Raw genomic sequence first — 576,716 nt, 5'->3', positions numbered from 1 at the left:
GGGGTCCATTTTGCGCGGGGGTGTGTGTGGCATATTACATGTCGCGCACCCTACACACAAACTGCGTAACTTGCGCCACTCCCCATTCAGACACTCCTAAATTCCTCAAACTTTGACCGGAAGGTCGATAAACGTTCCTGACGGAGGGCAGCAGCGACCGCCAGTACCAAGTTAAGGCGTATAGGAAATTATCCTGAACCGGCTTATCATTGGATTTTCACAAGCGGAGCTGTACTAGCAGAAAGGTTGTGATACTGCGATGCAATAGGGCAGGGGAAACCATTGCATAATCATTCCCAAGAAAGTTATGCGTGATGTCGTCGAATGAAATGCCTCGGATGTTGTCACGCAGCCCGGTTGACGACCGGCGCTACCTTGAGTCCGGGTCAAGTAGTGCAAAATTGGCCACCGGCCACGCAAATATTAATGACCAGGCATCGTGTGGAAATTCAGATACTGGTCTGCAAAAAGAAAAACTGAAACTCAGATATATATTGAAGGTCGGTACGTGGAACGTACAAGGGCTAAAGACGATCACAGGTAAGCTAGCAGTTATTGAAAACGAGCTAGCAAGATACAATATAGAAATCTCTGGACTAGCTGAAACTCATTGGTTAGGAGAGGGCCATTTCAGAACACATAATAGCAATTATATTTACTTCTCTGGTGCTGAGACCCAGATCTATACAGGTGTTACCATTCTGATCTCACCAAGATGACAAAAGTCTGTCGTCGAATTTAAAGCTGTGAGCGATAGGATAGTTCTCCTTAAACTTAATATCATACAAGTTTATGCGCCAACCAGCACATCAGATTACATAAAGATCGAGGAGTTCTACGAAAAACTGGAAACGACAATCGCCAACATACCAAATAAAGAGCTTACTTTAATATGTGGCGATTTCAATGCAAAAGTTGGCAAAACTACACAGAATGACGACATAAAGAATGTACTGGGGAAGTTCGGTATAGGTCAGAGAAACGAAAGAGGTGACCGTTTAATCGAGTTTGCTATCACAAACAATTATTCTATCATGAATACTCGATTTAAACACCATGTACGTCGACTTTATACTTGGAAAAGTCCTGGAGATAGGTCTAGAAATCAAATAGATTACATCCTTAGTCAATAATAGATTACAGTCAGATCATATCCAGGGGCGATATGCGGATCCGATCATACTCTACTCGTAGCTAAAGTAAAGCTTAAACTTAAAACAAACGAAAAGAGACAAATAGGATCGAACTAAGAAAGAAGGACGACCTTCTCCAGGAAGTACATAAAATAATGCCCTCTATTCGTAACGGAACATCACATGAAATATGGGAGACTTTTAAACATTGTGTAACAACACCAATTGATCATTAAAAGATAAATAATCCTGTGAAACGGAAACACTGGATAACAGATGAAACCTTTCAAATTATTGAGAATAGAAGAAATCTTTGTCAAAGTGGCGTGCATAGTGAAAGGGAAAAAGCTAGTTTAAGAAACCTCAATAGAGAAATAAAACGAAGATGCAAGACAGACAAAAACCAGTACTACCAGGGTATATGCAAAGAAATTGAGAGACATGATCAGAATAATCAGCCGAGAGATCTATTTAAAAAAATACGCTACTTAACAAGAGACTTTAAAGCCAGAACTTGGGCCATTGAAGACAACACTGGAACTCTGAGAACAAACAGAGAAGATATAGCAGAGACATGGAGATCGTATTGCAGGGACCTATATTAAGATGATCAACGCCAAGAACCTGTTAACCAAATTTCTAACGAGGTGGAACAAGAACCTGATATACTTGAAAATGAAGTAAGACTCGCGATCAGTAAGCTCAAATATAATAAAGCACCAGGTCCAGATATGATAACAGCAGAAATGCTCAAAGCCACAGAAGAAACTGGAGTAAAATTACTTCATCTACTCTGTAACCAAATATGGCATTCAAAACAATGGCGTGAAGACTGGACAAAATCTACAATAACCACAATTCATAAAAAAAGGCAGCTTCCATAAATGCGACAATTATAGAACTACAGTAAAACCTGCCATATCCGGATCAATGTGGCGACAGACCGATCCGGATATGAAAAAATCCGGATATCAAGACCACTTCTTTTATAGTCTCTGAAACGTTTTCTTCTTCATACAATCCAGTAATCAACGCCGTCAATAACTTTCGTCGATAGACACTTGTTATAGATACTATAATGCTTTGATCCATAGGTTGACAGAGGGATGTCACATTTGGGGGCAAAAAAAGACACTTTATTTCGCCATCTTTTAGTTCCTTTGGGTCGGGATGAGAGGGTGCGTTGTCCAACAGCAGGACTGCCTTTCTCGGTAGATTTCGGTAGATGCGGACGGCAGAACCGTCCGGATATAGGGAGGTCCGGATGTGGCAGGTTGTACTGTACCTTCAAATAAAAATATATAATTTGTTTCCTCAAGCATACAAAACCTACTTAATTACGATAAATTCCTGTAAATTAATAAAGTGCATATTTCAGAGGTATTTAAAAATAAATAATAGAAAAATGTTTAACCATCTTTTTGAATAAATAAATAACATAAACCTGTAAACCTATAATTAAACACAAAAAAAATAATAAAAAATAAACGTTCAAAAATTGATGAATTTCATATCATGTTCTTTTTATTTATATTAATTTGTATTGTACCTACATGTAAAATTTTACTTCTTAATAATAATTAAGAATAATAATTAAAAAGAATATTCTTGTTCTCATGATCATTTTTCAGTGCGTCACAGTTTTTCGATTTCTCTCTAATGCATTAAGTTAGATGAGACGGAAAAAGCGGTAGCTCCGTCATTAAAACAAAAATAAGCAGCATTACAATGGTTATATACATAAGATGTCTATTCTTAACCTACGTTTGATTCGTTGATATTTAGAATGCGCGTTTTTTCTAGCCAATCAAATACTCGTATTACGAACATTTGACGAAAACTTCGTCCATTTTGGCCATTTTTTAGAAGTGTCAAAGAGTCAAGTGACGGTTATTATTCAGGTCAGTATTTTGTGTACCTGTCATTTTGAAATTCGAATTCGACTTCCCTTGTGTTTCACAACGTTTTTGTGCATTATTTTGTGTTTTGGTTTAGAATTTAGTTCGTTAAAAGTTAGTCATTGGCGTGAGGAGACTAGAGACATTCGAGATGTACCGAAGAGTGCTAAAAATCTCATGAGTAGATAGAATAGCCAACGTGGAGGTAATGAGACTTACGCATAGGGAACGAGAAGAACTAACAAATAAGACGAAAACTGAGATATATGGGACATGTGATGAGAGATGTATATCTAATACTCCAGGTCATTATGCAAAAAAAGATCCATAGTAAGGAGACGTAACTCATGGCTGAAGAACCTTAGGAACTGGTTTGGATGTAGTAACAATGAATTATTTAGAGCCGCGGTTTCAGAAATAAAGATCTCTCTGATGATTGCCAACTTTTGAAGCGGAGACAGCACCTAGAGAAGAAGATAATAACACAGTTTATGGATAGTTTTGTGTCATTTTTTAATGTTTACATATTTATAAATTTAATTAACAATATTGTTTACTTTTTAATTTTATTCCCCTTTATAAAAAATACCTACATGTTAACATATTGTGTAAAAATCAAATCTACTAAATTACTAATTAGTTTAATTCCACAAGCTTTTCACCTATGGCGAAGTACGATTCTGGCATCTGTCAGATTCGTCAATAATTACATGAAATAAGTCTCGACACACCCAATACAGTATGTGACGTCATAATTAATGACGCACTGAAAAATGATCATGAGAACAAGAATACATACCTACAACACATCTATAGATATTATATTGCATCACAATAATTATATATATATTTTTATATTAGTCCAGGGCGGATCTGTTTTGAGATGGACGTTGAGAGGTGACTCAAATTTTTTTGCAGAAATTGCTTGAAAATAAATCAAATAATAATATTTGAGTTATCCTCCCTCTCAAAAAGGTCCGGAACATTGTTTAAATAATCAAAATGTCAAAAATTGAAGGAAAAATTCGATTTTTTTCTTTGTTTTTTGATTATAACTTTAAAAGTATTCATTTCCGAGAAAAGTTGTACTGACATAAAAGTTGCGTAATTCAATTTACTACAATATAGAATTGGTTAAAAATTTAAAAAATAGTAACCCTAGTTGCAAAATAGCAATAATTGCGAAAAAACCATACAAAAACAAGTATTCGCATTTTACGTTTTTCAACCATTTATGCTACACTTAGGAGCTTCATATTTCTCCCTGAAAAACTTTATGATACAGTAAAACAATACTGTAAATTTCATTAAGATCGGTACAATAGATTTTGCAAAATAAATTTTGCAATACAGCTTTCGCAAAAAAAATTCATTTTTTCAAAATGTTACAGGACTGAAAGTAAAGCAGATAGCAAGTTGAATTTTTTTTTGCTTATAGAAATGTACTCTACCTTTAATTTGCAATTTTCAAAATTAAAATCGATTACTTACCACGGCGTCAGAAAATTTTTGAAAAAAACAATAATTTTTGGTGCTACGCGCAGGACAGCTGTGTTCGATTCACACAGGTTGATTTCCACCAAAATTTCTTCTAATCTTTATCTAATATATTACTTTCTTACTCTATATTTTGTTGTAGTTTAATATTTTAATTCCACAAAAATCAAACTAATTTTATTATTGTTTGTGAAATATTGTTTAAACAATTGAATATGTTTAAAAATAATAAACTTTTATTATTTAAGTTAAAATATATGAACAAAGAAAGTTTTTGCTAATAAAAGTGTTATTTCAAAGGATAGAGTATGTGTTTTTATTTTGCAATAAACAAATTTATTTATTTATATCAAAATGTCATAAAAATTAAAATGTATCAATCATTATAAAAGGTCATTGAAATGCCCAATCAGAGCAACCTATCCGCTGTCCTGCGCGTAGCACCAATAATTAATGCTTATTTAAAAAAATTCCTGACGCCGTGGTGTTAAGCGATTTTAATTTTGCAAAATTGCAAATGAATGGTACAGTACACTTCTATGTGCAAAAAAATTTTCAACTTGCTATCTGCTTTATTTTCAGTCCTGTAACATTTTGAAAAAATGATTTTTTTTTACGAAAGCTGGATTGCAAAATTTATTTTGCAAAATCTATTGAACCGATCTTAATGAAATTTACAGTATTGTTTTACTGTATCATAAAATTTTTCAAGGTGAAATATGAAGGTCCTAAGTGTAGCATAAATGGTTGAAAAACGTAAACTGCGAATACTTGTTTTTGTATGTTTTTTTCAAAATTATTGCTATTTTGCAACAATTGTGAGTATTTCTTAAATTTTTAACTAATTCTATATTATAGGAAATTTAATTACGCAACTTTTATGTCAGTACAACTTTTCTCGGAAATGAATACTTTTAAAGTTATAATCAAAAAACCAAGAAAAAAATCGAATTTTTCCTTAATTTTTTGACATTTTGTTTATTTAAACAATGTTCCGGACCTTTTTGAGAGGGAGGATAACTCAAATATTATTATTTGATTTATTTTCAAGCAATTTCTGCAAAAAAATTTGAGTCACCTCTCAACGTCCAAATGTACTAATATTTTTACAGATCCGCCCTGGTCTATATGTGTATATTTTTCAAGTAAATAAACGTTATTATTATTATAATCTACTTCTATCGCTAATTTTCTACAGTAGATAATTCTCAGTATAATTTTAATCTGATCGGACAGAATTAAACACGTGATCAAATATCTTACTATACGATTGGAAGTTAAAATCATTAAAACATAATCATATTAATTAACTGAATTAATAATTTAAGAGGAAACAGTAGCGATCAACAGGTAGCAAAAACGCGTTCCAAGATTCCGGCTGTAATTTTGAATATTTTTTCGAGATATTTGGCACACGTATTCGTAATATAATAAAGAATGGCGGTACATAGCCCAATGTGAAAAATATATTAATATGTGGAAATTACTCTGTAATTAAATACAATATTAAAAAAACGAGCCTCTACCGCCATTAAGAACAAAAAAATACACTTTCTTCATATAAACTTTTTTTATCCGATGCCTATATTTTGTGTCATTTTGGAACTACTAAAATTTTTTACTTCATTAGTAGTTCCAAAATGACACAAAATCTAGGCATCGGATAAAAAAGTTTATTTGAAGAAAGTGTATTTTTTTGTTCTTCTTAATGGCGGTACAGGCTCGTTTTTTAATATTGTATTTAATTACAGAGTAATTTTCACATATTAATATATTTTTCAAATTGGGCTCTGTACCGCCATTCTTTATTATATTACGAATACTGGTGCCAAATATCTCGAAAAAATATTCAAAATTACAGCCGCAATCTTGGAACGCGTTTTCGCTACCTGTTGATCGCTACTGTTTCACCTTAAGCAAGTAACTGTTATCCAAGAACATTCAAAAGCCATCTTTTTAAAGTTAATGATGACATTGTCAAAAGTAATGTTTACATATCCATACCAGTAAGAATTTTACTACACGTAATTTGCCGTGTAAAGGCAGAACAAGTAGGGATAGCCGTAAAACATTTGTGCCTACACTCTTAAATAATATCTACCTACCTTGGCAACATTGAAATTTTCAGTTTTCACAGTTTTTCATGGTTTTCGAGGGTTACAAATGGCCGATTTCGCGATTTTTAATCGCTTATATGTCATAAACTATCAACTTTAGAGAAAAGTCACTAAATACATTTTCTGTTTGGAATGATCCAAAAAACCCAAAAAAAACTTTGTTCGATGCAAAAAAATAATTTTAGGAAAATAACAAAAAAAAAACGTTTACAAAATTTTTTTGACCCACTTTAGGACCTGGCAACATGCAGATTGTGCAAAATAACCGAATCAGAATATTTTTCCTAGCGCAGTGGCTTTCTGGACCATCAGGTACGTTCTGGATACAATTTTTATCGTAGAATGTACCTAATTACACTACTTTGTTATACAGGGTGTAACAAAAATACAGGTCATAAATTAAAGTACATATTCTAGGACCAAAAAAAGTTCGAATGAACCTAACTTACCTTAGTACAAATATGCACATAAAAAAAGTTACAGCCCTTTGAAGTTACAAAATGAAAATCGATTTTCTCGAATATATCGACAACTATTAGAGAATTTTTATTGAAAATTGACATGTGGCATTCTTTTGTCAGGAACATCTTAAAGAAAAATTATAGTAAAATTTGTGCACCCCCCAAAAATTGTATGGGATTTTGTTCCCTTAAACCCCCCACACTTTTCTGTACGTGCCAATTAAGTTATTATTGTGGTACCATTAATTAAATTAAATATTTTCAAAACTTTTTTACTCTTTATATTTTTTCGATAAGGCACCTTTTATCGAGATGTGGCTCCTTTTTTAATATGGTTCTAAATATACCTAAAAATGTAAATAATAAATAAATTTTCATATTATTACCAAGTCTCCATAATCGTACTTAACCACATACAAATATGTGGTGGATTTGACAAATATTCAAAATATCTCGATAAAAACTGACTTTTAGAAAACGCACTAAGAGGCAAAAAAGTTTTTAAAACATAGTGTGCTAATGGTACTACAATAATAATTAAATTGGAACGTACACAAAAGTTTGGGGGGTTTAAAGGAACAAAACCCCCAAAAAATTTTTAAGGGGTGTCCAAATTTCAATATAATTTTTTTTTAAGATACTACTGCCATAAGATTGCCACATGTCCATTTTCAATAAAAAATCTCTAATAGTTTTCGATATATTGGAAAAAATCGATTTTCATTTTATAACTTCAAAGGGCTGAAACTTATTTATGTGCACATTTGTACTAAGATAAGTTAGGTTCAATCGAACTATTTTTGGTCCCAAACTATGTGATTAAATTTATGACCTGTATTTTTGTTACACCCTGTATACTGTAAATTGTTTTACAATTTTAACATACAGTGTAATTTTCCGAGTAAATATTTATTTGTTGACCAAATGCCTGAAAAAATGTTCGGTTACCTTCCAAATGGCTAATAAGAATTAACTGAACTAGATTGTAATAACTACATATACATGATACGCCCACTATTGTTTAAAACAACATACTAATTTCTTATTTGGTTTATAATGCTGGAGGGTTTTGTTTTAGAATTTATTACATCTAGTAATGTAAATAAGGTAAAACTAAACGAAAATATACAAATAAAACTTTAGTTTTAATATTCCCCTAAATATTTTTAATGTAACATTGTTGTCAAATTATGTAAATAATAATCAAAATATATGTTATACATTTGGTACTGCTTTTAGTATTAAATTATCTTCTACTTTTAAGTCCCCATGACGTCCTGTGTTGGTAAAGATTTTAACCAATCCTAGAATCACTGTAATATTGAATAGATAAAGAACGGACAATATAACCAGCATCACAATATCTAAGAGAAGTTAAGGAAGAAAGACCTATAAAATTATAATAATCTCACGCTGTGATCTCCCATTACCTCAAATTAGTCTGGGCAGATTATCGGAGAATAGGCCATTTTTGGGAAAAGTTATTTACCAGCAATTTTATTGCTGGTATAGAATCTTATGATTGTATATATTAATAATATAGGTATGCAAAGTCCGCAGATAGTGTGCTACTTTTTTTTATAAGCAAAATGCCGCCCGAAAATCGTGTTTTTTTTTTAATTTTTGCTCTCTAACTTCAAAGATTTTAACTTTACACCAAAAACACTCAAATAAAAATTCACGTAATTAAATTCTGCATAAAGACGTGTTTTTCCCGATTTACTTCGACGAAAATTTTCCCCGGAAAATGCGGGTTTTATCAACAAAATCTTTAATTTTCAACTAAAATTTTAAGATAAGTATGGTATGTTAAACAGTAAATGGTTAAGTTCAATTAGTTACCACTATAAACAGCCCGGATTAACCGATAATAATATAAAAGGCCCGGTTTCAGGTAAAATTTATTTTAGGCTCTATTATGGGAGTACCGTCTAGTCAGTGTTAATTGCAAAAGACCAACTCTGTCTACCTCGGTGGCTTATCGCTCCGGGTGGGTCTTAACAATGGGCCAGGTCAGATAAATTTAATAATATTTACGACCGCACTAATTGAACTCAAACCATTTACTGTTGAACAAACCATAATTGTTTATCAATAATTAAATAACTTGGTAATATAAAAGCTCTTTTCGTATAAATTAAATTCCAGAAGCCGATGGAAATTGACTGAACAATTTAGCAACAATTGAATTATTAATTAAAAATTTACGGTCGCTATAATAACCACAATAATTATGATACACTAGCTGACCCGGCAGACTTCGTACTGCCTCAATAGATAAAAACAAACTTTTGTATACAATAAACTTAAAATAAACAAAAGGAATTCGTAATTAATAAACAAAAAATGCTCGATGTGAATGAAGTTTTATTATTTTTATTTATTACACATCATGTTTGAAGTAATAAAGTTTAGTTAGAAGTAACAAAATAAAGTTTGCAGTGCAACAGTTACAATCTTAAAAGACCCCGCAGAAACCTTATGGGAAATGGCTCCCTGTCAAATGCTCTGAAACTTTGGGTTCTGGTAGTCCTTGATGTGTAGAACAAAACGAAAGACTTAATGGGCGCATAGCTCCAAAAAATCATGTTTTTAAGATATAGGCCTCTGAAGTTACAGGTATAGTGAGGACGTTTGAAACGGTTTGAAACCATCAGCGAATAGTCGACCAGTGCAAGTAGAGGGGATAGCACTGGTGACTGTATTATGTTCTCTCACTGACCAACTATTTGCTGACGGTTTCTGACTACTTTGACTGTTTGCTAGAACAAACCCGATATTAAATTTTGAGAAACGAAGTCTTACGAGGGAGGTAATCATAATTTTTTTTTAAGTGTGGGTTGTGGGCCTAAGGTCTAAAATATTTATGTAATTTTGAGAAGTAGCTACTATAAAAATAAATTACAATAATGTAAAAAAGATCATTTTTTCCTCTGATTCTGGCCTTGGTTTAGAACTAGAACCTTTAGCCACGTAATTGTATAACTTATCACCAACTCAGGTGTAATGTGTAGTGTGTGTGTTGAGTAAGTGTCTTGTTACTTTGCAAAGTCGACGTCATTGTCTTTGCAAAGAGACGCTAATTGTATCCGAACATCTGCGGATTATCAGATACTAAATAAAGGTAAAAATTGCCAATTGCCAATACTTTAAACATAACCAGAATTAAAATTACTTATCTTAAAATTAATACTGCTCCAATGCTATTTAAATGGATTCGATTTTTTCGAATCCTGAGAAAACTAATAAATATTTTTGAAAAATTTAAAATGAAAGATTACATTATTACCGAGGGCCGAAAGTCCCTTGTTCTATACCTAATGTTCATTTTAATAAGTTACAGGGATGAAAAAAAAAGATAAAATTTAGTGTGATTGTGATTTCAAACCCTCATTTTCAGTGCCGGATTAAGCAATAGGCAAAATAGGCAGTTGCCTAGGGGCCTCGGCCCCAAAGGGGGCCTCGCAGGGCCCAAAATGAAAAAATAATAATTAGATTTAAATAAAAATTGTAAATAATATTATACTGAAAAATTCAAATATCGCGCAATACCAGAAAAGTGATGGTGGACGTATAAAACTACATTACAAGGAACAGTACTGCCTATCAGTCTGCACGGTTTCTTAGAAAAGTAGTAAGATCAAGAGCAACAAATAAGTTAGCGCCCCTTCGCTAACCTCTCCTTCATTAATCATGCCTTTCACTACATGTCAGGCAAATACAATGGTCTCCAGGCTCATTTTCTAAGAATAACAAACTTGAAACTTACATTTTTGCGCCGCACACTCGCTTTAGTTGGAGTAAATGCTGCTAAAATTTGCGTTGGACCCGTTGGAGCAATATCGTATTTTGGATTTGTTCAGTCCGTGTACAAATTTTTTTCAGCCTCTATCCACCGTTGGGAAGCTACGATCAAGTTCGTAAATGAAACTTAACTAGGCGATCCCATTCGCCACAGTCCTTGTCCTTAAAAGAACAAGCAGCACTAGATGGACTGCAAGGGCTGATGCAATAAGAGCTTTGTGTAAAGGTTACAATGCCTGCAAATCTGCTCTGCATACTCTTGCTAAAGACCCTAATCAGAAAGCTGAAACAGTTAATGAGGCTAAGTGTTTGTTGAAAGAAATGTCAAAACAGTTAACACTCATAATGAATGAGTTTTGGTCAACAATTTTAGAACTCATCATCGCTGTCAGTAAATCATTACAGAGAGAAGAGATTGAACTTGAAACTCTAGTTCAGCTTCTAAAATGACTTTTGGAGTTCTTAAAATCCCAAAAAGATAATTTTGCGTACTACGAGCAGAAGGTCTGCGAACTACAATACTCTCAATTAACCGACGAGAGCAAACAAACGCAAGCAAGAAAACTACATTTTGATGATGCTTATTTCAATGAAGTTTTTTTACAGGTTGGAGAAAAGTTGAAGGTTGAAACGAATCTAACAATGTTGGATAAGCTAATTATTGAGCCGAGTCCTCAGTTGACAGCGTACGAGTCAGTAACTCAGTATTTGGTGTCTTGTGTGTTTTTCCAAAACTGTGATACTCAAATAACGGAGTGTGCTTCAAAACTACATGAAAAGTATACTGATGATATTGGACCTGAAATTTAAGATGAACTACTGCAGTTCAAATATTTTATAGTCCATCTCCAGAACCTGTAGCGAAATAGCTATTTGTATAACAAGGGAGGAAAGTGTAACTTTTCCTCCCGAGAATGAAGTTTACTGCCCGACGCGTAGCGGAGGGCAGTAATCATTCAAGGGAGGAAAAGGCACTTTACTCCCATGTTATACATATGGTTTTTCCACCTTCCTCAAATAACAAGTCATTTTGTCATTTTTACTTAATTTATTTAGGTAACTAACCAACAAAATTTATTAGAACTAAAACAACAAGTAGGTACAATATAACTGTCAAGTGTCAAATATAAGTCAAATTATTAATGTAAACATTAATAAATCAAAATAAAAATTTACTGTTTTTTACCATTCTGCAAAATACAGGGTGTTTTATAAATAAACGTTAAAATGTATAGATACTTCGTAATAGAAAATAGATATTATACAGGGCGTCAGTAAGTTATATTTCATGAATGAAATACCATGACGTCATTTTTACTTTTCCTCCCTAGGGAGGAAAAATATTTTCCTCCCTAGGGAGGAAAAGTACAACTTTGCTCCCTACAATCAGGTCCGGAAAAGTATACTTTCGGTAGAGGTTGGTGGAAAACAATTTATTCCTGCTTCATAGTCTTTTTGGGTTATTTATTAGACGAAGCACCGAAGCATTAAACCTAGGAATTTTGTGCAGTAAGATGAATCGTCATGCAACTTTTTGCATTCGATTAGAGAGGGTGTCAGGCAACTTTGTGAACTAAATTCATCTAGGGCAAAAATTTTTGTGCATAAGAAAATGCATTTTAAAAGTGCATCTCGAAGAGGTGAAAATGAAAAATTTAGAACTTGGGCAATATTGATGGAAATGAGTTGAATTTTTATAATCGGGGGTTTTGGGGATCGCTGAGCACGAATTTCATATCGGCGATGGTCTCCAAGGTACCTGGTGCCCACGGTGGAACTCGTCGCCTAGAGTTTTACGTTATAATCATTAAAAATCAGTCAATATCCATTACTCGGCGGGTTTTTGGGGTCGCCGGCCACGAATTTAGTGTTGGCGATGGTTTCTAAGGTACCTGGTGCCCAGGGTGGAACTCGTCGCCTGGAGTTTTATGTTATAATCATTCAAAATCAGTCAATAACCATTACTCTGAGAGTTTTGGGGGTCGCTGAATAAGAGTTTCATGTGGTCGATGGTCTCCAAGATACCTGGTGCCCAGGGTGGAGCTCGTCGTCTGGAGTATTGTTATAATTATTCCAAATCATTTAAAACCATTACGCGGGGGGGTTTTGGGGGTAGCTGAGCACGAATTTCATGACGGCGATGGTCTCCTGTGTACCTGGCGCCCAGGGTGGAACTCGTCGCCTAGAGTTTTATGTTATAATCATTCAAAATCAGTCAATAACCATTACTCTGATGATTTTGGGGGTCGCTGAACAATAATTTCATGTGTTCGATGGTCTCCAAGGTACCTGGTGCCCAAAGTGGAACTCGTCGTCTGGTGTTTTATGTTATAATTATTACAAATCATTTAAAACCATTATTCGGGGAGTTTTTGGGGGGTCGCTGAACATGAATTTTATGACGATTATGGTCTCCAAGGTACCTGGTGCCCAGGGTGGAACTCGTCGCCTGGAGTTTTATGGTATAATAATACAAAATCAGTCAATAACCATTACTATGAAGGTTTTAGGGGTCGCTGGGCACCAATTTCATGTTGGCGATGGTCTTCAAGGTAGGTATACAATAATCTAAAAAATACGTGTTAAGTTAAATGTTAGTGCACGTATTCATAATCAATTTATTTGTATAATATAATGATAAAATAAATAAAAAAGTAAAATAAAATAAAAAATATATTTACTTACTTGAAGTTACACTTTCTCTCTTCCGCAATTTCGAAAACCAAAATTATAAAACAGCGCAGCTATAGACTGTAGATAATGAAAATTCCTTCAATACCAATCTTAAACGGCTTGATATTATAATATTATTATTTATTCTGTAATTAACAAAACTAATAAGTATAACATATATGACTTTTTCAAAACACCAACATTAAAAACTTACTTTGCTTTAAATACGGTATCACTTTTTAGATGTTTTTTTATAATTAATTAAAATTTTTTAAAAGAACAGAACTACATAAAAGTGTAGCTTGGAGGTATTCACATATATACTATGCTTTGTTTTTAAACCAGGAGCAGTAAAATAAAAAGACAGATTCACACCCAAGAAAGTCAATAGAAAAATTACCATATACATCTTCTTTTTTGGTTGATCATATCGGCCTTCGGTGGTAATCCATCAACATTATATTATACTAATACGTCGCTAAAGAGTTCTAAAAACCACTGTTTTTTGTATATAAAAGCAGACTAGAAATCTAAAAATTAAAATAATACCGCAGAAAACACAAAAAATCGCTGATATAACTTAATTACCCTTGAAATGCCAATTATGTCAAAATTTCATAAATGTCATTAGTGTCAAAATTTAACGACAACTGCTTTAAAAGCGACAAAATTTTAAAATAATTTTTAAATAGGTAATTTTTTAGGATATAGTATAAAAGTGTTTTAAGAAAAATTATTAATGAAAAATATATTTAGCGACCACCCAAACACCGAAGTAATGGATATTGACTGATTTTGAATGAATATAACATAAAACTGCAGGCGACGAGTTCCACCCTAGGCACCAGGTACTTTGGAGACCATCGCCGACATGAAATTCGTACTCAGAGACCCCAAAACACCCGAGTAACGGTTATTGACTGGTTTTGAATGGTTACAACATAAAACTCAAGGCGACGAGTTACACCCTGGGAACCAGGTACCTTGGAGACCACCGCCAACATTAAATTGTGTTTAGCGACTCCAAAAACCCCCCGAGTAATGGTTATTGACTGATTTTGAATGGTTATAACATTAAACGCTAGGCAACGAGTTCCAACCCTTGGCACCAGGTACCTTGGGCACCATCGCCGACATGAAATTCGTACTCAGGGACCCTCAAAACCGCCAGGGTAATAGTTTTTGACTAATTTTGAATAATTATAACTAAAAACTCTTGGCGACGAGTTCCACTTTAGGCACCAGGTATCTTGGAGACCATCGCCGACATTAAAATCGTGGTCGGCGACCCCAAAAACCGCCGTGTAATGGATATTGACTGATTTTTAATTATTATAACATAAAACTCCAGGCGACGAGTTCCACACTGGGCACCAGGTACCTTGGAGATATCGCCGACATGAAATTCGTACTCAGCGACCCCCAAAACCCCAAGGGTAATAGTGTTTGGCTGATTTTGGATAATTATAACTAAAAACTCTAGGCAAAGAGTTCCACCCTGGGCACCAGGTATCTTGGATGCCATAGCCAACATTAAATTCGTGGCCGGCGACACCAAAAACCCCCCGAGTAATGGATATTGACTGATTTTTAATGATTATAACGTAAAACTCTAGGCGACGAGTTCCACCGTGGACACCAGGTACTTTGGAGACCATCGCCGATATGAAATTCGTGCTCAGCGATCCCCCAAACCCCCGAGTATAAAAATTCAACTCATTTCCGTCAATATTTCACAAGTTCTACATTTTTCATTTTCACCTCTTCGAGATGCACTTTTAAAATGCATTTTCTTATGCACAAAAATTTTTGCCCTAGATGAATTTAGTTCACAAAGTTGCCTGACACTCTCTCTAATCGAATGCAAAAAGTTCCATGACGATTCATCTTACTGCACAAAATTCCTAGGTTTTGGGCTTTTTAGTGCTTCGTTGCTTCGTCTATATGAGAACAAATTCGAATCGAAGTTTCGAAATTTGTCAGTAGCTTGTAAGATTTATCTTACGCTAATGATTACAAATGCAACAGAGGAACGGTCATTTTCAACAATGAAAATTATTAAAAACTGTCATCATTCGACAGTGGCACAAAATAATCTCGCATTGGTGCATTTCATTCAATTATGGCTATTGAGGATGATGTGCTCGAAAACTTGGAAGTTGAAGATATTTTAAGTACTTTAAGTTTGTTTCTATGAAACTCAGAAAAGTTACTTTATAATAATTTAAATAATTTATAAGGCTTTGAAAACTCAAACTAAATTTAATCCATAATTATTTACTATTACATAATTATGTAATAACAACGAGCATGTAATGATGAGTAATAATGAGTATTACTCACGATGATCAAGTTTGCGACACGAGCCGAAGGCGAGTGTCGTTATTCCTCAGAGTGAGTAATAGCCATTACATGTGAGTAGAATACTATACTCTTTCTACGACCTTATTTTTTTATTCATTATTATAAAAATTTTTATAGTATATTATATATTATACTTTAAAATGAATCGTTCGTTTATTGATAACTATAACAAAAAAAAAAAATAAAACGTTTTTTATTGCAAAATTATATAAATAGTTTCTTGACTTTTTCTTTGTTTTATTTCTTCAAGCAACATGTTTTACAAAATGGAACAAAAATTTAAGTTTAAATCTACAAAATGTCAAACAATATATCAAAGGAATACCGCTCGGCGATGGAGGGGTTATCCGAGGTTTTGGAAGGAAAAGACAAAAGTTTATTAAGGGGCCTCCTAGCTTAGGTTGCCTAGGGGCCTCAAGATTCTTAATCCGGCACTGCTCATTTTCGAGGCTTCAACAAAACTCATATATGTAAATTAATATGTTTGAGGTTGGCAAGTGCTTGTTGAAGTTTAAATATTCAATTTCAAGATTCTAAAGAGTAATCAGGGCTTATTTCAATTTAGACCTATGTTTTTAATTGTTAATTATGCGCGTCCATTCGATTTTTAAGCCGCGGCGGCACGACTCCGCTTTTCGCACTATACTGCCGTGCTAGGCCCAAAGGCGGTAACTAACATTTGACAAAATGGTGGCAAAGTCGATTTCAAAATTGAGTGTTAAAATTTTGGCCCGTTAGGGATTTATGGACTAGCTAATAGTTTTTATGCATGGATATATGCCCCAGTTTATTAAGGGAACCATTAATTATATTTTAAAACAAAGTTTTATATAAAAAGAGGTAGATACCGCTAAAACGTTTTATCAAAACTTACTATAAAACTAAGCCTATTAGCGGTATGTGGTTTACAGTTGTGATTGATATGAAATAAAAAGCTTTTCTGTGTATTACAGTTTATTAAATTGAAAGAATTAAAGTAGTATTAAATGTTATTATTTTGTTGAGCCACAATATGACAACAACAAATTGACAATATTTAGTTGTAGTTATATCTGTTTTCTTTCAAGAGTCAATAAATACATATTGGTTCATTAATATTAATGTATTAATTGTAGTTATATCTGTTTTCTTTCAAGAGTCAATAAATACATATTGGTTCATTAATATTAATGTTCAATTTGTGGTTCAATATAGACAATTTAATAGATAACCAAACAACATACCTTGTGTCTGGTACATATACAAAACCTATTTAGTATTACAATGGTTTCACCTCATAATTAACATTTTTTATAAATTCTTTTATAGTGCGTCTAATAATTTGGGCAGAACTGCACTTCGAAAAATACTACGAAAAAACAGAATCCGTTCAGATTGTTATAGATGTTTAAACATCTGGTGATGTTAAGCGTTTTAAAGAATTCTTCAACTCAACTGTGAATGTGATTGTAAACCATACTTTTGACTTTCTCAGCTATTTTTATTTTGTTTCTTAGCGACAAAGGTTTGCTATTTTACGACAGGCCAGAGTTATTATAGAGGTTTAATATTTTTATGATGGCCGACACCTACCCTAATATTATTATGCATTGTTATATTATTGGGTATTTCACAATATTATATTCGGGAAAATACCATTACTTACAGTAATTAGGGCAAATTTTAACATTTTATTAGTTGTATTGTACAAACTAGTTATATTATATGTTATGATTAAAATATGATGACATTGTCTTTTAGACCGAAAAATACCTAATTATGGGATATATAAGATTTTTAAAATATGCAAGCAAATGTTTGGATCATTATCCAGGTACCTGACGCATTCTTAGAAAATTTATAAAGCAATAAAACCAGTATTTTTGTATAAAACTTAGGTAAAGGATTCTCATAAGATTAGTAGAGATCTAGATTAAGATTTTCTAAAAAAACAAAATACCTATTTTAAGTCTCTTTTTCTAAAAATGTTTGTGGACAGCGTGTGGATATATTATTAACTTTTTAAAACCCAAATAAAAAAAGACATATTTTTTAAATATGAAAATCTCTTACCGCCTAATTCAAGATATAAATCATCCACTTGGCGCAGATTCATATTGTTTAGGACAACATAATTTGGTTAATTCTTGAAATACTATAAACAAAAATGAAAATACATTTAAATAGATATAATATATCTATTGAAATGTATTTTCATTTTTGTTTATAGTATTTCAAGAATTAACCAAATTATGGTACGTATATTACGTAACCAGATTCATATTATTAATCTCGAAAATTGCTACCATCCTCGCTAATTATTTCTTTTACTAACACAACTCTTTTAACTAACACAATAATTTAACCTTGTAAAGTTAGGCCGAATTTACTTTGTAATACTAAGGCGATTTGGCGGTTTCTAAATGTAGGCGTAGCATTCTTGAAAGTAGATTAGCGGTAAGTGCAATATGCTAAGGTATATGGACGGCAACTGTAGCAGATACTGTCAAAACGCCATAGTATTTAACATTTGCCGCCAAATGGCTTAGTATTTTAACTGAAAAGTGTAGATACCGCTAACAAAATTGCAATTTTATTTAAAATGTAATGCTTCTACAACTCCAAAGACTTTATAAATATACACTAAATACCCTATTCTACCTAAAAATACAAAAATCTCATTTTCGATAAAAAATCAGTTCCCGCCTTTGGGCTTAGCACGGCAGTATATGGTGAGTGTCCGTGGCGCTATATGATTGATGTATTTAATATTAGCACATTGGCAATAATTAATTGAATAAATAAATAAACTATTAAAAAAACTACTTATGCTCATAGTAAATTATAAAATTTTAAAATAAAAATGTATACCATTTATTATATGGAGAACAGTGCCTACGTTCCTTCCGATGAAACCTTCCTTCCGATGAAGGCTCCAATAAGAACCGAAAATCGCGATTCAAGGGACTGGACTGCACTCCGTATTCTAATTGAAAAGTAAGATTGTTTTGCCTTCGCATTGCAACTGAATAAAAATGGTATACATTTTTATTTTATAGTCGTATTACTCCGTAGAGTAACTAGGTGCATTTTTCCGTTGGAACTTTACCAGCTGCAGACGGGGGATGTGAATTGCATAGTGTAGAATTCCTTCCCTCTCGTCTTCACTGCAGCATCCATTTGACTTGCAAATTGTAGAAGTCTTGGAGGTGTCACCAGGAAAGTGTACCAATAAGTTTTCAATTTAAAAATCTTTTAGTAATATTTTTAATATTTTCAATATTAATAATTTACTATTAGGATTGAAAACTACTTCGTCTATAAAATTTTACTAAATGTACAGTATTTGTTGGGAATTTTTCGCATAAATACTAGGTTTTTTAATGTTGTTCTGAAACTATTTCCTTGTGGCATTTTTATAATTACCTATTTATACGGCAAATAAGCCACAATTAAATTGAAAAAATAATTTTATTAACGTTTCGACGCTCAAATCGCCAAATCGACAACATTTTTGTTTATTTTAGTAGTATTTTGTATTTTGACAACGACACCCGATTTGGTTGAAACGTTAATAAAATTATTTTTTTCAATTTAATTGTGGCTTATTTCCCATATAAATAGTTAATTATAAATACTAGGCTAGGATCCCGCGTACCAAAAAAAAGTTGATTAATAGCAAGCTGAAAATTTATTAATTGCTTAACGGTGTTTAGTCAGACAAACTTTGATGTACGGGAACACTGGAAGTTTTAATTGTGGAACAGGTTAAAAATTTGGAACGTCAGACTACGAAAACGTCCCATGTATTTTGAAGGACAGAACTTCCAATTGATTTGTTACCCTTTCATTAAACTCTCATGCAAAAATCGGACTGCTATTTATTTCAAAAGGATAAATTATAAGAACTTCCTAAAAAGTCAGGTGTCGGCCCTTTTTACTAATATCAAGTGTCTTTTAATTTTTAATTTCAAGTGACATTTAATTTAGTCTCTTATTTCGCAAGAAATGATAAAGAAAGTGGAGGTGTATGCACATTTGTAAATAATAAGTTCAGTTGTGAACAGCTAAATTTGAGTCAATGGTGTATTGAAGGCAAAGTTGAAATATGTGGAGTAAAATTTAAAGTTCATGGAAGTAAAAAATATTTATTTATTGTAACTACACACACCGGCAAAATTAGCCGAACACCTTAAAAATGGGACATGTTTGATGTCTTGAATTTCCTAAACCACTGGTCCGATTTGAGTGATTCTTTTAGTATGTTATAGCCTTATTATTTAAGAATATCGTTGTAATAATATTGTTGCTAGACAGGTATGGTTTGTTCAACAGTAAATGGTTTGAGTTCAATTAGTGCGGTCGTAAATATTATTAAATTTATCTGACCTGGCCCATTGTTAAGACCCACCCGGAGCGATAAGCCATCGAGGTAGACAGAGTTGGTCTTTTGCAATTAACACTGACTAGACGGTACTCCCATAATAAATCCTAAAATAAATTTTACCTGAAACCGGGCCTTTTATACTATTATCGGTTAATCCGGGCTGTTTATAGTGGTAACTAATTGAATTTAACCATTTACTGTTTAACATACCATAAGTATCATTTTATACCGGGTGTACCAATCATACTGTGTTTTTTCTTAAAGTTTGGAACACCCTGTGGAATATTCTAGCATATGTAAAATATTAAAATTAATATTCGATTGTAGACTTGGCTTTCTTAACATTTTTCTTTTTGATTCATTTACTTATGTGAGATAATAAAAAAGTTATGTGCGTTAACAACTATCCATGTTTTTCATCAATAAATCCTCATAGTAGGGGAGAAAAGTATACTAAATTTGCAGTTACTCGAGCGTTATGGGGACCTATTGGATTGTGAAGAGTATGTGCTAAAATCATAAAAGGGTTAAGTTAAGTTTTCCATAAAGTGGGGGACTTTTCATTTTTTAATGTAATTTTCCATTTGAAACAATCATTTTTCTCCGATTATAGCGCTGTCTATCCATAATTCGAAAAAATGTGTCGAATAAAAGTTGCTTATTTTTACGTAAAGAATCCAAATCTGAATTAAAAATTGGGCACTCCTGTTTAAGATTTTAAATTAAATCCCCCACCACACCTCCGTGGGGGCTCGTGACATCCCACGGAGAGGAGTAGGGGGTAAATTAAAAATTTTAAATACGAACCCTACGATATTTTGCGACATGAACATCAGATCGTAAACCTGCAAAATACACCTATTCAATATTTTTCAAAAATCTACCGAATGGTGCCAAACACGACCCCCACGGAGGTGGGGTGAGGGGTTACTTTAAAATCTTAAATAGGAGCCCTCAATTTTTATTGCAGATTTTGATCCTTGACGTAAAAATAAGCAACTTTTATTCGCAACATTTTTTCCAATTATGGATAGATGGCGCTATAATCGGAAAAAACGATTGGTGGAAATGGAAAATTAAATTAAAAAATGGGGAGTCCCACACTTTATGGAAAACTTAACATTTTTTGGTTTTAGGACCCACTCTTCACAATCCAATAGGTCCCCATAACGCTCGAGTAACTGCAAATTAAGCATACTTTCCTTCCCTACTATGAGGATTTATTGATAAAAAGCATGGCTAGTTGTTAAAGCACATAACTTTTTTATTTTCCAACATAAGCAAATGAATCAAAAAAGAAAATGTTAAGAAAGCCTAAGTCTACAATCGAGTTTTAATTTTAATATTTTATATATGCTAGAATATTCCACAGGGTGTTCCGAACTTTAAGAAAAAAATACAGTATGATTGGAACACCCGGTATAAAATAACAGTTACCTGTCTAGCAAGAATATTATTACACCGATATTCCTAACTAATAAGGCTATAACATACTAAAATAATCACTCAAATCCGACAACAGGTTTAAAAAATTCGCGACATCAAACATGTCCCATTTTTAAGGTGTTCGGCTAATTTTGCCGGTGTGTGTATATACAGACCTCCTTATAGTGTGAATTTTAACACTTTTATTACGAAGTTCGAACTATTGTTGCAGAGTATTTATAACAATACTGATTTTAATATAATTTTTTTAGAAAATAGCAATCAGAAAAATATTTTAATAAACTTATTTTTAGAATACAACATTAAATTTCACATAAATGTACCTACTAGAATTACTAAAAATTCTTCAACATGTATTGACAACTTTTTTTCCAATTTAGATGTTCAAAAGGTAAGTGTATGTGACACATTTCTGTCAGATCATACCTATCAATTATGTACTTTTGATATGAAAGTTACTGGACAAAATCCTCAAACTATTTTTACCAGAAACTTATGCGATGCCAACTTAATAACTTTTCAAAATATTTAAGCTAATATTGATTGGAGTGATCTATATGTGGCTGGTAGTTTTGAAGAAAAATTTTCAATATTTTATGATAATTATTATAATACTACTTTCTTAAAACGTAGAGTAACTACCAGACCAAAACAAAAAACGTGGTTTGCACCTCATATTAAGGGTTGGCATGATCAATTGTGTCAGATGAATAGATTAAGAAAACAACTCAATAACCCACAGTATTCGGAACGATACAAGAAATTTAAACAAGAATATCAAAAAGTTGTTAAAAAACATGAAAAGGAACAATATGATAATCAAATTAGAAATAGCAATAATGTAATGAAGGACAGTTGGAAAATAATTAATAAAAATAGAGGTAAAAACTGTCAATCAAATCAAAATTTAATATCAGGTTTGTTCTAGCAAACAGTCAAAGTAGTCAGAAACCGTCAGCAAACAGTTGGTCAGTGAGAGAACATAATACAGTCACCAGTGCTATCCCCTCTACTCGCACTGGTCGACTATTCGCTGATGGTTTCAAACCGTTTGAAACTGATGCTAGAACCAACCTATTTTTTAGTAACAATGGTGACTTACAAAATATCATAAAATATGAAGTGAAATATTATATTATGTGAAATATGTGGAGTAAAATTTAAAGTTCATGGAAGTAAAAAATATTTATTTATTGTAACTATATACAGACCTCCTTGTAGTGTGAATTTTAACGCTTTTATTGCGAAGTTAGAACTATTGTTGCAGAGTATTTATAACAATAATGATTTTTATGTCATATGTGGAGATTTTAATATCAATTTTTTAGAAAATAGCAATCAGAAAAATATTTTAATAATCTTATTTTTAGAATATAACATTAAATTTCACATAAATGTACCTACTAGAATTACTAAAAATTCTTCAACATGTATTGACAACTTTTTTTCCAATTTAGATGTTCAAAAGGTAAGTGTATGTGACACATTTCTGTCAGATCATACTTATCAATTATGTGCTTTTGATATAAAAGTTACTGGAGAAAATCCTCAAACTATTTTTACCAGAAACTTATGCGATGCCAACTTAATAACTTTTCAAAATATTTTAGCTAATATTGATTGGACTGATCTATATATGTGGCTGGTAGTTTTGAAGAAAAATTTTCAATATGTTATTATACTTTCTTATATTATTATAATACTACTTTCTTAAAACGTAGAGTAACTACCAGACCAAAACAAAAAACGTGGTCTGCACCTCATATTAAGGGTTTGCATGATCAATTGTGTCAGATCAATAGATTAAGAAAACAACTCAATAACCCACAGTATTCGGAACGATACAAGAAATTTAAACAAGAATGTCAAAAAGTTGTTAAAAAACATGAAAAGGAACAATATGATAATCAATTTACAAATAGCAATAATGTAATGAAGGAAAGTTGGAAAATAATTAATAAAAATAGAGGTAAATACTGTCAATCAAATCAAAATTTAATATCTTTTAGTAACAATGGTGACTTTATAATGACAATTATCATAAAGTTGATCAAATCAACAATTATTTTATTAATGCTGTAAAAAATAATAACTATCAGTTGTTAACCGTACTACATATACAAATTGACCAATTCAATTTAAGTTTCTTTTTATCACCAACCACTGAAAAAGAAGTTATATCTATTGTATTAAAAACTGCTTCTGAAACAGCTGCAGGGGTAGACGAAATTGATGGAAAAGCTTTGAAACATGTTGCCACTTATGAAACCGGCTTACTGCTGAACGGGCTCGTAAGGTAACTTTTATTGCTCACAATTTAAAATTGTTTAAGTAGACCAATCCATGAATGAGCTGGCCACTCGTGAAAAACAAAATCCCACAACTTCTCATCAATACATTGAAATGCAAAATGTAGATGACCAGGATGAACTAATGATATCTATGAACTAATGATATCTATGAACTAATGATATCTATGAACTAATGATATCTATGAACTAATAATTTTTTATCAAAGAAATTTTGTGTTTTCTGTTGTTTTTGTATTTTTTATATACAAAGAACACTGTTGTTTCGTCTCATAATTTTGTATATAATTTCATGATTTTTAATACACTATTTTTCATCTTTAACAATATTCCTAAGTTCGTCTTAGGATTCATTCTAAGAAAATTCTCCATATCGAGAATATTCTCGAGAATATTCTCCGATTTTTCATTCTCGAGAATTTTCCAACACTACAGTGGATAATGTAACATCGAGGCCACTTCAATGTACGATGGGTGTACCTCAAGGCTCAATATTGGGGCCTTTATTTTTCATTATATTTGTAAGTGACCTAAACACGTTTTGTTCAATGCCAGATAAAATTGTTCAGTATGCTGATGATACCAATATTCTCATGTCTCACAGTGAACCCATACAACTGGTGGAAAATACCAATGTTGTGTCTGCTGAATTTAGCACATATTGTAAAAATAATGGACTCAAGCTCAACGTAACAAAAACACATTTTATGCATTTCTTACCAAAAAACTTAACTCCAAATTCTGACTTTTATTTACATGCTGATGGCAAATCAGTAGAAAGTTATACTACAACAAAATTTTTGGGGGTAACCCTAGATCATAAACTTACATGGGAAACTCACGTAAATCATGTACATTATCAGCAAAATAAAGTACATGTAGCTATATAATGCGTAATTTAAGAGAAACTGTCTCATTTGATATATTGCGAATTATTTACTTTAGTTTAGTCCAGTCTGTACTTCAGTATGGCTTAATATTTTGGGGTTGCTCATCTCATTTTGAACGGGCATTTATAGCTCAAAAAAAAGTTTTAAGAAGTATGTATGGCGTTTCATTTTCGGATAGTTGCAAGCCACTATTTAAGAAGTCTAAAATTTTAACACTACCTAGCCTTTTAATTTTCCAATTAATATTGCATATTGAGCAAAACAAGCTCAAGTTTGACAGAAATGAGGACATTCACTCACATGATACTAGAGGTAAATCAAATTTTCGACAACCTTTTTCTAGATTAGGTGTATCCCAACATACATCTGAATATATTGGAATAAAATGTTACAATAAAATAGTCAATATATTTACTCTCACTAATTCTTCGCATAAAGTTTTAACCAAACTGTGTATTCATTTTTAATGGACAACACATTCTACAGTATTGATGGATTTTTAAATTTTTAACATTTTTGCAACAATAGTTCTAAAATTTTTATTTGTAACTTTTATTTAGGATTGGGGTACAACAATGGCAAATCGAAGCGCAAGATCGCAGACGATGGAGGGCCATAGTGGATGCGGCGAAGACTCACCCCGAGTTATAAAGCCAGTCAAGAAGAAGAAGAACTTTTATTTATTTCTTATTTATTTTGTTATAATCACTGTTTTATTTTAATCATGTGTACTTTTACTATATATTGTGTTCTACTGTACTAAAATTTTGACTAGTCCGATAAGATTTATACATTTTTTTTGTAAGAATTGTGTAAACTCTGTGGATGAATAAATTCTATTTATCTATCTATATATCAAGTATTTTGAGTTGCGAACACAAGTAGCATAACAGCGTATCAAGGAAATCAGCTAGGGAAAAAGGAAGATAGGGTGGAATTAGAATGGCTCGGAATTTGGCCGTACCAAAAGAACTATTTTAAAAAGAAAAATCTTTCTTTTTGCCCAATCCGACTAAACTCTCGGCCGATAAAAAGTCTGTAGTATGCGGAGGCCCTTAGTGTTGAAATTTAGAAAATTAAAATAAACTTACCATTATGAAATTCGAATTTGACACAAAAAACTGTATATTTTACTGAATTGAAAAGTGTGTATTACAAGGAACACCAAAAGAATACTCTGGCTAAATTAAGGCACGTTTCTACTTTTATAATGTCATACACTTAATTGAAAAGTATTCGAAAAAATTATTTAAAGTGGGTACTTAGTACAAATAATGATTGCCTATGATTTTTTTAATTACTTAGGGTAAATTACAAGTGGTAGGTGTTACCTATTATTATAGACGCCTGTGTTATGCTTTCAGAATAAGTGGTTAAATGTTAATCATCCTAGACTAAACAATGAAATTCTTAATATGTGCCATCAACTCTCTATTGGCGTGTATAAAGATATAAGTTGTCGAAATATAGCTTACTCAGCGGTGTGATGCACTGGTTAAATTATTTATCTACAGACGCATTTTCAAATTAGTATTTGATTTGAAATTTATGATAATGAAAACATATAGGTATTTATATTTTGTACTACTTAAATAATTCAATATTAATTAATATTTTTGCACGGGGTGCAGGCCCCATCACAACGCGGGCCCTAGGCGGCCACCTAGTCCGCCTAATGGTTAAAGGGCTGGTTGTAGCCAGTAGCTACTGTGGTAAACACATATATGTTTTTTATTTGGCAACAGCCAGTGGCGGTTTTAGACCAAAAAAACTGGGGGGGGGGCAAGGGAACACAACCGGCGAATAAACAAGATAATGTGCCTTTTTAATGAAGATTATAGTACAAAAATTATAGTGAAAAAGCGATTAAAGAGATAAATCAGCTGCAAAACCAATTAAGTAATACGAATATAAGATTACAAAAATTAGAAGGAGAAAAACGAAAAAGAAACATTGTGATTCAAGGACTTCCAATTGACACGGACAATCCCAATATACTAAAGAATAAAGTAGAAAGTTTCATAGACAAAGAAATGGGAGTTAAAGTAAGGGTAAACGATGCAAGAAAGCTGGGAGACACAACATGTCTAGTAGAGTTGGATAATAAATACGAAAAGTCAAAAGTAATGCAAAATAAAATGAAGCTTAACCAGCTAAGGGACAAAATATATGTAAATGATGATCTAACAAAAGACGAAAGGGAAATACAAGCCAAAATTAGAATAATGGCTAGAGAGCAGCGAAACAAAGGAAAAATCACAAAAATAGGGTACCAGAGATTAATAGTAAACAATGAATTATGGAAATGGAACAAAGAAAGCGGGCAATTGGAAAAAATAAAAGAAGACATCTCAAAAAACTAGAATTAGATGCAGACGAAGATGAATCAACAAAGACGACACCGCAGGGAACACGGACACAAAAAAAGGAAATCAAAAAACAAATTAATAAAATAACAGAAGAAATGGTAAAAGCAGCAACTTGGAATATAAGAGGATCCTATCAGGAAGGAAAGCTGAAGCATTTAGTAAACGAAGTTAAGAAATGTAAGTTTGATCTAGTAGCTCTACAAGAGACAAAACAATTGGGGCAGGGTAGCCAGGAAATAGACGACTATATATTTTTCAATAGCGGAGGCACTAACAGACTGCTGGGTACAGGTTTTATAATAAGTAAAAAATTGAAAGAATTTGTTTCAGACTTTAAAGCAATTTCGGACAGGATGTGCACTCTCAGATTAAAAGGTAAATACCAAAAAATATCATTTGTTAATATACATGCACCCTCGGAGGAAAAAGGAATGGATCTGAAAGAGCAATTTTATAGCAAATTAGATGAAGTATATGAGGCCATACCCAGGTATGATATGAAAATCATTCTAGGAGACGCTAATGCCAAAATAGGCAGAGAAGAAATATTAATGCCCACTATAGGCAAGCACAGTTTACATCCAGAGATTAATGAAAATGGATATTTCCTGGTAGATTTTGCCAAAGAAAAGGGACTTATAATAAAAAGTACGTACCACCAATGAAAGGACATTTATAAGGGAACATGGAAATCTCCAGACGGCCGTACAGTCAACCAGATCGACCATGTTTTAATTGAGAAAAACGAAGAACACTGCATAACAAAGGTGAGAACATATAGAGGACCTGATATGGACTCAGACCACTATTTGGTCGGAATATGGATGAAACAATTAGTACCAACTCTTCGAAACAAAAAGAGATTAAAATATGAAAGAAACAAACCAATCAGATTACAGACAGAATGTGAGCAAACGTTGTATGGACAAATTATTAACAACAAATTAGAGAGCATAGTGGATGAAAGGAATGTAGAATGCATGTGGGGAACATTAAAAGATGTAATTAAAGAAGCAGCAAATATTTCCAGCACCAATGATAACACAAAGAAAAAACAAAAAGAATGGTTTGATGAAGAATGTGAACAATCATTGGAAGAACGGGCCAAGCTACGATTAAAAATGATAACTCAAGGAACAAGAGAAGCGCAGGAAAATTACACTAAACAAAGAAATACAACCAAACAAATACTACGAGAAAAAAAAAGGAAACATTATGAAGCTAAACTGAAAAATATAGAGGAAAGCTACAAAAATAATCAAATAAGGAACCTGTACCAAGGGATAAAAAATGAGAAACGAGGGCACCAACCGAAAACTACATTATAAAGACAAAAATGGAGAAATGATTATGGGTGAACCAGAGATATTAGAATGCTGGAAGCAGTACTTTGATGAGCTTCTAAATGGACCTGAAAAGACAGACGATAATAACGAGGAAACAGAGGATCTAGTAAATGAAATACAAAATCAAAGGGTGAAGAGCAGGCTCCGACTATAAGCGAAATTCAGAATATCATCGATAAATTAAAAATGAACAAAAGCCCAGGAAGCGATGGCATAACGGCTGAAATGATTAAATTTGGAGGAAATCAGTTAGTAGAGAAAATCCATAAACTAATTAATAATATATGGGAACAAGAAATACTACCTGAGGAATGGACATAAGCAATACTGTGTCCTATTCACAAAAAAGGAAATATGGCTGATTGTCAGAATTATCGAGGCATAGCACTGCTAAACATAAAGTATAAAATATTGGCTATGCATATTAAAAACAGATTAACAACGAAGGTTGATAAAAGCATAGGAGAATATCAAAGTGGGTTCAGAAAAGGCAGAAGTACTGTGGATCAGGTCTTCACACTACGAGAAATACAGGCTGAAAGTTACGAATATAATAAAGACACCATGGTTCTTTTCATTGACTTTAAGCAGGCTTTCAATCGAGTGAAAAGAAGCGAGTTATTCACAGCATTGCAAGACATGGACGTTTCTCCAAAGCTTATAAGAATTATAAAATTAACTCTCCAAAGAACAATGAATAAAGTCAAGATAAACAATACTATAACAGAAAGCTTTGAGGTCAAACAAGGAGTGCGGCAGGGTGATCCATTATCGTCTATAATGTTTAGCATATTACTAGAAAAGGTTATACAGGAAGCAAACATTAATAGAACAGGTCTGATCTACCACAAAAAACATCAGTGCTTGGCATTCACAGACGATTTGGTAATCTTGGCTGAGCAAAATAGAACTTATAGAAACAGTCATGAAACTCGAGGAGAGGGCAGCAACCAAAGGATTGTATATAAATGAAGCAAAAACAAAGTATATGGAATGGACAAATAAGCAATTCGCTCGGGGGCAATACATAACAATGACAACAGCGAAGAGAACACAGTATAAATTCGAAGAAGTTGAGAGATTTGAGTACTTAGGAACTGTCTTCACAAGAGATCCTAACTGTGAAGAAGAAATACAAAAGAGAATTATGTCAGGCAACTGCGCTATATTTGCTCTTAATGGGTTGTTAAGAAGTAAAAATATATCACGAAGAGCAAAATTAAGAACTTACAAGACCGTAATAAGGCCGATAGTAACGTATGCTTCTGAAACATGGGTCACAACAAAAAAACATCAAGAGTTGTTATTAGTTTGGCAGAGGAAAATACTGCGCAAAATCTTCGGTGGGAAAAACTTAAATGGACAATGGGTAAGAAGAAAGGAACTAACTGAGCTCTATCAAGATCCTAACATACTAGCAGTAATTAAGGCGCAAAGACTTAGATGGTTGGGCCATGTGCAGAGGATGATTCCATCTAGAGTTCCCAGAATGGTACTATCTAATTATAGTGCAATGGCAGGGAGAAGACGAAGAGGAAGACCGAGGTCATGATGGAGTAATGGAATTAGAGAAGATATGAGAAGAATTAACGTAAGGAACTGGGAAAGAAAAGCGACTGACAAAAGGGAGTGAAAAAGAATGGTACATCAAGCCATAGGCCTACTAGGCTCGTAGTGCTTACATATTATAGTACAAAAGTCCTGTAAAAACTTTCTTGTTAAACTTGACTGTAGCGAAAAACTAAAATATGAGAAAAAATATGTTGAATTTGTTTGCCGACAAGTTTGTATAGTCGGTTCGCTAAACTCAGACACAACTGGCTAGTGATTTTAGTAAGTAATTTTGCCAATTTGGTAAAATTGGCAAAAAAAAAAATTACTAAATAGTTAATAATTACTAAATAGTTAGTAATTTTGCCAACTGTGGCAAGATTGGCCAAAAACAAAAAAATTACCTACTAAAATCACTAGCCAGTTGTGTCAGAGTTTGGCGAACCAACTATACCAGTGGTTTATGCTTTCATTAAATCTATGACATACATGCCTAATTGTTTGACTTTTAGTTTACTAGCAAAAGCAGCCCACACAGAAGAGGAACTACATCTTGAACTACCTCCTTCTGACCTATTCATAGATTGAATAAACCAAATTAGAGGAACATGGCAAAACTTATGTAATATGTAATCTACAAAGGGACTAAATTTTGTAAAATGACAAAATAGAATCCCCAGACAACCATGGCTCTATAAAATACCAAATAGAAGCTTTGTCCCCTACAAATAATCTTAGCACTATATTAAACAAAAATAAAATTAAGGATTTAGATTTAACCTTCAACTAGATAGCAGTTTACCTATTAACCCTTTCACTGCACATGGCATGGATCCGTGCCAGGCTGTGTTCAGACAATGCGTGTGGCACGGATCCATGACACATGCACATTCAAATTTCCATTGCCAGTAGGAAGTGAGCACCTGGGCATGTTTTCAAAAAAAAAAAATGCTGCAGAAAAGGGTTAATTTTGTATTTACCTTTTAAAAGTTAGTCTCTTGATTCTCAATAAATTAAAGCAGAACACTTAACACTTTTACTGTGTAATTAAGAACACATGAAATAAAAAGTCAAAAATCATATGCAAGTTATTAGTTGAGGCCTATAGAATCAAAACTTGCTAGATCCATGTTGAAATTTTGTCAGGAGGCTAAAAGAACATTAAAAATGTAAATTTTCCAAAAAGTATCCCATATTTTTCAATCAAAGGGGCATCAATAAATAACATAAAATGGCACACTAATTTGTTATTTTTCTGAATGCCCTTACATCTTCAGACATAAAAATTTAGGATTTAGCAGGTTTTGATTCTGATGGGCTCAGTTGTAATTGTTTCTATATTGTACCTATATTAAGTTTTTTAGTACTGATACGATACCAACTTACTTTAAGAATATAAATTACTTTAAAAGGATACGAAACATGGCCCTTTCCCATTTTTCAACCATATAAAGTTCAGTTACTAGAAGGTATCTAAAGTACCAATAGTTAATAAAATTTTTAACTGCTTGGATCATTATTTAATAATTATTCTGCCTTCTGCCGTGTAACAGTTAAACACCCCACTCCCTTATCTTTGCAGTTTTAAAATAAAAAATAAAACCCAACTGCGAACTGCAACTGTGATAGATAACATATGATTGATATGACATATATGAACATGAAGATTGAAGTTTGACTTTGACAGTGAAGTTTAACACACACGTAGTCAGCTGAGCAGAGATATGTAAAGAAAATATATCAGGCTAGGCATATGCCACTCAATGCATCGGGGTGTAACGCCGATATCAAGTACGGTGGTCTAGCTATCTTTGTCTGTCGTGCGAGTGTGAGCGTATCTACCAAGAGGTGGGAATAACGGAACGACAGTGACACACAGGCGGCAGCCATCATATGCTAGAGAGAGAAAGCTAAGCGCCGGTAGAGAGAGATAGATAGACCACCGACCCGAACTGTTCCGCGTTACGCTATTTTTCGAACTGGCCTAATCTATTCTGTTATATCTATGCAGCTGAGCGTGTTTAGCGAAATATCGAAACCGTCGTTTGGTAATAAAAGATCCTTTATTTTGACACTTTTGACATATAAGCATGGTTATTTATGTCAAAATAAAGGATCTTTTATTAAAGGACGATGTTAAATAGGGTTTCGATATCTCTCTATTGCCAACGTCTTTTAAGTCGACCTGTAATAAAAGATCCTTTATTTTGACATATAAGCATGCGCAGTATTGCGTCTTTTATTTTTGTCTTTTAATAAAATACAGGCCGCCTGTATTTAAGGAAAATTAGAGGACACCTTTATTTTAATAAAAGTTCCTTTATTTTGACATAACGTGTCAAAAATGTGAAGAAAGGTGTAACTTCACTTGTATTTTGAATTTATCTTGTCGCTTCTTTGGATTGATAATTTATGTATTGTGGGATTGATATTTGATTAAACTTTCATCATTAAAGTTGTATGTTGGGTTTTATTTATTAAAAACAACTCTAAGTAATATTCTGAGATATAGATTATTGATGTTTTGACCCAAACGAATATAGAAAAGAACATTTTATTGAAGCTTGAGTTATTACAAGAAGTTGTAAAAAGGAATATTATGTAAATAATTTTAAATTGTTACTATAATTTATTTTTTAACCAGGAGGAGTAAACTAAAAAGACAGATCCACACCCAAGAAAGTCACTAGAATAATAACCAAATACATCTTCTTTTTTGGTTGATCTAGTCGGCCCTCAACGGTAATCCATAAATATTATATTAAACTAATACGTCGCTAAAAAGTTCCAAAAACAACTGCTTTTTATATAAAAACAGACTAACAATCTAAAAATTAAAGGAATAACACAGAAAACACAAAAATCGCCGATATAACTTAATTAACCTATGAAATGTCACTAGTGTCAAAATTTGACAAATGTCATTAGTGTCAAAATTTTATAACAGTGGAGTAAACTTGCCTGCGGTTGGACCAATTACAAACAAGCAATACAGCGTGGCAAATTTAAATCACTCCCCTCTTGGTTAAAAAACAAACCATAATTACAATGATCAGACTTAAAATATCAGTAACTCATTTATTAAACTCAATATATTTTACATTTTTCTATAGAAATAAATATTTATTGAAGATATAAGATCAATAAATTTTAATGAAAGTTAGGATTTGTTAAAATTCTAGATTCAAAATAGAGTTCTATTCAACAGATATATAACAACAGGTTAACAAAATAAAACAAAGGTTCAAGTATTTATTTTTGAAAATTTAATCTTTTATAGATTAGAATCTATAAAGTTTTTAATCAAAAGTATTAATACACTTTCATTTTCATGCCATCTTCTTCTTTTGGTTCTTATCCGTTTCGAATGTTGGAAATCATATAGCAATCGTAACCTTGCTAGCTGCGATTCGAAACAGTTCCATTGATATTCTCCCTCTACCAGGTCTTCGCTTACCTTTGACTGTACGTTGCAATATGTACTGCAGCAGGGAGTAACGGTGCTGATTTATCATATGTGTCCCAGATACTGCAGTTTTATGCGTTTAATTGTAAACACAATCTCCAATTCCTTCTTCATTCCTCCTTGTTCGTGATCCATTTCATGCCATCAGTATTTGTTTATTTAAACATTGCCAAAAAAATTAATAAAAACCAGCATAAAGCTTAATTCTTCTATTATTTTTTTATATATCGGGTAGTTTATCTGACAGATTAGAGGTCTTTTCATTTTCAGATAACTAATTATTGGGAAGTTTATATAACAGTATCCTTAGTATCTGTCTTTTCAGCTCCGCATAACTAGTTAACGGGAAGTTTTTCTCTGTCAGATATCTATTAGTATCTAATCTGTCAGATAAACTTCCTGATAACTAGTTATCCAGAGGTGAAAAGAAAGAAAGAGAGGGCCATAATGGCTAAAAGATCAAACGCCAATAGCATGTATGTATATATTTATACATTTATTATTTAAAACCTGCTAATGATCATAAAATACTTAAAATCAGTCACCAATATAATATTTATATTTATTTATAAATTTATTAACAAACTGCAGTCCAATAAAAATAAAATTAGTTTAAGCGCTAGCTTTAAATGTCGAACAATAATTTTAAACAAACACACACACAATTTAGTCGCATTAGATTAGCTCCTGGTTGAAAATGTACTGCCACCGCTTCTATATCAATATCAACAGCACACTCATTTGCCAGTATTTCAACGTTTTCTCTATTATGTACTACTGCAATATGTAAAACTGAACAAGCTGATATTATTCTTTGAATAAAAGGTAACTTGCATCTCATTACATATGGTAAAATGGGAAATCTCTTCACAATACCAAATGTTCTTTCAATAACAATTCTTGAAGGGATTTGTGATGGATTATAAAAACACAACTTCTGTCTGAAAATTCTGGAATGGTGTCATTCGGTAGTTGTAGTTGAGGAATGGATATCCACTATTCCCTAATAATATATTCTCCAGAAATTCCCCATTACATACCTATACCCATAATGCAAAAGTATTTAAAAACTCCTAAAATAGTATTTCCAATTTATTGCACTTCCATATTATTGAACGATGAGTATTATGGGATATATTATGTTGTTCTCTAAACATCTTTAAATGACAAAATAATTAAATTATCAATTATCTTATTTTAATTTATATCGACAAATGGAATTTTATAGGTTATTTTTATATTTACAAAAATATTTCATGTCATTTGTCAAAATAAAAGATTCTTTAACTGCGTTTGCAATACCACTCTTTTAGACCCGTCCTGTATTTGTCCTTTATTAAAGTATCCTGTAATAAAGGATCCTTTATTTGCCGGTGGCAATAACTCTCTAGTATATCTATTAAATAAATTTTCTTTTTTCCTTTAATAAAAAAAATAAATTCAAAAACGTATTTATTGAGAAAATTTATTTTAGGTTACGTTCAAACCAAGCAAGCAAAATGTCAAATTTTAACCTAAACAACCATCTGTTCAGTTCGCTGTCAACAAGTTTAGAATCAAAGCGCAAACATTTGTGAATGTGTTTGCATCTGGTGAACGCAGTCATTAATGTCCACTTTACATCAACAATCAATTGAACAAGAAATTGACAAAGTTATTCAAGGCCAAATTTGACGTGTACAAAATGTATGGTTTTTAAAGGAAAATGAAGGAATTTGATGAAATAGAACAATTGGATATGTTTTATTTTGTCAAATTTCTTTATTTTCTTTTTATTCACGGCAAAATTGGATGTAGAATTGTGTTTTGTATAATTCAAATTTGACCTTGAATAACTTGTTGTCAATTTCTTGTCCAATTATTGTTGATGTAAAGTGGACTTAAGTCAGTAACGTCACTATTTAGCGTGCACTTTTACTGGTTTTTTGCATACACGCTAAATTGAGAATACCGCGAGTGTAAAGGCCCCGTCTCACCATCAAATAATTGACAGTTATTTGATCAAACTTGACAGTTAGTGACACAAAGTGACAGTTAGTATGTATAGTTTGTGTCACTAGTCAAGTTTGACTGTCAAGTTTGATCAAATAACTGTCAATTATTTGATGGTGAGACGGGGCCTTGAAGTTTCGTCCCACCATCAAATAATTTGATCAAACTGGTTTGAGCAAACTGAAAGTGACAGTTAGTGACGTCACATCCTGAGTGTTCATTGTGGATAATAATGAAAAATTTTAATTTTAAATAAAGTACAAACAAGTTAGACAACTCAATACAAAAAATTTGATCAAACTAGACTGATAGTGAGAGCACAGATTATTAGAATTTCAAAAAAACTGCAATTGTGACGTCACTTTGACGTACTTCCGGAGTTTGCTCAAACTGTTTGATCAAATTATTTGATGGTGAGACGCGGCCTTCCAGAGTGAGGGTGGCGATGGTTAGAATTTGTGTAATCGCGTTGTTTACATTTTAATATTGATTAGTAAAGAGATTTCTTATTTTTATTTGTTTAGTGTTTGTTTTTAAATTAATTATAGAGTGAGGACAATTATTTAGTTCTTTTAATGAGTTTAACAAAATTTTAAAACATTATGAAAAAATAAGAGACAAAAATTCGTGATTCAGGGTAGCAGAAGTATTAAGATAAAATATACAGGGCGATTGTTTAGTGTGATAAAGCTCAGTAGATAGTTATAGCAATAGATAGCAATAAGAGTTAGTAATAAAAATTGTAGCAAACTTTGAGCTTCATTTTACAAAATTAGTTAGAATGTTACAGGGCGTTCGATAACACAGTGGCAGACCAAACTTATGTTTTTTTAATGGAACACCCTATATTTTATTTTATGTTCGAAATCTTCTTAACGTCCCCATCACAAAAATATAAAGGTTTATTATGTTATATAGGGTATTTACAAAGTCATAACCAATTTTCCATGAAAATCGTAACAAGTTCAACTCCCTATATAAAAAGAAATAAACACGACAGCATTGATTTATAAACTGGTATCGTTAACTTACGTAAAAAATAACTTTAACAGTATTTTGTACATGTCATGTCAACTAAATATTTATTTTGCTAACCTAAATATATACGCTGTGAGCTCGTACACTTCGCGTCAAAAAAACTGGTACAAGTCTTATAACCGAAAATCGTGTTTTTCTAGTTGTGTAAATTGGTCTTGTCACATATGTCATTCTTATTTCTAGGCAATGTTGCCAGTCCAACTAAAATATTATATCAAACCAGCTAAAAGCAGGGCTGTGCGGCAGATCGCAAGTTTTTAATAGGTTTACTAAAAATTAAAACAACATCGAGCAATCTCGATTAGTCAGTCACATTTATTTAAACATGCATCCTAAAAAATTCTCTTATTAATTTTGTAATGTTCCATCATCTCATTAAGTACCCATAAATAAATTCGTGTTCTATTATAATTTATGACAGATATGACATGAATGACAGATAATAACTCTAGACATGATTTAATCGAGACATAGTTTAATTTAAAATCGAGAAGTGTGAAGGGTTTCTTGTAAAGTGTAGCACAAAACTCTTTTAGAGTTGTGGGATACTAATAAATAAAACACACTGGAAAAATTAAAATTTGAAATAATACAAAATGAATAACTTTAACAGTGAACAAGTGTGGAACTTAAATATCATGTATTACAATAAAATTCGAAACTGCTGAAATATTAAAAACATAGGTGGAAAATGTCGCCTGCCAAAATGTTCAATGTGTTTTATTAAATGTATTCATTTTTTTCGAATCATGAGAAATATAATAAATATTTTTGAAAAATTTAAACGCAGAATGAAAGATTACATTATTACTGACCCAAGTAGCAATTTTTCGACGCATTGGTTGTCAGTACAAACAAATGCATTGTATATAACGTTGCCACAGTGGACTTTCAGTTGTTTCGGCCAACGACCCCTAACCCGACTGACATTACGGTGTTACAACGTTAAGTAATATCTTTAGTTATATGGGCAACTAAGTTATTACTATTGTGACAACTACATATCACAGTTAAGTTTTTTCAACAATCGCAACTACTTAAAAACGTTATAATGCTAAACTAATTTACGCCCATGGGTTTTCTGGCCGACTAGGTAGTTGTCTCTCACGACCCCAGGGCCTTTACGTATACAGTTCTATAGATGTGTTTCACGTTTACGGCAACTTCAGGAGCAAAAAAAGAATTTACTTTATAACCTTACTTTTTTCTTATTATTTTATATTTTATTTTGCTGGAAATTTTCGATTTATTTAGCAACCTGTTTATTTGTTTGTTATTAGCTGGTTTCTCCATTGTCCATTGTTTTATCAGTAGATTTGATAAGCTTAAATCTTTGTATCAGCTTTGCTAGACAGGGTTGCCAGGCCAGTTCTTACTCTTTCAGTACTATATCCGTTGCAAGATAATTTGGCTGAAACTCCGACAAAATATGTACTTTTTGTACATATTTTGTCTGAATTCCATCCGAATTATCTTGCAGCGGATAGTAGTTTTGCTTTCAAAAAATCAATAGAAATCAGTAGATTCTTTTTAGGCCCTGTAAATACAGTAAAATCTGTGTTAACGGTTACCTGTCAAAATCGCCCGGTTTCATAATCAACTTAAAGTAAACATTTCACTTTAAAGTTGACATTTACCCATATATGAATTGTGATAAAGGTAGGTACCAACTTACTTAAAATTTAAAAAACTGATTATGAAACCGAGCGTTACAATCATTTTGAAAATTCTCCAAACCAATTATATGAAGATTTCCTTATTTAGATCTGGTATTTACCAGTTTCATTTCTCTGTCCATCTATTATCATCATCTACGTCCTGAATCTTATTTTCGGTAATGACATTGAGAAATTGTAACAAAATGTCTGAAAATTAATTTAGAAATAGGGTGAATACTATTAAAAAGCAAATTTTATTTTAGTGATAACAAAATATTGAAATATACCAAACATCTAATAAAAAACATTGCCTACTAGAATTTTTTAAATAATATCAAAAATATACCAAAACAGTAGATATCTACTAAATGTGGCAACGCTGTTGAGGAGAATGATGCACTCGATGCACTTCATTGCACTGGTCACATGACCTCTGTCACCCAATAAGAGGGTGCGTTCTAAAGTGGTTGGGATAGTCGGTCCAGGCCGTGTTTGGTCGGCGATTGGACTTCTCGGTTGTCTCATCCGTCTATGGTTGGTAATAAGGTATATTTTAAGTAATATTGGTAATGTTGTTTAATGCACCATTTTGGTTTTTTTTGGGATGTAAAGAAAATAAAAACACAAAATATAAAAAATGCAGGCATTTTCTAATACCTTTAAAAGCACCATCAATACATTAAATTTATACAAAACATCTTTAACATAAATTCTGGCTTTTATATTAAAATTAGATTTTTTAAATTTACATATTTTTTGTTAAAAAGGTGATAAAAAATGAGCACGTGTGTTTTTTAAAGGTGGAATATCCACATTTGACGGTAATCTGAGATGCGTTTATAAATTTCACATCAGGTAATTTGGTTTAAGTCCTTATTTATGTATTTATATAAATTTAAATACCTGATATGATGTCAAAATAGTTTACTTTTTATATAGGTAAAAAAACATAACCAGTCCGACTCTTTGAGCAACCATTGCACGCAGGCACTTTTTATGGTCGTTTCAGTTGTCTTATGCAACGCTTAAGGTTGCCTAGGCAACGTCAAGACAACTCAAAAATCGTCCACCAAATTAGTGCAGAATTGGGTCGTCTTCTAGGCAATAACAACGTTGTAACAAAACGTTGCCACGCGGTAGACAACGTTGTCGCGTCGACAAATTGCTACTTGGGGAGGGCCGAAAGTCCCTGAAAACTTCTATTTTCATTTTAAGAAGTTACAGGGGGAAAATAAAGAGAACATTTAATGATGTTTAATTGCAAATATTACATTCAAAACTCAACTCGTTTAACTCAACCATCTCTCTGGATATTAAATTTATTAGATACGGTTTTTTGTTATTGTTAATGGTAAAAATAATACCTGTCTAAAATTTTTATACCGAATGGTGAATTGGAAAACGGGCCATATTCAATGTAAAATTTTAAACTGTAGAATTCCTGCTTCCCTAATTATTTTATATCAAAACACATAAACAACTATTTCTAGAGGATTGAAATCTGTATTGAAAACAACTGTTATAATTGTTCTACGAATTAAACTTATTCCAAAATTTTGTAAAAATATAATAATTTTTCACAGAAATACGCCAAAGTTAGGCCACACACATTACCATAATGTTTATCGGTTGCATTCAGTCACAGTGAAGTTATTATAAATATTGACAATTTGAACTGTCAAAATTTTTATTTTATCATTTCTTGTTTAAAAAATAATAAAATTGATAAGATAGCCTCAATTGAGGAGAAAGTAATAATAATAAAGATGTTTTATTCAGTTAATAGTGTGCGAACAATCAGGTAAATAATAACGTGGGCCTAACTTTTACACACATACCTACTGTGGCAAATGTAGGTATTTTTCAAAATGCTGGAATGTGTTTAAATCCTAGAACAATTTTAGCTTTTGTTTTTAATATAGACTTTAATCCTCTACAAATAGCTTCTCATGACTTTTGTTATAAAATGATTAGGGAAGCAGGAATTTAACAGTTTATAATTTTACATTGAGTTACCTATGGCCCGTTTTACGATTCACCACCATGATTTTTGAACGTTATTTTTTGTATTTAGATTTAGTGCAATTCCATTATCTGTGCTGGCAACAACGCCGTGATTCACAAGCCATTGTGTCCAGTCTGAACACAGGTTTGCATTGGGAAAAAAAAGTGTACCAGTTTTTTTTGACGCGAAGTGTACGTAGAAGGGATATTTACAAATTCGCGAGCGCCAGTAGTGACAAGTCTGTAAACGTTTACTGGAAATTTGACATAAATGTCAAAGTGATTATTTTAAAATTAAAATTAAAAACATTAATTATAAAAAATATTAGTTTGTCAAAGCTGTGGTATATATTTTTACCTTAAATATACAGTCGAACCCGCTTATTGGAATAGCCTTTGTGCAAGGCAAAATATTCTTATAACCGGGATATTCTAATAACCGATCATTGGTGGCTAGTCGAAATAAGTGTTACCGAATATACGTAATAATATTATTTACATACTATGCCAATGTGTAGTTTTACATACTATGCCAATATGTAGTTTTATTACATACTATGCCAATATGTATATCATATAATACCTACATAATCAGTGTATGTAAATGGTTTTAGGTCTTTTTACGTCAATAATACAGTAGTGTAACTAGTACTTATTTATGTACCTATGTGTTAAATACCAAATTATATTACATGTATGTGAATGAATACATTAGGTAATTAATATGAAATGTATGCAATATGTAGATATGTAAATATTTTCTTATTAAAATGCATAGATAACAAAATTACTTTTTTTTTTCTTGAGAAATTATTGGTAATTATAGCTTTTTCGTTGTTAATCCGTGTGGTCATCCTTAATCCATTGGTTGAATAGAAGTTTTATTGGCGTCAAGAAATGGATTGTTACATTCTTGTTCTTTTCTCTTCTTTTCGAATTTAACAAAGCCATAATTCCATCTTGCAAACAAGTAGGTACTCTCTGAGTGAATTATAAATAAACTGCTTCTAACAATTTTATAACAGGCAACAGTGCCTTTGTGTAGACAAATAAAAATTATTTTATGACCCATTCATTTGTCGGCCTTGCTAAAGATCGAATTGGTATTCGTAACAAAGTAATAAATATTTATTACCCTAATAATATCTAATCCAGCATTACAAACAAGCCGTTGAAGACAAACCATAATACCAAACATACATAATTTAAATTTTTAGTAAATTGTAAAAAAAATATTCTTTGACCTGCAAAGTATGCTAATAAGCGGTATTATCTAGTTAGATCCTATTCCAATAAACAGATAAATTTATTAAGGAGTAAATGGAAATGTTTCGGGAACTTGAATTTATATTCCATAAACCGGGATATTCCTATAACAGGGATTCTAATAAGCGGGTTCGACTGTACTTACGTTTTAAATACTGAATTTAAGTTTTTTCAATGTTCCGTAATATCTAATTATAAATTAATATATTAATCTTAGCGCCATCTACACGATAATTGTGAAAGTATCCGAAGTAAGAAATTCATATTTTATCAATAGAACGTCAAAATGATTAGCAAAATCTTAAAAAAATCGATTACAATTTAATTACTTTTTTGCGTTGTAAATATTAAGGGATAACAATTAAATAATAAATTTAAAAATTACCAGTGAAAGTTGATTAGTAATCCGCTAGGAGCGACACCAGCGAAGCTCAGAGCGTATACTTTTATAATATACACATTGATTTATTACAATTAAGTTTGAAACATCTGAATAGTTCTGTTTCCCTCCCCTTTCCCTTAATAACAAATATTTTTCTATCAAACAAATAAACTAAACATATCAAAATAGCGTGTACCAAAATATACAGTCACTGCGCATGATAATGACGTCACTGTCTTGATGAAGTTTAATTCGCGTGTACCTAACTTTTTTATTTGCGCACACGTTAGCGTGTACCTAGACACAGCGTTCTAGGTACACGCTAACGTGTACGCCAATAAAAAAGTTAGGTACACGCTTAAACGTCGTCAAGTCAGTGACGTCATTATTTAGCGTGTACTATGACTGGGTTTTTTGGTACACGCTAATTTGAGCTGCGTGTATGCTGTGGTATTAAGTATCTGTAAGTAAATATCGCGAGTGTCAGAGTGTGGTTAGAATTTGTCTAATCGCGTTATGTTTACACTTTAATATTGATTTGTAAAGGGTTTCCTTATTTTTACTTGTTTAGTGTTTTTTTTTTAAATTAACTATGGAGTGTGCGGACAATTATTTAGTTCTTTTATTGAGTTTAACAACATTCTAAAACAGTGTGAAAAAGATAAGAGACAAAAATTCGTGATTGTAGCAGAAGTAATAAGATAAAATATACGGGGCGATTTATTAGTGTGATAAAGCTCAGTAGATCCGCTATAGTAATAGATAGCAATAAAAGTTAGTAACAAAAATTTTAGCAAACTTTGAGCTTCATATTACCAAATTACTAAAATTAGTTATAATGTTACAGAGGGCGTTCGATAATATACTGGCAGACCAAACTTATGTTTTTTAAATGGAACACCCTATATTTTAGTTTATGTTCGAAATCTTCTTAACTTCCATATCACAAAAATATAAAGGTTTATTATGTTATACAGGGTATTTACAAAGTTATAACCAATTTTCTATGAAAATCGTAACAAGTTCAACTCCTTGTATAAATAAAAATAAACACCACAGCAAAAATAAACACCAATATAAACTGGTATAATTAACTTACGTATAAAAAGTATTTTAGCTGTATTTTGTATATATCATGTTAACTAATATTTATTTTGCTACCCTGAATATATACTTTTATATACATATTGTTTTATTAGAATTAAGTTTGAAACATCTGAATAGTTTTGCTTTCCTTCCCCTTCCCTTAATAAAAGTATTTTCTATCAAACAAACAACAAACACTAAACATATCAAAATAGCGTGTACCAAAATATAAAGTCACTGCGCACGCTAAATAATGACGTCACTGGCTTGATGAAGTTTAATTCGCGTGTACCTAACTTTTTTATTTGCGTACACGTTAGCGTGTACGTAGACACAGCGAAAAATAAATTTCGATTTTCGGCTCCGTGCGTCTCCCCTCTACTTACAGTCACGTGACACGCTGTCAGATTTTGTCAGGACGTTTTAACCATAGTTTTAACATTGGGATTGAGCTTAGAATATAAATAAACAGGAAGGAGTGTGTCATATATCAACAACACCTAAAATTTCTAGCGGAACCGGCCATCTTGAACGTCTGTGGATGACTCATAAGTTTTTGTCAACGAGGTAGAAGGTGTTTGTGTATTGGATCAGCTGTGTGCATAGGCGTACCATCTGGTAAAGCTCCTGTATATGCAATCAATTAACTGAAGTTATTAGTATAATAAAATTTTATTTAACTGAATTTTCAACAAAATATTATATTAATACGTATTTTCTCTTGATCTATAGCTGTTTGTTTAACATCAAAGATGTAATAAAATCGTTAAGAATTTCTTTTCTTTCCTCTTTCAAAGGTACGTCACTGGAGATAGAAAGCAAATCTGACAGCTGATCGCTATTTGCAACCTCCTTCCTGGCTCGGAGTCATTTCGCATTGTACTCCTTCCTGGTTTCTTTATATTCTAAGGGATTGAGTCATGGGATTATTTTGTTAAACTTGAATACATAGAGGTATATATTAACATAGAGGGAGCCTACCTTCCGCGCTTCCTGACGACAAGATCTCATTGACTGGTTTGCTGCATCTCTTTCTAACACATTGTATCGAAAATCTATGATGACATTCAGTGTGAATATAGGCACGGAAGAGGAGGACAACTATAGCAGCTTTACTGTGCGTAAGAGTGAAACAGCACTAATCCAAATAAAAAAGATGGTGTCGTCACTTCGCTCTGAAAGACACTCTCTCTATGCTAATATATAACTCTATGCTTGAATTTTTTATTTTGTAGTGATAATAACCGAATACAATTGTTAGAATTCATTTATACGCTCTGAGCTTCGCTGGTGTCGCTCCTAGCGGTTATTAATTCAACTTTTACCGGTAATTTTTAAATTTATTATTTAATTGTTATCGCTTAATTAATACAACGCAAAAAAGTAATTAAATTGTAATCGATTTTTTAAAGATTTTGCTAATCATTTTGACGTTCTATTGATAAAATATGAATTTTTTACTTCGGATACTTTCACAATTATCGTGTAGATGGCGCTAAGATTAATTTATAATTACTTATTACGGAACATTAAAAAAACTTAAATTCAGTATTTAAGACGTAAGTATATTTAAGGTAGGTAAAAATATACACCAAAGGTTTGACCAACTAATATTTTTTATAATTAATGTTTTTAATTTTAATTTTAAATTAATCACTTTGACATGTATGTCAAATTTCCGGTAAACGTTTACAGACTTGCCACTACTGGCGTTCGCGAATTTGTAAATATCCCCTCTACGTACGAGCTCACAGGCTGGTGGCGCTCCTAGCGGATTACTAATTCAACTTTCACCGGTATTTTTTAAATTTATTATTTAATTGTTATCGCTTAATATTTACAACGCAAAAAATAATTAAATTGTACTTACTTACTTTCCGTGTCCGGAACACCAACAACTTTAAATTCTGTATTTCCAATGGTTGGCCACATAGATGGCCCTGTCATTTGCTATAATTAAGTCTTGTTCTGTGCAGGTCTCTCTCATCTCTGTGCATGATAGTAGATGCCGGCTGGTCTGAACCGCGCCACAGTCGCAGGTATCGTCCTCCTGGTATCCCCATTTTTTCAGGTTACTAGCACAACGTGAAACGCCGGTCCTTAGTCTGTTTAGCGCTTTCCAAGTCGGATACGGTAAATTGTGTCCAGCAGCCATTTCCTCCGAGGGAGGAAAATGTGTCGCAGTAGTTGACGCTTGCCATAGGTGTATTCGGCGCGTCTCTGGCGCTTCGGGGATGGATCTTGATGTTTTCAGGAAGCTTTTCCGAGATCTTAGTCTGCTTGGCTGAGTTTGGTGGTCATATAAGGGGTGTCTTCGGTCCGTCTCCTGCTTTTTCCGTTCTACCTCTGACGTGACCTTTCTCCTGATTGGTGGTGGAGCAATTCCAGCAATGGGGTATACCTCTTCGATAGGTGTCGGTTTCAGGCAACCCGATATTATACGGACCGTTTCATTTAGAGCCACGTCGACGTTCTTTGCGTGAGCAGAGTTTGCCTATACTGGTGCTCCAAACTCCGCGGCCGAAAAACATAATGCCAAGGCAGAAGTGCGGAGAGTGTGTGGTTGTGCTCCCCATTTTGTATTAGTTAGCTTGCGGATGATATTATTTCTGGCACTTACTTTCTTCTTAACATCTTGACAGTGGTATCGGTAAGACAGAGTTCTATCCAGACGGACGCCAAGGTATTTTGGCGTCTTGTTGTGTTCCAGCATCTGACCACGCCATTCCACCTCCAGCGACCTTCGGGCATGCTTGTTTCTCAGGTGGAAAGCACATACCTGGGTTTTTGTGGGATTGGGTTTCAGATGGTTTTTATCATAGTATAGAGCTAAGTCTCCCAGGGCATCTGTCAGCTTCACTTCGACTTCATTGAAGGTTCTTCCCTGAGCTGCCACCGCTGTATCATCAGCGTAAATAAATTGCCTTGTTTGTTGGTGTATGGGTTGGTCGTTGGTGTATATGTTGTATAGAAACGGCGCGAGGACACTTCCCTGTGGTAGCCCATTTTTTTGGTCCCTCCACCGACTGTTCTTGGACTGGAGCGTTACGTAGAAGCGTCTATTCTGGAGGAGACATTTCACTAACCTTGTTAGTCGGAAGTCCTTTGTAGTTTCGTAGAGTTTTGCGAGTAGCCGTTGATGGTTAACTGTATCATAGGCGGCAGTTAGGTCTATGAACGCTACTCCTGTTATTTCCTTCCGTTCAAAACCATCTTCAATATGTTGGGTGAGATTAAGAATTTGACTGCAGCAGCACTTTCCGGGTCTGAATCCTGCTTGTTCTGGAATAATTTTAGTCTCCACATATTCTGCGATCCGGTTCAGTATCATTCTTTCAAAGGCCTTGAAAAGGTGGCACAAGAGAGATACAGGTCTAAAACTCTTTGTATCCGCCGGATCCTTCCCTGGTTTTAAGAGGGCTACCACTCTAGCTTTTCTCCAGATTTTGGGGATTTGTAATGTACGGATGCAGCAATTCATCATTTTTACGAGCCACTCTACGGTTTTTAGTCCAAAGTTCTTTATTTGCTCTGTTCGTATGTCGTCCAGGCCAGCCGCTTTATTATCTTTCATTTGATGGATCGCGCCTCTCATCTCCTCTAGACAAAAAGAGGTACCTAGAACATCTCTTTCTTCGTCGATATTCCGTTGAGCTCTCACCTTGTTCTTTCTTGATGTCGTCTTACCGTTCATTAGAAGATGATGGGCTATCTGATCGGGTGTGACTTCTGTCATGTTGACTGCCGGAGCAGCGGGATCGTTGCCAAGATTCCGAATCAGCTTCCAGGCACGTCTGCTGTTTTGTTTCATGTCCAGACTCGTGACCAGCTTGCACCACCTTTCCGTTCTGTTGGCGGATATCGCATGTAACATTTCCTCCCCAGCCTGTATTGTCGCTTCCGAGAAAGGGTCTTCTTCATATAGCTGTTCGTATCTTTTAAGTAGGGGTTTAGATTCTTCATTGAGCCCCGCTATGTACTCAGTTCGACAACCTCTAGGGATAAATTTCCGTGATACTTGCTTTACGATTTCTACAAATTTATCGTATGAATCAGGGCAAGGTTCTAGCTGGGAAACTTCTTGATCCAATGTTTCAGAGAATTTTTCCCATTTTGCTTTAGTAAAGTTGAACCTTCTCTTGAAAGGAACAATTTCGTATCTGATTGCCGCGTTGGAAAGACAAATTATTGGTCTGTGCTGTGTCTTTGGGAGAGCGCTTCCAACGATTTTTGTCACCTGGTCTCCAATTCTGTCGCTGACAAATATATTGTCTGGGTTGTAACCTCTGCGCCATCTTCCGCTGTTGAACGACGCAGGCTGCTTTGGATCGTGAATAAGTTTTAGGTTCATGCTTTCAGCCCATTTTTCTAGTTCTTCGCCATTGGAATCTGTTTCGTTGTAACCCCACGCGACACTGTGACAGTTGAAGTCACCCAGTACGAATTTGATTTGCTGTGATTGAAAGTTATTCGGTTCCTCAAAAGCAAAGTCAGCGTTTGGTGGTTTGTACATTGACGTTACTGTACAGGAGTTTATCTCCACTGTGAGGATCTCGATGTCATTTTGATCTGTTAGAGATGTGGATGCTACGTCGATATCTGGTCTGACGAAGACTGCGCTACCATATTGGTCGTGTGGTCTCTCCAGTATGAGCTTCATACCCCGAATCCTTGGTCTGCGGCTTGCAGTACCTCTATGGGTTTCTTGAACCAGTAGAACATCGACACCATGTTCTCTGCACATATTAGACAATAGGTCTTCTTTATCTGCTGATAGTCCTTCAATATTAATTGAGGTCGTCATCAAAAATGGCCTTGATAAAGACCGTTTTGATTTTGATTGCATCTGTGTTGTTGGTGCACCGGTGTTGAAAGGATTAGCCGACATTACTCGTTTCCAGGGGACGCCCGATTGTATTCACAAGTGATCACAATCTACGTGGAGGCTCCTTTCATGCCCCCCAATTAAATTGTAATCGATTTTTTTAAGATATTGTTAATCATTTTGACGTTCTATTGATAAAATATGGTTTTCTTACTTCGGATACTTTCACAATTATCGTGTAGATGGCGCTAAGAATATTAGATTAATTTATAATTACATATTACGGAACAGTAAAAAAACTTAAATTCAGTATTTAAAACGTAAGTATATTTAAGGTAAAAATATATACCACAGCTTTGACCAACTAATATTTTTTATAATTAATGTTTTTAATTTTAAAAAGTGGTTGAATACTGAACTGACTGTACAGTATAGTTCTTTTAATGAGTTTAACAACGTATACAGGGCGATTGATTAGTGTGATAAAGCTCAGTAGATGCGCTAGTAATAGATAGCAATAAAAGTTAGTAACAAAAATTGTAGCAAACTTTGAGCCTCTAATTACAAAATTAGTTAGAACGTTACAGGGCATTTAATAACATAGTGGCAGACCAAACTTATGTTTTTTAAATGGAACACCCTATATGTTATTTTATGTTGGAAATCTTCTTAACTTCCCCATCACAAAATCTAACAAGTCTAACAAAATCTAACAAGTTCAACTCACTGTATAAATAAAAAAATACACCACAGCATTGGTTTATAAACTGGTATAATTAACTTAAAATTAAAAATTATTTTAACAGTGTTTTGTACATGTCATGTCAACTAAATATTTATTTTGCCTACCTTAATACCCACATAACAATGATGTTCGCATCTTCTAAGCATATCCTGTTACATTTGTTACTTGTATCATTACGTACATAGGTGGCAGTAGACACTCTCAATGTAATAGTGGTGACTCACCCTGTATATAGAAGTATACTATACTTCGTAATGCATATAAAAATATGCAAAATTAAAAACAATTATGCTAAATATCAGGTTTGTAGCTTAATTTTTTATTTATTTATTTAGTTATTTACGGGCGAACCCATTTTAAGTAAGTTAATTTTATTTGGAATTACAATTAACTTTAAAAAAACTTGAAATGCTCATAACTCAATATTATGATTTTTGCAGTTACTGCCCTATGGTCGTCAAGGTGCGATATATGTGTATAATAGGTCTGGATCCCGCGTATGAAAAAAAAGTTGATTAATAGCAAGCTGAAAATTTGTTAATAGCTTAAAGGTGTCTAGTCGGACAAACTTTGATATATGGGAACACTGGAACAGGGGAAGTTTTAATTGTGGAACAGGTTAAAAATTTGGAACGGTCAGACCACGAAAACGGCACATGTATTTTGTCCGACAGAACAGACTTAAACTCTCCGAACAGAGATTAAACTCTCATGCAAAAACCAGACTGCTATTTATCACTAAATGGGCGTTTTAATGAGTGGAAAATGTAGAATATGTCAAATGACAGGAATTATGACAGGTGATAAATAGCAGTCTGATTTTTGCATGAGAGTTTAATCTCTGTTCGGAGAGTTTAAGTCTGTTCTGTCGGACAAAATAAATGTGCCGTTTTCGTGGTCTGACCGTTCCAAATTTTTAACCTGTTCCACAATTAAAACTGCCCCTGTTCCAGTGTTCCCATATATAAAGTTTATCCGACTAGACACTCTTAAGCTATTAACAAATTTTCAGCTTGCTATTAATCAACTTTTTTTCATATGCGGGATCCAGACCTATAAGTAATTTTGAAGTTTGAACTCTTTACAGTATACAACACGTGAAAATGACATATTTCTCTCTCGTTGGATTTGAGGACAACAAACTTGTCTGTGCTCGTGAGAAATATGTCTTTTTTCTCACTTGTACAATATGCTATTGCGAGCGCGGCCAGCAAGCCGAAAACGAAATAATTTTTTTAGTTGTCTTCTTTTTTCAGACCCCCTAAGTTGTCTCCCTTTTTCCCTAACGATTCTGCCTTCCGAAGTCTTTCCGTTTGCCGTGGCGCGCACCATTTTCTGTGTATTCATGAATGGCCTCTCGGTCAACCGATTTGAATCCTAAAGTATAATAATTTATAAAACTAAACCGGCAAGTGTTGCAGAGCTAAGACAAGGAATGATGTAGGTAAGATTCCTTATTAATTTCTAGAGAAACATACCGAAATGTAACAGGAGCATTCTACCATCGCTTATGATACTGCCAAATAAGTACAATTAACAAAGGAGGACATTTTGAACACTTGATTAGGTAGACATGAATAATTTAGCAATATACCTAGTAAACTAAAAACTGAAGTCATACTTCTTTAGGCGCAATTGGGAAAAATGTTAAGAGTGATTTTTTATAAAATCGACAGTATGAAGTACGCGCATACTGGCACTATGAAGTTAGTAGCTAAATGTTTCAAGTTACATATACATGTATCAATGCAAATAAAGTGTGAAAAAAATTGGTGTTTTTAGTACATAATATATTTTTATGTCTTTGGATTTGTTTTCGTTGGGAATAGGATAAGTAATTAGTATTAAAATATGATGAAAAGAAAATTAAAAATTTGTATAGAAAATCTGACGTTTTTTAGATTTTCTACGATTCATTAAGGGAAAAGTAACTGCGTGGAGGTAAGTTCATAAAAAATGACTTAATAACGCTATTTTTAATTTTTGGTATTATTTTAAGTATTAAAATTAGTTTAATATGTAAATAAAAATATCTACAATTAAACTGCTGAAAATATTTTTTTTTTCGTTGAAATCATATCTAATAATAGGAGTACCTATACCATCTTACTTGCGTACAAAGTACGCACACTCTTTCTTATTTTCATATTATTTACTTTTATATAGTTTGAATCAAGAAATTTATTGAAACGATTAGACGTATCTGGGCTTTTGTTTTATCTTTTTAACATGCTCCTGACACAAAAATGCAAAATATTATAAACGGTTGAACTGGTAGATATTGGACAGCAAGCCGAAAACAAAATAATGTGTTAGTTGTTTCCTTTTTTCAGACATTTTCCTAACGATTCTGCTATCCGAAGTCTGTTCATTTAGTGAGAACAGGCGCCATATTCTCGGTAGTACTGAATGGCCTCCTCGGTCCATCGATTTGAATCCTATTGGGGATATGTTAAAAGTAGAATTTATAAAACTAAACAAGCAGAGCTAATACAAATAATGATTGACAAATCAATAGACTCATTCTAGTATCGCTTAGGATACTATCAAATTACCAATGGAGGACATTTTGAACACATGATTGGGTATTAAGGGGAAAGGAACAAAATGCAACATTTTGACGCCTGTCAAAATTTTCAATGTATTTTAAATGTAGTCATTTTTTTCGAATCGTGAGAAAACTAATACGTACTTTTGAAAAATTTAAACGCAGAATGAAAGATTACGTTATTAGCGAGGGCCGAAAGTCCCTGAAAACTTCTATATTGTTTATTTTAATAAGTTACAGGGGTGAACAACTAAGAGGAAATGTACTGTGCTTTTTAATTTCAAATATCTCATTCAAAAGAAACTTTTTATTCATTCTAAGGGACTTTCGGCCCTCGGTAATAAAATAATCTTTCATTCTGCGTTGAAATTTTTCAAATATACTTATCAGTCCAAGTAATGAAGCTTGAAATAGGACAAAACCTCGCAATGTTTACAGAATGGATAGATTTGCTTGAAAATTTGAGAATAAGTAGTGGATAGACCAAAGATCAAAATCTATATAATTCCGAAAGGCGCTTTTTCAAGGGTGGTTGCCACCCCATATCGGGGGTGGAAATTTTTATTATATTTTTACCGCAAGAGTTGGTAAAAACATTCATTATAAGCAAAAAACGTTGTATATATTTTTTTGATAAAATTAATAGTTTTCGATTTATTCGCTATCGAAAGTGTTAGTTTTATATCGAAAAAATCAATGTTTTTAATCAGTTTTCTGCTAATAACTCAAAAAGTTTTCGTTTTATCAAAACAACTTTACTTAACAAAAATGTACCTTTTAAAAAATTAACAAAACCGTTTTTTTTAAATTTTTTTAAGACCAATAGTAATCGAGCTATACTTTATTATATGTTGGCTCTTCTTCGTCAAATACTAAATATTGTAGTTTAAAAGTCAAAGGACGGGAAAACTATGCATTTTTCGAGGATAACTTGTTAAAACTAATTTAAAGTATTTTATATAAGAAATAAAAAAATCTCTAGCTAAAAATTAAGTGACTTAGAATAAAAAGAATGTAAGTCCCTATTTTTTTTCAGCAAAAAAGTGATCGTAAACAATCCACTAATCACCACCCTAATTAAAATTTGTCATTGACCTGATTTGGTTTTCTTAATTTATGTATTTGTTAATAGGGTCTAGAAGTTTGATCGGCTTACAATGATTAGTTTTTAAAAAATGGAGTTAAAAGCGAATAACGAGTTTTTGAAGTTTGGTAAAAAATGCCTCCTTCTTCAGAATAGATAGATTAGCATCAGAGATACGAAAAAATATTTTAATATGAAATTGTAGCTTATTTCATTCCCAAGAAACTGGTTTGCAAAAAATTTTTTTACGGCAAAAATTGAGTGAGATGTTGACAATTAAAAGTTGTAATATCATGCAAAAAATACCTTTACCAACCCTTTCAATTCCACATTTTTTTGTTACTAAGAATTTTAAAAGGATTTAATATTAATAACCTTATAGATCTTGTAAAAACCTACAAAATTCTTTTTTAACGAACTTTGTAAGATAAAAAATAAAAAAGTTACGGTTAAAAAATCAATATATTTTTTTGAAAAAAAAAAAAGGAGAAATCCAATTGGAAGCATAATATTGTAAGTTAGCGGCGCTTTTTTAGTCATTGGCCGTCTTTATTCTTCTTTATTTATGTATTATTAATATAGATTCTAGAAGTTCGACTGGCTTAGAATAATTAGTTTTTAAAAACCTGAAGTTTAAAGCGAATAACGAATATTTGCAATTTGGTAAAAAATGCCATTTTCTTCAGAATAGAAAGATTAGCATCAGAGATACGAAAAAATGTTTAAATATGAAATTGTAGGTAATTTAATTCTCAAGAACATGGTTTGATCAAATTTGTTCTAAGGCAAAAATTTGAAATACGTAAATACGGCAAAAATCATAAATGAGTATACCATCGGAAAATATTGATTTTTTAGATATAAAACTAACACTTTCGATAGCGAATAAATCAAAAACTATTAATTTTATCAAAAAAATGTATAGAAAATTTGTTGCTTAGAATGAATGTTTTTATTAACTTTTGCGGTCAAAATGTAAGGTCAAAATGTAATAAAAAATTTCATCATATAGATTTTGATCCATGGAATATCCCCTACTTATTCTCAAATTTTCAAGCAAATTGATCCATTCTGTAAAAATTGCGAGGTGAAAAGCTTTGGTTCTTGGACTATATTAGTTTTCTCACGATTCGAAAAAAATGACTACATTTAAAATACATTGAAAATTTTGGCAGGCGTCAAAATGTTGCATTTTGTTCCTTTCCCCTTAATACCCAATCATGTGTTCAAAATGTCCTCCATTGTTAATTTGACAGTATCCTAAGCGATAGTAGAATGCGTCTGTTACATTTCGGTATGTTTCTCTAGAATTAATAAGGATTCTTACATCATTCCTTGTCTTAGCTCTGCAACACTTGCCGGTTTAGTTTTAAAATTATACTTTAGGATTCAAATCGGTTGACCGAGAGGCCATTCATGAATACACAGAAAATGGTGCGTGCGCACGGCAAACGGAAAGACTTCGGAAAGCAGAATCGTTAGGGAAATGTCTGAAGGAGACAACTAAAAAAATTATTTTGTTTTCGGCTTGCTGCCCGCGCTCGCAATAGTATATTGTACAACAGGTGAGAAAAAAGACATATTTCTCACGAGCGCAGAAGTTTGTTGTCCTCAAATCCAACGAGAGAGAAATAGGTGAATAGGTATGTCATTTTCACGTGTTGTATATGTACTGTACTTTTTCTATGGATGCGTTTTTGTCAAGAGTTCAAACTTCAAAATTACATAATATACACATACCTAATATGTAGGTATGTATTTAATATTCTTAATATTTATATACTTTATTTATTTAAAATTATAATTAACAGTTACATTTGAACAGTTTTGAAAGGTAATTCCTGGTACCTAAGTTTTGCTTCAACACATTTTGTTTGACTGCAAAAGTAATTGTGTTTGTATTGTGCATGCTAGCATGGAAATGGCTATCATATGTATGGAAACCGGCGGAGAACCCGTGAGAAAATATATTTCTCACAACGCGTGAGAAAACATATTTCCTTACGACAATGGCCGACTTTTTTCACTGCGAGAGAAATTTTTCGTTTTGAATTCATGTAAGTAGTGAAAGGAGTTGCACATTGCATAGCATCCATAGAAAAAGTTTGATTTTCTTGTAGGTTAGTGGGCAATGTTTGTATATTCTCGACAAAGACCTGTCAATGAGAAAAAATTTCTCATTCGGTTTCTTTGTGGATTCTAATTAAAAAATGTCCCCTTTAAACAAATCTGAAGGGTGCTGGGCGGAATTTTTGGGCAGAAATAGTTTAAACAATTTTTTTAAACAAATACAAAATATCACCTTTTTTCTCCGATATACAGGGTGTTTCACTGGACAAGTAACATACGTTAACTGTAATGGCCGTCCCAAAAATACCATACTTAATGTCTTACTTCATTAATAACAAAGATAGGTACTGGGTGTTTTATCTAAGTATGCGGGTATGCACCCTCGGGAAACATCTTAGGGTAGTTGGGGGTAGTTACCCCCTACCAATAGGGGTTGCTGAATTCAACAATATGTATAACTGCTAATTTATTACCAACTATAAAGACCACAGTAAATAGTTGATGTGCTCGCGTAAAACCATCTGCTAGAGCATCTGGATTAAGAATGTTCTTTTTAATAATACGAATGAATTAGAATGAATCACCATACCTTCGTGTTTATATAAACAAACATAACATCTAGTTTGTTTATATTGTCGACTCAGCGTGGCTATGACATACGAAAATATGAATTAGTTGACTATGCAATATCGTCGACTGGTGCTTCTAACAAAACTAGGTGACCCAGTAAAAATGTAAACAAATGTGTATGTTTTGGTTTTCGTTTCTAGTACATTTAAGAATTAAATGAATAGGTATGTGTTGATCTCAATTTTGGATGTTGATAAACCCTTACATCCATCCCCTTCGGGAAATTTTCTGACTACATGCAAGGAAGAAAATTGTTGTTTAACAGCGCCACCAACTGGTTACTGTGTTTTAATCGATACAAAATTAAATATTTATTTCCTATAACTAATTAGTAAATAAAGTAAGGTACAAAAAAAAATGTTCTACATCAACACTGTTCCCGTTTCACTGTCACTCACTGTGTCCTCGGACAGTAAGCATATACTATATTCTTATGTATTTCCTTGATTTTATTGTTTTCTGTTTTGATCTTACAATTAACGTTGTTTACCTCTGTTATTGCGAAGGGACCTACATAAACCCTAATAACACAAAACATTCCAGGAATGTTCCTAGAAGGTACACACAGGACATTGAAAACATTCCTGGAATGTCCCCAAAAGCACACGAACGTCCCTGGAAAGTCCCAGGAAAGTGCTGTGTCAGCATTTTAAACATTCCTTGAATGTCTTGTTGAAACATTCCATGAATGTCTACGAATGTTCTTTGAACATTCACAGTATATTGTTTAGACTGAATGTCTTGTTGAAACATTCCATGAATGTTCTTAGGACATTCAAAGTATATTTTTAGACATTCTCTGAAATATATCGTCAGTGATGTGACAATACCTCCTATATGTATTTTCATGAGTTTTGCAGGAGACGAAAAACATTTTTTACGGTCACCTCCTGTTTTCATACGTAAGTTTTGACTTGTTTTGTAGTAAATAGATAGTTGAATTTCCTACAAAACAAATCAAAAAATATGTGAAAACACGAGGTGGCCCAAACAAGTTTTTCATCTCCTACAAAATTCATGAAAAAGCAGATAGGAGGTATTGTCACATCACCGACGATATACCAGAAGTACAGTAGGAAAAATGAAAGAATACCCATGAACGAACATATAAAACACGCTGTATTTTCCTGTCACCGTGTCACACAAAAAACTGGTCAGCACAAGTACATGTAATAATTATTGTTACTTGCACTGGACAATTTTCTTTGTGACACGGTGACAGGAAAATACAGCGTGTTTTATATGTTCATTCACGGGTATTCTTTCATTTTTCCGACTGTATATTATGTAGCCATACCAAATAATACATCTTTGATAAATATAAACATTTTTATTGCACAAAATCTTGTCATATATTTTTTTCCATAATCATCACTACGATGACGATTCATTGTATTGAATTGTTCATTAGAATTACAATCTGGTCATAACTCTTACCAATGAGCAATTTTAATTTAACCTAAATTACTACTGTTCCTTAAAATGAAGAGCTTACCCATAGCGTCTCTTATCTAATCTAACAGGCACACAAGCACTATGCTCTGCTTTTCTAACCGCACTATTCTAACATACACATGCACACAAGCATTATGCTCTGCTTTTCACTATCACTCAAACTAGTTCAAAAGGCTTTGTCCTCTTCAATCTTCTAGTTTGCCCAGTAGTATCCAGGAGCTGGATTTCCTCAATATTCTTGTAGGTACTTACGAAGTTGTTGCTTGTGACTTCCAACTTTACTCCAACTTTAAAAACAAATCCAGCTGTAAAATATTTATGTGCCTGAAGGCTTTTGTATGCTTTCATCTATAATATCTATAATAGTAATTTGGTGGAATGCACTTTATGGTAAAATCCAATTCTGACTGAATTGTATATGGATCTAAATCCCCAATTATTTTCAGCTTCAATAAATATCTAAAACAATAAAAGAAATAATGTTATTGCTTGCAAAATTCATCAATATTGATAAATATCAGAGAAAAATGAACATTGATAAAAATTGTTTGCCCTACCTTTCTCCAAACAGCTGGTGTCTCCAATAATAATTTCCTTAAATAATCACTTTGCAGTGTGGTAAAGTTTATAAAGTTCACAAAATACAGCAAACGAAATCCAAATGAATCCAAAATATGACGATAAACAGTGAAATGATGAAATGAAATGATATTACAAACATAACCTCTGTAACCTGTATGCCATGCCAAGCCAACCAGAACCAGAAGTGACGTGGTTTGGATTGCCTAAATACATATACACGCGCAGCAAATTTGAAAATGAATGCAAATTGAATAGTAAATGGCGTAAATGGCCTCTCTTAAAATATAGGACATTGGTAGTATGTTCATAGAATGTCTTGTGGTAACATTCCACGAATAACTTAATCAGATATTCACCGAATGTTCTTTGAATGTCCAGTACATTCAAACATTAATAGAACTTTGATAGTACATTCCTGGAATGTTTTGTGTTGTTAGGGAAGACTATCAAACTTACCATTCTCTTCCCTTTTTACCAGGACTAGGTCTCCTATTTTAAAATGTTGTGGTGTTGCTTTGAGCTTATTCTTTTCTTGTCGCTCTTTTTTGTGCTTTAGTAAGAAGGTTCTAGCTCTCTCGTGTGCGCTTTGTAGTTTGTAACGTAACTCATTGTAGTAAGCATCTATATTGTAACATGGTTGAATCTCCTGTGTAAGGTCTTCTGGTAGGTTAACCTTCCTGCCATATAACAGTTCAAACGGTGTGTAACCATGATACGCGTTAGAGGTTGTATTGTAGCAACACATCCTGCAACACACATCCCAATTTTCTCTGTCTTCGTCTATGAATGCTCTTACGTACTCGTTTAATGTTCTGTGCAGTTTTTCGCAACTTCCAATGGACTGTGGATGGTATGCCGTTGAGAAGTTGTGCTCTATTTTAAGTAGCTTTGTTAGTTCCTGCATTACTTCATTCTTATACTCTGTGCTTTGGTCTGTTCTTATTTGCTTTATGAGTCCGTATGTTGGTATAAAATGATCAAAAATTCCTCGGGCTATTGTCTCTGCTTCTTTATTGCACACGGGTATGCTGACCGCGTATTTAGTAAGTTCACATAACATTGTTATACAGTATCTATTACCTTCGTTACTTTTAGTGAATGGACCTATCGTATCTATGTATACTATGTCCCATGGTTTGGAAAAAGTGTCCGATATCACGAATTCTTCGACATGTGTTCTTTTCGGTTTGTTAATTTGACATTTATGACATTGTTTAACGTATTTTCTTACATCTTTTTTCACATTTTTCCATCTAAATCTTGCTTTTAGCTTCTTTATTAGTCTATTATTTCCTACGTGTCCTCCAAACATCGGGTGGTTATGGTATTCTTCTATTAATCTGTGTTTTTCTTTGTCATCTTCTATTGTTTCTGGTACTTCACATATGTATATTTCTACATTCTTCAATATTTTGTTTCCTTGTTTAATAAATTCCTCAATTGTGCACACTTTAAAAATAATATCGTTTACGTATATTTTTACTTTACGTACTGCATTCTCTACCGCCAGCTTATCAAGCTGTGCCAACATTTGGTTTAAATCGAAATGATTGAATCCTGCGGCTATGCTCTTGCTGCATTTTATTTTGTTTTTGACCCTAATGCTCAGCCTTGGTGAGATTAGTTCTGCTCCAAAAGACAAAATTGGTAGTCTATGCGTCTCTAAATTATTTAGTACCTTTCTTACTGTCTGTCTGGGGGCTTCTGGCTGTAGTGCGAGTTCACTTTCTGCCTTCGTTTGCCTTGCTTCCTTCTTCTTTTCTCTTGCTTGAGCTCGTGTTATAGCTAATATATGGGTATTGTCTATGAATAGGTTCTTTAGTTGATGTAATGTTATTCTTGAAAGACTGTCTGCATAGTTATTTTTCCCTGTTATATACTCTATTTCGAAATCGTATTCCTCTAAATCTAATCTGATCCTTGTAAGTTTCGAAGTTGGTTCTTTCATTGCAAATAAATGTGTTAGTGGTTTATGATCTGTTTTTACTAAAAATGTTGGTGCTCCATATAAATAACATTTGAAATGATTAATTCCCCAACGAATCGCTAGTAATTCCTTAACAATTATAGGTTTATTACATTCTCCTTTATTTAAACTTCTTGATGCGTATGCTATTAGTAGGTCTATTCCGTTATAATCTTGACTTAAAATTGCTGAACAACTCTCGTTGGATGCGTCTGGTGTTAGGATGAATTGTTTATTGAAATCTGGATATTTTAGGATCGGTGGCTTCATTAGAGATGATTTAAGCTTATTGAATGCTTTTTCACATTCTTCTGACCAAAAAAATTCTACTCCTTTTCTCGATAATCTGTTGAGTGGTCTGTATATTTCAGCAAAATTTTGAATAAAACGTCTATAATAGTTACAAAATGCTACGAATCTTTTTGTTTCTTCCGCTGTCTTAGGTGTCGGGTATTGTTCAATCGTTGCATATTTCGCTTTGTCCGGTTTGTCCGGTAATACTCCTTCCTGAGAAAGATCATGTCCTAAATATGTTACTTCTCTTCTAAAAAATTGACATTTTCCTGGGTTAAGTTTCAAATTGAATTTTCGACATGTCTCGAATGTCTTTTTCAGGTTGTCTAGGTGATGTTTTTCGGATATTCCTATTACTACTATATCGTCCATGTAAAGAAATGCTTTGTCTAGTGTTAATCCTGAAAATGCTATTGACATCATCCTTGAAAAACTATTTGGGCTTACATTTAATCCAAAAGGTAATCTGGTAAATTGAAATGCTCCATTTTCTGTGCTAAACGATGTGTATTTCCTAGATGATTTTTCTAATGGTATTTGGTGAAAACCTGACATTAAGTCTATAACTGAAAACCATTTTGCTCTTCCTAGTTGATCTAATATCGAGTCTATTCTTGGTAAAGGAAATTTGTCTGTGACTATTTTCTTGTTAAGTTGTCTAAAATCTATGCATAATCTCCATGCTTTATTTCCATCTATCGCTTTTTTCGGTACCAGCACTACTGGGCTGTTGTATTCTGATGTGGACGGTTCTATTATTCCTTGGTCTCTCAGTTTTTGTACTTGACGGTTTAATTCCTCTGTTTGTGCATGAGGTGTCCTATAATTTTTAATACATACCGGAGTTTGGTCTTTAACTCTCAGTTTTTGTTCGTACATGTTAGCATGTCATGCCTTAGGGCGAATATATCTGAATAATCTTCGCATAAAGATACTAATTTATCGTGTATGTAGGTACTCTGGAATGTCTAACTTCAATGATTCCCGTATTTCCTTTTTCCTATCCTTGCTGTCGTTGATTAGTCTATATATGTTGAATAATTTAATGTCTAATGTTTTGATTGCGTTTGTCTCTACTTTTACTGTTTCGTAGGTTGTGTTCAAAATTTTGATGTACGGATTATTACTTGAAATAATTGCTCTCGCTATGAATATTCCTGGTTGTATTTCCTATTGTTCCACTATCCTGTCGTTCTTCGGCGTTTGAAAAATGTTTACGACTCTGTAAATTTCACATCTAGGCGGTATTATTATCGTGTCATTATCTATATTATCCAAAATGTTCGTACTAATGTAACAATCGTTGTCCTCTTTAATGTTCATTTTAAGGTTAGCGTAGTCTAGTATGCATTGAAAGTTTGAAATAAAGTCTCTCCCAATGATTCCGTCGGTTGGAATAGGAAAGCTAGGTTCAACTAATTGAAAGATATGCTCAAATCGAGATCCTTTTACTTCTAGTGTTGTTTCAACTTCTCCCATTGTTTGTAATTCTCCTTTAGTTACTCCTTTTATTTTCGCCTTTGTGTTTGGTTTCACATGTTTCTTCATAAAATCTTGTGAACATTTCAGTATTGAAATATCAGCTCCTGTGTCTATGATAAATGTATTTGTATTTTCTAGGATTCCTGTTTTCATTCGTACAAAATTCGTTAGGTTTAAGTCGAAGTTGTAAATATTATATTCCACTTCTGACTGTGTACTTTCCTTGTTTCGTTCATTCAAAACCCCAACTGCTGGTTTTCTGGTTCCTCTTGGCTGTCCTCTAACTCCAGTAGCCTTACGTTTCTGTTACGTCCTCCTCTCTGGTTCCCTCTGTACGTTTGGTTGTTAAATTGTCTATATCCTCTGTTCGAATAATTCCGTTGGTTTTCTGTTGCTTTTCCTTCGTTTCGTTGTCCGAAGTTATTTCTTCTTCCTCTATCGTATTTGTTATGTTATCATCTTCGGTATTGCTGCTGTCCTCCCCTATTTTCATAATTCGTCCTATAATTGAATACTCTTCCCTGTGTGTTCTCCTCTGTCGTATCAATCGATAAAAATTTAGATACTACTTCCTTCGGTGTTGTGAAATTACCTGCCTCCAGTATTAACTTAGCTCTATCCGTATTAACATTTCGTTTCATTGTTGCTACAACTGTTTCCGTTGTGTATTTTTTCGCTAATTCCAATGGCATTCCTTCCGCTATGTATGCTACTTTTAACTGTTCCGCTAGTTCCTCTACTTCAGATGCGTACACTGCTGCATCTTTGTTTCCTTGCCTTTTCTTTGCTAACTTTTCTATTATCGTTTTCGGATTGTCGCCTCTTAATTCTTTCTTCAGTGCCGCGGCTATAAGTGGGATCGTATCATAGGCGCCCATACACACGGGCAGGGGGGGGCCGTGCCCCCCCCCTAGCTTTTCGGGAAAGAAAAAAATTAAATTTATATTACATAAACGCATTTTTGTCAAAACATTATTGGATAATTTTGAGAGATAAATTGGAAACAGAAACAACATATTTATTAATAAAAAAAATTCACATATTGGGTAGTTATTAATAGTTTAACAGAAAATTTTTGTGTCTGCGACAGTGGTCTGTATGGAATGTGCATAATACACATTTCCCACAATCACGGTATGCTACTAACGAAAACATTGACAGAGATTAGAGGCGTGGGAAACATATACACTGTAATCGACACCCAAAATTACAAATTAAATGAATCATTTATACTGCAAAAAAACCATATCAGCAAGAATTCCGATCTCTGATCGATAATCACTAATGAGCCATTTGTCTTTAACAACTGGTATAAAGTAATTATATTTTATATTTTGAAAAAATTCATACTGAAAAATAATTTTTAAAATTTATTGAACATAGTCAAATTTTAGTTTGCAAAAGTATTTTTTTAGTAAGTAGATTATTTTTAAAGTGTGCATTATGATGAACAGAACAATTTTATTTAAATGAAAAACAGGTGATCTTTCATAATGAATGAGTGTTATATACAGGGTGTCCCAAAAGTAGCGGAAAGGCCGAATAATTCGCGAAATGAACATCGGATCGAAAAACTGAAAAATACGTGTTCAATAATTTTCAAAAATCTATGCGATGACACTAAACAAGTCCACCACTTCAACCCCTGGGTGTGGAGCGGGGGGTAAGTTTAAAATCTTAAATAGAACCCATAATTTTTGTTGCAGATTTGGATTTTCCTTGTAAAAATAAGCAAATTTTATTCGAGCCATTTTGCGAATTGTGGATACCTTCTTCTTTAAGTGCCATCTCCGCGGCGGAGGTCGGCAATCATCATAGCTATTCGTATTTTAGAGATGGCTGCTCTGAAAAGTTCATTTGATGTACATCCGTACGACTCTCTCAGGTTGCGCAGCCACGATATTCTGCGTCGCCCTATGCTTCTCTTTCCTTGAATCTTTCCCTGCATAATCAATTGGAGCAAGCTGTATCTCTCTCCACGTGAAATATGTCCGAGATATTCCAATTTTCTTGTTTTGATGGTATTTAGGATTTCCATTTCTTTATTCATCCTTCTCAGAACCTCTTTGTTTGTAACGTGTTCTGTCCACGATATTTTCAGAATTGTACACCCACAGCTCGAATGATTCTAGTTTTTTCATTGATGCAGCATTCAAGGTCCAAGCTTCCATTCCATAAAACAGAGTCGAGAAAACGTAGCACCTAGCCAACCTAACTCTTAGCTCCAACTTCAAATCTCTTGTGCAGAGCACTTTCCTCATTTTGTTAAAATTTGCTCTAGCCTTTTCTATCCTGATTTTGATTTCCTGTAAGTAATCTCCTGTGGAGTTGATCATTGTTCCAAGGTATGCATATTGATCGACTCGTTCGATATTGGATCCGTTGATGACGAGATTTTCGTTATTTCTTTGAGTTTTCGATATTCTCATAAACTTTGTCTTCTTGACATTCATTGTTAGCCCATATTTTTCTCCAAACTCTGCTATTCTGGTCACCAGCCTCTGAAGATCCCCAATATTTTCAGCTAAGATGACAGTGTCATCCGCATATCTAATGTTGTTAATGGGAACTCCATTTACCTTTATTCCAGCTGTTCCACCATCCAGAGCTTTTTTCAAGATCTCTTCCGAGTAGGCATTAAAAAGAACCGGCGACAACACGCATCCCTGTCTCACTCCACGTCTGATTTCAATTTCCTCCGACAGCTGATCGTTAACACGTACTTTTGCTCGTTGCTTATAGTATAAATTCGATATAATCCTGAGGTCATTGTAGTCCAGCTTCCTTGATTCCAGAACATGCATTAATTGTTCATGTCGTACTTTGTCAAATGCTTTATTATAGTCAATAAAACACGCATATATATCTTGATTGACGTCCAGGCACCTTTGTATAAGTATGTTAAGTGAAAAAAGAGCTTCACGAGTTCCCAGGCCTTTGCGAAACCCAAATTGCGTATCATTAATGTCTATGTCTAGTTTATGATATATTCGGTTATGGTTGACTTTCAGTAGCAACTTTAGCACATGGGACATCAAACTAATGGTGCGGTAGTCGCCGCATTCTCGTGCGTTTTTCTTTTTAGGGAGGCAAATAAAGATCGACGTCAACCATTCTTTGGGTAATGTGCCTGAGCTATAAATTTTGTTCAAGAGTACCACTAAAATATCAATATGCTGCTCATCTATAATTTTTAAAAGGTCGATAGGAAGCATGTCAGGTCCTGGGCTTTTTCTGTTCTTCATTGTTTTTAACGCATGTATTATTTCTTCCGTTGTAATATATGGACCTATTTCTCCTGAAGTAAGTTCTATGTGTTCCAGGTACCCTCTTTCATCATCGAACAGTTCAGCGATGTATTCTGCCCAACGTTGTACTTTCTCATCGGTCTCTGTTATAGCGACCCCGTGTCTATCCAGAAGTGCACCAGTTAGATTTTGCTTTCTTAGTCCAGCCATTTCTTTGACTTTCTTATGTAGGTTAAATAGATTGTATCTTTTTTGGAGATCCTCGATCTCTTTGCATTTCTCTTCAAAGTGTTTTTCTTTTGCCTGATTTATCATCTTCCTTATCTCGTGGTTAATCTCCCTGTATTTATTGTCATTTTTGTTCTTATATTGTCTCCGTTGTTCCATCATATTCAGTATCTCGTCATTCATCCATTCCTCTTCTCTCCTTGTGGAAGTCTTTAGTATATCTTTACAAGGTTCTAGTATGCAATGTTTTAGTTGCTCCCGGTGCTCGTCAATGTCATTGGTGTCTATGTTCAGATCTCTACAGTTCTTATGCAGTTCGTGTTGAAGACATTCTTTTACGTTGGGTTCTTTAAGCTTGCTTATGTCTATTGTAGCTGTTCTCTGATTTGTTTTAATATTTTTAAGTGCGAGTGTAATTTTGGCGATAAGTGGGTTGTGGTCTGAGGCCACGTCTGCTCCGGGATATGCTTTTACGGCTTTAACAGCATTACGGTATCTTTCGTTTATCATAATGTAGTCTATCTGGTTCCTAATTACTTTCTCCGATGAATCTGCGGGCGATCGCCATGTATACAGTCGTCTGTTGGGTAGTTTGAAAACTGTGTTTGTGATAATGAAGTTCTGCTCTTGGCAAAATTGTAGTAGACGATCACCTCTCTCATTGCGATTTCCCAGACCATATTTTCCTACACATTTTCCGCTTTGCCCCTTTCCAATTTTTGCATTGAAATCACCTAGGACTATCGTGATTTCTCTGCTTTTTGTTTTTTTTCAGTGCTTCTTCGATATGCTGGTAAAATAATTCTAGTTCTTCTTCATTGGCATTCGTCGTAGGAGCATATACTTGTGTCAGGTTCAACGTGGCGTGAGATGTCTCTAATTGTAGTAAAATTACTCTTTCTGAGATGGGGACAAACCCTTTCACTGTTCTATTAGATATTTTATTAACAATTATTGCCACTCCGTGTCTATGTAGGTTGTCATCGCTACCTGAATAATATATTGTAGCTTCTGCTGTTGAGAAGCAGCCTGAGTTAGGCCACCTGGCTTCACTGATACCCAGTATATCAATATTCAACCTGTTCATCTCTTGAATTGTATTGTGCATCTTACCAGGCTGAAACATTCTCTGAACATTCCAGGTTCCAATTTTAGTATTGGACAGTCTTATTCTCTCATCTCCGCTTTTGTGACAAGGAATTCGCTGATTAACGACCTGAGAGGCCTTGTCTTTTCCTCCCCTGCCGGATCTTGGCTTCCGAGGGCCATAATCAGTATCACTGTTGTTGGTTTCTACCACCATGATGATTGTACTAGGGATATCCATAGGGATCTTTAATGTAGTGGTTTCCCCTTACCTTCTACATCCTTATGCCGTTGACCATTACTTGGTTCTTCCGCCTTCGGGGCCGATTTCTCAACCTCAGGACAAAAGGGTGCCCTACCACTTTCTAACTCATCCGCCCAAAGCCGTTGGCCAGTAAGTGGGGGATTTCTTATTCCGGCAATCATTCGGTGAGTAATTTGATTCCATATTACCCCTAAAATCGAGGGTTGCCACTTCCGCCATCTACACCGTACCGAAGCTCCGCTTCTCCGCCGTAGCTGCCGTTGTGGACCTCATCCGTAACCCTGGACAAGGGACCCTAAACAGGTACTAGTTTCCCGGGTCAGGAAACCCCCGGAATCTGCGGACGGCAGGGATTGATTCATTTTCCCTGATAGGACTATCTTCAAGAATTTAAAGAGTTCCTACCCGCTACCTTCTACCCGCTACCCATTCCCCTAGATAGCGCTATAATCGGAAAAAACGGTATATCGTGATACCACAGCAAAATTATAGAAACGGTCTAATATCTCGAGAAATATATGTACTTCCAAATAAAACTAAAAAACACGTGTTTAATATTTTTCAAAAATCTATAGAATGACACCAAACAGGATTTTTCATTCCACACTCTGGAGGTGGGGTGAGAGTTAACTTTAAAATCTTAAATAGGAACCCCCGTTTTTTCTTGCAGATTGAGTTTCCTCCTCAAAAAATAAGTAACATTTATTCGAACTATTTTTAGAATTGTTGACGGATGGCGCTATATTCGGAAAATGCGATTTATTTGCGCCATCTATCAACAATTCTAAAAATGTTTGGAATATGTGTGCCTTATTTTTCATAAGGATTCTATATCTGCAAAAATAAAGGGGGCTCCTTTTTAAGATTTTAAAGTAAAAACTTGGTTCGACACATAGGTACTCTTGGTTAGTCTGCTCGCCAAAGTTGAAGGGAAGGCTTTGCAAGCATTGTATTCTTTTCAAACGGGTTTTAAAGAGAGGCTCAACTTTTGTGGTACCCATGACATTTCCATTTAAAAACTTGGTCTAGTGTTTAAATGTATGAATAATTCCTCACAACAGGGTTCAAACTAGGTTTTTTAGGTGGTTTAAACTACAGTAGACTCCCTCTATAACGAGAACTGAAATGGTGAATTAATTATCTCGTTATAAGTAAGCGGATCTCGTTATATCAAACAATAATAATATTGAAATCTTTTGATGCCTCTTACGTAGTTTATTATGTGTCTATGGTCAACCTGAACAGTGAACAATGAGACTTCGCCGCCATAAATTGTAAATTTCCTATAGTATTCAATATCGGTCGATAAACAGGCAGATGTTTATTACAGGTGGCCGAGTTTATTATAGCACTGGCCTCGATAATAAGACAGATGTTGGGCATTTCTATGTACAGGTAGTTGGGGCATTTATTTATTTATGACCATTACAACGCTAAAAAGAGGTAAAGACAAGTATTCTTCGATTTAAATTTTCCTCGTTATAACCAAATATGCCTCGTTATAGTTCAATAGGAATTTCATGGGACACCTAATGTACCTCGTTATAAGCGAAACCTCGTTATATCCGTGTTCGTTATAGAGAGAGTCTACTGTATATATTGTCATCCGAAATATACAAAATGTAATGTGCAACATCTTCACGTTTGCCCCCCCCCTAAAAATTTTTATATGGGCGCCCTTGGATCGTATCCTCTGTAGTTATCAGGTTTCTAGCCTTATTGGTCAATCTTGTCTTTATTAATGTTATCGCTGTTTCTTCATGTCCTTCTGCTATTTTTCCCAGTAGTTCTAGTGCATCTAAAAATGGTTGTAGTTTCCCTGCGCTTCCATCAAACTCGTTGGGCAATACCTTGCTTGCAATATTCAAAAAATCGTTGATTGTCAGAGCCATGTTTAATATTTTTATATCTTGTTTTATGTCGCTTTTTCCCTCTTCTATTTCCTCGTCAATTTTTTCCTCTTCTATCTCCTCGTCACTTTTTTCCTCTTCTACTTCCTCGCCGCTTTGTTCTTCTTCTTGTATATACTTTTACTATCTATCTTGTATTTAGGTACTTTCTTCTTCAAGACCCTTCTACTTTGTCTTATTACTTCTTGCGTAATCTCCTCAACTATTTTGACGAAGTCTTCCCAAGTAACTTTGTTGCTACTCATTTATTCATAATTTTCCTATCCTTATTCCTGTACTCGTAACGAACGCATAAATTTGACAGTCTTACGAGGTATAGTAAATATTTATATATATATAATATTATGTCAAAAATAGTAAAAATATAGTAAATTGCAATAAAAATCATTATATCAATCAATATAAATCACCATAAAAATCAGTAGTCAAATCAAAATGTCATAAAAATCAGTAGGTAAAATAATAATTGGATAAAAAGTCGGTAAATATAAAAATATATGCTAATAAATATATAAAAATCATATAAAAATGTATCATTGCGTCCTATAAATAACCATGATATTTGTAAAAAAAAATTTCCTATAATACCAATAAGGTAATTAAAATAGGATTGGTAGATAAAAATAGGTAAAACTTAGATTATGTGTATCTTAAATTACGATTATATTATTATTATATTGTGAATTACGACTATATCATGAAAACACCATACGAACAGATAATATGGACTCACCACTTTAACCGTCAATGTTCGCTGTTGATCTCGCCAGTCCACGATGAATGTTCCTTTTGAGGTTCCTTCTGTGGGCCTTCCATAGTGACCACGCCAATCTAAGAATCAGAACAGCCGTAATTATGTAAAGCAGCACCTTCAGCTTCGTATCGGGTTTCACGTCCTTACTCTTGACGATAAAGTTGCTGTTCACTACTCCATTCTCCTGGAGTCCATCCTTGGACGACTTTCCTCCCATACTCGTTCCAAACTGCTAGTTCCCGTGTTCGTCCCTGGTCTTAGATCGCCATATGCGGGTATGCACCCTCGGGAAACATCTTAGGGTAGTTGGGTGTAGGTACCCCCTACCAATAGGGGTTGCTGAATTAAACAATATGTATAACTGCTTATTTATTACCAACTATAAAGACCACAGTAAATAGTTGATGTGCTCGCGTAAAACCATCTGCTAGAGCATCTGGATTAAGAATGTTCTTTTTAATAATACGAATGAATTAGAATGAATCACCATACCTTCGTGTTTATATAAACAAACTTATAACATCTAAAAGACTAAGTTTTTCAACCTAATAAAAATATTTGTAAATTAAATATTTCTAAAAGATTTTTAATTGAAAAACTTTATTGGCCCATTTCCTGGTGACAACCTCCAAGGCTTCTACAATATGCAAGCACATGGATGCTGCAGTGAAGACTAAGGGGAAGGAATTCTACACTATGCAATTCACAACCCCCGTCTGCAGCGTGGTAAAGTTCCAGCGGAAAATGGACCTAGTTACTCTATAGGAGTAATACTAATAAAAATAAAAATGTATACCATTTTTATTCATTCAGTTGCGGTGCGAAACCAAAACTGTCTTAATTTTTACTCAGATCAGAGAGTGCAGCCAGCACTCCAGAGAGGGCCAGACTTTCTCTCTGGGCCAGAGAAAAGCAGCCTATGCAGTCTCTGATGAACCTCTAAAAAGAGGTGAAATCGTCGATAAGAGTGCTGGCTGCACTCTCTGATCTGAGTAAAAATTAAGACAGTTTTGGTTTCGCACCGCAACTGAATGAATAAAAATGGTATACATTTTTATTTTTATTTTATTATAACATCTAGTTTGTTTATATTGTGGACTCAGCGTGGCCCTGACATACGAAAATATGAATTAGTTGACTATGCAATATCGTCGACTGGTGCTTCTAACAAAACTAGGTGACCCAGTAAAAATGTAAACAAATGTGTATGTTTTGGTTTTCGTTTCTAGTACATTTAAGAATTAAATGAATATGTGTTGATCTCAATTTTGGATGTTGATAAACCCTTACATAAGTATTATGCCATTTTCTTATTTAGTTCATAACTTTTTAACCACTTTGTATATATATTTTATATTTGGCACACACATATTGTTTAAGGTGTACCTACAATAAATTGTACAATATTTACAATTGTAAAAATCCAGGTCCGGATTAAAAAATATTAGAAAAATGTTCCGATTCCAAAACAACACCCCGTACATTAAATTTATATAAAATTGATTTTGTATTCGAAAAAAATGAATCCCATTTAAATAGCATTGAAGCCGAAAGTTCGTACCCACCCCCTTAATAATTTAGCAATGTATTAAACTTTTAATTATTACTTTTACATTTAATTGTACAAAGTTTTAATAACAAAGATTATTGAGATTAGGCGTTTCTGCGCTTCTGTTTGATCTTTTTAAGATGTTCCTGACTACATAAAATCGAAAATATTGTATACGGTTGAACTGGTTTCGAAGTGTAAATTTCAATAAAGTTAATATATAGAGGATGTCGTATTTAAAAAAATCAAAATTACTAAAGATATCAGAAAATGGTTAATCTGGCAACATTGCAACCATCAGGTTTGAAATCTCATTATGGCAGAATAGGAGTATCCTGGTGTTTGTACAATTCGGTACATCAATTCAATAGATATTTAGGCGTTTCCAGACTTTTTGTCCACTCTGTATAAAGAGTCTCGTTAAGCAAATCAATAATAGACAGGGTGTCCCCGAAAATAGTGCGTTCCTTAAAGGTATAGGTAGAAGGCACAATGTAGAGCAAAAAAGTCTTATAACATTTTTTCTAAATTGATCCGTTTGACCAAAAAACGAAAATACATTTTGATATGCAAATTGAAGTCTGGCACCAACGCGCAACTCAAAAATCTAAAGATTAAAAAAGCAGGATTGTAGGTCAGTTGCATCTGGTAGGTAAAATAATGTAAATATCAACCAAACCCATATCCATTATTTTGCAGGTAGGTAGGTAACTACGATGTCAACAACTCCAAAAATCACACCTAAAAGTAAATGGGGTTATTAGCTTAAATTTCCACAGTCACAGCAAGTTCTTCTAGGCTACGTTGCCACGTCATTCAAATTTATGAAAATAAAAATTCACTTATATGGAGAACAATGCAATTTTTTTCTTGGAAACGGTTAACTTTAGAAAAAAATGTTATAGGACTTTTTTGTTCTAAATTGTGTATTATATCTATTTCTTAAAGTGACGCACTATTTTCGGGGACACCCTGTATATTTCATGTAATATTATGGTAAGGGAGCCCAAGCTAGGATTTTTGCAGTTACTCGAGCGCGTCAGAAAATCACATGGGAGAAACATTGTATTCGGTAAATGTACGCCTACCATAAATTGGCTCTTAATACAGGGGAGTTCGTTAAGGAGACACCGAAAAGAAAATCTATCCTTAGAAAAATTCGAAAGCGTCAGATTAAGATAAAGTAAGGTAAGTAGGGGAGAGTTGGACAAAACGGGATACCATTCTTGTTTACTTTTACTACGGAAAATATGTTAAAGACATTATCATAATATTATTTTTTATAGGTATAACATTTATTGGAGCACACAAAACACATATCTTATATACAGTAGGAAAAATGAAAGAATACCCATGAACGAACATATAAAACACGCTGTATTTTCCTGTCACCGTGTCACACAAAAAATTGGCCAGCGAAAGTACATGTAATAATTATTATTACATGTACTTGCGCTGGGCAATTTTTTTTTGTGACACGGTGACAGGAAAATACAGCGTGTTTTATATGTTTGTTCATGGGTATTCTTTCATTTTTCCGACTGTATATTTTTAATAACTGGAAAATAGTAAAAAAATATATTTATTAAAGTCCTACACATCCCGTTTTATCCAACCACGGTTGGATACAACAGGATAGGTTTATAATATTTAATTTTTTGTATACAATTATCTAAAACTTAATCTATGCCTAAATTAAGTAGACATTAAACTGTATAGTAAAATTTGCTCTTGAAAGAATAATATCTTCAGTAGTAAGAAACTTAAAAATAGGCATTTTTTATGTTTTATGACAAATTGGGAAATAAGACCTTTTATTTAGGACAAGGTACGTATATCAGAACAAAAGTCACATAAAAATATGTTGTTCTTCTCTGCGGTATGAGAAAACGCTTCATATCTCTATTTAAAAAAGTAATAGGCCAACAAATAAATAGGTAGATAAAACGGGACATAATAAACTGTATCCCATTTTATCCAACTTATAAGTGTCCCGTTTTGTCCAACTCAGACATTTTTCAAAACAAAAATGGCTGCTACCTAAATGTGAAAGTAAAATTAGGTAGACTACACACGAGAGTATTCGTTAATGACTGCTTAATTAAATGTAATAGTCAGTGGAATTATATTTGTAAAAATAAAACTATGCTTATTTTTAATAAAACAACATTTCGATAATTTAGGGTATTTGTAGTTTTAGGCGGCATGACTCTATAATTGTAGTTTGTAGTTTGACTGACGTTTTGTAAATTATTTGATAGTTGTCAACAACTCATAAGAAATAGCATTGTTCTTGATTCTCTTTTTTAGGTTTGTATTTTTAAGTTATTTTAGTTATATTAATGTTTTTAATCTATCTTGTACATATTGTAAATTAACTCTTTTTTAGATGAATTCATACAGCTATCTCTTACAAGAATAAGAGTATGACACTACTCTTATAAATCAAGAACTTAAGCTTACCAAGCGAAAATCAAGCGAAAGACTTTCAAGCCGTTATATGGACAAATTAAGGATGAATATTACATCGATGAAAATTTGTATTGCTGTAGAAGCAAGCTGTAGTGATAGTGAGAAGAATGTGTATAAATTTAAGTGGCTGCAGCCAACAGGGTCCCCTTTTTATTATAAACTGCCTGCTGAAAATCAACTTCAAGATGATCATTCTGAACTATTCCGTTTGAAAAAAGTTAAAACATTTTAGCGTCTATGAAATCAAGTGAATGCTTTCGAATCTGTACCATTGCATTAGATGATAATTTGAAACTGATTTATTTTGATTCAGATGGTGATGTGTTTTATCAAAATGAGTTACCTAAAGCAGACCTTATTACCAGGGCCCCCGCTACCATATGTGCAAAGTGTGAAATGCACACGGGCGCCATCCTTTAGGGGCGCAAAAATCCAAGATCAAAAATTACAAAAAATTTGTAAAAAAAAACAAAAACCAAAAATTAATTTTAAAATAAAAGCTGAGAAATTAAATAATTCAGTTTTGTATGGATGACATTATTAATCTTTAAATTCTTGTTAGATATAAAATAAAAAAATCCCATAAAAATAACAGACACCCACTCCCTACACCGTAGACAAAACTGTAGATAAGAAAAATACCTAATGCAAAATAAATTGTAGCTATGTGCTGATCTGCTGATTTCATGTGAAAAATATAAACATACATTGGATGAGCAATAAAATAGTGTGTAGGCGCCAGGCGGTAATTTTATTGTCTCAGATTGTGTTGCGCTAAAATGACAAATCGACAAAATTTTAAAACCGCCTATCAAATAACGAATCAACAAGATTTGAGAAATCTCTGGTTTCACTTAAGTCAGGGTAGCTAACAAGTTATTACTGTAATGCTATTAATTTTTACATCTAAAGTTATTTGTATTTTGTCAAGTGTTGTATCGTTTAATATTTTGTTTACTACTTTTTTTCTAACAAAATAAGTGCTGAATACGTGCTGACTGCAATTTCAACGGTTTGATTTTTTATAAAATGTTAAGTGTTCCTTATTTTATACTATCAACATTTACCCTTTATTTATAGGATGGTGCTATTATAACTATTTTTTTACCCAAATATCTCTTCATTAATTATGGGGGAATCAATAGAGGACGAAAGCTTGCATTGTTTCAGAAAAATTCAAACAAGCTTATATTTTTTAAAACTCTTTAACTTTAAAACATTTACCCTTTATTTATAGGATAGTGCTTATAATTATGGTTTTTACCCAAATATCTCTTCAATTATAGAGGAGTCAATATAGGATGAAAATTTGCATTGTTTCGGAAAAATTCAAACAAGCTTATATATTTTTGTAAAACTCTTTTTGTTAGTTCATAATATCCAGTGTGCAAGGCACTCATGGAATACAATTATGTATGCCCCTGTTTCAAAAAATTATAAAAAACTCTGAGACACGTCGATTTCTAAATAAAAATGTACACTTTTTAAACATAAATTTAAGTGTACAGGGTGATTCACGCAAGTCCGGCAGAGTCCATAAGCTTTATTTTTAATTGAGCACGCTATATATTTTTATATTTTTAAAAGCTGCGTAACAACCTGATTTCAACGAACTATCATGTAGGGTGAAATATCATGTAGGGTGAACATAATACAGGGTGAAATTTTGAAAATATGAAGTAACGAAATTGCTTATGGAATAAAATTGTTTGAGTCCTTATTTTAGAAAATTATAAAAAATACTGGGACACGTCAACTTTTAAATCCAAATGGGCACTTTACAAACATAAATCTAAATATACATACAGGGTGATTCACGCAAGTACGGCATAGTCCATGATCTTTCGATCCCTTCAATCGCTTAATCCCTTTCATTTACAGCCCTTTCTGAAATAAGCACTTTCACGACAAATCGTACAGGTCATATAGAAACAATACATAAGTACAGTAACTTGTGAAGCGGTAACTGTTAATTTCATTTGGGATGCTAATTAGGAGATTTTCACGATACTTTTTTACCAAAAAAAAGGGACCAACTTTATTTTGAGCGTAATAACTTACTGATTTTGGATGCTAGAAACCTTTTTAAAAAACAAGAATAAAGCTTTTTTGAACACTTTAAAAAGGTTGTGATGAGTTTTCCCCGAAAAGTGCTCAATTTTTTGGTTATTTCACGTTGAAATATTCGATTTGGAATTTGACGAATATAACCTATTTTTCATTTGCTACAATAATTGTGCATCTATTGGGTCCACAGAGCTCCTATTTTATGTAGGTACACCATTTTTTTTTCACTTTTTTATAAGCTATATTATTATCTAAGAATAGTTTCTTCGATAAAATACTTATAGTTTAAGTTATTTGGGAAAAATCGTATAAAAACGTGTTTTTTTTGTTAAAAAATGAACATATTCACTCGCAAATAACTCTAAAAGTTTTTATTGACTATGTGAAAAATCTCTATACAACAAAAGTTGCTTAGAATTAGTCGGTTTATTCACTTCCGGACTTATTTTGAACGAATATTTCTTCATATCCGCTGAAACTCATCCCCAGGCAGGACAAATGCACGCATCCGTAATTATCACTTTTTTTCTTTGACATGTTAGCTATGTGTACGTATGTGTATGCCAAATTTAAATTTAACAATCAATTTTCGTGCTCAATAAAAAAAATAAAAATAAACTTAAATCACATTTTTGTATAAGTTCTGGATTTGGATTTATAATAGTCTTTATTTGTTAAGAAGTAACCTCGACACCGACCTTAAGGTACAAGAGGACGGCTTAACTAAGTAAGTTGTTAAGAACTTCATTGTTAATCTTACTTACACATGTTTTATTCAAACATTTTTTCTTGTCACCTTACGGCTACCTAAAATGAAAGATTACCCAAATTAGTTTAGTAGTTTTTCTGCCTTCGTTTTTGAAAGGGTTTAAAGCTGAAAGGGCTCGAATAAATTGCTTTCTACTCAAATGTGCAAACTTGGTGCTTATTATTGTGCTACTTTAGAAATTAATTCCTAATTCCCATAAGTACCTCAGAGTTTTTTGTCTCAAAATGACAGAAAAAGACCTTCAGGCGCGACGTTTCGCAAGCCAAAGAAACTGAGACTACAAGAAAGGGAAAAAATGGCTGGATCTTTAAAGCACTTCTTGCAAAACAATTAAGATTCCACGGAGGGCACGGAGACTCTCGATGCGGCCGAATCTCAAGATTTTGAATCCCTAATATCAGCAACTGTGAGTGGACCATCTGAAATTTCAATAGAGACGACCACAGTATCATCAGGTCCTGCAATAAGTGACGGCGGTTGTAGCAGCAAAACGGCTTCTAGTGATGCAGAGCCCGATGAAGCGATGACACCATCCTCGTCTACACAACTTAAATAATCCACTTCAGGTACCGAAATAGAAATACCTGCTACAAGTGACACTTTCGATGAAGGCTTTAATGAGACTGGTGTCGTATAATTCCGTCCGACCCTGGTTTGTGGCCCGAAAGAATCACCAATGAGATAGCAAGAATATTGGTTAAACGTGGTCCGCCCTTGATTACTTTGTAAGAAATCTAGCAAATAGAGAAAAAGTCGATAGAACTTGGCTTATTTACTCTATTTCTAAAGATTCTGTATTTTGTTTCTGTTGTTTTCTAAAACTCGTAACACTTTTTGTGATGCAAATGGATTATCGGATTGGCAACACTTGTCTTTGATAATGAAGAGACACGAAACGTCAATTTTACACAACAGTTACATGAACACTTGGGTAAATTTAAAAAAAATGGAGACATCTATTACTGTTAATGCTCATCACCTGCGGATTTTAGAAATGGAAAAAAATATTGGCCCGACCGACGTGTTGGAAAGAATTATTGCGATTGTTAAGTATTTATCTACACAATGCCTAGTATTTTAAGGTTCTTCTAAATTACTTTTTGAACATGTCAATGGAAATTTTCTAAAAGCTGTTGAGATGATTGCCTCTTTTGATTTTTGATTCAGTTATGAGACAGCACGGTAGCCGTGTGTGTAACTCCCAAAAACAATCTGTTAAAATGACTCATTATTTAGGCATGCAAATACAGAATGAAATAATTGAATTATTGTCGTCTAAAGTAAGAAATAATATTTTAGAAATGGTTCGCAGTTCAAAATATTTTTCAATAATATTAGATTGTACACCAGACACTAGTCATACTGAGCAAATTAATCTAGTTCTGAGGTATGTGGTCCTTAACACCACTTCAAAAAAGGTTGAAGTTAAGGAAAGCTTTATTGCGTTTAATCCAATACTAGACTCTACCGGGGAAGGGATATATACATTTGTGACTGAAATTTTGAAAAAATTAAATTTAGATATAAAATATATTACGGGACAAGGTTATGATAATGGGGCAAACATGAAAGGAAAGCATGTTGGGCTTCAAAAACGCATTCTTGATGAGAATCCGAGAGCACTTTTTGTACCTTGTGCTGCTCATACTTTGAACCTAACAGTAAACGACGCTTCTAAGGTGTCAGATGCTACAATACATTTTTTTAATCTTGTGCAAGAGCTATATAATTTTTTTTCGTCATCCACAAAAAGGTGGGATGTTCTGAGAAAAAATGTTCCTGGGTTAAGTTTAATGATGATCCTTCAGGTTGTGACCTGAAGTTGTATACCTATATAAAAATTGAAATTTAAATGTACAATTACAATTTGTTTTCTTAAATTCAACCTTTCTGTTACTAATTAGTACAAGTATAATCATATATTTATGTTTTTATAATTTTTATAATTAGTTGTTCTCAATATATAGGGCGGATCGCGTCGCCCCCATGATTTGCCGCCGAGTGCTTCGCACACCTTGCACCCCCGGGTCGGAACGGAACGGGCCTGACCCTATACATCGCACTAACTATGGATTTAACAACTTCATATCAGTATGATAACATAAATTTCTTTGCAACCTTCGACTTATTCCTACCTCAGGTTTTGTCTACTCTTGTCTTGAGTAATATTATATTATGTCGATAACTTCTTGTATTGTAACCAGAGATGTAGATACTGGTATGAATTTATAGTTTAACATTAATTGTAAGTGGGCTTGCCCAATGATAAATAAATAAATAAATAAATAAATAAATATATATATAAATAAATATATATAAATAAATGTATATAAAATATGTAAACTTTTTAGTTTTGGGATATTATTTAATATTTTATAAACAACGTGTCTCTAACCCATTAGATAAAAGTAAATGCTTTAAAATGGGTGTGAAACAGAATTTATTTGAATTTACTTTGTTATGATTTTATTCTATTTGTTTCATTTTCTTGATATTTTAGTTTAGTCTATAAATAAATATTATCACTTCTAAAGTTCAGTTTTTTGCTTTATTTCAAGCACCTACCTACCTACCTACCTTCAATAAAATAAATAAAAAAACATGATCCAAAATGCCGTAAGGGGCGCCAAAATCCTTTTTTGCACACAGGCGTCAATAGCCCTTACGGGGGCCCTGCTTATTACCAGAGTATGAGAAGACAGAAGCGATTGAACAATCTCCAGCATTAGTCCAGTTGCTCCAAAATAGTAAAACAGGAGACATTAAATGAAACGATAACCGACCAAAAAAACTGAATTTGCTGCCATTGATCAAATTAAAAGTATTCCTAAATAATAGAGAATTATGTGGAATCTATGACCCAGGTTCAAATGTTACTCTTCTGAATTCGAAGGTAGCAGGTAAGTTGGGATTAGTTATTCATGAAGATAGGAATATGTTTAAAACGGTAAATGGCAGAACAAATTTTACAGGAAAACTAATTGCAAAAATGAAAATTAATAAGATCGAGAAAAATGTTAATCTTTTTGTAATTAATGATGAGTATTTCGAGTATAATATTCTACTTGGATTAGATTCTATTTTGAATTTTCAAATGAAACAAGATTTTGATTTAGAAATTTATCAAAGATTAGATGAAAATATTGAAGAGAAGATTGAAAAATTTAATCACAATATTAATATGACTGAATATACAATAAACTTTAATGAAGGAATTCCCACAGAGCTTTTTGAAGCAAAATTAGAACATTTACAGCCAGATCAGAAAAGTAAAATAGAAATATTACTAAATAACTATGACAATATTTTTGCAAGACATAAATTTGATATTGGGCAAGTTCAAAATAATGAAGTTCAAATTAAACTTTTAGAACATAAATTTGTCGCAAAGAAACCATATAGATGCTCAATAGAGGATCAAAAAGAGATAGAATTTCAAATAGGACAATTGTTAAAAGCAAATTTAATAGAAGAATCATCTTCGCCCTTTGCAGCACCTGTTACATTGGCTCTTAAAAAAGATGAAGGATCTAAAACAAGATTATGCATTGATTTTCGTGAATTAAACAAATTAATTGTTCCCGAACCACAACCTTTTCCATTAATTGACGAGATTTTGACCAAAACACGGAATGCTAAATTCTTTACTACTTTAGATATAAATTCTGCTTTTTGGTGTATTCCAGTTCGGAATAAAGATAAATATAAGACAGCCTTCGTTACACAAGATGGTCATTGGCAATGGAAATGCTTACCTTTTGGGCTTAAAACATCACCAGCAATATTTCAAAGAATTTTAAGTAATATTATCAGAAAACATAATTTAAACTCATTTTGTATAAATTACATAGACGATATTTTAATATTTTCATTATCATTTGAAGAACACTTAGAGCACATTGAAAGACTCATGGAAGCCATTTTAGAAGAGGGATTTAGGCTCAAACTTCTAAAGTGTAATTTTGTGCGAAAAGAGGTAAAATATTTAGGACACATTGTGGGAAACAATTTAGTTCGTCCTTTACATGATAATTTAATATCGATCAGAAATTTTCCAGCACCAGATACCAGGAAAAAAATACGACAATTTTTGGGAAAAGTCAATTTTTATCATAAATGTATAAAAGATTCAGCCATATTATTAGAACCATTACATAATTTACTTAGAAAAGATACTAAATTCCACTGGTCTTTAAACTGCCAAGCAGCCTTTAATAAGGTAAAGAGTATTCTCTGCTCTGAACCTATTCTTGCTATTTTTGACCCAAATGCTCCTACAATTATATATGTATACCGATGCTAGTATTTTAGGAGTTGGTGCAGTTCTCAAACAAAAACAAGAAGATGGAGAAATGAAACCTGTGGCTTACTTTTCAAAAAAATTGAACAAATATCAGAAAAACAAAAAAGCAATTTTTTTAGAGTGCCTGGCAATTAAAGAAGCATTAAAATTTTGGCAATACTGGCTAATGGGAAGAAAATTTGTAGTTATTACTGATCATAAGCCCCTTGAGGGAAGAGAACTTCGTACAAGACCAGATGAAGAATTAGGAGATATGACTCATTTTCTTTCACAATTTGACTTCGACATTAAATATGAACCCGGAAAAGGAAATGTAGAAGCAGACTGCCTTTCTAGAAACCCAGTTTTGGAAAATATAGAAAATGCAGAAACGTTTATAAAAACAGTGAACCTAGTGACATTAACTGAGATAAAACAAGACCAGAATAATAATCGACAAGCTATAGATAAAATGATAGGAACAATTTTCAACCAAGATGTATTCTATAAATTGAAGAAGAACCAGAAAAAAATAATATTATCCAAGGATTTTGGAGTGGAGTTAGTAACAAAAATTCACAAATTTTATGGATATATTTGTGCTGGTAAAGTAATTAACAAAATTAGGAATTTTTACTACATTAAGAATTTGGATTTACTGGCAAAGGATATCTGCCAGAAATGCGAGATCTGCTGGAAAAATAAAACAAGAGTAGGTCCAAAATGTGGTCTCTTGTCACAATTAGGTCCGGCAAAAGAACCTTTCGAGATTATGTCCCTAGATACAATAGGAGGATTTGCTGGCAATCGTTCAACATAAAAATACCTTCACTTACTTAATGTTGTTCTGAAGCTATTTTCTTGTGGCATTTTTACAATTTTAACTATTTAGAATGGGAAATAAGCCACAATATTATTAAAAAATGATTTTTATTAACGTTTCGACGCCCAAATCGGGTGCCGTTGTCAAAATACAAAATATTATTAATATAAACAAAAATGTTGTTGCTTAGTAAAAAAATTCTTCTAATAATTTATTTAATTTGACTCATTTATATCGGCAATTCAGATACATATGATACATTTTAAAGTAGAAGACTTTAAAATGATATTGCCAATATTTATGAGCTGCGTTCCTGGGACGACTTTACTGAAAGATAGTTCATTCGATTACATGAAATCAACCCCAACTCAAGAATATCCGTCACAAAAAAATTATAGCATGTGATCTGTCTTTAAAAAGACAACCACATGCAACGGTGACATTAAAATTCTCGCGTTAGAGATCTCATAGTAAATCACGAGGGAAAACCAGGAAAAACCTCGTGATACTATCCCGACATCGTAAGTATTTGGTCTTACATTTAATTTACTCTCAAAATTAATACCAAATTCTGACTTTACTATAATTTTGTTTAAATTATAAATAATATCAATAATACATGGGTATATAAGTAATACTAAAATATAAAATATGTACTAACTCGACTATTGACTTACTAATTGTGGTATTTTCTTTCTATTGACTTCCTCTTTCAGTATGGGTATCCACATCCTACTGCATTCCACCGAGGAATTTGATAGAGCCAAAATTACTTGTTCTAACGAAAATTCCTTTTTAGAAGAAAAACAATTCTTAACATCTGTTTTATTAAAAAATGATTATCCTTTATCGTTTATAAATAAGGAATTGTCAAGATTGGATCGAATGGAACAGAACAACATAGAACGGGATCCTACAACATTCACAAGAAATAATACGAGGAAAATATCAATACCATACATAAAAGGACTATCCGAGAAACTTAAAACAATAGGAAATAAATTCAACATTTCAACAACATTCAAAACAACCAACACATTGAGATCTATTCTATCTAAAACTAAACCTAACAATGAACAAGAAAGGACAAAGAATTGTATTTATAAAATACCTTGTGAATGCGAACAGTTTTATATAGGTGAAACATCAAGACCATTAAACGTTAGAATAAGCGAACATCAATCTTATATTAAAAATAGAGAATTTGATAGATCTCAAATATGTCAACACGCATGGGATAATGAACATAGAGTTCAGTGGAGAGATTCAAGTATAGTCCTGAAAGAAACAGATAGTAAAAAGAGAAAAATCAAAGAAGCGGCTCTAATTATGCTAAACGAAACCAATTGTGTCGCAAATTCCTCGGTGGAATGCAGTAGGATGTGGATACCCATACTGAAAGAGGAAGTCAATAGAAAGAAAATACCACAATTAGTAAGTCAATAGTCGAGTTAGTACATATTTTATATTTTAGTATTACTTATATACCCATGTATTATTGATATTATTTATAATTTAAACAAAATTATAGTAAAGTCAGAATTTGGTATTAATTTTGAGAGTAAATTAAATGTAAGACCAAATACTTACGATGTCGGGATAGTATCACGAGGTTTTTCCTGGTTTTCCCTCGTGATTTACTATGAGATCTCTAACGCGAGAATTTTAATGTCACCGTTGCATGTGGTTGTCTTTTTAAAGACAGATCACATGCTATAATTTTTTTGTGACGGATATTCTTGAGTTGGGGTTGATTTCATGTAATCGAATGAACTATCTTTCAGTAAAGTCGTCCCAGGAACGCAACTCATAAATATTGGCAATATCATTTTAAAGTCTTCTACTTTAAAATGTATCATATGTATCTGAATTGCCGATATAAATGAGTCAAATTAAATAAATTATTAGAAGAATTTTTTTACTAAGCAACAACATTTTTGTTTATATTAATAATATTTTGTATTTTGACAACGGCACCCGATTTGGGCGTCGAAACGTTAATAAAAATCATTTTTTAATAATATTGTGGCTTATTTCCCATTCTAAATAGTTAAAACTTCACTTACTTGTAGATCATTTTACCAGATATATATGCATTTGCAGTTACTTCCAAAAATCAGACGACAGATGATTTCATTAAACTAATCTCTAAAATTCAAGATAAACACCCCATAAAAACATTATTAACAGATCAGTATCCGGGAATTAATTCCAAAATATTTAGAAATAATATGAAACAGTTAAATATTCAACTGGTTTTTACAGCAGTGGACTGCCCATTTTCAAATGGTTTAAATGAAAGACTTAATCAAACATTAGTTAATAGGATAAGATGCAAATTAAATGAAACTAGAAGTAGAGCATGGACAAAAATAGCTGAAGAATGTATAGATGAATATAATAGAACAGATCATTCCGTAACCGGATACAGCCCAGAATATTTGCTTTTTGGAAAAGCGGATCCGATTGTTCCCGAGGAACTTTGTGAAACAAGAAATTTGTCAAAAGATAAGCAAATAGCTTATAAAAATTCAGTACGACATCATGAATATAACAAAAAACTGTATGACAAAAATAGAAAATTCTATGAATTTAAAGAAGGAGATTGGGCATATGTGGAAAATAAATCCAAGCTAAATAGAAAAAAGCTTGATGAAATAAGACTAGGCCCGTTTCAAATAAAGAAACGAATTTCAAATACGTTATATGAAATAGATATTGGATACAAAAGGAACGATATGAATTATTTTCACATCTCAAAATTGATGCCTTGTGACCAACCATAGACTTTAGTGGTTTGTCACACCTGTTGGTGGGGGGATGTAACAATAAAACTATGCTTATTTTTAATAAAACAACATTTCGATAATTTAGGGTATTTGTAGTTTTAGGCGGCATGACTCTATAATTGTAGTTTGTAGTTTGACTGACGTTTTGTAAATTATTTGATAGTTGTCAAAAACTCATAAGAAATAACATTGTTCTTGATTCTCTTTTTTAGGTTTGTATTTTTAAGTTATTTTAGTTATATTAATATTTTTAATCTATCTTGTACCTACATATTGTAAATAAACTCTTTTTTAGATGAATTCATACAGCTATCTCTTACAAGAATAAGAGTATGAAACTACTCTTATATATTTTTATATATGTAGGCAGTATAATGTAGAAAACAACGCACTTAAATACAAAATATAAAAAAAATAGAGTCAAACAACTCTAAATACAACAACTTTTCATCAAATAGTGGCATCGAGGTAAAACGAACTGAGAATGTTAAAATGACGACTGATAACAAGTTTCCGTCGTTGTCTGATTGATAGCACCACTAGTTGTGTCTCTAGGCTAGGTATCCCGTTTTATCCGACTATCCCGTTTTATCCAACTCTCCCCTACATGTAGAAGAGGGCGTAAGGAAATGAGTGAGTTACAAAGAGTGGGGGGTAACTTTAAGATCGTGTCCACAATGCACGTTGGTTTCCGAGTCTGAAAGCCGAGTCCGTGTGCGAATAATCCTAACATGAGCGTGCAGGTGTACTTTGGACAGGCCCGTTTAAATACGATGGATTATTTGTACACGGACTCGGCGCTGACTTCGGAAACCAGCGTGCATTTGACTATGGACGCACCCTTAAAGAGGAGCCCCCATTTTTATTGCAGATTTGGATTCCTTACGTAAAAATAGGTAACTTTTATTCGAGACATTTCTTCAAATTATGGATAGATGGCTCTATAATCGAAAAATCGATTGGTGGAAATAGGGAAATAAATTTAAAAAGTGGAGTCCCTACTAAAATGGAAAACTTAACTTATCTTTTTTTGGTTTTAGGAACTAATCTTCACAATCCAATAGGTCCCCATAACGCTCGAGTAACTGCAAATTTAGCATAGTTCCCTCCCCTACTATTATTTCCATATTTCATAAATTATGCTGTATATTTAAATCACTATAATTCATCTTTTACCTATATTAGAAAATAGTACCTATTATTAAAATGTTGTTAATAATAGTTTTTATTAAATAGTATTACATTTTAAAGTGTTAACAGATGTAGGTATATGTACTGCAATTTCTCTATGTTTTGGACCGAATAAATTCACAACAGGTCAATGAGTACCTATGATTCCTAAACCCGTCGTAGAAATAAACCAAATCATCGTAAACATTGTCACACACTCATGAATACAAACAATACCCACTAACCTATAAGAAAATCAAACTTTGCAAGCCGAAAACGAAATAATTTTTTTAGTTGTATCACTTTTCAGACATTTCCCTAACGATTCTGCTTTCCGAAATCTTTTCGCTTGCCGTCCGCACGCGCCATTTCCTCGACGTGAAAATATAGATTTTCCAACCGCGAAGATGTAACAGCCAGTTAGTGTCATGTACGAGAGGTGCTGCAACTCTTCAATGAGGTTATCCCACGCAACACCTTATCCCACGCGCTATTTCCTCGGTAGTATCTACTGAATGGCCTCGTCGGTTACCCGATTTGAATCCCAAAGATTATTTTTATTGGAGATAGTTAAGCCTTTAACAGGCAGAACTATTGTTTTTGGAAAACTATACTTTTGAATAGTAAAAGTAGTTCATTATGCATCATTAGTAAGACAAAAAATGTTTAAAAATTTTTTTCTCTTCCAGAACGGCTGGAAAGGGTAGTGTATATAGCTACCAGTGTGCATTTTGACAAACAACTAATACTTAGTGGGCAATGGTATATATAGCGACCGGTAAAAACAATTACAAATATTTATAAAAAAAAAATACTTTATTTTGAAAATATAAAAAAAAACTAAATACAGGAATATTTTAAATTTATTATCTAAGAACTTTCTATCTACTATAGTAGGGTACAAAGCAGTCTTTGCATAGAGCAACGTTAAAAACTTGACAAATTAAATTGCTGCGCGTTTGTTCCTTTTTAGATGAAGCACAAAGGGCACAGCGCCTATAAGTTCTTTTGGTGGGTAAGTGTGAACCAGCATTCAAAGTTGAGTTTGATGGAGGTCCAGACTTTTTTCTGAAAGTAAAAGTGCTAATCAAATTATCAGCTAGTTCAATGTAATGCTAGGAACTGTAATGCAGTCATAGGCTTAGCACTTGAGTTTTTTTTTCATAGTCTTATATAAAATATAGCTGTTTACTATTGCTGCGTCTAAAAGGTAGTAAAATATTTTTACCCACCAACGCCAACGTCTTGATTTCCATGCGATGGAGTAGTTAGCATGATATTGATCGTATAGATCTACTCCACCCATGTATTTGTTATAATCCGCTATTGCCTGAGAACATGGTACATAATCTCTATTTCCGGTTTTGTTTATTCTCAAAACCTGAGATTTTTGTTGACAACACCAACACATTTTACGCCTCAATCTTTCCACTTTTAAACAGATATTTCCCCAGAACTAACCGAATCTGACTGATTTTGGGAAAGCTCTTTATCAACACTTAATATTTGTTTTGGAAAATATGTAAAAATAAAACTATGTTTATTTTCAATAAAATCTTACTTAAAATTAGTTATTAAGTTATTTATAGTTTTAGGTGGCATGACTGTGTAATTTTAGTTTGAATGACATTTGTAAATAATTATTTGATACTTAGTTGTCAAAAACTCATAGAGTAAGAAATAGCATGTTCTTGATTCTCTTTTTAGGTTTGTATTTTTAAGTTATTTTAGTATTGTTGTATTAATATTTATAATCTTTATTGTACATATTGTAAATAAACTCTTTTTAGATGAATTCATACGGCTATCTCTTACAAGAATAAGAAGTATGAAACTTCTCTTATAAATCAAGAATTTAAGCTGACCAAGCAAAAATAGTGATAAAAATAGATTTTCGAACCGTTATTTGTACAAATTAAGGATGAATATTACATCAATGAAAATTTGTATTGCTATAGAAGCAAGCAGTAGTGGTAGTAAGTATGTAAATTTAAGTGGTTGCAGCCAACAGAGTCCCGTTTCTATTATGAAATGCCTGCTGAAAAGCAACTGCAAGATTATCATTCTGAACTATTTCGTCTGAAAAAAGTAAAAAATGTTTTAGCATCCATGAAATCAAGAGGATGCTTTAGAACATGTACCATTTCATTAGATGATAATTTGAAAGTGATTTATTTTGATTCAGATGGTGATGTGGTTTATCAAAATGAGTACCTACAACATACCTTATTACCAGTGTATGAGAAGAAAGAAGCGATTGAACAATCTCCACCATTAGTCGAGTTGCTCCAGAAACTTGGTGATACTAGTATACCTAAAGTCGAAAAGAAAAATTACAAAAAAATAAAAGATGATTTCGTACTTCGAAATTTTGATGGTAAAAATGTTCCAATGAATTCATGGCTCAAGACCTTCGAATCAGAATGTTCGCGATGTGAGGTGGATGCTGATAAAGACAAGATTTTGATTCTACGTCTGGTTCTTGATGGAATAGCAAAGGAATGGTTTGAATAAAAAATAATAACATTAGGCTTAGATAACAGTTTTGAGGTATGGAAAGTTAATTTTTTAGATAGTTTTTGTCAAACAGGTTGGGATAATCATAGAAAAGCTTATTCTTTTAAGTATGTAGGTGGTAGTCTTGTTGATTATGCATTTCGCAAAGAAAATTTATTGCTAAATATCAAAAATGATTTTCCTATTGATATATTAATCGATTTAATTGTGACAAATTTGCCAATTCATATACAAAATAATATTAATAGAGCTGAGGTTACAACAATGGAAAAATTGTTAGGTGAGTTACGAAAGTTGGAGAGTTCAGTTATAAGCAAGAAGAAAAAATCAGAAAAAAACCCAAATTTTGTACAAATACCTACAACATTAAATACAATAATACCAAAAGAAAAAAATAGTTGTCAATATTGCGATAAAAAAGGATTCCCTGGGGGTTTCATCCAGAGGAAATGTGTCGTTTAAAGCAAAAAGATAGAAGGACAATACAAGAAAACAAATAAAATGCTATTCAATATGTTAATAATATTGCTATACAGGAGACATTAAATGAAATGGTAACCGACCAAAAAATCTGAATTTGCTGCCATTGATCAAATTAAAAATATTCCTGAATAATAGAGAATTATGTGGAATCTATGACCCATGTTCGAATGTTACTCTTCTGAATTCGAAGGTAGCAGGTAAGTTGGGATTAGTTATTCATGAAGATAGGAATATGTTTAAAACGATAAATGGCAGAACAAATTTTACAGGAAAACTAATTGCAAAAATGAAAATTAATAAAATTGAGAAAAATGTTAATCTTTTTGTAATTAATGATGAATATTTCGAGTATGATATTCTACTTGGATTGGATTCTATTTTGAATTTTCAAATGAAACAAGATTTTGATTTAGAAATTTATCAAAGATTAGATCTAGATATTGAAGAGAAGATTGAAAAGTTTAATCACAATGTTAATTTGACAGAATATTCAATAAACTTTAATGAAGGAATTCCCACAGAGCTTTTTGAAGCAAAATTAGAACATTTACAGCCAGAGCAGAAAAATAAAATATTTAGAAATATTACTAAATAAATATGACAATATTTTTGCAAAACATAAATTTGGTATTGGGTAAGTTCAAAATAATGAAGCTCAAATTAAACTTTTAGAACATAAATTTGTCGCAAAGAAGCCATATAGATGCTCAATAGTGGACCAAAAAGAGATAGAATTTCAAATTGGACAATTGTTAAAAGCAAATTTAATAGAAGAATAATCTTCGCCCTTTCCAGCACCTGTAACATTGGCTCTTAAAAAAGATGAAGGATCTAAAACAAGATTATGCATTGATTTTCGTGAATTAAACAAATTAATTGTTCCCGAACCACAACCTTTTCCATTAATTGACGAGATTTTGACCAAAACAAGGAATGCTAAATTCTTTACTACTTTAGATATAAATTCTGCTTTTTGGTGTATTCCATTTTGGAATAAAGATAAATATAAGACAGCTTTTGTTACACAAGATGGTCATTGGCAATGGAAATGCTTACCTTTTGGGCTTAAAACATCACCAGCAATATTTCAAAGGATTTTAAGTAATATTATCAGAAAACATAATTTAAATCCATTTTGTATAAATTACCTACATAGATGATATTTTAATATTTTCAGTATCATTTGAAGAACACTTAGAGCTCATTGAAAGACTCATGGAAGCCATTCTTGAAGGGGGATTTAGGCTCAAACTTCTAAAATGTAATTTTGCAAGAGAAGAGGTAAAATATTTGGGGCACATTGTGGGAAACAATTCAGTTCGTCCTTTACATGATAATTTAATATCGATCAGAAATTTTCCAGCACCAGATACCAGAAAAAAAAATACGACAGTTTTTGGGAAAAGTAAATTTTTACCACAAATATATAAAAGACTCAGCTAGGTTATTAGAGCCATTACATAATTTACTTAGAAAAGATATTAAATTTCACTGGTCTTTAAGCTGTCAAACAGCCTTTGATATGGTAAAGAGTGTGAGCGGCCGTGGAGTAACGGCAATACCGCTGGCCTCATACGCCAGTATACGTGGGTTCGAGTCCTGCCAAAGACAAACCATTTTCATTTCCAATAATGACACGAGTCGTCTCACCGTACCTCGGAGAGTACGTTAAACCGTCGGTCCCCCTGGGCTAGTGTACATCGACACTAGTTACTTGAAACAGAGTTAAAGATGTAATTGGCGCTGGAACTATCCGAAAGGATCTCCCCGGCAAAAATGCCATACGATATTATTATTATTATTACGGTAAAGAGTATCCTCTGCTCTGAACCTATTCTAGCTATTTTTGACCCAAATGCTCCTACAATTATATATACCGATGCTGGTATTTTAGGAGTTGGTGCAGTTCTCAAACAAAAACAAGAATATGGAGAAATGAAACCTGTGGCTTACTTTTCAAAAAAATTGAACAAATATCAGAAAAACAAAAAAGCAATTTTTTAGAATGCCTGGCAATTAAACAAGCATTAAAATTTTGGCAATACTGGCTAATGGGAAGAAAATTTGTCGTTATTACTGATCATAAGCCCCTTGAGGGAAGAGAACTTCGTACAAGACCAGATAAAGAATTAGGAGATATGACTCATTTTCTTTCACAATTTGATTTCGACATTAAATATGAACCTGGAAAAAAATATAGAAGCAGACTGCCTTTCTAGAAACCCAGTTTTGGAAAATATAGAAAATGCAGAAACATTTATAAAAACAGTAAACCTAGTGACATTAACTGAGATAAAACAAGACCAGAATAATAATCGACAAGCTATAGATAAAATGATAGGAACAATTTTCAACCAAGATGTATTCTATAAATTAGGAAGAACCAGAAAAAATAATATTATCCAAAGATTTTGGAGTGAAGTTAATAACAAAAATTCACAAATTTTATGGTCATATTTGTGCTAGTAAAGTAATTAACAAAATTAGGAATTTTTACTACATTAAGAATTTGGATTTACTGGCAAAAGATATCTGCCAGAAATGCGAGATCTGCTGTAAAAATAAAACAAGAGAAGTCCAAAATATGGTCTCTTGTCACAGTTAGGTCCGGCAAAAGAACCCTTCGAGATAATGTCCCTAGATACAATAGGAGGATTTGCTGGCAATCGTTCAACAAAAAAATACCTCCACTTACTTGTAGATCATTTTACCAGATATGCATTTGCAGTTACTTCCATAAATCAGACGACAGGTGATTTTATTAAACTAATCTCTAAAATTCAAGATAAACACCCAATACAAACATTATTAACAGATCAGTATCCGGGAATTAATTCCAAAATATTTAGAAATAATATGAAACAGTTAAATATTCAACTGGTTTCTACAGCAGTGGACTGCCCATTTTCGAATGGTTTAAATGAAAGACTTAATCAAACATTAGTTAATAGGATAAGATGTAAACTAAATGAAACTAGAAGTAGAGCATGGACAAAAATAGCTGAAGAATGTATAGATGAATATAATAGAACAGATCATTCCATAACCGGATACAGCCCAGAATATTTGCTTTTTGGAAAAGCGGATCCGATTGTTCCCGAGGAACTTTGTGAAACAAGAAATGTATCAAAAGATAAGCAAATAGCTTATAAAAATTCAGTACGACATCATGAATATAATAAAAAGCTGTATGACAAAAATAGAAAATTCCATGAATTTAAAGAAGGAGATTGGGCATATGTAGAAAATAAATCCAAACTAAATAGAAAAAAACTTGATGAAGTTAGACTAGGCCCATTTCAAATAAAAAAACAAATTTCAAATACTTTATATGAAATAGATATCGGATACAAAAGGAAAGATATGAACTATTTTCACATCTCAAAATTGTTGCCTTGTGACCAACCATAGACTTTCATGGTTTTCATTCCTGTTGGTGGGGATGTAAAAATAAAACTATGTTTATTTTCAATAAAACCACATTTAGTTTTTTTAAGTTATTTATAGTTTTAGGTGGCATGACTGTGTAATTTTAGTTTGAATGACATTTGTAAATAATTATTTGATAGTTGTCAAAAACTCATAGAGTAAGAAATAGCATGTTCTTGATTCTCTTTTTAGGTTTGTATTTTTAAGTTATTTTAGTATTGTTGTATTAATATTTATAATCTTTATTGTACATATTGTAAATAAACTCTTTTAGATGAATTCATACGGCTATCTCTTACAAGAATAAGAAGTATGAAACTTCTCTTATAAATATTTTCTTGTTTGCCTTACAGTGCCACAAGCAAAGTTTTCTTTTCCAGTAGTTTCTGCATCAGTGGTATTGAATTCTTCTGGGTAGCGTAGAGGTTCGATTCTTTGTCGATTGGCTTACTCGAATTAATGTCAACATTGACGCTTGAAGACTCAGTAAAATCAAATGAATCTAAAAGAAGATTGGGGTCGTTTTCTTGGACCACACAAAAGATTGATTTGAAGGAACAGGAGCTTGTTACGCATTCTCATCTTTATCGGCAGGAGTTAGGGAATTTGTTGCTTGAGGTAATGTTAGCAGTTGTTCATTCTCGTCGTCTTCATCAGAAAAAATGTTTTTAGGAAATAACCTAGCCAACTTGTTGTGTTTGAAACCAAATCCGTCACCTGGATCAAAGTCATGATCTTGATCCGAATCACCAAAATCTTCGTTTCCGCTAGAATTATTTTTGTCTTTCTTGTAAGAGTACATTGGCGCACACTTTTCAAGAGCTGTACTGAAGTACTGGAACATGTCGAGTCGGCTGGCTGTCGATACTAGTAGTCGAGGATTGTGACGGAGCTCTGGAAATTGAGCTTGTCTCAGGGAAATTGTCATCGCCATCCTCATCGTCATCAAATTCGGAAAGACAATACTCTTCATCACTTAGATGGTCTACTATATACTGGAGTTCAGCTTCTGTAAGCGGTCGATTTCTAGACATCTAAAAAAACACAGGAATAATGTACTGGAAAAATGTAACCAAACCTAAATAATGTACTAGAAAAATTGTAATGACAAATAGGCCTAATGAATAATTTAAAGTCTTATAGAACCTTGTCTAGCAAATAAATACTAAACTTTGCTTTAATGTATCCGTAAAAAATTTAGTATTGTGCGTAAACTACGATCTCGAGATTTTGTTGGTTTAGTATGTGAAAAAATAACCTCTTATTTGGTACAATCCTCAAAATGATTAAAAATATTTTCCTATTGCTAATGTCGAACAACAAGATTTTTATAGAAATTTGTTGCGACAATATTAGGTTTGTTCTAGCATCAGTTTCAAACGATTTGAAACCATCAGCGAATAGTGGACCAGCGCGAGTAGAGGGGATAGCACTGGCGACAGTATTATGTTTTCTCACTGACCAACTGTTTTCTGACGGTTTCCGACTAGTTTGACTGTTTGCTAGAACAAACCTATTGTTTAATAACTGGCATAAGTTTCAAAACTAAGAAATAAAAATTGTTTGTACGCCGAGATAAATAAAAACAATGAATTTTGGGGTTAGAATTCTCATAATACTTAGTTATTTATGATATAAGTGTTAAAAGTACACGTTTAAGGCACGCATGTGAAAGTTTGCAGAATGAGCGATAGCGAGTTCTGCAATTCACATTGAGTGCCTTAAAAATGTACTTTTTAACACGCATATCATACAATATTTTTTCTACAAACGTAATTACAGGACAATATCTACAAAAACTTTTACTTGAACTTGACTGACATTTCATTTTTATATTTTTTTGACATTACATCAAAATTGCCTATACGGTCAATACGAACTGCAGTGCCTTAAAAATATTTTAAAGCACTAGTGCCTTAAAGTAGCATTTTTAACACGGTTGTAGAGAATAGTATATTGTGCAACAAGTGCAGAAAGGTACTAATTTCTCACGAGTTTGAAAAGTTGCGGTACGAGCGCAAGCGAGTGCCGCAATTCAAACGAGTGAGAAATTACCTTTCTGCACGTGTTTCACACTATACTTTTTCTACAAGCACAGTTTTTTCTAAAAATAAAAATCACAATTTCCAAACGACGATTAATTATAATAGGTACCTATGTGATAAATTTTAAACTGTATTTAATTAATACCTACTAATCAATTTAAATTCCTTATACCTAAATAAATTGCACAGAAATCAGTTGAAAAATTAATGCACTGCCTTAATTTGTTTAAATTTAAACAATTATTACACATTATTGACATTATATTTATGCAGTCACGGATTTACACAAAACCTACTTCATTCGACGTCTCTTGCACAGGTTGCTAAATCCTTATTGGTTATTTGATAATTATAAAATGTTTAATAAGAATAAAATTGTAAAATAAAACAGTTGTAACATCCATAATTTAGTTTCTATGCTATAGTTGAATATAATAATTGTCTTATAGGTTATATATTTGTCTAAAGTTTAACCACGGATGTAAACAGAATATAACGTTACTCAGAATGCGGTAGTCCACGGATGTAAACAGAATATAACGTTACTCAGAATGAGGTAGTCAACTGTGCAGAAAAGAACTTTGCGGCACAGAAACGTCACTTTGCGGCACAGAAACGTCACTTTTCTGCACACTAATGTCAAATATCTTATACTGTGAGAAAATATCAAGTTTGCTAACATAAAACCGTGCAGAAAAGTACACTTTGAATAGTGGTTGTAGAAAAAACATATTTATTCTTACATTAACTATTTCAGTGCTTTTAAAAAATTATCTGCTCGTTAAAAATAATAAAAAAGTACACTTGACACTTACCTTCAATTTTTATCCAAGTAGTTTATTCCAAATGACACTTGTGCAAAAAACAAAAATAAAATTGAACGATTTTTCACATGACTGTTGCAGAAAGGCGCGCTGGTAGCTTATCATACCAGTTTAGTGAAAAGCATATCGTTACCACGCCGCATACAGGTTTTCGGTATTCACACCTACCAGCAAGCATTCAGTGTATCGACTGCGCCTATAAGGATTGTTTTCACCGCAACTCTGATAATAAAATAAGCCGTAATAGCTATGGTATATATAGCTACCAGAGAGCATTAAAGGGTTAAAAAGTAGAATTTATAAAACTAAACCAGGGAGTGTAGCAGAGCTAAAACAAAGAATTATCGATGAATCCATATTAATTTCTAGACAAATATAGAGAAACGTAATAGATGCATTTTACCATCGCATAAAATATTGTCAAATTAACAATAGGGGACACTTCATTAGGTAGATATTGATTTAGCAATGTCATTATCATCATTTGGCTCTACAACTCTATGTGAGTCTTGGCCGCGTTTACTATTTCCCTCCATTGTTGTCGGTCCTGAGCAGCTATTTCCCATTGCTATGCTCCCATTTTGCGTAGATCACTGGCTACTGCGTCCTTTCATCTCTTTCTTGGGCGACCAACTGACCTTTGCTATCGGGCCTTTTCCAGATTGTGGCGTTCAGAAGTCTTTCGTCGCGCGATCTTATCACGTGGCCCGTCCATCTTATTCGGTTTCCTTTAATGTAGCCTATGTTTTCATCTCCATATACTGTCTAGAGTTCATCATTGTGTCTTCTTCTCCATTCTCCTGTGGGCTCTTCTTTGCAAGACCTGTAGATAGTCCGCAGTATTTTTATTTCAAGTACCAGTAATTTTGTCGTTTCCCGCTGATTCAGAGTCCATGTCTCGCTTCCATATGTTATTGTGGGACGAATTATTTTCTTACATACTCTTATTTTTGCTGGTCTTAAAAATATTTTTGATTTAAGTACGGTCATTGTCCCGACACTGAAAAGTAAAAGGGACTCAAAAGACTATATAAGTACGGTCATTAATGAGTAATATGCCCTGTTTCTTGCAATGATTATGGCTGCCACGTCCTTTTCATATTTATTTTCAGATATTATCGCTTTCAGGTACTTGAATTCTTTGACGACATCAAAGTTGTATTCATTAATAATTGTTACGTTTTGTCTAACCCTTTAATTTAGCAATGTAGTAAACTTTAAATTTTCACATTTATTTTTACATACCTAGTTTTAATAAAAAACATTATTGAGAACATTAAGCGTTTCTGGGCGTTTTATCTTTTGCAGATATTGCTGACTACATAAAATCGAAACTATTGTATACGGTTGAACTGGTATTGAAGTGCAAATTTCAATAAAATTAAAATATTGAGGATGTTGTATTTAAAAAACTAAAGTGACTAATGATATCAGAAAAATAGTAAATAAGGCAACACTGCAACCATCACATCTGAAACGGCAATATGGCTGATTGAGTATCCAGGTGTTTGTACAATTCAGACCATCAATTTAATAGATACTTGGGGGTTTTCAGACTTTCTGTCCACTCTGTATAAAGAGTCTCGTTAAGCAAATCAATAATAATTTCATGTAATATTATGGTAGAGGAGCCCGAACGGGGATTTATGTAGTTACTCGAACGCGTCAGAAAGTCACATGGGAGAAACCTTCTATCCTGTAAATCTACCCCTACCATATATTAGCTCTTAATACAGGGGAGTTCGTTAAGGGGGTCCGAAAAAAAATCTATCCGTAGAAAAACTCGAAATCGTCAGATTAAGATAATGTAAGTTAAGTACATGTAGAACAGTGTACTTATATTTAAAAAATCTGAAAGTTTGAGCAGAGTTTAAGGAAATGAGTGAGTCACAAAGTTCCACAAAAAAGAATGCTTCGTGAAATGAACGTCACATCGAAAAAATAAAAATACAATTTCAATATTTTTCAAAAATCTATCGAATGATACCAAACACGACCCCACGGATAGGGGTGGAGTGCAAATTTAAAATTTTAAATAGGAACCCCGCGATATTTTGCGAAATGATCAAAAAACTGAAAAATAGGTAGACGTATTCAGTATTTTTGAAAAATCTATCGAATGACCTCATAATTTGAGCAAATGACCAAACACGACCCCTACTGAGTGTGGGGTGGGGGTAACTTTATCTTAAATAGGAGCCCCATTTGTATTGCAGATATGTGTTCCTTACGTAAAAATAAGTAACTTTTATTCGAGATATTTTTTCGAATTATGGATAGATGGCGCTATAATCGGGAAAAACAATTGTTGGAAATGGAAAATTAAATTAAAAATGGAAAGTCCCCTACTTTATGGAAAACTTATCATTTTTGGTTTTAGGACCTAATCTTCACAATCCAATAGGTCCCCATGACGTTCGAGTAATTGCCAATTTAGCATAGTTCCCTCCCTACTATAATTTCCATATTTTATCAATTATGCAGTATATATTTAAGTCAGTAATTCATTTTTACCTACATGAGAAAATACTATTATTAAAATGTTGTTAATAATAGTTTTTATTGAATAGTATTACATTTTAAAGTGTTAAGAGATGTATACTGCAATTTTTCTACGTTTTAGACCGAATAAATTCACAACGGGTCAATTAGTACCTTTGGCCCCTAAACCCGCAGTTGAAATAAACCAAATCATCGTAAACATTGTCACACACTCATGAATACTACAATACTCATGAATAGTACAAACAATACCCACTAACCTATAAGAAAATCAAACTTTTGCTAGCGCGGGCAACAAGCCGAAAACGAAATAATTTTTTTAGTTTTCTCCCTTTTTCAGACATTTCCCTAACGATTCTGCTTTCCGAAGTCTTTCCGCTTGCCGTGCGCACGCGCTATTTCATCGAAGTGAAAATATAAATTTTCCAACCTAGAAGATGTGACAGCTAGTCAGTGTCATGTACGAGAGATGCTGCAACCCTTCAATTAGGTGATCCACTTTATCCCATGCGCCATTTCCTCAGTAGTATCTACTGCATTACCTCCTCGGTTACCCGATCTGAATCTCAAAGATTATTTTTATTGGAGATACTTGAAAAGTAGAATTGAATAAAAAAATATAAAAAAAAAATTTTAAGAAACGCTTTTCTTTAGTTACGAGTGACTAAAATTAAAAATATTATAAAAAATCAACTAAAAGGCAAAAAATTGAAAAAATCTAACACATTCGTCAAAGAAAAGCGTCTTCATCGAATAAACGGTTTTCGCCTCACGCTATTCTTTAACGAATGTGTTAGATTTTTTCAATTTTTTTTATTTTTTGCCTTTTAGTTGATTTTTTATAATATTTTTAATTTTAGTCACTCGTAACTAAAGAAAATCGTTTCTTAAAAATTTTTTTTTCATATTTTTTTATTTTTTACTTTTTAGTCTTACACTTTTCAAACATTAAAATATATGGTCATGTTTATTAAAATATGTATAAAGCATATGATGTACTAACGTGAAAAGTAGTCGGAGTCGGCAAAAAATTTGAAACTTTATTGTTTATTTATGAAGCATAACGTAAACAATTAACGTAAAAAGTGAAATTATGTATAGTTTATATCATTAGCTACAATCCGCAAAACTTTTAAGTTTTTACATTGTAAAAAAAAGGAGAATTTAAGCATTTTCCATTAAAATCGTTTTTTTTTTATTTAAACAATTAAAAAGCATAAAAACATTTTTTTTATTGATCATTCGTGTATTGTTCCCGCGAATGCATATGTCTGCAAATTTTCATTCATTTGTGTTGGAAAAAAGGCAGTCAAATTAACGTCTAAAGATTTGGCGCAAACTATTGAACTAAATAAAAGCGTTTAAAAAACTAAACCAGCAAGTGTTGCAGAGCTAAAATAAAGAATTATCGATGAATCTATATTAATTTTTAGAGAAATGTAATAGACGAATTTTACCATCGCATAGGATATTGTCAAATTAACAATAGATGACACTTGATTAGGTAGATATTAATTTAGCAATGTAGTAAACATTTTAATTTTCACATTTATTTTTACATATCTAGTTTGAATCAAAAAATTTATTGAGACGATTAAGCGTTTCTGGGAGTTTTATTTTTTGCAGATATTCCTGACTATATAAAATCCAAACTATTGTATACGGTTGAACTGGTATCGAAGTGTAGAGTTTAATAAAGTTACAATATAGAGGTTGTTGTATTTAAAAAACAAAGTTACTAAGGATATCAGAGAAATGGTAAATATGGCAACACTGCAAGCATCACATTTGAAATTTCAATATATTAGATTAGGAGTATCCCGGTGTTTGTATAATTCGGACCATCTATTTAATAGATACTGGGGACTTTTGGTCCACTCTGTATAAAGAGTCTCGATAAGCAAATCTTATTTTCGTATTTCATTAATAATTGGAAATCTTTTAACTGTAATTCCCGAGCTCATATTATTATGTTTTAAACCAAATCACCTAGTCCGAAAATGGGCTAGGACTAGGTGATTTTCTCTAGAGAATCTAGGACTGTAAGGTAGAGTGAGCTGAAGCTCTTTGAAGATGGCGCCTTTTGCTTAGTTTTTCTAAATACCTCCAGAACACTTCCTTTTAGAAAAACGAAAACCGATACGCCTATTTATCTTCCAGAGGTAAATCGACTCCATAAATTACAAATTTCTAGTACCGGTCATAGGCGTACCTTTTTACTAGGGCAACGGTTATTTTATCGCATAACTTTTTTGTCATTAACTTTTAAGCATTTTTGACAGTGGATGATTAAATTGTGAGGTATTTTAGTACTAAAAGGTACTCTTGCTGTTCGTCGGTAGGATACACCGTTTTATAGAAAAAACGATTGGAAAATTATGCGTTTTTTGAATTTGCAAGAAATTTGAAAATTTTTTTCAAAAGAAATCGGTGTATTTTACCTGTTTAATACAAGAGTAACTATTAGTACTAAAATACCTCATAATTTAATAATCAAGTGTCAAAAATGCTTACAGATTAAAGAAAAAAAATATTGCGATAAAATTACCGTTGACCTACCCAAAACGGACGCATCTGATCGGTATTAAAAATTCGCACTTGATGAAATCTATTCATATCTAGAAGGTAAATAAACGTACCAGTTTTTGTTTTTCTAAATAGTTTTTTTTTAATTTGTATTTTCAAATTTAAAAAACGAAAAATTTTTAAATTTATTTATTTTCTACCCACTTACAGCAAGAGTACCTTTTGTACTATGCATCACAATAAAATAATCCAGTGTAAAAAATGCTTTAAAGTTTAAGTCAAAAAAGATATGCGATAAAATAACCGTTGCTCTACCTATAGTACATTCTTTCACGGTTTTTGCTGTAAATTTTAAAGAACCACTTGGATTGACATGACATGTGGCATACGCATAGCTAAGAAGTCCAAGAAAAAAGTGATATTGTGCCGATGTGTGCTTTTGTCCTGTGGGTGAGTTTCGCCCCTTCTCGGGGGTGAAAAAACATACGCCCAAAATAAGTCCGGAAATGAATAAACTGACTAATTTTAAGCAACTTTAAGTCAATATTTTCGAGTTATTTGTGAGTGAATATGATCATTTTTTAACAAAATAACCACGTTTTTAGACGGCTTTTCGCAAATAACACAAAAAGTAATTATCTTCTCGAAAAAAAGATTTTCAGCATAAATGTAGCCTGTAAAAAAGTTAAAAAAATGATGTATGCATGAGGTCTCTAGACCTGGTAGAAGTAGAGTTATAGCTAATGAAAGATAGGTTCATATTTACCAAATTTCAAATAGAATATTTCAACGTAAAATATCTAAAGAATGAAGCCATTTTTGCAGAAAACTCATTACAACTTTTTTAAAGTGTTCAAAAAAATCTTTATTTCTCTTTAAAAAAAAAGTTTCAAGCATCCAATATAAGCACATTAGGCTCAAACTAAAGTTGGTCCCTTTTGATTTGGCAAAAAAAATCACCCCTTAAGTAGCAACTAAAATGAAATTAATCGTTATCGCTTCACAAGTTGCTTTAGTTATGTTGTGTTGATATGATCTGTAAGTTTCATCCATTCAAAGTAATTATTTTTTTAAAATTTGGTTTTAAAATAAAATTTTTAAAATTTTTAATTTTGAAAAAAATGCTTTTTTTTCAAAAAAACGTAAAAATTGTTCGAAATACCTAAAATCTTAAATAGTAAGAAAGTCGCAGTTTCTTTTCTAAATATTTTGTTTTTTTTTCTGTAAAACAAAAATTGGTTCAGACATGTCTGTTCAAAATGTTGAGTACACTCGTGTTTAGTGACTCCCGAGACTATTTTAAGCCCTTTCATCTACAGCCCTTTCAAAAATAAGGACTTTAAACCGAAGAAACTTACAGATCATATAAACAATACATACGCGAGTAAATCAACTTGTAAAGTGGTAACGATTAAGTTCATTTGAGATGATATTAGGGGGTGATTTTTTACCAAAACAAATGGACCAACTTTATTTTGAGCGTAATTTGTTTACTTTTGACGGTAGAATTTTTTTTATAAAACAAAAATAAAGATTTTTTAGACACTTGTACACTAAAAAAGTTTTAATGAGTTTTCCCAAAAAGTGCTTCGTGTTTAGATTATTTCACATTAAAATATTCGATTTAGAACTTGACAAATATGAACGTATTTTTCATTAGCTATATCTCTGCTTTTACTAGGTCTGGAGACCTAATATATACAACATTTTTATCACTTTCTTACAGGATATATTTTTGTTAAGAATGTTTTTTCGGCAAAATACTTACTTTTTGAGTTATTTGCGAAAAACCGTCTAAAAACGTGGTTATTTTGTTGAAAAATTAATATATTCACTCGCAAATAACTTGAAAAGTATTGACTTAATGAAAAAACTGCATTTTATCCATTTCCGGACTTATTTTGGAAGTATATTTTTTCACCCACGATAAGGGGTGAAACCCACCGCCAGGGCAAAAGCACACATCGGCACAATATCACTTTTTTCCTTTGCCTTTTTAGCTATATGTATGCCAAATTTCATGTCAATCCAAGTGATTCTTTAAAATTTAGAGGTTTTGCAATATTTTACCGTTAAAGAATGTACTATTAAACCGACGCCTATGACCGGTACTACAAATTCGCAATTTATGAAATAGATTTATCTCTAAAAGATAAATAGGAGTACCAGTTTTTGTTTTTCTATGAAACACCCTGTATATTTAAGTTAGTATTTCATTTTATACATTTAATTAGAAAATAGTGCTATTAAATAGTTAATTATGATATAAGTGTTAAAAGTGCACGTTTAAGGCACGCATGTGAAAGTTTGCAGAATAAGCGAAGCGAGTTCTGCAAGTCACGAGTGCCTTAAAAATGTGCTTTTTAACACGCATATCATACAATATTTTTTCTACGAACGTAATTACAGGACTATATCTACAAAAACTTTTACTTGAACTTGACTGACATTCCATTTTTATATTTTTTTGACATTACATCCAAGTTGCCTATACGGTCAATACGAACTGCAGTGCAATAAAATTTTTAAAGCACTAGTGCCTTAAAGTAGCATTTTTAACGCTCGTATGGAGTGCTAAAAATTGCATTTTTAACACGGTTGTAGAAAAATGTTATTAATAATAGTTTTTATTAGGTAAATAGTATTAAATTTTAAAGTGTTAACAGATGTAGGTATACTGTAATTTCTCTACGTTTTAGACCGAATAAATTCACAACAGGTCAATGAGTACCTATGACCCCTAAACCCGCCGTTGGAATAAACCAAATCATCGTAAACATTGTCACACACTCATGAATACAAACAATACCCACTAACCTATAAGAAAATCAAACTTTGCTAGCGCGGGCAGCAAGCCAAAAAACGAAATAATTTTTTTAGTTTTCTCCCCTTTTCAGACATTTCCCTAACGATTCTGCTTTTCGAAGTGTTTTCGCTTGCCGTGCGCACGCGCTATTTCATCGAAGTGAAAATATAAATTTTCCAACCTAAAAGATATGACAGCTAGTCAGTGTCATGCACAAACCATACATACTCATAGACGTTTCACGTAAATTGTCAAGGTCAAGACAGCAAATTAGTTACCATTCCAATCAAGAGATGTCGCTGTCAGTCAATTCTCTTGTCATATTTAACAACTGACAGTTGAAAATTAAATTAATTTGTTATTTACTTTTAATTGCACAGTTTGTGGCTTAATTATTTTATTATAGTGGTGTTACGTTTTTAATTAGATTTAATCACAATTTTAATCAATAATCAATTGTATTAACTTCCTGTCCGTTTTAATGAGTAGAATTTTTAGTTTACATTGATCATCCCGTGTTGTGTTTCTCCACATTTAAAAAAACAATATAATCAAAACAGTTTATTTTAATAGACAAGTGTGTCATCAACATTTCGGGCCTATATATTTTTGGAAGTTTGTAAAAGATTATAAGGTAATATTTATCTAAACAATCATCCTACAAGATTCTTTCAAAAATTTTCATTCAACTCAATATTACACATCAGTGCTTTCACGTGACACTTGGGAGTAGTGTTTAGCATTTTGAAAACAAATTGGAATATTTGAGGTTTTCAGGAAAATATTGAATAAAACATTGAATTGTCCTTCTGTTGTTTTAATTTCCTGCGAAATTTCATCAAAAATCCCCCAAAACTTATAATTTGAAATTCCCACGTAACTAAAATTAGTCAATTTAGTTCCCATTCCAATCAAGAGATGGCGTTAATTCGATCCGAAAGATTAACATGGCCGTGAAACGTCTATAAGTATGTATGGTCTGTGGTGTCATGTACGAGAGGTGCTATAACCCTTCAATTAGGTGAGCCACTTTATACCATGCGCCATTTCTTCGGTAGTATCTACTGAATGACCTCCTCCGTTACCCGATCTGAATCTCAAATATTATTTTTATTGGAGATACTTGAAAAGTAGAATTAAAAATAAACTAAACCAGCAAGTGTTGCAGAGATAAAATAAAGAATTATCGATGAATCCATATTAATTTTTAGAGGAATATAGAGAAATGTAATAGACAAATTTTACCATCGCATAGGATATTGTCAAATTAACAATAGATGACACTTGATTAGGTAGATATTAATTTAGCAATGTAGTAAACTTTTTAATTTTCACATTTATTGTTACATACCTAGTTAGAATCAAAAAATTTATTGAGACGATTAAGGGTTTCTGGGAGTTTTATTTTTTGCAGATATTCCTGACTATATAATCGAAACTATTGTATACGGTTGAACTGGTATCGAAGTGTAGAGTTTAATAAAGTTACAATATACAGGGTGTCCCAGACTAATTTAGCCACGCTATATCTCTTAAACGAATAGAGATTTTCGAATGGGGCAAACAGTGATATATTATATTTGTAATACACTTTAATATGGCGTACAAAAAAATCACCCCTAAATATTCATCCCTTAGTTACAACCCCTAACTTTAATTTTTTTAATAGCACCCTGTATATTTTTTTATAGTTTTGGATGTGGTATTTTATCATCTATTCAACACATTTTTTGAAAATAAAATCGGTTCGTAAATAATCAAGATACTATCAGTTTATTTTTGTTAATTGTGTGTCCCAGACTAATTTATCCAGGCTATATTTCTTAAACGAATAGAGATTTTCGAATGGGACAAAAATTGATCTATTTCATTTGTAATACACTTTCATGTGGAGTAGAAAAAATTCATCCCCTAAATATTCATCCCTAACTTACAGGGTGCTATTTAAAAAAGTTAAGTTAGGGGTTGTAACTAAGGGATGAATATTTAGGGGATAATTCTTTTTCTACGCCATATTAAAGTGTATTACAAATGTAATAGATCAGTTTTTGTCCCATTCGAAAATCTCTATTCGTTTAAGAAATATAGCCTGGATAAATTAGTCTGGGACACATAATTAACAAAACTAAACTGATATTTTCTTGGTTATTTACGAACCGATTTTATTTTCAAAAAATGTTGTAAATAGACGATAGAAGACTACATCCAAAACTATAAAAAAATATACAGGGTGCTATTAAAAAAATTAAAGTTAGGGGTTGTCTGTAACTAAGGGATGAACATTTAGGGGATGATTTTTTCTACGTCATATTAAAGTGTATTACAAATAGAATAGACCACTTTTTGTCCCATTCGAAAACCTCTATTCGTTTAAGAGATATAGCGTGGCTAAATTAGTCTGGGACACCCTGTAGAGGATGTTGTATTTAAAAACAAAGTTATTAAGGATATCAGAAAAATGGTAAATATGGCAACACTGCAAGCATCATATTTGAAATTTCAATATTTTAGATTATGTTGTAGTCTCATATTTTTTGAATATTTTATTTTTTTAATTTCTCTGATATCTTTAATAACAAAGAAACTAGACGGTATTACTCTTTAATATGTTTTTCTATGTTTCACATGTGTGATGTGACGCATGTCGTCAGTTAAAACACATATTAAAGAGTAATATCGTCTAGTTTCTTTGTTATTAAAGATATCAGAGAAATTAAAAAATAAAATATTTACAAAATATGAGACTACAACAAAATATCGAGGTATACTCAACTTTGTGCCTTTTTCTCCCTACAAGGTGTCTCAAACTTTTGTTTCGGTTAAAACACGTGTTAAATTACAAAACCGTCTATTTTTTTTATTTCTAAAGATATCAGGGACATTCAAAAAACAAAATGTTCACAAAACATAAGACTACAATACGATTTCGATATATACTCCCATTTGTACCTCGTCCTCCTTACAGGGCGTCTCAAACTTAACATAAGAAAAACATTTCTTTTCTTCCACCCGGTATAAGTACAAAAAAAAGTGTGAGTAAACCTTTGCATAACTGTGTAAATACTAAAGAAAAGTCTAAAATAATAAAAAAAAAATTAGCGGAATCCGTTAATCTGTTCACGAAAAAAACTACTATAAAAATTCAGCAGAATATTCTATATCCCTAACTTTTGACGAGCAGTTTACTTGGGCGTTTGCAGAATTTTGGTCCACTCTGTATAAAGAGTCTCGATAAGCAAATCTTATTTTCGTATTTCATTAATAATTGGAAATCTTTTAACTGCAATTCCCGGGCTCATATTATTATGTTTTAACCCAAATCACCAAGTGCGAAAATGGACTAGGACTAGGTGATTCTCTAGAGAATCTAGAACTGTAATGGAGAGGGAGCTAGAGCTCTTTGAAGATGGCGCCTTTTGCTTAGTTTTTCTAAATATATACCTCCAGAAAACTTCTTTTTAGAAAAACGAAAACTGATACGCCTATTTATCTTCCAGAGATAAATTGACTCCATAAATTGCAAATTTCCAGTACCGGTCATAGGCGTACCTTTTGGGTAGGGCAACGGTTATTTTATCGCATAACATTTTTGTCTGTAACTTTTGCATTTTTGAAAGTGGATTAATAAATTGTGATGTATTTTAGTACTAAAAGGTACTCTTGCTGTGCGTCGGTAGGATACATCGTTTTCTAGAAAAAACGATTGTAAAATTTTTCGTTTTTTGAATTTGAAAAAAAAATTGAAAAATTATTTGAAAAATAGCTCATAACTTAATAATCTAGTGTCAAAAATGCTTAAAAATTAAAGATAAAAAATAATGCGATAAAATTACCGTTGACCTACCCAAAACGGACGCATCTGACCCGTACTAGAAATTCGCACTTGATGAAATCGATTCATCTCTAGAAGGTAAATAAACGCACCAGTTTTTGTTTTTCTAAATAGTTTTTTTAATTTGTTTTTTCAAATTTAAAAAAACGAAAAATTTTCAAATTTTTTTTTTCTACCAACTTACAGCAAGAGTACCTTTTGTACTATAATACATCACAATATTATAATCCAGTGTAAAAAATGCTTTAAAGTTCAAGTCAAAAAAGTTATGCGATAAAATAACCGTTGCTCTACCTAAAACCGACGCCTATGACCGGTACTACAAATTCGCAATTTCTGAAATAGATTTATCTCTAAAAGATAAATAGGAGTATCAGTTTTCGTTTTTCTATGAAATACCCTGTATATTTAAGTTAGTAATTCATTTTTTACATTTCATTAGAAAATGTTACATATTAATAATAGTTTTTATTAGGTAAATAGTATTAAATTTTAAAGTGTTAACAGATGTAGGTATACTGTAATTTCTCTACGTTTTAGACCGAATAAATTCACAACAGGTCAATGAGTACCTATGACCCCTAAACCCGCCGTTGAAATAAACCAAATCATCGTAAACATTGTCACACACTCATGAATACAAACAATACCCACTAACCTATAAGAAAATCAAACTTTGCAAGCGCGGGCAGCAAGTCGAAAACAAAAAAAAATTTTTAGTTGTCTCCCTTTTTCAGACATTTCCCTAACGATTCTGCTTTCCGAAGACTTTCCGGTTGCCGTGCGCACGCGCCATTTCCTCGACGTGAAAATATAGATTTTCCGGACTCGAAGATGTGACAGCCAGTCAGTGTCATGTACGAGAGGTGCTGCAACCCTTCAATGAGGTGAGTCACCTTATTTTATCTGTTAATTTTAAGAAAAATCCGTTATGCTTTTGGTTTGTGGTTTTCGTTATCACTTCTCTACAATTTCCAGCCTAGTGTTAGTGTAACAGTTAAAACAAATTGTCAACTCGGTTGGATGTATTGATGATATTTCTCATTAAAGTCTTCGGTTTGTTTTTCGGAGCAGTGTTACATATTTGTAAATAAAAAAATTAGATCAGGTATGAAATATACATTTTAATCCGACCTTACAACATTCTTGTACATAATTATAAAATTTCCTTATGTTAACAATATTTATCTAGGTATTTTCTAATATTAATAAACAACTTATACTTGGAATTAATAATACTGAATTTGAATAAATGTTGCATTGCAAGAAAAAGTGCAGATTTAAGTTTAGTTGCAAATTTTAAGGGAATAGGCGCAAAATTTCGACCCTAATGCTTTTTTAAATTCATTCATTTTTTTTCGAATCCTGAGAAAACTAATACCTAAGTATTTTTGAAAAATTTAAATGCAGAATAAAAGATTGGACGCGTAATTTCCGAGGGCCGAAAGTCCCTAAAAACTTACATAATATTTATTTTAATAAGTTACAGGTGCGAAAAAAAATTAGTGTGATTTTTAATGTCAAATATTTCATTGAAAAGAAACTTTTTATTTATTCTAAGGGACTTTCGGCCCTCTGTAATAATGTAATCTTTTTTTTAATGTAATGTAAAAATTATTGCATTTAAAAAGCATTGTAATCGAAATTTTGCGCCTACGCCCTTAAACCGTATGTTTACAATAAAATATTTAAAAAGTATATTCAAATAATATACACACATGGGCATAAAAACCACCACCGTTAACACATTTTGATCCTTAATATCCCCTTTATTTGATAATACATTTTTGAAAAAGTATCTAAACAGTATATACAGGGTGGTCCTTGTTAGTTTTGTAAGTTATTGTACAAAAATTGGTAGCTACTAAACGCTCCTTGATTGTTAAATCGCTGTCATTAATATCTTCTTCAAAATAAAAATATATGTACTAAAATATTTCGCTGTACGGGTACTTTGAATGTAAAAATATTTTATTTTTATATTGGCGTCCCCCAAAATTTGGCTCCCGGGAAGTCGCTCAGTTTGCCCACTTCTTCATCTGAATTAGACACAGCACAAAAAACTCTGCAATAAACTATGTATAAGTTGTCTCTGTTGTTTATATAAAATAATAACAAGTAGGCCTGGATCCCGCATACCAAAAAAAGTTTACGTTGTCTAGTCTGACAAACTTTGATGTACGGGAACACTGGAAAAGAGGAAGTTTTAATTATAGAACAGGTTAAAAATTTGGGAAGTCCTACGAAAACGTCAATGTATTTTGTCGGACAGAACTTTCAATTGATTTGTTTCCCTTTCATTAAACTCTCATGCAAAAATCAGACTGCTATTGATTTTAATTGTGGAACTTGTCATCCTGGCAAGTTTCTGATTGTGAAAACTACTAGGTCGTTTTTCAGTTTATTCAATAGCAAACTGTATACATCTAATATATGAAATAGCTATTTGTATAACAAGGGAGGAAAGTGCTACTTTTTCTCCCGAGAATGAAGTTTACTGCCCGACGCGTAGCGGAGGGCAGTAATCATTCAAGGGAGGAAAAGGCACTTTACTCCCATGTTATACATATGGTTTTTCCACCTTCCTCAAATAACAAGTCATTTTTTCATTTTTACTTAATTTATTTATGTAACTAACCAACAAAATTTATTAGAACTAAAACTAACAAGTAGGTACAATATAACTGTCAACTGTCAAATAAGTCAAATTATTATTAATGTAAACATTGTTAAATCAAAATAACAATTTACTGTTTTTTACCATCCTGCAAAATACAGGATGTTTTATAAATAAACGTGAAAATGTATAGATGCTTACGTAATAGAAAATAAATATTGTACAGGGCGTCAATAAGTTATATTTCATGAATTAAATACCATGACGTCACTTCTACTTTTCCTCCCTAGGGAGGAAAAGTACAACTTTTCTCCCTACAATCAGGTTGTTTGGGCCTTTTAATAAGTTATGTAATATATAATATAAGTAATTTGTTGGGCATTTTAATAAGTTCGACACGTATAACATGTCAAATGACAGGAATTAAGTTGGTGATAGATTATCTATCACCATGACATATTCTACGTGTCGAACATATTTGTCGGACAAACCCTTTTTTGATATATTATATAAGTTTGCTATTAGACCAGTAAGGATTTGTTTTTAGGTGGATGTGAGAGATGGCATTCAGATTTTTGCGGATAAAGCTAGATGATAACTTCGTTAATAATAATTGATTTATGCTCCTTCTCAAATATGCTCGGAACATTAATAAAAAAAAATAAAATATTTAAAAATTTCAAAAAATTTCGTTTTTTTTTCTACTTTTTTTGCTTATAACTTTAAAAAGATTCATTTTGGAACAAAGTCGTATAGGAATAAAACAAAGATAATTAAATTTTCTATCAGATGCGATTGGTTAAAAATGTCTTAATTTATCACCCTTGCTGCAAAATAGCAAAATAGCAATAAATATAAAATAAGGGTGCAAAACAAGCCTGTCCTTATTCAATGATTTTCCATCACTTAGGTTACACTTGGAACCTTCCTAATTCGCTTATAAAATTTTTGAAATGTGCTAAAACCGTACACCAAATTTCATTAAAATTAACTTACTAGATTTTGATTAATAATTTTGCAATCTAAACTTTTTTTAAAAAAATTAAAATTTTTTAAAATCTTGCACAACAAAAACTAGAACATACAAAGATTTGTCAATTTTTTTACACTAAAAAAGCACTCCACCTATCTAATGCACTTTACAGAATTGAAATCGGATTGTTTAAGCAGCCTCAGCAATGTTTTAAATTTATAAACAATTTTTTGGCTTATAAACAAATTAGTCCTGTGGCCAGGAGGGGGTGCTACGGGCTCCTTTATTTAGATGGACTTACCCAAGATTTTTATGTATTTTTTGACCACCCGTAGAACACGATTTTTTTGGGTAACAGTTGATCCGGATGTCAATAAGATTGTTATAAACAAAGAATGAGGAATTACATTACATCGATTTTTCGCAAAATAAAACATGTTTTTCTATTTCTTGGGTAATTCTAAGCAAAAAATGTTCTTACAAGTTTTTTCGTAGGATGCATAGTTTTCGAGATAAACGCAGTGGAACTTTCAAAAATTCAAAAAATTGCAATTTTTGAACGCGAATAACTTTTGATTAAAAAATAAAATAGCAATTCTACTGACAGCATTTGAAAGTTTAAGTCAAATTATACTGGTTTTAATTATTTGCATTGCTAAAAATTAATTTTTTATTATTAAACAAACCTATTTGTTTATAAGCCAAAAAATTGTTTATAAGTTTAAAACATTGCTGAGGCCCCTTAAATAATCCGATTTTAATTCTGTAAAGTGTATTAGATAGGTAGAGCACCTCTTTATATGTAAAAAAATTAGACAACTTCTAAATGGTATACTTTTTGTTCAGACAGATTTTTAAAAAATTGAACTTTTTTAAAAACATTTAGATTGCAAATTTATTATGCAAAATCTATTAGGTCGATTTTAATGAAATTTGGTACACAGTTTAAGTATGTTAAAAAGAATTTCCTAAGTGAATTACTAAGGTTCTAAGTGCTACCAAAATGGTTAAAAACATTGAATAACAACAGGCGTATTTTGCCCCCTTATTTTGTATTTATTGCTATATTGCAGGAAAGGTAATACGTTAACACATTTTTGACTAGTCGTATATCATACAAAATTCAATTATCTTTATTTTATTTTTCTACGACTTTGTTCCAAAACGAATCGTTTTAAAGTTATAAGCAAAGAAAGCAGAAAAAAATGGACGTTTTTCGAAATATTTAAATATTTTAATTTTTTTATTAATGTTCCGGGCATATTTGAGAAGGAGCATAAGTCAATTATTATTACTGAAGGTGTCACCTAACTTTATCTGTAAAAATCCGAATGCCAGCTCTCACATCCAAAAATAGACGTTTTTTCACAGATCCTTACTGGTCTATAGTGAATAAATTGAAAAACAACCTGCTAGTTTTCACAATCATAAACTTGTCAGGATGACATGTTCCACAATTAATATCACATTCCACAATTGAAACTTCCCCTGTTCCAGTGTTCCAATATATCAAAGTTTTTCCGACCAGGCTGTTAAGTTATTAACAAATTTTCAGCTTGCTATTAATAATAAACTTTTTTTGGTACGTGGGATCCAGGCCTGAGTGGATATTATAAAACTAACCTTCAAAATGATAAGACACAGTGATACACAAATTGTCTTATAACATGACAGTAATGATCAATAAATTTAAAATATCAACTGATGCTTTTAAAAAGAAAACTCAATATTAGGACTAACAAGTTTAGACTGATAATAAACTGTAAGTACCTACATGTTTCGATTTGAAAAATTTTTGCAAAATCTATTAATAAGTACTTATTCCTAATAATTCACAAAACAGACCAAAAATGTAATCCAAAACATTATGGCAAGTAAACTGTGATACATACATCTTCGTGTCATTATAGCCGTCTACATTAGTTTGTTAATACACTTATTATATTTCCCTGGATAGTTGCAGCGATAAAATTTTTCTTTTTGAGAGAACAGTTACTGGAATCTTCAAGTGTAATAGATCTGTACGGTTTGAAACTGAGTCTGACCTGTGCGACTCATGCTAGAACAGACTGGACAGGGGAGTTTTCATCCCCCACACTGAGCGTCTCGATGGCTATTAGTGAACTTCCAAGAGGTCTATAGTATAATAAGGTATATTTCAATAATATATAACCAAGTAAAGTACCGTGGATCAACTTAGAACATGGCTAAGCAGCTATTAGTCCATTCTTTCACGGTTTTTGCTCTAAATTTTAAAGAACCGCTTGGATTGACATCAAATTTGGCATACGTATAGCTTACATGTCAAAGAAAAAAAGTGATATTGTGCCGATGTGTGCTTTTGCCCTGGGGGTGACTTTCACCCCCTCTTGGGGGCGAAAAAATATATGTCCAAAATAAGTCCGGAAATGGGTAAACTGACTAATTTTAAGTAACTTTTGTTCTATAGAGCTTTTTCGCCAAGTCAACACTTTTCGAGTTATTTGCGAGTGAATATGTTCATTTTTCAACAAAATAACCACATTTTTAGACGCTTTTTCGCAAATAACTCAAAAAGTAAGTATTTTGTCAAAAAAAAACGTTTTAACAAAAATATAGCTTATAAAAAAGTAAAAAAAAAAAATGGTGTACGCGTTAGGTCTCTGGATCTCGTAGAACCGGAGTTATAGCCAATGAAGAATAGATTCATATTCACCAAATTTCAAATAGAACATTTCGACGTGCAATATCCAAAAAATTAAGCCCTTTTTGAGGAAAAGCCATTATAACTTTTTTTATAGTGTTTAAAAAAAGCTTTATTTTTGTTTTTACAAAAAGTTTCTAGCATTAAAGTTAAGCAAGTTACGCTCAAAATAAAGTTGGTCCCTTGTGTTTTTTCAAAAAAAAATCGGGAAGACCACCCTCTAATTAGCAACTGAAATGAAATCTTAATGAAATTAATCGTTACCGCTCCACAAATTATTTTACTTATGTTGTGTGTGTGTGTGTGTGTGAAAAAATGGCTTGGATGCGGGTCCGTTAGCCACAGATTTTTATTTTATTTTTACCTCAATTTATTAGTTTTGTTATATTCCCACCTATCTGATTCAAATGACTATATTTGTTTCTTTCAAGTAGTTTATGAGTAATTTAAATATTTCCATTTTATGACAACTTAGTAGATATTCTATACTAATTGGAAAATGAACTTGTGTTTGTCGTAAATTGTAATACAATTGATTTATATATCTCTCGTTAATTTTGCATTCAAAGAAAATATGGTTCAAATCTCTAATCGAAACATTATCACAAAAACAGACTGATGAATTAACTATTCCTAATTTGTGCAGATGTGCCTCATATTTTCCGTGTCGAGTTTTTAATCTGACGATAGTAGAAATATCTTGCTTTGACAGGTTATACTTAAATATGTATTCAGGTGGCGGAGGAAGTTCTTGATGTAAAGAAAAATATAAATTTTTTGATATGCTTGAAATATTTTTCCATTTCATCTTGAAATATTTAAATACTTATGTTGTGTTTATATGATCTGTAAGTTTCATCGATTCAAAGTGCTTTGACTTTTTGACTAACTAAAAGACTAACTTTTTTTTGAGCGTAACTTGTTTAATTTTTATGCTAGAAATTTTTTTTATAAAACAAAAATAAAGCTTTTTTTAAACACTTTAAATAAGTTGTAATGAGTTTTCCCCGAAATGTGCTTTATTTTTGGTTATTTCACCTTAAAGTATTCAATTTTCAATTTGACGAATATGAACCTATTTTTTATTAGCTATAACTCTGCTTCTACTAGGTGTAAAGACATGATATATACAACATTTTTTAAAAAATTTTACAGGCTATATTTTTGCTAAGAACGTTTTTTCGACAAAATACTTACTATTTGAGTTATTTGAAAAAATGAAGATATTCACTGCCAAATAACTCGAAAAGTATTGACTTAGTGAAAAAACTCTATAGAACAAAAGTTACTTAAAATTAGCCAGTTTATCCATTTCCTGACTTTCTTTGGACGAATATTTTTTCACCCCCAAGAGGGGGTGAAAACCACCCCCAGGGCAAAAGCACATATCGGCACAATATCACTTTTTTTCTTTGACTTGTTAGCTATGTGTAAGCCAAATTTCATGTCAATTCAAGCGGTTCTTTAAAATTTAGAGATTTTGCAATATTTTACCGTTAAAGAACGGACTATACAGGGTGTCCCGAAAAGAATTGTCATAAATCATACCACACATTCTGGGGTCAAAAATAGTTCGGTTGAACTTAACTTACCTTAGTACAAATGTGCTCATAAAAAAAGTTACAGCCCTTTGAAGTTACAAAATGAAAATCGATTTTTTTCAATATGTCGAAAACTCTCAAAGATTTTTTATTGAAAACGGGCATGTATCATTCTTATGACAGGCCCACCTTAAAACCAAATTATAGTGAAATTTTTCCACCCCATAAAAAATTTATGGGGATTTTGTTCCCTTGAACCCCCCCAAACTTTTGTGTACGTACCAATTAATTCATTATTGTGGTACAGTTAGTTGAACACAACGTTTTTAAAACTTTTTTGCCTCTTAGTATTTTTTCGATAAGCCAGTTTTTATCGAGATGCGGCTACTTTTTTACTATATTTACATAAAAAATTTATGGGGGTTTTGTTCCTTTAAACCCCCCAAATGTTTGTGTACGGTCCAATTAAACTATTATTGTGGTACCATTAGTAAACACAGTGTTTTTAAAACTTTTTTGTCTCTTAGTCTTTTTTTGATAAGTCAACTTTTATCGAGATGTGGCTTCTTTTTCAAAATATACCAAAAAATTTAAGTTATAAATAAATTTTCAGATTATTAACAAGTGTCTATAATCATACTTAACCATATACAAATAGGTGGTGGATTCGACAAATATTCAAAATATCTCGATTAACACTGCCTTATGAAAAAAGTACTAAGAGGCAAAAAAGTTTTAAAAATATTGTGTTTAACTAATGGTGCCACAACAATAATTTAAATGGAACGTACATAAAAGTTTGGGGGGGTTTAAGGGAACAAAACCCCCATAAAATTTTTATGGGGTACACAAATTTCACTATAATTTTTTTTTAAGATCCTGCTACCATAAAGATTCCTCATGTCCATTTTCAATAAAAAACCTCTAGAAGTTTTCGATATTTAAAAAAAATCGATTTTCATTTTGTAACTTTACAAGGGCTGTAACTTTTTTTGTGTGCACTATTGTATATAGGTAAGTGAGGTTTAATCAACCTATTTTTGACCCCAGAATCTGTGGTATAATTTATGACCAATCTTTTCGGGACACCCTGTATATCGTTAACCGTAGATTTCTTGATTGAACATAACACTCCTCTTCCTCTTACCTTGAGCCCTTGTCGGGGAGTGGTGGCACTCTAAAAATTATTTGCTTGCTGTTTTCATTGGCTTGCGATTTTGTGCCAGATGGACAGATTCATGAAGGGATTTTCCCAGAGTCTTCATTTGATCTGCCCATTGTGTTAAAGATCTTCCACCTTCGGCCTTCTACCTTTCCTTATACTGTAATAGTTTATTGATCCCCGTTCTTCTATGTGGCCATAGTAATTTAGGTAGGTTCGGTTTACTTTTTGAAGTTATTTTTCTTTAGGCGCGATGCGATTGAGAGTAAAATTTCATAAATCTGCGCGCATGCACACACAGACAGTAATAGTTCGTTGCTAATCTTTCAAGATAGGTATGCATGTATCTGTATCAGCGCAAATAAGTCATTAAAAGAATATATTAGTGTTTTTAGTAAATGTATTATTTATTATAATTTTTGGATTTGTCTTTCTCTGTAGTAAGATAATAAAATATTATGTAGGTATAACATTTTTATATGTCTATTTGTCACCGTGTTGTGTAATTATATCCGAAACTTACGTGTCATTTAAAGAAGCTCGGTGGCGTAGTTGGTAGGGCGTTGGGTCAGTGATTGGAAGGTCGCACCGGTCACGGGTTCCAATCCTGGACGATTCATATTTTTTTTAATTTTTGGTTGTTTTAATAAAAAAATTTTGAAAGTGGTAGATAAGAAAGTTAGTTTAATATTTAAATAAAATAGAAATAACCTGTTAAGTATATTTACTTCGTTGAAATTATATAATAGAAGAATAACTTCTTACGTGAGTACAAAGTACACACACATTCTTTTTTTTAATAGCTTGTCTTTTATATGAATCTCTTCCAGAATTGACAGGTTGATTTTCTATTCTGTTCAAGACACGCGTAGAATTCTTCTGTATACCTACATTTCGAAGGTTTATATCTTATTTAATAAGGTAATTAACCAACCTGAGCTTAGTACTCCTTGTTATTGTTTTTCATATTTTAATTAATTTACCAGTTGCGGGATTGCCAGCAATCGCCATTGTTGGTTATCAGGGAGTCCACTAGTAGGTATATAAATCTGTATACTAGCTCAAAATTCACCACTTGGTGTATTTGCGGTAGATTATTATTTGCCCTGTCTACGATCATTATTTTTCCACCTACCTCTACCGAAAGTATACTTTTCCGGACCTGATTATAGGGAGCAAAGTTGTACTTTTCCTCCCTAGGGAGGAAAATATTTTTCCTCTCTAGGGAGGAAAAGTAAAAGTGACGTCATGGTATTTCATTCATGAAATTTAACTTATTGACGCCCTGTACAATATATATTTTCTATTACGTAAGTATCTATATATTTTAACGTTTATTTAAAAACACTCTGTGTTTTGCAGAATGGTAAAAAACAGTAAATTGTTATTCTGATTTAACAATGTTTACATTAATAATTTGACTTATATTTGACAGTTGATAGTTATATTGTACCTACTTGTTACTTTTAGTTCTAATAAATTTTGTTGGTTAGTTACATAAATAAATTAGGTAAAAATGAAAAAATTACTTGTTATTTGAGGAAGGTGGAAAAACCATATGTATAACATGGGAGTAAAGTGCCTTTTCCTCCCTTGAATGATTACTAGTAAACTTCATGTAATGAAGTAAACTTCATTCTCGGGAGGAAAAGTAGCACTTTCCTCCCTTGTTATACAAATAGCTATTTTATTTTCCAATGTTGATCGGAAGTCCGAATTCTTGGCTTATCCGGCTTAGCCGTTCGGTGATGGTAATCATTTCAGGTTAATTCTCCATCCCATTAGTCTAGTACTACTAATTTCTTCATTATATATTCAAAATATCTGTTGTACCGGGTGTCCACTTATATTTTCCCCCATTTTAACTGCCTATAACTTCTAAACGGCTCAAGATAGAAATATGCGGTTTTCGCTGAAATATTTTATTTTAGTAAAAGTTTTGTCTGAATGGATTGAATTTTTTATATCGCTTTCAAATACGAAAAGAAAAATGGCGGATTTAAGAAAAAAACGTAGTTGACTTATTTTTAATGGAACACCCAGTATATTTTTTTGTAAATTGAAAGAAAGATCATTCACCTATCCAGAGATATAAAGTTTTTCAAAATCGGTTGTCAAATCACTGAGTAATTAATTTTTAAAATGAGAGGTGCAACTCTCTAACTAAGCAAATTGATATTATGTTATGTGATTTCCACATTGGATCTCTCATTTTAAAAATTAATTTCTCAGTCATTTGAAAACCGATTTTGAAAATTTTTATATAGTTAGATAGGTAAATGACCGTTTTTTCAAGTTTTTAGGTAAATGGCCATTTTTCATATCGCTTTTAAATAAAAAATGGCGGATTTTTGAAAAAAAAAAAACGTTGTTGACTTTTTTTATTAAAACACCCAGTATATTTTTTTTAACTTGAGAAAAAAAATGGTCATTTACCTATCCAGTGATGTAATTATCTTTAAAATCGGTTGTCAAGTGACTAAGCAATTAATTTTTAAAATGAGAGATGCAATAATAAATGAGAGAAGCACATAACATAATATCAATAATTTGCTTAGCTATGTTATTTAGGTATGTGATATTCACGTTACACCTCTCATTTTAAAAATTAATTACTCAGTGATTTGACAACCGATTTTAAAAAACTTTATATCGCTGGATAGGTGAATGATCGTTCTTTCAATTTACAAAAAAATATACTGGGTGTTCCATTAAAAAAAAGTCAACAAAGTTTTTTTCAAAAATCCGCCATTTTTTATTTTCGTAATTGAAAGCGATATAGAAAACTCAATCGATTCATACAAAACTTTTACGAAAATAAAACATTTCAGCGAAAACCTCATGTTTCTATCTTGAGCCGTTTAGAAGTTATAGGTAGTTAAAATGGGGGAAAATATAAGTGGACACCCGGTATAATAATGGTGATAGTTTGCAGCCCTGTCTAGTTTGTTTATTTGTTTTGAACGCATTTGAATATATTTCGTGTACTTTGGTTAAGTTTTTATCACACAGATTTCTTATTAGGTTAACTAGGTGATTAGGTACCTACTCCGATATTTTCCACTACACTCCAGAAGGGATCCTATTATACTGATTCGAAAACCTTTGTACAATCTACGAAACAAAGTAGCATTGGTATATCTGTCTGGTGTTCAGTATCTGCTCACGCGTTCGTTTTTCTGGTACAATCCCACTTTGTTCTTCGGCTCTCTCTCGTGTATTAATTATATTTATGTAGCAGGATTTTTCTTGTATGAGGAATAAGGGCAATGGTTATGTAATTGATGCATACGGTTAGTGATCCTTTTTCAGGAATAAAGATAAATGTTGATTCGCTCCTTTCATAACACCATCCACTTTTGAATCAGATCATGTTGCACATTATTTTAAGTATTAGTACAGGAACTGAAGCTTTTCACCTCGCAATTTTTACAGAATGGATCGATCTGCTTGAAAATTTGAGGATAAGTAGTGGATCAAGATAGTCCAAGGATCAAAATATATATGATGCCGAAAGGCGCTTTTACCATGGGGGTTGTTTCCCCCCCCCCCATGTTGGGGGAAGAAATTTTTTATTATATTTTGACCACAAACGTTGATAAAAACATTAATTCTAAGTAAAAAATGTTCTATACATTTTTTTGATAAAACTAACAGTTTTCGATCTATTCGCTATTGAAAGTGTTAGTTTTATATCGAAAAAATCAATGTTTTTCGATAATATACTCATTTGCGATTCACTCAATTTTTGCCGTAGAAAAAATTTTTTTAAACCAAGTTCTTGGGAATTAAATAAGCTACAATGTCACATTTAAACATTTTTTCGTATCTCTGATGCTAATCTTTCTATTCTGAAGAAAATAGGATTTTTACCAAACTACAAAAATTCGTTATTCGCTTTTAACTCCAGTTTTTTAAAAACTAATGATTCTAAGCCAGTCAAACTTTTAGAATCTATTAATAATACATAAATAACGAAGAATAAATAAGACTAATGACTAAAAATACCGCTAACTTACATTTTTATGCTTCCAATTGGATTTCTCGTTTCTTTTGTTTCAAAAAATATATTGATTTTTTAACCGTAACTTTTTATTTTTTATCTTAAAAAGTTTGGTAAAACAGAATTTTGTAGGTTCTTACAAGATCTATAAGGTTATTAATATTAAATCTTTTTAAAATCCGCAGTCGCAAAAAGAGGTGACTTTGACAGGGTTGGTAAAGGTGGTTTTTGCATGTTATTAAGATTTAACTGTCAATAGCTCATTCAATTTTGCCGTAGAAAAAATTTTTGCAAACCGTCTTCTTGGGAATTAAATAAACTACAATTTCATATTAAAACATTTTTTCGTAACTCTGATGCTAATCTTTTTATTCTGAAGAGCAGGGCATTTTTTACCAAACTACAAAAATTCGTTATTCGCTCTTAACTCCATTTTTTAAAAAACTAATCATTCTAATCCGGTCAAACTTCTAGAACCTATTCATAATACATAAACAAAGAAGACGAAATAAGGTCAATGACTAATTTAAATTAGGGTGGTGATTAGGGAGTTGTTTCGGATCACTTTTTCGCTGAAAAAAAAATAGGGGCTGACATTATTTTCATTATAAATCACTTAATTTTTGAGCTAGAGACTTTTTTTTATTTCTGAAGATAGATATTTTTAAATACTTTAAATTAGCTTGAACAAGTTATCCTCGAAAAATGCATAACTTTCCCGTCTTTTGACTTTGAAACTACAATATTTAGCATTTGATGAAGAAGAGCTAAGATATAATAAAGTATAGCTCGATTACTATAGGCCTTAAAGAAAATTTGAAAAAACTGTTTTATTAATTTTTTCAAAAGGTACATTTTTGTTAAGCAAAGTTGTTTTGACAAAACGAAAATTTTTGAGTTATTAGCAGGAAACTGATTAAAAACATTAATTTTTTCGATATAAAACTAACATTTTCTATAGCGAATAAATCGGAAACTATTAATTTTATCAAAAAAATGCATTGACCGTTTCTTGCTTAGAATTAATGTTTTCACCAACTTTTGCGGTCAAGACATAATAAAAAATTTCCATCCCGAGATGGGCTGGCAACCACCCCCACGGTAAAAGCGGCTTGTGGCATCATATAGATTTTGATCCTTGGACTATCCACTACTTATCCTCAAACTTTTAAGCAAATATATCCATTCTGTAAAAATTGCGAGGTTTTGTCCTATTTTAAGCTTCATTCTTGGACTATATTACATCTACGCCAATTTCGACAATTTTTTTGGAGTCTTCACAGGTATGCCATCGATTCCTGTGGTTTTTTGCTTCTCAGTAGGTTAAGAGCCTTCTCTATTTCCGCTCGTAAAATGTTTGGTCTGCCTATCTGCTTACAGGTTTCTTGTGTTTGTCTTGTCTTTGTATACTTCTGAGCAGTAATTTTTCCAGATCTCTGCAATACTTTCTATGTCAGTTTTTACTTCTCCATTATGGTCTTGAATGGCTTGAAGTTTTAGCTTGAACTCGGGCCAAATATCCTTTTTTTTTAATAGATCATGAGTTTAGTGGGAGTTGGCATGTTGTTCCACTACTTGACATACGTTATTATTTATATGGTTGTTTTTATCTCTGATCACATACATTTTATTGTACTGTTTTGCTCTGATATTTTTTCTCGAGTGTTGTTTCTTGGTTTTGTGGTATGTTGTAGCATAACTCTTCGTTTTTCCACTAATTCTAAGGTTTCCCTTGACACACTAGGTTTGTTTTTTTACCGGGTTTTAAATTGGAGAGTATAATTGCCTTTTTGCACTTGCATCTGCTTGTGCAATAGTTTTGTTCCTGCAGCATTTGACAAAACCACCTTGTCCGATCCAACTGAATCTCGCGTAGCTTAGCAATATTGTAGAGATAATATATCTAACGTTTTGGGGTATTAATGTCTCTAAAAGGTTTTGACTTAATTATTTTCAGATCAGAATTGGACATTTTTTAGAGGTGGTAGATATGTATAAACTAAGGCACTGAAACATCGTTAAGGTTTGCAGCTACGAGAGGTTCAGTTGGTTCAGGCAAAGGTTTTGTCAAATGTAGCTGCAACAAGGAATAACTTGGTTAGCAGGTCTATTTAATAGAATTATGGAAGTTGGACAAATGCCAGGCGAATGAAGAAGCAGTATATTAGTACCCGTCTACAAAAACAAGGACGACATACAACAATGTACAAACTACAGGGCTATAAAACTACTTAGCCATACCATGAAAATATGGGAGAGAGTAATTGATAGACGGATACGTGAAGAAACCGAAATATCCGATAATCAATTTGGCTTTATGCAGGGCAGATCAACTACAGATGCAATTTTCATTGTAAGGCATTCCATGGAAAAATACAGGAATAAAGAGACCAACGCTTATATGGTATTCATTGATCTTGAGAAAGCATATTATAGAGTTCCTCGAGAGATTCTGTGCTGGGCACTCAATAAGAAAGGAGTCCCTGGCGAATATGTAAAGATTGTGAGAGATATGTATGAGGGAGTAACGACTAGTGTTAGGACAGGTGTGGGAGAGACTGACAAATTTCAGGTGAAAGTAGGACTCCACCAAGGCTCGGTGCTTAGTCCTTATTTATTATCATTAGTTTTGGATCAGATAACAGCGAAACTACAGGGTAAAATTCCATGGTGCCTAATGTATGCTGATGATGTAGTGTTAATAGGAAATAGTGAAAGAGACTTAGAACAAAAACTGGAACAGTGGAGACAAGCTCTGGAGGAAAAAGGTTTAAAACTTAGTAGGACAAAAACAGAGTATTTGGAATGTTCATTTAAAGATGGAGTTACGACAAATAAAATGGTATCTTTGGATGGTGAAATGATTGTGAAAAGCAATAGTTTTAAGTACCTAGGATCGGTATTACAGAGTAATGGAGAAATAGATGGAGATGCATGCAGTAGAATTAGGGCTGGATGGATGAAGTGGAAAGAAGCGAGTGGTGTGTTGTGTGACAGAAAAATTCAATGAAACTGAAGGGAAAATTCTATAAAACAGCCATAAGACAGGCTATGATGTACGGAACTGAATGTTGGGCAGTGAAAAAGAAAGAGGAACAACGAATGCATGGATGAGTGGAGTGACAAAGAAGGATAAAATTAGAAATGAGTATATTAGGGGAAGTCTAGGTGTGGCACCAATTGATGCCAAAATGAGAGAGCATAGGTTAAGATGGTTTGGTCATGTTCAACGTCGAGACGTTAGTCACCCAATACGAAGAATAGCTGAATTTCAGGTTCCTGGAAGGAGTAGGAGAGGAAGACCAAAGAAGACCTGGGGGAGACGATAAGGCAGGACATGTTGGTAAAGGGGATTGATAAAGATAGAATTGTGTGAAGAAATGCAATTAGGTAAGCCGACCCCGCATAGGGATAAGGCAAAGAGAATGATGAAAGTAGGTTTAGTCTACAATTAATATTAACAAATTAATTTAAATTAATAATAAGCCAAAAATGACTCTAATTTAGTAAAATATTTTCGGAATGGTAAAAATGACTTCTGACTGATTTTTTTAAAATATGTATATTGAAAACATAAATATTCTTCCTTTAGGTGGTTTCTGTAGAATTGCTGTACCATTATTATTATCTGAGCAATAATATTGCAGAAAAAGCTTTGTGGGATAAACAAATTGAATAAAATTTAAACAAATTGACGAATCGTCTTACAATTTTTTGTGCTGTTGCATATACTGTTTGACTCAACTTTTTGTGCAATATCAAAGTCTTATAATTAAGTATTTTCGATGGGAAATAAGCCACAATTTTACCAAAAAATGAATTTATTAATGCATAATAAAATGTATAATACATGCCTGAATTTCCGATATAAATTAGTGAGATTAAATAAATTATTAGAAGAATTTTTCACTAACCAACAACATTTTTGTTTATTTAGTATTATTTTGTATTTTGACAACGACACCCGACTTGGGCGTCGAAACGTTAATAAATTAATTTTTTTGGTAAAATTGTGGCTTAGTTCCCATCGAAAATACTTAATTATAAACATGTCACAAGGAAATAGCTTCAGGTGAAACAGTAGCGATCAACAGGTAGCAAAAACGCGTTCCAAGATTGCGGCTGTAATTTTGAATATCTTTTCAAGATATTTGGCACACGTATTCGTAATATAATAGAGAATGGCGGTACAGAGCCCAATTTGAAAAATATATTAATATGTGGAAATTACTCTGTAATTAAATACAATATTAAAAAAGGAGCCTGTACCGCCATTAAGAAGAACAAAAAAATACACTTTCTTCAAATAAACTTTTTTATCCGATGCCTAGATTTTGTGTCATTTTGGAACTACTAATGAAATGAAAAATTTTAGTAGTTCCAAAATGACACAAAATCTAGGCATCGGATAAAAAAGTTTAGTTGAAGAAAGTATATTTTTTTGCTCTTCTTAATGGAGGTACAGGCTCCTTTTTTTAATATTGTATTTAATTACAGAGTAATTTCCACATATTAATATATTTTTCAAATTGGGCTCTGTACCGCCATTCTTTATTATATTACGAATACGTGTGCCAAATATCTCAAAAAAATATTCAAAATTACAGCCGCAATCTTGGAACGCGTTTTTGCTACCTGTTGATCGCTACTGTTTCCTCTTCAGAACAACATCAAAGTCTTAGGTTTATTTTCGCAAATATATACTTGGCAAATTTTTCATTTTCGAACTTTTAGTCTTATTTTGCAATTTTCGAAGCAACAAATGATCGGACTAAAATTAAAATCTGCCATTTTTAATATTTGATCATCTACTAAAAGATTAATACTCCAAATAAAATGTTTAATTACCCTATTTTTATCTGTAGCGATTTAAACAAAAAAATTACCATTTTTGACCCTTATTTGTTAATAACTAAAATTCTCGTCCGAATTGTGACGGGCATTTTTGTATTCACATCAATCACTTATTTTGCATTAGCTGTCGTTTTCTATAACAAACGTTTGTTATTTATAGAAAAAGACAACAAATACAAAATAAGTGATTGATGTGATCGTTCATGGGTATTCTTTCATTTTTCCGACATATAAAATCCATTTGTAGCTTGGCTGGTAGAGTGTCCCGACGAAAACCTTATTTCTCTGGACTACAAGCTTTTGCAGGTATTAAGACGGCAGTTCTTTGGTACAAACATTTACGTACATTCCAATGGAAAATTAAATCGACATTCTGCAATATACATACATAGCAGTGGGAACAACCGAGCGAACGAAAAAAATTCCAGTTTTTCATGAATATTTGAAATTTTTCATGCATGAAATCCTTTTTATTTTCTCCATGGACAGCATTCACGCCTATACAAGCAAATATGTAAAGTGCCGCTGCATAATCCGCGCATTATGGGAAAAATCTGGATACACATACGAATATTCATATTCTTGTATGAAGCATCACTGAAATCAAGTTTCTGACACGAAATTTTCTAAAAGTGATACAGTGATGAGCTCGCTAATAACCGACGAAATAACGCAAAAGATAGAAAACATATTACATTGTGAAGTAAAAAGAGATGAGAGTATTAGAGGTGGAAATTATCGACAAAAACATATAAATTAACATTACATTACAGAGTTTTCCACCTTTTGGGACCGTGCAAGTTCGGAAAAGCGACACCTGGTTTCATAGCTCAGCAACATTTTTCGCACTTTTAATTATATTGGCCAATTATATTAGTTCTGGTTGCCGAATAATTGTCAAGGCCATAGCCCAAAAAAATTATAAGAAGACAAAGTAAGATTGAGGTTATGTTATTAAAAGGAAAATAATTGTATGTATTAAATAAAATTATTTATTAAAATGCAGTACTGCAAGCAACATACAATGAATTAAATTTACTTTTATACAATAATTGCATATCATATCAATATTGTGAGCAACATATAATTTTTCTTCTTCAATGACAGTAGGTATGAAATATACGTCAATTTGACAATTTCAATTGACAATATGAATTATTTACGAAAGTTTCAAGATTTCTCCGCTTTTCGCGCACGATCGTTTCTCGTATCCCCTCCAAGTACTTGCACACCGCGATTAGACGTATCGGAGGAGTATTACAACTGTCACTGTGACAGAAGAATTTTATAAAATACTTTTGTCACAGACAACTACGTTTATATCGATAATTTCCACATCTACTAGTTTCATCTCTTTTTATTCCATAATGTATTACGTTTTCCATCCTTTGTGTTATTTTGCCGGTTATTAGCTTGCTCATCACTGTATAGCCCAGCAAATGACCGTTTTGGAGTGTCATTTTCCCCGTCAAGACAAATTTGCTTGAAAATTTGAATTAAGGTTCATCTTAGCCCTTCTACTTCATTTTTGGGCTTGAGCTCAGGATGCTTTTACTTAGGGCGTGAAAGCCACCCCTTCGTGGGGGTGAAGAAACATACGCTCAAAATAGGTCCAGAAATGGATAAACTGACTAATTTTAAGCAACCTTTGTTCTATAGAGTTTTTTTATTAAGTCAATAGTTTTCGAGTTATTAGCCAGTGAAAATGTTCATTTTTCAAATAAAAAACCTTTTGAGATGGTTTTTTTAAAAGTAACTCAAAAAGTAAGTCTTTTATCGAAAAAATATTCGTAGCAAAATTGTAGCTTAGAAAAAAAAACCAAAAAAATGGTGTATGCATGAAGTCTGTAGACCTAGTAGAAGCCAAGTTGTAGCTCATGAAATGTAGCTTCATATTTGTTAAACAAGTCGAATATTTCAACGTGAAGTAAGTAACAAAAAAATGAAGAACTTTTCGGGGAAAACTTATAAAAAATGTCTTTAAATTGTTTAAAAAGCTTTATTTTTGTTTATTATAAAAGTTTCTAGCATCAATACTAAACAAGTTGCGCTTAAAATAAAGTTGGTCCCATTTTTTAGGAAAAAAAATCGAGAAAATTACTCCCTAATTAGCATTTCAAATGATTTTTTTTTATTTGCACAAATAGACCCGCATCAACCGCTAAGGGTTATTAGCAGGGGGACATACAAAAACAGTAAGATACATATTATTACATAAAAATATTTTACAATCTAAAAATCCACGAGGAAATAGCTATTTGTATAACAAGGGAGGAAAGTGCTACTTTTCCTCCCGAGAATGAAGTTTACTGCCCGACGCGTAGCGGAGGGCAGTAATCATTCAAGGAGGAAAAGGCGCTTTACTCCCATGTTATACATATGGTTTTTCCACCTTCCTCAAATACCAAGTCATTTTTTCATTTTTACTTAATTTATTTATGTAACTAACCAACAAAATTTATTAAAACTAAAACTAACAAGTAGGTACAATATAACTGTCAACTGTCAAATATAAGTCAAATTATTAATGTAAACATTGTTAAATTAAAATAACAATTTACTGTTTTCTACCATTCTGCAAAATACAGGGTGTTTTATAAATAAACGTTAAAATGTATAGATACTTACGTAATTGAAAATAGATATTGTACAGGGCGTCAATAAGTTATATTTCATAAATGAAATACCATGACATCACTTTTACTTTTCCTCCCTAGGGAGGAAAAATATTTTCCTCCCTAGGGAGGAAAAGTACAACTTTGCTCCCTACTATCAGGACCGGAAAAGTATACTTTCGGTAGAGGTAGGTGGAAAATAAAATTCCTGTAGCTGGCTGTATACCATAAATCACAAAAAATACAGGATCCTTTGTAAAATGTATATTTAAAAGACCTCAATAAGGGTTACATCACAAAACAAAACGTTTTCTGATTAATAGGTAATCCATCATCAGTGTTAAGTCCTAAAATAGTAAGTATAACCTAATTAATAAAAGGCAATGTTGTAAAAGTTGACTAAGGTTAAGAATTGACAGAGGCCATACTTACAATAGCATGCATGCGTGAGCCACCTAAAAAAGGTATGTGTAAAAACCCTTTAAAAGTTTCAAAATCTTAAATGATACTACATATTATTATTAAAACAGATGGATGTTGCAAATATTCCTGAATATAACCCCGGGCAACACAGGACTCTAACCCACGTGGATGTGATATGCAAGGAATGAACCTCACATATTGAAAATTGAGTGTCAACTGAACTGAAAAGTGAAAGAACTTTAGAAGTATGCCAGTGACAGATTGACAATGCGACGTTATGAACCATTTTGTTACTTCAGCCAACGAATTTAAAGTGTATGTTGATGTTGAAAATTAAACATTATCAAATATCCATATATTGGTGTTAATAGACTTATTGTGGTAATACACTTAGAATTATTAAAAAGGCCTTTTACGAGATACATCTAGGATATCAGAATTTGTTTAATATGTACATAAATGTACAATTACAGATAAACTTGACAAAATTGGAAGGTGATGGTATGTTTCGTTTGGCTGAAGAAATTTTGTTGTTATGTGCGAATGAGAATGAGACTAAAAACACTTGATAAGACATCTTATACATAAGCATCCGATAATTTTTTTTTATTTTACAATCTGGTATAAAGTTTAGTCATTTTGAGGTAACTTTAAGGATTTTAAGTTTGCAGTCAGTACACTTTTTAGATTGTCACTAAGAGCACACGCGATCCTTTCGTTCTGGTACACGGGACACTCGATAATAATATGTTTCACTGTCAGTTGCGTGTTGCACTTGGTACACATCGAAGCAGCCTCCTTGTTGAATATATGCTTGCTTGTGTGTAAGTAACGTATGTCCTATTCGGAGTCGGTTGATCATGACTGTCTTTTCTGTTACTTGGCACGATGAATTTGGTTCCTACTTGACTTAAGCATTCTTTAAGTTTGTTGTTAGTCTGATCCCAAGTATTTTGCCACGTCCTGTGGATGTGGCCTTTGATGTTTACTTTGTGATAAGTCTAAGGTATTTGATTTATGATAGCAATACTTTGGTCAGTTATTGCATTGCTTGCTAGAGAGTTCACTTCCTCATTGCCACTTATTCCCATATGGGAAGGTACCCAGATGAAGGAAATATCTTTTTGTTGAGCTTGTAGATAAGATAATTGTTCTTTGATTTTGAGAAGTATAGCGTGAGTTGTATATAGCTGTTTTATCCCAAATAACGAGCTCATTGAATCGGTGATAATCATAAATTTGCTTTCTTCGATAAAACCGAATTTTTTCATTGTCTGGTGAATTGCCGTAAGTTCTCCAGTATATATACAACAATTTGTTGGGATTCGTACTGTAGACTTGATGTTTGCGCAGATATAGGCTGCAGCATGTCCTTCATCACATTTGGAAACATCCGTGAAGATTTGATCTTTTAGAGACGTATCTATTTTTGGAGGTTTGATCATTCAGGGAGGAAAATTTACATAAATAGGCATAGTAAGACTGAACTGTTCTAATTTAAGACTAATACGTTTTATTCGCTCAGGAAATGGTAGCATGTTTCTTGCAATGTTTCTGTAAGGATCGGAAGATACATTTGTTCTGCAAAATATTGTTTAGTAGATTACGTTGCTTTTGTTTGCTGAAATTCTGGCAACGTAATCTAGTGATAGGAGTTGCTTTCGTTGGCTTAAAGGGAGTTTATTAGCTAGACTTGTAAGCTACTTACTGGACTAGTTCTTGTGGTACCTAAAACTAATCTCAATCACGTATTTTGAATGTAGTCAAGTTTTATTAAAGATGTTTTGTTAGCAGCATCGTAGCATAAACAGCCGTAGTCTAATTTACTTCGTATTATATAGATTAAGTAAGGTTGTTGCATCAGCCCCCCAGGAGGTATTTGACAGCATTTTTAGTAGGTTAATTCTGGATTGACAAGAACGTTGCAAATTGGTTACGTGGTTTTCCCATTTTAAGTTACGTTCAAAAGAAAGTCCTAAGAAGTTTATTTCTTCTGTCTGTTTCAGCATAACTCCGTTAAGTGTTAATTGAATATTAGGATAGTTTTTTCTTTTGCTAAAAATTAAATAACGTGTCTTTTCACCAGAAAATATAAAACCTGTGTTTTGCGACCAGCTTCCAAGTGTTTGTAAGGCAGTTTGCAATATATGTGATCCCAAAGTTACATTGTTTGTTTTTAGATAAATGACTAATGCCTGATTGCACCAACAAATCTTAAGCTCCAGCAGAATCCATTGGCTAGAACTCAAAAAGTTCGTGTTTCTAGAAAATATTTAATAAATGACAACATATGCCCTTGAACATTCCATTCTTGAAGTGTTTTTAGTATAAGATGTGTCCATGTTGTGTCAAAAGCTTTTCTTATGTCAAAAAATACGGCAATAGGTTTTTGATTGTGCAGAAAAGTTTCATGTAGGTACAGCTGATTCAAGTGTTATTAGATTGTCTGTTGTGGATCTACCCATACGAAATCCACTTTGTCTGATATTTATTAGGTTATTGTTTTCTAGATGCCATTTAAGGCGATAATTAAGGATTTTTTCTAAAAGTTTGCAGGTACAGCAAGTAAGTGATAGGAAGGACGATAGGATCGTCTTTTGGTTTATTATACAGTGCGTCCATAAAGTAACGCATAAATTCGTTATTTCGTAAACCGGTTACTTTAAGGAAAATTCCCGAAACAGGTCGATTTTTATTTTTAAATTACGGTTTTTTTTGGCATATATATCATACTAGTGACGTCATCCATCTGGGCGTGATGACGTAATCGATGATTTTTTTAAATGAGAATAGGGGTCATATGATAGCTCATTTGAAAGGGTATTCAATTCTCTATCCAATAATATAAACATTAACATAATTATTTATACAGTGTGTTCAAAAAACATTTTTTAAATTAAAATAAGTGAGACAAAAAGAAGAATATAATGTAATTATTTAATTCAAAATACATTTTACTACTGTCAGTAAACAGAAAAAAAAAATATTTGACAAATAAACATTGATTTTCGCTTAACGACGTTCTACACCTTCGCATTTAGTATGTTATAGTTTACTTCAAAAAACTAAGACTTGATTTTTAAAAAATTGTTTTACCGTGCCGTTTAATTACTATTAAGGGTCAAAGTTAAGTTTTAACGTGGGCTCTTATAGTCCAGAAAGCCACTGCGCATCCGCTAGGAAGAATATTCTAATTCGGATTTTTTGCACAATCTTACTCAAAAAGGACTTCTTTTAACAAATTTGCATGTTGCCAGGACCAAAAGGTGGTCAAAAATTTTTTAAACGTTTTTTTTTTTGTTTTTTTCCTAAAATTATTTTTTTTGCATGGAAAAAAGTTTTTTTAGGTTTTTTGGATCATTCCAAACAGAAAAGGTCTTTAGTGACTTTTCTCTAAAAATGATAGTTTTTGACATATAAGCGATTAAAAATTGAAAAATTGCGAAATCGGCCATTTTTAACCCTCAAAAACTATGTGAAAACCTGAAAATTTGAATGTTGCCAAGGTAGGTAGATATTCTTTAAACATCGATTGATGAAATCCCGAAGAGTTTTTTGCAATACAATATTCAAAACTCCTTTGTTTTTTAATTGCTAATCAATCGTGCGCGACACTATTTTCCACCGAAAGTATGGTGCAAATGAAAGGAATAAATTCGTTATTTCGTAAACCGGCGACTTTAAGGAAAAATCCCGAAACAGTTCGATTTTTATTTTTAAGTTATGATATTGTGGCATATATGGTATACTAGTGACGTCATCCGTCTGGACGTAATGACGTAATCGATGATTTTTTTAAATGAGAATAGGGGTCATGTGCTAGCTTATTTGAAAGATTCTTCAATTCTATATTCAGTAATATAAACATTTACATAATTAATGATACAGGGTGTCCAAAAAATTTTTATTAAATTAAATTATTTGACAAAAAAAGAAGTAGAAGGACACCCTGTATAAATAATTATGTAAATGTTTACACTACTAAATAGGGAATTGAAGAACCTTTCAAATGAGCTACCACACGACGCCTATTCTTATTTAAAAAAATCATCGATTACGTCATCACGCCCAGACGGATGACGTCACTAGTATACCATATATGCCACAATATCATAACTTAAAAATAAAAATCGACCTGTTTCGGGATTTTTCCTTAAAGTCGCCGGTTTACGAAAGAACGAATTTATTCCTTTCATTTGCACCATACTGTCGGTGGAAAGTAGTGTCGCGCATGCTTGATTAGCAATCAAAAAACAAAGAAGTTTTGAATATTGTATTGCAAAAAACTCTTCGGGATTTCATCAATCGATGTTTAAGGAATATCTGCCTACCTTGGCAACATTCAAATTTTTAGATTTTCACATAGTTTTTGAGGGTTAAAAATGGCCGATTTCGCAATTTTTCAATTTTTAATCGCTTATATGTCAAAAACTATCATTTTTAGAGAAAAGTCACTAAAGACCTTTTCTGTTTGGAATGATCCAAAAAATCTAAAAAAACTTTTTTCCATGGAAAAAAGATAATTTTAGGAAAAAAACAAAAAAAAAACGTTTAAAAAATTTTTGACCACTTTTTGGTCCTGGCAACATGCAAATTTGTTAAAAGGAGTCCTTTTTGAGTATGATTGTGCAAAAAATCCGAATTAGAATATTTTTCCTAGCGGATGCGCAGTGGCTTTCTGGACTATTATGGGAATTCTTAAAAAGTTAATAACTTTTGACCCAAATTTACGATTTTTAATTATTTGTGCTTAAATTAAAGGTTTTTTTTGTAAGGAATAACATATTAAAAAATGAGGATTGTTTACCGTACCATTTATTTTTAATTTATTTATTATAATTAATTCCGTAATTTATTCCGTAATTTCCGTAATTTATTATAATTTATTTTTATACAGTATTCAATACTGAAACATATGATTTGAGTATTCTGCTATAAATGCATTGTTACCAACTTTCGCTTGCATATAAGTTTCCCCCCTTTCCTCTGAGAGGCATACCCCGCAACGAAGGTGTAGAACGTCGTTAATTAAACGAAATGTTCAAACTGCCAAGCGACAGGTGGGTGGCAGCTTAACATTGAATTTAAGCAAAAAACAATATTTCTTTCTCAAATAAACATTTTTTTCCTGTTTTCTGACAACAGTAAAACGTATTTTGAATTAAATAAATTACGTACATTCTTCTTTTTGTCTCAATTATTTTAATTAAAAAAATGTTTTTTTGAACCCCTTGTATAAATAATTAGGTTAATGTTTATATTAGTGAATAGAGAATTGAATGCCCTTTCAAATGAGCTATCACATGACCCCTATTCTCATTTAAAAAATCATCGATTACGTCATCGCGCCCAGATGGATGACGTCACTAGTATGATATATATGCCAAAAAATCTGAATCTAAAAATAAAAATCGACCCGTTTCAGGATTTTTCATTAATGTCGCTGGTTTACGAAATAATGAATTTATGCGTTACTTTATGGACGCACTGTATTTAACGATTGGAAATATAGTTGCTTGCGACCATAGATCAGGAAAGTCGTGGTGCGTGAAAATATTGTTAAAAACATCAACTAATATTAGTTTTGCATTTAGAGGAAGATTTCGTAGGAAAAGAGGGTGGATATCATCAGGTCCTGGCGTCAAATTTTTGGCACTTAAACAAAATTCTAATTCCTGAAGACTTATGGGTTTGTTTATTGGATTGTCGCTCTCGGTGATTTGTATATTTGACGACTCCATTAGATTTTTATGTTCTAGAAAAGATATGCTATAATTGGAATCACTAGAATTAAGTTCATATATATCTGCTAGTATTTCTGGAATATCTTGCTTGTTTGAATGCATTCGGTTACTGTATGATAGAGTATCTATGCCTCGGAAGTATTTTGTTCCTTTTATTCTGCGAACTTTGTTCCATATGTTGCCTAAGGAAGTGGAAGGATTTATTCAAGCCACATACTTTTTCCAACTTTCTCGTTTTCCTTTCTTGATCAATTGTCTGCTTTGTGCTCTGAGATTTTGAAACATTAAAAGATTATCGATAGTTTTATGTTTCTTGTAAACGTTGAAAGCATGTTTAGACAAAGTGAGTGTTTGTGCAATTTCGTTATTCCACCAAGGAACTGGCTGCCTCTTACTCGATTTTGTTTTTCCCACTGCAATTGTTGCTGCAGAAATAATAATATTATTGAATAATTCAAGATCTTGGTTTGCGTTATTGGTTAAATTAAATTTGTTTGTTTGTTCTTCTATAAGTGTTCGATACAAATCCCAGTCAGCTGACTTTATTTTCCATGTCTGGTGAATTGGAAAAGGCGATTTATCATTAGTGTTAATGTTTATTGTGTTATGGGAGGGAGAGAGGGATAGGAGGGAGGGAGAGGGAGGGAAATGATCACTATCATATAAATACCCCAATGAGTCCCAATATAATAAAGTAGCTAGGGACGGACGACGGACTGCATAAAGAGAGATATATAGCTGAAAATGTATCATTGTATGAATTGAATCTAGTAGATTTACCAGTGTTCAGTAAAACTAAATTTAAATTGTCGATGAGATTATTTAAGAGATTACCACATTTGTCGGTTTTGTTACTTCCCCAGGTACTGTTGTGACAGTTAAAATCGCCTAATATTATTTTTGGTTGTGGAATTTGGTTTAAAGCATTGCCTTAGCTCAGTTATGTCTAAATCGGTAGGATGAGGTAATTATTATATTGCAGATATTGATTTTCATTTTGTGGGTGACTGACACTGCAACTATTTCGAGGTTTGTTTGCAGTTGTATTTCAGTTGACTCTATGTCATCCGTTACGAAAATTGCTGTTCCGCCGCTTGAGTGATCTGCAATTCGGTTTTTTAGAAAAGGAACAGAATTTTTTAATGTCACATTTTGATGCTTGAAATGGGTCTCTTCTAGACATATGACTAACGGAAGATATTCGATTATAAGAAGCTTTATGGATTCTATATGAGCAAAAAAACCATTGGGGTTCCACTGTAATATGAACGTATTATTGGCCATTTTAACTATTTATTTGAGAACTTGATTCGTAGTCAGTTTCGTCAGCAGAAAAAAGACGCCTTAGAAGTAGCTTCTTCTTCAATCTGGTGATATTGTTTTTTAATTTTTTTTTAGTGTTTAAGAATATATAAAGTTTAGAATTCCTTTTATTTCATCGCTTTCATTTGAATAATTTTTAGCAATAAGTTCAGGATGTTTTTAGTGAAGGGAATTTGACAGAAAATCACATATTTCATGAAAAGAAAGTGTAAAGGAAGGGGTTCTATTTTCAATTTTTTCTTTAATTTGATTGAGAATATCTGGAATATTATCTTGAGTTTTAGGCTTTTTGTTTTTGGTTTTTCAGTAGTGGGAGGAGGTAGGTCATTTTCAAGGATTTCAAAAGAGTGGAAATTGGTCTTTTAGTAACATGAGTACCTTCAGGAATATTTCTATCGCTTTCAATTACTGAATTATCTTGGGATATATTTGTGGTTGTGACAAAATCTGTAATTCTTTGTTTGTGAGGAAGTGGTTTGGTCGTTTGTAGCTGATGTTAATTCGTGATTTTTTGTGGTGTTAGGTTTCGGTTCCTTTAATGTCTGGGTACCTTCTTCGTGTTCTTTTCGTAGGTGTTCTTCTAGTTGGCTATATTATTCATTGGCAGAGTTAAGTATGTTCACTTGATGGTCAGTTTCCATTTGATTATTTGGACTACTTGATGATGATAAGGAAGGGCAGTCAGAATCTTGATGTCCGACTATCTTGCATCTATCTATGCATGGAAATGTATAGTCGATATGATGTATTGTCGAATGAGATTAGGAATGAGTCAGGAATTGATGAATTTTCTAAAGGACTTATGAACATTTGCCTCCCAAAGCTGAGCACGTGGCTGTATTCCGGGTCTTGCATGCCTACTCGTAGAAACGTCGTGTTGGAGGCGGATTTTATACCCATAGCTTTTAGGTGTTCTTCAATTATGCTATTAGGTATAGTAGGACATACGTTAGATATGATTAATCTCTGTGCAGGGGTTATTAGTCTTCTTACTTCAATCTGGTTACCCTCAATAATTACATATTTGTGGGAGCTCAGAAATTGGTCAACTATATATTTAGACGAGAATTATATGCAGATGCGGTTGTTTGCGATTCTGGATGCCTAAATAACATTTTTGGGCTGCACTATTGATCCAACAGCTTTTACATATTTGAAAACTTGTATTCCTTGTATGGTTGAAAGTATGATACCTTGGTCTTTTGAAGGATGTTTAAAACTGTTTAATGCATGGGAGTAAGATATATATGACGTAGTGAGTGCATTTCGTGAGGCAGTAGCTAATTCCGGTTCACCCATCTTCCCGTTGAAAATTTACAAACATTGGAACAGAGGATCTGAAGCCGGACCTGGCCACTTAACAAAATTGGACGGCAGCCTAATAACTTGAATCAGCAAAAAGTTGTTGTTGATAATCGATAAGTTGGATTGAAATCGATAAAATATTTGCCTTTTAAACTTCTGATTTTATGGTTAGGTAGATATAAATAACGCAGTTTTGTACTCACAGAATCGTTGAATTTTCAGTGCACTGTCACATTTAACTTTATGTTGTAAACAGTATAAAAGTTGAATTATATTTTAACTTTTCACTACTTAAATTTATAAATTTTTCAGAACCGATATAAAAGCTGTATGATTTGCTCGCTATCGGGGCCGGACTCTCAAATGAAATTAATCGTTAATGCTTTACTATTTTCTTTACTTTTATGTACTGTTTATATGATACAGTTGAACTCGCTTATTAGAATAACTGTTATAGGAATATCCAGGTTTAAAGAATAGAAATTTGAGGTCCCTAAACGTCTCTACTAGCAATCAATGATCGGTTATTAGAATATCCCGGTTATAGGAATACTTTTGCTTGGCACGAAGGCTATTCCAATAAGCGGGTTCGACTTTATGTAAGTTTCACCGGTAAGTGCTTATTTTTGAAAAAATATAGTTTGAATGTAAAAAATGTGTTCTTTGAAATTTGGAAGCATTCCATGAGTGGTTTATGACTGAATAGCATGAGCAGTTCCGTTTTCAAGCGCTTAAAAATGAAACTGCGCATGCGAATCAGTCAGAAATTAGTCAGAAACCAGTCATGGACTGTCTGCGAACAAAGCTATCTAGTACACCACTAGACGAAATACGTTTTAATTGGTAGAACTTCAGGAATAGTAGTTAGTACTTGCCCAGATTATTCGACCTCTAACTCTACTTGAAAACAAGGCTTTAAGGCGGACTTCGGGTACTTTGAAACTATATTTTATATTTTTATAGTAAATGTTTTACAGAAACACTGAAATGTCTTAACATTAACTCATACAGGATGTGGTAGCCACTTAATGATTATATTTAAATTAAAGTGCCTATAAATAGACTAAGATTCAAACCTTGAAATTCTAAATAAAAATCTAACGAATTCTATAAAATATCAGTAGTTGCAAAAGAATCAGCCATAATAGAATAGATAAAATAAAAGTTCAAAAACTCAGAAAAGAAACACGATTTAATAAAAGAGATACAATAACTGTTGCAGGACCGAACACTTTAAAATTTATATAACAGAGATCTACAAAATGATTAAAAAAAAGTAAAGACATACGGCATGGCATAAATTCAAAAAATAAGCTCCATGATAGAACAGTACTACCAAACATTATAGTCCAGAGAAATAAGGTTTTTGTCGGGACGCTTGACCAGCCAGGTTGCTAATGGATTTTTTTATATACCTACTAGTATCAGTGGCGGCTCGTGATTTTTACAATAGGGGAGGCTATACCTAACTGTAAAATATCTAGACAAATTTGCACTAGCAAAAAAATGCGCCAAAAAATGTAATTTAAGGCCCCATTTTTTAACCATTTTTATTTACATTTCATAATATCATCCTAATTCATAATTTCATGATATCATATCATTTTAAAAATAGTTAGTCTAATTGTAAAAGTTTAATACCAAAGTTTGTGTCGTTTATTTGTTAACAATTCCATCTATTTGTAAATAGATACCTCGCATATCAAAATAAATACAGATTTGAAGTTTTGCAGTCCATACATAATGAAGCTTCAAATTTTTTAAGATACTCAACTGAATTTTTTTAATTCTAAACGTGGCCTACTGCGAATTCAAAAACACCATAAATTACCGATATTTTGCTTTGAGTTAGAGATATCGGAAAAAGTTATTTGAGCAAGTTGTTCCAAATATTATTATAACCCCACATACCAAATTTCATAACAAAATTCGCACTTTTAGATTTTTCATTATGTATTTTTAGTCAGGACCCTAAAATTCGTTGTCCCGAGACGCACGCAACCACGCAACGGAGCTGATAAGCTATTCTGCCTCCCTTGGTATATCTCCGGGCAGCGTGTGATGGCACCGTAGATGCCACTGTTAGGAGACCGGGTCTCCTTAAACGCCTGCTGCGCTGCACGGAGCATTAGGAACGGAGACTGTTGGGCTTCTCGGCTCCGTGCTCCGTTCATGCATCTCGGGATAACCCAGGTTCCTGCCTACAATAATATGTAATAAAACTGAGACGCGATCATGCGTTCTAATGCTAATGCTCCGTACGTATGGATAATTAGTGATAATATGGAATTTACACGTTGTATAATAGTGAGAGTTGTACTTGTTGTTTTCGCGATTCATGATAAACAAAACAGTGTAGAGTGTGTAACAAATTTATGGGGAGGCTGAGCCTCCCTTGCCTCCTCTGACGAGCCGCCACTGACTAGTATGGTATAGTTAGACCCAAACCCAGACATCCAAAGTGAAAGTTATCCTCCAACACCAAATTATTCTATATGGTCCACATAATCTTCAGAAGAAAGTCACACCAGTTTGAGCGTCGGGTTTGGGGGGGGGGGGGGGAGAGGGGGAGAAATCTGCAAATTCGTAGTTTTTTAGGTTTTCGTCAATATTTCTTAAACTAAGCGGTTTAGCATGAACAACCTTCTACACAAAATTGTTCTACATTAAATTTGAAATAAAAAAGGCCCTATGCATAACCCCTCTAAAATGAACGGTTCCAAAGTTACGGAGGTAGTATAGTATAATTGGTCCAAGAAAAGGCATAACCCAGACATCCAAAGTAAAAGTTTTCCTTCAACACCAAATTGTTCTATATGGTCCACATATTGTTCAGTAAAAAGTTACACCATTTTGAGCGTCCGGTTTGGGGGGGAGATGGGGGAGAAATCGGTAAATTAGTAGTTTTTTTACGTTTTTTCGTCAATATTTTTAAAACTATGTTTTAACGTAAGGAATGTTCTAGAGAAAAATGTTCTACATAAAATTTAAAACAAAAAAGGTTGTATACATAATTGTTATAAAATCAAAAAATGCAGAGTTACGGAGGGTGAAAAGTGGAGGTTTTCGTTACTTTTTATATTAACCGATTTCTCCTCCCTCTCCCCCCCAAACCCGACGCTCAAAATGGTGTGACTTTTTTCTGAACATTATGTGGATTATATAGAACAATTTGGTGCTGGAGGATAACTTTCACTTTGAATGTCTGGGTTTTTGGTATAGTTATATCATAAATATTGCCCAAAAAATATAAAAAGTATCGAAAACCTTGACTTTTCACCCTCCGTAACTCTGGAACCGTTGATTTTATAACAATTATGTATAGGACATTTTTTGTTTTAAATTTCATGTAGAATATTTTTATATATAACATTGTTTACACTAAAGCATAGTTTAGAAATATTGACGAAAAACCTAAAAAAACTACTAATTTACCGGCTTCTCTCCCATCTCCCTCCCAAACCAGAAGCTCAAAATGGTGTAACTTTTTATTGAACAATATGTGGACCATATAGAACATTTTGGTGTTGAAGGAAAACTTTTATTTTGTATGTTTGGGTTAGGCCTTTTTTTGGACAAGTTATACTATACTACCTCCGTAACTTAGGAACCAGTCATTTTAGAAAGATTATGCATAGGGCCTTTTTTATTTAAAATTTAATGTAGTACAATTTTGTATAGAAGGTTGTTCATGCTAAACCGCATAGTTTTTGAAATATTTTTCGACAAACTTAAAAAATTACGAATTTACCGATTTCTCCCCCTCTCCCCCCCAAACCCGACGCTCAAAATGGTGTGACTTTTTTCTGGACATTGTGTGGACCATATAGAACAATTTGGTGTTGAAGGATAACTTTCACTTTGGATGTCTGGGTTATGCCATCTTTTGGATCAACTATACTATACTATACCTAATACTTTATAAATACAGAAATGCCCGTCACAGTTCGGACGAGTATTTTAGTTATTAACAAATTAAGGGTGAAAAATAGAAATTTTCTCGTTTAAATCGCTACAGGTAAAAATAGGGTAAGTAAATATCTTATTTAGAGTATTCATATTTTACTTGTTGCTTCGCTAATTGCAAAATAAGACTAAAATTTCGAAAATAAAAAATTTGTTATAACTTTTGCGAAAATGAACTTAAGACTTTGAAAAATTTCAAGACGATTCGTCAGTTAGTTTAAATTTTATTCAATTTGTTTATCCCAAAAAGCTTTTTTTGGAATGTTATTGTTCAGAAAATAATAATGATACAGCAATTCTGTGGAAACCACATGAAAGAAGAATACTTATGTTTTCAAAGTATTTAAAAAAATCAATAAAAAGTCATTTTTATCATTAGAGAATAGAATAGAATAGAATAGAATAGAATAGAATAGAGTAGAGTAGAATAGAATAGAATAGAATAGAATAGAATAGAATAGAATAGAATAGAATAGAATAGAATAGAATAGAATAGAATAGAATAGAATAGAATAGAATAGAATAGAATAGAATAGAATAGAATAGAATAGAATAGAATAGAATAGAATAGAATAGAATAGAATAGAATAGAATAGAATAGAATGGAATAGAATAGAATAGAATAGAATAGAATAGAATAGAATAGAATAGAATAGAATAGAATAGAATAGAATAGAATAGAATAGAATAGAATAGAATAGAATAGAATAGAATAGAATAGAATAGAATAGAATAGAATAGAATAGAATAAAATAAAATAAAATAAAATAGAATAGAATAGAATAGAATAGAATAGAATAGAATAGAATAGAATAGAATAGAATAGAATAGAATAGAATAGAATAGAATAGAATAGAATAGAATAGAATAGAATAGAATATAATATAATATAGGGTAGGTGGGAGCAAAGATACGCACTTACATTTTTCAGTAACTTCTTATATGTTGGCGACAGCATCTTGTGGCATATGTTTGTACTACTCAGTAGCATTGGATGAAAAGCTTTGGCGCAATCAGGGCGAATACAACAACAAAAATGAGGTAAAAATTATTTTGGTACCTTTTGATCTAAATTTTCTTAAAAATTGATTGATTCTAATTCTTAATCTTTCAAACTCAGATTATTATTGGTTAGGCATGTTGAAAGTTTATTGTTAGAAGACTTCTTCCACATGACAGTTTGAAGTTCACATGTGCATAGTTTCATATTGAGGTTCGATATATTATTGGTTGCCGGATGGGGCAAAAGTACTCCCACAAAATGCACACAAATGGGGCAAACGTCCGCAGTGCGTACCTTTGCCCTCAGTGGGGTAGACTTGGCAAATGCATGTTTCAAGTCAATCTTCAAAATGAATATCAAGTTGGGCTTTATATTCTATCAGCTACTTTTCTCTTAATTGCAAAATGTCTCAAATCCGCAAAAGTACGCACATGCGTACTTTTGCCCCATTGAGTGGGACAAAGGTACGCAGTTACATTTTTTTTTTCAAAAAGTTATCACCACCACAAAAATTATATTGAAGAATTTCCATTTGCCTAATATGATTACAAAATGTATCAATTTCCCTTTCATCTATACTCTGTGCCAGCCAATTTAAGCATTAGGAGATTCACTAGAGATGAAAATTTAGAAAATGCGTACCTTTGCCCCCACCTACCCTAATATAATATAATAGAATAGAATATAATAGAATAGAATAGAATAGAATAGAATAGAATAGAATAGAATAGAATAGAATAGAATAGAATAGAATAGAATAGAATAGAATAGAATAGAATAGAATAGAACAGAATAGAATAGAATAGAATAGAATAGAATAGAATAGAATAGAATAGAATAGAATAGAATAGAATAGAATAGAATAGAATAGAATAGAATAGAATAGAATAGAATAGAATAGAATAGAATAGAATAGAATAGAATAGAATAGAATAGAATAGAATAGAATAGAATAGAATAGAATAGAATAGAATAGAAAAGAATAGAATAGAATAGAATAGAATAGAATAGAATAGAATAGAATAGAATAGAATAGAATAGAATAGAATAGAATAGAATAGAATAGAATACAATAGAATAGACTAGAATAGAATAGAATAGAATAGAATAGAATAGAATAGAATAGAATAGAATAGAATAGAATAGAATAGAATAGAATAGAATAGAATAGAATAGAATAGAATAGAATAGAATAGAATAGAATAGAAATATGATTTTATTGTCACTGAATTTTTTTTACAATTTTATGGACAAAGCTTACATACCGTCAAAAGAAAAACAATATCAATAACAAATAACAACTACAATTTACTAAAATTAGATAAATCGTCAATATCATCATCATAGTCATTAACATCTTAGTAGATGTGTTGTGGTTCATAATTGGGCTTCAGCAGCTCGGACAGTTTGATTGATAATATTTCTCCACTGGTCGCGGTCATCAGTTACATGTATTGCCTCAGTATACTGTTTGTTGAGAAGCTTTTTAGTAATGTCCGCCCATCGCTGTGGAGATCTTCCGCGTTGGCGTTGAGTCTGAGGCCTTCCTTGGACCACCAACCGCTCCATTTTGTGATCACTCCGATGGGTATGACCAAAGAACTTTAAAATTCTAGAGTAAACGGTACTGGAGAGACGCTGATCCGGTTTAATTTCATCCAGAACCGAGACATTTGTACGGCGAGCCGTCCATGGAATTCGAAGCAGGCGTCTCCATGTCCACATTTCAAAGGCGTCTATACGTCGTCTATCTGATTCTTTGACTGTCCATGTCTCGCATGCATAGTAAAATATGGAAAAGACCAGAGTTGAAACGAGTCTCTTTTGTTTGTCATAGTAATGTGACGATCACGCCAGACCCCGTTTAGTTCACTCATTGCTGCTCTTGCTAGTTGAATGCGTCTTCTAATTTCGGGTTCACAACTGCCTGTGTTGTTAACTAGAGCTCCAAAATATATCATAGATGAGAATACCTCGCATCCCGCAGTAGTTTGGGTTTCAGGAAACTGTTGTTGGCGATCAATAACCATGATTTTGGTTTTGTTGTAGTTAACCATGAGTCCAAATTTAGCACTTTCTTCCTCGAGTTTTTTTAATAATTCAATAATTTCTTCTGGAGTAGAGGCTAGAAGTGTAGTGTCGTCTGCGAAACGCAAGTTAGATATCTTAACACCACCTAGGTTTACTCCTCCCTCCCAACCATCCAAGACTCTGCGCATTATGAACTCCGAATAGATGTTAAATAATAAGGGAGATAAAACGCATCCTTGGCGTACTCCCTTCTCCAAAGTGCATTTGTCAGACAGGTATCCGTCCATTCGAATATATGCCAGGTTATCTTGGTACAGTTTGCTAATAAGGTGAGTCAAGTGTTTAGGTACACCCATTGTCGTCAATATGTTCCATAGTTTGTCCCATCTAACATTATCAAAGGCCTTTGTATAATCGACGAAACATATAAATATCGGGATCTGGTATTCTCTGGCTTTTTCTATGATGTTTCTTACATTAAGGATTTGTTCTCTAGTACCTCTGCCCTTTACAAATCCAGCCTGCTCAGGTGCTATTTGCCAACTTATGAAGTTTTCTAGACGCCGTTGCAGTATGTAGAGGATCACCTTACTGGCGTGTGATATTAGAGCTAATAGCCTGTAGTTGTTACAATTATTTGTTGAACCTTTCTTATGAAGAGGTATGATTATGGTCTTTCTCCAATCCTCAGGCCTAACGCCTGTGTGCCATATTTCATTACACAATCGATGTAATATTTTCACTCCACATTCCGGAAGATGCTTCAAGACGTCTGCAGTAATGAGATCATATCCTGCTGCTTTGTTTAACTTAAGTCTTTTTAAAGCGAATTCCACCTCGGAAAAAAGTATGTCAGGTTCAGATTCAAAACTAGTGTGGTGTGTCTCTGTTGAAGGAGAATGGAAAGTGGAGGTCTGGCAGTCAGGTACAAACGGGGTGTCCGCCGGCATCTGGTCCGTATTGGCGTATAAAGACTTACAATACGCCCTCCAAACATCAATAACCTTGTCCAAATCTGTCTGTACATTACCTTCATCATCTTTGATAGACCAAGATTTCTGTTTGAATTTACGTGTGAGTAGTCTGACTTTATCAAAGAGTTCTTTGGTGTTATTTGTGTCGGCATGTAGTTGAATTTCTCTGCAGATTTTCTCTATATGCTTGTTTTTGTCTCGTCTACAAGCAGCCTGAATAGCTCTAGATAGCTGTCGGTACTGGGAATTCCTGAGAGGGTTCTCGATTCCAGCAATTTTAAGTTTTCTACGTTCTTCAACGAGGTCAAAAGTATCTGCAGACATCCACACTTTTTTTGGTCCGGTTGAGACGGCATTAGACTGTGCCTCGCAGTCAGCCAAGGTCTGTATCAAGGTATTTTTAAAAGATAACCAAATCTTTTCGGAATCATGAGTGGCGATAGTTGGTAAAATATTTTCGAATCGTCAATATACAGTATATGAGATATAAAAGCAAAGACAAAAACAATTTATTGCAAAATTTATATAAATTGCACATTGAACATACTTACAACAAATAAAATACAACATTAGGAACTGACAAGTTTAAGCTACTGCGTATGAAACCCAATTTTCTTAGTTATTCATTAAGAAATTATTCTATTGAATAATAATATGGTCATTTAGATAGATAGGCTTTTGTCATTTTACGGAACTTTGGGAAAGATGTTGCAGATTTAAGTTATAAACGGAGATGGTTGTAAAGTTTTTTTGCGGAATACATTCCGAAAACATTTTACTAAAGTAGAGTCATTTTTGACTTATAAACAATTTACATATCTTTGCTAATATTGACTGTAGAGTAAATCTACTTTGGAATTTCAAAAACTGGTATTTTTACACGAATTTTCAAAAAAAAATCTCCTGTAAAAGTGTTATTACCATACTCCTCCGAAACGGCTTGACCGATTTTTATGAAATTTTACACGTATATCCTGTAGGACTGAGAATAGATTGTGATCGATTTTTCATACCCATAAGTTATAAGAAGGGTTGTCCCCTAACATTCTTTTTTATATTTTTTTGGACCAAATTGTCTACCTTAATTTTATATGATGTAGAATTAAAAAATACATCCAACCCTTAATGTTCACTCTTCTATCACCAACCCCTATTTTTTAATCTATATATTTACATCTATAAAATTCTCCTGTTACAGTTTTAGTTGGTTTACTCCTCCGAGACCGCTTGACTGATTTTTATGAAATTATATATATATATATATATATATATATATATATATATATATATATATATATATATATATATATATATATATATATATATATATATATATATATATATATATCTATGTATATTCCGTATGTGTCACTGTCGTACGGCCCACGTACTGTTGATGCATTGTTGAAAGTTCGCAGAACTTTCGAAAAACAAAAATATTGATGACGTGCTACTGGATACTCTTAACTCTACGATACAGCTACTATATAATTGCTAAAGGGTTTTCATCCATATATCTTGGTGGTTCAGACATGTACTTTAACCTGTAACAAGCACTGATGATGGAATTGTTATCACGAAAACGTTCTGTGATGTAGCCCTTTTTGGGATTTTAATTAAATATATCTATCTTTTATAAAGAATTTTAGAATTTTTTTGTGATTTTTGGTATACAGCCAGTTGCAAGAATTTAATTTCCTCGTTAATTCTTTTTTAATTAGAATTAGGTTTATTGATTGAAATGATGAAGATTTAATTCAAGTACAGTTGAAAGAATTTAAATAAGAACTTCTGTACACAATACACTTTTACGCATGAAAGCAGACTCATATCAATTTGGCACAGTTTCAACAAACTTCTAATTTATTAGAATGGTTGGCTTAGATTTTTACTGCAACAAGGTACAAGGTGGGAATTGTTGCAGGTTTTTATTCTTAGAACTGTAATTGCATATTGGGTTTTGTTTCAGGGCAAAATATGTTATGTCAATTTAGTAAGGGAATGAATAATAATTGTATTATACTCTGTAAAGTTTATTGATTAATTTTATTTTGTAATATTTTAAAAAAGAAAAAAATACAAATAAACCAGCAACAGTTGACCTCGGCGGCTACGTGAAAATAGTTTCGTGAAAACTACGGGAAATATGCAATATTTGATTACGAAATTTTCATCTCTCTTTCTCTCTCTCTCTCTCTCTCTGTCTAGTTCCATTTCTCCTTGTGGAGTATTGGGAGCTTAAGAGATTCTTGACTGTACTAAATAAATATGCTAGTTTGCTTTGTTTTTTCCCATAGTTCTGCATTAGTTATTCTGTTGGGCTAGTATATTTTCAGGATTTTTCTTCAAGATATAAAATATATCAGAGAAAAAGCGAAAGAAAACGACCTACGAACACAATATACAATCATACGAAATCCAACAGGAAAAGCACAAAGAAATATACAAGAATAAAGGATAAACAACCGAACAGAATAAAAAATGACAAAAAAAATTATACAAAGTTGGAAGGAATACTTCGAAGAAATATAAAAATGTTAAACATGAAATAACACTAATTATATACGATGAACTAGAATCACCAGAGCAAGAAGTGAATATTGGAGAAATTACAAGGGAAGAAATTGGAATCACACTGAAACTAAAAAAAAATGGCAAAAGCAGATACCGAGCAATCAATAGAAATGTTACATAATCCTTTCAACAAAATATGGACTGATGCAGAATAATCAAAGGAGTGGAAGGAGGGATTGATAATAAAAATTCTCAAAAAAAGGAGACCTGAGAAGATGCAACAATAATATAATTGGCGTGCAATAACACTACGTAGCGCCACATCCAAAGTGTTGACCAAAATCATCTTGGAAAGATTGAAGCCAAAACTAGATAAAAACTGAGAAGCAACTCAGCAGGCTTCCGTGCCAAACGTTCCACAATTGACCACATTTGCACACTTAGAATTATCTTGGAACAAATAAATGAATGGAATAAAGATATAGAAGTGAGTTTTATCGACTTAGAAAAGGCTTTTGACCTGTAAATAGGGCGCATATGTGGAAAATCTTAAAATTATATGGGATACACTAAAAATCATAATCTTTATTAAACACTACGAAGGATACAAAGAAAAACTGGAACGATAAGGTGAAATAACAGAAGAAATAGCCATAGAGAGTGGAGTCAAACAGAGTTGTGTACTATCCCCTACCCTATTTCTTGTACCCTTCAGGTGCTCAGCGGGTGCAAACCTTGACGTAGGAATGGGACAATTGAGATGTCGTTTCTGGCGGGGTGAGCTGGAGGCACTGCCCCAGCTACATGCGGGCCATGGATCCAACTCAATTAAACCTACGTCTGTCTTCGACAAACCCTACAAAATCGAAACAAGACAACATAGGGAGTCAAACGTGGCAAATGCATATTGCATCTACACCGATGGCTCCAAAACGGAAGAATGCTCAGGATGCGGAATATACTCCAGATCACTAAACCTTAGTATAAAATGGGGTATGGGCAAAAATGCCAGCGTAGTTTAGACTGAACTGGCTGGTCTCTCCATAGCCGCAAAAGAGATAATTCGGAAAGGTATAGGCAAAACTATAATACAGTCGGCAAAACTATAATAATCTGAACAGACAGCAGACAAGCGCTACTAACCCTGAACAGACCACGTGTCATATCAGGGCTAGTAATGGAGTATCATGAATCACTAGCCCAAGCTTCGGATGGTAACAACATTATCCTGAGGTGGGTTAAAGGACACAACGGGAATAAAGGCAACCACATTGCTGACCAGCTAGCTAGGAAGGCGGCAGGCCTAAGACTCGTAGGACCTGGTGATCTTTTTAGCTGGTTAACTGCAACAATCGCGAAAATTGTCAAATGTCACTCCCACACGCAAACAGTGAAAAGATGGGAAGAAGGGCCAGGATGTAGACTTGCCAAGGTAACACTAAGGAACCTTGGGAAGTCAGCATCAGAAAAGTACTTGAGAATGACCAGGGAAAACCTACGCTTGACAGTTGGTTTTTTAACTGGCCATTGTCAACTAAGAAAACACCTCCACACACTGGGGCTAGTAGACACACCTCTATGCAGGAGGTGTGAACGAAATGACGAAACTGTCGAGCATGTCCTATGTGATTGTCCGGAGTTATCGTCAATACGAGAGTATGCGTTCGGCGAGCCTTGGCCTCCACCTGCCGATATAGGGGAGATGTCACCAGGTGATTTGTCCGCCTTCCTGAAAATGGCAGGATGGATAATGAACTAAGGACGACAACCCACCGGGAGGATGTACAATGAGTCAATTGTGGCCTAAGTGCTGTGGGACTTGACTCACACTCCCTACTCTACAGATAAAGATACCCCTCAGGTGGAACCTATTAAAACAATTAGAAGATCTCGAATTTGCAGATGATATCTGCTTGCTAACTGAACACCGAAATCATGCAAACAAAAATTGACAAATTGGCACAGTACTTTGACACGATCGGACTTATCGAATAAATACACAAAACCAAATAAAAAATAATAATCTTCTAAATAATAAAATATTGATAAACGGTAAGGAAGTAGAAGAGGTAGAAAGACAAGTTCACATATCTGTGATAGCCATGGAAAGGAGCGGGGGTCTAAAATGGATATACAGACGAGAATAATAAAGGCCCAACTTGCATTCAACGCTTTAAAAATAGAATTTGGCAAACAAACGAAATATTGGAAACAACAAAAATATACAATCTTTAATAGTTGCATTAAAAGTATACTACTCTACGCAGCAGAAACATGGAAACAGGATGAAAATATAATTAAAACCCTGCAAAGTTTGTAAACAAATCTCAGGAGGTAGTAGTAGTTAAATCGGATGGAATACCATTAATAATAGGACGCTGTTTGGAAAAGACAAATTCGGGTTCATAGTAATAGTTTATTGTAGTTGTGCTAGGAAAATATCTGGTAAAGGCCTCCTAAGGACAAAGCAACTTGGTGATGGAACTATGATGTGCAACACAATTTTAAGGAGAAAACAGAGGCTAGAAAGAGGTTAGACAGATCTTAACGAGAGGAACATAACATAAGGATATATACAAGGTATCAAAGAGAGAAAGAAGCGGGCTGTACCTGTTGCTAAGGATCAATCGTCTACACATCTGTATCAAGAGTTGGAAACACCCGAGGAGATGAAAAGGTTATACAGCATTGCTAAAGAGGATGGAAGAGTGCTTAAGAGTGCGGATGAAAGGGTGTTAAGAACCGATGTTGAATTAAAACAAAGATGGTATGAGTAGTTTAGAAAATTGCTAAATAAAGAACACCAAAAGAGAGACAGAGGATGCAGGACTCCAAATGAGAATATCATACCGGGGCGGGGATAACTAGAGATGAGGTTATCGAGGCGTTAACTAGGATGAAGAATAGTATAGTAAGAGAGTAAGACCTGATAGAGTAACTGTGGAAGTTTGAAAGGCTCTACGAAAGGAAAGGGTTGATGTTTTGTGGCAAATGATAGTAGGATGTATGATGAAGAAAGGATACCCGATGCATGGAGAGAGAGTGTGATGGTATCATTGTATAAACATAAATGGGACATTCAGGAATGTAAGAATTATAGATGGATAAGTTAATGTCGATCACAATGAACATTTGGAAGATAACTGTATAGCGAAGGTTAAGGTTAAGAAAGAGTCACAAACGAAAGGGCTTTGCAACGTTTGAATAAAAGTTGCGAAGTAGTGAACACGGTTAAAAGGCGCAAATTGGAATACTCAGGTCATATAATGCGTCACCCAGAAAAATATGACATACTTCACCTTGCCATGCAAGGTAAAATAATGGCAAGAAGAAGTGTGGGCCGCCGTTCTTGGCTTAAAAACCTACGCCAATGGTTTGGGAAAACTAACACTGAACTATTTCGTACGGCCGAAAATAAGACAGTGATTGTTAATATGCTGGGCAACGTGAGAGCCAACGATCGACAAGCGGTCTCGGCACCTTAAGAGGAAGAAGGTTAAGGAGAGAGACATCGATAGTAGAAGAACAGTTTGGTTTTATGTCAGGAAGGAGGACTACGGATGCCTTGTTTTCTTTTAGGTAGTTAATGAAGGAAAAGAGAGCTACAGTTGGTATTTATAGAGCTTGAGAAGGCGTACGACCCAGTTCCTAGACAAGAGCTGAGGAGATGTATGCAAGAGAATTGATTTCCTGAGAAGTATGTAAGGCTTGTGAATGAGTAAGGATTTTGTCGAATTGACCGAAAATTTTCCAGTGAGGTTTGGTTTGCATGAAGGGTCTTCACTTAGTTCCTATCTGTTTATTCTTTTTATGTATCTACTGAAAGAGAAGTTAAAGGAGGGGATCCTTGGTCAATGCTTTTGGAGAAGAGCTACTGAAGAGGGAGAACTTAATATTAGCAGGTCGAAAACGGAGTATATATTTTTGCAAGGAGCAGGAATCGTTGGGTACATCAAATTACTTGGAGAAAAACTAAGATTAGTAAGAGAATTTAAATAATTTGGCTTCTACATAACGAAAAATCGGGTATTAGATCGAGAAATTGCCCACAGGATACAGGTTGGTTGATTTAACTGGAAGCGAATAAGCAGGGTGCTCTGTGATCGAAAAATTAGGGAAGGGCTGAAAGGAAAGATATGCAGGAGTATGGTGAGACCTGCGTTGGTGTACAACGTTAAAGTGTAGCTTGTAAAGATGATTTAGGAGAACAATATGGGGGAAGCTGAAGTGAAAATGTTACGGTGGATGTTGGGTAACATGCACTAGAAGGGACAGGATGAGAAACGACTTGATTAGGGACGATCTCGAAAAAGATTTATGAACAGGCACTGCAATGGTTTGGTCACATCAGACGTAGAAATAAAAGCTGTGTGGGACGAGGGATAGAGCTGTTAGAAGTTGATGAAATCAGAGGAAGAAGAAAACCGAAGAGAAGATGGAAGATGACTTAAGAAAGAATACTCTTAGTTGGCGAAGAAAAGTAAGGAACAGTAACCTCTCAAACGGAAAAAGGTAAGGAAGAAGGGAGAAAGGAAGGAAGGAAGGAAGGAAGGAATGAAGGATAGTTCAGCTAATGTACATACAATAATACAATTGGCTCTAATTAATACATCAAATAGGCTAGTTCTACTAAAATCTAAGACAAAAGATTTTAATTTAAATATTTTCCAAGTACTCGTATTTACTCCAAAATAAGCGAGTGAAGAATACCAAATATGATACTAAAATTAGAAGAAGAAAAAAGATTAAAGTGTGTCAAATGGGGGAGTGTAATGTCAAAGGCCGAATAGAGAAAAAGGAAGATTTGGTAACAAATTTTGCCCTCGGAATTTTTTGCCTTCGCAATTTTGTAAAGTTGTGCAATCGTAAAATTGCTATTCTTGAATGTTTACTTCAAACTACACTCTCAAAGATTTAGACCAGAGCATTTAGCATAAATAAATTTATTCTACAGCACCTAGAAACTTGCAACATTTTGCATTATGTTCAGGATGATGTAAAGAGAAAAGTCTACTTATATGGGAAAAATGGGTGGAAATTCATAGGCATCCAAAAGTGCATAAATATGTCAAAAGAGGTGTATTACATGCCAGATTTTGTTACTCGGGGGTTTTGGGGTCGCTGAAGGCGAATACGCCATCAGAACTGACCACCGGTGCACCTGGTGCCCAGGTTCACTGCTAAGAAACGTCATCTGGAGTTTCGAGGGGTTTTGGCACTAAATTTATGCAAACAGGTTACTCGGGGGTTTTTGGGGTCGCTGAATAAGAATATGCCATTTTGACCTCCGGTGCACTTGATACCCAAAAACCTTCCAAACTTAAGAAGATAACATGCCTTAGCAGCGACTTTGGACCTTGGGTACCAGGTGGTTCGGGGGTCAGCGACTCCAAAATCTGCCAAGAAATCTGTTTGCATCAATTTAGTGCCGAGAACTGTCGAACCTCCAGACGAAGTTCCTTAGCAATGAACCTGGGCACCAAGTGCTCCGGAGGTCGGTTCTGATGACGTAGTCGTGTTTAGCGACCCCAAAAACCGCCGAGTAACAAAATCTGGTCCTTAATGCACCTCTTATGATATTTTTATGTATTTCTGGATGCATTTCATACACTTTAAAATGCAACTATGCATTTGCATCCATTTTTCTAGAGTAGACTTTTTTCCTGACATTATCCTGAACGAAATGCAACAAGTTGCAAGTATCTAGGTGCTGAATTTAAAAGTCGATTTCTTCCGGTGTTTTTAGTGCTAAATGCCCTAGTCTAATATTTATAATAGAATTCTAGTTTTTATTAAGTCCATTTTTAAACGAATATTCCAAATAAAATGTATTATTAAATTTTAAACCCTTTTCCTCAAGACCTTGTCTCCATTCTCCATTATTTCAGTTTTTGTTCTAAATCTCTTTTAATATTTCCTAATAACACTACATCATCAGCATACATTATACGAATTATGGTCTATGGTGCAATAACCCCAGAGGCCAGCGATCGCAATCAGCAGTTTTACCTTTTATATTCAGCATTTTGATTTTATATAAATAGTCCAGAAAGCCACTGCGCATCCGCTAGGAAAAATATTCTGATTCGGATTTTTTGCACAATCTTACTCAAAAAGGACTCCTTTTAACAAATTTGCATGTTGCCAGGACCAAAAGGTAGTCAAAAATTTTTTAAACGTTTTGTTTTGTTTTTTCCCCAAAATTATTTTTTTTTGCATGGAAAAAAGATTTTTTTAGGTTTTTTTGGATCATTCCCAACAGAAAAGGTCTTTAGTGACTTTTCTCTAAAAATGATAGTTTTTGAAATATAAGCGATTAAAAATTGAAAAATTGCGAAATCGGCCATTTTTAACCCTCAAAAACTATGTGAAAAACTGAAAATTTGAATGTTACCAAGGTAGGTAGATATTCTTTAAACATCGATTGATGAAATCCCGAAGAGTTTTTTGCAATACAATATTCAAAACTCCTTTGTTTTTTCATTTCTAATCAAGCGTGCGCGACACTATTTTCCACCGACATTATGGTGCAAATGAAAGGAATAAATTCGTTATTTCGTAAACCGGCGACTTTAAGGAAAAATCCCGAAACAGGTTGATTTTTATTTAGGTTATGATATTGTGGCATACATGGTATACTAGTGACGTCATCCATCTGGACGTGATGACGTAATCGATGATTTTTTTAAATAAAAATAGGGGCCGTGTGCTAGCTCATTTGAAAGGTTCTTCAATTCTCTATTCAGTACTATAAACATTTACATAATTATTTATACAGGGTGTCCAAAAAATGTTTATTAAATTAAATTATTTGACAAAAAAGAAGTAGAAGGACCCCTGTATAAATAATTATGTAAATGTTTACATTACTGAATAGAGAATTGAAGAACCTTTCAAATGAGCTACCACACGACCCCTATTATCATTTAAAAAAATCATCGATTACGTCATCACGCCCAGACGGATGACATCACTAGTATACCATATATGCCACAATATCATAACCTAAATACAAATTAACCTGTTTCGGGATTTTTCCTTAAAGTCGCCGGTTTACGAAATAACGAATTTATATTCCTTTCATTTGCACCATAATGTCGGTGGAAAATAGTGTCGAGCACGCTTGATTAGCAATTAAAAAACAAAGGAGTTTTGAATATTGTATTGCAAAAAACTCTTCGGTATTTCATCAATCGATGATTAAAGAATATCTATCTACCTTGATAACATTCAAATTTTCAGTTTTTCACATAGTTTTTGAGGGTTAAAAATGGCCGATTTCGCAATTTTTCAATTTATAATCGCTTATATGTCAAAAACTATCATTTTTAGAGAAAAGTCACTAAAGACCTTTTCTGTTGGGAATGATCCAAAAAATCTAAAAAAATCTTTTTTCCATGCAAAAAAAAATAATTTTAGGAAAAAAACAAAAAAAAACGTTTAAAAAATTGTTGACCAACTTTTGGTCCTGGCAACATGCAATTTTGTTAAAAGGAGTCTTTTTTGAGTAAGATTATGCAAAAAATCCGAATCAGAATATTTTTCCTAGCGGAAGCGCAGTGGCTTTCTGGACTAAAAAGTAGTATCGTTGTAATTAATTTCAGTTATTTTCGATCAATTAAAAGTAAAGTATATTTGTAAAAGTTAATAAAGGGTCTTTTTAAAAAGTACCTTAGTGAGTTTAAACCTTTAAGTGGCACAGTGCAGTTGGAATAGTGGGAGAGTCCTTTAGAAGGTCCTCGTCATTTTTAAACGTTTACCTGCTACGAACCAACTTCCAGGGAAAACCACAGCAGTTCAACCCCAGAAGTCTACGCCAGTGTCGAGTTGTAAAAATCCATTTATTTGCCGAAAGACGATAAGAAGAAAGCAGAAAAGAAGCCAATTCATTCGAAAAGAAATGCACCAAAGCATAATCTTCTACCTGTAAGCAAATTTAATATTTTTTCTAATCCTAATTTAGTTGCTTCACAAATTTCATCGCTTAGAATTAGTAATTCTCTGACAACTATCAGTGAATCGATTGTCGAACCTGATGCTGCTTCTATTTCACAAAATAACTCAGTTGCTCAATTTAGTTTAAAGGCTAACGATAGTTCTTCAAATAATACTCCAATAAGCTTAGATATACCATCTATAACTATTACTCCTGCTCCCGCTAGTCAATTAGATACTATGGCCGTGGCACCCGTTCCCGCTCTTGTCTTTGATGTCAATAAACATCTATCTGTCGTACCTGATTACGATGGAAACCCTAACGAACTGCATAACTTCATTGAAGTTACTACAATGGTACTTGATCATTTCTGGGATCGCACTAATCCCAAAAGCTTTCAAAATCACATGATGACTCGAGGCGTAATGAATGAAATTAAAGGACGAGCTCGAGAAGTAATTTCTGTATATGGGTGTAAAATTCGCTCTCCCGAGATATGGTAAACTTAAAGCAAGGGCCCAATGAATCTCCCCAATAATTTCATGAGAAAGTGGTGACACTTTTAAACACATCGATCTGGGTTGTGGCGAAAAAACCAGACGCCTCAGGAAAAATCAAGTGGAGAATCGTAGTCGATTACAGGAAGTTGAACGAGAAGACTATAGATAATAGATACCCAATCCCGAATATCACGGACCTCCTCTATAAACTAGGACGCTGTCAATATTTTTCCACCCTCTATCTAGCCAGTGGATTTCACCAGATAGAAATGGCAGAGGGAGATATACAGAAAACAGCATTTAACGTAGAAAATGGCCACTACGAATATATCAGAATGTTTTTTGGATTGAAGAATGCACCACCTACATTCCAGAGAATAATGGACAACGTGCTTAAAGGATTCGTAGGAGACATCTGCTTAGTATACATGGATAACATTATCGTATACTCAATCTCACTCTAGGAACACATGGTCAACCTTAAGAAAATCTTCGAGAGACTGCGAGAAACAAAGTTCAAGATACAGATAGATAAATGAGAATTTCTGAAAAAGGAAGTCGAATTTTTGGATTATGTCCATATCCAAGCAAAATTAAAGCCATCATAGACTTTCCATACCAAGGACAGCAAAAGAGATTAAAGGATTTCTCGGACTACTTGGCTATTACAGGAAGTTCATCAAGGATTTCGCAAAAATAACAAAGCCTCTCACCTCATGTTTGAAGAAAGATGCCAAGATAGAATACACTGAACAATTCCTCAACTGTATCAAAATCTGCAAAAACCTGCTAACCAACGAACTACTTCTACAATACCCGGATTTTACGCAGCCTTTCAATCTCACCACAGATGCAAGCAACTTTGCTATAGGTGCCATCCTGTCACAGGGTCCTGTAGGACAAGATATCGCATATGCATCACGAACACTGAACGAAATGCTTGCAATCGTATGGGCTACTAATTATTTTCCACCTTATGTATTTGGAAGAAAGTTCAAAATCCTCTTCGATCATCGACCACTTCAATAAATATTCTCTCTAAAAGATCCGAACTCAAAACTTGTTAGATGGAGGTTAAAACTTGAAGAATTCGACTACGAAGTCATCTACAAAAAGGGAAAATTCAATACCAACGCTAATGCATTATCCCGTATTGAAATCTACACTAAAGAAATAAACACCGTTGATGAGCACATGGAAGAAATAATCAGCCTATTATCCAGAAAAGAAGATGATGAGATATCCATGGTCAACCACCCAAGTTCAGTATGCGGTCCAGACGAAGTAATTCCTATGGATGACTTAGACGAAATTATTAAAGAAAATCAAACATCCGGCCTAACTGCAGAAGAAATAAAAGTAATAGACGAAATCATACAGGATCAAAATAAAAAAATTGAAAGTCAGCCAACAACTTCTCTACATCAACAAGACAACAACACAGCCGGTACCCAGCATTCTACAGAAGAAAACCCAATACTCGGAATTCCAATCAGCGAAAGACCATTGAACTGTTACAACAATTAAATCTTATTCAAATTGGTAAACTACAATCCTGCAAAACCCATAACAGAACAGTGCTTCCTAACAAAGAAAAGAATGCACGTCCAACTCGATAAAAGCGACCTAAAAAATGATATTTTCAACTTCTTCAAGAATTACGTTGATACAAAAAAGAAATACGCCATCCTATTCGAAACTGATGAACTCTACCAGACTGTCTGCAACATACTTCGTGAAACATTCAAGAATTCTGCATTTGATCTTGTCAAATGCAACAACCTCTTAGAAGATATAAACAGTACAGAGAGACAGAAAACCATCGTACAAGACTATCACCAAGGAAAAACAAACCATAGAGGAATTAACGAAACAGAAATTCAAATCAGAAAACATTATTATTGGCCAACGTTGAAAAAGGATATAGAAAAATATATTAATCTCTGCGATACTTGTCAAACAAACAAATACGACAGAATTCCTGAAAAAACCGAAGTTTATGTTAACCCCAACACCAACGAAACCACTGGAAATTGTTCACGTAGACACATTCCAAGCAGCAGGACAAAAATTCCTTACCATCATCGACGCATTTTTAAAATACGGAAAAGCATACCCAATAGAAGGATCAAATGCGATCAACATTTTAAACGCATTCCTGTTATTCATCACACATCATGGACTACCACATATGATAATTTCGGACAGTGGAACTTAATTTAAAAATGGACTTGTTCAAGAATTCGTGGACACTCACAAGATTTTAATCCACTACACAACACCTGATAACCCGCAATCCAAAGGAATGGTCGAGCGCTTTCACTCCACAATCATAGAGCATCTTCAAATATTAAAAGAAAAAAGAAAACACTTACCATAAAAGACCAGATGCTTTACGCCATTATGGCATACAACAACTCTATCCACTCAGCTACCAAACATAAGCCCATCAACGTTCTCAATGGTCGCATAGATGCCCAAGATCCGTTCGACATTGACATTAATAGAACACTTATAAATAATTACACACAGGAGCACAGATTGAAAAATAAAGAGATGTATAAAAAAATAAATAATAAATTGAAAGAGAGCAAACAGAAAAACATTGAAAAATTGAACGAAAAACGATACGCACCTATAACATATAAACCAATCACCAAAATCTACACTCGAAAAACAGTAAAACGAAACAAATTGCTCCCCAGATTTTCATCCAAAATAGTCAAAAATAACAATAATGTTACTATTGATACCCAAGATACTACGGTGCACAAGAAGAACATTAAACATCAACCACCAATGCAAACTAACCCCACAAAATAATTTACTACAGATGTATGTCAGTAACAGCCCAAGAAGTGAAAATCCAGGGATCCTTTCTGTTAAGATCGGAAAAGCCAGAATTAAAAACTAGCATCCATGATTTCATCCACTATTTCCAATTAGAACCAATAGCACAAGAAATCGAAACGTTAGAATCTCAATATCAAACTACAACAACAGCTATAGAAAATGGACTCAGCCAACCGTACTTCGACAGTCTACAGAACTTCGACCAAACATTGCAATATCTTCTCAAAACAGCCCAAGAGAAAGTCGACTCAATCTATCCAGCAACCAGAAATAAAAGAGGTTTTATCACCAACAGAATCCGAACAGATTTAAACCAATTCGTCTTTGATTTCAACCACTACATGCAAGTTCGAAACGTTCTAGACCAGATGAATTTATGTTGTTCTGAAGCTATTTCCTTGTGGCATTTTTATGATTAATTATTTATATGGGAAATAAGCCACAATTAAAATGAAAAAAATAATTTTAATGGAATGGAACAGAACAACTTAGAACGGGATCCTACAACATTCACCAGAAATAATACGAGGAAAATATCAATACCATATATAAAAGGACTATCCGAGAAACTTAAAACAATAGGAAATAAATTCAACATTTCAACAACATTCAAAACAACAAACACATTGAGATCTATTCTATCTAAAACTAAACCTAACAATGATCAAGAAAGAACAAAAAATTGCATTTATAAAATACCTTGTGAATGCGAACAATTTTATTTAGGTGAGACATCAAGACCATTAGACGTTAGAATAAGTGAACATCAATCTTATATTAAAAATAGAGAATTTGAGAGATCTCAAATATGTCAACACGCATGGGATAATGAACATAGAGTTCAGTGGAGAGATTCAAGTATAGTCCTGAAAGAATCAGATAGTAAAAAGAGAAAAATCAAAGAAGCGGCTCTAATTATGCTAAATGAAACCAATTGTGTCGCAAATTCCTCGGTAGAATGCAGTAGGATGTGGTTACCCATACTAAAAGAGGAAGTCAATAGAAAGAAAATACCAAGATTAGTAAGTCAATAATATCGAGCTAGTACATATTTTATATTTTAGTATTACTTATATATCTAGTATTATTAATAATATTTATAATTTAAACATGTTACAAGTCAGAATTTGGTATTATTTTTTGAGAGTAAATTAATGTAAGACCAAATACTTACGATGTCGGGATAGTATCACAGGGTTTTTCCTGGTTTTCCCTTGTGATTTACTATGAAGTCTCTAACGCGAGAATTTTACTGTCGTTGCATTTGGTTGTCTTTTTAAAGACATATCACATGCTATAATTTTTTATGACTGATATTCTTGAGTTGGGGTTAATTTCATGTAATCGAATGAACTATCTTTCAGTAAGTCGTCCCAGGAACGCAACTCATAAATATTGGCAATATCATTTTAAAGTCTTCTACTTTAAAATGTATAATATATGTCTGAATTACCAATATAAATGAGTGAGATTAAATAAATTATTAGAAGAATTTTTTTTGCTTAGCAACAACACTTTAGTTTATTTTAGTAATATTTTGTATTTTGACAACGGCACCCGATTTGGGCGTCGAAACGTTAATAAAATTATTTTTTTCATTTTAATTGTGGCTTATTTCCCATATAAATAATTAATCAGATGAATTTAGCCTTATAAACTATCATACAAATATTAGATGACCTACAGGCAGCAATTACGTTTGCAAAAATCAAAACTCTTCACAATGGACTTATAAAACCAGACGAAATCAGATGGACTATCCAAAAGATGCTAGAACATCATCTAGCTTCTCAGCTACCATACCTCCAAGAAGAAGATCTGACGACATACTACGAGATAGTAGAAGTAGATGGTTACAATTCTAACCACTCTCTAGTCTTTATCTTACATTTCCCCATTCTTCATTCCAAAGTATTTACATATTTTCATTTATATTCACTTCCAACCACCAACAATACAATAATTATTTCACCTGGGCCATATTTAGTTTCTAATTCGGAACTTTTCCAATACATGGACCTACCATGCAGAACAGGCGAACCAAAGAAATTCATCTGCCCAGAGAAGTTCCCACAAGAAAATACAGAAATTGATGACTGCATAAATCAAATCCTAAAATTATCCAACGACGCCGCTCAATGTCAAAACGTGACGATCATAATTAGCACAACAATTATTCAAAAAGTATTTGAAGCCCACTTTATTGCTGTTTTTCCAAAAGCTACTAAAATTTCCACCCACTGTTCTGCTTCCAACATTGAAGTACTAGAAGGAACATTCCTGATAGAACTACCCCCAGGATGCGAGTTCAGAACCAACAACGAAGTTTACGTTAACTCCAAAGCATCAATAAAAGAAGAACCTTTAACCCTGCCAAAGATCAAAATTTAATTCCAAGGAGAAGATCCAACAGTGAAGCCTCTAAAATTGGACAGACTCCAATTAGATGAACTACATAAACTCTCAACCGAAGAAGAAAGACTCCAACCCGTGTCCCTAACAACAATGGAACATTATCATCTGTGGACACCACCAATATATTTCTTGACAATTGCTCTTATCATTCTCCTGGTTTACAAATTATGAGAGTTATGGAAAAAGAAGAAAATGCAAGAAGAAGAGGATACAGCCGATCCAGAACCAATGCCTTCAGTTTTGTTCATCCCTCACAAAACTTCTCAAGGGAATGGAGAAATTATGGTGCAATAACCCCAGAGGTCAGCGATCCCAATCAGCAGTTTTACCTTTCATATTCAACATTTTGATTTTATATAAAAGTAATATCATTGAAATTAATTTCAGTTATTTTCGATCAATTAAAAGTGAAGTATATTTGTAAAAGTTAATAAAGGGTCTTTTTAAAAAGTACCTTAGTGAGTTTAAACCTTTAAGTCGCGTCAGAGAATATTATCCCGTAGTTTATTTGTTATATTATTATCCAACACTGCTAAGAATTAATAAAAATTAAACACACCCCTCACCTATTGCTACTACACCTCTCCGAATACCGGTTGTTACTCCCTCGTTCATGTCTCCCAGAATTATCACGTACTCATCTCATATCATCTCATCACGTACTTCATCAATATGCTTTTTCATGATCAATAAATACTATTTCCAGATTTGGTTTGGGTGAATTCCCTTGTCGACTTAAGTGAGTTGATTTTCGTGGATTATTCTTTCAAAATCAAGCTATGTTCTGCTTCATTCTAATCTGTAAAAACAAGCTCTGTACGCAGATTATAAAAACTGATTCGTTCCTAAGTTCATCTGAATCATTTCTAACGAATAGCAGCACATCTCTTTTCGCATTGTATTTTTGGATATCTCAGTATTACTTATCAAACACTACTGTAAGGACTATCTAATTTTTGTATACCATGGTGCCAGGTGATCGGTAAGCAAATCTACAATCAAAAGAAATGTGCAATCAAATTTATGACATCTCATGCTTTACACGACATGCAAAATATTCAATTACGGTGACTTATTGATTTATTGTTGTATTTACTTTACTTATTTCTAATTGTTTCCCATACATAATGTTTCCCGCATAGAAACTACCTACCTATCACATATCGATTTTTGTTATGCGGGATATATCAAAGAATGGAAAAAACAAAGTGAAGTTGAATAATGTATTGGTATTAGTAGTTCATACAATAAAAACGTGTACCTACCGAGCCATCGAAACAAACTAAAATTAAAGTAGATTATACTAAAATCACAATAAAGATGCACTAGAAATAAACAAATCAAAACACGTTGAATGTTACGAGCAGCACTCCCGAATCATGATTTACGATGTACTTATAAATTTTGTAAATCATGATTTGGGATTTACAATGTATATAGGTACATTGTAAATTATGATATGGGAGTGCTCCTCGTCACATTCAACGTGTCTTAGTTTGTTTATTTCTAGTGCATCTTTATTATCATTATAGTATAGGAAATGTAAATATTTTGAGTAGTTACTGACATGGTTACATTATATTCTTTTCATTTTAGTCATAGTTTATACCTACGTTAAAAATATATCTCAATGCCAAAAATTTGCTTAAAACTCGCGAATAACGGAGAAAATAACTAACATAAAATTCGATGTTTTTTTATAGAGATCAGTCTCCTTTTACGGAAATATTCTGATTCCAATTCTCCTCTAAAAACTCGATTTTGTTCTAAAACGACTTAATTTTTTTAGACCACACATCAGTGGTAAAAAACTGTAAAACCGTGGAATTTTGAAAATCAACACCGATTTTAATGAAACTTTGGATTTAAGCTCGGTTGATCCTCTTCTTCAAAATCTACCCTATGCCGAACCAGGCTTTTGCCCTGGGGGTGGAGACAACCCCATCTAGGGGATAACTATGGAAGTCGATAGATTGACTAATTCGAAATACATTTTGTTCTATAAAATTTTTTTGCAAAGTTGATACTTTCTAAGTTTTAGCGATTGATACTATGCATTTTTCATTAAAAAACTCACGTTTTATAACCGTTTTTCATGAATAACTTCATGAATAACGTAAAAAATAATTTTGTAGAAAAAATCACTAAAAACAAAATTGTAGCTAATAAAAAAACAAAAAAATTCGAGTCAGACCTATGTCCCAATAACGACTGAGTTATTTCTTAATGTTGTTCTGAAGCTATTTTCTTGTGGCATTTTTACAATTTTAACTATTTATAATGGGAAATAAGCCACAATATTATTAAAAAATGATTTTTATTAACGTTTCGACGCCCAAATCGGGTGCCGTTGTCAAAATACAAAATACTATTAACATAAACAAAAATGTTGTTGCTTAGTAAAAAAATTTTTCTAATAATTTATTTAATTTGACTCATTTATATCGGCAATTCAGATACTACATATGATACATTTTAAAGTAGAAGACTTTAAAATGATATTGCCAATTTTTATGAGTTGCGTTCCTGGGACGACTTTACTGAAAGATAGTTCATTTGATTACATGAAATCAACCCCAACTCAAGAATATCCGTCACAAAAAAAATCATAGCATGTGATCTGTCTTTAAAAAGACAACCACATGCAACGGTGACATTAAAATTCTCGCGTTAGAGATCTCATAGCAAATCACAAGGGAAAACCAGGAAAAACCTCGTGATACTATCCCGACATCGTAAGTATTTGGTCTTAAATTTAATTTACTCTCAAAATTAATACCAAATTCTGACTTTACTAAAATAATATATAATTTTATGATACCCATACTGAAAGAGGAAGTCAACAGAAAGAAAATACCACAATTAGTAAGTCAATAGTCGAGTTAGTACATATTTTATATTTTAGTATTACTTATATATCCATGTATTATTGATATTATTTATAATTTAAACAAAATTTTAGTAAAGTCAGAATTTGGTATTAATTTTGAGAGTAAATTAAATGTAAGACCAAATACTTACGATGTCGGGATAGTATCACGAGGTTTTCCTGGTTTTCCCTTGTGATTTACTATGAGATCTCTAAGGCGAGAATTTTAACGTCACCGTTGCATGTGGTTGTCTTTTTATAGTCCAGAAAGCCACTGCGCCTCCGCTAGGAAAAATATTCTAATTCGGATTTTTTGCACAATCTTACTCAAAAAGGACTCCTTTTAACAAATTTGCATGTTGCCAGGACCAAAAGGTGGTCCAAAATTTTTTAAACGTTTTTTTTTTGTTTTTTTCCTAAAATTATTTTTTTTGCATGGAAAAAAGTTTTTTTAGATTTTTTGGGTCATTCCAAATAAAAAAGGTCTTTAGTGACATTTCTCTAAAAATGATAGTTTTTGACATATAAGCGATTAAAAATTGAAAAATTGCGAAATCGGCCATTTTAACCCTCAAAAACTATGTGAAAAACTGAAAATTTGAATGTTACCAAGGCAGGTAGATATTCCTTAAACATCGATTGATGAAATTCAGAAGATTTTTTTGCAATACAATATTCAAAACTCCTTTGTTTTTTAATTGTTAATCAAGCGTGGGCAACACTATTTTCCACCGACAGTATGGTGCAAATGTAAGAAATAAATGCGTTATTTCGTAAACCGGCGACTTTAAGGAAAAATCCCGAAACAAATCGATTTTTATTTTTAAGTTATGATATTGTGGCATATATGGTATACTAGTGACGTCATCCATCTGGACGTGATGACGTAATCGATGATTTTTTAAATGAGAATAGGGGCCCTGTGCTAGCTCATTTGAAAGGTTCTTCAATTCTCTATTCAGTAATATAAACAGTTACATAATTATTTATACAGGGTGTCCAAAATTGTTTTATTAAATTAAATTATTTGACAAAAAAAAGAAGTAGAAGGACACCCTGTATAAATAATTATGTAAATGTTTACATTACTGAATAGAGAATTGAAGAACATTTCAAATGAGCTACCACACGACCCCTATTCTTATTTAAAAAAATCATCGATTACGTCATCACGCCCAGACGGACGACGTCACTAGTATACCATATATGCCACAATATCATAACTTAAAAATAAAAATCGACCTGTTTCGGGATTTTTCCTTAAAGTCGCCGGTTTACGAAATAACGAATTTATTCCTTTCATTTGCACCATACTGTCGGTGGAAAATAGTGTCGCGCACGCTTGATTAGCAATTAAAAAACAAAGGAGTTTTGAAAATTGTATTGCAAAAAACTCTTCGGGATTTCATCAATCGATGTTTAAAGAATATCTACCTACCTTGGCAACATTCAAATTTTCAGTTTTTCACATAGTTTTTGAGGGTTAAAAATGGCAGATTTCGCAATTTTTCAATTTTTAATAGCTTATATGTCAAAACCTATCATTTTTAGAGAAAAGTCACTAAAGACCTTTTCTGTTTGGAATGATCCAAAAAACCTAAAAAAAATTTTTTCCATGCAAAAATAATTATTTTAGGAAAAAAAAACAAAAAAAAACGTTTAAAAAATTTTTGACCACCTTTTGGTCCTGGCAACATGCAAATTTGTTAAAAGGAGTCCTTTTTGAGTAAGATTGTGCAAAAAATCCGAATTAGAATATTTTTCCTAGCGGATGCGCAGTGGCTTTCTGGACTATTAAAGACAGATCACATGCTATGATTTTTTTGTGACGGATATTCTTGAGTTGGGGTTGATTTCATGTAATCGAATCTTTCAGTAAAGTCGTCCCAGGAACGCAACTCATAAATATTGGCAATATCATTTTAAAGTCTTTTACTTTAAAATGTATCATATGTAGTATCTGAATTGCCGATATAAATGAGTCAAATTAAATAAATTATTAGAAAAATGTTTTTTCTAAGCAACAACATTTTTGTTTATGTTAATAGTATTTTGTATTTTGACAACGGCACCCGATTTGGGCGTCGAAACGTTAATAAAAATCATTTTTTAATAATATTGTGGCTTATTTCCCATTATAAATAGTTAAAATTGAGTTATTTCTCTTTGAAGAATGGTTATTTTCGAAGAACCTCGAAATGGAGAACCTTCAATTTCAAATAACTCTAATGTAGTGCAATTTTTTGTAAAAACTTCATTAAAGTAAAGTTAAAGTTAATAAAAAACCTTTCAAATAAGCTCTGATAAAAGTTTTTGCATAGGAAATGACTGACTTATGACCCCTGTTTTTTTTGTTTGAAATGTAACAATTAAACCTTCGTCATTACAATCCTAATCGAAATGAATAGCTTCCCACTTGAAATTGACTTTACTTAGGTTTAATTGATACGATCCGTGTGATTTGACTGGTTTGCAATGCTTAGCTTAGAAGAAATAGTTGATTAAATAGAAAATGACATTTTAATAATTAAAAAAAAATGCATTTTTCTTAAATAAATCTATAAGTATTCATAATATGAAAAAATGTTTCAAATATCAATTGTAGAATTTTTTTACTGAAAATTTTGATTTTTGTTTGTATCGTGAATACTTTTAGGCGCAGAATACACGAAACAGCGACGCACAAGCCCTTTTAGGAGTCCGTGTATGGAGAAGAGCAGCCACAGACAAGCAAGGGTGGAGGCAAAAAATAAAGGAGGCCAAGGCTCAATTTGGGCTGTAGTGCCGTAGAAGAAGAAGAATCATGAATACTTTTAGGTTTATTTAAGAAAAATGCACTTTTTTGTAAATTATAAAAATGTCATTTTCGATTTCATCAACTATTTTTTCTAAACTAAGCATTCCAAACCGGCCAACCTAAATAAAGTTAATTTTAACTGGGAAGCTGATTATTTCTATTAGGATTGTAATGACGATGGTTTAATTTTACATTTCTCAAAAAAAAAGCAGGGAGTGATTTTAATTTCGTCATAAGTTAGTCAGTTCTTATGCAAAATAGTTATTTTCCTAACTAGTGCGGAAAGTGATACTTTCACGCACGAGACTGCCGTTGACCCGAACGATACGATAGCGGAGTTCGGGCAAGCAGTCGAGTGCGGGGAAGACACTTTCCTCATGAGTTAGGAACAATATTTTTTCTAGGGCCATACGTTTGGAAAAAAGCCAGAAAAAATAGACTTATATCAATTTTTATTTAGAAGTGAAAATACACAAATTAATTCTTTGACAGGGTTGTCAAAACCAACCTTTCAATACAATGGGGTACCACGACGACGATATTGGTTTCCATGAAGACGCTTCAAAACCATTGTAATTTTCTACTGACCTGACTTTTAAATACCTATTATGTCAAAATAATTTTATTTCGTTGAATTATCAGTAGTAATTGCACAAGAGCTCTGAATTTATTGAATTTTTCCCGAGTGACACTTTGACAGTTTTAATTTCACGAGCCGAAGGCAAGTGAAATTATGTCAAAGTGTCATGAGAGCAAAAATTCTATATTAATTTCAGAGGTCGAGTGCAATTTGTTGCGATTATTTCATGAATAAAACTGTTCAAAGCCAAAATTTTATTGTAATTTATTTATGTAAGTACCATTAAACACACAGTTTTTATAAATATTTGACGATTGAAAGTCATCACTTTTATAATTTTTAAAACATTAATTGTCATTAATGTCACTAAATGTATTTTTTCGTAGCAACGAAGGGCATCTGACGTAATATACTTAACGACGGGAGATTATCAAAAATTATCGATTTAATTCAGATTTCTGTAGCTTTCTATTGGTCAGAATCTCCTATGAATGAAATAATCGCGCTAATTTCATTAAAACATGAACACAATAAGATAAATTTGAAATAAATTAGTAAATAATATCTAAATATTAGTTTATTGCATGTATTATAATATATTATAATGCCATATTACGAGGTATTTTGCCGCACGCCGTGCGGGAAAGTGCAACTTTCGGAAACGAAATGCGTGCGTGAAAGTGGCTCTTTTAGCACGGCCGTAGAAAAAACTTTTATTACAGCTAATAGACAAGGCGAAAACGGCGGGTTCGAAGGGAAAAATATTCCCATGAGATTTTTTTGTATAATCACATTCGTGAGACATCCCAGAATAAGGTTCAAGAAGTCGCCCACGTGAAAAGTGGGCCAATTTTTTTTAAAAATTTTTTTTAATTAAATTACAAGAATCAATATTTTTAGCCCAATCAATTTTTTCTTTAATTTTTTGGACCATTCTGGACAAAAAAGGTCTCTTATAATTTTTCTGTAAAGTTGATCGTTTTCGACTTATAAGCAATTTAAAATTGAAAAAAATGAAAAATGGCGATTTTCAAGGCTTAATAACTCGGTTAAAAGTTATTATTATGAAAGTCAATATATGACTAAATCAAAGATTAAAGCCCCCCTACAAGATACTGAAGAAATTTTTGTCATTATTTTATTACTAAGCTGTTATTTTTAAGTAATAATAATTAGCGCCATGCACGTGTGCGGGGCTGTAAATGCTGAGTACGAGAGAGAAACCATTCCAGCAGTCCAATTGTGCATCTTACTCGAACTCACATTTACAGCAGCGTCAATAGGATCTAACCACTCATTGTTATTAATTAAAAATAACAGCTTAGTAGTCAATTAATGACACAGATTTCTTCAGGATCATGTAACGGCGACTTTAAACTTTGATTTAGTCACTTTCTGACTTTCAAAATAATAATTTTGACTTAGTTATTAAGTCTTAAAAATGGCCATTTTCGCGTTTATCAAATTTTAACTTGCTTATAACTCGAAAAAGATCAACTTTAAAGAAAAATTATAAGATACCTTTTTTGTTCAAAATGGTCCAAAAAATCTAAAAAAATTAGTCCGGGCCAAAAATATTGATTTTTTGCAATTTGATTAAAAAAAAATTGTTAAAAAAAATTGGCCCACTTTTCTCGTGGGCGACTTCTTGAACCTTATTCTGGGATGTCTCATGAATGTGATTATGCAAAAATATCTCATGGGAATATTTTTCCCAACGAACCCGCCGTTTCCGCCTTGTCTATAATTTGAAAGTTTTTTAATGGTCTTTAAAATATGTTTTTTTTAGTTTTCCCAAAAAATTGCACCATATTCGACTTTGAGATTGATTGTTCCCCATTTCTAGGTTCTTCGAAAATACCCATCCTTTAAAGAGCAATAACTCACTCGTTATAGGGCTTTTCATTCATAGTCATTTGTTTCGAGCTTTTGTCATATGTTGTATAATCCGGGTATATTAATATTATACACAGATTATATAACATATGACGGAAGCTCGAAACAAATGACAATCGATGAAAAGCCCTATTGGGTTTACCTAGGCTTTTCCGACACGAATCTCTTTGTTTTTTTATTCGCTACAATTTTGTTCTTAAGAGCACACAGTAGCGATCAACAGGTAGCAACAAACTCGGTCCAAGATTGCGAAAATTCTGCGAACTTTCAAAAGTTAGGCAACAGTGCGTCGGTAATTCGACACTGACACTGACGTTTATACTATCAAAAACAATAATTTTTATAAACATAGGCGCGAAATGTTGCCAAGTCAGTGACGTTCGATTTCTTGTTATAAAAAAAATGTGACACAAAATCTAGGCACGGGATAAAAAAGTTTATTTGAAGAAAGTGTATTTTTTGTCTTTCTTAATGGCGGTACAGGCTCCTTTTTTCAATATTTTATTTAGTTATAGAGTAATTTCCACATAGGTACTAACAAATTTCTGAAATTGGGATCTGTACCGCCATTCTTTATTATATTACGAATATGTGTGCCAAATATCTCGACAAAATATTCAAAATTAGAGCCGCAATCTTGGAACGCGTTTGTTGCTACCTGTTGATCGCTACTGTTTGCTCTTAATGATTTTTTCTATAAAATTAAATTTTTTTTAAGTTGTTCATGAAAAACGGTTACAAAACGTAAGTTTTTTCAATGAAAATAGGCATAGTTTCAATCTTTAATAACTTGGAAAGTATCGACTTGCGAAAAAAATTTATAGAACAAAATTTACTGAGAATTGGTCAATCTATCGAGTTGTATAGTTAGTTTGATTGAAAAAATATATTCATCACCTAGATGTGGTTGTTTTCACCCCCTGGGCAAAAGCCCGCTTCGACATAGGGTAGATTTTAACAAAAGTTATAAATACTGCCTAAATCCAACTTTTCAAGGAATTCGACCTTGATTCTCAAAAGTCCATGAGAAACTGGCTGTTGATTGTACTATTCGTTCAACATTAAGCACCGTCTTCTAATCATAGGTTGGATATCATCATCACTATCTTGACTCTATCTAACGCTGCTCTGACGAGTTCTATTGAAATGCATTTAAATCAGTCCCTTACATTTTTCAACTCTCCTTCCTTTACTCTTTCCTCGTCTTATCTTTCGCTTTATTATTAGTCCTAGCATTTCAAATGACCGTAGCTCTTATACAATGTTGATGTTTGTATTTAGGTCAGCATACTACTTTATTCATAAAGAATATTTTTATGTTAAAGTGAAAATGTAATTCAAGATTAAGATTTTTTCCTTAATGATCGTAATCCGAAATGTAACCAAAACCGCAATCAATATTGCGTGAGCTTTGACGTGACTATCCAAAATATAATCTTTTGAATAAATGAGAAGATAAAGTTAACTACTCGCCTACCCGAAAATATACCATTATCATAAATATGTTAGTTTACTTTGCTCTGGGCAAATTGGAAAAAAAAATAAGAAAAAGTTTTTTAGCAGCTATTTTATTGTTGGAATCGAATCTTAAGATTGTATATAGTCACACCATATAAAACAGGAGAGAATATTTGCGGAAAAAAGTAAATAAATAAATATCACAAGAAAACCCTATGCTTGAGCCAAGAAATAAAGAAAATAATAAACCAGAAGAAGCAAACATGGAAAAATATCAACAGTGTGGAGATGAAAATAACAAAGCAGAATATATTGAGAAACGTATTACCATTGTTTAACTAGACATTGTCTAGTTAAACAATGGTATTACAGCAAAGACAGCAGTAAGAGAAGCGAAAATGCTAAGCTGGGAAAAATTCGGAAGAGAATTGGAAGCTCATTACAAAACAGATAACAGAAAATTCTTGAATTGCATAAGAAGTTTAAAGGGAAAAAAGGTATGCTTCTTTTCATGAGCATTTTTTAGTGCATCACAAATGATAGAAAAAAAGGTAAGTCCGTGAGAATATACATTTTAATGACATGCCATTTTAGTTAAATCTGACAGTTGTCACATTTTATTTAGAATTTGGCCTAAAAACAAATCAATTGTGTTTATTGCATTTAAAAAATGGTATTTTTTTTATTTGTATAGTCTTATAAATTGTACAGATTATATTCGTAGATATATTATATAATTCGTAAATAATTTTTTTCGATTATAGCGCCATCTATTGACAACTAGAATAAATGTTATAAATGTCACAGACGAAATGTAATCACCGACGTGCGTTTTTTTTCTGTCACATGCAATTTAATGCGTTAGAAAGAAATCGAAAAACTGTGACGCACTGAAAGGTCCTCATGAGAAAAAGCATAGGAAACAGTATGGAATCCTAGATAAAAATAACCATTTGAAAACAGAGACTTCAGAAATAATAGAAGGATGGAAACAATACTACAAAGATAAATTCAAACAATAGGAAGTAGAAAGAAATTACGCAGGAGGAAATAGACCAGAAGTGAAACAGGAATAATAACCAGAGAATATAAGAAAGGAAGAAGTGGAAGAGGCTATAAAGAATATTAAAATTGGAAAAGCGGCAGGAGAGGACGAAATAGATCTAGAAATGATAAAATGGATGGGAGAGAAAGAAGAGTACTGGCTATTACATATTAGCCCGATTAGGGAACACAAAATTTTACGAAAACCTCCAAAAAAATGAAGGAAGGATGAAAATTTGGGAATAGGTAGTTGAAATTGTCTATTATTATATAAGAAACAGTTTACCATTCTACATTCCCTCCATTTTACAAAAATTGGAATATACGGGGTGAAAAATATTTTCTTGTAGATGAAAAAATATACGTTCAAAATAAGTCCGGAATTGGATAAAATGACTAATTCTAAGCAACTTTTGTTCTAAAGAGATTTTTTACTAAGTCAATACTTTTCGAGTTAATTGCGAGTGAATATGTTCATTTTTGACAAAAAAAACATGTTTTTGTACGGTTTTTCGGAGACTATTTCACTAGACTGTTTTTAACTGATAAAACTTCATGGCAACGCATCTTTTCCTACTGACAAAACTCCTTAGTGACGTGATTTCTCAGCGACAAAATTATGACAGATCCGTCACGAAAGTATCTGGTAATAACAAATAAATAAAGATTGTATTTCGTTGATATGGTGCATTAATTGTCTCGTGAAATAGTCTTGTCGAATATCATTCGAGAGAAAATTATTTACCGGCAAAATTTTCTCCTTTTTCATTCAAGTTCGTTGCCTTTTGGTAATTTTCGCTTATGAAATTTTGATAAAATCACTCGACTGACGTCTCGTGATTTAAGTCAAAATTTAATTCGCGAAAATTGCCAGGCAACAAACTTTCATACCAGTCGAAAATATTGCCGGCAAAATTTTCTCTCTTGTGATATTATATACGATAATTGAAAAAGTAAGTATTTTAGCGAAAAGAAAAATATTGTTATCAAAAATATAGTCTATAAAAAATTAAAAAAAAAATGGTATATTCAAGAGATCTACAGACCCAGTAGAAGCAGAGTTGTAGCTAATGAAAAGTAGGTTCTTCATCGTCAGATTCCAAATCGAATATTTCAATGTGAAATAACCAAAAAACGGAGCACTTTTCGGGGAAAATTCATTACAACTTTTTTAGGGGTGTATTCTGTAACACATCCGCTAAATTTTAGAGGCCTCTAAAATTTTAGCGCCCGTTAAAAATATTTTGGTATTCTGTAAATCATACATCCGTTAAAATCATAACCTAAACCGTTAAAACTCCCTCTAAATAAAAATATTTTAGAGGATGTCAAAACGTACCCGCTAAATTTTTAGCAGTCCGTTAAATGTGGTTTAATTATTTTTGTTGGGTTATGTTTGTATGAATAGTAGTTTATTCTTGTATTATACTGGAGATAAATATTTAAAAATGGCAAATGGCTTTCGATAATGTATTTGGTGAAGAAGTACTTAATAAATAATAATGAAAAGTAAGTCTCATTTTACTTTACAATCGACACAGTACACCTATAAGCAACAAAATTCAAATTTTTGTTTCTTTTTGTAGAGCTGATTTTAGATTACAACAAAAACAAAAAGTAATTGACCTAAAAGTAACTACAATTACCATTTCAAAGGAAGTAGTACCTATCTACCTAGAAATGTGATTGAAAAAGTGGTGGAAGTCAAAGATGTTTGTCAAAGCAATTAAATCCTATTAATGCAGGTAAAATTATTTAAAGTTATTGTGGAACATTACAAAACGTACCAAATGTTTATAAAGGTGACGTTTCAGAAGGTTTATAACCAGATACAGATTAATAAGATGACCTTACTGTTATTGAAAATAGACCATTTGACCAAAATTAGTGTCGAAGGGGAGAAGAAATAAGATATGCAATTTTTCAGCAATATTTTAATGTAGGTATAACTTTATAAATAAAAATGTTTAATTGGAAAATATGAGTTTTACTAAAAAATAATTAAATCCAAAATCCAATAAATATTATTTTCTAGGAAACTGTCAATTTCTTCTTCTTCTTAAGGTTTTTGGCCTCTGACAGTCAGTTTTCGGTCAATTTCTAGGTTAAAAGTAGTTCAAAAACGATCAACGTGCAACGTTGCCGTATTTGTTCCAAAACCTTTTAGAGGATTCCTCTAAAAAAATATTATTTTAGCGGTCCTCTATAATATGTGTTTACAGAATGTCAATCTAACCCAAAAGTTTTAGAGGACCGTTAAAAGTTAAATTTTAGAGGCCTCTTAAATTTAACGGAAATGTTACAGAATACACCCCTTAAAGTGTTTAAAAAAAGGCTTATTTTTGATTTTTAAAACAACTTCTAACATTAAAAGTAAGTGAGTTACGCTCAAAGTATTGTTGGTCTATTTTATTTTTTGGTAAAAAAATGGCGAAAATTACCCCCTAATTAGCTTCTCAAATAAAATTAATCATTACCGCTTCACAAGTTACTTTAATTATGCATTGTTTATATTATCTATACGTTTCATTGGTTCAAAGTGCTCAGTTTTGAAAAAATTGGGTTTAAAATAAAACATTTTTTTTATTTTGAAAAAAAATGGAATTGTTTATGGAATTAACTTAAAAATTATTAGTAATACCAAAAATCTCAAAGAGTAATAAAATGTAGGTTTTGCTTTTCTGAATATTCTTGATTGTTTGTTTTCTTGTTAGACAAACATTGGTTATTCTATGGCTGTTCAAAATTTGCCTAAACTTGTGATTAGTTACTCGTTCAAGCCATTTTAACTACAGCTTTTTCAAAAATAAGAACTTTGAACCGATGAAACTTACAGATCATATAAAAAAATACATAGATAGAGTAACTTGGGAAGTGGTAATGATAAAATTTATTTGTGATGCTAATTAGGGAGTGATTTTCGCGATTATTTTACCAAAAAATAAAAGTGACCAACAATATTTTGAGCGTAACTCACTTACTTTTAACGTTACAAGTTTTTTAAAAAAACATAAATAAACCTTTTTTTAAACACTTTAAAAAGTTAAAATGAATTTTCCCCGAAAAGTGCCCCGTTTTTGGGTTATTTCACATTGAAATATTCGATTTGGAATTTGACGAAGAATAACCTTCTTTTCATTATAGGTCTGGATCCCGCGTATAAAAAAAAGTTGATTAATAGCAAGCTGAAAATTTGTTAATAGTTTAAGGGTGTCTAGTCGGACAAACTTTGATATATGGGAAAACTGAAACAGGGGCAGTTTTAATTGTGGAACAGATTAAAAATTTGGAACGCTCAGACCACGATAACGGCACATTTATTTTGTCCGACAGAACAGACGTAAACTCTCCGAACAGAGATTAAACTATCATGCAAAAATCAGACTGCTATCACCAAATGGGCGTTTTAATGAGTGGAACATGTAGAATATGTCAAATGACAGGAATTATGACAGGTGATAAATAGCAGTCTGATTTTTGCATGAGAGTTTAATCTCTGTTCGGAGAGTTTAAGTCTGTTCTGTCGGACAAAATAAATGTGCCGTTTTCGTGATCTGACCGTTCCAAATTTTTAACCTGTTCCACAATTAAAACTGCCCCTGTTCCAGTGTTCCCATATATTAAAGTTTATCCGACTAGACACCTTTAAGCTATTAACAAATTTTCAGCTTGCTATTAATCAACTTTTTTTTCATACGCGGGATCCAGACCTATTAGCTGCAACTCTGCTTCTACTGGGTCTACAGAACTCATGCATACACCATTTTTTAAAATTTTTTATAGGCTATATTTTTACTAAAAATATTTTTTTCGCTAAAATACTTACCTTTTGAGTTATCTCGAAAAACCGTCCAAAAACATGTTTTGTTTCGTTAAACATGAACATATTCACTCGCAAATAACTCGAAAAGTATTGACTTAGTGAAAAAACTCTATAGTACAAAAGTTGTTTAGAATTAGTCATTTTATCCAATTCCGGTCTTATTTTGAATGTATATTTTTCACCTTCGAGAGGGGGTATTCCCCTCCATTTTTGTAAAATGGAGGGGATGTAGAATTGTAAACTTTTTCTTATATAATAATAGACAAATACAACTACCTATTCCCAAATTTTCATCCTTCCTTTATTTTTTTTTGGGGTCAGATTGTTCTTTGATCGGGCTATATATTATGCAAGGAAGCACGGAATATAGAGAAAATCCAGAAGACTGGAAGAAAAATATAGGTAGTTCTACTCATATACAAAAAATGACAACATAAGGAATGTGAGAATCATAGAGCAATATGCTTGCCATCGGTCGGCTTCAAGCTATATACGAGAATTATAGAAAAGCACCTAAGATAGAGAAAGAAATGGAAGACGAACAGTCTGCATTCAGATCAAACAAATGATATGTTACAAGGAATATACTCGTAATACAGAGAGTAAAGGGATGAACTATTTATAATGTCCGTTGATCTGAAGGTGGCATTTCATACCATAAACAGAGAAATAATGTGGAAAATTAGTTAAACATACTTTATTTAATTAAGTGGATTAAGTCATCAAGGAAATATAAACACATGCCATATTGTTCTGGAGCGAAATTAAAGCCACTGCAACGGCTGAGAAGTGTTCTTGCTTTCCGCTGAAGACTTTCGATATACGTTTTTGACCACCTGATAATACCAAATGAGTAACTAAAAAGGCCTTTATAATGCCTTAAACAAATTTTTACTATTGAGATATGACCGATTAAGCTGTCTTACCCTTCGCACAAATTCAGAAGTTAGTTCGGTTTTCATTTGCTTATGGTCAAATTTCCGCGCTTGCTTTACACCGAGATATTTTTACATGTCATTTCCACCCATTACTTCGATGTTTTGGTCATTTTGCATATCAAAACCACCGGGCTGAACCTGACCTCTGACTGTATTATTTAAGATACGAAAAATAGCTCTATTATTATTATTATATTAGTATTATTATTATATTATGTATCTGTATTATATTAGTATAGTGTAATAAAGTATTAGTATTAACCAAACATTTTGAGTTTGTTTAAACAAAGATTGTTTAAATAATTCAGCGTTTTAATGAGAATATTTTTATTTTGAATGTTAAAAGGTACCTACACGTGTGATAAGTTTTTCAACATAGGAAAAAGACGTAGTTTTATTTTGTTATAAATGAATTAATTTATTATAACAAAACTAAAGCATCTTTGGCATTTAGTAACGCAGTTAGTTGGCTCTACTCGAATTGTTTTAGATTAAAATAAACGAAGAAAATTACTATCGAACTTTGAAATTCTATTTTCTTCAATTTAGTTTTTTTGGTATTTTTGGTATTTTTCACGTATAATAATCGTTTTTATTATTAAAATATTATGTTATGAGTGTCTTAAAGGTATCAAAATTTGTATGGAGAGAGAGGACCAAAATAAAAAGACATAAAATCCTTTATAAAAGGTATATTTGTTAAAATCCCTATACAGGGCTACATCAAAGACAGAACTAGTTTTCGATCGGTTGACGGATCATCATCAGTGTAATCCTAAAATGTGTACAACCAGATAAAATGATGCAAAATATTTAAAATGTTGACTAAGGTTATAAAAAGTTATAGGTTATACTCACTTAGAATCTACATGCTAACCACCAAAGTAAAAATATTTGGGTAAAAACCCTTTACAATTGATCCGTCGTAGGAACATATGAAGAAGATGTGATTTATAACATGGATGCCTAAAATATCCAATGCTTTACGCCCGAGGTACCAATGAGCTCAATCTGATAAGTTCACATCATGGCTGTATGGAAGCAAGTGATTTTGATAACGGAAATTCTGAATGGTGACATGACAGGAATGACATTTCCACAGGAAGTTATAATTTCCCTGTTGTTTTGTGGTATTTATAAAATATATAAATTTATTTAATATATTAAATACCACAAAACAACAGGGAAATTATAACTTCCTGTGGAAATGTCATTCCTGTCATGTCACCATTCAGAATTTCCGTTATCAAAATCACTTGCTTCCATACAGCCATTATGTGAACTTGTCAGATTGAGCTCATTGGTACCTCGGGCGTAAAGCATTGGATATTTTAGGCATCCATGTTATAAATCACATCTTCTTCATATGTTCCTATGACGGATCAATTGTAAAGGGTTTTTACCCAAATATTTTTACTTTGGTGGTTAGCATGTAGATTCTAAGTGAGTATAACCTATAACTTTTTATAACCTTAGTCAACATTTTAAATATTTTGCATCATTTTATCTGGTTGTACACATTTTAGGATTACACTGATGATGATCGGTCAACCGATCGAAAACTAGTTCTGTCTTTGATGTAGCCCTGTATAGGGATTTTAACAAATATACCTTTTATAAAGGATTTTATGTTTTTGTAATGGTATACACATACAGCCAACTACAGGAAATTTTTCCTCGTGGATTTCGAAATAAAAAGGTAATGGTTCGAAGATTACAATACTATTAATTTCGTCGCAAATGCCGGTCGACTTTGACCGGTCGTATCTCAGGAACCACTCCTCGCAATTTTTTTTCCTCAACTTTTTTTCTTTTGAAAGAAGTATATTTCCGAGTCCTTTCCAACACCGTTTTTTTAATTTAATTTAATCTAACAGTTACCGAGATATTCTATTTGTTTGTAAGCCCAAAAATTGTTTATAACTTTCAAACATTCATTTGGCCGCCCACATAATCAAATTTCTATTAGCGTTAGATTTCAATTCAACGTTAGATAGATAATACGGTATCCGCCAAAATAAACAGTAGGTACCGAAATTAAGAGGGCTGGGAAATTGCGCACGCAAGTTTCATTTATCATATTTGGTATACTTGTCATTAACTGTCAATTTGACATTACGTTATGGTTAAAATCTTTGTCATTATGGTTCTTTCTACCGAATAAAAAAATTTTTTAGTAGAACATAAATTTACGCTCATGCGGAGTTGGACGGAATAATGGCCCATGTTTAAAATAAGTGTCAGAAAGATATCAACTTTGGAGTAATTTCTCGTCGCACAGATTTCGAGTATCCACCTCATTCACCGGATTTAACACCAACTGGTGCCTACATTTGGGGTATGATGAAGAATTCCATATCTCTCTCGGAAAATCCGCCAGAAACTGGTTAGGGAATAATCCTTATTCTGGTTATTATTGCGACCGTAAATTTTTAATTAACAATTTAATTGTTGCTAAATTATTTGCTTGATTTTTGCCGTCTTTTGGAAATCCCAGCGAACGCTAGTTCTTGCCAGTGACGAACCCCCCACCCCTAAATGGGACACTGTTATATACGCGAAGTTTTCGATTCTGTCAATCTGACTGAATTGAAAAATGGGCCAAATCCCATCTTAAAGTTTAGTAAAATATTAACCAATCGATATATCAACCATCCATTTTGGTCCAAGGGTATGTGTTTTACCGCTCTCCCTATTTGGGATCTGTTTTTCGTTCTCGTCCCCAAAACTCCCAAAAATTTCGAAAATTTTAGTTCTACCTCTGTATGTTAGTATGTTTGTATATGTGTGCAAACGTTAGACCGATCTGAATTTTTTTCTGTGTTTCAAGAGGGTGTCGACGCCGATTCAAAACCAGTTATAGGACTGGGTAGGTATAACGCGGCATATTTTTTGGGGGTATGTATCTTAGATTCAAAGACAGACAAGAAACTCGCAAATACACCAAATCAATAGCGCTTGAGTTAAGCTTTCAAATGGCGCCTAAGTGTCAGGATCGAGCATACACACGGCTCAGTATAGCCAAAAAACTGAAAAATTGCCATTTAAATATTATTGTCTTTCAATTTCAATTTCAATATACGAATTACGCCAGTAACTAACTGTTTGTAGAAGGACTTAAGATGCGTCTAACAGTGTATACCTCATATCTGAGAAAGTTTCAATTTTTAAGTTATAGGCCTCATAAATATGATCAAATCCATTTCCTATGGAATAAATGGTTTTTCAAGCTCACTAAATTTTATAATACCTTCAGTTATCATAGTTGACCTTAGATGAATCAGATACTAGGTGTCAATTCCTTTCAAATTTATTATGTAATGATCAAACTCGGTTAAGCCGTTTAGAAGTTATCGAGCTCCAAAAGTATAATCCAGTTAACAATTATTGCCGAAATGCTCCAGTTGTAGTGGCTACGACGCTAAATTTGATCAGGCAATCCGAGTTCATATGCCAGCTATCCAAATATTTTTTTTCAATCGGTTCCGAATGGAAAAAAATCTAGTGTACGTTCGATGTACACAAGGAATTTTGAATATTGAAAATCAAATTAGGATGGCTGGGATATGAACTCGGATTGCCCTACCACAAATTTATTGTCGCAACCACTAGATCATTTGGGTGATAATGCGACAAAGGCGACCATTTTTAACGCTTAACGTGTAATCGAGAAACATTACATTCAAGTTCATACATTTAATTTATAAAAAAACTTTGAAAAACTCCTGATACCAGAATAAAAAACTAAACTCCGTAAAAATAAGTGGCGCACACAATACTCCAGCTACAAAAGAGATGATATAAATACTACGTGGCGCAAAAATGTATTTTCATTTTGATGGAATATAAAATCCTACTCTTATTTTGAAAGATGTTTTCATATTATTTGCTAAATTTGAAGTAAAACGCGCCACAAAAGAGCTTCAAAATGCAAACTGTATAAAAGGTACACACTTTTGTGGCGCAATTTACTTCAAATTTAGCAAATGAAGTTTACAGGGGAAAACGGCAACGGCAATAGTCCATTTGAATTTTTTTGAGCAAGCTGAAAGTTAAGATTTATTACCTTATTATAAAGTCAATAGAATATAAGATAACGTCTAAGTAATTATTATTTTATTATTATTCTTTAAATTTGACTGATTATTTTTTTAAGTTTGACTTTATAATCAGTCAATATTTGTTAATAAATCAGTCATTTATGTTAATAAACCTTAACTTTCAGTTTGCTCGAAAAAAAATTCAAATGGACTATGGCCGTTCTTCCCCAATACCCTTCAAATATAACGGAAAAATCTTTCAAAATAAAACTAGAATTTTATTTTCCATCTAAATAAAAATGCATTTTTGCGCCACGTAATATTCAATATTAGCTCTTTTGTAGCTGGAATATTGTGTGCGCCATTCATTTTTAAGGCGTTCAGCGGTTTTTATGCTTTTATAACATACTACAAAAAGCTTTGATGTAACCAAGTTATTTAATTATTCATAAATAATTCCTTGCCCAAAATTTTAGTTAAAAATTTTGTTGAGAAAACCCGGATTTTCCGAGGAAAATTTTCGTCGAAGGAAATTGAAAAAAATACCTCTGTGCAGAATTAACTTAAGTTGAATTTTAATTCGGGTGTGTTTGGTTTAAAGTTAAAATCCTTGGAGTTACAGGGCAATAGTTGAAAAAACACGATGTTGTAGCGCTAATTTGTTAATAAACAATATAGCACAGTTTCTGTGGACTTTGTAAACGAAATATATACAATCTTAAGATTCTTCTTCTTCTTCTTCTTCCTCTTCTTCTTCTTCTTCTTCTTCTTCTTCCTACTTTATAAATAGGCTCATGCCTGTTTTATTTCGGTTTTTAGCCTCAATTGACGTTGTCTGACCATCTTTTCCTCTGTCGTCCCAATGATCTTCTTCCCTTTGGCGATCTCTTGCTATTCGTACTATTCTATTTTCTGTTATTCTTTCTATGTGTTGATTCCATTCTATTTTTCTTCTTTTGTTCCACATGTTTATTTCCTCCATACCACATCTCGCTCGTATTTCCTCACTTCTTACTCTGTCTTTTAGAGTTCGGTTTGTTATTTTTCGTAACACTTTTATTTTTGCTGTTTCCAGCAGTCTTTGTGTTTTCGCCGTATCTGCTCTTGTTTCCGCTGTGTACGTCATTATCGGTCTTATTGTTGATTTATATATCCTGGTTTTCGCTTCCGTTGCGAGGTATTTGTTTCTCCAGATTGTGTTGTTGAGGCATCATGTTGCTCTGTGCGCCATGTTGACTTGTTTTTGTACTTCTTCTTCCACTTTTCCGTAGCTTGGCAGTTTTATTCCCAAGTATTCCGTTTCCGTCATTTGTTCTATTATTTTGTAATTTACTACCAGTGTACATCATCTTGGTTCCGCTGATATCACTCTCGATTTAGATTTCTCTGTTGAGATCACCATGTTGTATATGAGCGTGGTGTCTTCGAATTCTTTAGTTAATCTTTGTAGGTCATCTTCATTTTCTGCTGTTATTATGGAATCGTCGGCGTAGCATATTATCTTTATTTTCTTTTCTCCCATTCTCTATCCTCTTCTTTTTTAACTTTATTGTGATTTCATCTATTATCAGATTAAGTATTAATGGGCTCAGCGAATCTCCTTGTCTAATACCAGTTTCATACTTGATAGGTTGCGATAGTTTTTCTTTACATCTTACCATAGCTATTGTCTTAACATATGTTACGGTCAATGATGTAAAATGGACATTGACGTTAATGGCCGGGCAGCATATTTACAGATGCTAGCGTGTGTAGACACCAGGGTGTTGAAATCAGTTAGGGTTTGGAAAAAAAGTATTTACAGATGCTAGCGCGTGTGGACACTACGGTGTTGAAACCGGTTAGGGTTTGGAAAAACAGTACATTTACAAATAATACAAAAGAACAACATAAAAAATAATGTTGTTCTGAAGCTATTTCCTTGTGGCATTTTTATAATTATCTATTTAGATGGGAAATAAGCCACAATTAAAATGAAAAAAAATAATTTTATTAACGTTTCGACGCCCAAATCGGATGTCATTGTTAAAATACAAAATATTACTAAATTAAACAAAAATGTTGTGGCTTAGTAAAAAATACTTTAAAATGTATAATATATGTCTGAATTGCCAATATAAATGAATCAGATTAAATAAATTGAAGACCCAAGTGGAAGAAGGAGGTATGTAGCATTTTGTAAAATTTTGTGTTTCTTAGTGAATGAAGGTGGTATGTAACTTAACTATCATATTATGCCACTTTTACTGTACGTCTAAAAAGCTTAATAAGAGATATTCTAGTGGATGAAGGAGGTATGTAACATGTAGAATACAATTCTTGAATGGAAGAAGGAGGTATGAAACATTTTCCGTCTTTTCAGGTTTAAATTGTTTATAACTCGAAAACTATCAACTTTAGAGAAAAATTACAAAAGGTTGTTTCCAATGATCAAAAGAACCTAAAATAATATACACAGGCTAAAAAAATTTATTTTTTAAATTTGTTTAAATTTTTTTATAAATGTAGCTAAGGCTAGGGTAGCTATTAACAAAAAAAGGCAAGGTAGACGGAAGAAGAAACGCCAGGTCGAGGAAGAAAGGCCAGGTCGCAGAAGACCGTCATGGCTTAGACACCTGTAAGAATGGTTTAACAGATTCTCTGCATCCCTTTACCGAGCTGCCATTAACAAAATTACTATAGCCAGTTTGATAGCCAACATGAACATAGCAATTACATAAATTTCTGTAAAACTAATTATAGAGCATTATTTCATGCCGAAGAAGGCGGTTTGTACAGTTTTTATTTATTTTTAGAAAAAATACTAAAAATCAAAACAAATTATCAACATTATATATGTAAAGGAATGCTTATAGCAATATAAATAAAACCAAATAACACAAACAATATTTTCATGATAAAAGTAGATGAATAAAAACTTTAACTGCCCATATCTAAAAAGGTAGGCTTTGTAACATACCCCCTTCTTTCACTTAGGTCTTCAATTATTAGAAGAATGTTTTACTAAGCAACAACATTTTTGTTTAATTTAGTAATATTTTGTATTTTAACAACGATATACGATTTGGGCGTCGAAACGTTAATAAAATTATTTTTTTCAATTTAATTGTGGCGTATTTCCCATCTAAAGACCATCTAAAATAAAGTTTTTATTTTTTATAAAATAAATTTTTTATTTTTAATTCAGTTGCAATGCGAAGGCAAAACAATCTTACTTTTCAATTAGAATACGGAGCACAGTCCAGTCCCTTGAATCGCGATTTTCGGCTCTTATTGGAGCCTCATCGGAAAGAACGTAGGCTTGTTCTCCATATCCCAATTGATCCGTACTGACAGGTTTTCCCACCCATTGCAACTGAAGTGAAAATATTAGGTGACTAGCGTCATCTGGCAATTAAAAGATGAAGTTTTCGATCCTAATAGCATTATTAATAATAGTTAGAAAATATTAAAATATTACTAAAAGATTTTTAAATCGAAAACTTATTGGCCCATTTCCTTGGTAACACCTCCGAGGCTTCTAAAATTTGCAAGCCAAATGGATGCTGAAGCGAAGAAGACAAGAGGGAATTCAAAAAACTTACAATTCACGACCCTGTCTGTTCAGCTGGTAAATTCCAACAGAAAATGGACGAGCAAATGCGAAGGCAAAACAATTTGTTTTGCCTTCGCATTGCAACTGAATTAAAAATAAAATTTTTATTTTATTTTTATATTGGTCTTTACTCCTTCGAGTAACTAGGTCCATTTTCTGTTGGAATTTACCAGCTGAACAGACGGGGTCGTGAATTGTAAATTTTTTGAATTCCCTCTTGTCTTCTTCGCTTCAGCATCCATTTGGCTTGCAAATTTTAGAAGCCTCGGAGGTGTTACCAAAGAAATGGACCAATAAGTTTTCGATTTAAAAATCTTTTAGTAATATTTTAATATTTTCTAAATATTATTAATAATGCTATTAGGATCGAAAACTTCATCTTTTTATTTTTTGTTTTTTATTGTATTTTTTATTTTGTATAAGCTTTGTCCACAAATTGTAAAAATTTTTTGACAATAAAGCATACCTTACTTACCTTAAATAGTTAATTATAAAAATGCCACAAGGAAATAGCTTCAGAACAACATTATTTTTTATGTTGTTCTTTTGTGTTAATATATTATTGTTTATATCCCAACAACGTTTAAATATTTATTAATACCTAAATCGCTTAAATATTTTTCCACAGCAGTAGGTATATAAAATCAATGTCAATAGCCATTAGGATATGCATGTATAACCACTAAAATAGCTTTCAACACTCTGGTGTCCAAATCTGTTAGTATTTGTAAATGTACTGTTTTTTCAAACCCTAACTGATTTCAACACCCTAGTGTCAACACACGCTCTTCTTCTTCAAATGCAAATCCACTAATGGATGTTGGCGATCACATTTTCCATTAACTCTCTGTTTCTTGCAATGTGGATCAGTGATTGTATGTCGGTAATCCCTGTCCATTGCCTTATGTTTAGGAGCCAGGACATTTTCTTTCGTCCTATTCCTCTCTTGCCTTCAATTTTACCCTGTATTATAAGTTGAAGGAACTGGTATTTTTCGTTTCGCATGATGTGACCCAAATACGCCGTTTTTCTTTTCTTGATGTTTTCGAAAAGCTGACGTTCTTGGTTGATTCTTTTAAGGACATCCACATTTGTGACTTTCGCCGTCCATGGTATCTTTAGGATACGGCGATAAAGCCACATTTCGAAGGCTTCTAATCTGTTTATATCCCTCGTTTTGAGTGTCCAGCCCTCTATGCCATATAGCAGCACCGACCACACGTAGCATTTAGTAAACCTTAATCTCAGTGTAAGGTCGAACTCTGAGCAGCTCAGTACCTTCCTGAATTTTACGAAAGCTTGTCGAGCTTGCTCAATGCGACATTTTACTTCCCTGTCCGATGCCCAGTCTTCAAAAAGCCACGTTCCTAGGTATTTGAATTTGCTCACTCTCTCAATGGACTTAGTATTCAGTGTTATGGTGGAGTTTTCAAATGCATCCAAGTTTCTGGAGATGATCATGAATTTGGTCTTTTTGGTATTAATCTCTAATCCCATTCGCTTACTGTATTCTCCGATTATAGTGACAAGTTGTTGAAGATCTGCTATGTTGTCGCAAATTAAGACAGCATCATCAGCATATCGTATGTTGTTGATTAATACTCCATTCACTTTGATTCCCATCTCTGCATCTTCCAAAGACTCTTGAAATATGGCTTCCGAATAAATGTTAAATAAAAGAGGGGAAAGCACACATCCCTGCCGAACACCCCTTCTTATATGTATGGATTTGGATATCTGTATCACGCTATTTGGATCACGCTAGCATCTGTAAACGTACTCTTTTTCCAAACCCTAACCGATTTCAACACCGTGGTGTCAACACGCGCTAGCATCTGTAAACGTACTGTTTTTCCAAACCCTAACTGATTTCAACACCCTGGTGTCTACACACGCTAGCATCTGTAAATATGCGGCCGGGCATTGTCGTGAATGTCCATTTTCCTTGGTTATTAAAGACAATGCCCGGCCATTAACGACAATAACCTTAAATATTGGCCAATGTTGTAAAAACTTACAACATATTGATTTTTCATCAATAACCGGTCAATAACGACAGTGACCAGAAGCAAATGGCCAATGTTGATAAATCGATGCCTCAGAAGCCAATCGGTGTAAGTCAAGTGTTTAAAATGAGATGATGTTTCAGAAAGTAGTTGCAGAAATATAAGTAGTTATTAAAAACAAATAAATCATCTTTATTTATCATAATATGGGTAACATATTCATAAATACAAACAAGGAAATACTATTTTTATATACAGTATGGTGCAAATGAAAGGAATAAACTCGTTATTTCGTAAACCGGCGACTTTAAGGAAAAATCCCGAAACAGGTAGATTTTTATATTTTTAAATTATGATATTTTGGCATATATGGCATACTAGTGACGTCATCCATCTGGATGTGATGACGTAATCGATGATTTTTTAAATGACAATAGGGGTCGTGTGCTACCTCATTTGAAAGGTTATTCAATTCCCTATTCAGTAACATAAACACTTACATAATTAATTTATAAAGGGTGTCCAAAAAATTTTTTTTAATTAAATTTTTTAACAAAAAAAAAGAAGAATGTAGGTATGTATTTTATTTAATTAAAAATATATTTTACTGCTGTCATGAATCAGAAAAAATGTTTATTTCACAAATAAACAATGTTTTTTTGCTTAAATTAATGTTTAAACTTCCAAGAGGCACGTGGCTAGCGGGAGCTGGCTTGATAATTGAATTTCTTTCTATAGTGCTTTGTTGTTTTTTAGCACCCGGTGTTCTCAAAATATTTTTTCTATGGCCGTGCTAAAAGAGAAACTTTCACGCACGCATTTCGTTTCCGAAAGTTGCACTTTCCCGCACGGCGTGCGTGAAAGTAAATTTTCCCGCACGGCGTGCGTGAAAGTAAATTTTCCCGCACTGCGTGCGGGAAAGTAAAATACCTTGTAATATGGCATTATAATATATTATAATACATGCAATAAACTAATAGGTATTTAGATATTATTTGCTAATTTATTTGAAATTTATCTTATTGCGTTCATGTTTTAATGAAATTAGTGCGATTATTTCATTCATAGGAGATTCTAGCCAATAGAAAGCTACAGAAATCTAAATTAAACTGATAATTTTTGATAATTTCCCGGCGTCAAGTATATTACGCCAGATAGCCTTCGTTGCTACGAAAAAATACATTCAGTGACATTAATGACAATTAATGTTTTAAAAATTATAAAAGTGATTGCTTTCAACCGTCAAATATTTATAACCACTGTGTGTTTAATTGTATTAATTTGTACTTACATAAATAAATTACAATAAAATTTTGGTTTTGAACAGTTCTATTCATGAAAAAACAAATTGCACTCGATCTCTAAAATTAATATAGAATTTTTGCCCTCGTGACATTTTGACATAATTTTACTTGCCTTCGGCTGTGACGAGCCGAAGGCGACAGAAACTGTCAAAGTGTCACTCGGGAAAAATTCAATAATTTTAGAGCTCTTGTGCAATTACTACTGAAACTGTCAAAGTGTCACTCGGGAAAAATTCAATAATTTTAGAGCTCTTGTGCAATTACTACTGATAATTCGATGAAATAAAATTATTTTGACATAATATTTAAAAGTCAGATCAGTAGACAATTACAATGGTTTTGAATCGTCGTCATGGAAACCAATATCGTCGTCGTGGTAACCCATTATATTAAAAGTTTGGTTTTGACAACCTTGTCAAAGAATTAATTTGTGTATTTTCACTTCTAAATAAAAATTGATATAACTATTTTTTGTGGCTTTTTCCAAATGTACGGCCCTAGAAAAAATATTGTTCCTAACTCATGCGGAAAGTGTCTTCCCCGCACTCGACTGCTTGCCCGAACTCCGCTATATCGTCGTTCGGGTCAACGGCAGTCTCGTGCGTGAAAGTATCACTTTCCGCACTAGTTAGGAAAATAACTATTTCGCTTCTTTAATTTCACTTATTCGGCTATTGTATTCGTCACAGTTTAAAATAGTTATTTTCCTAACTAGTGCGGAAAGTGATACTTTCACGCACAAGACTGCCGTTGACCCGAACGACGCGATAGCGGAGTTCGGTCAAGCAGTCGAGTGCGGGGAAGACATTTTCCGCATGAGTTAGGAACAATATTTTTTCTAGGGCCGTACGTTTGGAAAAAAGCCACAAAAAATACAGTTATATAAATTTTTATTTAGAAATGAAAATACACAGATTAATTCTTTGAAAAGGTTGTCAAAACCAAACTTTCAATATAATGGGTTATCACGACGACGATATTGGTTTCCATGACGACGATTCAAAATCATTGTAATTGTCTACTGATCTGACTTTTAAATATTATGTCAAAATAATTTTATTTCATCGAATTTTCGCGCTAATTTCATTAAAACATGAACACAATAAGATAAATTTGAAATAAATAAGTAAATAATATCTATATATTAGTTTATTGCATGTATTATAATATATTATAATGCCATATTACAAGGTATTTTACTTTCCCGCACGGCGTGCGGGAAAATTTACTTTCACGCACGCCGTGCGTGAAAGTTCAACTTTCGGAAACGAAATGCGTGCGTGAAAGTGGCTCTTTTATCACGGCCGTAGAAAAATGATTTATTGTCATCACGTTTTGACTTGACTATTAAGTTTAATTATTAAAACGAGTGCGCACATCGTTGATATCCATGATAACACATATTAAATAAATTTACGAGTAATTTCTGCACGAAAACAATACACAATATACACACATGAAGTAAACAATAGTAAACCTACACATAACCTATCTTTTAGTCAAAATTTCAAGACTGACCGATTAACAACGGGCATTGTCGACATTGGCCGGGCAATGATGGATATGTTATCAAGAATTTAAAATGATCATCAATGTCCAGTTTGTATGGACAATAACGTTAATATCCGGCCATTGTCGACAATGACCAATTCAACCGGCCATTGTCGATATTGGCCGGCCAATAACGTTATTGGCCGGATTTACGTCATTGTCCGTAACATCTATATTCTCAATGATTTTTACTTAATCCAGTGATATTCTCTTTTCATATAATAAATGTATCGCGTCCCGAATTCTCATTATATCCAAAGTTTTCTTCAAATCTATCAGGCACATATTATGCTGGTCTGTTGTATTCCAGAGACTTTTCTTTTATTTGTCTTCATGTCCGAAATCCTTGCTGTGGGCTGTGGGTCTTTCTGATCCTCCATTTATCTGCTATTCTGTTCGTGGTCAGTGGTGTTCGTGGTTCGTGATCACCACGAACAGAATCTTAAGATTTGATTCCAGCAATAAAATAGCTGCTAAAAATAACTTTTCCTCATTTTTTCCTAATTTGCCCAGAGTAAAATATGTAAGTTTACTTACTCCTACCAGTAAGTTAATTTACCTTGACACTGCTTGAAAATACATGCAAAATAAGTCTGTTCCTACGCCGTGTCTAAGGAACGATAGTGGTTAAGCAAAAATAAATTTAATTGGTATTGATAAGATTAACTATTCACGTTTAAAAAAAAATAACATAGTAATAGCAAATATACTCACTCATAGAAGTGTTAAGCAAATAGAATAGAGTTAAGGGATAGTAGATTAAGAAAAAGGGATGAGTATAGGTATGATATTTATTGGTTATTTTAAGCTATCTATCTCATTTTTTGGAATTTGGTAAGTTCTTTTTTATGCTATTCTGTCCCAACTCTATTTTCACAACTGTCGTAAGTCAATTTCGTCCATTACTGAATGTTTTACGAGTACCTATCCGTGAACTTTAACATCTTTCTAGATTGCCCTTGGTGCCTTTTTTCAGTTGCTCTGGCATTTTTTCTGACTTTAACTTGTCTATGATATTTAGCTTTCCGTCTTTGTGCTGTTGCTTATCTTTTTTAAATAAAGTCGGAATCTAGCGATAAGGAGCTATGTTCAGAAAATACATCAGTATACTGCCGTGCTAAGCCCAAAGGCGGGAACTGATTTTTGATCGAAAATGAGATTTTTGTATTTTTAGGTAGAATAGGGTATTTAGTGTATATTTATAAAGTCTTTGGAGTTGTAGAAGCATTATATTTTAAATAAAATTGCAATTTTGTTAGCGGTATCTACACTTTTCAGTTAAAATACTAAGCCATTTGGCGGCAAATGTTAAATACTATAGCGTTTTGACAGTATCTGCTACAGTTGCCGTTCATATACCTTAGCATATTGCACTTACCGCTAATCTACTTTCAAGAATGCTACGCCTACATTTAGAAACCGCCAAATCGCCTTAGCATTACAAAGTAAATTCGGCCTAACTTTACAAGGTTAAATTATTGTGTTAGTTAAAAGAGTTGTGTTAGTAAAAGAAATAATTAGCGAGGATGGTAAACAATTTTCGAGATTATTATATCTATTGAAATGTATTTTCATTTTTGTTTATAGTATTTCAAGAATTAACCAAATTATGTTGTCCTAAACAATATGAATCTGCGCCAAGTGGATGATTTATATCTTGAATTAGGCGGTAAGAGATTTTCATATTTAAAAAATATGTCTTTTTTTATTTGGGATTTAAAAACTTAATAATATATCCACACGCTGCCCACAAACATTTTTAGAAAAAGAGACTTAAAATAGGTATTTTGTTTTTTTAGAAAATCTTAATCTAGATCTTTACTTAATCTTATGAGAATCCTTTACCTAAGTTTTATACAAAAATACTGGTTTTATTCCTTTATAAATTTTCTAAGAATGCGTCAGGTACCTGGATAATGATCCAAACATTTGTTTGCATATTTTAAAAATCTTATATATCTCATAATTATGTATTTTTCGGTCTAAAAGACAATGTCATCATATTTTAATCATAACATATAATATAACTAGTTTGTACAATACAACTAATAAAATGTTAAAATTTGCCCTAATTACTGTAAGTAATGGTATTTTCCCGAATATAATATTGTGAAATACCCAATAATATAACAATGCATAATAATATTAGGGTAGGTGTCGGCCATCATAAAAATATTAAACCTCTATAATAACTCAGGCCTGTCGTAAAATAGCAAACCTTTGTCGCCAAGAAACAAAATAAAAATAGCTGAGAAAGTCAAAAGTATGGTTTACAATCACATTCACATATGAGTTGAAGAATTCTTTAAAACGCTTAACATCACCAGATGTTTAAACATCTATAACAATCTGAACAGATTCTGTTTTTTTCGTAGTATTTTTCGAAGTACAGTTCTGCCCAAATTATTAGACGCACTATAAAAGAATTTATAAAATTTATAAAAAATAGGTTTTGTATATGTACCAGACACAAGGTATGTTGTTTGGTTATCTATTAAATTGTCTATATTGAACCACAAATTGAACATTAATATTAATGAACCAATATGTATTTATTGACTCTTGAAAGAAAACAGATATAACTACAACTAAATATTGTCAATTTGTTGTTGTCATATTGTGGCTCAACAAAATAATAACATTTAATACTACTTTAATTCTTTCAATTTAATAAACTGTAATACACAGAAAAGCTTTTTATTTCATATCAATCACAACTGTAAACCACATACCGCTAATAGGCTTAGTTTTATAGTAAGTTTTGATAAAACGTTTTAGCGGTATCTACCTCTTTTTATATAAAACTTTGTTTTAAAATATAATTAATGGTTCCCTTAATAAACTGGGGCATATATCCATGCATAAAAACTATTAGCTAGTCCATAAATCCCTAACGGGCCAAAATTTTAACACTCAATTTTGAAATCGACTTTGCCACCATTTTGTCAAATGTTAGTTACCGCCTTTGGGCCTAGCACGGCAGTATAGTAATACATCATAAAATACATCATTATATGCTTTTATTGTCTGTATTGCGTAATCTGATTTGACTACGTTGCTATTCTTGTTTGCTGGTGACATATGTATGAAAGGACATCAGAACATCAGAAAGAGAGACTTCATATGTATTACATTTATTATAGAGCACGCTGATTGCTTCCCTTAGAATTGAGTAGGTATGTACATTAAGACATATAAAGGAAATAAACAAAAGAAATTTAGTAAAATCTATTTATATTAAGTAAAATAAAACCAGGGAACATCATGTATACATTTAATTCTAATTCATTAAGATCTAGAAAATTGAAATATGCAACGCGACCAAAGATACAAAAACATATATCTAAAGATTAGAATACATACAAAAATATGATTACAAAAAGAGCAACAGTGGAATAACGGAATTTTTATGATCAATAATATTGTATAAGATACAACGACAAATAATAGCACAAAAGATTATCACCTTCTCTGACTGTGAATAAATTAACTATCAGGTAAACATCCCACAATCCAAAATAAACTACACTAAGCATCAAAATTAACGCACCACGTTAAAAATGGGACATTTTTGATGTCTCGTATTTCCTAAACGTGCTGTCCGATTTGAGTGATTTTTTTTAGAATATTATAAATTTATTCTTCAAGAATATCGATGTAATAATATTATTGCTAAACAGGTAAGCGTCATTGTATACCGGCTATAACAATTATAGTGTGTTTTTTTCTCAAAGTTTGGAACACCCTGTGAAATATTCTAGCGTATATAAAATATTGAAATTAAAACTTAACCGTAGCCCTAGGCTTTCTTAACATTTTGCTTTTTGATTTATTCTCTTATGTTGGATAATAAGAGAGTTAGGTATTTTAACAACTAGCAATGTTATTCATCAATACAGGGTGTTTCTAAGTAACTGCCACAAACTTTTTTTTCTCTGATTCTGGCCTTGGTTTAGAACTAGAACCTTTAGCCACGTAATTGTATAACTTATCACTAATTCAGGTGTAATGTGTAGTGTGTGTGTTGAGTAAGTGTCTTGTTACTTTGCAAAGTCTCCACAAACTATAAGGGGTAATTCTGCATGAAAAAATAATGACCGTTTGCTTTATAAACATATGTCCACAAATTCTTTGTTTCCGAGATACGGGATGTTGAATTTTTTCTTACAAACTGACGATTTATTTATTGCTCTAAAACCGGTTAAGATATGCAAATGAAATTTGCTAGGTTTTAAGAGGTAGTTATTGCGCATTTTTTGACATACCTTTAAGAATTTTATATTCACCATTGGCGTGCATACGAGTATAAACATTTTAGATACATCCCGTATGCACGCCAATGGTGAATATAAAATTCTTAATTGTATGTCAAAAAATGCCCAATATCCACCTCTTAAAACTTACCAAATTTCATTTGCATATCTCAACCACCCAGCTAACATTGTTCGTAAATATGATGTCAAACAAACGTCAACATTTTGGGAGAAGTTACGTCAAAAGTAACATTTCGTTTTTCAACTAAACTGCCATTCAATAGAATTCTATCTTGTTTATGCTTTTTAGGGAAAGAATGAAACGACAAATTACTGTTACGCTTCATCCAAGAATCACATTGAGGCACACACCATTCATAATTCGATTTTTTTGCCATAACTCAATAAAACTAACACGATTTTAAGCACGGAAATGTAACGTTATGTATTAATGTCTATTTGAAAGGTTCGAAATAAATACGCAATGGCGCTGCAATCTTAAAAGAGAATGCCACCAAAAAGCCACGTTTTAGGGACGAATAAATTCATACGTGTTAAATACCTACCAAAGAGCCACGTTTCAGAAACGAATAAATACATACGTATAATATACGTGTTAAAATTTCGTATAAGTAACGTCATTTTTGATAGATGTTACGTAGCAATACAAAAAAACCTAAATGTAACGTTATCTTGCTAGCTGGGCAGTTTAAGAGCAATAAATAAATCGTCAATTTGTAAGAAAAAATTCAACATCCCGTATCTCGGAAACGAAGCATTTGTGGACATATTTTTATAAAGAAAACGGTCATTATTTTTTCATGCAGAATTACCCCTTAAAGTATGTCGCAGTAATTTAGAAACACCCTGTATTGATCAATAACATGGCTAGTTGTTAAAGTACCTAACTTTTTTATTGTCCCACATAAGCGAATAAATCAAAAAGCAAAATGTTAAGAAAGCCTAAGGCTACAGTTGGGTTTTAATTTCAATATTTTATATACGCTAGAATATTTCAAAGATGCTTAGATATGAACCTGGATATTTATTCCTGTTTCATCGACTTCGAAAAAGCGTTCGACAGAGTCCGACATGAAAAACTAATAGAATTATTGAAAAACAGAGATATAGACAGACGAGACTTACGAATTATCATCAATCTGTATTGGAATCAAAAGGCCAATATAAAGATAGACGAACAAGAGTTCGAGAATATTGATATAAAGAGAGGGGTAAGACAGGGTTGTGTACTGTCGCCGCTACTGTTTAACGTGTACAGTGAAGTCATATTTCAGGAAGCGATAGCGGAACTAAGTGATGGAATCTCTATAAACGGAAGAACAGTAAATAACATAAGATTCGCTGATGACACCGTTATAATGGCAGACACCCTTAAGTCGCTACAAGAATTGTTAAATAGAATTAACGATTATTGCATTCGATATGGACTCAAAATAAACAAGAAAAAAACTAAATTTATGATTGTCTCAAAAACACAACATGGAAATGAAAGGTTAATACTAGAGCAAACCCAAATAGAAAAAGTAAAGACATACAAATATCTGGGAACCTGGGTTGATGACAAAAATGACCAAAGCAAAGAAATTAAAGTCCGAATTGAAACTGCAAGGCAAGCATTTATAAAAATGAAGACACTGCTTACAAACAAAGACCTTCAGTTGCCTCTCAGATTGAGGGCCCTAAGATGCTACATATTTTCTATATTACTATACGGAATGGAAGCTTGGACATTGAAAAGGCAACATATAAGAAAAATAGTAGCGTTCGAAATGTGGTGTTACAGAAGAATGTTGAAAATTCAGTGGGTTCAAAGGATTGCCAATGTTGAAGTGCTACGACGTTTAAATAAGGAGTTAGAAATTATGAACAGTATAAAAACAAGAAAACTAGAATATTTGGGTCACATTACCAGAGGAGAGAAATATGAGCTGCTGAGAGTTATTATGCAAAGAAGGATCCAAGGAAAAAGAAGCATAGGAAGAAGACGCATCTCCTGGCTGAGGAACCTTAGAGAATGGTTTAACTGTAGTTCATTACAACTGTTCAGAGCAGCAGCCAACAAAGTGACCATAGCCATTATGATATCCAACCTCCGCTAGGAGATGGAACTTTAAGAAGAAGAAGAATATTTCACAGGGTGTTCCAAACTTTGAGGAAAAAACACACTATCGTTGTTACACCCGCTATACAACGACACTTACCTGTTTAGCAATAATGTTATTACACTGATATTCTTGGAAAATAAAGTTATAATGTACTAAAAAATCACTTAAAACGGACAACAGGTTTAGGAAATACGAGACATCAAAAATGTCCAAATTTTTGGGCGGTGCGTTAATTTTGATGCTTAGTGTATATGTATATGCCTATGATCAAAGGCGTTCACCAACACGTTACGACGAAGAAATGTAAGAAATACGTTAATAGCTTTCACAGTTGATTGTTACATGAATTAACGATATAAAGCTATAAACGAGATAAAAAAATATCTATACATCTAAAGCAAAATAAAGTGAAATTATCAGTAGTAATTAGACGACAGCTCTAAAATTATCGATTTGTATCCCAAGTGACACTTTGACAGTTTTAATTTATGTCAAAGTGTTATGAGGGAAAACAAATCGATAATTTTTAAAAGCTCGAGAGTAATTTGGTAAGATTATTTCATGAATAAAACAGTCTTTTTAAATCATTTTAACTACCTAATCTTTTATTGATATCTTAGCCTGAATATTTGCTAAACCTGTTTCTTGGTGTTCTATGTGACAAGTTATAAAACATTAATTGTCATTAACGTCACTGAATATATTTTTGCGTAGTAACGAAGGGCATCTGACGTAAAACTTGACGACGGGAAATTATCAAAAAAAAAATATCAACATTATTATCACAAGAGAGTGTGAATAAATTGACAATAAGGCGAGAATTTTTCGAAAACTTGTTTCCTGACAATATAGTCCTGTCGCCAGGGGGGGTACAACGGCCTCGTTAATTCAGATGGACTTACTCAAGTTTTTTTTATGTATTTTGACCCGTAGAACACGAATTTTTTGGGTAACAGTTGATCCGGATGTCGATAAGATTGTTATAGACCAAGAACTTGAGGAATCAAATAACAGCGATTTTTGGCAAAACAAAACAATATTTTGTATTTTTTGGGCCATTTTAAGTAAAAAATATTTCTGCAAGTTTTTTCGTAGGATGCACAGTTTTCGAGATAAACGCGGTTGAACTTTAAAAAAATCGAAAAATTGCAATTTTTGAACCCGAATAACTTTTGATTAAAAAATAAAATAGCAAGTCTGCTTACCGCATTTGAAAGTTCAAGTCAAATTATATCGGTTTTGATTATTTGCATTGGTAAAAATTTATTTTTTTATTGTTTAACAAAGCTATAAACACGTAGGGTTTCCCGTGCTTTTACATGCGTTTTAACGCATGTAACGTAGAAATAGTCTTGATTGCACTAGTACCTATTCTACCTACTCGTTCGATTTTAAATGAGAAATCATAGAAACATCACTCACGCACTAGTGGTTTGTAGCTTTGTTTAACAATAACACAATAAATTTTTAGCAATGCAAATAATCAAAACCGACATAATTTGACTTGAACTTTCAAAGGCGCTAAGCAGAATTGCTATTTTATTTTTTAATCAAAAGTTATTCGGGTTTAAAAATTGCAGTTTTTCGATTTTTTGAAAGTTCAACCGCGTTTATCTCGAAAACTGTGCATCCTACTAAAAAACTTGTAGAAATATTTTTTGCTTAAAATGACCCAAAAAATACAAAATATTGTTTTGTTTTGCCAAAAATCGCTGTTATTTGATTCCTCAAGTTCTTGGTCTATAACAATCTTATCGACATCCGGATCAACTGTTACCCAAAAAATTCGTGTTCTACGGGTCAAAATACATAAAAAAAACTTGGGTAAGTCCATCTGAATTAACGAGGCCGTTGTACCCCCCCTGGCGACAGGACTAATATACACGAGAGCCTGGAGGGCTCAAGTAACTATTGCCGATTGGAAACAAGTTTAAGAAAGAACATTGGAGCATTATTTTCTTATTTATTCTTACTATCGTGTGATATTCGACAGATTATTTTTTAATACTAACATATAAACTTCAAGTCTTTGTATAAAAACATTCAGTGACATTGATCCCACTTAATATGTCACACATTTTTCACCTTGTCAAAGTGAACAACGCAGTTTAGTAAAAATATTTAGACGAAGATATTAATAAAAAAATAGTTAATCTTATTTATGAATACAGTTTTATTCATGCAATAATCTTACAGAAGTACAATCGAGTAATCTTAAAATTGTCGATTTTTGTTGTCCTCGTGATAATTTGACATTAAATGCATACCTTAAAGTTTATTATGGTTCATTTTCTTAAAAGCCACAGTTGTCAAAACTAGGAATTTTAGTAAATAAACAGAAACAATCTACCTAAAAATATTCTCACTATAATAATCTAGGTAGAAAATTCCCACTATAATAGTAATCTAAACTTTAATGTACGGGAACACTGGAACAGGGAAAGTTTTAATTGTGGAACAGGTTAAAAATTTGGAACGTCAGACTACGAAAACGTCTCATGTATTTTGTCGGACAGAACTTCCAATTGATTTGTTACCCTTCCATTAAACTCTATGTAAAAATCAGACTGCTGTTTACCACCAATATAAATCCTGTCATTTGACATGTTCTACGTGTCGGACTTATTAAAGTGTCCAACGTATTTGTCGGACAAATATTTTTTCATATTACATAAAGTTTGCTATTTAATAAATTTAAAAACAACCTACTAGTTTTTACAATCATAAACTTGTCAGAATGACACGTTCCACAATTAAAACTTCCCCTGTTTCAGTGTATTTAAACATAAAAGTTTGTCCGACTAGACACCATTAATAGTGCGGCCGATATGTGAAACAATTGCACATTTAATGATACAAGCATATAATTTGGACCTCATATACTACACATCTAAAGGTTTAAATTTAGATGAGGCCATTTCAGATTTTGCCTTTTACAAAAATGGTGGGCATTCAAAATGGCGGCTATACATATGTGCTTAATAGTACCATAACTTTTGAACGGAAAGTCCGATTTCAACCAAATTTGGTATATAGGTTCTCTTTTTGATTTATAAGATGGATGTGGTGAACCAGAAGAATCGGTTTACCAGAAGTTGTGTTTTTACTGGTTGTTTTTGTAAAAATATGTTTTTTTTTTCAATTTTTTCCCTCTGTATATATTAATTTTTCAAAAAGGTAATACCGCAATTGAAAAGAGCGTAACAATATTTTGTAGAAAATATTTTGAACTTTATAATTATGTTAATTACCATTTAATAAATGCATAACGTATCTTCACATGTACCTATGTGTGGCAGATTCGTGCAAATATTATAAGAATTATTGTGCATTTAATGGTAGAAGCATATAATTTGGACCACTTATACTACACACATCAAGGATCAAATTTAGATATAGGGCTATCTCAGATTTTACCTTTTACAAAAATGGCGGGCATTCAAAATGGCGACTATACATATGTGAATAATTACACGATAACTTTTGAACGAAATGTCCGATTTCAACCAAATTTGGTATATAGGTTCTTTTTTTTGATGTGTAAGACCAAGGTCTTGAACCGGAAGAATCAATTTACCAGAAGTTGTTTTTTACTGATTTTTATGTAAAAACATGTTGTTTTTTACCAATTCTTTCACCCTGTATATATTAATTTTTTAAAAAGTTAATACCGGCGTTGAAAAGAGCGTAAAAACATTTTTTAGGAAATATTTTGAACTCTTTAATAATGTTAATTACCAATTAATAAATGCATAACGTATTTCCACATGTACCTATTCACCCATGTGTGGCAGATTCGTGCAAATAATATAAGAATTATTGTGCATTTAATGGTAAAATCATATAATTTGGACCACACACACTACACACACAAAGATTCAAATTTAGATATGAGGCCATCTCAGATTTTGTTTTTTTACAAAAATGGCGGGCATTCAAAATGAAACTGCCGCACATAGGTAATAGGCACATGTGAAGATAGGTTATGCATTTATTAAATGGTAATTAACATAATTAAAAAGTTCAAAATCTTTCCTAAAAAATATTTTTACACTCTTTTCAATGGCGGTATTACCTTTTTGAAAAATTAATATATATAGGGTGAAAAAATTGAAAAAACCAACATATTTTTACATAAAAACAGTAAAAACACAACTTCTGGTAAACCGATTCTTCCGGTTCAAGACCTCGATGATATCCATAAAAAAAAGAACCTGGATGCCAAATTTGGCTAAAATCGGACTTTTCGTTCAAAAGTTATCGTGCTATTAGTCACATATGTATAGCCACCAATTTGAATGCTCGCCATTTTTGTAAAAGGCAAAATCTGAGATGGCCTCATATCTAGGTTTGAACTTTTGAATGTGTAGTATATGTGGTCGAAATTATATGCTTCTACTATTAAATTCACAATAATTCTTATAATATTTGCACGAATCTGCTACACATGGGTACATGTGAAGATACGTTATGCATTTATTAAATGGTAATTAACATAACTAAAAAGTTCAAAATATTTCCCAAAACATATTCTTTCGCTCTTTTCAATGGTGGTATTACCATTTTGAAAAAATAATATATACAAGTTGAAAAAATTGAAAATAAATTACTTACATAATATAAAATAGTTTTACATAAAAAACCAGGAAAAACACAACTTCTGGTAAACCGATTCTTCCAGTTCACGACAACGATCTTGTAAATCACAAAAAGAATCTATGTAACAAATTTGGTTGAAATCGGACTTTTCGTTCAAAAGTTACCGTGCTATTAGTCACATATGTATAGTCGCCCATTTTGAATGACCGCCATTTTTGTAAAAGACAAAATCTGAGATGGCCTCATATCTAAATTTGAAGCTTTACATGTGCAGTATATGTGGACCAAATTATATGCTTGTATCATTAAATGTGCAATTCTTATAATATTTGCACGAATCTGCCGCACTATAAGCTATTAACAAATTTTCAGCTTGCTATTAATCAACTTTTTTTTGGTACGCGGGGTCCAGGCCTACATGTTCTTGGAATGTACGTTCTTTAATGGTAAAATATTGCAAAACCTCTAAATTTTAAAGAACCGCTTGGATTGACATCAAATTTGGCATACACATAGCTAACAAGTCAAAGAAAAAAAGTGATATTGTGCCGATGTGTGCTTTTGCCCTAGGGGTGAGTTTCGCCCCTTTTGGTGATGAAAAATATATGTTCGAAATAAGTGCGGAAATGGATAAAATGACTAATTTTAAGTAATTTTTGTTCTATAGAGCTTTTTCGCCAAGTCAACACTTTTCGAGTTATTTGCGAGTGAATATGTTCATTTTTCAACAAAATAACTACATTTTTAGACGGTTTTTCGAAAATAACTCAAAAAGTAAGTTTTTTGTCGAAAAAAACGTTCCCAGCAAAAATATAGCCTGTAAAAAAGTAAAAAAAATGGTGTACGCGTTAGGTCTCTGGACCTCGTAAAACCAGAGTTATAGCCAATGAAAAATAGATTCATATTCACCAAAATTCAAATAGAATATTTCGAAGTGAAATATCCAAAAAATTAAGCACTTTTTGGGGAAAACCCATTAAAACTTTTTTAAAGTGTTTTAAAAAATCTTTATGTTCGTTTTTATAAAAAGTTTCTAGCATTAAATTTAAGCAAGTTACGCTCAAAATAAAGTTGGTCCCTTTTGTTTTGGAATGTACGTTCTTTAACGGTAAAATATTCCAAAATCTCTAAATTTTAAAGAACCGCTTGGATTGACATTAAATTTGGCATACGCATAGCTAACAAGTCAAAGAAAAAAAGTGATATTGTGCCGATGTGTGCTTTTACCCTAGGGGTGAGTTTCGCCCCTTTTGGGGATAAAAATATATGTTCGAAATAAGTGCGGAAATGGATAAAATGACTAATTTTAAGCAACTTTTGTTCTATAAAGTTTATGCACCAAAATAATACTTTTTGAGTTATTCGCGAGTGAATATGTTAATTTTTCTACAAAATAACCGCGTTTTCAGACGGTTTTTCGCAAATTACTCAAAAAGTAAGTATTTGGTCGAGAAAAAAAATTGATATAAAAAATATAGCACGTAAAAAAGTGAAAAACATGGTGTATATATTAGGTCACTATACCTAGTAGAAACAGAGTTATAGCTAATGAAAAATAGGTTCATATTCGTCAAATTCCAAATCGAATATTTTAACGTGCCATAACCAAAAAACGAAGTACTTTTTTGGGGAAAACTCATTTTAACTTTTTTAAAGTGTTTAAAAAAATGCTTATTTTTGTTTTTTAAAAAAATTTTTTAGCGTCCAAAGTAAACAAATTACGCTCAAAATAAAGTTGGTCCCTTTTCTTGGTAAGAAATCGGTAAAATCACCCCCTAATTAGAATTTAGAATGAACTTAATTGTTACCACTTCACAAGTTTTTTACTCGCGTACGTATTGGTCACATGATCTGTTTCATCGGTTTAAAGTCCTTATTTTTGAAAGAGCTGTAGTTACAATGGCTTGAACGAATCACTTATCACGAGTGTATGCAAATTTAGAAACACCGAATCTTAACCAATTTTTGTCTTAGAGAAAAACAAAAAAATAAAAAAAATTCAGAAAAGTCAAGCTGACTTTTTTGTTGTTTAATATTTTTGATATCTCTAACAATTTTTAAGTTATTTTGAAAAAAAAGCATTTGAAATAAATTTTTTTAAAATTTTATTTTAAAACCAAATTTTTTCAAAAATAAGCACTTTGAATCGATGAAACTTACAGATCATATAAACACAACAAATATAATGTAACTTGTGAAGCGGTAACGATTAATTTCATTTAAGTTGCTAATTGGGGGGTGATCTTCCTGATTTTTTTTGCCAAAACAAAAAGGACCAACTTTATTTTGAGCGTAACTTGCTTACATTTTTGATGCTATATTTTTTTTATAAAAACAGAAATAAAACTTTTTTTAAACACTTTAAAAAAGTTTTAATGTGTTTTCCCCAAGAATGCTTCATTATTTGGATATTTCACATTGAATTATTCTATTTGGAATTTTTCGAATATGAACCTATTTTTCATTAGCTATAACTCTGCTTTTAATAGGTATAGAGACCTAATGTATACACCGTTTTTTTCACTTTTTGATAGGCTATAGTTTTGCTAAGAATATTTTTTTTCGACAAAATACTTACGTTTAGAGTTATGTGCGAAAAACCGTCTAAAAACGTGGTTATTTTGTTGAAAAATGAACATATTCACTTGCAAATAACTCGAAAAGTATTGATTTGGTGAAAATCTCTATAGAACAAAAGTTGCTTAAAATTATCAGTTTATCCATTTCGGGGCTTATCTTGGAGATATATTTTTTCACCCCCGAGATGGGGTGAAAGTCATCCCCAGGGCAAAAGCACACATCGGCACCATATCACTTTTTTATTTGACATGTTAGCTATGCGTATGCCAAATTTCATGTCAATCCAAGCGGTTCTTTAAAATTTACAGAAAAAACCGTGAAAGAATGTACTATTAGAAATCGCCATATCATTCATAGCTAATATTTTTGTGAAACCATAATGTGTATTAATCTTGGCACCAAATAAAAATGTATACAACACTAATTAAACACTATTCTTATTAATAACTTTATTTTAATAATAATAATTGTATGAGTAGGTATTTTTTTAAAGAGGTGAAATTACAGAAAGTGTTAATTTGAAAGATATAAATAGAAAAATTGATATTAATGCTATTTATGTCGCCGATTGTCACATATCGGTCTATGACTTGATGTGTCACATTTAATTTAATTTCCTTTATTCTGTGGTATTTTCGCACATTTCATTGGTGTGCTGGAATAGTTTTTGTTTTTAGTTTTATTGGAATAATAGACACGATTTTTAAGAGGTTGGGTACGTATTTTCGGCTGCAATGCTATTCAAATGGGGATTCATTTTTTTTAATCCGGAGAAAACTAATAAGTATTTTTGAAAAATTTAAAGGCAGAATGAAAGATTGCGTTATTAGCAAGGGCCGAAAGTCCCTGAAAACTTCTATAATGTTTATTTTAATAAGCTACAGGGGTAAAGAACTAAGAGAAAATTTAGTGTGATTTTTAATTTCAAATATCTCATTCAAAATAAACTTTGTATTTATTCTAAAGGACTTTCGGCCCTCGGTAATAATTTAGTCTTTCGTTCTGCGTTTAAATTTTTCAAAAATATTTATTATTTTTCTCAGGATTCGAAAAAAATTAACACAATGTCCGTGGTAATATTTTCCAAATCTATCTTTGTCTTACAACGCACTCCGTCGAATAGAATATTGTCAGCATATTGTCAGTCAGACGTGACAATCAGTGACAATTTTAAATATTTGACATGGCATCGGGAATATTTTGAGTTGTTGATTAAATAATATTGATATAATATAGTGTATTTGATAAATAATTGATTTAAGACGTGAACTTAATAAAAAGTTATTTATTGTGTATTATTTGTGGAAGATCCAAACAGAGAATACATCAGGATAATATTATATTCTGTGATCCAAGTATTTTGTTGTTAAAGATGTTCAAAATTGTAAGCGTTCCATAGTAACAATATATATTATTAAAAAATCACTTTAACACTTTTCCTCTTTTCTCGATTGAGTATTAGTTTTTGTTGTACATATAAATTATTACAATCACTAAATACATAGTTAGTGAAAAAATTATCACATTTATTAACTGAATTAATAATTTGCAATTATATAAATAACAGTTATCCAAGATCATTCAAAAGCCATCTCTTTAGTTAATGATGACATTTTCAAGTAGAATGACATTCTAGTAATGTTTACATAATCCATACCAGCATGAATTTTACTACACGTAATTTGCCATGTAAAGACAGAAAAAGTAGAGATAGCCGTAAAATATTTGCGAATTATGTACCGATGGCCTTAAACGCTTCTTTAGAACTTCTTTACAACACAGTTGGATAAATGTATACTTTATCAGAGCGTCATGAAGTTAGTCTTCTTCTTCTTGTTATTCAGCCTGTTTGTATCCACTCCTGGACAAAGGCCTCACCCATGAGGTCTCCACTCTTCTCTGTTTTGTGCTATTTGGTGCCCGTTTCTCCCCATTTGTGTGTTCTCCCCATACGGACTGTGTTCCGTGGGCTCCAATGTACACTGTTTCTCGTCCACCTGTCGTTGTTTTGCCGTGCCACGTGCCCTACCCAGTTCCATTTCATTTGCGCAATTCTTCAGATTATATCTTCCACCTTCGTCCTGCTTCGCACGTCATTGTTTCGTATAATATGTTCTCTCAGAGATACTCCCAACATAGCTCGTTCGATGGCTCTGTGTTGTTCTTCTTAATATATTCGCTGATAACTGTAAGTTTTACGGACTCCATTACATAAGTCATAACTGGCAGAATACAACTGTTGAATAGCCTTTTCTTTAGATTTATTGGCATCTTTTTGTTTTTCAACACATCACTGAGTCTTCCTACTGCTGCCCAAGTCATTCGGATTCTTCTAGTTATCTCTGCCGTTTGATTCTGTTTGCCTAGTTTGATCGTGTGACCTAGGTATATGTATATACTCTTCGACACTTTCGATTTCACTGTATCATCTAAGTCGATTGTGATATTTTGATTTGTCATCACTTTTGTTTTATTTCAATTCATTTTTAAACCGATTTTCTCAGATTCTCGTTTAAGCTCCTTCAGCATGCAGATCAGTTCCTCCGTATTGTTGCTTTTGAGTACTATGTCATCGGCAAATCTTGGGTGACTTAAAAATCTGCCATCGATTTTAATTCCGCGTTGTTCCCAGTTTAACTTCTTGAACACATCTTCTAATGCAAGAGTAAATAATTTTGGAGATATGGCCTAACACCTGTCCAACACCTCTTTCTATTGTTAGGCCTCCTGCTATGTACATTAATTTGCATAGTTGCATTGTCGTTGCATGTATTTTAGGAGTATTTTATATTTGGAATCAATCCTTGCGTTATTTATTCCGTCGAATGCGGCCCAGAGTTCTATGGAATCGAAGGCTTTAGTGTAATCCACAAATGCCAAATGAAGAGGTTCATTGTATTCGTTACACTTATCGATAAGTGTCCTTATTGTTTGTAGGTGTTCTATGGTACTATAACCTATGTGGAATCCCGCTTGTTCAACAGGTTGGTAACTATCGAATATATTAATTTGATAGTGTGTTGGTAATTATCTTGGTAAGCAGTTTGTATGGATGTGGTAACAGGCTTGAAGTAACAGGCAATGAATTAGTCAATCATTAAGAACTAAATGGACAAGAAATTGCTAATTTGTTCAAGCACTTTATTCAAACTGTCTATTCCCCTGGTGTTAATAACTTTCAAATTCCCAATATTTCCACCAATCCCTATCCGTATCAATAACAATGTTGGCACAAATACAATGCTGAAAGACAGGGAGAAGCGTACTTTTGAAGTGTGTAAAATATATAAATCCTAGCTGAGCGCTTTCGGCTTATAAAGCCATCTTCAGAGCTATGGTCAATAATTTCAAAATACCACTATGAAGAGAGAGGGATCCCATGTAAGATTTAAAAAACTTCTACTTCTAATGCAGTTTTTTATTGGTAGAAAAAACTTTGTCTGACTTATTGGAATAAAAAAATTAAATGGTGTTGTCGGTTGTGGTTGAAACATTGAATACATCTAATACGGACACAAAGGACTCTCACACAAAAACTTTTTTTATGGTTTCAACCACAACCGACAACACCACTTATTTTTTTTTAAAGTCAAACAAAGTTTTTTTTACCAAAATAAACTGCATAAGAAGTAGAAGTTTTTTAAATCCTACATGGGATCCTTCTCTCTTCACAGTGGTATTTTGAAATTATTGACCTTAGCTCTGAAGATGGCTTTACAAGCCGAAAGCGCTCAGCTAGGATTTATATATTTTACACACTTCAGAACTACGCTTCTCCCTGTCTTTCAGTAGCCATAAGTATGTACAAAAACTATTTTAGTCTTTATATTTACAAATATAATGTCTCCGAAATCGTGACCCGTCAAAATAGTCCGGTCAAAACAGCCCCGTCAAAAAAGCCCCGTCAAAATAGCCCGGACACAAAATAGCCTCGACAAAATAGCCCGCAAACAAAATAGCCCCGACACAATAGATCGCACACAAAATAGCCCCGGTCAAATCAACCCCGGCTAAAACAGCCCCGGCTAAAAGAGCCTCTTAGAAAACACTTCCAATAAAAAGTTTTATCTTTTAACGGAGTACCATTTATTTTAAATTACTATTCTAATTGGGAAATAAGCCACAATTTACTCTAAAAAATTATTTTATTAACGTTTCGACTTCCACTTCGGACGTCGTTGTCAAAATACAAAATATTAATAAATTAAACAGAAATGTTGTTGCTTAGCAAAAAAATTCTTCTAATGATTTAATTTAATCTGACTCATTTATATCGGCAATTCAGACGTACGGTATGGTGCAAATGGAAGGAATAAATTTGTTATTTCGTAAACCCGCGACATTAAGGGAAAATACTGAAATAGATCGATTTTTTTTAAATTACGATATTCTGTTATATATGTCATACTAGTGACGCCATCCATCTGGGCGTGATGACGTAATCGATAATTTTTTTTAAATGAGAATAGGGGTCGTGTTCTAGCTCATTTGAAAGGTTATTTAATTCTCTATTTAGTAATATAAACAATTACATAATTATTTATACAAGGTGTCCAAAACTTTTTTAATTTAAATTATTTGATAAAAAAAAGAAGAATGTATGTAATTTATTTAATTTAAAATGCATTTTACTGTTGCCCGAAAACAGAAAAAATATTTATATCACAAATAAACATCGATTTTTGCTTAAATTGTTAAAACTTCCAAGAGGCAGAGAAGACAGGACTAGAGTTCTCTGAAAAGACCATTTTTATTTAATGTGGTTAAGATAAACATCTGAATGGAGGATAATTACCATTCCCGAAAAAATGTATTTTTAAGGAATTATTTCATGATGAATTCTGAAGGGAGCTTTTGTGTCGGGGCTATTTTGTCGGCGGGCTATTATTCCGCCACTATTTTGTCTGCAGGCTATTTTGTCGGAGCTATTTTGTGTGCGGAATATTATGTCGGGGCTATTTTGTCGGAGCTTTTTCGACGGGGCTATTTTGACGGGGTACCCTCTGAAATGACTATCATTGATATTTTTGAATGCGTGAGTTCTGTTCCAAATAAAGCCGACCACCCACGATACTGCGGCATCGTTCAATTTTGTCGAATGGATTTGGAAATTGACTTGTGAAGTTAATGAAACAATAACTCATATTACTTCTGGAAATCCCATAACTTCCTTTAGTCCAATCAACAGCCATTTTCTCGTGAAACTTTGAGAACCAAGGTCCATTTTCATGAAAGTTTGGATTTAGGTAGTATTTATAACCTTTGTCAAAATCTACCCTATGCCGAACTGCGCTTTTGCCCTGGAGTGAAAATAACCTCATCTAGCGGATGAAAATATTTTAATCAAAATAAATATGGAAATCGATAGAGTGACGAATTCTGAGTAAATTTTGTTCCATGAAATTTTTTTGCAAAATTGACACTTTCCAAGTTATTTCCGATTGAAGCTATGCATTTTTCATTGAAAAAAAACTCACGTTTTATAACCGTTTTTCATGAATAACTTTACCAAGTCGGGTGTCGTTGTCAAAATACAAAATAATACTAAATAAACCAAAATGTTGTTGCTTAGTAAAAAATTCTTCTAATAATTTGTTTAATCAGACTCATTTATATCGGCAATTCAGGCATGTATTATACATTTTAAAGCAGAAGACTTTAAAATGATATTGCCAATATTGATGAGTTGCGTTCCTGGGACGACTTTACTAAAAAATAGTTCATTCGATTAAAATCAACCCCAACCCAAGAATATCCACCACAATAAATCATACCATGTGGTCTGTCTTTAAAAAGACAACCAAATGCAATGGTTGTCTATGGAATAGATATGGAATCTCTAGCGCGAGAATTTTACTGCCATCGTTGCATTTGGTTGTCTTTTTAAAGACAGACCACATGCTATGATTTTTTGTGGTGGATATTCTTGGGTTGGGGTTGATTTCATGTAATCGAATGAACTATCTTTTAGTAAAGTCGTCCCAGGAACGCAACTCATCAATATTGGCAATATCATTTTAAAGTCTTCTACTTTACTTTACTTTACTTTCTACTTTAAAATGTATAATACATGCCTGAATTGCCGATATAAATGAGTCTGATTAAATAAATTATTAGAAGAATTTTTTACTAAGCAACAACATTTTTGTTTATTTAGTATTATTTTGTATTTTGACAACGACACCCGACTTGGGCGTCGAAACGTTAATAAATTATTTTTTTGGTAAAATTGTGGCTTATTTCCCATTTAAAATAGTTCATTATAAAAATGCCACAAGGAAATAGCTTCAGAACAACATTCAAAAATGCATAGTTTCAATCGCAAATAACTTGGAAAGTGTCAATTTTGCAAAAAAATTTTATGAAACAAAATTGACTCAGAATTCATCACCCTATCCATTTCCATAGTTATTTTGATTAAAAAATTTTCATCTCCTAGATGGGGTGGTTTTTACCCCAGGGCAAAAGCGCAGTTAAGCATAGGGTAGATTTTGAAGAAGAGTGTCAACACAGCTTAAACACAAATTTTCATTAAAATCGGTGTTGGTTCTCAAAATTCCACTGTTTTACAATTTTTTACCGCTGATGAGTGGTTGACTTAGTTTCCTTGAAATATAACGGTTGGATTGAGTTTAGTGTTGATAATGCAATATGATCTTTACTGGGCTTTCCAAAGATAAAACTTGAACCTAACAAAAAACATACATCTTCAGTTCCTGTTAATATCTTGAAAGTATCGTGAGCACAATTCTGTTGGATTGCAATATAATTCTTTTGTTAACTAGAAAACCAGAATACAAATTTGGCAAATATGTCTCTGTCCAATGCGGCTCTACACAAAGATGTTGAATAAAGGCCGGTCCAGTCACTGATATTTCTAAGCCATGAAAATCTGGCGCCTACTGGGACCCCGTTTTCCTTTAATCTTACCCTGGATGATTAGTTGCGCGAAACGGTACTTTTCGTTTCTCATTATGTTTCCCAGGTACCTAACTTTTCTGACTTTGATGATTTTTAGCAGCTCCCTATCTGTACCTCTTCTTCTCAGAACATTTTAGTTGGTGGTGTGGGTTGTCCAAGGTATTTTCAATAATCTTCTATATAGCCAGAGTTCAAAGGCTTCTAACTTGTTAATCAGGGAGCGGCTATAAAATATTCGAACAACCTATTACTAGACTGTATTTTCCCGTTAGTGTTAAAACTATTAACAACATAACTGTGCGGGTTTTGGATCAAACAGGTAAATTGATCAATTTTCGATGTGAAACAATTAGGGCCAAATCAGGCGGGCCACTCTGCAGCGCTACTCTGTGGATCCACAAAGTAGCTTCCGATGATTGACCATGGGTTCTTATGTGAAGTGGACGTCGCTCCCCAGACTAGCGACTGTGGCCAGCCACATATTCGCCGAGCCTCACTGCTAGTGGCGTCCACTAGTGGCAAAACCCATTCAGACGGACCCCTTTTGTAGCTGCCACGAATATTGACGAGAGTTTACACGCTGAGCACGTAAAATGAATTTTGATTCCGAAAGATTTTTAATTGAATTCCAAAACAGACCGGCTAGATGGGATACAAGAACCCGAAGGTATAGTTATAGGGCATTGAAAGGAAAAGCGTGGGACGAGATCTTCGAATTATTTGTTCCTGATTTTAAAGAAAATAGTCCTATCGAAAAGAATAAATCCGGTAAGCAATATTTTCTCTATTTATATTTACATTTTATTATACATTCTGAGGAGAAAGAAGACTTTCCTCGTCTGAATACATCATTGAACTGAACAAAACAAGTATTCACAATCTTGTTTGTTTATTTATGTTAAATAGTGGGGTCCCATCGTCTGCCAAAAAAAGGTTTTCTTGTTTGTTGTAGAAAACAAAACGATAAGATATCAGTTAAAAGAGGGTTGCAAGTTACCATGTTTACATATATTTAATGTCATCATCTCCTTAAAAACAGGACCTCGTTCACTCAGTTGTAATGGGAATCTTACTGTTTGTGTGTGTTTTTTGTGTTGAAAATTGTATCAAACTATTTTACGGCTGTAGGATACCAAATGTACTGGTTAAATTTTTATGTGTTTCTTTCTGTGATATAGCTGCTTTTGTCTGGTTCTTCTTAATTCCATTTATAAAGTTTATTGGTATTTTTTCAAAAGGGTAGAAATTTTATAACATATTTAAAACTATGGACATTACAAACACTGACTTTGACGAACACACTTTTTTAAAAGATTATTAGCCGGCAAGATTTTAATCATTTGAACAAGCTTACTTTTTTTTCTCGCTCATTACATTAAATGCCGCACAACCAAACGATCCACTTCGCAGTGTAGTCGCCGGCGCTAGAAAATCGCCTGTTTCAGCCACTCTGTGGATCCACAGAGTAGCGCTGCAGAGTGTCCCGTCTGGTTTGGCCCTTACTGTACGTCTACACAAGGGCGGATCCAGGGAGGGGGCAAGAGAGAATTCTAGAATTTAAAAAAATAGAAGTTTAAATATTTGCAGTTCAAATATTTTTAGTTTTAAGCACATACTTATATATGCACAAAACAGGGGATACATATGTCTTCTGAACTATAATTGAACAAAAGCATAGAGCATAACATTGAACGGAAGCTTTAAGAATGACATAGGATTTATTGTAAATCAAAATGTTGATAATTTTACAAAGTGCCATTTGTTAGAATGACTTTGGCAGCCATCAATCGTATCAATTTCCATATTCTGTACGGATACACAAAATTTCCATATTTCCATACACAAAGGATAAAAAGAAATTAGGCGTTACTTGGGTCACCAGCATTTTCAACAAAGCAGTTGGTTGGTAATTTTGCACATTAAAAATGGATTGTTTTGCAAGTATTGCGTTTTATTTTTCTAACAAAAAATATGGTTACAATAAAGGGATGACAGCCCAAAGCCTTGTCACGAAACCTTTAACATCTTTTGCCAAACTCATAGGCAAAGACAGAGTCATACAAAACCATGAAGTTATCGCAACCCGCAAAAGTCAGACATTAACCAGATAGAATCTCAGAGGTCTAGACAGATACAAGAAAATAGAGAAAGACTACGACCAATAGTAGAGTCTATAATGTTTTTAGGTCGACAAATTATTCCTCTAAGTGGCCATCGTGATGATGGCCTTCTGCTTCTGGAAGAAGATGCTGGACCTAGCAGTGAGGGAATTGTTAAGGTTTAAAATAGCATTAGGGGATAAGACTCTTAAACAACACCTATCCACAGCATCTTCCCGAGCAACATACGTTAGTATCACCAATCAAAGTCAATTGATAACATGTTGTGGTGAACAAGTGATTGAACAAATAATGAATCAAGTTTAAAGTGAAAATTTTTACCCTATCATATTTGACGAAACGGCCGATGTATTCCACGTGAAACAGTTTTTTTAAATTTGAGATACATAATAATATGTAGGAAAAATGAAAGACTACCAATGACTCATGAGCGATCATATTAAACACATCTTTTCTATGTTCCAGAAAATAATGAACTAGTACCAGTACTATAAGAACAGCTTATACATATTATACATGTGCTTGCGTGGCCAAATTTTTTGTGACACGGTGACAGAAAAATACAGCGTGTTTTATATGTTCGCTCATGGGTAATCTTTCATTTTTCCTACTGTACACAATAACAACATTCGTGAAGACTTTGTCAAGTTCATTGACGATTATGAGAAGACAAAAATAATTAGTTAAAATCAAGAATAAGGGGAAGAAGAAGGCCTGACAGGAGAAGCATTGGGAAAAATAGTATTAAACTTGTTGAAAGAACTGCACTTGGATCCGAAAAAATGTGTAGGAATCGGTACTGACTTTAATAATACTTTAAAAACGATAAGTTTTGAATATCTATATGGCACACAATAGTGTATGAAAAGTGCCTTAAAACTCACCATTGTAACCCAAATTCATAAAAATTACCCCCAGACACCCGGTCTCTCCCCAAAAAAAAAAGTTCATGGCCCCTCCCGAAAATCGGTCCTGGTTCCGCCCTTGCGTCTACATTTGCGAAAAATTCAATAATAATATGGTATTGCATTTTCACAGAACTGCTCCTCCGAAACCTTTAAAAAAGTATAAAAGTCGACACTGCAACAAAAAATTTTAGAGTTCTTTAGGAACTAGGCCCAAACTACTAAGGGTACGCAACCGTAGATTTTTGAAAGCCGGCCACTCACGATTCTGCAGCGTCGCGTCTTTCAATTTTTATTCGACTAATTGACAAAAATTTTGATCCTATGTGACCCTGGATCGAACAAAATCGTTAAAATTTTACCACGGAGAGACTGGCCTGTCTGCTGCAGTACTACAGAATTGATATCATCGACGATTTTGCCGGACGACACCGCAGTACCGTGAGTGGCCGGCTTTCGATTACCTCTGGACTGGCTGGTGTTCCAATTTTCTTAAAAAAAAGGGTGTTTCCACTCTTACCTTGCTATTATATACTTTATTTATTAGATTATTACAGTTATCTTTATTACCTGATGTTTGGAAGGGGAGTTTTGTTGGGAAGATATTCAAATTTGGTCAGTATCAATATTTGAGGTAGTGCGTATGTGGTAAAGGCGTGAGCGTAAGATCTTGAGGGGATTGGTTATATAGGAATTAGTTTACTCAGTATCTCGGCCATTTTAAACTTTTTAAAACATGGTACGGAATTAAATTGTTGCAATTACGAGTTATGTACCACAATTTTTTCTTTGCAATTTTTTTCGGCGGCCGATATTTTCCGAATTAATAGGAAAATAGTGACCAATGTATAATTATTAATTATCTCGTTTATTATTAATAGAGAAAATTCTATTTTATATATTTTTGATCTCTTCACTTTTTTGCTAATATCAATTAATAATAAACGACATAATTCAATAATTTATCCTTTTCTCCAGTTTCCGCTATATCTCTCCTTAATTCAGAAAATATTGGATGAACGAAAAATTTTGCAAAGAAGAATTTCTAGGAAATCGTATTTGCAATGCATTTGAGTTCTTACCATTTTTGTTTGAAACTTACGGAAATATTGCGCTAAAACGGTTCTCCTTTAAATTCGAGATGGAGGCTAACGCGGCGGTGAGATTCACTATTAAGTTTGTTAGTTCAGAGAGCGCCAAAAGCACTCTAACTAGTTTTAACCCTTCTTAGAGTCTCATCAGAGAGTGCATATTTGATTCTCTCTGAACCACTAAAATTCGGGCTGCCAGTATCGGTCCACAACGAAATAACATGATGGCATGGATGCCGTGGTGGCATCTGCTAGAGACAAATGTCGTCCTAGACGAAGAGAAGGTAAATGCGTGGCCTAAGTGTCCTCTATTTGCTTTCTCCTATTTTCGTCGTCTCTTGTGCTTGTAATATATTGTAAAAGCCGGAGATACAGGATGTAGCCAGAAAGCAGTTTATTGACGAAAAGTCTTAGATTTAAAATATTATTTATTATATTTTTATTTCAATTATTCTAATTGTTTAAAAAGTAGTAAACTTTGTATCTAGGGCTTTTCGTTGTTTTCCTCGTAATACGAGAGATGTCGCTGGATTGCGTCTCAAAAGGTGGAATCATTGTGTCGCGATGGTTTCCCTTAAATAGGCAGATTGTTGATATTGCTTTCAGAGTTATGACTGCATAGCTTCACTGAAGATGCATAGGATGCTGAAATAGCTATATGGAGATGGTGGTCCAACTCTGAATCAAATATAAACAAAAACTGCCTTTATCTTTTTCATCTTTACTCAGATTTGAGTATTTAGAAACTGTCTTTCGGTCCTATTCCTAGACGAAGAGAAGGTAAATGCGTGGCCTAAGTGTCCTCTATTTGCTTTCTCCTATTTTCGTCGTCTCTTGTGCTTATATATTGTAAAAGTCGGAGATACAGGATGCAGCCAGAAAGCAGTTTATCAACGAAAAGTCTTAGATTTAAAATATTGTTTATTATATTTTTATTTCAATTATTCTAATTGTTTAAAAAGTAGTAAACTTTGTATCTAGGGCTTTTCGTTGTTTTCCTCGTAATACGAGATTTGTCGCTGGATTGCGTTTCAAAAGGTAGAATCATTGTATCGCGATGGTTTCCCTTAAATAGGCAGATTGTTGATATTTCTTTCAGAGTTGTGACTGCATAGCTTCACTGAAGATGTATGGGATGCTGAAATAGCTATATGGAGATGGTGGTGAATCAAACTCTGAATCAAATATAAACAAAAACTGCCTTTATATTTTACAAATGTTTTACTTTTAATATTAAAAATATTAAAAATAAAACTATATTAGAACTAATCTTCTGGATACACCATTGGTGGCTTCTAAAATTTGCAAGCCAACGAATTGCTGGAGCTAATAAGACCAAGGGAGATCTATCAGGTTGCATCTCACTTTCCGCTCGTCCAGCACAGTAACGAAAATAAGATGTTGCTGGCATAAAAGTGCTGCTGGCAGCAAAGATTAGTTCACAATACTCAGATTAGGAGTAGAACTAATAAAAATAATGAATAATCGTTTCGTTGTGAAGCGAAACAAGGGCCATCTTATTTTAGTTACTGTGCTGGACAGGCGGGAAGTGAGATTCAACCTGATAGATACCCTCGGCCTTCTTAGCTCCGGCAATTCGTTGGCTTGCAAATTTTAGAAGCCATGAATGGGGTAACCAGAAGATTAGTTCTAATAAAGTTTTATTTTTGATATAGTCGAGGAAATGAAGCTGGAAAAATGGCAAAACGTCGCAATTTTTTCGTCCAGCATCGATTTGTACAAAAATTTGGGATTAGGCTCATTTCACCCTCTAGTTTATTTTCTATATTGAGTACGCTTTTGGTCTTTTAAGGGTGAAAACCACTCCTAATTGTAAAAAATTATAAAATAACATTTTAAACTTTAATATTGTCAACATTTGCTTCTTATTAGTTACATAATGATTGTTTTGTGCTTTACGATATAATATCACAATATTTCAACCCTTAAAACCACCCTTGTTGGAGATATATATGAAAAGTTTACTTATCCTAAAAGAATAATTTCGGCTTGCATCAATTTACATAAAAATTTGGGGTTAGGATCATCTTACCCTATACTTCATATTAAATATATCATGCTCAAGAGCGTTGATTATTTTTAGGGATGTAAACTACCCTTATTGCTAAAAATTATATAAAAACATGGTAAACTTTAATATAGGTAAAATTTGGTTTTGAGTGGTTAAATAATGATTGTTTTATGCTTTAGGATATAATATCATAATATTTCAACCCTTAAAAACCACTCTTAATAATAATGCAATTTTTATAAGTAGACAATTTAATAGATCTATACAGAAAAAAAAGTAGAATTAAGGAATTACAAAAACAATTATTTACACAAAAATACGAAATAACAAATATATAAAAATACACATACAAATAGTTTTTTAGTCATCCAGTATACGAACCGTCTCTGTGGTATTATATACAGTCGGAGAAATGAAAGAATACCCATGAACACATAAAACACGCTGTATTTTCCTGTCACCGTGTCACAAAGAAAATTGCCCAGCGCAAGTACATGTACCCAATAACACTGGGGAACACATTTTTTGTTGAGTAAGATCTGACACTTGTTTTTCGCTAATTTTTGTCATCTGAATCTAAGAATAACCTCAGATTTTGTCTATCACGTCAACTTTTTAAACTGAGGTGCCCATTGAGTGGCCATATCTTACTTTATGAGGTGCCCATGCTTTATCTTTATCACCAAGATTCACTTTAAAATAGGCAAAATATGCTTGTCTGACAAACGTACTAATGTTTGTCCTTTGACTGGGAATGGTAAAACTGCCACATATGTATCAAAACGAATGTGGTCTGTTTTCGCACTTACGACGTGTAGGAGCAGAGGTAGCCATAAGGAAACGATTCAGTTCAAACACACTAAGTAGTTCTATACACTTCAGTAACGAAATACCAAATACTGGCAACCGATACACAACGTTTTACCACAATATTAACTGAGTATAACAGACGTAACTGAACAGGAACAGGCATGTATAGACCAGTTGCAGTTATCAGCGCGTCATTCCTCCCACCCACATAGAAAACGAACCTGACGTGATAGAAGAAAACTAAAAACAGTTTTGAAATCAGCATACCTAATTCTATAGAAAACAGCTAAAAAATCTAACTCAACAGAAATTAAGTTTCAAATTGTTCCCCAGTGTAATTATTACATATGTACTTGCGCTGGCCAATTTTTTGTGTTACACGGTGACAGGAAAATACAGCGTGTTTCATATGTTCGTTCAGTGGTATTCTTTCATTTTTCCTACTGTAGGTACATTGAAAATGTTCTATAAAGGGTAGGGATGGCGGTTTTTGACAAAACACCGGTTTTTGGTACAAACACCGGTTTTCGGTTATACCGGTTTTTTTTGCTTACGGTTTAACCTGTCGGTTAAAACCGGCCAAAAAACCGGTTTTTCCAAAAACCGGTTTTCGGTTTTTTTAATCCAATAGGTTACAATGTTACATTTACAATGCACTTTAGTTTGCGATACTCCACTGGACTCGATATCAATATGATCAAAATTAGTACTATCGAAAGAACATCAATATCAATATAAATAAAACACAATTTTTAATAAAACCATTTTACTCTATTAATTATTATATTTATTTATTTTCTATTATTATTATATATTTTTATTGATTATTACTAAATATAATATAGCGTAAGATTAATATATACATATTGCAATAATATACAATTTAACCCAACCATTTAAACTTGTAAAAAATTTCCCAGACTCTTTCAAATGGGATTTAAAAAAATAATATCAACATAAATATTTTACTTAAAAATAAATTGGATATATTGGTTTAATATTTATAAATAAATTGGTTTGTATATTTGTATAATAGGTACATTTTAACTCATTTAATACTTCCTGTATGGGTGTATCGTTTTAAAAACGTAGGGAAATCCTTGGAGATTCGTATTCGTAATCGGTAATTCGATATTCATAGTCAGAACATTATTTTTGGTAGTCAGAAAAAGTCATTCACCCACCTTCAATGTCAAAAGTCAAGTGTGAAAAATAGATGATGTTTGCTTCTACTTCAACCAGATCACTTCTTATGTAAATACAATGATGATTACAAATACCTTTTCAACGAAATATTATAATAAAACTTAATTGTTTCTGGCTGATGTGAGTTTGCTTCTGTATTTATAAAATAAAATTTGAATTATGGTTTTGTTTGGAATAATTACTTGAGAATAATAATTATGATTGGGATCCAAAATAATACCTAACCTAGTCCTAATCACCGTAAAAACCTTGTAACCGGTTTTTACTTTAAAAAGAAAAAACCGGTTATAACCGGGACAAAAACAACCGGTAAAACCGATTATTGCGAAGTAAAAAAACCGGTTTTAGGTTAAAACCGGTAGGTTTTTCCCATCCCTAATAAGGGGACTATTCAAATTTTTCGAAAAAAAAATTAGTTTTATAAACATAGCTCCTTCATTTTTGGCGATTTGTTTGAAAAAGTTTTTTCAATAAAAGTTTTGTAGGATTTTTGAAGAGTAATAAGACTGTGTAAATTAAATTCCGTAAGATCCCTTAATTTTTAATTGAGGTGGGTTTGAAGGGCTCGAATAAGGGGATGTTTGCTTGTAAATAGATGTTTTAAACAGCTATATCTCGCTAACTGTTCACTGTAATGAAAATTTATGCATAAGTAAATTTTAGCTATTAAAAAAGCTATAATTTAGTAGTCAATCATTTTTTTCGTATCTCCAGTATTTTCGGAGATATTTTGAAGAAAATTATAAAAAATGCAAAATTGCAAAAAATCAATTTTTCTTTAAACTCCAATTTTTCTAAAATTAGGCCTTTTAAATAGATTAAACTTCTTGGGTGTATTGATAATATAAATATAAAAGGAACTACAGAAAGGCGAAGACCAATTTTTAGTTATAATGGTAGTTAGGGGTTGTTTTCACTGTTTTTTTCGTAGAGAAAAATAGGTACCAACTTTTTTGATCATAAGTTGCTCAATTTTTATGCTAGAAACTTTTTGTTATTTTTTTTAAGATTTTATTGTATGCTTGAAAAAATATCATGTAAGTTTTCCTGGAAAAATGCAAAGTTTTCACGTTATTTGGCTTTGATTATTTCAAATTATGCATTTGACGAAAAAACTAACTTTTAACATGCCGTATCTCGGTTTGAATTGATCGTAAAAATATTATAGAAAAACAATTTCGTTTGTGTTACTAAAGGATACAATTTTGATATCTACAGTTTTTCTGATTAAATGCATATTTTTCGAGTTATTCTCAAAAAAACCCTCTAAAAAAGTCGATTTTTCCGTCGAAAAACTGTTACTTTCAACCACGAATAACTCGAAAAATATTAGTTTTACGAAGAAAATGTAAAAACATTTTTTTCCTAAAATTACTTTTAACATCGATTTACATGCTTAAAATGTAATAAAAAATTCCCACCCCCGAGATGGGGTTGCAACTACCCCCAAGGTTTTAGCGAAGAGCAGCATGATATAGAAAATGATCCTTCCTACTATTCCCTACCTTCTGTGAAAATTTCAAGTAAATCCATGCTGGACGAAAAAATTGCGAGCCGAAATGCTTCATTTCCTCGAATAATACTGTTAATATTAAAAGTAAAACTTTCATTCGTCTTTAGCAGATGCCGCCACGGCATCCATGCCATCATGTTATTTCGTTGTGAACCGATACTGGCAGCCCGAATTTTAGTGGTTCAGGGAGAATTAAATATACACTCTCTAATGAGAGCCTAAGAAGAGTTCAAACTAGTTAGAATGCTTTTGGCGCTCTCTGAACTAACTAAAATAAGACGTCTCTTGTTCAGCTTCAGAACGAAATGATTATTTATTATTTTTATTAGTTCTACTCCTAATATGAGTATTGGAAACTAATCTTTTGTGTAATTTTATCGTGCTGGACGGGCGGCGAATTTACAAAAGCTATACTAATTCAGTCATGGGGCGATTGAATTCGAGTAGGTTTTGTATGCAGAATATTAGTTACATATTCTATACTATTACGGTCCACAAATTTACTGTATTGGTGTAGGATTTGAAAGCGAAATTTTTGATTATTATTGAGTAAATGTCTATACTGTTTCAGTCATGTAAGTAAAACTAATCAAGTATTTACTTAAGTGGATTTATTATTATATCATAAAATTTAGATTTATTTAGATAAAAAAAGCTATCCTTCATGTCTAAAACCTAAAATGCAATCATCTGATATCAAGTTTAGTCAATAAGATACGAGGGATGTCAAAAAATATGAATTTATCTCAAGAGTAAAGTATCTTTATATAGGGTGAGGCAGATAACTGGCCTATTAGAAATATCTCGAGAACTAAAGGCAACAGAATCATGAAAATTGGAATAAAGGGGTTTTGAAGGATGATCTATTAAATGAAAATATTTTCATCTCTTTGCAAATTCCGGTTATACCGGAAGTTGCCTATAACTTCGTTTTTTTTAATGGGACACCCTGTATACTTTTATATTTTTGGATTCTCTTCGATGTCTTCTTTCTTAAAATATGAAGTTTTGTAATATTATACAGGGTATTTTAAAAGATAATTACGTTTTTTTGTTAATTTCGTAGCAATATTCACACCCTGTAGAATTGTAGTAGTTTGACATCTAAAACTCTACTTACGTTCAAATGATTTTTAATATACTCTACTGTTGTTAAGAATCATTAGTATAGCTAAATTTTTAATTTTAGTATACAGGGTTGGTCGAAACTCGGAATGAGTATTTTCTGAGTTTTCTTAAATGGAACACCCTGTATTTTTGTATTGTAGTGAAATGATATTTTATAGTACTTTTTTATTTCTTAAGCATTCCCTATACCTAACCGCTTTAATTTGTGAGTTATTGGTGATTCAAGTTAACATTAATTGCAACAAAAAATACGTAAAATTTTATTAGGTTGGCCGTGAAAATACTCAATCCCAAATAATTTTTCAGAAATAAATACATATTAATCCAGACTGGTCCTTAAAATTACCAATAATGGTTTAGCTATGAAAATACCTACGTAGCTAAGATTGTTGGTGCGATTAACAATTAAGCACAAATTAAAGCAGTTAGGTATAGGGAATGCTTAAGAAATAAAAAAGTACCATAAAATATCATTTCATTACAATACTAAAATACAGGGTGTTCCATTTAAGAAAACTCAGAAAATACTCATTCCGAGTTTCGACCAACCCTGTATACTAAAATTAAAAATTTAGCTATACTGATAATTCTTAACAATAGTAGAGTATATTAAAAATCATTTGAACGTAAGTAGAGCTTTAGATGTCAAACTACTACAATTCTACAGGGTGTTAATTTTGCTACGAAATTAATAAAAAAAACGTAATTATCTTTTAAAATACCCTGTATAATATTACAAAACCTCATATTTTAAGAAAGAAGACATCGAAGAGAATCCAAAAATGTAAAAATATACAGGGTGTCCCATTTAAAAAAACGAAGTTATAAGCAAGTTCCGGTATAACCGGAAGTTGCAAAGAGATGAAAATATTTTAATTTAATAGATCATCCTTCAAAATCCCTTTATTGCAATTTTCATGATGCTGTTGCCTTTAGTTCTCGAGATATTTCTAATAGGCCCTTTATTTGCCTCACCATGTATATTTCACAAGATTGAAAATTGTTATTACGAAAATTTGTCTGGACATAAAAATAATGTTCTAATATGCAATTACATTCTTCTAACTGAAAGAAAAATTGAATTTTTTTCTCAAATTACAGATACCCAACATAATTTTAATTTATAATAACTCCAATATTATTAGTTTTACGAAAAAAAGTTATTCTTTATAAAAAATTTTGTATGATCTGGAAACTAAGATACAACCATAATTTATCAAATTGTATCAATTTTATATGAGGTTTGTCAAAAAATATGAATATTGTTCAAGAGTAAAGTACCTTTATAGTTCACAATAGGTTTGTTCTAACGTCAGTTTCAAACGGTTTGAAACCATCAGCGAATAGCGGACCAGCGTGAGTAGAGGGGATAGCACTGGTGACTGTATTATGTTTTCTCACTGACCAACTGTTTGCTGACGGTTTCTGACTAGTTTGACTGTTTGCTAGAACAAACCTAATATTTAAATTTAAAAGATGTAATTGTATACCCATACATGTTTTTTTTTAATTCTGAACAACTTTTTATAATAAAATTTTTCAATATTGTGCAAAATAAAGGTACTTTACTCTTGAGCGAAATTCATTTTTTGACATACCCCGTATAAAATTGATAAAATGTGAAATATTATGATTGAAGCTTATTTTGTAGAACGTGCAAAACTTTTTATAAAGAATAACTTTTTTTGGTAAAATTAATAATTTCGGAGTTATCATACTTAAATAAAAATGATGTTTAGTATCTTCAAATTTTTGTTTTCAATTAGAAGAATGTACAGTCCGTCTAATTTACTTACCGTTGCACGTCATTATCTACGTTAGAGATCTAATTTGACATTGTTGCCCAATTACAAAAAATTCTTGATTTCATTTTAAACCAAATACGTCACACAATTTTTACGGAAGTAGATTATACAGCAAAACAAATTGATATTCAATGTAAATAAATAAAAACTTTAGAGATGGAAAAGAAGAATTAATTTATAATCTTACATTAAAGTACGTAATAAAAACAGTAAATATACTGAAACAAATACTTATAGTAAAGAATATAAACAAATATGAAGTGTCATCACCGCAACTGTCCAATAAATGTTACCAATTTATGCCAAAATATCACCTTCGTTCGATTATAGTTACAGTGTATTCCGAAAAAATGTGCTTCATACAAACACTTTATAATCCATTTATATAAATTAAATGAAACATATTATTGTGTATTTTTTTAAGTTAACATTAATAGAAATCTTTAAATATTATTTTTACGCGTATATATTAAAATATGTCTAGTGGCTGTAATGCCAGTGTACTCGGCAAAGTGATTCTAAAAAAGAACACACCTACCGCCTAAATATTTCGTGTTGGTATCACGGGCTATGACGCGGATGACGTGCAACGGTAAGTAAATTAGATGGAGTATAATTGCGTATTAGAACATAATTTTTAATTTCAAACAACTTTCGATAATAACAATTTTCAATGTTGTGGAATATAAAGGTGCTTTACTCTTGAGAGAAAATCATATTTTTTGACATACCTCGTATACTATTAACAAAATTTTATATCTGATGGTTGTATTTTAGTCTTTATATAAACGTATAAATCTTTATTTATACGTCCATGACTGAAACAGTATAGACATTTAGGTACTCAATAATAATCAAAAATTTCGCTTACAAATCCTACACCAATACAGTTAATTTGTGGACCGTAACAGTATTATAGAATACCTATGTAACTAGTACTCTGCATACAAAACCTACTCGAATTCAGTCGCCCCCATGACTGAAGTGGTATAGCTTTTGTAAATTCGCGGACGGGCGGAAAATGAGATGCAACCTGATAGATCTCCCTCGGCCTTCTTAGCTCCGGCAATTCGTTGGCTTGTAAATTTTAGAAGCCACGAATGGTGTAACTAGAAGATTAGTTCTAATAGAGTTTTATTTTTGATATTGTTAATATTAAAAGTAAAACTTTCATTCGTGTTTTGCAATATTTTCAGTCGAATACAATACCCTGTAGAAATCGATTTTTATTTGTATATTATTAATGATTAAATAACTTTAATCTTAGTTCGTAAAACATATTTGACTATAAAAATTATCATGAAATCCAAAACAATGAACTTTTATAAAATATGGCTCTCGCCGTAAAAATGTTATTAGCTTACATAGGACGCCAGTGGTTCGGATATTTTATTGTGCACACCGCAAAATGTGGATAAATCATCATAAGCGAGCGATAAACTTACAAAACGACATATTATTATTAAAAGGCTGCACCGTACTTTTGTGAAAAAAAAATCGTTATCAAATGTAGCAGAGTTAAAGATATCTACCACTGTACCTGTTTTTTTCATTTATCGTCATATTGTATGTGTGACCTGCTTAATATACCGCTTAATTTGTAGTTGTTATTGTTGAACTGTTATACCGCGAATTTGTATTTGAGTTAGTTAATTAACAAACAGAATGGTAAGTCAATTACTCAATGTATATAATGAAGCCCATATATTTTACTAAACATTTATGTCAATAATTATTTATGTTTATGTCAATACGATGTTCTAACTATATGTATATTATACTGTAAATGTTCTCTCCAGCCCTTGTTCCTATTTCTTTTATGCCATTCGGGATGGCATCAAATCACTTCCTTCGTGGTTTTCGTCTTCTTTTCTTCTCGTGTTCTCTTGCTTGCGAAAGTATTACGACTTTTCTGTCTTGTGGCATTCGTAAAACCAGTCCCAACAATCTAACTCTATGTGCCCTGATTTTCTGTGTTAAATATTTTGGATCTCTTATACATCTCCATAAACTAAGGTCCGATATAAGAACGGAATCCGATATATTCAGTATGTTAATAGTCATTTATGTATTAAGAGCGAAAGGTAATAAATTATTGCTTGATATTGCGCGACGTGTAGCGGAGCGCGGTAATTACTCGAAAGCAATAATGTCACTTTTTGCTTGTTATACATACATTTTTTCTACAATCACTTAATAAAATGAAACAACGCGCGTTTTTCAAACTTTAACGCGCTAGAGCGATAATGTTACGGTACTCAGTAAACGTCAACTTTTCGTTGCCATTGACAAGCGAAAAAGTCTTCTTTATCAAGTGATTGTAGAAAATAGTATATGTATTATGCAACGAGCATTTAATGATGGTCATTATGAAGCGACTATGAGGGATACGAAACGAGCCGCCTAGCGGCAAGTTTCGTATAGAGTACGAGCTTCATAATGATAATTAAATGCAAGTTGTATACTCGATTTTTTCTATTATCATTCACAACAAAAAATATATTCAAATTTATTAATTTTTTAACGCAAACCAATTATGGGCCATTCCACGAATATACATACGTATGTTCCAGACCATCGCGACAACGAATATGTATTTTAGTGTGCAACATAAGAACTACGAAAGAAAATGGCTCTAAGAATTATTCCAATAAACAAGAATGTAATTTGCAATTTAGTTTCGTACTTCTTATGTTGCACACTAAAATATTCGTTGTCGCAATGGTCTGGAACAGACGTATATTCGTGGAATGGCCCATAAGTAGTTTGTCAGTTTGATAGTTTGTTTACATATTGAGAACTGTCAAAGCGTATGTATTTAACTCACCATTGGTCATTGCGCGTGTACCACCTTTATCGCGAATGCCATATCGCGATTCTATTGGTTAAAAATCTGTATCGTAATGAAAATTTGTATCATGATACAAATGAAGTTAATTATGATACAGGTAGTGAAATCATAATTGATATATTATATCATAAGAATAGAAAAAAATTATAAAAAACAAGGGGTATCCGATATCATTTTCTCCCGACTATAATTAATTAATAATTAAAAAATGACTTTTTTTCATTATTTTCGATTTTTTCATGCAGCCTGTATACGGTTTTTGAAAACCCTAATTAGAATTTTATAAATTAGAATAGAATCGAATATGGGCTATTCCACGAATATACGACTGTCTTGGATTATTGCGACAACGAATATTTTAGTGTGCAACATAAGAAGTGAGAAAGTAAATGGCTCTAATAACTTTTCCAATAAACAACAATGTATTTTGCAATTTATTTTCGTTCTTCATAATTTGCACAGTAAAATATTCGTTGTCGAGATAATCCACAACAGTCGAATGTTCGTGGAATAGGGTATAGAATAGAATAGAAATATGCTTTATTGTCACTGAAAATTATACAATTTTATGGACAAAGCTTAACATAGAGTCAGAAAAAAAATAATAACAATAACAAATACAATTTTCTGAAATTTGATAAATCGTCAATACAAAAAAACAAGTTAATAAAGTAAAGAAAAAACAAAACCGATATATTGCAAAATAAATTGCAAATTAAACATACAACAAAATAAAATACAGACAATAGGAACTAATTAAGCTGCTGCATGTGACACCCAAATATAGATAAATATACTTTGGTTACTTGTACATTACTGTAATTTCTTAGTTAGTCATTAAGAAACTCTTGTACTAAATAATATGGTATTTTAGATAGATGAGCTTTTGTCATTTTATGGAACGGGGAAAGATGTTGCAGATTTGAGTTGTAAAGGGAGATGGTTGTATAGTTTTTTTTTGCGGAATATAATATAGATTTCTTTACTAACTCAGAGGACGGGATCGCTAAATATACATCAAAAGTTGAATTTCTGGTGGAGTAGTCATGATGAGGCCTTGCTGGAAAGACATGCATTAAGCAAACAGTTTCTAAAATATATAAAGACGGAAGGGTTAAAATTCCGTGATCTTTGAAGTAACTTCTGCAATGTGTTGTTCTTCTGAGGCTGAACAGATACCTTATTGCTTTTTTTTTTGTAATTTAAAAATAACAACTAATTGGGCAGCTGTACTAGAACCCCAAAAAGAAGACCATATCGAAGATGAGACTCGAACAAGGAAAAATATGTTATTTTAGAAGATGCTAAATTGAGTTCTTTCGAAACAGATCTTATAGCATAGCAGGCTGAGGCGAGTTTCTTACTTAACAAATCGATATGAAGGGACCATTTGAAGTTGATGTATTGATGTCTAAAAAAATACCAAGAAATTTTACAGAATAAATGGTACTGATCTAGCTGTTATTAAGAGGTAAATGTTGAAGAGCTCCTTTATAGGATAATGCTACTGTCTTATCCACTTTAAAAGTGAGTAAATTAGAGTCAGACCATGTTTTTATCGTAATCAAATCAGAAGGTATAGTTGCATGAAGAGATGCAATAATTGAGTTGCTCCAAGTGATACTGGTATCATCAGCAAAAACAAAAATTTTTCCATCGATTTTTAAATTAGTGATGTCATTTAGAAAGATAAGGAACAGTAGAGGACCCAATACTGAACCTTGTGGTACTCCACATACAATGTTTTTGAGACTAGAGTCAGTATCATTTGCTCTAACTAGTTGTTTTCTATTATTAAAGTAAGATTGGAACCAATTCAAAGAAATACCTCGCATTCCATGCCCATAGAAATTTAGTTTTTTACTTTATCGTACTACATACGCAGTATGAGTATAATAGATAAAGTTATAGGATCGTGCAAAAAATTTTTTTTCAGATTTCACTTTTTTTCGACGTTTTGAGTCCCCCTGAGTCTAAAAAGCAAATAAAAAAAACATGTCGGAAGTATGTACGTACGTATGTACGTACGTATGTACGTACGTATGTCGCCACCGCCCAGCAAAAACTACTGGACCGATTTCGATGAAATTCGGTATGAGTAAGTTTAAGAGAATTTTGTCGAGAAACTAAGCTTTTGAAAAAAACCTCTCAAAGGGGGGCCGAAATAGGGGGGTTATTTGGGGCCCATTTTTGCAAATTTTGACCGAAACGAATGAAATTTAACTTAAAGTTAGCTCATCGATAGATAAATAGAAATACGGAATTTGACATTTCCAAATCCAAAATGGCGGCCAGCATGGCCGACCGCCCACCCGACACATTTCCCTACCAATCTAAAAATTTGTTTAAGATAAATTTAATTTGAAAAAACATTTATATAGCCTAAAGATGGGGCTATAACAAGAATATTATCGTTTTTCAGAAAAAGTTATGGGTTGCCTATATTTAAGCGGTCAAAATTTGACATAAATTTGAACTAAATTTTCTCAAAAACGACTCCAAGGAATTTGTTTATTTTTTGATATATTTTTGATATCCTATCGGTAAATTGAATAGCATTAGTCAGGTTTCTTAACTCCTCATAGGAGGGAAGTTATGAATTTTTTATAAAAAAATATTCGAGTGCCCGTAACTACCTCTGTAATAGAAACTAAAATTTGAAATTTGGCAGACATATATAGTACTTTATTATCTATTAGCACAATAAATTTTACCCACAATATGGCTTCCGGTTTAACCGGAAATGAAAAATAAATCTTAATTTTTTAGATACGCCCTGTATATTTTTACATATTTTGAAAGAATGTAAAATTATCTTTCCAATGACATAAAACTCGTTGCTGTAACTCAAAAACTCGAAAAGTTACAGAAAATTGAAATTTTGCTAGAATCTTGTGTGTGTCCTCTCACGCGATCATAGCAGAGCATTATTATAGGGCAGTCAATGAGGGTATTTGGCTCCGAATTCCATCCTACTACATCGATGTACTTGATATTTTCACAGTAAGTAGGGAATAGCTCAAGAAACAAAATCTACCCTATATACTATGGCGCTTTTATCTTGGGGCAATTCCCACCCCTTCAAGGGGGTGGAAAATTTATTGGTCAAAATAAGCATGGAAGTGGCTAGAGAACCTATTTTTAAGCAAAAACTGATCTATACTTTTTTTTGAGAACTCAATACTTTTTGAGTTATGCGCAGTTGAAAATTGGCCATTTTCATTTAAAAATGACACGTTTTAGGACGGTTTTTTGTGAATACCTTAAAAACTATGCATCAAACTAAAAACACTATATAAATTTTTTTTTTAATTATAAATAACAAAGAGATTCATTCCTTCGTAAATTTTCTATATATAATACAAAAAGAGATATGGTAGGTAAAAAGAGTTTGGTTTTTGGTGCATGCTCAAAATGCTCATGCTTTTGTAGTGTTTGAAAAGGCCTTTAAAACGAGCACTGTTAAATGTCGGTTACATTCAAACTAAGCGAGATATGGTGCAAAAAAATATATGACTAATGTACTTTAAGGAAAAATGAGAAGTACATACATTTAACCCCTCATTCACCAGAATTTAAATGCATTGTTTTTCTTTTGCAATACCTCTTAATATAGTGTTATTTCTACTTTCAAAAAGTTGGACGGGTGAAAAAAATAAGATCAAATTATAGGGCGCATTTTTAAATTTTCTTAAAATTCTTCCTTTTGCTCCATGCAATTCGCAAATAAAAATGTTCTATCCCCGAGAAGTGGTGAGAACCGCCCCCACGATAAAAGCGCCATAGTGTATAGGATAGACTTTGAATTAGGTGATTGGGCTTTGTGCTACTCCCAAAATTTCATTACAATCCATGCAGTAAAATGCAAATATTGTAAACTATTAATTTCTCAGAAAAATGGACTAATTTGAAATGAAAGTATGACTAATATTCTATTGATTTATGCAATAATCTATAGTGTGTCCCCGAACATTTTCTCAAATGCGGGAATTAATGATGCGTAGAACCATAAAATATTTTCAAGTATACAAGGTGTTTCTAAAATATCAAAATAACGAGTAACTTTGTTATTTTTATAGAATGGCAGTATCTAGTACGATAACGATAATAGATCGGTACGATAAAGTTCTCGGGCGGCCCTTCCGTCCAGCGTTTTAATCAAAATTTCGTGATTTACACAATCAAATGCTTTGGCATAGTTACAGAAAACAGTGGCAGTATAAAGATTATTGTTTAGTGCTTGGTAAACCTCATGAAGCACAGAAAACATGGCATCAGTGGTACATTTATTAGTTAAAAAGCCGAACTGATTTTGGGATAAGATGTTGTTATCAATGAGAAAGGACATAAGTCCGGTTTTTGTGAGTCTCTCAATAATTTTGGAGAGTACCGGTAGTAAGGCAATAAGTCTATAGTTGCAAGCATTAGATTTTTCACCACCCTTGTGAAGACGAATAATAATGGCTACCTTTAGGCATTCTGGGACAATTGGCAATTATTGACATATTTATTTTTCCCCACACGTTTACTTAATTTTTAATAAAGAAAATCAAATATGACTATGAATTAATAGTTTAGCATAAAAAACCATAGATGTAAAATATGTAACTTTTCTTGCAGAAATTAAATTTTTTTAAACAAACATTTAATTTATAAAAATATTAATACTACCACAGTTCACGCTATGGTACATTTTAAATAATACAAACCTTTTAGCCATTTTCCAGAATTTCAAAAGATACAAGTTGTTTTGAGTGTCGTTTTATTGAACTTGTTAAAAAAAATACAGTCAATAGTCATATCTTATCTTAGGTAATCTTATTTAAGTTACAGAAAGGACAATACATACAACATTATAAAAATAAACGAATTTAGTTTACATTTTTAAGAAAAGTTAATACTTAATATACAATAATGTATAGGTACAATTACATAAAATTATATTTTGGATCGAGCATTTAATGATAGTAATTATGATGACAGTATGAGGGATAGGGCACGAATCGTGAAGCGGCTAGTGTCGTCTGTAATACGAGCATCCTAATGACAATTAAATGCAAGTTGTATACAAGTTATGTGCAAGTTGTGTGATTTTTTTGTGATCATTCACAACAACAAAATATATTCAAATGACAAACCAAAGATAAAATACAGAGGTATCTACCAGTAGATTGAGAACGACAGAAAGGGCGATCAAGCGAACTATGTTAGAAGTATGTCTGAAGGAACATATACGAAATGTCAAAATGAGGACGTGCGAAGAAGGACGAAGGTGGAAGATGTAATTGGAAGACATGGGCAAATGAAATGGAACTGGGCAGGATATTGTAACATTAATTGCAAATACCCAAGCCTCAACGGAGGGCGGCATTTGTAACATTAACACGTCAAATGCCAGTGAAACATTGACGAAAATAAAATTTTGACAATATTGATATGTCATATAAAGATGTGACATGCTAACACAATTCGGAGAACAAGTCCTCGGTTGCTCAGAATCGGAAGAGATATGGGGTGGTTCTTTAAGGGATGTTATTAACATACTCTTATTAGCTTAGAAATAAAAATAATAGGAAAATCAAAATAAGGATGTCAAATAAAAAGAAATAAAATATTGGGCGCAACTGGTTACCTTAAGGGAACCAAAAATTTAACAAAATAGGAACTTGAAAGGAAATATATCCAAATAAAAAAAAATAAACAAAAAACATAGTCACACAGAATATACACAATATACAAAATACAGTAGAGCGTCGATAATCCGAACTAATTGGTACAGGGGTAGTTCGGATTATCAAATTGTTCGGATTATCGAACATATGTTCAAAATACATACAAATCTCATAAACATAGTACATATGTACATACGCTTTAGTTACAAGGAATAAAACACCTGCATAATAAACAAATATATTATTGTATTTCTGCATAAACAAAACAAAAATCCGCGGTCATATTTTGCCCATATTGTCATATTAAATCCAAAAATTCGGTCCGCGATCATATTTTTTATTTTTATAAATTTTTTTTGTGTTCGGATTAGCGAACGTTCGGATTACCCGGGTTCGGATTATCGACGCTGTACTGTACTTATAACGTAACTTACCTTATCTACTCTATACTCAGCCAATTCTTTATTGTTCTTACGATACAAGAGAGAAAGAAAAGACAAATAATAAATTTGTATTTTGCAAATCAAACATTATTAATTAAAACAAAAAATGAATTTATGAATCTGTGATCTCACGGTGTTACAAATAGAGATCGAGATTACCAAACAAAAAAAAATGAAAGAAAAATTTTACATAACAAAAAATAATACCTTGTACAATCGTTGTCCTGGTTCTTCTTGGTGGTTGTTAAGTCCAAGGTGAGATTTCACTTCACTAAAGTCACTTCACAATATTAATAGATACAGCAACAGTACATAATTGATGAAACCATAGTTCATAAAAAAAATTTTATAGAAAAATTCAGCATTGTATGCATTCAGCATTCTCAAAAACAAATTAACAATACTCGAACAAAAGTATTAAAAATGATTTGTTTTCTAGTTCATTAAACGGGATGAAAATTATACAAAAATAAAAGCATGTTCATGTTTTAAAAGAAAACTTTTACTTCTGCTTGCATGTCAAGAAAGATGGTACCAATAGGGGTACGAACAGGCCCGGACTGGGCCGCCGGCCCACCGGCCCGCGGGCCGGTGCGCCTTTTTTTCCTCCGTTAGTACCTATCCATTAAAAAAATTAAACGCTGAAAATTTTTTTTAATCTTTACACAAAGATTAGACGGCAAAATTCCCCTAAAAACTGTTTTTACTTCATGAAGAAACAGAAACTGCTACAGAAGCCTACATAATAAAGCCAGTGGGTACAACAAAATATAACTTGTATCAGGTATTAGATAATCAAATAGCACAGATACGACGCGCGGCGCCCTCGAAGACCATTTTTACGATTCGGGCGCCTTTCGTATGTATCAATATTCGCTGTTTTTATTATAATACATAGGCGCCCTCGAATACCATTCCTACGATTTGGGCGCCTTTCGTAGGTATCAATTTCCGCTGTTTCTGTTATAATAAATAACTTAGATACGACGCGCAGCGCCCTTGAAGATAATTTTTAGATTCTGCCGTCTTTTATAAGTATTAATATCCGCTGTTTCTATTGTAATAAATGGCTTAGATAGGACGCGCAGCGCCCTAGAAGATAATTTTTACGTGATGGGCGCCTTTCGTAGGTATCAATTTCCGCTGTTTATATTAAATACTTATAAAAAAGATCTTCGAGGGAGCTGCGCGTCGAATCTAAGCCATTTGATTATCTGATACTTGATACAAACAGTGTTACATCCCACAATTGGCCTATAATAGATATGTGTAGTTTTCTGCGCTCCATAACTACATTATACATATAGGATTGTTGTGCCCCAGAATCCTAAATAATGAAGCCAGTGGGTACAACAAAATACAACTTGTAACCTTGTATCAGGTATTAGATAATACATAATCAAATAGCTGAGATGCGACGCGCGGCGCCTTCGAAGACCAATTTTACGATTCAGGTGCCTTTCGTAGGTATCAATATCCGCCCTTTTTATTACAATATAAGAGTGTTACATCTCACAATTATTGGCCTAAAATCTGAGTGCAGTCTTCTACGCTCCATAAACTACATTATACATATAGGATTGGTGCGCCCTACAATCCTACACAATGAAGCCAGTGGGCATAGTAGAAACGCAACTTTGTCAGAATGTGCAAAAAGTGGCCATTTCAATGTTTGGTATAAATGTTTAAGAAATTCGATACGCCGCCTTTAAAAATAAGAGCTTGCCGATATTGTAACATCCCATTAATCATTAGTAATCAACTTGCATATTAGTACAGTTAAAATTATTAAAAAGTAAATTATTAAGCAAGAGAAATTTAACTTTTTTTCTACTTTTAAGGACAAAAATTTCATTTCCCAATTTCATTAGCGAAACCGAATTCAAAATTATTATACACATCATTTTTGAAACGCTATTTGGTTAAAATATCTCATATTTGTTGGTAAAAAATATATTAATTTGTCTGGACTAAATTACGGTTTTGTTGATATCAGAGGACTTGGTATTCACACAGTGTTGCCAAACTGAATTTTGTTATATTCGGTTTAAATTTTCTAGCGAATTTCAGAGCCGACTATACAACAAAATTTAACACACCTAGCTCGAAAATAGCACGGTTTATGTTACCCACATCCTCGCATCTCTGACCAATCAAGCCGAAAGCATCCTTCTAAAAAACCTCCTCATTTAAAAACCTCTTTAGATCGATATCCCCATCTTCCCGTTTCTTTCTTTTGCTTGTTAGTTCAAAACTCACGCACTTATGTAAACTGAGCGATTCTTCTTCAAAAACAGTCCAAATTATGACCGTATTTAGAAGTGACGTTGAAACCAGCGAGATGTCCAGAAAGGATTCACTATTACTTCTCTCCGAACGTAGGTTTGATGTGTGAGATTTTCTGCTGCCGGTATACTTTCGAACCTGTCTCAGGATTTCTTCCTTTGTGATATCCCTGTCTATATTAAATATGTCCCCCTGGTCCTGACAGTCCCGGACGTTCTCTATTACGTTTCCCTCCGTGCGGGCCACGATTGTCTTCTTTAGACGCTCGGCCTGTTCTTTCCATGCCACTTCGAGGTTTAGGTCCCGTCCTCGTGTCTGCACTACTTTAGTTTAGCTTGAGGATTATTCTGCGCAGGATTTTCCACTTCCCTTCACGATCACCTTCTGCGTCACTACGTTCATACTCCTCCAGCGCGAGGTGAAGTTCCATACCCAGACGACTTCCAGGAGCATCCTGAGGTTCCTACCTCTGTAGCCTCCTCTATACTGTTAGGGACGCCTCTCTAGTCTCCAGTGTCTCCATGTCTTCCCTCAATTTAGAAATAATTGCCAGTAGTGTCTTGTCCCTTTCCATTTTCATCACCCCTTTCTCTACAGGGACCATAAAAATATTCTGACGATTTCCCCGGTTCTCTTTTTTCTGACTCTACCTTGTAATTGTGATCATATAATTAAGTTGGAGGTATCTCTCCTGATCTGTATGTATCTCCTGTACATACAACCAATTTCGGTTTTTCCTGATCAGGTCGTGGGACCTTTCCCCCTCACCTAAAAGTCCAGGTTCCAAGACCACTACTAAGTCGCCTGCAGGTTTATTTCCTCTTCCCGGTTTGGCGGCCGTAGAGTAAAGTGATCATCTTCCAACTCGACTTTATAGTGTGTTAATTTTTTCAAAGCCTATTTTCCCTGAGTTCAGGACCGTTGCGATCATTTGTCTCTTTCTTTCACAAGTTATTGGGGGAAGAACTCTTCTGTGTGGACACACAGGCGACTTCTCTTCTGTGTGGGGCGACTTCTCTGAAAGTGCCCTCCATGTCTTCGGTAACTCTTTTAAGGTTTTTACGTCATTCTTGATTTTGACTTTCGCATTTGTATGGTCGAACAATGGTTTCACTAATGATTCTTTCAGCTCCTTTGCAAGGTTGCCTCCGCTGAGTGATCCGTCTTTTTTAGGTCCCTGACCGGAATTCTTTCAATATATCCCCTTTTTCCGAAGTCTGCTCCTTCCTCTTTTCTTCTTCGCTGAGTACTTACCCTTTGGCCCCTTCACTACTTATGAACACCATATTATCATCTCCTTCATAGCTTGTTCCAGCTGCATCACCACTGGTGACTCGCTCAATTGTCCCTTCGTTTTGTTTTATTTTCTCCAACGTGATTAAATACTTATCCATATAGTTCCCACAAGTAGGGGCGAATTATACTGCCCGGCGAGGCAGTACGCCCTTGCCCACGGTAAGGCTTGAATTTCAAAGGGTTTCGTCAGTTCTCCGAGGGCTCCGTTTGCCGCCGTCTGACCTAGGTCATTCACCACTCAGGCACGGATCGTCTGACACCGTGTGGTTGCGGATTTTTTATCGAGGCTTACTCTTCTATTATACCGGGTGTCCACTTATATTTTCCCCCATTTTAACTGCCTATTACTTCTAAACGGTTCAAGATAGAAATATGCGGCTTTAACTGAAATGTTTTATTTTAGTAAAAGTTTTGTCTGAATGGATTGAATTTTTTTATATCGCTTTCAAATGCGAAATAAAAAATTGCGGATTTTTAAAAAAAACTTTGTTGACTTTTTTTTAATGGAACACCCAGTATATTTTTTTTGTAAATTGAAATAAAGGTCATTCACCTATCCACCTATAAAGTTTTCAAAATCGGTTGTCAAATCACTGAGTAATTAATTTTTAAAATGAGGGGTGCAACGTAGATATCACATACCTAAATAACATAACTGAGCAAAATGATATTATATTATGTGATTTCCACATTGCATCTCTCATTTTAAAAATTAATTGCTCAGTCATTTGGCAACCGATTTTAAAAAAATTTATATTGCTGGATAGGTAAATGACCGTTTTTTCAAGACAAAAAGAAATATACTGGGTGTTTTAATAAAAAAAGTCAATAACGTTTTTTTTTCAAAAATCCGCCATTTTTTATTTAAAAGCGATATAAAAATGGTCATTTACCAAAAAACTTGAAAAAACTCATTTATCTATCCAGCGATATAAAAATTTTTAAAATGGGTTGTCAAATGACTGAGCAATTAATTTTTAAAATGAGAGATGCAATGTGGAAATCACATAACTTCCTTAGTTATGTTATTTAGGTATGTGATATCCACGTTGCACCTCTCATTTTAAAAATTAATTACTCAGTGATTTGACAACGGATTTTGAAAAACTGTATATCGCTAGATAGGTGAATGACCTTTCTTTAAATTTGCAAAAGAATATACTGGGTGTTCCATTAAAAAAAAGTCAACAAAGTTCTTTTCAAAAATCCGCCATTTTTTATTTCGTATTTGAAAGCGATATAAAAAATTCCATCCATTCAGAGAAAACTTTTACTAAAATAAAACATTTCAGTGAAAACCGCATATTTATATCTTGAGCCGTTTAGAAGTTATAGCCAGTTAAAATGGGGGAAAATATAAGTGGACACCCGGTATATAGAGTTTCATAGCGCTTTAAAAATTTGAAAAATTTTAAAAAGTGACGTCTATTGAACACCAATCATGATTTTTGTTAAATGTTTTTGAACCAGTAAATTCCTCTGTAGAAGCGGTTGAAAAATTACTCAAACTTTTCAAAAATTTGTTTGGAGTCTCCAGATAGCACCAATAAATGCAACGGAGTTAAAGGGATACTGGGAAACTGAAGCTATATTTTTAGGGTATCTTAATATAATTTACTATTCCCAACAAAAATAGGAAATTACTTTATGGATTTAAATTAAAATTAAATTAAAAAAAAATCACAAGTAATATTTACTTATTTACTTTACATGCGCTAGGATTTGAAAACGTTTTATGTAAAGAAGGGGGTCTAGCGCCTTTGTTTAGAGATTAGGTTGGCGCCTTTTTTAGGATTTGGGTTGGCGCCTTTTTTAGGAGCCAGTCCGGCCCTGGGTACGAAAATATCACGTTCGCTTAAAAATAGCTGAACGCAGTGGCTTGCAGATTGCTTAAGCCATACTGGAAAAAACACTAACCAAACACAAGAACTTATGCAATAAAATTGCACAAACTTAAACTGGAACTTCACTACTAATTTTGCCGGTAACCGCATTTGGCGGCCCGAGGCACCGGCAACTTCTGGACTTGTCGATAGCTCTAACTCAACTCCTCTCTGACTCTAACCTCGACAAGATTCCTCAACCAAAACGCCCTTTCAAAAAAATCAGAAATTTACACTCCCATATTGGCAACCATCAGATACTTAATCGAATAAGAATAAACCAAATATTTTTTTGCCAATAAGATAGCGAGAGGATGATAATAAAAACACCACACTGAAGCTATAAATCTTCCCAACCAATAAGAAACCACTCATTTTCCGTAAACAGTTTCCTCTAGATTCCCATGAAAACAGCTGAATCGGCTCAAAACTATATCTGGCCTCGCTGGACACTCTCACAGCTCTTATTGTTATAAGATAAACATTTCTCAGTCTCAAAGTCGGTAGCGACAGTAATCTGAGCTTAATGAGTACCGCTTATCAACAAAGTTTCAGACCTTCGTCTCGAAAAACCATTAAACTCTTTTGATCCTTAGCCGAAGACAAACAAAAAAACCAGATGATCCAATTCCACGCTAAAACTCTTAGAACGTACGGTCGACAAAATACACAATATTTAACATTGTGGGAAAACGAATTACGTAATACTCTGAAACACAACAAATGATTAACGGACTGAGTATACAGGGTGGAGCCAAAATAATACTGTAAATATAAAAACATCGATAGGTGGACGAGAGACATTGAACATTGGAGACCACGAGACCAGAGGAAGATCACAAAAACGATTGGATAGACGACATCAAAGATGTCACAAAACAGAGAAGAATGGAGAACTCATGGGGAGACCTTTGTCCAGGAGTGGATGTAAACAGGCTGAAGAATAACAAATATAAAATTTCTGTGATTTATAGCAAATTGAAATGAAATCAACCTATTTCATACAAGACGTATACAGTGATGATCGCGCTAATAACCAGCAAAATAACGGAAAAGATGAGATGAAAAACATAATACCTTGTGAAATAAAAAGAGATGAAACTATTAGAGGTGGAAATTATCGATATAAACGTATAAATCAACATTACATTACATAGTTTCCCACTTTTAGAGACCTGTGACAGAAGTATTTTATAAAATTTTCCTGTCACAGTGACAGTTTTCATACTCATACGATACGTCTAAAGGTGGAAAACTATGTAATGTAATAAAATCCACAAGGAAAACAAAGAATTTTTCTGTAGTTGGCTGTATACCATCAATCACAAAAATTTTATTGGAAAAAATCCTTTGTAAAAGGTATAAAAACTTTTATTAAAATCCCTTTAAGGGCTGCATCACAACAGAACGTTTTAGATTTTCTTACAAAATCATCATCAGTGTTATAATAAACCTAAAAGTAAGTATAACCGTTTTAATGAATACAAAGTTGATATTTAAATTTTGACTAGGGTTAAAGCAAGTTGGCTATACTTACAGGTTGGATGTTAGCTGAGCCACTAAAGAAATACCAGGGTGAAAACCCTTTAAATGGTATGTAGTTGTATTGATTATTGCAGAAGTAAAACAATGCATTTAAATCTGGTAGATGGGGAGTTAAATATACTTCGCATTTTATCTTAAAATAAATTAGTTGCCAATTTTTTTGCATCACATCTCGCTTAGTTTGAATGTAATCGACATTTAACAGTACTCGTTTTAAAGATCTTTTCAAATACTACAAAAGGTATTTTTAGCATTATACCATTGAAATCGACCATTTTTCTGTTATTTTAAGTTGAATACACCGATTCGAGCATGCAACAAAAAAATGTTTTTTCCACCTACCTCTACCGAAAGTATACTTTTCCGGACCTGATTGTATGGAGCAAAGTTGTACTTTTCCTCCCTAGGGAGGAAAAGTAAAAGTGACGTCATGGTATTTCATTTATGAAATATAACTTATTGGCGCCCTGTACAATATCTATTTTCTATTACGTATCTATACATTTTAACGTTTATTTATAAAAAACCCTGTATTTTGCAGAATGGTAAAAAACAGTAAATTGTTATTTTGATTTAACAATGTTTACAATAATAATTTGACTTATATTTGACAGTTGACAGTTATATTTTACCTACTTGTCAGTTTTAGTTCTAATAAATTTTGTTGGTTAGCTACATAAATAAATTAAGTAAACATGAAGAAATTACTTGTTATTTGAGGAAGGTGGAAAAACCATATGTATAACATGGGAGTAAAGTGCCCTTTCCTCCCTTGAATGATAACTGCCCTCCGCTGCGCGTCGGGCAGTAAACTTCATTCTCGGGAGGAAAAGTAGCACTTTCCTCCCTTGTTATACAAATAGCTATTTCACCTACTATATCTTTTTTTGTATTATAACTAGAAGATTTATGAAGAAACGAATTTGTTTAGTTTTTCAAAAGCGACAAAAATGTTTTATAGATTTTTTTTGTTAGATTCATAACGTTTAAGGTATTCGCGAAAAACCGCCCGGAAAGTGACATTTTTCAATGAAAATGGAAAATTTTCGACCACAAATAACTCAAAAAGTATTGAGTTTTCAGTAGTAGTTACATAAGAGTTTTATTTTATCGATTTTTATCCCGAGTGGCACTTTGACAGTTTTAATTTCACGACCCGAAGGGGATTGAAATTATAAAGTGTCACGAGGACAAAACAAATCGATAATTCGCGCTCGAGAGTAATTCGGTGAGACTATTTCATGAAAAAAACTGTCTTTTAAAAAATAGTAAATGAAAAAGTATTAGATTAACGACCGTCATCGCATTGACGAAATAAATTTTTGAATTGAAAATTTCTTTAGGGACGTTGTGCACTTCTTGGAAAGGAAAAAGTATTGAATTTGCGATCGTCGTCACTTCGCTGAAATAAATTTTGTACGTATATAAATTATGTGTGTGTATAAATAAACAGCATAGGGCATACGCATCGCGTATATGATATAGCACTTCTTTTTGGATGGGGAAAAAGTATTGGGCTCGTAATTTATATACTATAAGAAGTTTTCACTTCTGTCGGCACTCCCACGAGTGCCTTCAATTTTTTTTGTGTGGGTCAACTAAAATAGCAATATGTAGGTACAAGAAACTTCAATCATGGAATGCATTAAAATTCGTTTTCAAGGGGTTAAATATCAAACATTTTCCGGACCCCCCCCCCCCCCGCCGCTGGGGGAGAACCTACCAGACCCGCCGGTAGGGGCCCCCGGATCACGTTTGCCTCGGGTCCCCCAACATCGTACTTACGGACCTGCACTGAATGTATTTTTGCGTAGCAATGAAGGGCATTTGACTTAAAATACTTGACGACGGGAAATTATCAAAAATTGTCGCTGTAATTTTTATCCTTGTAATTTTCTATTGGTCAGATAGTGCAGTCATTGAAGGTTTTCACCTCCGATTTCGTTGAACCTTAATCAAATTTCATGAAAATTTGTGAGTAGTTAGAGAATACCTCAAGGAATAAAGATGACATGATGCCAACTTGCGCTTTTACCCTGGGGCTGGATGCCACCCCTTCTCAGGGGTAAAAATTATTTTATTAAAATAATACCATCGATAGAGGGATAAATTCTAAACAAAATTTGTTATATAAAGTTATTAATATAAATCAATACTTTTTGAGTTATTAAAGATCAAAGATTTGATTTTTTCGTAAAAAAATGCATGTTTTAAAGCTGTTTTTCACGTATAACTCAAAAACTATGAGCTTTTGCAAAAAAGTTATTATTAGAAAAATTGAAGATAATAAATGATTAAATACACTCCTCACTTAAAAAACTAAACGTATGTTAATTCAAAGTGAGTTATGGGTAATTTAGTGTATATTTTTTTCGGCGAGTACTCAAATCTAGGTATTCAAGTTTAAATAACGGGAGAACGATGCATTTTATAAAATATACCTGCTAAATACTTATCAAAGTACTTCGAAATATCTATCAAATGAGATCTAGGAGAAGCTAATAGCATCAAAATTAACCAAGTTAAGATGAAAATAATATAACCCTTTCGAATTTTATAGGAAAAAGTGAAAAATTAAGCATACCCCATTTCCACAAAAGTTAAAATTTATAATAATCCTTACAATGATTTCTTTATATTATCCTAACTAATGATTTCAACGATTTTGACCTAATTAGAATGCATGTTTTTGAAAAAAAGATATAGTTTAGTAAAATCAGAATTTTTAACATTATCGTAATTTTCGTTTTCTTTTGATAATAACTCCAAAAATACTCAATATACGTAAAAAATTATATTCAACTAAATTCTAGTTTTTTCTGTCTAAAACATTATACCATTTTTACTATTTCTGTAGGGTAAAAAATAACCGAGATAGAAACTTTAAAGCTTAAATTTTGCTGCCAGAACCATGTAACCGGTGCCATTTAACCTTTTATTTTTAAAAAATTAAGGTGTTTAAAAGATTAAATTCAACCTGATTTCATAGCCCTTGGAATTAACTTTCAAATAGTTTTTAGTTGAACCTGATATCGTAAAAATTAACGGAGTTATTAAAAAAAAACAATAACATTTTTTGGAAAAATTTTTAAAAGACAAATTTTGAAAAAATTTTGAAGCATAAATTTTAATGCTATCAACTTGTTCCGGGGCTCATTTGATAGATATTTCTAAGTACTTTGACAAATATTAAATAAGTTTATGTTATAAAATGCATCATTTTCCCGTTATTTAAGCTTGAATACTTAGATTTGGGTACTCACCAAAAAAATATAGATTCAATTACCTATAACGTAAGAAGTTTATTTCATTTTTTATTAGTTTCAATTTTGGTAATAATAACTTTTTTGTAAAAACTTATTAATCCAGAAAGCCACTGCGCATCCGCTAGGAAAAATATTCTGATTCGGATTTTTTACACAATCTTACTCAAAAGGGACACCTTTTAACAAATTAGCATGTTGGCAGGACCAAAAGGTGGTCAAAAATTGTTTAAACGTTTTTTTTTTATTTTTTCCTAAAATTATTATTTTTGCATGGAAAAAAGTTTTTTTTTGGATCATTCCAAACAGAAAAGGTCTTTAGTGACTTTCTCTAAAAATGATAGTTTTTGACATATAAGCGATTAAAAATTGAAAAATTGCGAAATCGGCCATTTTTAACTCTCAAAAACTATGTGAAAAACTGAAAATTTGAATGTTACCAAGGTAGGTAGATATTCTTTAAACATCGATTGATGAAATCCCGAAGAGTTTTTTGCAATACAATATTCAAAACTCCTTTGTTTTTTAATTGATAATTAAGCGTGCGCGACACTATTTTCCACCGACAGTATGGTGCAAATGAAAGGAATAAATTCGTTATTTCGTAAACCGGCGACTTTAAGGAAAAATCCCGAAACTGGTCGATTTTTATTTTTAAGTTATGATATTGTGGCATATATGGTATACTAGTGACGTCATCCGTCTGGGAGTGATGACGTAATCGATGATTTTTTTAAATGAGAATAGGGGTCGTGTGGCAGCTCATTTGAAAGGTTCTTCAATTCTCTATTCAGCAATGTAAACATTTACGTAATTATTTTTACAGGGTGTCCTTATACTCCTTTTTTTGTCAAATAATTTAATTTAATAAAAAAATTTTGGACACCCTGTATAAATAATTATGTAAATGTTTATATCACTGAATAGAGAATTGAAGAACCTTTCAAATGAGCTACCACACGACCCCTATTCTCATTTAAAAAAATCATCGATTACGTCATCACTCCCAGACGAATGACGTCACTAGTATACCATATATGCCACAATATCATAACTTAAAAATAAAAATCGACCTGTTTCGGGATTTTTCCTTAAAGTCGCCGGTTTACGAAATAACGAATTTATTCCTTTCATTTGCACCATACTGTCGGTGGAAAATAGTGTCGCGCACGCTTGATTAGCAATTAAAAAACATTGCAAAATTTGCAAAGTATTGCATTAAAACTCTTTGCTATTTCATCAATCGATGTTTAAAGAATATCTGCCTACCTTGGGAATATTCAAATTTTTAGTTTTTCACATAGTTTTTAAGGGTTAAAAATGGCCGATTTCGCAATTTTTCAATTTTTAATCGCTTATATGTCAAAAACTATCATTTTTAGAGAAAAGTCACTAAAAACCTTTTCTGTTTGGAATGATCCAAAAAAACTTTTTCCATGCAAAAAAAATAATTTTAGGAAAAAACCAAAAAAAACGTTTAAAAAATTTTTGACCACCTTTTGGTCCTGGCAACATGCAAATTTGTTAAAAGGAGTCCTTTCTTGAGTAAGATTGTGCAAAAAGTCCGAATCAGAATATTTTTCCTAGCGGATGCGCAGTGGCTTTCTGGACTATATAGTTTTTGAGTGATTCATGAAAAATCGGTTAAAAACATGCATTTTTCTCAAGAAAAATTAAAATTATTGATCTTTAATAACTCAAAAAGCTTAAATTCATTTTAATAACTTTATATAACAAATTTTGCTTAAAATTTATCCCTCTGTCGAATTGAGGGTTATTTTTAATAAAATAATTTTCACCCCCGAGAAGGGGTGGCCTCCACCCCCAGAGTAAGAGAGCAATTTAGCAACATGTGACCTTTGTTCCTTGAGATATCCTCTAGCCACTCACCAATTTTCATGCAAATCGAGGAGGTTCAACGAAATCGGAGGTAATAGCTCATATCCACCTTCAGTGACTGCACTAATAATCTATATGAATGATATAGTCAAAAAAATATATAGAATAGTTTTTGCTTAGAATTAGGTTCACTAGCCACTTTCGTGGTTATTTTGACCAAAAATTTTCCACCTCAGAGTGCCTCAGAGAACACCTCTAAGATAAAAACGCACATCTGCATAATGTATACTTTGAATTAGGAGATAAGTAGAGGCTATTCCCAAAATTTTATTAAAATCCATGCAGTAGGATAGAATTATTGGGAGGTAATATCCTGTTTTTGCTCTCACTGACTGGCGTATTTATATCTCAAGATACAATACCTCAATAATATAATAATTATTGAGGTAGAAAATCTATTTTTCAAATTTTTAGCTCAAATACTGTAAATTTTTTTAATTTTTGATATTTTTGTTTAACGCTGTGTATTAAACTGTGATAATTACTTTTAAAATGGGGTATATCAATTTGTCATGCGGATCAGTTTTTGTTCCCACAGGGGAGCGCTAAAATAAAAAATAACATGAACAGTTACACGACTGAATTTTTATAAAATTACCTTTTCAACGGACGCGACGGAGAGGCAGTGAGGAAGGAATGGTAGTAGAGGAAATGGCCGAAGGAAAAGGATGGCCCCTATGAAACAAAAATTGTTTTTCACAAAATTGTTTTAACAAAAAAATTTTCTTGAAGATTACGCTAGTCAACAAATAAATAAAAAAAAATTGCGACAGACGTTAAAATGGCTGTACCGTGGAGTTTAAAGCGCCCTGAATGCGAATTCAAACACTAAAATTTTCCACCACGTATAGATTTTGAGTTATCTTCTTCTTAAGGTGCCGTGGATTTCTGCGCAGGGGTCCACGCATACCTACATTGTCTTGCCAGGTGAAATGTTAGATTTTGAGTTATAGAATGCATCAAATATTGCTGTTTATTATAAAAATCCTTTTATACTATATACACATAAGTTCAGAACTAGAAACCAAAAATATATTAAGTCTTTTGTACACAATTTTGTGCATATCCCAATTTTCCCATAACACTATGTAGATTAACACGAACACACATTTTATCCTGCATAGTAAAAAACTAGGATAGCTCCTGGTTACAGTTCCTAAATATTATAAGATTTACTGGCTAGTAAATTTCATTTAAAAAAAAAATCCATTATTGTAATCTAGAACCTAGAGTTAAGCATGTCTTTGGACAAGTGAAGGTCTCGAACTAAATCATGTAATTAGGGATGGACTCGAGCCGAGCCGAGCCGAGCTTTTGAAAAGCTTGTGCTCGGCTCGAAATTTCGAGCCGAGCTCGAGATAGAAGCTCGGCTTGAACTTCGAGCTTGCAGGTTGAGCTCGTGGCTCGTGCCGGCTCGGCTCGAATAGTTCGAGCCGAGCCGAGCCGAGCTCAAAAACATAATAATGAATGTAAAATATAACATTCGTAGTAATTTTTTTTACTTATAATAGTCAAATATAAGAAATAATAAGAAATTCACTAAATGCTTTTCACATAATAGCTACATACTCTGTCATAGTAACGTTAGGAGACAAGAAGAGTGAGATATTTTTTTTCTTAGATTAATGAACAAATAGGAGAAATTAAAAATGTTTATTTCACAGTTTGTCTTAATTTCTGTTTAAAAAACTATGATAATGTATGATTTTAGTGTTCGTCCTGAAATAATGTCAGTCTTTTTAAAATAAGCCGATTTAAAGGAAGCCAAGAAAATAGTTTTATCGCTGAGAAATTATATAGGTAGATATATTACGATAGTTTAATATAAATTTTAAATAAGATGGCATATTTGTATTAAGTATTATGATAAGATAGTGGATGAATTGTTTGATAACACCCGGATTTCGTATAGTGTAGTGATAATAAATAATACAAATAACAATAAAAAGTAAAGTATAATACGACCAGACTAATCCATAAATAATCGGAGTAGGAAAAAGCAGCATATTTTATGAAAACATTTTTTTAAATATCAATATTCATATGTACATACAGTGTGGCCAAGTCAAATGGAATAAATTTATTATTTCGTGAATAAGCGCTTTTGGAAAAAAATTCCGAAACAGGTCGGTTTTTATTTTTAAATTACAATTTTTTGGCATATACTCGTATATGATAGTAGCTCATTTGAACGGTTATGAAATTCTCTATTTAGTAATATAAATATTAACATAATATACAGGGTGTCCAATTTTTTTTAATTAAATTAATTGACACAAAAATGAGAATGTATATGTAATTTATTTAATTCAAAATACATTTTGCTACTGTCAGTAAACAGAAAGAATGTTCATTTGACAAATAAACATAGCTTTTCACTTAAATTCAATGTTCAAGATGCCACTCACCTGCCTCTTGGTAGTTTGAACATTTAATTTAAGCGAAAAGCTGTGTTTATTTGTCAAATAAACATTTTTTATGTTTTCTGACAGCAGTAAAATGTATTGTGAATTAAATAAATTACATACATTCTTCTTTTTGTGTTAATTAATTTAATTCGAATTTTTTTTGGACACACTGTATACATAATTATGTTAATATTGATATTACTGAATAGAGAATTTAATAACCTTTCAAATGAGCTAGCACATGACCCCTATTCCCATTTAAAAAAATAATCGATTACGTCATCACGCCCAGATGGATGACGTCATTAGTATGATATATGTAGGTATTATATATGCCAAAAAATCGTAATTTAAAAATAAAAATCGACCTGTTTTGAGATCTTTTTCCAAAATCGCTCATTCACGAAATAATGAATTTATTCCATTTGGCTTTGCCACACTGTATAATACTATTGGTAATATTGTAATGTAGTACCTACCACCTAAAAGGCCTGCATAAATAAATAAAAAATATAAATAAAAAGTATCAAGTATTTTATTGTCTTATATTACTAGATTCGCATAAAATAAATCTTTCACTAAACTTAATACAGATGAGTTGTAACTCTTTTTTTTTTATTTAAGTAACTAAAAAACCTGTGTCACCTGAAACATATTTTTGTACACTTACAGTCAATTGTAAATAGGTACATAGTATCTCCATTATCATTTTATATCGGAGATACTATTTAAAAAAAAATTACATTGTTAATAAAAATCATTTACAAGAGGAAAGGAGGAAAGTGTAGGTATATATTTAAAAATAACATTATAACTCTATTCTTACCAAATTATACATATACGACTCTACTTCAACAATAAATAAAATTAAACCTAGAACTAATTTAAACGATTAAAATTTAAAAAAAAAATTGTTTTACACATTTTTCAAAATTGGGTTTTCTACCCAAGAGTTTAGGCATAAGAGGCACTTAGCCGATTCATTAGTCAATCTATTGCGTTGTTTTCGAATAATTAAGCCAGCTTTCGAAAACAATCGCTCAGATGGTACGGACGTAGCAGGAATACTTAGTAAGTCTCTGGCCATTTCAGCAAGAACAGGAAATCTTCCTTTATTTACCTGCCACCACTTTAAAATATCTTCGTTGCCAGTACTTTGCGGGAGTGCTATGTAGTCATAGAATTCAGTACTTAAGTCTTTTGGTTTTGTTATGACCTTTGATTGATAATAGCTTTCGAAATTGATTTCAAGCTCATCTTGTACTTCCATGACCACCGACGATTCAGATGTACTTTGCGTTATATTTTCTACAGCTTGCTGATTTCCTTCATACTTTTTTAACAGTTTAAACACTGAATACGATGCGTTCTTTAAGTCCCTTCCCCAAAGTGAGTTATCAAATGCTTCAAGTTTATGTCTTGGGTCTAAAATAAGTACTGCACAGTAAATCCAATTTGCTTGTCTGTAATGTTTTAAAATTTTATCTCTGGCCTTTTGAAATGCAGTTAAAAGTTGTTCATCTACACAGGAACGATTCGGTTTATCGTCAAGCAACTTTTATTGTAATTCGATTTTGTCTAACAGTATATTTAAACTGACTATCACTGATGGAAGCGTTGCGTATTTGTCTCCTCCAAGGTTTTCGCTTACTATTTTAAACATCTTTAAAAATTTACAGACGGAAGCTAACATCTGCCATTCGTTTTGGTGTAGTCGAAAATTGTTTAATTTATTGACACTGTCGCTTGCACATAGACAGTCGATCCCCTTTTTTAACTTTAATGCGACATCCAACATATCATGAGTGGAGTTCCATCTTGTTGGAACATCCAGAATAGGTGAAATCTGTGTAGATGCCCCAGCAGTTTGGCACGCACTTTTAAAACGGATCCGTAATTTTTCAGATTTTTTTATTTTCTTAAATATATAACGAATTTTATCCAAACAGTTAGTTGGTGTTTGAATATCTTCATCTAGAACATCGTTGTGTTCGAACTCAACCTCTTCATCTACGTTACTGCTTTCTTCATCTTCAGCCTCCCCTCCTACGTCTTCTTCTATTTTCAGAGATTTTAAGCAATCTTGAACAGCCAAGTTCAGAGTATGTGCTACACATTTAAAATGTTGATTAACGTCATCAAAAGAAGGAATAAGCTTTTTTAACTCCTGCATGAACGTTGTATTTGCTGCAGTGTTGTCAACAGTTATGCCTTGAATTTTCGATGTGATTTCGATGTGACAGCTCTGCAAAGATTCATAAAACAACTTGGCAATATCTCTCCCAGTATGAAGCCCATGTGAAGGTGAGAAATCGATAACTACAGACTGGAGTTGCCAATGGTCATCAATAAAGTGGGCGGTGATCCCATAATAAGATTTTCCATTAAATGCCGTCCAGCCATCAATGGTAAAAGATATTCTTGATGTGTTTTGTTGTAGTATATGCATAACTTTTTTTTGATCCTGTTCAAAACGGGACACAACCATTCTCTTTAAAGCTTTTCGTCCAGGCAGGTTTATTCCAGGTTTGATTTGATCGAAGAAGTTCCTTGTTGCTTCGTCGTCAAAAAACGAAAAAGGTAGGTATTTAGTGGCCACCCAATCAACGATAAAGTTTTCATCTTTAGGTTCATTCACGGATTTCTGCAATAAACATAAACGAGTGTAAATTACTTGATATTTGAATGTAAATTTGAATTATTTTTAAAATAAAGCTATTATTTTATTGTATTTATTTTGCTATTTATTATTTCCCAGCCAACATGAATTCACACTAAATTACCAGAGCCCGCTAATAGTTAAAATAGGATTGGAGGTCGTTGGGTAGGTACAATGAACTGCACACTAAAGGGATTACCGAATTGGGCGCTGAATTTTTTGAACTTTTTTTTTGGTTTTTCCATAAATAAACAAATTAAATTGACCTAGTCTTTTAGAAAATTATGAAATATAAAATATTTTAATTATAACTTTTATTTGTTCTTTAAGTCAATATCATTTACATTGTTAAAAAACTAAATCATTGAGAAAAGTAGTAATAGATAATGAGAAATTATCTAATTGTTTAGAATTATTATAGCAGCCCAGCGGGTAAACAAAATTATTTTTACCAACTTTACGGCAATTGAACCAACAAGAATATTAGCAAGAATAAGGAGACAATGGTTGTTAAGTGTTAAATGTTCTTTACGTGTTTTATATTTTAATTTTTGGTTCCTTTCAGACTTTTGTAAGCTTTGGTTTCAAACAACACAAAAATAGAAGTAATTAAAAACTAAATTATGGACGAAAACGGCAAGAATTACTTGTCGCAGACGGAAAAGTTTTATAAAAGTAAAATGAAAGTGATAAAACATGGTAAAAAACATAAAAGGGAGTTTGGGTGTGGTACCAATTATTAAAGATAAAATGAGATAAGTTTAAGGTGGTTATGGCGCGTACAATGCGCAAAGGTACCATTTCATCCAAAAAGCGAAAATGTGTGTCGCACCTGGAGCTAGTAAGAGAGGAAGAAGAAGCCGTTATGGTAAAGTTAGGAATGACATGGCGGTAAAGAATATTTATTCTGATGTGGCTCAAGACAAAAAAGGCAAATGTGTATAATGATGATGATGTAATAGAAGAGAATATATTAGGCTATTGATTATGTTCAAAATAAGATGGCTAAAAGGAACTACAACGTTCACGGGGTTTTATTGTTTCTTGTTTCATATGGTCAATGGACTTCTAAATATGAAAAAACCGCGGAGTGCTTCCATTTACAGGGGTGCGTTTTTGAGAAAGGGGTGAATTAACCCCTATGAACTAAGGTGCATAGTATGAGTTCTATGCCCTTTTAGTACATACATTTCTACAGCAAAATTGTTCGAAATTAAATTTACTATTGAATTATCACCTTTTAAAGTTTAAAAGTGTTTTTTACAAAAATATATTAAAAAAATGCAAATTCATCCTTCCTCTTTAAAATGACGTTTGGCAGAGGTCATCGCTTATAACTCGACAACAACTAATTTTAGACAAATATCACAAGAGACCTTTTTTGCTCAGAATTATCCAAAGAATCTAAAAAGACCTTAATACTATTAATTTCTTTACAGGGCTTCTCATAAAGCCCTTATTTTACCATAATTTGTTAATAACAATTAAACGGACCATATTTGGGCTTCCAGACCACTTCCATTGGATTCAGCGACCCAAAAAACTTATAATACCACCATTAAATCACGGGGAGCTCGAACTTTCCCACGGGACCCCCTCTGTTGTGACTAGACAATGGATCTCGGATTTGCATTTTAGGTTATGTAGGTATATCAATTTTCATTATAATTAATGCAATTGTTAGTACTGAAAACTAACAGCTTAAAATTTTATAATTTTACTCATTTTGACAACATTGTTTAACGTTAAGCAATTATTTAATGCCAAATATTTATCAGATTATTACATCGACCAAAATTTTATTAAGAAAATTCCCAAAAAAACTGGTTATGAACAAAAAATTTTATTACACTTTTTTTTCCAACAATAATAAATAAAAACGGAAACATCATGCAAAAAAATAATAAAATATTATTTTTGAATATTTGCATTGTTTTGGCACATCGAAAACTTTGGCGTTAATACTTTGAATATTGACATTACAATAGTAAAATGTGTTCTTACCTTAATTGTTAAGAAATTATGAAGTGGTCCAGCTTTGCTAGTTCCAGGTTGAGACAGCTTTGGAAAAATAGTACCATATTCCTTTGGATGTTTACTTAATAAGTGCCTTTTTAAAGTAGTTGTAACGGAAAGTTTTACTTTAAACTCACTTTTAATTTTTCGTTTGTTACATAATTTGCATGTCGCTAATTTGTTTATTTTGTCAATAATTTTAAACTCAAAAAAGCATGTAAACTTGCTCCGAAATGTCGAAGTTTCGTCAAGAGTATAATCGCCGCTGACGCTTTCAGTCGACTTAGTTGACACTTCACTATTTTCACTTGGACTTGGAGAAGGAAGATTTGTGTCCATAAAACTATCATCACTATCGTAATTAAACATTTTAAAAACGCGAAAAATTTGGAATTAGGTTCCTAAACAGAAATGGACGAACAGCAACTTCAACTTCTTTCTCAAGACTGAAAAGATTGTAATAACTATTAGATTTTTTCCTACTACCCGTAAAATACAAACGTGCTAGTTTTCTTAAAATCGGAATTATTTTCTTAATACCTACAGATTTAGCAAAGTTTATACTGAGAAATAAGTTACAATAAAACATTCAACTGTACAGATTAACAGTAAATTTCTATTGTTAAATTCATATCATTATGTCCAAAACCATTCAAGTATGGAGGTACGAGGTAGTAGTACCTTTCCTTTAATAAAATTATTATAGAGATTCAAATTTTTGGGTAGATTATATTACCCCATGAACATATTTTTTTGTTATGGTAAAATGTAAATATTCGCATTCCTAGAAGTTAGTCTTTTTGATAAACAAATTCTTAAGAAGGTTACAAGAGGCAGTTTAAGTTTATGGAGGATTATAAAATTGGGATTCTACCTACATTAAAATTTTTACCTCTTCCGAGTAACTATAGTAAAAATGAGAAGTACATAACTGCATTTTATAAATCCTATTCAAATATTTAGTAACGATATTAGGGATAATCGAAATGCAAGAATATTATTTAAAAAGGAATTTATACAGAGTGTCCGTAAAATATGTAATAAATTAGATACTTCCTTAATCCTTTTTAAAAATATCTGGAATTCGTGGAGTTTTAATTTTAATGTTCTACCTTCTACCATAAAATTTGATTATACAGGGTGATATACATTAAGCTGATATGTATGAGGTAAATGTACACTCTGTACCTACGTTGTGACATTTTTAGATCGATAAAAATGAGCTGATGTTAAAAAGGTATGATACTTGGGGTCTAACGGACAGAATTTCAAAGATATGCGCTATGAAAATAAATTTTATTGATTTCAAATTATTAATTTAAGAATTTGAAAGTAATCCAGTAATTGATACATGACTTTGTCTTAAATTTTCACACTCCCACGTCTTCCAATCCACCTGTTCGGAAAAATTTCGTCTACGTAACTTGGAACATCTACAGCATAATGCGGAGGCGCAATATCCTGTTGAAACCATAAACTTTCATCAAAACCTCCAGGATTAATTCTACTGGGAAATAAATAAATTAAAGTAGGTGCGATATACCCCGTTAAAGACTGATGTTATGCGACTCGTTTCAATTACCTTTGAAAATTAGGGTCCGATAATTGTTAGCCCACATATTTACCTTTTGCAGGTATTGTGTATGAAGCTGTTATATTTACAAAAAATCCGATGGCGTCATCACCTTTATGTGTATCACTCTGTGTAATTAAATTTGGTTGTAAAATGTAGATCATTAAAATTAAAAATCGACGTGTTTTAGATTTTTTTCAAAAGACTTTTAGTTTAGGAAATATCCCATTTATTTAATACATTACGGACACACTGTATATTGCAAATACATATTTGTCGTCTAAATTACTTATTCTCAAACAAAAGTATCAGTGGTATCAAAAATAAATAGAAAAAATATTAGAGTATTAGCTAAAATATTGACAAGCTCGTTAAGGAAAGCTCGGCTCGTTTCCAATTTAGCTCGGCTCGGCTCGAAAAAAATTTGGCTCGGCTCGAAGCTCGGCTCGCAAGAAACAAACAGGCTTGAGCTCGAAGCTCGGCTCGTCAAACGAGCCGAGCCTCGAGCCGAGCCGAGCTAAGCTCGAGCTTGTGTCCATCCCTACATGTAATTCGGCTTGTTGGATGCAATAAGGTGCTTTTCGTCGCTTTGGTGAAAATAAGAATCATTCTTTTCTTAAACATCATCGGGTTTACTTTTATCGCCAAACATTTCCAAATCTTCCTCCCAATTTGCCGTGGGTCCTGGAACTGGTAAATCTTCTCCATGGAGATCCGGCTTTATTGCTGAGATAATATCTGGATATTCAATTTTATGCTTGCTTTTCCTTGAAAACACAGACACTTTTGTCATGCAGAAGTAACAGTCGTTAAAACGGTTTAGAACTATATAAGTTTAAATGGGTAGGTTTAGTGATTAAGGATTACCTTTGGTTTATTATTTATTTAAATGTTAATGTTGAAGCGTTTTACATGTCTGCTCATATGGGAACAAGGAAAGAACTAACTATAAAAATACTGGGGGGTCAGAATGGGGCTAATGAAGAAGAAGCAGACACATAAAGCCTCGTTGCGGGACGGCAGCTCATTTGTTGTGCGGGAGCTAGGTCGTAGATTCGTTAGGGAAGGGGAGGGGTGTTAAGATGACTAAACTACCATAACAAATACAAAGGGTACTTACTCTGACTAGAGGATCTTTCTACTATTTAAAAAAAAGGACGCCGTTCGAAACAAATCCTCTGGTTCATATATGGGTACTTACTAAGACTTTTTTCTCACTTACGGGGTACCAAATGGGGGGACATTCATCATTGATTCCTCTTTGGGGTTAGACTGGGCAACATCTTTTCTTTTACTGGCTTCTATGCCATATTCTTTCTTCTGTACTAAAACTTATACAGTTGCATTAGACATTTGGTTAATAATTTTCTCCAAAGGGTTATATAAGAGAAATAAAATAGGTACACTTTCACAAACATTTATTTAAAACCTCAAACTTATTGACTTTACTACAGGACAAAATGTCCACAAAGCTTTTACATTAATTCCGTACAAAAAATCTTCAATTTTACATTATTTTTCTTGAATACAACAAAATTTAACTTTGTTTAGCAGTGTATTTCAACGATTTCAAAACAAACACAAGATTTGACGTAGCTGTCAAATGTCAAAGTCACTGTCATTTTATTTTTATTACATGATATGCAAATTTATATTCAAACAAAACAATTTTAAACAACTATCATAGCAAAACAGGACTTTTAAATAATATATTACGGGATCTTTAGATATCAAACTAACAACAAACGTTATTACAAGAAACTTTTCCATTTTGAAAGCGACGATTATACTTTTAAACTCTTTACCAATAAACTTTAGTATATTATCCTCTTGAAATTTAACAAAATTAGCAAATGTATCATACCTTTATTTACTGTCACACGGGGTACACAAACAAAAACAAAACGGGGTCATCGACCTGGGGCAGGGGAGGACATGGCTTCACTTCACTCTTCAGACAATCAACTGGGGGTGGGGTGTGGGGTAGACATTCCATAACACAAATCACAAAGGGGGCTTCTGGGAAACTGGAAACAAAACATCACGGGACAGGAACGACATTTCTTCGACATTTCTTCGATGAAATCAGGGCTTGACCATCATACATAACACAGGAAAAAATGGGCAACAATGCCGGTTTGTAGAACTGCGTGTTTGACTCTCAAGAGGCTTCGATTTTCCATTAAATCCATCACTATGTGGAAAAAATCCTCTCAGAGCACTCACCACACATTCAGATCTTCACAGCGACCATTCTACATTTTACCGGCGGGGAACAAAGGGACTACGCCCTAATTCAAGCGAGTACCAGCCGAGGAGATGCTATCACCTCGGAACATAAAGCTGGACTAATTTGCGCTTCGCTCTGAAGCTACTACAGGGGAAAAATACGACGGAAGTACCGAGCGATTTTGAGCTTAGTTGACAAGAACTCAACTTTCAGTTCAACATTTCTTCTAGAAAGTTCTTCTACGCATCAGAACTGTACTTTTGTCAGCACTTCTTACAAATTGTAACACATTTGAAATGTTGTGCAATACTTCATGGCTGTATACAGGGACGGCTTGGGATCTTATAATGATATTGAACTTCACAAAATAAATTAAAAAAATAGACATTCTTTTTGGGAATTGGGATATTAAATTAATGTTGGAGTTTTTTCAAACGCTACAATGTGTTATTCGTACACATTAGATACCCCAGTGTTGTCAAATTATGCACAATTTTGAGAAAAAATGTTAATTTGATAACACTTACGTGTTAGGAACTTTTTATCATCATAATCATATTCAAAGAGCAAAAATTAACAAAAAACAGCATATTGCATTCCAGTCGCAAATTGGTTGTAAACTAGTGTTATGGATTTCTTTTGCTTTTAGTACCACACCCTGTAAAATAATATCTTCTTCGCAATCGACAGTCAACAGTTAAGTCATATCTCCAATAAATTTTTGATAGCCCTCAATAAAACCTACCCATTGAAAAATACCAGTGCGATAATTCACAATGTGGTAATAATTTATCTTATCCTTATCAGGACGTAGATAAGATGGATAAGTACATGGACTGATACCGCGGATTTGATCGTTAAATAGGTACATACAAAATACGGTACAATTTGTTAAACTCGATCATCTGTATTTCTAAAACTGAAATCGATATCGGATCAAAACGCCTATTAGTTGCATTGTAACGTGTTCCTGGTCTAATTGATTCCTGATGAAGGCTTGTCATATTATTTGCTGCGGATTATAGGTATGTTCTAGAAATTTTAAACTATTTTTTTTATTTTGTTCAATTTTACAGATTAATTTTAGGTGCTGATAACAACACCGTGAATTATACGTTATACGAAGTTATAGCTCTTATCCTGAAATCATTTTTGTGTGGGATATTTATTAATTTTCAGTTTTTTTTACATTAATGTTTTGCACTATTTTTCTCCATTCTTTCCTCCATTTTGTCTCTATTTTTATGTTTCTATTAATTTAATATAAATAAAATAAAAATACAACGTGGCACTAAAAACTTGACAACTATCATACACACTGTGTATGAACTTAATATTAACAATTAAGGCCATCGGTACATAATTCGCAAATATTTTACGGGTATCCCTACTTTTTCTGTCTTTATACGGCAAATTACGTGTAGTAAAATTCACACTGGTATGGATATGTAAACATTACTAGAATGTCATTCTACTTGAAAATGTCATCATTAACTTAAAGAGAAGGCTTTTGAATGTTCTTGGATAACTGTTATTTTTATAATTGCAAATTATTAACTCAGTTAATAAATGTGATAATTTTTTCACTAACTATGTAATCAGTGATTGTAATAATTTATATGTACAACAAAAACTAATAGGTACTCAATCGATAAAAAAGGGAAAAGTGTTTAGGTGGTTTTTTAATAATATATTGTTACTATGGAACGCTTACAATTTTGAACATCTCTAACAACAAAATACTTGGATCACAGAATATTATATTATCCTGATGTATTCTCTGCTTCTATCTTCCACAAATAATACACAATAAATAACTTTTTATTAAGTTCACGTCTTAAATCAATTATTTATCAACTACACTATATATCAATATTATTACCTGAGGACGGCAGTTCTCGCCAGTGGCGCACACCTACACCCCCTACACGCGACACTATATATACACGAAATTTTCGATTGTCTAAACCTGACTGAATTGAAAATTGGGCCAACTCCCACCTTAAAGTTCAGGAAAAGACTCACCCATTCATATGTCAACTATCCATTTTGGTCCAAGGGTGTGGATTTTACGGCCCTTCCTATTTAGGGTCTATTTTTCGTTCTCGTCCCCAAAACTGCCAAAAACTTCGAAAATTTAACTCCGACCTTTGCGGCTTCTCATAGAAGCGATCATTACCTTTCCAACGCGTGTCTAATTTTGAAAATCGGTTATACCGTTCAAAAGTTACAGAGCTTAGAAATATGAGTTAATTTTTATTTAAAAAAGGGAAAATGTTTGTGGATATGTATGTATGTATGTATGTATGTATGTGTGTATGTATGTATGAATGTATGTGTGTGGAAAAGTTAAACAGATCTGAATTTTTTTTCTCTGTTTGAAGAGGGGGTGAGGGCCGATTCAGAACCGGTGTAGTTTGTGAGTTTTGACTACCCATAAGCCAGCTATAGGACTTGCTAGGTACAAAACGGCATATTTTTTGGCGGTATATATCTTCGATTCAAGAAGAGACAGGAGAACAGTAAATACACCAAATCAATAGCGTTGAGTTAAGCTTTAAAATGGTGTCTAAGCTGTCAGGATCAGACATACACACGGCTCAGTATAGCCGAAATACTGAAAAACTAAACTTTGAAAATTTTGGTTTTTCGACAATTAGTCAAAATTTCAACCTTTGAATTCCGCCAATAACTGAGCGTTTGAAGAATGACTCTAGCTAGAGGAATCTAACGGTGTATACCTTATATCCGGAAAAATTTGAATTTTTAAGTTATAGACTTCATAAGTATGATCAAATCTATTTCTTATGGGAAAAACGGATTTTCAAGCTCAATAATTCCTGTAATAGCTTCAGTTATCATACTTGACCTTAGATGCATAAGATACTACTTGTCAATACGTTTCAAACTCATGTTTAGAGAACAAAATAGGTTAAGCCGTTTAGAAGTTATTAAGCTACAAAAGTATAATCCAATTAACGATTATTCCCTAAATGGTTTATGTAGTTGTAGTGGCGCTGTACGACGCTAAATTGATCTGGCAACGGGCAATCCGAGTTCATTTACCGGCCATCCCAATATTTTTTTCAATCTATTTCGAATAGAAAAAAAATCTAGTGTACATTCGATGGACACTAGATCATTTGGGAGATGATGCGACAAAGGCGACCATTTATAAAGCTTAACGTGTAATCGAGAAACACTGCATTCAACTTTATACATTTAATGTATCAATAACTTTGAAAAACTCCTGATACAAGAATAAAAAACCGCTAAACGCCGTAAAAATCAGTGGCGCATACAATATTCCAGCTACAAAAGATCGGATATGACTATTACGTGGCGCGAAAATGTATTTTCATTTTGATGCAAACCAAAATTCTAGTTTTATTTTAAAAGATTTTTTCATAATATTTGCTAAATTTGAAGTAAACGCGCCACAAAAGAGTTTCAAAATTCAAACTGTATCAAAGTTACTCTTTTGTGGCGCGTTTTACTTCAAATTGGGCAAATATTATGAAAAATTTTTTAAAATAAAACTAGAATTTTGTTTTGCATCAAAATGAAAATACATTTTCGCGCCATGTAATATATATATATATCAGATCTTTTGTAGCTGGAATATTGTTTGCGCCACTGATTTTTACGGCGTTTAGCGGTTTTTTATTCTTCTTTAATCAACAACTCAAAATATTCCCGATGCCATATGTCAAATATTTAAAATTGTAACTGATTGTCACTGTTTGACTGACAGTATGTTGACAATCTTCTATTCGACTGAGTGCGTTGTATGCATAGAGGTATATATTAACATAGAGGGAGCCTACCTTCCGCGCTTCCTGACGACAAGATCTCATGGACTGGTTTGCTGCATCTCTTTTTAACACATTGTATCGAAAATCTATGATGACATTCAGTGTGAATATAGGCACGGAAGAGGAGGACAACTGTAGCAGCTTTACTATGCGTAAGAGTGAAACAGCACTAATCCAAATAAAAAAGATGGTGTCGTCACTTCGCTCTGAATGACACTCTCTCTATGCTAATATTTAACTCTATGGTTGTATGACAAAGATAGATTTGGAAATATTACCACGGACATTGTGTTCATTTTTTTCGAATCCTGAAAAAACCAATAAAATTTTTTGAAAAATTTAAACGCAGAATGAAAGACTATATTATTACCGAGGGCCGAAAGTCCCTTAGAACAAATAAAAAGTTTATTTTGAATGAGATATTTTAAATTAAATATTACACTAAATTTTCTCTTAGTTTTTCACCCCTGTAACTTATTAAAATAAACATTATAGAAGTTCTCAGGGACTTTCGGCCCTCGCCAATAACGTAATCTTTCATTATCTTCTTAATATCATCCTCTTAATAAAAAACAGTTTATCGAACGTATTATTTAAAATATAAAAATATTTCTAAATATTACAGTTTAAATATTAGTACTAAATCTACTTTTTTCAATACTCTCAATTTATTTATCGTATGGCATAGATACAATAAGAAGACATAATTAAAAAAAAGTACCTATATAAAACATTACATGAAGTATCACAAACGAACATCTAATGCAGTGATACTCAACCAGCGGCCCGCGGGCCGCATGCGGCCCTCAAGCGTTTTTATGCGGCCCGAATGCTAACTAAAGGGCCCTGTGATCAAATTATTTGTCAAATTTCACGTGTTTTTTTCTAATTATTTGATAGTGTGCCGATGTGTTTGAGGGTTGTTTGGGAGTGAGGAAGACAATTTAATGACTTTAATTTTAAATATTATATCGACATTTTTAAGAACTCTGATTAAAAAGCAAGGTATTATTAACTTTTAATAATAAATTATGAAAGTTAATTAACAATTACTCATTTTAAAAATAATAAATACTTATTTACTACATTGCAACGACCATTTAGTAATCACAAGGAAAATTCAGGTCCAGATTAACAAAAAAAAAATTAAAATAATTGTGACCTTGAAATAACACCCTGTATATTAAAATTTTCAAAATACGTCTGCACATTTAAAAAGTGCATAAAAACTAAATTTAATTACTCGCTTCAGTTGTTTGCGTAGACAATTTAATGACATTAATTTTGAAATAATTATATCGAAATTTTTGTTTTGAAAGTACGAGATCCTAAAAATTTCTAAATAATTTCAAAATTAAAGTCATTGAACTGTCTACGCAAAAAATGGAAGCTCCATTAAAGCTCTTTTCAAATGTGCAAACGGGTTTTGAAAATTTCAATATACAGGATGTTTCAAGGTCACAATGGATTTATAATTTTGTTTATTCCGGACCTGGATTTTTCTTGTGATTAGTAGTTGGGTGGTTTGGGTTCTAAATGTGACATATCTGTACCAAATATCAAAAAATATACAAGGTGGTTCTAAAGTTATAGGTCCAGAAAGAAATGGGCAAAATCGATAAAACACCCTGTAACTTGGTTATAAAGTCGGTGGAGCAATACATTTAGTATGTCTAGAATCGCCTCATTTACCTCTATTCACCATTCAAGTATTTCCGTTTCCCAATGAAACACCCTGTACACAACTTCATCTTGATTGCGGCCCGCAAGCTGTGGAAATAGCTACTATGTGGCCCAGGAAAGAAAAAGGTTGAGTATCGCTGATCTAATGTATTAATATAATGTAAAACATTTTCGGTCCCATTCAGGAACTCATCGAAAACTCCAGGGTACCGCCTTCGTGGGCATTCCTCAATAATGTGGCGGACGGTCTGCCGTTGCGCACCACAGTCACACTCAGGAGTAAGGGCCTTTCCCCATCTATGAAAGATGTCAGCACATCTACCGGTACCTGTTCTTATTCTGTCGAGTAGTCTGTTTTCAAAGTGAACGGAGAGTTTTTTGTTGGCTTGGGCATTATTCAGATGGAAACAGCACACTTCAGTTTTCGTTGCATTGGGCCGTAGCCTCCATTTGCGAAAATATTCACCCATAACAGCAAGGTCATCCGTCAGTATTTTTTCTGTAACATTCATGTTATTATGTCTTGCTGCAATGGCCCAATCGCCAGCGTAGCCATATTTCTGCGAAGTTGTCCTAGGTAGGTCCGCGATGTATAAATTAAAGAGTAAGGGTGCCAAAACAGATCCCTGTGGCAGTCCATTGCTGAGCTTCATTTGGACACTTCTGAAGTCGTCCATTGTGACGTGAAAAGGTCTGTCGGTGAGCATGCTATCAATGAGTATGCTCAATTAAATTTGTATAATGAGAATATTCAGAAATTGAACACAATGGAAATACATAAAAACATTATATAAAGGGATGAGTGCGCTAAGAACCGGCAAAATAACGCAAATTATGTAAAGCATATACATATACAGGGTGAGTCATGAGGAACTGTACATACTCCTACTTCGTATAGAGGCTCTTATGGGGAATAACAAATGACCATTAAAAAGTGTCTGCCCCGCTTGTTTAATAATATACAGGGCGAGTTTCGCATTTTGACAGAAATTTATATTCGTCATAATTTTTGAACGGTCAGATCGATGTGTCTCTTATTTTGGTCAATCGTTACACTATTACCACCTAATCAACTGATTTATTCAAACTAGAAAAAAATCAGGTCCGGATTTAAAAAATTAGTTCGTTTGGGTCTTAGAAAAAATTTCACACTGTTTACGCTTTTTGAAAACTCTAATACGAATTTTACAAATTAGACAAATAGGCAATTAAAATGGCATATTTATTTTTTCCCCACACGATTACTTAATTTTTTATAAAAAAATAAAATTTGCCTATGAATTAAAAGTTTGGTAAAGTAAACCGTAGATTTAAAAAATTAACTTTTATTACAAAAATTAATTTTTTTTTAACAAATATTTGATTTATGTTGCCACCCAATCAACTGATTTATTCAAACTAGAAAAAAATCAGGTCCGGCTTTAAAAAATTAGTTCGTTTGGGTCTTAGAAAAAATTTTACCCTGTATACGCTTTTTGAAAACTCTAATATGAATTTTAGAAATAAGATAAATGGGCAATTAAAATGGCATATTGATTTTTTTCCCCACATGATTAATTAATTTTTTATAAAAAAATCAAAATTGACTATGAATAATAATTAAAAGTTTGGTAAAGTGAACCATAGATTAAAAAAAAAATACTTTTATTATAAAAATTAATTTTTTTTTGAACAAATATTTAATTTATGTTACCACCCAATCAACTGATTTATTCAAACTAGAAAAAAATCAGGCCCGGATTTAAAAAATTATTTCGTTTCGCTCTTAGAAAAAATTTCACCCTGTATACGCTTTTTGAAAACTCTAATATGAATTTTACAAATTAGACAAATAGGCAATTAAAATGGCATTTTTATTTTTTCCCCACACGATTACTTAATTTTTTATTAAAAAATCAAATATGTCAAAATCGGAATTTTAACCTAAAAATGAAAAAAAAAAAAAAAAGATGAAATCACGGTTTAACTCGCTACAACGTTCCATTTAAAAAAATTTTTTCTGTAATTTTTACAGAACATATCTTTTACCATTGTGAAGACTATGACAATTGTTGTAGACTTTCAGCCTTCTTCTCGTAAAAGTTATGAATTTTTAAAAATAAAAGGTGCAGCTTCGTGAATTGCAAAGTTAAATCGCAAGAATTAAGTGAAAAAATTTATATCTATTTGATCACGTCTATGTTAAACTATAGAGTCCAAAGAGAAGTGTTATGGGGAGTTTTATATCTAGACGTGTTATAGAAAAAAAATGGTGAAACTTTTAATTTTAAGAAAAATGTTTAATTTTTTTTATTTTTATGGTAAAATTGCGATTTTGACAAATTTGATTTTTTAATAAAAAATTAAGTAATCGTGTGGGGAAAAAATAAATATGCCATTTTAATTGCCTATTTGTCTAATTTATAAAATTCATATTAGAGTTTTCAAAAAGCGTATACAGGGTGAAATTTTTTCTAAGACCCAAACGAACTAATTTTTTAAAGCCGGACCTGATTTTTTTCTAGTTTGAATAAATCAGTTGATTGGGTGGTAACATAAATCAAATATTTGTTAAAAAAAAATTAATTTTTGTAATAAAAGTTATTTTTTTTTAAATCTATGGTTCACTTTACCAAATTTTTAATTCATATTCAAATTTGATTTTTTTATAAAAAATTAAGTAATCATGTGGGGAAAAAATAAATAGGTCATTTTAATTGCCTATTTGTCTAATTTGTAAAATTATTATTAGAGTTTTCAAAAAGCGTATACAGGGTGAAATTTTTTCTAAGACCCAAACGAACTAATTTTTTAAAGCCGGACCTGATTTTTTCTAGTTTGAATAAATCAGTTGATTAGGTGGTAATAGTGTAACGATTGACCAAAATAAGAGACACATCGATCTGACCGTTCAAAAATTATGACGAATATAAATTTCTGTCAAAATGCGAAACTCGCCCTGTATGTTATTAAACAATGGGAGCAGACACTTTTTAATGGTCATTTGTTATTCCCCGTAGGGGCCTCTATACGAGGTAGGAGTATGTACAGTTCCTCATGACTCACCCTGTATAGAGCGAGATAAAGCTAGTTTTTATACGTGGCTAGTTGACTTCAGTCATAATTCATAATTCCTACAATATGACGTCGAAAAAATTTTTACTTCAATTTCACATGTCATCTTGACAAGAGTGTATGCGATGTCTCAAATCATAGTAGAAATTATTCTTGATCAATAATTCAATTTTGTATTAAAAAATTACTACTAATTAATAGTCCGTTTTTCTAAATTTTAAAGAACCGCTTGGATTGACATAGCTAAAAAGTCAAAGAAAAGAAGTGATATTGTGCCGATGTGTGCTTTTGCCCTGGGGGTTAGTTTCACCCCTTCTCGGAGGCGAATAAATATACGTTCAAAATAAGTCCGGAATTCGATAAACTGACTAATTCTAAGCAACTTTTATTCTATAGAGTCTTTTCACTAAGTCGATATGTTTCGAGTTATTTGCTAGTGAATATGTTCATTTTTTGACAACAAAAAACACGTTTTTAGAAGGTTTTTCGCAAATAACTCATAAAGTAAGTATTTTATCGAAAAAATCAATCTTAGCAAAAAGGTAGAAGCAGAGTTATAGCTAATTAAAAATAGGTTCATATTCGTCAAATCCCAAATATACCTTTAACGTGAAATAATCAAAAAATGAAGTACTTGTTGGGGAAAACTCATTTTTGACCACTTTTTTTAAGTGTTTAAAGTGTAAAAAACATTATTTCTGTTTTTTTAGTTTCTAGCATCAAATTTAAGCAAGTTATGCTCAAAATAAAGTGAATCCCTTTTTTTGGTAAAAAAATCAGGAAAATCACCCCCTCTTAACCCTATCCCTATCTCAAATGAACTTAATCGCTACCACTTCACAAGTTACTTTATTCGTGTATGTATTGTTTATATGATCTGTAAGTTTCATCGGTTCAAAGTCCTTATTTTTGAAAGGGCTGTAGTTGAAAGGGCTTGAACGAATCACTAATCACGAGTGTATACAAATTTAGAAACACTAAGGCCCAGTTTTTCAGTGACATGTTAAAATTTTGGTTAGCTAACCTAGTTTAAATTTTAACCAATATTTTAACCATCCTAGCGTTTTTCAGTGGTTTAAACCAAGTTAAGAAAATCTCGGTTAACTAACTACTTTTTTTCTTCTGTTGGTATCAGTAACTGTAGTTGCGCATGTGCAATTCGAGAAATAATGATCAATTTGACAGAAAAATAAATAAAAAAACAATTTCATAACCAAATTTATAAAAATGATTAATTCAATATCAAGTTCAGAATCTTTATTTAGTTCATAACGTCCACCTCGGTTTCATAACAGAAGATACCACCTACAATTACTGGGACGATTTAGACTTTTTTTTGCCGATTTCATTTGTCAAAGACCACGGTGTTGTCACTATTGGAACAGATTGACCAGGAAATAAAAAGTCAAACTGTTAACTGAAAAGACAAATATATAATTATTATCTGTTTAAAATATTACTAGGAATCATATATGCATTAAATCCTGTTTGTGTAAACATAGGTACCTGTTACAGTTGTAATATATTTAAATATATTTCCTTGTAATCCCTTTCTATATAATAACGATTATAATTTATACTTTCGATAATAATACGTAATAATTTCTTTATAATAATGAGGTATTTTAGAATACTTCCCGCAATAAAAACAAAATAAAAAATAACATAACCCAACTAATCTCTTCTGTCAGACAATACTCAAAATAAACATGATGCATTCACTGCACACTGCATCCATGCGCAAGCGTTAACCACAAAATAACCATCTAATGAGGATCGGTTAAAATCTTTGTTAACTTAAACGGGTTTAAGCTCTAACCTAGTACTGAAAAACGGATAAACCATGAATATTTCGGTGACCGAAAAATAAATAGGTTAACCTAGCACTGAAAAACCGGCCCTAAATCTTAATCAACTTTTGACTTACATCATCATCATTATCATCGTCTTGGTGCTACAGCCCTTAGAGGGCCTACGCCTTCTCAAGCTTTCTACGCCATTCTGTTCTCTCCCTTGCTTGTATTTTCCAGTTTCTGACTCCGATCTTCTCGGCATCTTGTGTTACCCCGTCCATCCAGCTCAGCTTTGGTCTACCCCGTTTTCTCATTCCCACGGGTTGTGCTGTCAGAATTTTTTTTATCATGATTTTGAAAAGCAAAGTCAACTTTTTTTACTCCCTGTAGTGCAATCACTGGAGGACTTTTTTGATTTAAGTTTGAAGTAGATATATCTTGGAAAATATTATCTACTGACTATCCTTCATGATAAGGTTTGTTGTATTTTTATATGAAGGCAGCTTCTCTAATAATATTTATTCATATTTATATCTTGGGTCATACTAATTTTAGTCTCCCTTACCGATATGTTTGGCCTAAACATCTCTCTCGGGTCTTCTTTGGCCTTTCTTTCGAATCCTTGCACTTGCCAATCCCCAGGAACTAGGACCTAGGACCTAGGAACTAGGAATTATGAACAACGAACTTGTAAATCAGAAATTCTTCGTATTGGCTACTTGGTGGTATCTACTCAACGTTAAATATGCCCAAGACTATTCTTTTTATTTTCAAAAACATTTTTTTACTGACATATCAATGGGTAATTCACTGTTTGACGTTATTTATTGCAAAAAAATTACCAAAAAAAACTTTTATCTACTCTATGTCATATTATGTATCAGTTTTTAGTTTGTGAAAACTGTCATTATATATAGCAGTGCGTGAAGGGTTTAAAGTGTGCGTGAAGTAACAATGTATTTTAAATGGGATTTACTTTTTCGCACACTTTGAATGGGTTTTTTGGCACATTTTCAAAATCAAATATCCTTAACTTTCCCGTTGTCATGGTGATGACAATATGAGCAATGACTTACAACAACATTTTTGACAGTTTTGTGGTTTGAAAGTAGTTAGGATTTTTAAATGTCAAAGTTCTAAAAATTGTAGAATAGAAATCAATTCCAGTGACGAAGAGTTACAGTTTTTTTTATTTGTTTATAGAAGAGTAGATAAAATATTGTATGAAACTGTGCGTGAAGTACTTTTTGCGAACTTACGCGATATATAGCACTCGCTCCGTTGTCGTTCGTGCTCTAAATATCGCGTGCGTTTGCAAAAAGCATACTTCACGAACTGTTTCATAAATAACTATTGATATCTGACTTTGTCAAATGTCATTTTGAAACAACTGATCAATGGAGCATGCAAAATGTCTTACATTGTACTTCTTCAATTTGTATACTCTTCTGTCCATTTCCGATAAGTGTTCGTGTTCGAAAGTTCAGAATTTGGAGTTAGTACTGCTGGGGATCTCTTCAGCGATGAATAGGTGTGCTATCTACTCGTGTGTTTTTCTGGTTGGGGATAGCCGAATCGACGGTTCTATAGTTTTTTTTCTAGAGTGACTTCATACTACCTGTTTAGTTGGCATGTTTCGTTCAGAATTGCATTAACTTTTTTGGCATAGATTGATCTGGGCCAACCCGGGCAGGCATAATCTGTTCTAGAATAGCTGGCGCATGGATCTCAAAACGACTTATTTGGTCCTTCACCTGTTCTTGATGATTTTTCTGAGATTATTTCTCACAATGGCATTTATATAGATATCAGTGAGATGGAAGGAGCTTATTTGCGTATAGACTGACTTCGACTTCGTAAGTTGTTTCGCTTAAAGTTAAGCATGATATCTGGGTCTGTCCTAGTCCCTAGTTGGTCTTCGACTTCTGTAAAACTTCCTCTTTTTCCAAGTTTATATATAAAAAAAATAATCACATCTTCTATAACCCTTTCAAACAAACAAAAAAAAACAAACAAACAAAATTGTCAAGACTTGAACTAAAACATGCTTGCAGGGCACTTCCTTAAAAAAATTGCGAACAAAAAGACTGCGAAAACCAATTCAATTCTGATACGTTTTAAAAAAGTATTTGGTTGAAAATATCTTCCTGTCCTAGGCAATATTGTGTAGTCCCTTTCTATTATTATTGTAGCGTGATTAGTGTAATTACTTCTAATTACAATAAAACTAGCGGTTCGTAATTTATATACGACTTTATTTATATAAGTTACAGACGAATTTATCTTATACACTAAACTTATTCACAAAATATGCCCGTATTTATACCCAGTTGTTATTCTGGAACAATCGACTCCCATCTCGAGCTATCGGCTTGTTCCGCCTACGTGACGTACCTTCCAGAATTCTCCGGCGAGGCCTAGCACATCCGATTACGTCATTCTCGAGGTGTTTACTGTTATACGGGGATCGGCCAAGATTTCTCTTCCGCTACACTGCTCCCCTCTTAAGATCTGAGCGTCTCGATCAGCAACTCTAAATGAAGGCCCAGGATGGCGGAATCTACACGACTCTCCAGCTCTGCATACACCCTTCAAGAAGAAATAACAGTCTACTGTCTTTGAAGGGTACGACATCTTCGGGTTCATGCAACACACAGTGATTTGTACACCAGTTCCTCTGAAGACCACTTCAAGCATGCTTCTCACAATCTTCCAATCCAGATTTTCTACTGCATGGCCTATTTTTGGTAAAGCCAAATTTTTGATGTCATAATTACACACGATTTTCTTCAAATTAGTTAGAACACGCCATATGTTCTCGTAGCTTGGCGTGTCCGTATAAGACTTTCTGGTCACCATATACAGCAAAGATCGAGGACCATCTTCCAATCGCAGTACTCTTCCAATTTTAGGCTGCTGATTTCTTAACTCGTCCAGGCGGCCGAACTTTCTATTGAATACGGACGATATTCCTTTAGTCATCTCGAGGTCTTGGGCAACACAGTGGGCCAGAGAGACGTTTTCTGGAACACCAAACAGATCTTGCTGAACTTCTGTGGTCACGCCGAATCTAGCACTCTTTCTCGCTGCGTAATTTGACATAAATTGATTAAAACTTGGCTGTGCGACATCTTTCATCTCCTGTTGGAGGACTCGTGCTTCTTCTGTTTCATTTGAGCAAGCATATGGTGCAAGACGATTTATGTGAATAACTTTTGGTTTACCGTTTGGCAACTTCTTAATTCTATATATTACGTCATTTATTTTCTTCTGAACTTCATATGGACCTTCCCATTGTCTTTGCAGTTTAGGACATAAGCCTCGACGACGTTGCGGATTATAAAGCCAGACAAGATCACCTACTTCGAAGCTTTCATTCTTGCATCGAGAATCATATTGATCTTTCATTCTGTCACTGGCTATCTGGATGTGTTGTCGGGCAAGTTCATGAATGTTGTTCATTCGTAATTTCAGGCGGTCAACGTAGTCTTCGCCTGCAACATGTTCCTCGGAAGGTCCGCAGCCAAACTCTAGGTCGCAGGGCAACCGAACTTCACGACCCAACATCAGGCAGGTTGGTGTTTGACCTGTAGTTTCATTTACGGCCGAGCGGTAGGCCATCAGGAATAAATGAATGTGTTGGTCCCAATCTCGCTGATGTTCAGATACAACTTTGGACAAGTGTTTACCCATCGTTCGGTTCATCCTCTCGACCATCCCATCTGATTGAGGATGCAGGGGTGTTGTTCTGGTCTTATTGGCACCAATCAATTTACAAACGTTTTGGAAAAGAGCTGACTCAAAGTTTCGCCCTTGGTCGGAGTGGATCTCCAAGGGAACACCAAATCGGCTGAAGAATTCTTTAACAAGTACCTCTGCAACGGTAGCAGCTTCTTGACTCGGTAATGCATAGGCCTCGGTCCATTTCGTAAAATAGTCCATGGCTACCAGAATGTATTTATTTCCAGCATCGGTTTCTGGAAATGGACCTGCAATGTCGATTGCTACTCTTTCCATAGGACTTCCAACATTGTACTGTCTCATGGGTGCTCTCTTTTTACCAACTGGACCATTACCGGATGCACACAGTTCACATTTCCTGCACCATCTTCTTACATCATCTTTACAGTTCACCCAATAGAACCGTTCTCGAACCTTTTGCAGAGTCTTCGTAATACCAAAGTGTCCACCTGATGTACCGTCATGGAACTGACGCAATACTTCTGACACTTTACTTTTAGGTACAATCAACTGAAGCTTAGATTCTGTACCATCATCGTTCTCAAAGGTTCTGTACAGAAGATCATCTTTTAGTATCAGGCAATTCCATTGGCTCCAGTAGGCCTTGACTTCCGGACTACATGCACTAATGTTTTGCCAACTAGGTCTCTCACCTCGACGCATCCAATCCAATACTCTTTTTATACATGGATCGTCTTCTTGGGCTTCTTGTAACTGTTGTGGCTGCCATTGCTCATTAACGACGGTAGTTCGTCTCACAGGGCAAAGCTGTTCATCTAGTTTAAGCCGGTGATTACAACTTTCACTGCATGGCCGTATCGAGGAAGCATCTGTATTTGAACCAACTCTTCCAGCCCTCTTCATGCGTCTCTTCGGCATCGTGTCACGAATCACCCTCCGTACCATTTCCACCAAACGTTCATCTTTTCTCTTATCGCCTTTTTCCACGGTTATTACTCGATTGTTTCGTGAAGCTTGGCTAGCTGCTTCGTGTTCCAAGGCAATAGCAAGTGCTTCATCTAAAACTTTCGGTCTTGCTAGTCGTAAAGCTTTCTGTAGTTCATTATCTTTCAGCCCATTGACGAAGGTATCTACTGCAATTTCTTCTAAAACGCTGTCTGGCACCTCTGGATAAGCCAACCGCACCACACGAGCCACATCTGCTTCAAATTCTTGCAGATTCTCACTTGCTCGTTGACTTCTACTTCGCAGTTGTGCTTTGTATACTTGTTGTAGATGGGCATCTCCATAGCGTTTTTCTAGACGAGTGAACAAGGTCTGGTAACAATTTTCTTGACCCTTGGGAATTGACCTTAATATATCTGCAGCATCACCTCGTAAAGCAGCAGTCAAGGAAACAGCCTTTTTTTGTTCGGTCCAATGATTGGCGGTCGCAATAGCTTCAAACTGTCTAAGATATATGGACCAAGAGGACTTTCCATCAAATGGTGGTAATTTGAATCTCATATTATGCGACGTTTCGTCTCTCGGTAGTTCGTCTTTCACTAAAGGATCTAACGTTGCTGCATTAACTGATGGTTGTACTTTTGTATCGGTTATCCTGCTCTCTAGCTGTTTGATCTTTTCTTCTACGGTCTCTACACTTTTCTGCATCTTATCGAATGTTCTAGAAACTTCTTCAAATTTCTCATTGTTCTGTTTACAAACTTCTTCTAGTTTTTCGTTGTTTTGCCTACAGACCTCTTTAATTATTTGAGAAGTCTCATCGAATCTTTTAGCAACATTTTCGAATTTCTCGTCGCTTTTTCTACTAACTTCTTCAAGTTTCTCGTCGCTTCTTCTAGAAGTTTCATCGATCGTTTCAGAAACAGTTTTTAATTTCGATAAGATTACTTGTTCTGCTGACTGGAAGTGGAACGTCTTTGGGTCTTCTCCGTTCTTCGTGAGGACATCCTCGAGTCGTGCTTGTAGGACTATCTTGAGCCCACTGCTGTCCAGATCCCGTTCCTCGAGCTGTTCACGGAGCTGCTTTACTGTAAGTTCTTGTAGCAACATCTTTGGTCGGCACACACGTACTTTCCAAAATGTCTTTTAACAGTCTTTCCGAATACCGAACAATCAACGCACTTTAACTATTCCCGACGAATAAAGTCCAAAAGTATTTTAAAGTCTTTCCGAATACCGAACAATTAACGCACTCCGGTTATTCCCGACGAATTAAGTTCAAAAGTCTTTTAAAGTCTCTCTGTAATTCACTTATTTATATCGCACTAAGTTAACCGAACACCGACACCAACTGTAGCGTGATTAGTGTAATTACTTCTAATTACAATAAAACTAGCGGTTCGTAATTTATATACGACTTTATTTATATAAGTTACAGACGAATTTATCTTATACACTAAACTTATTCACAAAATATGCCCGTATTTACACCCAGTTGTTATTCTGGAACAATCGACTCCCATCTCGAGCTATCGGCTTGTTCCGCCTACGTGACGTACCTTCCAGAATTCTCCGGCGAGGCCTAGCACATCCGATTACGTCATTCTCGAGGTGTTTACTGTTATACGGGGATCGGCCAAGATTTCTCTTCCGCTACATTATTTATTATTATTTTTTGTTTTTTAAGCCTTATCCGATTTCTGCTACTCTCGTGTTTTATAAACATTTTTAAATTGTTTTTAAACTTTTGTTGCACTTCTTGGTACCTACTCTATTTAATATTTAACCTCTATATTTATCAACATGAGTGATCATTTCATAAACACTGAAAATATTAAATGAATAAGTACTTCTGTTTTCAAAGAATTGCAGCTGCTGTAGATAAATAAATAATATTTGTGGTAATATCATCGTAAACCGTTTTAGAGATATAAATGTTTACTGATATTAAACGTTAACTTAATTTTATGAAAACGTACTTTATTTCATTGCTAGGTAGGAGGCATATATTATGTACACTTACCGACTACTAAGGGGCTCATTATTATTTATTAAATTTTATAACATAATCGAAACTTTTTATACAGTGATGAGTGTACTAATAACCGGCAAAATAACACAAAAGATGAAAAACATAATAATTAAGTTGTGAGATAAAAAGAAATGAAACTAGTAGAGGTCGCAAATTTAGCGATAAAAACCTATAAATTTACATTCTATTTTACTGTTTCCCACCTTTACACGTATTAAGAGGAGTACGTTAACTAAAATTGTTACTGTCACAGTGGCGATCGCCAATCTCGTCCGATACGTCTAAAGATGGAAAACAATAAATAGAATGTAAATTTATAGGTTTTAATCGCTAAATTTCCCAATTCTACTAGTTTCATTTCTTTTTATCTCACAACTTAATACGTTTTCCATCTTTTGCGTTATTTTGCCGGTAATTAGCGCGATCATCACTGTATATATAAAAGTAGAAAATTACCAAGTTCACTAGTGAAAACTAATTCTAAATTATTTCCCTGAATACATTTACCATCAAATTTAAAGACCTAGGTAGGCATACGACAGAGGGAACATGCCAAATAAATGTAGTCAGATTAGTAGGAGCATATTTTTTGGTCTATCAGAAAAGGATAGATATCGTAGTGGTGCGAAACCTTCTTCTCCTTTAACTGAAGGCATGTTCAACAACTTTTTTTGTTTGTAAAAGTTGTTTTTGTAAAAAAAGTCCCTATAGACTCTTATTTTATTATTGGCATTCAAGAGAATATCGTTCAAAATATGTTAGATGTTTCTTACTTCCTACTTTTACTCTTATTCATTCAGGTGCATTAAAGTACAAAAAGTAATCTATTCTATATAGGGATGGGAAGAACCTACCGGTTATAACCTAAAACCGATTGTTTCCTCGGCAATAATCGGGTTTTTCCGGTTGTTTTTTTGACCCGGTTATAACCTGTGTTTCTTTTTAAAGTAATAACCGGTGAAAACCCGGATAAGTGGAAAAAATACTGAATTCAGAGAAAAAATGGGAAAATTTTTCGCTCCCCGCGCGTAAATGAGAAATTTTCAGCTGACTGAAACCGATTTCACAACACTGATGACTAATCTCTATACTGATATACAGGGTGTCCAGAAACTCTACCGACAAACGAAGACAGGAGATTCCTCAGATAATTTTAAGACAATTTAACCCAATTCCCCTAGTCCGAAAATGCTTCCTAAGGGAGCTAGAGCTCTTTGAAGATGGCGCCCTGTAATTAGTTTTTCTTAAGTACCTCCAGAACGCTTCTATTTAGAAAAACGAAAATTTGTATACATATTTACTTTCCAGAAATGAATCGATTCCATCCATTGCGAATTTCTAATACCGGTCATAGGCGTCCGTTTTGGGTAGGGCAACGGTTATTTTATCGCATAACTTTTTTGTCTTCAACTTTTAAGCATTTTTGATACTGGATTATTAAATTATGAGGTATTCTAGTACTAAAAGGTACTCTTACTTTAAGTCGGTAGGACACACAATTTTCTAGAAAAATCGATTTGAAAGTTTTTAGCTTTGGGAATTTGAAAAAAAAATTGAAAACAATTTAAAAAAAAACGATGTATTTTACCAAATTAAAGCAAGAGTAACTTTTAGTACTCGAATATATCATAATTGAATAATCTAGTGTCAAAAATACTTAAAAATTAAAACAATAAAGTTATGCTATTAAATAACTGTTGACCTACCCAAAACGGACGTCTATGACCGGTACTAGAAATTCGCCGTTAATGAAATCGATTAATCTCTGGAATATAAATAAATGTACCAGTTTTCATCTTTCTAAATAGTTTTTTTTAATCTTTTTTTTTTAAATTCAAAGAACGAAAAATTTTCAAATCGATTTTTCTAGAAAACGGAGTAGCCTATCGACTTCAAGTAAGAGTACCTTTTAGTAGAAGAATACATCACAATTTAATAATTCAGAGTCAAAAATGCTTAAAAATTAAAGACAAAAAAGTTAGGCGATAAAATAACCGTTGCACTAACCAAAACGGACGCCTATGACCCGTACTAGAAATTCGCAATGGGTGGAATAGATTCACTTTTGGAAAGTAAATAAGCATACCAATTTTAGTTTTTCTAAATAGAAGCGTTTTGGAGGTATTTAAGAAAAACTAATTACATGACGCCATCTTCAAAGAGCTCTAGCTCTCTTAGGAAGCATTTTCGGACTAGGTGAATTGGGTTAAATTGTCTTAAAATTATCTGAGGAATCTCCTGTCTTCGTTTGTCGGTAGAGTTTCTGGACACCCTGTATATACTGATATCGATTCGAATGTAGTATCGCAAACTAAAGCGCAATGTAAATGTAACCTATTGGGTATTGGCTATGAATAAAAAAACCGAACACCGGTTTATGGAATACCCGGTTTTTTTTACCTGTTATAATCGCCAGGTTAAACCGTAGGTAGGAAAAACCGGTATAACCGAAAACTGGTGTTTTGTCAATAACCGCCATCCCTAATTCTATACCTTGTGAATCGCAAAAGTTTTGCACTACCAAAAATGAAGCTCATTTTCAGAATTGATTTTCTCGTGAACGAATTAATGGATTCCGCCAGTTTTTTTTATTATTTTAGATATTTTTCTTTGGTATTTACACTGCTGGGCAAATGGTTACTTAAACTTCTGTTTTGTGCTTATACCGGGGGAAAAAAGAAATGTTTTTCTTGTGTTAGGTTTGAGACTTCCTGTAGGGAGGAACAGGTATAAAGATGAACATACCGACGGCCTAATTAACAAACCACGTAACTCCAAAAAAATCGAATTTTGGATTTTAATGTTATTACAATGATCTATGGTAGCTCTTCTTTTAGTGCCTATTCGTTTCGAATATTGGCGATCATTCTGGCTATAATTATTTTATTAACTGATACTTTAAATAGATTAGTTGTTGTTGTGGAGAACAATTTCCTCAGGTTCTTTAACCATGATATTCTTTTTCTACCAATTCCTCGCTTTCCGAATACTTTACCTTGAAGGATTACTTTCAGTAATCTGTATTTAGTACCGTTTCTCATTATGTGTCCGAGATATTCTAACTTTCTCCTTTTAATGGTATACATCACCTCTTTCTTTGCCCACTCTTCGTAATACGGTCTCGTTGGTTATCTTGTCCGTCCATGATATCCTTAGGATTCGCCTGTATAGCCACATCTCGAAGGCTTCAAGTTTTTTCTCCATTGCTTCAGTGAGTGTCCAGGATTCAACTCCGTAATACAATATTGAGAAGATATAACATCGTAAGAGCCTTATTTTTATCTCCAGATTAGGGTTGTGGCTTTTAAAGAGTTTGGCCATGTTATTGAATGCACTCCTAGCCTTCTCTATTCTACATTTTATTTCTTGGGAGTGATCCCATTGTTCGTTTACTATTTTCTATAAAAATAATTCTAGAAATCATAAAAACAAAACACGTATCTTTTTTGGTGGAAAATTTGTTAATGCAAACCTGGTAACTCCTGGCTGTGGCAGCCTGTTTCCATAGTGTAGCATGTGCGTTGTGTGGTGCTTCGCTTATTCATTATGCCTGTGTGAATGTATGTTTCCAGTTCATCCAGTGACTCTCAAATTTGATGGTAAGTTACTTTAATGTTCTAACCTCAGCTTATTCTCGCCTGTTTAAGCTCAAATATATTAGCAAATCGATAAATTCCAAGGGCATTCCCACATAACAATGATGTTCGTATCATGTTCTAAGCATATACTACCAACATTCGTCGGAGTATATTCTTTTTAGTATATGCGTAGTACAAGCATAGCATGCACCTTAAAAAAATTCTAAATTTCATGTTCTTTGCATATTCTTTAAAGTATATTCTCGTACCGAATATACTGAGTACATTCGTGTACGTAGTAACTCGGAATATTCGTAAAAGTTTATTGTTAGAATATACCTTTATCGAATATTCTTAGCACATACTTATAAGTACATTCTTAACACATACTTATAAGTAGATACTTTTAAAATATCTTAAAAATAATATGTATGTATACGAAGTATGAATAATATTAGCCTTATAGATTATCAACTTCGTTATATTTTAGAATAATTAATAAAATTTATGTATGTAGGTAGTATTGGACGAATTTCATTTCAAAATTGTTGTATGGTAAAAAAGTTTAAACATTAATTGTATTAACGTTTATTATTAAAAATTCGTTTTCATAATTGAAATAACTTAACCATTTCGAGTTTATCAATAGTATTTTTACATCGTTGGAATTTGAATTTAGCTACATTCAATTCAATACGGGCCATTCCAGAACCAAAGCATGCCAAACCATCCCCTTATCTATGGCCAAAACCCACGGCTTTGGTGTTGCCAACCGTCGAGTAAGCTTTTTCCGTCAACCTTAAAAATTCCCACTTTTATAAAAAAAATTCCCTCCTCTTTACAAAATCTGAGAAGATATGTTTAATTATTTTCAAATAATTTAATTTTTTTTAATATTTTACAATTTGGACTGAAACAAGAATTCCCTTTTGAGTTAACTTTTCCATTTATCACCTTTTATGTTGAAAATTCCCGCAAAAAGTGAAATTTCCCTCCGTTTGGCAACACTATAACCACCGGCACCGGTGCAATGTTGTTATTCCACAATACATATCCCCAATCCCCCTATCCCCGTCTTGTCTTATTCTGACCATTTCTTTCCTGAACAACGGTAAAATATGAAATCGAAAATAGACATTATTTGTATCTATGAAGTATGCAGTGTTGAGGATGAAGACTAATGATAAAGTACTAGGACTAAAGAACATACATAATCTCCTCTATTTTGTTTGCGGTGCTTCAAAATAGGTATAATCTATTTTGGTAACTCAATATTATTTAATACATATAAGTAAGTACAAGTACATATACCTAAGTATATAAATTTTAGTTACTCATACATAGTTAAGTTTAGCTAAATATTATAATATAATAGTTTATATAGATAACTAAAATTTATAAATATGTACTTACTTTTTAAGTAATATTGCAGAATGTAGGTACTAACTACATTCTCATTTGCCATTAAAATATGTAAATATAATAGGTATTTGGTAGAACCAGTAGAACCTAAGATGAGATTAGGTGATGCTGAAAACATACTTCTGAGCAATATAGCACTTGATAGCACTTTCTTAGAATATCCTTAAAAATATATTCTTCTAATACAAAGATGTGCAGTAGTACGTTCTAAGTATATAAATAGAAGGTTTATAGCACTTCCTTGGAATATTCTAAAAAGTATGTTCTTAGTATAAACTAAAAAGATGTGCGGTAGTACGTTCTAAGTATATAAATAGAAGGTTTATAGCACGTCCTTGGAATGTTCTAAAAAGTATATTCTTAGTATATACTGAAAAGAAGTGCGGTAGTACATTCTAAGTATATACATAGAACGTTTAAGTACTGTAATGTAGTATATACTTAGTATGTGCTCTGCACATTCGCAATGGTAATTACGCATATTCTCAGTATATACTTTTTCTGAAAAGTATGTTCTATGAATCTACTAAGAACATGAAATTGTTATGTGGGTTATAGGTACTTGGTTTGCTTACAAATCAAAATGTTTGGTCAGTTTCCTATTCAGCGGAGTTACGGGTTTTGTTACTTACCAACGTACTGTTAAAGTACCACGTATCTGTTAAAGTAATACAACGTAACTCCGTAACTAAATCTGGAAAAACTCCTAACTCCAATAAAGAATTGTATTAGGTATATTTATACAAAGAAAAGGTCCTACTGATATTAGAATTATATTTATATTGGTGTTTTTAAAAATATAAAGTCAGTAAGTCCTACTTTTTCAAGTTTATTTAGTTTTTTCTTGCTCCTGTAAAAACAGGATAATGTGAGTTACGTGGTTTGTTAAGTAGGTCGTCGATATAGAAATCATATTTTTGTTTCACGTTTTGTGGAAATTTTGTTTTTTCTATTTCCCTGATATCTTTAAAAACAAAAAATATACACGGTTTTACTCTTTAACATGTGATTTAATTGTAACAGTACTAAATGAACGATAAAAAATAACAACAGTTACAGTCGGAAAAATGAAAGAATACCCATGAACGATCACATCAATCACTTATTTTGTATTTGTTATCTTTTTCTATAACAAACGTTTGTCATTTTTAGAAAAAGACCGTAAATACAAAATAAGTGATTGATGTGAATGTTCATGGGTATTCTTTCATTTTTCCGACTGTAACTAAACTTTAAAAACTGAAATAAACCTAATGTAAACTAATATCGCGAGTTCGCGATATTCGCGAGTTCGCAATTAGTGATCAATAGGATTCATGTCGGGACTGTGAGGCCAATCCATTACCTGAATATTTACCTTACTTAAATATTGAGTAACGACACGGTTACGTGAGGAGCCCTTTCCTTATCATGCATTATCATTAAGATAAAATTATTTCCTATACAGGGTGAGTCATGAGGAACTGTACATACTCCTACCTCGTATAGAGGCTCCTATGGGGAATAACAAATGACCATTAAAAAGTGTCTGCTCCCATTGTTTAATAATATACAGGGCGAGTTTCGCATTTTGACAGAAATTTGTATTCGTCATAATTTTTGAACGGTCAGATCGATGTGTCTCTTATTTTGGCCAATCGTTACACTATTACCACCTAATCAACTAATTTATTCAAACTAGAAAAAAATCAGGTCCGGCTTTAAAAAAATTAGTTCGTTTGGGTCTTAGAAAAAATTTCACCCTGTATACGCTTTTTGAAAACTCTAATATGAATTTTACAAATTAGACAAATAGGCAATTAAAATGGCATATTTATTTTTTTCCGCACATGATTACTTAATTTTTTTATAAAAAAAATTAAATTTCACTATGAATTAAAAGTTTGGTAAAGTGAACCATAGATTAAAAAAAATAACTTTTATTACAAAAATTAATTTTTTTTGCACAAATAACTAATTTATGTTACCATCCAATCAACTGATTTATTCAAACTAGAGAAAAATCAGGTCCGGATTTAAAAAATTAGTTCGTTTTGGTCTTAGAAAAAATTTCACCCTGTATACGCTTTTTGAAAACTCTAATATGAATTTTACAAATAAGACAAATAGGCAATTAAAATGGCATGATTACTTAATTTTTTATTAAAAAATCAAATTTGTCAAAATCGGAATTTTCTAAAAATGAAAAAAAAAATGAACTCACGGTTTAACTCGCTACAACTCTGTTCCATTTTAATATTTTTTTTCTGAAATTTTTACAGCACATACCTCTTACCATTATGAAGACTATAAAAATTGTTGTAGACTTTCAGTCTTATTCTTGTAAAAGTTGCAAACTTGTAAATCGCAAAAATTAGGTGGAAGAATTTAAAATTTATCAATTTGATCACGTCTATGTTAAACTATAGAGTCCAAAAGAAGTGTTATGGGAAGTTTTAGATCTAGACGTGTTATAGAAAAAAAAAATGGTAAAACTTTTAATTTTAAGAAAAACGTTGTTTTTGTAAATTAATTTTTGTAAAAAAATTAATTTTTTTAAATCTATGCAAAAACTTTGCCAAACTTTTTATGCATAGTCAAATTTGATTTTTTAATAAAAAATATAAGTAATCGTGTGGGGAAAAAATAAATATGCCATTTTAATTGCCTATTTGTCTTATTTGTAAAATTCATATTAGAGTTTTCAAAAAACGTATACAAGGTGAAATTTTTTCTAAGACCCAAACAAAGTAATTTTTTAAATCCGGGCCTGATGTTTTTGTAGTTTGAATAAATCAGTTGATTGGGTGATAACACAAATTAAATATTTGTTCAAAAAAAATTCATTTTTGTAATAAAAGTTATTTTTTTTTAATCTATGGTTCACTTTACCAAACTTTTAATTATTCATAGTCAAATTTGATTTTTTTATAAAAAATTAAGGAATCGTGTGGGGAAAAAAATAAATATGCCATTTTAATTGCCTATTTGTCTAATTTTTAAAAATCATATTAGAGTTTTCAAAAAGCGTATACAGGGTGAAATTTTTTCTAAGACCCAAACGAACTAATTTTTTAAATGCGGGCCTGATTTTTTTCTTGTTTGAATAAATCAGTTGATTCGTGGTAACATAAATTAAATAATATTTGTTCAAAAAAAATTCATTTTTGTAATAAAAGTTATTTTTTTTAATCTATGGTTCACTTTACCAAACTTTTAATTATTCATAGTCAAATTTCATTTTTTTTATAAAAAATTAAGTAATCGTGTGGGGAAAAAATAAATATGCCATTTTAATTGACTATTTGTCTAATTTGTAAAAATCATATTAGAGTTTTCAAAAAGCGTATAGAGGGTGAAATTTTTCTAAGACGAAAACGAACTTATTTTTTAAATCCGGGCCTGATTTTTTTCTTGTTTGAATAAATCAGTTGATTGGTGGTAACATAAATTAAATATTTGTTCAAAAAAAATTAATTTTTTTAATAAAAGTTAATTTTTTTAAATCTATGGTTCACTTTACCAAACTTTTAATTCATAATCAAATTTAATTTTTTTATAAAAAATTAAGCAATCGTGTGCGGAAAAAAATAAATATGTTATTTTAATTGCCTATTTGTCTAATTTTTAAAATTCATATTAGAGTTTTCAAAAAGCTTATACAGGGTGAAATTTTTTCTAAGACCCAAAGAACTAATTTTTTTAAAGCCGGACCTGATTTTTTTCTAGTTTGAATAAATCAGTTGATTAGGTGGCAATAGTGTAACGATTAACCAAAATAAGAGACACATCGATCTGACCGTTCAAAAATTATGACGAATACAAATTTCTGTCAAAATGCGAAACTCGCCCTGTATATTATTAAACAATGGGAGCAGACACTTTTTAATGGTCATTTGTTATTCCCCATAGGCGCCTCTATACGAGGTAGGAGTATGTACAGTTCCTCATGACTCACCCTGTATAAGTGCGAAAGGAACAAAGTGTTCAAAGAAAGAAAATCTCTGTAATGTGCAGTTATGGCCATTGGATAGTTTACACCCTTTAATGTCCAGTGGTCAATTTTTTGAGTTTGTACCTCGTTTAAACGCTCCTATTACGTCAAAGTGAAGTTACCAGAGGCGGACCCAGAAAATGTCGATTAAAATTAAAAAATCAAAATAAAATAAATCTATTTTACCAAATGTAACAAATTAGAAATTATAGAAAGAAGTTTTTTGAATAAAATTGAGTTAAAATTATTGAGTTTGGCAATTGCTCTTGGTTTTGGGCGTCATTTAAATGCCTATAGGAATTTTGGGCGCATTTAGTAGAATTTTATTTTATTTTTCAATACGTGCAAGATTTTTGACAAGCAATTTGACATTTTTTAAATCCGTATGACACTGCGATTTTACAGTATTACAATATAAAAATAAAGGTGTAAACTATTCAGTGACCTCGACTGTACATTTCTCTATTTAAAGAGCCTCCATGTAAAGCCACCAAAGCTGTTCTTGCTGTCAAGGAAATTCCACCCCAAAACGTCATAGATTCTCCATTAAACAATCTCGTCTGTCTTATGTTGCGCTGTGCATACACATACCACTTATACCTACCTGGTCGACAAAGAACGCTTATCAGTGTCGATCAGAACTGTTTACGTTATTTATCTTTCTGTTTTTAAAGTTTTGTTAACTGTTGTTATTTTGTGTTGTTAATTTAGTATTGTTTCAGATAAAACACATGTTAATGAATTAAACCATCTATTTTCTTTGTATTTAACCCTCAACTGATGATTTAGTTAACTTTCTAAGGTATGTTGGGTCAATGGTGACTCGCAAGTATAAATCCTGCACGGTTTTACATATTATGTGAAATATGTTATGTTGTATGTAATTAGTTTATATTGTTAATTCAAAGTTTAGGAACGATATAAAACAAGAAAATAAATGCATGCAGATGATATACTTACCTTATTATTATGAATTAAACATAAATATTGAATTTGTTTGCAAGTTGATACAAAAATTAACAAAAAAATAATAGAAATATTTAAAAACGCAAATCTGATTAAATACTATTTTTCCAACTTATTTATGTTCGTCCTGTAAAAAAAGAAATAAAAAATTAAGAATTTTAGTCAAAATGTCAAAAAGTCTAGGGTGTTTTATACCTTGAAATTATTGGAAAATTTAAATTAAAAAAAAATCATTCACTCGCACGCACAATGGTCGTAGGTCAATTGAGAGTACTGTAGAAAATAGGAGAATTCATAGCTGGCCAGTATTGTGCGACGATTGCAATATTGGTTAAATTGTCAAACAGAATTTTTTGGGTCAGTTTTGACCTACCATATCAGTTGAGGGTTAAATATATCGGGGAAATTAAAACAACAGGATGTCACAAACTTAACATAAGAAAAACATTTGTTTTCTTCCACCCGGTATAAGTTTAAAAAAGAAGTTTGAGTAAACCTTCGCTGTACAGAGTAAATATAAAGGAAAAAGCTAAAATAATAAAACAAATTAGCGGAATCCATTAAATCGTTCACAAGAAGATCAACTTTAAAAATGAGAATAATTTTTGGTGGTGCAAAATTTTTTCCTTACGTTTATATAGGGGAAATGTGGGCAAAACGGGGTAGCTGCCTAAAACGGGGTACCCCTTTTTTTTAATATCACTCGCTCCATCTATACGACGTTAATGAAATTATATTATAGACGCCTGTTTACGCCTTCTGTCATAAAGCAGATATAATTAACTGTTAGTCGATTGTTGTGAAGAGTACATGTGCGTTTTTAGTTAACCAAGTTATAATATCGGCCAAAAAATAATCCATCGTTAGTACAGTAGAGCGTCGATTATTCGAACTAATTGGGGGACAGGGGTGTTCGGAAAATCGATTTTTTCGGATCATCGAACTGTATTGATATAGGAAATTAAACAAAAAAGTGCTGTATTTGCAAAAAAATGAAGATTTTTAAAGTATTAAACAATCTTCAACTTTCTTCTGCCGAAGCAATCCTACCTGTTTACGAGCGGCTGGTTTACGTGTTTTTTTAACCATTTGTCTGGTAAATATTTCAGAATGGATTAAAAAATATGAAATTTGATTTACGGTGTCAGTTTTTCATCACAAACTATATGCAACAAAGCTCAAACGCCCTGGGATCTTGGGAGGAGAAATAGGTTCTCCTCAGGATCTTTTTTTTAAGTTTTGAGTAAACCGCTTGTATACAGCATCATTTAAATCCGTATTGGCAAGTTTTATCGTTTGTTTTATCGATTTGTGGATCCGTCAGAAGAATTAAGCCGGAACGTACAGTTACTTATGTCCGTCTTTTGTTTTTTATCCATCTTACCAGCCTACCAACTACAAACTTTGTATTCATTGGATACATTGGTTCCAGATTCACCTCCCTCGGCCGGTTTGTTAATCTCGTGTTTATTTTTCATAGAAAGGACAATGCGACAATACGCTTACGTTTAGGTATTTTCAATTGAGTTTTTACATGAAAAGTCGGGAGTTCGGATAAGCGGTCGTTCGGTTGATCGACGTTCGTATAATCGACGCTCTACTGTATTACTAAAACAATTTATTATTTAATATCATTACTTCCAACTAACAGTGAATGTGTTCTAGAGTATTCGTTTGTCATTATGTTAAAAAATAAAAACTTATAATAATTTAAACAGGTCATAATCTCAAAATCTGCTGTTTGGGCAAAATGGGGTACCAATAGGTAGGGTAAAATGGGGTACCCTTTTTACCATACCTATTGGTAGTCTTTACCCTTTTACCATACCAAGTAAGATAGCCGATGATCAAACCAAACCACAGACGAGTAAGAAATCGCAATTGAATAAAACTAAAAAAGTGGAGTCAGATTCAGAAGGCGAAGATAGTGACACTGATTGGTTCTGCGGAAACTTTTATTCAAGTTCGTTAGAAGGATGGACAAGCTGATCCAGTTGCCTTAAATGGGCTAAAAATTCATGTGTAGGTGTAGAAGATGAGGATGATGAAGTCGTACTTGTATGTGAATTTTGTCAATAGACTTTTCTTGGTTTCAATTTGGTACCCCAATTTACCCTATACGACGGGCATAATGGGGCAATTTACATTAGTTTCTGTTTTTTCAAATAATAAAAAAACTTTGACTTTTTTTTAAATTTAAATTATATTAATAAATAGTTACTACTATAACAATGATATTTATCTTATTTTAAGACCTTAAAAATTACAGATTTTTTTTAATCCCAATTTAAACCTTAAGTACCCCATTTTGCCTGCCTTTCCCCTACATAAATATCCCAACAGCAGTGAATACCTCAACTAAGAAAATCTACTACTTATTTATAAAATAAAACAATTTTCGACAGTGAAAATTCTGAAACTAATATTTTAGTAAGGGAGCAAAATATGCTAAATGTGTAGTCACTCGAGCGTTATGGGGACCTATCGGGTTGTGAAGAGTAGGTCCTAAAACCAAAAAAAGTTAAGTTAAGTTTTCCAATTTAGTGGGGACTTTCCATTTTTTAATTCAATTTTCCATTTCAGCAATCGTTTTTTTTTTCGATTATAGCGGTATCTATTCTTAATATGTCTCGAATAAAAGTTACTTATTTTTACGTAAGGAATCCAAATCTGCAATAAAAATGGGGGCTCCTATTTAAGATTTTAAAGTAAACCCTCCACCTCCGTAGGGAGTCGTGTTTGATGCCATTCGATAGATTTTTCAAAAATATAGAATAAGTGTATTTTTCAGTTTTTTGATCTGATGTTGATTTCGCGAAATATCGCGAGGTTCGTATTTAAAATTTTAAATTTACTCCCCACTGCTCTCCGTGGGAGATCGTGTTTGGTATCATTCGATAGACATTTTGAAAAAAATTGAGCATGTATTTTTTAGTTTTTGATCTGTCTTTCATTTCGCGAAATATTCGCTTTTTTCTTGTGAAACTTTGTGACTCACCCTTTTCCTTACAAATCGTCAGATTTTTGAAATATACACTGTTTTGCCTGTAGTTAACTTACCTTATCTTAATCTGACGATTTCGAGTTTTTCTAAGGATAGATTTTTTTCCGCCCTCCCCCCCTTAACGAACTCTCCTGTATTAAGGGCCAATATGGTAGAGGTACATTTTCAGGGTACAAGGTTTCTCCCCATGTCTCCCCATGTGATAATCTGATGCGCTCGAGTAATTGCAAAGATCCCCGCTTGGGCTCCCTGACCATTTGGTCAATGGATCACTCCATTCCCTTAATAGCAACGTCACTCCAACACCATCACATTTTCCAAAATACACAAATGTCTAAAATCAGTCAAACCATCATATTTCATGACCTTGAGTATCCGAATACTATAGATAACCAAATGTAAAAATAGTGAACAAATATAAATTAGCTGAAACTGGACACCAAAATTGATTGCGACTATTTTAAATAGAAATTTAATCAAGTTACAGAACAAAGAAGCCTATCAATGCAAATTAGTTTCGGGTTTCAGGATAAAATGATATGGTTATACTTTGTTGTCTGGGTGCAAATATATTTTTATAACGGGATAATCATTAGATTTACTTTTAAGATCGTAGGCGCAAAATTTCGGGCCAATGCTTTTTAATTGGAATAATATTTTTTAATCCTGAGAGAACTAATTACCTACTAAGTGTAAAGAATATAATATACACTAATTTAAATCTGAAACTTTCCTTATTAGAACCTTTCTGTGTTAACATCATACATCTCTGCCTTCCACAATTTACAATTCATAAAGACGACGAATATAAAACACGAAAAGGATTCTACAATATGCAATCACATTCCGTTTTTATTTGTCTAGGAAAAGGTACGAGAAAAGGTTCTTAGTACTCACAATCTGAGTAAAGTTAGAAGTGAATAATTAAAAGAGAATTTATGTTTCATTCCGATTCAGATGCAATGCATAATCTACAGACAGTGGTTTATGTTATGAACTAATCAGCAGTGCCGGATTTACCACTAGGCCGACTACGCAAGCAAAAGGGGGCCGCAGTGTTTTGTAAAAAAACTTTTTTGGTAAAAAATTGAATTTTTGTTTTCTAAAATTAATTAATAATTATCGCTACTATAAATTGAGTACACCTCAAGGTGAGTTGTCACCTGTAGGTACTTTTCCCACCTAATGGAACAGATGTTATTTCATTTTAACAATAATATAATTAACTGCAATACTAATTTATAATATAGTAATTTTTGCAATATTAATAATTTTAAAAATATCTGCTATTTGCTAACTTTTTGAATTATATATTTTCTATAAATATAGAAATTGTTGTTAGTTGAATTGTTGAGCTGTTTTGGGGGTTTAGCCAAAGCAAACCAAGATTATTTAATTATTGAATACAACATTTCAACCTATTTATGTACCTTATTCAAATAGACCATTAGTGGCATTTCTATTCATTTACTTTAAGCTTTGTATGTTGTACCAATTTTAAAAAGTAAAATTAAAATAAACGTTAAGTACTAATATGAAATGTGCTTCATGCTTTAATTACATAATCGTGAAGTTATCGGGGGCCGCTCGGGGTAATTTGGCCTAGGGCCGCAAGTGCCCTAAATCCGACACTGTTCATCAGTGTAGATGCTTGCCCGCCTCTGAATCAAATCGAAACGAGATTGTCTTTTTAAGGGGAATTTAGGAAAATAGGAAAGTCCCAGATACAGAATACATTATTTAATACAATAATTTAAATCTAAAAATAGATTTAAATTTAAACCCTTATCCTCATTTCAACAAATTTTTGTCTTACAGAAAACAAAAAATCCAAAATATTCAGAAAACCAAAACCAGGGAGATTTTTCGAATGACTGCTACTACTTTTTAAGTTATTTCGAAAAAAGGCTTTTTTTCAAAAATAAGCACCTTGGACCGGTCAAACTTACAAATATAAACAATACATATACATATATACCGGGTGTTTCATTAATAATTGTCCATATAGTAACTGGAGAAACCTTTCAACAACTGGAGCAACATTCATGATGTTGCTTTAAAGGTAGCTGCGGAGGATAAGAATTTTTACCCGGTTTTGGAAGTTATGTACGAAGGATTGGAAAAAATTCGTGCGTGACACTTTTTATGATCTTTATAATAAAATAATTATGTTAGTTTCTGAGCCAGATAATGAGGACGCGCTATTTAAAATCGAAGATGATTGCCGTAGTAATTTTGATAAACTATACAGGGTGTTTCATTAATAATTGTCCATATAGCAACTGGAGAAACCTTAGCACAAAATACGAAGATTTAACCTAAAACACTTAAATAAAATGTGGTTCCTTACTGAGTTACAGGGTGTTTTATCTAAAAATTTAAAAACTATTTTTGCTCAGCATTTTAAAACTATCCGACGTATCCTTTTCATAATTGGCAGAAAGTATAGGTACTGTACAAACTACTAAATTACGTTAAATAAACGTTTCTGGCTATTACCAGCGGCGTACGACGGGGGAAAGTGAATGGTTGACCCTTTGCAAATTCTACGCCACTGGCGAAATTGCTATTTTAGTTCAATTTTTTGATTCTTTCGTAACGATAAAGTCATTAGTTTTCGAGATCTTTGAAGTTAAAAATGAAACTACACGGTTATTTTGATTAATGTATTGTGTCGCTTCATTTTTAATTTCAAATATCTCGAAAACTAATCATTTTATCGTTACAAATAAAGAGTATATTATTTACATAAAAAGTATTTGAAAATCAAAAAATTACACTAAAATAGCAATTTCGTCAATTGCGTAGAATTTGGGAAGGGTCAACCAGCCACTATCCCCTGTCGTACGCCTCTGGTAGTAGCTAGAAACGTGTATTTATCTTAATTTAGTAGGGTGTACAGTGCCTACACTTTATGCCAAGTATGATAAGGATACGCCAAATCAGAGGTCGGCAACGCGGCGCCCGCGGGCGCCACTGCGCCCTTCAATAAATTTTAATGCGCCCTTAAACTATTGTTAATTTAGACAAGAAATTCAAAACGTATATTTTTTATATTTTTTACATTATATATTTTTTAGGTCAAAAAATAGTTGGCGCCCGCCATGAATTTTTAATTTAGTATTTCACTCTTTACATTAAAAACGTTGCCGACCTCTGCGCCAAATAGTTTTAAAGTACTGGTATGGGTACAAATAATTTTTAAATTTTAATCATATGAATCATATCATAAATTAATCAAAATAACTGTGCCGTTTCATATTTAACTTCAAATATCTCGAAAACTAATAACTTTATCGTTACCAATAAAGAGTATATTATTTACGTAGAAAGTATCGGAGAATCTAAAAATGGCACTAAAATAGTAATTCTCCCCGGTCCATAAGGAAGCTACTAGATATTTATTTCAGTTTATTTAGATGTTTTTGATAGATATTTAAGCGAGATACTAGATATTTATGATATATTTATTTATTTAGATTTATTCAAAATATCTAGTATCTCGCTTATTTTTTCAGATAGGCCCATCAAACTTTATATGGAAATCTTCATTTTGTTGGCATCTTTTTTGTTATTCTACTATCATTTTCGAAAACTACATACATAAAAAATCGTGTACTTAACTTTTGTATTTTACATTTTTTTCTAATTCTGTAAATAAAGCAGTTTACAGGGGGTCAAAATATAGTGAATAGCCCTGTACATTTAACGGGTCTATAAAAATAGACAATTTGTAAAAGCCTCAACAATGCGTGTGAATTTTTTCGAAATTTTAAAATTGATTGCATCCCACCCAAAAAAATTAAAAACAAAAATGACGTTTTTGATGGTGGTGCAGAGGGAAGGGGGTGATAGGTTAAAATTGCGCTGAGTCTTAATTGCGCTGATGTTTTAATCATGCAGAATGTAAAAACAATTAATTCTGGGAGTGAGGGAATTTTGCAAATCTTAACGGGTGCTCCATTTAACTTATTTATCCCGTCCCTAAGTGGAAAGTTTGATTTTCCACAGTCGACGCATATGCCACTGAAAATTTTAGGGTCTACTATATAATTTAAGGTATAGACTCTTCTGGTGCCTAAATTGATTAGCAAATTTTACCTATCCCGTCTCTTAGTCTGCTATAACTCATTATGGTAGGGGAGCCCAAGCGACGATTTTTGCAGATACTCGAGCGCGTCAGATTATCACATGGGGAGAAACCTTGTACCTTGTAAATGTACCTCTACCATATATTGGCTTTTAATACAGGGGAGTTCGTTAAGGGGGGTACAAAAAAATGTATCCTTGGAAAAACTTGAAATTGCTAGCTTAAGATAAGGTAAGTTAAGTACATATTTCAAAAATCTGACGATTTGAGCGGGGAGTAACGAAATGGGCGAGTCATAAAGTTTCACAAAAAGAAGCGAATATTTCGCGAAATGAACGTCAGATCGAAAAACTAAAAAATAAATGTTCAATTTTTTTCAAAACTCTATCGAATGATACCAAACACGAACCCCCACGGAGATGGATGGGGGTAAATTTAAAATGTTAAATACGGACCCCGCGATATTTCGCGAAATGAACATCAGATCGAAAAACTGCTAAATACACGTATTCAATATTTTTGAAAAATCTATCGAATGACACCAAACACGTCTCCTCACGGAGGTGGGTGGTCGGTTACTTTAAAATCTTAAATAGTAGCCCCCAATTTTTATTGCAGATTTGGATCCTTTACGTAAAAACAAAGCAACTTTTATTGGTAATATTTTTTCTAATTATGGATAGATGGCACTATAATCTGAAAAACGATTGTTAGAAATGAAAAATTAAATTAAAAAATGGAAAGTCCCTCTCTTTATGGAAAACAAATTAACTTTTTTTGGTTTTAGGGTTTACTCTTCACAACCCCATAGGTTCCATAACGCTCGAGTAACTGCAAATTTTACATAATTCCTCCCCTACTATTAGCAAACCTATCTTTTTAGTTATATCTTAAAATTATTCTCTACTAAAATAAACTCCAGCAAACACAAAAGGTTATTTTTCCTATTCCACAATTGCGTTTTATTTGTTATTTGACACAACTCTCAGGTTGATTTAATTCGTCATATCCTTAATATTTCCACACACTTTTTGTTAAAGGTTAACAATTTCGAAATTAAATATTTGTATGTGAATGTATAATAATGTTTTTCAAACAAATATAATGAATATTTAGGTAACGTGTGGTGTTGTATGTATTGGTAGGGTTATTAGTTGTTAGGTAACAATTATTTAGATAATGAAATCGTAAAAAACAAATGATAAGATAAACAGAAACAGACATTATTATAAAATGTAGGTTGAATGAGGTTGGTTTATGATATCTTGACGTGTTGATGCGTTGTTGATAATCAAATCGTACGAAATTACAAAATATAGGAACATTTTTACCAATTAAATAATAAAAGAGAAATACCGGCGGTTTTCTGTATACGGCCATTTAAAAAAACTTACAACTAAGTAAACTTTCTTTTAAAGGGGTGATACACACGCGAGTAAGTACGCGAACTTATGGCTCGACGACGTCTTTCGCGCGTGTATCACAGCAAGTACGCGTACTTTAAGTCCGCCGAGTAAGTACGCCGTCGATCCAACAAGTTTGAAATCTTACTCGTAACCCGTACGTGTATCACTGCCACGAGCCGTGAGCCGCGAGCCGCGAGCCTCGAGCCATCATGTCATTGTGTTTAAAGTTACACTTATATTTTCACTAATTAAGCAAATTGCCTAGAAATAAATCAATCGTTTATTGTTGAAAGGAGACAAGTTACATTTTATAAATTTTGAGAAAACCGTAAAACACTATTTTAAGCTACCTATACTAAATTATTTTTGATTATTTGTTTTTGAGTAAACTTAATTATTTATAGGCTGTTTTATCCTCGTGATGAAATTATTACCCTCTTATCTATGATATTTTGTTTGTTAGCTACACTTTTCGACCTCGTCTTTTTTATTAAACGCTTTTATTTAGTTCAATAGTTTGCGTCAAATCTTTAGACGTTAATTTAAGTGCCTTTTCTCCAATGCAAATGAATGAAAATTTGCAGACATGTGCATTCGCGGGAACAATACACGAATAATCAACAACATTTTTTTTATGTTTATTAATTGTTTAAATAAAAAAAAAACGATTTTAATGGAAAATGCTTAAATTCTCTTGTTTTTTACAATGTAAAAACTTAAAACTTTTACGTGTTGTAGCGAATGATATGAACTATACATAATTTCACTTTATACGTTAATTGTTTACGTTATGCTTCATAAATTAGTAAATAATAAAGTTTCAAATTTTTTACCGATTCCGACTACTTTTCATGTTAGTACATCATATGTTTTATACATATTTTAAGAAACATGACGATATAGTTTAATGTTTGAAAAGTGTAAGACTAAAAAGTAAAAAATAAAAAAATATGAAAGAAAAATTTTTAAGAAACGCTTTTTTTAGTTACGAGTGACTAAAATAAAAAATATTATAAAAAAATCAACTAAAAAGCTAAAAATAAAAATAAATTGAAAAAATCTAACACATTCGTTAAAGAAAAGCGTGAGGCGAAAACCGTTTATTCGATGAAGACGCGCCACGCTTTTCTTTGACGAATGTGTTAGATCTTTTCAATTTTTTTTTATTTTTTGCTTTTTAGTTGATTTTTTTATATTTTTAATTTTAGTCACTCGTAACTAAAGAAAAGAGTTTCTTAAAAATGCTTTTTTTATTTTTTACTTTTTTATTAGTATTAAAAATATATTATAAAACGATACGATACGAAGTATATAATACGATAAAATTCCTAAATAGCACAAACCACCGACGGCGACCGCGATCTTTAAAACCGCGTACTTTAAGTCTGCCGTGTATCACCGACGGCGAGCCGAGTAAGTCCGCGGTCTTTAAACCCGCGTACTTAAAGTTTGCGTGTGTATCACGCGCTTAGTGTATACTGCTATATTTTTATTATAAAATTTAAATTAATCTAAAGGATTAAAAATTTCAGAAAGTTTTCGGTTTTATCATACTATCATCAGTGAAAACATCTTAAAAGTAAGTGAAAATTGCCACATAGCAGGGCTAATAACCCTTAGATTACATATTGAATATCTTGAATTTAAAAAAGTTCTAAGGTGAGGTCGATATTAGAGAAATGTAGTTTCTTCTTCTTCTTCTTCTTCTTTTTGTATAGATATGTATTGGTAGGGTTATTAGTTGTAGGTAACAATTATTTAGATAATGATATCGTAAAAAACCAATGATAACATAAAAGGAAGCAGAAATTGTTATAAAATGTAGGTTGAATGAGGTGGCTTTAAGATAGGATGACCAAACATCCCGTAAAAACGGGATTGTCCCGCTTTTTAACGATTTGTCCCGGGGTCCCGAAAAAGTCTCTCGGGACGCCTAAATGTCCCGTATTTGCGTTGGGTTGATTTTATGTATCTGACTATATTTTCTCTCTTTAATTTTTCCTTAATTTCTGCATCTGTTCTCATTTATATTTCTCATTCTCTTGTTACATTGTGGCCCAGTATTGTTCTCATTATTTTTACTTCAAATTTCGGAAGGCTATCTTCCTCTTTCTTGTTAATCGTCGTTGTTTCCATCCCATATGTAACAACAGGTCTTACTGAGGTCTTATATAGGTTAATATGTATTATACTTGGAGTCTTTTTTTTTCAGCAGATTTCTATTCATTCCATATGGTTTTCTGCCTTTCATAATTATTTCTTCTGTTCTCTCTTTTCCAGTTTTCCCTATTGTTACTCCCAAGTAGCTAAAGGTGGATATGTACAGTTTCAAATATATGGTTCTTCCTTATCTAATTTTCCAACTGCTTTTATAAGTGTCATGTTCGTCTTCACTGTGATGACTAGATCATCTGCATATGCTACTAGTTGAAGTTGATCTGTCTTCTTATTTTGGTGCCTATTCGTTTTGAATATTGGCGATCATTCTGGCTATTTAAGTTGATCTGTAATAATATTTTTGTTTGCAAAGTTTGTTCTCATTATGATTACTTTCATTTCAGTATCAGATTAAATAGTGTCGGGGAGATAGAGTCACCTTGTTTCTCGCCTTTGTTTACATTGATCTCCTTAGAAGTTGTTCCGTTCTATATGTCTTAATTTTTCTGGGATCCTGACATTATCTAGCTCGTCCATCATTTTCGTCCGATTGATTGTATCAAAAGCGCTTTTGAAATCTATGAATATTAGGTGCATTTCTCTATTGTATTCTCTCGATTTGTATAATATGCAGGAAAATTATATAAAGAATAGTAGGAAAATGTAACTTGTCTTTCACAAACAATAGAAGGTGCCCAACCCCCCCCCCCCCCCCCACAGAGAAAAATTCTAGGTGCGCTACTGCTCCTTGGATGTGTCCCGTTTTTTCAAGTTTATAATTTGGTCACCCTAGTTTAAGATATCTTGACGTGTTGATGCATTGTTGATAATCAAATCATTGATTCAGTGAATTTGTACTCTACGAGCTCCCTGGTGGGAAAGTTTTGGGGTAGTTCTGATTTCTTTCATTATATATGGATTTTGGGCTGCTGAATCCGAATATGAGGTTTGCGGACAAAATTTCTTGCCGGAACATTGAAAAAATCGCGAAAAAATCGAAAAATTTCAGCTTTTTTCCGTTTTTTGCTCAAATCTAGAAAAGTATTAACTTTTAGTAAATGGTCTGTTAACAGAAATTAAAGTGCTTAAAATTATCTACAAATATCACTATTTACTTTTTTCCCAGACGAACTGTTCGGTCTAAAGTGCAAGTTGAAAATTCCCAATTTTTAACGGTCTCGGCAAAACCCACTTTTTACATTCCAAAACTTTAGTTTTTATTAGAATGCTGTCATTTGATAAATTTCTCCTAGTTTTCTGTACAAATAATAAATGTTAGTTCCTAATATGAATATGGTATGTCTCTTCTCACAGTTTCCATGTATCCATTCCATCCTAAAATACCGAAAATGTCTCTGCTTTTCCCTTAGAGCCACAGAAGATCAGGCACAGATGGAGTCACAGTTTCAGTTGGTGTGAACATTCCCTTCGGATCTTGATTTCTGATAAGCCTTGAGGTTTTGTCCTTTCAAAATGTATTAGTTGAAGAGCTCTCTGACTTCCATAAACCTCAGGTGCGGGTTTAGTTTTTAGCCGAGGAATGGATTGGTTAGGAGCTATTGCATGTTTTGGTGCAATACAAGAAATGCCACCCATGACGTAAAAAGTGTGGTATCCGTCGATTTTATGTACGTTAACCCTTTCTGTCCCAACGCTGCATATATACGTTTTTGAAAAAATGGGTCTGTATTCCCAGCCGCCGTATATATACGTTCAAGGTGTTATGGTCTCAATTTACCAAAGCCAAAAATATGCGTTGCTTATAAAATTTTAGACTCATTGGTGTCCCAATGCCGTTGAAATATGTCCGAAAATGTTAGGTTATTGTTCCCAAAGCCTCAAAATGTTGGCACGTAGGACAGGTCATGCGGACCTATTGCCGTATATATTTGTTCACATATTTTAGATATATGCTATATTGTAGCACTGGTGGCAACGCTTATAGGTAGCTGCTAGAAGGTGAAGCGTTTGTAGCCACAGAAAAGACCAAAAAAAAAGAAGAGAATCGAGAAAGATGTGTGCAAGATGCGGATTCGGCCTTTGCGTAGTGTCATGTTTTGAGGAGTACCACACAAAAGAAAACTTTTAATGTTAATTTACATTACATTATTTTTTTTAAGTTAGTTACATTTTTTCAAGTTGGTTTTGCTCTCTGATGTGTACTTTTGAAAAGAAAACGTTTAAGTTGATTAAAAAAACTCATTAAAAAACATGTTTTGGTCATTTGTTTGTTTATTTATATGCGACGTATATATAAGGCAATGGGACTCTAAGCATGAAAAAACCTTTGGGATTGAGGGACCAACATACAAATTAAGGCCTGGCATAGAAAGGGTTAAAATCAGCGTTTTCGTACACCTGTTGTGTAAAGCACGGCTGGTCAATTGCTGACACTTCCAGATAAGCAACGCGCTTGCCCAAAGTCTTGTAGCGGCAGTAAGGCCCAGATAGTTGGTCTCACCATTCCTTGCAGGGTTGGCCGTTTTCTCTACAAAAAGTACGGCTCAAGAAAATAGGTTGATGTAGTTTCCTCTTTGGGGTTTTGTTCATCCTATACAGAAACTGTTCGCCTGGAAGTGTCAGCATTCGCAGGCGATCCGCAGAAAATTGACCTGCCGTGCTTTACACAGCAGGTGTACGATAACGCTTATTTTAACGTACATACAATCGACGAATACCACACTTTTCTCGTCATATGTGGCATTTTTTGTATTGCACCAAAACATGCAGTAGCTCCTAAGCAATCCATTCCTCGGATAAAAAAGAAACCCGCGCCTGAGGTTTATGGAAGTCAGGGAGCTGTTCAACTAATTCATTTTAAAAGGACAAAACCTCAAGGTTTATCAGAAATCAAGATAACAGATCCGAAGAAAATGTTCACACCAACTGAAACTGTGACTCCATAATATGTGCTGATCTTCTGTGGCCCTAAGGGAAAAGCAGAGATATTCCCGGCCTCTTAGGACGGAATGGACTCATGGAAGCTGTCACAAGAGACATACCATACCTATGAACTAACATTTATTATTTGTACAGAAAACTAGGAGAAATTTATCAAATGACAGCATTCTAATAAAAAATAAAGTTTTGGAATGTAAAAAGTGGGTTTTTCCGAGACCGTTAAAAATTGGCAATTTTCAACTTTCACTTTAGACCGAACGGTTCGTCTGAGAAAAAAAGTAAATAGTGATATTTGTAGATAATTTTAAGTACTTTAATTTCTGTTAACAGACCATTTACTAAAAGTTAATAGTTTTCGAGATTTGAGCAAAAAAGCGGAAAAAAGCTGAAATTTTTCGTTTTTTTCGCGATTTTTTCAATGTTCCATCAAGAAATTTTGTCCGCAAACCTCATATTCGGATTCAGCAGCCCAAAATCCATATATAATGAAAGAAATCAGAACTACCCCAAAACTTTCCTAGTAAAAACACAATTTTATTGAATCACATATGAAATTACAAAATATTGAACATTTTTATTAATTAAATAATACAAGGGAAAATCCAGTGGTTGGCTGTATATAGCAGTTTAAAAAAAACTTACAATGAAGTAAATTCTTTTAGTGTATAGTGGTATATTTTTATTATAAAATTTAAATTATCCTAAAGGATTAAAAATTTTAGAAAGTTTTCGGCTTTATCATACCATTATCAGTGAAAACGTCTTAAAAGTAAGTGAAAATTGTCACATAGGAGGGTCTAATAACCCTTAGATTACATATTGAATATCTTCAATTTAAAAAAGTTTGAGATGATGTCGATCTTAGAGAAATTCACTTTCTTTTTCTTCTTCTTCTTTTTGTGTAGAGGTTTTGTGTAGTGGGTAGGGGGTAGAGGGTCTGCATTGGTAAGGTTATTAGTTGTAGGTAACAATTATTTAGATAATGAAATAGTAAAAAACAAGTGATAAGATAAACAGAGACCGAAATTATTATAAAATGTAGGTTGAATGAGGTTGGTTTAAGATATCTTGACGTGTTGATACGTTGTTGATAATCAAATCATAGGAAATTACAAAAAATATGAACATTTTTATCAATTAAATAATAAAAGGGAAAATCCCAGTGGTTGGCTGTATAAAACAGTTTAAAAAAACTTACAATGAAGTAAATAGGTACTTTTAATGTACTTAGGTACTTTTAAAGGATTAAAAGTTTCAGAACGTTTTCGGTCTTATCATACCATCATCAGTGAAAACATCTTAAAAGTAAGTGAAAATAGCCACATAGCAAAGTCTAATAACATAACTCTTATATTTTATGTTGAATATCTTATATTTAAAAAAGTTGTGAGATGATGTCGATGTTAGAGGAATTAAATTTCTTCTTCTTCTTCTTCTTCTTCTTCTTCTTCTTCTTTTTTTGTACATATGATTTTGTCTGTTTTTTAATGTACCTCCAGTAAGTTGTTGTTCCATCTTTTTCAAGATCTTCTCACCGATCGTCTTCAATTTTAGGAAACTTCTTGGGGGCGTCTCTTGCCGTCATTGGTACTAATATTTGTTGTCATTCGGCTTATATGATTGTTCCATTTGACTCTTTTATTTCTTACTCACTACTTGACATTCTTCACCTTGCATCTCTATATTATATCTGTACTTTTAGCTCCGTCCCATAAAGTCTCATCATCGATTGTTCTAAGAGTTTTCGTGTTTGCTGTTTCTAGAATTATTTCTGGCCTCTCTATGTTAGGTTGTGGTTCTGCCGCGTATGTAATAATTATTTACATATCTGGTCTGGTGATTATTTTCTAAATATTCTGCCTTTCATTTATTTCCCAATATATTTATTTCTCCCTATTGTTTCATTCAGGCAACCTGCGACTCTGTTTACTCTATTCACTTGATCTTCCAATTCCGGTTCAGCGTTCCGTAGTTAGATAGTGCGATTGTGCGATGCTTAGATGTTTTTTAAACTCCGTCATTTGTTCTGAGGAATTAATATCTGAGAAATATAGTCCTACGAAAGACACAGTGTTTTCGTTTACTGTAGGTGTTGTCATTGTTACAAAATTTTTTAGTTCCTTCTCCTTCCACATCTTTAGTTCTTAAGTTTCGATACCTGTTGTTTCTTCGTATTCCAAACATTCAAAGTGTGTTGTACATATTTTATTTTTTTCTGGTTGATCAGTTTTTGCTGTTGTGACTGTCTCTTTCCTCAACATAAGACAAGAATTAAACTTCTAAGTGGTTGGTTATGAAAGATTCTGATTAATTAATATTTGTCGATGCATAAAGGTTCTTTACTCTTGAGGAAATTCGCATTTTTTGATATACTTGGTACAAAATTGATAAAATTTGATATCTGATGGTTGCTTCTTAGATTCTATGCCAGACAGAGCATTTTGCGAAAAATAACTTTTTTTCGTAAAATACAAGGTGTCCAGAAACTCTACCGACAAACGAATACAGGAGATTCCTCAGATAATTTTAAGACAATTTAACCCAATTCACTTAGTCCGAAAACGCTTCCTACGGGAGCTAGAGCTATTTGAAGATGGCGTCTGGTAATTAGTTTTTCTTAAATACCTCTGGAACGCTTCTATTTAGAAAAACAAAAATTTATATGCGTATTTATCTTCCAGAGATAAATCGATTCCATCCATTGCAAATTTCTAGTACCGGTCATAGGCGTCCGTTTTGGGTAGGGCAACGGTTATTTTATCGCATAACTTTTTTATCTTTAACTTTTTAGCATTTTTGACTCTGGATTATTAAATTGTGAGGTAAGTATTCTTGTATTAAAAAGTACTCTTGTTTTAAGTCGATATGATAGACCGTTTTCTAGAAAAATCTATTTGAACATTTTTCGTTCTTTAAATTTCAAATAAAAATTTCAAAAAAAAAACTATTTAGAAAAACGAAAACTTGAACGTTTAATTATATTCCAGAGATGAATCGATTTCATTAATTGCGAATTTCAAGTAGCAGTCATATGCGTCGGTTTTGGGTAGGTCAACGGTTATTTTATCGCATAACTTTTTGTCTTTAATTTTTAAGCATTTTTGTCACTAGATTATTAAATTATGAGCTGTTCTAGTAGTAAAAGTTACTCTTGCTTTAAGTTTGTAAAATACACCGTTTTTTTTTGAAAAAATTTTTAAATTTTTTTTCAAATTTAAGGGACGAAAAATTTTCAAATCGATTTTTCTAGAAAACGGTGTGTCCTACCGACTTAAATCAAGAGTACCTTTTAGTATTAGCATACCTCACAATTTAATAATCGAAAGTTAAAAATGCTTAAAATTTAAAGACAAAAAAGTTATGCGATAAAATAACCGTTAAACTAGCCAAAAGAGACGCCTATGACCGGTACTATAAATTCGCAATAGATGGAGTCGATTTATCTCTGGAAGATAAATAGGCATACCAATTTTTGTTTTTTTAACTATAAGCGTTCTGGAGGTATTTAAGAAAAACTAATTACAAGACGCCATTTTCAAACAGCTCTAGCTCCCTTAGGAAGCATTTTCGGACTAGGTGAATTTGGTTAAATTGTCTTAAAATTACCTGAGGAGTCTCCTGTCCTCGTTTGTCGGTAGAGTTTCTGGACACCCTGTATATGTCAAAAATTCTTCGATGACACAAATTTGGGAAACAAACTTTGTATAATATAATACAAAAGTTTCCGATTGGTTCCAATATGTATAATTTTTTAAGCTTGTTGTTAAATGTATTGTAGGAAAGTTGAACAGAAAAATTGTTGATGACTTTGTATAAACATCTTTTTTTAATTGATATTTTTCAGTCTATGTATTACATTTTTTGCATCTATTTTGTATTACATAAAGTGGTAGTAATTCTGAAAAACTACAAAGTTTTCAGTAGTAATTGCACAAGAGCTCTGAAATTATTGAATTTTTCCCGAGTGACACTTTGACAGTTTTAATTTCACGAGCCGAAGGCGAGTGAAATTATGTCAAAGTGTCACGAGAGCAAAAATTCTATATTAATTTCAGAGGTCGAGTGCAATTTGTTGCGATTATTTCATGAATAAAACTGTTCAAAACCAAAATTTTATTGTAATTTATTTATGTAAGTACCATTAAACACACAGTTTTTATAAATATTTGACGATTGAAAGTCATCACTTTTATAATTTTTAAAACATTAATTGTCATTAATGTCACTGAATGTATTTTTTCGTAGCAACGAATGGCATCTGACGTAATATACTTAACGACGGGAGATTATCAAAAATTATAGATTTAATTCAGATTTCTGTAGCTTTCTATTGGTCAGAATCTCCTATGAATGAAATAATCAAAAATTACATTTTTTGAGACGACGCGCGTCGTATTATTAGAAATAAACGTTTGAGATTTTTTTTAATAAATCATCGGTTAGCACGATGTTTGAAAAGTAAGTTATGTAAATTTTATAGTTAAAATGTTATTAGTAGCACATGCAAGTCCCACTTTCCGCCCGCACTGTACTTATGCACATATTTTTTCTTTTTATTATAACTGCAAGATAACTTTAATGTTCTCCTTTCATCTCCAATTTGTAAAATTTATTTTGATCGATTATTTAAAAAATTATGCTAAAACCTCCACCGCGCGCTCCAACGAACGATGCCATACAGTGTGCCAATGTTTGTGAGAGGGGTCACTTGAGCGTTAAAAATAAAAAAAAAGAAGCTATAGATTTAATTTTAGAAAAATCGATTTTTTTTGTAAATTTTTTTTGTGTAAAATTTTCTAAATTTCTTAATGGTCAACTCAGTTTTTTTCTAAAATTTATATTTTGTAGGTATTTAAAAAACAACTAATTTCGCAGTTGATTTATTTAATAAAAATTAAGCACCCACTTTTGGAGTAGAACTTTTTGATATGTTGCTTATTATAAATTTTTTAACGAAATTATAGAAAGTTCTATCTTGTTTGATTTTTTCCGTAAATAAAAACTCCATTGACTCCCCTATTTCGATTGATTTATCATCATACATGACGCTGGCTCTATTTTTAAAACATCGTATCTATATTCTAAAAATGTTCGTAGGTTTACGCATTTATTTGTATTAATAAAATTTATTGTTACTCATAGTAATAAAAATTAACTAAGTACTACATAAACTTATTGTTTTCAGGTAATGGATTATCCCTGAAAATGCCCCCGCGACTATCGGCGCGCAGGATTTTCCTCATCATCCTAGTTCTTTTCAGTTTTTCAGTACTAATCTCAGTACATCATCGGTTTTCATGGATCCGCATCGGTAGTGGACCTTCCCTACAAGAAAATCAAGATGATCCAGAAATTAACGATATCGGTGAGTCGAATTATTAAATTATTAAAAATGAATAACCATTTTCATCTCGTTCCAACACGAAGCCAAAGATAACAAGCTGAAAATGCGAGCATTATCATAACGAAACTTTGTTTATTTACGTATTTTAATTCATAATAATATGGAAAATTGCTATTATGAAAAGTAGTTTAGAATTAATAATTATGTTTTAATGTGCAATTATATTATTCTAATTTAACTGTTATGAACTATAAAGGTAGTTTACTTTTGATCGAAATTCATATTTTTTATATACCTCGTATAAAATTAATAAAATTTTACATATGATGGTTGCATCATAAATCTTAGAGCATAAAGAGGTTTTTATGAAGAATAACTTTTCTTCGTCAAATTAAAAATAAAACAGTTATAAATGAAAATGTTGTTGGTATCCATAAATTGAGACAAAGCTTCAAATATTTTTTTCCATTAGAAGAATGTAATTGCACATATCAGACCATAATTTTTTATACCAAACAATATTGTTTCATATACTGTCGGTTCGCTAAACTCAGACAAAACTGGTTAGTGATTTTAGTCGATAATTTGCCAATTTGGCAAAAAATAATTACTAATTAGTTAATAATTACTAAATAATTAGTAATTTTGTCAATTTTGGCAAAATTCGCATAAACAAAAAAATTACCTACTAAAATTACTAGCCAGTTGTGTCGAGTTTAGCGAGCCGACTATATTTTAATTTCATAGCAAATGGAACAGTCCGTTTATCATAAAGGGGAGGCCGTATACCCGTATAAACCTTTTTAAAGCTGTTAATAAATAATTATTGCTTTTAAAACATACTCAAATTGTATTTTTGAACATCTTAATTATTTATAATATATGTATATAAATATACAGGGTGTAACAAAAATAAGGTCATAAATTAAATCACATATTCTGGGACCAAAAATAGTTCGAATGAACCTAACTTACCTTAGTACAAATATGCACATAAAAAAAGTTATAGCCCTTTGAAGTTACAAAATGAAAATCGATTTTTTCGAATATATCGAAAACTATTCGAGATTTTTTATTGAAAATGGATATGTGGCATTCTTACGGCAGGAGCATCTTAAAGAAAAATTATAGTGAAATTTGTGCTCCCCATAAAAATTTTATGGGGGTTTTGTTCCCTTAAACCCCCAAACTTTTCTGTACGTTCCAATTAAATTATTATTGTGGTACCATTAGTTAAATTAAATATTTCTAAAACTTTTTTGGCTCTTAGTATTTTTTCGATAAGGCAATTTTTATCGAATTGCGGCTTCTTTTTTAATATGTTTACATAAAAATTTTATGGGGGTTTTGTTCGTTTAAACCCCCCAAATGTTTGTGTACGCTCCAATTAACGCGATACCATTAGTTAAACAAAATGTTTTTAAAACTTTTTTGCCTCTTTGTATTTTTTCGAGAAGGCAACTTTTATCGAGATATGGCTTCTTTTTTAATACGGTTCAAAATATACCTAAAAATGTAAATCATACATAAATTTTCATATTTTTACCAAGTCTCCATAATCGTACTTAACCATATACAAACATGTGGTGGATTTGACAAATATTCAAAATATCCCGATAAAAACTGAATTTTCGAAAAAGTACTAAGAGCCAAAAAAGTTTTAAAAATATTGTGTTTAAGTAATGGTACTACAAGAACAATTTAATTGGAACGTACACAAAAGTTTGGGGGGGTTTAAAGGAACTAAACCCCCATAAAATTTTTATAGGGTGTCCAGATTTCACTATAATTTTTTTTAAGATGCTACTCTCATAAAAATGCCATATTTATCCATTTTCAATAAAAAATCTTTAATAGTTTTCGATATATTGGAAAAAATCGATTTTCATTTTGTAATTTCAAAGGGTTGTAACTTTTTTATATGCACATTTGTACTAAGGTAAGTTAGGTTCAATCAAACTATTTTTGGTCCCAGAATATGTGATTAAATTTATGACCTGTATTTTCGTTACACCCTGTATATATAATAATTAAATTCACTATCAAATGTCATTGATGTTTTATTAATACTTAATGTTTGACATTCACGAAGTGTCAAACTCAAATGTAAATAACCTATGCTTTGCTTAATAGCTTAACAAATTGAGATTAAGAAACTAGCCTACTTAATAGCAACGATTTCAGCTGGACGTGTAGTGTGTCGGCATAAAATAAAACGATTGTGACGTCACATTTCAGATTTTTGAAGTCGATTATCTCGAAGACGGTTAGAAATATCGAAATGCCGTTTTGAGATTTGGATTCAGAAGGAAAAACTACATAAGAATCCATCGATAAATCTGATCTGAGTATTGCAGGAGCGGCAACGCAATAACACACACACTTTTGCGAATTTATAAACGAAATGTTTTCGTTGAAAATGGTTATTCATTTTTATTTCTTTTAGTATTACTCCTATCTAAGTATGTAGGGTTCCATTTTCGTCGGATTTTTTCCGCGTTGGACAGATCGGATGTGAATTGCAAATTATAGAATTCCCTCATCTTCCTAGCTCCAGCATCCGCTTGGCTTGCATTTTTAGAAGCCACCGAGTTGTAACCAAAAAGTGGGGACAATAAAATTTTTAATTTAACATTATTTATTAAGTTGAAAACTTTGACTTGTATTAAATTATTAGATAGTTGGTTGAGAGCTTTCTCAACTTCTATTCGTCAAATGAGTGGCTCTACTTCCTTCATTGCATTTTTCTTATATTCTATGATTGATACACCTTTCGGAAGTATATTTGTATAATTCTGAGTAGTAGTTGTTTCAGGTTTCTGCCAGGGTCTCTATGTCAGTTTTTACTTCTTCGTTGTGGCCTTGAATAGGCTGAAGTTGTTTTTTGAACTCCCGGGCTAACTATTTACCTTAATAGTTGACTAGTGGTTCATGACTTTCATACCGGTTTGCATGCTGCTCAAGTTGTTGACAGCGATATTATAATTGTTTTTATTACTGATGCACATACATTTGATTTTGCTGCTTAGCTCCGCTGTTCCTTGAGTGTTGTCTCCAGTTTTGCCCCTGACATCCAATGATTGTTATTTTGGAATTTCATCTAGTTTGCATTCTTTTTCAGCTGAATGCTGAATGTCTTCAGCTATTTATTCCATTACATGTTTTATTTGTGCCTTCTAATATTTGTGCTTATGATCTGATCCACAGCGTATGCTCCGAGGCATAGCTCGTACTTTTCTTACTGAGATTTTCCATCTTTTCTGCACAAGTATGGAGTCAACGTGATTTTTGTGTTCTTTGTTTGGACTAATCTACCTTGATAGAGGAGGCATTGTAGGAGGCATTCTAATCTGTTGTTTCTAATGTCCAAGCCAAATGGTACATTTATCTCTCAGATGTGGTTCATTTTCAGTTTTTCCTACTTTGACATTAAAGCAAGGCGTATATCATCATCATGGCATCCACACTCCTAGCGGAGTGATTGCCGCCCTCTTTGGGCTCTTCCGATTCGTTTGTCGTGGTGAATCAATCCGCATTAACATTTTGGTTTTACAATTGGCTGTGTGACTTGGAACCTTCTACAATTTTTCTCCATTCGTTCCTGTTTTTGCTTATGGTTACCCATTCTCTGACTCCCATCTTCTTAAGGTCCTCGACTATCTGGTTCTTCCATCTAGTTTTGGGTCTTCCTCGTGGTCTGCCTGATACAGGTCTCCATTTGGAAATTTTCTTGATGACGGCTTCTGGATTTCTCCTTTCTGTATGTCCCATCCATCTGAGTCTCTGTGCCTTGATAAATCTGACGATGTATTCTCCTTTCAGAAGTCCTCTTACTTCGTGGTTCATGAGCTTTCTAAATTCATTATTACCTAAGTTTAGTGGGCCTGCTATCCTCCGAATTATTTTCCTCTCTAGGATCCTCAACCTTTCTTCTTCTTTCTGAGTCAGACACATTACTTCAGCACCATATGTGATTACTGGTCTAATTGCTGCTTTGTAAATTTTCAGTTTAGTAATCTGAGTAAGCTTCTTATCTTTGAGGAAGTTATTATGCAAGGACTTATACATATGTATATACGCAAGGCGTATATATAAGTACATATTTAAAAAGACATATAGCTGTTCACTGTTTTGTGACTCGATAATAAAATAAAATTTTATAGTTTGAAATACGCTTTATAGTACGTTCTTTAACGGTAAACTATATATTGAAAAACCTCTAAATTTTAAAAAACTGCTTGGATTGATATGAAATTTGGCATACACATAGCTAACAAGTCAAAGAAAAAAAGTGATATTGTGCCGATGTGTGCTTTTGCCCTGGGGGTGCTTTTCACCCCTTCTTGGAAGTGAAAAAATATACGTCCAAAGTAAGTCCGGAAATGGATAAACTGACTAATTTTAAGTAACTTTTGTTCCATAGAGTTTTTTCAATAAGTCAATACTGTTCGAGATATTTGCCAGTGAATATGTTCATTTTTTCAACAAAATAATAACGTTTTTAGACTGTTTTTCGCAAATAACTCAAAAAGTAAGTATTTTGTCGAAAAAAACATTCTTAGCAAAAATATAGCCTTTTCGGAGAAAACTCATTACAACTTATTTAAAGTGTTTAAAAAAAGCTTCATTTTTGTTTTATAAAAAAAATTTCTAGCGTCGAAAGCTAAACAAGTTACGCTCAAAATAAAGCTACTCCTTTTTTTTTGTAAAAAAATCGGGAAAATCACCTCCTAATTAGTATCTCAAATGAACTTAATCGTTACGACTTCACAAGTTTTTTGACTCGTGTATGTATTGTTTATATGATCTGTAGGTTTCATCGGTTCAAAGTCCTTATTTTTGAAAGGGCTGTAGTTAAAAGGGACTAAACCGTCTAAAAATGTAGTTATTTTGTTGAAAAATGAACATATTCACTCGCAAATAACTCGAAAAGTGTTGACTTGGCGAAAAAGCTCTATAGAACAAAAGTTACTTAAAATTAGTCAGTTTATCCACAATGAGATTCCAATTTATAAATTCCATCCCTGAAGTGAGAATCTGGAAGGGCTGCAAAATACGCTTCCACATCTGTCATGACCTCAGCATATTTGATGAAAAACGCTTTCCACGCATGAATTTTTTTAGGTACTGAAATAGATAGAAGTCGCTAGGGACAAAATATTATGAATACGGTGGATGCCCCAACAATTCAAACTTTAATTCATGAATTTTAGTCATTGCAGTTTAAAATGCTCATATGATACGGTAGTCTAGGCGCCAAATAGATGTAACCGTGTCCTTTTCAATTCTGATGGATTTCGATCTGAGTGGTCAAAAATTGTTATAAACAATTTAATTGTTTATAAATTGTTTATAAGTCTCTGGCTCATAAACTAATAGAGATAAAAACATATTTCAAATAAAATTTGTTCCTTAATAAAAAACGAATAAAAAAATGTTTACTAAACTTAAATCCAAATATTAGAACTCAAGATATTGTAAAATTAGTGCACAATGCAAATTGCAAAATAAGTATTAATTAATAGGCTTCCAAGAAAAGTTTGTTAAATTAGTTTATTTTCAAATTGAAGAGTCTCAGATGCAGAATTCACCATTATAATAAAATTAAAATGGTAAATAGTTATTTAAATCTGAGACTTTTCGTGTTGAAAATTATTTCTGGTACATCCTTAATCTGCGACTTTACCAATTTATAAGACCGCAGACGACGAATATAGAAAACAAAAAGGACTCCTTGCAATCACATTCCGTTTTCATTCGTCTAGCAAAAGGACAGAAGAGGAACTTCCTAGTACTCAAATCTGAGTGAAGATAGAAAAGTAAAAGATGGTTTTGCTTGTTTTTGATTCAGAGGGATGCACAATCGCTGGACAGCTGTTTCCACCATTTCAGGCTTTATCAACAGCTCGATTGAAGCTTTATCAACAGCCGATTTGAAAAACTGCAGGAGACCGTCCTACGTTAATGCGTCAGTTATCAGTGGAAAATACAATGGTGTTCAGGCTGAAATTATAGGACAAAAAGGTACGTATCCATACGTGCGTGCTCCCTGCTCGGTGTAGCTGCTCAAATGGATACGGCATGCGCTCCCCTACATATAACCCGCAAATCGGTTGAATCAAAGAGGGTGAGCGCCGTGGGGCGAGCACCAACGTATCCACTATGTGGAGCTGCTACACCGAGCACGGAGCACCCACGTTTGGACACGCACCTTAATATCTTGGAGTTGTGGATTCCTTGTGTCGCCCACTCTCTAAATTTAGTTCCAAAGGCTGCAACTGAGTGTTATCATGTATTAGCATAGCACAGCATTCTTTAATTTCTTAGAAGAACTAACTATGTATTTTTCACTTCCTCTACATATATATACAACTTGTTAACAGAATGTTTAAAAGCTGCGTCTTTAAGCGACAGCAACGCAGACCGTGGCAAAAATATTACTGTTCCTAAAAGAGCAAATACTACTTGATGGTTATGGAGGTGATGCCGCAAAAGAACTAATTAAAGGTTATAATCAGATTAAAGGAGCATTATCCAAAATTTCTGAAGACGAATAATTTAAAACTCGTAGCATTGCAAATGGTTTGTACCTATAATCGAATGTGTTTACTGGAAACAGAGAGGATATTAGGGAAGACAAACAGCATAAGTCGTATTCTTCAAGATCCAAATATTGACCTTAATTCAGGAGTGGCAGCACTTAGATCACTTAGATAAATTATACAGTCAAGACGTGATAATTTCGAAAAATATGAGAACATCAGAGAAGTTTAGAACTCAAAATTTCATCGCTATAATAGATCACTTCATTACCTCTTTAACTCAGAGGCTGTCTACATACGAATCCATTCATTCCAATTTTGGATTTTTACATAATTTTGGAAAATTTGAACATTTAACTCTCAATGAAATTGAAGCTCACTCACTAAAGCTTGCCAACATTTATAGCAATCATTTAGATGAAAACCTATGTGTCCATCTGGTACAGTTTGTAAGATTCTTCAATTCAATTAAAGAGGAAATCGGCTCATCAAATATAAGCAAAGAACTTCAAATGTACGAACTGCTAAAAGAAAAGAATATGAATGATGCTTTTAAAAATGTTGAGGTGACACTTTGATTATATTTAGTTCTGATGTTAACTAACTACAGTGGATAGAGATCATTCTCAAAATTTAAGTTAACTAAAAATCGACTTCGGTCTATGATGGGCCAAGAGTGTTTGAATCATCTCTCTATAATGAGCATTGGCCACGATGTCTTAATGTAACTAGATATGTCCCACATAATCAAGAAATTTTTAATTAAAATACCTCGAAAACTTCCCGGACTTTAACCATACATCTTACTATTATTTTTAATATTTTACTGTAACAAGTTACAGCTCTTGTACTTTTTATTATTTAAAAATATATTTATAAAAGTAGATCAACATTTTTTTAATGGTAGGTGGTAGGTCCCCCACACCAAATCTGCCCAGGGGCCCCCACTGCCTTAAATCCGGCTCTGGCACTCATCTGAATCGAAAAACAGCTCAACCATCAATTTAAGGGGAATTTGAAAAATTCCCATTCGGACGCGATCCAGCGACATCTCTTAACAAATTTAAGGGTCTCAGATGCAGAATTCACCATTATAATAAAATTAAAATGGTAAATAGTTATTTAGTTACTTTATTTTCATTTGTTTTAAAGTTATACTCGTTTGAAATTATAATTTTCTTAAAAAAATGTACATTACTTTGTTTATAAGGGTTTCAAGCAAATATGAGCTATAAACATTTATACTTTAATTAATAATAGTGATAGAAAAACTCAAAAGGAACAATTTGAGCTTATGAAAATGTTCGTAAGTTATTTTTGACTAAGATATCGATATTTTAATGGAGCGCTATGAAGCGCAATATCGGCTCACCGCGTAAAGGTTCAGGCGCTAACTTCTCGATGCAAATTATAATTTCTACGTATATATAAGATATCTTCATTTTTCATTTTTGAAGATCCTAATAAAATCTTATCTTACCTTAGATGTATAGGTCATGTAATCTGGCGAGAGGAAGATGCCATAGTCAGAAAAGTTTTTGATCGAAGAGGGCCGATAGGACAACGAGCAAGAGGAAGACCGAGACTTAGGTACCAAGACAACATAGAAACTGATTTAAAATCTATTGGAATTATAGCATGGAGAAGAGTTGCCAGAGACAGGGGCGAATGGAGGATTGTTCTGAAGAAGGCGTTGGCTCATAAAGAGCTGTCATGCCACTGATGATGATGATAAAATTTATCATATAATTCTTATAATTAAATCATCATATTGTACCTCGTATCACCTTTCATTTTATTTACTTTCTCTTCTATTTTTTGTACTAAATGAGAAAAAATCTTTAAAAAGCAATATTTCAGAAATATAACTAAAAAGTAAGTTGAAATTATTTATTAATACTATTTTACAAACATTTTCTTTCATGCATCTGCATCGAGATATGCAGGGAATCTCAGCCTTTTTACATCTGCATAGCAGTTTTTGTGCTTACTGCACATTAGAGCAATTTTTACAGTTTCATGGTGGTACTAACTCTGTTCTTGTAGGCAGTAAAACTAAAACTTTTTGGGGCTTCAGAGTCTAATTATCTATGTATATAATATCCATATAAATTGGATCTAGTTCTTTTGCAGCATCATCAAGGCACGTTAATTGTGTGTATGCCGCCACATCACATTGTGAGTCAAATGCTCGTTTTATATGCAGTGATAATACTGCAAAAGAACTGGAACCATTTTTATATGGATATCATATATTGGCTCATTTGCATGCGTACAAGCCGAGCTACGATTGATAAAACGTCTAAAAATACTTACTTGATTGTGAGCCGATCTGGCGCCTCATAGCGCGCCATTAAAATATCGATATCTTAGTCAAAAATAAACTTGTTTGGAACCTATTAATTAAGCTTTAAAATGAGACCTTCTAAGGCTCACTTGCATGTGTAGAAGCCGAATTATGATCGATAAAGCTTCGAAAAATACTTTTTTTGCAATTTGCAATTTACATTGTGCACTAATTTTACAATATCTTGAGTTCTAAATGTTGGATTTTAGTTTAGTGAACGTTCTTTTCTTCGTTTTTTTTTATTATGGCTACTTCTCCACGGGCTGGAAATTGACGCTAGCAGTAGCCGCAAAACGAACTTATGGTTCCGCAGAACGGAATAGGAATAGCCGAACTGTACCGACTACAGGACTGCTAGCGTCAATTTCCAGCCCGTGGAACCGTAGCCTTTTAGCAATAAATTTTATTTGAATTTTTTTTTATCTCTTAGTTTATGAGCCAGAGCCTTATAAACAATTTATAAACAATTAAATTGTTTATAACAATTTTTTGACCACTCGGATCGAAATCCCCCCTCGAAATTCGTAATGAGCAGCCAAAAATCCATAAGAAACCGTTGAGTGTGTCCATCAGAATTGAAAAGGACACGGTGACCTCTCTGGCTCCTAGACTACGGTACATTGTCCTAATGAAAAAGGATTTTAGTATTTTGCAAACTGGGTCTTTTTTCACATTTTTTTTCCTCCGTTGGTCTAAAAGGTTACAATACCAAAATTTATTGTTTTACCAGTTTGCAAGTAATTCACAAAAACAAAATCCTCTTGCATCCCAAAAAACTTCAGCTAACATCTTCTTAGCCGATTTCGGAGCCGAAGAACCAGGTGCACACCACTCTTTAGCCTCTTGTTTTGATTCAGGATCATAGTGATAGACCCAAGTCTCATCCATTATAATCAATCAACGCACATAATCTACTTTATCATTTAGAAACCGCTCTAAATGTTGCTAAGAAATGTCGCAATCCAATGCGTTTTTTGTTTCGTTGTTGGCACTCATTGTGAACACAGCTTTCTAAAACCCAATACTTCAGTCAAAATATTGCTTACCAATAAGATACCTAGTGCTTCTACTCTTTCAGTCTTTTGGCGAATGGATTTAGTGTCCGTAGTCATATAAACCCAAACAAACAACAACTCTTTCAGTCACTCAACGACTCAATGCCATATCCTGTATTTGTTCTACGATTTCTGGTGTTGTTGCTGTTTTTGGACATCCTTGAAGTGGATTGTCTTCAAGGCTTGTATGACCACCTATAAATTCAGCAACCCATATTTTTACTGTACTAATTGAATGCGAAGAGTCCTTATATACTTTCAACATTCGTCCATAAATTTTCTTTGATTTTAAACCTTCTAATAATAAAAATTCAATCACTGTACAATACTTGTTTGTAAAATGAATTGGCAGATTGAAATGAAACTTCACAGACGTTCATATCAAGAGTGTACCAACCTAACAAAATAAAATTCGGATAGTAGCAACGCCCTCTCTTATCAAACCGCAAAACTTATTGAACAGCCAGTATTTCAAACAAATTTAGTTTTTTTACTTTTACAATGACATTTGATTTTAGGCGACGATCCGCCTTCTTCAGGTCGACTTGAAATATCCAATGAGGTTGGTGAGGTTGAAGAACCAACTGCGAAGGAGAACCAAGGCAAACCTTGGTTCATGAAGGGCGGGACCGAGTTTCCGGGGAACTATAGAGGACCTCCTAGGTTATTCCCAGATCAGGCCGATGGGGATAGGATCGTGGAACAACTTATGTACGTGCCCGAGGATTATCAAGGTAAGAAAATATTGAGAAGTCAATTTTGTTAAATGTTGATTTCATCCTAAAAAGGCTATATTAATTTTTAAAGTTATTCGCAATTTGAATAGGTATTTAAATATTTCAAATTCAACATAGGAAAATGTTACAGAATTGAGAAAATATAAAATTGAGAAACAGTTCGGTCAAGATATATAATCTATGATATAATCACTAGTAGAATAGAATAGAATAGAATAGAATAGAATAGAATAGAATAGAATAGAATAGAATAGAATAGAATAGAATAGAATAGAATAGAATAGAATAGAATAGAATAGAATAGAATAGAATAGAATAGAATAGAATAGAATAGAATAGAATAGAATAGAATAGAATAGAATAGAATAGAATAGAATAGAATAGAATAGAATAGAATAGAATAGAATAGAATAGAATAGAATAGAATAGAATAGAATAGAATAGAATAGAATAGAATAGAATAGAATAGAATAGAATAGAATAGAATAGAATAGAATAGAATAGAATAGAATAGAATAGAATAGAATAGAATAGAATAGAATAGAATAGAATAGAATAGAATAGAATAAAATAGAATATAATAGAATAGAATAGAATAGGATAGAAATATGCTTTATTATCATGGAAAATTGTATATTTTGTCGACAAAGCATATAAAAAGTTATTAAAACGAAACAATAACAAAACAATTTACTAATATTACATAAATCATCAACATAATTAAAAAAATAATAATGGAGTAAGACAGAAACAATCAATTATTGCAAAATTTAAATAAATTGCAAATTGCATAGTCTACCTTAGTACCTAACTAATAAGTTTAACACTAGAAGCACCAGAGCGGTCATTTTGACTGCGTTCTATTTTGGACCCTCTGTATTACTTATTCCTAGTTGTTTTAGAAAGTTGATAATTTATGACTTTTCCTAGATCTACTTGAGGATTATAATTACTCCTTTACAGGTAGGTACTTAGTGTAATTACTTTTAGAGATGTGTTAATATATACCTAGAAGCACCAGGCCGGCCATTTTGACTGCTTTATATTTTTGACCCTCTGTATTACTACTTATTCATAGTTATTCCAGAAACTTAAAAATTTAAGACTTTGCTACATCTATTTAAGGATTACAAGTACTCTTTTGCAGGTAGGTACTTAGTGTAATTACTTGTTGAATATGTTGATGTCTACCTAGAAAAAATGCGGTCCTTACTACGGAGGAGAAGTCAGATCTGAGCGATGATCAACAGATAAATTTGCACTTGCGTCGGCAATATGGAACTTATTTATAGAGAATTGTATATTTTGCTACACCTGCAACTGACTAAAATATATCTATCGACGAACAGCTTTTTCCCACAAAGGCAAGATGTCACACCCAGTATCTGGGTGCCAAATACAATCAAATTCTGGCTTACAGCTAATGTCTAGTCCAAATATTTATTGCACGGATTTCCTTACCTACGGAAAGATAAACAACGACCAGACAATCAACTTCTAGGGGAACATGTAATTAGCCGTTAAATGGGCCATTTATGAATAAGGGAAGAACTGTCACGATACATAAAAAGTATTACGAAAGAAGTCTACCAGGAGTACTGGAAGAATAAACCGAGCAAGAAAGGATATTCCTCCGCCAATAAAAAACAAAAGATGGAATTATACAAATCAAAAATTTTCATACACGAAGACTTGAGCTAACCAGGGAAACCATGTGTACCAGAGAAAAATTATCAAAAATGTTCTAGCACTGAATTCTCTATACTCAAACAATATTGAAATAGGCATAGACAAAAAGGAGAAACCTAAAACCATTACCTACTACAACCATACAAAATACGGAGTAGACGTTGTAGATCGGATCGCCATACAGTGCTCAACCAAATCAGCTTCAAGAATATGGCCGTTAGGCTTTTTTTAATATCTTACATATGGTAGGAATAAATGCTTGGATTCTGTATAAGGAAGTTCTTCTTCTTCTTTTTCAGGTGCCGTCCTCGTTCCGAAGTTTGGCTATCATCAAGGCTATGCGTATTTTTGATACCGTAGATCTAAATAATTGGCAGCTGCTGCACTTGTACCAATCTCTTAAATTCTTCAACCATGAATGTTTTCTTCTGCCAATGGATCTTTTACCTATTATTTTTCCCTGAATAATTAATTGTAGTAGCTGGTACTTTTGTCCCCTCATTATATGTCCCAAGTATTGCAGTTTGCGCTTTTTAATAGTAAGCGCAAGTTCTTTTTCTTTCTGCATCCTTCGCAACACTTCCATGTTTGTCACTCTCTCTGTCCACGATATTCTCTGTATCCTGCGGTACATCCACATCTCGAATGCTTCTATTTTCCTTGTATCGATCTTTTTCAGTGTCCAAGCTTCCATTCCATAGAAAAGAACTGACAGCACGTAACATCTCATCAGGCGAATTTTAAGATTTAAACTTAGCTCTCTTCCGCATAAAACTGTTTTCATTTTGGTAAAAGTAGCTCTAGCTTTTTCTATTCTGATCTTGATTTCTTCAGATCATTGTTTTCATTAATCACAGTTCCCAGGTAATTATATTTTCTAACACGCTCAATTCTTTTATTATGTACGGTTATGTCAGAAAAATTTTGTGGAGATTTCGACACCATCATTATTTTTGTTTTTTTTTTTATGTTAAGTGATAAACCGAACTTTTCGCTGCACTCTACTATTCTGTTTATCAGTGTTTGGAGATCTTCCGGGGTTTTTGCTATTAATACTGTGGAATATGTGTGTAATAAGGAAGTTACTGGTTGTCAAATATCTGGGAAAATTTTCCTACTTCAATTAGCAGAAGAATTGCGACAAGGTCATCTGACTAAGGGCAGGACAATATCAACGGAAACAAATCAGAGGTACAACACCTCAATCAAATAATAAACGTAGGCAGTGACAAAAGCTACAATATCTCGGACATGTTATGCGGAGCGAGAAGTATGGCATCCTATATCCTATGACTCATAATGCAAGGAGGGGTTGATATCAGAAGAAGCATCGGAAGAAGACGAATTACATGGCTGGGGTTTGGATGCAGCTCAAAACAACTATTCAGAGCTACTGACTCAAAAATTAAAATAGCTATGATGATTGCCAACCTCCGTAGCAGAGATAGCACCCGAAGAAGAAGAAGTGGAAAACTGGGAGCTAAAACTAAAATAAAACATGAAAAAGTTATATACCTATGTAAAAAATTTGTGTGTTGGTCTTGTACAAGCAAAATTAAAAAAAATTGTAACTACATAAATTGTGCTTAAATAATTAAATAATTTATTTAAATTAACTAAATCTCTTTTGTTAGTAGGTATTAACTTAATATCCCAGCAAACAGACTTGAGCCCAATTACGTGATAATTACGTTAAATTTACGGCAAATTTCAACGAATACGTAACTCGGTGATTTATGACGGGAAAAAAACGTATTTCAGTGCCAAATCATTCACCTATATATTAGTGCTTTCTTTATACATGTTTGACATTAGAATAATATAAAATCATAATGACGAATATAGTACATGTTTTTTATAATATTTGTGAATTTTGGTTACATCGCAAAGGTACGTTTATTTCACGTAATAATCACAAAACAGAAATAACTTTCTTTGGTTAAATTTTGAGAAATATTTTGGAAACAAAATTTTACAACGGTGTTGGTTAAATACGTATCGCTTGAATTTTACTCATTGTATTTTATGGACGTCGAAAAATTAGATGTATTTCACGTAGTAAAAGTAATGTAAATAATACCAATATTTAAACAAAAAGTTTATGGTTTCGCTTTTAAGATCATTTAGCATAAGTATTTCAATCCAACCTTGATTTGAAGCTATTTTTTTCTTTAAAAATATCACAGGAGCTAAAATGATGTTTAGTGTTATTTTCAAATCGCGCGCGGTGATGAAGTACTACCAAGCCTTTCTCCTCCTTTAAATACCATCACGTGACTAACATACGTGGTTCGAAAACTAAATTAATCGATTTATCGAATAATAGATACGTTTAGATAGGATTATTTTTTATATTATTCTGGTATTGAAATAGATTTTTAGTAAGACCAATTAGTTAATAGTAGAAGAAATTTAAAAACAAAAAAAATTCGTAATACTAATTTAAAGTAAGTAGAATAGTTTAACTGTAATTTAAAAATAATCGATTTTTATAATCGATGATCATTACCTCTAATATCAGCTTCTCACATTTCTCACAACTCACAACAAAAAGTGAAACGTGAAGAGCTTTATTTCCCTCGTTTTATTTTAGACGGGTTTATTTATAATAATGTCTTTCGTATTAACGTTTACCTCACTGCTCGAGGGTAGAAGTGCCATGATGCAATTAGAAAAAACAAGAAAGTGTCGAAGTGTCCTCCTCGAAATAAAAAGTGACCTGTGTTGTGTTTTGTGTTGGCAAATTTTTTAATGTGTCTTTAGGTCGGTACCATTTTTGGATCATTATCTTGTATAATAATTATACAGGACAAATGTTTTAAAGTCTCTAAATTCTACTAAATAAATACATTGTTAATACTTTATATGCTTGTTTTATTTATATCATATTATGAGGATAATAATTAGGTACGTGATTCATAAGTTAATTAAGGTCGAATTATTTACGTGAACCGAGGACGTATCTTTCACGTGAATACTAATATATACATTCCCTGAAAGATACGTTAATCAACACGTATTTGCAACGTGAATTTCCCGAAAGATTTTATTGCTATTTAAGGTAAATAACACGTCTATTGAAGACGAGTTATTCACGTAATTTAAAGACGTATTTTCAATGTGACATTCCAACCAAATTTTCACGTGAAATTCACGTAAGCAATTTACGTATATTGGTGACAAATGTACCCAAAATTCACGTAATTAACACGTCGGTCTGTTTGCTGGGATAGGCCTTTTTCAATTAAAAACGATACGAAAACGAATGACGATAGAAAATTCTAATACCCGTCATCTTGACCGCTCCGGTGCTTTTAGGTATGCAAAAATGTTGGTGCTTCTAGTGTTAAAAGTTAAGCTGCTGCATATGACACCCAGGTATAGATTAAGTAAAATACTTACTACTTGTACAAAGGATACTGTAATTTCTTAGTATTGATTAAGCAATTCGTCTACTGAATAATATGGGTCTTTCAGATAGTAAGGTAGGCTGTTGTCATTTTACGGAATTTGGGGAAAGCTGCTGCAGATTTAAGTTGTAGAGGGAGATGGTTGTACAGTTTTCTTGCGGAATATAATATAAATTTCTTTATTTACTCCGAGGACGGGGTCGGTAAACAGACGTCAAAGGTAGAATTTCTGGTGGAATAGTCATGAGTAGGTCTTGTTGGAAAGACATGTAGATGTTTACGAATTAAGCAAACAGTTTCTAAAATTTATAAAGAAGGAAGTGTAAAAATCCTGCGGTCTTTGAAGTAGCTTCTGCAATCTGCAATGCTTCTGAGGCCAAACAGATATCTTATTGCTTTTTTTGTAATTTGAAAATAATATCGGATTGGGCAGCTGTACCAGAACCCCAAAAAGAAAAACCATATCGAAGATACGGCTCGAACAAAGGGAAAAACAATTTTAAGATCCTAAATTGAGTTCCTTTGAAACAGATCTTATAGCATAGCTGCTGAAGATAGTTTCATTCTTAACAAATCGATATGAAGGGACCATTTAAGGCTACTGTCTAAAAAAATACTAAGAAATTTTACAGAATCAACTATACTGATCTGGCTGTTATTAACAGTTAAGGGTTGAAGAGCTCGTTTATAAGATATTGCTACTGTTTATCCACATACGTTAAAAGAGAGTAAATTAGAGTCAGACTAGGTTTTTATTGTAAGCAGGGGCGGCCCGTCGGGGTAGGCAAGGTAGGCGCCGCCTACCCTCTTCAAATGTAGTACAATAATATAAATTATTAATATAAATTACTTATTTCAAAATTGTAATTTATAAATTATGACACAATATCTACAATAAAATAGCAAAAATTATCCAAATTATTTTTAAAAATATCCAAAAAATTTTCTCCGTAGTTATAATTATTGTACGCTCCTTGTAGTATCAGTAGTACTGTATAGATTCTATATTCTCCTTGGTCAGGCACTCGGGAACGTAGCCTGAAATAGAACGACGCCAACACCGAACTGACGTGCGATCTCTCTCTGTTTACGCGAGCAGGCCTGCTAGCGACCGTACTCTACGATTTTGAACGGGCGGATAGGCACAGAGTCTTATAGCCGGACCTACAAAATGTTATCAGTTGCTTCTCTTGTGTCTTGTGAAACTGTTTTAAAATAATTGTTTTTTGGTTTTGGCTGTTATTAGTAGGTTAAGTATTGAATAAAACTAGGTAGGACAATTTAAATTTGTTTATGAAAACTGAATAATGTGTTATTAGATTATATAGATAATTAAAAATTTAAAGCGAGGTTAATTGTTAACTTATCAATTTATTCGAATAGTAAATTATTATTTGATACATAAATAAAATAAGTAATATTTGACGTTGTTGAAACGTAGGTGTGTTAGTTTTATTGGTGGAAAAACTTTAGTCATCGAATATGAATATTTTAAACGATGTAATATGCAGTTTGATCGAGACGCCTTTTTCAAGGCGCCAAAATCAAGAAAGATAGTAATTATTTCAATGGACCGGCCTTTACAAAATTTAACAATTTTATCCACAGATAAGACAAAAGACAATCAACCATTTTCGAGATCATTTAAAACAATATAGTATGAAAATCATAAATGGCTAAGCGGAAGTTATTTTAAAAATTCACTTTTCTGTTGGCCTTGTCTGTTGCTCTCAAATTTGAAGCAAAATGTTTGGGTGAGTCAGGGATATTCAGATTTGAAAAATTTATCAGTTAGTGTAAAAAAACATGAATCTTCGAAAGAACATTTAAAAAACTGCTTAGATTTAAAACGGTTAGAAAAAAATAAACAAACTACTGACAGTGCATTCGCTGGACATATTTCTCTATCTAATAAGATATATAATGAAGAAGTTGAAAAAGATTGAAGAAGTTGAAGAAATTGATGTTACAATTCTTTTAGCAAAACAAGAACTTACATTTCGCGGTCGTGATGAGAGCCATAATTCTTCAAACATGGGTAATTTTAAAGAAATTTTTAATTTAGAAGTTAAACGCGATCAGGAAATCCAGGATCATGTTAAAAAATAGAAGGGGTGTTCACGGGTTTGTCAAAAACAATACAAAATGATTTAATAGATTGTCTTGCCGATTACGTAAAAAATGAAATTTCAACAGAAATTAATGAAAGTCAATTTTTTTCTATACTAGCTGACGATACTACTGATATAACCGAAAAATCACAGTGTACTTTAACAATCCGTTTTGTTAACAAAGTTGGTCAGGTAACAGAAAGATTTTTAGGGTTTTTTGATGTTAGCGATAATAGATCTGCAGACGCTCTATATAATTTAATTTCAAACGTGCTTGAGCCATATGATTACAAAAATAAATTATTGCTCAATTTTACGATGGTGCAAGTGTAATGGCTGGCTCTTTAAACGGATTACAATAAAAAATTAAAGTAGATGCTCCAAAAGCAATTTTTACACATTGTTGCGCTCATAGATTACATTTAGTATTGCAAGACGGCTCAAAATGTATTACAAACTGTAGGATATTTTTTGTCGCCTACCCGAAGTATATGTGTAGCCTACCCGCATACTGAGGTCACGAGCCGCCACTGATTGTAAGTAGATCAGAAGTTATAGCAGCATGAAGAGTTGCAATATTTGAGTTGATCCAAGTGATACTGATATCATCAGCAAATAGAAAGATTTTTTCATAAAGAACATAAGTCGGGCTTTTATGAATCTCTCAATAATTTTGAAGGGTACCCATCTGAAAGGGGTCATTTGGTTTTTAAAATATTTTATGTCTTCTGGTATTATCTATTTGGCACAGATATATCACAGAATGTGATGGAGTCAAAGTAAATTAGGTAAAAATTAACTCTAACATCTTAGCCTCAGCAAAGGAAGTTCTTTATGGAAGAAATATAAATAAAAATAAATCGTTCCCAAGACGAAGAACTCCATGGTTTTATATAGCAGCAATGAGACAATTTACTTACTTTTTTTTTACTTCGATAGTGAGCGGCCGTAGCGCAACGGCATAATCGCTGGTCTCATACGCCAGTGCACGTGGATTCGAGCCCTGCCAACGACAAACAATTTTTCATTTCTAAAAATGATACGAGCCGTCTCACCATGCCTCGGAGAGCACGTTAAGCCGTTGGTCCTCCTGGGCTAGTGTGTACATCGACACTAGTTACTTGAAACAGGGTTAAAGATGTAAATGGCGCTGGAACCTATCAGAAAGGATCTGCCCGGCAAAAATGCCATACGATATTATTATATTATTATTACTTCGATATAACTTTATAGAGAAACCTAAATCACGTATTACCAAATGCCAACATATGTTTACCGATTTTAAATTACTGTGATATTGATATAAAATAAGGTCATTTTACTAGTCTTAATTTTATATTTAAAATATAAAATAAAAAAAATTAATTAAAATTATCAGTGTATTGTTTGCTAAGAAATAAATTATTAAAATTGGAAAATTTAATGTATCATAAAGTTTAAATGTTTACATAAACAGTTGTAAATGTTATCGTAGTCAGGTGGCTGGACTACAACATTTTTGAAAAAACCCAACGACATGTCAATTTTCGATTAAACGGGAATACGATATAAGGTCCAGTGGCGTAACTAGTCTGACCTGCGCCCCCCAATGCAAGTTTTCCTCGTGCACCCCTATTTCCAGACTTATTCTTCACCCCCCCCCCCAACCTCCATCGAAACTATCAACGACATTTCTCCAGAGAAAGATTCTACAAAGAAATATAACAGTAATTTTAAAGTAAATTATTAAAAAGTTATTATTCAAAAAATTAATTGAAAGTAAAATTAAGGGGCTATCTTAGTGTAAAAGTACGAAATTCGTATTTTTACACTAGGATAGCCCCTTAAGTTACTGAACATTTCCAAATACCAATAATATAACTGAAGTAAGGATCACATTATATACTTACAATTAATTAATGTACTTTTTATGACGATAAAATATACACTACTTACTTTACTCAACATTTTTTATTTATTCAGTGCCCTATACAGTATCGTATACATGATATCGCAAGCAACAATATAATGTTTATGTTCCGTTTCTCAAACTTTGATTAATTTTACCAGATGATGCATTCTAACAGTCAAACCTACCTACAGCTCATAGGAACAACACTGTACGTTAATACCTATTCCCTGACAAAGCCCCTGCGGCTCTTTGTTTCTAGGAACAGTCTTGCTAACTTTTCTACATCTAAAGACCGAGTTCTTTCATGTTCAATACTAATTACACTAAGATCACACAGTCTAGTATTGGACATAGAGTTCCTTAAGTAGTTCTTTATTATTTTTAGTTTAGAAAAAGTTCTTTCACTACTTGCAACAGTTACGGGTAATGTAAGAAACATTATTAATGCTGTACTTACGTTTGGGACACTTGATGCAATAAATTTATTCCTAATCAACAGATAATCAGCCAAGTGGCTGATTTTGCTTATTTTATTACTTTTGGTATCGTCTTTGACTACATTTCTAAAACAAATTACTTCATTGGTCAAAGCATGAGTCACATCAGATTCATATTTTTTACAAAACTCAGAGGCTGACTTTACAAGTTGTTTGTCAGAAAAATGTAATAAATTATCTTGGTTTAAAAAACTGAACGTGTCAGTTATACATACTATAGATTTAAACCTTTCGTTTAACTGTGAAATAAGAATATCAACAGCTCTTTAAAATACCTTAACTTTAAAGCAATGCACAGGATCATTAAACTCATAGTCACTAGAAAGTTCGTCAAAAAAGTCTTTACTTTTCTTTTGCGTTTGGAGGTCATTGAGGAATCAATATTCCACTTCGCAGCTAACTTTCTGGCTTGATCCAGGATATCGTCGAATTCTCCTCGCAGTTCGCTCACAGTCTTTAAACACTTCTGAATGAGATTATTTGCATCATCTAGATTAACATAGGATCTCTGTAGGGTTTTCGATGTAATCTGGATTCATTCTAAAATTCGACTTTGAAACACTAACATCAAAACAAAATCAAATGAAGACATTTGCTTTATAAGACCATTTGCTTCTGCAACTTCATTGTTCTTGTTCGAAGTCAAAATTATTTTTGTTGGACTGACACATGACAGGGACACGTTGTCCTAGTTACTAAAATAATACTAAAATATTTTACCTGAATATCTTTGTAGCTAACAACGATAAATAAACAAAAGCAGTTGTGATGAGAAAGCCATAAACAGAGATGTGCATCATCGCGCTGAGGAGATAAGATAACGATAATAGTAAACAAAAAAATCACCAACATTCTGTTGTGACTGAACGGAAGTGAGTGAACGGAATAAAATACCACGAATATTTTTTTACATTTTTTATTTTCGGGAAGCTACAGGGAGTTTTGCTTCAACATATTTTTTAGCTAAACTTTTTCCAGAATATCAGTTTTTTGCGCCCCCCTAAGGCCTGCGCCCCAATGCACCGCATTGGTTGCATTGGCGTTAGTTACGCCACTGATAAGGTCAAGCGGGACCGAGCTGTTTAATGGATAAAAAATATTGGATATGTAATTTAGTATGTTAACAATTACAAAAAACAAGGGTTGCCCGATCTAATTTTGTTCTGACTATAATTAATTACTAACTAAATATGACTTTTTTATAGATTAAAAAAAATTCGATGCGGGCAGATATTATTTTAGACTTTTTGGATCACTCTAAACAAAAAAGGTCTTTAAATTCAAGCTCAAACCATATTCTGTCAGTACTTAATAAGTATTTTGGACTTATTTCATTTGAAACATTGTTTTTTATTTGTTAATGTCCGTCTTTCCATAAGAAATCTTCCTCATTAACTATTAAAAAAATATATTTTAGAATTAAACGCGGCAAAACTCCTTATCGGGACCTGATAGAAGAAGGTTTGAACTTGAATAAATTTAGGTACTTGATGATTACAAAAATAATTTTTTTTTGCTTGTATTTTTAAGTCTTGTATATTATTTCGTTCTGTTTTCAGTTTTAATGCACATATATTTTAGGCCTGGACCCCGCGTACCTAAAAAGTAGATTAATAGCAAGCTGAAAATTTGTTAATAGCTTAACGGTGTCTAGTCGGACAAACTTTGATGTACGGGAACACTGGAACAGGGAAAGTTTTAATTGTGGAACAGTTTAAAAATTTGGAACCTCAGATTACGAAAACGCCCCATGTATTTTGGCGGACAGAACTTCCAATTGATTTGTTACCATTTCATTATACTCTCATGCAAAAATCAGACTGATATTTAACCTTCCGATGACCAACCTATTTTTTTGTACAAGGATGACCAACGGGGGTAAAAATGACCCCAAGTCAAAAATGACAATTATATTGACAAAAAATGAAGTTGTTTTAAGAAATGTAATAATGTGTTCGTAATTTTAATGTTACTATTGTATCAATAAATTATAAATAAACATTAGTAAAACATATTTTTAATTACAACTGAACAAAAACAGGAATCATCATTCTGAACTTAGAACTAAAGAAATTTTAAAATATACGTCGCCACAGGTTTAACAAACAAACAATTTTTTTTTCATTACTGAAATGTTTCTTACATACAATTCCACATAATAGACGGTATTTACTTAAAATAAAATTGGAATATGGACGGCCAAAGGAATTCGTCTTTGACCCCAAATTCAGAAAATATTTTTTTTTTTCGTAAAATATAGGGAATTTTTTCATTACAAAATATGAAGGTATCTAGAATGATATTAAAGTCAAATAAAAAATAATGAGATTAAATTGAAAATATGTCTGAATTTATTAAATAAAAACATGCATTAGGGTCCAAATTTACCCCCTTGGTCATCCGAAGGTTTAAACCAATATAAATCCTGTATAACATTACTTCGTGTTGAACTCATTAAAATGTCCAGTTGGTGATAAACACCAGTCTGATATTTGCATGAGAGTTTAATGAAATGGTAACAAATCAATTGGAAGTTCTGTACGACAAAATGCATGAAACGTTTTCGTAGTCTGACGTTCCAAATTTTTAACCTGTTCCACAATTAAAACTTTCCTTGTTCCAGTGTTCCCATACATCAAAGTTTGTCCGACTAGACACCGTTAAGCTATTAACAAATTTTCAGCTTGCTATTAATCAACTTTTTTTTTGGTAGGTACGCGGGATCCAGATTTGGTTTTCTCTTCATTTACCGTTAAACCAGTTTTTTGCCTCTACCTACAGTTTATTGAAAGCCTCTTTTCAATTAGTGACTGTGTTTCCCACAATATCAATGTCATCCGCATATTTATGCTAATAGTAATTTTGGTCAATTTACTGTCGGTAGTTATGTTTTAATTAGTGCTGTTCTTACTATTTTCTCCAGGATTATATTAAAAAGAAGAGATGACAAACCGTCTCCTTGTTTCAGGCGATTCTGAGAGTTTGTTTCCTGTCCGTACTCTGGATCTAAAGCCTTTTACACATATTTTAAAAGTACGATTCCGACAACGACTGCAGACGGAAGTTACAATAATTGTCACCATGACCAGACGTCATTACTTTGTACTATTCTGACGTCTGCAGTTGCCGTCTGCCTGCAGTCTGCAGTCGTTGTCGGAATCGTAACTTTACGCCAGTCAATGAGATAGTACGTTCTTTGAAGGTAAAATATTGCAAAACCTCTAAAATTTAAAGAACTGCCTGGATTGACATGAAATTTGGCATACACATAGCTAATAAGTCAAAGAAAAAAAGTGATATTGTGCCGATGTGTGCTTTTGCCCTAGGGGTGAGTTTCACCCCCATTTGGGGGTGAAAAATATATGTTCGAAATAAGTCCGGAAATGAATAAAATGCCTAATTCTAAGCAACTTTTGTTCTATAAAGTTTATTCTTTTCGAGTTATTTGCGAGTGAATATGTTAATTTTTCTACAAAATAACTACGTTTTCAAACGGTTTTTCGCAAATTACTCAAAAAGTAAGTATTTGGTGGAAAAAAAAATTCTTATTAAAAATATAGCACGTAAAAAAGTGAAAAACTTGGTGTATATATTAGGTCACTCTATCTAGTAGAAGCAGAGTTATAAGCTAATGAAAAATAGGTTCATATTCGTCAAATTCCAAATCGTATATTTTAACGTACCATAACCAAAAAACGAAGTTTTTGGGAAAAACTAATTTTAACTTTTTTAAAGTGTTTAAAAAAATGCTTATTTTTGTTTTTTAATAAAATTTTTAACATCAAAAGTAAACAAGTTACACTCAAAATAAAGTTGGTCCCTTTTTTTGGTAAGAAATCGGGAAAATCACCCCCTAATTAGCATTTCAAATGAACTTAATTGTTATCACTTCACAAGTTTTTTACTCGCGTATGTATTGATCATACGGTCTGTAAGTTTCATCGGTTCAAAGTCCTTATTTTTGAAAGAGTTGTAGTTAAAAGGGCTTGAACGAGTCACTTATCACGAGTGTATGCAAATTTAAAAACACCGAATCTTGACCAATTTTTATCTTACATAAAAACAAAAAAATACAAAATATTCAGAAAATTAAAGCCGACTTTTTTATTTTTTAAGACTTTTGGTATATTTAACAATTTTTAAGTTATTGCATTTTTTTCAAAATTAAAATTTTTAAAAATTTTATTTTAAAACCACTTTTTTTTTTAAATAAGCACTTTGAATCGATGAAACTTACAGATCATATAAACACAACATCAGTAAAGTAACTTGTAAAGCGGTAACGATTAATTTCATTTAAGTTGCTAATTGGGGGGTGATCTTCCTGATTTTTTTTGCCAAAACAAAAGGGACCAACTTTATTTTGAGCGTAACTTGCTTACATTTGATGCTATAAATTTTTTATAAAAACAGAAATAAAATTTTTTTTTAACACTTTAAAAAGTTGTAATGTGTTTTCCCATGAATGCTTCATTATTTGGATATTTCACATTGAATTATTCTTTTTGGAATTTCTCGAATATGAACCTATTTTTCATTAGCTATAAGTCTGCTTTTGCTAGGTATAGGGACCTAATATATACACCATTTTTTTCACTTTTTTAGAGGCTATAGTTTCGCTAAAAATATTTTTTTCGACAAAATGTTTACGGTTTGAGTTATTTGCGAAAAACCGTCTAAAAACGTGGTTATTTTGTTGAAAAATGAACATATTCACTTGAAAATAACTCGAAAAGTATTGATTTGGTGAAAAAACTCTATAGAACAAAAATTGCTTAAAATTAGGCAGTTTATCCATTTCGGAACTTATGAACATATATTTTTTTACCCCCGAGATGGGGTGAAATTCACCCCCAGGACAAAAGCACACATCGGCACCATATCACTTTTTTTCTATGACATGTTATCTATGCGTATGCCAAATTTCATGGCAATCCAAGCGGTTCTTTAAAATTTACAGCAAAAACCGTGAAAGAATGGACTACTTACTAAGTTACAGGATGTTGGATTTAAAAATTTAAAAATTAGCTATTTGTACCCAGTATTTTAAAAGTATTTGACACATCCTAATCATACTTGCCAGTAAGTGTAGTTACTGTACACCCTACTAAATTATATTAATTAAACGTTTCTCACTACTACCACAGGCGTACGACTGGGGAAAGTGAAAGATTGACCCCTCGCAAATTATACGCCACTGACGGAACTGCTATTTTAGCATAATTTTTAGAGTCCCCAATACTCTCCATGTAAATAATATACTCTTCATTCGTAACGATAACATCCTTAGTTTTCGAGATATCTAAAGTTAAAAATGAAGAGGCACAACACATTAAATCAGAATAGCTATGCCGTTTCATTTCAACTTCAAATATTTCAAAAACTAATTACTTTATCGTTATTAATGAAGAGTATATTATTTACATAGAAAGTAATGGAGAATCTAAATTTTTTGCTAAAATAGCAATTCTGCCAGTGGCGTAGAATTTGGGAAGGGTCAACCATTCACTATCCCCTGTCATACGCCTCTGGCAGCAGCCAGAAACGTTTGTTTATCATAATTTCGTAGGGTATATAGTCCCTACACTTTCTGCTAAGTAACACAAGGATATTTCAAATAGTTTTAAAGTAATTGTTAAAAATAGTTATTAAATTTTTAAATAAAACACCCTGTAGCTCAGTACCGAGTCACATTTGATTTAAGTGATTTAGGTTTAATCTTAAAATTTTAAGGTATATAATCAACAACTCAAAGATTGGACATTCTTAATAAATTACTCTGTATATGTTGTCCATGTTCTTCCTCTTGATGAGTGTTTAGTTCATTTTTGAAATATTCTTGCCATGTTTGGAGAAGTTCCTCTTCGTTGATTATTAATTCATCATAATATTCAAACTTTCTTATGCTAAATTATAAATATGTATGTACATATATCTTTTTGAAAATATCTCCAAACATTGATGTCTGGAGTTCAACTGTACTCCGCTCGGGTTAAGCCTTGGTTTCCTCGAAAGCGGCACCGACAAACTGCGACCGTAACACTGCGATGAATGACGTCATAAAAAACTGTACCACGCAAAATAATAGCAGTGGTTTTCACGGATGCGTTGGACGTTTACGCATTTCATTGCCGTAGTGAAGAACCTTGAATTTTTCACCGTAATCTGACGTCATTCATCGCAGTGTTACGGTCGCAGTTTCTCGGTGCCGCTTTCGAGGAAACCAAAGCTTTAACGAAGATTAAGACATGAATTTTGGCGAATAAATCCACCCCTTGGAGTGGAGCCAGTGTAAGACCAATAATGACGTATGCATCAGAAACAAGACTCGATACAGCCATAACACAAAAACTACTGGAAACGGCAGAGATGAGAGTACTGAGAAGAATTACAGGAAATACACTGAGAGATCGAAAGAGTGGCGAAGATATTAGCAGACAATGTAACGTACAGTGTATAAACGAATGGATACTAAATAGAAAAAAAAGAATGGAACAACCACATAACCAGAATGGGGGAGACACGTGTGGTCAAAATAGCACGAGATAAATCACCAATTGGTAGAAGAAGAAGTATCGGCTGACCGCGCAAAAGATGGAGTGACAACCTTCCATAGAGGTAGGGCTTACAATACCGAGATTCCGGGATCCCGAATACCGGAATCCGGACGATTTTTGTCCGGTATTAAAAACCGGTATTTATCTAAAAAATACCGTTATTTTGGTATTACGTTAGTTATTAAAAATTGAATTTATGCACAATATAAATCTAACTTAAAATAATAGATATTAATTATTAACTACAAGAATTTTTTTAAGATAAACAAACAATTTCGATGTATTAAAATCTGTATCAGGCATATTTTTTATTACACATACCGAGCCAAGTATAGCATCATCGAAAAGCGGCGGTGTCGGCAATATAAAGCGATTATTTGTTTTACGTCTACTACCCAATGCCACATTTTCTTTCGAAATGCGACATTTTGCAAGAAAAATTAACCCGCTGGAATTTTGGAAAAAATACAAATCTACCTTCCCTGAGCTTTATTATTTGACTATAAAATATTATTTGTCAATACCTGCCACATCAGTACCTTCCGAAATAGTATTTTCATAGGCTGGGTAGTTAACAAACCTAATAGGTCTGGATCTCGCGTATGAAAAAAAAGTTGATTAATAGCAAGCTGAAAATTTGTTAATAGCTTAAGGGTGGCTAGTCGGATAAACTATGATATATGGGAACACTGGAACAGGGGCAGTTTTAATTGTGGAACAGGTTAAAAATTTGGAACGGTCAGACCACGAAAACGGCACATTTATTTTGTCCGACAGAATAGACTTAAACTCTCCGAACAGAGATTAAACTCTCATGCAAAAATCAGACTGCTATTTACCACCTGTCATAATTCCTATCATTTGACATATTCTACATGTTCCACTCATTAAAACGCCCATTTGGTGACAAACAGCAGTCTGATTTTTGCATGAGAGTTTAATCTCTGTTCGGAAAGTTTAAGTCTGTCCTGTCGGACAAAATACATGTGCCGTTTTCGTGGTCTGACCGTTCCAAATTTTTAACCTGTTCCACAATTAAAACTTCCCCTGTTCCAGTGTTCCCATATATCAAAGTTTATCCGACTAGACACCCTTAAGCTATTAACAAATTTTCAGCTTGCTATTAATCAACTTTTTTTTCATACGCGGGATCCAGACCTATAAGTATTTTTTAGAAATTCGACTAGACATTAGAATACCGGTTTTAATACCGGTATCCCGATATTTCAAATATCAAATACCGGTATTCAGATTTTAGTTCGGTATTGTAAGCCCTACATAGAGGTATCAATCCGCCAAGGGCGTAACAAAGGCTCCCGCAGCATGAAGCTTGCGGGGGGCATCGATCAGGGGCCCCATCTTGTCATCTAATATAATATGTAAAAATGGGTTATTGTTATTTTACGCATACATACGCAAAGTCTTTTAAGCAATGCAGTTTTCCATCAGATAGATACAATGTATCGTATGTATGTATTGTATGTATTAATAAAATTGTAGATATATTCGCCGATAGTAGAGTACGAAGAGAGTTGTTTATCAAATAGAATAATACTATGTAAAAATGTAGTTGTTTATTAATTTTTTTTCTATTTTATTCTATATCAATAAAGATGAAAAACGTAAGTTGTCATAAACAGTGCATGAATACACTAATAGCCCAGTAAATGACCGTTTTGGAATGTAATTATCAGCGTCACGACGTATTTGCTTGGCAATTTGGATTTAGATTCTACTTATCCTTAACTTGTTTGCCCCTGTTTTTGCTAAATGCCTTTTTTTCAAAATAACTTGAAAAGTATTAGCAAGGGCGGTTCCAGAAAGCCCCCTCCTCGAGAATTTAAAATAATATAAATTTAAATATTTGCAGTTCCAATGTTTTTAGTTTCAAACACATATCCCGCTTGCTACGAAATAAATGTGTTCATGTCCGCCCCCCCCCCCCCCCCCCCGAAAATCGGTCTTGGATCTGACCTTGAGTTTTACTGTATTACTGATAGGTTTTGCTTTTTAAATATTTCGGTTTTATTTTGTTTTTCCGTAAGACAAAAATTGGTTATGATATGGCTGTTCAAAATTTGCATACACTCGTGATTAGTGACTCGTTAGAGCCCTTTCAATAAAAGCCATTCAGAAAAGCACTTTGAGCCGGTGAAACTTACAGATCAATTAAAAAAGTTAAGTAATTTGTAAAGCGGTAATGGTTAATTTCATTCGGGGTGCGAAAACATTTTAAAAAAGTTTTAATAATGAGTTTTCCCCGAAAAGTGTTTCATTTTTTGGTTTTTTCAGGTTGAAATATTCGATTTGGAATTTGGCAAATAGGAACAATTTTTCATGAGCTACAAATTAGATAGACTTAAATTTTGTATAAGCTACATTTTTGCTACTTACGAATACTAATTTTTTTTGTGGAGAAAACGTGTTTTTTTTTTGTTAAACAATGTTGAACATTTTCACTCGTACTGTACCGACTACACGACTTGTGCGTAGTCGGTTCAGTTCGGCTATTCCTATTCCGTTCCGTGGAACCTTAAGTTCGTTTTGCGGCTACTGCTAGCGTCAATTTCCAGCCCGTGGAGCCGTAGCCTAACTCGAAAAATATAGACTGGACCCCTTCGGTGGTGACATTGAAAATGTACACGATATCGCCATATTTCACGTTCATTTACTGGGCTGTAACACATATAAGTTATTGTTACATATGTCAGAGGGCCCCATTTCCAATTCTGCGGAGGGGCCCCGACGAATTTTGTTACGCCACTGCAATCCGCCAATGAACAAGCAGAATTGCTTATAAAGAGGAAGAAGAAGAAGAAGAAATCCACCCCGTATAAGACTTTATCATTTGGCATATCTCGCGAATCTGATCGTAAACTTATTGCGGAAATGCTGCATTTCCATCCGAATTTCAGTTCTCCAACTTTGAGCTAGACCTACGAGATAAAACTGGATTATATCATTACGAAAACAGTAATTCGGGAATTTATATACGAACGCCCGCCAAAACTTGCTTGCTTCTATATGTATATCGCGGTGCACCTTGCCATAAATGTACCATCAAATGCTTAAATGTCTTTAGCGTCGTCTGCATCTCCCTTATGAAATATTCTCATCCGGTTGGAAATGAGAAGAGGCAAATGTAATGTCTTTGCCAAAACTTCGAAGTCCAAAGTCGACGGTTGATTAGTGAGAACCGAGATTTTATTCAAAATATTGCAAATAAAACATCACTACCTTCAAGACATTTTTATTATTTAACTCTTCCATAAGTAGCCCGTTGATAAAAAATTTTTGGCTATTTGTCCAATCCGTTATTTAACGCCAATCTCTTATCTTCGTATCCGAGTTGAAGTGAAACCATTTTATAGTAGGGGAGCCTGGAATGCTAAATTTGCAGTTACTGAAGCGTCTCGGGAACTATGGGGTTGTGAAAATTAGGTCCTGAAACCAAAAAGATATTATGTTAACTTTTCCATTCCATCCGTGTACAAATTTTCAAAAATCGTTTTTTCCGATTATATCGTCATCTATCCATAATTCGAAAAAATGTCTCGAATAAAAGTTGCTAATTAGTCTGGGCAGATTATCGGAAAATAGGCTATTTTTGGGAAAAGTTATTTACCAGCAATTTTATTACTGGAATCGAATCTTATGATTGTATATATTAATAATATAGGTATGCAAAGTCCGCAGTTAGTGTGCCACTTTTTTTATAAACAAAATGGCGCCCGAAAATCGTGTTTTTTTTTAATTTTTGCTCTATAACTCCAAAGATTTTAACTTTACACCAAAAAGACTCAAATAAAAATTCACCGTAAATAAATTCTGCATAGAGTCGTGTTTTTTTCCGATTTAGTTCGACGAAAATTTTTCTTGGAAATTGCGGGTTTTTCCAACAAAATCTTTAATTTTCAACTAAAATTTTAGTTAAGTAATTGTTTATTAATAATTAAATAACTTGGTACTATAAAGATCATTTTGTATAGATTATAATTCCAGAAGCCGAATGAACAGTTTAGCAACAATTGAATTGTTAATTTAAAATTTACGGTCGCTATAATAACCACAATATTTATGATACATAAGAATATCTATGATTTTTGTATAAAAAGACACTGTACCTATCTAATGTACTTTACAGAATTGAAATTGGACTGTTAAAGCGGCCTCAGGAATATTTTAAAATTATAAACAATTTTTTGGCTTATAAACAAATAGAATATCTCGGGAAATATTACATCAAATTAAATCATTAAAACGGTATTGAAAAAAATGTGACAGGACGCTTAATTGTGATAAGTGGTTCCTGAGATACAACCGGTCAAAGTTGATCGGCATTTACGGCAAAGATATAAACAATAGGATCATTATTTTCGAACCATCACCTTTTTATTTCAGTCTACTCTCTGGACACCAATTTTCATATCTTTAATATACTCATAACATATATTATTATAATAAAAACTATCGATATTACGAGTGAAAATTGCCAAAAATAGCAAAATTACAATCAACAATTAGGTTGGAGAAAATGTAATCTCAAAGTTCAAAATCGGTATACGTTAAAAAAATTCATTTTTTGGCTTCCCATGGAGCAATTGTCTTCATTCTTTTTTTGTACCCAAGCAACTCGAGTAGAGCCATCTAACTAACGCATAATTAAATGTCAAATTTGCTTTGGTTTGTTGTAATAAATTCATTTTTTTATTATAACAAAATTTTTAATTTGTTTAAATAAAGATTGTTTAAATAATTATATAGCTTTCAAATGAGAATATTTGTGTTTTTAACGTTAAAAGGTACACTTCTAAGTAAGTTTATCTAAAAAAAGTCTACAACTGGGAAAACTATGTAGTTTTCTTTTCTTATAAATAAATTAATCTATTATAATAAAACAAAAGCAAGTTTGGCATTTAATAATGCGTTAGTTAGATGGCTCTACTCGAGTTACTTGGGAACAAAAAAAGGATGAAGAAAATTACTCCATAGGAAGCCGAGAAAATGCATTTTTTTAACGTATAGTATACCGATTTTGAACTTTGAGATAACATTATTTCCAATCTAATTTTTGATTGGAATTTTGCTGTTTTTGGCAATTTTCACTCGTAATATCGATAGTTTTTATTATAATAATATATGTTATGAGTATTTTAAAGATATGAAAATTGGTGCGGAGAAAGAGGACCGAAATAAAAAGGTGATAGTTCAAAAATTATGATCCTCTTGTTTATATCTTTGCCGTAAATGCCGGTCAACTTTGACCGGCTGTATCTCAGGAACCACTCAACACAATTAAAGGTTTTTTCTTTTAAAAGAAGCGCCCTGCCAACTTTTTTTCCAATACCGTTTTCATGATTTAATTTAATTTAATATTTCCCGAGATATTCTATTTGTTTATAAGCCAAAAAATTATATTCCGGCCTCAGGAATATTTAAAATATTCCTGAGGCCGCTTGAATAGTCCAATTTCAATTCTATGAAGTATAAATAGATAGGTACAGTGTCTTTTTATACAAAAATCATAGTTATTCTTATGTATCATAATAATTGTGGTTATAAATTGCGACCGTAAATTTTTAATTAACCATTCAATTGTTGCTAAACTGTTCATTCAATTTGGTTCAAATTTAAAAAACTGGAGAAAAAACGCACGAAACAGATCAGAATGGAGAAGAATCCTGGAACAGGCCAAGACCCAGAAAGGGTGGTCGAGCCAGTGATGATGATGATGATGATGAATAAACGATTGGGTTTTATTTTATTTATTTATTAAGCGCAGCAGGCCTTGTAGGCCTAGGGCTAAAATGTTTACATTTCTGATTACATAAATAATATAATAAATAACTTAGTATAACTTACATAACTTATAAAACTTGTAAATTTTATTTAAATACACTTCAGTCTTTTTATACACTCCTTCACCACCTCTCTCCATCTCCTTCTGTCCAATGCTAGTTCTTTCCACCTCTCAATGTTACTTTTCTTCAAGTCTTCATATACACTGTCCTTCCATCTTTTCCTTGGCCTGCCTTTCCTCCTCTTTTGTATTGGTCTTCGTGAGAGTACCATTTTTGGCATTCGTTTACTTCGCATTCTCTCTATGTGCCCCAAGTATCGTATTCTCTGTGCTTTGATCGTCGTCGTAATCGTTGGCTCTTGATATAGTTCTTCCAATTCTTTATTGGTTCTTCTTCTCCACTTACCTTCTATTTTCACACCTCCATATATTGCTCTTTGCATTTTTCTCTCCCATCTTTCTAATAGGTCTGTTTCTGACTTTTTGAGCACCCATGTTTCACTTGCGTATGTTACTGTAGGTCTGATAACAGTCTTATAAATTCTTATTTTTGTTTTTCTTGATACGTATTTGGATTTCAATAATGTGCGTAATGCTCCATATTTTTTATTTCCTTTAGCTATTGTTGCCTTTATCTCCCCTTCTTCATGACCATTTTCATCTATTTTGGCTCCCAGGTAAATAATTTCTTTGGATCTTTTGAACGAGTATGTTTTTTCTCCATCTATTTGTACTATGATGTTATTCTCTTTTTCTTGGGTTTACCCTATTTAAAATTTTAAAGTACTCCCACTCCACCTCAAGGGATGGAGTGGGGGTCGTGTTTGGTGTCATTCGATATACTTTTAAAAAATATTGAACACAAATTTTTCAGTTTTTCGATCTGATATTCATTTCGCGAAATATTCGACCGTCCCGATACTTTTGGCACACCCTACATATATACGGTTTTAGCTACATCGCCCCATAAAACTCGTGAAATTATATTTTTTCACTAATATTTAAAGAATTTTCTTTGCACGCTGGTCGCTCAAATCGTCAGATTATTGAAATATACACTGTTCTTCATGTACTAACCTTGTTTTAATTTGACGCTCTCGAGTTTTTCAGAGGATAATTTCCTAAGAAAACTAATAAGAGTAATAAGTCAGTATTTTTGAAAAAATTTGACTAAGAATGAAAGATTACATTATTACCTATACTGAAAATCCCTGAAAACTTCTATAATGATTATTTTAATAAGTTACAGGGGTGACAAAAAGAGAAAATTTAGTGTGATTTTTAATTTCAAATATTTCATTCAAAGGAAACTTTTTGTTTAAGGGACTTTCGGCCCTCGGTAATAATTTAATCTTTCATTCTGTGTTTAAATTTTTCAAAAATATTTATTAGTTTTCTCAGGATTCGAAAAAAAAGAATGCTTTTAATTAGCATTGGAACAAGATTTTGCGCCTACCCCCCTAAGTTTTTGAAGTTATACTTCTTTAGGCGCGATTTCATTGAGGATGAAATTTTATTAATCTGCGCGCATGCGCACACAGGTAGTATGGCGTTAGTTACTAAATGTTTTAATTTATGTATGTATCAGTCCAGAAAAGGTGTGGAAAGAATATATTAGTGTTTTTAAATATATTTGTCTACAAACGTGTTAAAAATGCAATTTATAGCACTCCATAGGAGCGTTAAAATGCTACTTTAAAGCACCAGTGCTTTAAAAATTTTAAGGTACTCCAGTTAAAAGTGAATTGTTAAATTGTGAAACGTCAAAATATTTATATTTCATAATTAATATTAATAATACAACTTGCGCAATTTGAAAAAGGTGGTTTAAAAGGTTTTTTAAAATTTAATTTAAACTGTACTATTGCATTTTTAACACGATTGTAGAAAAAAACTATTAAAATTTGTTAGAATATACAAAAATAAAAGTAGATGTTATTCTGATTTACGTATTGACAATATAGGCAGTTTTGATGTAATGTCAAGAAAACTATAAAAATGGAATGTCAGTCAAGTTCAAGTAAAAGTTTTTGTAGGTATTGTCCTGTAATTGAGAATAAATAAATTATAATTGTTGATATATAAGACGTTTGTAGAAAAATATTGTATGATATAGGTACGTGTTAAAAAGTATATTTTTAAAGCAATTATGTGAATTGCAGAATAAGCGAAGCGAATCTTTCACATACGTACCTTAAAATTGTACTTTTAACATTTATATCATAAATAGGTAACTATTATTATAATTTTTGTGTATTTGGACTTGTCTACCTCGGGAATAAGATAATAAGTAATAATATTTAAAGTATTTTATAATTCACTTCGTCTGTTTGTCACTATGTCTGAGAAATCTTGTAGCCCGGATAAACAAAAGGGTATAGCTCAGTGGTAGAGCGTTGGACTGGAGATCAAGAGGACCCCGGTTCGAATCCTGGTGTTTTCTAATCTTTTTTCAATTTTTGGTATTGTTTTAATAAAAATTTTTGGAAAGTAGTAAGTAAAAATTAATTTAATCTTTAAATAAAATACAAATAAACTGTCCGAAAGTATATTTATTTCATTGAAATCATATTTAGAAGTATAACTTCTTACATGTGTACAAAGTACACACACATTCTTTTTTATAAAAATCGTGGCAAAATGTAGGAACATATGGCAGTAATGCTAATAGATATCATTATACTTTTGTTGTGATATAGGTATTAATAATGATAATATCATAGGGAATTTTTGTCGGGGAGGTCCTTTTGGACAGGTTCCGGCGTCACTTGCATCTTTTACCCTGTTTGAAGTAGCTAGTGTCGATGCTCACACTATCCCAAGGGGAGCGACGGCTTAACGTACCTTCCGAAGTATGGTGAATGGCTCGTATCATTTTTAGAAATGAAAATGTCGTTGTTGGTACTGGGAATCGAACCCGTGCGCTCTGGCTTCTAAAGCCAGCATCTAGCTGCTGAGCTACGTCCGTCCACATATAGGTATTAGTACTTTGTGATACCGATTTTAAATCTTTTGTCAATGCAAGGTGTCGCCTTCGAAACCTAACAAGGTCAATCTCCTGGTTCTCATCATCAAAATTACTTTTCTGTACATTCAGTGCGCACCTAAATAATTCATATCGATTGTTTCCCTAGTGTAATGACTGCAAGTTGGGAAAGAAGAAATGTGTCTTACTACACTTTCAATAGTGTCATCATGTGTTATATTCACAGAAGTTTGCTTACCCCGTAGTAGCTTTTTACAATGCCACCTGGTTTAATATTTTTCAAAACATTAACTACCACGATGTTTAATATAGTGCACATGGTGTTCTATCCCTCTAAGTGAAAATGGATTTGGTGTTCTTTTAAAGGTCACTATCTCTATTAGCAAATGGTTTAGAACCTAGTGCTCTATTCCTCTAAATAAAATGACAAAAGTTGATTATTAGTGTGTAAAAATTTTATAATCGAACAAAATGGAGATAATGTTGTATCCTTCCGAGGTACAGATAAATATAAAAACGCTGAACGGAAGGGCCGCCCGAGAACTTTATCGTACCGATCTATTGTCGTTATCGTACTAGATACTGGCATTCTATAAAAATAACACAGTTACATACTCGTTATTTTGATATTTTAGAGATACCTTGTATACTTGAAAATATTTTATGGTTCTACGCATCATTAATTCGATGCCATATTACATATACATATTTCCGACATGTTTTTTACTTTATCGTACATACTACATACGTATATAGTATAGTATAATAGATAAAGTTATAGGATCGTCCAACAATTTTTTTTCAGATTTCACTTTTTTCGACGTTTTGAGCCCCCCTGAGTCTAAAAAGCAAATAAAAAAAACATGTCGAAAGTATGTATGTACGTATGTACGTACGTATGTATGTACGTATGTACGTATGTACGTATGTACGTATGTACGTACGTACGTATGTCGCCACCACCCAGCAAAAACTACTGGACCGATTTCGATGAAATTCGGCATGAGTATATTTAAGAGAATTTTGTCGAGAAACTAAGCTTTTAAAAAAAACCTCTCAAAGGGGGCCGAAATAGGGGGTTATTTGGGGCCCACTTTTGCAAATTTTGACAGAAACGAATGAAATTTAACTCAACGTTAGCTCATCGATAGGTAAATAGAAATACGAAATTTGACATTTCCAAATTCAAAATGGTGGCCAGCATGGCCGACCGCCCACCCGACACATTTCCCTATCTATCTAAAAACTTGTTTAAGATAAGTTTAATTTGAAAAAGTCGTTATATAGCCTAAAAATGGGGCTATAAGAAGAATATTATCGTTTTTCAGATAAAGTTATGGGTTGCCTATATTTAAGGGGTCAAAATTTGACATAACTTTGAACTAGATTTTCTCAAAAATGGCTCCAAGGAATTTATTTATTTTTTGATATATGTTTGATATCCTATCGGTAAATTGAATAACAATTTTTAGATTATAAATAACAAAGAGATTCGTTCCTTCGTAAATCTTCTATTTATAATACAAAAAAAAATATGGTAGGTGAAAAGGGTTTATTTTTTGGTGCATGCTCAAATTGGTGTATTCAACTTGAAATAACAGAGGAATGGTAGGTTTTAGGTGTATAATGCTACCAACCCCTTTTGTAGTGTTTGAAAAGGCCTTTAAAACGGGCACCGTTAAATGCCGGTTACATTCAAACTAAGCGATATATGGTGCAAAAAATATATGACTAATATACTTTAAGGAAAAATGAGGAGTACATACATTTAACCCCTTATCCACCAGAATTTAAATACATTGTTTTTCTTCTGCAATACCTTTTAATACAGTGTTATTTCTACTTTCAAAAAGTTGAACGGGTTTAAATTGAATGGTTTTTGTAAAAAATGTGATCAAATTATAGAATGCATTTTTAAATTTTCTTAAAAATCTTCCTTTTTCTCTATGTAATTCGAAAATAAAAATGTTCCACCCCCGAGAAGTGGTGGGAACCGCCCCCATGATAAAAGCGCCATAGTATATAGGATAGACTTTGAATTAGGAGATTGGGCTACTCCCAAAATTTCATTAAAATCCATGCAGTAGGATAGAATTCGGAGGTAATATCTTGTTCTTAATCTCGCGCATTGACTGGCGTAATAGAAATAGAATGAAATGCAAATATTGTAAACTATTAATTTCTCAGAAAAATGAACTAATTTGAAATGAAAGTATGACTATAATGGGAGGGGAGCAAAGTGCTAAATGTGCAGTCACTCGAGCGCTTTGGGGACCTATTGGGTTGTGAAGAGTAGGTCATAAAACCAAAAAAATTTAAGTAAAGTTTTCCATTTTAGTGGGGACTTGTCCATTTTAAATTTAATTTTCCACTTCCAACAATCGTTTTTAGATTATAACGCCAACTATCCATAATTCGAAAAAATGTTTCGAATAAAAGTTACTTATTTTTATGTAAGGAATGCAAATTTTCAATAAAAAATTGGGGCGCTCCATTTAAGATTTTAATGTAACCCCAGTGTTTGGTGCCATTCAATAGATTTTTCAAAAATATTGAATAAGTGTATTTTTTAGTTTTTCTATCTGATGTTCATTTCGCGAAATATCGCGGGATTCGTATTTAAAATATTAAATTTACCCCACACCCCTCTCCGTGAGAAGTCGTGTTTGGTATCATTCGATACATTTTTGAAAAATATTGAGTATGTATGTTTTAGTTTTTCGATCTGTCATTATATGACTAATATTCTATTGATTTATGCAATAATTTATACATCTATAGTGTGTCCCCGAAATATGGCATCGAACATTTTCTCAAATGCAGGAATTAATGATGCGTAGAACCATAAAATATTTTTAAGTATACAAAGTGTTTCTAAAATATCAAAATAACGAGTAACTTTGGGAGCGTTCAAGTATTACGTAACGCGATTTTGGAAGATTTTTGACCCCCCTCACCCCTACGTACCGCACTCTAATGGGCGTTTAACTATTGCGTAACGCAATTTTTGAAGATTTTTGACCCCCCCCCCCCCCCCCCCAACCTGCGTTACGTAATACTTGAACGGTCCCTTTGTTATTTTTATAGAATGCCAGTATCTAGTACGATAATAGATCGGTACGATAAAGTTCTCTGGCGTCTCTTCCGTCCAGCGTTTTTATTTGCTTTTTAGACTCAGGGGGACTCAAAACGTCGAAAAAAAGTGAAATCTGAATTTTTTTTTGCACGATTCTATAACTTTATCTATTATACTACGTATGTAGTACGATAAAGTAAAAATCATTATTATAATTTTAAAAAATATATCAGTAAAATAAATATTATAAAAAGTAAGAACGGTCCTTATTAGTCAATTAATACTCAATTATGTTGACTTGTGCAACATTTTTCTGCCTTCTACCATTAATTTGAAATTAGTCGTAACAAACTAAGGCACATATATCATCCACAACTCAAATAAGTCGTTCATCATGTTACACCCCAAATAAACGACAAATATACATTAGTATTGTCATTGATCAAGACAGGACATTATCCCAATTTTATCGTCGATTGCACGCTAACAGAAATTAGCGAATATCCACTCCCAATACTTGTTTACCGACACGTAAGTAGTATAGTTACTAGAGGTGGATTTGTTCCCTAAACAATGTTTCGCAATGGGATTCGAATACATCAAATGCGTTCTTCTTGAGTTTACTAGTTAAAAACCCAAGTCCAGTAAGCATTTAAATTCTTCGCGCCAGTTTAAATTTCTCTTCTTCTTTTTAAATCAGGCAAGACTCACTAATCTCTGGCACTTGGTCTTAAGGTTTTTGTACCATACCTTGTTTTTTTCCTTAAACTCTAACGAGTTCTGTGGGTGGCCCCAATGAAGACTAACAGTTTTCTCATTGGTAATTTTAGTCTTCTCTGGTTCAAATCTCAGTTGCCCAGAGAACTCCTGTCTAACATCACTTAGCACATGTCGTTACAATTGCATAGTATGTGTATTGTGTATGTAAGTCTCTTCTTCCATGTGCACTTCCAGTGCACTTTCTGCACCATGGTTCATTCATTTTACCTAGTTTATATATAGGGGAGTGCATATAGATTTTCACTTCGGAAAAAATCAAACAAGATAGAACTTTTTGTAATTTCATTAATGGTAGGGGAGCCCAAGCGGGGATTTTTGCAGTTACTCGAGCGCGTCAGATTAGCATATGGGGAGAAACCTGGTACCCTGCAGATGTATCTCTACCATATATTGGCTCTTAATACAGGGGAGCTCGTTAAGGGGAGCCCGAAAAAAAAATCTATCCTTAAAAATACTCGAAATTGTCAGATTAAGATAAGGTAAGTTAAGTACATGCAAAGGGGTGTATATTTCAAAAATCTGACGATTTGAGCAGGGCGTAAGGAAATGGGCGAGTCCCAAAGTTTCACAAGAAAAAAGCGAATATTTCGCGAAATAAATGACAGATCGAAAAACTAAAAAATACGTGCTCAATATTTTTTAAAAATCTATCGAATGATACTAAACACGACTTCCCATGGAGAGGGGTGGGGGGTAAATTTAATATTTTAAACACGAATCCCGCGATATTTCGCGAAATGAACATCAGATCGAAAAACTGTAAAATACACTTATTCAGTACTTTTGAAAAATCTATCGAATGGTATCAAACACGACCCCCCAAGGAGGTGGGGTGGGGAGTTACTTTAAAATCTTAAATAGGAGCCCCCATTTTTTATTGCAGATTTGGATTTCTTACGTAAAAATAAGTAACTTTTATTCGAAACATTTTTTCGAACTATGGATAGATGGCGTTATAATCGGAAAAAACGATTATTGTAAATGGAAAATTAAATTAAAAAATGGCAAGCGCCCACTAAAATGGAAAATTTTACTTAACTTTTTTTGGTTTTATGATCTACTCTTCACAACCCAATAGGTCCCCATAACGCTCGAGTGACTGCACATTTAGCATACTTTGCTCCCCTACCATAAGAAATGTTTAATAAACAACATATCAAAAAGTTCTACTCAAGAAGTGGGTGATTCATTTTTTATTAAACAAATGAACTGCGAAAATAGATGTTTTCTAAATAACTCCGAAAATATAAATTCTTTAAAAAAACTGACTTAGCCAATAAAAAATTGCTAAAGTCACCCTTCTCACAAACATTGGCGCACTGTAAACGAGCCTACGGCGAAGTGCACGGTTGAGTTTTTTTAATGTAATTCTTGAACTAATCGATCAAATGAAATTTTACAAATTGAACACGAAAGAAGAATAATTAAGCTATCTTAGAGTTATAATAAAAAGAAACAGAATATATGAGCATAAGTACGGTGTGGGCTGAAAGTGAGACTTACATGAATTTTGTTTAAAAATGATTTAAAAATGTGTAACTAATACAATATTTCTTATAAAACTCTCAATTTTGCACAACTTACCTTTCAATCATCTTACTAAACGATGTTTCATTAAAAAAAATCTCAAAAATTTAATTCAAATGATACGACGACGTCTAAAAAATGTAATTTTTGAAAACTTCATAGTTTTGCAGAATTAACACCAATTTAAGACGGTATTACGCAATTTTCAACAGATCTATTACAGTTTTATAGGTGTTTTTTTAAAGCTCAGGATGTAGTCTTTAAATTGCACTAAATTATTTTACTTTAGAAATGAAATAAACTATTTCTTTTTGAGAAAATTAAGAAAGATAACAAAAATGTAATACAAAAACCGAAAATTACCAGCTAAAAAAAAGTTTATACAAAGTGATCAAAACTTTTTTCTGTAAAACTTATCTAAAATACATTTAATAATATGCTTCAACAATAATAAATGTTCAACAAAAAAAATTTTTTTTAGCTCTTTTACAGTATGTCTGCGTAACTTGGAACCTATTGATAACGTTTTTATTATCAGTCTTACGAAAAAAGGGGTCTAGGACGTTTCATCGCCGCCGTTTCGATGCCGCCAGTTCGATGCCGATGTCGGCCGATTCATCGCCAGTCAATTAATCGCTATCTGATATATTTCCGAATTTTCGACAGTTACAATTATTAGTTATTTTTAGTACTACTTAGGAATTCTAGGAAATGCGAGATATGACGGCGATGAAATGGACTGGCGATGAACCGGCGGCATCGAAACGGCCGGCGATGAACCGGCGGCATCGAAACGTCCCTTTCCGGAAAAAAGGTATTCTTTATAAAATACTCTGCATCGTATATAATCTAAGATGCAACCATCAAATATAAAATTTTATTAATTTTATACGAGGTATGTCTAAAAATATGATTTTCACTCAAGAGTAAAGTATCTTTATATTTCACAATATCGAAAATTGTTATAAAGAAAAGTTGTTTGGAAATAAAAAATATGTTTCAGTGTTCAACTACATCTTTCTAATTAAAATATTGTGAATAATAAAGGCACTTGACTCTTAAGAAAAATTCATATTTTTTACATACCTCGTATAAAACTGGAAAAGTTTAATATCTGATGGTTGTTTCATAGATTTTAGACCCGGTAGCCGGTAGAGCATTTTATGAAGAATAACTTTTTTAATTTGAGAAACAATTGAATTTTTTTTTTGATTAGAATAAAGTTATTGAATATTAAATCATAGTTTTTAATTTCAAACAACTTTTCATAATAGCATTTTTTTGATATTCTGGAATAAAAAGGTACTTTACTCTTTAAAGAAATTCATATTTTTGACATAACTCGTATAAAATTGATAAAATTTGATATCTGGTGGTTGAGTTTTACATTTTTGACTATCCAGAGTATTTTATGAAGAATAACTTTTCTTCGTAAAATTGATAATAAAAAAGTTTTCCATGTGGTTCCTAGCTACGCAAACATACTGTATAAGAGCTTCTGTATAAGAATTTTCAAATTGTAATGCCATATTCGGATTCAGCATAACCAAAAACAAAATAGAAACATGTTTGATCAAAGTAAAATGATGAATTCAACGATATTTTTTTAAATTATTTATACAAAACAATTGTTATTGTTTAAACAATTAATAAACAATTAGCGGCCAAATCTGCGAGTAGAACTTTTTACTTTAACATGTAAATAAACTAACAAAAATAGTTTTAGAAAGATATAAGCTTGTTTGAATTATTCAGAAACAATGCATGTTTTCGTTCTAATTGCACTCCCCTAATAATAACTTTCTTAAAGGGCAATGGCCAGTCATCATTTCAGTGATCGTTTTAAAGTATGATCATTGTTTTGATTATTAGTTTGTTTTGTAATAATAGAAGATCATAGGCGCCAAGAAAGGTTATAGGCAAAAAAAAAGAAAAAAACAAAAGAGAATGCTTCAATGACAATTTTAAAGAGACCATACGGAAAAGAGATCAAGAACACAAGAAATATATGTATGGAACAATCAAGGTGATGGGTCATAAAATATGTCGAACAGAGAAAAGAAAATACGAAAAGGGTAATATAGAGAAAATATGTAGAAGAAAATCTTCAAAATAACCATATTTAAGAAAAGCGTATACATATCTAAGCAATTTAAGAGAAGGAAGGAATCTATGCCAAAGTCAAGAAGGGCAGCTAACCAGCGATCCAAAAGAGATACAATCAGTCTTGAAAACCTATTTTGGAATATAAGTAACAATCATGAAAACCTATTTTGGAAAGAACACGATGGCCGATGGAAGGGGTACAACAATCAGTACAAGAACAAAAGAATAACAGGACTCCACATTTGACAAATTCTTCGCTCAGCTACATAAATTAGGTTTCGAACGCCCAGTAGGACAAAAGCATAGGCCCATAAAAAAGATTTGGAATGATGAAACGATCCCTAGTGACTGGAAAACCAGGATTATAATTATTATTATGCCCAATCTAGAAAAATGGGATGAACTGAAACGCGAAAATTATCGAGGCATATCCCTCTCATGACAGTCAGAATACAAAATGAGCTCACTGAGAACTGTTCAAAAGTCAAAGTATTAAAGCAAGCAGATGGGCTGCAACCGACGCTATTCAATCTGACTCTCGAATATGTGGTAATATATGGGAATATGTGGACAGTTGAATATAAGGAGAGCTAATCTCCTAACAAATAAATCAATACAAATTGCCGTCTATACCGACGACATCAGCATTATATCTCACAGAACTGAAGAATATATTCGCAATTAAACACAGGCCAAAGAGTTGGAGGACTAGAAATAAATATTAAAAAGACAAAAAAGCGTACACAGGCAAGAGCTAGGGGAAACAGACGCATAATTTAATTAGAGGACAATATTGAAACTGCAGAAAATTTAACATATTTTTTGAGTTACATTAAACAAGAAATGAAACAGAAGAATTAGAAATTCACAAAATAATAATAAAGAGGAACGAAGCCTATTTTTCATTCGTCCATGAATTCTTCTCCAAAAACATACACTGTAGATCGAAAATCAGCGTCTACAAAACTATATACAAAAAGAAAGCTGGAAGTATTGGAAAGAAAGGAAAATGTTAAGGAATATTGTTTCAATTCCCAGTTATCCACTGATTAATACTGTTTTCATCTTATTGAAAGCGCTTCTGTCAATCTCTATGCGTCGTTTTATTTCGAGGCTACGTTCCCATTGTTCATTTCGTTCACATCCCAAATAATTGTATCTGATGTCTTCTAGTGCCTCTGTAAACATTTCTTCTGAACACATATTAAAAAGTAGAGGGGATAATAAACATCCTTGTCGTACTCATCTTCTTATTGGAATCTCTTTAGATTTTTGTTGGTCTACTCGAATTATGTCTTTCTGATATCAGTATAAATTATTTGTAATGATGAAATCCTGATCATCTATTTATGTGTTCCATAATATGTTTGCAAGCCTTCTGTGTTGATTTTGTCGAAAGCCTTCTCAAAGTTAACCAGACATATGAATACATCAATGGAAAAAATACATACATGGAAAGATACATTTTGGGAATAAAACTGCAAGACAGAAAATCAAGCAAATGGATAGTAGAGAAAAAAAGAATGTATGTGTACTTTGTACGCACGAAAGAAGTTATACTTATATCGTCTTCTATTATATGATTTCAATAAAATAAAATACTGTAAACAGTTTATTTTTATTTTATTTAAATATTAAACTAATTTTAATACTTACTACTTTCCAAAAATCCAAAAATTAAAAAAAGACAGCAATTGTCCGTATTTAAACCCGGGACCTTCCGATCTGTAGTCGAATGCTCTACCAATATACTACGACGGTATTGCTTTTACGGTTTCTCGGACATTATGACAATTCACGGTAACAAATAGACGAAGTGAAGTATAAAATATAAAAATGTTTTAATAATACGTATTATCTTACTCCCGAGTAAGACAAATCCAAAGACACAAAATTATAATAAATATATTTACTAAACACACTAATATATTCTTTCCACCCCTTTTTTGGACTGATACATATATAACTTCAAAGATTTAGCAACGAAGTCCATATTGTCTGTGTGCGCATGCGCGCAGAATAATAAAAATTCACTCTCAGTCGCGCCTAAAGAAGTATAACTTAAAAAAAAGTAAAAAATGTAACTGAACATATAACAGGGTTAAAGTGGAGATTTGCTGACCACAATGCGAGACAGGAAGATAAAATATGGAATACTGAAATACAAAGCTGGAGATCGTGGACAGGAAAAAGAGGAAGAGGAAGACCTCAGATGCGATGGAAGGACGATATTATAAAAGCTGCAGGAACTCACTGGAAAAGCGCAGCCAACGACAGACAGATATGGAAAGATTTGGGGAAGGAAATTTTATTGTAGTTATTTTCCTAACAAGTGCAGAAAGTCATACTTTTCCGCACGCTACTGCAGTTTGCCGAACGACGCGAAGCGGGAGTTCGGCAAGCAGTCGAGTGCGGAAAACAGACTTTCTGCAAGTGTTAGGAACAATATTTTTTCTACGAGTCTTTAAAAAATGACCAAATCTTAATCAATTAATTTAATTAATATGATTATTTCATTCATAGGAGATTCTGACCAATAGAAAGCTACAGAAATCTGAATTAAATCGATAATTTTTGATAATCTCCCGTCGTTAAGTATATTACGTCAGGTGCCCTTCGTTGCTACGAAAAAATACATTCAGTGACATTAATGACAGTTAATGTTTTAAAAATTATAAAAGTGATGACTTTCAATCGTCAAATATTTATAAAAACTGTGTGTTTAATGATACTTACATAAATAAATTACAATAAAATTTTGGTTTTGAACTGTTTTATTCATGAAATAATCGCAACAAATTGCACTCGACCTCTGAAATTAATATAGAATTTTTGCTCTCGTGACACTTTGACATAATTTCACTCGCCTTCGGCTCGTGAAATTAAAACTGTCAAAGTGTCACTCGGGAAAAATTCAATAATTTCAGAGCTCTTGTGCAATTACTACTGAAAATACATACACAAATTAATTCTTTGACTATAAGTTTGTTTCAACTCGATACAAAACCGTTCTTGAACGGTTCGTGAACCGCGCAGTAACGAAAAATGTGTTACTGGGCATATTTATTCGTTATTGCGCATGCGCGTAACGATTCAAGAATAGTTTTGTATCGAGTTGGAACAAACCTAAGATTGTCAAAACCAAACTTTCAATATAATTAGTTAGCATGACGACGATCTTGGTTTCCATGACGATGATTCAAAACGACTGTTATTGTCTACCGATTTGACTTTCGAATATTATGTCAAAATAATTTTATTTCATCGAATTGTCAGTAGTAATGTTGTTCTGAAGCTATTTTCTTGTGGCATTTTTATAATCAAGTATATTCAAATGGGAAATAAGCCACAATTTTACCTAAAAATGATTTTATTAACGTTTCGACGCCCAAGTCGGGTGTCGTTGTCAAAATACAAAATAAAAAAATAAAAAATTATTTTGTATTTTGACAACGACACCCGACTTGGGCGTCGAAACGTTAATAAAATCATTTTTAGGTAAAATTGTGGCTTATTTCCCATTTGAATATACTTGGTCAGTAGTAATTGCACAAGAGCTCTAAAATTATTGAATTTTTCCCGAGTGACACTTTGACAGTTTTAATTTCACGAGCCGAAGGCGAGTGAAATTATGTCTAAGGGTCACGAGGGCAAAAATTCGATTATAATTTTAGAGATCGAGTGCAATTTGTTGCGATTATTTCATGAATAAAACTGTTCAAAACCAAAATTTTATTGTAATTTATTTATGTACAAATTAGTACAATTAAACAAACAGTTGTTATAAATATTAATTTGACGGTTGAAAGTCATCACTTTTATAATTTTTAAAACATTAATTGTCATTAATGTCACTGAATGTATTTTTTCGTAGCAACGAAGGGCATCTGACGTAATATACTTGACGACGGGAAATTATCAAAAATTATTTGAAATTATTTGTTATTTAATTATTTTGAATACTTTCTCTCTCATACACCGACTATAATACTGCGCATAGACGCCATCCCCCACAGGCAACTTTAGAATCTTCCCCTTCTTCTTCTTCTTTTTGTATAGACATGACTCTGTCTGTTTTTCAATGTGCCTCTGGTAAGTTGTCGTTCCATCGTTTTCGTGGTCTTCCCACTGATCGACTTCCTATTGGGGAACCGTCTCTCGCTGTCCTGACTACACGATTTGTTGTCATTCGGCTTATGTGGTCATTCCATTCTATTCTTCTGTTTCTTACCCAGCTATTAATGTTATCCACCTTGCATCTCCGTCGTATATCTGTACTTCTAGCTCTGTCCCATAGAATCTTACCATCGATTTTTTGAAGGTTTCATCTCCGCTGTTTCGAGCAATATTTTTGTCCTCTCTGTGTCGGGTCGTGTTTCTGCCGCGTATGTCATTATTGGTCTGATGACTGTTTTGTAAATTCTGCCTTTCATTTCTTTTCCGATATTTTTATTTCTCCATATTGTGTCATTCAGGCAACCTGTGGCTCTGTTTGCTCTATTCACTTGATCTTCCACTTCTGTTTCGAGCCTTCCGTAGCTAGATAGTGTAATGCCTAGGTATTTAAACTCCATCACTTGTTCTATTATCTGACCTTCCAGCTCCAATTTACATATTACTGGTTATGCCTTTATAACCATGCATTTTGTCTTTTTTGAGGAAATTAACATGTTTAATTTTCTGGCGGTTAAATGGTGCAGCATACGTTGTAAATCAGCTTCACTTTGAGAGATTAGTTTTTCTCCCATTTATTATCCTTTTTTAGTTCTTACTTTTTTTATTATTTCGTCCATGATCAGGTTGAAGAATAAAGGACTCAATGAATCCCCCGTCTTATCCCATTGCAGGCTTCAATTGCGTCAGTTAGTTCATCTTCCACTTTTATTTTTATTGTGTTGTTCTGGTAGATGTTTTCGATCATTTTAATTATTCCTAGAGGTACCCTGTCAAATGTTTTCTTAAGGTCCACGAAACATAAATATGCCGGTTTGTTGTATTCCAACGATTTCTCTTGAACTTGCCTCATTATAAATATAGCGTCACTGCATGACCTTCCCGACCTAAAAGCTTGTTGTTCTTCTAGTCCAATCATCTGGTCTTTCAATAGGGGTTAGCCGGGAAAGTTTAGCGGAAGTTTTGCAAATTGGTAGTCTTATAGATTTTGAGGTGCTCTATCCGAATTTTCACCGTGCAACCTCTTTTTGGCCTAGGAAATGGCACCATTTTGGGAAAAATGGTACCAAAAACTGGTTTTTTGCAAATATCTTCTTGCCAGTCGATTTTTCGACAAAAATAGTTCTATACAAAATTATTCTGCGGAAAATTTGCAACATTTTATGTTCAATTAATTTTTTTCGTCAGATGAATAGTTTCGGTGTAAGAGCGCCGCGAATGTGATCACGACACTCCTATTGGCAGAAAACTCATTTCCACACCACCATGAGGTAGAGCAATGGCGCGTTTTTTTTTCTCGTGGTATCCCCAGTAGGCCTAGTCCACCTGACGCACTTATCGTGCTATCTAACGCATCTTTCTTCTGCGTTTTGCTGTCCCTGATGGACCGGGTTCACCAGGTTCAGCAGTTTCAACAGGTTCTTCGATGTTGGAAGTGCGCGATTCTTCGGTTATTTCTTCTACGGAATCCGCTTCCGCTTCAAGTTCAGCCTGAAATGTTTCAAGAATATTTTCGGTCTCGTCCTCTTCGTCGCTGTCTTGTACTCGAGTCTCTAAATTCGAACACGCCTCATTACAATTTATGCACATCGTTGAGCACTTTAGCCCAGCCTTTCTGCATCCGCATGCTCCTTGACATCCTTTTTTGCATTTGCAAGAAATAAGTTTCAATAAACTTTCCGGAGCAGGAGGCCGCAGTGTGGTGACAGGAATCAGTCCGTTGATACTTTTTTTTCATCCCCATTGTTCGGCATTCTTTTCCACCCCATACCACTGCTGGACTTGGTGATATGCGCGGAACGAATGTTGTCTTGCTGCCGCTTTTGTTGGAGGTAGTGAGGCGATATTGAATTTATTTTTATATGCTGATCTCATAAAACACTGATACCTATAGTCATTCAGCGATATAGTCTTCTTGTTACTGTAACCGTATACAGCTGTAACGAGAAATTGTTCTCCTACTTCAGCGATAGTTTCTGGGTCGGCATCTCGGTCTTTGAATACTGCGATAAGCTTCGCCAGTTGCGGATTCTTTTTCAATGCAGTCATGTATTTGATTTTTCCTTGATTGAATAATGCTGATGTGGTGTCACATCCACTAAAAGCGTGCAAAAACAGTATGTTATCGGCGGTTGATTTGTCTGTGATGCATTGTGCTGAATAGATCTGTTGCAACGTTTTTCCTCTTCCGGGTTTTAAAAGATATGTGTTTGGGCGTGTGCATAATGCAACCAATAAAATAAGAAGGTCCGTGTCTTCACCAACAACTATTGCGGAATCGAATGCAGATGAAACGCTGTTTGCCGTTGTTACGATTAATACATCTGCATCTTCTGTGGCTTGCTTGATCGTGAAGTTTGCAGCTTCAAATTTTAATTTCAACATTTCAATCAGGCGGTTCTTGTTCTTATCATTGGCCAGAAATTTCTCTTGTGACACGGTCGGAACCATTGTTTCGTCGAAAAATATGTCCACCGCAGCATGCATCCGTGATCTTCGTGATCGCTCCGCGTATTTCGTACCACGGTTCTCAGCATTTTCGGGATATCCATCAAACACGATGATAGCATTCGAAGTATAGTGTGATTGAACGAATGCGACATAATTATCACAAATGGACGAAAATGGTTCGCCACGATTCCAGACAACCCGGTGTAATAAGTAGCCTCCATCGATAACACACATGGCGGATCCAAAGTCGATATCATTAGGGCATTGATTAAATGCCTTTTACAGCGCAGATTTAACGCACTTGCGCATAATGCCTTGTTCATTGAAGAGCGACAATGGAAATGGAGCAAGTTCGAAGGTGAGGAAGTTTCGCAGTTCTTCATCAGATTTCTTCGTTATGCACATTCTCTGAAAAATTGCTAATGGATCAATCGTGACTACGTCTTCTTCTATCCGAATGCCTAGCATTCATGACGCTAAGTGGAATTACTCTGTCATTTCGTTTGAATTTAACAGTGTTGAAGTCTCCACCAATGATTTTTGAAAGACCCGCTCTACCGAGTTCTTGTGCCATATGAGGATTAATTTTCTCAGTTCCGGAAATTCCGGTGCTGATCGACATGATTTCTTCTATTTCAGGAAAAAGATTATGTTGGGCGAACCAATCCGTCAATTTTTCGACGTCAATGTTGTCACGACTGATTCGCGAGCCTCTCAGATCAATATGCTGCTCGGAACTTGCAAAAGCTACATTGCAGAATTGTTCAATCCCTTCACAAACGTTGTGTAGAAATACCATCCCTAAAGTCCACATTGTAAGCACGCTGTCCCTGACTCCTCGGCCATGAGTAAAGCCACCGATGCACTTCATTGTCCTCATCAGCGATTGTTCAATAGTCATATCTGACCACGTACCACACCAAAACTTATCGGATCGTCGGATTGTAAACCATCCTTTGGTAGTAAATGACTCATATTCATCAGCAGTCATTTTTTCTTCCAAACTATACATATCTTGCAGATACAAATGGCAAGACTTGGCATATAAAAAGTGGCCACTGGCATGGAAGTAGGGCAACATTTTATGGATGGTGTCAAGATGTAGATGCCAATTACCCATTCTTTCTGCCTCGATGAATTGTTTCAGCAGCGTAACCATCCGAAAGTATTGAACCCATAACTTTGCCGTAGCGCCGCGTTGTTCGAATTTCACCAGCTGCTCTTCAAATTTATTAGCAAGTTGCTTGTAGCATTCTTCTTGATCTGCCTCGAGTACCACTGTCCTGTCCAAGTTGTATAAAATGTCTTCTAGTTCTTGACGCTCATCAGGTGTAAAATCAATTGACTGCATGACAATTTTTGCAATCGCAAGATGAGTCAACGTATGTGCTCTGACTGCGCGTGCATATGCATGTCCAGCCATAATTTTATCGATGGAATTAAGGGCATAAATTGTGTTGAAAAGCTCTTTCAAGCCGCTACCAGCCATTATGTACCCGATAGATCCCATGAACGACATTAACAAATGAAATCCACCAAGTCTCACAACGACGTTACTTAATTTTGTATCATCACCACTCGTTGAAACAATGTCTCGCGCTTTAATATATAACGGCTGGTCAAATGTAACGAAGCAAGTTTGCTGATTCAAACACTCAGGTTTCTCGGCAGCAGAACAAAGAACCGTGTAAATTGTATCGTAATTCCCCGGAGGAGCGTTTATAAACGGCAGACATGCTACGAACGATTTCTGGAAAGAAAGGTCTGCAGTGGCTTGATCCATGAACCCGCCCCATCCAGGTATGTTACCCAGATTAGCCCATTTCCCGTATAACCATAATAAGTCTGTTGCGGACGGAATTACCACGTTCGGTACCAAACGAATGCTGTCCAGGTTTCGAATTTCGATAGCTTTTGAACCTAGAACACTTTTTTTTTCGAATGTTTTCAGTGCGACACTACCAAATTTTCCAATTGTTTGAGCAGACGGCATTTTTTTCAGACGTTCGATTTTTTGATCCGGAGCGATAGCGGTTGCAGGAGTTATACATTGAATGCCCCCCATAGCATGAAAAGTGTTGTAACCATCTATTGTTCGTGTGTTAAAATCTGCGTTATCAAAAACAAATTGAGAAAACGCAAAATCCTCGATACCCAACGATGGCCGCATTATAGTAGAGACTTGAAAAAGCATTGCTTCGGTGTATGAAGCACAATAGCCAAGAGATGATAACGTGTCTATTAATCGCCGTGATCCATACTTTTGGTACAAAAATGCCGCTACACCAATTTGCATCGGCGATAAAAAAGATTTTGGCCTTACTGCGGCAATCACGCAATGCGCCAGAGCAGTACTTTTAGTCTTCCATTTTTCTAAAGACGAACGTTTATTTTTCAATATAACGTCGTCCAGTAGGGTGCGTAAAGTTTCAGGTACATCCGAAGATACTCCCTGAAGAAAATTATCTGATGGCGGATAATGCGTGGTATCGTAAACCTTAGAGCGGATGTCCTCTACAATGATTACCGCAGCAGTTTTTACAATACGCATCCGTTCTTCTTCCTCGTTGAACGATTTTTGGCTATACCAGGCATCTGTTAATACTTTGTATCCTGTGTTTCGAAAGCAGACCACAGGGGACTTGTTCGCAGAAAATGCAATAACAATATCGTCACCATATTTCTTCAAAGGCTGCGCCTTAACAGTCTTCGTGTGCGGACGATAATCGCCTTCAATTTTATCCATGAGTTCGTCCAGAGAAAACTAACATTCTTCATAATTTGCCTCAAGATGAGAGTAAATATACTGCATCGCAGTATCGATTTCGCTCGCATGCGGACCTCTTTTTCTATCGGTTTCTCCAGAAGATGGTGCGTGATACAACTTTTTCATGCATGCGATATGATACAGTCCATCAGCTGCGACTAGATCGTGAATTTGTTCAAGACGCTCAACAATCTTTCGACCCCAATCATCGTTACGTTCTCTAGCGAGTTGTATAATAGTGTCTTTCATCGATATCTTGCGCACATTGTACACCATCTTACGAGCACGCTCACGAGGGCCTAGCTTCTGTAACTTTTTCATTAGTTCTGTTACTACAGCCGCACACAGAAAACAATGATTTTTAAATGAAAATGTCGAGACACTAGATCGCCGTTGTGGAGGAGAGTAAGCGCTAACACCTCCTCTACGTAGAAATGCAGCGATTAATTTATCGTTATTATATTGCCTTCGACACGCTTCGTGAACCTGTATCGAAGTTAGTCCTTTGAGGAGGTCCTTTTTACCATCCTTTCTTTTAATACTGGATTGGCGAAATGTCTCCAACCCTTTTTCCTTAACTTGAGTCACTGCACTTTCAGCTAAAGGATTCTCGCAAATAAAACAGTTTTTTTTCTCGGTCGCCATGTCTCTGAAAACGATACACACGCACAGAAAGACGTACTCGAACTGAGGCCCAACGGCAGATGTCTGCTAGAGAAGGGGACAAGGCCGAAGGGAAGGGCCTTTTATACCTGCGTTTTAACAATAGACCGTTGGGAGCGCTCAGGGGTCGGTTTATGACGCGGAGTGGAAGATTTTTCACCAATGCGTGTATTGCGGTTACATTGTCCGCGCTCTTACACCGAAACTATTCATCTGACGAAAAAAATCATTTAGACATAAAATGTTGCAAATTTTCCGCAGAATAATTTTATATAGAACTATTTTTGTCGAAAAATCGACTGGTAAGGATATATTTGCGAAAAACCAGTTTTTAGTACCATTTTTCCCAAAATGGTGCCATTTCCTAGGTCAAAAAGAGGTTGCACGGTGAAAATTCGGATAGAGCACCTCAAAATCTATAAGACTACCAATTTGCAAAACTTCCGCTAAACTTTCCTGCTAATACTGCCAGATGATTGGACTATTCTGCTAATGGTATAATTTCATTCAATTTGTTTGTTATCACTTTGGTTGTTAATTTTAATGTTGTGTTTAATAAGTTTATTACTTTAGAATTTGTGAACTGTAAATACCTATACATAACTTTCTAAATCGTAACTTAAGGGGAGTTTTATCATCTAATAAACCTTAGACCATAAAAACTGAGTTTTTATGGTCTAAGTTTATGGTATAAGAAATAAACCAAAGGTGGCAAAGAGACAACTAAGAAACGGATTTTGACGTGGACACCAGACTCGTCATTAGATCATGTGAAACAAAAAAATCAAAAAGATCAAAAAGAGTTTCTCGAAGTTACGATTTCGATTTTTTTTAGTTTTAACAGTATTTGAATTTTTGCCATCACCAAAGTTTTGACAACTTTATTTTTAATTTCTTGTTTGTCTGTCAAATCGTAAAGTGATGCAAACCGGAATGTTTTTAAATGGCGGAGTAATTTACTCCGCCATTTACCGCCATCTACCGCTAATTTACTTTCTAAAAAGAAAGGGAACAGCTGTTGAACGTTTCTCGCTACGCTAAAGCGCGCGGGCGCGAAGCTGCTGTATATTAAACATTGTGTATTTCCGGTAATTTTGATCCGATCAATGTGAAATTGTCAGAGATTATTTTTGAAGTTATGTGCTTTCGAAAATTTCAAACGATACCCTAACTCACTTAAAAACCTTTAATGTAAAATGTTTGCCTTTGTATGTAAAAAATAAATCGAACTTATAAACAACAAATTGGTATTTTCATAATTATGACTCTAGAAATAAAGATTGTTTTTTCTTCAAAAACTGCTACATAATCTCATCTAACACGTATTTTTATTGCTTTATCTATAGTTGTTACCATTTTCGTTTTACTGATATTCATTCTCAGATAAGCATCCAACCCAAAGAAACATCATTTAAATCAAAATCGAATAAATTGCGAGAGTGAATTCCGAGGATTCCGACCATTCAAAGTAACTATTTTACACATCTCTACTCGGTATTAATGTATCGATTTTGTAATATTCCAGTAAGCCCAAAACAACCCAACACATCCTGACACGATAAAACAGCGTGCCAGAGATCGCTTGGTTCACGGCGAAACGACGGGTTAATCCATCTCTGCCTTTTATTTCGTGGGGCTTAATGGGGATGATGTGAATTGCCTTCGAAAACAGAATTGGCTGCAACATCGATGAGCATAAAATAAATACAGCAGATAATATACGTTTGCTATGTACATCGTTAAAATTTATATGTTTGACATACACTGTATCTCTTTGAGGGGCAATAGTAGATATATTCACGGAAAAATTGCCAGAGTGAAGCAACAACATTTTTATTCACATATTATTGATAAAAAACATACAAATGGGCTAATTACCTACTGTTACTTACTTACTTTTACTTTACTCCTCTTGATTCCATTTGGAACATAGGGCCTCTACAGTCCCCTCCATTTATCTCTGTTTCTGGCCAGGGCTTTCACTTCTTTCCATGTTAACCCATTGTCTTCTAGCTCTCTTGTAATATTTCTTTTCCAGGATGTCATTGGTCTGCCTTGTTTTCTTTTTCCAGTTGGTTGGTAATCCAGGGCTTGTTTGGTTATATCATCTTCATTTTTCCTTAATGTGTGTCCAATAAACTTCCATTTGCGTCTATTTATCGTTTTGGCTATCGGCTCTTGATAAGTTTTTCTCCAAAGTTCCTTGTTACTTATCCGATTTGGCCAATATATTTGCAATATTCGTCTAAGGCATATATTTACAAATGTTTGAACCTTTTGTGTAATCTTTTTCTCTATTTTCCAAGTTTCTGCTGCATATAGCAAAATGCTCTTTACATTTGTATTAAATATCCTGATTTTGGTTTTGGTTGTTAATTTATTGGACTCACATGTTTTCTTCAGCATATAGAACGCATTTTGGGCTTTAGTTATCCTTCCATTAATTTCTTCTTCTATTCCACCGCTAGCGTCAATTATGCTTCCCAGATAGCAAAACTTCTGTACATTTTCTACTTCTTCTCCTTCAATGAATATACCCATTTCTCTTTCCGTATTTATCTTCATAAGTTTGGTTTTTCTTGTGTTAATCTCTAGTCCTATTTTTCTTGCTTCTTTTGTCACCTTTTCTGTTTTTTTCTGCATATGTTGTCTCTTTTCGGACACCAGACATATATCATCTGCAAAGTCTAGATCTTCAAGCTGACCGAAAGCATTCCATCTAATTCCTGTTTTATTTTTCGTTGCCTTCTTCATGACCCAGTCGATTAAGATCAAAAATATGGTTGGAGATAGAATACACCCCTGTCTGACTCACTGTCTATGTTGATTGGTTCTGTGAGTTTCCCATTGTGCATGATTTGTGCGGTATATTTTTCATAGAACATTTTGATAATTCTTATGTATTTTAATGGAATTCCATATCTCTTTAATATTTCCCACATTTTTTCTCTGTTAATCCGGTCAAAGGCTTGTCTAAAGTAAATGAAATTTATATAGATTTTGCTCTGCCATTCTATTGTTTGTTCTACAATGTTTCTTAATGTGATAATATGATATGTACATGCTTTATTACTTCTGAAGCCCGCTTGGTTTGGTCTTAACAACTGGTCTATAGTTTCTTTCATTCTTTCTAGTATCATCCTTGTTATGACTTTACTCACTGTAGAAAGTAGTGTTATTGCTCTCCAATTGTTGCAATTTGTTTGATCTCCCGTCTTGGGTATCTTTACAATTATACCTTTTTTTCCAATCATCAGGTATTCTCTCCTCCTGCCATATTCGGCTTATTAGTACATACAGGATTTCTTCCGATGTTTCTCTATCTGCTTTCAGTAGTTCTGTGGTAATGTTATCTATTCCAGCTGCTTTCCCTCTTTTCAGCTGTTGTATTGCTTTACTTACTTCTTTTTTTGTGAATTTCGATTGGGTGAAGCTTAGTTCTTCCTTTATTTCTTCATTTTCCATTTCGTGTTCTATTATTCTGTCGGAATATACTTCTCTAAAATGTTCGATCCATCTCTTAACTATTTCCTTTTCATTCTTCAATATTTTCCCGTTTTTTGTCTTTTACATGCTCAACGTTCATTTTTCCGCGCGAGCTTAGTTTTTTCGTCGTTTTATATAGAGTTCCCATGTCGTTGTTTTTTGCTGCTGTTTCTGCTTCTATTAACAGTTCTTCGTTATATTGTCTTTTGTCGTTTCTGGAATTTTTTTTAACTTTTTTATCTTTCTCTCTATATTCTCTCTTCATTTGTTCCCTATCTCTTAGATCATTTTTTAGCATTTTACATTTAAGTAGTTTCCTTTCTTTTATTTTTTTCCACGTGCTTCTCGATAGCCATGGTTTATTACTTCTTTTTTGTATTCCTATCGTTTCTTTTGCTGCTTGTTTATATACATACTTGCATTTATCCCACAGCTCTTCTATCGTGGCATTTTCTGTGTTGTAAGTTTTATTATACAGGGTGTCCCGAAAAGATTGGTCATAAATTATACCACTGATTCTGGGGTCAAAAATAGGTTGATTAAACCTCACTTACCTATATACAATAGTGCACACAAAAAAAGTTACAGCCCTTTGAAGTTACAAAATGAAAATCGATTTTTTTTAATATATCGAAAACTCCTAGAGCTTTTTTATTGAAAATGGACATGAGGAATCCTTATCATAGCAACATCTTAAAAAAAAATTATAGTGAAATTTGTGTACCCCATAAAAATTTTATGGGGGTTTTGTTCCCTTAAACCCACCCAAACTTTTATGTACGTTCCAATTAAATTATTATTGTGGCACCATTAGTTAAACACAATATTTCTAAAACTTTTTTGCCTCTTAATACTTTTTTGATAAGCCAGTGTTTATCGAGATATTTTGAATATTTGCCGAATCCACCACCTATTTGTATATGGTTAAGTATGATTATAGACACCTGTTAATAATCTGAAAATTTATTTATAACTAAAATTTTTTGGTATATTTTGAAAAAGAAGCCACATCTCGATAAAAGTTGACTTACCAAAAAAAGACTAAGAGACAAAAAAGTTTTAAAAACACTGTGTTTAACTAATGGTACCACAATGATAGTTTAATTGCAACGTACACAAACATTTGGGGGGTTTAAAGGAACAAAACCCCCATAAATTTTTTATGTAAATATAGTAAAAAAGTAGCTGCATCTCGATAAAAATTGGCTTATCGAAAAAATACTAAGAGGCAAAAAAGTTTTAAAAACGTTGTGTTCAACTAATGGTACCACAATAATAAATTAATTGGAACGTACACAAAAGTTTGGGGGGTTCAAGGGAACAAAATCCCCATAAATTTTTTATGGGGTGGACAAATTTCACTATAATTTGGTTTTAAGGTGGGCCTGTCATAATAATGATACATGCCCGTTTTCAATAAAAAATCTTTGAGAGTTTTCGATATATTGAAAAAAATCGATTTTCATTTTGTAACTTCAAAGGGCTGTAACTTTTTTTATGAGCACATTTGTACTAAGGTAAGTTAGGTTCAACCGAACTATTTTTGACCCCAAAATGTGTGGTATAATTTATGACCATTCTTTTCGGGACACCCATAATTCTCTTAACTTGGTCTTATATTCTTCAGTACTTTCATTTCCGTCTTTGAGCCACTGAACGTTATCTTTCTCGTTGTTCCATTGGCGTTTTCTTACTTCTGGCTAGTTTTAGTTTGATTTTGGCTCTAATTAACATGTGGTCGGACCCTATGTCTGCCCCAATCATTGCTTTAACATCTAAGAGTGAGTGCCTCCATGTCTTATCTATGGTTATGTGGTCAATCTGATTGTGTGTTTGTCCATCGGGGGATGTCCATGTTACTTTATGTATGCGTTTGTGTTGAAATATACTTCCACCCATGACTAAACTGTTTTGAGTGCAGAAATCTATAAACATGTTACCATTCTCATTAATTTGTCCCAATCCTTCTTTCCCCATTATAGTTTCTCTTCCACTATTATTCGTTCCTATTTTGGCATTCATATCTCCGATTATCATCACAATATCTTTTTTATATTTATTTTGTATTTTATCGTATGCCGTCTGTAGCTGTTGGTAAAACTCATCTTTTATGCCCTGTTCTTTTTCATTTGTTATTGCATATACATTAACAATTATTAGATTTTTATATCTCGCTTTGAATCTAGCCATTATTATTCTATCCGAGATGGCTTCCCATTCTATTAGGGCATTTGTTGCTTCTTTTGAAATCATGAATGCAACACCACTCTCGTGTCGGTCTTTTTCGCCACATTTTCCCGAGTGTATAACCGTTTTGTCGTGTTCAATTCTTGTTTTTCCACATCCCTTCCATCCAATTTCAGATAATCCTAATATACCTACTAATGTTATTTTTATCCATTTAGTTTGCCACTTGATGTGTTTTACTTGTTTCAAACATTGTTCGGACATTCCAACATCCTATGTACGTTGTTTTTCTCAAATCCATTTCCGTGGCCATTTTCGTCATCGCGTTATCCGTCCTATTTCCGAGGCTTGTAGAGGTTTCTTTAGAAATATTATTTTTTATGTAGTGAGGTCGCTAACCTCACGCACAACCCTCCTCCTTTCTCATCCTGGGCTTGGGACCAGGCAATGGTGGAGTTAATTACCTACTGTTAACTGTTACTGTCACATAAAATAACAGTCTCGTGAGCGTATCTATGACTATTGATCAGTTCACCATTGATTTTGACTCCAAAGTCTTTATCATTACATGCAAAGCCTGTTTGAGAATTATATCCGAGTCTTCTTCTTTAAGTGCCATCTCCGCGACGGAGGTCAGCAATCATCATAGTTATTCGGACTTTAGAGACGGCTCCTCTAAAATATTTCTATAATCCACGTCTTTGTATGTTCCCATGTTTGATTGGGATCGCCAGTAATGTTTGGTGTGTTACTATTTATTTTGTACTGGAATATAATATAAAATAAAAATGTATACCATTTTTATTCAGTAACAATGCGAAGGCAAAACACTCTTATTTTTCACTTAGAACAGGGAGCGCAGTCCAGCACTGTGAATCGACGATTTTCGACTCTTATTGGAGTCTCATCGGAGAGACGTAGGCCTGCTGCTCCATACTCGAAGTGACCAACCATGAAATGACCCCCATGACCAACCAATGTGGGGGTAGGCTTTCATGGTTGGTCACTTCGAGTATGGAGCAGCAGGCCTAATCTCTCCCATGAAACTCCAATAAGAGTCGAAAATCGTCGATTCAGAGTGCTGGACTGCGCTCCGTATTCTAAGTGAAAAATAAGATTGTTTTTCCTTCGCATTGCAACTGAATAAAAATGGTATACATTTTTATTTTTATTTTTATGTAATATTAGTATTACTTCTATAGAGTAACTAGGTCCATTTTCCGTTGGAACTTTACCAAGCTGCAGACGGGGGTTGTGAATTGCATAGTGTAGAATTCCTTCCCCTTTGTCTTCACTGCAGCATCCATTTGGCTTGCATATTGCAGAAGCCTTGGAGGTGTCACCAGGGAAATGGACCAATAAATTTTCAATTTAAAAATCTTTTAGTAATATTTTTAATATTTTTTAATATTATAAATGTTGCTATCAGGATTGAAAACTTTATCTTTCAATTTCCAGATGACGCTAGTCACCTAATCCATACACGTCAGTTGCAATATGGGGGTAGGCTTTCATGGTTGGTCACTTCGAGTATGGAGCAGCAGGCCTACGTCTCTCCGATGAGACTCCAATAAGAGTCGAAAATCGTCGATTCAGAGTGCTGGACTGCGCTCCCTATTCTAAGTGAAAAATAAGATTGTTTTGCCTTCGTATTGCAACTGAATAAAAATGGTATACATTTTTATTTTTACACTTTTGTAAAAGACCTTTTTTATTTTGTTTATATTGATTTTTATTTTGCAGGATATGATACTCCAGAGAAGGTAATATTAGCCTACAATGGACTCGGTGCGTGGGGCCAGAAATCAGGGTCGGCGTCCTTTCACGGTTGTCCTGTCAACAGGTGTACTTTGACGGACGACAGGAGCAAGGCTGCTGACGTAGATGCCATTTTGTACAAAGACCATTTTATACATCCTGGTGTTGCGCGACCTATGAAACAGGTAAACTTGCAAATATTCTTCATTTATTACTTTGAATTTAATACGGCCGTATAGGTCTTTTCATTCACAGTCAATTGTTTAGAGCTTCTGTCATATTTCGTATAATCCGTGTACATATATTATACACAGATTATACAACATATGACAGAAGCTCGAAACAAATGACAATCGATGAAAAGCCCTATTGGCTCAAATTGTTCCTTTGCATATATTAGAGAGATATTGCAAATTTAACACAGCCTACGTTGCGTTATTTACACCGCGCTATTTTGACATACTTAATTGAAATTTGTCAGACGTTTCATAAATATAGATATTGCTCAACATTTTGGTTGCGGTATTGTTAGGGTAGGGCTCCATTAAGATTAGTGGTTTTTCTAATTTGTATGCGATTTAAAATGGATCAAGACTTAAAAGCTCTTATTTTGGCCAATGCTAGTGATGATGACATCGAGTTTATCATCTTGCATAACATTCAGGGAAATAAACATAGTTTTACATGCTCAAAACCAAGAATTTGATTTAGAAGGAAAGAAGGTTCGGATTTTCTTCCAAATATCGAGCAAGAGAAACAAATGATCCTCGAGTGTTCTTATAATAAAAGATTTTCCTGTTGCACTCTTCATGTTTTCCTAAACTAATGTCCAATTTTCTGGATATGTCAATGGATTTTGACCTAAAACTTGTTTTAATATAAACACAAATCGTCCACAGACGTAAATCTGATTCGTTTGCTACTGTCTGAGATACTAATTTTAGAAAATTATTACAAATAAATTTAGTTTAAAAATGAAAGAACAACAACAAACTAGGATACCTCTCGGCTTCGGAGGAGCATCCGAGCGCAGTTTACCCTCTGGTTGCCTTGCCCTTGGATCCGTGTTACACTGCCTACCAACTAAACCCACTCTCGGCTTACGCGTGTGGCACGTCTTTCCAGACCATTCTCTCGCGCCCTCCTACACAATCCTTGCAAACATCCTGCTAGAAAGAATTAAAACATACACAGTTGGGGATTATCAATGCGGATTTAGACCAGGCCGCTCTACTATTGACCAGATATTCACAATAAAACAGATAATGAAAAAATGCTGGGAGTTTGATCGTGAGCTTCATCAGATGTTCGTAAGTTTTAAACAGGCATTTGATAGAGTATGCATGGAGACTGTGGACGGCGACGCAGGAACTTGGTTTTCCAAAAAACTAGTCAATTTGATACGAATCTGTATTGAACGGTTACGATGTAAGGTAAGAGTTGGACAACAATACTCGGAGATATTTGAAATGAACAAAGGACTAAAATAGGGAGATGCACTTTCACCACAACTCTTCAACTTAGCTCTGGAACACATAATCAGAAGTGCAAGAATTGAAATACTGACAACAGTATTTTATCGAGAAGGACCAAACTTACTATTGGCATTTACAGACGATATCGATTTAATAGGAAACACCTGATTAAGGATGAAGGAGACTTTCGTTAGGTTCAAGAAGGAAGCAGAAAAGATGGGGCTTGTAATCAATGAAAAGTAGAACTAAATATATGCATATGAGCCATGATACAATAACAGAAGATATGACATGGTGCAGGTAGGCGGGGCCAACGTAGCTACGTCACTCTGTGAGTAGAACAGCATTATATTCAATGTTGTCGTATAGTAAACACTGTTTATTTTTGTGCTTAAGGTGAATTTTACTTATAATTTGTTACACTTTTATCAAAAATATTATATTCATAGTTAGATTTAAATAGTTCTTAAGAGGTGTGATCATAAATATAATTAATGAATAAGAGAACTTAAGTAATAAAAAAATATAACTGATGGGCTTCATGACTATCGCAGCTTTAACTTTTTTTATCAGTTAACACATTACAATTTTATTGTTACCTTTATTTCATCGTCAGTACATGTATTATACAGGGTGTATAATACATGTATTATACAGGGTGTCCCGAAAAGATTGGTCATAAATTATACCACATATTTTGGGGTCAAAAATAGGTTGATTGAACCTCACTCACCTATATACAATAGTTCACACAAAAAAAAGTTACAGCCCTTTGAAGTTACAAAATGAAAATCGATTTTTTTTCATATATCGAAAACTCTTAGAGATTTTTTATTTAAAATGGAGATGTGGCATTCTTATAGCAGCACCATCTTAAAAAAAAATTAAAGTGAAATTTGTGCACCCCATAAAAATTTTATGGGGGTTTTGTTCCCGTAAACCCCCCAAACTTTTGTGTACGTTCCAATTAAATTATTTTTGTGGCACCATTAGTTAAACACAATGTTTTTAAAACTTTTTTGCCTCAGGTACTTTTTCGATAAGCCAGTGTTTATCGAGATATTTTGAATATTTGTCGAATCCACCACATATTTGTATATGGTTAAGTACGATTATAGAGACCTGTTTATAATCTGAAAATTTATTTACAATTTACATTGTTAGGTATATTTTGAAAAAGAAGCCACATCTCGATAAAAGGTGACTTATCAAAAAAAGACTAAGAGGCAAAAAGTTTTAAAAACACTGTGTTTAACTAATGATACCACAATAATAGTTTAATTGGAACGAACACAAACATTTGGGGGATTAAAGAACAAAACCCCCATACAATTTTTATGTAAATATATTAAAAAAGAAGCCGCATCTCGATAAAAACTGGTTTATCAAAAAAATAGTGAGAGGCAAAAAAATTTTAAAAACGTTGTGATTAACTAATGGTACCACAATAATGAATTAATAGGAACGTACACAAAAGTTTGGGGGGGTTTAAGGGAACAAAACCCCCATAAAATTTTTATAGGGTGGACGAATTTCACTCTAATTTTGTTTTAAGATGTCCCTGCCATAAGAATGATACATGTCCATTTTCAATAAAAAATCTCTAATAGTTTTCGATATATTAAAAAAAATCGATTTTCATTTTGTAACTTCAAAGGGCTGTAACTTATTTTATGAGCACATTTGTACTAAGGTAAGTTAGGTTCAGTCGAACTATTTTTGACCCCAGAATGTGTGGTATAATTTATGACCAATATTTTCGGGACACCCTGTATATAGGGTGGAAGGCACTTATAGAATAAAATTATTTCTGTCCTTGTTTTAAAAAATTTTAAAAAACGCTGAAACCCTTTAATTTTTATATATAAATGTAGGCTTTTTAAACCTAAATTTAAATTTAAACAGAGTGATTCACGCAAGCCTGGTATAGTTCATAAGCTTTATTTTTAATGGAACACCCTATATTATATTTTTATATTATTAAAAGCTACTTAACGGCCTGATTTCAACGACCCATATCATGTATGGTGTATTATGAATAATACAGGGTGAAATTTTGAAATTACAGTGTATGGAAACCACTTATGGAATAAAATTGTTTGTGTCCTTATTTTAGAAAATTATAAAAAACGCTAGGATACGTCAACTTTTAAATTTAGATATGCTCTTCTTAAACATTAATTAAAATACACGGGGTGATCCACACAAGTCTATCATAGTCCATGATCTTTAATTGTAATGAAACACCCTGTATATTTTTATGTTTTTCGAATTTGCTAAATAACTTCATCACAAAAAAGTGTATTGTATATAGGGCCTATTATGAATAATACAAGATGAAATTTTAAAATTATATAGGTTAAATTTTCGTCAAGATATTAAATAGGTACCTACATAAAATTTTGAAATTATCTAATAATTTATCATAATTTAAATAATAGTAAAGTATGTATATAATAATGGTATTTTAGCTAAATAAAGACATATATTTTCTAAACTAAGTATAAATAATATTAATTTTTTTTTGGTTTTGTATCTTTAATGTCTTAACGAAATTTATGAATAATTTAAAAAAATCACCTTGTATTATTCATAATGGACCCGAATAATACATTTTTTTTGAGATGAAGTTATAAAGTAGCTTCTAAGCACATAAAAATATACAGGGTGATTCATTAAAACTAAAGATCATGGACTATGCTGTACTTGCGTAAATCACCCTGTAAATTTAAATCTATGTTTGTAAAGCGCCCATTTAAATTTAAAAGTTGACCTATTCCGGCATTTTTTATAATTTTTAAAATAAGGACACAAACAATTTTATTCCATAAGTGGATTCCATAGTTAATAATTTCAAAGTTTCATCCTGTATTGTTCATAATTCATCCTACAGGATATAGTTAGTTGAAATCAGGTTGTTAAGCAGCTTTTAAAAATATAAAAATATACAGGGTGTTCTAGTAAAAATAAAGTTTATGGACTCTGTTTGACTTTTATGAATCACCCTCTAAATTTAAATTTGTGTTTAAAAAGTGCAGATATTTATTTAAAAATCGACGAGTATCAGCGTTTTTTATAATTTTTCGAAACAAGGACAGAAATCATTTTATTCTACAAGTGCCTTCCACACTGTATAATTAGACGTATGTTGCCTAATAATAAAAAAATCATGTTTCTGATCGATTTTTATTATTAGAATATGTTCTCAATAATTATATTTAATCATACTAAAGAAAACAGCACTTCTAGAAAGTTTCACAACTGATAATAAAAGCTAAAATCTCCAAATCATAATGGTAATGCATTCGAAATTTAAAGGATCTACTCACAACGTGACGTCATGCGCGACCTGAACGAAATTAGGAACGCTCCATATCATATCTTGGGTTATTGCATCATGCATATGAGCGGCAATATCCAAAACAGAGACAGAATCAGTCAGAACATCACCATTGATGACTTTAACTTTGAGCGCTTTAGAGAATTTAAGTATCTTGGAACAACAATGACTGAAGATAATAAAGGATCACAAGATACAAGCCCTCAACAGATGTCTGTATGCCGTTTTTCAACACCTTATAAAATCGAAACAACTAACAAGACGTACAAATATACAACTACATAAAACAATCACACGACATGTAGTGATGTATGACAGCGAAACGTGAACGATAACAAAAGCAAATGAAGAGAGACTACAGGAAGAAGACCAAGTAGGCACCCTCGACTCCGGTGGCGAGATAATATAGCAGGAAAGCTGAAAGCTGTGAGCATGGAGAACTGGATAGGGACTGCTCAAGTCAGAGAAGAATGGAAGCATGTTGTCGAATCGGCTGAAACCCACGAAGGTTTATATCGCCACGGAGTAAATAAGTATAAATTGGCGTATTTAATTAGCACATTCACAATGATTACCTTAATAAATAAATAAATTATTTAACAAAAATATGTTAATAATAAGTTAAAAAAAAGTTTAATAATTCAAGTATCTGTTGGAAATTTTTCGCGTAAGAACGACAGAGACGCACAATTTAGTGGGCGCGCCACGGCGACTTAAAAATCGGGTGTACGCGCATAATTAAGAGGCAACAGTAGCGATCAACAGGTAACAACAAACGCGGTCCAAGATTGCGGCTGTAATTTTGGATATTTTGTCGAGATATTTGGCATACATATTCGTAATATAATAAAGAATGGCGGTACAGAGCCCAATTTGAGTATGTGGAAATTACTCTATAACTAAATAAAATATTGCAAACAGGAGCCTGTACCGCCATTCAGAAGAACAAAAAAAATACACTTTCTTCAAATAATTTTTTTTATCCCATGCCTAGATTTTGTGTCACATTGGATCTACTAAAGATCGATTTTCTATAACAATAAATCGAACGTGACCGACTCGGCAACATTTAGCGCACCTATAAGTATAAATAAAAATTATTGTTTTTGATACTATAATGTCACTGTCAGTGTAGAATTACCGACGCACTGTTGTCTGACTGTTGAAAGTTCGCAGAACTTTCGAAAAACAAAAATATTGATGACGCGCTACTGTTTGCTCTTAACAATTAAAAACAACGGTCTAAATTGAAATAAGCCCCGATTACTCTTTAAAATCTTGAAACTGAATGTTTAAGCTTTAATTTAGGCACTTGGAAACCTCAAAAATAATAATTTACATATGAGTTTTCAAGCCTCGAAAATCCATATTCTCAGATGCGCATTTTTCAGATAATCGCTTATTAAATAGACGTTCTTTAGCATGGGCAGCATTTGATTGATTACAAACAGTAGTTAAATCAAACCTACCAATTATTTTAAAGGCAAAAACCTTCGATCAGTACTACGTATTGCCGGTTTTGACATATAAAACTGAAACATGAGCTTTTAACAACAGCGTAATCCACAAACTTCAAGTGACTCCGAGAGCTATGGAACGAAAAATGCTCAACTTTAAACTCAGTAATAGCATATCCCATAAAGAGATAAGAAGACGATCAAAAGTAACAGGTGTGATCCAGAAGATTTCTTCTTCTTATAATAGGCCTCTTGGCCTGTTCCTTACCGATTTTGAGCTTGTATTCTTAGCTGTGATGTTGACTGCCAGCTATCTCGCCACCTTTTAAAGGGCCTTCCTATTGGTCTCTTTCCTGTTGGCTTCGAATCTCTGGCTATACGGGCTATTCTCTCGCTGTCCATTTTTGTCACATGCTGATTTTACTCTCGTCGTCTCTGTCTTCCCCACCATACTATATCTTGTATGTTACAGAGATCTCTTATTATGTCGTTCGGTATTCTGTCTCTCAGTGTTTTCCCAGTTATTGACCTCAATGTTCTCATTTCTGATGTTCTCAGTATCCTCTTGGTTTCTGCTGTGTCACATCTTGTTTCTATCGCGTACGTCATGATCGGTCTTACACATGATTTGTATATGCGTACTTTCCCTTTCAGCCTTATATCTTTGTTTCTCCAGATGACATCCCCCAGACATCCTGACACGTAATTGGCTTAATTTGCTTGCTTTCGGACGCTCTCTTTAACATCTACATAAACATATTTCGACTCCCAGATATTGGAATCTCGAGAGTTGTTTAATTAGTTCGTTGTTAATTATTAATTTGCATCTTATGGGTTTCCTTGACACTACCAGGGATTTTGTCTTGGCTGTTGATATTTTCATGTTGTAGTTCTTCGACAATGTATTGAAAGTTTGTGCCATTCGCTGTAGGTTATCCTCGTTATCGGAAATTAAGATTGCGTCGTCAGCATAACAGAGGATTTTTATTTGTTTTCCCGCCATCTTATATCCTTTTCCAGTACCTTTAATGTTTTCTATGTTTTTGTCCATGACTAAATTAAAACGCAATGGGCTCAAGCTATCCCCTTGTCTGATTCCCGAGTTGATTTCTACTTCCGATGTTAGTCCATTCTTGACTTTTATTCTGGTTTTGTTCTTCGTATTAATGTCTTAATTATCCTTATCATCTTGTTGGGCTGATTTTTCTCCTTTAGCAATATTAGCACATCTTCCAATCTTACACAATCGAAGGCCTTAGTCAGATCTATAAAGCACATAAATGCAGGTTTATTATATTTCAGTGGCTATGAATATGACGTCTATTGTGGACCTATTTTTCCGAAAACCTTGTTATTCCTCACTAATTGTGTATTCTTCATTTATTTTATTGGCAAGTATTTTTGTTAACAGTTTAAGAGTTGTACTCAGCAAGGTGATCCAGAAGATTGCCATGTTAAAGTGGAACTGGTCAGCACAGAGGAAAAATGAAGAAAACCGTTGAAAGAAGCGAATTGTTAAATGGTGACCAAGGACAAGCAAAAGAAGTAGAGGCAGACCTCAAACAAGATAGACTGCTGACATCAAGCGATTGGCTGACCAAGAATAGATGCAAAAAACAGCAAGCAAATGAATGGACATCCCTAAAGAGGCTATCATCCAACGATGAATGGAATAGCTGTTGATGATGAAATCGCTTATAACTCAAAAACTATCAGCTTTAGAGAAAAATGGCCAAAAACGTTTTTGTTTAAGACGATCCAAAAGAATATTTTCCGCAGCAGAATACTGTGAGTTTGTGAATTTGTTTAAAAAACATGGTTAAACAAAGCTGTCCAAAGATTTGGCCTGGCACCCTTTAGATTTATTTAAATGGAACATTTTTTAAAAGGAATCAGCAAAAAACTGAATCAGAAACATTTTTTCTACAGGAGCGGCCTCACTGCCTAGACTTACAGGTGTAGGTATAGTTTAACATATATTCAACTGAAACCCTCAAGGTCACCACTTGCACGCTATAAACTAACGTCTGTCGTGTCTTCTCGGTTGCAGATAAATCAGTTTTACTGTACACATAAAGAATATCAAAAATATTATACATTATCAACGAATCTAATAGTCTATATTCATTGGTTTTTATTCGATATAAATATACATACATATTTGTTTATCCTATATATACATACATATAGCATTTATGTCGTTATTATCAGAAAACCTAACGACTTATAAAACAAAGAAGAGGCGTGTTTTTATGTTTTATTTATTTCTAATGCTTAATGATATTCCGATAACGACCTACATGTTTAAAATGTTCATGCTTTGTGCATTAAAAACATGAAAACATTAAAATTCGTTCTCTATTTCTACCTACATTCTCACAACTTGTCGCAAAGTAAATTAGCGAGTTATTTTGTGCTGCTATGTCATACTGCTACTTCGATAACAAACTGGTCATTAAAAAATCGATGTAATTTCACACAATTGTGGGCGTTAAAATTGAGTTCCTATTTCTAAGTTGCCGTTTTTGTTTTAGTATATTATAATGTTATTTTTAAATAACAATTATTTTATAGAAATTGCAACGAAAACTTATAGGGAAGTCAATGGAGTTTTTGCTTACGGAAAAAATCAAACAAGATGGAACTTTTTTTAAATTTCATTAAGAAATGTTTAATAAACAACATATCAAAAAGTTCTACTCCAAAAGTGAGTGCTTCACTTTTTATTAAACAAATGGATTGGAAATTAGTTCTTTTTTAAATACCTACGAAAATATAAATTTTAGAAAAAAACTGACTTGACCATTGAAAAATTCAGAAAATTGTAAACAAAAAACCTTTACAGATTTTTCTAAAATTAAATTCACAGCTTGTATAATTTTTTTATTCAAGTGCTCATGTCACTCCTCTCACAAACATTGGTGCACTGTATTGGGACCGTGCAAGTTCGGCAAAGCGACACCTGGATTCTACGCTCAGCAACATTATTCGCACTTTTAATTATATTGGCCAATTATATTAGTCCTGGTTACTGGATATGTCAAGGGCATAGTCCAAAAAAATAATAAGAAGAAAAAATAAGATTCAGGTTATGTTATTAAAACGTAAACAATTGTATCTAGTAAATAAAATTAGTTATTAAAATGCAGTACTGCAAGCAAAATACAATTAATTAAATTTACCTTTATATAATAATTGCATATCATATCAATATTGTGGAGCAATATATAATTTTTCTTCTTCAATGACAGAAGGTATGAAATATACGTCAATTTGACAATTTCAATTGACAATATGAATTATTTAAGAAAGTTGCAATATTTCGCCGCTATTCTCGCACGATCGTTTCTCGTATCCCCTCCAAGTACTTGCACGCCGCGACAGCGCCTTTGAGTTAATTTATTATAATTTCTTAACAAATTGATGAAATTAAATTTTACAAGTTGCAAATGAAATAAGAATATTAAGCTATCTTATAGTTGTAAGAGGAATCTGTAGGAGTTGTCAATAAAAAGGAAAACAAGTTATGGGCATAAGTACGATTTGGGCGGAAAATGAGACATGAATTTTATTTAAAAATGATATAAAAATATGTAACTAACACAATTTTACCTATACAACTGTAAAATTTGCACAACTTACTTTTTAAACGTCTTGTTAAACAATGTTTTATTTATTCAAAAAAATCTCAAAAATTTAATTCAAATGATACGATGCCGCAAAAAGTGTGATTTTTGAAAACTTAGTGGTTTTACTGAATTACTACAAATTTAAGAGGATATTACTAAAGTTTAAACGGATATATTACAACTATTTAGGTGTTTTTTTAAAGCTTAAGTTGTAGTCTTTAAAATCCATTAAAGTATTTTACTTTAAAAAATGAAAACTTTCTTATCTTTTTGAGATAAAACTTCTTTTTGAGAAAATTAAGAAAGCTTTATTTATTTAGCGTATGGCTACATCACAGTTTTTGAACATTAATAAAACGGGCAATACATTGTAAATAATAATAATTAATTTTTACATACAAAAATTTATTTGACATATTCAATTGACTGTCATTGTAGGATCTGATCGGACACTCCTCCACTAAATGCTTGCTCTTCTCATACCTTCGATATTAAATTGGCACGCTGGTACAGTCAATTTATTAGTAGTTGCCTCATCTTTAATTACTTAAAAAACTGAGATATCTTTCTGCCAGGAGATCTTGGGAAAGATTGTCTGGTGCCTCTTGTGCTAGTCCATTTAGATTATCCACGGTGCACGTGCAGTATTATCCTGCGGACGCGAACTAGCTTTACACCCCTTTATTATTACGAAAGATTTTACTGAATTTATTATTAAGAAAGATAAAAAAATATAATACAAAAACCGAAAATTATCAGTTAAAAAAATGTTTATGTAAAGTCATCAAAACTTTTTTCTGTACGATTTATCTTAAATACATTTAATCATCATCATCAATGGTGCTACAGCCCTATGAAAGAGCCTTGACCTTCCCAAGTCTATTACGCCAGTCAGTCCTATCCATTGCCAACCGTTGCCAGTTTGTTGCGCCGATTTTTCTCCCATCCTCATCTACACCATCCTTCCATCTAAGTTTTGGCCTACCCCTATTTCTACTTCCCACAGGTTGTGACATAAGGATTCTTCTAGGAGGGTTGTTATTCTGTGATCTTGCTAGATGTCCTGCCCATCTTAGTCTCCTATTCTTATAAGAGATACTACGTCTTTACCACCAAATATATATTTATATCTGTGGTATACCTCGTAGTTGTACCTCCTCCTCCAAATATCATTTTTCGCAGATGCCACCGAATATGCCTCTCAGGATCCTTCGTTCAAATATAAGCAGAAGGTTTTCATATGCCTTGGAGATGGTCCATGTCTCCGATCCACATGTCAACACTGGTTGTATAAGGGTTTTGTATATGGTTATTTTTGTTGGCTTAAGTTTCTGCTTCTCATATGTCTACTCAGTCCAAAATAGTATCTGTTCGCTAGGATTATCCTTCGCTTGATTTCTTCCGTCATGACGTTCTCCTTGGTGATCAGGGAGCCTAAGTATGTGAATTTGTCCACCACTTCAAAGGTAGAGTTATCAACAGAGAATTGGTGACCTATGTTTCTGGCTCTATTGTTGGGTGTTGATGCCATCATCTTAGTTTTCTCCTCGTTTACTTTCAGGCCCATATTTTTTGAGGCATTTGAGAAGGTAGTATACATTTCTTCTAGTTTGCTGTTGTGCGGCCAACTAGGTCCACGTCATCGGCATATGCCAAAATTTGGGATGATTTTTTAAAACTATTTCCTCTGTTGTCTATTCGGGCATCTCTGACCGCCTTTTCTAGAGCTATGTTGAAGAGGAGACACTCCAGCGCATCTCCCTGGCGCAGCCCAACATTCGTTTCAAACGCCTGTGATTGTTCGCCCTGTATTTCGACTTTGCAAACGACTTTACGCATTGTAGCCTTAACCAATCTTATCAGTTTATCAGGGATGTGGAATTCATCCATGGCTTCATACAATTTATTTCTTATGACACTATCATAGGCCGATTTAAAATCTACAAAAAGATGGTATGTGTCGAGATTGAATTCATTGTTTTTTTTTCCAGTATTTGCCTTAGCACAAAGATCTGGTCTGTTGTTGATCGACCAGGCCTAAAACCACTTTGATATTCTCCAAGAAGCTCCTCTGAATGTGCACTTAGGCAACCATATAAGATACTCGAAAATATTTTGTAAGCTGTATTAAGAAGGGTTATTCCCCCATAGTTTCTACATTCCAATTGATCACAGGCTGTCAGTATTATTTTATATATTTGATTAGTCAGGGTAGCACCTCCATATTTATTAAGTTCCGCGGATATACCATCACTTCCTGGAGATTTATTATTTTTTAGGTGTTTTATTGCATCCCGTACTTTACTTCGATGGTAAGTAGTTCTTTATAGTGTTCCACCCACCTTTTCAATATTTCTTCTTTTGTTTTGAGTATGTGCCCCTCCTTATCCTTACATAGTCTTAGCCTTGGTTTGAATTCCTTTCATACATTATTCAGAGTTTTATAGAATTTTCTTGCTTGATTTTCCTGTTTTAATGCCTAAAGTTTTTCCAGTATTCTATTTTCATAAATTCTCTTTTTTCTTCTATGAATGCACTTCTCTTCTCTTCTAAGGTCTTTATATTTTTGTTGTTTTTCTCGGGTTTTTCTTTGCTGCATCTGTTTATATGCATCGTTCTTTCTTCTTGTAATGTCTTCACACTCAGCATCGAACCAGTCATTGCGTGATGGTGGTTTCTCTGGCCCTAGAATATTATTTGCTGCGTCTTTAATATTACTTTTACACATTTCCCATTGTTCGCTGGTTGTTAGATTCTCATTAATTATGCAGTTAGTTTCGATATAGTTTTGAAAGCTTTCTACCGTTTGCGGATTTTTGAGGAGTTCAATATTAAGGCGCGTTGTTTTGGTACTTCTCTCCTTCTTCTCGTTTGAGATTCTAGCTCAATTTCTTGTGCCACCTAGAAAGTGATCTGAATCAATATTGGCGCCTCGATAGGTCCGGACATCCATTAAGTTTGAGAAGTGTCTAGCATCTATGATGACATGATCAATTTGGTTGTTCGTTAATCCATCGGGCGAGGTCCAAGTTCCCATATATATTTTTTTGTGTAGACAACATGTGCTTCCTACGATCATGTTCTTTGCGGCTGCGAAGGTGACTGCTCGGTGTCCATTCGAATTGGTATTATTATGGAAACTATATTTACCGATGTGCGGTAGATATATTTCTTCCCTTCCGATTTTTGCATTCAGATCACCGATTACTATTTTAATGTCACTTCTGGGATAACTGTCATATGCTCTTTCTAATTCATCATAGAATTCGTCTTTTTCTTCGTCTTCCTTGTCCTCTGTTGGGGCATGTACATTAATAAGACTCATATTAAAAAACTTGCCCCTGATCCTTGAGCAGCTCATTCGTGGATTAATCGGCTTAAAATCTATAACCAAATGCTTGACTTTATTATTGACTATAAAGGCTGTCCCAAATTCATGTCTAGTTCTATGGCAGCTATAGTATATGTTGTAGTTTGTTTTTTTTGGATTATGCCATGACCTGTCCATCGTACTTCTTGTATCGCAGTAATATCGGCGTTATATTGTGCTAATATGTCGCATAGTTTGCGGATATTTCCAGGTTCGTTGAGTGAGCGAACGTTCCAGGTAAATATTTTAAGATCATTGTATACATTTAATACATTTAATAACAAGCTTAAAAAATAATAAATATTAACAAAAAAATTTTGAGCTCGTATGCAGTATGTCTGCGTAACTTGGAACCTATTGAAAATTTCTTTATTATTAATTTTACGAAAAAATCTTCATAAAATGCTCTGCATTGTATATAAAATCTAAGATGCAACCATCAAATATTAAATATGATTAATTTTGTACGAGGTAGGTATGTCAAAAATATGAATTTCGCTCAAGAGTAAAGTACCTTTATATTTAACTATATTGAAAATTAGTATTAACACGTTGACGGACAGAACATCTATATACGTCTAATTTCCATTGATGGGATGTGATACAACGTCTATAGACGTTGCATTTTTCCCTATTCTACTATGCAAAATACATATAGTGTCACAACACTTGCTTATACATTTGACGCACTGTCCGTCAACGTGTTAAATTTGTAAATCTAAACGAAATCAGCTTTGTCCGATGTTTAAATTTTTTTATTGAACGAATATTAGAAATATATTACAACAAAAATTATAATTCAGTTTACTATAGCCTAAAATGTATGTATATTGAAATTTTTCTTTAAATTTCAACAAATTTTAAGGGTTAAAAAAATTAAATTTCTAGTGATCTGTAAATATAACGCTGGTCTATAATGGGTTAATATCCTTTATAAAAATAATAACGAAACGTAATATAAATGTAATTAAAAATATTGGTATTTTTTTCAGATATGGATCATTTACTTTCTGGAATGTCCATATCACACGCAAAGTGTAAAATTCGCTGATCTCATTAATTGGACTGCCACTTACAGGCGGGACAGTGATCTTGTAGCTCCCTACGAGAGATGGACTTATTTTGATCCACAGGTAAATGATGATTTTATTACGATAAGACTTTATTACGACTTATAAGATACATAGATCTTATTTTATTCGTTTTTTTTTAATAAAATAAATTATAAAATTAAATTCTTGTATAAAAAATATTGTCCCGATTGGCTTCAAAAATTTAGTTTAGCATATTGAAAAGTTTCCTTTTTTAACCCGCAATCGTTCGCGCTGTTAGAAAAAATCTAACATTTTATCCTTTTCCGTGATAACCTGAAAAATTTGGCAACATAGCTTTCCACTCGTAAGTGCCTCGAGGAAGAATGTAGTAGGTAAGTAGTAATGCACTCACTCAAGGGTACCGGACAGCGTAACTAAATATGAGTAGAAGTAGATATGAGTTGTGTTAGATAAAATCTAACGACGCGACTGAAAACGTAGGTCAAAATTTTCAAGTACAGTATTTAGAGTACCGCTTATTAGAGTACCGGTTATAGGAATATCCCGGTTTAAGGAATAGAAATTTGAGGTCCCGAAACGTTTCTATTTACTCCTTAATAAATTTATCCGCTTATAGGAATACGTTTTAATGAATTAATATCGCTTAATCGAATATTATTCAAGTGGACGAATAACTTTTTATTCATATTTTCCAAAAAAATTAAAATTATTTCTGGTTTATTATATTTCTCAGATAATAAATACTTTATTACGCACCAGTTGGACCCTTTTACGAAATACAACAGGCCATAAAATACCTACTATTACTTGTCTCACAAAACTTGTAAAAATTTCTATTGCGACCCACCTCGTTGTAGTTATAAATTTTATTGGTAAATGGTTTATTGACTTCGACAATACAATGGCAGACAAGAATAGAAATGTTCTCTTTTATTGATAACCGCCCTGTCCATAAACCCGACATGAGTTTGAATATTTTAACAATCCGTTTTTGCCTTCCAATTAGTGCCAATTCATCAAAACAAAGAATTCGACAAAATAAAGGACGAATATTTTTAAGAGTTGTTTCTTTTGACGATAATTTATCGGCTTTCGAAGATACTGAAGATTTAGAACAAAACAATGAAACCACCAACTCAATATTAAAGCGAAAAATGAGGCAAAAGATGAAGATTTTTTCGATTTTGTGGATATTCCATCCAATTTGGCAAGTCCTAACCGTTTGTAATATTATAAGAATATTTCTGGAGGGCCAATTCAATGTAATTTTTTCTAATTTGTATAATATAACTTAAAGATTTTTCAAAAAAAAATGAGAAGTAATTTTGGCGTATGCATTTTAAATAAGATAATATATACATGTTTACATATTGCACACATTTCATGATTATTAATGGATTTATGCACAGACAATGTAATTTGGTTTTTTAATAAAATAAGTTACACTGCTGTATCATTGACATAAAAGGACCTAAAACCATATAAATATAATGTAAATGTAGGTACATACATAGTATGTACTATTATTATGTAGGTCTATTCAGTAGGTACACTTATTTCAACCAGCCATCAATGATCGGGTATTAGAAATCCCGGTTATAGGAATATTTTTGCTTGGCACGAAGCTATTCCAATAAGCGGGTTCGACTGTATAATTTTCTAGTATTGTGTCTAAGACTATTTTTGCAGTCAGAAAATAATATCTATACATATCTAAACGATCTCTATTTTAACAATAAATTAACAGTTGTAGGCACTTTGGGCAAAAATTAGCCCGACATACCAGCGGAATTACATACCTACTGTGGTTATATTTTAGTGTTTCCTCCGTTTCTTTACTTTTGTTATCTTTTACTTTAGCGTTTGTTCCGTTTTCATGTGTTTCACGTGTCAGAAATAGGTATTTTTTACATAACAAGTAGGTAAATAAAAATACTATAAAATAAAATTTGCTTCAAACACGCGTTGTCAGATATAATCTAACGCGCGACCGATAGTGTGACAGAAATGAGCGCGACTGGTCTCGGGTTAAGAAAGTTGTCTTATGTGGAAAAATCCTGCATTTCTAATAAAGTTGTGGTTGGGAAACCAACTATAATTTAATAAATTTGTATTATTTTTAATGAAATTACTGCCACACAAGTAAATTTTCATATGTCTGAATACCTTGTATTCTCAAAGCCCACAATTGACGTACAGATAGCTTCAGCTTCCTCAAAAAATCAGATCCGCTTCCTACTTCCTCACCCCCACAGTCTCAAAAGATAATTCAACGAAGCACGTCATTCTCATCATTTTCTCTCAAGCCCACAAAACGTTTTAGTTTTCTCGCTCTTTTTCTCTCTTTATTTTTATCTCTTTCTCTCTCTTTCTCTTTCTCTCCTTCACGTTCCGTAGTATACAAGAGAAAAGTAATTTTAGCTACGTGTCTGGTGTTTGTATTGTTAATAAATGGACAATGAAAAGTGCAGTGTACTGTACCCCCAGAAGAGACAAACAACAGAATCAGCAACCTACAACCAAAATCCTTTGAGTAAATCTAATTTGACCGGTCACAAGGGTTTGACGCCCAACAGGAAATTCGTGTATGAACAGCCCCTTTCCTTTAGTTGACTTTTGTGAAAAAAATACCTGTACTTTCAACTTCTGTTAATTATTGATTTTTCAATGTACGAATGTACCAATTTACTTACAAATTTTCATGAGGTTCTCTATGAGCATCATCTCGATATTATTCTTTTCTGAGTTATTCCAGAAGACACTTTCTAGCAAAAATCTATCTGTTATCAAAAAATGTCCAACAGATACAAAACACATTCCATCTGCAGTTAGTCAACAGTTAATTGCTAATTTATCACATGGAAATACGAAACATGGACATCTTATAAGCTTCAATCATCTCGGTGCTAATACATCATGAACTATGTTGTAACACTAAATAACCTGTTTCTTTTCGTTTTTTTACTTGGACTTCTGACCTTTGAATATTGCTTGCATAATGCCTTGTTTGTACGTATAATATATTCAAAAACTATATATCTGAATAAGATAGAATTTTCTTAATGCCGGCGTATTTTGAACCAGAAGGCATGAATGCTAGCTTTTCTATCCAAGGGCGCGTTCATAGTGCAATCTGGTTCCTGAGTCAGAAAGCCGACGCCGAGTCGGTATAGCTGAATCCTTCGTATTTAAATGGGCCTGTCCAAAGTGCACCAGCGCGCTGACAACTAAAAAAAAAATTCGCACACCGACTTGGCTCTGGCTGTCTGACTCGGAAATCAGAGTGCACTATGGGTGCGTCCATAGTGGACGCACTCATATAGGGCGCACCCATAATGGTTTTCGGCGTTAGCGCCGAGTCTGTGAGCGAATAATCCTTCGTATTTAAACGGGAACGGGCCTGTCCAAAGTGCACCTTTAAGACTTGCAATCCTTGATGAGACTTTGGGTTAAACGCTAGACATACAGTCGCTAAAGTTTGGTATGATACAACATACAACAGTGAAAAAGGTACGGCAAGCCTTTGTTGAATGTTTATCGACAGGATTACGAGCACCGTCAAGTAAGAGCCAACTTTTAATATCGGTCATATTGGCAGCGGTTTGGTTTTCAGCAAAAACCGGGGGAAAACCGGAAACATGGACTCCATATATGCTTGCTGGAGAAACAATGGAGCCATTGTTCCTCCATCTTCGACATGTAAACGAAGTAGTACCGGCATTTATTTTTTTTAATCTGTTTTGTTCTTTGTCCGGTGTGTGTAATACCTATGTTATAGACGGAGAGGCAGCGCCGAAAAATCTCTCTGAATTTACTAAAGCAAGTTTTTTCACAGTTGATTACCGTGATTGTGTAGAGAAACATACTGCGGTCGGTCTAGCGAAACGTAGAACAGGTGGTACTGACAGCTTGTCAAAGTTGATTAACTGCGGAGGTAATTAAATCCATTTAATAAGGCTGAAAATCAGTGTACACATTCTAAATTGAATATAAATAAAAGTTATTTTAGTCGGTCAGCTTAATGACGGGACAGAGCCAATCAATCGGCCCCAATGAACGTACAGGGTTGTTCACTATATTTTGCCCCCCCCCTCTAAACTGCTTTATTTACAGAATTAGAAAAAAAATGTAAAATACAAAACTACAAAAACAAAATACAAAAATAATATTGATTTTATCAAAAAAATTAAAGAAATCAAAATTGTACAAAATTTAATTCTCTTCATTTTTATATAGGTACATATTTGTTGTAAAACTAATAATAAACGAGATAACTCAATAATTCAATACTTATGCTCTAACTGTCACTATTTTCCCCCAATAACTCGGAAAATATCGACCCCACAAAAAAATTGTAATAAAAGAAATTATGGAAAATCAGATACAATTTTAGTTCTTATACTTTTTGTCTAAAAGTTGATAATGGCGGAGATATTGAGCAAAAACGGTTCTCGTTTAAAATCAAGATGGCGGCTAACGCAACGGCAGAATTCAGTCGAGATTTTAAATTTAGACTACTATTGGCCCTTCTTAAAGATTAGAAGAATAAAATTTGGGGCAGTTCGTAATGCAAGGTTAGGCTTGTTATTCGTCTAACCCGACTGGACTGTAGTTGAACCTCATTAGAAGTAGTATTTAAGATTGTTTTCAAATACATTACATGACACATACGGTGATGTATATTCTCTACCATCCAAAGCACATCCAAAGTAGATGGCCTTCATAAAAGAAAGGTTTCCGTGGCGCGAGGTACTTTCAAAAAAAATTAATTTGTTTTAATAATCTGTGAGGAGGCTAATAACCAGCAAAATAACGCAAAAGGGCAAAAGATGGAAAACATAATACATTATGAAGTAAAAAGAGATTAAACTAGTAGAGGTGGAAATTATCGATATACACGTATAAATTAACATTACATTACATAGTTTTCCACCTTTAGAAGTACTGGAGAAGTATGACAACTGTCACTGTGACAGGATAATTTTATAAAATACTCCTGTCACAGACGTTTGAAGGTGGGAAACTATTTTTTAGTTTCTTCTCTTTTTATTTCACAATGTATTATGTTTTCCATCTATTGCGTTATTTTGCCGGTTATAAGCGCGCTTATCACTGTATTATGATTATTTAAAAGATTCTTTATTGTTATTTCAGGTACGCCAGAAGGTCCAATCGAAAGACTATTCCGTTAATAAGACGAAAAAAGTTGCATGGTTCGTATCGAACTGCGGAGCCCGTAATGGCCGTTTAGCGTATGCCAGAGAACTTGGCAAATACATTCCAGTAGACATATACGGTACTTGTGGGCCGTTAAAAGTAAGTACAGAACGTAAAAATATAATACTCTATTATCAGAGGCGTAGCTACCGCCGTCTCAGCCGTATCAATTATACGGGGCCCCCAGCGCGGCATGTCGAAACAAAATTCCATTCAAAAAATTGAACAAAATATTCTACAATTATTTCACTATTAAAACGCTTCGAACAGTGTATATTGTTTGGATATCGACATTTTTGTGAAATGGATTCTTTATCTATATATAAACTATATTTATATACAGGTATTTACCTATCTATTTTTTGCCCCTCGCCTTTCTATAACTACAGAACCTTTTTGTTTTCAAGCTACTTTTTATTGTCTATTCACCGTTGGCTGTATGTGAAACATTGTATAATGTATAATGCCAAATTGCAATATTTGTAATCGCTTTACCTTTGAATATTTGAAACATTGAAACACTGTGTATTGTTTGCGTATATTTTCGTGTAATCTGTTCTTTATCTATAAATAAATGTATTTAAGTATTACTATGTATTTGCCGGTAGCTTGCTGTTAAAGTACAGAGTTTTTGTTTACGTTCATTTCCATTGTCCATTCACCCTTGACTTGAAAAAAACTGAATCTGTTTTAAAGCAGTAAGTCTCAACAATTTAAATATATTTTTCGACTTTTCTTTATTAGAGTTTATTAGGTTTGTTATTATTATCTATATTTGAGGGTTATACGCAGAACTTATTAGTTCCTAAGGTTGTATTATGCAATTTGCAATTTATTTAAGTTTTGCAATATACAGGGTATTTCATTAACAATTAGAAATAATTTAACTGCAGATTTCTGGGCTCAAAATATTAAGATTTAACCCGAATCACCTTGTCCGAAAATGCTTCCTAAAGCAGCTAGAGCTCTTTGAAGAAGGTGTCTTGTAATTTTCTAAAAATTTCGATTTGAAAATTTTGTGTTTTTTAATTTGAAAAATTTTTCCAAAAAAAAAGTACTAAAGTACTATTGCAGTAGGTACGTACTAAAAGTTACTCTTACTTTAGGTCGATAAAATACACCATTTTTTTTTATTTTTTCAAATTTTGTTCAAATTCAAAAACGAAACATTTTCAAATCGATTTTTCTAGAAAACGGTGTATTTTAGAGATAAGTAACAGTATATTTTAGTACTAAAATACCTCACGATTTAATAATCCAGTGTCAAAAATGCTTAAGGCTATGGGTACATAATTCGCAAATATTTTACGTGTATCTCTACTTTTCTGTCTTTACACGGCAAATTACGTGTAGTAAAATTCACACTGGTATGGATATGTAAACATTACTAGAATGTCATTCTACTTGAAAATGTCATCATTAATTTAAAGAGATGGGTTTTGAATGTTCTTGGATAACTGTTATTTTTATAATTGCAAATTATTAATTCAGTTAATAAATGTGATAATTTTTTCACTAACTATGTATTCAGTGATTGTAATAATTTATTTGTGCAACAAAGACTAATACTCAATCGAGAAAAGAGGAAAAGTGTTAAAGTGATTTTTTAATAATATATTGTTATGGAACGCTTACAATTTTGAACATCTTTAACAACAAAATACTTGGATCACAGAATATATTATCCTGATGTATTCTTTGCTTGGATCTTCCACAAATAATACACAATAAATAACTTTTTATTAAGTTCACGTCTTAAATCAATTATTTATCAAATACACTATATATCAATAATATTTAATCAATAACTCAACATATTCCAGATGCAATGTCAAATATTTAAAATTGTCACTGATTGTCAGTGTCTGACTGACAATATATGCTGACAATATTATATTCGGCTGAATGCGTTGTAAGACAAAGATAGATTTGGAAAATATTACCACGGCATTGTGTACATTTTTTTCGAATCCTGAAAAAACCAATAAATATTTTTGAAAAATTTAAACGCAGAATGAAAGACTAAATTATTACCGAGGGCCGAAAGTCCCTTAGAAGAAATAAAAAGTTTATTTTGAATGATATATTTGAAATTAAAAATCACACTAAATTTTCTCTTAGTTTTTCACCACTGTAACTTATTAAAATAAACATTATAGAAGTTCTCAGGGACTTTCGGCCCTCGCTAATAACGTAATCTTTCATTCTGCGTTTAAATTTTTCAAAAATACTTATTAGTTTTCTCAGGATTCGAAAAAAATGAATCCCCATTTGAATAGCATTGCAGCCGAAAATACGTACCGATCCTCTTAAAAGTCAAAGTCAAAAAAGTTATGCGATAAAATAACCGTTGCCCTACCCAAAGAGGACGCATATGACTGGTACTACAAATTCGCAATTTATGAAATAGATTTATCTCTGGAAGATAAATAGATGTACCAGTTTTCGTTTTTCTAAATAGAAGTGTTCTAGAGGTATTTAAAAAAAACGAATTAAAAGACACCATATTCAAAGAACTCCAGCTCCAATCATTTTCGGAGTAGGTGATTTGGGTTAACCCTTAATATTTTGAGCCCAGTAATCAACAGTTAAAATATTTTCAATTATTAATGAAACCTGTATTGTTTTGTTTAATTTCATTATTTTTTATTTTGTAATAATATTGACGATTTATGTAATTTCAGTAAACTGTACCTACTTGTTATTGTTTTTTCCTAAACTTTGTAAGCTTTGTCCATAAAATTGTAAAACTTTCAGTGACAATAAAGCATATTTCTATTCTATTCTATAAAAGCGTTTTGGCTTCTTTTGTTGAACATTATTTTAGCACTACGCCATATGAGTGGTGGAAAAGGGCCCCGCGACAAACTTTGATATAGGGCCCCTGTGGGGCTAGCTACGCCACTGTGTATTATTCAACAAGCATATTATAATTGTGACTGTTATTCACGCGTATAAAGTTATTCCCGCGTAAATCATACAAGTGAACATTCATTATTGGCGAGTAGAATGCTATACTTTATTCAAGACTCAAATTTTGGCTAAAATTTATATAAATGATTATTTTTAAATTAATAATATTCTTCAGCGCGTCATCAAGATGGAAAACGCGTTCCAAGAATGCAGCTTTAATTTTGAATATTTTGGCGAGTTATTTGGCACACATATACGTAATAGAGTAAAGAAACTACTAAAATCGATTATCTATAACAAGAAATCGAACCTGACTGATTTGGCAACATTTAGCGCACCTATGTGCGCTTATCTAAAGAGATTCCAATTAGAAAAGGAGTACGACAAGGATGTGTACTATCCCCTCTACTTTTTAATATCGCCGGTGCGGAATAAGAATTACGTAACTGCAAATTTTGTCAATTCCTGTTTATTGCGTAATTAATTTCTAAAATACTGTCTAAAGATGATACAAAAGCGACAGAACTGTAACTATGTGCTGAGCCACTAAAGGGTAGTTACGTCGTTATTGAAAGATAATTTGAAAGAAATATCATTTTAGACCTTGCTTCAGATGAATAATGACGCAACTGTAAATAGTGTTGAAAATGGGGGGACTAAATTAAGCTAATGGGAGTAATAGGGATGAAAATAAAAGCCATCGCTGAAAGAATAAACGGCATACTAAATATTTAGAAATAGTTTATTTTTGTATAGAAAAATTTTAAGATCAAGAATGACGCAACTGTAGATAGGGTTGAAAATGGGGGGATTAAATTAAGATAACGAAATTCAAACCAATAGGGATGAAACTAAAAGCGATCATTGTAAGAATAAAGGTCATACCAATGCTCCGGACGGTGACTCTTTATTTAATCACTATTTTAAATATTTAAAAAGTTTTAGATGAAGAATGACGCAACTGTAAAAATTGTTGAAATGGGGGGATTAAATTAAGATGAAATTTAAATATCGAATGGTTCGAATTTTTATCCCTATTGTAGGCTATTGATTATGTATTATAGAAAGGAACTACAACGTTAACGGGGTTTTATTATTTCATATGGTCAATGAATCTCTATATATGAAAAAACCGCGGAGTGCTACCATTTAAAGGGGTGCGTTTTTGAGAAATGGGCGAATTAGTCCCTGGGCACAGGTTACATTAGGGTGAGTTCTATGCACTTTTGGTACAAACACGTCTACATAAAAATTGTTCCTGGTTAAATGTCCTATCTAAATATAACTTTTTAAAGTCAAAGATACTTTTTTTTACAAAAATATATTCAAAAGAAAAAGCACAAAGAAACCCAAAAGAAAGAAATTTTGTTTTTTGTCCCATAACTTTTGTCCACGGGGATATAGGTATAGACATTGCTTCACGGAAAAAAAACTTACAAATTTTGTCTTTAAAATGATGTTTGGTAGTGGCCATTAGGATTTACAGTTTTCGAAATATAATTTTTCAAAGTTCGCCACTCACAGCAATTTTGGGCAATTTTCCTTGTTATTTCGCAAATATTGTTCTGTAACTTTTTTCTACGTAACTTTAGGTATATGCAATGGCACATGTAAGAGGAATAGAAATCAATAATAATAATAATAATATAATAAACCGACTTTTATTTCCAAAAAATAATAAGTATAACAAAAATGTACATTCTCTAAAGTAGAGGGCGAAGTTTATTTTTGCTGTGTTCTAAGACACAACAAAAATATTCTTCCACTTAACCCCAGTGTAATAGTAGTCTTATGGTTCTAACAAAACAGTAGTAAAGAATATAATATTGAACAGTAAGATAGTAAAAAATGCACCTCACAAGGAAGACGGACCCACTTACTTTTTTATTACTATGAGAAAGAGAAAAAAATCACGGCACCTTAATTTTGAATGTTTAGGAGACGGCGTTTAAGCAAGAATTTAAATTTTGGTATGTTATATGTTTTTAATGTAGATGGAATCTTATTATATAAACTGCTGATTTGATAACTATAAGAGCGTCGATAAAGCTCACTTGAAAAAGGAGGACTAGTCAACAATCCCCTATTTCTTATATTTATATTGTGAACATCAGAGCGATATTTTATTTTTCGATGTAGGTAAGATGGTTTTTTATTTACAATTACTTTATGACAAAGAGTGAGAAAATGATGTTTTCTTCTATTCTCCATATTTAACCATTTAGTTTCTTTTAATTTATGCGATACTCTTTGTCGCCTTCTTACACCAAAAATTAAACGAAGACACGAATTTTGAACTTTTTGGATCTTATTTTTATATACTAGAGTTAAATTTGGTCCATACAATACATCCGCGTAATTAAATAATGATAATACAAGTGTTTCACAAAGCTGTTTTTTCATATGAATTGAAAATAAATGGCGATTTCCATAAATCATTTTAATATTACAGTAAGCGCGTTGTATCAGTATATTTACATGTTTCTGAAACCTTAGTTCGGAGTCAAGAGTAACACCTAAGTTTTTTGCAGCATTTACAACTTCAAGTTTTTCATTGTTTATATAAATGTTAATTGAATTTATCAAATATTGCTGATGATGCTTATTACCAAATAACATTACTTTTGATTTCGTTGGATTAATAATCAGGCAGTGCTCAGTTGCATAATCAATAAATGCTTTTAGATTGTCATTAATAATTTTGCAGGCATGTTCCACATCATCTGGCTTAAAATTTAAATACAATTGAGTATCAGCAGCATATAAGTGCACGTTGCAATTCCGAATTTTGGTTAAAAGTTGCGAAGTATATATAGAGAACAATAAAGGTCCAAGGATGGAACCTTGTGGAACACCTGATTTAAGTAATAGAAAGTTTGAATTTACACCATTGATATAAACTTGCTGCTCTCTAAATTTGAGATACTGTTCAAGTAAAGTACTGGCATTATTAGAAAATCCTATATATTTTAACATGCTAATCATAAGATCGTAATGTATGGTATCGAATGCACGACTGAAATCTAATAACACTAACACTGTGCATTCACCTTGATCTACTCCTTTTAAAATATCATCAGTAATATGAAGTAAAGCAGTAGTACAACTATATCCTTTACGGAAACCTGACTGAATAGAAGGAAGTAATGAATTAACATGTAAATAATCTTTAATTTGTGTTTCCAAAGCTCTTTCTAAAACTTTCGACAGGGTAGGCAAAATACTTATTGGTCGCAAATCTTTAAATTCAACAGGATTTTGCTTTTTAGGCAAAACCTTAATAATTTCTTTTTTCCAGGAAGTTGGAACGACACAGTTAGTTATGCAAAAATTAACAATATGAGTAATATATGAAATTATATGTGGACAACACAGTTTAATCAAATTAACATTTAAACCATCACAATTACCTTTAAAATGGTCTACTGTATAATGTTGTACGACTTCTTTTAAAGAGGTTATCTTTTTCAAGACTTTATACTTTTAATGTTGTTCTGAAGCTATTTTCTTGTGGCATTTTTATAATCAAGTATATTCAAATGGGAAATAAGCCACAATTTTACCTAAAAATGATTTTATTAACGTTTCGACGCCCAAGTCGGGTGTCGTTGTCAAAATACAAAATAATACTATTATAATAATAATACTATTATAATAATAATAGTATTATTTTGTATTTTGACAACGACACCCGACTTGGGCTATAATAATAATAGTATTATTTTGTATTTTGACAACGACACCCGACTTGGGCGTCGAAACGTTAATAAAATCATTTTTAGGTAAAATTGTGGCTTATTTCCCATTTGAATATACAGTGGAACCCCGATAAGTCGGCCCCCGATAACCCGGAAGTCCGGCTAACCCGGACCGATTTTCATCAGACAAAAATTTAACAAATAAACAATTTAACAATTTTATCAAATAAAAATGTATGTAGGCAAAATAATATTTGAGAGATAATGTGTATTTGTGTAATTTGAACTACATATACAATAGTAAAAATGATTCATGCACACGGCGGCAGAGCGATCGTCTCGGCTAATCGGAAAGAACAGGCACCTGTCTGTATTCCTTTTCCTTTATTTATGTCAAACTGTCTTAGCATTGTTTAAAATAGACGTGACTATTTAAAAATTATTTTTTAAAACAATGATCTTAGTCTGTTCTTAAATAACAACATTGTTCCTTGTGACCGTGTGTGTAGTACAGTCGTATTAATCACTTCCGTTCTGTAATCGTGCTTCAGATTGTGTTTGCGTGATTTTTGTCTACGTAATGGTAACAAAACGTAGAAATGTTGTAGTGACAATGGAAAAGAAACTAGAAACATTAGGTAGGATTGATAAAGGCGAATCTTTAAAATCAATTTATTGCAGCATCATATGGTGTCGGTACATATCTACAGTATGACTGAGTTTTTACCAAGAAATGAACAAAACTCTACACTCTATACAACTATACGTAATTTAGATGTGTACTGTGCATATGTGTTTCATGTTTTTGTAATTATAATGGAGGTTATCTGTAAGTATACCGTATTTTAATGATTTTTACCATATTCTCCGGCTAACCCGGATTTTCGATAACCCGGATCGGCCGCGGTCCCGATTAATCCGAGTTATCGAGGTTCCACTGTACTTGTTTATACTTTTAACGAGTTTTTATATTATTTACGATTATGTTTTAAATTTCCCATTATAACTTTTTTTTCTATATGGTATATATTATATAATAAAAAAGAAAGCTTATTCTGTTTACTTTAAAATGGTGTATTATAAAAAATTCTAGGGTTATTTTTGAATAAGATATGCTTTTTCAAATTGTAATAAGTACTTGCAACGATTTTTGATTTTAGGATTATTTTTTAAATTTCTCCTTATAACTTTTTTATGGGATTGTGTGTTATGATTGAATCTTATTTTTTATAGGTAATACTTTGGATCCACTTGACTCGGCCGGGCAAACTTACTTGACTTGACTTGACTCGGCCGGGCAAAAAATATGGATTAATTCCAATATTTACTGTCAAAGCTCCTGCACCATAAGCTTTGCTTGAAAAAATAGCATGTAAATGTACCAAAGGATGTACAAAAAACTGCGGTTGTAGGAAGATAGGAATTAGTTGTTCAATATTCTGCAAATGGTGCATGTGCGTGGGTAGTAATTGTGGGAACTCTAAGATAACTGAGGTGTCAGAGGAAGATATTGAAGCTAATGCTAACGAAGAGATCGACTTTGATTTTAAAAAATTTTTAAATGTCAACGTTTAAATAATTTTAACTAAAGTGATGCTTTTTAAGACTAATGTTTATGTAATTTTTGTAAAAGAAATAATTTTAAATAATACAGGTAAAAAATATCAAAGAATCACTCGGTTTCCATTATGTATTTTAATATAGATGATAATATATAGATAGTATATTCATGTACAAGAAAAAAAAAGTTATAATAAGAAATTTCAAAAATAATCGTAAAAAATGTAAAAAATAATACTTTTTTATATTAGGTATTATATAATATATAATATATTGTATAATAGTTATATTTTATTTTTATATTATATTATAAAAAAATCGTTAAAAGTATAAAACCTTGAAAAACCATAATCTCTTTAAAAAAATCGTACAACGTTTTACAGTAGACCATTTTAAAGGTAATTGATTTCTATTCCTATTACGTGTACCATTGCATATACCTAAAGTTACGTAGAAAAAAGTTACAGAACAATATTTGCGAAATAACAACGAAAATTGCCCAAAATTTCTGTGAGTGGCGAGCTTTGAAAAATCATATTTTGAAAACTGTAAATCCTAATGACCTGTACCAAACATCATTTTAAAAAGAAAATATATAAGTTTTTTTTCTGTGAAGCAATGTCTATACCTATGTCCCCGTGGACAAAAGTTATGGGACAAAAAACAAAATTTCTTTCTTTTGGGTTTCTTTGTGCTTTTTCTTTTGAATATATTTTTGTAAAAAAAAGTATCTATGATATTAAAAAGTTATATTTAGATTGGAAATTTAACCAGGAACAATTTTTATGTAGACGTATTTGTACAAAAAGTGCATAGATCTCACTCTAATGTAACCTGTGCCCAGGGACTAATTCGCCTATTTCTCAAAAACGCACCCCTTTAAATGGTAGCACTCCGCGGTTTTTTCATATATAGATGTCCATTGACCATATTAAATAATAAAACCCCGTTAACGCTGTAGTTCCTTTTAGCTATCTTATTTTGAATATAATCAATAGCCTATTGGTTCGAATTTCATAAAATGAAATTCGAACCAATAGGGATAAAAATAAAAGCCATCATCATAAAAGAATAAACGCGATACCGATGCTCCTGGACGATTACTCCTCATTTAATTCCTATTTTAAATATTTAAAAATCGTTTTTTTTTTTCACCATGAAATCCTTTATAAAAGGTATATTTGTTAAAATCCCTATACAGGGCTACATCATAAAGCAAACATAACTAGTTTTCAATCGGTTGACCGATCATCATCAGTGTTTCCTAAAATGTGTACAACCTGATAAAATAATGTAAAGTATTTAAAAGTTTGACTATGATTTTAAAAAGTTATGGGTTGTACTTACTTGAATCGAACATGCTAACCACCAAAGTAGAAATATTAGGGTAAAAACCCTTTAAACTTAATCCGTCATAGGAACATATAAAAATGATGTGATTTTACACATGGATGTATAAAATAACCAATGTTTCACTCTCGAGGTACCATTGAGCTAAATTTGACTTGATCACATCATGGCTGTGTAGAAGCAAGTGACTTTGATAGCGGAAACCCTGAATGGTGACATGACAGAAATGACAGTTCCACAGGAAGTTAAAATTTCCCTGATGGTTTTGTGATATTTATTGTAAAGTTTGTTAAATCATTAACAATAAAAACAGTCGCTCACACTATGGTAAATGATCTGTTTAAATGAAAATGAACTTGATGTAAAAGTTAGAATAATTGTAATGAAAGAGATAGGCAAACCACATTACACGTTGAACGAAAACTTAATAAACGTTATCAAGCCCTATTATGTGGACATCTAGGGCTTAGAAAAGCAATTTTATGTTGGTATCAAGTTATCGATTTTATTCGAATGGTTGGAAGTGGCCATTGTATGTGAAAGTACCATAAAAGATCACAATGGGGGAGACACAGATGTAGAAATGTCTCAAAATCAGGGAGGGATGTATAAGACAATTTTGTTCGAATTAACCGATTTCATGGTTTTTTGTAATAAATGGTATACAGCCAACTACAGGAAATTTTTTCCTCGTGGGTTTTTTGCTCTCTTGAGAAATTTGGCTTTTTGCAGTTACGTCATTCTTATTCCGGAGCGGCGATATGTGCTCAGAAGAAATATTTAAAGAAGCACTAGATGACAGCAATGAAGGCATATCAATTAACGGAACATTAGTGAGTAATCTCAGATATGCAGACGATACAATACTTCTTGCGGACAGCAGAGAAGGACTGCAAATTGTGGTTGATCGCACTACGCAGTACTGCGAGACGTATGGAATGGCTCTGAACACAAAAAAACAAAAACCATTATTGTCAGTAAGAGTAAGAACAAGATTGAAGACGAAACAATCTACGTTAAAGGAAAAGCTTTAGAGAAAGTACCCAGATACAATTATTTGTGATGTGAACTAAATGAATAATGGGATCGCAGCCTCGAAATAAAACGACGCATAGAGCTAGCCAAAAGCGCTTTCAATAAGATCAAAACAATATTATGCAATGGAAAACTGGGAATAGAAATTAGAACTAGAGTATGAGATGCTGTAGGTATGTATTCTTTGTCCTTTTATATGGATTTGAAGCCTGAACAATTACGGACGAAACTGAAAAAAGACTTGCCAGTTATGAGATGTTGTGTTATCGAAGAATGTGGAAAATACCATTCACACAACACGTAACAAACACGAAAATATTAAGAAAGGTGAAAAAAGAAAAAGAAATACTGAACATTATGAAGGAAAGAAAAATGAGCTACTTTGGTCACATACTTAGAAATGAAAAATTTGAATTAATGCGATTATTTATACGTTATACAAGGGAGAGTGGAATGAAAGAGAGCGGAAAAACAACAATAGAACTCTTCAGAACCGCTGCAGACAGAGTTAAATGGGCCATGATGATCGCCAATGTACATAAAGGATGAGGCACATGAAGAAGAGTGAGATACTAATATTATCACAATATTGTACCTTCATCTTTAATCGCAGAAATATAGAAATATTTCTATATCGCGAGGTGTGAGACAAGGGTGTATACTATATACCAGCGGTGCTCAAAGAGTCGATCGCGATCGACCGGTCGATCGCCAAAGTTTTTGAAGTCGATCGCGATTCACGGAAAAAATAAAATTTATTTTTATTGTATGTATTTGTATTTAATACAAATGGAAAAGACGGGGAATGCGCTGACTCACCACACGTGTATGAGCAAAATAAAATATGCGATCTCCTCACCCAAAAGTTGCGATAATGCCGATTCGGCATATCAGCATTCACAGATAACTTAAACTGGTAGTGTGCTGTATGGGCATTGTATGGCTATTAGTCAATCATTAGTCATTCATTACCAAAGTATGTTAAAAACCAGTCAAAGATTTTATTATACGTTAATATTTGAAACTCGATATGAGTGCGGCGAAAAAGAGTAAAACATATCATTTTAATAATGCCTGGGAAGAAGAATTCCTGTTTACCATGGTGAAAGATAAGTGTGTTTGTCTTGTTTGTCGGTCTTCCGTTGCTCTTCCCAAATGCGGAAATTTAGAACGGCATTATAAAACTTTGCACAAAAACTATGAAAATGATTTTCCGCAAAACAGTTTGTTTAGAAAAGGGAAAGTGCAAGACTTGAAAAGTAGTTTGAAGGCGGAACAATCAATGTTCACTAGGCCTGTTAAACAATCAGTAGCTGCAACGATTGCATCATTCAAAATTTCTTATATACTGGCACAACATAAAAACCGTTTGAAGATGGAGAGGTAGTGAAAGAAGCATTCATTGAAGCAGCGAGTGTATTATTTGAAGACTTCAAAAATAAAACAGATATTATGTCTGCTATGAAGTCCAGTTGTCACGCCCAACGGTCACCAGACGTATCGAAATCATGGGCAAAGATTTGGAAAGCCAAGTGAAAAGTTATATTATGAAGTGTGTATACTTTTCTTTGCAATATGACGAGTCAACCGATATGACTATACCGCCCAGTTGTGTATTTTCATTCAAATGGTATTTTCTGATATGTCATGTAAAGAAGATTTGTTAACAATGCCTCTGAAAGAGAAAACTCGCGGAGAAGATATATTACAACGTTTTTATAAATTTTGTGGAACAATACGAGCTACCTATTTACAAACTAGTGTGTATTACAACAGATGGTGCAACATCCATGACTGGCGTTAACAATGGATTTGTTGCATTATGTCGAGCTAACGAGGACTTTCCATCGTTTTTTTCATTTCATTGCATTATTCACCAGCAAGTTTTGTGTTCCAAAATTTTAAATATGGACATTATGAAGATTACAGCAAAAATTGTGAATTCAATAAGAGCGCGAAGCCTGCAACGACGTCTTTTTAAAGCGCAATTGCAAGCTAGCGACTCTGCGGAACACACTGATTTACTTCTGCATACAGATGTGACGTGGTTGAGCCGTGGAAAATTTTTAGATAGGTTCCAGGAGTTACTTCCCGAAATAATTTCTTTTCTAGAGGAACGAGGGGACGACACTCATCTACTTCAGAACGAAAAATGGCTCAGTGACCTAGCTTTCTTATCAGATTTAACAAATCATTTGAACGTCCTTAATTTGGAACTACATACAAGGTAAAAATAAAACAATTATCGATATGATGAGTGCAGTACATTTTTTTGTCAACAAATTGAAATTATTGATTAAACAAATTAACAGAAAGGATTTAAACAACTTTCCATCGCTGAAAAAAGGGTAACCGCTCATTTGAATTATGTCTATTACGAGACGGAGCTGCAAGCACTTCATAGTGAGTTTGAAAGACGCTTCGCTGATTAAAAAAAACTGACAGATATTGTAACATTTATGTCTAATCCATTTTCTTGCGAAGACGTGGAAAAAATTGCAACTGAAATATCCGTTACTTTCAATATGGAAATCGTTTCCGTCCAAAATGAGGTACTAAAAATAATTTCGGATATACACCTTAAATCCAGAGCAACTGATAAAAAATTTTGGTCTTTCATATCGTCTGAGAAATATCCATCTTTGAGGCAAGTAGCTCTGCAGCTCACAGCATTATTTGGATCAACGTACTTGTGTGAGTCTGCATTTTCCCAAATGAAGGTAGTGAAATCAAAGTATCGTAATCGGCTAACTGACGAACATCTCTCATCATGCTTGCGTTTGGCCCTCGGTAATTACGTACCATCATATGAAAAACTTGTGGATGATATGCAGTGCCATGCATCAACATCCAAATAAAATTAAGATGAAAAACATGACTTTAATTCCAACTCTCTATAGTTACAACTTTTTATCACATAGAAATGTGCAATAAAGTTTTTTATTTTCATAATTGTTTTTTTTTTACTAGCAGTCGATCGCTGGACCCTTGCAGTTTATGCGGTAGATACCACGTAGTATAAGTCTGAGCACCACTGCTGTATACTGTCACCAACCCTGTTTAATCTCTATTCCGAAGACGTAATGAATAGAACACTCTCTGAGCAATCCATAGCTATTAAAATAAATGGTGTTAGATGAAACAATCTGAGATTTGCCGACGACACGACGCTACAGACATTGGTGAATAAGATAGCAGACTGCAGCGAAGAATATGGACTATCTTTGAACATAAAGAAAACTAAATTTATGGTAATATCGAAATCAACACGAAATGTCCAAAATTTATATTTACACAATGAAATTATCGATCGAGTTAGCAAATACAAATATTTAGGCACTTTTATGAATGAAGACAACGATAGCTCAGCAAAAATCAAAATAAGAATAGAAAAAGCCAGAACCATATTCACTAAAATGAAGAGTGTTCTGTGGAAGAGATTTGAGCCTTGAAATGAAACTTCGCCTGATGACATGTTACGTACTTTCTGTGCTGTTCTACGGAATGGAGTCATGGACGCTGAAAAAGATTGATATCAAAAAATTAGAGGCATTTGAACTGTGGATGTATCGCAGAATCTTGGGAATATCATGGACGGAGAGAGTCACAAACGTCGAGGTCTTGAGAAGAATGAATAAAGAAAAGGAAGTCATATTTACGATTAAAAAACGAAAACTGCAATACTTGGGACACATTACAAGAGGCGAAAGATATGAACTGCTTCGAATAATTATGCAGGGGAAGATAGCAGGAAAAAGGTCCATTGGAAGAAGACGAAACTCCTGGCTAAAGAATCTACGGGAATGGTATGGCTGTAGCAACAACGAATTGTTTCGGTCAGCAGTTTCGAAAATACGTATAGCCCTGATGATCGCCAACCTTCGGAACGAAGATGGCACTTGAAGAAGATAGAAATATTGATGACGTGCTGATTTAGCCTCGTAACGAAACAAAATAGATTCTCTTTCAACCATTTTACAAAAATCTTCGTATTTATGTTATCTCCGAGAGATGACAATGAAAAGAAATTGTGTAAACACATTTCAAATTATTTAGTAGGTTGGTTATCGTACTTGGTGGTGAGAATGGGTTTCATACCGGAAGTCTTTGATAAAACGAATTCTGAAAAATAGTTGAAAAAATGTTGTATGTACCTATTTGGTCCCCTAGATAAAATTACTGGATGAAGGAAATGATACCAGCGACCACATCGATGGATCTGATTGTAATAGGGACTAAAATGTAGAATATTTTGGTAACACGTGTGGTATTTAATAATTGATAAGATTAAATAATAATAATGTTATTTTGGAATAAATATTTTTTATATAGGCATTTACCTATTAACAATCAGAATTAAACATTTCGTAAGTTAATTTGATAAAAAGCACAATAACTTGTCTTTTTAATTATAATGATATTATTATAGTATTTTTACTACAAAAACGTTATTACGTAGGTCAAAATTTTTGACGTAAGAGAACTGTCAAAACATTAGAATGTGACTTTTCATTATTGCTATGTTTATTATAAACATGGCAATAATGAAAAGTCACATTCTAATGTTTTGACAGTTCTTTTACGTCAAAAATTTTGACCTACGTAATAACGTTTTTGTAGTAAAAATACTATATATTATATCATTATATGAACTATATTGTACCTACACTTTATCACTAATATGACTTTATGGGCCATACCCTTCGCAATCTTCTGTTGTTTAGTGGCTGCAGCAGTAGTGGTGATATTAATTGGTTGGGGTGACCTTTCAATTTCTGAAAAAATATATGTCCAAAATAAGTCCGGAAATGGATAAACTGACTAATTTTTGTTATATAGAGCTTTTTCGCTAAGTCAACACTTTTCGAGTTACTTGCGAGTGAATATGTTTATTTTTCAACAAAATAACTACATTTTTAGACGGTTTTTCGCAAATAACTCAAAAAGTAAGTATTTTGTCGAAAAACGTTATTAGCACAAATATAGCCTGTAAAAAAGTAAAAAAAAATGGTGTACGCGTTAGGTCTCTGGACCTCGTAGAACCAGAGTTATAGCTAATGAAAAATAGATTCATATTCACCTAATTTCAAATAGAATATTCGAAGTGAAATATCCACAAAATTAAGCACTTTTTGGGGAAACCCCATTTTAACTTTTTTAAAGTGTTTAAAGAAAGATTTATTTCTGTTTTTATAAAAAGTTTCTAGCATTAAATTTAAGCAAGTTACGCTCAAAATAAAGTTGGTCTCTTTTGTTTTGGCAAAAAAAAATCGGGAAGACCACGCCCTAATTAGCAACTTAAATGAAATTAATCGTTACCGCTCCACAAATTATTTTACTTATGTTGTGTTTATATCATCTGTAAGTTTCATCGATTCAAAGTGCTTATTTTTGAAAAAATTTGGTTTCAAAGTAAAATTTTTAAAAATTTTAATTTTGAAAAATATGATTTTTTTCAAAATAACTTAAAAATTGTTAGAGATACCAAAAATCTCGAAAAACAAAAAAGTCTTTTCTGAATATCATGTATTTTTTTGTTTTTCTGTTAGACAAAATTGATTAAGATTTAGTGTTTCTAAATTTGCATACATTCGTGATCAGTGACTCGTTCAACCCCTTTTAACTACAGCCCTTTCAAAAATAAGGACTTTGAACCGATGAAACTTACAGATCATATAAACAATACATACACGAGTCAAGAAACTTGTGAAGTCGTAACGATTAAGTTCATTTGAGATACTAATTAGGGGGAGATTTTCCCGACGTTTTTACCAAAAAAAGGGACTAACTTTATTTTGAGCCTAACTTGTTTACTTTTGATGCTAGAAATTTTTTTATAAAACAAAAATGAAGCTTTTTTTAAACACTTTAAATAAGTTCTAATGAGTTTTCCCCGAAATGTGCTTCATTTTTTATTATTTCACGTTAAATTATTCCATTTGGAATTTGACGAATATGAACCTATTTTTAATTAGCAATAACTCTGCTTCTACTACGTATAGAGACGTGATATATACACCATTTTTTAAAAATTTTACAGGCTATATTTTTGCTCAGAATGTTTTTTCGATAAAATACTTACTACTTGAGTTATTGAGTCAATAAGCGTGGTTATTTTGTTGAAAAAATGAACATATTCACTGGCAAATAACTCAAAAAGTATTGACTTAGTGAAAAAACTCTATAGAACAAAAGTTACTTAAAATTAGTCAGTTTATCTATTTCCGGACTTACTTTGGACGAATATTTTTTCACCCCAAGGAGGGAGTGAAAACCACCCCCAGAGCAAAAGCACATATCGACACAATATCACTTTTTTTCTTTAACTTGTTAGCTATGTTTATGCCAAATTTCATGTCAATCCAAGCGGTTCTTTAAAATCTAGAGGTTTTGCAATATTTTACCGTTAAACAACGTACTATTGGTAAAAACGCTGGACGGAAGGGCCGCCCGAGAACTTTATCGTACCGATCTATTATCGTTATGGTACTAGATACTGGAATTCTATAAAAATAACAAAGTTACTCGTTATTTTGATATTTTAGAAACACCTACTGTACTTAAAAGTATTTTATGGTTCTACGCATCATTAATTCCTGCATTTGAGAAAATGTTCGATGCCATATTTCGGGGACACACTATAGATGTGTAGATTATTGCATAAATCAATAGAATATTATAGTCATACTTTCATTTCAAATTAGTTCATTTTTCTGAGAAATTAATAGTTTACAATATTTGCATTTCATTCTATTTCGATTACGCCAGTCAATGCGCGAGATTAAGAACAAGATATTATCTCCAAATTCTATCCTACTGCATGGATTTTAATGAAATTTTGGGAGTAGCCCAATCTCCTAATTCAAAGTATATCCTATATACTATGGCGCTTTTATCATGGGGGAAGTTCCCACCACTTCTCAGGGGTGAAATATTTTTATTTTCGAATTACATGGAGAAAAAGGAAGATTTTTAAGAAAATTTAAAAATTCATTCTATAATTTGATCACATTTTTTACAAAAACCATTCATTTTAAACCCGTTCAACATTTTGAAAGTAGAAATAACACTATATATATATATATATATATATATATATATATATATATATATATATATATATATATATATATATATATATATATATATATCAAACAGATGAAATAGAGAATGTGGAAAAATCCCCTTACGAACAATTCACACATCCACCATTTCGGGTTGGGAAAAAAAAAAAAGATCCAAACACCAGTTCTTAGAAATGTGTTTCGCCCTCTTCAACCTCTCTGGGCTTATCAATAAAGATGAGAGGTTGAATATCTTTAGACACATTCCAATCAAAAAACAACATTCGAGACCTAGACATAGAAGGTGCGTAAATCTACGGCAAGTCCGACAATGACAGTCTCAAGTTTTAATTCCCTAATTACTTAAAGTAAGTAAAATCTATGTTTAAAAACATGAGATGTAGATCCTTGAAACACACTCAGTGATCAAAGGATCCAAGGTTAATGGTTTGACGACCACTCGTACGAAATCAAACAGATGAAATAGAGAATGTGGAAAAATCCCCTTACGAACAATTCACACATCCACCATTTCGGGTTGGGAAAAATTTTTCGAATAGAATCTATTTAAGATTTTTCCACATTCTCTATTTCATCTGTTTGATTTCGTACGAGTGGTCGTCAAACCATTAACCTTGGATCCTTTGATCACTGAGTGTGTTTCAAGGATCTACATCTCATATATATATATATATATATATATATATATATATATATATTAAAAGGTATTGTAGAAGGAAAACAATGCATTTAAATTATGGTAGATGGGGAGTTAAATGTATATACTTTTCATTTTTCCTTAAAGTACATTAGTCATATATTTTTTTGCACCATATCTCGCTTAGTTTGTAAGTAACCGACATTTAACGGTGCTCGTTTTAAAGGCCTTTTCAAACACTACAAAAGGTGTTGGTAGCATTATACACCTAAAACCTACCGTTCCTCTGTTATTTTAAGTTGAATACACCAATTTGAGCATGCACCAAAAAACAAACTATTTTCACCTACCATATCTCTTTTTGTATTATAAATAGAACATTTACGAAGGAACGAATCTCTTTATTATTTATAATATAAAAAATGTTTTATATAGTGTTTTTAGTTCGATGCATAGTTTTTAAGGTATTCACAAAAAATCCGTCCGAAAAGGTGTCATTTTTCAATGAAAATGGCCAATTTTCAACTACGCATAACTCAAAAAGTATTGAGTTCCAAAAAAAAAGTATAGACCAGTTTTTGCTTAGAAATAGGTTCTTTAGCCACTTTCGTGCTTATTTTGACCAACAAATTTTCCACCCCCTTGAAGAAGTGGGAACCGCCCCAAGATAAAAGCGCCATAGTATATAGGGTAGATTTTGTTTCTTGAGCTATTCCCTACTTACTGTGAAAATATCAAGTACATCAATGTAGTAGGATGGAATTCGGAGCAAAATACCCTCATTGACTGCCCTACAATAATGCTCTGCTATGAACGCGTGAGAGAGGACACACATAAGATTATAGCAAAATTTCTATTTACCGTAACTTTTCGAGTTTTTGAGCTACAGCAATGAATTTTATGTCATTGGAAAGGTAATTTTGCATTCTTTCAAAATATGTTAAAATATACAGGGCGTATCTAAAAAAATTAAGATTTTTTATTCATTTCCGGTTCAACCGGAAGCCATATTTTTGGTAAAATTTATTGTGATAATAGATAATAAAGTACCATATATGTTTGCAAAATTTCAAATTTTAGTTTCTATTAAGAAGGAAGTTACGGGCACTCGAATATTTTTTTATAAAAAATTCATAACTCCCCTCCTATGGGGAGTTAAGATATATGACTAATGTCATTCAATTTACTGATAGGATATCAAAGATATATCAAAAAATAAAAAAATTCCTTGGAGCCATTTTTGAGAAAATCTAGTTCAAATTTATGTCAAAATGTGACCCCTTAAATATAGGCAACCCGTAACTTTTTCTGAAAAACGATAACATCCTTCTTATAGCCCCATCTTTAGACTATATAACGACTTTTTCAAATTAAACTTATCTTCAACAAGTTTTTAGATAGATAGGGAAATGTGTCGGGTGGGCGGTCGGCCATTTTGGCCGCCATTTTGAATTTGGAAATGTCAAATTCCGTATTTTTATTTACCTATCGATGAGCTTACTTTGAGTTGAATTTCATTCATTTCGGTCAAAATTTGCAAAAATGGGCCCAAAATAACCCCCCTATTTCGGCCCCCCTTTGAGAGGTTTTTTTTAAAAGCTTAGTTTCTCGACAAAATTCTCTTAAACTTACTCATACCGAATTTCATCAAAATCGGTCCAGTAGTTTTTGCTGGGCGGTGGCGACATACGTACGTACGTACATACTTCCGACATGTCTTTTTATTTGCTTTTTAGACTCAGGGGGACTCAAAACGTCGAAAAAAAGTGAAATCTGAAAAAATTTTTTTTGCACGATCCTATAACTTTATCTATTATACTATACTACGTATATAGTACGATAAAGTAAAAATATAAATGGAATTATGTCACAGTAGTCATAAAATATTTATTTGCAAAATTTTTAACTGTTACCAATGATAACAGTGGTTATATGGACGCTTCGCCAGTGCCTCAGTATGAAAGTTATATGGGTTGACTTAGTTTTATTAGCTTTTGTCTTTCATTTCTTTAACCACTGTCCGATTTGGTCTAGGCGTTCCTGAAATTTTAGTACTGGAGCTGTTGGATTATCTTCAGTTGCAAATATTGCTGTATCATCAGCGAAAGTTCCAATGGTGGTTTGTGGAGAGGTTGGTAAATCGGATGTGTACAGTACATAAAGTAGTGGACCCAGTATACTAACTTGTGGGACTCCTGACTGAATTTGGTTACGGTTCGATAGTTCATCGATTTTAATAAGTCACAATATTTGTTGGGTAAGGATTTTTTGATTTTATAAAGTAATCCTGGTTGCCATACCTTATCAAATGCCTGGCTAATGTCCAGAAAGGCTACTGTACAATATTGTTTATTGTTCAAGGCTCTATTAATTACATGTGATATGCGATGGTATTGTTGCACTGTAGAATGAGCTTGTCGGAATCCAAATTGTGGTTCTGGCATCCAGTTTTGGAATTTTAGGTGGCTTCTCTTATAATAATTCTCTAAGTAACAGCTTTTCAAGAAGTTGTGAAATTATTGGCAGTAGACTTATTGGGCCGTATTATGAACCATCCGTTCAATCTTTACCAAGTTTCGGTATCATAATTATGTACTTGCCCCATTTTTAGTGATCTAGGATAATTATTATGTTTTAATATTGTATTTAACATGTACAATAACTTCATTATACCTTTTTAGGAAGTTGTTTTAGCATTCTTGCTGTTATGAGATCAGTGCTTGGTGCCTTTTTTTCATTCAAATTATTAATTTCATATTTGATCTCGTTCGGTGTAATTAAAGTTAGTAGCTCTCGTTGATGAATTGGTAAGGCTAGTTCCTGCTCTACTTCTTGTATACTTGGTCGTTGTCGTGTGGCCTGAAGACTTCAGTTAGATGTTCAGCAAATAGATCAGCTTTTTCTTTGTTGCTTTTCGCCCATGGTCCTGGTGGGGTTGAGATTTTCCGAATTAGTGGTGAAGTATTTATTGGTTTATTTTTGTTTTTGATTGGTTTTCAGATAGTATCTTGACGAGAAAGGTTTGATACATATATTTTTTAAATGAGTCATCAAAGCACAGCACTTAGTCTATTTTAGTTTATTAAGTACTACTTAGTGCTGTATTAGTTACTTGCGATTTATTTTATTTTTCAATAAACAAAAATAGTTCACCTCCTATGTATACCTAAACACTACGATTTATTACAATTTTATTTCTGTAATCTATATTATACGTAATACTGACTGATATTTGTATTGTTTTAGTGTCCTAGATCAGATAGAAAATGTTTTGAAATATTAGAAAGGGATTATAAATTTTATTTGGCGTTCGAAAATTCCAATTGTCGAGACTATATAACCGAAAAATTTTATGTTAACGGTCTGGGACAAAACGTTCTTCCTATCGTTATGGGAGCTCGACCAGAAGACTACCAAAGAAGTGCACCTGAAGGTAAGATTTACAGTCTTTTAGATGGTGTTTTACCCATAGACATAATAAAAATGAACAAGGTAAGGTATGGGACGCCGATGTCAAGGACGTCATTGGTTAATATTCACTTTGAGTGGTCTAATAATCTTTGTCTGTCACATGAGCGGGATCGCTTGGTTAAAAGAACTGCCCACGCGTTACGCTATTTTGCTCAGTATGTCTTGTCTATCCTTATTATGTCTATGGTTTTACCCCAGAAAACGAAGCTAAAAAATAACTTAAAAAATCTGTGGGGGAAGTGACATAGAAAAAGCAACGATCTCGTGGGATTTAAATTTTTTATTGGTGACTCATAAAAAAGTGACTTTTTTCATTCATTTCAATATTGTGTAAAAATCATGCATTTCAGATGAAAACGTTCAATATGGAACCGATCAGGACCATATTTTGCAAATACAGTAACTACATAAAAACTCATATTGTAAAATATGTTTTAAATATTTTTATTGTTTATTTTAATAATTTTCAACAATTTAAACAAATGCTTGCTTCCGGGTTTAATTTGCAATAACTGTTTTGTCTGTAAACATTTTTTAATTTAGAAAATCTCATTTTAAAGAGAAAGTATTTTCAAGAAAGTCGTCTGTTGAACATTTTCATTTACAATTAAAAGTTTTTTGACAATATTGAAATAAATGAAAAAGTCGCCTTTTTGCTTAAAAGTTAATAAAAAACCATGACGCATTAAACATTTCGATACTCACGAGATGATACGCCTTTTCTATTGACTTATCCCAGGTACCAGTTGAAAAATAGCAACCAGTAATTTTTCGGTTTTAAAATGTTTCGCTTCCTGAGGTACCTATTTATTATTTCCTTGTAAATCCGTTACGTCATCCAATTTTTATGTTGTCATTTTCGCATTGCGTATTTTTTTTATACAGTAGATTTTTTTTATTTAAATTAACACACCAACTGGGGACGGTTATTATTACCTACTACAATCTGATCACAACTTTTGATCAATGTATAGTTTTGTTTTAACCAGTGGCGTACTGAGCATGGTCCCGCGGAACCATGTTTTTTTTGCTAATTTTTTTGTTTCTAATTTGATGGGGACATTTTGAACCACACAAGTACATACTAGGAAACGTAACTGCTTAATAAATTTTAATTTTTATGTGTGTACGAAAAATACCTATTTATCAAAAAATTTGATAACAAAATTTATTAAGAAACATAGGGAACGCTTTTGTAAGGTACCTTTTACCAGATTAAACCGAAACCCTCGTTTCACCACTTCTTATAATAACTGCCGGTGCCTGACAAAACACGTGCTAACACTTATACTTGAAAACACTTATATTTTTATATATTAGCATGATCCATGAATAAGCTGTAAACTGCAAAGTTGCAGAAATAACTGAGATACTCAATGCAAGTTTTATAGGGTGGATCATAAAAATAATCCCAAGCTCGATGCTCCTTTTTTTCGTATTTATTGCACCCTCTTCAGCCTCTACTTTTAGGTAATTTTTAATAACTGATAAATTCTAAATATAGACAATTAATAGTGGTAAGGATAAATATAGACACTAATTTTTTTTAAGAAAATCTCGTCGTTTGATTAAATATATCAACCCCACCGATCCAAGTTTTTTATATTTTTTATTTAACCGTTTTGTCTCCCTAGAAGTTTGTATGTAATACAAACTTATAACTCATTAATAAATGTATCATATGCAATTTGAGAATCTATTTTGTTGATATAAATGTCATTCCAGTGTTAATTTTTTTAAAGCTGTAGAAGTTTTACGATATTGGTTCTTAATTTATTATGACTGGAGATTTAGATGTAGAAAATTTTTGAGTTTCATTATTTATAAAAACGGCTGGCGTAAAGTGATCAGTACTGTCAGTATGAAAAAAGATAGGATTAATATTAATTTACTGCTTTAATAGTCCACTCACTCACGGTAACATATTAAAAAACCTGCAAACCAAAAAATTTTAATTTACTGTTTGAATAGTCTCACTCACGGTAAAATATTGAAAAAGCTGCAAACCAAAAAATTTTAACGAACGGCTTGGATTGACATGAAATTTGGCATACACATAGCTAATATTTCAAAGAAAAAAGTCATATTGTGCCAATGTGTGCTTTTGCCCTGGGGGTGACTTTCACCCCTTCTCGGGACTGGAAAAACATACGTTCAAATTAAGTCCTGAATTTCAGGAACTAACTAATTCTAAGCAACTTTTTTTCTATACTGTTTTTTACTAAGTCAATAGTCTTCGAGTTATTTGCAAGTGAAAATGTTTATTTTTGTACACAAAAGCACATTTTCAGGCGCTTTTCCGCAAATAACTCAAAGAGTAAGTATTTTATCAAAAAATACTATTAGCAAAAATATAGCTTATAAGAAAGTAAACAAATGGTGTATATATAAAGTCTGTAGACACCGTAGAAGCAGAGTTGCAGCTAACACGGTTTGGTTTGTTAATCGTCAAATTACAAATCGAATATTTTAACGTAAAATAACCAAAAAATCAAGCATTTTTCGGGTAAAACTGATTTCAACTTTTTTAAAGTATTTAAAAAAGCTTTTTTTTAATTTCTTACATGAAAAGTAAGTTACGATCAAAATACTGTTGGTCCCTTTTTTTGGTATTAGAATCCGAAATGAAATTAATCGTTACTGCTTCACAAATTACTTTATTTATGTATTTTTTATACGATCTGTAGTTAAATAGGCTTAAACGAGTCACTAATCCGAGTATATGCAAATTTTGAACAGCCATATATTAATCGACGTTTGTCTTCAGGAAAGCAAAAAGTCTAAAATATTTACAATAGCAAAACCTATATTTTTACTACTTGAGATTTTTGGAATCACTAATAATTATTAAATCATTTAAAAAATTTTTTCAAAATTAAAAAAACAATTGTCAGCTACTTTGGGTGCTATGTTTTCTCCGTTCTGCTGTACGGCATGGAAGCTTGGACGCTGAAAAAGATAAACATCAAGAACATTGAGGCATTCGAGATGTGGTGTTATAGGAGAATGTGGAAAATACCATGGACAGAAAGAGTAACAAATCAAGATATTTTGCTAAAGATGGGGAAGGAATGCGAAGTCGTAAAAACCATACAAATGAAAAAACTGGAGTATCTAGGCCACATAATGATAGGAGAAAAGTACTCTCTGTTAAGACTCATAATCCAAGGAAAAATCTCGGGAAAGAGAAATGTGGGACGTAGGAGGATTTCCTGGTTGCGAAATTTAAGGGAGTGGTATGGGTGCAGTTCAATACAGTTGTTCAGAGCTGCAGCCAACAAAGTTAAGATTGCTGTGATGGTAGCCAACCTCCGATAGGAGACGGTACTGCAAGAAGAAGAAGAAGCTACTTTAAAACTCAATTTTTTTCAGAAATGAGCACTTTGAACCGATAAAACTTACAGATCATATTATCATATAAACAATATATAAGTCAAGTAACTTGTGAAGCGATGACGATTAATATCATTTCGATTTGGAATTTGACAAATAAAAACCAACTTTTCATTACCTACGACTCTGCTCCTACTGGGTCTACAGACCTCGTATATGTATACACCACTTTTTTCACTTTTTTATAAGCTATATTTTTACTAAGAATATTTTTTTCGATAAAATACTTTTTGAGTTATTTGCAAAACACCGTCAAAAAACATATTTTTTTTGTTGAAAAATATATTCACTCGCAAATAACTCGAAAATATTGACTTAGTGAAAACAATCTATGAAACTAAAGTTGCTTAGAATAAGTTAGTTTATCCAATTCCGGACTTATCTGAACGTGTGTTTTTCACCCCCGAGAAGGGGTGAAACTCACCCCAGGGCAAAAGCACACATTGGCACAATATCACTTTTTTCCTTTGACATGTTAGCTATATGTATGCCAAATTTCATGTCAATCCAAACGGTTCTTTGTTTGTTTCAAAAACCATGAGTAAATGAACTATAAATTAGCTTGAGTTTTTACAAAAAATATATGATATATTTTATGATATATTATGATAATTTATATTTAATGTTTATTAAAAACTTTTGATATACAATGTGTGTTTTTATTCGGCGGGCGGGCCCGCATCCCAACTGGAACCAGGGCCCGCTGATCTATAAGTACGCCACTGGTTCTAACTTACATTTCTACAGGGGTAGATAAACTAAAAGCTCACTCAATAGTGTTCCTTGGGTACTAACGAACTTATAAATACACTACTGCGCACAATGCTCTCTCTGCTTTTTAACACTGATCACATCACCAACAAATGGCTTCCTGCTCTTGAGTCTTCTTGCAATCTTTTAATGACGCATATTTTAATATAAAATTGTCAGTTACTCTTCAATAGACTCGTATGACTGTTTTCTGGTTCCAATACAAGTTTTCTATAGTACGCAGGTCTCTACCATCAATTGCTTTGGTTCTTAAATATATTCACGATAGTAGCGGCATTCTTGGAGGAGTATATCGTCGCTTGGATGCAGAAGTAGCCTAAGTCACAAAATGTTAATTTTACAGGAGAGCATTTTTTTAATTTTTTTCCCAAAATATTATAAAATTCTTTTATCAGAAAATTGTATGACAATATTTTAGCAGCTACTTTCCATACAGTTCATTGCTTTCACGATAAAAGCCACGTTCTAAAAATAAAATGGACATAGAATAGTAAAGTACCAACTGATGTAGTCTATATCCAAATTTGGACATAGAATATACTTACATGGAAGTACTTAGGCTAGTTCTGCTTCATCCATAATATTAATAAACTAATCATGTAGTAGGTATAGGTAAAAATTATTTTAACAAAAACAGTGTACTTACTCATAAATCATATATTGTTGGCTTTCATGTTTAAAAAATAAGTTTTGAAAACAAATGGGCCGTGAAAAAAAGACAAAAATATTATTACTTTAAAAAAGTTGAACACATGGAACAAAATAGGAAATAAATCGCATAAATTTAACTTAAAATTAGGAACTAATAGTAAACAGTTATGAAAATTTAAGCATCAACATCTGAGTCTTCCCCTGCTTTTTTTCGTCATAAGGAAGGTTTTTAAAAAAGTCATGATATTGACATGAAATAACTTTCTTCTGGCAAAGAAATTGCAAATGATCGTATTTCTTTTTTGTTAATGGAATCTGTCTCATATAGTTCGGCTTCAGTTCAATATCTTCTATGTTAATTTGGAGTATCTTTCTACCCTTTTTAACCAGATTATTTTTTTTAATTCAATGTCTTCAAAATTGTATTTAAATAAACACATGTTTGGATAGTCTGGATGGGTTTGTAGAATTCTTAATTTGTTCCAGTAAACTTTCTTATTGTCTCATCCTTGTCCCAATTGATGGATGTTTTTCCTTGAAGTTCTTTTAAATCAAATATATTTTCTTGGTCTAATTCAATGACGTTATACGGGTTGTTCCTCTTTGCTGTTCTGACAATTGTGTACCATTGATGAGGAGAATAGACTGGAATATTACGTGATGCTCTTTCAATCACACTATGAATACTATCTCCCTCATTTTGTGTGTGCCCTCGTTCCAGAAAGCTGTGACAGATTTTTACCTTATATAATTGAGTAATGTAATTGTATAAGGAAAATAAGTATTTATTTCTGTTTTGCCCGGCACAATTGTCAGAAAAAAATGAAAACTCATTCCTACCTTGTTCAATATTTTGCTTTATAAAATTCAAAAGGCAACTACCTATTTCACAAGAGCCCCTCTTGCCTATAGTCTCGTACCACATATAACAAGTGCATTCCTTATTACCCAGATTGAAAATAGTAAAGTTATAAGTTGATAATTTTAGCTTATAATAAGCTAATCCAACTTCCGACTTTGGTACTGTAAGTATTTGTTGTAAATCGAATACTGCACAACAAATCTGTTGATTCTCCTCAGCTCTTTTTTTTCTGCATCCTTAAATTCCCTGGCTAAATTCTTATTTTTCAAGTGCAGTTGATGCATTTCTTCAGCTGCTAATTTCTCTTCAGTAGACGATTGTTCGAATCCATGACAAATATCGCACAAGTCTTTCTTTGGCTAAAAGAATGACATATTAAAATCGGAATTAAAGACAAATCTGTATACACTTTCCGTTGCTACTTCAGTAATGTTCCTGTCGGAACAATATTCCTTATATAAAGAATACATTCTGGAAATATTAAGAGATGCAGGTAAATATAAGCGTGTTGTATTTTTTCTGCAATAGTGACTTTCAATGGTCTGAAAGGAATTTATATGTTCCCGAACTGATTCTTTCACAGATTCATTGAGTAATGAGTTTTTGCATGCCTTTCCTCTTCTATCTTCGGAAACCATACCAGTGGAACAAGTTTTATTAAACACAGTTTTAACTACCTGAGCAATTATACATAGAGTATTTAAAAAGAAAATCTTACACACAGGTACTTTGATGTTATCTTTTATGAAAGAATAATCATATGTGAACGCTCTTCTACTCTGTTGGTTTGGAGAAGACGATTCTTCATTTTCCTCTGCAGCAATATTTCCATTCTTTCTTTTAATTCTTGTTCGTTCTTTATTTTTTCTTTGTACTAATTTTGAAATGAAATATCGTTGTCTGTTGATGTCTCCAAGATTCCAGTAACGACCAAATATAGATTGTCTTTCTTTTTCAGAAATCTTCTCGTTACATTTCATTCTACAATTACACGGATCTTTCATTTTGCGGGATGGTTGACGTTTATTTTTCCAAGTCTTATATTCTTTGCCGCTATTTCGAGATGACTTTATTACATTTCTTCTCCAGGCAGTCGGATTTCTTTTTCTTTTGCGTGACTTTCTTATTGCGACTTTTTCTTGATCAGGCTCGTGATCCAACAAAACAAATTCGGGATCATTTTCATCGTTATCCGAAGCATAAGCATTTCTTCTCCAGGCAGTCGGATTTCTTTTTCTTTTGCGTGACTTTCTTATTGCGACTTCTTCTTGATCAGGCTCGTGATCCAACAAAACAAATTCGGGATCATTTTCATCGTTATCCGAAGCATAAGGATCAGACTCAGAGGATGACATGTACAAATCATTTTCAAATAAATTCGTGTTAACCAATTTGACAGATCTTCTGGTTTTGGAATCACTAGATTGGTCGAACAGTTTTTTTGGCGATGATTTGTGATGCTCACTTGGCTTGAAACTGTTAGATTCTTCAGTATCGTTTGTCTCGATAAATATTTCTCGTAATGGTTTTGCCGATGTCTCATCAAATGAATTGGAATTAAAGTATGTTAAAGTTTCCCAAAAATGTTGTAGCACAGTCGATGGTTCTAAATTTGCAGAATCCATTAACTTAACGGCATATTTTGGAGGTATCACATCATCATTGGCCGCTGAAGTTAACATTTTATCTGAAACAACAATAATGTTTATTGCCTATGTTTATTATCTAAAATAGTTTCATTGAGAACAAACTTTAGACCTACTCACTATAAGATAAAGTCACGCTATATTGACATTCCTGCGACGTTTTTAAAATTTTTTCATCTAGATCTAGACTATTAAGCACAAAAAATAGTTCACGTAATGTTTGTGAAGACCAACTTTTAGAAAGCTTATTAGATAAAAATTTTTTTAAAGTAAGTATTTAAAATATTTAAATAATATTTTGTTTAATGACTTTAGTAAATGTATATTATGTATTACACAAAAGAAAGCTATATGAAAATGATAGGGGATCAACAATGAATGCGAAGTAGATAAGAATGGGCTTATAGGGAGTCAATAATGGATGAACCAGCATTTTTTTAATATTTCCCCTTTTTATCAAGCAATATAATTTTATTAGATGGAAAATGGTAATTTTTGACGTATTCTCAGATTCACGCATAAATAATCTAATCAAAAAATTTAATAAAAATGCTGTTTAACTAAAATATTATGCAAATGAAATTTGCCTGTTTGACATAAAAAAATGAAAATAATAGTAAATAGAAAAAAAAACGAACAATAAATTTTTGTCTTACCTGTACATTGGTTCTTGTTTACTTCAAGCAACTTAAGTATCTTTGTACTTCGAGAGTTCAGGTCAAATAATTTTTGATTGAACATAATATAAATTCTTATCGAGCTACTGTTATCTCAAATCGCGAATAAGCCTATCTCCTCAATATCTTTACGTAAACTTATGCTGAACTATTCTATCTTCACGGTAAACTTATGCAGAACTAGTCTATGTCCGCGTAAAGGCTCATCCACATTATGCCATGCCTTGCCGATCGGTATTGCCGATCGGCAAAGCCGCATGTAGTACGGACGCAATTGCGGCTTGGGTTCGGGGCCGAAAGCCGAACCGATTCCAAACCCGATTGATGGCGGTCTCGATGAAAGAGAACCGTACCGATCAGTGTAGTGTGTACGTTTTGTAGGCAATCCTCGTCGGCATTCAGTGAGGGATCAGTGCAATTGATCACGAAGACATCTCGTGGCCTGTCGATTCACAATAATTGTGTGCTTTATTGTTATTCGGGAAATGGAGTGGAATGAAGAAAATACACAAAACCTACTTGAAATGTATCATGAGCGCCCCGTTCTGTGGAACAGCCGATTGGCAGATTATAAAGACCGGAACAAACGTCGCGATGCATTGTTGGAAATAAGCGTATCTTTTGGAGTGGAGAAAGAGGAAATCGAAAAAAAGATTAGATATCTCTTAAGTCACTTTGCACGGGAAGTAAAAAAAGAGAAAGATTCAGAAAAAAGTGGTAATGGAACCGTAGAAACTTACAAAAGTAAATGGTTTGCGTATAAGTTAATGGAATTTCTGAAGGATAAGAATAAACCTATTGTAACGCAAGATTCAGAGGTATGTATATCATATTTACACTGTAGTAGATACTTTATTCATTCTTAATAATTGAGTTCATATTTATACATAAATTTGAAAATATTGATATAATCATATTGGTATATCGTATTTCATTTATCATATTGAAAAGGCAATGCTCCTTCTTGAGAAATGAAGAATTCGGCCAATTCGTTTCTCACATTTTGTGCCGCAGCTCCACTCCTTCTTGCCCTTCTGCCAAAACTGAGCAATTCATTAGAGGAAGCATTTCGTTTCCAAAGCCCAGGATTAATTGCTCCAGTATCCGAACATTCTACATCAATCATTCCAGGTGGAGTGTAAAGATTTCTTGAAGTGTTTTTTCGCAAGAAATTGTGTAGGTGAATTAAGGCCAAAACTACGTTCGTTGCAGTTTCTGGTTCCAACAACATGGGCCTACGAAGCACTCGGAAAACAGCACTTAAAATGCCAAAAGCATTTTCTGACACTCTTCTTGCGCGGCTCAATCGATAGTTGAATATTCTATTTTTTGAACCTTTTTCCTGATGTCCTGCGAATGGCTTCATTATGTTTGTTGATAGTGGGAATGCGTCATCCGCCACAAAAACAAATGGAACATCAGTGCTTCGTCCTAGTAATGAACAAGCAGGTGGAAGGTTTAGGGTATTTTCTTCAAGGCACTCTTTGAAATATGAATCGTTGAATACGCCCCCGTCCGATATTCGTCCCTGACATCCCACGTTTGCAAATATAAAATTATAATTTGCGTCTACAACAGCGAACAAGACAATGCTAAAGAAGCTCTTGTAGTTGAAAAAATCGGTTCCTGAATTTATAGGAGCTTGTATTGATATATGTTTGCCGTCCATAGCTCCGACACAATTTGGAAAATTCCATTTGTCGTTGAACTGCTTGGCTATAAAGTACCAACTTTCGTTAGTTTTAGTCATCTGAAAATAAAAGTTACATACCATAAACAGACGAACGAACTATAAATTGCAAAGAAAAAAGTGGATTAATTTAGAAATTAATATTTTGTTTCAGGGTAAACGAAAACGAAAGGAAGAAGATTCACAAGAAGTAGAAACAAACGATGGAGAAGAGTCGCTACAAGTATTGGAACAGAGCATTGATGGTTCCGAAAATGAGGTTGGAACAACAGCTCAATCTCAATCTAAATCAAACTCAATTAACATTGTGAAGTCCCGTGGTCGAAAAAGTATGGCTACTAATTTACCAATTGTAAACGAGGCAGTGAATCTTATGCGATCTATTACTACTAAAAGGGCTGAAAAGGATGAATTTTCATTGTTTGGTGAACAAGTTGCAATGAAGCTTCGAAAAATTGTGTCGCCATTTGCTAGATTTTCCGTTCAGAATATAATTAATACTGTTCTATTTGAAGCAGAAATGGGCAAATACGATAATCCTCATTTCATAAATCATTCTCATCCATCTACTCCACAAGCATATCCACTGCAATCATTCAATGTTGCCCATAATTCAATACCATCTCCAGGACATTACCCCAATACATTAAGTGGTCGGAGTTCGACATCAACTTCTACTATTAATCAAGATGAGGACATTCATACTCTCTTATTGACGTTGTAATTTCTTATATTTTTAAATATATAACAAACTACGATGAATAGTTATTTTTTCTTACCTTTACGTAATTTTGAAGAGCATCTATGAGCGCTTTGCATACCTCTGCAACACATTTTGAAATAGTTTGCTTAGATATTTTGAAGGTATACATGAGAGAATGGTAGGAATCTCCACTGGCAAAAAAACGTAGCGTAACTGCAAGTCGTTCAGAGGCAGGAATTGCTGCTGTAAATGACGTATCTTTTCTTGAAATAACAGGTCCAATCAAATCTAATAATGTTTGGAAATCTGTTTTGGTCATTCGAAAAAAATTTCTGAATCCTGCGTCACATCTATATTCCAAATTTAATTCATCTGCGTCGTCAGAAATCAAATCTTTCATAAGATCCGTGGCACTGTACCTATTACGACTTCTGAGGCTTGGGCGAACCCAAAACCTCTTGGGACGTTTATATGAAGTAGAGGCAATTATTACAACAGCTGCAGCCGCAAGAATCATATCATCCTCTTCTGAACTCATTATTGACACGCAACACTGTACAATTGCTACGTACACACTACAAATATTGTGTGGACACCAGCGACACCAATCGGTTTTGCCGATCGGCAATACCGATCGGCAAGGTATGGCATAATGTGGATGCGCCTTAAGCGATGGACATGCGATCGGTTCACTGCCGCGCTCTTACATATACTGATTCTGCAGCATGTCTGCATGAAAACTAACAACGGTACTGAACATAGGCTAGTTCGAAGTTTAACCGATACGGGCGCTATTTGTAAAGATTGACTTACAATACTTCTGCATCCAATGTAACGATGCTCTTACTTTCAAATGGACATAAAATATCAAATTAGGCAAAAATGGACATAGGCTACTTCTGCATCCAAGTGACGATATATTTAAGCCAAAAAGTGACTCACATGTACCCATCGCAATCATAAATCCAAACTGGGTTTCATCTGGGTCTCTTTTGTAATGACTCAGGTATTATTCTTTCATGAATAATGCAAAGAAAAATTTTCAATGTGTGGCTCATTAGATTAATAATTAACCTGTATTAGTTCTGCATCTTTTCTCCCGTTGCTTCTTCGGAATTGCTATAAAGACAGAATTAAGTCATTCTTCGGGTATTTCACTAGTTGTATACGCACGTCATTAAAAAGTTTAACTATAGCATTGATGTGGCATCTTGTATCATTTTAAGAGTTCAGCTGGGATGTTGTCCGGTCTAGTTTTAGCTGATATTATTGAATGAACAACTTCTTCTTCTTAAAGTGTTCTCTCCTCAATGGAGGTTGGCTACTACAATTGCAAACTCTTCTCTGTTTTCATCTGTTCTTATTAGCTGTTCAAAAGTTAGCCCTGTCCATTGTCGGATGTTTCTGAGCCTTGATAGTATTTTCCTTCCTAGTCCTCTCTTTCCCTCGACCTTTCCTTTCACTATAAGTTGAGCATATTGGTACTTATTATTTCTCAGTATGTAGCCTAGGTAATGTATGATGTTTTCCTAACTTTCGCTGTGTTGAAAAATTCTCTTTCCTTGCCTATTAAGCCGGGTCCAGACACGTGTAACGTGTAATGTAAGATTACGTGCAATTTAGCATCAACAGTGTGGACGTCACACGAACGTCCATACGAATCGTTTAACGAATCTTGGTTTCCACTCAGTTGCTACGAACAGCCGAATAGGGATGTCGTGACAGCAGGTAGGTACTGCTTTTATTTGTATATATTTACTAACTGAAGACCGGAAATAACGTTCGGTGCGTCAATGGTGGAAAACTGATTTGTATCAGAAAATATATAGTTTACTTGAGGAACTAAAATCTCAGCAAATGAGTGGCCAATATTAAAACTTTACCCGGATGCCGCTTACTGATTTTGAATATTTATTAACATAGGTAGATTTCATCTAAAATATTAAGACAAGATACTGTCATGAAATCTGCAAATTCACAACAAGAGAGACTGGCACTAACATTAAGTTTTTTGACAACAAGAGATTCATATTCTTCTTCTTCTGGTTCCTATCCGTTTCGGATGAAAGAAATCATATTGGCAATCATAATCTTGCTCGCTGCGGTTCGAAACGATGTTCCCAAATTCCTCACCCATGATATTCTCCTTCTACCGGATCCTCGCTTACCTTTGACTTTACTTTGCAATATGGACTGCAGCATAACGTGTCCCAGATACTGTAATCTATAAAGCCACATCTCAAATGCTTTAAGTTTTTTAATAGTGGTTTCTGTAAGCGTCCATGCCTCCGCTGCGTACAATAATACAGCGAAAACGTAACATCTGAAATGTCTCATATTTGTATTTAGGGATATGTTGTGGCTTTTGAAGATGGAGCTCATTTCGTTAAACACCGTTCTTACCTTTCCTATGCAGCACTTTATTTCCTGTACATTTGTACATTGCTCCACTGCTCATTTATAATAGTTCTCAGGTAGCAATACTGTTTTATAGCCTTGGTGCCAATCAAAAATAATACTATAACGGCCGGTTTCACAAGTCGAAGTTAACTTGTGGTTAAGAGATAACCAGAAGTTACCCCGAAATATGTGTTTCACAATATCAGGTCAACGGCGAAGTTGTGGTTAACCGACAGAATTTTTAACCAGAGCTTGGAGTGATGGTTAAGCTCTTAACCAGAGGTTATCCTAACCTAATTTCGTTTTATTGACAGGACAGAGTGTATACACGTAAATTATTAATTACAGATATGAATTTATATGATGTACTTAAATGCGTTTAGCATTTCAGCGGCCAATAATTGTTCGATTTTTAAATGATTTGCTTCCTGGGGTTATTATTAATACATACTATAGTCTCTTCCTTGCTACATGTTTTTATATTAACAATTTAATTTTAACAATATTGGCAGAAGACCTCAAAACAAATAGTATTCTTAAACAAAACTTAAAATGTATAATGTGCATGTAATATACAGTGTGTGTACTTTAGTTGGCCACGTATGGGAAGCATTTTTAATATTAATTTTACGAAAAAAAGATACTTCAAAAAAGATTTGCATAGTAATTTTTATGGTCCAAAATCTAAGATGCAACCATCATGTATCAAATTTTATTAATCCCATAGGAGGTATGTTAAAATATATGAATTTTTAAAGCAAGGTAGCAAGAATCAACATCAAAAATATGATTATGCAAATCAACCACAAGTCTGACTGAATATCCTAACCACACATATACACACACACATTTATTTTTCCTTAATCTGCAAAATAAACTCCACAACTAAATATAAAATCCTTAAAAAATATATACAACAAATTAATAGTCATAAAGAAATATAACAATTTATTGAATTTATCCTAATAAAAATCAATCGAAGCTCATCTGACTGATCAGCTGATTTGATAATTCTTCCATAAAAATGTTATTTCTGGTGATCATTGTCCATAATTTCCTACCAACATAAGAAAAATAAAACAAAACTTACGGTCAACTAACCATGATTGAATCTGTGGTTGTGAAACAGCAACTGTCAGTTAGACTGTGGGTAAAGGTTAGTTGACCGCTAGGGTTAACCACAGATTGTGAAACCGGCCGTAACTGGGATATTCTAATAACCGATCATTGGTGGCTATTAGAAATAAATGTACTAAATATAATTATGATAATGATAATAGTACATACGATGTACATACTATATATGTACATATTACATACATATATATTTATATGGTTTTAGGCCTTTTTATGTCAATGATACATCAATGTAACCTATTTTATTAAAAAACCAAATAACGTTTTCTGTGCACGCATCTATTAATAAACATGAAATGCATACGATATGTAGATATGAAGCATTTTATGTAGGTACATATTTTCCTATTAAAATACATACAATTCGACAAATGAGACCTGGCGGCTGACCTTGCCTGAAAATACACAGCGATAAATGCACAATACGGCAAGGTCACGCGCCAGGTCTCGCTTGTCCAATGAGAATTACTTATTTACTCTCGAAAAAATTTTTGGATCCCAAATACCGGGGTTTTGTTGGTATAAGCAGGTAGATTCGTCAAGCGATTGCTCGCCACACGTCCAAACGGTACAACTTTCACGAATGCCGTCCAAACGGGTACTGCGAGCGCCTTTGTGTTCACGAAAAAACCGACTGACGCCGGGTCCCGGCGAGCTCCAGCGCGAATGGTACATGTAATGCTCGCAGTGCCGTCCAAACGCAGAATTCGCGTTTCATTACACGTTACGTTACGCATTACATTACACGTGTCTGGACCCGGCTTTATGTGCAGCACTTCTTCGTTTGAGGTATGCGATAGCCATGGGGATTGTCCGGTAGATCCCCATTTCAAGGGCCTTAAATTTATTTACGGTTGATGTTTTAAGGGTCCATGTCTCAACTGCATAGAGAAGAGTCGACCAGACGTAGCATTTTGATAAACGTAGTTGAATTTCGAGTTTTATTCGAGAATCACAAAGCATTTTTTTTATTATTTCGAAAAATTTTCTGGCCTGTTCTATTTTTGATCTTATTTCTAGATCAGAATTTGTACTGCTATAGATTCAACATCCCAGGTACTTAAATCTATTGACCTGTTCTAAAATGTGCCCATTTATTGTGCAATGTTAAGGTACGTTTTGGTTTTTTCGGATTGACATCACTTTGGTTTTTAATGTTTATTTTCACACCAAATTGCTCACAGGTCGAGTTGATCTTGTTGATGAGTCGTTGTAGATTCAAATCAGCAATCAACAATCAGAATCTTCCAGTGCCTCTTTAAATAGAAACTCGGAATCAACAGCAAGGGCGACAGAACACATCCTTGTCTAACTCCATACCTAATTTTTACTTCTACGGATGTGGAACCTTCGATCCTAACTCTGGCGTTTTGGTTCCAGTACAAGTTTTTTAGTAATTTGATATCTTTTCAATCTAAACCGACTTCTTGCAAACGTTCTAGTAGTGTTCCTTGTATTCTCCGTCATTGTCATCTTTTCGATTATATTCTCTTCGTTTGTCCATTAATTGTAAAATCTTTTCTGTTACCCATTTCTGTTTGATAAACAATTCTGAACAACTTCAGATTTTAAAGTTTCAGTTCCTTCTTGATTCATATTGTTCTTTATATTTGGCATGTCATCTTGGAATAATTCAGTTATATTATCACTCCATGTTTCTAGTATTTATCGTTCATCATTAATAACTTTTTCTGCATTATCTACTAGAGTATTAGTGTTTTTGTCATTATATCTAGAGGTCTGCAACTTCACGAAATTTCTTGTACACATTAAACATGTCATGTTCCGTTTCTTATTCTTCCATTTCTGAACATCGTTGTGCCATCCACTTTTCTTTAGCCGCTCATATTTTTTGTTTTATTCCTCTTTGTTTTGTTTGGTATTCATCTATATTGTTCTTGTGTGTCTTCTTTGTTCCATAAGGGTTAGTATTTCTTCTGTCATCCATTGTGGTTTCTTGATTTCTCATCGTCTTTCTCTTTGCTATTATTCCTAGCGGAAAGCTGGTTCAGCTTTCCTAATTTCATGTTTCCATAACTTACTATCTTGGGTCATATTAACATCAATCCCCTTTACTAACATGTCCTGCTTAAGGGTCTCCCCAGGTCCTCTTTAGTTTTTCTCTTCTACTTCTTCCAGGAACCCGCAGTGCAGCTATTCTTCGTATTGGAAGATTAACGTCTCTACGTTGAACATGACCAAACTATCTAACATATGCTCCCTCATTTGGCATCAATTGGTGACACCTCTAAACTTCCTCTAATATACTCATTCCTTATTTATCCTTTTTTATTACTTCTCTCGTACATCCAAACATTCTCATTTCCGCCCCATACATACATTCGTTGTTCCTCTTTCTTTTTTTAATAGCCCAAAATTCAGTTCGGTATATCATAGCCGGTTTTATGACTGTTTTATAGAATTTTCCCTTTAGCTTCAATGGAATTTTTCTGTCACACAACACATCACTCGCTTTCTTCCATTTCATCCATCCAACCCTAATTCTATTGCATGCACCTACATATATTTCCCCATTACTCTGTAATACCGATCCTAGGTACTTAAAACTCCCACTTTTCACAATCATTTCATCATCCAAAGATATTATTTTATTTGTAGTAGCTCCATCTTAAAACGAACAGTCCAAATACTCTGTCTTTGTCCTACTAAGTTTTTAATATGTTCCTTAAAAGCTTGTCTCCACAGTTCCAGTTTTTGTTTTAAGTCACCTTCAATATTTACCACCAAAACAACATCATCAGCATACATTAAGCACCATGGAATGGTATCCTCCAGTAGTTTCACTGTTATCTTCTTCTTCTCGATGGGCCTATCAGTGACGAATGTAGGCGATTATCATAGCAATCTTTATTTTATCTGCAGCAGCGTGAAAAGTTGTAAACATGTTGTGTTGAACCAAGTCCTTAGGCTCTTCAACCAGGATGTTCTTCTTCCTGGATCTCGCTTTCCAAATATCTTTCCTTGCATGATGGCTTGCAGGAGGCCATATCTCCATTCATTTCGCATAATGTGTCCAAAGTATTCAAACTTTCGAGATTTGATGGTGGTCAGGACCTCTCGGTTCTTCTTCATTCTTCTGAGAATCTCCTCATTAGTGACCCGGTCAGTTAACGGGATTTTAAGAATTCTCCGATATAGCCAGATCTCAAATGCTTCTATTCTTGATTCAAGGCTGTTATCCGATCCAAAACTATTGATAATAAATAAGGTCTAAGGTCTAAGCACCGAGCCTTAGTGCAATGCTACTTTCACATGAAATTTATCAGTCTCTCCCACACCTGTCCTCACACTATAATACACTATAATGTTTCTCCCTCATACATACCTCTCACAATCTTTACATATTCACCGGGACTCCTTTCTTATTGAGTGCCCTCCACAGAATCTCTCAAAGAACTCGATCATATGCCTTCGCAAGATCAATGAATGAGTAACATATGAGCGTTTGATTCTTTATTTTTCTATTTTTTCATCAATTACCTTAAAATGATGGTTTCTTGATTTCTATAACCTTTATAAAAAAAAGAATGTGTGAAAAATTAACAATAATTACCAAAAATTAATCAAAACCTAACAATACCAAAAATTAAAAAAAAAAATGAATATGAACCGTCCGGGATTTGAACCCGCGATCTCTCGATCTCTGGTTCAATGCCATACCAACCGAGCTATCAAGCCCCGTGCTATTGATGTGTCGAATATAATTACACATCAAGGTGATAAATTGATCAAAGTGAAGAATAAAAATAGATATTTTATTATCTTACGCCCGAGGAAGACAAATCCTAACACACAAAAATTATAATAAATAATACATTTACTAAGAACACTAATGAGAACACATAATTTGAAAGATTAGCAACGAACTACATACTGTCTGTCTGCGCATGCGCCAGGAAATCATAAAATTTCACCCTCGATCGTAAAGAAGTATAACTTCAAAAAAAAATGGTACCTATAAGAAAAAAAGAATGTGTGTGTACTTTGTACGCACGTAAGAAGTTATACTTCTATTATATGATTTAAACGAAATTAATATACTTTTTATTTATATTTTGTTTAAATATTAAACTAATTTATACTTACTACTTCTCAAACATTTTTATTAGAACAGTGCCAAAAATTAAAATAATAAAAGAATAAAACACACACAAACACATTAAACAAGCCACAAATGATGTCTGAACATTAATTGTCGAAAAATTTTTTAACTAAATACGTATTTTCTGAAAATACAATTATATAATAAATATACTTACAATCATAAAATGTATTAAAAAAAACAAAAAAGAAAGTTTATATTGGGACTCGAACCAGCGCTGATAAGAGCGGTTGGTATTGGAATTCATTCGCCTTCTCCGCTTAGCCACAGACACTATATGTCATTATTTACGAAGATCGACTAACTAAACTGATTAAACTTGTGATATTTTGAAAATTGATCAAATTATTTTAATTTTGAATTGAAATGATTTAGAATTGAAAAAATACAACAAAACATAGAGTCAAAAAACAATATATTAGGTGAATATTGATAGAAATTTTGATGGTAATCAAATTATATAAATAAAACTATTACATACTATGTATTTTGGCAGATCAAATAGGTAGGTTTATACCCATGATACATTAACAATTATTACGTACCTGTTGCTTTTAAAAACTATTTAAAAGTCACTACAATATTATAAACTTTTTTGTTTCTGTCCTGTCCTTCAACAATAAAACTAATATGTTATACATTTGTTTACCTTTACCTTTACCTCCAAACCACAGCTGCCATATCGGATAATTTTTGACATGTCATTTGAACATCCAATCAGAACAAAGTTATAATGCGCATGCGCCGGGCTGATAGGTTTTAACATATAAAAAAATCACCCTCTATCGCCGGTAAAGAAGTATAACTTCAAAAATTGTTAATATTGTGTAATGAAATATTGTTAAATTGTCTCCTCCTCCATATGTAACGATATATTTAAAGTACAATTTTTTTTGCAGGTTCCTATATTCACGTAGATGAATTCGCCGGTCCTCAAGAACTGGCCGCTTACCTCCACCGACTAGATAACGATAACAACTTATACAATTCCTACTTCAAATGGAAAGGCACCGGAGAATTTATCAACACATACTTCTGGTGCCGCTTGTGCGCCATGATGCACGCGCCTCAATCGACACAGCGGCACTACGAGGACGTCAACGATTGGTGGAGGGGCCCTGGTGTATGCACCACCAAGTCTTGGAGAAACGCTGAATTCGTTTAGGCATCCTTTGGAAGTTTTAGATCAACCTCTCCGGTGATAATAAAACGACGTGATCGATTAATTATTGAACCGTCCTCGTATAGTTATGTTTAGAGTCAGAGGCGGTTTTAACGTTAATAAAACTAGCAAATTTCTTAAACTTTGGTTTGTAGTTTACTGGTTAAAAATAGAGCGATAGCCAGTTACACAGATATTTTCGAGACAGTTATTGCTTTCTTAATTGGAACGTCCTTAAAAATACTTTGTTTGGTTCTTTAATATATAGTTTCTCCATTCTTTCTAACTGTGTATGGTTTATTGTAATAATGCTAATGATAATTATTTGTGTCTTCTTAAAGTTTAGTTAGGCCATATTATTTATTTAGTCTTCTTACAATTTAGTGTTACAAGTCTCTACAACATTATGCATTATCCTTTGGAGCCGCTGTGCACATCTGCCAGTAGGTACATAATGCTGTATCTTCTGCGCATATCTAATATATCTAGTATACAGGGTGAGGCAGATAAAAGTCCTATTAGAAATATCTCGAGAACTAAAGGAAACAGAATTATGAAAATTGAAATGAAGGGGTTTTGAAGAGTGATCTCTTTAGTGAAAATTTTCATCGATTTGCTACTTCCGGTTATACCGGAAGTGGCTTATAACTTCGTTTTTTTAAATGGAACATCCTGTATATTTTTACATTTTTGGATTCTCCTCGTTGTCTTCTTTCTTAAAATATGAGGTTTTGTAATGTTATACAGGGTAGTTTAAAAGATAATTACGTTTTTTTTTCTCAATATCGTAGCAACATTCACACCCTGTAGAATTGTAGTAGTTTGACATCAAAAACTCTATTTATGTTCAAATGATTTTTAATATAGTCTACTATTCTTAAAAATTGTTAGTATAGCTAAATGTTGAATTGTACTATACAGGGTTGGTCAAAACTCGGTAAGAGTATTTTCTGAGTTTTCTTAAATGGAACACCCTATATTTTATTATTGTAATGAAATGATATTTTATGCTACTTTTTTATTTCTTAAGCATTCCCTATACCTAACTGCTTTAATTTGTGAGTTATTGGTGATTCAAGCCAAACATTAATTTCAACAAAAAATACGTGAAATTTTATTAGGTTGGACGTGAAAATATTCAATAACAAATAATTTTTCGGAAATAAATACATACTAATTTAGACTGATCTTTAAAATTGCCAATAATGGTTGAGCTATCAAAATACCTACGTAGTTAACATTCTTGGCGCGATTAACAACTAAGCACAAATTAAAGCATTTAGGTATAGGGAATGTTTAAGAAATAAAAAAGTACCATAAAATGTCTTTTCATTGCAATACTAAAATACAGGGTGTTCCGTTTAAGAAAATTCAGAAAATCCTCATTCCGAGTTTCGACCAACCCTGTATACTAAAATTTAACATTTAGCTTTACTAATAATTTTTAATAATAGTAGACAATATTAAAAATCATTTTAACATTAAAAAAGTTTTTGATATGCAACTACTACAATTCTACAGGGTGTGAAAGTTGCTACGAAATTAATATAAAAACGTAATTAGCTTGTAAACTACCCTGTATAACATTACAAAACCGCATATTTTAAGAAAGAAGACATCGAGTAGAATCTAAAAATGTAAAAATATACAGGGTGTCCCATTTAAAAAAACGAAGTTTTAAGCAACTTCCTTTTAATTTTCATGATTCTGTTGCCTTTAGTTCTCTAAATATTTCTAATAGGCCAGTTATCTGCCTCACCCTATATAAGTTGGCCATTTACTGCATCCATCTGATTCGTCCAAGTTTTCTCTAAAGATGTTTTCAGGGTATATTTTAAATGATGCTGGTGAAAATTCATTTTCGAATCTCACTCTTGCTTTTTGTTGGAGATATAAGTTTGAGATCATTCTTATATCCTTTCCATCGAGTCTTGATGTTTTTAGGATACCAATTATTTTCCTATGCGGTACTTTGTCAAATACGTTCTCAAAATCAATGAAACATGCATACACATCGCAGTTAACATCCCTAGCTCTCTGTATTAGTATTGCAAACTTAAAAGTGCTTCCCTCTTTCCGAGTCCTGCTCTGAATCCAAATTGAACTTCACTTATTATGTGCTCTTCTAATGGACTGTGATAGTCTGAAAAGTTTCCAAACAAAGCAACAATTCACACGTGGTGTTTGTTTTGGTTTTTATAATTAGAATATATTGCTTGTAAGATGTTTAATTCTTAAAAGAATGGTAATGTGTTGGGTACCCGTAATTGTAATCAATGCTCATAGTATATTTCCCACCATATTTCCATATAGGACTGGTTAAGAACCTGAAGATACGCAGTAAGTACTATGTAGTGTGTAAATCCTTGATTTTTGTAAGGACATTTATAAAATTAAAAGCAATATGATTGATATGACTAACAAGGATTGTGTCTTTAGAAAAAATGAGCAGATGATTGTTAAAACAAAATAAAATTAAAAATGATTACACAAATCACGTGTATAAACAATTCTCAGACGTCAAACTTTTGCTTTGTTTGGAAACTTTTTGACGTTTTCACGTCACACTATCACGGTCCATTTGGTGTTTATGTCCGATTACCGATATAAAAATATTCCTTGTATATTTAACATACAGTATGGTGCAAATGAAAGGAATAAATTCGATATTTCGTAAACCGGCGACTTTAAGGAAAAATCTCGAAATAGGTCGATTTTTATTTTTAAATTATGATATTGTGGCATACATATCATATGAGTGAAGTCATCTCTCTGGGCGTGATGACGTCAGTGATGATTTTCTTAAATAGAATAGGGGTCGTGTGCTAGCTCACTTGAAAGGTTATTCAATTATCTATTCAGTAATATAAACAATAACCTAATTATTTATACAAGGTGGCCAAAAAACAGTTTTTTTGAATTAAATTAATTCACAAAAAAAGAAGAATGTATGTAATTTATTGGTTTTCAAAATACATTTTACTGTTGCGAGAAAACAGAAAAAATGTTTATTTCACAAATAAACATTGCTTTTCGCTTAAATTCAATGTTCAAGCCTGCTCCCGCCGGCCACCTGCGTCTTGGAAGTTTGAACATTAAATTTAAGCGAAAAGCAATGTTTATTTGTGAAATAAACATTTTTTTCTGTTTTCTGGCAACAGGAAAATGTATTTTGAATTAAATAGATTACATACCTTCTTCTTTTTTGTGAATTAATTCAAAAAAAAATTGTTTTTGGTCACCCTGTAAAAATAATTATATTAGTTTATATTACTGAATAGATAATTGAATAACCTTTCAAATGAGCTAGCACGCGGTCTCTATTCTCATTTTAAAAAATCATCGATGACGTCATCACGCCCAGATGGATGACGTCACTAGTATGATATATATGCCAAAACATCACAATTTCAAAATAAAAATCGACCTGTTTCAGGATTTTTCCTTAAAGTCGCCAACTTATGAAATAACGAATTTATTCCTTTCATTTGCACCATACTGTATATTATATTCAGTTCTTATAGTTCCTACTCTGTAATCTGTATCATTGCGCTGCGATCTCGAAGCGCACCAGTGGTGGCGTCAAAAACTGAGTAATTTAATTATAATAATATTCTAGACTTATAGCAGATGGAAAGTTTCTTTGTATTGCCTGACTGGCTGGCTGCTTCATATATGTCAAACGAATGACGCTTGAAAATTATTTATAAATTGTCGAATTTTCAAATCTACAAATATTTTTCATACAAAGGTATTCATAAACATTAATAAACTCACATTTATACGTTTTTTCGGCGATCTAATACTTAACACTGGTTGTAGATGTACATAAATACTTAACACTGGTTGTAGATGTATGTACATAAATTATAATACAGTGTCAGAAAATGGGTGCAAATGGGTATCGTTCTTATTAAATAAATAATAAAATTAAATAATTAAAACAAAGATAGATAAAAAAATTAAAAATCTTATACCTATAAATAAGGAAACACATCCTCAAAAATATTTGAAAATATTTATTTTTATATTTAGGCAAATGGTTTATAAGAAATAGCCAATTTCATTTACTTCCGAAGCGTATAACGTATTTAGAGATATTAACTACTACATTTTATAAATGTTTTTATATTTTATATTTGGCGTTTCAAATATATTTGTTTTATTTCTAGTCAAAATGAGTTCTCAAAATACAAATTAAATATTCTTGTTGTACAATAACTTGGCTATACTCATAATATAATAATAATATAATAGGTAATATAAAAATGTCACACATAAATTGTTTCCAAACGTATTAAGGAATTGATTAATAATAAAGTAATAAAATTAAATAGAATTAAAAAAAAATTAAATTAAAATAAGCACAAAGTAAATCACACAGTCGCTGCCTATTAAAAATCAATACCTACCTTCTTCTTCTGCTTAACTGGCTTTAGGGCTTGCGGTGAATCTACGCCGCACACACTATAGCCCTCCATCTTATACGATCTTGCTCTTCCATTTCCCATTGTTATGCCCCAATCCTACATAATTCGGCTTCAACATTATCCTGTCATCTTCTTCTACGACGGCCTACTGATCTGGTCTGGTTTCTCAAAAAACACTCTTACATCTTATCACATGATCTGTCCATTTTATCCGGTTAGCTTTTATTATGTCTGACGATGTTTTCAGTACCATACAGAGTCAACAATTCAGCCTTGGCGCGCCGTCTTCACTCTCCTATTAATTCATCCCTTTGAGGCCAAATATCATTTTGAGAACCTTCCTTTCAAATACCAGCAGCTTATTTATTTTCCCTGGAGTCCATGTTTCACTTCCATTATAACAACTGGACGAATAATTGACATGTCCAGTCTTAATTTAGATTTTTGTTTTAGCAGCTTAGGTCTTAATAATGATGATAGGGAGTATAATACTGTATTATTCTCAGCTATCCTTGCTGAGACCTCTATTTCTATGTGGTTGTTATCTGTGTTTACTGCCCTCAGATATTTAAACTCTATTACTATTTCTAGTTGTGGTTATTAATATTTATGTTCTGCCTAACTCTTGGTCTTGGATTTTTGGTTACTAGCATGTATTTCGTCTTCTCTTTATTTATTCGAAGGCCTAGACTACATGTTCCTGTTTCTTCATCGAGTTGGGAAAATACCTCTCTCATATATCTCTTGTAGAAAGAGCGACTGCACCTAGATCATTAGCAAAGGCCAACAATAGTTTTGATTCTCGATTCGCAAATCCCCCTGCCAGCTCAGATTATATTTTAATTATTGCACTTTCTAACGCTAAATTGAATAGCAATGGTGATAAGAGGTCTCCTTGTCTAAGTCCTGATGTTTTACTAAATGGCATCGGTGTTCCTTTTTTTTACATATTCATATGAGTCTGTCAAATTAGCTCCACTAATTTTCTAGGTATTCCCATTTCTAGCATTGCTAGCCATAGTCTACTTCTTTTTATCGAATCATATGCTTGCTGTAAATCTGCGAAAATTGGGTGTACGGGGTTATTCACTATATTTTGACCCCCCTGTAATAGACTATTTATAAATGAGAATAGGGGTTGTGTGCTAGCTCATTTGAAAGGTTATTAAATTCTCTATTCAGTAATATAAACATTAAGATAATTATTTATAAAGGGTGTACAAAAAAATTTTTAATTAAATTAATTGACACAAAAAGAAGAATGAATGTAATTTTTTTTAATTCAAAATACATTTTACTGCTGTCATTAAACAGAAATAAATGTTTATTAAACAAATAAACATTACTTTTCACTTAAATTCAATGTTCAAGCTGTCACCCATCTGCCTCTTGGCAGTTTGAACATTGAATTTAAGCAAAAAAGCAAGGTTTATTTGTGCAGTTAACTTTTATTTCTGTTTTCTAACAGCAGTAGAAGATATTTTGAATTAAATAAATTACATACATTCTTCTTTTTGTGTCAATTAATTTAATTCAAAAAAAAATTTCGGACCCCCTGTATAAATAATTATCTTAATGTTTATATTACTAAATAGAGAACTAAATAATCTTTTAAATTAGCTAGCACACGACCCCTATTCTCATTTAAAAAAATAGTCGATTACAACATGAAAGCCGCATGGAAAGTCGCCTAGAATATCTTCTGAGCCTCTATAGCAAGATAATTGATGGAATTTTATATGCTGTGCTAATAAGCGATATGCCTCTATAGTTTCGAAATTGTTCTTTGCTCTGCTGATGAAATCGTAATACATAGTATTGATTGGCGCTAGTGACATATATGATATGTCTGATGACGGCGCCGATCGGTGCCACACTTAACGAACACCATATTAATAAGTTACCGAGACAGTTAACTGTTTATATTCACTTTGCGCATGCGTGGATATGAAATGTTTTCAAAACTATTAACACGAATATTATATGAGGATGAAAAAAGTTACCATTTATAATAAACTTTTAGAAATAAGTGTCTGTGAAGTATGTAGAATGGAATTGTTAGTTTATTACCTACGGAAAATGTTATGATCATACTATGTCGTTTAAATTTAAAAAATCTAAAACTTCTGATATATGTTTAGACGCACACACTTGAGTATATACACATGTCATAAGTTATAATAATTTATTACTGTTGTTTTTGTTGGGATTGTATATTATAGACGATAATTTATTAAGTTTTTATTATACTACGTTGTTTTATTTATATCCCTACCCTATCAATGGCAATGGCATACACGTAAAAAAGTGTGATCTAAAGATTTTTCTAAAAGTGTGATCGTATATGTTTTCGTACTAAAAGTGTGATCAAAAGATTTTTCTATTGATCTATGACTATATGCTCAGAAAACTGGAAGAGGAGTACTCCAAGTGGGGTCTTACAATTAATATACAAAAAACCGAGTACTTAGTTGTAGGAGAAACACCAAAAAGTCTACAAATTGAAATTGGAACTCAACAGAAACCTTCAAATACTTAGGAGTCCAAATAACTTCAAAAGCAGAGAGTAACGACGAAATACATTCCAGGATTGGCCAAGCAAGATCAGCCACGCCACCAGACAGCTGACAGCCACCAGACAAAAGAAAGTTATACATAAAACAATTACAGTAGAACGTCGATAATCCGGACGTCAAAAATCCGGACCGTCAATAATCCGGATTTGTATCTAGCAAAAATATCTGATTCTATTAAAATAAATTAAGAACTTAGCTGCGAAAAACGAACCTCTACCGTAGTTCAAAAATATTTTACACATTTTTTAAAAGCCCAAATAGTGTCTGATGTTTTTACTGTACACATGCTGCTATTATAAATTAATAACAATACAGTGTTTAAACATAAAAAAATGTTTGGATTAACTTCACCTCTAGACACTTTACTGTACAAGAGAAAACATAAAATTTTAAAACATTTGTTGTACTTTAATGTGTATATTGGCCTTTTTTTTTCAGGTAATTTCGATAATCCGGATAATTTGATAATCCGGATGGGGTCCGGTCCCAATTAATCCGGATTCTACTGTACAGTAGAACGTCAATAATCCGGATTAATTGGGACCGGACCCCATCCGGATTATCAAATTATCCGGATTATCAAAATTACCTCAAAACAAGGCAAGTATACACATTAAAGTACAACAAACGTTTTAAAATTATATGTTTTCTCTTGTACAGTAAAGTGTCTATAGGTAAAATTAATCAAAACATTTTTTTATGTTTAAACACTGTATTGTAATTAATTTATAATAGCAGCATGTGTACAGTAAAAAACATCAGACACTATTTGGATTTTTAAAAAATGTGTAAAATATTTTTGAACTGCGATAGAGGTTCGTTTTTCGCAGCTAAGTTCTTAATTTATTTTAAAAGAATCAGATATTTTTGCTAGATACAAATCCGGATTATTGACGGTCCGAATTTTTGACGTCCGGATTATCGACGTTCTACTATAGAAAGTATTGGGTTGTACGGTGCCGAACTCTTCGAAATGAAATATTGAGAAATGAACAACTATTATTAGGTAAGATATTAGGAGAGAAATGGAAATTGATCTAGATATAATAGACACAATCGAAGAAAAAAGACTTAACTGGTATGTACACCTTCATTGAATGTCTCAAAATAGATAGCAAAAAAAAATAGAAAAACCGAACTCCACCCACTAGAAGAAAACGAGGTATAGACCGGCCAGTATCGTCGCCCCCGCTAGCGAAATTATTCCGATTCGATTTTTTTGCACAAACTTACTCAAAAAGAGGTCCTTATAATATATCGACAGGGTGCCGGGCGGTGCCGTGGTCGAGAAATTGTTTAAACAATTTTTTTTAAACAAATTCACAAAAATAATTTTTTCATTTCAAACAAAATTTTTTTAGATAAATTGGCTTATTCTGAGCAAAAAAGGTCTCCTGTTATTTTTTTCTAAAATTGATTGGTGTCGAGTTATATGCGATTAAAAATTTGAAAAATGCGAAAATGGCCATTTTCAAGGCTTAATAACTCGAGTAAACATTATTATTATGAAATTCAATAGATATAATAGACACAATCGAAGCCAAAAGACTTAACTGGTATGTAGACCTTCATTGAATGTCTCAAAATAGATAGCAAAAAAAAATAGAAAAAACGAACTCCACCCACTAGAAGAAAACGAGGTATAGACCGGGCAGTATCGTCGCCCCCGCTAGCGAAATTATTCCGATTCGATTTTTTTGCACAAACTTACTCAAAAAGAGGTCCTTATAATATATCGACAGGGTGCCGGGCGGTGCCGTGGTCGAGAAATTGTTTAAACAATTTTTTTTAAACAAATTCACAAAAATAATTTTTTCATTTCAAACAAAAATTTTTTAGATAAATTGGCTTATTCTGAGCAAAAAAGGTCTCCTGTTATTTTTTTCTAAAATTGATTGGTGTCGAGTTATATGCGATTAAAAATTTGAAAAATGCGAAAATGGCCATTTTCAAGGCTTAATAACTCGATTAAACATTAATATTATGAAATTCAAAAAGTCACCAAATCAAGGTTCAAATCCCTTCTTCAAGGTCTTGAAGAGATAAAGCTGTTATTTTTAATTATTAACAATTAGCGCTCTAGTCCAGGATGTATCGTCGCCCCCGTTAGTGAAATTATTCCGATTCCATTTTTGTGCAGAAACTTACTCAAAACGAGGTCCTTATAACATATTCACAGGGTGCCGGTCGGTGACGTGGTCGAAAAATTGTTTAAACAATTTTTTTTTAAACAAATTCACAAAAATATTTTTTTCACTTCGAACAAATTTTTTTAGATAATTTATGTCTAGTGATTTTTTTCTAAAATTGATTGTTGTCGAATTATACGCGATTTATAATTTGAAAAATGCGAAAATGGCCATATAACTCGACAACAATCAATTTTAGAGAAAAATCACAAGAGACCTTTTTTGCTCAGAATAACCCAAATTATCAAAAAAAATCGTTCGCAATAAAAAAAATATTTTTGTGAATTTGTTTTAAAAAATTGTTTAAACAATTTTTCGACCACGGCACCGCCCGGCACCCTGTGGATATGTTATAAGGACCTTGTTTTGAGTAAGTTTCTGCAAAAAAATTTAATCGGAATAATTTCACTAACGGGGGCGACGGATACATCCTGGACTATAGCGCTAATTGTTAATAATTAAAAATAACAGCTTTGTAATAAAATAATCACAAAGATCTCTTCAGAACCTTGAAGAAGGGATTTGAAACTTGATTTGGTCACTTTTTGAATTTCATAATAATAATGTTTATTACTCGAGTTATTAAGCCTTGAAAATGGCCATTTTCGCATTTTTCAAATTTTTAATCGCATATAACTCGACAACAATCAATTTTAGAAAAAAATGACATGAGACCTTTTTTGCCCAGAATAAACCAATTTATCTAAAAAAATTTTGTTCGAAATGAAAAAATTATTTTTGTGAATTTGTTTAAAAAAAATTGTTTAAACAATTTTTTGACCACGGCACCGGCCGGCACCCTGTGGATATGCTATAAGGACCTCTTTTTGAGTAAGTTTGTGCAAAAAAATCGAATCGGAATAATTTCGCTAGCGGGGGCGACGATACTGCCCGGTCTAGTAGACCAAAACGATCCTGGAGAGAAGATGTCGAAGATGCAATGACGCCACAGATTTAAAAACTGAAGATTACTTCGACAGAACACGCTGCGCTGGAAATTAGGATGCGAGAAGCGGCGCCAGCTATGGAAGACTCGCTTATTATATACAAGGTGTTTGGTAAAGAATGGGCCATAGCTTAACCTTAGATTCCTGAGCTTCATAGGCGTAACCAGGGGGGTTTTGAGGGTTATAAGCCCCCCATTGGGATGTAATTTGAGCTTTATACGCTAATTATGGTGCAATAACCCCAGAGGTCAGCGATCGCAATCAGCAGTTTTACCTTTTATATTCAGCATTTTGATTTTATATAAAAGTAATATCATTGTAATTAATTTCAGTTATTTTCGATCAATTAAAAGTGAAGTATATTTGTAAAAGTTAATAAAGGGTCTTTTTAAAAAGTACCTTAGTGAGTTTAAACCTTTAAGTGGCACAGTGCAGTAAGATAAGTGGGAGAGTCCTTTAGTGATCCTGGTCGTTTTTAAACGTTTACCCGCTACGAACCAACTTCCAGGGAAAACCACAGCCGTTCAACCCCAGAAGTATACGGAAGACCAGTGTCAAAGTGTAAAAATCCATTTATATGCCGAAAGACGATAAGAAGAAAGCAGAAAAGAAGCCAGTTCCTTCGAGAAGAAATGCACCAAAGCATAATCTTCTATCTTTAAGCAAATTTAATATTTTTCTAATCCTAATTTAATTGCTTCACAAATTTCATCGCTTAAAATTAGTAATTCTCTTGCAACTATCAGTGAATCGATTGTCGAACCTGGTGCTGCTTCTATTTCGCAAAATAACTCAGTTGCTCAATTTAGTTTAAAAGCTAACGATAATTCTTCAAATAATACTCCAATAAGCTTAGATATACCGTCTATAATTATTACTCCTGCTCCCGCTAGTCAATTAGATATTATGGCCGTGGCACCCGCTCCCGCTCTTGTTTTTGATGTCAATAAACATCTATCTGTCGTACCTGATTACGATGGAAACCCTAACGAACTGCATAACTTCATTGAAGTTACTACAATGGTTCTTGATCATTTCTGGGATCGTGCTAATCCCGAAAGCTTTCAAAATCACATGTTGACTCGAGGCGTAATGAATAAAATTAAAGGACGTGCTCGAGAAGTCATTTCTGTATATGGGTGTAAAGACTGGAACACAATAAGGACCACGCTAATACAAAATTTTGCCGACCAACGCAATGAAAATTCGCTCACACGAGATATGGTAAACTTGAAGCAAGGGCCCAATGAGTCTCCCCAACAATTTCATGAAAAAGTAATGACACTTTTAAACACAATTTCAAATCATATCGAACTCCATAACGATAATGAAGCTGTAAAAGCAAGCAAAAAGACATTCTTTCAACAACAAGCCCTAACTACGTTCCTAGCAGGATTAAGGGAACCAATAGGATCAACCATACGATCAATGAGGCCTACAAGCCTCGCTGTCGCTCTCCGATTTATCCAAGAAGAGAACAATATCAGATACTTACAAAGAACCAATTTCTCATTGCCAAATAAAACTACTCACATACAACCCCAGAGACAGCCGCAGTTCGTAACAGCACCACAATGGCAACAACCCATGCCCAGGCCCCAGTTACATCAATCATTTTTTGGAAATAATCCAGGACCGTCACGACCACAACAGTCTACATTTAATCCAAGATGGCCAATACAACCCGCTCGATTCCAACCACAGAAACAACAAACCATAACAAATACACAACCTCCAAGACCTAACCCATGGGCAAGCAAACCACCGCAACAATACAAGCCAACACCGATGTCTGTAAGCACACGCCAAACAGGATTTAACAGAGGACAAAGCTTCAGAAATTTTAGACCACAGCCACAGCAACAATACGCTCCAAATATGATCGTAGAAGAGCTGTTTAATATTGAACAGCAAGACGAAAACGACACCAATGCCTACTATGGAGAACAGGCATATTACTACCCAAATCAGGACACATATTCGGAGGACTACCACGTAGAAGACTACCAGAATACCCAATACGAGGAGGAAGAAGATGTAAATTTTCCAAAACCCCAAGAGGAAAACGAAGAAACGTAGTCGAACTCAATTCTTATTCAGACAAAAAAGAACTTCCGTATATAAAAATCCAAAATCCCCCACTCAAACTTCTTCTTGATACAGGGGCAACCAAATCATTTCTTAACCCCGAAATTGCTTCCAAATTTTATAAAAATTTCATCAAGCACGAACCGTTTGTAGTCAGTTCAATATTTCAAAACCATTCACAAGAATATTGTGCAGAAATTCCCATCTTCCTTGAATTTAATTCTAATATTAATCTAAAATTTTACCTTTTTAAATTTCATAAAACATTTGATGGCCTTATAGGCCTTGATAACTTAAAACTTTTACAAGCACATCTTAATTTCCCAGCATCCACACTAACTACGGCACATTCAGTTCTCCCTATCTTTTATTATGAAACCAATAAGACACAGTTTTATACAATTCAATTAGAACCCAGAACAATCACACAAGTACGACTTCCAGTGAAACAAACAAAAGGCACCATACTTATACCGAAACAAGAAATACAGGGGGCGATTTTAAGAGAAACTCTCAGCGAAGCCTGCAATCAACTAGCCTGGACCGAAATGATCAACAACACCGATGAACCTATTCAAGTAGCACTCACCGATCCTGTTAAAAGCAATCCAATAGATCTTCATGAATATCATCTGTACACTTCGGACATCATTCCTATGGAAACAGAAACACTAATAGACATTGATCCCCTCATCAGAACAGATCATCTAAATCCAGAAGAGGAGATGCATATCAGACGTTTATGCAGAAAATTTGCAGACATATTCCATAATCCTGATGAGACTTTAACATTTACAAATCAAATAAAACACCATATAAGAACAACAGATGAAGTCCCAGTTTTCACAAAATCATATCGATATCCACATGTTCATCGAGAAGAAGTTAACAAGCAGATAACATCAATGCTGGACCAAGGCATCATCAGACCAAGTCAGTCGCCCTGGTCGTCGCCAATCTGGGTCGTGGCGAAGAAACCAGACGCCTCAGGAAAAATCAAATGGAGAATCGTAGTCGATTACAGGAAGTTGAATGAGAAGACTATAGACGATAGATACCCAATCCCGAATATCACGGACATCCTCGATAAACTAGGACGCTGTCAATATTTTTCCACGCTTGATCTAGCCAGTGGATTTCACCAGATAGAAATGGCAGAGGAAGATATACAGAAAACAGCATTTAACGTTGAAAATGGCCACTACGAATATCTCAGAATGCCTTTTGGATTGAAGAATGCACCAGCTACATTCCAGAGGATAATGGACAACGTGCTTAAAGGATTTGTAGGAGACATCTGCTTAGTATACATGGATGACATTATCGTATACTCAACCTCACTCCAGGAACACATGGTCAACCTTAAGAAAATCTTCGAGAGACTACGAGAAACAAAGTTCAAGATACAGATAGATAAATGCGAATTTCTGAAAAAAGAAGTCGAATTTTTGGGTCATGTCGTAACTCCTGAAGGAATAAAGCCAAATCCAAGCAAAATTAAAGCCATCATAGACTATCCCATACCAAGGACAGCAAAAGAGATTAGAGGATTTCTCGGACTACTTGGCTATTACAGGAAGTTCATCAAGGATTTCGCAAAAATAACAAAGCCTCTCACCTCATGTTTGAAGAAAGATGCCAAGATAGAACACACTGAACAATTCCTCAACTGTATCAAAATCTGCAAGAACCTGCTAACCAACGAACCACTTTTACAATACCCGGATTTTACGCAGCCTTTCAACCTCACCACAGATGCAAGCAACTTTGCTGTAGGTGCTATCCTGTCACAGGGTCCTGTAGGACAAGATAAACCCATCGCATATGCATCACGAACACTGAACGAAACAGAGCTCAAATATTCCACTATTGAAAAGGAAATGCTTGCAATCGTATGGGCTACTAAATATTTTCGACCTTATTTATTTGGAAGAAAGTTCAAAATCCTCTCCGATCATCGACCACTTCAATGGCTATTTTCTCTAAAAGATCCGAACTCAAAACTTGTTAGATGGAGGTTAAAACTTGAAGAATTTGACTACGAAGTCATATACAAAAAAGGAAAATTCAACACCAACGCTGATGCATTATCCCGTATTGAAATCCACACTAAAGAAATGAACACCGTTGATGAGCACATGGAAGAAATAATCAGCCTATTATCCAGAAAAGAAGATGACGACATATCCATGGTCAACCACCCAAGTTCAGTATGCGATCCAGATGAAGTAATTCCTATGGATGACTTAGAAGAAATTATTAAAGAAAAACAAACATCCGGCCTAACTGCAGAAGAAATGAAAGTAATAGATGAAATTCTTCAGGAACAAAATCAAAAAATTGAAAGTCGGCCAAGTTCTCTATATCAACAAGGCAACAATACAGATGGTACCCAGCATTCTACAGAAGAAAACCCAATACTCGGAATTCCAATCAGCGAAAGACCATTGAACTGTTACAACAATCAAATCATATTCAAATTGGTAAACTACAATCCTGCAAAACCCATAACAGAACAGTGCTTCGTAACAAAGAAAAGAATGCACGTCCAACTCGACAAAAGCGACCTGAAAAATGATATTTTCAACTTCTTCAAAAATTACGTTGACACAAAAAAGAAATACGCCATCCTATTCGAAACTGATGAACTCTACCAGACTGTCTGCAACATACTTCGTGAAACATTCAAGAATTCTGCATTTGATCTTGTCAAATGCAACAACCTCTTAGAAGATATAAACAGTACAGAGAGACAGAAAACCATCGTACAAGACTCTCATCAAGGAAAAACAAACCATAGAGGAATTAACGAAACAGAAATTCAAATCAGAAAACACTATTATTGGCCAACGTTGAAAAAGGACATAGAAGAATATATTAATCTCTGCGATACTTGTCAAACCAACAAATACGACAGAAATCCCGAAAAACCGAAGTTTATGTTAACCCCAACACCAACTAAACCACTGGAAATTGTTCATGTAGACACATTCCAAGCAGCAGGACAAAAATTCCTTACCATCATCGACGCCTTTTCAAAATACGGACAAGCATACCCAATAGAAGGATCAAACGCTATCAACATTTTAAACGCATTCCTGTTATTCATCACACATCATGGACTACCACATATGATAATTTCGGACAGTGGAACCGAATTTAAAAATGGACTCGTTCAAGAATTCGTGGACACTCACAAGATTCTAATCCACTACACAACACCTGATAACCCGCAATCCAATGGAATGGTCGAGCGCTTTCACTCCACAATCATAGAGCATCTTCGAATATTAAAAGAAAAAAAGAAAACACTTAACATAAAAGACCAGATGCTTTACGCCATTATGGCATACAACAACTCTATCCACTCAGCTACCAAACAGAAGCCCATCAACGTTCTCAATGGTCACATAGATGCCCAAGATCCATTCGACATTGACATTAACAGAACACTTATAAATAATTACACACAGGAGCACAGATTGAAAACAAAAGAGATGTATAAAGAAATAAATAAGAAATTGCAAGAGAGCAAACAGAAAAATATTGAAAAATTGAACGAAAAACGACACTCACCTATAACATATAAACCAAGCACGAAAATCTACACTCGAAAAACAGTAAAACGAAACAAATTGCTCCCCAGATTTTCATCTAAACTAGTCAAAAATAACAATCCTGTTACTATTGATACCCAAGATACTACGGTGCACAAGAAGAACATTAAACATCAACCACCAATGAAAACTAACCCCAAAAATACTTTACAGATGTATCTCAGTAACAGCCCAAGAAGTGAAGATCCAGGACCTTCGAGACAATCCAGGGATCCTTCCTGTTAAGATCGGAGAAGCCAGAATCCAAACTAGCACTCACGATTTTATCCACTATTTCCAATTAGAACCAATAGCACAAGAAATCGAAACATTAAAATCTCAATATCAAACTACAACCATAGCTATAGAAAATGGACTCAGCCAACCGTACTTCGACAGTCTACAGAACTTCGACCAAACATTGCAATATCTCCTTAAAACAGCCCAAGAGAAACTCGACTCAATCTATCCAGCAACCAGAAATAAAAGAGGTCTTATCAATGGCTTAGGAAGTATTATAAAATCCATATCATGAAACTTAGATCAAGAAGATGCAGTAAGATATGATGCTGCAATTCAGACACTTGAACTTAATCAACAGAATATTATTAACAACATCAACAACCAATTAAGCCTTAATAAGAAAATAATGAACAACTATAATGAGACAGTAACGTTGCTAACCCACAATCAAGAGATAATAGCAGCAGAAACCAACAGAATCAGAACGGATTTAAACCAATTCGTCTTTGACTTCAACCACTACATGCAAGTTCGAAACGTTAGAATAGAATAGAAATATGCTTTATTGTCACTGAAAATTATACAATTTTATGGACAAAGCTTAACATAGATTCACGAAAAAGATATACATAACAATAACAATAACAAATACAATTTTATAAAATTAGATAAATCGTCAATAAAAAAAAATATATAAACAAGTTAAAAAAAAGTGAAGTAAAAAAACAAAAACCAATATATTGCAAAATTACTATAAATTGCAAAATTGAACCTACAACATAATATAATAAAACACAAACAAAAGAACCAATAAGTTTAAGCTGCTGTATGTGACACCCAAATATAGATAAATACAATTTAGTTACTTGTACATTACTGTGATTTCTTAGTTAGTCATTAAGAAACTCTTCTACTGAATAATATGGTCTTTTAGATAAATGAGCTTTTGTCATTTTACGGAACTTGAGAAAGGATGTTGCAGATTTAAGTTGTAAAGGGAGATGGTTGTATAGTTTTTTTGCGGAATATAGTATAGATTTCTTTACTAACTCAGAAGACGGGATCGGTAAATAGACATCAAAAGTTGAATTTCTGGTGGAGTAGTCATGATGAGGCCTTGCTGGAAAGACATGCATGTGTTTACGAATTAAGCAAACAGTTTCTAAAATATACAAAGATGGAAGGGTTAAAATTTCGTGATCTTTAAAGTAACTTCTGCAATGGGTTGTTCTTCTGAGGCCAAACAGATATCTTATTGCTCTTTTTTGTAATTTGAAAATAACATCAAATTGGGCAGCTGTACTAGACCCCCAAAAAGGAAGACCATATCGAAGATGAGACTCGAATAAAGAAAAATATGTTATTTTAGAAGATGCTAAATTGAGTTCCTTCGAAACAGATCTTATGGCATAGCAGGCCGAGGCGAGTTTCTTACTTAACAAATCGATATGAAGGGACCATTTGAGGTTGCTGTCTAAAAGAATACCAAGAAATTTTACAGAATCAACGGTAGAGATCTGGCTGCTATTCACAAGCAGGGGTTGAAGAGCACCTTTATATGATAATGCTACCGTTTTATCCACGTTAAAGGAGAGTAGATTAGAGTCAGACCAGGTTTTTATCGTAAGAAGATCAGAAGTTATAGTTGCATGAAGAGTTGCAATAGTTGAGTTGCTCCAAGTGATACTGGTATCATCAGCAAAAAGAAAAATTTTTCCATCGATTTTTAAATTAGTGATGTCATTTATAAAGATCAGGAAAAGTAGAGGACCCAATACTGAACCTTGTGGTACTCCACATATAATGTTTTTGAGACTAGAGTCAGTATCATTTGCTCTAACCAATTGTTTCCTATTATCTAAGTAAGATTTAAACCAATTCAAAGAAATACCTCGAATTCCATAGTAATTAAGTTTTTTAATCAAAATGTTGTGATTTACATAATCAAAAGCTTTGGAATAGTCACAGAAAACAGTGGCAGTATAAAGATTATTGTTTAGTGCTTGGTAAACCTCGTGAAGTACAGAAAACATGGCATCAGTTGTACATTTATTAGTTAAGAAGCCGAACTGATTTTGTGATAAAATATTGTTATCAAAGAGAAAGGACATAAGTCGGGTTTTTATGAGCCTCTCAATAATTTTGGAGAGTACCGGTAGTAGGGCAATAGGTCTATAGTTGCAGGCATTAGATTTTTCGCCACCTTTATGAAGAGGAATAATAATGGCTGTCTTTAGGCACTCTGGAAATTTACCGTTTTCAAAGGAATCATTAATTAGTGACACGAGGAGTTCTAACACATTATCTGTGAGATTTGAGAAGATTTTTATAGATAGTCCATCAGTACTACAAGATGATTTGCTTTTGATACTATTGATCGTTTGGATCAATTCAGATTTATAGATTGGTCTTATAAAGAATGAATTCGAGACAATTTCTGAATTAGGGAGATAGGAAATGGGATCTTGTTGAGACTGAATAGTGGATGTTATATTTTTACTCACGTTAATGAAGTATTCGTTTAGATTTTCAGGGTTTGGAAGGGCAAATGTTTGAGCTGCGTGGGTTTTGTTTCGAAGATCGTTTATTATGGACCAAGTTTCTTTTGCAACACTTTTGGAGCTTCCCAGACGATTTTGATAGTAGGCTTTTTTAGCTGATTTGATGAGTTTTAAGTATGTGACTCTGTAATTGGTGATATATTGAGTGACAGAGACGTTGGTAGTAAATTTCTTGATATAAAGTAGTGAACGCATATTTTTTGCTGATATGCGGATACCTTTGGTAGTCCAGGGTTTGCGACGTTTTGGCTTAATCGTAATTAAAGGAAATGCCTTATTGAAGATACAGACAAGCTTCTCCAAAAAATCACTGAAATTATAGTCCACGTCCGTAGAAGGAAAATGCCAGTCAGAAGTTAAACATAAATTTTGAAATTTATGAAAATTCCGAGCGGAAAAAATCCTACCTAAACGTCGGGTTTTCGAGGAGGGTTTGCTGAAGATGTTAAATTTCGTATATACTGCTTCATGATCCGATAGTTCCGCATTAATAACTGTAGAGCAAACATCAAGGGGTGAGAAATCGGAGACAATATAATCAATTATGCTAGATGTAGTTTTTGTAATCCTTGTAGGAGAATTAACGTGCATGGAGAGACCATATGATTCAAATATGTTGACCAAGAACATTTGGGTAGCACAAGCAGCAGCATAATTTATGTTGAAGTCTCCGCATATAATTTTTCTGCTTTTGTGAGGCAAGTCATCTAACAAATTTAGCAGGTTCTGAAAAAATAGTTCCACGGAAGAGTCAGGTGATCTATAGATGCAAATAATGTAAAGATTAAGATTTTTATTAAAAACTAAGGAAAATTCAAAGAAGGCTTCATTCAACAAAAAGTCATATTTTGTTATCAGAGAAAAATCATTGTTTGCAGAAAGAATTAGGGTGCCTCCATGAGCTGAGTTTGGACGATCATACCTAGCAATTGTGGTATAATTCTCTACAAAAAAAGGCTCGTTGACTGCAAGCCAGTGTTCTGTAACAGCAACTATCTGGGGAAATCCTAATTCCTCTAGAAACAAAAACAATTCGTCAGTTTTATTTCTTATAGAACGAATATTAATCAGAACCATACTTAAGTTGTCATCACTAAAATTATTCGAGGTTTCTAGTTCCTCAGAATACGTCGTATTATTTAAAAATTTCGTCTTGGAGAGCTAGTGGAATAATAATTTCGGTGACATTCCCTTGATTTTTGCAGGTGAATAATTCTTTCCGAAGTGAGAAAAGACCTAAAAGCAGCAAGATCAGCGTCTACTTCATCTGCACCGATTCCATAAGCATCGTTGAATTCTAGAAGAATTTTTCTTAGATCTTCATTCTTAGTCGGAAGTCCTTCGGAAGCCAGAAAGAGTTTAACACTTGTGTTGGTATACCCATCATAAAATACTGATGCAGGTTGGTCGTGTAGAAAAGCAAGATGAATTTTAATGGCCTTCAAGATATCCGGTTCCCTTAATCTGGCTAAAAGATATCGACTATTCGAGTTATTGGTCAATCTAACTCTTGGTGGGGTCAAAGGATCCAGATTTATCGATGGTTCTAAAGTATCCTTCTTAATGAAATTAATATGAGAACGGAAAGGATCTTTAGATTTGCACATTGCAATGGCCTGCTTGTCTGTCAGTATATTTGTGGTATCAACTTCATTCTTGTTGTTACTTGGAATGGTAATTGGATTTTCCAAGTTAACCGTGCTTCTGATGTTCTTCTGATTTATATCTGTCTCAGATGAAGTCGTTGGTTCGGAGTATAAGGATTCTGTAGACCACTTAACGTTTACACCCGGTGGCCAAATTTCTTTATTAAATAATAAGTCAATAGATGTTTTAGACTTAATACCTATTTTGAATGAGGAGCCAGTATCTGAGTTGGCATCTTTAAGGAGGGCGTAACATCTTATAAATTCCTTGATACCTAGCTTCTCTTTAATGTAATGAACTACTTGTATAGGTGTGTATATTGGGGCTAAGTTGCTAATGACGACAAAGTGACATTTATCTTGTGCAATTTTTGTTTTTTTGACTGTACTGGTTTCAAAATGCTGGGTGTCTTCAGTTTGGGTACTTGAAGTGGCATATACTATGTTTTTCTTCGATACCTCTTTCTTCGTTGGTATAGTAGGTAGTTTGTTGGAAAGATTACACATTTGATTAGATATTTCACTGATGTGTGAAGAGAGCCTCTCTAATCCCAACTTTATCTCAGATGAATGTGTATCTTGGACTTGTATTTTAATCGTGTCATTTGAACAGCCGAAAAAAACTGACGATATATTGAAAATATCTTGTTCCATCTGCCTTATGGATTTTAAAAGATACTCAGAATTTAACAAGTTATTTAATTTATGAATCTCGTCAATTTTTTTTGTAAGATAGTCTAATTTGTCGTCATTTTTTGCTAATAAATCATATGTCTCTATAAATACAGGCAAATTATCTGTGAGTTTTTTAGTAACTTGAAGTAAGGCGTCAAAGTTCTCTTGTGGTATTTGATTTTTTGTTAAATTTGTTACTTTTTCATTTAAACATCTGAGGCTAGGTGAATCACATAATGTACAGAAATATTTTAAATGGGCATTTTTTGGATCTAGTAGAGTTTTTGAGACGGTTTTATTGAGACCAGAACACTTGAGACAAAAATATCGTCTACAGTCCCCATGACAACGTATCTTATATTTGTCGTTTTCGGAAAATTCAATCAAGCAAATATCACAATTGTAGATCATGGTGGTCAAGGTTAAGCAATATTTAATTGGGTCGTTGAATGTTAAAAAAGTAAACAAAATGTAGAATAGTCAAACAAATCTGGTAACACTTACAACGAGTTTAGTTACACAACACTCCAAAACAATAACAAAAACACTTAAACAAATTTGAGTAAGTCGGTCGTGATGACAACCAAAACAAAACACAACTGGTCACATCGACGACTAAAAACGAACTCTAGACCAGATGAATTTAGCCTTACAAACTATCATACAAGTATTAGATGACTTACAGACAGCAATTACGTTTGCAAAAATCAAAACTCTTCACAATGGACTTATAAAACCAGACGAAATCAGATGGACCATACAGAAGATGCTAGAACATCACCCAGCTTCTCAGCTACCATACCTCCAAGAAGAAGATCTGATGAAATACTACGAGATAGTAGAAGTAGATGGTTACTATTCCAACCATTCTCTAGTCTTTATCTTACATTTCCCCATTCTTCATTCCAAAGTATTTACATATTTTCATTTATATTCACTTCCCACCATCAACAATACAATAATTATCCCACCTGGGCCATATTTAGTTTCTAATTCGGAACTTTTCCAATACATGGACCTACCATGCAGAAAAAGCGAACCGAAGAAATTCATCTGTCCAGAGAAGTTCCCACAAGAAAATACAGAATCCGATGACTGCATAAATCAAATCCTAAAATTATCCAACGACGCCGCTCAATGTCAAAACGTGCCGATCACAATTAGCACAACAATTATGCAAAAATTATCTGAAGCCCACTATATTGCTGTTTTTCCAAAAGCTACTAAAATTTCCACCCACTGTTCTACTTCCAAAATTGAAGTACTAGAAGGAACATTCCTGATAGAACTACCCCCAGGATGCGAGTTCAGAACCAACAACGAAGTTTATATCAACTCCAAAGCAGCAGTAAAAGAAGAACCTTTAACCCTGCCAAGGATCAAAATTAAATTCCAAGACGAAGATCCAACAGTGAAGCCTCTAAAGTTAGACAGAATCCAGTTAGATGAACTGCATAAACTCTCAACCGAAGAAGAAAGACTCCAACCCGTGTCCCTAACAACAATGGACCATTCTCATCTGTGGACACCACCAATATATTTCTTGGTAATTGCCCTTATCATTCTCCTGGTTTACAAATTACGAGAGTTATGGAAAAAGAAGAAAATGGAAGAGGACGAAGAAGAAGAGGATGCAGCCGATCCGGAACCAACGCCTTCAGTTTTGTTCATCCCTCACAAAACTTCTCAAGGGGATGGAGAAATTATGGTGCAATAACCCCAGAGGTCAGCGATCGCAATCAGCAGTTTTACCTTTTATATTCAGCATTTTGATTTTATATAAAAGTAATATCATTGTAATTAATTTCAGTTATTTTCGATCAATTAAAAGTGAAGTATATTTGTAAAAGTTAATAAAGGGTCTTTTTAAAAAGTACCTTAGTGAGTTTAAACCTTTAAGTCGCTTAACACCATACCCCTCAGAGACCTTCCAGTAGTTGTAACCCCCCTTAGGATCATCCTGGTTACGCCTATGCTGAGCTTAAAATAGGTCGATTTAAGCTAACTTACCTTAGTATGAAAGTTGATAATAACCGAATTACAGGGTGTCAAAGTTAAGCTTTTATTTTATTTATTCTTGAATATTTCCTAACAGGCATGGGATAATAACACGAAATTTGGTAAGCGGAGGTGTTTTGGGACGAGAAATCTAAATCGCCACCAAAAATGCTGTATTACCCAGAGGGCGCCACATACGCCTTTCAGAGCTCATTTAATAGGTTCAATTTTGTTTATTACCCATTCTACATACTTTTTGAATCAAAACTTTCATTCTCTTAATATTTTTACTTAAAAGGTATACTACACTTATCTCGCTAAACTCAACCGTTTTCGAGATAAACGCATTTTAAATCTGCGAGGCAACATAATTTTTTGCATAATATCATTGTAGTTACACCCGAAAAATAATTTTAAACCATAAAAATTTACAAAAATGTATAGCAAATTTCTTCAAATGGAATTTGCGATGCAATGACATAAATATGAGAATTGGCACAATTATTATGGTTTCAAGTTTATTTTTCGTGTCTCTACAATGATATTATGCAAAAAATTATGTTGTTTCGCAGATTTAAAATGCGTTTATCTCAAAAACAGTTGAATTTAGCGAGATGAATGTAGTAAACCTTTTTTAAGTAAAAATATTGAGAATTATAATTTTGATTCAAAAAGTATGTAGAGTGGGGGAGAAAAAAAATTTAACGTATTAAATGAGCGCTGAAAGATGTATGTGGCGCCCTCTGGGTAATACATCATTTTTGGTAGCGAATTTAGATTTCTCATCCCAAAAAAACCCGCTTACCAAATTTCGTGTTGTTATCCCATGTCTGTGAGGAAATATTCAAGAATAAATAAAATAAAAGTTTAACTTTGACACCCTGTATTTCGGTTATTATCAACTTTTGTACTAAGGTAAGTTAGCTTAAATCGACATATTTTAAACTCAGCCCAGCTAACAGTGTTCGTATATATAACGTGAAACAAACGTCAACATTTTGGGAGAAGTTACGACAAAAATTACATCAAATTTTACCTAAAATATGCGTATAAAAGTCACAGCGATGTTACGTAACAATTTTACGTTATTTCTACGTAACCTTTTTAACGTCACAAAAACGTCACTTTTTAGGAGAATTTTCGGTATAAATGATATTTATAAATAGGACTTAAAATTATTGTGTAAATAAAACCACATACATGATGCTGACACATTTATTAAATATTTGAAATAAACATTTATTATACATTTGACTTTTATGTGAGAGAAAGAGACAAAAATATTAATAGCTACTTTATATTACAATACATAAACATACCCTTGCAGTAATCTTCATTCGTAAACTGCACACTTTCATATAAGGACTAGGCTGCTTCCCCATTTTTAGAAGATATTTCCATCCATTTCGTTTTTTAACTAAACTGTCATTGAATAGAATTCTATTTTGTTTATCCTATTTAGGGAAAGAATGAAACGATAAATTACTATTAGGTACGCTTTATCCAAGAATCACATTGAGGCACGGCACACAACAATAATAATTCGATTTTTTTGACATAACTCCATACTCCATAAAAACAAACACGATTTTAGTCACGGAAATGTAAGGTTAGGTATTAATGAAAGGTTCAAAATAAATACGCGATGGCGCTGCAATCTCAAACGAGATCTTATACGTGTCTATACCTACCAAAAAGCCACGTGTTAGAGACGAATAAATTCATACGCATTAAAACATACCAAAGAGCCACGTTTCAGAAACGAATAAATTTATACGTATAATATACGTATTAAAATTTCGTATCAGTAACGTCATTTTTTGATAGATGGTACGTAACAATACAAAAAAAACTAAATTTAACGTTAATGTAACTTTATCTTGCTAGCTGGGAGGAATCTAAGGTTAAGCTATGGCCCATTCTACTTTACCAAACACCCTGTATAAAAGATCTTTCTACAAGGTCAAACTAATATTTTCCAGTTCCATGATCTGAAAATAAATAGAAAAGGACATGGCAGCCAGGATCATTGCAGTAAACAGGCATATTACTCATTAATGACCGTACTTAAATCAAAAATACTCTCAAGACCAGCAAAAATAAGAGTATATGACAATAATTCGTCCTAGAATAACGTATGGAAGCGAGACATGGACTCTGAACCAGCTGGAGACGGCAAAATTACTGGTAGTTGAAAGAAAGATACTGCGGACTATCTATGGGCCTTGCAGAGAAGAGACAACAGAAGAATGGGAATAAGACACAATGATGAACTCCAGACAATATATGGAGATGAAAACATAATACACTACATTAAAGCAAACCAAATAAGATGGGCGGGTCACGTGCTAAGATCGAGTGACGAAAGACTTCCGAATGCCACATTCTGGGAAAGGCCCGATGGCAAAAGGTCAGTTGGTCGCCCAAGAAAGAGATGGAAGAATCCAGTAGCCAGTGATCTACGCAAAATGGGAGTAGAGCAATATGAAATAGCTGCTCAGGACCGACAACAGTGGAGGGAAATAATAAATGCTCATATAGAGTTGTAGAGCCAAATGATGATGATGATCAAAAGTAAGCGTCCATTGACAATGTCAAACTAAAATGGACACAATGACAGCAAAACTGGTCGACCTTATGGACTTTGAAATAGTTTTGAGACTCTTGATCACGATCAGTATTGATGTAATTCCAAACCGTCCTGCCACTGCGACTAAGTATTGATTAATCACCGCGCCAATCCCTACCGGATCGAGTATTAATTGATCCGTTCCATCTCTAATCCTATACCAGCACCGAATCATTCGTTCTCCATGATGTATCTGTATGTATTAAATAAAGCATCGTCTTGTCACTCCAATTCATTCATAATTATTCTCTTTGCCTTTATCCCTATGCTGGATCTCCTTCCCTAATTGAATTTTTTTATCTAGTCCTATCTTGGGTCGTATCAATAGTAACCCCCTTTACTGACATATCCTGCCTAAACGTCTTCCACAGGTCTTCTTTAGTCTCCCTCTTCTACTCCTTCCAGGAACCTGCAGTTCAGAAATTCTTCATATTGAGTGACTGACGACTCGATGTTGAACATGACCAAACCATCTTAACATATTATGCTCTCTCATTTTGGCATCAATTGGTGCCACCCCAAGACATTCCGTAATATTCTCATTCCTAATCTTATCCTCCCTTGTCACTCTACTCACCCATCTAAGCATTCTCATTTCCGCCACATGCTTTCTTTGTTCTTCTTTCTTTTTAACTTCTGCATTCAGTTCCGTACATCACAGCCGGCCTTAGCGAAAGGCCACACGGGGGATAATTTACGGCGCCGTAAGAGCAGTAAACCTGACGAGGCATTGGTTGACTAACTATTTCATCTACAATTGGTTAGTCAACCAATGCCTTGTCAGGTCGTCAGGTTTACTGCTCTTACGACGCCGTAAATTATCGCCCGTGTGGCCTTTGGCTTATGGCTGTTTTATACTATTTTCCTTTAATTTCAATTGAATTTTTCTGTCACATAACACACCACTCGCTTAGGTACTTCCACTTCATCCATCCAACCCTAATTCTACTGCATGCATATCTATCTATTTTCCTATTAATCTGTAATACCGATTATAGGTAGGTATTTAAAACTATTACTTTTCACAATCACTTCACCATCCAAAGATATCATTTTATTTATAGTAACTCTATCTTTAAAAGAACATTCCAAAAACTCTGTTTTTTGTCCTACTAAGTTTTAAACCTTTTTCCTCAAGAGTTTGTCTCCACTGTTCCAGTTTTTGTTATAAGTCGTTTTCACTATCTCCTACATCATCACCATATATTAAGCACCGCAGGGAATGCTTCCCAGTAGCTTCTCTGTTATCTAAAACTAATGAGAATAAATAAGGACTAAGCACCGAGCCTTGGTGCAATCCTACTTTCACATGAAATTTATTAGTCTCTCCCACACCTGTGCTAACATAAGTTGTTGATCTCCCATACATATCCCTCACAATTTTAACATATTCACCGAGAACTCGAACTCCTTTCTTATTGAGTGCTCACATAAAATATCTGAAGGAATTCTACCATATGCTTTCTTAAGATCAATGAATACCATATGAGCGTTTGTTTCTTTATTCCTGTATTTATCCATCAACTACCTTATAATGAAAATTGCATCTGTTGTTGATCTGCCTGTATAAAGCCAAATTGATTAATTATCGGATATTTTGGTTTCTGCACGCATCCGTCTATCAATAAATTAGTCTCTCCCATATTTTCATGGTGTAACTAAGTAATCTAATGGCTCGCCTAAAGCCTAGGCTACTACTTCTTCAATTGCCCTGTCCGTTGAAAACGTTGGCTATTAACATGGCAATTCTGATTTTGCTAACGCTGATCTTACTTTGTTTCTGAATAGTTCGACCGATGTGAGCCCGAACCACTTTCACAGATTTTGGAGCCAAGAATGTCCTCTTCTGCCTGCCCCTCGCTTATTGTCTATTTTCTCCTGAATAATCAATTGCAGTAGATGGTACTTACAGTGTCTGAATATTTTGCCTAGTGGATTCTGTGGATTACCTCTATATTGGTGACATGTTCGGCCCAAGATATACCAATAATTCGTCGGTAGAACGTCAGTAGTTTGTACACTGTTGTATATCTACCTTGTTTTTGTAAACAGGTACTAATATACTGCTTCTCCATGTCTCCATTCATCTGGCGTTTGTCCAACTTCCATAATTCTATTAAATAATCCTGTTAGCCAACTTGTTTCTATTTCTACTAACGCTCTTCACACTTCCCAAGTCATAGCATCTGGTCCACCTGTTGTTCCTTTCTTTATTTTTTTAAGTACTTGAACCACTTTCTCGTTTGTTATTTTGGTGCCCAGTGCAGCGGCGGATCCAGCATCGTTAAGAGGGGGGGGGCGATTGGCTAAAATGAAAATCGGATCGAAGAACTGAAAAATACCTGTTCAGTAATTTTTAAAAATCTATCGAATGACACCAAATACGACCCCCTATTGCAACCCCTGGAGGTGGGGTGGGGCTCAATTTAAAATCGTAAATGGAAACCTCCAGTTTTTATTGCAGATTTGGATTCCTTACGTAAAAGTAAACAACTTTTATTCGAGACATGTTTTCTGTTCTATAGAAATAGAATAATATAGAAATAGTCTGTCTCGAGAAATACACTTCCAAATGAAAAACTAAAAAACAACACGTGTTTAGTATTTTTCAAAAACCTATCGAATGACACCGTGTCGTGTTTGTTGGCATTCTCATTCCATAGGATTTTGAAAGATATTCAACTTGTGTTTTTTGATTTTTCATTTGAGAGTGTGTTTCTATAGATATTAAACAATTTCTATAATACAAATTACCCATGGTATCACGATAAATAGTTTTTCCGATTATAGCGCCATCTATCCAGAATTCGAAAAATGCCTCGAATAAAAGTTACTTACTTTTACGTAAGGAATCCAAATCTGCAATTAAAACTGGGGGTCTTCATTAAATATTTTAAAGTTACCCCCATCCCACTTCCAGGGGGTCGAGTAGGAGGTCGTGTTTGGTATCATTTGATAGATTTTTAAAAATTATTGAACACATATTTTTCATTTTTTCGATCCGATGTTCATTTCGCGAAATATTCAACGGTTCCGCTACTTTTGGGTTGGGACACCCTGTATATAAAGTTGATGAAATAAAAATAAATATATGTAGTGAATTATCATTAAAATTTAAAAAACCTACAAAATGAGACTTTATAAGTTAACAACTTACAGTAGTTTCGGAAATGTAATAATGAATTAACCGAATGTAATTTTCAAAAAATCAAAATACTTTACTTTAATCGTTTGAAATACTGATTACAAAAATGTATAATACGTACATGCGCAAAATTTTGGTCAAATGCTTTTTAAACGCATTAATTTTTTTTTCGAATTCTGAGAAAACTAATATAAGAATCTTTGAAAAATTTAAACGCAGAATAAAATATTACTTTATTACCGAGAACCGAAAGTCCATTAGAATACACAAAAAGTTTCTTTTGAATGATATATTTGAAATTAATACGCTGACGGACAGAACGTCTATAGACGTCTAATTTCCATTGATGTAATGTGACACAACGTCTATAGACGTTGCATTTTCCCCTATTCTACTTTGCAAAATACATATAGTGTCACAACACTTGCTTATACATTTGACGCACTGTCCGTCAACGTGTTAAAAATCATACTAAATTTTCTCTTTTTTTCACCCCTGTAACTTATTAAAATAAACATTATAGAAGTTTTCAGGGACTTTCGACCCTCGGTAATAATCTAATCGTGCATTTTGCGTTTAAATTTTTCAAAAATATTTATTAGTTTTCTCAGAATTATAAAAAAATGAATGCATTTAAAAAGCATTGGACGGACATTTTGCACAAGTATTGCCTATACATTTTCGTAATCAGTATCTCAAAAGCTTTTAAAAGAGGTGTCACATGATGTACTTTCCCATAATATGTTAAAATTTAATGTATTACCATAATTTTATATGTGGATGATTGCATCCCGCGACATAAATGACTATCTATCGTACTCGTGGAGAAATACTCACTTCTGTCAAACGTGATATAAAATAAACTTATATAATATATACTGTTTTGGCCTCATTAAATTAAATTTCATTCGAAGTACCTGGCCTATTTACTTGCCCAGATATTGTACTAATTTTTTTGTTTTCTCTTTAATTACCTTTCGTTAGTAGTAACTAGTCGTGGTCCTCAGTAAGTAAGAACAACTCAAATTGTTAAGTCGTTTCGCATAGTTATCCAGTGTCGCCAAAAAACGCCGGTTTCAGTTATAGTAAAAAATAAATTAACCCTTTCTCCCTCCTTCCTTCACCTTACTAATAACTGAAGACTTCTCGACCTACCAGTTAAAATAAGGTAAGACTTTTTTTTGTTAATATTTCCCTACAGTCCGCTTTAAATTTGATTGCGTAATAAACCAGCATCGCCTAATCGCCACCCCATAAGTTTGGCCTTCTAGCCGGATCATCTTGAATCAATTTCGTTGTTGTTTTGCCGGTTCAAGATCTATCGTATTTTTCGCGTTGGATAAATTTATTTAAAATTATAATTGTAATCGGTATAGTATATTTGTCGTGTTAAAATCTAATTAAATCGTCGTGTAGGTATCTTTTTTTGTCGTGTATAGAAAAACCTTGTTCTTCGGTCGACTATAGTTAGAACATTGAATTCGTGTTTTTGCTTCTGAACCCATCGCTTAGTGAAATCGATTTTGGTTAATTAAATATATTTTATTTGGATATTTTGCAAACCTAAAAATAGTTTGTTTGGATTTAGTTTAATAAAATTTGAGTAATTGTTGAAAAAATATATACACCTAACTACTATTCTTGACATATTTTGGTTTTTGTTACATTTTATTTCTTTATCACTGATCATTTTTTGAAACAATTTCAATATTTATTATTAAACATGCCTAAAAGTCAAAACGAACTAAAATTGGAGCGATTATGCTCTAAACGTGAAACTATCTTTCGTAGGGCTCAATTATGTTACGATGCCGGGTCGGCCTTAGAAAAAGATCCAGAAAATGCCTCAAAAATACGTAACTTTGCAGTTAGATATAGTACTTTCGAAAAAACTCTATCAGAATATGAGGAAATTGTTCAAGATATCGTTACATTAAAACAAGAGATGGAGCCAGATGCTGGCGTTGCTTACCATACGCATTTAGATGCATTTTATGATCTCTATTCCAATATTGAATATTTAGCTTCATTATTAATAAATAAACCTGCTGTTTTGAGTAATAATCCCAATAGTACTAATAATTCTAATATTAAAATGCCCAAATTTGAATTACTTAAGTTTGATGGTGAAGATATATCTCTGTGGCCTGTTTTCTATGAAAATTTCAAACAATTTGTTCATAACAAAATAGAATATCCCAAGTCCGATAAGCTACAGTATTTGTTGAGTTGTATTTCCGGGAAAGCCTTGAAAAGCTGTAGCTCAATAGAACCCATTCCTAATAATTATGATATTATTTGGAATATGCTTGTTGAAAGATATAATGATAAAAAATATTTGTTTAATCTCTATATGGATCGAATTGTTAATTTTCGCGGTTTGCAATCTAATAATCCATCCTATTTGGAAATATTTTTGGAAAAGTTTGATACTAATGTTTCTGCACTAAAACGATTAAATCTCGATAATTTAGATGATCATATTTTAACTTATTTAGCTATGTTAAAATTACCACAAGATACCATAGATTCATTTGATTTAATAAGAAATAATAATGATTTACCCGCTTATGATGATTTATTGAAATTTTTACGCCAACGTAGTAAATCTCTTATTAAAAATGATAGATCAAGGAATTCCAAAAATAATTTTTCGTTTCAAAAACCGAACAAATCGTTTCATTTGCAAGAACAGAATACATATTCCTCCATAGATTGTGTTGTTTGTAAAAAAGTCCCACATTTAATTAAAGACTGTAAGCACTTTTTAGGGCTACCATTTGAATCCAGATTTAAATTAGTGAAGGAAAATAATTTATGTTTAAATTGTTTTTCTTCAAAGCATCGAGTATCCAATCGTCCGTCAAAATTTTCTTGTGTTGTGTGCAAAGCTAGGCACCATTCCAAGTTGCATAAGCCAAATACTACTCGGCCTAATGAAAATGTTCCATTTCCCTCCACTAGTACTGAGCCTACCTCTGGTTCTTCTGATAATCCTTCTAGTTTACATGTCCGCCATTCTAAAAATATCCCAAATGAATCAGAATCGAGTTCTGTTAGTCTGTTTGGGACAATAATGGTTAAAGTTGTTGATAAATGGGGTAGTGCTCACAAGGTTAGATTTTTGTTAGATAGTGGTTCTTCTGCTAATTTTCTTACTTTTGATTGTTCCCGAAAATTAGGCCTAAGTTATTCGAAATTAAATTTGACAGTCTCTGGTATAGGAGGATCAACCACCCCGATAGTAGGTAAAACCAACATTGTTATCTTTTCTCATTTTGATAAAAAAATACGATATCCTATAGAAGTGTTGCTTATAGACACAATCTCTAATAAGTTGCCAGATCAACCAGTTGATAAAGACTGTATTAACAGTATAGAACACTTGAATTTAGCTGACCCGAATTTCTTTTTTCCTGGCAAGATAGATGGTATTTTAGGCTTATCTGTCTTTTCAAATATGTTTGTTTGTTTGTCTAAGTACGAAATCCATACATATTGAATTAGCCTCCTCGCTCTCTACAGATTGTTTCTTAGCCGCTTTCAAAAGATTTTTATCTCGTCGTGGAAATTGTAAGGTTTTATATTCAGATAATGGCACAAATTTTGTGGGTGCCAAAAGAGTCCTCGATGAAATATATCAATTAACTACTTCAAAAACTTATAAAGATGCATTCCAACAGGAACTTAATAATACCAAAATTTTTTGGAAAATGAACGTACCTTATGGCAGTCACTTCGGTGGTATTTGGGAAAGCAATATAAGAAGTGTAAAACTTCATTTAAGTAGAGTTGTGGGGAATCAGATCCTTACTTACGAAGAATTTTTAACTGTTCTGACACAAATCGAGTGTCTTTTGAATTCGCGTCCTCTTTGTGTTCAAAGTAACGACCCTGAAAATCCAGTCGCGCTGACTCCATCGCATTTTTTATGTACAGAACCTTTAGTGTCATTACCCTCGATGGATATTGATCTTGATAAAAATATGAGTACTTTGAAAAGATATAAATTACTAGATTGCATTTTAACATTATTGGAAAAGATGGCATTCAGAATATTTGTCTTCTATGCAGTATCGTTTAAAATGGAACACTAACTCGAATCCTCCCAAAGAGGGAATGGTAGTTATAATAAAAAATGAAACTATCCCACCTTTACAGTGGCCTCTGGCAGTCATAGAGATTTTGTATCCTGGAAAAGATGGGATTGTTCGAATTGTAAAAGTGCGAACCAAGCACGGTAGTTACATGCGCCCAGTCGTTAAACTGTGTCCTCTACCCAGTCAATAAACTGGAGAGGATTTTTTTTTAAATTTTATTTGATAGTTAAAATTTTAGTTTAGGGTGATGGGTTCATGTGCAGACTTAGCATATTAAAATTAAATTAGTTTTCGTTGATTTTTCGTTTATTTTAAAAATAAACTCGGGGGGGCAGGATGTTTTGGCCTCATTAAATTAAATTTCATTCGAAGTACCTGGCCTATTTACTTGCCCAGATATTGTACTAATTTTTTTGTTTTCTCTTTAATTACCTTTCGTTAGTAGTAACTAGTCGTGGTCCTCAGTAAGTAAGAACAACTCAAATTGTTAAGTCGTTTCGCATAGTTATCCAGTGTCGCCAAAAAACGCCGGTTTCAGTTATAGTAAAAAATAAATTAACCCTTTCTCCCTCCTTCCTTCACCTTACTAATAACTGAAGACTTCTCGACCTACCAGTTAAAATAAGGTAAGACTTTTTTTTGTTAATATTTCCCTACAGTCCGCTTTAAATTTGATTGCGTAATAAACCAGCATCGCCTAATCGCCACCCCATATACAGTCGGAAAAATGAAAGAATACCCATGAACGATCACATCAATCACTTATTTTGTATTTGCTGTCTTTTTCTATAAAGAACAAACGTGTGTTATAGAAAAAGACTGCAAATACAAAATAAGTGATTGATGTGATCGTTCATGGGTATTCTTTCATTTTTCCGACTGTAAGACTTACATTTCATGCATATACATAAGTATAAGACATACATTTTTCCATAAAACTCTCGAAAGTAGAATTAGTATTTACTGCATCATCGTTGATTTGTATCGGGCACACTGAAAAATCGCATGACTTGTTTTGAATTCTCTCAGAACTTAAATTTGATCCAAGATCAGTAGGTCTCATAGTATGATCTATCTGATAAGATGTACCTTGTACATATTTATTATCATCATTACTATTAATATTATCACCCAAATTACGTTGATTTTTAAAAAAATAATCAGTTATATTGCGACATTTCAATTTTTTACTTTTTAAGTTCTCGGTAGAAGCTTCCGATTCCTTTCGTTTATCGTTTCTTTGACATCTTATAACTCTTCGTAAATCACAAACTATATTAATATAAAAAAAGAAGAATAAACTCAAAATACTATTAATCACGCTAACAATGTACAAACTAAGATCTGTACGAATCAGTATTAGAGATGCTATTTGCATCGATAACCAAAATACACTAATTACTAATAATTAATAAGGCTGTTCTTTTTTCGTGGTCAGCTATCGGCATGTGAACATATTTATATTTTCGGCGAATTAATATAGTTTTTGCTAGGCGCGCAATTTTCGAGAGATTTTCGGCGAATCTGTTATCTGCAAACGATTTTATAAGTATACGTGGAGATGCTTAAGTATGCGTTCACAGAATATAGGATTACATATTTTTTTAAATATGCTTATTGTGATTATTTTTAATTCTTAATTTATAAGGATTATAAATTACTCATTTCCAAATACACTGGCGTCACTGGCCCGTTTTAGCCAAGTCCCATACTAATAAAATATATTTATATATAATTCATAATTCATATAATATTGTAATTTTAAAACATATTATGTATAATTATCCATTTGAAAAAATAAATGAATGTTTTTGTAATCTTTATATTATAATAAAAAAAAATAAATCATTTGGGTTGAGAGGGGGGGGCGATCGCCCCCCTGGATCCGCCACTGGCCCAGTGCAGCATTGCATGTGACCATTGCTCTTACTGTCTCCGTTAACGAAAGGGGTTTTCTGTCTAATTCTTTATTTAATAATAAATACTTAAATAATATAATAAAGTACTTTGTCCACCTGTTTTTGACACCCCTTTCGTGAATAATTAGTAATTTATTATTATCATCTAGGACACATTTAATCTGATTAAAATCTTTTGTTTTCTTTGCTCTCTGTTTGGCTGTTTTAAACAGGGTGTCCCGAAAAATAGTGCGTTTCTTTAAAGTATGGATAGAATATACAATTTAGAACAAAAAAGTCCTGTACCATTTTTTTCTAAAGTTAACCGTTTCCAAAAAAAAGATTACATTGTATTCCATATACCTGTATTTTAATGTTCTGAAATTTAGATCACTTGGCAACATCGTACGCGCTACGGAATAATAACAGATAAATAGAAGTCGTTTGTGATTTCCAGTATTTAAAATAATCTAACCTAATAGTATGTACTTATGTACTTACTATTTGTTTACTAAAATTATCTTTTGTTAAATGTCTTGAAATACCTATTCCGTAATTTTAAACGAATTATACGTCTTTTAACTGAACTAGTATTATGTATTTAGTAAGCTTTAAATTCGTTGAATGGCGAGGGCTTTAACTGAATTACATTGGAGTTTACAGTGGAAATTAAATACATCAGATAATGTACCAGTAATTTGTTTATTTGTGAACTAAAATAATTAAGTAGTACTTACTTGAAAATAATTATTATACCTGTAAAGTAACCCACTTTCAAGAACACACGTATTCATACCACGATAAATACAGGCAAACATTTTTAAAGAAATAATAATTATAGTATGCCTCTCCATTTAGTGATCTGCCATAAGTAATCAACATAATAACATAATAGGTAGTGCACTCGGCACTCACGATTTGAAAACATTTTCGGCATTGACACTAAACAGGATTCTTCCAAACTATCTGTTTACTACACATGGGACTGTCTACGTTTAAATTTTCGTACCTCACATAGTTGCCACATTTTAATTTGCATACCAAAATGTATTTTAATTTTTTGGTCAAACGGTTGCATTTAGAAAAAAATGTTATAAGAGTTTTTTGTCCTATATGGTGTCCTCTACCTATACCTTTAAGGAACGCACTATTTTCCGGGACACCCTGTATATTCTTGTTTCGCCTTCCCGATATCAAGTTTGCCCTTTGTATACGCTTCTGCTTTTAGTCGAAACAATAAAGCACTGAACCTCCGCAAAAAAAAGACAAGACGGAACTTAATAATTCTTTTTGCATTCGATTCCTAAATGCACCACGAAACTTTGTGACCCCGAGCCATGATATAATATTGAAAAACTGCATACAAAAAATGCATTCTTAAAGTCCATCTCAAACAGACAATAAAAAAAATTCAGAACTCGTCAATTATCGGCGAAAATGAGTTCAATTTTGTTACTCTAAGGTTTTTGGGGTCGCTGAAAACGAATATGACGTCGTAAGTGATCTCCGGAGTACCTGGTGCCCAGGGTACGTACTGTTTTCCTCGTCATTAAAATGCATTAAAAAATTAGTCAAAAATTATTACTCGGGGGTTTTTTAGGGCCACTAACGACGAATATGACATCGGAAGTGATCTACGGAGTACCTGGTGCCCAGGGTACTTACTTTTTACCTCGTCTTGTGGAGTTTTCGGCAAAAAAATTAGTCAAAAATAATTACTCGGGGGGTTTTTTGGGTCGCTAACGACGAATATGACATCGGAAGTGATCTCAGGAATACCTTCGGAAGTGATCTCCGGAGTACCTGGTGCCCAGAGTACCTACTGTTTATCTCGTGACTTATGATTTTTGACTAATTTTTTAATGAATTTGCCGAAAACTTCCGAAGACGAGGTAACCAGTGGGCACCAGATATTCCGGAGATCACTTCCGATGTCATATTCGTCGTTAGGGACCCCAAAAACCACCCAAGTCATGATTTTTGCCTAATTTTTTGCCGAAAACTCCACAAGACGAGGTAAACACTACTGTTTCACACTTGTAAAGATTTTCTCCATTGTGCACTCTCAAATGTATTTTCAAATGACCTGCTTCACTAAATTGCTTAAAACAAATCTCACACTTGTAAGGTTTTCCCCAGTGTGTACTCTCAAATGTCTTTTCAAATTACTTGCAGTAATACACTGTTTTAAACAAATCTTACACTTACAAGGTTTTCTCCAGTGTGCACTCTCAAATGGTTTGTCAAATCACTTGCATTACTACACTGTGTTAAACACGTTTCACACTTATAAGGTTTTTCACCAGTGTGCATTCTCAAATGTATTTTCAAATTACTAATAGCAGAATGATACTGTTTTAAACAAATTTCACACGTGTGAGGTTTTCTCCGTTGTGAACTGTCATGTGAGAAGTTAATTGAACTTTTTGAGCAAATCAATTAAAACAAATACACCGATAAGGTTTTTCCCCAGTGTGCACTCTCGAATGTCTTCAAATTACTTGCAGTAATACACTGTTTTAAACAAATCTTACACTTGTAAGGTTTATCTCCAGTGTGCACTCTCAAATGTGTTTTTAAATTACTTGGAGAACTATATTACTTAAAACAAATCTCACACTTGTAAGGTTTTTGCCCAGTGTGCACCCTCAAAGGTTTTTTAAACAATCTGCCTCTTTAAATTCCCAGGAGACGATGGGACATCCAACGAAAGTAAAAAACGGCTATAACTGCAATTGACAGCCATAACCAAGAAAAGAAGCTAGATCAAATAAATAGAATGATGCCAGATCTAACTAAAGAAACAAAAAACCTAGCAGCAGAAGTCACAGATATAAAAGAAGACCAAAGGGAGTACTGGAAAGAATTAAGAGAGCTCAGAGACGAAATAGAAAAGGTCAAACAGGCAAATCAAAAGTCACAACTCGAGAAGGATGAAATAAAAAAAGAACTGAATGACACGAAGCTACGATTAGAAAAACTAGAAAAAGAAAGGAAAGCTAACAACGTCGTAATACAAGGTTTGCAAATTGATACAAACGACAGGGACATACTCAGGCAGACCATAGGTAATTTCATGGAAGCAGAAATGAATATTAAGGTTAAAATTGATGAAGTAATAGAATTAGGAGAAAAAACATGTTAAGTTAAGCTACCGAACCACCAGGAAAAAGAAGCGGTCATGAAAAACAAAGCGAGACTACAACACGCAAAAGACAAAAATGTGTTCATCAACAACGATATGGCCAAAGAAGCTTTGCAAGTACAGAAAAAAATAAAACAAGTTGCCCATGAAGAAGCAAATGAGGGTAAAAATATAAAAGTAAAATTTAATAAGCTAATAATAAATGGGAAAACAATGAAATGGAATAAAAACAATAACCAGCTAGAGGAAATTCCAGAAGGGAATCCAAAAAACTAGCACCTGAAAAAATCCACAAAACACTTTACAAACGATGACGGATATGGCAAAGAAAAAGGCAGTGAAAAAAATACAAGAAATAGAGCGAACACAACTGACAATACCGAAATTGTCACAAGAGGAACCATATCCATTGGAGCATGGAATGTAAGAACCTTATATGAAAACGGCAGACTAGAACAAGTAAGCCAAGAAATAGATAAAAACAAGTTGAAATTTATTGGTTTAAGCGAAACACACTGGAACGGCAGCGGATCAACTCGAATAGGAGACCAAAAATTAATTATTTGCCAAACACGAAAAGGGTGTAGCAATACTTTTATCTCAAGAACGAAAAAATGCTTTAATGGAATGGGAACCATCGTCTGAGAGAATTATCTGGGCTATACTCAAAGCAAAGTATTATACTTAACCTAATAGTGATTAGTGTTTACGCTCCTGCAAATGAAAATAATGATGCAGAAAAGGAAGAGTTTTATGAAAAATTGCGAGGAGAACTATATTCCTTAAACCAAATCTCACACTTGTAAGGTTTTTGCCCAGTGTGCACCCTCAAACGTTTTTTTAAACAATCTGCTTCTTTAAATTGCTTAAAACAAATTTCGCACGTGTAAGGTGTTTCTAAAGTGTGCACTCTCGAATGTTTTTTTAAAGAACATTTGAGAGAAAACCACTTAAAACAATTTGTGAAGCGATAAACTACCCCAGATAATCGAAACAATACTCGTGTGTACAATTTTTTAATGAATTTGCCGAAAACTTCCGAAGACGAGGTAACTAGTGGGCACCAGATATTCCGGAGATGACTTCCGATGTCATATTCGTCGGTAGGGACCCCAAAAACCACCCAAGTCCTGATTTTTGCCTAATTTTTTGCCGAAAACTCCACAAGACGAGGTAAACACTACTGTTTCACACTTGTAAAGATTTTCTCCATTGTGCACTCTCAAATGTCTTTTCAAATGACCTGCTTCACTAAATTGCTTAAAACAAATCTCACACTTGTAAGGTTTTCCCCAGTGTGTACTCTCAAATGTCTTCTCAAATTACTTGCAGTAATACAGTGTTTTAAACAAATCTTACACTTACAAGGTTTTCTCCAGTGTGCACTCTCAAATGGTTTGTCAAATCACTTGCATTATTACACTGTGTTAAACAAGTTTCACACTTGTAAGGTTTTTCCCCAGTGTGCATTCTCAAATGTATTTTCAAATTACTAATAGCAGAATGATACTGTTTTAAACAAATTTCACACGTGTGAGGTTTTCTCCATTGTGAACTGTCATGTGAGAAGTTAATTGTACTTTTTGAGCAAATCAATTAAAACAAATACACCGATAAGGTTTTTCCCCAGTGTGCACTCTCGAATGTCTTTTCAAATTACTTGCAGTAATACACTGTTTTAAACAAATCTTACACTTGTAAGGTTTATCTCCAGTGTGCACTCTCAAATGTGTTTTTAAATTACTTGGAGAACTCTATTGCTTAAAACACATCTCACACTTGTAAGGTTTTTCCCCAGTGTGCACCCTCAAACGTTTTTTAAACAATCTGCTTCTTTAAATTGCTTAAAACAAATTTCGCACGTGTAAGGTGTTTCTAAAGTGTGCACTCTCGAATGTTTTTTTAAAGAACATTTGAGAGAAAACCACTTAAAACAATTTGTGAAGCGATAAACTACCCCAGATAATCGAAACAATACTGGAAAATAATATTTCAATTATCCATGACATAGCTATCGTTCACCCTAGCCTAGCTCAGTCTCCCAAGGTGTGTGCTGTCCTAATCAAAAATATAAACTACAAAAATTTAGAATGGAAGCAAAGAAAACAATTACGTATTTTTTATGGGAAATAAGCCACAATTTTACTAAAAAATTAATTTATTAACGTTTCGATGCCCAAATCGGTATAATGGTCCAGGGTTACTAGGACCATCTTCTCCCGGTAAGGGTGGTTAACCCTTATCCGAGGGGTGGAATGATTAATAGTCGTATCACTGCTTAAGTTGTTTTATTATACTTTTATTATACTGTTGCATGAGTATAAGCTGGTAGCAAGCTACGCGACGTCGTCTCGCGGAGTGGAGATGATACTATTTGAATATGAATAATCTTACGTCTAAGAAAGTATAATGACGAATGTGGAATGTGGATTCCCTTACTATGTTTTGATTGTATAAGTATATTTGAAAGTGCCGAGTCAGCGGCGACCCTGACAGGTGTTTATAGTAAACACCGACCGTGACTGTATGTATAACTACTCCTCACAATCTAGGTCAATAATATTTATGTAACGAAAGATATTTGTTTATGATAACATTTAAATAATTGAAAGAAATTAACGTAGATAATTAAAGGGTGTTTTAAAAGATATCTAATAAGTACAGATGAATTCTTGTACACCTTTCCCTCCTAAGAATTTTCTGACTACGGGGAAGAAAATTTTGCAAGTAGTGCTATCAACCAATACTGTGTTGTAATCAATACAAAAAAAATTTTATTTTATATAAAAACTTTCCTAAAACTACGTAAATACATAAATAAAAATAAAAATGTTCGTTTAACAACATTGTTTCATTACACTTGTCACTCACTGTGTTTTAGGATTGTAAGCATATAATCTATTCTTATGTATTTCCTTGATTTTATTGTTTTCTATTCTGATTTTACAATTAACGTTATTTACTTCTGTTATTGTGAAGGGGCCTACATAAAGACTATCAAACTTACCATTCTCTTCCCTTTTTACCAGGACCAGGTCTCCTATTTTAAAGTGTTGAGGTGTTGCTTTGAGCTTATTCTTTTCTTGCCGCTCTTTTTTGTTTTTTAATAAGAAGGTTCTAGCTCTCTCGTGTGCGCTTTGTAGTTTGTATCGTAACTCATTGTGGTAGGCATCTATATTGTAACATGGTTGAATCTCCTGTGTAAGGTCTTCCGGTAGGTTATCCTTCCTGCCATATAACAGTTCGAACGGTGTGTATCCATGATACGCGTTAGGGGTTGTATTGTAGCAGTATGTGAACATTCTGAAACACAGATCCCAATTTTCTCTGTCTTCGTCTATGAATGCTCTTACATACTCGTTCAACGTTCTGTGTAGTTTTTCGCAACTTCCAATGGACTGTGGGTGGTATGCCGTTGAAAAGTTGTGCTCTATTTTTAATAGCTTTGTTAATTCCTGCATTACTTCGTTCTTATACTCTGTGCCTTGGTCTGTTCTTATTTGCTTCATGAGTCCGTATGTTGGTATGAAATGATCAAAGATTCCTCGTGCTATTGTCTCTGCTTCTTTATTGCACACTGGTATGCTGACCGCGTATTTTGTCAGTTCACACAACATTGTGATACAGTATCTATTACCTTCATTACTTCTAGTGAATGGACCTATTGTATCTATGTATACTATGTCCCATGGTTTGGAAGATGTGTCCGATATCACGAACTCTTCGACATGTGTTCTTTTCGGTTTGTTAATTTGACATTTGTGGCATTGTTTAACGTATTTTCTTACGTCTTTTTCCAAATTTTTCCATCGGAATCTTGCCTTTAGCTTCTTTATTAGTCTATTATTCCCTACGTGTCCTCCGAACATCGGGTGATTATGGTATTCTTCTATTAATCTCTGTTTTTCTTTGTCATCTTTTATTGTTTCTGGTACTTCATATATGTATATTTCTATATTCTTCAATTTTTTATTTCCTTCTTTAATAAATTCATCAATTGTGCACAATTTAAAAATAATATCATTTACGTATATCTTTACTTTACGTACTGCATTCTCTACCGCCAGCTTATCAAGCTGTGCCAACGCTTGGTTTAAATCGAAATGATCCAATCCTGTGGCTATGCTTTTGCTGCATTTTATTTTGTTTTTGGCCCTAATGCTCAGTCTTGGTGAGATTAGTTCTGCTCCAAAGGACAAAATTGGTAGTCTATGCGCCTCTAAATTATTTAGTACCTTCCTTACTGTCTGTTTGGTGGCTTCTGACTGTAGTGCGAGTTCACTCTCAGCCTTTGTTTGTCTTGCTTCTTTCTCCTTTTCTCTTGCTTGAGCTCTTGTTATAGCTAGTATATGGGTGTTGTCTATGTATAGGTTCTTTAGTTGATGCAATGTTATTCTTGAAAGGCTGTCTGCGTAGTTACTTTTCCCTGTTATATATTCTATCTCGAAGTCATATTCTTCTAGGTCTAATCTGATCCTCGTGAGTTTTGAGGTTGGTTCTTTCATTGCAAATAGGTGTGTCAAAGGTTTATGGTCTGTTTTTACTTTGAATGTTGGTGCTCCATATAGATAACATTTAAAATAATTAATTCCCCAATGGATCGCTAATAATTCCTTAACGATTATAGGTTTATTGCCTTCTCCTTTACTAAAACTTCTTGATGCATATGCTATAGGTAGGTCTACTCCGTTGTAATCTTGACTTAGGATTGCTGAACAACTCTCATTGGATGCGTCTGTTGTTAGGATAAACTGTTTGTTGAAATCAGGATATTTTAAGATTGGTGGTTCCGTCAGAGATGATTTAAGCTTATTGAATGCTTTTTCACACTCCTCAGACCAAAAAAATTCTACTCCTTTCCTCGATAATCTGTTGAGTGGTCTGCATATTTCCGCAAAATTTTTAATAAAACGTCTATAATAGTTGCAAAATGCTACAAATCTCTTTGTTTCTTCCGCTGTCTTAGGTGTCGGGTATTGTTCAATTGCTGCATACTTCGCTTTGTCGGGTGATAATCCCTCTTGAGAAAGATCATGTCCTAAATATGTTACTTCCCTTCTAAAAAATTGACATTTTCCTGGGTTAAGTTTCAAATTGAATTTTCGACATGTCTCAAATGTCTTTTTCAGGTTGTCTAGGTGATGTTTTTCAGATATTCCTATCACTACTATGTCATCCATGTAAAGAAATGCTTTGTCTGGTGTTAATCCTGAAAATGCTATTGACATCATTCTTGAAAAGCTATTCGGGCTTACATTTAATCCAAAAGGTAATCTGGTAAATTGAAATGCTCCGTTTTCCGTGCTAAACGATGTGTATTTTCTCGATGACTTTTCTAATGGTATTTGATGAAAACCTGACATTAAGTCTATAACTGAAAGCCATTTTGCTCTTCCTAGTTGATCTAATATCGAATCTATTCTTGGTAATGGGAATTTGTCTGTAACTATCTTCTTGTTCAATTGTCTAAAATCTATGCATAATCTCCATGCTTTTCCTCCATCTATAGCTTTTTTCGGTACCAGTACTACTGGGCTGTTGTACTCGGATGTAGATGGTTCTATGATTCCTTGGTCTCTTAGTTTTTGTACTTGTCGATTTAATTCCTCTGTTTGCGCATGAGGTGTCCTATAATTCTTGATATATACCGGAGTTTGGTCTTTAACTCTTAGTTTCTGTTCGTAGAAATTGTTACAGGTTAACATATCATGCCTTAGGGCGAATATGTCTGAATATTCTTCGCATAACGATACTAAGTTATCTCGTATGTATTCTGGTATGTCTAATTTCAGTGATTCTCGTAATTCTTTTTTTCTATCCTTGCTGTTGTTGACTAGTCTATATATGTTGAATAGTTTAATGTCCAACGTCCTGATTGTGCTTGCCTCTACATTTACTGTTTCGTATGTTGTGTTCAAAATTTTGATGTATGGATTATTACTTGAAATAATTGCTCTTGCTATGAATATTCCTGGTTGTATTTCTTGTTGCTCCACTATCCTGTCGTTCTTTAGCGTTTGAAAATTTTTGACTATTCTGTAAATTTCACATCGGGGTGGTATTATTATGGTGTCATTATCTATATTATCCAGAATTTTCGTACTAATGTAACAATCGTTGTCCTCTTTAATGTGCATTTTAAGGTTTGCGTAGTCCAGTATACATTGAAAGTTAGAAATAAAGTCTCTCCCAATGATTCCGTCTGTTGGAATTGGAAAGTTAGGTTCTACCAATTGAAAGAGTGTTCGAATCGAGTTCCTTTTACTTCTAGTGTTGTCTCAACTTCTCCCATTGTTTGCAACTCTCCTTTAGTGACTCCTTTTATTTTCGCCTTTGTGTTTGGTTTCACCTGTTCCTTCATAAAATCTTGTGAACATTTTAGTATTGAAATATCAGCTCCTGTGTCTATGCTAAAGGTGCTTGTGTTTTCAAGGATTCCTGTTTTCATTCGTACAAAGTTCGTTAGGTTTAGGTCGAAGTTGTAAATGTTATATTTTATTTCTGACTGTGTACTTCCAACTTCTTGTTCATTCAAAACCCCAACTGCTGGTTTTCTTGTTCTTCTTGACTGTCCTCTATCTCTAGTAACCTTACGTTCCTGTTACATCCTCCTCTCCGGTTTCCTCTGTATGTTTGATTGTTAAATTGTCTGTATCCTCTGTTCGAATAATTTCGTTGATTGTCCGTTGCTTCTCCTTCGTTCCGTTGTCCGAAGTTATTTCTTCTTCCTCTGTCATATTTGTTATGGTATCCTCTTCTGTATTGCTGCTGTCCTCTCCTATTCTCGTAGTTTGTCCTATAATTTAAGACTCTTCCTTGTGCATTTTCTTCAGTCGTATCGATCGATAAAAATTTAGATACTACTTCCTGCGGTGATGTAAAGTTACCTGCTTCCAGTATTAGCTTAGCTTTCTCTGCATTAACGTTTCGTTTCATTGTTGTTACTACTGTTTCCGTCGTATATTTCTTCGCTAACTTCAGTGGCATTCCTTCCGCTATGTATGCTACTTTTAATTGTTCTGCTAACTCTTCCACTTCAGATGCGTACACTGCTGCATCTCTATGCCCTTGCCTTTTCTTGGCAAATTTGGCTATTAAATTCTTCGGATTATCACCTCTTAGTTCTTTCTTCAGTGCTTCAGCTATCCGTGGAATCGTATCTTCCGTGGTTATTAGGTTCCTAGCCTTATTGGTAAGTCGTGTTTTTATTAGCGTTACAGCTGTGTCTTCATGACCTTCTGCCAATTTTCCAAGTAGTTCTAATGCGTCCAAAAATGGTTGTAATTTCCCTGCGCTTCCATCGAACTCGTTGGGCAATATCTTGCTTGCGATATTCAAAAATTCATTGATTGTCAGATGTTTTATGTCACCTTTTTCCTCTTCTATTTCGTCGTTAATTATTTCTTCTTCTACTTCCTCGTCGCTTTTTCCTTCTTCCACTTCCTCGTCGCTGTGTTCCTCTTCAACTTCCTTGTCGATTGGTTGATGTATTGAATTTGGAACCACTGTTCTTACATTTACTGCTTGAAATGAGCGTATAACTTTGTCTCTGATTTTTCCAAAATATTTGTTGCACGCTTCCCTCTGTTTGTCCGAAAGTGCTTCCCAGTTTTTCTTAGTTAAGTGCGTGAACTTGTTATAAGATTTAATTAGCTGTGTCGTTACTTCTTCCTGTATGTCCTTAGATTTCGGTACTTTTTTCTTTAAGACCCTTCTGCTTTGTCTTCCTACTTCTTGCGCAATTTCCTCAACTATTTTGACAAAATCTTCCCAAGTAACTTTGTTGCGACTCATTTATACATAATTTTTCTATCCTCAGTTCCTGCACTTCTTAGCGAAAATATAAATTCGATAGTCTTACGGTGTATATAGATATGTAGTATATAGATATATAGTAAAAAAAATAACGAGATAAAATAATACGTCAATATATGGTAAAAAATATGTAAAAAAATTGCAATAATAATAAATAAAAGTTCAATAATAAATAACGTTATATTAACCCTTGTAAATAAGTAGTTAGAATAATAATGTAAATGTATTATGCATATAGCGTATATTTGTTATATATTTATATCGTATATTTATAGTGTATATTTACGATAGCAAATATTAAAATCATAAAAAAAATTGCAAAAATGTACCCTCGTAATGAATAATATAAATAATATATACCTCAAATAATAATAGTAATATGCCATGTGAATAAGTTTAATATTTGTGATAAAAAATTCCAATAATACCCATAAAGATAATTAAAAATAAATAGATAAAAATACTAGAAATATACCTTACATTACTGCTATACTATTCATTTGTTATGAAATATCGTGGAAATACCATAAGAACAAAATATAGACTCACCACTTTTAAACGTTTGTGTTCGTATCACCAAAAGTTCTCGATGCACGTTCCATGGCATTGTCCATTGTCCCACGATGTTCCATCTCCATACCAAGTTTCATTTTCCATACCATTGTCCATTTAGCTCCATGTCAGGCCTGCTGTCTCCATCCTTTCTACATACCACACTGTATTCTAGGGTGGTCGAGGTACCAGAACATTGACGTTTTTCTCCATTTCTCGTTTACCAGTCCTGAGTTCTTCCCTGGTCTTGGATCGCCATATAATGGTCCAGGGTTACTAGGACCATCTTCTCCCGGTAAGGGTGGTTAACCCTTATCCGAGGGGTGGAATGATTAATAGTCGTATCACTGCTTAAGTTGTTTTATTATACTTGCACGAGTATAAGCTGGTAGCAAGCTACGCGACGTCGTCTCGCGGAGTGGAGATGATACTATTTGAATATGAATAATCTTACGTCTAAGAAAGTATAATGACGAATGTGGAATCCCTTACTATGTTTTGATTGTATAAGTATATTTGAAAGTGCCGAGTCAGCGGCGACCCTGAAAGGTGTTTATAGTAAACACCGACCGTGACTGTATGTATAACTACTCCTCACAATCTAGGTCAATAATATTTATGTAACGAAAGATATTTGTTTATGATAACATTTAAATAATTGAAAGAAATTAACGTAGATAATTAAAGGGTGTTTTAAAAGATATCTAATAAGTACAGATGAATTCTTGTACATCGGGTTTCGTTGTCAAAATACAAAATACTATTATATTCAATGGTATTTTGTATTTTGACAACGAAACCCGATTTGGGCTTCGAAACGTTAATAAATTCATTTTTTAGTAAAATTGTGGCTTATTTCCCCTAAAAAATACGTAATTATTTTGACAATCAATAGTATTTTGTATTTTGACAACGAAACCCGATTTGGGCTTCGAAACGTTAATAAATTCATTTTTTAGTAAAATTGTGGCTTATTTCCCATAAAAAATACGTAATTATAAAAATGCCACAAGGAAATAGCTTCAGAACAACATAAAGAAAACAATATTTTAATTAATTATGTTTATTGTTCAATAAAGATATAATAATAATATGACTTATTAAATGCAATAACAAATACAGATCCGTACCTCAGAACAAAAGTGTATTAAGTCACAAAATGTAAATTTTACAGGAGAGCGAAGATAAAAATTATTTTTAGTGTTTTGTAACATTTTCCATTTAATACATTAAATTTTATTTAGCAAATTCTTATAAATGTGAATAATGATCATTGTTCTTTTTACCACTAAAAAGAAAATTTTTTGAAAATTACTATTTTTGGAAAAAATGGACTTAACACATTTTCGCTCTGAAAATTAAATTTTTGACTGTGACTTAATATTAATTTTGCTACCTATCTTATGACAAAGCTCTAATACGAAAAATATCATACCTATTTTACAAAATTAAGGAAATATTTGGATATAAAGAACTAAAAATATTATACGGACGTATTTGTAACAAAATTATTAATACTAGTACTAAAATAACTACTTAAAAAGTAGAATTAAAAAAAAAAACAGAACTGGTTGTATCGCAACTGTATTATTATTAACTAAAAAAATTAACAATAACTTTTTGAAACATATAAAAAAATAATTAAAAACTTAACAAATGCAGGTATACTGCCGCTATATCAGTAATTTGAATTGTGTCTTTATGCACTAGAGTCTGAAAAAAAATCGTGAATCCTCGCTGGAACCCACTTTAGCAGATCATTAAATTTTTTAGTACTTATTGGATTTAAGGTATCTCTCAACAAAATCAGAGAATCTTCTACATATTGACGATTTCTTCTACCAACTATTCGGTTAAGTCTACACTCTTAAATTTCAAATCGAAGTCTGTTTTAAAGTACAGAATCCCATGAGTCACTTGCTTGAATTCTGAATTACATACATACATACTTGTTTGTGAAATTAATTTTTTTCATTATTCTTAGTTTTATTTTTATTTTGAAACGGCGAATCGCAAGAATTGCACAGTTTATTAAAGTCATTGAAATAATTTGAAAGGTAGATAATAATTTGAAAATTAGGGCATTTTTTAGCCTCTCGTTCTATAACTGAGTGTATACTGTGCACTGCGTGTATACTGAATTTGTGAGTGATTTCTTTTATATGTGGACATCTCGAAAGTAGATAAAAGTAACACATAATCATTTTTAAGTTCCTGTTTTGTTATGAGCAATTATTGGTCCAAATAACAAGAGAAGTTGTGCTTTGAGGTAATGAATAAATGCATTGGACCAAGTACGAGGCCATTTCGTTTCCACCTCAACCAGCAATTGATTCATCCCTCATTAGACAGTTCGCCTGTTTTTCCGTTGAATCATAAATAGGGAACTTGCACATTTTTTTTATTACATAATAATGTTCAGTTTTGTATAAAAATAAGATTTCCAAAATTTCACGCTTCAAAAACTCATAACCTAGAAGTACAAATTTAAAGTCTTCGGTATCTTAAACGGCTTCGGTCAAACGGCCCGTGACGTCACTCAGTTTAACTATATATGGTTCCGTTTATGGTTATAATTAGGTATATTCTTCTTCTTCTTCTTCTTTAGTTTATTGGCCTCCACCTATTTTGGTATACCTCATTGCGAAATAAAGGAAAAATATTTATATTCTATTAACATTTATCGTATGTCATTGTAATAATATATTCCAGTTTGTTGACATTGGAGTTTGATATAGTTATTGAAGGAAAGGAAAGAAGGTTTATTACGGAAAATACAACCATTTTGTAAAAGTACAGTTTTCTATGAATAGTTCAAACGATCAAAACACTTGTAACGTCAAATAAATGTATTTTCTACTGACGTTTATAACGTCTAATTTAAAATTCTGTTTACTTTGTTGGAAAAATGTAAATGTCAAACGAATGACGTCACGACGCGTTTTAGGCCACCTGTTTTAATATCCTTTACCTCATTCTTTACTTTATTTTTAGATGACTGCTTTCCTCTTTTGTCACATTCTAAAATTCCACTTGTTTGCATTTTTTCAAGTGAACATCTAACAATAGATTGAGAAATATCTAGAGTCTCTTTTCTTCAATGGTAAAAAAATATTTCCAGTTACAATGGAGCTTGAGCACCTGTTCGTTCTCTTTTTCTTTTGCTACACGTTTTTTCAAGATAAGAACATAAAAACTGTCTTTTTGGATCTATGATTGTCTCATGATTCCAAAATTGTCGGTGAATTTGTGCTCTCTGAGGCACAAACTTGCCAAATTTTAAAATATTGTGGACTTAATGCTTTGCCCGAATTGCATTATGTGGCATAATACTTTTTGTTGGACATAATATCGTTTTGCCCTGAGAAACGTATACACCATTTTGGATCTAATACATTTGAAGTGCAGAAAATACTGTTTTGCTCTAAGCGAAGTGTGGACTTAATACTGTTCATACAAGGCTATTTTGGCCAATTTCAGTCGAAACAGCGAATAAGAAACACCAGTGAATAGAGCGGAAAATTTTAAGCCCAGTGAGCTAAAAAAGTAGAAAACTGAAATTTTGGACTTAGTACAGTTTTGCTCTGAGGTACGGAGATGTATATTCAGATTTTTGCCAAAAACTAACAATATTTGGATTATGGCTTTTGGTATTGGCTCGATGGTGACTCCTTGATGTCGAATGGTAAAGCTGTCGACTCGTTGTAAACCTGCGCAAATGTTGTGGCCTTAGGTCCCTGCAGCTTCGGTCTTGGTGGTGTTGGTTGTTCAGTCAGGTTGAGATGCATCTTGGTGTCGTTCTTGGCCTTAAAGTGGCATCCCAATGTTTTTGCAAATTACTTGCTAGACTAAACTGATTAAAACAAATCTCACACTTGTAAGGTTTTGTCAGTGTGCACTCAGTGCCCGATTTACCACTAGGCCGAGTAGGCCGCGGCCTAGGGCCACAAGCAAAAGGGAGCCGCAGCGTTTTGTAAAAAAAACTTTTTTGGTAAAAAAATTTTACTACTTGAATTGAAATCAGTAAACAATTTTTCAAATAAGAGAATGGCCATTCTACTAAACACGTGGTACGGTATTTTACAACGTTTTGACAAGAGTAAAACATTAACTGCTACCGAATTGAATGTCACTTGCAACATACAAATCTCTAAAGGAGTATGCATTGAGTCTGAGAGACAACTTTGATTCATATGAAAAAAGAGGAAAAGAGTTGTCTAAAAATGAAACCTGTATTCTTGAAATAAAAAGACGCCCGAAAAGAAAAGCTCTCCCTGGCTAAGACAAAGAAGATAAATCCACTGGACCCCACTTTAATGGCAAAGAAAACGTAAAGATTCAATGTTGTAATTGACACGCTTTATTCAGAATTGAATGAAAGGTCCGAAGTTTATTTCAGTCTTAATGAAGAATATGGATTTAAAATAACTTATCATCAATTTCCAATAAAGAAATCGGGGTAAACGTTTCTATTTTGACTAAAAAGTATCGAATCGACATAGATGGCGACTTTGGAGAAGAGTGTGTACAGTTCAAAGGCTTTGTTGAAGGTATATTTGATGAAGAAAGAGAACCTCATGACAACAAGATTACCAAGCCTCCGAGAAAAACACTTTTGGAGTATCTGAAAATCATTCATGAAAAACAGTTAACAACATTATTTCCGAATATGGACACGGCTTTGCGCATTCTACTATGCATGATGACATCTAATGCATCTGGAGAAAGATCATTCAGCGTGTTGAAAAGAATCAAAAACTACTTGAGTAACTCGACTTCTGGCGAAGATTCTAGATTCTCTAGTTCTGCCAGTTTTGTTTCAAATGCTGAGCTTTTTCAAGCCTTAGACTTTAAAAATTTGATTCAAGATTTTGCAGCCAAAAAAGCTAGAAAAGTGAGTTTTTAGTGTTTAGATATATTTATTATAAGAGAATAATGAATAATGAATTGAACGATCTAGAAGTTTATTTGTTGTATTCTTATGCCTGGTTGCACCAACAGATCTTAAACTTAAGGCGTGCATTAACGAAACATATGCGTTGCACCACTGAGTCTTAGATCAATTTTCAGCTTGCCACAATGGATTTTCATGTGGATTGCATTGATAAGAATTAAAGATTATGGTGCAACGTATGTGACAATCGGCCCTATCTATAAGCTGAGCTGGGTTAAGCTGGAGCTTAAGATTTGTTGGTGTAACCAGGCATCAGTATTTTTATTTTTCAGTACCGTAGCCTATTACTAGTACAGTTCATATTATTTTGCTTGTTCTTTTACTTATAATGTCTTTTCAACTCGGCTTTTTTAGTTTTTTGTTGTCAATCTGTACTTTTTCCTCCGAATGAAACAAATAGTATTTAATTTTAACAATTAACTACAATACTAATTATTTATAATATAATCATTTTAGCAATATTAATAATTTTACAAATAACTGCTGTTTGCTAACATTTTGAATTATTTGTTTTCTATCTTCTTCTTAAGATGCATTCTCCATTACTGAAGGTTGGCTATAACTACAGCAAATTGTTCTGTATCTTGAGCAGTTCTTAGTATCGAATGTGTGTCCATGCCTGTCCAGTCTCTCGCGTTCTTCAGTCAGGAGCATTTTCTTCTTCCTGAACCTCTTCTTCCTTCCACTTCTAAACTAAAGTTGTATCTTTCTCCTATGTAAATTATTTCCTAGACAACTCGTTGTTCTGTTTTTTACAATATTTAGGAATTCTCTCTGTTTCCATTCTTCTCAGCACCTCGTTGTTGGTCGCGTGATCTGTCCAAGAGATCATCAGCAACCTTCGAAAAACCAACATCTCAAAGGCTTCTCTAAATATAGAATTCTTTCTATAATTGATGGATTCGACCGTTACTTGATGGAAGTTCATTTTATCTAACAATAAAAAAACTGAAAACGTTTGTTTTCTATACTTCCACAAAATTTATTATATCTAAGTGACTACAGCTGTTTCGGCGGAGTGCCTTTCTCAAGTAATATAGTTTACAATGTGTTTGCCTTTTTAATCTTCAACTGAAGAGGTTGAGGAGTGGGGAGCTGTTTGTCTCGAGTTGGTCATTCAGAATTATATCTGTATTTTTCAGTTTATTAATTTCCATAGATTCTAAAAAAGATAGCTTAAGGCCTTTATTTTGAATATGTAGAATTTTAAACTCTTCATTGAAAGAATGATTATGATCTAGAAGGTGAAGTGCGTATGTAGAAGTGTCTGTTTTTCTATTGTTGAATGCCCTTTTGTGTTCTGCTATCCGTTTGTCAAAAGTTCTGCCAGTTTGACCGATGTACGTTTTCGGACAGTCACCACAAGTTAGTTTGTACACACCACTCTGTAGTTGCTTTCTCTTTCGGCTTTTATTGTTCTTAATATATTTGCTTAAGTTGTTGTTAGTTCTGAAAGCTGGTGTTATTCCTTTCTTTTTTATGTATCTGGCTATTGTTGTTGTTATCTTGCCAGTATATGTGAGAGAGCAGAAGGTACTGGGTTCTTTCTGTGGTGGTGGATACACTAATTTCAGGGCTTTCTTATGGAGTTTTTGGTTTAAAATTTTGTTAACTGTTTGTTCGTTATAGCCGTTGTTTACTGCTATTTGTTTAATGATGTTTAGTTCTATTTCGAAGTTATTTTCATGACAGAAATTCCCATGACAAAAAATAACTTCGAAATAGAACTAAACATCATTAAACAAATAGCAGTAAACAACGGCTATAACGAACAAACAGTTAACAAAATTTTAAACCAAAAACTCCATAAGAAAGCCCTGAAATTAGTGTATCCACCACCACAGAAAGAACCCAGTACCTTCTGCTCTCTCACATATACTGGCAAGATAACAACAACAATAGCCAGATACATAAAAAAGAAAGGAATAACACCAGCTTTCAGAACTAACAACAACTTAAGCAAATATATTAAGAACAATAAAAGCCGAAAGAGAAAGCAACTACAGAGTGGTGTGTACAAACTAACTTGTGGTGACTGTCCGAAAACGTACATCGGTCAAACTGGCAGAACTTTTGACAAACGGATAGCAGAACACAAAAGGGCATTCAACAATAGAAAAACAGACACTTCTACATACGCACTTCACCTTCTAGATCATAATCATTCTTTCAATGAAGAGTTTAAAATTCTACATATTCAAAATAAAGGCCTTAAGCTATCTTTTTTAGAATCTATGGAAATTAATAAACTGAAAAATACAGATATAATTCTGAATGACCAACTCGAGACAAACAGCTCCCCACTCCTCAACCTCTTCAGTTGAAGATTAAAAAGGCAAACACATTGTAAACTATATTACTTGAGAAAGGCACTCCGCCGAAACAGATGTAGTCACTTAGATATAATAAATTTTGTGGAAGTATAGAAAACAAACGTTTTCAGTTTTTTCTTTCTATAAATTTTCTTTTTCGAAATTTCTATAAATATAGAAATTGTTAGAGCTGTTTTGGGGTTTTAGCCAAAGTACCCCGCACAAACCTTATGGAAATTAGGTCCCAGTGGATTTTGTTCATACTTTGGCAAAATACTCTTTGAAGCATCCTGATAAAAAGTTCTCATGGGCGCAACTCAATCGTATGAAGGATCTTCAAGATATAGAGGCACAAACTCGGAAAATTATAAGATTTACTGAGTATTCCAATTTCCTGAGTTACTGGTTATCTGGCAACATGTACAAGTTTGGATCAAGGAAAAGTACTAGTAGTCTAGGATTTTTTCCTGACTATCCAGTGGTGACCTTTATTTTGACCTTGACCTTCAACGGACGTCATCTTCTAGAGTTTCGAGGGTTTTCGGCATGAAATTGATATAAACAGATTACTCATGGATTTTTGGGATCGCTAAATACGAATATGCCATCAGAATTGACCTCCGGAGAACGTGGTGGCCGGGGCCACTTCAAGGGACGTCATCCTCTAGAGTTTCGATGGTTTTCGGCATTTAATTGATGCAAATGAATTACTGGAGGGTTTTTTGAGGTCGCTAAACACGAATGTGCCACCAGAACCGACTCCCGGAGCACCTGGTTTCCAAGGTCAATGAAAGGAGCTCCTGGAGTTTCGAGAGTCTTTGGTACTACCTACATTAAGGCAAACGGATTAGTTATAGATTTTTGGGATTGCTGAACACGAATGCGTGATCAGCACATACACAGGAGCACCTGGTGCCTAAGATAGGTCACCTTCTGGAGCTAAAAACCAAAAAGTAATCCATTTGATTCCTCCATTTGATTTCTCCGAAACTCCAGAAGAGAACCTGTCTTAGGGACCAGGTGCTCCTGTGTCTGTGCTGATCATGTATTCGTGTTCAGCAACCCCAAAAACCTATAACTAATCCGTTTGAATTAAAGACCCTCGAAACTCCAGGAGCGCCTTTCATTGACCTTGGAAATCAGGTGCTCCGGGAGTCGGTTCTGGTGGCATATTCGTATTTAGCGACCTCAAAAAACCCTCCAGTAATTCATTTGCATCAATTAAATGCCAAAACCATCGAAACTCTAGAGGATGACGTCCCTTGCAGTGGCCCTGGCCACCACATCCTCCGGAGGTCAATTTTGATGGCATATTCCTGTTTAGCGATCCCAAAAACCCATGAGTGATCTGTTTATATCAATTTAATGCCGAAAACCCTCGAAACTCTAGAAGATGACGCCCGTTGAAGGTCAAGGTCAAAGTAAAGGTCGCCATTGGATAGCCAGGAAAAAATCCTAGACTACTTGTACTTTTCCTTGATCCAAACTTGTACCGGGTGTCCCAATAAGAATGGCTCTCGGCTATATCTCAGGAACCGTTTATAGTAGAGCTTTGAAATAAAAAATTTTATAACAAAAGTTGCCTCAGGAAAAGCCTGAAAATTGTTTTCATAATTGTGGGACCACCGCTAGAGGGCGTAATTGAATATCAAAAATTAAAAAATCTAAATTTTACAAAATTTTTCTAATAAAGGGGCACTGGAAATCCGATTGTCGTATTCTTCATAAAATTCTACGCATACTTGATTTGACAAGTTTAGGTCTACCTTTGGAAATAAGAGGTGGGGGTGAGTGGGAACCTTGTTATGAAAAACTGGCTGTGAGTCCGGTTCTGCTTAATCAAATTTTGCAAACTTGGTCTTGTTGAAGATAGATCTTTTTCATCAATGTAAAAGTTATGATTTCGAACCAACTTACTGAGTAATATGCCAGCTAGAAGGCGTTATTTAATTTTTTTCAGAAATTTAGTGTTCCTTGGAAAATATTAAATACAAACATGCATTTTTAATACCATATTACAAAATTAGACAAAATTAGTAACAGAATAGCGAAAACCGCATGTTAATACCTTTTTTCTATCTCGAGATATCTTACAAAACGTGTAAATTTAAAAACATAACTGTTACTGTCACCGGTAAACGAAATAATTCATTAAAAGTAGTGTGCTATGGAAACAACAAATAAACATTTTCCAGCTGTCAACGTATATTAGGTCTTTTCAACGCTTCTCATTTGTTTCGAGCCTCGTTCATATCTCGTATATTAATATTATACACGGATTATACGGCATATGACAGAGGCTCGAAACAAATGCGAAGCGTTGAAAAGCCCTATTACAAAGAAATAAAAACAACTATTTAGTGATGACATAAACGTTCAAATTTTTGCCCATCATTTTCGTTGCAAACATTTACCCTTTCAAGAGTAGATTGAACAGCAGTCTCAATTTCTGCTCTCGATATGCTTTGAATGGCGTTCAGTATTCTCTGGATAATGTATTCTAGAGTAGTGTATGATGGGCAACAATTTGAATATTTAGGTCGTCACTAGGTAGTTCTTTTTGTTCTGTGTTATATTTAATTTTAATAGTATTGTTTCTCTTTATATTGTTGTTTTAATTAATTTTATTTTTATTCGTTGACATCTGGAAAATGTTATTTTGTTTTTTCCACATCACACTACTTTTCATTAACTTAGTTTACCGGTGATAGTAACAGTTATGTATAAAATTTACACGTTTCTCGAGATATCTTGAGATAGAAAAAAGGTATCGACATGCGGTTTTCGCTATTCTATTGCTAATTTAATCTAATTTTATAAAGTATGATTAAAAATGCATACTTGTATTTAATATTTTCCAAAGAAAACTAGATTTCTGAAAAAAATTAAATAACGCCTCCCAGCTGGCTTATTACTTATTAGGATGGTTCAAAATTATCACGCTTACATTGAAGAAAAAGATCTGTCTTCAACAAGACCCAGTTTTCAAAATTTGATTTAGCAGAACCGGACTTACAGCCATTTTTTCATAACAAGGTTCTCACTCACCCCCACCTCTTATTTGCAAAGGTAGAGTTAAACTTGTTAAATCAAATATGCGCAGAATTTGATGAAGAATACAATAATCGGATTTCCAGTGCGCCTTCATTAGGAAAATTTTGTAAAATTTAGATTTTTTTATTTTTGATATTCAATTACGCCCTCTAGCGGTGGACCCACAATTATGAAAATAATTTCCAGGCTTTTCCTGAGGCAAATTTTGTTATAAAATTTTTTATTTCAAAGCTCTACTATAAACGGTTCCTGAGATATGGCCGAGAGCCATTCTTATTGGGACACCCGGTACATGTTGCCAGATAACCAGTAACGCAGGGAATTGGAATACCCAGTAAATCTTATAATTTTCCGAGTTTGTGCCTCTATATCTTGAAAATCCTTCATACGATTAAGTTGTGCCCATGAGAACTTCTTATCAGGATGCTTCAAAAAGTATTTTCCCAAAACATTAAAAGGGTAAACCCTGTAGTTGGCTGTATACCTTTGTTAAGACAACGTAGAATGAAGTAAACACTTCTGTTGTATATAGGTATATTATAAATTTATTAAAAAATTTTAAAATTCATCCACAAGGGAGTGGTTGTACAAAACGTTTTCGGTCAAACTGACCATCCTCAGTGTAAACCTGGAAATAAGTGAACCACTTAGATTGAAATGCAAAAGGGTGAAATTTTGACAGTTAAAAAAGAAAATGTGGTTACTTACGTCCAGTGTACAAGTAATTGAAACTAGCCACTTGAATAGGTGTAAAACCTCAAAATAACATTATTGCTACATTATGAGCTGTATAGTAATCGACAATAAGTCGATGTCTTAAGATTAAAAATGTATCACATGTGGATGTATGTCATCCTTGCTCGGAATTAGCACAAGGTTGTGATCAGGTGAGAGGTTAACAACCAACTGATTAGACAGATTGGTGCCTGAAAATTCATGACAAGATGTCAAAGAAGATAGGTGGATTTCTCAAATGTCAACCGAAAAATTTTTGACAATGTGCATTAATATTTAACTTAATTATTCAATTGTGAATATGCAACTATTAAATTTGTTTGATATGAATTCTAAATTGTAAATAAAGGTTAATAAGCTATAATGATATATTCATTAGTGCACCGTAAACAAAAGCAAAATTCTACTCATATGCTGTGACGTCATAGACTGTTTGTCTACTGTATAGGACTGATAATAATTATATTAATTTGAGCAAAGTTATAATGAATGAATATTATTGAAAATTATATAGAAAATTTTTAAAATTTTTTTATCAAAATATGATATTTTAATAGAGTAGCAGCTGTAGAATTGGAAGTAATGCCAATAGTGAATGGTCGGTTGCATATGTTTCAGGGAACCAACGAATATAATGAGAAAATACCAATCTATAGATCTGTAATGTGAATTATTGGAGGTATTAAAGGAAATGATATTAAAAAAGGGAAGTGGAATTGAAAAAATGTATGTACATATCTTAATCAAGAAATCTTCTCTAAAAATATTTTGTTATGACTGAATGTAAAGAGTTTGTCCCATATAGAACTATTGAAAATCTAAATTTAGAAAAATTATTAAAAAGGTGATAAGGTAAGTTGCCTATGTTCAGTGGACAAATAAATGAAATATAATTACTGTTTTGAAATTAAATTGTGTGAATTGTTAAATGGATAAAGACTGATATTAAATTAGGAAAACTGCGCTGAAAGAAATGTACATGTTTTGATCAAAGAAGAAAATTAATTTTGATTGTAAGCTCTAAATGTAAAAAGAATATGTCACATATTAAACTATTGAAATTCTAGATTGAATATTGTATTGACCAAAGTTGATATTAAGTAAATTTATTAAATGTTGATAGCTGAGATTTATTTTTTATTTTAATCTAAATGAAAAATAGAGTGAATCAATTAAAATGTTGGAAATTCAACAAAATTTTTGGTTATTGTCTATATTAGAATGTCATATCCGAAAAGATCAAGGGTTCCATGGTGTGATTTTGATATAATGAGAAAATGATTTTGTTAAGTGAAAATAATTAAAGAATGAGATGGAAGAGATAGAGTCTTGACAGGAGCACAGAGTGAAAGAAACTGGAAGTACTAAAAGAATATTTGATTAGGTATAATGTTTGGGTTTTTTGTTTATTTTGGGTTTGTCGTGGTATGTGTAGGAAAGAAGGCCAATGTGAAGGTGAATAAAAATATAGAATTATGGAAATAATTGTCTATGAATGGGGGTGAAATCACGGTTAAGAGAAAGTTGACGGTTAACACAGTTTGGACTTGTCCTTGCGTCCCTGACAATCTCTAAATCCTCATATAGGTCTAAACGAAGGGTATTCTTATCTTGGATGTTATGAATCAAAGTCACACCATCTGGGATGTTAAGGTGGTGTTTGTTGACTTTGAGATGGTGAGAGAAAGCTGATGTATTGTCACGTTTAGTGTGCTCTGCTGCTCTAGTAGACAGTGATCTATAGGTTCTTCCTACATAAGAGGCATCACAATCGGAACAAGATAATCTGTAAACACCACTACGATTCATAAAGTTGATTGGATCTTTAGTGTTAGATAATGTTTTGTTGAGAGTGTTATTGACTTTAAATGATATGTGGACATTGTCCGAAGAACAGAGAATGTGTTTGATCTTCTCAGATATGACAGTATTATGAAAAGGTAGGGACCTATAGATTGGTGTGATGACTGGGTTTGAATTGTAAGCTAGTTGCTGAAGACGATTGGATTCTCTTTTCCGGATGAGCTTGTCGATTATATTAGGGTTGTAATCATTGTTGACTGCTATTTGTTTGATTATATTAAGTTCCTTGTTAAATTCAGCTGTAGATAGAGGTAGTGTATGTAGTCTATGGATGAAACTCCTAAAAGCAGAATATTTATGAGACAGTGGGTGGTTGGATGAAGAATGGATAACATGATCAGTTTGAGTAGGCTTGCGGTAAATACCAAAGTTGAACTGGTTGTTGAGTCTGGTAATGGAAAGGTCTAAAAAATTAATGGCATTAGATGATTCTAGTTCCATAGTAAATTTGATATTGGGATGGATTTGATTGATTTTGAATAAAAGGTGATTAGCTGAGTCTTGCTGACCATCCACAAAAACGAGACAATCATCTACGTAACGGAACCAATGTAGAACTTCAGGATTTTTCATGATTTTATCTAAATTTCTATTAAAAACAATAAAAAACTTAATTAACTTCACTCCTCAATTTTCAGTTTCTAACACTTACCAATTGGTTGAAAAACTTCAACTCATCAATCTGAATCCAAACATTACTATGCTTTCTTTTGATGTTAGCAACCTATTTACTTCAGTACCCAAAAATGAAACAATTAGTCTGGTAAAAACTCTCCTAATCAATAAGGTTATTCAACCCCATATCATTTCTTCGATAATAGATATTCTACAAATTTGTCTATCACAAGATTTCTTTATTTTTAACAATAATTTCTATAAACAACCAGATGGTTTAGCAATGGGTAGTTGCTTATCCCCCTTTCTAGCTGATGTTTTTATGGATCATTTAGAATCCAATTATATCATGAAAAATCCTGAAGTTCTACATTGGTTCCGTTACGTAGATGATTGTCTCGTTTTTGTGGATGGTCAGCAAGACTCAGCTAATCACCTTTTATTCAAAATCAATCAAATCCATCCCAATATCAAATTTACTATGGAACTAGAATCATCTAATGCCATTAATTTTTTAGACCTTTCCATTACCAGACTCAACAACCAGTTCAACTTTGGTATTTACCGCAAGCCTACTCAAACTGATCATGTTATCCATTCTTCATCCAACCACCCACTGTCTCATAAATATTCTGCTTTTAGGAGTTTCATCCATAGACTACATACACTACCTCTATCTACAGCTGAATTTAACAAGGAACTTAATATAATCAAACAAATAGCAGTCAACAATGATTACAACCCTAATATAATCGACAAGCTCATCCGGAAAAGAGAATCCAATCGTCTTCAGCAACTAGCTTACAATTCAAACCCAGTCATCACACCAATCTATAGGTCCCTACCTTTTCATAATACTGTCATATCTGAGAAGATCAAACACATTCTCTGTTCTTCGGACAATGTCCACATATCATTTAAAGTCAATAACACTCTCAACAAAACATTATCTAACACTAAAGATCCAATCAACTTTATGAATCGTAGTGGTGTTTACAGATTATCTTGTTCCGATTGTGATGCCTCTTATGTAGGAAGAACCTATAGATCACTGTCTACTAGAGCAGCAGAGCACACTAAACGTGACAATACATCAGCTTTCTCTCACCATCTCAAAGTCAACAAACACCACCTTAACATCCCAGATGGTGTGACTTTGATTCATAACATCCAAGATAAGAATACCCTTCGTTTAGACCTATATGAGGATTTAGAGATTGTCAGGGACGCAAGGACAAGTCCAAACTGTGTTAACCGTCAACTTTCTCTTAACCGTGATTTCACCCCCATTCATAGACAATTATTTCCATAATTCTATATTTTTATTCACCTTCACATTGGCCTTCTTTCCTACACATACCACGACAAACCCAAAATAAACAAAAAACCCAAACATTATACCTAATCAAATATTCTTTTAGTACTTCCAGTTTCTTTCACTCTGTGCTCCTGTCAAGACTCTATCTCTTCCATCTCATTCTTTAATTATTTTCACTTAACAAAATCATTTTCTCATTATATCAAAATCACACCATGGAACCCTTGATCTTTTCGGATATGACATTCTAATATAGACAATAACCAAAAATTTTGTTGAATTTCCAACATTTTAATTGATTCACTCTATTTTTCATTTAGATTAAAATAAAAAATAAATCTCAGCTATCAACATTTAATAAATTTACTTAATATCAACTTTGGTCAATACAATATTCAATCTAGAATTTCAATAGTTTAATATGTGACATATTCTTTTTACATTTAGAGCTTACAATCAAAATTAATTTTCTTCTTTGATCAAAACATGTACATTTCTTTCAGCGCAGTTTTCCTAATTTAATATCAGTCTTTATCCATTTAACAATTCACACAATTTAATTTCAAAACAGTAATTATATTTCATTTATTTGTCCACTGAACATAGGCAACTTACCTTATCACCTTTTTAATAATTTTTCTAAATTTAGATTTTCAATAGTTCTATATGGGACAAACTCTTTACATTCAGTCATAACAAAATATTTTTAGAGAAGATTTCTTGATTAAGATATGTACATACATTTTTTCAATTCCACTTCCCTTTTTTAATATCATTTCCTTTAATACCTCCAATAATTCACATTACAGATCTATAGATTGGTATTTTCTCATTATATTCGTTGGTTCCCTGAAACATATGCAACCGACCATTCACTATTGGCATTACTTCCAATTCTACAGCTGCTACTCTATTAAAATATCATATTTTGATAAAAAAATTTTAAAAATTTTCTATATAATTTTCAATAATATTCATTCATTATAACTTTGCTCAAATTAATATAATTATTATCAGTCCTATACAGTAGACAAACAGTCTATGACGTCACAGCATATGAGTAGAATTTTGCTTTTGTTTACGGTGCACTAATGAATATATCATTATAGCTTATTAACCTTTATTTACAATTTAGAATTCATATCAAACAAATTTAATAGTTGCATATTCACAATTGAATAATTAAGTTAAATATTAATGCACATTGTCAAAAATTTTTCGGTTGACATTTGAGAAATCCACCTATCTTCTTTGACATCTTGTCATGAATTTTCAGGCACCAATCTGTCTAATCAGTTGGTTGTTAACCTCTCACCTGATCACAACCTTGTGCTAATTCCGAGCAAGGATGACATACATCCACATGTGATACATTTTTAATCTTAAGACATCGACTTATTGTCGATTACTATACAGCTCATAATGTAGCAATAATGTTATTTTGAGGTTTTACACCTATTCAAGTGGCTAGTTTCAATTACTTGTACACTGGACGTAAGTAACCACATTTTCTTTTTTAACTGTCAAAATTTCACCCTTTTGCATTTCAATCTAAGTGGTTCACTTATTTCCAGGTTTACACTGAGGATGGTCAGTTTGACCGAAAACGTTTTGTACAACCACTCCCTTGTGGATGAATTTTAAAATTTTTTAATAAATTTATAATATACCTATATACAACAGAAGTGTTTACTTCATTCTACGTTGTATTTTCCCAAAGTATGAACGAAATCCACTGGGACCTAATTTCCATAAGGTTTGTGCGGGGTACTTTGCAAACGAAGATTATTTAATTAGTAAATACATTTCAACCTATTTATGTCCGTATTAAAATAGAACATTAGAGGCATTTCTATTCATTTATGTTATACTTTGTATTACGAATTTTGAAAAGTAAAATTAAAATAAACGTTTTAATTATTACTATTATTATTATTAAGTCTTTATGCTTTAATTACATAATCGTGAAGTTATCGGGGGCCGCTCGGGGTAATTTGGCCTAGGGCCGCAAATACCCTAAATCCGGCACTTTGTGCACTCTTAAATGTACTTTCAAATCACCTGCAGTATTAAACTGTTTTAAACAAATTTTACACTTGTGGGGTTTTTCTCCATTGTGAACTGTCATGTGAGAAGTTAATTGAACTTTTTAAGCAAATCAATTAAAACACGTCTCACACTGATAAGGTTTTCCCAGTGTGATAAGGTCTTTACATGGAGTACTAAATTGCTTAAAACAAATCTCACAAAGTTTAAGAGTTTTCCCCAGTGTGCACTCCCAAATGTTTTTCAAAGTACTTGCTAGACTAAATTGCTTAAAACAAATCTTACACTTATAAGGTTTTTCTCCAGTGTGCACCCTCAAATGTATTTTTTTCTACGACCGTTTAATAATATGCTCATTATTCGCTAATTTTTAATAGATAATAACACCCATTACTTTACCCGTGAGTAATAGTTCATTACTCACGGCCTGAAGTTACTCACGGGCTGAAGTTAGATTCAAGTGGCGCATGTCACTTTTAATATTAATCGTATATAAACTGCAAATAAAATTACTTAGACTTGTTTATTTAATACAATATTATTGTAATTTTAAAGGTACATATTTCAACTTTAACAATGTCAGTATATTTTTTACGTTTAGATATATTTTGTTTACTAAAAATTTTGACGTTTATTTATTTTAGTGACAGTGACGTTAGCGCATTTTGTTTGTGTTAATAATTATTGGAATTTATAACTAAAATTGTGTTTATTTTTTAAGTTATATTGTGTTAAAAATATGTTATATCATATATAGGTATATTATTATATATATAGTTTTTTTTTTATTTTTATTTAGCTAATGCCTCGACAACTAATGGCCATTGGCATATATATAGTTAAATGTAAATGTACATTATAATTTTATGAAATACGTCCACCGATAATAGCCATTTCCTATTTATTAGATTAATTGACAGTAGGTACAAATTTATGCTTATAATTTTTCGGAAACGAGTTGACTATTTCTTGTATTTTTACAATACATAAGAATTTGGTTATAGTAGGCAACCAATTATTCAGCCGCGTACTATTTTTGTAAATTATTATAATTTAAATTTCAAGTAGTTGATAATTATATTTTTTACTAATGAAAATAAAAGAAGGTCGTAGAAAAAGTGTAGTATTCTACTCGCATGTAATGGCTATTACATGCTCGTTGAATATTATACTATTAAATCACTTTCTGTAATATATTGTTTAACACAAATTTCACGCTTGTGAGGTTTTTCTCCACTGTGTGTTATCAAATGTCCTTCCAAATCACTAGCAATACTACGAGTATACTGTGTTAAACAATTTTCACACTTGGAAGGTTTTTCTCAGTGTGCAATCTTAAATGTACTTTCAAATCACCTGCAGTATGGGAGATTTGGACAAAACCGGGTACCCCGTAATTCTTCTAACTGTCTGCTGCTATCAGACAATGTTAAAATTAGTGCCCCTGTACCGCCAACAGTCGCATGTATTCATTTTTACTTCATTTGAGTAATCTGTGCCGGTGCAGTAAGACCTCATCTGTTTTTTGATGCAACAAAGTCGATTTTTAAGATAAGTTTACAGTTGCTTTCTCCTCTACTGAATAACTAACGGCCATTTCAAAATTTAATACATACATGTAACCTAGTATATTACGTATAATTTGGCCAAAACTTTTGAACATTATTTCGTAACTTAAAAATTTAAATAATATTTAATGTCTTGTTTATGAGTTTGATAAAACCGGGTTGTCCGAAAATCGACAAAACCGGATACCCGATTTCATCGGACCTGTTGTTACTTCCAGCTTCAGCAGTGGTTTCTTTGCTTTTAGTTAACTACAACATGTGGCTTCTTCTATTGAAGAAGCTAGTAGGAAAAATTAAAAAAAAACTCCAGCCGTAAGAAAATTAAAACTAAATGAACTGGACAGACTTACCTATTACAGATTCTGAGAGTTTGGAGGAAGAAGATAATAATGAAGATGCGTGTCTATATTACAATGAACTATTTTCAAATTCAAGGGCGAAGGAAGGCTGTATAAAATGTGTTTCTTGCACCAAATGGGCTCATGAAGAATGAAGTGCCTATGATGATATAGATTAAGTTTTTATTTGTGACTTTTATTCATAGATTTTCGACTTTTGTTCACATACTTTCAATAAATATTTAATTTTTTGCCCATTAGTCTGTTTACATGGTAATTGCCCGGTTTTATCATACCGGTTGGACAAAACCGGGTGTTTTGCTATATTTTCATAAAAATAAAAAAAAATTCAAAATTTAAAAATATTTAAATATTAACAAACTTTTAACAATCTGCAGCAAAAATTTGCTACTCTAACGAAGCACAAGATACAGACAGTTTTTGGACTGGTACCAGGTTTTGTTTAACTCTCCCCTACTAAACTGTTTTAAACAAATTTCACACGTGTGAGGTTTTTCTCCATTGTGAACTGTCATGTGAGAAATTAATTGAACTTTTTGAGCAAATCAATAAAAAAATCTCACACTGATAAGTTTTTTCCCCAGTGTGCACTCTCAAATGTCTTTTCAATTTACCTAGGAGTACTAGATTGCTTAAAACAAATCTCACAAATTTTATGGCTTTTCCCCAGTGTGCACTCTCATTGAGATGCATCTTGGTGTCTTCTTGGCCTTAAAGTGGCATCACAATGTATTTTCAAAGTACTTGCTAGACTAAATTGCTTAAAACAAATCTCACTCATGTAAGGTTTTTGTCAGTGTGCATTCTAAAATGTATCTACTTTTAAGTCACCTGCAGTATTAAACTGTTTTTTTCTCCATTGTGAACTGTCATGTGAGAAGTTAATTGAACTTTTTGAGCAAATCACTTAAAACAAATCTCACACTGATACGATTTTTCCCCAGTGTGCACCCTCAAATTTCTTTTCAATTTACCTGGATAATCCAATTAACCGTCATTTTCTCGTGGAATTTTGAGATCCATTGTCGATTTCCTTGAAAATATGGATTTAGGTAGTAATTATAACTTTAAATCAAAATCTACCCTACGCCTAACCGAGCTTTTGCCCTGGGGCTGAAAACAACCACATCTAGGGGATGAAAATGTTTCAATAAAAATAACTATGGAAGTCGATAGATTGACCAATTGACTGAATTATTATTGCTCTTTAAAGGATGGTTATTTTCCAAGAACTTCGAAATGGAGAACCTTCAATCTCAAATAACTCGAATGTGGTGCAATTTTTAGGAAAAACTTAAGAGACATCTTTTAAAGTTCATTAAAAATCCTTTCAAAACAGCTCTGACAAAAGTTTTTGCATAAAAACTGACTAACTTATGACGAAAATGAAGTCGATCTCTACTTTTTTCTTTTTAAAATGTAAAAATTAAACCCTCATCATTACAATCCTAATAGAAATAAATAGCTTCCCACTTGAAATTAACTTTATTTAGATATAATTGATAAGATCTATGTGATTTGGCCGGTTTGGAATGCTTAGACCAGTTTAGAAAAAATAGTTGATTAAATCAAAAATGACATTTTTATAGATTTTAAAAAAAGTGTATTTTTCTTGAATAAATAATCATCACTAAGTGTTCATTATATGAAAGAATGTTGTTTCAAATATTAAATGTAGGATTTCTTTTACTGAACATTTTGATTTTTTTTTTGTTTTTGTATCATGACTACTTTTACGTTTAGTTAAGAAAAATGCACTTTTTCTTTAATTATAAAAATGTCATTTTCGATTTAATCAACAATTTTTTTAACTAAGCATTCCAAAACAGTCAAATTACATGGATCGTATCAATTATATCTAAATAAAGTTAATTTCAAGTGGGAAGTTATTTCAATCTCTAATAATATTGTATTGACGAGGGTTTAATTGTTACATTTCAAAAAGAAAAAAGCGGAGAACGACCTTATTTTCGTCATAAGTCAGCCAGTTGTTATGCAAAAACGTTTGTTAAAATTTATTTGAAAGGTATTTTAATGAAATTTAAAAGATGTTTTAAGATTTTACCACATTAGGGTTATTAGAGATTGGAAATTCTCCATTTCGAGGTTCTTCGATAATAACCATCCTTTAAAGAGCAATAACTCAGTCTCTATTGGGTTTACGTAGGTCTTTCCAACGTAAATCTCTTTGTTTTTTATTGGCCACAATTTTGTTCTTAATATTTTTTTCTATAAAACTAAATTTTTTAATGTTATTCATGAAAAACGGTTATAAAACGTGAGTTTTTTCCATGAAAAATGCATAGTTTCAATCTCTAGTAACTTGGAAAGTATCAACTTTGCAAAAAAAATTATAGATCAAAATTTACTTAGAATTGGTCACTTTATCGATGTCCATAGTTATTTTCATTGAAAAAAATTTCATCCCCTAGATGGGGTTGTTTTCACCCCAAGGGCAAAAGCGCGTTTCGGCATGGGGTAGATTTTTAAGAAGAGGGTTAACCGAGCTTAAACCAAATTTTCATGAAAATCGGCGTCGATTCTTAAAATTCCAGTTTTTCAGTTTTTTGCCGCTGATGAGTGATCTACGAGTACCAAATTTCTTAAACCAAATGTCACAAATTTTAAGAGTTTTCCCCAGTGTGCACTCTCAAATGTCTTTTCAAATTACTTGCAGTAATACACTGTTTTAAACAAATCTTACACTTGTAAGGTTTTTCTCCAGTGTGCACTCTAAAATGTGTTTTTAAATTACTTGGAGACCTAAACTGATTAAAACAAATCTCACACTTGTAAGGTTTTTCTCCAGTGTGCAATCTCAAATGTACTTTCAAATTATTTGCTTGAACAAATTGCTTAAAACAAATCTCACACTTATAAGGTTTTTCCCCAGTGTGCACTCTCAAATGTTTTGTCAAGTCACTTGCAGTAATACACCGTATTAAACAAGTTTCGCACTTGTAAGGTTTTTCTCCAGTGTGCACTCTAAAATGTGTTTTTAAATTACTTGGAGACCTAAACTGATTAAAACAAATCTCACACTTGTAAGGTTTTTCTCCAGTGTGCAATCTCAAATGTACTTTCAAATTATTTGCTTGAACAAATTGCTTAAAACAAATCTCACACTTATAAGGTTTTTCCCCAGTGCGCACTCTCAAATGTTTTGTCAAGTCACTTGCAGTAATACACCGTATTAAACAAGTTTCGCACTTGTAAGGTTTTTACCCAGTGTGCACTCTTAAATGTACTTTCAAATTACATGCTTGAACAAATTGCTTAAAACAAATCTCACACTTGTAAGGTTTTTCCCCAGTATGCACCCTCAAATGTTTTGTCAAATTGCTTACAGTAATACACTGTGTTAAACAAGTTTCACACTTGTAAGGTTTTTCCTCAGTGTGCACTCTCAAATGTACTTTCAAATTATACGCTTGAACAAATTGCTTAAAACAAATCTCACACTTGTAAAGTTTTCCCCAGTATGCACTCTCAAATGTTTTTTCAAAAGCCCTGCTTCACTAAATTGCTTAAAACAAATCTAACACTTGTAAGGTTTTTCCCCAGTGTGCACTCTCAAATGTATTTTCAAATAACGTGCAGTACTAAACTGTTCTAAACAAATTTCACACATGTGGGGTTTTTCGCCAGTGTGCAATCTCAAATGTACTTTTAAATTATCTGCTTGACTAAATTGCTTAAAACAAATCTCACACTTGTAAGGTTTTTCCCCAGTGTGCAATCTCAAATGTACTTTTAAATTATATGCTTGAACAAATTGCTTAAAACAAATATCACACTTGTAAGCTTTTTCCCCAGTGTGCACTCTCAAATGTCTTTTCAAATGACCTGCAGTACTAAACTGTTTTAAACAAATTTCACACTTGTGGGGTTTTTCTCCAATGTGCAATCTCAAATGTATTTTCAAATTATACGCTTGAACAAACTGCTTAAGACAAATCTCACACTTGTAAGCTTTTTCCCCAGTGTGCACTCTCAAATGTCTTTTCAAATGACCTGCAGTACTAAACTGTTTTAAACAAATTTCACACTTGTGGGGTTTTTCTCCAATGTGCACTCTCAAATGTACTTTCAAATTATATGCTTGAACAAATTGCTTAAAACAAATCTCACACTTGTAAAGTTTTCCCCAGTATGCACTCTCAAATGTTTTTTCAAAGGCCCTGCTTCACTAAATTGCTTAAAACAAATCTAACACTTGTAAGGTTTTTCCCCAGTGTGCACTCTCAAATGTATTTTCAAATAACGTGCAGTACTAAACTGTTCTAAACAAATTTCACACATGTGGGGTTTTTCGCCAGTGTGCAATCTCAAATGTACTTTTAAATTATCTGCTTGACTAAATTGCTTAAAACAAATCTCACACTTGTAAGGTTTTTCCCCAGTGTGCAATCTCAAATGTACTTTTAAATTATATGCTTGAACAAATTGCTTAAAACAAATATCACACTTGTAAGCTTTTTCCCCAGTGTGCACTCTCAAATGTCTTTTCAAATGACCTGCAGTACTAAACTGTTTTAAACAAATTTCACACTTGTGGGGTTTTTCTCCAATGTGCAATCTCAAATGTACTTTCAAATTATACGCTTGAACAAATTGCTTAAGACAAATCTCACACTTGTAAGCTTTTTCCCCAGTGTGCACTCTCAAATGTCTTTTCAAATGACCTGCAGTACTAAACTGTTTTAAACAAATTTCACACTTGTGGGGTTTTTCTCCAATGTGCACTCTCAAATGTACTTTCAAATTATATGCTTGAACAAATTGCTTAAAACAAATCTCACACTTGTAAGGTTTTTCCCCGGTATGCACTCTCAAATGTTTTTTCAAAGGCCCTGCTTCACTAAATTGCTTAAAACAAATCTCACACTTGTAAGGTTTTTCCCCAGTGTGCACTCTCAAATGTATTTTCAAATTACCTGTAGTACTAAACTGTTTTAAACAAATTTCACACATGTGGGGTTTTTCGCCAGTGTGCAATCTCAAATGTACTTTCAAATTATCTGCTTGACTAAATTGCTTAAAACAAATCTCACACTTGTAAGGTTTTTCCCCAGTGTGCAATCTCAAATGTACTTTCAAATTATATGCTTGAACAAATTGCTTAAAACAAATATCACACTTGTAAGGTTTTTCCCCAGTGTGCACTCTCAAATGTTTTTTCAAAGTACCTGCTTCACTGAATTGCTTAAAACAAATCTTACACTTGTAAGGTTTTTCCCCAGTGTGCACTCTCAAATGTTTTGTCAAATCACTTGCAGTAGTACACTGTTTTAAACAAATTTCACACTTGTGAGGTTTTTCTCCAGTGTGCAATCTCGAATGTACTTTCAAATTATATGCTTGAAAAAATTGCTTAAAACAAATCTCACACTTGTAAGGTTTTTCCCCAGTGTGCACTCTCAAATGTTTTTTCAAAGTACCTGCTTCACTAAATTGCTTAGAACAAATCTCACACTTGTAAGCTTTTTCCTCAGTGTGCACTCTCAAATGTCTTGTCAAATCACTTTCAGTGTTACACTGTTTTGTACAAATTTCACATTTATAAGGTCTGGTTCCAGTCACAACTTCCATATTTTTATTTAACGTTTTTTCTTCAGTGTGTAGACTCATATCATTTCCTTCGTACGATGAATCTTCGATTGTTTTCTTCATAATTTCCATTTTTGTTTCATCTGGGAGATAACCTAAAATATAAACCAACGATAATGTAACCATTTGAGTAAAACGGTAAATGAATACAATAATCAAATTAATATGTTGGCTACCAAGGGGGTACTCAACAGGGATCTCGTGAAATGGGCGGGGATTGTACTGCGCAGACAGAGAAAGCCTTCGGACAGAAAAGGATGAAATTTACCCGAATATTACCGCTTTGTTTGTAGCGCAATGGTGTCAATATGTGAATGACCACAGTAATATTGGGTATTTTAGTATAATATCTGATATCTAAAGAAATGATTTTCAATGTGTAGATCCAATGACGTGTAGATCCAATCAGGAAAAAATTTTAAAACATTGTATAGAATAAAAAGAAAACAAAAATAATGATTTGATTAAAATATAATATTTATTAAGACACTTTTATTTTAAAAGATCCTAATTGGAAAATTGCATTACTGAAAAACAATTACAAAAAAAATTACAAAGTATTTAACGTTTCAAAATATGTAAATATTTACATAATTTTAATAAAAATTTAAATATTTAAATAAATAATTATATGATTTTTACTATCATTTTAATATTTTAAATTCTTTTTAGTATAACAGTATATTAAAAAGAACAGTATATAACAATATAACAGTTTAATATAACATTATAACAGTAACAAATTCGGCAAAATTATTTTCTTTAATTTAAAAAGTATGTATAACATTATCTATTGTAAAATATTACTGAAAATTCCACACCTGTAATTTTGAACCAATCAAAATACGTTATTTTGACAGATCACCATGGCAACGGAGGTATTTTATCGGAAATTTTTTGCTCGTGGGTTACCCAACAGCGAATTATAGTGGAAATTTTTTGACGTTTACAATAACAGAACATTTTTGACAGACTGGTTTTTATTTGTTTACATAATTTAGTTTTGATTCATTTTAGTTACAAAGCTAAGATGTTTTCTATATTCTTCGGACACCTCCTCTCTTCTTAATGGCGAAAATGCAGGACTTTGAATGTTTTCAATTAAGTTTCTACGTCTAATAAAATATAATATATAATATTTAGACACTAATTTATTTACCTTTTTCCCATTCAGTACTTTCAATTTTGCGTAGTTTAGACGCAAATATTTTAAATAAAATAATTTTCTATCACTTGTAGTTACTCAAAACTTATGTAAAATTGAAGAATATACTATTTTCTATCTTGAAATGGTATTCCCATGCAACTACAATGAGTAGAAATTACGAATTTGAAAGCCTAAATAATTGCTGACAAAGCTATGGCGCGCTATTAATCTGTTCATGCAGCTTTGGATTTTCAAATGCAAATTTGGTGTGGAATTTTCTTACCGAATACCACGCGAAGTCAAATTAATATCCGGAAATTTTTTTTTGATCATGAATATTTTTAGAAAATTTCCCTCGTCTGCGACTCGGGAAATTTTCAAAATATTCATGATCTCAAAAAAATTTCCGGAAATAATTTGACCTCTAGTGGTATTACTAGTGAAAATTCTTAAATAATAAGTAGTAGATATTATTAAATAAATGGGGTTTAAATAAATCAGATTTTTTACCCACAGGAGTTAGAAATCCTCGGTATCTGATTCTTCATCATCAGAAAAATCCCGTTCCGAATCTGTATCTCTTAGAGTGATGACAAGTTTTTCCATATTATTTTCTGTTGTTGATTGTTGAACCAAAAATCCTTGTTCGCATTTTTTGCATAGTTGCATCGGCCTTGCCACACAGTGTGAGGAAAAGTGGCAAAGAATTGTTCACATATCTCGTTTACATTATTTATATTGAGTGTAATATTTTTTGATGTTACATACAATTTTAAGCTGGCCCAGGCCTGCTAAATTGGATTAAGATCTGGGAAATATGGAGGTAATCTTAAAATTTTAAGACATGTCGTCGTGATAGTCGCCTATTTCAGTACTAGATCTGAAAATTAAGGTTATTTTGCGGTTTGTACGTGTTGAGTGAATATATGTTTCATCCTCATACACTATAGGGCGATCTCTTTCTTGGTATTTATTAACAGCTCTTAAGTAGTGCATACGAAGCTTCTGGATGTCATATCTTTCCATTAGAAGTTTTCGATTTGTTTTTGATTTTCTCCAACGGAAACCAGTGTCTCTTATAATTAATCTTCTAAAATTTCTTAAAAACTACCTTGATTGCCTCCAGTATCTCTGAATTTAGACCGAATATTTTTTAGCTAAGGTACTTCTGCATCGCTCGTATGCAAATATGAATAATACGCCTTAACAACTCTTGGTCAATGTCTTCAAAAGTTTGCTTCTTTTTTCTGTTATATGTTTTCTTGGAGAGGAAAACGAGGAGCATTATCCTGCAATTACATATATTCTATTAGTGCCAGCATAAAGAAGTTGCAATGGATACAAATAAAATATGGTATAGGTATTTGTTTACTACTTTCTATAAGACATAACTTGTTCAATTTTAGTTTGTTCAACTGAGACTTTATAAATTATTGTACTTTCGGGAACACCTGTCGCTGCTACCACACGCTATTTTATGCTATGATGAGGTATTGTGACACCTTCTTCAGCTTCCTTTTTCATGAAGGCTAACACATTAGCAATTATTTCTCGACTTTGACTATTAATAGGTTGTCCGGATATTTGATCTTAAGCTCCATGCTATAATTAAATAACACTAATATTTAGATATATCTACTTTTTTATATTACAATTATTATTTTTCACTTACCTTTACAGTTTTTAATTTTAGAGTTCGAAGAACTTTTGCATAAAATGAATAAAACTAAAATAATAACAGAATACACAAATACAAAACGTAGAATGACAACAATAAAAAAACCAAAATCAAATTTAAATACCGCGAGTAGGAAACAATGCAGCACTGTAAAAATTCCGAGCTGATCATTCTTTAACATCTACTCACGAATGGCTTTGCTCAAGCTCAACACCCACTTTCAAATTTATTTCGGCGCAGTGACAACTTTATTTCACGAGACATATGTTCGCCTGTACTTAAGTTTCGTTCTTATAGACCCTAGGGGAGAGTGGGGCACATTCGGCCTGGGAGCACATTCAGTCACTGCAAATAATTTAAGTAAGCAGAATTTTTCTCTAGAAATGTGCAACAATCCATCTTCACTTTAGTTGTTGGTATTTCTGCAATAAACAGCGTCCAAATATTTGTTTTGTTTTAAGTGTGTTTTTCAAGCTAAAGATATGTTTTTAAACAAATACATTTTATGTAATTTAGAGTTTCTGTTGCTGCCCACATATTTTTGTAAAAATTTGCTCATATTAAATTGAAAATCGCTAAGCTTTGTTTTTAAACCAAGACGAGTAAACTAAAAAGACAGATTCACACCCAAGAAAGTCACTAGAAATATCACAAATACATCCTCTTTTGGGTTGATTATATCGGCCTATGACGGTAATCCATAAATATTATACTTATTATACTAATACGTCGCTAAAGAGTTTTAAAAACAACTGTTTTTTTATATAAAAACAGACTAAAAATCTAACAATTAAAGGAATAACGCAGAAAATAATTTAATAATAAAATAATTTAATTAACCTATGAAATGCCAATAGTGTCAAAATATTTTAAAGGTCATTAGTGTCAAAATTTGATAACAGTGGAGTAAACTTGCCTGAGGTTAGAATAATTACAAACAAGCTTTACGGCGCGGGAAATTTGAATTACTCCTCTTGGTTTAAGAACAGACCAGAAGGTCACAATAAATTTTTCATGCTTGCAAAGTCAGACGGGGTACTTTCGGCCGGCCTAATGGCGTACATTCTGCAGTGGCCGATTGTGTCCCACACTAATAGGGCTTTTCATCGATTGCCATTTGTTTCGAGCTTGTGTCATGTGTCACATAATATTAATATATCTACGTCATACGTCTCTAGTTTGTATCATTGTTATATTCGCGGTGTGCAAGTACTTGGAAAGGGAAACTAGAAACGACCGTGCGTGAGTCGCGGAGAAATATTGCATATATCTTAAATAATTCATATTGTCAATTGAAATTGTCAAATTGACGTATATTTCATACCTTCTGTCATTGACGCAGAAAAATTATATATTGCTCCACAATATTGATATGATATGCAATTATTATATGAAGGTAAATTTAATTAATTGTATTTTGCTTGCAGTACTGCATTTTAATAACTGATTTTATTTAGTACATACAATTGTTTACGTTTGCTAAACATAACCTGCATCTTATTTTTTCTTCTTATTATTTTTTTGGACTATGGTCTTGACAATTATCCAACAACCAGGACTAATATAATTGGCCAATATAATTAAAAGTGCGAATGAAAGTACAGAGCGTAGAAATAGAGGTCGCTTTGCCGAACTTGCACGGTCCTAATACCAATAACGTATGACGTAAATATATTAATATTATGTGACACATGACAGAAGCTCGAAACAAATGACTGTGAATGAAAAGCCCTATTTAGTAGTAGTGATTGTTTTGATACTTTTTGTATTGCAGTTGGTAAGAAATCACCAAAATAAAACAGATCGAGCAAATATAAGTGAGTAGCGTATAAAAGATGCTCTACAAAATGTCTTCAAGAAATGTGTCCCAAAGAGGGGCAGCCAGAACGTTTAATTTAAAAAGACAAACTTATATTAAGAACAATGACGGCTGACGAGTTTTTACAAAAGTGTGACGATGATGGATACGAGAGCGAAAATGCAAGAGTAGGTAAGTGGATTGTTCTTGTGTTTTTAATATTTTTTTGATATACTTTTGTAATAATTATAATAAAATAAATAAATAAATAAACACCTTGTCCTAGATTTTAACAATATTTCAGATAATTTCAAATATCTTAAAATTATTCCACTGTAATATATTTAAATATATTAGTAAACAATTAAGCATGCCGAATGTTTAAGTAGTCTTGTAAACAAAACTTACACATGTAGGTATTAGTGCAAGATTGCATTTCTGTATATTATTATTGAAATAATAATCTTGACATACATATACGAAAGTATTACAAACATAGGTAATCAATAAGTATTCATACACAGAAATATTTAGGGCAGTCTAACAGTCTAATATTGGGGTTACTGTAGAGAGTGCCACCTCGACTAAGGACGTTCATTCCATCGTCAACTGGGTACTATTAACGAGTATTAAATGTACCTATAATAATAAAGTATTAATGGGAAATATAGTGTCTTCCAGTTAATCACCCCATCGTTAGGGTAGCAAAAACGCGTTACCACCATATGGCGATCTGAGAGACGGACTGGACTTCTGAAGCAGTAGAAAACAGAAAAAATGGCAACAAAAACCTGGAAGAAAAGACAGAAAATTTGGGGTAAAGTACAAATCCTCTTATAAAATTGCATTATTAGCTGCAATAGGGAGCTGGAGAGGCCAACCATACGAGAAATGGTAGACGTCGGCAGGAACAGCTTTGGAGACATGGGACCACGCCCAGCGTCGAGGAAAATGGACCATAGTGGACAATAATTGTGTGTGAATTCGTGAGTAACTTTTAATAAGCTATTTTTTTATATTGCATACAGTCTCACAGATTAATCTCACAGATAAGAATAATTTTTTTGATTAAGTAAATAAAACGTAAAAATATAGGTAATCTATTTGAGAAGTATTAACTTTTTAATTGAATACAATAATTATCAAACTAGGTGAAGTTTTCATAATTTTTATTAATTTTTAAGTATATAATATAAAGAATCTAATATATTCAATAAGTTAGTTGATATCTATTTTTGACTATAGTATCGATATTAAGTTTTATTTTTAAGGAAAGATACGAATTTTTGCAATTCTTAATAGATTATATTTTTAACTGTGATTATCAATTTTTTGCTATTTAAACACTTTTATTTTGCGTAAGGTAAGGTATATTTACCTATTCTCAAATGTTGATATTGACCGTGAACAGAAACAAAAGAATGTGCTGAGATGTCATAATATACGATTTAAATGGACTATTTATAGTACTATATGTACACTAAGAAATTATGTAATAGGAAGATTTTATGGAATTACGATGAATTAGAATATTTTTGAGAATATAATGGAAGAAATATTATTATTATTTGAATTATATAATATAAGATAAGAAAAGAAATACTTTGAGACGTTGGAACAAAATACAGGACTTACGAGACGGAAATGTCTAAATAATTAATATGGAAATTTTTGTTGAAAATAATGCACTCAACATTTTTAAAGAACTTTTATGATAAATATGATAATTACAAAGAAATGAATCCTAAAAAGGGAAAATAAAAAATGAATATGGAAGAGAAGTTTGATTTTTTTTATATACAAGGTCTATCCCATATATAGGGACTAACGATGAAGAATTTCTTTTATACGAAAAGAGGATACAGACTAAGGAAATATGTCCTGGAAAGTAAACTGATACAAGAATAAAGACAAAACAAGTCATAATGAAAATGAAGTGACAATGAAGAATAAGTTATGTGAAAAATAGAATATTTAAAGAGAATATTTTATACTGCTACAAACAGCATATATTGAGTATGATATAAATATACTTTTAAATTTCTATAATATAAAATAAATTTAAATTCTTATAATATAAATATGTTTTATTTGAATACATAAGACAAGTGATGTAAGACTGTATCTCATTTAGAGAAATAGACTATTTTTTTATGACGTAAAAGTGACTATTCGTGCGAAGAAACTGAACTTATATTTAATTAGTGTCAAAAAAAAAGATAAACTATTTTTAGCTATTGTAAGTTTTTCTCGTTCGTAATTTTTATGTAAATATTTTGTGGGTACCCGGGCCCAGAAACAGATTTAGAATTAGGATTTAAATTTTTCCTTATGGTCAGGAGATTTTAATCGATTTTTTTTAACAGAATATAGTCTATTTTTATTAACACTTTCTTTCGATTTTTTTTTCATTATTGAAGGCTGAAGTTTTTTAGATACCGATAATAGGTTTTCGATTTTATTTTTTTTTTAATATTGGTCGAATTTTAGTATAAATTTATATGATTTTTAATGTTTTATGATAATGAATTAATGAGATAACTGATTTTTTTAATATATTAAAAGCATAATTAATATGAGACAATCTAGACAAAACAAAAAAACACACACTCTTGTCAAGAAAACTGGTAAAAAATGAAGATCAGAAGATTTTAGCATACCCAGTTTTTGATTTGAAGTAATCCTATTCTCAACTAAGGGGGAGCAGTAGGTTCAAATAGGAATTTAGGGATGCGAGACGAAGAAGATATTTAAAGACGCACAACTATCCATTTTGTCTTTTTGGAACAAACCTTCTCACGACTAAGGACGTGCAAAAGGACCGGAAGCAAATTCAAGGGTATAAAGTTGCGAAAAACTACCCACCGAGTAGGTAAGGGTTAGAGAAGAAGAATTTATGAAGTAAATGATATATAAATGAAGAATTATGAAATATTATGAATACATACGAAAGAAGATGTACATGAAATATAAAGTAAATGAAAAATGAAATAATGAAGAAATATGAAGAAGAAGATTTATGTTTAATAGTACACTATGAAAAAAGTACTAAGTATAAAGAAAATGAAGAAATATGTAATTATTGTGAAGTACCAGACAAGAAGAATAAAAAAAGAGAGAATTTCTAATAGAAGAATATGTAAAAATTTGAGAACAGCAAAATATTTGTCTTGTAAATGTCTAGTAACAGAGTAATTTAAATTTTAAGAGTTTAAGTTGTAAATTTCTTTTAAACCTTTGAGTTAAAGTAAAATATAAGATATAATTTCTCAGTTTCGCGAGATATAAGGAAGTAATAAATAAGAATAGACGATGTTTGATGACTATTTTTTAATTGTGTAATAAGTTGTATATTTGTATATTTTGTATAAATTTGTATTTTTCTGTAAATTCAGTTGATGATGATGACACGAAAAAAATTCCTCTCTTTCAAAAGGGAGAGAGAAAAGGCACAGTAAATTGCAGAGTAATTTTTTTTCTTTAGGAACGGTGGTGTCCTAGATTTTAACAATATTTCAGATAATTTCAAATATCTTAAAATTATTCCACTGTAATATATTTAAATATATTAGTAAACAATTAAGCATGCCGAATGTTTAAGTAGTCTTGTAAACAAAACTTACACATGTAGGTATTAGTGCAAGATTGCATTTCTTATTGAAATTGAAATAATCAAACATTGAAACATTGAAATAATAATCTTGACATACATATACGAAAGTATTACAAACATAGGTAATCAATAAGTATTCATACACAGAAATATTTAGGGCAGTCTAACAGTCTAATATTGGGGTTACTGTAGAGAGTGCCACCTCGACTAAGGACGTTCATTCCATCGTCAACTGGGTACTATTAACGAGTATTAAATGTACCTATAATAATAAAGTATTAATGGGAAATATAGTGTCTTCCAGTTAATCACCCCATCGTTAGGGTAGCAAAAACGCGTTACCACCATAACCTCCTTACATACATACATATAAACATAGATGAATGAATACTATATGTTTCTAAAAGGCAGGAAGATATTGGCTACTTGGCTTTATGAAAAGGCACTCTATGAAAAGAGGTCTCGGATTTAATAAAACAAGAATGGAGGAATTTTTCCAAAATTGCAAGATAGTGTTACAAAAACATAATTTTAGCACTGATCAACTTTGAGGAGTAGGAGGCTGCAGTACAACCGGTTCACAACAGAGGGCTTCCAGGAAAAAAAACTGATCAACTTTAACTTGGACGAAACAGGTGTAACAACAGTCCTATCCCCTCCCAAAATTGTAGCACCAAAGGATAAGAAGCAAATAATTCTAGTATCTTCAGCCAAAAGAGGTGAACTTGCAACAGTTGTAGGAGTTATAAGCGTCGTAGAAAACGCATTACCACCGATTTACATATTTCCCAGAGAAAGAAATACGAAGACTATTTATATGAAGCACCGAAGTGTAGCATTTGGGAATAAGTCTGGGTGGATGACTAAAGACCATTTTATTAAAACTCTGAGGCACGTTGTCAACCACACAAAATGCGATAAGGAAAACAAAATATTATTGCTGCTGGACAACCATGAGTCGCACACCAGCCTATACACAATACTTCATGGGTGAGATAATGGAATAGTAATGCTTTCGTTTCCTCCACATACTTCCCATAAACTCCAACCACTTGATGTGGGAGTTTATGGGCCTTTTAAGAGTAAATGCTCCATTGCCTTAATAGTCCAAGTAATGAAGCTTAAAATAGGACAAAACCTCGCAATTTTTACAGAATGGATCGATATGCTTGAAAATTTGAGAATAAGTAATGGATAGTCCAAGGATCAATATCTATATGATGCCGAAAGGCGCTTTTACCATGGGGGTGGTTGCCACCCCATCTCGGGGGTGGAAATTTGAACACAAAAGTTGGTAAAAACATTCATTCTAAGCAAAAAACGTTCTATACATTTTTTTTATAAAATTAATAGTTTTCGATTTATTCGATATCGAAAGTGTTGGTTTTATATCGGAAAAACCAATGTTTTTAATAAACTTTCTGCTAATAACTCCAAAAGTTTTCGTTTTATCAAAACAACTTTACCCAACAAAAATGTACCTTTTGAAAAAAATAAACAAAACTGTTTTTTTTTAATTTTCTTTAGGGCCAACAGTAATCGAGATATAATTTATTATATGTTAGCTCTCCTTCGTCAAATGCTAAATATTGTAGTTTCAAAGTCAAAAGACGGGAAAACTATGTTTTAAAAGTAATGTAATTTAAAGTATTTAAAAATAACTATCTTCAGAAATAAAAAAAAGTCTCTAGCTTAAAAATTAAGTGGCTTATAATGAAAAGAATGTCAGTCCCTATTTTTTTCAGCGAAAAAGTGATCGGAAGCAACCTCCTTATCACCACCCTAATTAAAATTAGTCATTGACCTTATTTGGTCTTCTTTATTTATGTATTATTAATAGGATCTAGAAGTTTGACTGGTTTAGAATGAATAGTTTAAAAAAAATGGAGTTAAAAGCGAATAACGAATTTTTGTAGTTTGGAAAAAAATGGCTTTTTCTTCAGAATAGAAAGATTAGCGTCAGAGATACGAAAAAATATTTCAATATGAAATTGTACCTTATTTAATTCCCAAGAACCTGGTTTGCAAAAATTTTTTCTACGGTAAAAATTGAGTGAACTATTGACAATTAAAACTTGTAATAACATGCAAAAACCACCTTTACCAACCCTTTCAAAACCACCTCTTTTTGCGACTGAGCATTTTAAAAAGATTGAATATTAATAGATCTTGTAAAAACCTACAACATTATTTTTTACCAAACTTTCTAGGATAAAAATTTAAAAAGTTACAGTTAAAAAATCAATATATTTTTTTGAAAAAATAAGGAGAAATCCAATTGGATGCATAATAATGTAAGTTGGCAGTGTTTTTAGTCATTGGTCTTATCATTCTTCTTTATTTATGTATTAGAAATAGATCCTAGAAGTTTGATCGGCTTAGAATGATTAGTTTTTAAAAATCTAGAGCTAAAAGCGAATAAAGAATTATTGTAGTTTGGTAAAAAATGCCATTTTCTTCAAAACAGGGTTGTTTCGTTTTAACCATTTTGTTTTAAACAACTGTTTTAAACATGTTTTAAAAATTTCTTTATATTTAAAACAGTTTTTGTTTAAAACACTTAAATTAAACAAGCGTTTTCTTTTTCATTTCTTTATTAAAATAATAAATAAATATTAAAAAAATTCTCAAATACATTATACAAACTTTTTAACATACATATTATTTATTAACTAATAAATGGAATGTAACAAAAATTGGAAAACTTAAAACATTTTGCGTACAAGAGTTAATAAATTTCTCAAAACTATTCCAGTCTCATAGTAATCTTGTAATCTAAAATTATCGATCTGATATCTGATCAGTCACGTCATCACTGATGCAATTAAGCTCTTTAAAAATTGAAACCAACTTAGCAGCTTTGACATTGCTTAGCCGATTACGTAGTTTGGAATGGTAAAGCGTATGTTGAGGAGAAGAGTCTTTCCTATGTTATCTGACGATGCATTAGCTCTGTGGAGCTGTTAAGCAAATTCCAATCCTGTAGTATGTATTTATATGTTTCATAGAACGCCACCATGTCTATACTATTACATAAATGTTTAGAAAACATAATATGGTTTAATTTAAAATTAAACGGTACACACTTTGCCTGGTAATTAACGACGTTCTACACCTTCGTTGCGGGGTATGCCTCTCAGAGGAAAAGGGGGAAACTTATATGCAAGCGAAAGTTGGTAACAATACATTTATAGCAGAATACTCAAATCATGTTTCAGTATTGAATACTTTATAAAAATAAATTATAATAAATTACGGAAATTACGGAAATAATTATAATAAATAAATTAAAAATAAATGGTACGGTAAACAATCCTCATTTTTTAATATGTTATTCCTTACAAAAAAACCTTTAATTTAAGCACAAATAATTAAAAATGGTAAATTTGGGTCAAAAGTTATTAACTTTTTAAGAATTCCCATAAGAGCCCATGTTAAAACTTAACTTTGACCCTTAATAATAATTAAACGGCACGGTAAAACAATTTTTAAAAAATCAAGTCATAGTTTTTTGAAGTAAACTATAACATACTAAAATTTCCTGCAAATATTTAATTCTTTTCCGAAGGTGTAGAACGTCGTTAATAATAATTGGCAATGCTTCTGGATGATAATTTATTGTCTGATAATTTCTGTTTCTTTATTGAAATCGTCAAAGCCATTTCCATACACTCCTTGAAGCTCCTTCGTATCACGTACAAAAATTCGCTGTTTGCATGTTTCAAAAAAAAACACTAAACACCACAAAATAACTTACAGTAGTTATTATTGCAATAGTCAACTTGCAATGCGAATTTATAAATAGTAAATAGTCTGGGTTTCCCCAGGCAATAGCTCCTAATTGCAATTGGGTTTCTTATCTATTATGTTAAAGAAAAGTTAAAATCAAAGTTATTAATATTATGTTTAAGAAAATATGATTTAAACAATGATTTATAAAATTTAAAATAAAAAACGCATGTTCAAAACAAAAAAAAATGTTTAAAATAAAAAAACATGTTTTATTTGTTTAAAACGTAAAAGTTAAAAACAAAATAAAACATGTTTAAAACAAGAAAAAAACGTTTAAAAAAACATGTGTTTTGTATAAAATTAAAAAACATGTTTTTTTGCAACCCTGCTTCAAACTAGAAAGATTAGCACCAGAGATACGGAAAAATTACGCATGAAATTGTAGGTTATTTAATTTCCAAGAATTTGGTTTGAAAAAATTTTTTCTACGGCAAAAATTGAGTGAATTATAAATGAGTATTATCGAAAAACATTGACTTTTTCGATATAAAAATAACATTTTCGATAGCGAATAAATCGAAAACTATTAATTTTATCAAAAAAATGTATAGAACATTTTTTGCTTAGAATGAATGTTTTTATCAACTTTTGCGGTCAAAATATAATAAAAAATTTTCGGAATCATATAGATTTTGATCCTTGGACTATCCACTACTTATTCTCAAATTTTCAAGGAAATCGATCCATTCTGTAAAAATTGCGAGGTGAAAAGCTTTGGTTCCTCGACTATAAATAAGTGGATGATAAATAATCCGGGGAAAACTGTAGCTGTTAAAATATCCCAAAAATTACAAAACAGCTATGTTTAGAGGTATTTCCCTTAGAAATATTACAAGCTCCTTTGAAAACCAGGAATATGGCCCCTTAATTTACTAGCATTTAGTGACGCAGATTTTGAGGCCACTAAGGTCTATAAGAATGAATCAAGACGTGAAAATATCTCAAATCAAGATGTAGACTTTGAAATAAATAATCAGCCATCTACTTCAAAAAGTGTCGGCGCAGTCCTTGATGACTGTGCAAAATAATAATGAAAAGTGGGGGATCGAGAGCGACAAAACAGTTCCGAGCGCAAATTCTAAATACTGAATATGTAAAGCGCGTGATACACACGCAAACTTTAAGTACGCGGGTTTAAAGATCGCGGACTTAAGCCACGGTTTGTTAGGACAGTGAGCGACGCACAACTCACAGTCCGTCGAACGTCAGTCCAAATCAAAGGAATGGTTTCTGTATGTTAACGGGTTGTTAGGTTCTGCTTAGTTGCGCGCTCTGAAGACCGACAGCAGTGTACGTCGACGTTGTGCGCTGGAATCAACTCGGATTTGATTTGGACGCAAACGTTCAGCTGAACTCACAGTGTACAACATGGTGGTAAACTAATTTTATTCAAACAAAAATAAGTTTACATGATTTGACATATTTTTAATTGCACAAAGTAAATGAAAAAGTAATTTGTATTAAATTGATAGTATTAGTATTTAATTGGTATTTAGACTAATTGGTATTATTACTATTATTTATTAAACTGAAGCATGCATTATAATAAAACAACGTTGCTGGTACAAAATAAAGTTAATATCGTTATTATTAAACACGTGACACAATTCTGTGCTCTGTGCGTAAAGCGAGTTAAGTCCAAAAATGGTCGAAATTAGAAAATGCACTATCTGTATGTTAGAATTTGATATCTACATGTGTGTATAATTTGTCAAGTCCAATTCCATTTCTAAACTGAGATATTAATGAAAAACAATATGTGTAAAGCGTGTTAAGTCCTGAGCTTAGACGCATGATTATTTAAGAAACATGAAGACTCAGTGTGTTAAGTCCCACAATTTTGGGACTTAACACACTGTACACTAATGAGTTATTAAGTGCGCCACGGGACGTTGCAAACTTTAAACGCGTTTATCTCAAAACGGTGTTTTAGGACTAAACTCTCTTTACGCACAGAGCACAGAATTTTGTTTTGGGATTCTACAGTTCCCTGATCACTATAGTAAGTATGCTTTTTCGTATTTTTAAATATGTACATAGTTCTCTAATTTGACCTGTTTTCAAGTCAATACTTTGGGTAAATCTTCAAAGAGAAAAGCAGACTGCCTTTAACAAAGGTACTATGTATAACTATAAATCTTTCAGTAGTGCCTTTCAAAGATACCATATGCTGCACCGGAACCGAACATCTAATTTCTATTACTATTGTATTACACGATTTATTACTCCTGGCTCCAGGAGCCAGAAATATACACTTGCTAAGTCCTTTTTTTTTCGAAACCATTTTTGTCAATGCAATGGTAATATAAAATATAAATGGTCAATAACTTCCACATAAGAGAAATTTCAAAGAAATTTCTGAAATTTTAGTCTGACAAGGAGTCTGCTAACCGAAAAAAAGTCAATGTCTAAAAACAGAGATTACTCATTAATGAGCGAATTAAAAATGGGACGAGAGGAACGAACCGCTTTGATTAAAAAACTTGTTAAAAAGTCGGAAACATCATCGAAATTGGCTCAAAAATCAGGTGATCCTTCTATACACATGTTTTTTCAAAGTGTTGCTTCAACATTATCGAAATTTCCTACGATTGAAAAGGCAAGAATTAAAGCTGAAGTGATGAATATTGTTTCGCGATATGAAATTGAGCTGGCTGCAAATGAACTAACGTTTACATTTTTATTTATTTTATTTAAATTTAATATTATCAACTCTTCTTCCTCATCCTCTTCTAGGAGTAATAAAATTATGGCCTAGATTTTGTCAGAATTCATTTTTCTTCGTACACGTACACCCTCCGTGAGAACAAACGTCAAACTATTTTGAGAACGACAGAATATGCTAACAAACCGACTTACTCAAATCTGCCGTGCGTCGAGTACAACAGATCCTGCTGTACGCGTATGCCGTGCGTCGCTCACTGTTCTAACAAACCATGGCTTTACTCGGCTCGCCGTCGGTGATACACGGCAGACTTAAAGTACGCGGTTTTAAAGATCGCGGTCGCCGTCGGTGGTTTGTGCTATTTAGGAATTTTATCGAATTATATACTTCGTATCGTATCCTATCATGTTATATATTTTTAATACTAATAAAAAAAGACGAAATCGAAAAGTGTGGGTAACAAACAATATATCATAGATAAGAGGGTAATATTTTTATCAGGAGGATAAAACAGCCTATAAATAATTAGGTTTACTCAAAAACAAATAATCAAAAATAATTTAGTATAGCTAAAATAGTGTTTTACGGTTTTCTCAAAACTTATAAAATGTAACTTGTCTCCTTTCAACAATAAACGATTGAATTAGTAGTGAGTATTTGTATGTGCAAAATGTGGAATATTGTGGAATATTAATTAGATGAACATCCGTTGTCTAGGGTGAATATTAATTAGTCTAATTAACACAATTTGAGTAAAAAAGAGGAGGGAACATATGATATTGTACTAGCAAAATGGGGAACGATTATGCATTAACGAAAATCAGTGACCATGATAATTATACGCCATTAGAAGGAATCCATGATTCTCTAACACCAACCTAATATATAAAGTGTTTTATAAAAAGTAAGCCAATGTGTATTTAAAAATATATTCTTGACTGTTCCTTGCATGAGTACATATCTCAAGATCTGAAATAACAGTCGAATGCACACGTAGCTCGAGCAATTCTTCACAAACTATTCTTTGTTGATTATTAACCAAGATTTGCAATATATGATAATTGTAACACACATGCAAAAAGCAGCTACCGGAATTCCATAAAGTATTGTGACCTGCTAAGGACCACCTGCTCGCGGAACGATGGCAAGGATGCGGTGAATAAATTAAGAAATATTTCCCTCTTAATCGACGTAGTTACACATGCAGACACTTAGTGAGAAGCGAATGCCGTAAAAAAGATGCAAATTATGGTTTCCAATCTACTGAAATAAAAACTTCATGCATTGGAACAGTAATAATTAAAAAATACGCGTGTTTCACTACAATGTATTGTATAATTGTATAAATTAAAAAAATAAATTAAAATAAAAGCACCCAGCCATGATCTAAGATTTAGTTGGATATCATAGTACATGCATTTTTAAAGATTGGTACTGTGGTAGTAAAACACACTAGGTGGGTGCGGCATACATTTCATTGGTTGGCCACCTGCTCATGGGTAATAAAGCGTATTAAAAAAGCAGGGATTTTAAAATTTGGACCCAACCCATTCCACTAAGCTATAAAACCGTAGGTACTACCCCCCACTAAAGTAGTTTGACTAATATTACCTTGTTCGTACCCTAAATGAAAGAAAAACTTGCTGTACCGGTATGTGCGAGGTCAAGTCGTAAAATTATAAATCATTTAAAAATGTCACCTGATGTGATGACTCCTAGTGGGGTTAAAAACATAGAAAACAGCTTAAACCGTAGTTGTGAAGTGATTTCGGGTGATTCTAACGCTCACCGCCCCATAGAGTACAAAGTGTTTGAACAAGAAGTTATGGCGTCTTCCACCCCCATAACAAAATACGATGATGTGTCATCAGCATCAGAAGGTGAAGAAGAAAAACTCAATAATGTTGATGTGTCAATTCATAGTGAAGATTTCAATGAGAGCATGGAAGAAGAGGACCTTAATACAACAACCAATTATGATAGCATAGATGAAAATGTGAAAAAGACAGATGTGGAATATAACCAGTTATTAAAAAAGTTCGTAATCGATAATAAACGATATTTAAAAGAACACAAATTACAGCGATTGGTGTTAATAAAGAAAATTAGTGGGTATGAACAAAGACGGTTAAGGGCGATAGAAAGCCTAAAAAAAGTGGAAGCAAACATGGTGCTTGCTAATAAAATCCTAACGTCGGTTTTGATTACGCAACCGGAAAAAAATCTTAAAACATGACAAGTGAACAAAAAATAGTACGGGATGTGCTTAAAAAGTCGGTTTTAAAAATCAGACGCGAGAACAAAATGCGCCGTCGGCTTGGATTACGAAAAGTGATAAAAACATCGGGTTTAAAATGGACATAGTGAATAAAAAACTAGTACGGGGGTGTTTAAAAAAGTGAACGTTAGCATTTGACTTCCTAGTGAAATCTTAACGGCGGTTTGGATTACGAAAGTGAGAAAAAACATCGTGTTTTAAAATGGCTATAGTGAACAAAAAAAACTAGTACGGGGGTGCTTAAAAAGCATTTATATTGTGTGTATTGTATTGTTTAACTTTCATTTTGGGATATGTATGCAAAAATCAACAAGGTAATATTAATAAAATAAATACTTTAAATAATATTTCAGTTCTTTTCTTAACCCACTCCTGACTTCTGTGTTGTTTTTTAACTATCTAAATTAATAACATTGTGTTATTGGTTTAAATAGGTAAACACACATATATTAAAAAAATGTTTAGCAATATTAACAAAATACATATTTTACATAAGATTTAGTTTAACTCACAAATGACTTCCAAAAAATTTCTTTAAGCAAAGAATGAAAAAAAAACGAGAAATACAATAAAAACTGTAAAATCACTCAAAACCAACCAAAAACAGTGAAAAATAACTGATTACATATCCAATGGATGTAATCAAAGAAAAACGAGAAAATTGATGAAATACAATAAAAACTGTAAAATCAGTCAAAACCAACCAAAAAACATTGACAAATAACTGATTACATATCCAATGGATGTAATCAAAGAAAAACGAGAAAATTGATGAAATACAATAAAAACTGTAAAATCACTCAAAACCAACCAAAAAACATTGACAAATAACTGATTACATATCCAATGGATGTAATCAAAGAAAAACGAGAAAATTGATGAAATACAATAAAAACTGTAAAATCACTCAAAACCAACCAAAAACAGTGAAAAATAACTGATTACATATCCAACGGATGTAATCAAAGAAAAACGAGAAAAAGACCAAAAAAATATGGTAAAAAACAATAAAACTGTAAAATCACTCAAAACCAACCAAAAAACATTGACAAATAACTGATTATATATCCGACAGACGTTATCAAAGGATAAATGAGACAAAAGACCGAAAATTGATGAAATACAATAAAACTATGTAAAATTCACTCAAAACGAGAAAAACGTTGATAAATAACTGATTACATATCCAAAAGATGTAATCCAAAAAACGAGAAAAAAGAGACCAAAAATATGGTAAAATACAATAAAACTGCAAAATCACTCAAAACGAGAAAAACGTTGATAAATAACTGATTACATATCCAAAAGATGTAATCCAAAAAAAAACGAGAAAAAAGAGACCAAAAATATGGTAAAATACAATAAACCTGTAAAATCACTCAAAACCAACCAAAAAACATTGACAAATAACTGATTATAGTTACAACCATTAAAGGATAAATGAGACAAAAGAGACCGAAAAATATGGTAAAATACAATAAAACTGTAAAATCACTCAAAACCAACCAAAAACAGTGAAAAATAACTGATTGTATATCCAACGGATGTAATCAAAGAAAAACAAGAAAATTGATGAAATACAATAAAACTGTAAAATCACTCAAAACCAACCAAAAAAACATTGACAAATAACTAATTATAGTTACAACCATCAAAGGATAAATGAGACAAAAGACCGAAAATTGACGAAATACAATAAAACTATGTAAAATTCACTCAAAACGAGAAAAACGTTGATAAATAACTGAATACATATCCAAGAGATGTAATCAAAGGATAAATGAGACAAAAGGCCTAGAATATGGTAAAATACAATAAAACTGTGAAAAATGTACTCTAATACGTAAAAATCCGTCAAAAAAAAAACGCTGACAAATAACTGATTATATATTCGACAGACATAATCAGACAAACGAGTCAAAAAGACCGACAACCAGTGAAATATGTTAAAATATACATATACAGGGTGAAGGGAAAAGAGTACATCTAAAAAAGGTCGTTGTGAAAAATTATATGTTCAGGCCAGTGTGGTGGTGGTATGAGATACATTGCATGTACTGATGGTAAAAACCATTTACATAGACGAATAGGAGATAGACTTTTAGGTAAACCTTATTCCCATTATGAGAGAAAAGTATTCAAATCAGAGTGGATACATTCGAGAAGAGTGTTCTGTATAGGTATACACAAAGAAATTTCTAATATACAAAGAAAAATATACATCAGAGAATGAACTACGCATTAAATCAACCTACAAGTGTGAAAAAAAAAGGTGAAAAAAGACATACAAAGAAAAATTGTTTGAGAAAAGAAAAAAATTACTGAACTAATGAAGTTAGGTTTAAATAAAACGATGGAATTTCAAAGAAAAACAATATTAAAAATTATTAGAGCCGTTTTAATTTTTTAATAAATAAATAATACAAAATATCTTGGTATTTTTATTTTGAACCACAAAAACACTTTTCGAATTGACCCACATAATTTATATTGAATTTGTTCTCAAAGGATGACCCAAATATCCATCACACTGCTCCATTGTCCAAGGTTGGTTTCTATCTAATGCTGCAATTATCCATCTGGATTCAACATGCTGTTAAGACCATCTATCATATGAGGTTTTCCTCTCATAAGGAAAAACAGTAGACCATCTTTGATCTGCTTAATAACGTGACCTACAAATTTCCATTTAAGTTTAGAATATATCGAAAAAAAAAAGATATGGATGTCTCAGAAGTTAAACAGTGCAAGTCACATTCTCCTTAAAAATAACCTATGAGATATAACACTTATTATTATATAATAGTATTATTATTTCCTTGTCTGTATTTATGAATATTTACACATATTATGAAAAATAAAGACATTTTATTTGTTTTTAATAACTACTTATATTTCTGCAACTATTGTTAGAAACATCTTAGTATCTCATTTAAACACTTATTGACTTACACCGATTGGTCTGCTGAGACATCAATATATTATGTCACAGAACAAACAGAATAAAAAAAAGAAACAGAAAGTTGATGTTAAGAAATTGGGTAATATTTATAGAACATTTGATGCGGAACGAGGTGTAATATTGAGCCATTTATCACTAAATTTTTATAAATAATCAAGAGTGTTGTGTATTGTAATACATAATATACATTATTTATGTATAAAGAGGATGAAGCAGCATGAACTAACATAATACTCACAACGTTCACTAACATTAACACATGTCACAAATATTGTGAAAATAGGAGTAACTAAACAAAAAGATGCAGTAAAAATAGTAAAGTAAAAAGAAGTGGATGGTTAAATATGATGCCAGTAGTAAACATTGATGAAATATAAGAATAAAAAATAAATGTATAGATAAAAACTAGTTAAAGTCTCAACAGATTATCGTGTAGGTAGAATTTTTCTACATGTCTCCAACCCGTAATTAAACATAAGCCCCAATCCAATAGACATAAAAACAGAACAACAGAGTAAAAAGTAAAAACCAATTTAATGTTAATCATGGGGTAAAAAAGAAGGTCTAAGTATAATTGCCACTAATCCTGTATTATTTAAATTAGTCACAAAAAATCTAAGTTATTTGAAAAATAACACATTGTAAGTGGATTATCAATATTTGAACTTACTTTGAAAAAATATAATCTTAGAACTGGAACAGATATGTGTATACAATTTGTTAAAGGTTAAATGTAGCAATAATCTAAATAAAACTTTATTTACTTGGTCGAAAAATTACTTTTATTTCCTTTATTGATTAAAAGACAACTTTGTATGTTGAAAATAGCTTATCAAGAATATATTTTTACCCCTAGTTTGCAATGTAAGATTATTTGAAGGATATTTGAAAAACATGTTGTTATTAAATTATCTACATACTTCAAAATATGCAATTGCATGTTAAAAAAGCAATATTTAAAAGGATAACGAAATAAAGTCTTTTTAGGTAGTAACTTTAAAATATAAATCTAGCATATAACACATTACAATAAGCTATGGTAAAAAAGCCCACTGAAGACTCAGAATAACTGGGTCCAAATGGTATATATCAGATATGCTAAACTTATGAATAATTTTTTTGTTACTACACTATTTTGTAATACGTTAGTTAGAAGCTTTTATATTACAAAAAACTTATATATTTTTATATATTATTAAAAAAATATAGTTAACACATCAATCTAAACTCACCATAAATCAAATTTTATGACTTGTCCTGATCAACTTAATCCATTAGATTTGGAAGAATGTAGAACAAGTTGCAAATTGTCTGTAAAGATAAAATTTTTCCAGTTTTCCCTACATTTTATTTTCCTGCATTTACTTCTAGCATGTTATACCTAAAAATAGATTACCATCAACTAATAAATGTATACATACAAGAAACAAAAACTGAAAGTGTTAGTTTACAAAAAAAATCATAACACTGTAAATTCTATTAAAAATTAATAAATAACATTAGTCTTGTCAACCGTAATGGTAAATTACAATTTTCTAGGAAATTAGGTTAAATACAAATAAAGGATCTCTAAACACATAGAAAACATGGTGACTTCATACTTCCTATGCAAACTTACAGGAACATGATATTATGCAATTGAAAACAGGCTAAGTAGTACTTACCTAAATTTTTTAATTTGGTCTAGAACTTTAAACAAAATTTTTCCCAAAACTTGATAAATACACCCTTTATGCTCTAAAACCTTACAACATGAAAAATCTAAGGGCATCATAAAACTCATAAACATAATAATTTGGTTAGATTTTAAGTAATGATAGAATAGAAAACTAGATGGTGCTAACATTGTTTTTTTCTATTTTGTGTGTAGGGGGTGTTGGAATTTTATAACGTAAAGTTTCCTAGAATTTTCTTCTTTTTTAATCATTTGTAAATAAGCGTTTCATAATAAGGTCTTGATCATAGAGTTAATATTAGCATAGAGAGAGCCCTCACTATACGCGTCCTGACGACAAGATCTCTTCCGGTCTCTTCGACTGGTTTGCGCTATCTTTTTCTAACACATCGTACCGAGAAACTAAGATGACATTAAGGTGTGAGTATATACACGGAAGAAGAGGACAACTGTCTCAGCTTAATATGCGTAAGAGTGAAACAGCACTAATCCAAAGAAGAAAGATGGTGTCGCCACTTTGCTTTGAATGATACTCTTTCTATGTCAATATATACCTCTATGGTCTTGATTTTTATAATATTAGAATAGAATTAGTATAGAATATTAGTATAGAATTTTCTTCTTATTTTTATACGAGTGTATTGTATGGTAGTATACGCATGATATAATAAGTTTATATATTCTAGCATCAGTTTCAAACCGTTTGAAACTGATGCTAGAATAAACTTGTTATTTACATTTTTATAAGTGTTGTATATATTATATACATTTTTTAACTCTGATAAATCCGAATTGACTCCAAAAAGTAGAAATACTGTATATCCTAAATAAGCTAACTATCGCAGATTATATCAATAAATTGTTATTAACGATAAAACATCTTTTTGTGTAACTATAAATGACACTAAGAAAGAAAAACGAATGAATTCTGATAATTTTATTTGTTTAGTATTAGTAGAAAATAAAAATAAAATAATAATAAATATAAATAATAATAAATTGCTATAGTGAAAAAGAACATATATAGAGAAAATACTCCTTTTATATGGGATATAGCCTGAAAAAAAAAATAAAATAAATTTAAATTAAACATTATATATTAAACAAAAAAAAATTACCTTATTATGATGGATAGTCGATTATCATCCACCACTTTATAAAAACATGTGATGTTTTTATTGTTCCATACCATATTCACGAGGGTGGTATAACTCGGACACACCTCCACATTACCCCGAATTACCAATGTTACATGAAATTCTCTACCTAAAAATTAGTTAAATAAAGCATATATTATTATATTTTTTAATTATACTAACGGTCAGGTTGAGGGACTTTCGTCAAGCATAATAAATATGCTAAATACTCATCCTCGTTTGTAAATATGGTTGGGATGGAACACATGTTTTTCTGTAAACAATATAAAATTAAAAGTAGATTATTTTTTTTAATTAAAAAAATGTGTTATGTAGTACATCCCGCTTATTACCATTGTTGGCATAGGAACACCCTCGGTTTAAGGGAAAAATTTAAGGTATTGAAACATTTCTCCTAGCCACCATTAGAATATCCTTGTTATAGAAATATTTTTGCATAACACAAAGGCTATTTAATTAAGCAGACCCCCCAAGTATTTAAACTTTTTAATATCGGCTCTTTTTAAAATTTTTATTGGATTAAATTCATTTTTTAATTAAAGATAGAAACCTCAATAATATCACTCTATACACTAAAATTAATATTACCCTCAAAAATAAGAATAAGACGAAAAATAAAATATTAAATAAAACTAAAATAAAAAAATGAACATTCTTCTCAATAGAAGTAATTAACTTTTTAAATAATAAAAACAATCGCTGGTGTGATAAAACATATTTTTTAATGATAATTAAAATGCTAATTCAACAAATTATTTACTATAAATATATACTAATCATTATTTAAGTTAGTATAATTTATTTTTATGGTGTAATCATGGCGGTTTTTTTTCACGTTACTAGTTACAGTTAGTTTATGTATATTAGTGCAATCTGAAAGTTTTCAATTAACAAAACTTAATAAAATAACAAATGAAATTAACGTCGAAGTTATTTCGCCTAAACAATCAACAGCAGTAGATTACATAAAAAACTTTTATTTGGTAAATAACTGCACCAAACTTTACTTAGATAAAGTTTATGAACTGGAAATGAAAGAAAAATATTACCAATCTCTCCTTAATAATTTAACAGACCGAAACACATTTGACAGAAGAGCAATCCAAACCGCTCATCAAGAAGAAGTACGCAAAATATATGCTCATCTGGGAACATCAATTTTAAAATTAGAAGAAACCATACAAAATAAAACTAAAGAAATTACGAATGTGAATAGAAAATATATTAATTTTATGATAGAGTTTCGTGAGCAACAGCTTAATATCTCTGAATTGGAAACAGATGTGTCAGGGTGTAATTATTTGTTAGATGATTGTGCAAAGGCTAAAAGACAAATTACAAGAAGAAATAAAATGTGTCATAAAAAGTTATTTGAATGTGTTCAAAATTTTACTAAACCACAAAGTTCACCAGCACCTTGTTTAATAGATTGTGATAGAGATTGTCAAAGAATTTTAGTGAATTAGTAAATTTATATATTTATATAAAGGTAAACATTAACAATTTTATATCATATGGTTTTAATAGAATAAATATAAAACATAAATAATAAAAATGATAATTATTATTATTATTTTGTAAATGATACTTACTTTATATTGTAGATGGAAACTTAAAAAACTAAGTAACACTAAGTTCTCTTAACACCCTACATCAGCTTTTAAAGAAGTGCGGTAAATCAAACTGAAAAGCGCCATCTGTAAGAAAGAAATGAAACTAAAAACATTACTATTTGAAATTGTAAAAATATATTTCTAATATAAAAAATGGATTATTTAATAATAAAAAATTACATAAGTTTAGTATTATTATTTTTTAGTATAGTTACAGTGAATAATTTAAAACTTAAAAGAAATTACTGACAGTTGACAACTGCTTTACCCATTTATTCCATGTCACCTGATTGAACCCAACTTCATAGTGAGTGATGAGTGATGGTAGAATAAGGTTATTTTTTAACACATGTATTAAAATATGAACAAAAACCTTTTTAAAAATATATTTGCTTATATTATAAAAAGTGTTGAGGGCACACTGCAGTGAAAATATAACTAGCAGCAATTGTAAGGTAATTAAAGTATAATATACACACACAATACAATATATGGTAATATTCAACATCCTTCAAAAACAGACATCTCAAAGGCTTCTATACACCTCATACTTTTCATTCTGAGAGTTTATGTTTCCACTCAGTGTAGCAATATGGAATAAATGAATGTTTTCTACAGATTGGTCTTGAATATTAAACCATAAGGTAGTTCTCTAACACTCTATTTATAAACTCTATATAAACACTTTGAACCAAGATTGTTTGTTATTCACCAACCGACATACATACTAAAATTGTTGTACAGGTGTAAAAATATTAATGTTAACATTTGGTGTATGTTAACACCCATTACTTTGGTGTTATTAGTGTTTATATACAACCATCACACTATCTCCATCTCTAGTTATAACATTTAAAAGTCAAATCCTACTGTTCCTACATGATTTTACTCTTTTTGTATTACATGGCATACAGCCAACTACATGAAAACATTTATCTTGTGAATTTTCAAAGTCAGTGCAAACCCTTAGCATACATAATATTTTAAAACGTTTGAGTATCCCCCCATGTATGTTTATTCCTTTTTTTTTAATATTTTTAAAAAATAATACCCCTCTTCCTCATTGATTATCGCTCACATTTCTCTCACATTCTCTATACACATCTTTGCAGGTTAATTTACAATTTTTGAGTAAAAATTTTTTAAAAAATGGATTATTAGGTTATTTAATCTGAACTTTATACATTTATAGAAAAAATTTTAAAATATGATACAGGTGAGATTAACATAAAAAAGTTAAAACACGTTTTTTAATTTAATGAATAAAATTTGAAACTATTAGAGGTATTTTTAAAAATTCCATATACATGGTGCTTACGATTAGAAAATACTGAAAAATTCAAATTATGTTGAGGTTTAGTGGTCCCATTTTTATATAGATACTCCATTCCATTTATATCATCGTTTGTTGGTTCATATCCGAAACGATTTAAATAAAATCGGTTCATTATAGAGTTGTAGTTCCGATTATCAGCCAACCCTAAAAAATGACCAATTTGATGGGCTATTATTAATTGAAGATTAAAACCTGGTAAATTAAATTGATTAATTTCCAAATTCCATGTAACATTTTTTAAAACATGTATTTCACCACACCATATCTCTTGTAAAGTCTCATCCTTTAATATTATTGTATGTGCTATCTCATTTTTATTATCTTGGACATTAAAAAATAACTCACAGTCACTTGAAGGTAAACATAATCCATTTACTTTATGGTGATGGGATTCAAACACTATAGATAGTACTGGTATTTCCTCTGTATTGTTAATTTCTTTAAACTTGATTCCTGTGATCTGTGTCCATGTCTTAATTGCTGCATAAAGACTTTTTGACATCAATAATGAAGAATTGAATGCACGCCATGTTATAATCTGATTAACCTTATGAAATGGTGTTCTATAAACATTAAACGACAAACACACAGTTAATAAAACAAAATAAAATAGTACTTTTGAAAAAAACATTGTACCTTTTTCTGGTATTTCGATTTAACGTATTTAAATCAAGTGGTGTTTTTATAGTAAAAGCTTGAGATTTATATAAAACTATATTATGATGAATAAGCAAAAAAGAACACATAGAAATAATTTGCTGATTAGCCCAAAAATCATGGTTGAAAATAATAATACACGTCTAGGTTATTTTTATAACTATACTCCAAAAAAAACTTTTGCATTTTTTTTGTTGAAAATAATTGGTTGATGTTTCAAATTTAGGATTGTATATATTTGTATTTCTTTAACTATTCTCACATTAATAAGCCTATACACATGTTGTGTCACATGTTATTGATAATAATTACAAGACACACAATAGTTGTCTACAAAAGCATAAAAATAAACACCATACTTGTTTAAAAAGCATAGATATGTAAGAGTCATAACTCGAGGACCCGCCATTTTTTACTTTTACGGTTGACAAGACTAATGTTATTTATTAATTTTTAATAGAATTTACAGTGTTATGATTTTTTTTTGTAAACTAACTTTCAGTTTTTGTTTCTTGTATGTATACATTTATTAGTTGATGGTAATCTATTTTTAGGTATAACATGCTAGAAGTAAATGCAGGAAAATAAAATGTAGGGAAAACTGGAAAAATTTTATCTTTACAGACAATTTGCAACTTGTTCTACATTCTTCCAAATCTAATGGATTAAGTTGATCAGGACAAGTCATAAAATTTGATTTATGGTGAGTTTAGATTGATGTGTTAACTATATTTTTTTAATAATATATAAAAATATATAAGTTTTTTGTAATATAAAAGCTTCTAACTAACGTATTACAAAATAGTGTAGTAACAAAAAAATTATTCATAAGTTTAGCATATCTGATATATACCATTTGGACCCAGTTATTCTGTCTTCAGTGGGCTTTTTTACCATAGCTTATTGTAATGTGTTATATGATAGATTTATATTTTAAAGTTACTACCTAAAAAGACTTTATTTCGTTATCCTTTTAAATATTGCTTTTTTAACATGCAATTGCATATTTTGAAGTATGTAGATAATTTAATAACAACATGTTTTTCAAATATCCTTCAAATAATCTTACATTGCAAACTAGGGGTAAAAATATATTCTTGATAAGCTATTTTCAACATACAAAGTTGTCTTTTAATCAATAAAGGAAATAAAAGTAATTTTTCGACCAAGTAAATAAAGTTTTATTTAGATTATTGCTACATTTAACCTTTAACAAATTGTATACACATATCTGTTCCAGTTCTAAGATTATATTTTTTCAAAGTAAGTTCAAATATTGATAATCCACTTACAATGTGTTATTTTTCAAATAACTTAGATTTTTTGTGACTAATTTAAATAATACAGGATTAGTGGCAATTATACTTAGACCTTCTTTTTTACCCCATGATTAACATTAAATTGGTTTTTACTTTTTACTCTGTTGTTCTGTTTTTATGTCTATTGGATTGGGGCTTATGTTTAATTACGGGTTGGAGACATATGTAGAAAAATTCTACCTACACGATAATCTGTTGAGACTTTAACTAGTTTTTATCTATACATTTATTTTTTATTCTTATATTTCATCAATGTTTACTACTGGCATCATATTTAACCATCCACTTCTTTTTATTTTACTATTTTTACTGCATCTTTTTGTTTAGTTACTCCTATTTTCACAATATTTGTGACATGTGTTAATGTTAGTGAACGTTGTGAGTATTATGTTAGTTCATGCTGCTTCATCCTCTTTATACATAAATAATGTATATTATGTATTACAATACACAACACTCTTGATTATAAAAATTTAGTGATAAATGGATCAATATTACACCTCGTTCCGCATCAAATGTTCTATAAATATTACCCAATTTCTTAACATCAACTTTCTGTTTCTTTTTTTTTTTATTCTGTTTGTTCTGTGACATAATATATTGATGTCTCAGCAGACCAATCGGTGTAAGTCAATAAGTGTTTAAATGAGATACTAAGATGTTTCTAACAATAGTTGCAGAAATATAAGTAGTTATTAAAAACAAATAAAATGTCTTTATTTTTCATAATATGTGTAAATATTTATAAATACAGACAAGGAAATAATAATACTATTATATAATAATAAGTGTTATATCTCATAGGTTATTTTTAAGGAGAATGTGACTTGCACTGTTTAACTTCTGAGACATCCATATCTTTTTTTTCGATATATTCTAAACTTAAATGGAAATTTGTAGGTCACGTTATTAAGCAGATCAAAGATGGTCTACTGTTTTTCCTTATGAGAGGAAAACCTCATATGATAGATGGTCTTAACAGCATGTTGAATCCAGATGGATAATTGCAGCATTAGATAGAAACCAACCTTGGACAATGGAGCAGTGTAATGGATATTTGGGTCATCCTTTGAGAACAAATTCAATATAAATTATGTGGGTCAATTCGAAAAGTGTTTTTGTGGTTCAAAATAAAAATACCAAGATATTTTGTATTATTTATTTATTAAAAAATTAAAACGGCTCTAATAATTTTTAATATTGTTTTTCTTTGAAATTCCATCGTTTTATTTAAACCTAACTTCATTAGCTCAGTAATTTTTTTCTTTTCTGAAACAATTTTTCTTTGTATGTCTTTTTTCACCTTTTTTTTTCACACTTGTAGGTTGATTTAATGCGTAGTTCATTCTCTGATGTATATTTTTCTTTGTATATTAGAAATTTCTTTGTGTATACCTATACAGAACACTCTTCTCGAATGTATCCACTCTGATTTGAATACTTTTCTCTCATAATGGGAATAAGGTTTACCTAAAAGTCTATCTCCTATTCGTCTATGTAAATGGTTTTTACCATCAGTACATGCAATGTATCTCATACCACCACCAAACTGGCCTGAACATATAATTTTTCACAACGACCTTTTTTAGATGTACTCTTTTCCCTTCACCCTGTATATGTATATTTTAACATATTTCACTGGTTGTCGGTCTTTTTTGACTCGTTTGTCTGATTATGTCTGTCGAATATATAATCAGTTATTTGTCAGCGTTTTTTTTTTGACGGATTTTTACGTATTAGAGTACATTTTTCACAGTTTTATTGTATTTTACCATATTCTAGGCCTTTTGTCTCATTTATCCTTTGATTACATCTCTTGGATATGTAATCAGTTATTTATCAACGTTTTTCTCGTTTTGAGTGAATTTTACATAGTTTTATTGTATTTCGTCAATTTTCGGTCTTTTGTCTCATTTATCCTTTGATGGTTGTAACTATTAATTAGTTATTTGTCAATGTTTTTTTGGTTGGTTTTGAGTGATTTTACAGTTTTATTGTATTTCATCAATTTTCTTGTTTTTCTTTGATTACATCCGTTGGATATATAATCAGTTATTTTTCACTGTTTTTGGTTGGTTTTGAGTGATTTTACAGTTTTATTGTATTTTACCATATTTTTCGGTCTCTTTTGTCTCATTTATCCTTTAATCGTTGTAACTATAATCAGTTATTTGTCAATGTTTTTTGGTTGGTTTTGAGTGATTTTACAGGTTTATTGTATTTTACCATATTTTTGGTCTCTTTTTTCTCGTTTTTTTTTTGGATTACATCTTTTGGATATGTAATCAGTTATGTATCAACGTTTTTCTCGTTTTGAGTGATTTTACAGTTTTATTGTATTTTACCATATTTTTGGTCTCTTTTTTCTCGGTTTTTGGATTACATCTTTTGGATATGTAATCAGTTATTTATCAACGTTTTTCTCGTTTTGAGTGAATTTTACATAGTTTTATTGTATTTCATCAATTTTCGGTCTTTTGTCTCATTTATCCTTTGATAACGTCTGTCGGATATATAATCAGTTATTTGTCAATGTTTTTTGGTTGGTTTTGAGTGATTTTACAGTTTTATTGTTTTTTACCATATTTTTTTGGTCTTTTTCTCGTTTTTCTTTGATTACATCCGTTGGATATGTAATCAGTTATTTTTCACTGTTTTTGGTTGGTTTTGAGTGATTTTACAGTTTTTATTGTATTTCATCAATTTTCTCGTTTTTCTTTGATTACATCCATTGGATATGTAATCAGTTATTTGTCAATGTTTTTTGGTTGGTTTTGAGTGATTTTACAGTTTTTATTGTATTTCATCAATTTTCTCGTTTTTCTTTGATTACATCCATTGGATATGTAATCAGTTATTTGTCAATGTTTTTTGGTTGGTTTTGAGTGATTTTACAGTTTTTATTGTATTTCATCAATTTTCTCGTTTTTCTTTGATTACATCCATTGGATATGTAATCAGTTATTTTTCACTGTTTTTGGTTGGTTTTGAGTGATTTTACAGTTTTTATTGTATTTCTCGTTTTTTTTTCATTCTTTGCTTAAAGAAATTTTTTGGAAGTCATTTGTGAGTTAAACCAAATCTTATCTAAAATATGTATTTTGTTAATATTGTTAAACATTTTTTTAATATATGTGTGTTTACCTATTTAAACCAATAACACAATGTTATTAATTTAGATAGTTAAAAAACAACACAGAAAAGTCTGGAGTGGGTTAAGAAAAGAACTGAAATATTATTTAAAGTATTTATTTTATTAATATTACCTTGTTGATTTTTGCATACATATCCCAAAATGAAAGTTAAACAATACAATACACACAATATAAATGCTTTTTAAGCACCCCCGTACTAGTTTTTTTTTTGTTCACTATAGCCATTTTAAAACACGATGTTTTTTCTCACTTTCGTAATCCAAACCGCCGTTAAGATTTCACTAGGAAGTCAAATACTAACGTTCACTTTTTTAAACACCCCCGTACTAGTTTTTTATTCACTATGTCCATTTTAAACCCGATGTTTTTATCACTTTTCGTAATCCAAGCCGACGGCGCATTTTGTTCTCGCGTCTGATTTTTAAAACCGACTTTTTAAGCACATCCCGTACTATTTTTTGTTCACTTGTCATGTTTTAAGATTTTTTTCCGGTTGCGTAATCAAAACCGACGTTAGGATTTTATTAGCAAGCACCATGTTTGCTTCCACTTTTTTTAGGCTTTCTATCGCCCTTAACCGTCTTTGTTCATACCCACTAATTTTTTTTATTAACACCAATCGCTGTAATTTGTGTTCTTTTAAATAACGTTTATTATCGATTACGAACTTTTTTAATAACTGGTTATATTCCACATCTGTCTTTTTCACATTTTCATCTATGCTATCATAATTGGTTGTTGTATTAAGTTCCTCTTCTTCCATGCTCTCATTGAAATCTTCACTATGAATTGACACATCAACATTATTGAGTTTTTCTTCTTCACCTTCTGATGCTGATGACACATCATCGTATTTTGTTATGGGGGTGGAAGACGCCATAACTTCTTGTTCAAACACTTTGTACTCTATGGGGCGGTGAGCGTTAGAATCACCCGAAATCACTTCACAACTACGGTTTAAGCTGTTTTCTATGTTTTTAACCCCACTAGGAGTCATCACATCAGGTGACATTTTTAAATGATTTATAATTTTACGACTTGACCTCGCACATACCGGTACAGCAAGTTTTTCTTTCATTTAGGGTACGAACAAGGCAATATTAGTCAAACTACTTTAGTGGGGGGTAGTACCTACGGTTTTATAGCTTAGTGGAATGGGTTGGGTCCAAATTTTAAAATCCCTGCTTTTTTAATACGCTTTATTACCCATGAGCAGGTGGCCAACCAATGAAATGTATGCCGCACCCCCCTAGTGTGTTTTACTACCACAGTACCAATCTTTAAAAATGCATGTACTATGATATCCAACTAAATCTTAGATCATGGCTGGGTGCTTTTATTTTAATTTATTTTTTTAATTTATACAATTATACAATACATTGTAGTGAAACACGCGTATTTTTTAATTATTACTGTTCGAATGCATGAAGTTTTTATTTCAGTAGATTGGAAACCATAATTTGCATCTTTTTTACGGCATTCGCTTCTCACTAAGTGTCTGCATGTGTAACTACGTCGATTAAGAGGGAAATATTTCTTAATTTATTCACCGCATCCTTGCCATCGTTCCGCGAGCAGGTGGTCCTTAGCAGGTCACAATACTTTACGGAATTCCGGTAGCTGCTTTTTGCATGTGTGTTACAATTATCATATATTGCAAATCTTGGTTAATAATCAACAAAGAATAGTTTATGAAGAATTGCTCGAGCTACGTGTGCATTCGACTGTTATTTCAGATCTTGAGATATGTACTCATGCAAGGAACAGTCAAGAATATATTTTTAAATACACATTGGCTTACTTTTTATAAAACACTTCATATATTAGGTTGGTGTTAGAGAATCATGGATTCCTTCTAATGGCGTATAATTATCATGGTCACTGATTTTCGTTAATGCATAATCGTTCCTCATTTTGCTAGTACAATATCATATGTTCCCCTCCTCTTTTTTACTCAAATAGTGTTAATTAGACTAATTAATATTCACCCTAGACAACGGATGTTCACCTAATTAATATTCCACAATAATCCACATTTTGCACATACAAATACTCACTACTTGAATTATTTCTAGGCAATTTGCTTAATTAGTGAAAATATAAGTGTAACTTTAAACGCAATAACATGATGGCTCGAGGCTCGCGGCTCATGGCAGTGATACACGTACGGGTTACGAGTAAGATTTCAAACTTGTTGGATCGACGGCGTACTTACTCGGCGGACTTAAAGTACGCGTACTTGCTGTGATACACGCACGAAAAAGGTCGTCGAGCCATAAGTTCGCGTACTTACTCGCGTGTGTATCACTCCTTTAAGGCCTTTCCCAATAGTTGAAAAACGTCAAGATAAAAAAGAAAAATTAAAGCAAACCAAAGAAAATCTAGAATTTATACAGAAACTCATGAAAAACAGCGATTGGAAGAAATGGAAAATGAAATAAAAAAATTTAGGGCACTCGTGGGAGTGCCGACACAAGTGAAAACTTCTTATAGTATATCAATTACGAGCTCAAGTCCCCTTATTATTATTTATTAAAAAAAACTAAAATATATTCAACAAAATTGTTTTATTGTTTAAATGGACAAAAGTGCAAATTTTACTTTTTTGTTTGTAAGTTAAATATAATGAACCATTTTTTGAATTATTTTTTAACTAAAAACAATTATGGGGCTGAATGTGCCCCACCCTCCCTTACTATTTAAATTGCTGGTATGCAGTGGCGTAGCTAGGGTGGGGCGGAGGGGGCGGTCCGCTCCGGGTGTCACCCTTTCGGGGGTGACACCCGAGAGACCCGCTCACAAAAGAATGAATCGTTAATTTGTAACTCTACCCACTTTATAATCAAAATACAATTTGATATTATTTTGTAAACACACGAAACCGACAAAAGTCTAGGTCAAAGAGGCATTTCTTTGATTTTTTCGTTAAAAGGAAAAAAGCAGTTGTTGATCTAAATAACGAAATTCTCAAGAAGCTTGAAATTGATGATTGAAGCTTGATATATGAAGTGCCGTTCACAGCGATACAATAATGCAGCTGTAAAGAGCGGCGTACATGGAGGAATACAAGCTATTATTAAGGGCGTAGGCGCAAAATTTCGCGCAAATTTGTTTTAAATGTTTTAAAAAACATTTTGTTTCGAGTCCTGAGAAAACGAATAAGTATTTTTGGAAAATTTACACGCAGAATCAAAGATTGCATTATTTCCCGGGGCCGAAAGTTCCTGAAAACTTCTATAATGTTTATTTTAATAAGTTACAGGGGTGAAAAAAAAAGAGAAAATTTAGTGTGATTTTTAATTTTAAATATCTCATTCAAAAAAAACTTTTTGGTTATTTCGAGAGACTTTCGGCCCTAGGTACCTAATAATGTAATCTTTGATTATGCGTTTAAATTTTTCAAAAATACTTATTAGTTTTCTCAGGATTCGAAAAAAATGAATTCATTTAAAACACATTGGCGCGAAAATTTGCGCCTACACCCTTAAAGCAAACAACAAAAAGAACATTTTCGTTGGATGTATTGATCATTATACCAATGATTTTTGTGGGCAGCACTCTTTTGCCAACAATACATCCTGAGTAACTTTTTTCAGAACTGTAGAGGAAATTTTTAATTTTTTTTCTGCTTCCACTAGCTGCTGGGATGGGAAGTGCTTATTAAACACAGCAAAGCATCTGTTAAACGACTTTCTACAACGCGTTTTAGTACTCACTATGCTGCAGTTAAAGTGTTGGGAGAACATTTTGATAGTTTTATTGCTGCAATTGAGGAACTATGTCATCAAAAAAAAAATTTAGACACCAGAAGTGCATATAGACATACCCTATTGATGCCCGACGTGTGTAATTTCACATTTCTTTGTCATCTTTTCTTTTGGAATGATGTTCTAAGAGAATCCAATTTTTGTCAGAGTGAATTTCAAAGTAAAGGCATAACCGTTGATCAATCTGCGACCAAAATAGGTGCACTTTACATTGAAGAAAAACGTGAGAATATTATAGATGAGGCAATAGATGTTGCCACGAAAAAATATGAGGACGACGACATTCCCACCGAAAAACGAATTCGACGTCAAAAACGAATGGATGGTGACCTAGCTACTGATACAGGACTGACACTTCGAGATGAACTTCAACAGGATATGTTGGACTGTTTTGACCTATTCAATTTTGAACTCGAAACCTGATCAAAGTCTATTAGTGGAGTCAATGAAGGTTTTCACCTCCGATTTCGTTGAACCTCCATCGATTTTCATGAAAATTGGTAAGTATGTAGAGGATACCTCAAGAAACAAAGGTGACATGGTGCCAACTTGCGCTTTTACCCTGGGGGGGATGCCACCCCTTCTCGGGGGTGGAAATTATTTTATTAAAAATAATACCACTAATCGATAGAGGGACAAATTATAAGTAAAATTTGTTATATAAAGTTATTTCAATAAATCAATAGTTTTTGAGTTATTAAAGATCAAAAGTTTTGATTTTTCCTGAAAAAAATCCATGTTTCAAAGCAGTTTTTCATAAATAACTCAAAAACCATAAGTTTCTTCAAAAAAGTTGTTATTACCAAAATCGAAGATAATATAAAAATAAATAAGCTCCTTATTCGAAAAATCCTTTATTACATATACAAAGTGAGTTATATGCAATTGAATGTATATTTTTTTCCGCGAGTACTCAAATCTTAGTATTCAAGCTTAAATAACAGGAAAATGATGCACTTTGTTAAATATAGATATTAAACATTTTAATAAAGTACTTAAAGGTAACTATCAAAAAGCTATATAAGAAGTCGATAGCATCAAAATTAAGCAAGTTATGATGGAAATAAGAGGACCCTTTCAGATTTTTTAGGGAAGAATGAAAAATGAAACATACGTCATTTCCACAAAAATTAAAATTTATAGTAACCCATTTAAAACTTTATTTATTTTAACATGAGTAATAACTTCAACAATTTTGACCGGTTTAGAATGCATATTTTTGAAAAAAAATACGATTAAAAAAAATTTGAATTTTTCAAATTTTCGTGAATTTCATTTTCTTTTGATAATAACTCCAAAAATACTCGATATACTTAAAAAATGATAGAGAACAAAATTTTAGTTTTAACTTTATTTAAGCTTTTTCTTTCTTTAATATTTTTTTACGACAAAAAATAACCGAGATAGAAACATTTAAAACCTAAATTTTACTGCGAGAACCATGTAACCGGGGCCCTTTCACCTTGTATTTAAAAAAAATAAAGGATTTAGAAAATTATGTTTAATACAGTGTTATAGAACTTTTACTTAGCTTTGTAATGGTTTTTGGATAAATCTCATATTTCAAAATTTAACGGAGGTATTTTAAAAAAACCAATAACATTTTCTTTGAAAAAATTTTATAGCGGAGATTTTGTATGTATACAGGTTGTGGGAAGTCCAATTAGTCGTTTGTTGTAGGAGATACGAAAAAAGTTTATTTAGGTGAGATTGGGGTATAGATAATATCAGAATTTAAATGCATTTCCAAATATACAGGGCCACCCATATTGACAGGGTGAAACAAAATTATCTTTTATTTAATGGAACACCCTGTATATTTTTACATTTTTGGATTCTCCTCTATGTTTTATTTCTTAAAATATCAGGTTTTGTGATGTTATACGAAGTAGTTTAAAATATAATTACGTTTTTATTTTCAAATTTCATAGCAATATTCACCCCCTGTATAATTGTAGTGATTTGACATCAGAAAATCAATTTATGTTCAAGTGTTTTTTAATATAATCTATTATTGTTAAAAATTATTAATCTAGCAAAACGTTTAATTTTAGTTAATACAGGGTTGGTCGAAACTGAATGAGTGTTTTCTCAAAGTTTGAGAGTATGAGTTTTCTCAAACGGAGCAGCCTATAATGCTTGTAATGAGCATTGTAATGCAATGCTATTGTATGACACTTTATTATTTCCCACCCTGCCAGTGAGAACTGAATTTATTTTTGAAATCCCTAACTTTATGTCTTTAATTATTTTAAATATTGTAAACGATTAAACAACAATCAAATTAAATTGAAATGAATAACCAGTGTATATCTTCCACATTTACTTCATATTTAACGTAGCCTGTACCATAACATTGCACAGATTATTATCCCTGTATAGCAACGATATACCATGAATGTGAATTCATACTTAAGAAATGTCCTATATCCAGTCTCACAAAAAAAAGGGATTCCTCAAACATAATATATATGCAGACAAAATCAGCCAAAGTGATTTGCGATATCTAATTAAAGGCCCTACCGAGTTGGTTTTGTTGAATATAGCATGGAAGCACGACGATACTTTAGTGATAAGCATATTTTTCGTAGTAGCTATAGTATGTTGTTTTATATTATGTATTACCTATATTAAATTAGTTTTAGTATGTTTCGTTTATCTAAAAAAATGTAAAACAAACAAAAATTCTGTTTTTCTTGTAGTTTTGTTTTTTCGTATAGATATTGTTTTATATTGTATTAAATTGAATTTAGTTTTAGTATGTTCCGTTTGTTTGTAGAATTATATTTAATTAGATTTGCTTCAATTACTAAAATAAATAAATTTTCAATTATATTTTATGTATTTGTGGAAAACGAAACCTAGCATTAGCGGTCACATTTCTATAACGGCCAATTGTTTTCTATTTTTAGTGGCCGTTATTGTCAGGTTTTACTGTACCAATAATATTTTATTAAATTATGAAATATTATTTAAATAAAAAATTTAACAACTTGATAAAAGTTTGCTTAGAATTTACTCCTCTATCTAATTATGGGGTTATTTTTAATAAAATATTGTTCACCCATGAGAAGGGGTAACATCCACCCCCAGGATAAAAGCGCAAGTTGGTACCACATCATTTTTGTTTCTTGAGGTATCCTCTAACTACTTACCAATTTTCATGAAAATTGATGGAGGTTCAACGAAATCAGGGGTGAAAACCTTCAGTGACTGCCTTTTTGGAAATATAAAAGATTAATTTTTTTCGTGATTGTCTATTTGCTAATTTTCTGATTTTTGGTTGCTATAAGGTTTAAAAAATTAATAAAAATTATAAATCATGCACATAAATGTAAAAAAATATTTATTTTACTTAATTAAACGAGATTGCTTGATAGGCCAATCAAGTTAGGTTTTTACTAGACATAACGGAAAAGACGAGGTTTGACAGTTGAAATATGTAGTATGAGATATTACAAATAGTCCAGAGAAATAAGGTTTTTCTCGTGACACATCCCTCTCCAGGCCGAAACCAAATTTTTTGAGTAGTATGGACATCTGTATTATTAACCTATATGTTTCCTGCAGCCGATTTTGATGATATACATAGTTATAAACAAATGAAGATCGAAAAACGGTAAATTATCGCTTTTTTCGTCTATTACCAAAAAGTTAAGCACTGTAAACAAATTTGAGAGTAAGAAACTCATAAATCGTATAAAAAACTTCAATATGGCATTCGCTGAATATGTCCAACCTTATTGGTTGCTTAGAAAATTGCAAAATAAATCATAAATATTGAGTTTTTATAAATATTCGTAACTTAGTAAAAATTAACTTAGAATCTTCTTATTACGCGGAATGCCGAGACTTCTTGTACTTAAATTATATTTTAAATTTCACAGCAATTGGTCAAATAGTTTAAAAGTTATTTAATTTATTTTTCCCAAATTCATTTTTTTTGCAACACTATAAGTCAGAAAATTATGAGGTTACAATAATACTTCGGACAGTTTATGAAAGAAGAACATTTATACTATTACCTTAATTAAAAATAAATGACAAAAAATAATTTTAAACAGTGTAAAATTATTTTGCAAAAACATGTCCATTGTTTGTTTACTTATAAACAATTAGAATAACTTTTTAACCGTTACCCGTAGAAAAATTATTTTTTCATATTTAGAAAGACTGAATTTTTATACACATTTAGAAAGAAAAACAACTGTTCTAGGACATTTAGGGACAAAGTTAGCCCCCCCATTTTATTAATTCACATGTTTTTGCAAAATTATTTTGCAATATCTATAATTATCTTTTGTCATTTTTTTTAAATTAAATTAATACTGTAAATTTTCTTCTTTCATAAACTATCCAAAATATTACTCTAACTTCATCATTTTCTGACTTACAGTGTTGCAAAAAAAATTAATTTTGGATAAACAAATTAAATAACTTTTAAACTATTTGACCAATTGCTTTGGAATTTAGGGTGTGATTTAAGCACCATAAGTCTCAGCATTCCATGTAATCAGAAGGTTCTAAGTTAATTTTTACATAAGTTATGAATATTTATAAAAACTCAAAATTTATTATTTATTTGGCAATTTTCTAAGTAACCAATAAGGATAGACATATTCAGCGAACGCCATATTGAAGTTTTTTATACGGTTTATGAGTTTATTACTCTCAAATTTGTTTAAAATGCCCAATTTTTTAGTAAGAGACGAAAAAAGCGAAAATTTACCGTTTTTTGATCTTCATTTGTTTATAACTATGTATATCATCAAAATCGGCTGCAGGAAACATATAGGTTATTATTATAGATGACCATATTACTCGAAAAATTTGGTTTTAGCCTGGAGGGGGATGTGTCACCAACACGATATTTTTTTTCCTTATTTCTCTGAACTAAAAAAGACTACCATCTTTGGATTCATCAATTTTTTAGTGGAACATTTTTTAAATAAACAATCAAAACGTCAAACTTAGTTTTTTACTCATAACTTAAAAACTTGTTTATTTAGAAATTTGACGTCCACAGGTAACTTTCTCAGAAAAAAAGGTACATCGAATGAGACATGCTAAATAAAAATCGGTTAATAAACAAAAAAGTTATTGCAAAACGGATGACAAAATCACTGTTTTTGAATATAGTTAATAACAATTTTATTGTTTGTTAAAATACGTTTTAATATACCCAAAATTGAGGGCACTATGGTGTTTGAATGGTGTGCAAAAAATGGTCCAGATCTGTTAAATAGTTTTCGTAAAATTTAATTTGTTTATAAAATTTTTTGAAAAACGAGATAATTTCTGAGGCTGGTCCAGTTAATATGGCTGAATGTATCTCAATAATCCGGGGCTCATTTCCTTCGTTAAGATGTATACTAACAGCTTATGAAAAAAAAAGTAAAAAAAATTACATATACGTACACAAAATTATTTGTTAATAAATAGCAGTTTTTAAGCTTATAAACAATTACAATAATTTCGTAGAAATTAGGTCAAATTAAATGACAATAAAAAATACGGAAAGCTGGTTAAAATACACAACTTTCAAAAAAAATTTTTAGTCCTACGACTCTTGGGGTCTAAGATAGCCCCTTTTTTTGAAAAAATCACTGTTACGTTAATTAACAACACTAAGAGCTGAAATTAACCAATCTTTTATAAGAAAAGTCAAAGTTTTTAACAAAGTTTTTAGTAAGAAAAAATGTTAAAAATTGTTTAAATGGGAGTTTTATAAACACAGAGTATTTTGCGTTCCGACTACAGTAAAAAATAGCGGGCGTAGTCGACTAACTGAATAGTGGGCGCGGTTGGCGACCAGCATGCGGCAGCTACTATTAAAATTACGTTATCCCGACCACAAAAATCCACTTTAAGGTGAATGGCAAATTTTTGTCATTCCTTATGTTTTCGAGGTCTCTGAATCCGAATATGGCGTTATTTTTTTTTTTCTAGAATTAGTGGAACATGTTCAAAAATCAAATTTTATGCGAAAATGCGAAAAATCAATCTTGATGATTTTTCAATTTTAACTCACTGTATTTTTGGTCGCTGTAAATATTTCCTTTTGAAAATTTTACTGTGTTATCTTTGAAGCATTTAGATAACAATGAGATTTGTCCAAAATGACTCAACACGTTAAAAGAGAAGTTGTTAATTTTTAAACATTTTGTAGTCAGATTTCGTCAGCTTCATGTTTACTTAAAAAAGTTGAGTGACAAACTTTTTAGTTTATAATTTTAATTAACACAGAAATAAAATATAATTTATGAAGAAGTTTTCCAAAAAAATTGAATTTAAAATAAGCAATAGGAAAAATGTTATGTGACTTTATAGACGAACGGCACACCCCAAAAAAAGCTTATTTCTCGAGATACTGATACTAATTTTGGTCATACTTTATATATTTGATGGTGCTCAAAACTAAAATTAGGGTTGTTTGAATTTTACGTGGGGGAACATTATCAAAATCGCAAATTTACCCTGAAAATAAAAAAATCACGTTTTTTGAGTTTAATTTGCTACAACTCTTTTCCATTGTAATATTTTTTTCTGATATTTTTATAGTATATATTTCTCACCTTTCTGAAGACAATGGGACCTGCTTCAATATTTCTGTCTTGCCATAAAGAAAGTTATAAATTGTTTGAAGTAAAAGGTGCAGATACTTGAATTGCAAAGTTTAATCGCAAAAGTTAAGTAACAAAATTTGAAATTTAGCTGTTTAATTAATTTTAAGTTAAAATCTAGAGTACAGAGAACAAAATGTTTTATAGAAAAAAAAATGGTGTAACTTTTAATTTTAAGAAAAACGTGGTTTCATATTTTTTTATTTTAGGGTAAAATTGCGATTTTGACAATGTTTCCCCATCTAAAATTCAAAATAAAACTCATTTTCGTTTTCAGCACCATAAAAAGTATAAAGTAAGACCAAAATTAGCCATTCACCACACCGTGGTTGATATCTCGAGAAATAAGAGTTTTTTTTGGGGGGAGTACCACGTACCACTCGTCTATAAGGTCGCGTAACTTTTTTCTGTTGCATATTTTGACTTTGTGGCCTTTTTATTGTTATTTTTTAAATTTATTTATTTAAAATATAATTTTACTAAATAGATGTGCAACATAATAATATTCATAAAATTCAAGTTTCTACCAAAATATATAAATGTAATATTAAGCTTCAAATCCGGTATACTGTCAATGTTAAAAATGGGCTGCAACGGTGTAGGTAGGGTGTAGCGCTAGCGAATGCTAGTCCGCGAATTTATTCTCATTCAGCTGCGCCCATCATTTCTTTTTACTTTAGTCGGAACGCAAAATACTCTTTCTTTATAACAATACTGTTTAAACAATTTTTAACATTTTTTCTTGCAAAAAACTTTGTTAAAAACTTTGACTTTTCTCATAAAAGATTGGTTAATTTCAGATCTTAATGTTGTTAATTAACGTAACAGTGATTTTTTCAAAAAAAAGGGGCTATCTCAGACCCCAAGGGTCGTAGGACCTAAAATTTTTTTTAGAAGTTGTGTATTTTAACCAGCTTTCAGTATTTTTTTATTGCCATTTAATTTGATCTAATTTCTACGAAATTATTGTAATTGTTTATAAGCTTAAAAACTGCTATTTATTAACAAATAATTTTGTGTACGTACATGTAATTTTTTTACTTTTTTTTTTCATAGGGTATTAGTATACATCTTAACGAAGGAAATGAGTCCCTGATTATTGAGATACATTCAGCCATATTAACTGGACCAGCCTCAGAACTTAGCTCGTTTTTCAAAAAATTTTATAAACAAATTAAATTTTGCAAAAACTATTTAACAGGTCTGGACCATTTTTTGCACACCATTCAAACACCATAATGGTCTCAAGTTTAGGTATATTTAAACATATTTTAATAAACAATAAAATTGTTATTAACAATATTCAAAAACAGTGATTTTGTCGTACGTTTTGCAATAACTTTTTTGTTTATTAACCGATTTTAATTTGGTGTATCTCATTCGATGTATCTTTTTTTTCTGAAAAAGTTACCTGTGGACGACAAATTTCTAAATAAACAAGTTTTTAAGTTATGAGCAAAAAACTAAGTTTGGCGTTTTGATTGTTTATTTAAAAAATGTTCCACTAAAAAATTGATGAATCCCAAGATGGTAGCCTTTTTGTAATATCTCATACTACACATTTCAACTGTCAAACCTCGTCTTTTCAATTATGTCGAAAAACGGCTTATTTTTTACTAACTTGATTGGTCTATGAGCCAGAATGCTGAAATCTGCATTTTTATCATTAAAAAAAAAAGGTGGATTTCACCCCTAAAATGCAGAAAGCGCAACTTGGTGCCATATCACTTTTGTTTTTTGAAGTATCCTCTAACTAATCAACAATTTTCATGAAAATCGATGAAGGTTCAAAGAAATTGTGGGTGAAAACATTCAGTGACTACACTTTCAGAAATATAGAAGAATAAGGTTTTCGCGATTTTCGACTTGTTAATTTTCGGATTTTTGGTTGCTATAAGGTTTGAAAAATTAAAAAAAAAATGTAATTCAGGCACATAAATATAAAAAAAAATTTATTTTTCTTAATTAAACAAGATTACTTGCGCCATAATGCGGAAATCTGCATTTTTTACAATTTAAAAAGTAGGGGTGTATTACACCCCTAAAATGCAAAAACGAAAGTTGATGCTATATATCTTTTATTGCTTGAGGTATCCTCTAACTATTTACCGATTTTCATGAAAATCGATGAAGGTTCAACAAAATAGGAAGTGAAAACTTACAGTGACTGCACTTTCAGAAATCTAAAAAATATTTTTTAAAAAAGGGGTGTATTTCACCCCTAAAATGCAAAAAGCGCAAGTTGGCACTATGTCACCTTTGTTCCTTGAGGTATCCTTTAACCACTCACCAATTTTTATGAAAATCGATGGAGGTTCAACGAAATCTGAGGTAATAACTCATATCCACCTTCATTGACTCCACTATATTCATAATGTAGCTTCATTGTTCGATGTTGTGCAGACACACACTTTGCTTTTCACGAACAGTTAGCAATTGAAGTTAGCTGTTTCAACATTTTTTGACTTTACCATGAAGAGGTATCAGAAGCAGACCTTGTGCTAGAAATATCAAGGCTCAGAAGACATTTACAAGCGACTATTATCACAGCATCTAAATGGTTAGTTGTAGACTTTTTAAGATTTATTGTGGAGTGGGTTTTCATGGAATATCTCCCAAACTTAATGATCGCATTAAAATTAATATAACCATTTGTGTATCGGTTACTTCATGTGAGAGATAATCATTGTTTTAGTAAGCTAAAATTAATCAAGAAATACTTGCAAGCAAAACTGGTGCAAACAAGGCTAAATAACCTCGGTTTATTAACTATAATTCTTAATCTTTTCATTATTCAAAACATACGTTTATCGTATTTTTGTTAATTTTAACAATCTTTAGATATTTTTAGGATTTGGGGTGACACCATGGATTACCGTCCCGGGTGTCACCCATGCTAGCTACGCCACTGCTGGTATGTGTAGTACGATCCCCGGCTCAAAGGTGAAATACTGGTCTATGCGAAAAATCAATGTAGCTGATATATGAGTTGCTTGGTAGCGAACGTGTTAAGGCATAATAAAATTTAGTCTTGCTTAATAATTACTATTTCTGGACCTCGGAGGTAAACTACACTATGTCAACATGTTATTTTGAATCACTTTTTTAATCACTTATTTTATTAGTTGGATTATACAAATTGGTTATATTTCATTAAAATTTGGTCACATTGTCTTTCTTACAATTATGGGATATATCAGATTTTTTTATGGGATATTTCCGATTTTTATGACATTCAAAGTGCTCTACTTCACAGTTACTCGAAATGATATAGTGTAGTTTACCTCCTAGGTCCAGATTTAGAAGCGTACAGAAACATGAGAGATATTTATATTTATTTTAAATGTCACACATAATTTTATATAAACATGTAAATTTCCTAGAAGTTTATAACATTTAACCCTTTCAATACAGTTGCCATACAAGTACAATTTTCATTATGAACTACATATTTTTATGAGCAGGCGTTGTTCTATTATGCAAATTAATGTCCCACTTTTAGGTTCTGTCACCATATATTTTTATGTATTTGCATCTTTGAAAAGCTATATTCATAATAGTATGTTCTACACTACATTGTCCATTTTGCTCACTTGCATCATTCATGTTCGTGTTTTTTTAAGCTTTTTTATTTGTAATAAGGAAAAAAGCAATACATTGTAAATAATACAACCAAAAAGTAATTCAACCATTTCAAGAGAACGAATATAAACTACAGAGCAACTGGTTTGATCTCAGGGTGCAAAATTTTCCTGACACAACTACCCTAAACCAATACTTCACCCATTTCCAACGTTTTAACCCCTATATTTTGGTGGCTCAAGGGGAAATGGATTTTAAAATTAAATATACCTTTATAAATGATTTTAATTAAGTATTTTTTTAAAGTCTTTCTAAAAATAAAATATAAGTGACTTATACCTAGTGATATAAAATAAAACCTCCGTTAACTGAAACCTTTTAACCGAAACATCGTTTAACCAAAATGACCAAGAGTTTCAATAATTTCATTAATAAAAAGTAAATTTAAAGAAAGCAATAAAATTAAGGAAAATGTACATGTTTAGAGTGTTTTTTTTAAGAAATCTTCTATTTTCTGTTGTATTTTTCTTTGACAACGATGCTTTGCAGCTATATCTTTCCAATACTATGTATGTAATTTAATACAAGAACAATACAAAAATCAATGATATTTTTAACAAAAATTCTTGTTATCCGAAACTGTCTCCGACCCATTTATTCCGGTTAATGGAGGTTTTACTGTAATATTATATATACCCTATTCCACGAACATATGCCTGTTTTGGATTACTTCAACAACGAATATTTTACTGTGCAAAATATGAAGAACGAAAGTAAATTGCAAATTACATTGTTGTTTATTGGAATAATTATTAGTGCCATTGACTTTCGTACTTCTTATGTTGCACAGTAAAATATTCGTTGTCGAAGTAATCCAAAACAGGCGTATGTTCGTGGAATGGCCCATACTTCTACTATACCGAGCGGAACATTAGAAAGGGTCAAGAAAATGTATCAGATAAATGCAGGTGTTCGTAAATAAATGCCTAAGGAAAATTCTTAACATTTACTGGCCAAATCGTATATCAAACCAAGAGTTATGGACAAGAACCAGGAATCTATATCTAATGTAAAAGGAAATGGAGTTGGATGGGGCACACACTAAGGACGCCTGACACAGATATAGTGAGGCAAGCCCTAGAATACACACCACATGGAAAGAGAAGACCAGGTAAACCTGCAGAAACGTGGAAAATATGTGTCGAGAAAGAAATTAATGCTATTGGGAAAACCTAGGCAGAAACAAAGATCAGTGCAAAGCATAGGACAGAATGGAAGCAGACAGTTGACGCCCTTATGCTCTGCATGGAGTGGAAGAGGAATAAGTAAGTATGTAATATATAATAATTATGTTTTAGAAGCTTGTTTTTGTATTTTATACCTGAAATAGTGAACTCGATTGTCTGTTAATGCCTTCCTCAACACATTCAAATCAACAAGAAACGGTCTATCATTGTGAAAAAGTTATTCCTATTTACACTACTTCTACTTTGTTACTAACCTTTTTCAGTTTCTTGGTTTTGTTCAAATGAATTTCCATGTTGTTTTAGTTCAGTATTTATGGGACATTTCTTCAAGTCTAAGGAATCATATCTGTCCAGAGTAACTTCTCTATTAGACTCCTCTTGAATTTCACATTTAAAGCCATCCAAAAGATCATTATTATACTCTATTTCTATTTTACAGGTTTTCTCGCTAATTTCTTGTTTTACTTCCATTTTATTACACTTCATTTGATGCTTTATATTTATGTATTCCAAATTACATTCCAATATTAATTTTACATTTTACTTTACATCCAAATCCAAATATCCAAAAAGTGTATTCTGTTTCTGTCGGTGTCGGTTTCTGTCTAAATTCTAAACATAGAAAAAAGTGTTGTGTGATTTGGTAGAATGCGATCCATAGAAAAAAGTGTTGTGTGATTTGGATTCTAAATCCTGAACTGACCCACCCGTGGACCCACCCACTACTTTGTGCCCGTTGCCGTGTAATTTGGGTTGCATGTATGAACTTGAAATATAATTAATAAAGTTTTGCTGTATTAACCACTTTAAAAATTCACATTATAAGGCATGAATGAATCAAATATGTAGTACCTTTTTTTAGATGTATTTAAAAATGTTAGCCATATTAAGGCGGACACAGATATCCGCGCCGCGAACTCCGCGCCGTGTGTGCAGTGTGCGCCGCGCGTTCGTGGCGCGGTTATTGTTCGTTAAAATTTTTCATTTTGACGATCCAGAGGAAACTTACGAACGTTTAGTAATTGTAGATAATCATGTCTCTGTCCTGTACTTCTACTACATCTTATTTTGGTATTGTTCTGAAACTATTTTCTTGTGTCATCTTATGCAATTTACTATTTTATGTGGAATAAGCCACAGTTTGGGAACATTTCGGGAACTACCTTTTTCGCTTCCTGGCAACACAAATGTAATGGTAGGGGACCCCAAGCAGGGATTTTTGCACTTACTCGAGCGCGTCAGATTATCATATGGGGAGAAACGTGGTACCCTGCAGATGTACCTCCACCATAAATTGGCTCTTAACACAGGGGAGTTCGTTCAGGGGGGCCCGAAAAAAATCTATCCTTAAAATACTCGAAATTGTCAGATTAAGATAAGGTAAGTTAAGTACATGCAAAAGAGTCTATATTTCAAAAATATGACGATTTGAGCGGGGCGTACGGAAATGGGTGAGTCAAAAATTTCACAAAAAAAAGCGAATATTTCGCGAAATGAACATCAGATTGAAAAACTAAAAACTACGTGTTCAATATTTTTCAAAAATCTATCGAAAAATACCAAACTTGACCCCCACGGAGCGGGGTGGGGGGTAAATTTAAAATTTTAAATACAAATCCCGCGATCTTTCGCAAAATAAACATCATCTCGAAAAACTGCAAAATACACTTTATCAATGTTTTTGAAAAATCTATCGAATGGTTCCAAACACGACCCCCCACGGAGGTGAGGTGGGGGGTTACTTTAAAATCTTAAATGCTAGACCCCGTTTCTTATTGCAGATTTGGATTGTTTGTATAAAAATAAACAACTTTTATTCGAAACATTTTTTTGAATTATGGATAGATGCCGCTATAATCGGAAAAAAGATTGTTGGAAATGGAAAATTAAATTAAAAAATGGGAAGTCCCCACTAAAATGGAAAATTTTACTTAACTTTTTTGGTTTTAGGACCCAATAATCACAACCCAATAGGTCCCCAAAGCGCTCGAGTGACTGCACATTTAGCATACTTTGCTCCCCTACCATAATATATCTGCTTGTTCCTACAACCAGAAACAAAATTAGAGAACTATAGGTACTTCCAAGTCATGCGATACCTTTTTCGTTTTCCGGTGACACAATTGTAATGTATCTGCTTGTTTCAACTGCGTAGCTTCACTAGAAACGAAATTAGAGAACTATAAGTTCTTCCAAGCCCTGTGTTAACTTTTTCGCTTTCCGGTGACCCAATTATAATATATCTGCTTGTTCCAACTCAGTTGCTTCACCAGAAGCGAAGTTAGGAAACTATAGGCTCTTCCAAGATGTGCGTTACCTTTTTCGCTTTCCGACGACACAATTATAACATATCTATTTGTTCCAACTCCGTTGCTTCACCAGAAGCGAAGTTAGGAAACTATAGGCTCTTCCAAGTTGTGCGTTACCTTTTTCGTTTTCCGGTGACCCAATTATAATATATATGCTTGTTCCAACTACGTTGCTTCACCAGAAGCGAAGTTAGAAAACTATTGGGTCTTCCAAGTTGTGCGTTACCTTTTTGGCTTTCCGGTGACCCAATTATAATATATCTGCTTGTTCCAACTCAGTTGCTTCACCAGAAGCGAAGTTAGGAAACTATAGGCTCTTCCAAGATGTGCGTTACCTTTTTCGCTTTCCGACGACACAATTATAACATATCTACTTGTTCCAACTCCGTTGCTTCACCAGAAGCGAAGTTGGGAAACTATAGGCTCTTCCAAGTTGTGCGTTACCTTTTTCGTTTTCCGGTGACATAATTATAATATATCTGCTTGTTCCAACTCCGTTGCTTCACCAGAAGCGAAGTTAGAAAACTATTGGGTCTTCCAAGTTGTGCGTTACCTTTTTGGCTTTCCGGTGACCCAATTATAATATATCTGCTTGTTCCAACTCTGTTGTTTCACCAGAAGCGAAGTCAGAAAACTATTGGGTCTTCCAAGTTGTGCCTTACCTTTTTCGCTTTCCGGTGACACAATTATAATATATCCGCTTGTTTCAACTGCGTTGCTTCACCAGACACGAAGTTGGAAAACTATAGGTTCTCCAAGTCGTGCATTACCTATTTCGCTTTCCGGTGACACATAATATATATCTGCTTATGAATGTTTTTTTGATATTGATAACTATTTCCGAAGTGAAAGTCGAAACGTCAAGTAAACTTGATTTCAAACTCGAATTGTGGCTTATGCACAAATAAAATAGTAAATCTTATTTTTAATACATGTTATTTTTAGTACAATAATGAACTAACATTTTTTAAAAAGGTCCGCATGTACATTTTTTTATTTCAGCTTCTATTTCCGTTCAGATCGGATTTAAGTTGTTTCTTTAAATTAAATGGTTCTTTATTGAGGATCCCACAATAATGATTTTCCACGGTAAACATCAATTTCCTTCCGACAGTTCCGACTATTCCATTACTAACAAATATTCAACTCATGCGCGCCAAAACCAACAAACCACTCGCAAACCCGTCCAAATACGTATTGCGAACCATCAAAGCGTTTGTTGAAAAACCGACAGAATTTAGATCGTGGTGCGCCGTGTGCGTGCCGTTTGTGCGTCACTTGAAAACACGTACTAATCTGACGAATACGCTGCGCGCGAGCGGCTCGCACACCGAGCAGAGCGCATATGTATCTCCGCCTTTAGATTTTCACAGAACACGGAACGTTGACTTTACGTTTGACAGTGTTGCCATCTGATTATAATGTATATATTTTATGGATTTTGCTATTTTTTAATTTATGTAAAACACGAACGAATAAATATTTGTTGTTTGTTTTGATATTAATTGCAGTTAAAAATTAATTAGAAATTTATTAAGAAAAATTTATTTATTAATTAGAAATTATTTAGAAATTAATAATTAATTAGAAATTGTTATGCCCATTTCTTATGACCATTCTATAGAAATCAAATGTAGGATTGGGAAAGCAAGATCTGCATTTCAAAAAATGTCAAAGTTGTTCAAATGTCATGATTTGTCGATACCCATAAAAGTCAAATTACTACGATGTTATATCTTTCCTATACTGTCGTACGGAGTTGAGTCGTGGACTCTCACAGACGCCACCTGCAAGAAAATTGAGGCTTTTAAGATGTGGCTTTATCGTCGAATCCTTAAGATACCTTATACCGACCACATTACTAATGAGGGTGTTCTGCTGAGAATGCAAAAAGAAAAAGAGCTGTCAATCAGAATAAAAACAGCCAAAATCGAATATCTCGGTCACATCATGAGGAACAGTGAAAGATATGGACTGCTGCAACTGGTCTTACAGGGAAAAGTAGAGGGAAAGCGAGGACCAGGAAGGCGAAGGATTTCGTGGCTGAAAAATCTACGTACGTGGTTCAACACAACCACTACAAATATTTTCAGAGTAGCAGTGTGCAGAGTACAGATTGCCATGATGGTCGCCAACATCCGAAACGGATAGGCACTACAAGAAGAAGAAGAAGATGCCCATGTCGCCGATTCAAGTTGATATAGGCAATCCAAATTACACGGCACAAAGTAGTGGGTCAGGATTTAGAAATAAGGCCAAGGCACTAAAATCTCTTCTTCTTCCTTTTTTTTGGGTTTCGATTTTTTATTTACAGCATTTACCCAGTACATGTTATTGGTTATGCGTCTTGAACGATTCGTTCATCAGTGTTGCCGATGTCACATATTAAGCCACTGCTAAAATGATCAGATTTTGCCAAAAATTATAAATATATTTTCGATCTTGGTAGTTTCTAAGGGTAATAAAAATACATTAAGAAAAAAGTTATTTTGTTCAACTTAACTTGTTAATTCAAAAATATTTGTAACAAAATTATATGTAATGTCATACATATATTTACTATAATAAAACTACATCTGGAACGCTTTCAAATAAAATGTCCTCATCCTCATCTTGTGAAAATGAAGACTTTATGTGATTAAAATAATTTAATATTTTTTGTCTGTTTGAAAGGAGTAACCATTCTTTTACTCCTTCTCTTTTGCTAGCACTAATTTAATATTTGCTCACAGATCGCATTTAAACGTCGACAGACAACGATATCTAAGAAAACGTGATTTTTTTATTTCTGCATTGCTGCAGTGTTATTGCACTAACTTTATTACCCGTAAGAGATCCTTTTTGAATATTTTCTGGAATTTTTGCAAAAGATTAACAATACAATCGCCATTCATCGTCAATATTTTGTGTTATGTCCCAATTATTGACGTAATTCCCACAGGCATACGTATAAAATTATGTAAAAAAATATTTATTATTGAAACATCATAAAAGTTAAGTCAAAGAATACATATCTCCCAAGAACCGACACAAACGGATTATCTATGAACTAAATTTTTATGCGCATGTGCCAGATCGGCCATTTCTCAATTTGTATGATTAGCAAATAATTTTGGTGACATTTGTCTTGTACAGGATCGGCGTTTGTTGTCACAGTTGTTTGTTTGGCTTGGCGTTAGTATTTTGTTTTTGTATCAGTTTGTAGCTCATAATATTTTGTATAGACTTATTTTCTATATATATTTTCTTATATAGCCTACAACTATTAATTGTTATTTTCCAACATTTATACAATTTAATTCTTTTTGAGATATCTTGATTATGTGAATTAATTATTTTAAGCTTTTTCATGAACTATAACTATCGTATAAAAAAATAATTTTGTATTTATTGGGATTTCACAAAGAATTTGAATCTAAAAATACAAATTCTCTAACCTTTCTTTGACCTCTACTGTACCAAATGCATCTGCAGGAAGAGCACAAAGTCATATTTTATATGTGTTCATTCCACAAGCCACGTGCTGTGTTTAACAAGTTGAGAATCCAATACTCACAAAAACTTCCAATAAAGTACTTTTATCAGCAAACCTAAATTAAATTTAATAAACTATGTTTCATTAAATTGTTTCTGTAGTTTGTATAAAACAATAACTTAGGTCAAATATATAAAACAATTTATGACTGACTACTTGAAATTCAGGATTTTCAGGAGTAACATATAATTTAGCTAATTCAAAAAGTTTGATCCAATATTACTTGAAATTGTTTCAACATTCAAGTTAATGCTTGATAATTGACAATACACTCTTCATAATAGGTCTACATTCTCTTGATTATACTTGCGTTCCAACAAAAGCGTTCCAGCTAAAGGCTGCTTTCATATGGAATATAAGCTTCTGACCATAATGATCAAAACGTTTCCATATATATATTAATTAAAAAAAAAATACTTTTTCTCTTTTCTCGATTGCTTATTAGTTTTTATTGTATACTATATATATTTTTTCAGTTATTACATCTTTATATTTATAGAAATAAAATAGTACAATACTTATTGGTTTTTTATTTATTTACCCCGATATTCGACTTTAAAGAATGTACTGGCTGGTTTTGGCTGGAATGTACGGAATGTTTTGGCTGGTTTCCAAGACAATAAAAATTGAAAATATTGACATTCGATTTTAATATACAGTTTCTTGTTGTTGATCACGAACATTTGTCATCCAAAAAGAATTGGATTCCGTGACGGTTACAACGGCTGTTATTTTTCGATTATTTTACGAAATAACGAATATAATGAATTAGGAAATACCTCGACAAACAAGTAATTGGTCCTAGGTTTTCACCCAAAGTAATCGAAAGTAGAACTGGAAGTCGATATTGGAACTCTTCGTGTAACTTTGCGTCGATTGATCTACGATTTTACTAATTTTGTCATCTTGTTTTACATTCATATCATATTTTGAGTGACTTTAAAGCAGTACCTACGGTTGTAACTCTAAAACCGAAGTCCGATGTCAAATTTCTCATCTTTAATACCATCCATGGGTTATAAGCTTTCATTCGACACCTCATTTGTCATTCTATCTGTATTAGTAACTGAGGAGTTGTATTCGCGGTCGGACGGACAGACAGTCATGAAACCAGAAGTATATATTTGTTCTCGTCTTGCGAATGCTTGTCGAATAATATATCACTTGTGCTATTGCGGTGACTTTAAAAGAGTACTTCCGGTCGAATTTCTAAAACCGGAAGTCCTAGGTCAAATTTCCTACCTTTAGTACCATCCATGTATTATGAGCTTTCATTCGACACCTCATTTGTGATTCTACCTGGTATAGTAACGGAGGAGTTACATTTCCGGTCGGACGGACAGACAGACTAGGTCAAATGTCTCACCTTGAGTACCATCCATGGATTATAAGCTTTCATTTGACACCTCATTTGTCATTCTACCTGGTATAGTGACTGAAGGAGTTATATTCGCGGTCGGACGGACAGACAGCCTATTAGGTCACACCAAGTCGTTCAAATTCTCACCAACTTGTTCACACTTTTTCAAAATTGGTGAAGACAACAATTTATATTTTGTATCGTTGTATCAATATAAGTCAAAAAGAATAATTAGTGAATGTCACGCCACTATAATATATTTTATTATTGGTCTTTCAATGCTAAAATCAGGATAAAAAAGGTATTTTATCCATGGTTTTAATCAATATAATTCTCACCATTACTTTGTGTTGTATTTGCAACCTTTTGTAAATCAAAAATAATTCCACCATATTAAGAATGTCAACAAAAGCCGGCCCTGCATGCAACCTTTCTCTCAGTGCAACTAAAATTTTACTGATACACGCCAGAAATGTGCGAGACTTTTCTCAGTGTACTCGCGTGTACACTTGCCAACTCGATACTAAAATTAAGTACATGCTAACAACAAAAGAATCGCCGTCCGTGTCGGTTCTTGTGAGAGATATGTATTCTTTGGTTAAGTCAATCTGATAATTATGTACAAATCGGCAACACTGTCGATTTTCTACACTGTCTGGACTCACGGTTCTTAGACATTACTACGGTGGCCTAAATCGACTAACCAATGAACATTAAGGGTGAGATTACGTCACGAGAGTTTACTGTCATTTGAATCGTAATATGATTTTTTTCGAATCCTGAGAAAACCAAGTATTTTAGAAAAATTTAAACGCAGGATGCAAGATTACATTATTACCGAGGGCGGAAAGCCCCTTAGAATAAACAAGCAGATTCTATTGAATGAAATATTTGAAATTAAATATCACACTTCTCTTTTATTTTCAGCCCTGTAACTTATTAAAATAAACATTATAGAAGTTTTCAGGGACTTTCGACCCTCGGTAATAATGTAGTATTTCATTCTGAGTTTAAATTTTTCAAAAATATTTATTAGTTTTCTTAGGATTCGAAAAAAATGAATACAATTAAAACACATTGAGAATTTTGACATACGTCAAAGTTTTGCATTAACTCAATGTAAAATTCTGAACTGTTGAATTCCAGCTTCCCTAATAATTATTTTACATCAAAAGACATTAGAAACTATTTGAAGAGGATTGAAATCTGTATTGGAAATAACTGTTATAATTGGTCTACGTAATTAAACATATTCCAAAATTTTGTAAAAATGTAATGCATTTTAGTTTTCAGCCCAAACTTAGGCCACACACAATGCAATAATGTTCACATTTTTGAACTGTCAATATTTTTATTTTATCTTCTATTGTTTAAAAACAATACAGTTAATAAGATACCCTCAGTTGCGGAGACAGGATTAATAATAAAGTTTTTTTATTCAGTCAATGGTGTGAGTACTGTCAGTTAAATAGTAACGTGTGGCCTTATATACTTTTACACGCGTACCTATTGTGGCAAATGTATCATATTTTTAAAAATTTTGGAATGCATTTAAATCGTAGAACAATTTTAACTTTTGATTTTAATACAGATTTTAATTCTCTACAAATATTCTGTCACGACTTTTGATGTAGAATAATTACGGAAGAAGGAATTCAACAATTCAGAATTTTACATTGGGTTTCCTATGGCCCTTTTTACGATTCACCACGAGGTATAAGATAAAATGTGTACTATTTGTCTTATTATTTCATAATAACACAAATAATACACATATATACACAATAACACACATTCAATGATCGAAAATCATTTAAAAATATGGGAATGTAAACTCTTGTGACGTAAAGTCAAAAATATAAGTCTCCCCACCACCGTCGGACAAGACAACCGTAATAAAGTCTAATAACCGTGGTCTGGACTTGCGTCTAGAAAGCATACCAACAAATCAGGCGATTGGTATCGATATCAAATTCGATCGAATTGAATGTAGTAGTAGCTCTGAGTTTTATGTCATCGGGAGAATAATAACATAACCTAAATTAAATTAATTAGGCAATCCAAACCACGTGACCTCTGGTTGGCACACAAACTAACGAAGAGGTTATGTTTGTATCTATTTTTCAATGATTTTTCATTGTTTATTGTCGTATTTTGTCTATTTTCAATTCATTTGGATTTCGTTTCCTGTTTTTGTGAACTTTATAAACTTTACCACAATGCAAACTGATTATTTAAGGAAATTATTATTGGAAACTCCAGATGTTGCGAGAAAGGTAGGCGAAACAATGTTTATTTACTGTTCATTTTGCCCCGATATTTATCGATAATGATGAATTTTGCAAGCAATAACATTATTTCTTTTATTGTTTTAGATATTTATTGAAGCTGAAAATAATTGGGGATTTAGATCCATACGGAATTCAGTCAGAATTGGATTTTACAGTAAAGTGCAGTCCATCAAGTTACTATTATAGATATTTATACAGATCTGGTGGAGTCTCACAGTTGCTACTCTAAGCAGCAGATGAAAGCATACAAAAGCCTTCAGGCACATAAATATTTTACAGCTGGATTTGTTTTGAATGGAGTAAAAATTGTTAATGATTTCCTGATTTCCATATTATTGTTGGAAAGGTATGCCTTTATTTTATTTATTCACCATTAAGAAATATATGGATAACAGTATTAGTGTCTTTTGGATAAATTGGTTCTAAATATTAGATTTATTTACGTTTATATATCTGTATGAAACCAGACATATCGTTGTCCTAATATGTAAACTGCGAACTCCATAATTCTCTGAAAATGATTTATTACTGCCATCGATTTGAATTACTGTCATGATTGTTCTAAAATTATATTATATGAATGTCTGATTTTAAATAAAATATTCTCAATCATTGTAAAGAACGCAAATACTCTAATAAAAATAAATTTTTGTAGTTGAAGAATTTCCAAAAAAAATAAAATATTTTTTTTAGGTGAAGCATTTCCAAAAAGCTAATGCTAAACGACCAAATGCTTGGGTGGGGTGATAGCCAGTTCTGATGACATAGCAAATGCACATTGTATGCGTATGGCCGGTAATAGTGAAGTCTGCAGCAATCCTATTTTTAGCTGAGTATGCCCAGAGCAAGACAGACGAAGAAGAACCCAATGCATGTACATATGTTACAGCTACATGGTTTGGAGATAGCAACATATGCATTCTCTGATGAAAAACTAATGAGTTTTGAAACTGTTCGGTCAGAGTGCTTGTTGCGCTCACTAAACGAACTGAAATATAAGATGGCTTTGGCATTGTGTTGCAGCGATATGAAAATGGTTATTCATTTTTAATTATAATGTACTTCTTCATCATGAGTAATTATGTATTGGTCTTTTAGATGTGTATTTATTTTTGTAATTAGTATCAACTTGTAATGATAATATACATTTATTGTTTAAGGTACGACTATGTTTTGACTCTAAAATAAATGTTTTAAAAATCGAATCCTGCCTCTTTCTGTTAGTAACTACCCATGGATATCACAAATTGTGCTTACTGATAGGTTTGTTCGTAGAACGATCAGCAACTCTTGCCAACCATCAGACACATGCGCATTCGTAGTCTATGAATGCTAACTATTAACTGCACAACGCTAACTGTTAACTGCTCATGCATCTGATGGTTGACAGCAGTTGCTAATCGTTTGTGTCGTACTACGAACAAACCTATTAGGTCTGGATCCTGTGTACCAAAAAAATTGATTAATAGCAAGCTGAAAATTTGTTAATAGCTTAACGGTGTCCAGTTGGACAAACTTTGATGTATTGTGACACTGGAACAGGGGTAGTTTTAATTGTGAAACAGTTTGGAAACTCAGATTTGGAACATCAGATTACAAAAACATCCCATATATTTTGTCGGACAGAACATCCAATTGATCTGTTACCCTTTCATTAAATTGTCATGCAAAAACCAGACTGCTATTACTAACCAACATGATTCCTGTAGTTTGACATGGTCTTCGTGTTCTACTCATTAAAATGCCCAGTTGATGATTTTTTCACCAATCTGGTTTTTGCATGAGGGTTTTATTGAATTGGTAGCAAATAAATTGGAAGTTTTATCTGACAAATTACATAAACATTTTCGTAGTTTGACGTTCCAAATTTTTAACCTGTTCCACAGTTAAAACTTCTAGTGTTCCCATACATCAAAGTTTGTCGGACTAGACACTGTTAAGCTATTAATAAATTTTCAGCTTGATATTAATCAACTTTTTTTGGTACGCGGGATCCAGGTCTATATGGAATAAATAAATAACAAAACAAATTCCCTGTCAAAACTGCATTTATTTTGAATAGAATGAAAAACAAAATAATATTGTTTTAACAAAATAGGGGATAAATGTTAAAATTTAGTATTAATAAAGTTTGTCACATTGGCCTAATATTAATGTCACTAGTTACGTTAGTGTCACATATAAATAATTATAATAATATTAATAAAAACCATAATTCCTAGCATGAGTGCGTTCTGTTTTTTGATAATTTAGTTAGTCGAGGAAACATAAATGAGTTTCTAATAGGGCTTTTCATCGATTGTCATTTGTTTCGAGCTTCCGTTAGATGTTGTATAATTCGTGTATAATATTACTATACACGGATTATAGGACATATGACAGAAGCTCAAAACAAATGACTGAATGAAAAGCCCTATAGAGGGAAGACGAAAAAAAGATAACATTATCCGATCAGCTCGACTTTCACAGTTCACTACTATACAAGTTACAGGCATGTTTTCAGCACTTAAAATCGCCAAAAACGAAAAGTTTATAAAATAATCAATCTAATGAATGTCTTTAAATACTATATTAAGCTCAAAATCACGATAAAAAACAAATTAAAATTAACATTATTCTGATCAGTTGACTTCCACAGTTCACTACTATACAAGTCACAGGCATGTTGTCAGCACTCAAAATCACCAAAAACGTAAAGTTTATAAAATAATTAATCCAATGAATGTCTTTAAATACTATGTATATTAAGCTCAAAATCACGACAAAAAACAAATTAAAATTAACATTATTCTGATCAGTTGGACTTCCACAGTTCACTACTATACAGGTCACAGGCATGTTGTCAGCACTCAAAATCACCAAAAACGTAAAGTTTATAAAATAATTAATCCAATGAATGTCTTTAAATACTATATTAAGCTCAAAATCACGACAAAAAACAAATTAAAATTAACATTATCCCGATCAGTTGGACTTCCGCAGTTCACTACTATACAAGTCACAGGCATGTTGTCAGCACTCAAAATCACCAAAAACGTAAAGTTTAAAAACTAATTAATCTAATGAATGTCTTTTAATACTAAATTAGCTAAAAAATCACGACGAAAAACAAATACGAAAAATCAAAAATTACATTGAGTTTAGGTTAAGAACGGTTTTGTGTGCCAACCAAAGATCACGTGATTTAACTTTGACAGGTCGATGGATTCCCTAATATTAATGGTATGGTAAATAATAGTTGTGACAAGAACTAACATTATTTAAATTAGTTGCAACACATTAGATTATGCATTTTAGGTAAAAATGCATTGCCTAAATAAAAGCAGTGGAATTTCTTCCAACAGGTATTCAGTTGTCTCTTTTAATCTATTTGTATCTCATATAATGTTTTTAAACTTGTAGGATTTTAGATTGGGGTAGAATGAAAACACTAAGTAGATTTGTGTACTAATAACTGAAGAAAGGAAAAATGCAAGTGCATATTTGATGATAACATACTTTAAAAAGTATCAAACCAAGTACACTTTTATGTATAATATTAATTTTAGGGCTCTTATTGTACATTATAGTCCAATTATTAGATCAGATTAGTATATCCAGTTTCTTCCTTTCACCATTTTAGTAAATTTTTTTTGGAAAACATGAATTAACTGTATTTTAACAAATAAAATTAGGCTTGGTATTACTGACCACATTATCATAATTGAACATAATGGGTGATAATGGCGTTTAAAACATTGTCATGGCAGAATGTGTCAGTTAAAATGATATTTTTTCATTTGTAATTTAGTCTTATTTTGTGTTTATGACTATATTAAATAAATTCCAAATTTTCATTTGTTTTTCATTAGGTATATTAATTTTATTTTTTATTATCTTTATTATTTATGTTAAATGTATGAAGGTTGATTTAAATGTTTATTGTAATAATATGCAGTGCTGTTTTTGTAACAATAGAGGTTCCGGTACGCAATGTTCCGGGGGTCCATAAAGAGGGTCTGCCCCCGGGAAAACTTTTTAAATTTAGCCTCAATAAGGGCGTTTTGAAGCAAGGAAAAAATTCAAGAATTTGTTTATAATCTGGTTGTTTTTTTTATTTTTTGTCCCAAGAGGTGCCGGTACAGTGTACCGTCACAAAAACAGCACTGATAATATGTAATTATTTTAAGTAATTTATTTTAGTACAGGATTTAATAAAAAGTAAAACAAAAATAAAATTAATCTCAGAACTTTATTAACATAAAAAGAAAAGACTGTTAACAGAGTCATATTAATCACTTCTCTCTCTCCTATCACAGTACAGCCCAAGTCGGGCCCTGGCCTTCCCTAGCATCCGCCTCCAAGTATCTCTGTCTCTAGCGGCTCTCCTCCAGTTGTCCACCCTCAATATCTCTTTAGCATCTGTTCTCACTTCATCTATCCACCTCTTCCTTGGTCTTCCTACTGGCTGATGTCCCACTGTGACCTGCCCAGCGCAATCATTGTATTTTTCATATTAATCACTTAGTGAGGGTATAACGATTTAGAAGAGAATAATTTATAGCAGTGTATAGAAATGAAATGTCCGAGTGATTTCGAAAAAGCATACGATATTGCACATGGGAAGATTGTTTGGTAGACATTGAGTGAGTACAACTAGTGATGCAGAATCAAGTATGGTCAAAATGACACATCATACATGCAAATAAACACATGATGGCTTATTCACAGCATTCTCATAAAAAAAATAGAATGCTACAAAAACATCTTGAAGGAAAATAAAAAAGGTTTATTTAAAATGTAACTGTTTTCTAGGAAAATTACAATAAAACTATAGAAATTGAAAGAACATATCAGGCAGTTATTATTATAAGAACTTTCAAAATACCATTTATGAAATTAGAATAAGATTCATCATATTTTTGAGAGAACATATTATTATGTTAAGATAACTGTTTACTTGGTTTAATAGAGATAAAATAAGTATGATACATATATGATGGTACATCTTCAAGAAATACAGGCAGGTATACAGCGGATCACTTAGTCACAATAAGTTGGTGAAAAAAAAAGAAGCCTGTGATAAGGAAATATAGTAAAACTTGTTTTTTGGATTCTTCTTATATCAAATTGCATATCCTTCTTGGTCAAAGTTGCTATTAAAAAATACTATAAGGTGATTTCGTAACATATTGTATATTTAATTGTGTTCTTTAGTTGTATTAAAGCAATGTTGACAAATTAACATCGAATTGTTTCCGTTTTGCAAAAATTTACTTTATATTGACAAGATTATTGAAACTGTCAGCTGTTTCGGTTAACAGAGGTTTTACTGTACTTCTACTGTGTTGATCTAGAAAAGGCATAGGACACAGTTCCTCTTATAAAACTTAAAATGACTCCAAAAATTTACACATATATATTTAATAATAAATGTTTGAAATTCCATACTTCCTATTTTTATTATTTTATTTTGAATATCCTTGTCAATTCCCATTTATTTTTTAGTTATTTATTTTCATGTTCATTTGTTTTCATAATGTTCATTTATTTTAAGTCAAATTATTGCTTCTTCAGAACATATCCCTTGCAACATTTGGCCATCATATCTCTCCTCTTCACTATTATAACTATATCACCAGAAGAGGACACTGTTCGGCTCTTCATCTTATTGCCTTTTGTAGCACAACATTAAATAGTATAATAGTGAATATGCCTACTTGACCCATTCATGGTTTGGCTTCTTTTCCCATACATGCTTTTCATTGATTTTCGTTTGTTTCGAGCTCCTGTCATATGTTGTATAATCTGTATATATGACAGAAGCTCGAAACAAATGAGATTCGATGAAAAGCCCTATTTGGTAATCATATGATTTTTCCACTACTTGTTTGGTTCTGTGTATTGCATCTTCTTTTATACATATAATAGTTGATTGCACTTTATAGGACATATTGGGAAGAGCTTCACCTCTAGAATTGTTACATTCTCTGGTATTGCCTTACTTGTGTATCAGTTTGTGACATTTTTTTACTTCTTTGCTATATCTTTACTGGGGCCTCGATTTTTGAACCTTCGCTTCGTTTTTGAATTATGCGCTTCGTATCTATTTAGTATGTGTAGCAAATACGTTCGATAATGAAGCGAAGGGTCAAAAATCAAGGCCCTGGTGCTTTGTTGCATCGTGATTTCATTAATGTCATCTCTGGCGGGATCGTCTATTTCCACATTGGTCCACATCTACTTTTTTCTTGTTTAATAGTAGTTTTTGAAGTTATTCCTCTTAAACTGACATGACATATATTTTACTTCTTCAATAACTTAGACAAGGAAAAAGAGAGGACGAGTAATCCTATGACCAAAAGTGAAGCCAAACTGACACCAGAAATTTTGATCATCGACGTATCTTTGGGGTATTGTTATGCATTGAGTATTTAAAATAAAAACATGAAATGTATTTAAAATGAAGAATTTGTGTACGGTAAATGTTTTATTAAGTTTCTCATATTACGTACATATGTTTCAATACATACATATGTTTTTATTACGAATTTTAGATGATGATTTACTTTATTTTTTATGAAATTTTAACCTTCAACGAACACCCACCACTGGCAACCCATTGTTATTTTTGACGTGACCGCCATGTTTCTGGTGACAAACAAACCAAAAACCGGCTTCACTTTTGGAACGTGTGTGTAAGGCCGCACCTACATTGGATCCGATTTTCTCCGATCAGATCAGATCCGACGTCGGCCGACGTCGGAATAGAAAATAAACCCATAGTATTAAATGGGGGTGCCTACATTGGATCCGTTTTTCTCCGATCCGATCAGATCAGATCAGATCCGACGTCGGCCGACGTCGGAATAAAAAATAAACCCATAGTATTAAATGGGAGTGCCTACATTGGATCCGTTTTTCTCCGATCCGATCAGATCCGATATCGGCCGACGTCGGGAGTAGCTTCTCCTATTCTCATCGAGAAGTGTTTGGTTTCATTCCGATTGGTTGCAAGTTGAGTTGCAATTTTAGTTGCAAGTTGGTTGCAAATTAGTTGCAAATTGGTTGCAAGTTAGTTGCAAAATGGTTGCAAACTGGTTGCAAACTGGTTGCAAACTGGTTTCAAACTGGTTTCAAACTGGTTGCAAGTTGGGGGTTGCAAGCTAACATGTTTAAATATATTAAATTCATCATCTCCTTAACACATCTTCATCGGAACTCATTGTCGGTGGTCGGTGGTCGGAAGATTACTGAACCAATGTAGGCACCCTCGCCGGAAAACCGGTCTGATCGGATCTGATCTGATCGGAGAAAGACGGATCCAATGTAGGCACCGCCTGTCGGATCGGATCGGATCTGATCTGATCTGATCTGATCGGAGAAAATCGGATCCAATGTAGGTGTGCACTTAAATGAGTGTTACCCGTCCTCTCTTTTTTCCTTGTCTAAGTTCAATAACACTTCATTCTTTATTTTTAATATCTTCTTTTTATCTTTAATGCTACTTGTGTATAGTTTACAACTGATGTTTTGTTCTTTGGTTTTTTGATAGAACATTTTTTGAGTTGTTAGTTTTCTATCATTTTTGTTTTGGTTTCGTTTCAATTACTTTTTTTCATTAAGTTTCTCTTACTACCACTTTGTATTGTTTTGCAACAAGTTAGGCATTGTATATTAATGAATGAATATACTAAAAAAAATGAATTATGTTAGGATTTATGACATAAATAAATAAACACAAGTAAATACATAAATAAAAAAATAATTATTGAAAAAAGAGGGTTAGGTTAGATCTAAGAAATAGTTTAGTTAAAAATAGAAAATGAGTAAAGGACAGAAAGAAATAGAAAATACTATTAAATACGATTCGATTGTCGATACTTTTCGATGTGATCGAAAAATCTGATTTGTATGAATCGATACCGATCTGCCTGATTTGTTGGTATGCTGTCTAGACGCTAGTCTAGTCATATTCTCGTGTGCATTCGGCGACTTCCGTCTCGATAGGGATGCGTTCTCACGTACGTATCAGAGCGCTACTTTAGGTAATACGCATCGAGATACGGGAGTTCAACCATTAATGCGCAAGCGTATATGTCAAAAAGATGGGTTACGTTTACGTATTTGTGTGCACAAAAACTCCCTAATAGGGATGAATTTATCTATCTTGAAAAGTTAATTGAAATTTGTAGATTAAAATACCTACCTTGCACAGTTGAATATCTCAACTGCGATACAGGAATAACTTATTTTCTTAAAGTAGGAAGGGTACTTATAAAAAATGTTATTACTTCAAGCACAATTTTTGAAATAAATATTGTAATTGTACTTCATAGACGCAAATGATGTTATTTTAATTCATAAAAAAGTATTTTTTACCTTTACACACAATAGATAACTACCTCGTAAAAATAAGCCTATTTTATTTAAGGTCAAGTGAGAAATAAAGTATATTATATAATACTTACACGTTGCACAAAAAACACTTTTAACACGTTAATATAAGTTCTATGAATAACAGTATATAAATTGTGAGCACTACCGTACTACTAGACGTATCAGATCGGCCGTTCAGCCCACCTATTTCATTTCTCAACTGGATAAGCCTAGACCGGACATCATCAGTGCATGCGGCATGCGCACCGAAAACGATGCGGTTCCATCCAAACATATGCGTCTCAGTCAGAAGGGATAAGGGATTGAGAAAAAATACATTTAAACTGGCATATCTCGTGAGCGATTATGATTAATATGGAATTTATTTTATAATATAAAGTAAGAGAGAGCTAAATATTTTTTACACGCTTTCGCCAAATTCTCAGGGGGGGCGATGGCCCCACCTGGCCCCTCCCTGGGGGCGCCCTTGTTGCTACCTATTTTCGTATGTTTAGAGGCCCATTTATCTTGTAACATTTTATTATCCATTATTGTTTGATAATGTTAAGGTATTTGGGAAATGTCCAAAAACATTATTTTGTTTCCATCTGGTTCAGGAATTTTGGAGTTGCTTTTACATATAGCTATGCTACAAATGTTACCACCACTCATCTAAAAAATGTTTTATTATTATAACATACAAAACTACATATTATTATGTGTAATATTATAATTGTTAAACTAACCTTACACGGTTACGAAAACACACTTCACAAGTCATTACTGCCTTTGTATAGGACCCAAATAAGTAATTATAGTAATATAGTCCTTATATGCTTAAAAACTCAACAAATATTAAACAAATAAACGATATTATAAGAAAATTCCACAAAAATATACGGAAATATAACCACACACAACTGTCAAACTTGACTTTGTCGTACGAGTGACGTAGGCATTCCCCTCCCTCTCGCTTCCGCCCACATAGTTATGAGATAACCTAAACCCTATCTATGAACCTTGGTCTGGTACTACGCGAAAAATGGCCGTCCCTCTGCGCGGTAATAGTGCGCGAACTTTTCCCGCCTTCTAGTGTGTCACTGCTGTTGCGTTTATTATGCGCTGTGTCTAGGTACACGCTAACGTGTACGCAAATAAAAAAGTTAGGTACACGCGAATTAAACTTCATCAAGCCAGTGACGTCATTATTTAGCGTGCTCAGTGACTTTATATTTTGGTACACGCTATTTTGATATGTTTAGTGTTTGTTGTTTCTTTGATAGAAAATATTTTTATTAAGGGAAGGGGAAGGGAAGCAAAGCTATTCAGATGTTTCAAACTTAATTGTAATAAAACAATATGTATATAAAAGTATATATTCAGGTTAGCAAAATAAATATTAGTTAACATGATATATACAAAATACTACTAAAATAATTTTTATAAGTTAATTATACCAGTTTATATTGGTGTTTATTTTTGCTGTGGTGTTTATTTTTATTTATACAGCGAGTTGAACTTGTTACGATTTTCATAGAAAATTGGTTATAACTTTGTAAATACCCTGTATAACATAATAAACCTTTATATTTTTGTGATATGGAAGTTAAGAAGATTTCGAACATAAAATAAAATATAGGGTGTTCCATTTAAAAAACATAAGTTTGGTCTGCCAATATATTATCGAACGCCCTATAAAATTCTAACTAATTTTAGTAATTTTGTAATATGAACCTCAAAGTTTGCTAAAATTTTTGTTACTAACTTTTATTGCTATCTATTACTATAGCGGATCTACTGAGCTTTATCACACTAATCAATCGCCCCGTATATTTTATCTTATTACTTCTGCTGCCCTTAATCACGAATTTTTGTCTCTTATCTTTTTCATACTGTTTTAGAATGTTGTTAAACTTATTAAAAGAACTCAGTAATTGTCCACACTCCATAGTTAATTTAAAAAAAAAAACACTAAACAAGTAAGAAATAAGGAAACTCTTTACAAATCAATATTAAAGTGTAAACATAAGGCGATTAGACAAATTCTAACCACACTCTGACACTCGCCATACTTACAGATACTTAATACCACAGCATACACGCGGCTCAAATTAGCGTGTACCAAAAAACCCAGTCATAGTACACGCTAAATAATGACGTCACTGACTTGATGACGTTTAAGCGTGTACCTAACTTTTTATTTGCGTACACGTTAGCGTGTACCTAGACACAGCGTTTATTATGCTGTGACCAGCGGTGGGATCACGATCGGTAGAATGGTAGAATGCTGACGTCACGTTGCCTAGCAACCGTCGATTATCGCCTGCAAGCGTAAATTTGGTATCACGATGAATAGAATGGTCGTTTCCAGTCGAATTTTATCCCCACCCTTGTAGAATAAAAATCCTCCTCAAACTACCACTTCTTAGCTGTAGAAAGGACGGTTAATCTCTTTCTTTCTCATGTTAATAAACGAAAACAGAACCAATATGGCAATATGACAGATATTTATTTTTCCCGCTTCCGTATTTTTTGTCTTGTTTATTGTTATTGTTTATGTTCACTAATATGTTTTACATAATATTTCAATCAACGGTTTTTCTCATAGACATGTAAAGAAAGTTTCTCGTGGTTTTTCATAGTGACTGTTTTGCAAAAATACAATTAGTTTTTATTTTGAGATAACTAATAGCAGGATAACGAAGCAACAAACCTAAATAACATGTTTGGCTTTCCTTTATTTGGAGACATCAACTTTATTTCTTCGTGATACTGGTACCTTAAACCTGTACAGAATAGAATTTTGTCTCAAAATAGATTGGTGAATGTATCTACTTACACTGTATGTTTCTTAGATGAATAAAACTTTTTTCTACATAATTGTAGGTACATTTTGATTTTATATACTGTTTAACAACCCATACTTATAGTAAATATATAAACCTACGGCTAATAACCCTAGTGGTTGATGCAGATAAAAAAAAGTTTGACCTTCACTGTGATTGTTTTTAATAAGTTATTTAAATTATTTGTAGTTTTTTTATAAAAATTTGTTTGAATTTAATCTTTTGATTAAAATGCTTATTCTTTTGCACATTATTTGTATTCTGAAAGCTTACCTATATAAAGGTGTTTAATGCCTGGTTGCACCAACAGATCTTATTAAACTTTAGACGTGCCTTAAGCTCAGATTGCGAAATATATGTATGTGTGGCATCATTGAGTCTTAGATCAGTTTTCAGCTTGGCACAATGGATTATTTAATTTATTTAGATAAGAATCGAAAATTATGGTGCAATGTGAGTGAAACTTAAAGCGGCCATATCTATGAGCTGAGCTGAGTTTAAGATTTGTTGGTGCTACCAGGCATAAGTTTAGTTAATAAAAATATATGATTTACTATTTTATTGGGAAAAAGCCACAATTTAAGTGAAAAATGAAATTTATTGATGTTTTAACTTCCACTTCCGAAGCAGTTATCGAAATATAAAATATAAATTAATATAATCAATTTTAATTCAACTTATTAATGAGTACTAAAATATTAATTAAGATTTTGTATTTCAATAACGATTTCCGACTTGGAAGTTGAAACGTTAATAAATTTTATTTTTAACTAAATCGTGGAATATTTCACAATAAAATAGTATATTGCATACGATATCACAAAGAAGCAGCTTCAGAACAATATAAAAATATATGTAAATTAACTACAGAGGACAGTCTGACTTTTACAAAATTAACCTTAATTTTTGTGAAATATTTTTTCCCAAAAAATGCATTGTTTCTGCAGAAAAACCTCAGAATCCTCTTACTATTATCATTATAATTTTCAGGTTGAAATAAAAATCAATAATGGGTAAAACATAAACTTTATTTAAACTGAAGAAAACATAAAAACAAATATAATCCATGAACATTATAAAAATAACATAAAGACAAATCTTCATAACAAAGTTGTAGTACTTCTCTATTACATCCAAAACATTTTCTTTCATAGGACTGAAAAAGCACACAGTATTGTCTTAACATTGTTTCATACCAAGACTAAAATAAGAACAAAGAATAAATCACAAATAAACCACAAATTTATGTAAATTGAAAAATAATGCAATTTTACTCTCTATGGCCAGTTTCACCAACAACAAATAAATCAGTGAATAGTTTGATAATTTAAAATTAAATTGACAAATTTTCTTTATATAGATATTTAAAGTGAGATTAACTCGTCAATTCATTTGAAGAGTAAATATTTATTTGATGAATAAATAAAATAAGTACTATTTGACGTTAGAGAAACATAGTTGTGTCAGTTTTATCAGTTGAATAATTTTATTCATCGAATAAACTACTATTCATCTTTGGTGAAACTGGCCATTAGTCAATGAAGCTTTACAATTATTATTTCTAGTGCAAAAATAAGTAATAATATTAAACTACTTATAAAAATTATTATGAAACTTTAAATAAACATTTCTTTAAGATATTTGATCAATGCATCCATAAAACAAAAGTTTTATGTTCAAAATACTTCATAATAAGATATAAAGCTTCACCGTCCAGCAAAGATAACTAAGAAGTGAAAGTAATCTTTGCCAGAATAGAAATGGAAAATGCTTTGATCTCTATTTTAAACGATCTGCTGCAAAAAAGTTTTACATTTGAGTTTCTCCACATCATGTGTTGCACCTCCCCATCTAGCATCGATGTTTAAAATTTTTAAGTCTTGATCACACACCTAAAAGATTGTAATTTTTTACTTATTCTTTATTTTGTTAGTCAAAGTTTTTTCAACACAAATATCAACAAATACTACAAATTTTTGTGATATTTGCAATATAATATATTATGTGATAATACATTATTTTTATAAATTGATTATTGGCAGCATATAGTACATAATATAATATTACAAGTAAGTAGTGTTATATAACGAGTGTTACAATTTCTACATTTTTAGAAAGATAACTTTTCTATTAAGATAGTTATGTTCCCGTTCCGTTGGAGCAATTATAGCAACATGTGTGCAAACTATGGCCCCTACACAGCCAGGAAAGTTAAACTTCTGCATAAATTTTCTTTTAAAATTCTCTTTTTGAACGAATGTAGTAGGAAAGATAATCGACTCTTCACTTAGATGTTCAATTGTTAAATTTGTTACATCATTTAAACGGTTGCTAACAGTATTTTAGGCAATTGATATAGTAGTTATATATAGGCATAAAGTGAAACGTACGCCGATGTGTTTAGTATATTAGTATACAAAATGTATATACACATCAACGTTCATTTCACTTTATGTTTTGACTTAATTTGTTTGAAAATGAATCGCTACACGTGGGAAAAGTTATAGCGGACGAAAAATAACTGATAGCTCTGACCGACTACTCTTTGATAGGAACTTATTGCATAAAAATAAGTGAGGTAAAAATTTACAGTGAAGGCTCAACACTGCTTGGATGAACGGATTATCACATATTATGAGGTATAAGCCTCTCAAAAAAATAGTTCACCATGTCTGTTGTTAATATAAATAAATCTACAAACTCCTAAAGTAAATGCATCACTTTCCCTTCTCATTATTGTCCTCTATATTATACCTATTTATTTCGTTTCTTAATTGCTCATTTCTTTGTATATGAGCAGGAAGCATCTAAAAGTCGAACTATATCAGTATTTAATATAAACATCAAAATATATTAATAATAATTAATAATTAAATAGTTCACTATGTCTGTTGTTGATATAAATAGATCTACAAACTCCTAAAGTAAATGCATCACTTTCCCTTCTCATTATTCTCCTCTATATTATACCTATTTATTTCATTTCTTAATTGCTCATTTCTTTGTATATGACCAAGTATCCGAGCAGGAAGCATCTGAACGTCGAACTATATCGGTATTTAATATAAACATCAAAATATATTAATAATAATGATATGAACCTACAACTTATTAATGTGTTATTTTTCCTTTACAGTAACAGGAATTTATAGAAAAAATACCTTAATATAACAATGTTCTCTAGTCACAGGTAAAATTTAAAAATTTAGTGATCTAATAAAATAGTTCCAAACAACCCAAGACAAAAATATACAAATTGAAAATAATCACAAATTATAATCTTTCTTTAGGTTAGCTTTTTGAATACAACCACACCACCACAAAATAAAGACAACCACACGTCAAACAGCAATATTTTTAAGAAGAAGAAGCGATATTTTTAACATGGCTAGTAGAATATCCGAACATTGCCGAGCACCGATTCTACTTTCCCAAGCGTGTTAACGTGATACCAAAATTGTCGATTGTAGAATTATTTTTGTGACGTCAGCATTCTACCATTCTACTGATCGTGATCCCACCACAGGGAGTCAATTCTCGAAAACGATCGTTCGCTGAACGTATAGGTTCGTGACGTAATGAGCGAAAGTTTCTAAAAAATGCAATTCTCGAGGAATGAATGTTGAACGATTCGTTCGAAATCATCGCTCAAAGTGATCGTTCGACAACGAGTGGTCTTCATCATACGTTCGATAATAGTAACGGCGTTCTTCTTAACCTCAACTCTGTTTTTTGTTGTAAATAAGATTTTGGGAAAATGAATGTGGAAGATTTGATATTAGAAAATATGATGAGTGTTGTGAGGGAAGCTGAAATTTTAGTGGAAGAAAGTTTTAGTGGCCGCGAAAGACATTTTTATGATAGATTTAGGTTAGATTCCTGGTAATTTTACATTCTTTCAAAAATTGATTGGTACAGTAAATAAGTTATTTTTAGATATAAGTATTAATTATAAGATAATGAATGTAAATACACAATGCACGTTATCCAGGCGCTACACATGATGAACTTATTTGGAATCAATACAACTACCAAAATGTGCCACGAAATCTTTTTTTAAGATGAAGGTCATTTTACCTATTAGGTCAGAATTTATTTATAATATACCACAAGGTATGGCCTGAGAATTGACCCTGAATTAGTAGAATAAGATTTAATTAGTATTGTTATATTATTATGAATTATTTTCACTATTAAAGAAATAAATTGAAAATTTACTGACTTGTACTTCCTAAGTCTTGACGTCACAAAATTGGGAGGAGCTTATATTTGGCTCCAAACAATTTTGTTTGTAATGTTAAACACTCATAAGGAATTTTTAATTTATTGTTTACGTAGTTTGTGTGACAAAATAAGACTTTTCATTTAGGTATTTAGTTAAAGAAACGTACCAATTAAGAGATTTTTATTCGTTTTGGCTCAGGTGAGTTAATTTATTGCAATGATTAGAACGTAAACAGTGTTGAGGTTATGTTTATTTTCAATCACTAAGGAATAAAAACCACCTGAGCAAAAACGAATAAAAATCTCTTAATTAACACGTTTCTTTAACAAAATACGTAAATGAAGTCTTATTTTGCCATACAAAGCACATAAATGAAAAATGTCTTATGACCATTTAACCTTACAATCAAAATTGTTTGGAGCCAATATAAGCTCCTCCCAATTTTGTGACATTTGTGACGTCAGACTTAGGCTGTCCATTATTAAACTGAAATCATTTTTCATTTTCATAAATGTAATATATTTCAATATTGGTGAATGAATGTGACAAATCAGGTTTTAAATAAACACCGAAACAGTTTTATCACATGGAACACAAACTTTTCAATATTTACCACGATGCCAAATCGGCCAAATCTATAAATCTGTTAAAATGAGCGAATACGTTCATCGGAGCGAGTTGTTAAAAATATCCTTGAGAATTAACATTGCCGGAAATAAACGTTCAATTTCATTCGTTCGTGAGCATGTACGCTCAGGGAACGATCATTCTCGAGAATTGACTCCCGGGAACGATCATTCTCCCAGGGAGTCAATTCTCGAGAATGATCGTTCCCTGAGCGTACACGCTCACGAACGAATGAAATTGAACGTTTAGTTCCGGCAATGTTAATTCTCGAGGATATTTTTAACTACTCGCTCCGATGAACGTATTCGCTCATTTTAACAGATCTATAGATTTGGCCGATTTGGCATCGTGGTAAATATTGAAAAGTTTGTGTTCCATGTGATAAAACTGTGTCTGTATTTCTTGCGTTCCATAGGTTATTTTGTTTACTGCGCAGGACGGTGATCGTTACATGGACGGTTTCTCGTTAGGACGAAGCGTTAATAACCGCTATGAATTCCAAGATTTTACTGGTTAGAACTACCCACGTGATATCTGTGTTCGTATTGGTCAAATGATTAAGAATGACAGAGCGGGATATTTAAATACCAATATTGTATGCAAAGTGTCGTTTCAAGAAAACAAGTCTGCTGACCGAGGATAACGGATAAATATTTCTTGTTTATCTTACAATTGACAATTTTTGTGATAGAAATAAAAGTGGTGGAAAATCAATATTGAAAAACAGTAATGATTAAAAGAACACTATTTATTCGTTTCTACTAGTCTGCTTTCTAGACTGTACCTAGTCTCATAAAATATTTCTTTTATCTCATAAAAAATATAAACAATTATTGTATAGTAATAATATTATTTTAATTTATTTCAGTTGTTCAATTCAAACACAGCAGCACTAGAATAGATCTTATAAATTAAATTATAAATGCATGAAAATTAAAAACAGATAATTTACACAAAAGTAAATATACTGGATATGGGGAAAAGTAATTTAGGGGAAATTATATGTTATATTATATATTCTCCTTTTCATGAACATTTTTCAGTGCGTCACAAATTATAGAAAAAAAGGTAAGTCCGTGATAATACACATTTATGACATTTATTCTAACGTGACATTTTAGTTAAATCTGACAGTTGTCAAATTTTATTTTCAATTTGGAATAAAACCAAATCAATTGTGTCTATTGCATTTATAAAATGGTATTTTCTTTCATTTGTATAGTCTTATAAATTGTACAGATTATATTGATAATATTATTATTTTATTTAATAAATAATTCTTTTTTGATTATGGCGCCATCTATCGACAACTAGAATAATCACCGAACTAGAATAATTACCGAAGTATTCCCAGACGTGCCTTTTTTTCTGTCACATACAATTTAATGCGTTAGAGAGAAATCGAAAAACTGTGACGCACTGAAAGATGATCATGAGAAAAAGAATAATTATGATTTTCTTCGGCATTTTCGCGTGTCTTGTGTCCTTTTAAAATGTCTGAAATTTCATATTTCATTTACATTTGGATTTTTAAACGTATGTATCACTTATTAATATGTTGCTACGATTTTTGTTTCTTTGTGGAGAAAAACCGTTTCTGTGGTTCAATGTTTTTACATATTGAAACTTTTAAAACACTTCAATTTTTTTTATGAAAATTTTGATTAAATTTTTGTTGCATGTAGGTATATTTGACAAGACAATTTAAAAATTTCTGTCACTTAAATTATCTAAATCGGGTGTATGTATTTACAAGCATCGTCAAATCTTCATGATCTTTTTTATTGCAAATTAAATTGATGTTACTTAAATCCTTAAATCGTGGTTTCACTATCAAATAATTTGATCAAACAGTTTGAGCAAACTCAGGAAGTGACGCCACAACTGCAGTTTGTTCAAATTATAAAAATCTAGTGGTCACACTATCAGTTTAGTTTGATCAAATTTTGTATTGAGAGTTGTGGTAGTATGTACATGTATCAAAACCCACAAGCATTCCAACACTTTAACGAATAAGCCCCAAACTCTCTCTCTGTTGTAGAAGGGAGACAGTAACTAACCAAAAAGAAATCAAGTCCTGATTAGGAAAAATCTAGAAAACAAACAAGAGTAACTATTGGCTACAAAAGCTGCTGTACAAAAATCAGTGTGCACGCTGAAGAAAGCAAAGCAGGGAATGATCAACGAAACAATTTTAATGTGTAGCTAGGCCACGATTGATAAACATATACAGGGGCTCACAGCTTAAATGATGCAGTCGCTACTCAATAAAGCTAGCTTGTGTCAGTGGCTCAATATTTATTAGAAAAAACTTACATACTAAAAGTAGGTAAGTTAGTATGAGTCTTCTAAAATAGCATAAGCTATGTTTTGGGTTTCAAATATGCAATAATTAACACTCCCAGCGCCAGTGTATTCTTTTAGATACACACTGTCCTCAACACTGTGTACCGAAAAAGATACACATGGCTTGTTGTGTTCGATCTGTTGTGTCACCTAAAAGGACACACTTTCTTAAGTTTTTATATGTAGAGAATAATGCTATGGCCTGAGACAATTTCCTGGTATAACTGGGTTTGACCTTACGACATGAAAAGATAGGTTGTATGTAACTAGAAATTCGTATGAAAAATGTTGCCATGTATGGGCCAAAACAATTTGCTCCAACTCAGTATGCAGGGAAAGATTCAAGGAAAATGAAGCATAGGGAGATGCTATACGCTGTACGGATGTACATCAAACCAACTTTTCAGAGCAGCCGTCTCCAAAGTCCTAATAGCTATAGTTCGTCCGCTACAACTTTTCCCATGTGTCACGATTCATTTTCAAACAAATTAAGTCAAAACATAAAGTGAAACGTACGCCGATGTGTGTAGTATATAATATACAGTATACAAAATGTATATACACATTCGTTTCACCTAATGTTTTGACTTAATTTGCTTGAAAATGAATCGTGACGCATGGGAAAAGTTATAGCGGACGAACAATAAGATGTATTGTCAGAGAAATAGCAAATAATCCCAAAAAAGTGCACCAAAATTGAGAGATGAGGTGGAAAGACAGTTTGGAAAAAGATGTAACCCTGAAACAATTAGACGGATATTACAAAATAATAATCGACATAGCTGAACTGCAAGAAATAAATATATCAGCCAAAGAAATAAGCAACAAGGAGTTTTGTTTTCTTTATTAATTTTAGCTGATATCAAAATCATACACAAAATAATTAAAGGATTATTGTTATTTAAGTATGGTATATCTGAAACTGAAACCCAAAACATAGCTTATGCTATTTTAGAGGACTTATAGTTAGTAACTTACTTTCAGTATGTAATTTTTTTCTAATATTGAGTCATTGACAACAGCTACAGTTTTATTCTGTAGCGACTGTATCATTTCAGAATTGAGGCTGTGAGTCACTGTAGGTGCAGTGCAGTACAATAATTTTGCTTATATGGGCCATTCCACGAGCATACGCCTGTTTTGGATTACTTTGACAACGAATATTTTACTGTGCAACATAAGAAGTACGAAAGTAAATGGCGCTAATAATTATTCCAATTAATAACAATGTAATTTGCAATTTACTTTCGTTCTTCTTGTTTTGCACAATAAAATATTCGTTGTCGAAGTAATCCAAAACAGGCGTATGTTCGTGGAATGGCCCATACAAATTATCAGTAATAAATATTTATTTACATCAAAATAAAAATTCCATCACATAATTATGTCTAACAGCTGATTGTCACTCTGACCAATACGAACACAGATATCACGTGGGTAGTTCTAACCAATAAAATCGTGGAATTCATAGCGGTATTTAACGGTTCGTGTGTTCGTATTGGTCAGAGTGACAATTGGTGACAATCAGCTGTTAGACATCATTATAATGTGATGGAATTTTTATTTTGATGTAAATAAATATTTATTACTGATAATTTGTATAAGCAAAATTATTGTACTGCACTGCACCTACAGTAACTCACAGCCTCAATTCTGAAATGATACAGTCGCTACTCAATAAAACTGTAGCTTGTGTCGGTGACTCAATATTAGAAAAAAATTACATACTGAAAGTAAGTTACTAACTATAAGTCCTCTAAAATAGCATAAGCTATGTTTTGGGTTTCAGATATACCATACTTAAATAACAATAATCCTTTAATTATTTTGTGTATGATTTTGATATCAGCTAAAATTAATAAAGAAAACAAAACTCCTTGTTGCTTATTTCTTTGGCTGATAGATTTATTTCTTAAAGTTCAGCTATGTCGATTATTATTTTGTAATATCTGTCTAATTGTTTCAGGGTTACATCTTTTTCCAAACTGTCTTTCCACCTCATCTCTCAATTTTGGTGCACTTTTTTGGGATTATTTGCTATTTCTCTGACAATACATCTTATTGTTCGTCCGCTATAACTTTTCCCATGCGTCACGATTCATTTTCAAGCAAAATAAGTCAAAACATTAAGGTGAAACGAATGTTGATGTGTATATTTATACATTTTGTATACTATATACTACACACATCGGCGTACGTTTCACTTTATGTTTTGGCTTAATTTGTTTGAAAATGAATCGTGACACATGGGAAAAGTTGTAGCAGACGAACTATAGCTATTAGGACTTTGGAGACGGCTGCTCTGAAAAGTTCGTTTGATGTACATCCGTACAGCGTATAGCATCTCCCTATGCTTCATTTTCCTTGAATCTTTCCCTGCATAATGAGTTGGAGCAAATTGTGTTGGCCCATACATGGCAACATTTTTCATACGAATTTCTAGTTACATACAACCTATCTTTTCATGTCGTAATAAGGCCAAACCCAGTTATACCAGGAAATTGTCTCAGGCCATAGCATTATTCTCTACATATAAAAACTTAAGAAAGTGTGTCCTTTTAGGTGACACAACAGATCGAACACAACAAGCCATGTGTATCTTTTTCGGTACACAGTGTTGAGGACAGTGTGTATCTAAAAGAATACACTGGCGCTGGGAGTGTTAATTATTGCATATTTGAAACCCAAAACATAGCTTATGCTATTTTAGAAGACTCATACTAACTTACCTACTTTCAGTATGTAAGTTTTTTCTAATAAATATTGAGCCACTGACACAAGCTAGCTTTATTGAGTAGCGACTGCATCATTTAAGCTGTGAGCCCCTGTATATGTTTATCAATCGTGGCCTAGCTACACATTAAAATTGTTTCGTTGATCATTCCCTGCTTTGCTTTCTTCAGCGTTCACACTGATTTTTGTACAGCAGCTTTTGTAGCCAATAGTTACTCTTGTTTGTTTTCTAGATTTTTCCTAATCAGGACTTGATTTCTTTTTGGTTAGTTACTGTCTCCCTTCTCCAATAGAGAGAGAGAGTTTGGGGCTTATTATTCGTTAAAGTGTTGGAATGCTTGTGGATTTTGATATATGTACATACTACCACAACTCTCAATACAAAATTTGATCAAACTAAACTGATAGTGTGACCACTAGATTTTTATAATTTGAACAAACTACAGTTGTGGCGTCACTTCCTGAGTTTGCTCAAACTGTGATCAAATTATTTGATAGTGAAACCACGACTTTAAGGATTTAAGTAACATCAATTTAATTTGCAATAAAAAAGATCATGAAGATTTGAGGATGCTTGTAAATAGGGCTTTTCATCGATTGTCATTTGTTTCGAGCTTCTGTCATATGTTGTATAATCTGTGTATAATATTAATATACACGGATTATACGACATATGACCGAAGCTCGAAACAAATGACTGTGAATGAAAAGCCCTATACAAACACCCGATTTAGATAATTTAAGTGACAGAAATTTTTAGATTGTCTTGTCAAATATACCTACATGCAACAAAAAATTGAATCAAAATTTGCATAAAAAAAATTGAAGTGTTTTAAAAGTTTCAATATGTAAAAACATTGAACCGCAGAAACGGATTTTCTCCACAAAAAAACAAAAATCGTAGCAACATATTAATAAGTGATACATACGTTTAAAAATCCAAATGTAAATGAAATTTCAGACATTTTAAAAGGACACAAGACACAACATGCCCTATATTTCACAAAATGCCGAAGAAAATCATACCTAATTATATAATATAACATATAATTTCCCCTAAATTACTTTTCCCCGTATCCAGTATATTTACTTTTATGTAAATTATCTGTTTTTAATTTTCATGCATTTATAATTTAATTTATAAGATCTATTCTAGTGCTGCTGTGTTTGTATTGAACAACTGAAATAAATTAAAATAATATTATTACTATACAATAATAATTGTTTATATTTTTTATGAGATAAAAGAAATATTTTATGAGACTAGGTACAGTCTAGAAAGCAGACTAGTAGAAACGAATAAATAGTGTTTTTTTAATCAATACTGTTTTTCAATATTGATTTTCTACCACACTTTTATTTCTATCACAAAAATTGTCAATTGTAAGATAAACAAGAAATATTTATCCGTTATCCTCGGTCAGCAGACTTGTTTTCTTGAAACGACACTTTGCATACAATATTGGTATGTATTTAAATATCCCGCTCTGTCATTCTTAATCATTTGACCAATACGAACACAGATATCACGTGGGTAGTTCTAACCAATAAAATCTTGGAATTCATAGCGGTTAGTAGGGAGTTTTTGTTGCTACGTAACGTACGCCATGCCCCGCTAACTCTAATAAAAAACATGTAATCGTATTTATTTTCCTTCCGTTTAGTCAGAGGCGCTGATGTCGGCATTGTGATTGGTGGAACATAACTTTTGACAAATCCTGCGCTATCTGTGAATCTGTAATCTGTGTTCGTTGTTCGTTCGTTCGTTGTCGTTCACTTATTTTATATGGTCGGTTATGTGATGTGTTTGGTGTTTGTGTTTAGTTTGTGTCACCATAAAAAGCTGATATTCAGTCGTGTTTTTTGATATTTTTGTTATTTCATAATCGAGTACCTTTTTAAAGGTAAGTTTTTCTGATTGTAGGTACTGTTTATCCAACGGTTTTAAAATACACATTTTATTTCGCGTTTTGTTGTTGGGTCTAATGGCCGATCAGCTGTTGTGTGCAGCCGATAAATTCAACAAGTAAACATATATTTAATCGAAATTAAATACTCATATTTCTATGTAAAATGTCACATTATTGTATAAATAAATAATTAAGAAACAAAAGTTGTTTGTATTTTACCTTTATTGTCCACTTGAATAAAATAATATTAAATATTGGAAGTACCGTATGGAGGCTATGGTGTACCTAGCGTGGAGGCTAGATAACGCTACCCTTCCTATCCAATCAACAGCAAGAACGTTTAAAATTTCACACCTATCATGTCGAAGCTACAGACCACTTATGTGGAGGCCAGATTTGACATATTTTTTGAAGGGTAAGATCGCATTCTACCAAATCACACAACACTTTTTTCTATGACGTACGCATCTCCGTATACGTAAAGGGCGCTTTACAGCTTGCAATTCTACCTGCAAGACGCAAGAAAGTTGCCTAAAGGCATGCGCAGTATGTCGTCAGTTGATTATTGCATGCAACTTCTTGCAATTGCGCGATAATCGGTTTGGTGCCATTTTTTCTGCAAGTTTTCATGCAAGTCTAGGGGAATTTGATTTTTCCACAATATCAAATGTCATTGACGACACGGATTCACGAATACATGCCGATCAGCTGTTTTCTGTTTGTGAAATATATCAACGATGGAAATGAATGAATAATGAAATGGCACTTTCTGAGATTCTATAATTATTGTAAATTGTATATTAAGTTACGGAAGCTCCCTCTCCTCTAGCTAAGTACCTTAGGATAATAATTAATTTGTGTTTCGCAGAAATAGTATTTCGAAATATAGATTTCTTTGTAACTGTTCAATTTTTCCCAAGGGTTTATTAAAATGTACATTCATTCCTAGAAAATTAGAGTCATTTTCATCATCTACTTGGATAAATTCTTCTGTTGGAGATACATTATTGCCCCTCTTCTTGTTCAACTAGATCTTACTCACCATCTCCGATCTCGGAGTTCTAAATTAGTGACTAAAAGGCTGGCTGCAGCAATAATAATACTTAAAGTTGCTGCTACCGCCTTTTTCCTTTTATATTTGGTTATTTCTGATAGTCTTGGCATTTCGAAATTTACCAAGTTAAATAAACAGCAATAAAGTAATTAAAAAAAAACAAAAGTTTATAAGTTAGGTTAAGGGTAAAACTTTCAAATTGCATGCAAGCCGGGTTGCAAGCTGTAAAAGACCATGCAATAGACTTGCATGAAAGTCTTGCATGCAAGAAATTGCAGCAAGTTTTCTTGCAAGCTGTAAAGCGGTCTTAAAGCAACTAACGTGTCGTAGAGGATGAATGTTAAAATAGGTAGTTTTTGTAACTGCCTTAACGTAACGTAAAGCAAATCGTAAAGTCACTTTTAAATTCCGTTGACATTCAAAAAAATAAAACAATGTTCACACAATATACAATTAATATACTAATGTAAAAAAAGATAAATGAATGATGAAATTGTATGGTTTTAATTGCTTCTATTTAAATATAAAAATATTATTTTTCCTTAGGTTAAAATTTTTTTATTTTTGTTTATACCTACTTTTTAGTTGTAAATTATTATCCTACATCAGGATTCCAGTATACCTACATCAGAATTCCAGTAGGTATAATGTAAATAGTGTGGTAATATTTATTTGAAAATTTTACTGAAATTAGGTCATTTGTTTATCTAGTTATTAATTGTGGTGATCACTGTATTTCTTAAATTAATACAAGATTTGTTTGTTTTGCTTTATTAATAGACAACTTAAAAACAATAAAATTTTACATCCATTATGAAGTTCCAATTTCCAATTACAAACAGAATAATTTTACTCAAATAGACTAAACTTGACTAAACCAATAACCAATATAACCTTAAAATGTTTATAAACGGTTAGTACGCTGATGAAATGTTCATTTGGTAGGTAATCGGGCAAGATCCTCGTGTGCATTCGGTGACTTTCGGCTCGATAGGGATGCGTATGAACCTAACGTACCAGCCCGTAACCTTAGGTAATACGTATCGCGATACGGGAGTTCAACCATTAATGCGCAAGCGTATATGTCAAAAAGATGCGTTACGTTTACGTATTTGTGTGCACAAAAACTCCCTATTAACGCTTCGTAACAATATAAATATTCCATTTCTATTTTTATACAAACAAAAATAAAACTTGACGTCTATCAAATGTCACTGTCACAAATACCATGTGTACTGACACTGACAGTTGACGGATCGGGTCCCTGTAATTAATCGTACCTGTTAGGTTGGAACTATTGATATAATAACAAGTAGATTAGGCCAGGTCCGAAAAATAGCGTAACGCGGAGCAGTTCGGGTAGGTAGTCTGTCTATCTCTCTCTACCGGCGCTTAGCTTTCTCTCTCTCTAGCATATGATGGGCGCCGCTTCTGTGTTTGTGTCGTTCCATTACTCCAATCTCTTGGTAGATAGGCTCAGGCTCACACTCGCACGACAGACAAAGATAACTAGACCACCGTACTTGATATTGGCGTTACACCCCGATGCATTGAGTGCCATATAACTAGCCTGGTCTATTGTTAACATGTCTCTGTTTGGAACAAACCCTAAATAAAAACACATGTTATTTCTATGAACGCTCTAGACTTATACTAAATTTACAATCAGGATGCAGTATAAATAAGCAAACCAAGACATGTTAAATGCTACTGGGAGCACTCCCGAATCATAATTTACAATGTATATACACTGTAAATCCCAAATCATGATTTGCAAAGTTTATAACATTGTAAATTATGATTCGGGAGTGCTCCTAGTAGCATTTAACGTGTCTTAGTTTGTTTATTTCTACTGCATCTTGATTGAAAATTTAGTATAGCTACCAATATTTTGGTATTTATGTTTCTATACAAATACCTACCAGATTCGAAAGTGCTTAAAACAATTAAGGATTAAAATTTAATGGTCGCTCTTATCCCAGTCCAGCGTGTTCAAAATTGCCAGTAAGTCGCGCTCATGTCAGAGTCGAGCGCTTACATTAAAGGGTTGAAAGCAAATTTTACACCTGAGGTTTTTCCACAGTGCCCAGATAGCAATATAAACTTGTTTCAAACTTGCAATATGTTTGATACATCAAACATGAAAGCTTGCTGCAGGTTTGCCATGGCAACTTTGCAAGCTTGCAGCAAGTTTAAATCAAACTTGCTAGTTGAAGTGTGACAAACTTGCATGAAGTTTGTTTTTTCAAACTTGATATAATAAACTTGCTGATGGTTTGTTTTTGTTTTGTTGCATAAGTTTTCAAACTTGATACAAACTTGCTTAAGGTTTGTTTTGACATATTAGCCACAATTTGAATAAAACAATGTGAATAAAAAATACAATACCATTTTATATAACTATTTATTCAGTAATTACTCAACTAAAATACAATCTATTGTCTAAAATTATTTATTGGAACTTACATTAAACCCGCTAGCGCTAGCTTCAGATTCCGATGCTGTTTTTTCTCAGCTCTGAAACAAATAAAAGAAATTGTTATAAAGTCTTGTTGTGTGAACAGAATTAATATTTGCTATTAAAAGAGATAAAATCATGTTAAAGTAACAATTTTACAATAAAACCTAAAACTTATTTATAAATATATTATATGTTTATTTTAGATAGTATGTATGTAAATACAGTTAGACGCTACAAAAAACAAAAAAACTTACCTCAATTTCACCAAAGCAAAAAAGAATACCAATATGTACCTAATCCTAATCACCACAAGCAGGTGGGTCTATGAAAAACTGAACAACACTGAAGAAAACAAGCTTCAGCTTAGTAATTAAAGTAATAGTCTCGGAGAATTGTATGGTAAATGTAAAAAAATCAAAGAAAAATATCAAATCAACATAGGATAGGATTATAGGATATACCTAACCACAAATTATCACCGCTTGGCAGGTTACTTTTCCCGTGTTGCCAGCTGTCGAGTAAGCTTTTTCCCTCAACGTACCTTAAAAATTCCCACTTTTATGATAAAATTCCCTCCTACGCTCCTATTTATTATTATTTTCAAATATTTTGATTTTTATAAATATTTTACAATTTGGACTGGAGCAAAGATTCCCTTATAAGTTAACTTTTTCCCTTTTATGTTGAAAATTCTCGCAGAAAGGAAAATTTACCACCAGTGGCAACACTCGTTTTCGTGGGCATGACATCAGTCAGGGTAACGAACGAAACCGAACCGAACCGACCGTAACGTGTAAGTTGTAAGTCAACCAAATAGATGGCACGCGTAACGTACGTGGCTTTGCAACTGTACGCTTGCAGCAAAGTTGCTACAAACTTGAATCATCATCTTTGTCATAACAATATTGTAGCAAACTTGACACAAACTTGCCTCGTCATATTTGACGCAGGAATTTAAAATCAAAGAAGAATCAAACTTGCCACAAGCTTACATGCTATCTGGGTGTGCACTCTCAAATGATTTTTTAAATTACCTGCTTCTTTAACCACCTAATACTAGGGTCTTTCTATGAAATGAGGTCACAAAAAAGTAATTTTTTTGTATTTATTTTTAAGATTGATAAAGTAAAAATCATAATACAAACTTAAAAAGTAATAAAAAATTAAATAACGTTAATTTTATAAAAAATTAAAATTTTACGATGTCTTATATATTTATATTTTTACCTGGAGCAATACTTTTTCGCCCATCTGTATATGATAGCGAAAAAACAATATAGCGCTGTTTTGGCAATGTTGTCATGTTTGTTTTTTTCCTACAAATTCCCTTTTATTAGACGTCTCTTACGTTAAAATCGGACCAATAGCAATGAAGATACGATATATTGCACTTTTGGTAATGCCATTGTGTTTGTTTTCTATCTCTACGTATTGGATATCCACTCCCCTTTCATTTAACGTCTCGTACGTCAAAATCATATCAATAACAACAAAGATATGATATAGTGCTCTGACAATACCATTGCGTTTTAACTTTACTCTTTTAGCCTCGATATCCCCTCCCCTTTCGTGTAACGCCTCAAACGTAATAATCGGACCAATAACAGCGAAGATATGATGTAATCCCGTTTTGACCATGCCGCCATGTTTAATTTTTCTGTCTTTGTATTCATCATCCCCTTCCCTTTTCAAAGGCCTCTCTTACGTCAAGATCCGACGAGCCTACACCACAAAAAGCATCAAAAACGGACAGAATGGATCTTAGGTTTTGGTGGAGGCGCTCGCCCGTGTTATTCCTGATGGGTGCATTCACCAAATTGCAGTTTTTAGTGTATATTTGTTGTATGCTCGTTCGAATTTAGAGAGTGCGTCAGTGGCATGCGCCCACATGCGTATATGACTAAATAAACATAAACACGATCAGACGTGTGATTTCTTTGAATTCATGGATTTATGCAGTGTTTTTCACTTGCAAATTTTAAGTGTATTATTTTGCTAATATTTTTTATTTATTGTTTTTGATCGTAACTTAAGTATGTAATTGTTACTTTATATTTATAGATCAATTTCTATATTCAACAATTTTCATTTATTTTATCTCATTTTTTTTTAATTCTTTTGCATAATGGAAAGAGATAGCGAAGAGGCGTTCAATATTAAACATTCCGAAACCGATCCAACATGTTCAGCTTTAAGTTCTAGTTCCGACTAGAAGTACTAGCACTATATCGTACCTTCGTTGCTCTATGAAATACAAACGGGCGAGAAGAGATCGCTCCAGATAAAAATATAAACTTAATATCTATTATAGTGGCGAGAGGTACTCGGGATAGCGTAAATCGGAACACATTTAATGCGCGAGAGGGTCTCGTTCGAGATCCTTACGTGGTTAAACAAATTTGACACTTGTGAGGTTTTTCTCCAGTATGCAATCTCAAATATACTTTCAAATTATATGCTTGAACAAATTGCTTAAAACAAACCTCACACTTATATGGTTTTTCACCAGTGTGCAGTGTGCACTCTCAAATGTATTTTCAGATTACTAGCAGAATTATACTGTTTTAAACAAATTTCACACTTATGAGGTTTTCTTCCATTGTGAACTATCATGTGAGAGTTAATTGAACTTTTTGAGCAAATCAATTAAAACAAACCTAACAGTGATAAGGTTTTTCCCAATGTACACTCTCAAATGTCTTTTTAATTTACCTGGAGTACTAAATTGCTTAACACATTGCGTGCCACGTCGCTCATTTTTGATACACACGTATGCCTAACTTTCATGGCTGTGGATATCAGCGGCCCCTGAGAGTAGTATCCCGATTAAAGCGTGGCACGCAATGTGTTAAAACAATTCTCACAAATTTTAAGGGTTTTTCCCAGTGTGCACTCTCAAATGTTTTTTTTAATTACCTGCTTCTTTAAATTGGTTAAAACAAATTTCGCACTTGACAAGTGTTTCTAAAGTGTGCACTCTAAAATGTATTTTAAAAGAACATTTGAGAGAAAACCGCTTAAAACAATTTGTAAAGCGATAAACTACCCCAGATTTGAAACAAAACTGGAAAATAATATTTCAATCATCCATGATAGCTATCGTTCACCCAATCCTAGCTCAGTCTCCCAAGGTCTGTGCTCGTCTCGTCCTAATCAAAAATATGAACTATGAAAATTTAGAATGGAAACAAACAAAACAATATTTTAACTAATATGTTTATTGTTCAATAAAGATATAATAAAAATATGACTTATTAAATGCAATAACAAATATATTCAGATTCTTGCCAAAAACTAACAATTCTTGGATTATACTTATGGCTTTTGGTATTGATTCAATGGTGACTCCTTGATGTCGAATAATACAGCTGTCGACTCGTTGTAGACCTAGGCAAATGTTGTGGCCTCAGGTACCTGCAGCTACGGTCTTGGTGGTGTTGGTTGTTGCAGTCAGGTTGAGATGCATCTTGGTCTCGTTCTTGGCATTAAAGTGACATCACAATGTTTTTTCAAAGTACTTGCTAGACTAAATTGCTTAAAACAAATTTCACACTTGTAATGTTTTTCTCCGTGTGCACTGTGCACTCTTAAATGTACTTTCAAATCACCTACAGTACTAAACTGTTTTAAACAAATTTCACACTTGTGAGGTTTCTCTCCATTGTGAACTGTCATGTGAGAAGTTAATTGGAACTTTTTGAGCAAATCAATCAAAACAAATCTCAAACTGATAAGGTTTTTCCGCAGTGTGATACGGCTTTTACCTAGAGTACTAAATTGCTTAAAACAAATCTCACAAATTTTAAGTGTTTTCCCCAGTGTGCACTCTCAAATGTTTTTTCAAATTATTTGCTATACTAAATTGCTTAAAACAAATCTTACACTTGTAAGGTTTTTCCCCAGTGTGCACTCTCAAATGTATTTTCAAATAATCTGCTCGACTAAACTGCTTAAAACAAATCTCACACTTGTAAGGTTTTTCCCCAGTGTGCACTCTCAAATGTATTTTCAATTGTTGTGCTTCGCTAAACTGCTTAATACAGATTTCACACGAGTAAGGTTTTTCCCCAGTGTGCTCCCTCAAATGTCTTTTCAAATTACTAGCAGAATGATACTGTTTTAAACAAATCTCACATTTGTAAGGTTTTTCCCCAGTGTGCACTCTCAAATGTATTTTCAAATCACTTCTTGTAATACATTGTTTCAAACAAATTTCACACTTGTGAGGTTTTTCCCCAGTATGCACTCTCAAATGTACTTTTAAATGACACGCTTCACTAAATTGCTTAAAACAAATCTCACACTTGTAAGGTTTTTCCCCAGTGTGCACTCTCAAATGTATTTTCAAATCACTTCTTGTAATAAATTGTTTCAAACAAATTTCACACCTGTGAGGTTTTTCCCCAGTGTGCACTCTCAAATGTACTTTCAAATTACCTGCTTCACTAAATTGCTTAAAACAAATCTCACACTTGTAAGGTTTTTCCCCAGTGTGCACTCTCAAATGATTTTTCAAAGTACCTGCTTGACTAAATTGCTTAAAACAAATATCACACTTGTAAGGTTTTTCCCCAGTGTGCAGTCTCAAATGTTTTTTCAAATAACCTGCTTCACTAAATTGCTTAAAACAAATCTCACACTTGTAAGATTTTTCATCAGTGTGCACTCTCAAATGTCTTGTCAAATCACTTGCAGTTTTACACTGTTTTAAACAAATTTCACATTTATAAGGTCTCTTTCCAGTCACAACTTCCATATTTTTGATTAATGTTTTTTCTTCAGTGTTTAGACTCATATCATTTCCTTCGTAAGATGAATCTTCAATTGGTTTCTCCATAATTTCCATTTTTGTTTCATTTGGGAGATAACCTAAAATATAAACCAACTATAATGTAACCATTTGAGTAAAACGGTAAATGAATACAATAATCAAATTAATATGTTCGCTACCAAGGGGGTACTCAACAGGGATCTCGTGAAATGGGCAGGGCTTGTACTGCGCACACAGAAAAAACCTTCGGACAGAAAAGGATGAAATATACCGGAATATTAGCGCTTTGTTCGTAGCGCAATGTTGTCAATATGTGAATGACCACAGTAATACTGAGTATTAGTATATCTAAAGAAATGAGTTTCAAATAATTGACATTCTGCATGACGTGTATATCCATAATCAGGTAAAAGTTGTTAAAACAATCTTTAGAATAAAAGGGAAACAAAAATAATGATTTGTTTAAAATATAATATTTATTAAGGCACTTTTATTTCAAAAGTACCTGCATTTTTACTATAATTTTAATAGTTTAAATTCTTTTTAATATAACAGTATATTAAAAAGAA

The 576,716-nt window shown here is 32.7% G+C and overlaps 2 protein-coding genes and 3 long non-coding RNA genes across 12 annotated transcripts; 4 read left to right on the top strand and 1 right to left on the bottom strand.

Annotated features, from left to right (window-relative positions):
- Positions 1 to 105,913: 105,913 nt before the first annotated feature.
- Positions 105,914 to 425,269, top strand: LOC126890792 (glycoprotein 3-alpha-L-fucosyltransferase A-like). Of its 6 annotated transcripts, XR_007700463.1 has the most exons (9): positions 187,199 to 187,291; positions 297,329 to 297,508; positions 307,950 to 308,165; positions 358,069 to 358,268; positions 372,347 to 372,487; positions 377,564 to 377,725; positions 399,151 to 399,337; positions 418,328 to 422,408; positions 422,443 to 425,269. XR_007700463.1 is itself a non-coding variant. In XM_050659984.1 (8 exons), exons 2-8 carry the CDS (start codon positions 297,349 to 297,351, stop codon positions 418,591 to 418,593), a joined length of 1,332 nt encoding a protein of 443 aa, XP_050515941.1. In that variant the 5' UTR covers positions 105,914 to 106,060; positions 297,329 to 297,348; the 3' UTR covers positions 418,594 to 425,269. The 6 variants fall into 6 exon arrangements, 5 of the variants coding, with proteins under 5 accessions (XP_050515941.1, XP_050515942.1, XP_050515938.1 ...); XM_050659984.1 differs by lacking the exon at positions 187,199 to 187,291 and adding an exon at positions 105,914 to 106,060 and having other exon boundaries at positions 418,328 to 425,269; XM_050659985.1 differs by lacking the exon at positions 187,199 to 187,291 and adding an exon at positions 106,194 to 106,281 and having other exon boundaries at positions 418,328 to 425,269.
- Positions 425,270 to 481,582: 56,313 nt separating this feature from the next.
- LOC126890791 (zinc finger protein 271-like) lies at positions 481,583 to 535,988 on the bottom strand. Of its 3 annotated transcripts, XR_007700462.1 has the most exons (6): positions 535,576 to 535,988; positions 513,615 to 513,719; positions 512,185 to 512,275; positions 511,984 to 512,131; positions 510,423 to 511,922; positions 508,606 to 508,903 (listed from the first exon to the last, which is right to left on the bottom strand). XR_007700462.1 is itself a non-coding variant. In XM_050659980.1 (2 exons), the coding sequence occupies exons 1-2, from the start codon at positions 535,805 to 535,807 to the stop codon at positions 487,857 to 487,859; spliced, it is 1,728 nt and encodes a 575-aa protein (XP_050515937.1). In that variant the 5' UTR covers positions 535,808 to 535,988; the 3' UTR covers positions 481,583 to 487,856. The 3 variants fall into 3 exon arrangements, 1 of the variants encoding a protein (XP_050515937.1); XR_007700461.1 differs by having other exon boundaries at positions 511,984 to 512,275; XM_050659980.1 differs by lacking the exons at positions 508,606 to 508,903; positions 510,423 to 511,922; positions 511,984 to 512,131; positions 512,185 to 512,275; positions 513,615 to 513,719 and adding an exon at positions 481,583 to 489,352.
- On the top strand, positions 515,421 to 518,145 carry LOC126890798 (uncharacterized). The gene is made up of 2 exons (XR_007700467.1): positions 515,421 to 516,331; positions 517,848 to 518,145. It is a non-coding gene; the product is annotated as an uncharacterized LOC126890798 (long non-coding RNA).
- Positions 535,989 to 544,588: 8,600 nt separating the features above from the next.
- LOC126890795 (uncharacterized) lies at positions 544,589 to 546,021 on the top strand. The gene is made up of 3 exons (XR_007700464.1): positions 544,589 to 544,801; positions 544,901 to 545,162; positions 545,510 to 546,021. It is a non-coding gene; the product is annotated as an uncharacterized LOC126890795 (long non-coding RNA).
- Positions 546,022 to 547,871: 1,850 nt separating this feature from the next.
- LOC126890796 (uncharacterized) lies at positions 547,872 to 548,652 on the top strand. The gene is made up of 2 exons (XR_007700465.1): positions 547,872 to 548,160; positions 548,219 to 548,652. It is a non-coding gene; the product is annotated as an uncharacterized LOC126890796 (long non-coding RNA).
- Positions 548,653 to 576,716: the final 28,064 nt, after the last annotated feature.

This window comes from Diabrotica virgifera, chromosome 8 (assembly GCF_917563875.1).
Source record: "Diabrotica virgifera virgifera chromosome 8, PGI_DIABVI_V3a".
In the NCBI taxonomy this organism is placed as follows: domain Eukaryota; kingdom Metazoa; phylum Arthropoda; class Insecta; order Coleoptera; family Chrysomelidae; genus Diabrotica; species Diabrotica virgifera.
The sequence above is the reverse complement of the archived record's forward strand: the minus strand, read 5'-3'. Positions and strand labels throughout refer to the sequence as shown.

What these genes read in the sequence shown, in the direction of transcription:
- LOC126890792 (XM_050659981.1), top strand. An exon ending in TTGCGCGACCTATGAAACAG is followed by an intron (nt 358,269 to 372,346) that starts GTAAACTTGCAA and finishes TATTTTTTTCAG; the next exon opens with ATATGGATCATTTACTTTCT. An exon ending in GGACTTATTTTGATCCACAG is followed by an intron (nt 372,488 to 377,563) that starts GTAAATGATGAT and finishes TTGTTATTTCAG; the next exon opens with GTACGCCAGAAGGTCCAATC.
- LOC126890791 (XM_050659980.1), bottom strand. Translation starts at nt 535,807, where the DNA reads ATGAAGTGTAATAAAATGGAAGTAAAACAAGAAATTAGCGAGAAAACC. An exon ending in AAACCAAGAAACTGAAAAAG is followed by an intron (nt 489,353 to 535,575) that starts GTTAGTAACAAA and finishes TTTATATTTTAG; the next exon opens with GTTATCTCCCAGATGAAACA.